This window comes from Glandiceps talaboti, chromosome 7 (assembly GCF_964340395.1).
Source record: "Glandiceps talaboti chromosome 7, keGlaTala1.1, whole genome shotgun sequence".
Lineage (NCBI taxonomy): Eukaryota > Metazoa > Hemichordata > Enteropneusta > Spengelidae > Glandiceps > Glandiceps talaboti.
Window position 1 is genome coordinate 26,222,725 of NC_135555.1, and position 565,000 is coordinate 26,787,724.

The 565,000-nt window shown below is 35.5% G+C and overlaps 9 protein-coding genes and 1 long non-coding RNA gene across 11 annotated transcripts in view; 3 read left to right on the forward strand and 7 right to left on the reverse strand.

Annotated features, from left to right (window-relative positions):
* Window positions 1-1,301: 1,301 nt before the first annotated feature.
* LOC144437756 (complement C1q tumor necrosis factor-related protein 6-like) lies at window positions 1,302-3,065 on the reverse strand. The gene is made up of 2 exons (XM_078126772.1): window positions 3,025-3,065; window positions 1,302-2,508 (listed from the first exon to the last, which is right to left on the reverse strand). The coding sequence occupies exon 2, from the start codon at window positions 2,480-2,482 to the stop codon at window positions 2,012-2,014; it is 471 nt and encodes a 156-aa protein (XP_077982898.1). The 5' UTR covers window positions 2,483-2,508; window positions 3,025-3,065; the 3' UTR covers window positions 1,302-2,011.
* A 23,842-nt stretch (window positions 3,066-26,907) lies between these two features.
* On the reverse strand, window positions 26,908-29,117 carry LOC144437799 (complement C1q-like protein 4). Its single transcript, XM_078126823.1, has 2 exons — window positions 29,056-29,117; window positions 26,908-27,930 (listed from the first exon to the last, which is right to left on the reverse strand). Exon 2 carries the CDS (start codon window positions 27,918-27,920, stop codon window positions 27,453-27,455), a length of 468 nt encoding a protein of 155 aa, XP_077982949.1. The 5' UTR covers window positions 27,921-27,930; window positions 29,056-29,117; the 3' UTR covers window positions 26,908-27,452.
* Window positions 29,118-34,287: 5,170 nt separating this feature from the next.
* LOC144438214 (uncharacterized) lies at window positions 34,288-36,329 on the forward strand. Its single transcript, XR_013481034.1, has 3 exons — window positions 34,288-34,396; window positions 35,570-35,806; window positions 36,056-36,329. It is a non-coding gene; the product is annotated as an uncharacterized LOC144438214 (long non-coding RNA).
* Window positions 36,330-66,870: 30,541 nt separating this feature from the next.
* Window positions 66,871-68,253, reverse strand: LOC144438140 (uncharacterized). Its single transcript, XM_078127169.1, has one exon. The coding sequence runs from the start codon at window positions 68,251-68,253 to the stop codon at window positions 66,871-66,873; it is 1,383 nt and encodes a 460-aa protein (XP_077983295.1).
* Window positions 68,254-68,284: 31 nt separating this feature from the next.
* Window positions 68,285-68,905, reverse strand: LOC144438141 (uncharacterized). Its single transcript, XM_078127171.1, has one exon. It carries the CDS (start codon window positions 68,903-68,905, stop codon window positions 68,285-68,287), a length of 621 nt encoding a protein of 206 aa, XP_077983297.1.
* Window positions 68,906-107,047: 38,142 nt separating this feature from the next.
* Window positions 107,048-149,913, forward strand: LOC144437246 (WW domain-containing oxidoreductase-like). Its single transcript, XM_078126145.1, has 8 exons — window positions 107,048-107,154; window positions 114,330-114,394; window positions 117,125-117,182; window positions 121,212-121,390; window positions 129,609-129,804; window positions 130,091-130,282; window positions 146,277-146,535; window positions 146,917-149,913. Exons 1-8 carry the CDS (start codon window positions 107,051-107,053, stop codon window positions 147,103-147,105), a joined length of 1,242 nt encoding a protein of 413 aa, XP_077982271.1. The 5' UTR covers window positions 107,048-107,050; the 3' UTR covers window positions 147,106-149,913.
* A 26,506-nt stretch (window positions 149,914-176,419) lies between these two features.
* On the reverse strand, window positions 176,420-179,229 carry LOC144437145 (transcription factor MafB-like). Its single transcript, XM_078126005.1, has one exon. It carries the CDS (start codon window positions 178,909-178,911, stop codon window positions 178,141-178,143), a length of 771 nt encoding a protein of 256 aa, XP_077982131.1. The 5' UTR covers window positions 178,912-179,229; the 3' UTR covers window positions 176,420-178,140.
* A 13,354-nt stretch (window positions 179,230-192,583) lies between these two features.
* Window positions 192,584-245,700, reverse strand: LOC144438142 (uncharacterized). The gene is made up of 11 exons (XM_078127172.1): window positions 245,652-245,700; window positions 229,748-230,920; window positions 223,206-223,293; window positions 213,128-213,345; window positions 205,500-205,740; window positions 202,730-202,888; window positions 200,808-200,871; window positions 199,979-200,110; window positions 198,430-198,626; window positions 194,662-194,855; window positions 192,584-194,198 (listed from the first exon to the last, which is right to left on the reverse strand). Exons 1-11 carry the CDS (start codon window positions 245,698-245,700, stop codon window positions 194,128-194,130), a joined length of 2,586 nt encoding a protein of 861 aa, XP_077983298.1. The 3' UTR covers window positions 192,584-194,127.
* Window positions 245,701-247,390: 1,690 nt separating this feature from the next.
* Window positions 247,391-438,734, forward strand: LOC144438143 (sphingomyelin phosphodiesterase 3-like). The gene is made up of 6 exons (XM_078127173.1): window positions 247,391-248,755; window positions 344,613-344,688; window positions 359,003-359,152; window positions 359,914-360,067; window positions 373,148-373,319; window positions 438,468-438,734. The coding sequence occupies exons 1-6, from the start codon at window positions 247,391-247,393 to the stop codon at window positions 438,732-438,734; spliced, it is 2,184 nt and encodes a 727-aa protein (XP_077983299.1).
* Window positions 438,735-498,758: 60,024 nt separating this feature from the next.
* LOC144437321 (puratrophin-1-like) overlaps window positions 498,759-565,000 on the reverse strand; it is a 148,123-nt gene continuing 81,881 nt past the window's right edge. Inside the window, exons 9-24 of one of the 2 annotated variants that reach the window (XM_078126243.1) lie at window positions 563,842-564,089; window positions 549,343-549,481; window positions 548,453-548,575; window positions 547,916-548,107; window positions 543,841-544,608; window positions 539,978-540,169; window positions 537,390-537,563; window positions 533,465-533,695; window positions 528,352-528,429; window positions 526,390-526,560; window positions 520,083-520,260; window positions 514,762-514,881; window positions 512,723-512,956; window positions 512,241-512,374; window positions 506,534-506,571; window positions 498,759-499,634 (exon numbers count right to left, since the gene is read on the reverse strand). In XM_078126243.1, coding sequence (XP_077982369.1) covers window positions 499,613-499,634; window positions 506,534-506,571; window positions 512,241-512,374; window positions 512,723-512,956; window positions 514,762-514,881; window positions 520,083-520,260; window positions 526,390-526,560; window positions 528,352-528,429; window positions 533,465-533,695; window positions 537,390-537,563; window positions 539,978-540,169; window positions 543,841-544,608; window positions 547,916-548,107; window positions 548,453-548,575; window positions 549,343-549,481; window positions 563,842-564,089 — 3,042 coding nt within the window. In that variant the 3' untranslated portion in view covers window positions 498,759-499,612. The remainder of the gene's footprint in view (window positions 499,635-506,533; window positions 506,572-512,240; window positions 512,375-512,722; window positions 512,957-514,761; window positions 514,882-520,082; window positions 520,261-526,389; window positions 526,561-528,351; window positions 528,430-533,464; window positions 533,696-537,389; window positions 537,564-539,977; window positions 540,170-543,840; window positions 544,609-547,915; window positions 548,108-548,452; window positions 548,576-549,342; window positions 549,482-563,841; window positions 564,090-565,000) is intronic. The other variant, XM_078126244.1, reaches the window with a different exon arrangement.

Consider the following 565,000-nt stretch of genomic DNA (forward strand, 5'->3'; position numbering starts at 1 on the left):
CTCCTTCTACTGGGTAACTCTCTGGCCTACTCTCCTTCTACTGGGTAACTCTCTGGCATACTCTCCTTCTACTGGGTAACTCTCTGGCCTACTCTCCTTCCACTGGGTAACTCTCTGGCATACTCTCCTTCTACTGGGTAACTCTCTGGCATACTCTCCTTCCACTGGGTAACTCTCTGGCCTACTCTCCTTCCATTTGGTAACTCTCTGGCTTACTCTCCTTCTACTGGGTAACTCTCTTGCCTACTCTCCTTCCACTGGGTAACTCTCTTGCCTCCTCTCCTTCTACTGGGTAACTCTCTGGCCTACTCTCCTTGTACTGCGTAACTCTCTGGCCTACTCTCCTTCTACTGGGTAACTCTCTGGCCTACTCTCCTTCCACTGGGTAACTCTCTGGCATACTCTCCTTCCACTGGGTAACTCTCTGGCCTACTCTCTTTCTACTGGGTAACTCTCTGGCCTACCCTCCTTCCACTGGGTAACTCTCTAGCCTACCCTCCTTCTACTATGATCAACTACATATTGTTTATTTGTGAAGGAAAACATGAAATGCTGTAGGGGTTTACAAATTTGTCAGTCCAAGTAAATTGTATTTGTGTTGAAACATTTTTTTGTGAAATGATTTACAGACAAGTATGTGTATGCATTTCTATTAGGAATTTGCCGTTTTATGCCAAAGTAGATCTAGAATATAGATTACAAATTATATAATGACACCGTCAGAAGACTTTTTTGGTCTGAAGATGAAAAAATTCTCATACTGCAGGAACTCTTATGTTTTCTTTAAATCCTTTCACACACCCCATAGCATATTCATGACGCGGGCTGCAAACACTATTCTGCTGTTATTCATTACTAATGAACGTACCGGGGTAGGTCAAGATAACATCAAACAATCAAACAAGGGCCAAATTGTATTTTTATAATGAACGTATCTGTTCTATCATAGCTACTGTTTGATAAAAGTTTGTGTAAAATACTGACAAGACATATGACGTCAACGAGCAGTGAAAGACAATGCCATCATTACTAATAATTGATTGATTGATTGATTGATTGATTGATTGATTGATTGATTGATTGATTGATTGATTGATTGATTGATTGATTGATTGATTGATTGATTGATTGATTGATTGATTGATTGATTGATTGATTGATTGATTGATTGATTGTGGTATAATAATCATAGCTGTAACTTATCATCAACCATATTATAATATTTGATATCTAAATTTAATATTCAATTGCCAATTACACATTATTATCGTAACTTACTGTGTGGTTCGGTTTGGGGTGGGCGAAACGAAAAAAAGAGAAATCGCAAAGGGGACATTCGTTTTGTTCATTATTTAGCAAAATACGCCACTCTGGGGAGAATCCTTCTCCTCTCCCCCTGAAAATTAAAAGTGGACACCCCTATGAAACTTAGAGACGAAATGATGACAACTTGGTACATTAGATGCTACTTTTAGTTTATTCTGGAATGGTCTGTAGAATGGCAACATCCCCAACTGTTATCGTCTATACATGATATATAAGACAGTGCTTAGTAACCACGTTGGACAATCTGTTTATACAATATACCTACATAGACGAATACAACGAATGTATGCCTTGCCATCTATTAAAACTGAACTATATAGATCAATCACGTGTACAAGATATCTGTCCAGTTATAATTCGATTTTTCCATCTTGGTTGGTTTTATCAACACCATCCATAAACCATTGTATTGCACTGTTATGAATATAAATTGTGTAGTTGAGACCATTATTTCCTCGATGCAATGTATTCATCACCTATAAAGCGTTCTACAGGCCATTTTAGAACTTCTGGACGGCTACTGAACCATCCGTACAATATACATACTAAGGTTTACTATCTTCTTAAAACTATACCGCCTATAGTACCCAGTAAATATACACTGGATTTCCCTAAACTCGTATATAAGTTAAGAATGAAAAGTTATCAAGTACAGCGAGTTGGTGTGTAGTTGGATAGTTATTTCTTATTCAAAGCATGCTTCAGTGATGAGAAATCCATTGAATGAGACTTCTCTGGATTCAGTGGCGGTCAGTAGTCTTCCTTCGTCGAAATGCAACCAAGCTTTATGTCCTGCTTTCATTGGGAAGACCAAGCTGTTGGATGCAGAATCTGTCTCGTCCTCATCGCAACATTCATCTGCATTCAACTGCATTATACTCTCAACCACCAATCGAGCAACTGGGCCGTCTGGGTTGCCCTCGCCTCTGTGTACGTTAAAGTTAAAGTAATAGTAACCACTGATTGGAGCAGTGAACATTCCGGTGGCTAGATCGAAACAGCCATCGATGTTTGTGAATTCTACATCAAAGGGAAGTGAGGTGGGTGCTTCAAGAGGTCCGAAGTTGCTTTCGCGAGCAACTGAGAAAGCGGCTACTTTGCTTTGCGCCGTAGCCGTAGCAGCAAGAAGGAGTACACAGGCAATGTATTGAATCATCGTGTTCGTTCTTGGTTGACTATATTCTGTTTTGGTAAATAAAAAGAAAAACAATCAGATTGAACATATAAATAGTGAGGATAATATACCTCGTATAATTTCCAGCAAGTTAATTATTTTACTTTGACAACAAAAAATGCTCGAGGTAGGTCGAACAATTATCATTTTGAAAATTTATGTAAGCTGGACTTTCAACAAATGTACATTATAAACTTAGTGACACTTTGACGTATTCCTAACAACGTATTTCGAGTCATATTTACACAATTTCAGAAATTACTTGTTTGTTCTAATGTTTGATAGGTCTTTGTAATACTTTTAAAACAGATCAAAAGTATAGAACAATATCGTTATAGAGCTATAATTACTATTAATCACAAAAAAATTTCCATTCATAAATTATGACATGTTATTTAAAAGAGATTTAATTAACATAAATGATTTGGTCATAATGAATGCCTTTAATGGCTCGCAGTATATGTGAAATTGCACTCTCTAATCCTGATAAAGGTTAATATGATAATATAGAATAAAAAAGTTACCTAGAAGTCTACAGCTCAACTCTCTTCAGCCAGAATGCTATTTAACGTCTGTGTCAAATATATAGTTTACTTGGTTTAATGTATGCCGTCATTCAATGCATACAGCCACTTAGTTTTCCTCAAATATGACACCTTTTAAACTGCATGCGCAATGAGGCCTCAATCTAACAATTATATTTTCATTTTCTACGCTAGCTAGAGGACTTTACACAATGGGCGGATAAAATGTGTGTGTGGGAATGTCAGTATTTAAATTTGACACAATAATACATCATTTTGCCGTATGGTTGGTTGTTATTTGATATAAAAGATATAGGGGTCATGCACTGTAGGGGCACCCGTCGTCTGTAACATGCCAATATTAGTAGGAATTTAGAGGATTTTGTGTTTGGTGGTACAAATTGGTGGTACAAATTGAATTGTCATAATAGTTCGTTGTTTATATTCAGTAATTAGAAACTTCAAGACAGAAATATATATAATACATATATTGTTATTATAAAACAAAAATGTCTTCTCTCTTTGAAACACTGCTATATGTAACTTTGACGTCATAAACCAGACAAACACAACATATTTTAACAATTTAAAATGATGCCCGAATACTGAAACGAAATTAACGAATACGGTCCATAGAAAACAAGCCAAAAGGCTTTGAAAATCGTCGTAGACGTGTTAACCTAAACTTTTACAATATTCCTGAAGGAGAACTAATTACTTAAGTCAAATCGGTACTAAACCGAGACCAATAAAAGTGATGTTGCAGATGCAAATGTAGCCCAGAAGATTCTTTACTCGGCATCGGCAAAACTTAAGATTCTTTCAAAGACAATGAGTGACTATGTTAGTGTACAAGTAAGACAAGATAGAAAGTGACTTGTGACAAGATAGAAAGTGACTTCGAGACTTTGCCAAGGTTTAGACAGGAATACGTGGACCGGAAAGCCTTTATGACCTGGAGAGTGTCAGCTGGTGAAGCTAGGTTGTAAATTATACCTGGTAACGGTTACAGACTTAGTTCAGTTCAGAAACACCCGGGTCCATCCAGTATCGTGTTCTATTAATATCGCTTACATTTGAATTGTATCTTTTAGACAAGTAATTTCGTTATTCTTTTGTCTGGCTAGTTTTAGTCGGAATGTTAGATCCATCGTAACAGTCTCCTGTATGTACATATTATGAATTGCATTGTACCCTGCGTATGTTCAATTCATTACCGTCGTCACAGCAACACTGTCATCTACACTTTCCTGCGTAATGTCCGTCTTTTTGTCTTCAGTTTATTTATTTTCTTTTTGTTTGTTTTGTTGTTTATTTCCTTACTTATTTATTTACCTATTGCATTCTGCATTACGCTTCAAACTGTTAAATGATTGAACTTAACTTAACTGAACGGATTTGGAGCTGTTTGGAATCATCCTTGCAGGGTTTTCTCCCCGGTTTTCTTTCGATCTTTTGTGTGTTTTGTTTGCTAGGGTCTTCCTCTCTTTCTCTCGAAGCTTTGCCCCGGTTTCTGATGACGACTTTTGATGCGTATCCTTCGTGTCATGTTCTGTTTACTCTTCAGTTTGCTTGTAGGTCCCCTTTGAGTATTTGCTTCCAGCTTGATATATTTCTGTGAATATTTTTCATTGGTTTTGCGCCTTCTCCTTCGATCAGATAGTCATAAATTTAAACGCCACAACTTTGAGAGATTTTCGAAGAGAACAAATAATGTTGATTTGGTTCGCTTCGGAAAAAGCAAATGTGAATTAATTAGAAGAAACCTATTATAGCTGTATTTGTGATCACTCGAAATTGTACTGCTCCTCACTATAATACCTAGATACTAAGAATAGTCAAGGCAATTATAAATAATACCTAGATACTAAGGAGTGTCAAGGCAATTATAAATAATACCTAGATACTAATATAAGGAGAGTCAAGGCAATTATAAACAATACCTAGTTACTAAGGAGAGTCAAGGCAATTATAAATATTACCTAGATACTAAGGAGAGTCAAGGCAATTATAAATAATACCTAGATACTAAGGAGAGTCAAGGCAATAATAAATAATACCTAGATACTAAGGAGAGTCAAGGCAATAATAAATAATACCTAGATACTAAGGATGTCAATGCAATAATAAATAATATGGAGATACTAATATAAGGAGAGTCAAGGCAATTATAAACAATACCTAGTTACTAAGGAGAGTCAAGGCAATTATAAATAATACCTAGATACTAAGGAGAGTCAAGGCAATTATAAATAATACCTAGATACTAAGGAGAGTCAAGGCAATAATAAATAATACCTAGATACTAAGGAGAGTCAAGGCAATTATAAATAATACCTAGATACTAAAGAGAGTAATGGCAATTATAAATAATACCTAGATACTAAGGAGAGTCAAGGCAATTATGAATAATACCTTGATACTAAGGAGAGTCAAGGCAATTATAAATAATACCTAGATACTAATATAAGGAGAGTCAAGCCAATTATAAATAATACCTATATACTAAGGAGAGTCAAGGCAATTATAAATAATACCTTGATACTAAGGATGACAAGGCAATTATAAATAATACCTAGATACTAAGGAGAGTCAATGCAATTATAAATAATATCTAGATACTAATACAAGGAGAGTCAAGGCAATAATAAATAATACCTAGATACTAAGGAGAGTCAAGGCCATTATAAATAATACCTTGATACTAAGGATGTCAAGGCAATTATAAATAATACCTAGATACTAAGGAGAGTCAATGCAATTATAAATAATATCTAGATACTAATATAAGGAGAGTCAAGGCAATAATAAATAATACCTAGATACTAAGGAGATTCAAGGCAATAATAAATAATACCTTGATACTAAGGAGACCCAAGGCAATAATAAATAATACCTAGATACTAAGGAGAGTTAAGGCAATTATAAATAATACCTAGATACTAAGGAGAGTCAAGGCAATTATAAATAATACCTATATACTAAGGAGAGTCAAGGCAATTATATATAATACCTAGATACTAATATAAGGAGAGTCAAGGCAATTATAAATAATACCTTGATACTAAGGAGAGTCAAGGCAATAATAAATAATACCTAGATACTAAGGAGTGTCAAGGCAATTATAAATAATACCTAGATACTAATATAAGGAGAGTCAAGGCAATTATAAACAATACCTAGTTACTAAGGAGAGTCAAGGCAATTATAAATATTACCTAGATACTAAGGAGAGTCAAGGCAATTATAAATAATACCTAGATACTAAGGAGAGTCAAGGCAATAATAAATAATACCTAGATACTAAGGAGAGTCAAGGCAATAATAAATAATACCTAGATACTAAGGATGTCAATGCAATAATAAATAATATGGAGATACTAATATAAGGAGAGTCAAGGCAATTATAAACAATACCTAGTTACTAAGGAGAGTCAAGGCAATTATAAATAATACCTAGATACTAAGGAGAGTCAAGGCAATTATAAATAATACCTAGATACTAAGGAGAGTCAAGGCAATAATAAATAATACCTAGATACTAAGGAGAGTCAAGGCAATTATAAATAATACCTAGATACTAAAGAGAGTAATGGCAATTATAAATAATACCTAGATACTAAGGAGAGTCAAGGCAATTATGAATAATACCTTGATACTAAGGAGAGTCAAGGCAATTATAAATAATACCTAGATACTAATATAAGGAGAGTCAAGCCAATTATAAATAATACCTATATACTAAGGAGAGTCAAGGCAATTATAAATAATACCTTGATACTAAGGATGACAAGGCAATTATAAATAATACCTAGATACTAAGGAGAGTCAATGCAATTATAAATAATATCTAGATACTAATACAAGGAGAGTCAAGGCAATAATAAATAATACCTAGATACTAAGGAGAGTCAAGGCCATTATAAATAATACCTTGATACTAAGGATGTCAAGGCAATTATAAATAATACCTAGATACTAAGGAGAGTCAATGCAATTATAAATAATATCTAGATACTAATATAAGGAGAGTCAAGGCAATAATAAATAATACCTAGATACTAAGGAGATTCAAGGCAATAATAAATAATACCTTGATACTAAGGAGACCCAAGGCAATAATAAATAATACCTAGATACTAAGGAGAGTTAAGGCAATTATAAATAATACCTAGATACTAAGGAGAGTCAAGGCAATTATAAATAATACCTATATACTAAGGAGAGTCAAGGCAATTATATATAATACCTAGATACTAATATAAGGAGAGTCAAGGCAATTATAAATAATACCTTGATACTAAGGAGAGTCAAGGCAATAATAAATAATACCTAGATACTAAGCAAAGGCAAGGCAATTGTAAATAATACCTAGATACTAAGGATGTCAAGGCAATTATAAATAATACCTAGATACTAAGGAGAGGCAAGGCAATTATAAATAATACCTAGATACTAAGGAGAGTCAAGGCAATTATAAATAATACCTAGATACTAAGGAGAGTCAAGGTAATTATAAATAATACCTAGATACTAAGGAGAGTCAAGCCAATTATAAATATTACCTTGATACTAAGGATGTCAAGGCAATTATAAATAATACCTAGATACTAAGGATGTCAAGGCAATTATAAATAATACCTAGATACTAAGGAGAGACAAGGCAATTATAAATAATACCTAGATACTAAGGAGAGTCAAGGCAATTATAAATAATACCTTGATACTAAGGAGATTCAAGGCAATTATAAATAATACCTAGATACTAAGAAGAGTCAAGGCAATTATAAATAATACCTAGATACTAATATAAGGAGAGTCAAGGCAATTATAAATATTACATAGATACTAAGGATGTCAATGCAATTATAAATAATACCTAGATACTAAGGAGAGTCCAGGCAATTATAAATAATACCTCGATACTAAGGAGAGTCCAGGCAATTATAAATAATACTTTGATACTAAGGATGTCAAGGCAATAATAAATAATACCTAGATACTAAGGAGAGTCAAGGCAATTACAAGTAATACCTAGATACTAATATAAGGAGAGTCAAGGCAATTATAAATATTACCTAGATACTAAGGATGTCAATGCAATTATAAATAATACCTAGATACTAAGGAGAGTCAAGGCAATTACAAATAATACCTCGATACTAAGGAGAGTCAAGGCAAATATAAATAATACCTTGATACTAAGGAGAGTCAAGGCAATTATAAATAATACCTTGATACTAAGGAGAGTCAAGGCAATTATAAATAATACCTAGATACTAAGGAGAGTCAAGGCATTTATAAATAATACCTAGATACTAATATAAGGAGAGTCAAGGCAATTATAAATATTACCCAGATACTAAGGATGTCAATGCAATTATAAATAATACCTAGATACTAAGGAGAGTCCAGGCAATTATAAATAACACCTAGATACTAAGGAGAGTCAGGCCAATTATAAATAGTACCTTGATACTAAGGATGTCAAGGCAATTATAAATAATACCTAGATACTAAGGATGTCAAGGCAATTATAAATAATACCTAGATACTAAGGAGAGTCAATGCAATTATAAATAATATCTAGATACTAAGGAGAGTCAAGGCAATAATAAATAATACCTAGATACTAAGGAGATTCAAGGCAATAATAAATAATACCTTAATACTAAGGAGACTCAAGGCAATAATAAATAATACCTAGATACTAAGGAGAGTTAAGGCAATTATAAATAATACCTAGATACTAAGGAGAGTCAAGGCAATTATAAATAATACCTATATACTAAGGAGAGTCAAGGCAATTATATATAATACCTAGATACTAATATAAGGAGAGTCAAGGCAATTATAAATAATACCTTGATACTAAGGAGAGTCAAGGCAATTATAAATAATACCTAGATACTAAGGAGAGTCAAGCCAATTATAAATAATACCTCGATACTAAGGAAGTCAAGGCAATTATAAATAATACCTAGATACTAAGGATGTCAAGGCAATTATAAATAATACCTTGATACTAAGGATGTCAAGGCAATTATAAATAATACCTAGATACTAAGGAGAGTCAATGCAATTATAAATAATATCTAGATACTAATATAAGGAGAGTCAAGGCAATAATAAATAATACCTTGATACTAAGGAGAGTCAAGGCAATTATAAATAATACCTACATACTAATATAAGGAGAGTCAAGCCAATTATAAATAATACCTATATACTAAGGAGAGTCAAGGCAATTATAAATAATACCTTGACACTAAGGATGACAAGGCAATTATAAATAATACCTAGATACTAAGGAGAGTCAATGCAATTGTAAATAATATCTAGATACTAATACAAGGAGAGTCAAGGCAATAATAAATAATACCTAGATACTAAGGAGAGTCAAGGCCATTATAAATAATACCTTGATACTAAGGAGAGTCAATGCAATTATAAATAATACCTAGATACTAAGGAGAGTCAATGCAATTATAAATAATATCTAGATACTAAGGAGAGTCAATGCAATTATAAATAATATCTAGATACTAATATAAGGAGAGTCAAGGCAATAATAAATAATACCTAGATACTAAGGAGATTCAAGGCAATAATAAATAATACCTTGATACTAAGGAGACTCAAGGCAATAATAAATAATACCTAGATACTAAGGAGAGTTAAGGCAATTATAAATAATACCTAGATACTAAGGAGAGTCAAGGCAATAATAAATAATACCTAGATACTAAGGAGAGTCAAGGCAATAATAAATAATACCTAGATACTAAGGATGTCAATGCAATAATAAATAATATGGAGATACTAATATAAGGAGAGTCAAGGCAATTATAAACAATACCTAGTTACTAAGGAGAGTCAAGGCAATTATAAATAATACCTAGATACTAAGGAGAGTCAAGGCAATTATAAATAATACCTAGATACTAAGGAGAGTGAAGGCAATAATAAATAATACCTAGATACTAAGGAGAGTCAAGGCAATTATAAATAATACCTAGATACTAAAGAGAGTAATGGCAATTATAAATAATACCTAGATACTAAGGAGAGTCAAGGCAATTATGAATAATACCTTGATACTAAGGAGAGTCAAGGCAATTATAAATAATACCTAGATACTAATATAAGGAGAGTCAAGCCAATTATAAATAATACCTATATACTAAGGAGAGTCAAGGCAATTATAAATAATACCTTGATACTAAGGATGACAAGGCAATTATAAATAATACCTAGATACTAAGGAGAGTCAATGCAATTATAAATAATATCTAGATACTAATACAAGGAGAGTCAAGGCAATAATAAATAATACCTAGATACTAAGGAGAGTCAAGGCCATTATAAATAATACCTTGATACTAAGGATGTCAAGGCAATTATAAATAATACCTAGATACTAAGGAGAGTCAATGCAATTATAAATAATATCTAGATACTAATATAAGGAGAGTCAAGGCAATAATAAATAATACCTAGATACTAAGGAGATTCAAGGCAATAATAAATAATACCTTGATACTAAGGAGACCCAAGGCAATAATAAATAATACCTAGATACTAAGGAGAGTTAAGGCAATTATAAATAATACCTAGATACTAAGGAGAGTCAAGGCAATTATAAATAATACCTATATACTAAGGAGAGTCAAGGCAATTATATATAATACCTAGATACTAATATAAGGAGAGTCAAGGCAATTATAAATAATACCTTGATACTAAGGAGAGTCAAGGCAATAATAAATAATACCTAGATACTAAGCAAAGGCAAGGCAATTGTAAATAATACCTAGATACTAAGGATGTCAAGGCAATTATAAATAATACCTAGATACTAAGGAGAGGCAAGGCAATTATAAATAATACCTAGATACTAAGGAGAGTCAAGGCAATTATAAATAATACCTAGATACTAAGGAGAGTCAAGGTAATTATAAATAATACCTAGATACTAAGGAGAGTCAAGCCAATTATAAATATTACCTTGATACTAAGGATGTCAAGGCAATTATAAATAATACCTAGATACTAAGGATGTCAAGGCAATTATAAATAATACCTAGATACTAAGGAGAGACAAGGCAATTATAAATAATACCTAGATACTAAGGAGAGTCAAGGCAATTATAAATAATACCTTGATACTAAGGAGATTCAAGGCAATTATAAATAATACCTAGATACTAAGAAGAGTCAAGGCAATTATAAATAATACCTAGATACTAATATAAGGAGAGTCAAGGCAATTATAAATATTACCTAGATACTAAGGATGTCAATGCAATTATAAATAATACCTAGATACTAAGGAGAGTCCAGGCAATTATAAATAATACCTCGATACTAAGGAGAGTCCAGGCAATTATAAATAATACTTTGATACTAAGGATGTCAAGGCAATAATAAATATTACCTAGATACTAAGGAGAGTCAAGGCAATTACAAGTAATACCTAGATACTAATATAAGGAGAGTCAAGGCAATTATAAATATTACCTAGATACTAAGGATGTCAATGCAATTATAAATAATACCTAGATACTAAGGAGAGTCAAGGCAATTACAAATAATACCTCGATACTAAGGAGAGTCAAGGCAAATATAAATAATACCTTGATACTAAGGAGAGTCAAGGCAATTATAAATAATACCTTGATACTAAGGAGAGTCAAGGCAATTATAAATAATACCTAGATACTAAGGAGAGTCAAGGCATTTATAAATAATACCTAGATACTAATATAAGGAGAGTCAAGGCAATTATAAATATTACCCAGATACTAAGGATGTCAATGCAATTATAAATAATACCTAGATACTAAGGAGAGTCCAGGCAATTATAAATAACACCTAGATACTAAGGAGAGTCAGGCCAATTATAAATAGTACCTTGATACTAAGGATGTCAAGGCAATTATAAATAATACCTAGATACTAAGGATGTCAAGGCAATTATAAATAATACCTAGATACTAAGGAGAGTCAAGGCAATAATAAATAATACCTAGATACTAAGGAGATTCAAGGCAATAATAAATAATACCTTAATACTAAGGAGACTCAAGGCAATAATAAATAATACCTAGATACTAAGGAGAGTTAAGGCAATTATAAATAATACCTAGATACTAAGGAGAGTCAAGGCAATTATAAATAATACCTATATACTAAGGAGAGTCAAGGCAATTATATATAATACCTAGATACTAATATAAGGAGAGTCAAGGCAATTATAAATAATACCTTGATACTAAGGAGAGTCAAGGCAATTATAAATAATACCTAGATACTAAGGAGAGTCAAGCCAATTATAAATAATACCTCGATACTAAGGAAGTCAAGGCAATTATAAATAATACCTAGATACTAAGGATGTCAAGGCAATTATAAATAATACCTTGATACTAAGGATGTCAAGGCAATTATAAATAATACCTAGATACTAAGGAGAGTCAATGCAATTATAAATAATATCTAGATACTAATATAAGGAGAGTCAAGGCAATAATAAATAATACCTTGATACTAAGGAGAGTCAAGGCAATTATAAATAATACCTAGATACTAATATAAGGAGAGTCAAGCCAATTATAAATAATACCTATATACTAAGGAGAGTCAAGGCAATTATAAATAATACCTTGACACTAAGGATGACAAGGCAATTATAAATAATACCTAGATACTAAGGAGAGTCAATGCAATTGTAAATAATATCTAGATACTAATACAAGGAGAGTCAAGGCAATAATAAATAATACCTAGATACTAAGGAGAGTCAAGGCCATTATAAATAATACCTTGATACTAAGGAGAGTCAATGCAATTATAAATAATACCTAGATACTAAGGAGAGTCAATGCAATTATAAATAATATCTAGATACTAAGGAGAGTCAATGCAATTATAAATAATATCTAGATACTAATATAAGGAGAGTCAAGGCAATAATAAATAATACCTAGATACTAAGGAGATTCAAGGCAATAATAAATAATACCTTGATACTAAGGAGACTCAAGGCAATAATAAATAATACCTAGATACTAAGGAGAGTTAAGGCAATTATAAATAATACCTAGATACTAAGGTAGGTCAAGGCAATTATAAATAATACCTATATACTAAGGAGAGTCAAGGCAATTATATATAATACCTAGATACTAATATAAGGAGAGTCAAGGCAATTATAAATAATACCTTGATACTAAGGAGAGTCAAGGCAATTATATATAATACCTAGATACTAATATAAGGAGAGTCAAGGCAATTATAAATAATACCTTGATACTAAGGAGAGTCAAGGCAATAATAAATAATACCTAGATACTAAACAAAGGCAAGGCAATTGTAAATAATACCTAGATACTAAGGATGTCAAGGCAATTATAAATAATACCTAGATACTAAGGAGAGGCAAGGCAATTATAAATAATACCTAGATACTAAGGAGAGTCAAGGCAATTATAAATAATACCTAGATACTAAGGAGAGTCAAGGTAATTATAAATAATACCTAGATACTAAGGAGAGTCAAGCCAATTATAAATATTACCTTGATACTAAGGATGTCAAGGCAATTATAAATAATACCTAGATACTAAGGATGTCAAGGCAATTATAAATAATACCTAGATACTAAGGACAGACAAGGCAATTATAAATAATACCTAGATACTAAGGAAAGTCAAGGCAATTATAAATAATACCTTGATACTAAGGAGATTCAAGGCAATTATAAATAATACCTAGATACTAAGAAGAGTCAAGGCAATTATAAATAATACCTAGATACTAATATAAGGAGAGTCAAGGCAATTATAAATATTACCTAGATACTAAGGATGTCAATGCAATTATAAATAATACCTAGATACTAAGGAGAGTACAGGCAATTATAAATAATACCTCGATACTAAGGAGAGTCCAGGCAATTATAAATAATACTTTGATACTAAGGATGTCAAGGCAATTATAAATAATACCTAGATACTAAGGAGAGTCAAGGCAATTATAAATACTACCTAGATACTAATATAAGGAGAGTCAAGGCAATTATAAATATTACCCAGATACTAAGGATGTCAATGCAATTATAAATAATACCTAGATACTAAGGAGAGTCAATGCAATTATATATAATACCTAGATACTAAGGAGAGTCAAGGCAATTATAAATAATACCTAGATACTAATATAAGGACAGTCAAGGCAATTATAAATATTACCTAGATACTAAGGATGTCAATGCAATTATAAATAATACCTAGATACTAAGGAGAGTCAAGCCAATTATAAATAATACCTAGATACTAAGGAGAGCCAAGGTAATTATAAATAATACCTAGATACTAAGGATGTCAAGCCAATTATAAATAATACCTAGATACTAAGGAGAGTCAATGCAATTATATATAATACCTAGATACTAAGGAGAGTCAATGCAATTATATATAATACCTAGATACTAAGGAGAGTCAAGGCAATTATAAATAATACCTAGATACTAATATAAGGACAGTCAAGGCAATTATAAATATTACCTAGATACTAAGGATGTCAATGCAATTATAAATAATACCTAGATACTAAGGAGAGTCAAGCCAATTATAAATAATACCTAGATACTAAGGAGAGTCAAGGCAATTATAAATATTACCTTGATACTAAGGCGAGTCAAGCCAATTATAAATATTACCTAGACACTAAGGAGAGTCAAGCCAATTATAAATAATACCTAGATACTAAGGAGAGTCAAGCCAATTATAAATAATACCTCGATACTAAGGATGTCAAGGCAATTATAAATAATACCTAGATACTAAGGAGAGTCAATGCAATTATAAATAATATCTAGATACTAATATAAGGAGAGTCAAGGCAATAATAAATAATACCTAGATACTAAGGAGAGCCAAGGCAATTATAAATAATTCCTAGACACTAAGGAGAGTCAAGGCAATTATAAATAATACCTAGATACTAAGGAGAGACAAGGCAATTATAAATAATACCTAGATACTAATATAAGGAGAGTCAAGGCAATTATAAATATTACCTAGATACTAAGGATGTCAATGCAATTATAAATAATACCTAGATACTAAGGAGAGTCCAGGCAATTATAAATAATACCTCGATACTAAGGAGAGTCCAGGCAATTATAAATAATACTTTGATACTAAGGATGTCAAGGCAATTATAAATAATACCTAGATACTAAGGAGAGTCAAGGCAATTATAAATAATACCTAGATACTAATATAAGGAGAGTCAAGGCAATTATAAATATTACCCAGATACTAAGGATGTCAATGCAATTATAAATAATATCTAGATACTAAAGAGAGTCCAGGCAATTATAAATAATACCTAGATACTAAGGATGTCAAGCCAATTATAAATAGTACCTTGATACTAAGGATGTCAAGGCAATTATAAATAATACCTAGATACTAAGGAGAGTCAATGCAATTATATATAATACCTAGATACTAATATAAGGAGAGTCAAGGCAATTATAAATAATACCTAGATACTAAGGAGAGGCAAGGCAATTATAAATAATACCTAGATACTAAGGAGAGTCAAGGCAATTCTAAATATTACCTAGATACTAAGGAGAGTCAAGGTAATTATAAATAATACCTAGATACTAAGGAGAGTCAAGCCAATTATAAATATTACCTTGATACTAAGGATGTCAAGGCAATTATAAATAATACCTAGATACTAAGGATGTCAAGGCAATTATAAATAATACCTAGATACTAATATAAGGAGAGTCAAGGCAATTATAAATAATACCTTGATACTTAGGAGATTCAAGGCAATTATAAATAATACCTAGATACTAAGGAGAGTCAAGGCAATTATAAATAATACCTAGATACTAATATAAGGACAGTCAAGGTAATTATAAATAATACCTAGATACTAAGGAGAGTCAAGGCAATTATAAATAATACCTAGATACTAAGGAGAGTCAAGGCAATTATAAATATTACCTTGATACTAAGGCGAGTCAAGCCAATTATAAATATTACCTAGACACTAAGGAGAGTCAAGCCAATTATAAATAATACCTAGATACTAAGGAGAGTCAAGCCAATTATAAATAATACCTCGATACTAAGGATGTCAAGGCAATTATAAATAATACCTAGATACTAAGGAGAGTCAATGCAATTATAAATAATATCTAGATACTAATATAAGGAGAGTCAAGGCAATAATAAATAATACCTAGATACTAAGGAGAGTCAAGGCAATTATAAATAATACCTAGACACTAAGGAGAGTCAAGGCAATTATAAATAATACCTAGATACTAAGGAGAGACAAGGCAATTATAAATAATACCTAGATACTAAGGAGACTCAAGGCAATAATAAATAATACCTAGATACTAAGGAGAGTTAAGGCAATTATAAATAATACCTAGATACTAAGGAGAGTCAAGGCAATTATAAATAATACCTATATACTAAGGAGAGTCAAGGCAATTATATATAATACCTAGATACTAATATAAGGAGAGTCAAGGCAATTATAAATAGTACCTTGATACTAAGGATGTCAAGGCAATTATAAATAATACCTAGATACTAAGGAGAGTCAATGCAATTATATATAATACCTAGATACTAATATAAGGAGAGTCAAGGCAATTATAAATAATACCTAGATACTAATATAAGGACAGTCAAGGCAATTATAAATATTACCTAGATACTAAGGATGTCAATGCAATTATAAATAATACCTAGATACTAAGGAGAGTCAAGCCAATTATAAATAATACCTAGATACTAAGGAGAGTCAAGGTAATTATAAATAATACCTAGATACTAAGGAGAGTCAAGCCAATTATAAATAATACCTAGATACTAAGGAGAGTCAAGGCAATTATGAATATTACCTTGATACTAAGGAGAGTCAAGCCAATGATAAATATTACCTAGATACTAAGGAGAGTCAAGCCAATTATAAATAATACCTAGATACTAAGGAGAGTCAAGCCAATTATAAATAATACCTCGATACTAAGGATGTCAAGCCAATTATAAATAATACCTAGATACTAAAGATGTCAAGGCAATTATAAATAATACCTAGATACTAAGGATGTCAAGGCAATTATAAGTAATACCTAGATACTAAGGAGAGTCAATGCAATTATAAATAATACCTAGATACTAATATAAGGAGAGACAAGGCAATTATAAATAATACCTAGATACTAAGGAGAGTCAAGGCAATTATAAATAATACCTAGATACTAATATAAGGAGAGTCAAGCCAATTATAAATAATACCTATATACTAAGGAGAGTCAAGGCAATTATAAATAATACCTTGATACTAAGGATGACAAGGCAATTATAAATAATACCTAGATACTAAGGACAGTCAATGCAATTATAAATAATATCTAGATACTAATACAAGGAGAGTCAAGGCAATAATAAATAATACCTAGATACTAAGGAGAGTCAAGGCCATTATAAATAATACCTTGATACTAAGGATGTCAAGGCAATTATAAATAATACCTAGATACTAAGGAGAGTCAATGCAATTATAAATAATATCTAGATACTAATATAAGGAGAGTCAAGGCAATAATAAATAATACCTAGATACTAAGGAGATTCAAGGCAATAATAAATAATACCTTAATACTAAGGAGACTCAAGGCAATAATAAATAATACCTAGATACTAAGGAGAGTTAAGGCAATTATAAATAATACCTAGATACTAAGGAGAGTCAAGGCAATTATAAATAATACCTATATACTAAGGAGAGTCAAGGCAATTATATATAATACCTAGATACTAATATAAGGAGAGTCAAGGCAATTATAAATAATACCTTGATACTAAGGAGAGTCAAGGCAATAATAAATAATACCTAGATACTAAGCAAAGGCAAGGCAATTGTAAATAATACCTAGATACTAAGGATGTCAAGGCAATTATAAATAATACCTAGATACTAAGGAGAGGCAAGGCAATTATAAATAATACCTAGATACTAAGGAGAGTCAAGGCAATTATAAATAATACCTAGATACTAAGGAGAGTCAAGGTAATTATAAATAATACCTAGATACTAAGGAGAGTCAAGCCAATTATAAATATTACCTTGATACTAAGGATGTCAAGGCAATTATAAATAATATCTAGATACTAAGGATGTCAAGGCAATTATAAATAATACCTAGATACTAAGGACAGACAAGGCAATTATAAATAATACCTAGATACTAAGGAAAGTCAAGGCAATTATAAATAATACCTTGATACTAAGGAGATTCAAGGCAATTATAAATAATACCTAGATACTAAGAAGAGTCAAGGCAATTATAAATAATACCTAGATACTAATATAAGGAGAGTCAAGGCAATTATAAATATTACCTAGATACTAAGGATGTCAATGCAATTATAAATAATACCTAGATACTAAGGAGAGTCCAGGCAATTATAAATAATACCTCGATACTAAGGAGAGTCCAGGCAATTATAAATAATACTTTGATACTAAGGATGTCAAGGCAATTATAAATAATACCTAGATACTAAGGAGAGTCAAGGCAATTATAAATAATACCTAGATACTAATATAAGGAGAGTCAAGGCAATTATAAATATTACCCAGATACTAAGGATGTCAATGCAATTATAAATAATACCTAGATACTAAGGAGAGTCCAGGCAATTATAAATAATACCTAGATACTAAGGAGAGTCAAGCCAATTATAAATAGTACCTTGATACTAAGGATGTCAAGGCAATTATAAATAATACCTAGATACTAAGGAGAGTCAATGCAATTATATATAATACCTAGATACTAATATAAGGAGAGTCAAGGCAATTATAAATAATACCTAGATACTAAGGAGAGGCAAGGCAATTATAAATAATACCTAGATACTAAGGAGAGTCAAGGCAATTGTAAATATTACCTAGATACTAAGGAGAGTCAAGGTAATTATAAATAATACCTAGATACTAAGGAGAGTCAAGCCAATTATAAATATTACCTTGATACTAAGGATGTCAAGGCAATTATAAATAATACCTAGATACTAAGGATGTCAAGGCAATTATAAATAATACCTAGATACTAATATAAGGAGAGTCAAGGCAATTATAAATAATACCTTGATACTTAGGAGATTCAAGGCAATTATAAATAATACCTAGATACTAAGGAGAGTCAAGGCAATTATAAATAATACCTAGATACTAATATAAGGACAGTCAAGGCAATTATAAATATTACCTAGATACTAAGGATGTCAATGCAATTATAAATAATACCTAGATACTAAGGAGAGTCAAGCCAATTATAAATAATACCTAGATACTAAGGAGAGTCAAGGTAATTATAAATAACACCTAGATACTAAGGAGAGTCAAGCCAATTATAAATAATACCTAGATACTAAGGAGAGTCAAGCCAATTATAAATATTACCTTGATACTAAGGCGAGTCAAGCCAATTATAAATATTACCTAGACACTAAGGAGAGTCAAGCCAATTATAAATAATACCTAGATACTAAGGAGAGTCAAGCCAATTATAAATAATACCTCGATACTAAGGATGTCAAGGCAATTATAAATAATACCTAGATACTAAGGAGAGTCAATGCAATTATAAATAATATCTAGATACTAAGGAGAGTCAAGGCAATTGTAAATATTACCTAGATACTAAGGAGAGTCAAGGTAATTATAAATAATACCTAGATACTAAGGAGAGTCAAGCCAATTATAAATATTACCTTGATACTAAGGATGTCAAGGCAATTATAAATAATACCTAGATACTAAGGATGTCAAGGCAATTATAAATAATACCTAGATACTAATATAAGGAGAGTCAAGGCAATTATAAATAATACCTTGATACTTAGGAGATTCAAGGCAATTATAAATAATACCTAGATACTAAGGAGAGTCAAGGCAATTATAAATAATACCTAGATACTAATATAAGGACAGTCAAGGCAATTATAAATATTACCTAGATACTAAGGATGTCAATGCAATTATAAATAATACCTAGATACTAAGGAGAGTCAAGCCAATTATAAATAATACCTAGATACTAAGGAGAGTCAAGGTAATTATAAATAATACCTAGATACTAAGGAGAGTCAAGCCAATTATAAATAATACCTAGATACTAAGGAGAGTCAAGGCAATTATAAATATTACCTTGATACTAAGGCGAGTCAAGCCAATTATAAATATTACCTAGACACTAAGGAGAGTCAAGCCAATTATAAATAATACCTAGATACTAAGGAGAGTCAAGCCAATTATAAATAATACCTCGATACTAAGGATGTCAAGGCAATTATAAATAATACCTAGATACTAAGGAGAGTCAATGCAATTATAAATAATATCTAGATACTAATATAAGGAGAGTCAAGGCAATAATAAATAATACCTAGATACTAAGGAGAGTCAAGGCAATTATAAATAATACCTAGACACTAAGGAGAGTCAAGGCAATTATAAATAATACCTAGATACTAAGGAGAGTCAAGGCAATTATAAATAATACCTAGATACTAATATAAGGAGAGTCAAGGCAATTATAAATAATACCTAGATACTAAGGAGAGTCAAGGCAATTATAAATAGTACCTTGATACTAAGGATGTCAAGGCAATTATAAATAGTACCTAGATACTAAGGAGAGTCAAGGCAATTATAAATAATATCGAGATACTAAGGAGAGTCAAGGCAATTGTGAATAATACCTAGATACTAAGGAGAGTCAAGGCAATTATAAATAATACCTTGATACTAAGGATGTCAAGGCAATTATAAATAATACCTTGATACTAAGGAGAGTCACGGCAATTATAAATAGTACCTTGATACTAAGGATGTCAAGGCAATTATAAGTAATACCTAGATACTAAGGAGTGTCAAGGCAATTATAAATAATATGGAGATACTAATATAAGGAGAGTCAAGGCAATAATAAATAATACCTAGATACTAAGGAGAGTCAAGGCAATTATAAATAATACCTTGATACTAAGGAGAGTCAAGGCAATTATAAATAATACCTTGATACTAAGGAGAGTCAAGGCAATTATAAATGATACCTAGACACTAATGAGAGTCAAGGCAATTATAAACAATACCTAGATACTAAAGAGAGTCAAGGCAATTATAACTAATACCTAGATACTAATATAAGGAGAGTCAAGGCAATAATAAATAATACCTAGATTCTAATATAAGGAGAGTCAAGGCAATTATAAATAATACCTAGATACTAAGGAGAGTCAAGGCAATTATAAATAATACCTAGATACTAAGGAGAATCAAGGCAATTATAAATAATACCTAGACACTAAGGAGAGTCAAGGCAATTATAAATAATATCTAGATACTAAGGAGAGTCAAGGCAATTATAAATAATACCTAGATACTAAGGAGAGTCAAGGCAATTATAAATAATACCTAGATACTAAGGAGAGTCAATGCAATTATAAATAATATCTAGATACTAAGGAGAGTCAAGGTAATTATAAATAATACCTAGATACTAAGGAGAGTCAAGCCAATTATAAATAATACCTAGATACTAAGGAGAGTCAAGGCAATTATAAATATTACCTTGATACTAAGGCGAGTCAAGCCAATTATAAATATTACCTAGACACTAAGGAGAGTCAAGCCAATTATAAATAATACCTAGATACTAAGGAGAGTCAAGCCAATTATAAATAATACCTCGATACTAAGGATGTCAAGGCAATTATAAATAATACCTAGATACTAAGGAGAGTCAATGCAATTATAAATAATATCTAGATACTAATATAAGGAGAGTCTGTGGATTTTGCCATCGGGCCGACAAAAAGTCACTCAAAAAGTCCATTTTGAGACTATTCAGACACTTTCAGTCAATAATTCCAAGGTTTACAAGACAACACCAGCATGTAAAAAGCAACTATATACGATTCAAATTTTTTTAAACAAAGTTTAATAGCATCTTGACCGTAAGAGGTAGGGGAAGAGCTTGAGACTGTGATATTGCCACCTCTTGTTGGGGGTCCCACGGGTCTTGATCCCCCTTGAAGCTCTGGAGGGTTTTAATCTTAAAGGCAAGTTTTAGTTTATTCACACACTCTAAGGCAAAAACCTCAAAGCTTTACAAGACAGCACCATCAAGTATCAGAAACTATTCTTTATAACTTACACAGGGTTGAAATATGCAGGCCAATTACTTGGTCTCGCTGATAAGAGACAGAATTTGAATTTGATAACTGATAAGTTGGAACCCAGCACATTAAGAGAATTTGAATTTTATAACTGATAAGTTATTAAGTTTAGATGCCAGTAAATTGAATAACCCATACGGCTGCATACCTGCAGCTGGTAAAATTACCAAACTATACAAATATACATTGTAAATAATTGCTACATAAGCAGGTACTAGTATTTGCTATGTCAGCAGCCAATCGGAATTCATAGTCTTTGCCCTGATATAGCCTTTCCATCTCTATGTACTTAGGGGGACACGTACTTATTTATGACGACTGAGAATTATCATGTACAATTTATTGTGAAATATATACATAGTATATTGCCATGTATTGTGAAATATATACATAGTATAATATGGCATGTATTGTACAATATTTACATAGTATAACATGGCATGTATTGTGAAATACCTGTATAGTATAATATAGTATCTGCATAATATATTGTACAATACTGACACATAGTATAATACAGTATCTACATAGTATATTGTACAATACCTGTATAGTATAATATAGTATCTACATAGTATATTGTACAATACCTATATAGTATAATATAGTATCTACATAGTATATTGCACAATACCGACATAGTATAATATAGTATCTACATAGTATATTTTACAATACCTGTATAGTATAATATAGTATCTACATAGTATATTGTACAATACCTGTATAGTATGATATAGTATCTACATAGTATATTGTCTAGTATGCGTAGTACTTCTACTGGTGCACCCCAGGCGTCGGTAATCTCTCCTGTTCTGTTCATTTTGTACACAAATGATGATTATATAGCATTTGGAGACAACTCAAATGATGAAAAACACTTTTAAAAAATATAAAGAAATTAAAAAAAATGGTAATTGACTTTAGGAGATCTAGAAAATTAAGGGAAGTTAATGCACTTGAAATTAAATTGAGGTTGCAGAACGTGTTTCAATATACCGCTACCTAGGAACACTCATTGATGACAAACTCACATTCCAACAGAACACCGATGCTGTATATAAGAAATGCCAACAGCGAATGTACTTACTGCGTAAACTAAGATCACTGAATATTAGGCCAGATATACTCTAGCCACTTTGAGAGTGTAGTTACCTTTTCGTTTCTAAGCTGGTTTGGAGGGTTGACTGTTTCAAATGTTAACAAATTACAGACAGTTAAGTTGTCAACACCTGTACTAAAATATGTGGAACTGGATGTAAAAGCATGAAATCATTATATGGAAATCGAGCATTTGTTAAAGTCACAAAAATTACCAACCACCCTTTCCATGCTTTTAGTCCAGTACTTTGAGATGCTTCCCTCGGGTCGCGGGTATAGAATGTTTCCTTGAGAACACGTCGTGCTCGGCTCAGTTATGTACCTTCTGCCATCAGAATATCAGAGAATGTAAGAAGTAAAAGAAGTGTGCGTCTGTTTTATGTCTTTTACTCAGTTTTCAACGTATTCGTACTTGTTGTTCTTGATGTTTTAATGTGTAAGATTGTATGTATCGTTTTTTTTTAAATAAAGTAATATAATAATATAATAATACCTGTTTTTAAAAAATAACGGCTTCATGAGAACAAGGTTACACACGCCACAGTATGTGAACATACTATATATCAATGGCTCATTTAATTGAAATTGAACACATTTTTCATAGTTATTAACTTATCAACAAACACAAATATTTTCCAAAAATGTCATGAATTAATAAATGTATTAAAATTCATTTATATCATCCATAGTGATGATCCCAAGTACAATGTACATGTAGTGTTTTCGCCTAGCACCATCACACAGTCTAACAAGTGAGTTAACAATGATATTTATTTATATATAGTTTAATTCTTTTCCTGCAGAATGCATTCGTTGAAAGAAAAGATGGTCAATCAATACGTGTGCTTGGCAGTTCTAAAACAATGCATGTTTTGAGTTCCACAATGACAATGCCTTCTCTTCCAAGTCATATGGTCACAATCATTGACTGTATGGCCGAGGTGTGTGATACGTAGCCGCTAAAATTTCACAAATAAGATTACATGTATCCCATCAAAATATAGATGACACTCTTTTTTATAGAGGTTGATAAAACCTACATAGGACACCACTGTGTAATAGCTTGTGGTATCCTTGTTCTCATTATACAAACATTTGGTACCACATGTGCATGTAGTACCAGAATAACCGTTACCAGTAAGATTTCAAACACACCATCTGTTCAAGCAAGACATCTACATCGGGACTATTACTAAAATAGATATTTTCCCGTTACTCCTCTACTTACGTCACTTCTCTTTCGGAAGAGTTGTGAATAAAGACGTGTCCTCTCCGTCCGAGTGCTTCTTTTAAACTAGCAACCAGCATCTTGTATTTAAAAAACATCTGTGCGTCTATGAATATTGATGAATTATGAAACCGCTAATATTAGCAATTCAGATATTTCCCCTGTATTTCCTACACGTTTGCAGGTAGTCACACTTTGATAAAGTTGTGTGTATATCAAATGCAACATATTGAGAAGTGAACAGCCATCAATATGCATATCAACATGTGTTCGTATTGTTATTTATTTTTTTGTCATATCTACTGTGATGTATTCTAACACCTTTTCTTTCCCTGGCACAACGGCCCTTTAGTCTTCCTCAACTCCCCGGGGAGCATACAATCTATTGCAGCCATTTCAGCGCATAGGATTAAAGCCTTCACATTGCAACCTACGTCCTACCAGGTTCAAATCTTGCCCAAGGACTTTAGCCACTCAGAAACAAACAGCAGGCATCAACAGGGCTCGAACCTGCAAGCTGTAGATTCCTAGCCGGTCACGCTAACCATTCACCCATCATGACTCCACATACATACATACATACATACATACATACATACATACATACATACATACATACATGAATTCATGACTCCTCCTCATACATGGAAAAATTAACCTGTTAATAGTTGGTCAGCCTTTTCAACAATAACAACAACAAAAGCACCAAATTTGTTAACAAACAAACAAAATGTAACAAACAATTGTCTGATTTTAAAATCCTTCAAATTGCACAAACGAAATCATACATCAATGTAAGAGCTGAATGGCACTTGTTGTGTTTGGTCCAAAAAGATACCAGCATCTTAAATGTGTAGAAAGCAGTTTCAAATTTGAACATATCCAGGACCAGAGTTACTGTCAATTAGCCATTTCCTCTGCTGTGTGCTAAAATCAGTTTCAACAAACATGCATATAGAGCAAAAGCCGTCCGATTCCAATGATTGCATGCACTATCACAACACAAGGAATATATGTCATATTCATCAGCTCTTTCCACTACACAGCTTTTACTAATGTGGTATACTGATATGCTATACATTGCATGTTTCAAATTTCCCTTTTCACTTTACTGAAAATATTTTGTTTAATATGACCATCCTTCCATATTGTTCCCGGATCCTAAGTGATATCAAACTATTTTCTATAAACAGATTGTAGTACATAGCATAGAAGACAAATATGGATGCAACATTTTATATATTTAAAAAAAACTCAGATGTTTAATAAAAGAAGCCTGTTTGTAAATTCCTCTCCTATTAACATGACTATAACTTTACATAATAAGCTCTAAGGCATACTATATACTTTCTAGAAATGGTGAGTTGAACACCAGCTGCTAAATGTGTAACAATTAATAATATTTGGCAAGTTAACTATCATAGAGAAAAAAGAGAAATTAACTTTTTTCTACTAAACTTTGCATAAATATAGTATTTATAATAAATAGATATATATAAAATACTCTGACATGAACCAGTGACAGTAGGTATAGTTACGAACCTCACTTTACAAAATTGGTAACCGTACCGAGAAAACAAAATTAGCATTGCTTCTGCATATGGAAAAAATAATTTGATGCAGCACTGACAATAGAAAACAAATTGCTGCCACACCCACTTCCTCTAGTAATTGACGTCATACCCAGTGTAATTGACGTCCTAGCCTATGTAACTGACATCATACCCTGTGTAATGCATGTATACACACACACATACATACATACATACATACATACATACATACATACATACATGCATACATACAGACAGACAGACAGACAGACAGACAGACAGACAGACAGACAGACATACATACATACATACATACATACATACATACATACATACATACATACATACATACATACATACATGTTTATTTAGAAATGTTCGGGTTGTCACCTGGCATTTCTCTGTCTCGCCAATTTTTCCTTTGAAAAAGAATATTTATTCGAAACGTCGGATTTAACAGCTATATATACGGACTGGTTTATTAGTTCCTTATGCATTTCTTTCTACATACATACATACATACATACATACATACATACATACATACATACATACGTACGTACATACATACATACATACATACATACATACATACATACGTACATACATACATACATACATACATACATACATGATGATGACAGAATCAACATTAATAAAGTAGTAATTAAAACAAGTATACCACATTGTACAGTAAGATGATGGAATATTTATTTAGTTGAGTTTGGTTTAGTCTTTACATTTCTTCAAAGCATATCAAAGGATGACATGGAATATAATGTCAGGTATTTAAAGTAATATTGACTTATTCACTTTGATAACTTAGATTATAACAAAAATACAGTACGTTTATATCAGGTCTTACGGTGTATACTTCAACACATTAATCAAATTTATTGGATGCATAAGGATTACATCTATTCGTTTCATACATTGCATTTACTAACATTTCAGTTTTCATTCACAGATTTTAGTTGAACATTAACTCCCATTGACATATTCATTTCATTTCAGGTTATATAAGTCATTCTTATCACTATTGTTGTTGTAAAGGTGTCATCTTTATTCAAGCAGACAATGACCTTATATTTATTTAAGACTAACCGAAGTAAGAGTGTCTATTTGAGATAAAACCAAAGAAAACAAAACCAACATATAAACTCATTCTATTTGGAAACACATGTCCAGTTACAGAGGGTGAAAGTATGTTCAACGATTGAGTGAGTCGTAACAATTTGGTTGACTATCAACTTAATCTTCAGAAATTAGGAAACCGTGGAAGGAGGTTTCTCTTCCATGAGTGGCAGATACCACACCACCTGCATCGCAGTGTACCCAGGCTAGTTCTCCTGCCTTCATGTGAAAAATAAGACTGTTGGATGCTGAATCCATCCCGTCGTTTCCACTCTCAGCAGCGCTCACCCTCAATGCCATGTTTACCGCAATACGAAGAGCTGGACTGTCTTTCAAATCGTTGGCCTTGTGTGCATTTACGTTAAAGAAATAGTGACCACTAACGGGAGCAGTGAAGACACCAGTCGCAAGGTCAAAACAATCATCAGTATTGGTAAGTGCAACTTCAAATTGTAGTCGATCGGCTTCCGCCAGAGGACCGAATGCAGTTTCCCTAGCTACCGAGAAACCCACCATTTTCGCATGTGCACTGTCCCCAAAACAGGCGAAGGCGAGGCAAGCTATGGTGATATACTGATACATCATTGTTGTTTATCTAGTGAAAAAGAAAACAATAAGAAACGCGATTTAGGAATATTGATATGAAATGAAAAGATACTTGTGTCTTTGATAGCGGCATTTCATCGATTGAATGATTACCTAGTAGGAGATGTATAACACTCAATGAAATGTGAAACATAGCAGTATAATGTATAATGTAATGTGAAACATAGCAGTATAACGTTTTGGTCTTACACAGAAGACCTACCCCACGAATTTCAGTTCAGTTGGTTTCACATGAATGAATATCCAACTTTGATATTGTCTCATTTGTTACAGCCGTATTTGGGATATGAATTATATGATTCCGTCATCATGATGTCATTTACATTAATTCTTATTCATTGATGGTCATTATTCACATCATTTTGGCTATTTAAGTTAACTTCTCATAATGAGAGCAAAAAGTGTTGTTCAGTTTACAATAGATTATATTACATGTAAACTCTTTGACGAGTTTTTATTGTGGAGTAACGGTAACGGATGCTTTATAAAGTCCATTCATTAATATATTTTATACAAGTAAGAATCTATGCAATAAAGTTCGTACTTTGAAATCGTTTTAAAGCCGTGGTGACCTAATAGTGCTCCTTTAGGGACATCGCTTGAAATAAAATCAATAGGGAATACTTCTTTCCGAATTCGTGGAACTAAAGCCTTTTAATGTACGAAAATAACTGTGTCCAGAAGTAAATTTGATTTACAAGGAATGATGTGTTGGTATTGTTCTTATATGTTCTGATCCGATGATTATATATTAGTCAGAATGTATAGTGATTCAGGTTTGATGACTCATGACATCATCTTGTATAATTTATAAGTTTGTCTTAGTAAGACTATAAAACGTACATTGCTATTGACTTTGGAAGTAACTAAAAGTATCACTCCTACTGTTATTATTCATATCATCCTGTTTCCAACGTGGCAGATTTAAAGTAAACACTACATACAATGACGTACATATTTGCCGAAAAGGCTTCAAGTTCGGACTTGAATGAATGTAATACTTTTATTTACGTGTATAACGTCCTATTACAAGAACAATACACACACATATACGATACGTGTGTCTTTAAGTTTAAGAAAATGATGTGAGTTGTACTAAACATAGCATACTTACCAAGACTTGTTTCCACTGACAATCCTCAACAATAGCTCTCTATCTTCTGTATTGAATGTATCTATATTTTTCAGCCCTTTATAAAGAAGTTTCGAAATTTAAGACTACCTAGTCTTCCTGAAATTCAGAGCCTCTGAAACCGTCACGTTACTACTACGAGAACAATTGTACAACACGCTAGGGGCTCTTTACAAGGTTGGTCGTCGTCGGAACAATTTTGGCGTTTTTATTCAAATTTTTGTTAAAAGACAGGGTTGCATCTGGGTTTAGTCGGGGTTGTTGACACGATTCTCTTTGTGTGTACCGAAATACGTCGTCGTGGTCATATATCCATATTATGTTTCATCATTACTTCAATAACTGCTTATTAAAGTTACAAGCCACTACAGGGGACGTCATCTCATCACCGCTTATAATAAAACTGAAAAAGGCTATATTATGATAATTATTTTATTTGAGGATGTTGTCACTTTGATAGCGATACATGTCATAAACTACTCTCCCATTGAACGTGGTTGTACATATTATAAAAGGTATTGGTACTAAAGAATATGTTAAACAACGCCTTTGAGGGGCTCTGTTCAAAGCTAAAGCTGATTACGCTCAATGTTAGAATAGGTGGGTAGGTAGATTTTTTTTAATTTCATTTTTTTAAATATTTTTGGTCATGTGTGAGTGTCTAGTTCAGGTAGTTATATTTGCCGTTGTTTTCCATATGGTATCTCTGTTATTGGTTTCTTCCCAGCAGTTGTACAGCCATTACAGATTGGAAGACCAGTATTACATTGTCTTGATGTTAGTTTCCGCATCCACTGTTTCTCGCGAGACTTAACAATTTTCGCGATTTTATTATATTTTCTTGAATTCGTAAAAAAAAGTTTAGGGTCGACAGTGAAAAACTAGGTGGAGTCGGGTCACCGGAACCAAACAGGTTTTTTGTTTGTTTAGGCCTTACTACGCTTTACTGTGATAACGTTTTGTCGTAAGGAAAACTCAACATTTAAGTTATTTTTTTTTTCAAGTTGGAGCGTGTTCTATGTATAGCCCAATGGCATCTCAAGTAATTCAATAGATAAAACGTTAGAGATTTCCTAAACGATGAAATTATTAGAACTGCTGGTATGTTTCTGTATGTATAGATTTGTATCGACCATATCCCAGTTTATATTTTTATTCGGAGAAAATATCGAAACAAGGCGTGACATTGCCATGAACGTGTATATTTGTTTGTTTATGACTGGCTTTAAAATGACATGCGCACAAACTGCGTTAGTAACCTATTTGACCTAAGTGAAAAAACTTACATAAATTCGTAATGAAACTATACAGGTACATTTTAATCTACAGCAAAAATACCGCCCCCAAAATCAGTATCAACTTAGCTTGTGCTGCTCCCAAGACAACACTTTCTGTCAACAGTCCACACACTGTTTTCAATCATGTGTATTGTGTCTACAAGAAGGTGTAAATAATAAATTTAGTTTAATTTGTTGTGTCACCACCTACTAAAAGTTCAATTACTGTTTACTGCTTATCTCCATTCATGTAACGACTACAATGCATATTTTTTTTAATGCAGACTTGGTTTGTTTTCAGGAACACATCAGAAACTGTAAAATATTACTAAGCCGTAACTACAAGCCATTCAGATAAAGACAGCGTCAATGAACTGTATCTCAATTTAACTTATATACATTAAGTAGAAATCTAACACTTTGGATGTCAATTATGTCTCGCCTTAAGAGCAGAGACTGCCATATTATTTAAAATAGATGGATTTTATTGTAAATAAATATTTGTGTTACAAGCCATGTAATGTGTGTTTGATATTTCCTTTTTAGAAAGTGTATGCGTGTTGAGATAGACTTATATACTCTTCGTGTATGCCTAGATATCTGCCGTTTTCTCTGTTTGGCAGACGTCATTCAAATATCTCAAATATCTAGTGCATGAATGTGGGTTTCATTTTAAATGAAGATCAAAACAGAACAAAACAGACTTTTCTCATATATATATAGAAAGAAAGAGAGAGATAGATAGTAGATAGATACACATACATACATACATACAGACAGACAGACAGACAGACAGACAGACAGACAGACAGACAGACAGACAGACAGACAGACAGACAGACAGACAGACAGACAGACAGACAGACAGACAGACATACAGACATACATACATACATACATACATACATACATACATACATACATACATACATACATACATACATAGATGTGCTAGTTTGATTTCTCCGTGTTGTTCTTTGGCAGTTCAGTGTCTAAATGGTAGAGTGTAGGAAGATAAGGATGGTTACTTTTCTTGTATTGCAAACAGGCCTGGGGCAGTACTATGGATAATGTCTGTCTTACGCTATGATGTAGTCAGTGCTAAGGCAATGGTCCAGCTATGATGAAGTCAGTGCAAAGGCAAAGGTCCAGCCATGAGGTAGTCAATGCTAAGGCAACGGTCCAGCCATGCTTTAGTCAGTGTTAAAGCAATGGTCCAGCCATGATGTAGTCAGTGCCAAGGCAGTGGTCACGCTATTATGTAGTCAGTGCTAAGGCAATGGTCCAGCTCTGATGTAGTCGGTGCTAAGGCAATGGTCCGGCCATGATGTAGTCAGTGCTAACTAAGGCAATGGTCCGGCAATGATGTAGTCAGTGCTAACTAAGGCAATGGTCCAGCTCTGATGTAGTCGGTGCTAAGGCAATGGTCTGGCCATGATGTAGTCAGTGCTAAGGCAATGGTCCAGCTCTGATGTAGTCGGTGCTAAGGCAATGGTCCAGCTATGATGTAGTCAGTGCTAACTAAGGCAATGGTCCGGCAATGATGTAGTCAGTGCTAACTAAGGCAATGGTCCAGCTCTGATGTAGTCGGTGCTAAGGCAATGGTCCGGCCATGATGTAGTCAGTGCTAAGGCAATGGTCCAGCTCTGATGTAGTCGGTGCTAAGGCAATGGTCCGGCCATGATGTAGTCAGTGCTAAGGCAATGGTCCAGCTCTGATGTAGTCGGTGCTAAGGCAATGGTCCGGCCATGATGTAGTCAGTGCTAAGGCAGTGGTCCAGCTAAGATGTAGTAAGTGCTAAGGCAATGGTCCGGCAATGATGTAGTCAGTGCTAACTAAGGCAATGGTCCAGCTCTGATGTAGTCAGTGCTAAGGCAATGGTCTGGCAATGATGTAGTCAGTGCTAAGGCAATGGTCCAGCCATGCTTTAGTCAGTGTTAAGGCAATGGTCCAGCCATGCTTTAGTCGGTGCTAAGGCAATGGTCCAGCCATGATGTAGTCAGTGCTATGGCAATGATGTAGTCAGTGCCAAGGCAGTGGTCCCGCTATGATGTAGTCAGTGCTAAGGCAATGGTCCAGCCATGATGTCCCTTACCAAACTGAAAGCTCAGACCCAAGCTGGCAAAGAGCTTTTTCAGAGCTTTTCAGCTCTGTGGCACACTACCAACAGCTCTATTGCACACATTCAAAAATGTGTTGAGCTGCTGAATGTCTGCAACAGACTTCTAGGGTTTATGTCTGTTAGGAAAAAAATTCTTAAGCTTACTGACAGCTGTCCGCATCTCACTGACAGCTGTCTGCAGTTCACCAACAGCTACTTGCAGTTTACTGGCAGCTGTCTTAAGCCACAGGAGTTAATTTCTAAATAATGTCTGTCAGGAGTGTTTACACTTTGCTCTGTCATGGGCAAAACGACTAGCAGCAGACTTTTAGCAGCTTTTGTGGTAGTTTCCAGAATATTTTAAAGTTACCTGGACAGTGGCAATGTGGAAGGGCATACCAATCCAAGGGTTCTCTGTTAATATGCTTCTGTCATAATAAATATTGCTTGGAATTAAACTTGCCTAAATACTTATTCACTAAAACATACATCAAATGTATGCAGGTGAATGTAGGTAATATTTATAAGAATGCCTGCAACACCATCAAATGACCAATAACTACAGTACATTTACATGTTAAAATATATTTATTAAGTTTCATTGTTAAGTATAAACACCGGAATCTGTTCTTGTTAAAACGTAAACCAGCTGCATGAACAACAAAATCAATCCTTACAGAATACCTCTAATATAAAATGTACATGTATTGTTGTATGCATTTATTATTTGCATTGTTCACCCTCACAACTTACCGAGATTTAATGTAACTGTTTTCTCAAATTATTTGTAATATGTCACCTACATAACAAACATCCATTTTAAAATCATTTGCCAGATTTAGTATTCTGGGTTTGTGATAGCCATGCACGTATATTAGTGTGGAATTTGTTTACTATGCTTCAACTTGGGACTAGCAATTACTGGTTACATATGCAGAAACACGGCCCATTTTCAAGGGTACTATAGGAAATGTCCCCTGCAGTATATTTCTTGACTTGGGCCGGTCGTGTAGCGTATAGGCATTGAAAAGAGTGGTTCATTTTGGGCCGCATATGATCGGCCTCGCCAATATCTGAGTTTTCAGTTTCACTATAGTCAGTCATATTCAGGGTTGTCATACCATCATCAACGCCGTCTGATAAATCTCGACAGTCGGATGTCAACAAGGGATTTTGACTCCCCTCTTCATTGTCAAATAACTCACAGTTGTCTTCATTTCCTCCGTTATGTTATAACATGAATAAATATGATGCTCGCCATCTCCTTCCTGTCGATCATCTCATTAGTCTACCAAACTCGCTTGAAACGGTATCGGTATTGTCTGTGTACGTGTTCGTGTGTTGTTGATGTCGAGGGACATCACCCGGAAGTGATGGGAGTCCATCGTTTGTGGGCCAATGATCGCAAAGTTGTCCTCAGAACTGGAATGGCCACTTTTCGCTTCCATCTCTCATAGATTGCCATTTTGCTTCAACTTTTGGAGATTACAAGTATACTGCTCTGTTTTGAGTCGATACGTAACGTGAACGTACGGTGTAAACAAACCCCTCGATCGTCGATCGCTGGCTAAGGTTATATCCACAATATGGCGTCACAGGCTCTTTCAAAGCTCGTGGAAAAACTGCTAGGAACAAACATTTTGTTTATGGCTAATAACAGCGCAAACATGGATAATATGAAAGAAACAAAATAATAAACAAAAATATATTTTTTCAAAATTGAATCAACGACTGCTGTAAAGTTTACAACGCATTGGAGTTTTGAAATTATTGTGAACGAGGCTATGACGTATCAGCCAATCAAATCAACGCGCGCAATCTCCCCAGTACTTCAAATGTGAAACGGAAGATGGCGGCCATGGTTCACAAAGGCAAAGAAAATCGTTTTCGACAACTGATCATGAGAAGAGGTATACATCAAGACCTACTCATTTTGGTGATGAAGGTATGTTAATTTAACTGACGCTTTCAGAGCACATTATAGGCTCTGGTATTTTTTTTAAACGATAGAATCCTGGTCGTCTATGTGTAAACGTTATATCTTATTTATATTATAGTACTTGTGGCCGTACGATCGGAGCCTTTTCAGACATAGACCTAGACCTCGGTCCACGGTTGCATACATAGACTTCTACAACTGTTTGAAACTTCCGAAAGTTGTTTTTAAAGTACATCTGATATACATGTAATATTCAAGTTGGAGTGTCCACTTTGTCGATTGAAAGTAGGAAAGAATGCACTGGTGCCGTGTGTAAACTGGAATTAGATTACACCCCCCCCCCCCCCATGATTTATCGTGTAAAAATTATTAGTTTCTCGTCGAAAGAGTTCCTATGTACCGCACTGAGTCTTGTTAGAAAACAGTGGCAAATTAATTTATTCAATTAAGATATGGAATGGAACAATGTTGGAGTGTTTTGAAGAAACCAGTGTCACAAATCATTTAGTAGTAGTACTAGTACACCCCATGGTCACAGCCACATTTACACAGTGCTCTGTCATGTACATGCAGAACACTTTTCACCAACTTTATGTATGTCATTGAGGTCTGTCCGTATGTATGTATGTATGTATGTATGTATGTATGTGTGTATGTATGTGTGTGTATATACATATACGTACATGTATGCATGTATTTATTTAATAAGGGTATGGACTTTCATTTTAATCAAAGATTGTCATGTTTAAAATGCTTCATATTGATGTATTTGTGTATTCATTACGAATACGTTATAGTGCAAATTATAGAACACAACACCTATTTAGTTGTAAGGAGAGAGTAAGAATATGGAACTCTTGTTGAGGCATTGTGGCCATCAGACAAGCAATATTAATTATCCTTGTCTTATTCTAAATAGAAATGTTAAGTGTTAAGTGAGACAATGTGGGAAGACTGCGAGTTCATTATTTTTTTATAAAGTTTTTATAAAGCTGTTCCTTAATTATGGCTGCTCTGATGTACTTTTGGGAAGTCTGATAAAATGTATTCACCTAGGGTGTACCACTGTTAACACACTACAAGAATATACATTTTGTAGATTCTATTTACCAGTTGATAATTTTTGTTTTGCCAAAATTAGTGTTACTTACATGCATGTTTTTATTTGTTGCATCTTAGAGTAGAAACTCAAGATGACTTTAGAAAAAGCAGTGTCAACATAAAAGTACAAAAAACAGAAAGTGGACAAAGAAAGCAAACTCCAGCAGGACAAAAAATGGAACACATGCAGCACAGCAAAGCAATAAAGCAAAGACTGACAAAGATAGAGAAATTGCTGAAGAGAAGCAAGCCAAACGCCTAGCAAAGTTGTATGGCAACTTTAAAAAGGATGAAGGAACAGGCCTACTTTCAAAGGTACTAGTAACTTTTTTAATCTGTTAGTGTATAAAAACAAAACAGAGCAATATAATTGCCCAAGAGGAGCAAATAGTAAAAAGACACAAGACAGTTGGCATTTCTATAGGGACAAACAATAGATTCTTTGTTTGTAGCATGTAACTGTTTATTAGAAACAAAAGATAAAATGAACTGTGTACCTCTCCCTTCACATTCATAACAAACATTTCTTTTGTTAATTGATTGCTCTTGGTTCTTTCTTTGCAGTGACTTTCAGGAACCAATGGATATTGATTGATCTGATTCTGATCCTGATTCTGCCAAACTGATGATGTAAACTGCCAAAGTGATGATGTAAACTGCCGAAGTGATGATGCTAATGATGAACACAATGGCTTTAGCTTATATAATGACTGAAAGTGAAATAATGTCAGACTCTGAAACTCCAGCAACTGTTGAAAGCCAAACTCAAATTGCCAGAGCTCTTTCACATGTATGATGTAGGTAATTCTTTAGATTTGATTTGAAGAACCCCATCATTAAGGGACATATATTTTTTATCTTCTAATCAATGGATGAATACAGGTACTATTGTTAAACTCAGGTATGTTGGTACTGTCATTTCACTACAGACATGTCTCAAGCCTTTTAGTTATTTTGGAAAAAAGCAATAAAGTTGCTTCTTGTTTTCATTTAATTCTTCTTCTGCATGATTTACTGGTTGCAAAAGTATGTGCCCGTGTGTGTAGTATGTACATACATACATATATGTGTATCCCCTAAAACATGTAAGTGAACAAACTTTGTGAGTTTGTGAAACTGACATTTTTTAAATATGTTTCAGTGGGAACAAGCATTCAAATCAAATATGGTCAGTCCTGATATACATTTGTATGTCAAATATATTTCCCCAACGTGTATAAGCATGTTTTAAGTGTCAAAATTAATATGGTTTAAAACATGTTTAAAACTAGTTTCAAATGAGTTGACTAAGGACTTCTGACAAGTTTAAAACATGAATGAAACACTCAAAACTGATCAGACTTGTTTTGAATTAGTATAGAACACTTTTTAAACTAGTGGATTTTTAGTAAGGAATTCCCCTTTTGCAGTGTGCCAATGATACCTGTCAGAAGTCTGCTTATAGTCTTTCAGCAGTTTGTCACAATGCTGTCAGAAGGCTGTTGTTAGTCTGTCAGGTCTGTTAGTGGTCTTTCAGATGTCTGACGATAGTCTTACATAAGTCTGTTATAAAGCAGTTGAATGTCTGTCAGGTATTTACCTGAGCTGTTGAGAGCTGTTCTCTGCAGCTCAAATCTAATTATGTATGCACAAAAATCAGCCTTCCGGCAGCTAACTGTCAGAAGTCTTTTTGAGAGCTGTTGCAGCTCAAAAACAGCTGTCTCATTTCGGTAAGGGGTAGTCAGTGCTAAGGCAATGGTCCAGCTATGATGTAGTCAGTGCTAAGGCAATGGTCCGGCAATGATGTAGTCAGTGCTAAGGAATGGTCCAGCCATGATTTAGTCAGTACTAAGGCAGTGGTCCAGCCATGATGTAGTCAGTGCTAAGGTAGTGGTCCCGCTATAATTTAGTCAGTGCTAAGGCAATGGTCCAGCTATGTTGTAGACAGTGCTAAGGCAATGGTCCGGCCATGATGTAGTCAGTGCTAAGGCAATGGTCCAGCTATGATATAGTCAGTGCTAAGGCAATGGTCCCGCTATGTTTTAGTCAGTGCTAAGGCAGTGGTACGGCCATTATGTAGTCAGTGCTAAGGCAATGGTCCGGCAATGATGTAGTCAGTGCTAACTAAGGCAATGGTCCAGCTCTGATGTAGTCAGTGCTAAGGCAATGGTCTGGCAATGATGTAGTCAGTGCTAAGGCAATTGTCCAGCCAAGCTTTAGTCAGTGTTAAAGCAATGGTCCAGCCATGATGTAGTCAGTGCCAAGGCAGTGGTCACGCTATGATGTAGTCAGTGCTAAGGCAATGGTCCGGCAATGATGTAGTCAGTGTTAACTAAGGCAATGGTCCAGCTCTGATGTAGTCAGTGCTAAGGCAATGGTCTGGCAATGATGTAGTCAGTGCTAAGGCAATGATCCAGTCATGATGTAGTCAGTGCTAAGGCAATGGCCGAGCCATGATTTAGTCAGTGCTAAGGCAATGGTCCAGCCATGATGTAGTCAGTGCCAAGGCAGTGGTGCCGCTATGATGTAGTCAGTGCTACGGCAATGGTCCAGCCATGATTTAGTCAGTGCTAAGGCAATGGTCCAGCTCTGATGTAGTCAGTGCCAAGGCAGTGGTGCCGCTATGATGTAGTCAGTGCTACGGCAATGGTCCAGCCATGATTTAGTCAGTGCTAAGGCAATGGTCCAGCTATGATGTAGTCAGTGCTAAGGCAATGGTCTGGCCATGATGTAGTCAGTGCTAAGGCAATGGTCCGGCCATGATATAGTCAGTGCTAAGGCAATGATGTAGTCAGTGCCAAGGCAGTGGTCCCGCTATGATGTAGTCAGTGCTAAGGCAATGGTCCAGCCATGATGTAGTCAATGCTAAGGCAATGGTCCGGCCATGGTGTAGTCTGTGCTAAGCCAATGGCCCAGCTATGATGTAGTCAGTGCTAAGGCAATGGTCCAGCTATGATGTAGTCAGTGCTAAGGCAATGGTCCAGCTATGATGTAGTCAGTGCTAAGGCAATAGTCCGGCAATGATGTAGCCAGTGCTAAGGCAATGGTCCAGCTAAGATGTAGTAAGTGCTAAGGCAATGGTCCGGCCATGATGTAGTCAGTGCTAAGGCAATGGTCCAGCTAAGATGTAGTAAGTGCTGAGGCAATGGTCCAGCTATGATATAGTCAGTGCTAAAGCAATGGTCCAGCTAAGATGTAGTCAGTGCTAAGGCAATGGTGTAGTCAGTGCTAAGGCAATGGCCTAGCTATGATATAGTCAGTGCTATGGTATTAGTCCGGCAATGATGTAGTCAGTGCTAACTAAGGCAATGGTCCAGCTAAGATGTAGTAAGTGCTAAGGCAATGGTCCAGCTATGATGTGGTCAGTGCTAAGGCAATGATCCAGTCATGATGTAGTCAGTGCTAAGGCAATGGCCGAGCCATGATTTAGTCAGTGCTAAGGCAATGGTCCAGCCATGATGTAGTCAGTGCCAAGGCAGTGGTGCCGCTATGATGTAGTCAGTGCTACGGCAATGGTCCAGCCATGATTTAGTCAGTGCTAAGGCAATGGTCCAGCTATGATGTAGTCAGTGCTAAGGCAATGGTCCACCATGATGTAGTCAGTGCTACGGCAATGGTCCAGCCATGATGTAGTCAGTGCTAAGGCAATGGTCCGGCCATGATATAGTCAGTGATAAGGCAATGGTCCGGCCATGATATAGTCAGTGCTAAGGCAATGGTCCGGCCATGATGTAGTCGGTGCTAAGGCAATGGTCCGGCCATGATATAGTCAGTGCTAAGGCAATGATGTAGTCAGTGCCAAGGCAGTGGTCCCGCTATGATGTAGTCAGTGCTAAGGCAATGGTCCAGCCATGATGTAGTCAATGCTAAGGCAATGGTCCGGCCATGGTGTAGTCTGTGCTAAGCCAATGGCCCAGCTATGATGTAGTCAGTGCTAAGGCAATGGTCCAGCTATGATGTAGTCAGTGCTAAGGCAATGGTCCAGCTATGATGTAGTCAGTGCTAAGGCAATAGTCCGGCAATGATGTAGCCAGTGCTAAGGCAATGGTCCAGCTAAGATGTAGTAAGTGCTAAGGCAATGGTCCGGCCATGATGTAGTCAGTGCTAAGGCAAAGGTCCAGCTAAGATGTAGTAAGTGCTAAGGCAATGGTCCGACAATGATGTAGTCAGTGCTAAGGCAATGGTCCAGCTATGATATAGTCAGTGCTAAAGCAATGGTCCAGCTAAGATGTAGTCAGTGCTAAGGCAATGGTCCGACAATGATGTAGTCAGTGCTAAGGCAATGGTGTAGTCAGTGCTAAGGCAATGGCCCAGCTATGATATAGTCAGTGCTATGGTAATATTCCGGCAATGATGTAGTCAGTGCTAACTAAGGCAATGGTCCAGCTAAGATGTAGTAAGTGCTAAGGCAATGGTCCAGCTATGATGTGGTCAGTGCTAAGGCAATGATCCAGTCATGATGTAGTCAGTGCTAAGGCAATGGCCGAGCCATGATTTAGTCAGTGCTAAGGCAATGGTCCAGCCATGATGTAGTCAGTGCCAAGGCAGTGGTGCCGCTATGATGTAGTCAGTGCTACGGCAATGGTCCAGCCATGATTTAGTCAGTGCTAAGGCAATGGTCCAGCTATGATGTAGTCAGTGCTAAGGCAATGGTCCGGCAATGATGTAGTCAGTGCTAAGGCAATTGTCCAGCCATGATTTAGTCAGTGCTAAGGCAGTGGTCCAGCCATGATGTAGTCAGTGCTAAGGTAGTGGTCCAGCTATAATTTAGTCAGTGCTAAGGCAATGGTCCGGCCATGATATAGTCAGTGCTAAGGCAATGGTCTGGCCATGATGTAGTCAGTGCTAAGGTAGTGGTCCGGCCGTAGTCAGTGCCAAGGCAGTGGTCCCGCTATGATGTAGTCAGTGCTAAGGCAATGGTCCAGCCATGATGTAGTCAGTGCTAAGGCAATGGTCCGACAATGATGTAGTCAGTGCTAAGGCAATGGTGTAGTCAGTGCTAAGGCAATGGCCCAGCTATGATATAGTCAGTGCTATGGTAATAGTCCGGCAATGATGTAGTCAGTGCTAACTAAGGCAATGGTCCAGCTAAGATGTAGTAAGTGCTAAGGCAATGGTCCAGCTATGATGTGGTCAGTGCTAAGGCAATGATCCAGTCATGATGTAGTCAGTGCTAAGGCAATGGCCGAGCCATGATTTAGTCAGTGCTAAGGCAATGGTCCAGCCATGATGTAGTCAGTGCCAAGGCAGTGGTGCCGCTATGATGTAGTCAGTGCTACGGCAATGGTCCAGCCATGATTTAGTCAGTGCTAAGGCAATGGTCCAGCTATGATGTAGTCAGTGCTAAGGCAATGGTCCGGCAATGATGTAGTCAGTGCTAAGGCAATTGTCCAGCCATGATTTAGTCAGTGCTAAGGCAGTGGTCCAGCCATGATGTAGTCAGTGCTAAGGTAGTGGTCCCGCTATAATTTAGTCAGTGCTAAGGCAATGGTCCGGCCATGATATAGTCAGTGCTAAGGCAATGGTCTGGCCATGATGTAGTCAGTGCTAAGGTAGTGGTCCGGCCGTAGTCAGTGCCAAGGCAGTGGTCCCGCTATGATGTAGTCAGTGCTAAGGCAATGGTCCAGCCATGATGTAGTCAATGCTAAGGCAATGGTCCGGCCATGGTGTAGTCTGTGCTAAGCCAATGGCCCAGCTATGATGTAGTCAGTGCTAAGGCAATGGTCCAGCTATGATGTAGTCAGTGCTAAGGCAATGGTCCAGCTATGATGTAGTCAGTGCTAAGGCAATAGTCCGGCAATGATGTAGCCAGTGCTAAGGCAATGGTCCAGCTAAGATGTAGTAAGTGCTAAGGCAATGGTCCGGCCATGATGTAGTCAGTGCTAAGGCAAAGGTCCAGCTAAGATGTAGTAAGTGCTAAGGCAATGGTCCGACAATGATGTAGTCAGTGCTAAGGCAATGGTCCAGCTATGATATAGTCAGTGCTAAAGCAATGGTCCAGCTAAGATGTAGTCAGTGCTAAGGCAATGGTCCGACAATGATGTAGTCAGTGCTAAGGCAATGGTGTAGTCAGTGCTAAGGCAATGGCCCAGCTATGATATAGTCAGTGCTATGGTAATAGTCCGGCAATGATGTAGTCAGTGCTAACTAAGGCAATGGTCCAGCTAAGATGTAGTAAGTGCTAAGGCAATGGTCCTGCTATGATGTGGTCAGTGCTAAGGCAATGATCCAGTCATGATGTAGTCAGTGCTAAGGCAATGGCCGAGCCATGATTTAGTCAGTGCTAAGGCAATGGTCCAGCCATGATGTAGTCAGTGCCAAGGCAGTGGTGCCGCTATGATGTAGTCAGTGCTACGGTAATGGTCCAGCCATGATTTAGTCAGTGCTAAGGCAATGGTCCAGCTATGATGTAGTCAGTGCTAAGGCAATGGTCCGGCAATGATGTAGTCAGTGCTAAGGCAATTGTCCAGCCATGATTTAGTCAGTGCTAAGGCAGTGGTCCAGCCATGATGTAGTCAGTGCTAAGGTAGTGGTCCCGCTATAATTTAGTCAGTGCTAAGGCAATGGTCCGGCCATGATATAGTCAGTGCTAAGGCAATGGTCTGGCCATGATGTAGTCAGTGCTAAGGCAATGGTCCGGCCATGATATAGTCAGTGCTAAGGCAATGATGTAGTCAGTGCCAAGGCAGTGGTCCCGCTATGATGTAGTCAGTGCTAAGGCAATGGTCCAGCCATGATGTAGTCAATGCTAAGGCAATGGTCCGGCCATGGTGTAGTCTGTGCTAAGCCAATGGCCCAGCTATGATGTAGTCAGTGCTAAGGCAATGGTCCAGCTATGATGTAGTCAGTGCTAAGGCAATGGTCCAGCCATGATGTAGTCAATGCTAAGGCAATGGTCCGGCCATGGTGTAGTCTGTGCTAAGCCAATGGCCCAGCTATGATGTAGTCAGTGCTAAGGCAATGGTCCCGCTATGATTTAGTCAGTGCTAAGGCAGTGGTACGGCCATTATGTAGTCAGTGCTAAGGCAATGGTCCGGCAATGATGTAGTCAGTGCTAACTAAGGCAATGGTCCAGCTCTGATGTAGTCAGTGCTAAGGCAATGGTCTGGCAATGATGTAGTCAGTGCTAAGGCAATTGTCCAGCCAAGCTTTAGTCAGTGTTAAAGCAATGGTCCAGCCATGATGTAGTCAGTGCCAAGGCAATGGTCACGCTATGATGTAGTCAGTGCTAAGGCAATGGTCCGGCAATGATGTAGTCAGTGCTAACTAAGGCAATGGTCCAGCTCTGATGTAGTCAGTGCTAAGGCAATGGTCTGGCAATGATGTAGTAAGTGCTAAGGCAATGGTCCGACAATGATGTAGTCAGTGCTAAGGCAATGGTCCAGCTATGATATAGTCAGTGCTAAAGCAATGGTCCAGCTAAGATGTAGTCAGTGCTAAGGCAATGGTCCGACAATGATGTAGTCAGTGCTAAGGCAATGGTGTAGTCAGTGCTAAGGCAATGGCCCAGCTATGATATAGTCAGTGCTATGGTAATAGTCCGGCAATGATGTAGTCAGTGCTAACTAAGGCAATGGTCCAGCTAAGATGTAGTAAGTGCTAAGGCAATGGTCCTGCTATGATGTGGTCAGTGCTAAGGCAATGATCCAGTCATGATGTAGTCAGTGCTAAGGCAATGGCCGAGCCATGATTTAGTCAGTGCTAAGGCAATGGTCCAGCCATGATGTAGTCAGTGCCAAGGCAGTGGTGCCGCTATGATGTAGTCAGTGCTACGGTAATGGTCCAGCCATGATTTAGTCAGTGCTAAGGCAATGGTCCAGCTATGATGTAGTCAGTGCTAAGGCAATGGTCCGGCAATGATGTAGTCAGTGCTAAGGCAATTGTCCAGCCATGATTTAGTCAGTGCTAAGGCAGTGGTCCAGCCATGATGTAGTCAGTGCTAAGGTAGTGGTCCCGCTATAATTTAGTCAGTGCTAAGGCAATGGTCCGGCCATGATATAGTCAGTGCTAAGGCAATGGTCTGGCCATGATGTAGTCAGTGCTAAGGCAATGGTCCGGCCATGATATAGTCAGTGCTAAGGCAATGATGTAGTCAGTGCCAAGGCAGTGGTCCCGCTATGATGTAGTCAGTGCTAAGGCAATGGTCCAGCCATGATGTAGTCAATGCTAAGGCAATGGTCCGGCCATGGTGTAGTCTGTGCTAAGCCAATGGCCCAGCTATGATGTAGTCAGTGCTAAGGCAATGGTCCAGCTATGATGTAGTCAGTGCTAAGGCAATGGTCCAGCCATGATGTAGTCAATGCTAAGGCAATGGTCCGGCCATGGTGTAGTCTGTGCTAAGCCAATGGCCCAGCTATGATGTAGTCAGTGCTAAGGCAATGGTCCCGCTATGATTTAGTCAGTGCTAAGGCAGTGGTACGGCCATTATGTAGTCAGTGCTAAGGCAATGGTCCGGCAATGATGTAGTCAGTGCTAACTAAGGCAATGGTCCAGCTCTGATGTAGTCAGTGCTAAGGCAATGGTCTGGCAATGATGTAGTCAATGCTAAGGCAATTGTCCAGCCAAGCTTTAGTCAGTGTTAAAGCAATGGTCCAGCCATGATGTAGTCAGTGCCAAGGCAATGGTCACGCTATGATGTAGTCAGTGCTAAGGCAATGGTCCGGCAATGATGTAGTCAGTGCTAACTAAGGCAATGGTCCAGCTCTGATGTAGTCAGTGCTAAGGCAATGGTCTGGCAATGATGTAGTCAGTGCTAAGGCAATGATCCAGTCATGATGTAGTCAGTGCTAAGGCAATGGCCGAGCCATGATTTAGTCAGTGCTAAGGCAATGGTCCAGCCATGATGTAGTCAGTGCCAAGGCAGTGGTGCCGCTATGATGTAGTCAGTGCTACGGCAATGGTCCAGCCATGATTTAGTCAGTGCTAAGGAATTGGTCCAGCTCTGATGTAGTCAGTGCCAAGGCAGTGGTGCCGCTATGATGTAGTCAGTGCTACGGCAATGGTCCAGCCATGATTTAGTCAGTGCTAAGGCAATGGTCCAGCTATGATGTAGTCAGTGCTAAGGCAATGGTCTGGCCATGATGTAGTCAGTGCTAAGGCAATGGTCCGGCCATGATATAGTCAGTGCTAAGGCAATGATGTAGTCAGTGCCAAGGCAGTGGTCCCGCTATGATGTAGTCAGTGCTAAGGCAATGGTCCAGCCATGATGTAGTCAATGCTAAGGCAATGGTCCGGCCATGGTGTAGTCTGTGCTATGCCAATGGCCCAGCTATGATGTAGTCAGTGCTAAGGCAATGGTCCAGCTATGATGTAGTCAGTGCTAAGGCAATGGTCCAGCTATGATGTAGTCAGTGCTAAGGCAATAGTCCGGCAATGATGTAGCCAGTGCTAAGGCAATGGTCCAGCTAAGATGTAGTAAGTGCTAAGGCAATGTTCCGGCCATGATGTAGTCAGTGCTAAGGCAATGGTCCAGCTAAGATGTAGTAAGTGCTGAGGCAATGGTCCAGCTATGATATAGTCAGTGCTAAAGCAATGGTCCAGCTAAGATGTAGTCAGTGCTAAGGCAATGGTGTAGTCAGTGCTAAGGCAATGGCCTAGCTATGATATAGTCAGTGCTATGGTATTAGTCCGGCAATGATGTAGTCAGTGCTAACTAAGGCAATGGTCCAGCTAAGATGTAGTAAGTGCTAAGGCAATGGTCCAGCTATGATGTGGTCAGTGCTAAGGCAATGATCCAGTCATGATGTAGTCAGTGCTAAGGCAATGGCCGAGCCATGATTTAGTCAGTGCTAAGGCAATGGTCCAGCCATGATGTAGTCAGTGCCAAGGCAGTGGTGCCGCTATGATGTAGTCAGTGCTACGGCAATGGTCCAGCCATGATTTAGTCAGTGCTAAGGCAATGGTCCAGCTATGATGTAGTCAGTGCTAAGGCAATGGTCCACCATGATGTAGTCAGTGCTACGGCAATGGTCCAGCCATGATGTAGTCAGTGCTAAGGCAATGGTCCGGCCATGATATAGTCAGTGATAAGGCAATGGTCCGGCCATGATATAGTCAGTGCTAAGGCAATGGTCCGGCCATGATGTAGTCGGTGCTAAGGCAATGGTCCGGCCATGATATAGTCAGTGCTAAGGCAATGATGTAGTCAGTGCCAAGGCAGTGGTCCCGCTATGATGTAGTCAGTGCTAAGGCAATGGTCCAGCCATGATGTAGTCAATGCTAAGGCAATGGTCCGGCCATGGTGTAGTCTGTGCTAAGCCAATGGCCCAGCTATGATGTAGTCAGTGCTAAGGCAATGGTCCAGCTATGATGTAGTCAGTGCTAAGGCAATGGTCCAGCTATGATGTAGTCAGTGCTAAGGCAATAGTCCGGCAATGATGTAGCCAGTGCTAAGGCAATGGTCCAGCTAAGATGTAGTAAGTGCTAAGGCAATGGTCCGGCCATGATGTAGTCAGTGCTAAGGCAAAGGTCCAGCTAAGATGTAGTAAGTGCTAAGGCAATGGTCCGACAATGATGTAGTCAGTGCTAAGGCAATGGTCCAGCTATGATATAGTCAGTGCTAAAGCAATGGTCCAGCTAAGATGTAGTCAGTGCTAAGGCAATGGTCCGACAATGATGTAGTCAGTGCTAAGGCAATGGTGTAGTCAGTGCTAAGGCAATGGCCCAGCTATGATATAGTCAGTGCTATGGTAATAGTCCGGCAATGATGTAGTCAGTGCTAACTAAGGCAATGGTCCAGCTAAGATGTAGTAAGTGCTAAGGCAATGGTCCAGCTATGATGTGGTCAGTGCTAAGGCAATGATCCAGTCATGATGTAGTCAGTGCTAAGGCAATGGCCGAGCCATGATTTAGTCAGTGCTAAGGCAATGGTCCAGCCATGATGTAGTCAGTGCCAAGGCAGTGGTGCCGCTATGATGTAGTCAGTGCTACGGCAATGGTCCAGCCATGATTTAGTCAGTGCTAAGGCAATGGTCCAGCTATGATGTAGTCAGTGCTAAGGCAATGGTCCGGCAATGATGTAGTCAGTGCTAAGGCAATTGTCCAGCCATGATTTAGTCAGTGCTAAGGCAGTGGTCCAGCCATGATGTAGTCAGTGCTAAGGTAGTGGTCCCGCTATAATTTAGTCAGTGCTAAGGCAATGGTCCGGCCATGATATAGTCAGTGCTAAGGCAATGGTCTGGCCATGATGTAGTCAGTGCTAAGGCAATGGTCCGGCCATGATATAGTCAGTGCTAAGGCAATGATGTAGTCAGTTCCAAGGCAGTGGTCCCGCTATGATGTAGTCAGTGCTAAGGCAATGGTCCAGCCATGATGTAGTCAATGCTAAGGCAATGGTCCGGCCATGGTGTAGTCTGTGCTAAGCCAATGGCCCAGCTATGATGTCGTCAGTGCTAAGGCAATGGTCCAGCTAAGATGTAGTAAGTGCTAAGGCAATGGTCCGGCCATGATGTAGTCAGTGCTAAGGCAAAGGTCCGACAATGATGTAGTCAGTGCTAAGGCAATGGTCCAGCTATGATATAGTCAGTGCTAAAGCAATGGTCCAGCTAAGATGTAGTCAGTGCTAAGGCAATGGTCCGACAATGATGTAGTCAGTGCTAAGGCAATGGTGTAGTCAGTGCTAAGGCAATGGCCCAGCTATGATATAGTCAGTGCTATGGTAATAGTCCGGCAATGATGTAGTCAGTGCTAACTAAGGCAATGGTCCAGCTAAGATGTAGTAAGTGCTAAGGCAATGGTCCAGCTATGATGTGGTCAGTGCTAAGGCAATGATCCAGTCATGATGTAGTCAGTGCTAAGGCAATGGCCGAGCCATGATTTAGTCAGTGCTAAGGCAATGGTCCAGCCATGATGTAGTCAGTGCCAAGGCAGTGGTGCCGCTATGATGTAGTCAGTGCTACGGCAATGGTCCAGCCATGATTTAGTCAGTGCTAAGGCAATGGTCCAGCTATGATGTAGTCAGTGCTAAGGCAATGGTCCGGCAATGATGTAGTCAGTGCTAAGGCAATTGTCCAGCCATGATTTAGTCAGTGCTAAGGCAGTGGTCCAGCCATGATGTAGTCAGTGCTAAGGTAGTGGTCCCGCTATAATTTAGTCAGTGCTAAGGCAATGGTCCGGCCATGATATAGTCAGTGCTAAGGCAATGGTCCGGCCATGATATAGTCAGTGCTAAGGCAATGATGTAGTCAGTGCCAAGGCAGTGGTCCCGCTATGATGTAGTCAGTGCTAAGGCAATGGTCCAGCCATGATGTAGTCAATGCTAAGGCAATGGTCCGGCCATGGTGTAGTCTGTGCTAAGCCAATGGCCCAGCTATGATGTAGTCAGTGCTAAGGCAATGGTCCAGCTATGATGTAGTCAGTGCTAAGGCAATGGTCCAGCTATGATGTAGTCAGTGCTAAGGCAATAGTCCGGCAATGATGTAGCCAGTGCTAAGGCAATGGTCCAGCTAAGATGTAGTAAGTGCTAAGGCAATGATCCGGCCATGATGTAGTCAGTGCTAAGGCAATGGTCCAGCTAAGATGTAGTAAGTGCTGAGGCAATGGTCCAGCTATGATATAGTCAGTGCTAAAGCAATGGTCCAGCTAAGATGTAGTCAGTGCTAAGGCAATGGTCCGACAATGATGTAGTCAGTGCTAAGGCAATGGTGTAGTCAGTGCTAAGGCAATGGCCTAGCTATGATATAGTCAGTGCTATGGTAATAGTCCGGCAATGATGTAGTCAGTGCTAACTAAGGCAATGGTCCAGCTAAGATGTAGTAAGTGCTAAGGCAATGGTCCAGCTATGATGTGGTCAGTGCTAAGGCAATGATCCAGTCATGATGTAGTCAGTGCTAAGGCAATGGCCGAGCCATGATTTAGTCAGTGCTAAGGCAATGGTCCAGCCATGATGTAGTCAGTGCCAAGGCAGTGGTGCCGCTATGATGTAGTCAGTGCTACGGCAATGGTCCAGCCATGATTTAGTCAGTGCTAAGGCAATGGTCCAGCTATGATGTAGTCAGTGCTAAGGCAATGGTCCGGCAATGATGTAGTCAGTGCTAAGGAATGGTCCAGCCATGATTTAGTCAGTACTAAGGCAGTGGTCCAGCCATGATGTAGTCAGTGCTAAGGTAGTGGTCCAGCTATAATTTAGTCAGTGCTAAGGCAATGGTCCAGCTATGTTGTAGACAGTGCTAAGGCAATGGTCAATCTATGTGATAGTCAGTGCTAAAGCAATGGTCTGGCCATGATATAGTCAGTGCTAAGGCAATGGTCCAGCTATGTTGTAGACAGTGCTAAGGCAATGGTCAATCTATGTGATAGTCAGTGCTAAAGCAATGGTCTGGCCATGATGTAGTCAGTGCTAAGGCAATGGTCCGGCCATGATGTAGTCAGTGTTAAGGCAATGGTCCGGCCATGATGTAGTCGGTGCTAAGGCAATGGTCCGGCCATGATGTAGTCGGTGCTAAGGCAATGGTCCGGCCATGATGTAGTCGGTGCTAAGGCAATGGTCCAGCCATGATGTAGTCAGTGCTATGGCAATGGTCCGGCCATGATGTAGTCGGTGCTAAGGCAATGGTCCGGCCATGATGTAGTCGGTGCTAAGGCAATGGTCCAGCCATGATGTAGTCAGTGCTATGGCAATGGTCCGGCCATGATGTAGTCGGTGCTAAGGTAGTGGTCCCGCTATAATTTAGTCAGTGCTAAGGCAATGGTCCAGCTATGTTGTAGACAGTGCTAAGGCAATGGTCAATCTATGTGATAGTCAGTGCTAAAGTAATGGTCTGGCCATGATGTAGTCAGTGCTAAGGCAATGGTCCGGCCATGATGTAGTCAGTGCTAAGGCAATGGTCCGGCCATGATGTAGTCGGTGCTAAGGCAATGGTCCAGCCATGATGTAGTCAGTGCTATGGCAATGGTCCGGCCATGATGTAGTCGGTGCTAAGGCAATGGTCCGGCCATGATGTAGTCAGTGCTAAGGCAATGGTGTAGTCAGTGCCAAGGCAGTGGTCCCGCTATGATGTAGTCAGTGCTAAGGCAATGGTCCAGCCATGATGTAGTCAGTGCTAAGGCAATGGTCCGGCCATGATGTAGTCAGTGCTAAGGCAATGGTCCAGCTATGATGTAGTCAGTGCTAAGGCAATGGTCCGGCCATGATGTAGCCAGTGCTAAGGCAATGGTCCAGCCATGATGTAGTCGGTGCTAAGGCAATGGTCCGGCCATGATGTAGTCGGTGCTAAGGCAATGGTCCGGCCATGATGTAGTCGGTGCTAAGGCAATGGTCCAGCCATGATGTAGTCAGTGCTATGGCAATGGTCCGGCCATGATGTAGTCGGTGCTAAGGCAATGGTCCGGCCATGATGTAGTCGGTGCTAAGGCAATGGTCCAGCCATGATGTAGTCAGTGCTATGGCAATGGTCCGGCCATGATGTAGTCGGTGCTAAGGTAGTGGTCCCGCTTTAATTTAGTCAGTGCTAAGGCAATGGTCCAGCTATGTTGTAGACAGTGCTAAGGCAATGGTCAATCTATGTGATAGTCAGTGCTAAAGTAATGGTCTGGCCATGATGTAGTCAGTGCTAAGGCAATGGTCCGGCCATGATGTAGTCAGTGCTAAGGCAATGGTCCGGCCATGATGTAGTCGGTGCTAAGGCAATGGTCCGGCCATGATGTAGTCGGTGCTAAGGCAATGGTCCAGCCATGATGTAGTCAGTGCTATGGCAATGGTCCGGCCATGATGTAGTCGGTGCTAAGGCAATGGTCCGGCCATGATGTAGTCAGTGCTAAGGCAATGGTGTAGTCAGTGCCAAGGCAGTGGTCCCGCTATGATGTAGTCAGTGCTAAGGCAATGGTCCAGCTATGATGTAGTCAGTGCTAAGGCAATGGTCCGGCCATGATGTAGTCAGTGCTAAGGCAATGGTCCAGCTATGATATAGTCAGTGCTAAGGCAATGGTCCCGCTATGATTTAGTCAGTGCTAAGGCAGTGGTCCGGCCATGATGTAGTCAGTGCTAAGGCAATTGTCCCGCTATGGTTTAGTCAGTGCTAAGGCAGTGGTCCGGCCATGATGTAGTCATGCTAAGGCAATGGTCCAGCCATGATGTAGTCAGTGCTACGGCAATGGTTCAGCCATGATGTAGTCAGTGCTAAGGCAATGGTCCGGCCATGATATAGTCAGTGATAAGGCAATGGTCCGGCCATGATGTAGTCAGTGCTAAGGCAATGGTCCGACCATGATGTAGTCGGTGCTAAGGCAATGGTCCGGCCATGATATAGTCAGTGCTAAGGCAATGATGTAGTCAGTGCCAAGGCAGTGGTCCCGCTATGATGTAGTCAGTGCTAAGGCAATGGTCCAGCCATGATGTAGTCAATGCTAAGGCAGTGGTCCGGCCATGGTGTAGTCTGTGCTAAGCCAATGGCCCAGCTATGATGTAGTCAGTGCTAAGGCAATGGTCCAGCTATGATGTAGTCAGTGCTAAGGCAATAGTCCGGCAATGATGTAGCCAGTGCTAAGGCAATGGTCCAGCTAAGATGTAGTAAGTGCTAAGGCAATGGTCCGGCCATGATGTAGTCAGTGCTAAGGCAATGGTCCAGCTAAGATGTAGTAAGTGCTAAGGCAATGGTCCAGCTATGATGTAGTCAGTGCTAAGGCAATGGTCCAGCTATGATGTAGTCAGTGCTAAGGCAATGGTCCAGCTATGATGTAGTCAGTGCTAAGGCAATGGTCCAGCTATGATGTAGTCAGTGCTAAGGCAATGGTCCAGCTTAGATGTAGTCAGTGCTATGGTAATAGTCCGGCAATGATGTAGTCAGTGCTAACTAAGGCAATGGTCCAGCTAAGATGTAGTAAGTGCTAAGGCAATGGTCCAGCTATGATGTAGTCAGTGCTAAGGCAATGATCCAGTCATGATTTAGTCAGTGCTAAGGCAATGGTCCAGCCATGATGTAGTCAGTGCCAAGGCAGTGGTGCCGCTATGATGTAGTCAGTGCTACGGCAATGGTCCAGCCATGATTTAGTTAGTGCTAAGGCAATGGTCCAGCTATGATGTAGTCAGTGCTAAGGCAATGGTCCGGCAATGATGTAGTCAGTGCTAAGCAATTGTCCAGCCATGATTTAGTCAGTGCTAAGGCAGTGGTCCAGCCATGATGTAGTCAGTGCTAAGGTAGTGGTCCCGCTATAATTTAGTCAGTGCTAAGGCAATGGTCCAGCTATGTTGTAGACAGAGCTATGGCAATGGTCAATCTATGTGATAGTCAGTGCTAAAGCAATGCCGGTCTGGCCATGATGTAGTCAGTGCTAAGGCAATGTTCCAGCTATGATGTAGTCAATGCATAGGCAATGGTCCCGCTATGATGTAGTCAGTGCTAAGGCAATGGTCCGACAATGTAGTTAGTGCTAAGGCAATGGTCCAGCTAAGATGTAGTCAATGCTAAGGCAATGGTCCGACAATGATGTAGTCAGTGCTTAGGCAATGGTCCAGCTAAGATGTAGTAAGTGCTAAGGCAATGATCCAGTCATGATGTAGTCAGTGCTAAGGCAATGGTCCAGCTAAGATGTAGTAAGTGCTAAGGCAATGGTCCAGCTATGATGTAGTCAGTGCTAAGGCAATGATCCAGTCATGATGTAGTCAGTGCTAAGGCAATGGCCCAGCCATGATTTAGTCAGTGCTAAGGCAATGGTCCAGCCATGATTTAGTCAGTGCTAAGACAGTGGTCCAGCCATGATGTAGTCCGTGCTAAGGTAGTGGTCCCGCTATAATTTAGTCAGTGCTAAGGCAATGGTCCAGCTATGTTGTAGACAGTGCTAAGGCAATGGTCAATCTATGTGATAGTCAGTGCTAAAGCAATGGTCTGGCCATGATGTAGTCAGTGCTAAGGCAATGCTCCGGCAATGATGTAGTCAGTGCTAACTAAGGCAATGGTCCAGCTCTGATGTAGTCGGTGCTAAGGCAATGGTCCAGCCATGATGTAGTCAGTGCTATGGCAATGGTCCGGCCATGATGTAGTCGGTGCTAAGGCAATGGTCCGGCCATGATGTAGTCAGTGCTAAGGCAATGGTCCAGCTATGATGTAGTCAGTGCTAAGGCAATGGTCCGGCAATGATGTAGTCAGTGCTAAGTAATGGTCCAGCCATGATTTAGTCAGTACTAAGGCAGTGGTCCAGCCATGATGTAGTCAGTGCTAAGGTAGTGGTCCCGCTATAATTTAGTCAGTGCTAAGGCAATGGTCCAGCTATGTTGTAGACAGTGCTAAGGCAATGGTCCGGCCATGATGTAGTCAGTGCTAAGGCAATGGTCCAGCTATGATATAGTCAGTGCTAAGGCAATGGTCCCGCTATGATTTAGTCAGTGCTAAGGCAGTGGTACGGCCATTATGTAGTCAGTGCTAAGGCAATGGTCCGGCAATGATGTAGTCAGTGCTAACTAAGGCAATAGTCCAGCTCTGATGTAGTCAGTGCTAAGGCAATGGTCTAGCAATGATGTAGTCAGTGCTAAGGCAATTGTCCAGCCAAGCTTTAGTCAGTGTTAAAGCAATGGTCCAGCCATGATGTAGTCAGTGCCAAGGCAGTGGTCACGCTATGATGTAGTCAGTGCTAAGGCAATGGTCCGGCAATGATGTAGTCAGTGCTAACTAAGGCAATGGTCCAGCTCTGATGTAGTCAGTGCTAAGGCAATGGTCTGGCAATGATGTAGTCAGTGCTAAGGCAATGATCCAGTCATGATGTAGTCAGTGCTAAGGCAATGGCCGAGCCATGATTTAGTCAGTGCTAAGGCAATGGTCCAGCCATGATGTAGTCAGTGCCAAGGCAGTGGTGCCGCTATGATGTAGTCAGTGCTACGGCAATGGTCCAGCCATGATTTAGTCAGTGCTAAGGCAATGGTCCAGCTATGATGTAGTCAGTGCTAAGGCAATGGTCTGGCCATGATGTAGTCAGTGCTAAGGCAATGGTCCGGCCATGATATAGTCAGTGCTAAGACAATGATGTAGTCAGTGCCAAGGCAGTGGTCCCGCTATGATGTAGTCAGTGCTAAGCAATGGTCCAGCCATGATGTAGTCAATGCTAAGGCAATGGTCCGGCCATGGTGTAGTCTGTGCTAAGCCAATGGCCCAGCTATGATGTAGTCAGTGCTAAGGCAATGGTCCAGCTATGATGTAGTCAGTGCTAAGGCAATGGTCCAGCTATGATGTAGTCAGTGCTAAGGCAATAGTCCGGCAATGATGTAGCCAGTGCTAAGGCAATGGTCCAGCTAAGATGTAGTAAGTGCTAAGGCAATGGTCCGGCCAATATGTAGTCAGTGCTAAGGCAATGGTCCAGCTAAGACGTAGTAAGTGCTGAGGCAGTGGTCCAGCTATGATATAGTCAGTGCTGAAGCAATGGTCCAGCTAAGATGTAGTCAGTGCTAAGGCAATGGTCCGACAATGATGTAGTCAGTGCTAAGGCAATGGTGTAGTCAGTGCTAAGGCAATGGCCTAGCTATGATATAGTCAGTGCTATGGCATTAGTCCGGCAATGATGTAGTCAGTGCTAACTAAGGCAATGGTCCAGCTAAGATGTAGTAAGTGCTAAGGCAATGGTCCAGCTATGATGTGGTCAGTGCTAAGGCAATGATCCAGTCATGATGTAGTCAGTGCTAAGGCAATGGCCGAGCCATGATTTAGTCAGTGCTAAGGCAATGGTCCAGCCATGATGTAGTCAGTGCCAAGGCAGTGGTGCCGCTATGATGTAGTCAGTGCTACGGCAATGGTCCAGCCATGATGTAGTCAGTGCTAAGGCAATGGTCCAGCTATGATGTAGTCAGTGCTAAGGCAATGGTCCACCATGATGTAGTCAGTGCTACGGCAATGATCCAGCCATGATGTAGTCAGTGCTAAGGCAATGGTCCGGCCATGATATAGTCAGTGATAAGGCAATGGTCCGGCCATGATATAGTCAGTGCTAAGGCAATGGTCCGGCCATGATGTAGTCGGTGCTAAGGCAATGGTCCGGCCATGATGTAGTCGGTGCTAAGGCAATGGTCCGGCCATGATATAGTCAGTGCTAAGGCAATGATGTAGTCAGTGCCAAGGCAGTGGTCCCGCTATGATGTAGTCAGTGCTAAGGCAATGGTTCAGCCATGATGTAGTCAGTGCTAAGGCAATGGTCCGGCCATGATATAGTCAGTGCTAAGGCAATGATGTAGTCAGTGCCAAGGCAGTGGTCCCGCTATGATGTAGTCAGTGCTAAGGCAATGGTCCAGCCATGATGTAGTCAATGCTAAGGCAATGGTCCGGCCATGGTGTAGTCTGTGCTAAGCCAATGGCCCAGCTATGATGTAGTCAGTGCTAAGGCAATGGTCCAGCTATGATGTAGTCAGTGCTAAGGCAATGGTCCAGCTATGATGTAGTCAGTGCTAAGGTAATAGTCCGGCAATGATGTAGCCAGTGCTAAGGCAATGGTCCAGCTAAGATGTAGTAAGTGCTAAGGCAATGGTCCGGCCATGATGTAGTCAGTGCTAAGGCAAAGGTCCAACTAAGATGTAGTAAGTGCTAAGGCAATGGTCCGACAATGATGTAGTCAGTGCTAAAGCAATGGTCCAGCTAAGATGTAGTCAGTGCTAAGGCAATAGTCCGACAATGATGTAGTCAGTGCTAAGGCAATGGTGTAGTCAGTGCTAAGGCAATGGCCCAGCTATGATATAGTCAGTGCTAAGGCAATGGTCCAGCTATGATGTAGTCAGTGCTAAGGCAATGGTCCAGCTATGATGTAGTCAGTGCTAAGGCAATGGTCCAGCTATGATGTAGTCAGTGCTAAGGCAATGGTCCAGCTTAGATGTAGTCAGTGCTATGGTAATAGTCCGGCAATGATGTAGTCAGTGCTAACTAAGGCAATGGTCCAGCTAAGATGTAGTAAGTGCTAAGGCAATGGTCCAGCTATGATGTAGTCAGTGCTAAGGCAATGATCCAGTCATGATTTAGTCAGTGCTAAGGCAATGGTCCAGCCATGATGTAGTCAGTGCCAAGGCAGTGGTGCCGCTATGATGTAGTCAGTGCTACGGCAATGGTCCAGCCATGATTTAGTTAGTGCTAAGGCAATGGTCCAGCTATGATGTAGTCAGTGCTAAGGCAATGGTGTAGTCAGTGCCAAGGCAGTGGTCCCGCTATGATGTAGTCAGTGCTAAGGCAATGGTCCAGCCATGATGTAGTCAGTGCTAAGGCAATGGTCCGGCCATGATGTAGTCAGTGCTAAGGCAATGGTCCATCTATGATGTAGTCAGTGCTAAGGCAATGGTCCGGCCATGATGTAGCCAGTGCTAAGGCAATGGTCCAGCCATGATGTAGTCGGTGCTAAGGCAATGGTCCGGCCATGATGTAGTCGGTGCTAAGGCAATGGTCCGGCCATGATGTAGTCGGTGCTAAGGCAATGGTCCAGCCATGATGTAGTCAGTGCTATGGCAATGGTCCGGCCATGATGTAGTCGGTGCTAAGGCAATGGTCCGGCCATGATGTAGTCGGTGCTAAGGCAATGGTCCAGCCATGATGTAGTCAGTGCTATGGCAATGGTCCGGCCATGATGTAGTCGGTGCTAAGGTAGTGGTCCCGCTTTAATTTAGTCAGTGCTAAGGCAATGGTCCAGCTATGTTGTAGACAGTGCTAAGGCAATGGTCAATCTATGTGATAGTCAGTGCTAAAGTAATGGTCTGGCCATGATGTAGTCAGTGCTAAGGCAATGGTCCGGCCATGATGTAGTCAGTGCTAAGGCAATGGTCCGGCCATGATGTAGTCGGTGCTAAGGCAATGGTCCGGCCATGATGTAGTCGGTGCTAAGGCAATGGTCCAGCCATGATGTAGTCAGTGCTATGGCAATGGTCCGGCCATGATGTAGTCGGTGCTAAGGCAATGGTCCGGCCATGATGTAGTCAGTGCTAAGGCAATGGTGTAGTCAGTGCCAAGGCAGTGGTCCCGCTATGATGTAGTCAGTGCTAAGGCAATGGTCCAGCTATGATGTAGTCAGTGCTAAGGCAATGGTCCGGCCATGATGTAGTCAGTGCTAAGGCAATGGTCCAGCTATGATATAGTCAGTGCTAAGGCAATGGTCCCGCTATGATTTAGTCAGTGCTAAGGCAGTGGTCCGGCCATGATGTAGTCAGTGCTAAGGCAATTGTCCCGCTATGGTTTAGTCAGTGCTAAGGCAGTGGTCCGGCCATGATGTAGTCATGCTAAGGCAATGGTCCAGCCATGATGTAGTCAGTGCTACGGCAATGGTTCAGCCATGATGTAGTCAGTGCTAAGGCAATGGTCCGGCCATGATATAGTCAGTGATAAGGCAATGGTCCGGCCATGATGTAGTCAGTGCTAAGGCAATGGTCCGACCATGATGTAGTCGGTGCTAAGGCAATGGTCCGGCCATGATATAGTCAGTGCTAAGGCAATGATGTAGTCAGTGCCAAGGCAGTGGTCCCGCTATGATGTAGTCAGTGCTAAGGCAATGGTCCAGCCATGATGTAGTCAATGCTAAGGCAGTGGTCCGGCCATGGTGTAGTCTGTGCTAAGCCAATGGCCCAGCTATGATGTAGTCAGTGCTAAGGCAATGGTCCAGCTATGATGTAGTCAGTGCTAAGGCAATAGTCCGGCAATGATGTAGCCAGTGCTAAGGCAATGGTCCAGCTAAGATGTAGTAAGTGCTAAGGCAATGGTCCGGCCATGATGTAGTCAGTGCTAAGGCAATGGTCCAGCTAAGATGTAGTAAGTGCTAAGGCAATGGTCCAGCTATGATGTAGTCAGTGCTAAGGCAATGGTCCAGCTATGATGTAGTCAGTGCTAAGGCAATGGTCCAGCTATGATGTAGTCAGTGCTAAGGCAATGGTCCAGCTATGATGTAGTCAGTGCTAAGGCAATGGTCCAGCTTAGATGTAGTCAGTGCTATGGTAATAGTCCGGCAATGATGTAGTCAGTGCTAACTAAGGCAATGGTCCAGCTAAGATGTAGTAAGTGCTAAGGCAATGGTCCAGCTATGATGTAGTCAGTGCTAAGGCAATGATCCAGTCATGATTTAGTCAGTGCTAAGGCAATGATCCAGCCATGATGTAGTCAGTGCCAAGGCAGTGGTGCCGCTATGATGTAGTCAGTGCTACGGCAATGGTCCAGCCATGATTTAGTTAGTGCTAAGGCAATGGTCCAGCTATGATGTAGTCAGTGCTAAGGCAATGGTCCGGCAATGATGTAGTCAGTGCTAAGCAATTGTCCAGCCATGATTTAGTCAGTGCTAAGGCAGTGGTCCAGCCATGATGTAGTCAGTGCTAAGGTAGTGGTCCCGCTATAATTTAGTCAGTGCTAAGGCAATGGTCCAGCTATGTTGTAGACAGAGCTATGGCAATGGTCAATCTATGTGATAGTCAGTGCTAAAGCAATGCCGGTCTGGCCATGATGTAGTCAGTGCTAAGGCAATGTTCCAGCTATGATGTAGTCAATGCATAGGCAATGGTCCCGCTATGATGTAGTCAGTGCTAAGGCAATGGTCCGACAATGTAGTTAGTGCTAAGGCAATGGTCCAGCTAAGATGTAGTCAATGCTAAGGCAATGGTCCGACAATGATGTAGTCAGTGCTTAGGCAATGGTCCAGCTAAGATGTAGTAAGTGCTAAGGCAATGATCCAGTCATGATGTAGTCAGTGCTAAGGCAATGGTCCAGCTAAGATGTAGTAAGTGCTAAGGCAATGGTCCAGCTATGATGTAGTCAGTGCTAAGGCAATGATCCAGTCATGATGTAGTCAGTGCTAAGGCAATGGCCCAGCCATGATTTAGTCAGTGCTAAGGCAATGGTCCAGCCATGATTTAGTCAGTGCTAAGACAGTGGTCCAGCCATGATGTAGTCCGTGCTAAGGTAGTGGTCCCGCTATAATTTAGTCAGTGCTAAGGCAATGGTCCAGCTATGTTGTAGACAGTGCTAAGGCAATGGTCAATCTATGTGATAGTCAGTGCTAAAGCAATGGTCTGGCCATGATGTAGTCAGTGCTAAGGCAATGCTCCGGCAATGATGTAGTCAGTGCTAACTAAGGCAATGGTCCAGCTCTGATGTAGTCGGTGCTAAGGCAATGGTCCAGCCATGATGTAGTCAGTGCTATGGCAATGGTCCGGCCATGATGTATTCGGTGCTAAGGCAATGGTCCGGCCATGATGTAGTCAGTGCTAAGGCAATGGTCCAGCTATGATGTAGTCAGTGCTAAGGCAATGGTCCGGCAATGATGTAGTCAGTGCTAAGTAATGGTCCAGCCATGATTTAGTCAGTACTAAGGCAGTGGTCCAGCCATGATGTAGTCAGTGCTAAGGTAGTGGTCCCGCTATAATTTAGTCAGTGCTAAGGCAATGGTCCAGCTATGTTGTAGACAGTGCTAAGGCAATGGTCCGGCCATGATGTAGTCAGTGCTAAGGCAATGGTCCAGCTATGATATAGTCAGTGCTAAGGCAATGGTCTCGCTATGATTTAGTCAGTGCTAAGGCAGTGGTACGGCCATTATGTAGTCAGTGCTAAGGCAATGGTCCGGCAATGATGTAGTCAGTGCTAACTAAGGCAATGGTCCAGCTCTGATGTAGTCAGTGCTAAGGCAATGGTCTGGCAATGATGTAGTCAGTGCTAAGGCAATTGTCCAGCCAAGCTTTAGTCAGTGTTAAAGCAATGGTCCAGCCATGATGTAGTCAGTGCCAAGGCAGTGGTCACGCTATGATGTAGTCAGTGCTAAGGCAATGGTCCGGCAATGATGTAGTCAGTGCTAACTAAGGCAATGGTCCAGCTCTGATGTAGTCAGTGCTAAGGCAATGGTCTGGCAATGATGTAGTCAGTGCTAAGGCAATGATCCAGTCATGATGTAGTCAGTGCTAAGGCAATGGCCGAGCCATGATTTAGTCAGTGCTAAGGCAATGGTCCAGCCATGATGTAGTCAGTGCCAAGGCAGTGGTGCCGCTATGATGTAGTCAGTGCTACGGCAATGGTCCAGCCATGATTTAGTCAGTGCTAAGGCAATGGTCCAGCTATGATGTAGTCAGTGCTAAGGCAATGGTCTGGCCATGATGTAGTCAGTGCTAAGGCAATGGTCCGGCCATGATATACTCAGTGCTAAGACAATGATGTAGTCAGTGCCAAGGCAGTGGTCCCGCTATGATGTAGTCAGTGCTAAGCAATGGTCCAGCCATGATGTAGTCAATGCTAAGGCAATGGTCCGGCCATGGTGTAGTCTGTGCTAAGCCAATGGCCCAGCTATGATGTAGTCAGTGCTAAGGCAATGGTCCAGCTATGATGTAGTCAGTGCTAAGGCAATGGTCCAGCTATGATGTAGTCAGTGCTAAGGCAATAGTCCGGCAATGATGTAGCCAGTGCTAAGGCAATGGTCCAGCTAAGATGTAGTAAGTGCTAAGGCAATGGTCCGGCCAATATGTAGTCAGTGCTAAGGCAATGGTCCAGCTAAGACGTAGTAAGTGCTGAGGCAATGGTCCAGCTATGATGTAGTCAGTGCTAACTAAGGCAATGGTCCAGCTAAGATGTAGTAAGTGCTAAGGCAATGGTCCAGCTATGATGTGGTCAGTGCTAAGGCAATGATCCAGTCATGATGTAGTCAGTGCTAAGGCAATGGCCGAGCCATGATTTAGTCAGTGCTAAGGCAATGGTCCAGCCATGATGTAGTCAGTGCCAAGGCAGTGGTGCCGCTATGATGTAGTCAGTGCTACGGCAATGGTCCAGCCATGATGTAGTCAGTGCTAAGGCAATGGTCCAGCTATGATGTAGTCAGTGCTAAGGCAATGGTCCACCATGATGTAGTCAGTGCTACGGCAATGATCCAGCCATGATGTAGTCAGTGCTAAGGCAATGGTCCGGCCATGATATAGTCAGTGATAAGGCAATGGTCCGGCCATGATATAGTCAGTGCTAAGGCAATGGTCCGGCCATGATGTAGTCGGTGCTAAGGCAATGGTCCGGCCATGATGTAGTCGGTGCTAAGGCAATGGTCCGGCCATGATATAGTCAGTGCTAAGGCAATGATGTAGTCAGTGCCAAGGCAGTGGTCCCGCTATGATGTAGTCAGTGCTAAGGCAATGGTCCAGCCATGATGTAGTCAGTGCTAAGGCAATGGTCCGGCCATGATATAGTCAGTGCTAAGGCAATGATGTAGTCAGTGCCAAGGCAGTGGTCCCGCTATGATGTAGTCAGTGCTAAGGCAATGGTCCAGCCATGATGTAGTCAATGCTAAGGCAATGGTCCGGCCATGGTGTAGTCTGTGCTAAGCCAATGGCCCAGCTATGATGTAGTCAGTGCTAAGGCAATGGTCCAGCTATGATGTAGTCAGTGCTAAGGCAATGGTCCAGCTATGATGTAGTCAGTGCTAAGGTAATAGTCCGGCAATGATGTAGCCAGTGCTAAGGCAATGGTCCAGCTAAGATGTAGTAAGTGCTAAGGCAATGGTCCGGCCATGATGTAGTCAGTGCTAAGGCAAAGGTCCAGCTAAGATGTAGTAAGTGCTAAGGCAATGGTCCGACAATGATGTAGTCAGTGCTAAAGCAATGGTCCAGCTAAGATGTAGTCAGTGCTAAGGCAATAGTCCGACAATGATGTAGTCAGTGCTAAGGCAATGGTGTAGTCAGTGCTAAGGCAATGGCCCAGCTATGATATAGTCAGTGCTATGGTAATAGTCCGGCAATGATGTAGTCAGTGCTAACTAAGGCAATGGTCCAGCTAAGATGTAGTAAGTGCTAAGGCAATGGTCAGCTATGATGTGGTCAGTGCTAAGGCAATGATCCAGTCATGATGTAGTCAGTGCTAAGGCAATGGCCGAGCCATGATTTAGTCAGTGCTAAGGCAATGGTCCAGCCATGATGTAGTCAGTGCCAAGGCAGTGGTGCCGCTATGATGTAGTCAGTGCTACGGCAATGGTCCAGCCATGATTTAGTCAGTGCTAAGGCAATGGTCCAGCTATGATGTAGTCAGTGCTAAGGCAATGGTCCGGCAATGATGTAGTCAGTGCTAAGGCAATTGTCCAGCCATGATTTGGTCAGTGCTAAGGCAGTGGTCCAGCCATGATGTAGTCAGTGCTAAGGTAGTGGTCCCGCTATAATTTAGTCAGTGCTAAGGCAATGGTCCGGCCATGATATAGTCAGTGCTAAGGCAATGGTCTGGCCATGATGTAGTCAGTGCTAAGGCAATGGTCCGGCCATGATATAGTCACTGCTAAGGCAATGGTCCGGCCATGGTGTAGTCTGTGCTAAGCCAATGGCCCAGCTATGATGTAGTCAGTGCTAAGGCAATGGTCCGGCTATGATGTAGTCAGTGCTAAGGCAATGGTCCAGCTATGATGTAGTCAGTGCTAAGGCAATAGTCCGGCAATGATGTAGCCAGTGCTAAGGCAATGGTCCAGCTAAGATGTAGTAAGTGCTAAGGCAATGGTCCGGCCATGATGTAGTCAGTGCTAAGGCAATGGTCCAGCTAGGATGTAGTAAGTGCTGAGGCAATGGTCCAGCTATGATATAGTCAGTGCTAAAGCAATGGTCCAGCTAAGATGTAGTCAGTGCTAAGGCAATGGTCCGACAATGATGTAGTCAGTGCTAAGGCAATGGTGTAGTCAGTGCTAAGGCAATGGCCTAGCTATGATATAGTCAGTGCTATGGTAATAGTCCGGCAATGATGTAGTCAGTGCTAACTAAGGCAATGGTCCAGCTAAGATGTAGTAAGTGCTAAGGCAATGGTCCAGCTATGATGTGGTCAGTGCTAAGGCAATGATCCAGTCATGATGTAGTCAGTGCTAAGGCAATGGCCGAGCCATGATTTAGTCAGTGCTAAGGCAATGGTCCAGCCATGATGTAGTCAGTGCCAAGGCAGTGGTGCCGCTACGATGTAGTCAGTGCTACGGCAATGGTCCAGCCATGATTTAGTCAGTGCTAAGGCAATGGTCCAGCTATGATGTAGTCAGTGCTAAGGCAATGGTCCGGCAATGATGTAGTCAGTGCTAAGGAATGGTCCAGCCATGATTTAGTCAGTACTAAGGCAGTGGTCCAGCCATGATGTAGTCAGTGCTAAGGTAGTGGTCCCGCTATAATTTAGTCAGTGCTAAGGCAATGGTCCAGCTATGTGATAGTCAGTGCTAAAGCAATGGTCTGGCCATGATGTAGTCAGTGCTAAGGCAATGGTCCAGCTATGTTGTAGACAGTGCTAAGGCAATGGTCAATCTATGTGATAGTCAGTGCTAAAGCAATGGTCTGGCCATGATGTAGTCAGTGCTAAGGCAATGGTCCGGCCATGATGTAGTCAGTGCTAAGGCAATGGTCCGGCCATGATGTAGTCGGTGCTAAGGCAATGGTCCGGCCATGATGTAGTCGGTGCTAAGGCAATGGTCCGGCCATGATGTAGTCGGTGCTAAGGCAATGGTCCAGCCATGATGTAGTCAGTGCTATGGCAATGGTCCGGCCATGATGTAGTCGGTGCTACGGCAATGGTCCGGCCATGATGTAGTCGGTGCTAAGGCAATGGTCCAGCCATGATGTAGTCGGTGCTAAGGTAGTGGTCCCGCTATAATTTAGTCAGTGCTAAGGCAATGGTCCAGCTATGTTGTAGACAGTGCTAAGGCAATGGTCAATCTATGTGATAGTCAGTGCTAAAGTAATGGTCTGGCCATGATGTAGTCAGTGCTAAGGCAATGGTCCGGCCATGATGTAGTCGGTGCTAAGGCAATGGTCCAGCCATGATGTAGTCAGTGCTATGGCAATGGTCCGGCCATGATGTAGTCGGTGCTAAGGCAATGGTCCGGCCATGATGTAGTCAGTGCTAAGGCAATGGTGTAGTCAGTGCCAAGGCAGTGGTCCCGCTATGATGTAGTCAGTGCTAAGGCAATGGTCCAGCCATGATGTAGTCAGTGCTAAGGCAATGGTCCGGCCATGATGTAGTCAGTGCTAAGGCAATGGTCCAGCTATGATGTAGTCAGTGCTAAGGCAATGGTCCGGCCATGATGTAGTCAGTGCTAAGGCAATGGTCCAGCTATGATATAGTCAGTGCTAAGGCAATGGTCCCGCTATGATTTAGTCAGTGCTAAGGCAGTGGTCCGGCCATGATGTAGTCAGTGCTAAGGCAATTGTCCCGCTATGGTTGTCAGTGCTAAGGCAGTGGTCCGGCCATGATGTAGTCATGCTAAGGCAATGGTCCGGCAATGATGTAGTCAGTGCTAAGGCAATGGTCCAGCCATGATGTAGTCAGTGCTACGGCAATGGTTCAGCCATGATGTAGTCAGTGCTAAGGCAATGGTCCGGCCATGATATAGTCAGTGATAAGGCAATGGTCCGGCCATGATGTAGTCAGTGCTAAGGCAATGGTCCGACGATGATGTAGTCGGTGCTAAGGCAATGGTCCGGCCATGATATAGTCAGTGCTAAGGCAATGATGTAGTCAGTGCCAAGGCAGTGGTCCCGCTATGATGTAGTCAGTGCTAAGGCAATGGTCCAGCCATGATGTAGTCAATGCTAAGGCAGTGGTCCGGCCATGGTGTAGTCTGTGCTAAGCCAATGGCCCAGCTATGATGTAGTCAGTGCTAAGGCAATGGTCCAGCTATGATGTAGTCAGTGCTAAGGCAATAGTCCGGCAATGATGTAGCCAGTGCTAAGGCAATGGTCCAGCTAAGATGTAGTAAGTGCTAAGGCAATGGTCCGGCCATGATGTAGTCAGTGCTAAGGCAATGGTCCAGCTAAGATGTAGTAAGTGCTAAGGCAATGGTCCAGCTATGATGTAGTCAGTGCTAAGGCAATGGTCCAGCTATGATGTAGTCAGTGCTAAGGCAATGGTCCAGCTATGATGTAGTCAGTGCTAAGGCAATGGTCTAGCTATGATGTAGTCAGTGCTAAGGCAATGGTCCAGCTAAGATGTAGTCAGTGCTATGGTAATAGTCCGGCAATGATGTAGTCAGTGCTAACTAAGGCAATGGTCCAGCTAAGATGTAGTAAGTGCTAAGGCAATGGTCCAGCTATGATGTAGTCAGTGCTAAGGCAATGATCCAGTCATGATGTAGTCAGTGCTAAGGCAATGGTCCAGCCATGATGTAGTCAGTGCCAAGGCAGTGGTGCCGCTATGATGTAGTCAGTGCTACGGCAATGGTCCAGCCATGATTTAGTTAGTGCTAAGGCAATGGTCCAGCTATGATGTAGTCAGTGCTAAGGCAATGGTCCGGCAATGATGTAGTCAGTGCTAAGCAATTGTCCAGCCATGATTTAGTCAGTGCTAAGGCAGTGGTCCAGCCATGATGTAGTCAGTGCTAAGGTAGTGGTCCCGCTATAATTTAGTCAGTGCTAAGGCAATGGTCCAGCTATGTTGTAGACAGTGCTATGGCAATGGTCAATCTATGTGATAGTCAGTGCTAAAGCAATGGTCTGGCCATGATGTAGTCAGTGCTAAGGCAATGTTCCAGCTATGATGTAGTCAATGCATAGGCAATGGTCCCGCTATGATGTAGTCAGTGCTAAGGCAATGGTCCGACAATGTAGTTAGTGCTAAGGCAATGGTCCAGCTAAGATGTAGTCAATGCTAAGGCAATGGTCCGACAATGATGTAGTCAGTGCTTAGGCAATGGTCCAGCTAAGATGTAGTAAGTGCTAAGGCAATGATCCAGTCATGATGTAGTCAGTGCTAAGGCAATGGTCCAGCTAAGATGTAGTAAGTGCTAAGGCAATGGTCCAGCTATGATGTAGTCAGTGCTAAGGCAATGATCCAGTCATGATGTAGTCAGTGCTAAGGCAATGGCCCAGCCATGATTTAGTCAGTGCTAAGGCAGTGGTCCAGCCATGATGTAGTCCGTGCTAAGGTAGTGGTCCCGCTTTAATTTAGTCAGTGCTAAGGCAATGGTCCAGCTATGTTGTAGACAGTGCTAAGGCAATGGTCAATCTATGTGATAGTCAGTGCTAAAGCAATGGTCTGGCCATGATGTAGTCAGTGCTAAGGCAATGGCCCAGCCATGATTTAGTCAGTGCTAAGGCAGTGGTGCCGCTATGATGTAGTCAGTGCTACGGCAATGGTCCAGCCATGATTTAGTCAGTGCTAAGGCAATGGTCCAGCCCTGATTTAGTCAGTGCTAAGGCAGTGGTCCAGCCATGATGTAGTCCGTGCTAAGGTAGTGGTCCCGCTATAATTTAGTCAGTGCTAAGGCAATGGTCCAGCTATGTTGTAGACAGTGCTAAGGCAATGGTTAATCTATGTGATAGTCAGTGCTAAAGCAATGGTCTGGCCATGATGTAGTCAGTGCTAAGGCAATGGTCCAGCTATGATGTAGTCAGTGCTAAGGCAATGTTCCAGCTATGATGTAGCCAATGCATAGGCAATGGTCCCGCTATGATGTAGTCAGTGCTAAGGCAATGGTCAAGCCATGATTTAAAAACGATGGTAAAATTCACATCCGGTGTAAACATGTGACGATGACAATCGATGGTAGCGGCAGTGATAACTTGCAACAAAACAGATCTAAAAGTCGATCATTTACATTCAAAATACCTAAAAGTGTTTCACAAAAGTCTAAAGTACGAACCTCTGTTATCGGGGTTAACTCGTCTGTAGTCAAGTAATAATGTGGAATATTTCTTCCCACACACGTTGGCCCAAAAGGCACACTTCAAAACTTTGTTCTCCTTTCCATGCGCATGTGCGAGCGCCCTCAACCTACATCTAGCAAAATTTAAGCTACAACATCCCGGCCCCCCTAATTACGCAGAGGTATACTCGAAGTAATTAGAACTAACTTATTTCAATACACTAGTTTTCAAAACCGCTTTACGTAGCACCAGTGTTGCTCTGAAAAGTTCACAAGAAATTATCTCAATGGTACAATCAATAACTAAATTTCAAACCATGAAACTACTCGCGTGCAAATTTACGAACTCAAATGCAGCCTAATAGTACAAGTTCTATAATCAGTCCATAAACACAACTAAATAATTATGGCTTTAAGAATCTAAAAATTCTTTGTCAACAGTTTCTGAAAATCAACAGACCACGAAAATGCTGTCAACAGTCCCTAGTATGTCTGATGACATATGAACAGTCCCTTTTCACATGAATTCCTCTTCATAGATGATCACACAGATTAGTGCGTTACAATCTGTTCTGCAACAATAATAGTCACTTCTTGCTTACAATGCAGTTCAAATTTCAGCTTCCAGGATAACACACAATTTAGTAATAGGGCGTTCCAAAACAGATGTTCCCATTTTGATTCGTGCAATCCTGACCAATCCTTTCTCATCCGGAAATACATCAACCACTCTCCCCATTTGCCACTGCTTTCTTGGATAGTTGTCTGCAACTTACACTATGTCATTCTTTTCAATATTTTTCTCAGGATTCACCCATTTCTGACGATCCTGCAGGCGTGTCAGATACTCCTTGCTCCATCTTCTCCAGAATACATTGGCCAAGTGTTGAATTTGCCGCCACCTCCTCCTAGCAAAGTTGTATTCCTTCTGAAATACTCCAGGTGGTGGTACCTGTCCTGAGAACAGGACCTCTTCTAGCAGCAAATCTTCTTATTGCGTTTATACATGAATCGGTGTTGAGGCTATGAGCAACCTCAATATGAACTGCTCTGATAGAAAAACAAGTGAACAACACCCCATAGCGTTTGACTGTGCTGCGCCCCCGCTTGATCTCAAATGGACCAAAATAGTCGACTCCAGACTGTGAGAATGGTGGTTCTCCAATTATCAGTCTCTGTTCTGGTAGATCAGCCATCTTTTGCGTCATCAGCTTGGCTCTATAGCGCTTACAAACAACACACTTAGCAATAATACTTCTGATCTTGACACTGGTTTTAGGAATCAAATATCGTTCACGCAGCTTTGTCAAAGTGATGTTACTTCCCATATGTCCTGTATGTCGATGGATGTCTTCTAATATTAACTCAGTAATTGGTGAGTCTTCTGGCAAGAGAATTGGGTGTTTTGTTTCCATGGGAATTGCTGCTCGTGACAGTCTTCCTCCAACCCTAACAACTCCATTACTGTCTTTAACTGGGTCTAATTTCATGAACCTATGTTCACAGTCCTTACTGATATCTGAAAAATGCCTTTCCTGTACATATTTGACTATGGAAATCTCAGCTGCCCTCATGTCTGCTGCTGTTAAGTAGTCTGGCTTCTGACTATCATTGTGAGTAACTCTCTCAGCTCTATTCATCCGTTTCTTCAGATTCTCCTTCAGTCGTAGAATCCAAGCTACTGTAGTTTTCAGCCTTTCCCAGCTTGAATATCTGCTTAACAACTTGTCCATTGTTGTATGGGATTCTTCCATCATGGTGCTTGCTGCAACCCCTTTTACTTCTGGGTCATCAGCGGGCAGATTTCTGCACAACTCTGTCTTAGGCCACTGTGATTCATCCATCTTTAGGAACTCTGGTCCACATAACCACTGTTTGGTCATCTTTTCGTCCTTGACCTGTAGTCCTCTCGAAGCTTTGTCAGCCGCATTCAGTTTGGTGTTTACATACCTCCACTGCTCTGGTGATGATCCCTCATGTATGGTAGTGAGACGATTTGCCACAAAGGTATGAAACCTGCTAGTGCTATTGTTGATATAGCGTAACACTGACATACTATCTGTCCAATAGATAATCTTATCGAACTGGTAGTCCACTTCCTTTGTGATCATATGAGCAAACTTCACTGATATGCTCGCCGCTGTCAATTCCATCCTGGGTATTGTGATCCTTTTCAAGGGTGCGACTCTGGCTTTTCCCATCAACAGATTACAATGTACTTGTCCTCTGTTGTCACTAAGTCGGGTAAAAGCTGCAATCCCATAGCCCTTGTCACTAGCATCGGAAAACATATGAAGTTGACAGGAAGTGATCTGGACACCTCTAGGTTTTAGACTCCTTGGAACTGTGAGCTGTTCTATGTATGTCTTCTACCCACTGTCGCCATTTCTTAAGGTCATCTCCACCTATAGGTTCGTCCCATCCAATATTCTGCTTGCAAAGAGACTGTAATAGTATCCTGGCTGGCAATACAAATGGAGCAGCAATGCCCAACGGTTCAAAGATTGTGCTAATCTTGGATAGAATACCTCTTCTAGTGTATGGTTCATCCTTCAGGTTTATCTTAAAACCAAAGGTATCTGTGTCGACTGACCACACTACTCCTAGAGCTCTCTCTATCTGCTGGTCAGGTTGATCAAGGTCGTATAGGAGTGTCTTGGCCCTCTCCTCTACAGGTATGGAGTTGTTAACAGCCTTACTTGTGCTGATCCACTTTGTTAAACGAAATCCACCCTTCTGGCAGAGTTCTCTTGTTTCCTTGGCCATTACAATGCCCTGCTCATCAGTATCAATGGACTTCAAGAAATCATCAACATAGAAATTTCTGAAGATACCGTCAACTACTTCAGAGTTAAAGCCCTGCTTGTTGTCTATTGCAGTCTGGTGAAGAGCAATGTTTGCATATGCTGGTGACGACACTGCTCCAAACAAGTGTGCAACCATTTTGTACTCATCTGGCTCTCTCGTGAAGTCTCCATCTGGCCACCAGAGAAATCTCAGACAGTCTGTATGATGATCTGAAACCTTGACCTGATGAAACATTTATGATAGCAGGACCATTGCGTTAGCACTGACTACATCATTGCCGGACCATTGCCTTAGCACTGACTACATCATGGCTGGACCATTGCCTTAGCACTGACTAAATCATAGCGGGACCATTGCCTTTGCACTGACTACATCATGGCTGGACCATTGCCTTAGCACTGACTAAATCATGGCTGGACCATTGCCTTAGCACTGACTACATCATGGCCGGACCTTTGCCTTAGCACTGACTACATCATAGCTGGACCATTGCCTTAGCACTGACTACATCACTGCCGGACCTTTGCCTTTGCACTGACTACATCATGGCTGGACCATTGCCTTAGCACTGACTAAATCATGGCTGGACCATGGCCTTTGCACTGACTACATCATGGCTGGACCATTGCCTTAGCACTGACTACATCATAGCTGGACCATTGCCTTAGCACTGACTACATCATGGCCGGACCTTTGCCTTAGCACTGACTACATCATAGCTGGACCATTGCCTTAGCACTGACTACATCATTGCCGGACCATTGCCTTAGCACTGACTACATCATGGCTGGACCACTGCCTTAGCACTGACTAAATCATAGCGGGACCATTGCCTTAGCACTGACTACATCATGGCCGGACCATTGCCTTAGCACTGACTACATCATGGCTGGACCATTGCCTTAGCACTGACTACATCATTGCCGGACCATTGCCTTAGCACTGACTACATCATTGCCGGACCATTGCCTTAGCACTGACTACATCATTGCCGGACCATTGCCTTAGCACTGACTACATCATAGCCGGACCATTGCCTTAGCACTGACTACATCATAGCTGGACCATTTCCTTAGCACTGATTACATCATAGCTGGACCATTGCCTTAGCACTGACTACATCATAGCTGGACCATTGCCATAGCACTGACTACGTCATGGCGGGACCGCTCCCTTGGCACTGACTATATCATGGCTGGACCATTGCCTTAGCACTGACTAAATCATGGCTGGACCATTGCCTTAGCACTGACTACATCATGACTGGACCATTGCCTTAGCACTGACTACATCATAGCTGGACCATTGCCTTAGCACTGACTACATCATTGCCGGACCATTGCCTACGAGGCGTGTCTTAAAGACACGTCTCGTTGTTCAGCCATATCAGGGCTAGTGAATGTTGCATGGCTTATTTGTTTCGCCGTGAACACTGCATGCTGTGTGTGTCCCCATCCGAATGTGTACACTTTTATCTCAGTATTATCATCACCTAGCCTGGCAAGGGGTGAGACAGTGTGTAGTCTAGTCTAGCAAGGGTGAGATGGACTAATCCTGCTATCCTGTGAACTTGTCGGGCATAAGTACAATAGACACCGGTGGAAAGATAAACAACAAGGCTCCGCCATGTTGTTTATCTTTCCACCGGTGTTTATTGTATATGCAAAAAAAACTTTATACTAGCAACTATGATGGGGTTAACGTATTAGAGTGTCGAATATTTACTTCATCTTTTAGTATCATGAAGTCGCTTTTTCGAGAACGTTGACTGATGAGCCAGTGTCGATGATAAAGTTAAAAGTTTTACCACTAGTACTGATAGTGATATCCGCTGTAGAATGTTGGGGTGTGTTTGGGTACGTACGGTATATACTAGTCTATCTGCTAGACATCGGATGTTCTTCCGATAGATTACGACACACGCCCGAACATCGCTATCGGGGATGGAACATCCGAGGTCTAGCAAGGATATAAATAACTGCCAATCAGAGAACCGTATTAGCGACAAGCACAAATAGAGGACAATAGCTAATTTTTTCATGCATATTCATCTTAAGGAGGGGCTTGTAAAAATAACCACCAATGCGTTAACTAAAATGTGTGAATGACAACGTCTACACACTCATCAAACACAATTACCATAAACTGATAAGACATAGTAATGACATAAATGTGTTTGTCAACACCTGCATGCATACCATGGCTGTGTTTATATGTATCCTTATGGTATACTTGGATATCTATATTCCGTACATTTGTGTTCATATACATAACAGTATATACGTATACCCACATACTGCGTCAAGAAATTTCGGTCTACGAATAACTGAATACGTTCATCACTTGCGTCTCTATGTTTACATATCTACCGACATCATGCATCACGCCACGTGTTGCCGAACCTTGCGATTTCTCAACTCAACCCCATCATTTAGGAATGTTACTGTACTGAGAAACATAAAAAATTAGTTGTTGTTTTAGAATATATAAAACAAATCCCGTTATTCGATGATATAAAAGTCAAAAGTGCACTTCCGCAACCCGGAAATTCAACAGCATTTCTTGGCCCTACCATGGCCGCCAGGCGTGAGCTTGTAAGTTGTACTGTTAGTTTGTCGACCGTGCAAAAAACAAAAAAGAAAGTCTAGCCGCGATTGATGCTTTGAGAATTTTTTTATGAATATCGCCCATGAACTTGCACTCATAAAAAACATGTACAGTACTAGTTTCATCTGCACATTACTGAAGAATGAAGAAAAGTTGACGTGTGACGTGTGTTAATGTGTGGTTATGAATATATAATGAGCACCTCGCTAAGTCGCGGCCCTCGCTAAGTCGCGGGTTTCTTGATGGACCCGGACACCCGCGAGTTAGCGAGGGTCTACTGTATATTTGTTCACACATATCGGTATCCCATATAGTATATGCCCACATACTACATGTGTATTCATAAATATGCTACAAGCTAAATACAACTTTGCTGGTAATCTAACGTTAAGCTTTTGTTCCAAACACAAAACTTGAAATTCGTGACTTGAAATTTTCGACTGAGGTGGAGACTGAGTGCAATACAAACTTCCAGTCACATACGACCCCTCATTAAGCTCACGTGTCCGTAAGGTCACTGGTTTTGAATAATTGCTGACAAATAGTTATGAACCCGGATTAAACCAAGTACAACATTTGAAACAATACCCATCGGACTAAAGTAATTGATGAGGTCGTTTTCCTGAAGACTGTTATCGCTCTTATCTCAGATCTCTTTCTCTGTACATACGAAGTTCATTTTTGGGTTTTCTAGCTGTTGTTGAGTGCCGTCAAGTATTTAATTTCTTTTCTCAAGATCTTTGAGTTTCTCTTCTACTCCGTCTTATTTGCCATAAACTCCCCTCTCTTTCTGTTCAAGTTCTGTCTTCCATTTGTTCAATTCGTCAATTTTTTCGCGATTCTCTGTTGAAATGATGAAAGGAAATACATCGTACATATAAATAATGGGTTGTCTTTTGATCAGCGATATATTACTCTAAGAATAGACATAGTAGAAACAACGCTCCATAACCTTGCAGAATAAAATCAGCGAATTAAGTATTGAAAACATACATTTGGATATCTTATATGACAAGAAAAGAATTTCCATCTTACCTTGAGTACATGTCGTTAACATTGACAAATCAAAGAAGCTTGTCTTGAGAAATCATTTTCAAGGTAATATAAGTGGATATGTACGACCCATAAGTTTGCTGTCACTTCTAAAACAGCCAACATTTCCACATTCTATTTACATTAAAAACTTTCGATTCGTTGCTCTCAAACTTCGTGTTTTTGCATGCCAGAATTGTGAGGAGGGACATAACTTTGTCCTGTCGACAAAATACTCCTTCGACGGATTTCTAAGTTCAATTGTGAATTCATTGCTGAATACGGACGAGATTAAACGGTACTTTCCATGAATTATCAAGTTCAACTATTTGTTTAGTTATTTATAGTGAATTTTATTTGAACAAGTATTTATGAATTACGTGGGTATTATTGTCAGGAGCTATCCGGTTTATTCTGTCTACGTGAACTTTCTTTTCTCTATGCCAATGTACGGTAACTCCACGGCAGTTTTATTATAGTCTTAACATACGTTATACTCTATCTACACTTGCCAGTAACATTTATTGCCGAGACAAAATCGTCCCATTTTATATCCAGTCGATTTAAATCACATGGCATATTTAGTGTTTGATAATAAGAGACGTAATTTCATTTTTAAGAATAACATATTGTATTCGGAGATGAGGCGCATTACAAATCATCTTATTATTATTATTATTATTATTCATTTAGAATTATTTGACATTGATCCGGTGGTGTTTTTGAAAGTCACTTCATGATTGCTTTTTGTATTGAACAGTTATGTTTTGTATCAACTGCTTATAATGTGTTGACAAGTGAGAATACACTGTCATTTCATTATATTTCATATATTCAGAGTTTATTATAACATTTGTTTTGACCCCATTTAGTGTCCATGGTGTCGGTGACCTGCCCCGTCTCCTAAGTCTGTGTAGCTTACACATATGTACTAATGTGTGAACACAGACATACATACAGTATACATATAATATGCGGTAGCATTCATTTTCGCGCTCAGAAATACTAGCTGAAAGATAATTTTTCACACTTGTTCCATTTAATCTGAGAAAACGCTGGCAATGTATTACATTTTTCACTTAGACTTTACCTTGACAGTTGTTAGAGGTCGAAGTTGAAGTGTTAACAAACCGAGCCGAAATAAAAAGGAATGTGTTGAGTGTCTATAGGACCAAAAAAAAGTGATATATTCGGAATAGCTATTTTTGTGTTTGAAGCTGCCGCTAGGTGGCGATGTGATAACAATTGGGTTCAAATATATGCGCAACTTTGGCGATTTTCAATCTTAGATCGCTCAATGAAAAATAAAGAAGTCAGTATTCAAAGAAAACCAGATTATACTAAAAAGTGACTTTTCCCTTATTTAGTTGATAAACGTGAATTGTCAATCAAAAGTTTTGCATTCAGTCGCGAAATAGTGACATAATGTATTGTGGCCCAGGGCTGCAATACATTATATGCGAATTGTTTGATAAAAAAATTAAGAAAATTAAGAAAAATGATTAAAATATTTTTAAAAAATAAAGATAGAATCAAAATAAAAGTAGAATGAAATAAAACTGAAAGTGAAATGAAAACAAAATCAAAATTAAAAGGAAAGTAAAAGTAAAGTGAAAGCAAAAGTAAAATAGAAATAAAAGTAAAAATAAAAGTAAAATGAAAGTAAAATCAAAACAAAAATATAATAGAAATAAAAGTAAAATGAAAATGAAAACAAAAGTAAAATAAAATCAAAATTAGAATTGAAAAAAAAAACAATTAAAAAAAATCAGTGGCAGTTCTGGTCCGCAATAGCCCACAGCTGCCATTCCTTGCGATCTCAACGGCGCCACTGAAAGTGCCGTATACATGTAGCGCCCTCAAAGGCGAGAGTGTGATTATGAGACTGAATATGAATATGAGGCTGAATCTGGCTAACTTTGAATTGAATTTTAAGCCAAACAAAAGCGGGAACACTGTCTCGTTAGACAGAACTGCGTCTGATGAAGGACCCTAACAGCCGGTCCTAAACGTCTTAAAAGAAGGGTTAACTATGTATTGGCCCGGGGACGTATCGCCAATGTCTTCCCTGCTAATTTATTCTAATACCTAGGGTCAATAACCTTGACAAACTGGGCATGTGGCTAACTGACCTTCAAACCAATTTATTATACAAAAAAAAATAATCAAGTCTGAACCAGCGTGGAAAAATATCTCCAATTATTAACAAACTTGACCTAACAACCCATAGTTGGTTACATGGTAAACGCAATGTCATACACATATTTAACATTAATGGTGTTCAGAGTCCCCTTCCCCCTTTTTCTACCATCGCACACTCCAGGCATACTGAGCAGTACCGTAGCCTGCGGGGGGGGGGGCAAGGGGGGCAGCTGCCCCCCCCCCCCCCCTGAGATTTCGGAAAAAAGAAAGAAAAAAGCCACTTTTTGAATACATAGCGATGCTATTAAAATCATTATTTACATGACGATTCCTAGCATGCGCCATTTAAATGGATATGTAACCCTTTTATGGCCCGCTCATAAAAGTACATGGGATAAAGGAACTTACACGAAAGAAATTTATAAGAATACACACACGGGCTCGGTTCGTGGTTCGACTGCTGACTTCGTAATACCCAATTTACACCGGGGTGAGAGCAATAGACAACACACACAAGCAAGTTGAATGAAAATATATTTATATAATACCAACAAGTGGAAAGACTCGCTTCCAAAAAATGATGAAGGGTGCTTCCATAAAAAGTGAAAACTCACAAAAAAAGTATATATCAACAAAACTTATTGTACCAGGTACTTAAGACAAATGACAAAATAAAATACTAAAAATGTGGAGCGTTTATCCAGTCAAAAATATAATTTAAAGCTACAAGAAAATAATTATCGTGTGAAATACTAAGTCTCTGGTAACTGGTTGAGTTCTTTAAAAGTATACAAGGATATCACAGTGTCTCTGCATGTGGTTCACAAGAAGATCCAACGACGCTGTAGCAGCCCAAAGGTTGATGAAGTCCCAAACAAAAGTTTCAACTATCTTGACACTGGTGGCGCTGTACTCCCTCCAATAGCAACCCACTTGACGTCCTCAGTGGCGATATATGGTTAAATACACTACACGCTGGAATTGAGTTTCAGTACCTCAAAGGTTCACTGATCAAGTAGAATACATCCAAATTACAGGGTTCTGGTTGTAAATGTAACCGTTCTCAAAGTGTTCTGTTCTGACTTAATCAATCTATTTCCCTATGCAGAAACGCTCTGTCGCACAGGAACTAAACTTGCATTTTAAAGTTAGTAATGGTTCAGTGGCTTTACTTGGCAACACAGACTATCGGCTTACTTACAGCTGTGAGAAATTGTCATTGAAGGATCAGCGTCACACTTGGCTAATTTCCTCTTCCAACTTCACTGTACAGTTACAGACTTCGGATCACATGACACGTGTTGATTGGTATCACATCCAGTCTTATCATGAAACTGACATCGAAGAGTAAAATCAAGCCGCAACTTACTCAATACAGCTACTGATCCTTCCTCTCACTATAAGTACACTTCTGACTGGCACTATTGTCCGAAAGATGCCAAATTACGACAATTCTTAGACGAATTTCGCCATCACCAACAGCAGCAGTCCGTGCGCCTTGCATCATAACATCACATGCTTGTCTAGTCATCACTTTTTAAACTTTTCAATCAAATCACTACATCACAACTCAGATTGCTATGCCGAAACTTGCAATGCCTAGTTGTACAAAGGATACCAGTCTAAAGAATGTGTGCAGTGACCAAAAATACAATTTCTGATACCATTTACATTGCTCAAACCGATCGCTTGAGATACAATCATACGGACTATATTCTCAAGTCAATAACACATACAGAGTACTATGGCACTTGTCATCTCTGGCTGAAGGCAAACTTGTGAAGAGCGCCCTCTAACAACTAAGATTAAACTAGTTTTAATACATTGTCTATTAGTACACAGAAAACTATAAATGCAATATTGACCAACTGTTTTCCATGGTCACACGCTCCCCTGGACAAATGGAGGTCGTCCCGACCTACTAACTTATAAAAAATTTGACATAAAAAAAAGAAGAAAAGCTACTTGTCTATACCTTATCCCACCCAACCTGCATGTCACACCTGGAACTTGCAACAAAGCCGAAGCAAGACCAAAAAGTAGCCCGCTGCAATACAACAGTGACATTTGCTATACCTCTATAATCCCACTGATTGGTCTCGACTGCACCACTAACACATTCACAGGCCCCATTCAGTCTCTGAAACATACCTATAACCCATACTTACTGTCATAGTAATAATGTATTATATTCACATAGGTGACAGATTGTGATCTGCAAATTTAATGGTAAATCAACATTAAAGATACCAGCAACAAATATACACTAGTGACTAATACTGGTCTTCTCCACAGCTCACCTGAAAGAGAAAAGAAAGACATGTTAGTTTCTAGTCTTGCTTATATTTCACATGTTTGATATTTTTCCTCAATGCATTCTGTCTGTTAATCAATTCGTTTAGTTTCTGAACACAACTTTCATCAAGTGGACTATTCCCCCTAACACCATTAGTCTTACAAGTAATTGCCAAATTTAGTCGATCCGGTGGTTTTATGGTTCTCCTCGAACGACATGGCAAAGTACGTTCACACACATTATTAGTAACTCTTCTCGTCTGTGTGTCTTCTGCAGTCTCAGGTTCCAATAGCTGAGGTCTTTCACATTCCAATACATTCGTTTTATCATCCTTTGCCTTGGTATGTGTACCAACAACTTCAGGTGACGATACTGTATGATGGGTGCCAACTGAAGTATTGCAACTAGACTGTGGTCTGGTCTCTGATCTGCCTACAATGGTGTCTACTGAAATGCTGGGTTCTATACTCGAATGTCTACTTGTATTGGTGACTTCAATTCCACTATCAGCAGTATTACAACTTTGATCCTTCACATACGGTGATTCCTGTCCAGTCTGTGGTTGGTATACCTCTTCACGTATCTCATAGAATTCATCCTCACTTTCATCAGATTCAGTCCCAAAGGATTCCATCACTTTGGATTGGCTTCTGGTTGTAGGTCTCTCTCTTCGTTCTTGCTTTGGAGCTTCTTCAGTCTGTTTCAAAGGTCTTTCTGGGTACAATCTTGGCAGTGTACTACAAGGTAAGAGTAGGTTTCTATGCAGTGTTCTCTCTCTACCACCATCCCCTTCAGCTTTCACAACATATACTGGAATATCAGGATTTGGTTTGCGAATAACTTGGTATCTACGAGGCTCCCATCGATCAGCTATTTTGTGTTTTCCTCGAAGGTTGACATTTTTTACAAGGACCCAATCCCCAACTTCCAATGTAGCCTCTCTCACACGCTGATCATAATATCGCTTGTTATAGCCTGCTCTATTCCTTGCTTGAACATCAGCTAGATGATAGGCCTCCTCTAGTCTTGATCTCATGTCACTCGCATACTTGTCATATCCACCATCCTGATTCCTGGGCTGTAATCCCATGTAAATGTCGACAGGAAGTCTCGGGTGTCGTCCATACATCAAGTAGTATGGGGAAAATCCTGTACTGTCATTACGTGTGCAGTTATAAGCATGCACTAATGGTGCCACATGTTGTTTCCACTGTGCTTTCTTGTGGTTTGGTAGCATACCCAACATATCAATTAATGTTCTATTGAACCTCTCGCATTGGCCATTCCCTTGGGGATGGTATGGTGTCGTACGAGTTTTCTTCACACCTGTGAGTTCACACAACTGTCTGATGACCTTTGCTTCAAAATCCCTTCCCTGGTCAGAGTGCAGGCATCCAGGAAAACCATAATGCACCAGGAAGTGGTTGTAAAGATGGTCAGCTGTAGGCTTTGCCTTTTGATTAGCAGTTGGGATTGCCACAGCATATCTCATAAAGTGATCTGTGATGACCAGTATGTTACCAACTCCTCCTTTTCCGTCTTCAATAGTAAGGTAATCCATACAAACCAATTCCAAGGGTTGAGTGGTTCTAATATTAACAAATGGAGCTTTAGCCTGCAAGTTTGTTTGAAGCTTCCTACGAGTACACCTTTCGCAAGTCTGTACTTTCTGGTCCACATCATGTTTCATATATGGCCAATATAAACGCTCCCTTAACAATTCAAGTGATCTTTCCTGTCCAGGGTGCCCAACATCATCGTGTATACCTTCCAATGCAGTACCTCTGTATTGTGCGGGCAACACCAATTGATAGTGAAAGTGACCATCAAATCCCTTCCTTTTCCTGTGTAGAACTCCTTGTCTGAAATACAATCGGTCCCATTCTTTCAATCCGGCACGCACTGCTGGAGATTCATCACTACGCTCTTCTTTGGAGGGTGCATACTTCCTTTCCTTATAGTAGCACAGTCGACCTATCACCTCATCCTGTTGCTGCAACTCTCTCCACTCTTTCATTGTTACTGTTGGCAGTGACAACATACCATTCGCTACTGGAGGTATTTCCAAGCTGTTCGGTAAACTGGTTGCTGAGTAACATAAGGCCTCGGCCCAGTTATTACACTGAACTAAGTGTGCCTGACAAACTGCTTGGACTTCTTCCTCTGTGGGAACCAATACAGCCTGTTCCATGTTGTCCTCCAGAGGGTGGTCATCCTGCCATAACCATTGTGTAGATCCATTTTGGTTCATCCTTGATAGGCCATCGGCATCGCCATTTTGCTTACCAGGTCTATAACATAGAGTGAAATTATATGCTGCGAGAGCCGCCAGCCATCTGTGGCCTGTTGCATCCAGTCTAGCTGTTGTCGTTACATACGTTAAGGGGTTGTTATCAGTGACAACAACAAACTTATGACCATACAAGTAATCATGAAACTTGTGGGTAACAGCCCACTTCAAAGCCAAAAACTCAAGTTTATGCACTGGATAACTGCGTTCACTCTGGGACAAGCCCCTACTGGCATACCCTATCACTCGACGGTCTTTCCCCTCACCTTGGTACAACACAGCTCCCAATCGAGCTAAGCTGGCATCAGTATGAAGCTCAAAAGGCTTGCTGTAATTCGCATACCCTAAAACTGGCGCATCAGTCAACCTTGCTCTAATAGTATCAAAAGCTTCCTGATGTATGGCGTCCCATTGAAACCTTGGGTGTCCACTTGGTGGATTTCTTCCCTTCAGTTGCTTTCCTTTCTTCCGAGGCATTCCATGGGTGAGTTCATCCAGGGGTTTAGCAATTTTGGAATAACCTTCCACAAACCTCCTGTAATAAGATGAAAATCCAAGAAAAGTTGTTAGTTCACGAGCTGTGGTGGGTACTGGCCACTCTCTCACTTTCTGGATTTTGTCTGGGTCAGTCCTGATGCCCTCAGCAGACACTATATGACCAAGATATTTCACTTCAGCCCTCAGAAACTGACACTTGCTAGGTTGCACCTTCAGGCCATGATGTTTAAGACGATCCAATACCATACCAAGTCGTTGCAGATGCTCCTCTATGGTCTTTGCAAATATGATTCTCTGATGACACCACTTTCTTTCATTCCTTTTAACACTTGCTTCACTTCTTCATACATAGCCGGAGGAACGCGACGATATCGTTCTTTGATAGGGGCCTCATCTGTCAGTCGGATACGATGTTTCTCAAGAGAGCAGTATCCCAAATCATGATCATGTCTTGAGAAGATCTCCTTTCTCTCAGCCAAGACTTGTTCAACCTCCCTCAATTGTTGTTCAGTGATTGGAGATTCTGACATATCAAACTGGACATCCTCATTCAGAACTATCTTTCTAGTACCCGTGACACCTTGCTCATTCTCCTCTCTAACTTGGTTACAGACATGTACTCCTTCTAGGTGTTCACCAGGTTTTCCTACCCAGTTAACAGCCTTTGCTCGAGCCAGAAGCTCCCCTGGTCGAATGGTGACTGGGGTCTTTGAATCATTCCTTACATTTACTGGAACTTTGGTGACTGTCCTTGTACAGTTCAATATACCCACTGAAGGACTGGTAACAACAGACTGTTTAATCCCCATGGTGGGTTCCACAGATACAACATACTGATCACCTAGTGGTCCTCTCTTAGTCCTACCCCAAACAGTCATCATTCTCTCTGGTGCTAGTTCAACCGGATGCTTCATAAATGCTCTCACTTCACCAGTGTCTCCCTTGCTGCCAACAAATCTATCACGTTCATCCAACTTGGCAAACACCTTTTAGGCAACTGTAGAAATTCTCATACATCTAGCTCCCCTGTGTTTCCCTGGTTTGAAATTCCCTCTAGGCATTAGCTCTAAGAAGTTGCTACCAATGAGTACCGGCACCTCCTTATTGTAGTCATTGATTGGTACTACCATAGCTGGGATAGCACACATCTCATCACTGCCAAAAGTGTTCTTTGGGAAATACATTTCAACATCTATTACTCCAAGAAAAGGTACAGGTTGGTCATTTGCTCCCTTTATGATCAAATCTTCTTGTACTGATTGTAATGGACATTTGGACAACCATTTATTATAGAACCATACACTTATAGAAGTCACTTGGGATCCAGTGTCTATCAAGCATGGACTTTGTATCCCCTCTACAAACACTGTGCCCTCCATTGCTCCGCCAATGAGCCCTGCTTTCCTGGGTTGAAGTCTTATTGGCTTCAGTCCTGCACGCTGTTGGTATAGTCTATGCATGTTCGTCATTGGTGACTGTTGAGATGACCCCTTGGACCCCGATACCTTCTCCGGGCAAGCTTTGGCTAAATGACCACGCTGGTGGCAATGATAACATTCCCTGTCATCCCTCTTTGGTGGTTGAAGACAATCTCGTGCAAGATGCCCCTCATCTCCACAATTATAGCAGGTCCAACTCTTTTTGGTTTTCGCTTCACCTGATACCTTGGTCTCTGTCCGAACTGTTGTTGGTTTGGTTTTCACCTCTCCTTGTTCTAGCTTTTCGTACTTGTCCTTCATTGCCTTCAGCTCTTGCTCCATTCGTTTAAGTTGAACTTCTTGTGCCTTTGCTGTTTGTGACATAGTGGTAATACCCTCAACCGCCAACTTTAACATCTTCATCTGTTGTGTAGCTTGTCCACCATCTTCATCTTGCAGGGCTGTGCTATCTTTTTCTTTGGTAGCTTGTTGGGCCCTTCCCACCACTGTTGCCTTTACTGCCTTACCTTTAAACATTGACTGATCTTCTCTTTCCTTCACATCCTGTTCCACCAATCTGGCTTCACGTCGTAACTCATCGAAACTGGTGCACTGCTTGTGCAGGTGTCGAAGCCCAGTAATCACCCTGTCATCTCTCAAGGTCCTCCAAAATGTTTCACGTAGAGTTTCATCCATATCCGAAATGGTGATGCCACCACGCCTTCTAACCAAGTTCAGATCTATCTCCAGTCTAGTACCATACTCTGACACGCCCTCCTGTTCTCTTTGTCTATTGTTATAGAACTTCTGAAGTAGTGCATGGCCTGTCTCAACAGTACCATAAATACCTTCTAGTTTATCAACAATCTCTTCCACGGTGGCACTCCGACTCATATTCATTACAGTTTGTCCAGCTGGACCTCTTAATGATTTCCGTACAACTCTAATAATAACTCCATGACTGTGTGTCCCCTCCCTTAACAAACACTCAACATCGTATTTCCAAACCTCAAAGTCAACATCCCCTTTCTTATCTGGGTCCCCCGAGAAAGTTGGTAATTTGGGCTGGTTATACACAGTGGTATATCTAGTAGACTTCTCCCCTTCCCCATCACTATCAACATTTACTCGTGGTGTGCTACTTCCAGGAAGCCCCTTACTATCTGAAAAAGGAGGAATATTATCGAAAGAATAACTCACCTTTGGTTTCTGTCCTTCTCTCAATTCTTCATCACTTGGATACTCATATTTGTGTACCACCTTTGGGGTAGGATATCTGTCAAGTTGACTAATAGCCCTTCTCTTCTCAGCAATGTCATGCTGCAGTTGTTGAACAGTCTTATCCATAGCTTCCTCTTCCTGTCTAATCAAGTCCAACTCGTTCGATTCTCTCTTCAACTTCTCAATAAGAGCCATGCGTTGCGTCACATGTCTCTCTCTTTCAGCAGTCTCTGTGCGTTTCTTCTCCCTTGGGGACCGTTCCTTCTTGATTGCTCCCTCTCGGATAGTCGACTGGTAAGCAGGCACATATTCCCCATGGCCCTCCTCCATGTCAATCCAACTGGCTGCAATATCCTTAGGACCAATGGGTTCTCCCTCAACATCGACTCACTCGTCATCCGACATATTGCTATACAGTTCCAAACAAGACAACAAGCATACACAATTACACTTACCACGCTCACCTTACTCTGACTCACACTAGTCCAGGACAAAAGGTGGGACAAGCTCAAAGGTATGCAATACCGTATACAACAGCAGGCAATTCCAAAGCTCCAAACCCCAACAACGTTGCAAACCAAAATGTTGTCTTTACTCTAACCCCGTGTTCTGCCAAACAAGTATTTGTCAGCACAACTTACTGTACCATCAAACCATGCCCCACGTTGGGCGCCATTTCATGTAACCCTTTTATGGCCCGCTCATAAAAGTACATGGGATAAAGGAACTTACACGAAAGAAATTTATAAGAATACACACACGGGCTCGGTTCGTGGTTCGACTGCTGACTTCGTAATACCCAATTTACACCGGGGTGAGAGCAATAGACAACATACACAAGCAAGTTGAATGAAAATATATTTATATAATACCAACAAGTGGAAAGACTCGCTTCCAAAAAATGATGAAGGGTGCTTCCATAAAAAGTGAAAACTCACAAAAAAAGTATATATCAACAAAACTTATTGTACCAGGTACTTAAGACTAATGACAAAATAAAATACTAAAAATGTGGAGCGTTTATCCAGTCAAAAATATAATTTAAAGCTACAAGAAAATAATTATCGTGTGAAATACTAAGTCTCTGGTAACTGGTTAAGTTCTTTATAAGTATACAAGGATATCACAGTGTCTCTGCATGTGGTTCACAAGAAGATCCAACGACGCTGCACATGTAGCAGCCCAAAGGTCGATGAAGTCCCAAACAAAAGTTTCAACTATCTTGACACTGGTGGCGCTGTACTCCCTCCAATAGCAACCCACTTGACGTCCTCAGTGGCGATATATGGTTAAATACACTACACGTTGGAATTGAGTTTCAGTACCTCAAAGGTTCACTGATCAAGTAGAATACATCCAAATTACAGGGTTCTGGTTGTAAATGTAACCGTTCTCAAAGTGTTCTGTTCTGACTTAATCAATCTATTTCCCTATGCAGAAACGCTCTGTCGCACAGGAACTAAACTTGCATTTTAAAGTTAGTAATGGTTCAGTGGCTTTACTTGGCAACACAGACTATCGGCTTACTTACAGCTGTGAGAAATTGTCATTGTAGGATCAGCGTCACACTTGGCTAATTTCCTCTTCCAACTTCACTGTACAGTTACAGACTTCGGATCACATGACACGTGTTGATTGGTATCACATCCAGTCTTATCATGAAACTGACATCGAAGAGTAAAATCAAGCCGTAACTTACTCAATACAGCTACTGATCCTTCCTCTCACTATAAGTACACTTCTAACTGGCACTATCGTCCGAAAGATGCCAAATTACGACAATTCTTAGACGAATTTCGCCATCACCAACAGCAGCAGTCCGTGCGCCTTGCATCATAACATCACATGCTTGTCTAGTCATCACTTTTTAAACTTTTCAATCAAATCACTACATCACAACTCAGATTGCTATGCCGAAACTTGCAATGCCTAGTTGTACAAAGGATACCAGTCCAAAGAATGTGTGCAGTGACCAAAAATACAATTTCTGATACCATTTACATTGCTCAAACCGATCGCTTGAGATACAATCATACGGACTATATTCTCAAGTCAATAACACATACAGAGTACTATGGCACTTGTCATCTCTGGCTGAAGGCAAACTTGTGAAGAGCGCCCTCTAACAACTAAGATTAAACTAGTTTTAATACATTGTCTATTAGTACACAGAAAACTATAAATGCAATATTGACCAACTGTTTTCCATGGTCACAGATAGTTCACTAAAGTGACTGTGTACTGCTGACTCCTGGCTAACATGTATCTTATATCGCTATTGTACCCTGTCTTAACTTTGAATAAAAATGTGTCCAGTTAAAAATTGTAACTTTTTGCAGCAAATTAAAAATTCTTTGAAAGTACAAAATAAGTGCGCACATGCACTGTGCATTTTCCGCGAGTAACAGTAGTCTTGAAAGTCTCCTTCATTTGAAGATAGCAAGTCGCAATTATAATGTCGGCGAGTGAAACTCAAAAAAAGACGGAAAAAGTCGTTCAACATGAGGTCGTCTGCTATGCTGCATGCAGTGACTCCGAAGATGCGCTCGATCTCATTTACATCTTGTACCTTAGGGACCGGTCAGTTTCTCCAGCCTGGGGGGGGGGGGCGGTGGATTCTTAAATCGGGCCGACAAAAAGTCACTGACTGTAAAACCCAAAACAGACTGACCCCCCCCCCCTATCACTTAATTCTAAAACATGATACCCCCCCCCCCCATATATGATATTCGCATGAGTGACAGGTATTTTTTGATCGTGACTCAGTGTGGACTGCTTGACTGTCTTGCATCTACTTTATAAGATCCCGGGTTAGCACTATCATAATTATAATTATTGACTACACAGGGTTAATATATTTGAAAAGGAGTTTAATAGCATCTTGACAGTGAAAGGTAGGGGGAAAGCTTGAGAAAGGAATATGTACAGCTGTCATGGGGGGTCCTAGGGGCTCTCCCCCTAGAAGCCCAGGAGGTTTTTAACTCTGAAAAGTCAATTTTGAGACTATTCAGATATTTTTAGAAAATAATTTCCAAGCTTTACAAGACAGCACCAACATGTAAAAAGCAACTACATAAGGTTAAAATATTTTTTAAATATAGTTTGATATAGGATCTTGACAGTAAGAGGTAGGGGAGAGATCTTTGAGACTGGGGTGTGTACACCTCATGGGGGGTCCTAGGGGGTCTCCCCCTCGAAGCCCTGGAGGTTTTTTCCCTGAAAAGTCAATTTTGAGACTATTCAGACCCTTTCAGACAATAATTTCCAAGCCTTACAAGACAACACCAACATGTAAAAAACAACTACATAGGGTTGAAATACTTTTGAAATATACTTTGATAGCATCTTGACAGTAAGAGGGGAAGAGCTTGAGACTGGGATATGTCCACCTCATGCAGGGGGTCTGAGGGGGTCTCCCTCTAGAAGCCCTGAAAGATTTTTACTCTAGATCTTATAGCCAATATTTACGCTATTTAGACCCTTCAAGCAATAACTTAATCCATGCTTTACAAGACAGCAAGTATCAGAAACTATTCTTTATAACTTACACTAAGGGTTGAAATATGTTCTTAAAAAGTTAAATGGCATCATTATAAACTTTTAGGTCAGCACATCTAATGGTAGCATCATTGGTAGGGGAGATTTGGAGATTAAGGCAATTTTAGACTATCTTGGCAAACATTTCACATCTTGAAAAGACAATATCATCTCAAATTAGAATAGGGTGAAAATATTTAAGAAAAGTTTAATACCATTATGACAGTAAAAAGGTTGTTGGTGCATCTGATTGTTGGTTGAATGCATGAGTGACCTCTGGGGTGAGGAAGTCCTTGGGGTTTCCCCCTGGCAGATATGGAGTTTTTGCTTGAGATACTAAGGCAATGTTTAGGTTATTCATAACCTTTGAGGTAATATTTCCAAGCTTCGAAAAGCTAACCTAATTGTATGTTTTAAATGAGTTTCCTATATCACATAAAATAGACATGAAACATTAGTATAGGGGCATTAATATATGTATAATAAAGTCACCGGTATGTTAGAGAACTTTAGGTGGTCATACCTAGTGTATAATAGAAACTGGAATCTGATGAGATGTGGTGATTTGTAGTGTCAATAACATGACGAGTAGAACAATTTAGATTAACTTCATTTATAAACTATCTATGAAAATTGCCATTACGAAACCTTCAAGTCACAAGTTCACTTTTGCCCCAAATTGCAATATAAGTGAAGCATTGATTGTGAAACAGCCAAGCATTTACATGACATGTTCTGTAACTAGTGTGGTAGCTAGGTAATACATGTATATGTATATGTATAGTTATGTTTGAACTAATAAGTAATATTAAAGAATTCATGTAAGAAACAGGGACAAGAACAAATATTGACATGTACCACATTTCAGACAAGGCTATATGCCATTGTAGAAAGGATTTTTTTCTTCCATCACAATTTAAAACACAATGCCCCCCCCCCCCATCCACAATTTTCAAAACAGCATGACCCCCCCTACTGCCAATTTCAAAAACAGGGTGACCCCCCCCCCCCTACCAAAAAAGGCACAAAAACAGCCGAAAAAGCCCTCAAAATCACATCAAACCACAAACGCCAGAATTATTGCAGCTAACTGAGGGTAGTCCCTGCTCACAAAATCAAGAATTTCCATTCGCTGGAGCCCCTGTCTCACATATTTCATCAAATCTCCTTTGAGAAACTCATCCTCCTTCCATAAGCTTGACCGACACAGCGCCATGTACAGAAAATGCATGATGAGCGCAGAGACCATATGAAAAACAATGGAAAACATAACTACCTGAACTAGAGACTCACATATGAGAAAAAAATATTTAAAAAATAAAAATAAAAAATCGACCTACCCCATCGATCCTTAACTATTGAATGTAACCGGAACCACGCATTTTTTTATTACGCCGTATTACAACTTACAAGTGACAAACTGGTATGATCGTGACACACGCATTACAATTTACTTACACCGAGAACCAGGAGTCCCAAGGTCATCGTTTCACCATATGCCATTGGTTTCACATTGCATGCATTGCACAAGGGGGCTATCTTCCTGGAGAACTCGCTAAGATAAATTCATACGATTGTTACGCTAACGTAACAGTAACATTGTACTCTGATGTACCGATGTAGGTGAAGTACTTCGAAAGTTACACCTGTCCAATGTTAGATGTACTCCAGTCAGTGTACATCACCGAGAGTACTTTCGATGTTACACGGACAAGTTGTCTGCCGACGTACCGCCCTCCCTGGCGTCACGTACTGACATGAAGTTGCGCGACCGTCCAGAGGTCAGGCGACAGACGACAGCAAATACTCTAAGACTTGTAATTTTCACCGCGTTGTCTACAAAATTCGGGAAAGACTACTTATTTTTGGCTTACATACAAACAGAAAGTTTAGCGGCATACAAGAGTGGTAACGTTATGTGAAACACCCTCCGAAATTATAGTGAGATGCTTGTCCGAATGCCTGAAGCATGGAACTGGGGTTCTACTTCCATGCCTGAAGACAGAAAAGTGAAGGTGAATATTTTATTAATGTACGCCACTCTGATGTCTATTGTACTTATGCCCGACAAGGTTACAGGATAGCAGGATTAGTCCGTCTCACCCTTTCTAGACTAGATTAAGATAAAGTACACACTGTCTCACTGCTTTTACACTCTTACATCCACACACTTAATACTTTTATCAACATGCCTTTTGGTCTGGCCTGGTACTAATCACTGTTGGTTGAAATATAATGAAAAATTAAACGAGACTTACCTTGGTTAAAGTCGATGTTTAATTATGATTCTATGAGTCATAGAATCGGAGGAGGGCTTAAATGAGATTGTGCTGCGCATGCGTGGGAATCAGACTTTAAATATGTTTTTCTTCATTATCTGACAACTCACATTTTACACCATGTACACATCAGTTTTATTTAATTTCATACTCTTTTACCTGTTCATTAAATTGTTACTTCTATTCACTTGTAACCCTTTATTTTCTTTGCTACATATTTCCCCTGTGTTCAGTTGGGTGGGTGGGAGGCATTTAAGCCCTCCTTCGATTCTATGACTCATAGAATCATAATTAAACATCGACTTTAACCAAGGTAAGTCTCGTTTAATTTTTCATTCTATTTCGTCATTATCTCAGTCGGTCTTCAATGAGACTTTAAAGTAAATAATGACAGAAAAACATCCAGATGCTGAACACAAACTGAATAACAACTCATTTATTGTCCTTTGAAAGATAGATAACATGACAGTATATCTGAACTCCTTGTATACTGTTCCAAACACAAGAACACAAATTTGTATATAATTTGATGTGTGATGAACACTACATACTATCCTCTTACATATGTTTTATCATACTTTAACTATATTAAACAGGGTCAGTCCAACATTTTTGATATTCTACTGATATCAACTTGTATGCGATATATTTATTTGTTTCCCATTAATACTCCACGCTCAAAGTGGTCTTCTTTATCCATTTTCTTATCATAAAATTTTGCGAATGTACTCTCATTTGACCATCCTGCTTTATTGAGGATATCCTTTATAGGAACACAATTACTTTTCGCTGTGGATGTTGCTACTGATCTCACACTGTGAGACCCAAATTTACTGACATCAATCCCTGATCGTGCCATAACAGTCTTAATCCACCTTGAGATTGTACTTGTAGTTACAGCTCCAATGGTTTCATGTAACTTAACAGAAGCGAGTCCTTACCAGAACCATTTCGATTTAGCTTAGTTCGACATAGATATTGTTTTATAACAGTATAAACACAGAGCCTCCTGTCAGGAGGGTAAGCTTTAAACGCAACATGAACAACATTATAATTTGGTCTGTTCTGTTTTAAAGGACCAAGTAACTCGAACACCAACTGTGAACTTGTTTTCTTAATATTACAAACTGATAACAACTGTAAAGTTTGAGCACGAGCTGCATTAGTTAGAGCCGTAAGCATTGTCAGTTTTAAGGTCAAGTCCTTCAAACTCAAGAGTTTTACTGGTGACAATGACCTCAGGTAACACAACACATGGTTTACATCCCATATCTCTGTATATCTTGGTTTTGAGGGTCGTAAAATAAAAACCCCTTTCATGTATCTGACTATAAGGGGATAGTTTCCACATGTAAATCCATCATAGTTTAAACCCAGTGAAGACAGTGCTGCACGGGCAGTATTCAAAGTTCCATAACCAACTCCAGTGTTATATATTTGAGTTAGAAATTCAATTATTTCTTCCACTTTAGCTGAAATTGGATCAATCTGTCTTTCACTACAGTACTGAAACCATCTCTTGATATGAACCTCGTATTGTTTTTTGGTTCCTTGTTTCCATGACGACATGAGAATATTGGTAGATTGTTCTGAAATTCCTCGTTGTCGGAAGTTTGTCCTGACACTTTGCAGACAATCAGTTTTAAGCGTCCCTCTAATGGGTGCTTTCCTTGTTTTGTTGGGTATGGTAATGTCAGCAATCCTTTGACTTTCTGTATGATCACTGGTACATCCATCAATACTCCCATGAGTTTGGTAAACCATGGTTGTGTCGGCCACAGAGGAGCTACAACAATGCCCACTGCTCTGTCCGCTCTGATTTTCTGTATGCAGCGTCCCAATAGACTGAAGGGGGGAAAAAGGTAAACATTGTTAAATTTTCCCCAATCAATTGTGAATGCATTAACATATGATGCATTGGGATCTGGTCTCCAGGACACATAGTTATCAATTTGGGCATTTAACCTCGATGCAAAGAGATCAATATCAGGTGTGTTCCATTGTTTACAGATCTTTCTGAAGATATTTTCATTCAGTTTCCATTCCAGCTGATGATCAAAATGTCTTGATGCCCTGTCAGCCTCAGTATTGTCACGCCCTGCAATGTGTGAACATGATAGCCAAATATCATTGTCTATGCAAAATTTCCATATATCAACACCAATTCTATTACATTGATCTGATTTGATTTCTCCCATGTTGACTACATAACTTACAGCTGTAGTATTGTCTGACAATACTTTGACATGATGATGTTTTATCTTTGACATAAATGCCCTCAGAGCAAATTCTATAGCTAACAATTCTAATGCATTGATATGCATCTTACTTTCATCCATAGTCCAAGGACCGCCTATCCTAGTCCCCTCAAAATATGCTCCCCATCATTTTGAAGAGGCATCACATTCTACTGTTACATCTGGGTTACTCCTGATTATTGATCTCTTCTGATCTTTTATATTCTTACTCCACCAATTTAGCTCTGTTTTCATCTTTGACGTGATAATCATATTGTGATCAAACTGTCCCTTTGATAGCTTCAAAGCTTTAATTTTCTCTTTTTCTAATTCTCTGTAATGTAATTTTCCATATTCAACTGCTGCAAAACTTGCCACTATAAGGCCAATGACCCTAGCAACTTCACGTATGGAAGCTTTATTTTTCCTGGCCAGATTTTTACATTCTTGACCAAGGACTTCCATTTTCTCTTCTGGTAAAGTAACTATCATTTTACTTGAATCAATTTGTTTCCCTAAGAAAACAATTTTTTGTTGAGGTGTGAAAACTGATTTCTCATCATTGATAATGAATCCCAAAGAGGTCATCAAACTAACAGTATCTTTTACATTAGTCTCACACTCACTAAGAGTGTCACCACAAAGTAGGCTATCGTCAATGAAGCCTGAGTTTGTATGTCCCATGTTTCGTAACTTTGAATATACGGGTTTCATCAATTTTGTAAACAACCTGGGCCCTTCTGATACACCATTTGGTAAACATGTATACTGATAAATCTTTCCTTTCCATTCAAACCTGAAATACTTTTGCTGTTCTTCAGCAATTTTAACTGAATAATAAGCATGCCTCAAATCCACTGATGCCATATATGTGTTTTTATTAATGAGGGAAAGGGCAATTTCAAAGGTATCCATCTTAAAATGCTTATAGGGTATTTTTTCATTTAACTTTTTCAGATTTAGAACCATTCTATGTTCTCCATTCTTTTTGGGTACAACAAAAATTGGGGATAAAAACTGTCCCTCAGTAGTTTCCACTTGAATGAGAACCTTCAATTTGAGCAATTTTTCAATTTCCTGACCAATAATCTTTGTGTCTGTAACATTTAATTTGTAACTGGTTTGATTACTTTGTGGTAATGACCCAATGTCAATATCTATGTGACAATGTTGTACTATATCTAGTATATTTGGATCTTGTGTTATCTGTTTCCATGCCTCAACAAAATATTGTAATCTACCAGCCTCAAATTTTGTGCTCACCTGTGTTACTGTGATTTGTTTCATGGGCCCACTAAGGGTCCCTGTCTCTGGTAGTTTTTTGTCTCTGGTGTAGATGACATGTATGTCCGACCATAATTATATTTATAGGTTCCTCTACCTCTCTGATATGAATAGCCTCGTCCTCTGCCTCTGGCTCTCATAAATCGATTTGCTGATCTAAAACGTGTCACACCTCTGGCTCTGTATCCAATCACCTTGTTACTAATTCTAGCAACATCTTCAATTTCCTTGGTAGTCCTTGAAATGTCATCCCCAAACAACAAGTTTGTAAATGGACGGTTATGGTTACATAGATGAGCATACTGATCTTTCAATTCAGGTTTTAGAAGGTCTTTTCTAGTCATGTTTATCTGTTTATTAGCATGCCCCAACAAGGCAAGTACATCGTCACTATCATCGATCAATTTTCCAAAGGAAGGATCTAATTCCTTTTCCATCCCTGCCATATTGTTGACAACTTTGGCTAAGATCGTCGCCGCTTTTACCACCGAGGTCTCGATATTTTGTAGCTTTTTGTCATTCGCCCGTGCTGTGGGCGATATGGCATCCGAAATTAACTGGTTTGTTTTCACTGTTGCCAAGCCCTCGCAGTTCTGCGGGCGAGCATTGTTCTCACTTTTAGTCAATTCAAGGTAACGTTCCTCCTCGATACCATTTTTGAATAGATCAGTTATGTTCTCTGCCAACGTAACATCGATATCCTTGTCACAATATTCTTGTACTTTGAATCGTTTCGTCATAGATGTAAATCTACTTTCCCCTCTCTCACTGTTATCGCCGTCAATGTCGGCTTCCTGTGACGTACGCTTTTGGGCACTAGGCGGGAAATCGTCATCACCACCTTCATTATATTCTAAGGACTGAGGGTCCGTATTCGTAACTTTCCACAAATTCCTTATTTTGATTTTCAATCTTATCTAGTCTCTCACATATGTTACCTACTGTGAGCTCTTGTCTCTGGACGGCCGATTGTATCGAGTGGATAATGGCGACCATGTCGCCGTCGTCTTTTTTCTTACTCGAACTTGTATGTCCCTTCGTGGCTAGTTTACCTTTGGAATTACTTTTTCCGAACCACGTTCGGTTTTATCGGCTTTATTGTCATTGTAAACCTTTCCTTACATTCCAGCTACACTGATTGATTCGGATCCTTCATCCGTACCCGCTTGCGATGCTGAACTCATCGTACCACGTACAATGTCAACTTTTCGGCTGTATAATTCAAATGTTTGTTAGATCTAAACTTTAGACTATTGTGTTCACACGACTCGATGCTCCTAGATGGTAGATGCAAACACTTTTATAACTTCACTCACGAATTTTCACAGCCATCTTCCCACTGCACACATGTGCACACTGATTCCCACGCATGCGCATCACAATCTCATTGAAGACCGACTGAGATAATGACGAAATAGAATGGCCAGTGTAGTTGAATGTATAAACCAGAATATATAGAATAGAGTACAATCTTTATTGCATCTTAAAACAACATTCATCTGTGACAGTGTTTGGTGCCAGAACAAACTAATAGATGTATAAACTAGAGTAATAGTAGTTAATATGTTTTATACAATAAATGTTAGGTTAGATAAATGTAATTATGTTTCTTTATATATTTATTAGATGTTCTGTCATTTAAATATTTTCTCAACAGGAAAGAATTGCCTTGTTTATTTAGATAATCACTTACATTAAATGTTGTTTTAAAAAAAATAACAAATACATTTTTACTGAGAATACTAGCATTAATATTGCCACACACCTATGCATCCATTACATTCAGGTATTTGTCTTGAATCTCTGAGGTCAAATGAAAGTAATTTCTCTTTCACAACACACTGTTACTGTGATGATTAGGAATCCATTCTAACTGAGAGTTTTTAATCACTGCCTCTAACTTAATTACCATGTTATTATGCACATGTAAGCATAATATTTGAATGTGGGACAAGCTCACAAGATTTAAATTTGTATATATATTTCTTCCTTACAGAAACTTGATGAGCCATCTATATGATGTGAGAACAACAACAAATAAAGAAAACTAGGCGAGACTAATTTTATGCATTTCTGTAATGCTGGGGAATCAGAGAATTCATGTTCACCAATCATGCATATCACTCTAAAACAAAGTTCTGGGTTGGAAGAGGCTTGTTGTATACTGGGCTGGGCATTACTAGATTTCCAGGTTATAATCAAGTATCATATTCACCAGTAGAGAAGTATCTAAGAAGTATCTTATTTTATACTTACCAATAAAAAGTATAAAATCACATTATTAACAACAGAGTTCACACTGTTAATACAGAGAGGTAACCATTTCAAGAATCTGCCTTAGCAATCAAGTATTTTTTTGTTTTATTACTGTTTATTTTTTCTCTCATAGAACAAAAACATGGTATTACATTCCCATCAACCACTTTTCTAAGTTTTATAGTACATAATCAATAAATAATGTGTATGAATCTTATTGGAGTAAAATGATATTCTGGTGCAATGATTTAGTCAGAAACTTGAAAAAATCTTGACAGATGTTGTCATGCACTGTATGTCATTATGTCATTGTCAGTGTTAATTTCTAATAATAAGTCTTCTGTTAATGCATTACCATATCCAAGTAAGTATATATGGGATGATAATTCAAAACAAATTTTCCTTGATAATTTGCAGTGTCCATCTTTGAAAGATGATTTTGAGAAGTTAAATTTTGCTTGTGGTAATATGATGAATAGTAATGATATTGTTTCTCATTTTGAAAATATTCTTTACAAGGTCTCAGATAAATCACTCAAGAAGATTACACCAAAAATTAATTTTAAAAGGAAAAATAAGAAAAGTCAGCCTTGGTTTGATAAATCATGTTTTATTATGCGTAAGGAGTTAAAAGATTCTTTGAAGTTGCTGAGTAGATTTCCAAAAGATCCTTTCATTAGAGGTAGATGTTTCAGGTTGAAAAAAAGCTACAAAAAATTATTAAAGTTAAAAAAAATGCAGCTAAAGAAAAGCAAACTTGCACATTTAGAAACTGCATATTCTCAGAATAGAAATACTTTCTGGAAATTGTTAAAAGAATTACCATCTCAAGTTGAAAATAAGACTGATTCTTCTATTAGTGTAGATGAGTGGTATGAACATTTTAAGAGACTTGGTGAGATTACTTTGCCTAGTAATACTAATGCTGATTTCACTAAGATAATTGAATCAGATTTGTTAAGTATGGAAACTTCAAATGATAAAATTGATAAAGTTCTTAATGCTGTATTTTCCTGAATCAGAAATTTTGAAAGCTTTACAAAAGTTAAAATGTAGTAAATCACCAGGTTTTGATGGTATTCTGAATGAGATGTTAAAATTTGGTAGTCATGTTCTTCTGAAACCATTGTGTATTTTGTTTAATGCTATTCTCTCTTCAGGTACTTTTCCTAGTCAATGGAAGAATGCCATTCTTGTGCCTATTTTTAAGTCTGGTGTTAAATGTGATCCTTCAAATTATAGAGGCATTTCTATAAATAGTTGCTTAGCAAAACTTTTCACCTCAGTGTTAAATGGTAGACTTGTTAATTGTTTAGATGATAACAAAATTTACACTCCTTTCCAGTCAGGTTTCAGGGCCAAGAGGAGAACATCTGATAATATTTTTGTACTTAAATCAGCAATTGAGAAATATGTGTACTCTACTACCAAGTCAAGTAATTGTTATAAGTATCTTTACAGCTGTTTTGTTGACTTTCGCAAAGCATTTGATAGCATTTGGCGTAATGGTCTATTTTGGAAACTGAGGAATTATGGGGTAAATGGTAAATTTTATGATTTGATTAAATCTATGTATGATAATGTTGAGTATTGTGTAAAAACAAATGCTGGTCTCACAAAATTTTTTAGTTCTTTGGTAGGCGTCAAGCAAGGCTGTAATTTAAGTCCAACTTTATTTAATATTTATTTAAATGATTTACCTTGTATATTTGATTCCAATGAGGATCTACCAGTTAAGTTTAACTCTCTTTCTCTAAATTGCCTTCTTTATGCTGATGATCTTTTGTTATTGTCAGAATCTACCAATGGTTTACAACACTGTTTGGATAAGTTACACAACTTTTGTTCAAAATGGAAATTAACTGTAAACATCAAGAAAACTAAAGTCATTGTTTTCGATAAGAGCAACCGTTTGATTAAAAGTGTTAATTTTCATTTAAATGGAATTTCAATTGATAATGTTAAGGAATATTGCTACTTGGGTATTATAATTTCTGCTAATGGTAAGTTTAAAAGAAATTTCTGTAACTTGAAGTTAAAGTCCATGAAAGCTCTTTTCAGTTTACGTAGACTCATATCTTCTGATGGATGTATTTCAGTTGATATAGCTTTAAATCTTTCTGATCGTTTAATAGTTCCTATCATGACTTATGGTTGTGAAGTCTGGGGTTGCGAAATAAATCAAAAGAAGAATTTTCTTGATGAGATTAGTTACTCTTTTTATAGATTTTTATTGGTTGTTTCTAAGAGAGCTCCAATTAATGGTATTATAGGGGAATTGGGGCGTTTTCCTGTTAATTTTGGTGTTATTAAGCATATGTTGAAGTATTGGCATAGATTAGTTATTAGTGATGATTGTTTATTAAAGTCAGCATACTTATCTTCCATGCGTTATTCAAATTGGGGAAACTATATAACAGATATGCTTGATAAATATAGCGAGAGCAATATTTGGTCTTGTATTTGTAATTTTAATTCTACCCTTAATACAATTCAGGATAATCTATACAAAGACTTTTGTAAATCTTGGTTTAATGATTTATTTAATGATGTTAGAAGAAATGGTAGTGATAAAAACAAACTTAGAACTTATAGAACTTTTAAATCTGTATTCAAACTAGAAAACTACCTAATCAAGATTAAGAATCCCACTTGTCGTAGATTAATTACAAAATTTAGAATGTCTGATTTTCATTTACAAATAGAGTTGGGTAGAAGGTGTATGCCGAAAATTCCTGCCAATGAAAGATTTTGCAAGTATTGCCCCTCAATGGTTGAAGATGAATTTCATTTTATTATTCATTGCCCACAAAACGAAAATGAGAGAGAGGTTTTATTTTCTTCGATATCTTTGAAATGTGCTTATTTTAACACTTTAAACAGTCAAGAGAAATTTTTGTATATTCTAAGTTCAGATGATAAACTTCCTTTTGCCAAATGTCCTTGTCTTCTTCTGCATTTTGTCATCTTTTATATTTGAGACAAGATGTAGCTGCTGCCATAACTGTAGTTTTGAAAGTGTTTCCAGTCACTAACTTCAACAAAAGAGTTTTAATAATATCATTATATTTTCCTTGAATAGACTGTGTTAGTAGGTTTCACATGGAGGCACAGTTTTAAAACTTCTCACCAATACAGTCTCTCATAAAGTTAGTGTTTATTGGGGCAGTTATTTGTAATGTCCAAATATGGTATATTTATCCACAGACAAGTGATTTATCAGCACAGGAATCTACTTATACTATGTTTACATCTCTATAACAGTTAGTGTTCACTGATTGGATTAACAACTTTTTGTGCTTATTAAAGGAATTTGACCAGATATGGTTTAGTTAAACACCACATTGGCATCTAGACTGCTGCCAGTTATCATGAACTGACAGACTAACACTTGGCAATGACCATGAAAGGAGTGTGCCATTTAAAATGATAATGTCGTTATATTGATCAATATGTAAAGATGTTCCTATAAAAACAAAGTTGAACACAATCACAATAGTGTAGTGTAGTGTAGTCATTAGTCAATCATAGTACAGTATAGAACAGTTCTGTAGGGTATGGTACAGTACAATACAGTGCAATACAGTATAGCATAGTAATAGTATAGTGTATAGTATAGGACAGTACAGTACAGTACAGTAAAGTATACAGTACAGTATAGTATAGTATAACATAGTACAGTACAGTACAGTACAGTATAGTAAAGTATAGTATAGTATAGTATAGTATAGTATATAGTATAGTATAATAATATAGTACAGTACAGTATAGTATAGTACAGTATAATACAGTACAGTACAGTACAGTATAGTACAGTACAGTACAGTATAATATAGTATAGTATAGTATAGTATAGTATAGTATAGTATAGTATAGTATAGTATAGTATAGTATAGTACAGTATAATACAGTACAGTATAGTACAGTACAGTACAGTATAGTACAGTACAGTACAGTACAGTACAGTACAATATAGTATAGTATAGTATAGTATAGTATAGTATAGTATAGTATAAGTTAATGTATTTGGGTTCATGCACTCCTGAGTTTATATGTACATAGACAAAGAGTATTATGAAAGAAAGGCTTGAAATTAAAAAGTACTGTCTACAATACTATTGTTGTGAAAGAATCTGTGAAACATTTCTAGAATAATGGATTATGATCATCACAACTTGTCACTGAACAGAGTGAACTTTTCAAAATGTAACTACATGTATGGTACAATATGCTGTCATCTGTTATTTTACTACACCTATACAATTAGTTATATTAAATTATTGTCATATCTTCGGAAAAGTATTTTTTTTAAACTTTACAACTTTGTATGAATCTCAAAGGGGCACAGGCAGAGTTTAGACAGTTTTTACTTTGGTTTTAGTAATAAAAAATACTTTACATAAAACCATGGCTAAACTTATCAAGTATAGTGTTTACAACAATTCATGAAACCGTAACATGTCACTTTTTGCCAACCATCCAACTCATGCGTTGTTCATGTAATGACAGGGATTTCGTCAGATTTGTTTTTGATACATACCAACAATTATGTCATCAAATCTTTTTTATATTATACATTTAAATACCAGGATTGAGTTATACCAGTATCAAGTAATGAATGTGTAACAGCTGTGATGTGTCACTTTTTACCAACCATCCAACTCATGTAATGACAGGGATTTCCTCACATTTGTTGATACGTACCAACAATTATATCATCAAATCTTTCATATATTATATCTAAATACCAGGATTGAGTTATACCAGTATCAAGTAACGAATGAGTGTGCTTCAGTAGGTTGAATACAATATGTAACACTTCGTAGGCAACAAAAAACTGTGTCCAAAAAGTTAACTCAGCCTGTGCCCCTTTAAGCCTACCTTGGGTAGATTTTAGTAAAAAATAATTAATATATAAATGTAATATGATAATATCATATTACATCATATTAATATCATATGATAATATCTTTGTAAATGATTTCATTACCGAACTCGCAAACATTGAAACAAATGCACCAGAGCTCAATAACAAAACAATCAACAGCCTTTTATATGCAGATGATATTGCATTGATGTCAACGTCCTATGAAGGAATACAGAATGCATTAGACTGCCTTCATCGATACACAACAGACTGGCAATTACAAGTAAACACAAACAAAACACAAATAATGGTATTCAGAAAATCAGGATGCAAACAAGATACAAGACAATTCAAATGTGGCTTGGAAGACATAAAAACTACAGAACAATACACATATCTTGGTGTAACATTCAAGGCCAATGGTTATATGAGCTCCACAGCAGACAGACTCTCAAACAAAGCCAACAAAGCTGCAATAATCCAGTCACAGATATATACGACAAATATGAACAGTACCAAGATAAAGGCAAAACTCATGAATACAACACAACTACCTATCCTAACATATGCTGGAGAAATATTGGGTGTTCTCCAAAATCAAACAAAACAAAGACAGAACAATTCCATCTACGTTTTTGCCGCCAAATACTAAATGTCAGCAACAGAGTGAGCAAAATAGGATGCAGAATGGAACTTGGGAGAGAACCACTGATTAGTAGGATATACTGCTCAGCAATAAACTATTACAAACACCTCAAGACATTAGACAATAACAATTTAGCTTTTCATGCAATGAATGACATGGAGAACAATAATTACACAGGTTCATGGCTAACTACCTTTGAACACAATTTACCATTATATAGCACCAAATATATCACAAATTTAACAAAACAAGAACTATACAACTCAATTAGACAATACTATATCAACCAATGGAATAAAAATAACAAATTGAAAACTCTAAATTACATACATACAACAACTTCAAAAATTCCCTGGAACAAGAAGAATACATTAAAGTAATGAACAATAAACAACACATCAAAACAATAGCCAAATTTAGATTGTGTTGCCATCAACTTGCCATTGAGAAGGGTAGACATACAAAACCCAAGACACTAGTGGAAGACAGACTATGTAAACATTGGAAAGAAATAGAAGATGAAAGACATCATCTAATTCAATGTAAATTATATACAAAACAAAGAGAAAAAATGTTTAATATTATTACTACTGTAAACCAAAACTTTATACATTTAGATGGAGTAGAGCAATTTACATATATACTACAATCAAAACATAAGGATATTATAACTGCTCTTTTCATATACCTGAATAGTAGTAAATAGACAAACACTAGAACTATTCTGTACTTTCATATTTATAACTTAGTTATTTACTTAGATTATTATTAACTTTATTTCTTTTTAAATACCAAATTAGAAATGTAAAATTTTCCAAACGGTTGAAATAAAGTTTTATCTTATCTTATTACCAGATCCGTTTTTTATTGCATACATGTTGATGTATATACATTTACATGTTTACGCCTAGTCAAATTTGTTACATGTTCAAAACTGTAATGTGAAGAGAAAGAATAAACATGCGAGATTGTGAAATAAAATAGTTCAATGTGAGATAAAAAACAACAACACATTCTTCAGTATGTGCACAAATTGGTGACTATGGTGATTTATGAGAACACTTGATTTTGTATTGGTATTAAAATATCAAACAATTTGTAACTTTTCAAATCAAATTTAGAAATATGAAGTGATTGTTGGAAAAAGTTTTATGATGTTACATTCAGTGGGTTTTGTAAAATGCTATCTATTTAAATTGCATCTACTGATCTAGAATAAATATAGTCACTTTGAGTTTGATTGACATGTGTAATTTAATTGTTTGTGTGTCTTACCTTTGAGTTTCCGTACGGCAACAATCCCAAGTACCTGGATGCATGAGGGACTAACCCAGAAGCAAGTCGTTGCCAGCCATACGTTACAGTGCAGTGGTAACATCGTCCGAGAAATCGCTGCGTTCAGTGTCATTATTCACAGAATTGTTGTTTTCGAGTGAAAACCCGTCTTGATTTGTATAACTCTAACAAATGAAGACATGTCAAGTTATATTTTGAAAGTTGTATCGCTAGTTTGAGACGATTTCCTCACGTACTATCGAGGCTTGGACCTTACTCCAGTTCAGCGGGAAGTTTAGCCAGTCCGATAATTCTTTCTGGTTTAGTTTACAACACTTTTGATCACACAGATTTTGTTTTTGTGATGAAAAGAAATTTAAAAAAAAAGATCACTTCAACCATTTCGTTGTGTTTTCTTTATGAAAGGTAATCGAACATGAACGAGTGTTACCACTGTAACATATGGCTGAGAATGACTCTCTTCCGGGTACATGGGATTGTCGCCGTACGGAAACTAAGATGGCAATTAATACATTTCTTCCCTATATATATCTACTACAACTAGTACAAGTTGAATGTTGTTGACTTGGTAAATTTGTTAGAAAATTGAAATTCAAATTGCCTCAAAATTATTTTAGATCCCTACTTTATTTCATTCATCATTAAAATTTCCCAGGGTTAAAGCTGTAAGACACTGGAATTATTTATAGCCAACCTCAAAATCCTCTTCTTTTTTTCTTTTTCTTGTGTGCATTTCCCAGTCATTTTTTTTCAGAGATTTTGTGCAATTTTTCATAACAGTAGATTTTTGTTATAAAATGGTGACTATGGTATAAAAGTACAATACATTACCAACTTCTGTGTAAAATGTGTTTTATAATGAGACATCATATGAAACCAGTAACCACTTTATTACATCGCTATTATAAAACAAAACTGCATAGTGAAGAACTGACCCACTTCTACATGTCACCAAAATAAAAAAAAAACTAAAACAAAACAAAACAAAACAAAAACAGCAGAGCTATTCTGACCGATAGGTCGCTTGTATATAAGATCAGAAGGTATTCAAAAATCTGTCAAAACAGGTCAACAATATTTTAAATATAGTTGTGTTAATATTTAAACAAGATAAAGCCTCAGTTGATATTGTATATTTTTTTGTCCACTCAAAATACACTTAATAAAAGGTTAGAGATATAATATTTTTAATTAAACAAAAAAATATTAATAGTTATATATACATGGCACAAATGACACATGAAATGTTTGATCAAATGAGTATCGAAGAATGGGAGACCACTGAAGAATGGGAAAGTATCAAAGAATACTTAATAAATTGCCAGGTATTTTACTTCCTCCCGATTTCTTTAAAAAATCTACTAAGAAAATTAATAAAACAACTCAAGCATTTAAAAATTTAATCAATCAACCAAATAATAACTTAACTAGAGAAGAATTTGATATTGCATTTACAATGCAAACTGTTAAAAAATGGAGAGATTTACCTGTACATGAAATATATAAAGTGATAGGTGTATATCTAACACAGGGAAAATATGGTATTTTTATAGGGGCTTTACAAGATAAGAATGAAATAACTATGAAATATTATTTACCGTCAATAATACGTGCCGATTAAAAAAAATTAAATATACCTTTTTGTATTAGATCAGATGGATTACAAAAATCAAACGAAACAGGAAAAGAATATTTTGAATATGCAACTGTTAACATAACATAAACAACTTATTTAACTCTTTGTTGACAGTTAAAAGGGTGAAAAGGGTGGGTTGTCGTTCTAGAAGGTTAAAAATCACTAGATTGAACTCTTTATTTAACCCTTTCACCATCAATTCCCGATATTGAGGGAACGCTCTAGGGTGCCCACCAAGAACGCCAAAGGTCATTCACCGACCTTGCCGTCATGCCGTTTAACGGCAGCTATTACTGCAAAAATTGCTGCCATAACTAGTTCCACACATGCGTATTAGCCTTGTTTAACTACACAGCCATTTTGAAAGCATGACAGTGAACGGTATCTGGAGTACGATCCAAATGCGATCGTAATTTTTTGTGCGTTTTTCGCTCACGAAATCGAATTTCAACATGGCGGAAGTAATTAATGGCTCTCATGTATGTAAGCATCAAATTCCCGCTAAGGTCATGTGAGCTGCCGACGGCAGTTTACGGTTCAATTTTTGAATGTCGTTCAAATTTACGCAATCTTGTGACCGTGCCGACGCCCATGCTAACAGTCTGGGGGTAATTTTGGGCTATATTGTGGATTATTTTGGTTTTATTTCTTTTTGTTACGGCTCAACATTGACTTGTATTTGTATCAGTGTGTACAGGTCAGTGGAGGGAAACTTACTCTAATATGGGCGATTTTCCGATCGGATTTTTTACGCGAGTTTTTCAATGTAAAATTCAAATTTCAACATCGCCAAAGCAAAATCTGTCTCCCCTAACATCGTTTGCAATGTAAATAAATGTGCTGTTCGTAGAAATTTCCACTCAATTTTGACTATGAATACGATGTTTTGTACAAGGAGATGGCTGAGTGAACTTGATGCAGTATATGGAAGGATCAGATTATCGCAACGTAACTTCAAAGTCCCGACTGCATATTTGCTTTCGTGGGTAAGCATGTCGGCGAAAAGCATCATGTTGGCGTCCCGATTTGGACTCGTAAACTACCAATTTGGGAGCATTTTTTTTACTGATTTTGAGGATAAATTTGGTGATTATTTTTTGTTGTTCTGTCAAATAATGATATATAATTACACAAACTGATTTTTCAGAAGGTATTGGGGCGACGACTTCTGATATTTTTGTCCCTTTGATTGCCTGTGCGGGGCTGACTATTGCCTCGTAATCGATTTAGTGAGCCGTTAATTATTTTCGTTCAAATTTATTACGACTAAAAACTTTACATTTTCTGACAAATTTTCGCCGATTTTGACCATTTAACCAGTATACAGAAGTTTTGTAGGAACATAAATGTTGGTATTTTGAATTTTGTTTGTAATATAAATATTTTGTTTATTTGTGATATGTCAATAAATAAACAACCTATGTTTGTTTTATTAATATTTTATTACATTAATCCATATTTCGGTTATGTGTGTGCTGTTTGAATGTATGTATTTGGTACTATGATGTAGAAAATTTATTTTCCATTCAAATGATACCTTATTTTAAAAAAATAAGCAACTCCAAGTATTTTTATATCAGTTTGATTAGGGGGCTGGTGGACAACACACAATCCCATGAGGCCATTGGTGGTGAAAGGGTTAAGGTAAAGATGGTGAAAAATGGGGGTTGTCAAAAAGTGGTCCAGAAACCCTATTTTATATACTACTTGTGTGTGTGGACGACTTAAACTCAAAAACCACCAGACCAATTACCTTGGTATGTGGTGAGGACAGTACTTTTGGTGTCTAGTTTGGAAATTGTTCAAAACAAAATGATCATATGACAGGTATGTGGTTTGGGTAAAAATGTCAATTATTGGTGAAAATACTTAAACTCAAACATTATTGGGCAGATTGGTCTAAAAATAGGTAGGAACGTTGTTAGGGATGTGTAGATTGAGATTTGTTCAACCAGTAATATGCAAATTAGGTATAAAACAGTCTTTTTGGTCAAAAATCTTTAATTCCAAAACTACTGAGCAGGTTTGGCTGGAATTTAATGCATCTGGGGCTGTATGGATGAAGAAATATGGAGCAAATAATTTCTTATCAGTGATATGCAAATTAGGTGTAAAAATGTGAATTTTGGTCAAAAACTTATATTTCAAAAAGTCCTTGGTCAGTGAGACTTAAATCTTCTGAGATATTTCTACAAGTGTTTTTCTGCAGATTTTGTTCAAAACATTTTGGCACAATTGGCTATAGCAGCCTTGGCCACGCCCATAGCAACAGCTATGGTATACCATCATCATCACTGTCACAACCATGGGAATCATTTTCATCATCTGTGGTGTTATCATCTTTCTTTCTTATCCTTTCTCTTTCAATCAGAAGGGCTAAAAACTGCTCAAACTGTATTGTGGCTTCACCAATAAAGCACTCAGTGGCCAATACTTGGTATGGAATGTTAACGCACAGGAAGAGTATTCCAAAAAAAATGTATTCGGGTGGGAGGTATTTGGAAATTTATTTGGATGGTGGGGGAGGGGTACTTGAAATATTTGGGGCTTTGGCAGGTGCGGGGGTACTTGAAAAAAAAATGGAATATGGCAGGGGGTGTACTTTTTAAGGGTTTACAAAAAAATCTCCCGACCCCCCCCCCCAAGTTTTTGTGAAAGCAGCCTTACAGATGTTGATGATACTACATTGTCCGGTAGCTTGTTCCATTCGTTTATTACTCTACATGTAAAGAAGTGTTTCCTGATGTCTAGTCACGCATATGGTTTCTGGAGTTTATTTGAGTGTCCTCTTGTTGAGTGATATTCTGCAGTCCAAAAGTGTAGCTTGCATTGGTTAATATTGTTGATAATTTTGCATACTTGAATCATGTCACCTCTACATCTTCTCTGACTCAGTGTCTGACACTGAGCGTGTAATTTGTGTCTGACACTGAGCATGTAATTTGAGTGTGACAATGAGCATCTAATTTGTGTCTGACACTGAGCATGTAATTTGAGTCTGACAAAGAGCATCTAATTTGTGTCTGACAATGAGTGTGTAATTTGAGTCTGACAATGAGCATCTAATTTGTGTCTGATAGTGAGCATCTAATTTGTGTCTGACACTGAGCGTGTAATGAGTCTGATAGTGAGCATCTAATTTGTGTCTGACACTGAGCGTGTAATTTGAGTCTGACAATGAGCATCTAATTTGTGTCTGACACTGAGCGTGTAATTTGAGTCTGACAATGAGCGTGTAATTTGAGTCTGACACTGAGCGTGTAATTTGAGTCTGACAATGAGCGTGTAATTTGAGTCTGACAATGAGTGTGTAATATGAGTCTGACAATGAGCGTGTAATTTGTGTCTGACAAAGAGTGTAATTTGCGGTGAGTTATTTGAGTCTGACAATGGGTTGTAAATGTTTCATTTATCTTTCCGTTAATCATCCCGCCATTCTGTACTTTCCTCCACTGGGTAATGGCGTGCATTTTTTGGTAGTGGTAATTTTTACCGCTAATTCCGACATCGGGATCAGCTAATGTCTGTTCAACGTGCAAAAAACATTTGAAAGGTCACGGCAGGCTGCGTGGCAGATTCTGTTCAGCGATGGCAGACAATCTGGAAGATGATTTTAATTAGTACGTCAAGTTCGGGAGCAAGTGGCGGGCCCCGGTCAAGGTAAAGACGCTACAATTTGTACGAAATCAGAGTCGGAAAGCGGGGTAAAATCCTTTAAATTGGAATACAGAAACTTTACCATTTGACTACAGAGGACTTGTAACAGATACAATCCGACCAATATGCGTCGAGCGGTAGCGAGGCGCATATTGGCCGGATTGTATCTGTTTTGTACACCGGCTAATTTCCTTTGTTGTGTATTGAGTTCGAATTCCAATATACTTCGGAGATAACTCATACACTGCTATCATACCACCGCAACAACAATAATAATAATAATAACAGTGTCTGCGCCATCGTGCATGTCTGCATATCTTCCGGGCTATTTATACACTCTGGGTAATACACACACACCAACAAAATTAGACACTCACTTCACACTACAAGTTCTCAAATACAGTGTCTGCTGTACTGTACATTTTCTCAGAGGATATTTTTTACATTGGAGTTAGAAGACATACATCAATGAAGTTGGATACTCTCTGTACGCTCCATGTTCTTAAATGTAAACTGAGCGAAACGTCGCTTTCGACAAGACATGCTTAGCTACTGAAAGGTTCACACACACTAACCAAGCTATTGACGTTTATTTGGTTGGGCTTTCGCCATCATCAATCATTCATTTGACAGTTCTTTCTGGTTGATAACAAACTCGATACTTCGATACAAACATCTTCCTGTTGGAGTCAATGTCTGTCTAATATACTCCGGATGTTGACTTTTCATTAGTATGTCTGTCTAATATACTCCGGGTATGGACTTTTCATTACCCGGATGGTATTTCTCATATTCTCAGCTCCCTGGATTTTGAAGCGGGACGTTTGCGGACACCTGATTGGCTGATCGCCCGATTAATCACTGTCGCTTGACAAGTAACGCCCACGCCGGTGTACAAGTGATTATATGTGTCATTTTTATCAATTAGATGTTTGGAGGTAGTTGGTAATTAGAGCGTTGAAAACTGTTGTTACGGTTTTACATGCACTAATTTGAATATTTGTGTTACGTTGTTAGAACGTATTTCGGTCATCGAGTGAATGTCACGTGTCTGTAATCACCTGACTGGACGTGCAGGAACATGGCGGCTGAACCGGGTAGTTTGTTGGATACGGATAGTGAAGACGAACTACCCGCAGGATGGGAAGAAAGAACCTCTCGCGATGGAAGGGTTTATTACGCTAAGTACGATATGAAATACCGTCTTTCATTCTCGTATCTACAATATCATTCACTATGTGGTAATTTTTGAAAATGATGTTGTTGAGTTTAACGTTGCAATGATTCGATTATAATGTAATGTTGTTTGTTGACAATGATACTATCTCAGTCCGCTGCCTTTAATACAGTACCTCCATGGTTAGATGTAGTCCTGCTTACATGACGGTGCACGAGTCTATATTACTGACTTGAGGGACAATTGTCAGAATCGAGTCCCGGATTACTCCGCATGCAAGCAGGACTAGGTTAGATGCAATGCTTTGTGTTGACATAACCCTGCTTGCCGAGTTGGGACTTTAGTCATGGAAGTACTATCCATGATTGAGTGCATTATCTGGTACAACGTTCCCCTATTATTAGTATTAGAAAATCGACATGTTTGTACAAATGTACATTGTTGTGAAAGCAAGAGTGCAAACAATCATACGTGGTTCATTTTTTACAAAGTATTGATGTATTAGTGAGACTAATACATCCATGTTCCATTTCCAAGTCATGTACTTCAAAGCTGCTTTGATGATCTACATGCCTAGACAAAATGGGATAAATATAAGCATGGAAGTACACTTCCATGTAGCTGCAATAATTGTAGCGTTTGCTGTGATTTTGAGGGTTTTTCGTCTGTTTTTGTGCCTTTTAACCCGAATCAAATGCTACAAATCCTGTAATGTAAACGCAAATAGACGGAAGCGATTCAGATCTGAATCGCAAAGTTGAGTGGAGTTTTCTGCTAAATTATGCCTTACCTGGCAAAAAATCGGACATTTCCTAATGCCAACATTAAAGTGTATGTAAATAGGTTTCCAAAGTTTCCGACTTTTTGCCTACAAATGACATAGTTTTCATAGGTGATTAAAGATTTGTGTGACATTTTTGACAAAAGTATGATATTAATTAGGAAAAATTGATTTTTTTGGAAAAATTTCGGAAGTTGCCAAAGTTGTTTATGTATTTCATGACGTCACAACCAGAAGCAATTTTAAATATGTCCGATTACATAACAAGCAGTAGCGATTCTAGTGGAACCACGTTCCACTATTTAGAAGTCGAAATTGACAATGACAATAATACATGCAGTACTATACTCGTGATGACGAAGAAGATGTGGTAGTGGGGGATGCTTGTATTGTACCATATATGTATGAACCACTACCGCAACCACGACTACAGCCAAACAACAATCCCCAGCTGCAGATGGTCATTGACGATATTATTATCGACAGACTAAATAATACTGACTGGTAAGTTATGATAATAAAAAGTAGATATTTTAAATTAGCAGATGAAGGAAAACATTGGGTCGAAATTTCGAAAGTAGTTGTCCCCTTGTGATCATAACACCGTAACAGTAGTACTATTTAGTGCAGTTAATCGACTTACTGACTACCTGACTACACAGTGTGTGTACGTATGCTAACTGTGTTTGAACCGCCATTCATATATTTCATGTGAACATCTATGTAATATTGAAGGTCTGATCGGTTGTCAATCTCAAAAGGATTTTGTGAAATCATAATTACCAGAAAAAAATCAGAACAGTTCAGTAACGGCCAAATTATTTATTGACGTTGAGCACTGAGCATACACTGCGTTCCAGGGTAACAGGGCGAGGTCTACCGCTAGAGCACCCAGTACAGTTCCGCATGACGTGTGACTAGACACGCTCCAGAGAACACGCTAGTATACAGCCCGATGAACCTCTTGCTCTGTTCTCACTCTCAGTCACATCCAACTTCTCTCTCAACCTTGCGAACAATGCATTAAATTTTGCATTTATAAATGATTGGTCTTCATTCACTGACAAGGAAACCAAAGTCATACAATAAGGTCTTGAATATGTCTAAAAGGAAGTGCACTGTACTATAGTACTGTAGTACATATGAGCATGTTTCGTTTTTGTTATTCATCGGCGCAATGATATGGGCCGGTACGAAGACTTGCTATCGCAAGTAAAAATCTCCATTATGTGGTACCAGCTCGTAACATTATACTTGTATGTTCTTTGAAAGTGTAATTTATGTTTCTTATCAGGTATATAACTTTCAATTCAATTCAACATTAGGACTCATAATCACAGCCAACAAAACAAATGTTATCGTTACCAGTGTCGTACAAATGTAATAATTATATAGTACACCAGGACGCAACATGTTATAATTCATGATCATTTTTCGTGAGTTTGGAGTTGTGCATTACTAAGACATCATTGAAAACGTTTGGAAACTCATCCTCTGTATGTTGAAAAGAAGCAGGCTGATTAGAACTTCCAAATCTTTTGTGAGAAAATCGGTGTAGACTCAATCGTTGACGTCCCCTACTAGGCAACGTTCAGGCATGGTTAAAAAGACATGGACCGCGATCGTGTTCCGGCAGTGACGCAATTTTCCGAAGACTCCCAAAGCAAAATGCTCATCGCAGATTTCCAAAAAAATCAATTTTTCATTATTAATATCGTACTTTTGTCAATAACGTCATACAAATCTTTAATCACCTATGAAAACTACATCATTTGCAGGCAAAAAGTCGGAAACTTTGGAAACCTATTTACATACACTTTAATTGCCCATTGTACAATGCAAACTGGAAGTGGAGAATATAGCGCCTCTCTAGTGTTGAATACTGGAATGGGGGAATAACATCCACTATGGCATACAAACGACTGCATGTCCATTGCAAGTTGATGTTCCAGTAAATGGTTTGGAATGCAGGTCTACCCATCAATATTACTAAGTATTGTAGAGCCCTGGTTTGGATTATAATATAGAAACAAAATGTAAATTCCAGCATCTGATTGTATATTTATTCAAGGAGAGATATGGGGGATATGCACCTAGGAATTTTAGTATATGAGTATTTTAGTATATGTCATCAGTCACTTGATTCTTTAGCAAATAATTATATGTTTGTGATATTAGATTGTTAAATGTTTTTTGTGTCCAAATTCATTTTTGTTTTTTGTTTGTAACCTATGGACAAGACATTATGACTTTTTTATATGTTTGGCGTGATTATTTTCTGAAAAGGTCTAACATGAACACGAAAAATGTACAATGGAAACTTTAAAAATATCTATCTGAAGACCAACTATGTAATTATGTATCATGATCGGCATTTTTGAAGATGAAAGCGATTCTAGAATTAATTGCACAATAGACTTTTTGGCGTGATTGAAAGCCAAAAACATATATCGCGCAGACCAGAAATGCCAAATGTAGCTGGTCCAGAAATGACTGCAGGATAGAATTTAATAAAATTATTTCGGATAAATAGTCTTCTAAAACTCGTCGTGCTGAAAAAATGTCCTGGACAACCTGTGTCCGACCACTGACTTTCTAGATCCTGTAATGTAGGGATACATAAATACATAATTGGAGACAGATATATATACACACACATTGATACATAAATACATAAGATACAGTATATATATATATACTAATGGAAATTGTAATGAAAATTGTACTGAACTTTCAAAGTGTGTCTGGAAAATAAAGGAGTCGGGCCACCAGTATTCCATCAACTGGGCTATCATTGCCCATGCAGCCGCCTACTCTAATGCAACAAAAAGGTGCAACCTGTGTCTTACAGAGAAGATGTTCATCATCAGTGCAAATAAATTGGGACTCCTTAATAAACGATCAGAACTGATTTCAAAGTGCCGCCATGAAAACAAATACATTCTTTCATTCCACCATGTCATACCTCAACGCGCATCACATCCGGGTACCAGTTCTTCTGCGAGTTCGAATTCCATCACTTGAATTTCCGTTAAAATTTAGTCGTCCGAAGATCGCATTCAAGCGTGAAACTCTGAGTAACGGCTCCGTACCATAACTTGTGTATTTTGTATATATATATATATATATATATATATATATATATATATATATATATGTAAGTAAGTGACTTGATGAATAGGTAGTGTACACCCCCCCACATATTCTAACCCAAAGCAAGACTATGCAATATATAGTAATATTGATGTGTGGACCTGCAATGCCCATCATTTCCAGTGTAGGACACAGCTGCGCTTCATGCACTAGTAGTAACATAGCAAAGGTAATACCCCCTGGGACACACAGACAGGAAGAACAGCACCCTCACAGTCAATTGTACAATGGACAATTGCGGAACCTTCAAGAACCAAGAAGTGTTCAGAGGTACCCCAATTCCGTCAAAATCGACAAATGTAGCAACGCATGCAGCATTTTGAAACGGGCAGTACGCTGACATCTTGTGCACGTTTTCAACGTAGTCTTGTCTATTTGTGTTTGCCTTACAGGAATTGTACATGTAGTGTTTTATTCGGGTTAAACATCGGAACGAAAAAAGGCACAAAAACAGACGAAAAAAACCTCAAAATCACAGCAAATGCTATAATTATTGAAGGTAACTTCCATGATATAAGGCATTGCTTTGTTGCTGCTTAGGTAACAGGTATCTCGACCCCCCTACTCTGGTCATCTTGACCCCCAGGTTCTGGTCATCTTTTCCCCCTTAACTAGACAGGTCATCCAAACCCCTTTTTGAACTGACCCTTGTCACCTCGACCCCCATACCCAGGTCATCTCACCCCCCCCCCCCCTCACCCCTGTTATGTCCAGTGACAAATCACATGAATCATTGCTCTAGGTATTATGTTGTCCTAAAACATTATTAACACTATAATCAAAATGTTTATAAATGGTCAAGGTGTCAAATCAAAATGTACACCATCAATGGCGTGCACTACATGTATTGTTAACAATGTGTATTCTTGTCGATTTGTTGAAACCATGGATGTGTTAGTGGAGAAACATACATGTACAGACATATATAAATGACATACGTATTATTAGTTAGAAGAAAAATGATACGAAAACATATACACTCAAAAGGCTATATCATTGTTATGGACTATATGGTTACAACTAGCGTTAAGCTTATCCCCAACTTTTACTTGTGTCACTCATACAATATTCATATACATATATGTTGAATGCTTGACTTTGTTTTAATCATTGTGATAGAAGAAATGTAATCAATGTCTTGCTGTAACAACAATTTTACCAAGGGGTCAAAAAGAGTATAAAACAGTGCCTAGATCTAATCCATGTGTTTGCAGTCTATGTAAAGGCTAGTTTATCCATAGACCCTATACAGCATATTACATGATGTGTTGATCTGGTGTTAGCCGAGACCTCAGTTTTTCTTGATCTTTCTTTGTACTTTTACTCCACTGTACATGTGTATATCGATGATTACCACCTAACAATATATTGGCACTTCAATAGACCTGTGTGTGTGTGTGTGTCAGTCATTCCTTGCATTTCAGTAGTACAGGTACTCAGACACTGGGTCATAACCTTATGTGTAGTTACTGCAGCTATAGATATACAATGTATGCAGTACAAGCACTCAATCTGATTAACATCTGATGTTGTGATTACAACTTGGTTTCTTTATTTACCTCTGCGTCCTTCATTTATTGTGGTTTGTTTCTGATTTTGTTGTTCTCAGAGTGATCGTTGCCTTCCTGCATCTGACACTATACCATACATGTAGGAGTTGTTGTTCTCAGAGTGATCATTGCCTTCCTGCATCTGACACTATACCATACATGTAGGAGTTGTTGTTCTCAGAGTGATCATTGCCTTCCTGCATCTGACACTATACCATACATGTAGGAGTTGTTGTTCTCAGAGTGATCGTTGCCTTCCTGCATCTGACACTATACCATACATGTAGGAGTTGTTGTTCTCAGAGTGATCATTGCCTTCCTGCATCTGACACTATACCATACATGTAGGAGTTGTTGTTCTCAGAGTGATCGTTGCCTTCCTGCATCTGACACTATACCATACATGTAGGAGTTGTTGTTCTCAGAGTGATCATTGCCTTCCTGCATCTGACACTATACCATACATGTAGGAGTTGTTGTTCTCAGAGTGATTGTTGCCTTCCTGCATCTGACACTATACCATACATGTAGGAGTTGTTGTTCTCAGAGTGATCGTTGCCTTCCTGCATCTGACACTATACCATACATGTAGGAGTTGTTGTTCTCAGAGTGATCATTGCCTTCCTGCATCTGACACTATACCATACATGTAGGAGTTGTTGTTCTCAGAGTGATCGTTGCCTTCCTGCATCTGACACTATACCATACATGTAGGAGTTGTTGTTCTCAGAGTGATTGTTGCCTTCCTGCATCTGACACTATACCATACATGTAGGAGTTGTTGTTCTCAGAGTGATCATTGCCTTCCTGCATCTGACACTATACCATACATGTAGGAGTTCACATTCAAATCCTGCTCATTGAGTAATCCAATCAACCAATGAGAATGTGTCTTATATGTTGAAAACTTATGGCTACAGTACCTCAGAATCCTCTGTTCACACAGAGCTTGAATGCAGAGCACAGACAATGATTTTATTATCATTGTTTTGGTGGGTCTGTTTGTTTTCAACTTCAATCTTGGAAGCTCAACTGCAAGGTGAATTTAGATTGACTACATGTAAGTGTGGGATTTGAACATAAATATTTGCTATGGTATTGTGTCAGATGTAGGAAGGAGGCACTCACTATCAGAACAAAAACACTGAAAACAAATGAGGGGTGACAATGCCATGTACAGCATATCTAATTTCAAAGGACTCATACACAACATATCTAATTTCCTAGTGCTCATACACAACATATCTAATTTCCTAGTGCTCATACACAACATATCTAATTTCCTAGTGCTCATACACAACATATCTAATTTCCTAGTGCTCATACACAACATATCTAATTTCCTAGTGCTCATACACAACATATCTAATTTCCTAGTGCTCATACACAACATATCTAATTTCCTAGTGCTCATACACAACATTCTTAATTATGGGACTTGTACATTCTCAATATCTCTTTTACAAATTTAAGACTACCCAGAATTCTTTGATGGGATTAATTACAGATCATGTTCTGTACATACCAAAGCTGTAGGAACACATACACTACAACTTACTGGATGTTATCATGTTCTGTACATACCAATCCTGTAGGAACATATACACTACAACTTACTAGATGTTATTATGTTCTGTACTTACCAATCCTGTAGGAACATATATACTACAACTTACTAGATGTTATCATTTCCTTTCAGTCATGGGGTGAAGAAAACACAATGGCATCATCCAAGAACAGGAAAGTGCAAACGTATCATTGGAGGTATTTCTATGTTGCTTACTTTTAAAGTACACCTACATGTAGTGTGTTCCCCTATTGTCAATGGCTGAATGATAACGTACTACATGTAGTGTGTTCCCCTATTGTCAATGGCTGAATGATAACGTACTACATGTAGTGTGTTCCCCTATTGTCAATGGCTGAATGATAACTTACTACATGTAGTGTGTTCCCCTATTGTCAATGGCTGAATGATAACGTACTACATGTAGTGTGTTCCCCTATTGTCAATGGCTGAATGATAACATACTACACGTAGTGTGTTCCCCTATTGTCAATGGCTGAATGATAACGTACTACATGTAGTGTGTTCCCCTATTGTCAATGGCTGAATGATAACGTACTACATGTAGTGTGTTCCCCTATTGTCAATGGCTGAATAACAACGTACTAAATGTAATGTCATTTCTCAATGCTGTGCCTGCAATACCTTACATGCTATTACGGTACTATTGAATTCCACTATACTGTATACATGTACATTGTACAGGTACTTCAAGTATTGAAATGTGTTTTTAGCACTCGTAACTGAACTGACAAGGTTCAGTAGTGCTATAGGCATGGCAAAGGTGTGTGTGTGTGTGTGTGTGTGTGTGTGTGTGTGTGTGTGTGTGTGTGTGTGTGTGTGTGTGTGTGTGTAAACAACTTTTAGTCAAAAACCGCTGAACCGATTGCAATGATATTTGGTGGGCGTATTACCTTGGGTGTCTAGTTGGGAAATTGGTCAAATCAAAATGATCTTACCACCAGTGTATGTTTTGGGTCAAAATATGTGATTTTGGTAAAAAAAACTTAAACTTGAAAACTACTAGGCAGTTTGGTCTGAAATTGGGTGGGAACATTCTGAAGCGTGTTTAGATTAAGAATTGTTCACGACATGATGATCCCATCAGTGATATGCAAATTTGGGCTAAAACTTTAATTCCAAAACTACTCAGCAGATTGTGCTGAAATTTAATTGCATCTGGTGGTGTATAGATTAAGAAATATTAAGCATATAATGATCTCATCAGAGATATGCAAATTAGGTGTAAACATGTGAATTTTGGTAAAAAAAATTATATCTTCTCATTGTGTATACCCAATGGTTGCTAGTTTCGTCTCATTATGTATACCCAATGGTTGTTAGTTTCTTCTCATTATGTATACCCAATGTTTGCTAGTTTCGTCTCATTATGTATACCCAATGGTTGCTAGTTTCTTCTCATTATGTATACCCAATGGTTGCTAGTTTCGTCTCATTATGTATACCCAATGGTTGTTAGTTTCTTCTCATTATGTATACCCAATGTTTGCTAGTTTCGTCTCATTATGTATACCCAATGGTTGCTAGTTTCTTCTCATTATGTATACCCAATGTTTGCTAGTTTCTTCTCATTATGTATACCCAATGGTTGCTAGTTTCTTCTCATTATGTATACCCAATGGTTGCTAGTTTCTTCTCATTATGTATACCCAATGTTTGCTAGTTTCTTCTCATTGTGTATACCCAGTGGTTGCTAGTTTCTTCTCATTATGTATACCCAATGTTTGCTAGTTTTGTCTCATTATGTATACCCAATGTTTGCTAGTTTCTTCTCATTATGTATACCCAATGATTGCTAGTTTCTTCTCATTATGTATACCCAATGGTTGCTAGTTTTTTCTCATTATGTATACCCAATGTTTGCTAGTTTCTTCTCATTATGTATACCCAATGTTTGCTAGTTTCTTCTCATTATGTATACCCAATGTTTGCTAGTTTTGTCTCATTATGTATACCCAGTGGTTGCTAGTTTCGTCTCATTATGTATACCCAATGTTTGCTAGTTTCTTCTCATTATGTATACCCAATGTTTGCTAGTTTCGTCTCATTATGTATACCCAATGTTTGCTAGTTTTGTCTCATTATGTATACCCAATGTTTGCTAGTTTCTTCTCATTGTGTATACCCAATGTTTGCTAGTTTCGTCTCATTATGTATACTCAATGGTTGATAGTTTCTTCTCATTATGTATACCCAATGTTTGCCAGTTTTGTCTCATTATGTATACCCAATGTTTGCTAGTTTTGTCTCATTATGTATACCCAATGTTTGCTAGTTTCATCTCATTATGTATACCCAATGGTTGCTAGTTTCTTCTCATTATGTATACCCAATGGTTGCTAGTTTCTTCTCATTATGTATACCCAATGTTTGCTAGTTTCTTCTCATTATGTATACCCAATGGTTGCTAGTTTCTTCTCATTATGTATACCCAATGTTTGCTAGTTTCTTCTCATTATGTATACCCAATGGTTGCTAGTTTTGTCTTATTATGTATACCCAATGGTTGCTAGTTTCGTCTCATTATGTATACCCAATGGTTGATAGTTTCTTCTCATTATGTATACCCAATGTTTGCCAGTTTTGTCTCATTATGTATACCCAATGGTTGCTAGTTTCTTCTCATTATGTATACCCAATGTTTGATAGTTTCTTCTCATTGTGACCAAAAAAAAGAGAGAAAACATTTCACCACAATCATACATTGTATGTCACCCAATTTCCTTTCCTGTACATGCAACAGTTTTAATGTCAGATACATTTAGTGTTTGCAGAATATTTAGAGTTGCCATAGTAACAATGCAGTGACTGCCCTCACATTTCAATAAGTGAGTCATTGATTTTCTTCTACCATAGTGTTCTGTGAAAGACTGCCCACACAGTCTATTTTTTTTACCACTGTTTAGAGTTGCCATATGGATGGGAGACTGCAGTAGATGATCAAGGTTGCCAGTATTACATTGAGTAAGTTGACATCCATACATGCATACATGTATATATGTGATTGGCTGTACATTAATTAAGTTGACATCCAGCCATACATGTATGTATGTGATTGGCTGTACATTAATTAAGTTGACATCCAGCCATACATGTATATATGTGATTGGCTGTACATTAAGTAAGTTGACATCCATACATGCATACATGTATATATGTGATTGGCTGTACATTAATTAAGTTGACATCCAGCCATACATGTATATATGTGATTGGCTGTACATTAATTAAGTTGACATCCAGCCATACATGTATATATGTGATTGGCTGTACATTAATTAAGTTGACATCCAGCCATACATGTATATATGTGATTGGCTGTACATTAAGTAAGTTGACATCCATACATGCATACATGTATATATGTGATTGGCTGTACATTAATTAAGTTGACATCCAGCCATACATGTATATATGTGATTGGCTGTACATTAATTAAGTTGACATCCAGCCATGCATACATGTATATATGTGATTGGCTGTACATTAAGTAAGTTGACATCCAACCATACATGTATGTATGTAATTGGCTGTACATTGATTAAGTTGACATCCTGCCATACATGTATATATGTATGTGATTGGCTGTATTAAGTAAGTTGACATCCAACCATACATGTATGTGATTGGCTGTACATTAAGTAAGTTGACATCCAACCATACATGTATGTATGTGATTGGCTGTACATTAATTAAGTTGACATCCAGCCATACATGTATATATGTGATTGGCTGTACATTGAGTAAGTTGACATCCAGCCATACATGTATATATGTGATTGGATGTACATTAATTAAGTTGACATCCAGCCATACATGTATATATGTGATTGGCTGTACATTACTTAAGTTGACATCCAGCCATACATGTATATATGTGGTTGGCTGTACATTAATTAAGTTGACATCCAGCCATACATGTATATATGTGATTGGCTGTACATTAATTAAGTTGACATCCAGCCATACATGTATATATGTGATTGGCTGTACATTAAGTAAGTTGACATCCAACCATACATGTATGTGTGTGATTGGCTGTACATTAATTAAGTTGACATCCAGCCATACATGTATATATGTGATTGTCTGTACATTAAGTAAGTTGACATCCAACCATACATGTATGTATGTGATTGGCTGTACATTAATTAAGTTGACATCCAACCATACATGTATGTATGTGATTGGCTGTACATTAATTAAGTTGACATCCAACCATACATGTATGTATGTGATTGTCTGTACATTAATTAAGTTGACATCCAACCATACATGTATGTATGTGATTGGCTGTACATTGAGTAAGTTGACATCCAGCCATACATGTATGTATGTGATTGGCTGTACATTAATTAAGTTGACATCCAGCCATACATGTATATATGTGATTGTCTGTACATTAATTAGTCCCTGCCGGACGAAGTCCGGGACGGGGACTTATGGATTGGGTTCCGTCTGTCCGTCCGTCCGTCCGTCCATCCGTCCAGAGCCAATTCTTGGAGATGCCTGGACAGATTTTTGTCAAACTTGGTACTGGGGCAACATACAATGGCATACATATGCACGTCAATTTGTTTTATGATACGATCCAATATGGCCTCCTAGCAGCCATTTTGTTTGCAAATTTTCCCTGTCTAAAGCCATAACTCAAACATGCTTGAACAGATCTCATTCAAAGTTGGTATTAGGACAGTGTTCTATGACATACATGTGCATATTCATTGTTGTCGTGATATGATCCAATATGGCCGCCTAGCAGCCATTTTGTTTGCAAATTTTCCATGTCCAAAGCCATAACTCAGACATACTTGAACAGGTCCCCCCCCCCCATACCCGACCCATCCTTTATTGTTGAATGGTTTATTCCATCATGTTATCTTGAAGAGTAGGTATGTCTGATGTCCAACGAGGAGACACAACATGAGTAGGCATGTTCCATGTCCAACGAGCAGACACAACATATTTAAGTCTGTTTGATTTAGGTTCACAAGTGTTGTTGCGTGATCAGAGTAGTGATATCAAGAAAATGACAACATAAACTGCCAATCTTTAAAACCCAATCATAGCTGGGACTATGTCATTCTCAATGACTTGTTAAGTTGACATCCAGCCATACATTTATATATGTGATTGGCTGTACATTAAGTAAGTTGACATCCAGCCATGCATACATGTATATATGTGATTGGCTGTACATTAAGTAAGTTGACATCCAACCATACATGTATATATGTGATTGGCTGTACATTAATTAAGTTGACATCCAGCTATACATGTATATATGTGATTGGCTGTACATTGAGTAAGTTGACATCCAGCCATACATGTATATATGTGATTGGCTGTACATTAATTAAGTTGACATCCAGCCATACATGTATATATGTGATTGGCTGTACATTAATTAAGTTGACATCCAGCCATACATGTATATATGTGATTGGCTGTACATTACTTAAGTTGACATCCAGCCATACATGTATATATGTGATTGGCTGTACATTAATTAAGTTCACATCCAGCCATACATGTATATATGTGATTGGCTGTACATTACTTAAGTTGACATCCAGCCATACATGTATATATGTGATTGGCTGTACATTAATTAAGTTGACATCCAACCATACATGTATATATGTGATTGGCTGTACATTAATTAAGTTGACATCCAACCATACATGTATATATGTGATTGGCTATACATTAATTAAGTTGACATCCAGCTATACATGCATATATGTGATTGGCTGTACATTAATTAGTTGACATCCAACCATACATGTATATATGTGATTGGCTGTACAGTAAGTAAGTTGACATCCAGCCATACATGTATATATGTGATTGTCTGTACATTAATTAAGTTGACATCCAACCATACATGTATATATGTGATTGGCTGTACATTAATTAAGTTGACATCCAGCTATACATGTATATATGTGATTGTCTGTACATTAATTAAGTTGACATCCAGCCATACATGTATATATGTGATTGGCTGTAAATTAATTAAGTTGACATCCAGCCATACATGTATGTATGTGATTGGCTGTACATTAATTAAGTTGACATCCAGCCATACATCTATATATGTGATTGGCTGTACATTAATTAAGTTGACATCCAGCCATACATCTATATATGTGATTGGATGTACATTAATTAAGTTGACATCCAGCCATACATGTATATATGTGATTGGCTGTACAGTAAGTAAGTTGACATCCAGCCATACATCTATATATGTGATTGGCTGTACATTAATTAAGTTGACATCCAGCCATACATGTATATATGTGATTGGCTGTACAGTAAGTAAGTTGACATCCAGCCATACATGTATATATGTGATTGGCTGTACATTAATTAGGTTGACATCCAGCCATACATGTATATATGTGATTGGCTGTACATTAATTAAGTTGACATCCAGCCATACATGTATATATGTGATTGGCTGTACAGTAAGTAAGTTGACATCCAGCCATACATGTATATATGTGATTGGATGTACATTAATTAGGTTGACATCCAGCCATACATGTATATATGTGATTGGCTGTACATTAATTAAGTTGACATCCAACCATACATGTATATATGTGATTGGCTGTACATCGAGTAAGTTGACATCCAGCCATACATCTATATATGTGATTGGCTGTAAATTAATTAAGTTGACATCCAGCTATACCTGCATATATGTGATTGGTGGTACATTAAGAAAATTGACATCCATATATGTACATGTATGTGTTTGGATGTACAGTAAGTTTACATTACATTGTACTTATCTGTGTTGATTAACATTGACATTTTACCGAGATCTGACCAGAATTGCATATTCTATTGTTATGACATTGGACACTTTTCATCTTGTTCAAGTTGAATAAAATGTTAAATTTTGTGACCTATTCTGTGATACTTTGTTTAGTTGCACATGAATAAGTATGTTCATGAAACTATCTGATGATTCTTTGATAGTCATATTAACAAGAAGACAACATACACGGACCCTAGACTGGCATTTGCAGTAGAAGACCACCCAGAAAGGGGAGAAATCACCCAAAGATTTGATTCTTATAGCACATGTAGAAGTATCTTACAAGGCAGAGATTTATCACGACAGTATGTTATTATTACTGGTGCTAACAGTGGTATAGGTAAGTTTATTTAGTTTCCAGAAAGAGTAGGAGTGAGCATTACAGTTTAGCACCTACACGTCAATTTTATGTGTCGGCATTAGTCTGATATTTCATTCTGTTTATTAAACATTAGTCTGATATTTCATTCTATTTATTAAACATTAGCCTGATATTTCATTCTATTTATTAAACATTAGCCTGATATTTCATTCTATTATTAAACATTAGCTTGATATTTCATTCTATTTATTAAACATTAGCCTGATATTTCATTCTATTTATTAAACATTAGCCTGATATTTCATTCTATGTATTAAACATTAGCCTGATATTTCATTCTGTTTATTAAACATTAGCCTGATATTTCATTTTATTATTGAACATTAGCCGGATATTTCATTCTATTTATTAAACATTAGCCTGATATTTCATTATATTATTAAATATTAGCCTGATATTTCATTCTATTTATTAAACATTAGCCTGATATTTCATTCTATTTATTAAACATTAGCCTGATATTTCATTCTGTTATTAAATATTAGCCTGATATTTCATTCTATTTATTAAACATTAGCCTGATATTTCATTCTATGTATTAAACATTAGCCTGATATTTCATTCTATTTATTAAACATTAGCCTGATATTTCATTCTATGTATTAAACATTAGCCTGATATTTCATTCTATGTATTAAACATTAGCCTGATATTTCATGCTATGTATTAAACATTAGCCTGATATTTCATTCTATGTATTAAACATTAGCCTGATATTTCATTCTATTTATTAAATATTAGCCTGATATTTCATTCTGTTTATTAAACATTAGCCTGGTATTTCATTCTATTTATTAAACATTAGCCTGATATTTCATTGTATGTATTAAATATTAGCCTGATATTTCATTCTATGTATTAAACATTAGCCTGATATTTCATTCTATTTATTAAATATTAGCCTGATATTTCATTCTGTTTATTAAACATTAGCTTGATATTTCATTCTATATATTAAACATTAGCCTGATATTTCATTCTATTTATTGAACATTAGTCTGATATTTCATTCTATGTATTAAATATTAGCCTGATATTTCATTCTGTTTATTAAACATTAGCTTGATATTTCATTCTATATATTAAACATTAGCCTGATATTTCATTCTATTTATTAAACATTAGCCTGATATTTCATTCTATGTATTAAACATTAGCCTGATATTTCATTCTATTATTAAACATTAGCCTGATATTTCATTCTATGTATTAAACATTAGCCTGATATTTCATTCTATGTATTAAACATTAGCCTGATATTTCATTCTATTTATTAAACATTAGCCTGACATTTCATTCTATGTATTAAACATTAGCCTGATATTTCATTCTATGTATTAAACATTAGCCTGATATTTCATTCTATTTATTAAACATTAGCCTGATATTTCATTCTATTTATTAAACATTAGCCTGATATTTCATTCTATTTATTAAATATTAGCCTGATATTTCATTCTATGTATTAAACATTAGCCTGATATTTCATTCTATTTATTAAACATTAGCCTGATATTTCATTCTATGTATTAAACATTAGCCTGATATTTCATTCTATTTATTAAACATTAGCCTGATATTTCATTCTATGTATTAAACATTAGCCTGATATTTCATTCTATTTATTAAACATTAGCCTGATATTTCATTCTATATATTAAACATTAGCCTGATATTTCATTCTATTTATTAAACATTAGCCTGATATTTCATTCTATATATTAAACATTAGCCTGATATTTCATTCTATGTATTAAACATTAGCCTGATATTTCATTCTATTTATTAAACATTAGCCTGATATTTCATTCTATATATTAAACATTAGCCTGATATTTCATTCTATGTATTAAACATTAGCCTGATATTTCATTCTATTTATTAAACATTAGCCTGATATTTCATTCTATATATTAAACATTAGCCTGATATTTCATTCTATTTATTAAACATTAGCCTGATATTTCATTCTATTATTAAACATTAGCCTGATATTTCATTCTATTTATTAAACATTAGCCTGATATTTCATTCTATTTATTAAACATTAGCCTGATATTTCATTCTATTTATTAAACATTAGCCTGATATTTCATTCTATTATTAAACATTAGCCTGATATTTCATTCTATTTATTAAACATTAGCCTGATATTTCATTCTATTTCTATGTATTAAACATTAGCCTGATATTTCATTCTATTTATTAAACATTAGCCTGATATTTCATTCTATTATTAAACATTAGCTTGATATTTCATTCTATTTATTAAACATTAGCCTGATATTTCATTCTATGTATTAAACATTAGCCTGATATTTCATTCTATTTATTAAACATTAGCTTGATATTTCATTCTATTTATTAAACATTAGCTTGATATTTCATTCTATGTATTAAACATTAGCCTGATATTTCATTCTATGTATTAAACATTAGCTTGATATTTCATTCTATGTATTAAACATTAGCCTGATATTTCATTCTATGTATTAAACATTAGCTTGATATTTCATTCTATGTATTAAACATTAGCTTGATATTTCATTCTATGTATTAAACATTAGCCTGATATTTCATTCTATGTATTAAACATTAGCCTGATATTTCATTCTATGTATTAAACATTAGCTTGATATTTCATTCTATTATTAAACATTAGCCTGATATTTCATTCTATTTATTAAACATTAGCCTGATATTTCATTCTATGTATTAAACATTAGCCTGATATTTCATTCTATTTATTAAACATTAGCCTGATATTTCATTCTATGTATTAAACATTAGCCTGATATTTCATTCTATTTATTAAACATTAGCTTGATATTTCATTCTATTTATTAAACATTAGCTTGATATTTCATTCTATGTATTAAACATTAGCCTGATATTTCATTCTATGTATTAAACATTAGCTTGATATTTCATTCTATGTATTAAACATTAGCCTGATATTTCATTCTATGTATTAAACATTAGCTTGATATTTCATTCTATGTATTAAACATTAGCCTGATATTTCATTCTATGTATTAAACATTAGCCTGATATTTCATTCTATTTATTAAACATTAGCCTGATATTTCATTCTATTTATTAAACATTAGCCTGATATTTCATTCTATTTATTAAACATTAGCCTGATATTTCATTCTATTATTAAACATTAGCCTGATATTTCATTCTATTTATTAAACATTAGCCTGATATTTCATTCTATGTATTAAACATTAGCCTGATATTTCATTCTATTTATTAAACATTAGCCTGATATTTCATTCTATTATTAAACATTAGCTTGATATTTCATTCTATTTATTAAACATTAGCCTGATATTTCATTCTATGTATTAAACATTAGCCTGATATTTCATTCTATTTATTAAACATTAGCTTGATATTTCATTCTATTTATTAAACATTAGCTTGATATTTCATTCTATGTATTAAACATTAGCCTGATATTTCATTCTATGTATTAAACATTAGCTTGATATTTCATTCTATTTATTAAACATTAGCTTGATATTTCATTCTATGTATTAAACATTAGCTTGATATTTCATTCTATTTATTAAACATTAGCTTGATATTTCATTCTATGTATTAAACATTAGCCTGATATTTCATTCTATGTATTAAACATTAGCCTGATATTTCATTCTATGTATTAAACATTAGCTTGATATTTCATTCTATTTATTAAACATTAGCCTGATATTTCATTCTATGTATTAAACATTAGCCTGATATTTCATTCTATTTATTAAACATTAGCTTGATATTTCATTCTATGTATTAAACATTAGCTTGATATTTCATTCTATTTATTAAACATTAGCTTGATATTTCATTCTATGTATTAAACATTAGCTTGATATTTCATTCTATGTATTAAACATTAGCCTGATATTTCATTCTATGTATTAAATATTAGCCTGATATTTCATTCTATTTATTAAACATTAGCCTGATATTTCATTCTATTTATTAAACATTAGCCTGATATTTCATTCTATTTATTAAACATTAGCTTGATATTTCATTCTATGTATTAAATATTAGCCTGATATTTCATTCTATTTATTAAACATTAGCCTGATATTTCATTCTATTTATTAAACATTAGCCTGATATTTCATTCTATTTATTAAACATTAGCCTGATATTTCATTCTATGTATTAAACATTAGCCTGATATTTCATTCTATTTATTAAACATTAGCCTGATATTTCATTCTATTTATTAAACATTAGCTTGATATTTCATTCTATGTATTAAACATTAGCCTGATATTTCATTCTATTTATTAAACATTAGCCTGATATTTCATTCTATTTATTAAACATTAGCCTGATATTTCATTGTATGTATTAAACATTAGCCTGATATTTCATTCTATATATTAAACATTAGCCTGATATTTCATTCTATTTATTAAACATTAGCCTGATATTTCATTCTATGTATTAAACATTAGCTTGATATTTCATTCTATGTATTAAACATTAGCTTGATATTTCATTCTATTTATTAAACATTAGCCTGATATTTCATTCTATTTATTAAACATTAGCCTGATATTTCATTCTATGTATTAAACATTAGCTTGATATTTCATTCTATTTATTAAACATTAGCCTGATATTTCATTCTATTTATTAAACATTAGCCTGATATTTCATTCTATTTATTAAACATTAGCCTGATATTTCATTCTATTTATTAAACATTAGCCTGATATTTCATTCTATTTATTAAACATTAGCCTGATATTTCATTCTATTTATTAAACAATAGCCTGATATTTCATTCTATGTATTAAACATTAGCCTGATATTTCATTCTATTTATTAAACATTAGCCTGATATTTCATTGTATGTATTAAACATTAGCCTGATATTTCATTCTATATATTAAACATTAGCCTGATATTTCATTCTATTTATTAAACATTAGCCTGATATTTCATTCTATGTATTAAACATTAGCCTGATATTTCATTCTATTTATTAAACATTAGCCTGATATTTCATTCTATGTATTAAACATTAGCCTGATATTTCATTCTATATATTAAACATTAGCCTGATATTTCATTCTATTTATTAAACATTAGCCTGATATTTCATTCTATGTATTAAACATTAGCCTGATATTTCATTCTATGTATTAAACATTAGCCTGATATTTCATTCTATTTATTAAACATTAGCCTGATATTTCATTCTATATATTAAACATTAGCCTGATATTTCATTCTATTTATTAAACATTAGCCTGATATTTCATTCTATATATTAAACATTAGCCTGATATTTCATTCTATATATTAAACATTAGCCTGATATTTCATTCTATTTATTAAACATTAGCCTGATATTTCATTCTATTATTAAACATTAGCCTGATATTTCATTCTATTTATTAAACATTAGCCTGATATTTCATTCTATTTATTAAACATTAGCCTGATATTTCATTCTATGTATTAAACATTAGCCTGATATTTCATTCTATTTATTAAACATTAGCCTGATATTTCATTCTATTTATTAAACATTAGCCTGATATTTCATTCTATTTATTAAACATTAGCCTGATATTTCATTCTATTTATTAAACATTAGCCTGATATTTCATTCTATTTATTAAACATTAGCCTGATATTTCATTCTATTTATTAAACATTAGCCTGATATTTCATTCTATTATTAAACATTAGCCTGATATTTCATTCTATTTATTAAACATTAGCCTGATATTTCATTCTATGTATTAAACATTAGCCTGATATTTCATTCTATTTATTAAACATTAGCCTGATATTTCATTCTATTTATTAAACATTAGCTTGATATTTCATTCTATGTATTAAACAGCTGCCCCTGAGATTTGTAGGGGAAAAATAAGAAAATCAACTTTTTGAATAAATAGCAATATGATTAAAATCGTTATTTACATTTACACGACAACTCCTAGCATGTGCAATTTAAATTGATGGTTCACTACAGTCAAAAGTGACTGTACACTGACTCCTCGCTAATATGTATCTTATATCTATTGTACGCTGGCTTAACTTTGAATAAAAATGTGTCCAGTTACAAATTGTAACTTTTGCAGTGTAGCAAATTAAAAATTCTTTGTGCGGGAAAGTACAAAAGAAGTGCGCACTTGCACTGACCACTGTGCATTTTCCACGAGTAACAGTAGTCTTGAAAGTCTCCTTCATTTGAAGTTAGCAAGTCGCAATAATATTAGAGTGAAACTCAAACAAAAAAAAGATGGTAAAAGTCGTTCAACGTGAGGTCAATTGCCACATACAGTGACTCCAAAGATGCACTTGATCTAATTTACATCTTGTTCCTTATATTAAAACATTTACTGATAAAACGGCAGATTTCTTTTTGGAATATTTGGTGGCCCTGAAAAACTATTAAACTAGGTACGCAATTTAAGATCCACTCTTTGAAGATCCACTTTCAATTGTGTTCAACATTGTCTTTGGTTAAAATGTTGTTTGATATAATTATCTCATTGCACACTGACACTAGCGTTATTCCGCAATTCATTTTGAAACGACAATTTGCTATGGAAAGAATGGCCCTTAATTTGTAAACAGAGCTGTACCTTCGACATCAAAATCCATATTTCAATTATTTCCATTATAATGATAATGACAAGGAGAATCCATTGAGTTCACCTTGAGTTTCCACATAAAGGAGGCCATACAAGTTTTGTGAGTTGGGTATAAAAGAAAAGGATTATTTTGTTGTTACTTATTTGAGAAAGCACCATCCAATTTTTTTTTTAACTTTGAATGTGACATCTTTTCGGCAACTACTTTGAAAGATACGACATAAGGCCAGAAAAAATGAAAAAGCTGTTCAACCTACCCATATTTTTTTTTTTTTTTTTGGTGATGGGCAATACATCCTCATGCGGGCTTTGCATGTCAGTAAAATGCACAATTTGTTTCAAAATTAAGGATATTTCTTTATATTTTCTGAATAGTACATGGAACAATATACATTTGTCTATTCCAAATTATATAATATCTTATACAGTTGTTTACTTGGCTCTAATGATGCATACAAGCATGAATTGAGATTAAATTAAGCTGTTACATATCCAATGTGCAATAAAAAGAATTGAACAAAAGTTTATGACCATGGGAATGGGCTGAGCAGTCATTGGGCCATCAAAAGTCTGAAAGTCTGGAAATGTTTTGCTCTTTATTCGGGATTTTTTGGAACCAAATTAAACTTCAGGAGAAGTCATTTACCATGTGCACATCCGCAAATATCTTTCAGCTTTGCCACAACAAAATACACTTCCAGATAATATGCAATGCATAGCATAACTATTTCAATTCTGGTATTTTATTACCATATTCAAGCATTGTAAGACTTTAAATTATGTCTATGGTTTGATATTTTATGCCTCTAAATGGCCTCCTACACTGTCTTATTTTCAATTTTTTTTTTCACCTTTGGAGTTGTCTCCTTTCAATCAGTATCAATCAAGGTGATAATTGTCATTCTCCAAAACAAGATGGAAGGTGTCTGACTAAGTATCTCCCTGTATAGGTTAGAGCCAATCAGAGACATCTCCTTATGCATGTGAAATCCACATCCCGTGTAAAGTAATCTCGTTCAGAGTATTATTGTAGTAGGCTATCACTATTATTTTAATGCATCATTGTACCATATAATTTTATATCTCAATGGCAGTGTAGGTCACAGAAGAGGTGTCTAAAATATTGCTTGAGTTTCATTTGGCGGGGCTTAACATTTTTTGAGAAGAGAGGTTGAGAGGAGCTAAAACATTTGTTTAACTATAAATTGTGTACATTTCCTAACTGTAGCTATGTTTTGAGACTGCTAGAAATCTTGCCATTCATGGTGTCAATTGTATTTGTGTGTTTACAGGTTTTGAGACTGCTAGAAATCTTGTCATTCATGGTGTCAATTGTATTTGTGTGTTTACAGGTTTTGAGACTGCTAGAAATCTTGCCATTCATGGTGTCAATTGTATTTGTGTGTTTACAGGTTTTGAGACTGCTAGAAATCTTGCCATTCATGGTGTCAATTGTATTTGTGTGTTTACAGGTTTTGAGACTGCTAGAAATCTTGCCATTCATGGTGTCAATTGTATTTGTGTGTTTACAGGTTTTGAGACTGCTAGAAATCTTGCCATTCATGGTGCCCATGTAGTAATGGCATGTAGAAATCTGAAGAAAGCCAATGCTGCTGCTAAGACAATCCTTGAAGAACGGCCTGAAGCTAAAGTTGTCACCATGTTGCTGGATTTAGCTTCTTTTCGAAGTGTGCAACAGTTTGCAGAAAACTACAAACTCCGAGAATGGTGTGTTTATTATCCATATTGGATTCCTTTAAAAACTGAATCAGATGCTAGGTGCTAAGTCTAATCTTGAATTGTCAGTTACTTTTTAGCTGTACTGATAGACTTGATAAATTGTGTGTGTGTGTGTGTGTGCGTGCGTGTGTGCGTGCGTGCGTGCGTGCGTGCGTGCGTGCGTGTGTGTGTGCTTCCAGTTTGAAGCTTTTGGTTGGAGATCTTTGAACACTTTTTTGAGTACAAATACTCACCAACAAGACAACTTTTATCTTTGTCGTTCTCTGTTTCACAGGCCTTTGAACGTTCTTATCTTGAATGCTGCTGTATTTGGATTGCCATGGCAACTTACAGAGGATGGAATCGAAGCCACATTCCAAGTCAATCACTTGTCACATTTTTATCTTTTTCAATTATTACGTGATCTTCTTATAGACAGCAGCTCTATGACAGCCAGAGTTGTTGTTGTGTCATCAGAGTCTCACAGGTAAGATGTGAATTTACAATTACTTGCCACCAGAGGGCACACTACTAAAGTCCTAACTGTACAGACTCAGTTCCAATTAGAATTAAAATGTAGGTGTGCAAACAATTAGCTGACAGTTATAGAAAGGGTTGGTCCCAAACAAAAGAATGCTTCTATCTAATCCATAAAAAGACATCTGCACTGATAAGTTAGCTCTACAAACTATAGAATGCTTCTATCTAATCCATAAAAAGACATCTGCACTGATAAGTTAGCTCTACCAACTATAGAATGCTTCTATCTAATCCATAAAAAGACATCTGCACTGGTAAGTTAGCTCTACAAACTATAGAATGCTTCTATCTAATCCATAAAAAGACATCTGCACTGATAAGTTAGCTCTACAAACTATAGAATGCTTCTATCTAATCCATAAAAAGACATCTGTACTGATAAGTTAGCTCTACAAACTATAGAATGGTTCTATCTAATCCATAAAAAGACATCTGCACTGATAAGTTAGCTCTACAAACTATAGAATGCTTCTATCTAATCCATAAAAAGACATCTGCACTGATAAGTTAGATCTACAAACTATACAATGCTTCTATCTAATCCATAGAAAGACATCTGCACTGATAAGTTAGCTCTACAAACTATAGAATGCTTCTATCTAATCCATAAAAAGACATCTGCACTGATAAGTTAGATCTACAAACTATACAATGCTTCTATCTAATCCATAAAACGACATCTGCACTGATAAGTTAGCTCTACAAACTATAGAATGCTTCTATCTAATCCATAAAAAGACATCTGCACTGATAAGTTAGATCTACAAACTATACAATGCTTCTATCTAATCCATAAAAAGACATCTGCACTGATAAGTTAGCTCTACAAACTATAGAATGCTTCTATCTAATCCATAAAAAGACATCTGCACTGATAAGTTAGATCTACAAACTATACAATGCTTCTATCTAATCCATAGAAAGACATCTGCACTGATAAGTTAGCTCTACAAACTATAGAATGCTTCTATCTAATCCATAAAAAGACATCTGCACTGATAAGTTAGCTCTACAAACTATACAATGCTTCTATCTAATCCATAAAAAGACATCTGCACTGATAAGTTAGCTCTACAAACTATAGAATGCTTCTATCTAATCCGTAAAACGACATCTGCACTGATAAGTTAGCTCTACAAACTATAGAATGCTTCTATCTAATCCATAAAAAGACATCTGCACTGATAAGTTAGATCTACAAACTATACAATGCTTCTATCTAATCCATAAAAAGACATCTGCACTGGTAAGTTAGCTCTACAAACTATACAATGCTTCTATCTAATCCATAAAAAGACATCTGCACTGATAAGTTAGCTCTACAAACTATAGAATGCTTCTATCTAATCCATAAAAAGACATCTGTACTGATAAGTTAGCTCTACAAACTATAGAATGCTTCTATCTAATCCATAAAAAGACATCTGCACTGATAAGTTAGCTCTACAAACTATAGAATGCTTCTATCTAATCCATAAAAAGACATCTGTACTGATAAGTTAGCTCTACAAACTATACAATGCTTCTATCTAATCCATAAAAAGACATCTGCACTGATAAGTTAGCTCTACAAACTATACAATGCTTCTATCTAATCCATAAAAAGACATCTGCACTGATAAGTTAGCTCTACAAACTATAGAATGCTTCTATCTAATCCATAAAAAGACATCTGCACTGGTACGTTAGCTCTACAAACTATAGAATGCTTCTATCTAATCCATAAAAAGACATCTGCACTGATAAGTTAGCTCTACAAACTATAGAATGCTTCTATCTAATCCATAAAAAGACATCTAGACTGATAAGTTAGCTCTACAAACTATACAATGCTTCTATCTAATCCATAAAAAGACATCTGTACTGATAAGTTAGCTCTACAAACTATAGAATGCTTCTATCTAATCCATAAAGACATCTGCACTGATAAGTTAGCTCTACAAACTATAGAATGCTTCTATCTAATCCATAAAAAGACATCTGCACTGATAAGTTAGCTCTACAAACTATAGAATGCTTCTATCTAATCCATAAAAAGACATCTGCACTGATAAGTTAGCTCTACAAACTATACAATGCTTCTATCTAATCCATAAAAAGACATCTGTACTGATAAGTTAGCTCTACAAACTATAGAATGCTTCTATCTAATCCATAAAAAGACATCTGCACTGATAAGTTAGCTCTACAAACTATAGAATGCTTCTATCTAATCCATAAAACGACATCTGCACTGGTAAGTTAGCTCTACAAACTATACAATGCTTCTATCTAATCCATAAAAAGACATCTGCACTGATAAGTTAGCTCTACCAACTATAGAATGCTTCTATCTAATCCATAAAACGACATCTGTACTGATAAGTTAGCTCTACAAACTATAGAATGCTTCTATCTAATCCATAGAAAGACATCTGCACTGATAAGTTAGCTCTACAAACTATAGAATGCTTCTATCTAATCCATAAAAAGACATCTGCACTGATAAGTTAGCTCTACAAACTATACAATGCTTCTATCTAATCCATAAAAAGACATCTGTACTGATAAGTTAGCTCTACAAACTATAGAATGCTTCTATCTAATCCATAAAAAGACATCTGCACTGATAAGTTAGCTCTACAAACTATAGAATGCTTCTATCTAATCCATAAAACGACATCTGTACTGATAAGTTAGCTCTACAAACTATAGAATGCTTCTATCTAATCCATAGAAAGACATCTGCACTGATAAGTTAGCTCTACAAACTATAGAATGCTTCTATCTAATCCATAAAACGACATCTGTACTGGTAAGTTAGCTCTACAAACTATAGAATGCTTCTATCTAATCCATAGAAAGACATCTGCACTGATAAGTCAGCTCTACAAACTATAGAATGCTTCTATCTAATCCATAAAAAGACATCTGCACTGATAAGTTAGCTCTACAAACTATACAATGCTTCTATCTAATCCATAAAAAGACATCTGTACTGATAAGTTAGCTCTACAAACTATAGAATGCTTCTATCTAATCCATAAAACGACATCTGTACTGATAAGTTAGCTCTACAAACTATAGAATGCTTCTATCTAATCCATAAAACGACATCTGTACTGATAAGTTAGCTCTACAAACTATACAATGCTTCTACCTAATCCATAGAAAGACATCTGCACTGGTAAGTTAGCTCTACAAACTATAGAATGCTTCTATCTAATCCATAAAAAGACATCTGCACTGATAAGTTAGCTCTACAAACTATAGAATGCTTCTATCTAATCCATAAAAAGACATCTAGACTGATAAGTTAGCTCTACAAACTATACAATGCTTCTATCTAATCCATAAAAAGACATCTGTACTGATAAGTTAGCTCTACAAACTATAGAATGCTTCTATCTAATCCATAAAGACATCTGCACTGATAAGTTAGCTCTACAAACTATAGAATGCTTCTATCTAATCCATAAAAAGACATCTGCACTGATAAGTTAGCTCTACAAACTATAGAATGCTTCTATCTAATCCATAAAAAGACATCTGCACTGATAAGTTAGCTCTACAAACTATACAATGCTTCTATCTAATCCATAAAAAGACATCTGTACTGATAAGTTAGCTCTACAAACTATAGAATGCTTCTATCTAATCCATAAAAAGACATCTGCACTGATAAGTTAGCTCTACAAACTATAGAATGCTTCTATCTAATCCATAAAACGACATCTGCACTGGTAAGTTAGCTCTACAAACTATACAATGCTTCTATCTAATCCATAAAAAGACATCTGCACTGATAAGTTAGCTCTACAAACTATACAATGCTTCTATCTAATCCATAAAAAGACATCTGCACTGATAAGTTAGCTCTACCAACTATAGAATGCTTCTATCTAATCCATAAAACGACATCTGTACTGATAAGTTAGCTCTACAAACTATAGAATGCTTCTATCTAATCCATAGAAAGACATCTGCACTGATAAGTTAGCTCTACAAACTATAGAATGCTTCTATCTAATCCATAAAAAGACATCTGCACTGATAAGTTAGCTCTACAAACTATACAATGCTTCTATCTAATCCATAAAAAGACATCTGTACTGATAAGTTAGCTCTACAAACTATAGAATGCTTCTATCTAATCCATAAAAAGACATCTGCACTGATAAGTTAGCTCTACAAACTATAGAATGCTTCTATCTAATCCATAAAACGACATCTGTACTGATAAGTTAGCTCTACAAACTATAGAATGCTTCTATCTAATCCATAGAAAGACATCTGCACTGATAAGTTAGCTCTACAAACTATAGAATGCTTCTATCTAATCCATAAAACGACATCTGTACTGATAAGTTAGCTCTACAAACTATAGAATGCTTCTATCTAATCCATAGAAAGACATCTGCACTGATAAGTCAGCTCTACAAACTATAGAATGCTTCTATCTAATCCATAAAAAGACATCTGCACTGATAAGTTAGCTCTACAAACTATACAATGCTTCTATCTAATCCATAAAAAGACATCTGTACTGATAAGTTAGCTCTACAAACTATAGAATGCTTCTATCTAATCCATAAAACGACATCTGTACTGATAAGTTAGCTCTACAAACTATAGAATGCTTCTATCTAATCCATAAAACGACATCTGTACTGATAAGTTAGCTCTACAAACTATACAATGCTTCTACCTAATCCATAGAAAGACATCTGCACTGGTAAGTTAGCTCTACAAACTATAGAATGCTTCTATCTAATCCATAAAAAGACATCTGCACTGATAAGTTAGCTCTACAAACTATACAATGCTTCTATCTAATCCATAAAAAGACATCTGCACTGATAAATTAGCTCTACAACCTAGAATTGAATCTCTTTTACTTTTAAGCTTTATTACCCCAATTGGGTGCCATGAATTTATCATCATTGCCACAAGAGGGCACTATACTGAATTCCTTGGCATTCAGATGCCCTGTAGCCCAGGGATGCGCTCGGTTGACAAAATGTTTTGTCATTGTATGGCTAGGTTGACCTGACCCTCTTCTGGACAGTATTATGCATGTTGCCCGTGAAAAACAAAAGATGGCAGCACATTCAAACAGAAGATCGTCGCATTTTGTGCATTCAGCACTCATCACTGAAAAGACAATGCACATAGTTAAATCACACCTTTGCAGTACTGTCAAGATACTAGAATGCCTAAAAAAAGGTGTGTTGTTTATGCACATACTATTCTTATGCTAATGAAGTGATCATTGACCTGTGACCTGACCATAAGTTTATCTTGCATTGTATATCAAATTGATTGTACCATTATGCTGACAAGTATTTGTATTTCTAAATACCGTGGCTAATGATAAATAAATAATAGTAACACTTGTAAAGTGCCATATATCCTAAAAGTTCATAGGCACTGAAACACTACAAAAGCAATAAAAACTACTAGTGGAAAACATACTAAAAGAGTCTCAAAGTTCACTGACAATATAAAGAGTCCCATGTAATAAAAGTCACTAATGATACACAAGAATCACCGGTAAAAAGTACTTGTGATAGCAAAAAGTCACTTCTAGAAGTCACTAATGATAAGTGAGAATCACTGGTAAAAAGTCACTAGAAAGTGTCACCTGTAATAAAAGAAAAAAAATATTAAAGAAAAGTCACTTATGTTAAAAATGCTTTTCTGAACAGGTGAATCTTCACTTTAGTTTTAAAACACAATAGTTCATCACACTCTCTGATGTCAAGAGGTAGACTGTTCCATAAGACTGCTGCAGCATTGGAGAAAGCATGTTTCCCATACACTGATTTTACCAGATTAATTTCGACAAGTACCTTGGACTTAGAGCATAGATTACGGCTGAGTTCATAAAACTTCAGAAGCTGGGATATGTATGGTGGAGCCATGTCATGTAGTGCTTTATATGCGATCAGAAGTACCTTGAATTCAATCTGTTCAGATATTGGAAGCCAATGGAGGTTTTGAAGAACTCCAGTAATGTGGTCATACTTTCTGGTTTGGGTGATTAATTGAGCGGTTGTGTTCTGTACAAGCTGAAGTTTCCTTATACTGCTGAGAGGAATACCATACAATAAGCTGTTGCAATAATCTATCCTGGATGTAACAGAGGCATGGACTAATAGTTTGACTGCATCATTTGTGAGATATTTGCTGATTTTGCCAATGTTCCTAATATGATAATATGATGATTTGCAGACTTGTATCACCTGCTTCTTCATGTCCATACAGGAATCAAATGTAGTGCCAAGGTTTCTTGCTTCAGTTGTAGGTATGATTTCATTTCCATTGATCTTCATCTGTCTTGTTGGCATTTAACTTCAGGAGGGTATCCATCATCCACTCATGATACACAGTTCTCCATATGTGAAATGGTAATGTTGAGATCCTTGATTTTGAAACTTAAATACAGTGAACTATCATCTGCATACAGACATAATTCAATGTTGTGTTGTCTAATGATATCGCCCAATGGTGTTGTATATATGGTGAAGAGAATTGGTCCCAACACAGAGTCTTGTGGGACACCGTATTAAAGGTCATGCGAGTTGGAGAAGTTGCCATCTATCTGTACTGTTTGCTGACGGTCTGCTAGATATGACTTGAACCAAGCTAGCACAGTACCGGTGATGCCCATTCTGTCCAGCATACGGGTCAGGAGGAGAGAATGGTCTACAGTGTCAAAGGCTACAGAGAGGTCCAGCAAAACTAGTAAAACAACTTTACGATCATCAAGTGCCAGAAGAATGTCATTTTGAACCCGTAGAAGAGCCGTCTCAGTGCTGTGTGACTTTTTGTAGGCCGATTGCATGATTTCATCCAGTTTGTTTGCTTGGAGAGGACGTGTTAGTCTGCTGGCAACGACTTTCTCCACAACTTTTGATATAAATGATAAATTAGACACTGGTTGGTAGTTCTTCAGGGTTTCAGGACACAGTTGTGGTTTTTTAGCACAACTGAACTGAGGTTCTGTAGTGCTATAGGGATCGCCCGGCATCTGTCTGTCTGTCTGTGTGTGTGTATGTGTGTGTGTGGATGTGTGTGTGTGTGGATGTGTGTGTGTGTGTGTGTTGTGTGTGTGTGTGTGTGTGTGTATGTGTGTGTGTGTGTGTGTGTGTGTGTGTGTGTGTGTGTGTGTGTGTGTGTGTGTGTGTGTGTGTGTGTGTGTGTGTGTGTAAACAACTTAAAGTCAAAAACCGCTGAACCGATTGCCATGATATTTGGTGGGTCCATTACCTTGGGTGTCTAGTTAGGAAATTGTTGAAATCAAAATGATCTTACCACCAGTGTGTGATTTGGATTTTAAAAAATTATTGTGATTTTTGGTCTAAAAACTTAAACTCAAAAACTACTGGGCAGATTGGTCTGAAATTTGGTGGGAACATTCTTAAGGGTGTTTAGATTAAGAATTGTTCAGGACGTGATGATCCCATCAGTCAGTAAACATTCAAAAAATGTATGCAAATATCACTAGCAACCATGACCACACCCAAAGCAACAGCCAAACAGTGGTGTGTTTCACAAAGATAACAACATGTTACAACACCATTGGCACTATTTTTTTATTTAATAATGACAAAATTCCTTTGTGTATAGCTAAAACATATCAAATCAAAATGATCACATCACAGGTGTGTGATTTGGGTCAAAAAATGTGATTTTTGGTCAAAAAACTTAAACTCAGAAACTACTGGGCAGATTGGTGCAAAATTTGGTGGGAACATTGTTAAGGGGTGTAAAGTAAGGTTTGTTCATGACATGATGATTCCATCAGTGATATGCAAATTAGGGCTAAAAATGTGTCTTTTTGGTCAAAAATCTATAATTCCAAAACCACTGAGCAAATTGAGCTGAAATTTAATAGGAATGCATCTAGGGATGTATGGACTAAGAAATATTAAGCATACAATGATTCCATGAGTGATATGCAAATTAGGTGTAAAAATGTTCATTTTTGGTCAAAAACTTATATCTCAAAAACTTTTTTGAAAAAGTACTCGGTCACCGAGTCTGAAACTTGGCGAGATGTTTCTGAAAGTGTTATTCTGCAGATTTTCTTCAAAACATTTTGAGAAAATTGGCCCTATCGACCATGACCACGCCCTTAGCAACAACCAAATGGCAGTATATTTTGGTCAATAACAACATCATCTGGGAGGCAAATGAGTAAACATTCAAAAAATGTATGCAAATACCCTAGCAACCATGACCACGCCCATAGCAACAGCCAAATAATCACGTATATTGCAAAGATAACAGGAATAGAAAGACAAATGAATAAACATTCAAAAAATGTATGCAAATGTGCCTAGCAACAAGACCACGCCCATAGTTACAGCCAAATAATCACGTATATTGCAAAGATAACAACAGGAATAGAAAGACAAATGAATAAACATTCAAAAAATGCATGTAAATATGCCTAGCAACAAGACCACGCCCATAGCAACAGCCAAATGATCACGTATATTGCAAAGATAATATCAGGAATTCATACACAAGTGAACAAAAGCATTAAAAAATCTATGCAAATATATCTAACAACATGACCATGCCCATAGCAACAGCCAAATGATAGTGTATATCGCAAAGATAGCAACTTGGTTGGATAGGCAACTGGATAGTAATTCAGCAAATGAACATCTATTGTTAGCATGGACTAGCATATGGATAAACATTTTTAAAAACTGTACAGTTGTGCTATAATGCCATTGGCGGTATTTTTCAACAATGGTTTGACTATAGCCTTCTTGAGTTTGTTTGGTACATTACCCGTGGATATAGACAGATAGATGATGTTGACAATAGTTGGTAGCAGGACATCAATATGCTGTTTTAAGATAGTTGTTGGTATTGGGTCAAGGTTGCAGGATTTATTGGGGGATTGGTTTATTATCTTGTGAACTTCATCCTCAGTAGCTGGTTCAAATGTTGAAAGTTGTGGACCAGTATACTTGTTGTACACACTGTGAGTGTCCTTGTTTACACGTGTATTCTGGAGTTCAGTCCGAATCTGTATCTTTTCAGCAAAGAATTCTGAAAAGCTGTTAACAAGACTACCAGTTGAGCTGTGTGATGGCAATGGTGATTCCTTGGGTTTATGTAGCAGGCTGTTGACAATGTTGAAAAGCTGTTTTTGGTTTGTACTGTTCTCCTTGATGGTATCAGAGTAGAATTCTGTCTTTGTTCTATCAATCAGTTGGTTAACTACATTGCATTGACTTTTATACATTTCTCTATGTATCACCAGTTTAGTTGATCTCCATCTTCGTTCAGCTTGTCGTCTCTACTGTTTTTCTAGTCTGATTTCATCAGTGTACCACTTTGTGTTGGGTCTTATGGCGACTTTCTTACATCGTTCAGGTGCATGATGGTCTAACAGTTCTCTCAAGGTATTGTCATATTGATCTATCAGCAAAGGCAGAGATGATGAGGTCATGGTCAGTCTTTCAAGTCACTGGAAAACTTCTTGATGTCAATGTCCTTGATTTTCCTGGAAACGATAACTTTTTTCACAGGTTGGGGTTTGGTCAGTTGAAGATTTGAATGACACTGCAGTGTGGTCTGATATTATAAGGTCAGTGATCACGATGTTGTTGAGCAGAGTTTCAGATGATCTAGAGATGACCAAGTCCAGTAGATGTCCACCCTGATGGGTAGGTTCATTTACATGTTGAAAAAGATTTGCAGAGTCTAGGATGTTGGTGAATCGGGATGCATCTTGACTGTTCTTGTTATCAAGATGGATGTTGAATTCGCCCAATATTAACAGTTTACCAGGTGCCAGTGTTTGTCCAGAAATAAAGTCTTCAAATTCAAGGAGAAAAGTGCAAGTTGCCGATCCATTTCTTTGTGAAGTGGGGGGGACGGTATACAACAAATAATCTCAAATGTTCAGTCTGTGAAGTTACCATACATTCAATACACTCAAATGACTTGTAGTTAGGTTGCTGTGAAACCTTAGTAACATTAAGGTTGTGTTTATGTAGAACTGCAACTCCTCCACCTCTTCTCTGTTGTTTTGGTGTGTGTACAAATCTATAGTCATTGGGTGTAATTTCTCCTATGGTGAAATTATCAGTATTAGCATTGGATAGCCAGGTTTCTGTCAGCATAACTAGATCAAAGTTATTTTCAACAACAAAGTCAGTGATTTGATTAGACTTGTTCCTAATTGATCTGCAGTTTAGGAGGCAGCTTTCAATATTGTCAAATTTATGTTTGACAGTTTGGGTATCAGGGGTAAAGGCAATGTTGATAAGATTCTGGTGTTGAATTGATCTAATGTTATCTTTGACTCTCTTCTGTAATACTTGAAACCTGCCATGGTTGGTAATTAGAACAGGAATCTTAAATGGCTTTTGTTAACCACCTGCACATCCTCTACTTGTTGCTGGAGTTCAGCATATATTAAATGATCTCAGTCTTTTCCAGGTGTCAGCACTCACTCTTAACAATGAGGAGTTGTTGATTACAATGTTCTTTATGTAGATCAGTGTTGCCCTGTTATACAATAATGAAGACATCTTACCAGGTGGTAGTCTTGCTGCTAGACGTTCGGGCTTTCTTTTGATGCTATAACTATAAGCGAACGAAGTTCGCATGTGAGGGCCTGCCCGAACAGTCTAGCGAATGTCATTTTCAGACCGGACATTCCATTGAGATTACATTGAGCGGTGGGTTGGGCCATCTATGCATATATATACTTTAATATATTCAATAACCTATGACCTCGGGGAATCTCTGCATGCAAGTGTTGACAAACACATTTACCGTCATTACTATGGCTTATCGGTTTATGGTAATTGTGAGTTTGATGAGTGTGTAGACGTTGTCATTCACACATTTCAGTTAACGCATTGGTGGTTATTTATACAAGCCCCTCCTTAAGATGAATATGCATGAAAATTTAGCTATTGTCCTCTGTTTGTGCTTGTCGCTAATACGGTTCTCTGATTGGCAGTTATTTATATCCTGATGACATTCGCTAGACCTCGGATGTTCCATCCTCGATAGCGTTGTTCGGCTGTGTGTCGTATTTTATCGGAGGAACATCCGAGGGCTAGCTGATAGACTAACCAGGTGGTTGCAGTAGAAATTCAGGGTAGTGGTTCTTGAAATGATGACCGGAGGCAGCAGGAGTTGAAATACACTGTAGAACACTCACAGTTGTTGGATAAAATTCTTCGGAAGCAGTCTGGTGATGTCTCGGGATATTCACTCACACTATTATTTTCAAGAAATGTGATAAGATCACACTAAAGCAGTCTAAAATCTTACGAAAAGACAGAGCTCAGATTGAGTGCAGCCACTTGAGCGCAATTCATTAGCACTCAATGAGAACTAATTGTAAATGACCAATTCCATGAACTTTTGTGCAGAGGTGAATCAAAACTAATGAGCACTAAGTAATCCTACACAAAAACTCAAGTTCACCAATGAAGTGAGAAGTCATGGCTGCCATCTTCTGCCTTCCGTTGTCCTTGGTCGCCCGCGAAAAACTATCAATGACAATTAGTCGTTCATGAACAAAACGTTTTGAAACATCCGTGAGCATTTTGTCTACCGAATACCCCCAGTTGTCCAGGCTACATACGTTGCATTCATACAATAAGCCATTAAGCCATTTTCCATCTCGTGGTAGATCGAAGCTGAAGTGTCAAACGCTTAGCAACACCATTGTTCTCAATGTCATTGTACATATAGAGATATATAGATCAAGCAAAACGAACTTTAAAAGTATGGTTATAAAACAATATGCATATGGGAAATGTAAGTTGGCAGGAGTTCATTAACAGAAGTCAGATGGCAATTTATATTTATCGCCGTCTGGGTGCAGATGAAGAGATGGTTGAAATTGAAGTGGATCCAACTCTTCCACTCGAGGGATCACAGGCCCTATGATTATGGAAAATCTTGCTGCCAGGCTGCGAAATTGCTATGTTGTCACTATTTTTAAACAAACATCTAAAATTTGACTTGCGTCACATCGTCTAAGTCAACACACAAGTGGATGCAATCACCTCACTTTAAAACAAGTCAATAGTTAACAATGGTTTGATTTTTAGTCTGTAATTCATTAGCTAAATTTGTTCGCTAAAAACATTGAATATAAATTCTACAACATGTTCATTGCTAAGAACTGAAGTATAAATATGGCTAACATATGTATGTTGCACGTCATGATTTCCTAGTGTAGCTCCCAATGACCGTATTCCGATTTTATAGAAGGTTATTTTCATAACGTAGTGTAGTTGGTAATGTTTATGAGTAAACCTCCAGCAAAGACATAATGTTTATGAGTAAACCTCCAGCAAAGAGATAATGTTTATGAGTAAACCTCCAGCAAAGACATAATGTTTATGAGTAAACCTCCAGCAAAGACATAATGTTTATGAGTAAACCTCCAGCAAAGACATAATGTTTATGAGTATTAGAAAACCTCCAGCAAAGACATAATGTTTATGAGTAAACCTCCAGCAAAGACATAATGTTTATGAGTAAACCTCCAGCAAAGACATAATGTTTATGAGTAAACCTCCAGCAAAGAGATAATGTTTATGAGTAAACCTCCAGCAAAGACATAATGTTTATGGGTAAACCTCCAGCAAAGACATAATGTTTATGAGTAAACCTCCAGCAAAGACATAATGTTTATGAGTAAACCTCCAGCAAAGACATAATGTTTATGGGTAAACCTCCAGCAAAGACATTAAATGTTTATGGGTAAACCTCCAGCAAAGACATAATGTTTATGGGTAAACCTCCAGCAAAGACATAATGTTTATGGGTAAACCTCCAGCAAAGACATAATGTTTATGAGTAAACCTCCAGCAAAGACGTAATGTTTATGAGTATTAGAAAACCTCCAGCAAAGACATAATGTTTATGAGTAAACCTCCAGCAAAGACATAATGTTTATGGGTAAACCTCCAGCAAAGACATAATGTTTATGAGTAAACCTCCAGCAAAGACATAATGTTTATGAGTAAACCTCCAGCAAAGACATAATGTTTATGAGTAAACCTCCAGCAAAGACATAATGTTTATGGGTAAACCTCCAGCAAAGACATAATGTTTATGAGTAAACCTCCAGCAAAGACATAATGTTTATGGGTAAACCTCCAGCAAAGACATAATGTTTATGGGTAAACCTCCAGCAAAGACATAATGTTTATGGGTAAACCTCCAGCAAAGACATAATGTTTATGAGTAAACCTCCAGCAAAGACATAATGTTTATGAGTAAACCTCCAGCAAAGACATAATGTTTATGAGTATTAGAAAACCTCCAGCAAAGACATAATGTTTATGAGTAAACCTCCAGCAAAGACATAATGTTTATGAGTAAACCTCCAGCAAAGACATAATGTTTATGAGTAAACCTCCAGCAAAGAGATAATGTTTATGAGTAAACCTCCAGCAAAGACATAATGTTTATGGGTAAACCTCCAGCAAAGACATAATGTTTATGAGTAAACCTCCAGCAAAGACATAATGTTTATGAGTAAACCTCCAGCAAAGACATAATGTTTATGGGTAAACCTCCAGCAAAGACATTAAATGTTTATGGGTAAACCTCCAGCAAAGACATAATGTTTATGGGTAAACCTCCAGCAAAGACATAATGTTTATGGGTAAACCTCCAGCAAAGACATAATGTTTATGAGTAAACCTCCAGCAAAGACGTAATGTTTATGAGTATTAGAAAACCTCCAGCAAAGACATAATGTTTATGAGTAAACCTCCAGCAAAGACATAATGTTTATGGGTAAACCTCCAGCAAAGACATAATGTTTATGAGTAAACCTCCAGCAAAGACATAATGTTTATGAGTAAACCTCCAGCAAAGACATAATGTTTATGAGTAAACCTCCAGCAAAGACATAATGTTTATGGGTAAACCTCCAGCAAAGACATAATGTTTATGAGTAAACCTCCAGCAAAGACATAATGTTTATGGGTAAACCTCCAGCAAAGACATAATGTTTATGGGTAAACCTCCAGCAAAGACATAATGTTTATGGGTAAACCTCCAGCAAAGACATAATGTTTATGGGTAAACCTCCAGCAAAGACATAATGTTTATGAGTAAACCTCCAGCAAAGACATAATGTTTATGGGTAAACCTCCAGCAAAGACGTAATGTTTATGGGTAAACCTCCAGCAAAGACATAATGTTTATGAGTAAACCTCCAGCAAAGACGTAATGTTTATGAGTAAACCTCCAGCAAAGACATAATGTTTATGAGTAAACCTCCAGCAAAGAGATAATGTTTATGGGTAAACCTCCAGCAAAGACATAATGTTTATGGGTAAACCTCCAGCAAAGACATAATGTTTATGAGTAAACCTCCAGCAAAGACATAATGTTTATGGGTAAACCTCCAGCAAAGAGATAATGTTTATGAGTAAACCTCCAGCAAAGTCATAATGTTTATGAGTAAACCTCCAGCAAAGACATAATGTTTATGAGTAAACCTCCAGCAAAGACATAATGTTTATGGGTAAACCTCCAGCAAAGAGATAATGTTTATGGGTAAACCTCCAGCAAAGACATAATGTTTATGAGTAAACCTCCAGCAAAGACATAATGTTTATGGGTAAACCTCCAGCAAAGACATAATGTTTATGAGTAAACCTCCAGCAAAGAGATAATGTTTATGGGTAAACCTCCAGCAAAGAGATAATGTTTATGAGTAAACCTCCAGCAACGAATTTGTCACTACTAGTCACTAGACAAGTAGTAACAAAACCCTTGGGCCATGTGTGTTTTCTGGCTGAATGAAGAAATATGGTGCCAGTAGTAATATTAAAGAAAAATCAGGGAAGGTAATGGCAAGTTTGAACATTTGATGCATATTTCAAACACAGTAGAACCAGTGACATAGACACGTGGGTAACAGAACAAACTCCCCATGGACAAATGCCCCGTAGGACAAATGCCCCCTGGATAAATGCCCCCTAACAAATGCCTATGGTAGGACTATGGCTCAAGATTCAACCAAGAAAGTCCTGTATTTTTAGGGTTACTTTAACATTTCTACTATAGTGCGATTGAAAGATGTGATTTCAGGCTCTGTACTTAAAATTACAAGAATGGTTTTATCACATAGTGTTTATGCAATCAGATTCCAGAGTTCTACACAAATTTTTTCAGAGATTTTGTGCAATTTTTCATAACAGTAGATTTTTGTTATAAAATGGTGACTATGGTATAAAAGTACAATACATTACCAACTTCTGTGTAAAATTTGTTATATAGTGAGACATCATATGAAACCAGTAACCACTTTATTACATCGCTAAAACAAAACTGCATAGTGAAGAACTGAACCACTTCCACATGTCACCAAAATAAAAAATAAAAAATAAAAAAAACCAGCGGAGCTATTCTGACCGATAGGTCGCTTGTTCTTTATTGTCGTCACAATTTCAGTCTTATGTCTGAAATAAAATGTGTATGTGTATATAACAATGACTGTTTGAGTTAAGTCATTTTTAACATAAGTACACCACCCGAAATCACTTTATAAGCACGCTTTTGGTAATAATAATACAATAAAAGTGATAAAATCAAATCATGCCCTATTTGGTCGAATTCAAAATTTTTTGAACATCTTCTGTCTATATCATCCGTTTATACAATAAAAGTGATAAAACCATATTTTAAGTGTACTCTCAAAATCTGGCTTTTTTGATCTCTATTCGTAGGCAATGACAGTCCTACCGATGGAGTTTGTCCAGGGGCATTTGTCCTATGGGGGCATTTGTCCGGGGGGCGTTTGTCCTAGAACCAGACACATGTTGTCTTGACATAGATGTGTATTGTCGTGACATGGAACAACCAGGTTATATATTCCATATTTTTTTATTCAATTTGGCTTGTGCCATATAATATACATGTTGTTAATTTCTTACTGACAGGTTTGTTAATATTACTGGAAATTATTTTAATATGGATAACTTGTCACCACCAAGAGATCAATATTGGTCCATGCTGGCTTACAACAGATCTAAACTATGTAATATATTGTTTGCATTGGAGTTACATCGTCGGTTCTCATCGCAAGGGATTGCATGTAATGTACTTCACCCTGGCAACATGATTTATACAGGATTACCCAAGCAATGGTGGTTAATTTGGTTTGTGTATATGTTGGTACGACCATTTACAAAAACTATGGTAAGTCTCAAATTGTCAGCAGGTCAATGAACTAGTGATTAAGTATAGCAAATTGGTTTTGAGTGAGTCATTATCTGCAGTATATGTGTAAAATCCATCTCCAGGTATGGAAATACAAGCAAAGCCTCGAGAAGGTCTTCTCAAACCCCATGATAGATATGTTAAATTTTGGGAAAAGGTGACAAAAACATTCAAAATCACAAACTATATATGATGTAGTCAACGTGAGCAATGTCACAGTCAGTTAGCAGTGTCATTTGTTAGATTCTGTTACAATGTAGTAGGCTAAAGTCGTCGTAATATATGACACTGTACTTTTCCCAAAATTAGTTTGAATGCCATTATTCTATTCATTTAATTGTATTTATTTTCTGTCTATAGTCGCAAGGTGCAGCAACGTCTGTCTATTGTGCTACTGCAAGAGAGTTGGAACGTGTTGGAGGACTGTATTTCAATAACTGTTGCCGATGTGTTCCTTCTAATGAATCAATGAATGAACAGACAGCCAAGGACTTATGGGTAAAAAGTGAAGCTATGATAAAGACAAGTCTATGCACGCATAATTTATAGTGGGTCACCATGGAGACCAATGTAATCAAAACACCTCAACAATGAAAGACAGTGGAAAAAATATGAAAAACTTGCAGAGATTCTTTTATACCTCCTTAAGTAACCCTCTCAGATCATGTTTAATGATTAGTGGTAGGAATTGATGACCATAAACCATGGCAACTCAAGTATTAGGAGGTTGATAGATAATCAATATTTTAAAAAAGAATTACTGACAAATAATTCAATTTTAAAAGAGTGATTTGATTGGAATTGAGGAACTCACTGGATAATCTTACAACATATATACTGTAATATTGATTTGATTGGAATTGAGGAACTCTGTATTATTAGTCCCCGCCGGACGAAGTCTGGACGGGGACTTATGGATTGGGTTCCGTCTGTCCATCCGCAGCTGTTTCTTGGAGATGCCTGGACCGATTGTTTTCAAACTTGGTACAGGGGCAACATACTATGGCATACATATGCACGTCAATTTGTTTTATGATACGATCCAATATGGTTGTCTGGCAGCCATTTTGTTTGCGAAATTTCCATGTCCAAAGCCATAACTCGGACATGCTTAAGCAGATCTCATTCAAAGTTGGTGTTAGCACAGTGTTCTATGACATACATGTGCATAATATCCATTTTCATAGTGATACAATCCGATATGGCTGCCTGGAAGCCATTTTGTTTACAAATTTTCCATGTCCAAAGCCATAACTCAGACATGCTTGAACAGATCTCATTCAAAGTTGGTATTAGCCCAGTGTTCTATGACATACATGTGCATATCCATTTTGTCGTGATACAATCTGATATGGCTGCCTGGCAGCCATTTTGTTTGAGAATTTTCCATGTCCAAAGCCATAACTCAGACATGCTTGAACAGAGCTCGTTCAAAGTTGGTATTAGCATAGTGTTCTGTGACATACATGTGCATATCCATTTCCGTCATGATACAATCTGATATGGCTGCCTGGCAGCCATTTTGTTGGCACAGTTTTCATGTCCAAAGCCATAACTCAGACATGCTTGAACAGAGTAGTGATATCAAAAACAACCATATGAGGCCAAAGAACATTAACCAAGTTTGAAAATGACAACATAAACTGCCAGTTCCTTAAAACCCAATCATAGCGGGGACTATGTCATTTTCAATGACTTGTTATTAAAGCTTAGTACTCACTGCAACTAGAACATTTTTAAGATGGTTTTGTTACATACAATGACTTACTAACAATACTCTACACATTGTATGACCTGTGGGTAAATGGAATTGCATAGCTGTACACATAGTATGGTGCAATAAGAGGTGAGGTCATTTACTGCAAAGGAAGAGAAAAGACTAAATTCTTTCAGTTGTGTGTCAAACACCCCCCCCCCAACGTAATTGGCAAAATTGAAAATTGTTTCAAACTGCAGTGCTATGAATACAAAGCCAGTATGTAGTAGTATGTATAGTACTATGAATACAAAGCCAGTATGTAGTACTGTACAGTACTATGACAAAGTCAGTATGTAGTACTGTATAGTACTATGAATACAGAGTCAATATGTAGTACTGTATAGTACTATGAATACAAAGTCAGTATGTAGTAGTATATAGTGCTATGAATACAAAGTCAGTATGTAGTAGTATATAGTGCTATGAATACAAAGTCAGTATGTAGTAGTATGTAGTGCTATGAATACAAGGCCAGTATGTAGTAGTATATTGTGCTATGAATACAAAGTCAGTATGTAGTATGTAGTGTTATGAATACAAAGTCAGTATGTAGTAGTATATAGTACTATGAATACAAGGCCAGTATGTAGTAGTATATAGTGCTATGAATACAAAGTCAGTATGTAGTAGTATATAGTACTATGAATACAAGGCCAGTATGTAGTAGTATGTAGTGCTATGAATACAAAGTCAGTATGTAGTAGTATATAGTACTATGAATACAAGGCCAGTATGTAGTAGTATATTGTGCTATGAATACAAAGTCAGTATGTAGTAGTATGTAGTGTTATGAATACAAAGCAAGTATGTAGTAGTATGTAGTGCTATGAATACAAAGCAAGTATGTAGTAGTATATACTGCTATGAATAAAAAAACAGTATGTAGTAGTATATAGTGCTATGAATACAAAGTCACTATGTAGTAGTATATAGTGCTATGAATACTTAAGTCAGTATGTAGTAGTATGTATGCTATGAATACAAAGCCAGTATGTAGTAGTATGTAGTGCAATGAATACAAAGCCAGTATGTAGTAGTATGCAGTGCTATGAATACAAAGTCAGTATGTAGTAGTATGTAGTGCTATGAATACAAAGCCAGTATGTAGTAGTATATAGTGCTATGAATACAAAGCCAGTATGTAGTAGTATGTAGTGCAATGAATACAAAGTCAGTATGTAGTAGTATGTAGTGCTATGAATACAAAGCCAGTATGTAGTAGTATGTAGTACTATGAATACAAAGCCAGTATGTAGTAGTATATAGTGCTATGAATACAAAGCCAGTATGTAGTAGTATATACTGATATGAATACAAAGTCAGTATGTAGTAGTAGGTAGTGTTATGAATACAAAGTCAGTATGTAGTGAGGAAAGAATAGCTCTTTTATTGATACTGTATTCAATATATGACAATTAATGTGTCTTTTAGTGCCATGCATGCTACTATGGCAACAATTCTCCCATTCCTCAATTTGTTAACATTAAAAAAAATATTTGTATTTAGGAGTACAAAACAGATTCCATTAAATGTAATATCGTTTCTTAGCACAACTGAACTGATAAGGTTGAGTAGTGCTATATAGTGCTATAGGCATGTCAAAGTTATTGTCTGTATGCGTGTGTGCATGCATATGTATGTATGTGTGTATATGTGTATGTATGTATGTATGTATGTGTGTATATGTGTATGTATGTATGTATGTATGTATGTGTATATGTGTATGTATGTGTGTATATGTGTATGTATGTATGTATGTATGTGTGTATATGTGTATGTATGTATGTATGTATGTATGTATGTATGTATGTGTGTGTGTGTGTATGTATGTGTGTGTATGCTTGTATGTATGTATGTATGTATGTATGTGTGTATGTGCACGTGTGCATGTACATGTATAAAGAAGTATTTTTATTTCTTGAATGACGTAAAACATTAAATAAAATCATCATGTTGTACTCTAACTTTAGTCTTTGAAGTAATGTGACTTTTGTTGTACTTTGTAATGTTTTTGAGCAATTGTTATTGTAAATAGAGTGACAGTTATTTTAGGTTTTTTTGTATAGGCATGCAGATTGATAATGAAAACAATGAAATTCAATTTGTATGATTTGTAATTGAAATAAAAACAAACTCTACTAAATGAACTGGTCGTGTTGTAATTTGTAGACAAACTCTACTAGATGAAGTGGTTATGTTGTAATTTATAGACAAACTCTATTAGATGAAGTGGTTATGTTGTAATTTATAGACAAACTCTACTAGATGAACTGGTTATGTTGTAATTTATAGACAAACTCTACTAGATGAAGTGGTTATGTTGTAATTTATAGACAAACTACTAGATGAACTTGTTATGTTGTAATTTATAGACAAACTCTACTAGATGAAGTGGTTATGTTGTAATTTATAGACAAACTACTAGATGAAGTGGTTATATTGTAATTTATAGACAAACTCTACTAAATGAACTGGTCGTGTTGTAATTTATAGACAAACTCTACTAGATGAAGTGGTTATGTTGTAATTTATAGACAAACTCTACTAGATGAACTGGTTATGTTGTAATTTATAGACAAACTCTACTAGATGAAGTGGTTATGTTGTAATTTATAGACAAACTACTAGGTGAACTGGTTATGTTGTAATTTATAGACAAACTCTACTAGATGAACTGGTTATGTTGTAATTTATAGACAAACTACTAGATGAAGTGGTTATATTGTAATTTATAGACAAACTCTACTAGATGAACTGGTTATGTTGTAATTTATAGATAAACTCTACTAGATGAACTGGTTATGTTGTAATTTATAGACAAACTACTAGATGAAGTGGTTATATTGTAATTTATAGACAAACTCTACTAAATGAACTGGTCGTGTTGTAATTTATAGACAAACTCTACTAGATGAACTAGTTATGTTGTAATTTATAGACAAACTCTACTAGATGAACTGGTCATGTTGTAATTTATAGACAAACTCTACTAGATGAAGTGGTTATGTTGTAATTTATAGACAAACTCTACTAGATGAACTGGTCATGTTGTAATTTATAGACAAACTCTACTAGATGAAGTGGTTATGTTGTAATTTATAGACAAACTCTACTAGATGAAGTGGTTATGTTGTAATTTATAGACCAACTCTACTAGATGAACTGGTTATGTTGTAATTTATAGACAAACTCTACTAGATGAAGTGGTTATGTTGTAATTTATAGACAAACTACTAGATGAACTGGTTATATTGTAATTTATAGACAAACTCTACTAAATGAACTGGTCGTGTTGTAATTTATAGACAAACTCTACTGGATGAACTGGTTATGTTGTAATTTATAGACAAACTCTGCTAGATGAAGTGGTTATGTTGTAATTTATAGACAAACTGTACTAGAACTGGTTATATTGTAATTTATAGACAAACTCTACTAGATGAAGTGGTTATGTTGTAATTTATAGACAAACTCTATTAGATGAAGTGGTTATGTTGTAATTTATAGACAAACTCTACTAGATGAAGTGGTTATGTTGTAATTTATAGACAAACTCTACTAGATGAAGTGGTTATGTTGTAATTTATAGACAAACTACTAGATGAACTGGTTATGTTGTAATTTATAGACAAACTGTACTAGATGAAGTGGTTATGTTGTAATTTATAGACAAACTACTAGATGAAGTGGTTATATTGTAATTTATAGACAAACTCTACTAAATGAACTGGTCGTGTTGTAATTTATAGACAAACTCTACTGGATGAACTGGTTATGTTGTAATTTATAGACAAACTACTAGATGAAGTGGTTATATTGTAATTTATAGACAAACTCTACTAAATGAACTGGTCGTGTTGTAATTTATAGACAAACTACTAGATGAACTAGTTATGTTGTAATTTATAGACAAACTCTACTAGATGAACTGGTCATGTTGTAATTTATAGACAAACTCTACTAGATGAAGTGGTTATGTTGTAATTTATAGACAAACTCTACTAGATGAACTGGTCATGTTGTAATTTATAGACAAACTCTACTAGATGAAGTGGTTATGTTGTAATTTATAGTCCAACTCTACTAGATGAAGTGGTTATGTTGTAATTTATAGACCAACTCTACTAGATGAAGTGGTTATGTTGTAATTTATAGACAAACTACTAGATGAACTGGTTATGTTGTAATTTATAGACAAACTCTACTAGATGAAGTGGTTATGTTGTAATTTATAGACAAACTACTAGATGAAGTGGTTATGTTGTAATTTGTAGACCAAACTCTATTAGATGAACTGGTTATGTTGTAATTTATAGACAAACTCTACTAGATGAAGTGGTTATGTTGTAATTTATAGACAAACTACTAGATGAAGTGGTTATGTTGTAATTTATAGACCAAACTCTATTAGATGAACTGGTTATGTTGTAATTTATAGACAAACTCTACTAGATGAAGTGGTTATGTTGTAATTTATAGACAAACTCTACTAGATGAAGTGGTTATGTTGTAATTTATAGACAAACTCTACTAGATGAACTGGTCATGTTGTAATTTATAGACAAACTCTACTAGATGAAGTGGTTATGTTGTAATTTATAGACAAACTCTACTAGATGAACTGGTTATGTTGTAATTTATAGACAAACTCTACTAGATGAAGTGGTTATGTTGTAATTTATAGACCAAACTCTACTAGATGAAGTGGTTATGTTGTAATTTATAGACCAAACTCTACTAGATGAAGTGGTTATGTTGTAATTTATAGACCAAACTCTACTAGATGAAGTGGTTATGTTGTAATTTATAGACCAAACTCTACTAGATGAAGTGGTTATGTTGTAATTTATAGACCAAACTCTATTAGATGAAGTGGTTATGTTGTAATTTGTAGACAAACTCTACTAAATGAACTGGTCATGTTGTAATTTATAGACAAACTCTACTAGAACTGGTTATATTGTAATTTATAGACAAACTCTACTAGATGAAGTGGTTATGTTGTAATTTATAGACAAACTCTACTAGATGAACTGGTTATGTTGTAATTTGTAGACAAACTCTACTAGATGAAGTGGTTATGTTGTAATTTATAGACAAACTCTACTAGATGAACTGGTTATGTTGTAATTTATAGACAAACTCTACTGGATGAAGTGGTTATGTTGTAATTTATAGACCAAACTCTACTAGATGAACTGGTCATGTTGTAATTTATAGACAAACTCTACTAAATGAAGTGGTTATGTTGAAATTTATAGACAAACTACTAGATGAACTAGTTATGTTGTAATTTATAGACAAACTCTACTAGATGAACTGGTTGTGTTGTAGTTCATAGACAAACTTTGTATATGAAAATGGAACTCATTTCATGACATATTGAGTTATCATTATATTTACACATTATGACATAAATTAATATAGCTTCCAACCAAATTGTAACTTGTTCTGAATCACAAATTTGATGAAGCCTTTACCATATGGAGACCTGTTATCTGTTGTCTAGGCGACCACCTTATATAGAGTCCCTCATCTTACCAAAGCTCACCCCTTCCACAATATAGTATTGTCCATAAATTTGAATAAATGACCTATTTCAATTTGAATGCAGTTAGGGGAGAACCATTTGATTTCTGGGGGGGGGGGGGGGAGGGGGTATCGAGGAAGTAGGTATGGGAGCAAATTTTTTTTTCCAGTCAGAGTGACAGCAATTTTGTTTTTCTACTGTCAGTCCTGCATCAATATTTTTTTTCAAATGGAGTAGCAGTGCAATTTTTTTTTAATTAGTTATTAAGTTTGTAATGCGTTGTTCATACCTATACCACGTCACAATGGTTCACAACTGTACCTCTAAATAACTTGTTCTGTGCAAGTAGAAGAATTAGCAGTTAGTATGAAAGACATCTGTCTACCAACCATACTTCTGCTACTTAAATTTGTATGTACAAAAGATGACTGGTAAAATATTCCTGTCTTGTTTTTTAAATTGTCTTAATTTACAGAAGCCAAATAGTCCCCTTCAGATATTAACTGTGTCATTGAGATATTGCAATAAAAATCCTGAAATATGTTTTCTTGGGTCAGAAAAGGAAAGGAAAACTTTGTGTGCAGATGGGTTTAAAGCAGAGCTATATAGTGCATGCTTTAATGATAAGTGCTGGAAAAAAACAGGAATTTATACTTGTATTAAAAATATTTGCGCCGCCAAAGAATACATGAGAATAAGGTTTCCAAATTTGCTCATTTCTGGTGCATTGTGACAAATTTTTTTTTTCACTTCTGACTGTTATGACAATTTTTTTTTCTCAAGCCATTACAGGATCAAAATTTTTTTTTTTCTGGTTCACCTGGAAACAATTTTTTTTTCTCAAAATCCTCCATACCCCCCCCCCCTGAAATCAAATGGTTCTCCCCTTATCGTATGCATCACAGGACCACATGGTCTGTGGTAAACTCTACTTATAATGTAAATCAATCAAAGTGTATTTTAGTCTATATATTATAGCACTGTAAAGTTCTCTATTTATCCAACCATATATAGTCTTTTACCTATTGTATTTTAATATGTACCTTATCCCAGATATGTTTGGAGACAATGGAAATTGGACTCCACAGGTGTTTACCTGCATCTATTTCAACAACAATTGGTCAGAATTATACTCTGATAATAACATACATTATGGTTGATTTCTGTGCGATAAATCAAATGCATTATATATTATTTTTTTTTTTAATTCGTAAGATCTCAAAACATTAGTATGGAGTTTAGGATATGTACTACAGGTTGTGTGGTGGAAGTGTTGGCCTGGTTTTATTTATCTTAGTGAAAAGGTCATGACAAACTACTGGTTGAGGTCATGACAAACAAACTACTGGTTGAGTGCATTGTTTGAGTGTGACATATGGCAATACAAGAAATAAACTATGTTTCTCATAAGTTGGAGACTAAAAATTTGTTTGAAGTTCATGCTATTATACTACATTCTATTTATCATTTAGTGGTATTTTAGTCATTTGTTATCACATTGTTACTGAACTGATAAGGTTCAGTAGTGCTATAGGCATGGCAAAGTGTCTGTCTGTCTGTCTGTCTGTCTGTGTGTGTGTGTGTGTGTGTGTGTGTGTGTGTGTGTACAAAAATGTGTGTGTAAACAACTTAAAGTCAAAAATCACTCGACCAATTGCCATGATATTTGGTGGGTGTATTACCTTGGTTGTCTAGTTATGAAATTGTTCAAATCAAAATGATCTTACCACCAGTGTGTGATTTGGATTTTAAAAAATTAATGTGATTTTTGGTCAAAAAACTTAAACTCAAAAACTACTGGGCAGATTGGTCTGAAATTTGGTGGGAACATTCTTAAGGGTGTTTAGATTAAGAATTGTTCATGACATGATGATCCCATCAGTCAGTAAACATTCAAAAAATGTATGCAAATATCACTAGCAACCATGACCACACCCAAAGCAACAGCCAAACAGTGGTGTGTTTCACAAAGATAACAACATGTTACAACACCATTGGCACTATTTTTTTATTTAATAATGACAAAATTCCTTTGTGTATAGCTAAAACATAGAAATACAATATCAACGTCATTGGGAGCAAGTTCTTTTCATTTCATTTTTGAATCCATGTAACAAGAAGACATTTTAAAACTTGAAATAAAAATAATGGTGGCATTAAGCATGTTTTAATTAAGGAAATATTATCCAGTGACTTTAAGTGTTTTATTGATTACTATTACTATTATATTTATTAGATTTGGTTTATGATGTCACAGTAATTCTAACAATTTACATATGGATCACTTCCAGTGGTGTTCACAATTTATCTAATGGTGAGGAATTAACTTTGCCATTGGCCAATTAGAAGATTTCAAATCAAACTCTTGTTATGATTGGTCAAATAGAAGATTTCAAATTAGATTTTTAGCACAACTGAACTGATAAGGGTCAGTATAGTAGTGCTATAGTCATGGCAAAGTGTCTGTCTGTGTGAGTGTTTGTGTGTGTGTGTGTGTGTGTGTGTAAACAACTTAAAGTCAAAAACTGCAATTTGGTAGGTATATTACCTTGAGTGTCTAGTTGGGAAATTGTTCAATCAAAATGAGCTTACTACTGGTTCGTGATTTGGGTCAAAAATGGTATTTTGGGTCAAAAAACTTAAACTCCAAAACTTTTGACCAGATTGATCTGAAATTTGGTTAGAACATTCTTAGAGGTGTTAAAATAAAAATTGTTGATGACATGATCCCACCAGTGATTGCAATTATGTACAAAAATGTGTCTTTTTTGTCAAAAATCTTTAATTCCAAAACTACGGAGCAGATTAGGCTGAAATTTGGTTGAAATGTTATTCAGGGTGTTTATATTAAGCATTGGTTCATGACATGCTGATCCCATCAGTGATATGCAAATTAGGGCTGAAAATGTGTCCTTTTTGTCAAAAATCTATCATTCCAAAACTATCAAGCAGATTGGGCTAAAATTTAATGGGGTACATCATGTATAGATGAAGCTGTATTCATAATGTGATGATCCATCAGTGATATGCAAATTAGGTCAAAAGATTTCCATTTTAGTCAAAAATTTATATCTTGCAACTGCATGGCGAATAGGGTTGAAACTGTAATAGTGGGAAGGTATTGTTCTGCAGTTGTTGAAAACATTTCAACACAATAGGCCCTAGCAACCATGACCACTCCCTTAGCAACAGTGAAATGACAATGCATATTACATAGATAATAGGGATTGGTAGGTAAGTGACTAAAGATTCAAAAGGTGTATGCAAATATACATAGCAACAGGACCAAGCCCATAGCAACATCTAAAAGATGGTTTATATTGCAAAGATGAAAAGTGGGAAGGGTAGGCAATTTTCCAAAAATGTATGCAAATATTCCTAGCAACAAGACCATGTCCATAGCAACAGCCAAATACAGTTGTGCTACATCAGTGCCATTGGTACCAATTTTTTAGCACAACTGAACTGAAGGTTCAGTAGTGCTATAGGCATGGCAAAGTGTCTGTCTGTCTGTCTGTCTGTCTGTCTGTGTGGATGTGTGTGTATGTGTGTGTGTAAACAACTTAAAGTCAAAAAGTACTGGACCGATTGCTTTGATATTTGGTGGTCATGTTACTTCTGGTGTCTAGTTGGGAAATTGTTCAAATGAAAATGATTGCATCAGAGATGTGGGTTTTGGGTCAAAAAATGTGATTTGTGATCAAAAAATGTAAACTCCAAAAGTACTGGGCAGATTGACATGAAATTTGATGGGGACATTCTCAGATGTGAGAAAATTAAGATTTGTTCATGACATGATGATTCCCTTAGTAATATGCAAATTAGGGCTAAAATGTGTCTTTTTGGTCAAAAACCTATAATTCCAAAACTACTGGAATTTAAGAGGGATGCATCTGTGGGTGTATAGATGAAGAACTATTAAGCATATAATGATCTCATCAGTAATATGCAAGTTAGGTGTAAAAATGTGAATTTTGGTCAAAAATTTAGATCTCAAAAAGCACTTGGTCAATGAGACTGAAACTTGGTGAGATGTTTCTAGAAGTTATTCTGCAGATCTTCTTCAAAATATTTTGACACAATAGGCCCTAGCAACCATGACCACGCCCTTAGCAACAACTGAATGGCGTTATACTTTGGTCAAATAACAACATCATCTGGTAAGCAAGTGAGTAAACATTCAAAAAATGTTCTAAATATGACCTTGTCGATATATATAGAATTCGCAACCCCTCTACAAAGCGCTTCACCTGGCGTAGGCTTCGCCCGGTTCTGATTCAAAGTCGCATTGATTTTTTCCTTGTGAGTAATTCATTTCAACAAGCAGTACTCAATACGGAGGTTATTTCTTGCATTTTTTCGGACCATTCTGCAATAACGCTTTCAGTGGGGGACAGTCGTACAAAATTGGGACGTTCATATTGGAAATTCAACAATAGTTTCCTATTTGAGGAAGATTACAAAAATACCATTCATGATAATTTCTATAATTGGGTAAACGAATATCACACAAACGACCCCCGTTTACTCTGGGAATTTTTGAAATACAGGATCAAAATGTTCTCTATTGTCTATGGTAAAAAGAAAGCTAGGGAGAAAAAGGAAGCTATTGCGAATCTAGAAGAAAAGCTGAATACTCTAGAACGCCAGCTCGTAGAAGATTGTTCCGATAACACTAAGATTGAAATCGAGGGTACACGGAGAGAACTTCAATGCGAGATTGACTACAGGACCGAGGGGAGTATTATTCGTTCCAGGGCTAACTGGTACGAACTAGGTGAAAAGAATACTAAGTACTTCCTGAGTCTCGAAAAAGCTAATGCGAACAAGTCCAAAATTACTCAACTTATGAATAATCAGGGTCAAATAGTCACCAACCACGCGGATATCTCGCAAGAGATCAAGTCCTTTTATTCCAATTTATATAGTAGTAGACAGCCTGAGCCTCAGAACATTGAAGAGTTTTTTACCGGTCTAAACTTACCCAAGTTAAGTGAAACCAATAGATTAGTGTGCGAGGGTCCAATTTCCCTTGATGAAGCGTTTAATGCGTTAACTGATATGCCCAAAAACAAAACTCCGGGAAATGATGGACTCACTGGTGAATTTTTTATCACATTTTGGCCTCTTATTGGACCTTTTGTTGTCAATTGCTTGAACGCTGCATGTGACAAAGGAGAACTAACCCCTAGCCAAAAACAAGGAGTAATTACCCTCATAGAAAAGAAGGACAAAGATAAACGTTTTATTAAGAATTGGAGGCCAATTACTTTACTCAATGTAGACTACAAAATTGGTGCGAAATGCATCGCTAAGCGCCTAGAGAAGGTTCTCCCTTTTGTAATTAATGAAACCCAGTCAGCATTTATCAAAGGACGTCAGATTGGGGACTGTGTTCGTATTATTGAAGGTATCATGGAGTATACGAAAATAGTAGACCTACCAGGAATTCTTGTCGCATTAGATTTTGAGAAAGCCTTCGACAGTCTGGAGTGGCCTTTTTTATTTAAAACTCTAGATAAGTTTAATTTTGGTTCCTCCTTAAGTAAATGGATTCATTTATTCTATTCGAACCCAAGCAGCTGTGTTATGAATCGGGGACTCACCACAGGATATTTTGACATCAAAAGAGGTGTACGCCAAGGCGACCCCCTATCTCCCATACTGTTTATTTTAGGTCTAGAAATACGTTTAGTATCAATTATTCAAAAAGATTCCATAAAGGGCATAGACATTTCAGGTACACAGGTCAAGAATTCTGCATTTGCGGACGATTTAACATGTTTTATATCAGACGAAGACTCTGTAGTAAATCTTATGTCTCTGCTGCGTAATTTCCATTCTGCTTCTGGTCTCTCACTCAACCGTTGTAAAACAGAAGCAATGTGGCTGGGTAAATGGAGGCATAGACAGGATGAGCCTTTTGACTTCAAATGGTCTAAAACGCCAATAAAAATTGTCGGAATATTCTTTTCCTACAACACTTCACTTGCATATTCGGAAAATATATCGGCCCCGCTTAAGTCTATGCATCGTTTACTCAACCTGTGGAACTCTAGAGGGCTAACTTTGATTGGTAAGATTCAAATCATAAAGTCACTTATCATCCCAAAGTTTCTGTATATTTTTAATCTCATCCAAGTCAAGAAAAGGGATATTAAGATTTTAAATAGTCATATTCACCGTTTCATATGGAAAGGTCCGGATAGAATTAGTAGAAACACATTGATTGGTGATATTAATGAAGGGGGGTTAGGTATGATTGATATTTTTGCTTTGTACAAAGCCTTCAGAGTAACTTGGCTAAGTAGATACCATGTTGATGATTTCAAACACCCATGGAAATTAATATTAGACTTCTTTCTGAGGCCTATTGGTGGTAAGCTTATTTTGCGATGTAATTATAATGTCAATTTATTGCCAGTTGTACTTCCAAGTTTCTTTAAAGAAGGCCTTGTGTGTTGGAGTGAAATCAATTATATTTCTAATCTCCCTACAGAACACCAAGTTATCTGGAACAATTCAGAAATTCTCGTGAATCATAAGTCTGTATTTAACCAGTTTTTATACGGAATAGGAATTGTATTTGTTGCTGATATTTTTAACGAAGAAAATAAGTTGAAAGGCTGGGAGGAACTCTCTCGTCTAGGGTGTAATCACAATAATCTTTTATGTTGGTACGGTATTTTGCATTCGATTCCGACTCCATGGAAAAAGGGCAAGGCAGAGATTGTAAGGCCAGAGATACCAATTGGTTTTCTTAATTGTGGCAAACTAACACGTCTTAATGAATGCAAAACTAGGCATATCAGGAAAAGATTGACATCAGATTACTTTATCCCCCCTAAGGCTAAAATTTATTTTGCAAGTTTTCTTGACATCCAAAACGATGAGTGGTCAAAGATCTTTACCTTGCCTTTTTGGACGACGATGAATTCAAAGCTCCAAGAATTTCAGTTTAAAATTTTACATAATATACTCTATACAAATTATGTGTTATGTCGTATGAATCCCCCGAGAGTCAACAGTAGCTACTGTACATTTTGCAATATGGAGGATGAAACCCTTGTTCATTTGTTTGTTAAATGTGAATGTGTTGTTGTTATTTGGAAAAGCTTTCTTCTCTTGTGGGGGAAAGCTATTAATTCACCATTGACATTGTCTACTAAGCAGATACTTCTTGGTGACCCATCATTCAACATACTGTTCAACCATCTTATTTTGATTGTCAAAAAAACAGTCTATGATTGCAAAATTAGGAAAGCTATTCCTTCATTCAATCTTGTCAAAGTAAATGTCAGAATCGCTAGAGAGACAGAGATTTTTATAGCGAAGAGGAAAAATAAGCTAGAAATTTGCTCGAACAAGTGGGACAATCTAAGAATCGAGTGATACTTCTGCATTATAGGATTCCAATCACTTTATAGCATTTTATAGCAATTTATACCGTGCAATGTAACCCTTTCTCCTTTTCTTTTCCTTCCTTTTTGTTGTTACTATATTCTTTTGGAAAATAAAAAAAATTAAAAAAAAAAAAAAAAAAAATGTATGCACATATCCCTAGCAACAAGACCACGCCATAGCAACAGCCAAACGGTCGAGTATTTCACAAAGATTTTTGTTTGTATTTATTAAATATGTAAATAGATGCATGCTCATTTTGACCGATGCCATATTGGAAATCAGCCAACTAGACTGAAGTAAACAGCCACTTTTCAAAAGACGAATTGACAGCAGACAACAAGCAATGTTATATGCTATAGAATTCTACACATTGTGCACCCTCGGTGACAAGTGTCTGTGTTTGACACCAGCACAAAATCAAATTCTGCACCCCTTCTGCAGAATAATACATTCCAGGAAACAAGATTCCAGGAAACATGATGGCGGGCAGATAGAATGTGCTGAGGTCTAGGTGAATGAAAGGTTTTTAGCCTGAAACGATAAAAGAAGACTTGAATGATCATAACTTAAGTTAGATAGAGTTCATAACATGCTAGTTTATTTACAAATCGACTTTTAATATCGATTAGACCTTTAAATTTGGCTTGGACCGTCCATATGTGTCCTGGGCGTAAGGATTCACCACAGCTAGCACAGGCCAAAATAGCCTCGTGGGCCACGATGCTTTCATGGACTCTCACATCCCACAATCATATTCAATTAGCACAAAATCAGAGCTGCTTACACAACAGCAGGTTCACAGATGTAAAAATGAACAAAGAATCATAAAAATCTCATTATGAAAAGAACAATGTAGACGATCATTAATTACAAGAATTACAAACGCCACTATTCACAAAGGCGAAGACAGTGTGAACAGTGAACTGGCTACATCAAATCAATGGCTATGTGTGAATAGATATGTACAAATGTCCACATCTTATAGTACATTAGACCTTCACATAAATGTACAAATGTCCACATCTTATAGTACATTAGACAAAGTTCTAAGCCCCCCCCCCCTGTCGTCTTCCCATTTTACCTTCATAAGGAAGGTTTTGTATTAGGGGTGGAAAAGTCTGAGTGTGTGTCTGTGTGGATTGGTAGGGGAGCACCCTGTTTTTGAAATTGGCAGTGGGGGGGAGGGGGTCATGCTGTTTTGAAAATTGTGGAGGGGGGGTGTCTTAAAGTCACTGTCTTTGTATTTTGGATAGTGATGCAAGTAAAAATCCTTTACTACAATGGCATATAGCCTTGAATGTCTGAAATGTGGTACATATAAATATTTGTTCTTATCCCTGTTTCTTACATGAATTCTTTAATAATACTTATTAGTGAAATTGATTGCATCAGAGATGTGGGTTTTGGGTCAAAAAATATGATTTTTGGTCAAAAAACTTAAACTCAGAAACTACTGGGCAGATTGGTGTGAAATTTGGTGGGAACATTCTTAAGGCGTGTAAAGTAAGATTTGTTCATGACATGATGATTCCATCGGTAATATGCAAATTAGGGCTAAACATGTGTCTTTTTGGTTAAAAATCTATAATTCCAAAACTACTGAGTAGATTGGGCTGAAATTTAATGGGAATGCATCTAGGGATGTATGAGCAAAGAAATATTAAGCATACAATGATTCCATGAGTGATATGCAAATTTGGTGTAAAAATGTTCATTTTTGGTCAAAAATTTTTATCTCAAAAAGTACTTGGTCAATGAGTCTGAAACTTGGTGAGATGTTTCTGAAAGTGTTATTCTGCAGATTTTCTTCAAAACATTTTGACAAAATTGGCCCTAGCAACCATGACCACGCCCTTAGCAACAACCAAATGGCAGTATATTTTGGTTAAATAACAACATCATCTGATAGGCAAGTGAGTAAACATTAAAAAAACTATGGTATAAACAAATTTGTGTTGCTGAGGAGAACTGTGAACTTGGTATACACCATGATAATTTTTATTTCTGAACGATATGTACGTGTGAACCATGGTTAACCTCAAATGAATCTTCGAAGAGCATGAAGTGAACTGTAAGTTCATGTAATGTGTTCGATCCGGTTAAACGAAGCTGAAAAAAAAAGGTTTCAGTTTGAGTGAGATGAAATGATGACATGGGTCCAGGGATGTGGTGTAAGCTTATTTATTTATTGCTTCGGTCATGAAGGAAGATGCTTCACCGGAATGGCCGTGCTATTGATGGAGACCTTTTGTAATCACGTCTATTAATAAGTAACCAATCACGTGTATAAGTAATGATAATATTTCGAAGTTTCTAAACTATCCAAGACGGCACATGAAAGTGTTGAAACGTTTTGCATATGATGTGTGGCGTAATTTAGCTGAAAACCCACTCAACTTTGCAATTCAGATGTGAATTGCTTCTATTTGCATGTACATTGTAGGAATTGTAGGATTTGGTTCATGTCGAATTCAATGTCACAAACACAGAAGAAGAAGCCCGAAAATCACAGCAAACGCTACCAACAATATATACAGTCGACATGATCGAATCATGGATGCCATCTTGCCATATTACACTTCATGCTTAGGGACCGGTCAGTTTCTCCAGCCTGGGGGGGGGGGGCGGTGGATTCTTAAATCGGGCCGACAAAAAGTCACTGACCCCCCCTATCTGTAAAACCCAAAACAGGCTGACCCCCCCCCCCCTATCACTTAATTCTAAAACATGATGACCCCCCCCCCCCCATATATATGATATTCGCATGAGTGACAGGTATTTTTTGATCGTGACTCAGTGTAGACTGCTTGACTGTCTTGCATCTACTTTATAAGATCCCGGGTTAGCACTATCATAATTATAATCATTGACTACACAGGTTAAATATATTTGGAAAGGAGTTTAATAGCATCTTGGCAGTGAAAGGTAGGGGGAAAGCTTGAGAAAGGAATATGTACAGCTGTCATGGGGGTCCTAGGGGGTCTCCCCCTAGAAGCCCAGGAGGTTTTTAACTCTGAAAAGTCAATTTTGAGACTATTCAGACATTTTTAAAAAATCATTTCCAAGCTTTACAAGACAGCAGCAACATGTAAAAAGGAATTCATACACAAGTGAACAAAAACATACACAAATGTATGCAAATATATCTAACAACATGACCACACCCATAGCAACAGCCAAATGGTAGCATATATCATAAAGATAGCAACATGGTTGGATAGGCAACTGGATAGTCATTCAGCAAATGAACACCTATCGTTGGCATGGACTAGCATATGGATAAACATTTTTAAAAACTGTACAGTTGTGCTACAACGCCATTGGCGGTATTTTTATGTGACATAGGAAACTCATTTAAAACTTACATTTACGTTAGCTTTTCGAAGCTTGGAAATATTACCTCAAAGGCTATGAATAACCTAAACATTGCCTTAATAGAAGCAAAAAACTCCACATCAGCCAGGGGGAAACCCCAAGGACTTCTTCACCATCAGAGGTCACTCATACATTCAACCAACAATCAGATGCACCAACAACCTTTTTACTGTCATAATGGTATTAAACCTTTCTTAAATATTTTCACCCTATTCTATTTTGAGATTATATTGTCTTTTAAAGATGTGAAATGTTTGCCAAGATAGCCTAAAATTGCCTTAACTCCAAATCTCCCCTACCAATGATACTACCATTAGATGTGCTGACCTTTACTATAATGATGCCATTTAACTTTTTAAGAACATATTTCAACCCTATGTAAGTTATAAATAATAGTTTCTGATACTTGATGGTGCTGTCTTGTAAAGCATGGATTAAGTTATTGCTTGAGAGGGTCTGAATAGCCTAAATATATAAGAGTAAAAATCCTCCAGGGCTTCTAGAGGGAGACCCCCTCGGACCCCCCACATGAGGTGTACACATCCCAGTCACAAGCTCTTCCCCTGCCTCTTACTGTCATGATGCTATCCAAGTATATTTCAAAAGTATTTCAACCCTATGTAGTTGCTTTTTACATGTTGGTGGTGTCTTGTAAAGCTTGGAAATTATTTTCTGACAATGTATGAATAGTCTCAAAATTGACTTTTCTGAGTTAAAAACCTCCTGGGCTTCTAGGGGGAGACCCCCTAGGACCCCCATAAGAGATGTACATATTCCCTTCTCAAGCTTTCCCCCTACCCTTCACTGCCAAGATGCTATTAAACTCCTTTTGGAATATATTTACCCTGTGTAGTCAATAATCATAATTATGATAGTGCTAACCCCGGGATCTTATGAAGTAGTTGCAAGACAGTCAAGCAGTTCACACTGAGTCACGATCCCAAAATATCTGTCATGTGAATATTATATATATGGGGGGGGGGGTGAGTGACTTTTTGTCGGCCTGATTTAAGAATCTCCCCCACCCTCCGAGCTGGAGAAACTGACCGGTCCATCTGTTCTGAAAATATTATCGATATAGAGTTTAGTTTTGATAAGATATTGGCATATTTTCTGTAGGCCACATAAAAGAAAAATATTGTTTCTAGTCAGGAAATGTTGTCTAAAGTGGTGCGACTGTATCACCACTTTCTAAAATATGACTAGCTCAATTCAAATTAAATTTAGTACACATGTTCTGTAGGGTAGCAGCAAGAACTGATTAGGTTTCGGTAAACATCCCATGGATATTAATGTGTAATTTACATAATTAATTGTTTTCGGTAAATTAGGCTATATCTCAAGAATGCATGCTTCAAATTCAGTATAATGTGGTACATACATTTGCGATACCAAAGCACGCCTTTCATATTTTGCATATTTTCTGTTGTATTCCAACAATTGTCTGTAGGAACGAGAATCTCAAAACTTTGCCCTTACGGAACACATTCAGTTTAAATCTGGTTGTACTGGCTAACTTACAAGTTAAATTCAACCATCTTCCCTTTTTGTACTGGTTAAATTTGCAAGTAAAGTTCTGCCATTTCCCTTTTTTGCACTGGATAATTTGGAAGTTAAATTCTACCATCTTCCCTTTTTTGTACTGGCTAATTTGGCAGTAAAGTACTGCCATTTCCCTGTTTTGTACTGCCTAGTTTGCAAGTAAAACTCTGCCCTCTCCCCATTTAGTACTGGCTAATTTGCAAGCTAACTTCTCTCTCCCTTTTTGTCTGCATGCTAATTGCAAGTAAACTTCTACTCCCTCCCCATTCTGTGTTGGCTCATGTGCAAGTAAACTTCTACCCTCTCCAATCAAATTGTCAACATTATGATCTGATCATGGTTTGGTTATTACAAACAAATGTTAATCAAAATGCACATATACTAAGAAAAATTTGATGTTCACACATATATTTGTGTTTTTATTATTTTCATATCATGTATGGAACATATGGAAGTAAAAATTACATTATTTTTTTGCAATATGGCCTTGAGGGTCAAATGTATGGGAAAGAAAACCTGCAATTATGGATGCCGCAGATATGTACAAATAGTGTGATAATCAATAGTAAATAAAGAATGTTATCCATAAATGAACTGTAATAAATATCACACAAAAGTACTGAGCAACATCATGTACAGCTGACAAACAATACAGCCTGTCCATATGAAATGTAAAGAAAAAATAGCTGAAAATATGCCTGCTGGGCAATTATAGTATGATTGTCACCATGCCGTAGTGTTCCTCTACATGTGTAATCGAGACAGTGTGAAACTTTTTTCATGAATAGACACAGTTATTATGGCACATAGAACTTGTGCTAAATTTGGATACTGGGTAATATACATAAATTAGTATAATACTTATTTTGCCATTTGTACATGTCTCTATGTTTTACATGTTTTACAACTATTATAATGAACATAAAGAGAGAAAAGCTGAGAAACTTTAATTTTGTAATCACTTAACCATATAGATTTTTAGTAAACCTGCATGGTTTTGAGAGTATGGGTAGATTTAACACAAAATATCACACACTTCAAAGATGTTTTGAAACCAAAGGTCAAATCTTGTTATTTGCCTTCCTTATTATATGGATACATATCCATATAATATTCATATATATCTACATCTATCCATATATATCCATATCTATCCATATCTATCCATATATATCCATATCTATCCACATCTATCCATATCTATCCATATCTATCCACATCTATCCATATCTATCCACATCTATCCACATCTATCCATATATATCCATATCTATCCCCCTATATATCCATATCTAGCCATAATTTATCCACATCTATCCATATCTATATATGCACATCTATCCATACCTATCCATATTTATCCACATCTATGCACATCTATCCATATATATCCATATCTATCCACATATATCCATATATATCCATATCTATCCACATCTATCCATATATATCCATATATATCCACATCTATGCACATCTATCCATATCTATCCATATTTATCCACGTCTATCCATATATATCCATATCTATTCACATCTATCCACATCTATCCACATGTATCCATATATATCCATATCTATCCACCTATATATCCATATCTATCCACATCTATCCATATCTATCCATATCTATGCACATATCCGTATTTATCCATATCTATCCACATCTATCCACATCTGTCCATATATATCCATATCTATCCATCTATATATCCATATCTATCCATATCTATTCACATCTTTCCACATCTATCCACATCTATCTATATATATCCATATCTATCCACCTATATATCCATATATATCCATATTTATCCACATCTATCCATATCAATCCACATCTATCCATATCTATCCATATATATCCATATCTATCCATATATATCCACCTATATATCCATATCTATGCACATCTATCCATATCAATCCACATCTATCCATATCTATCCATATATATCCATATCTATTCATATATATCCATATCTATCGACATCTATCCATATATCCATATATATCTATACATTGTATATCCATATATATCCATATCTACCAGACAGACAGACAGACAGACAGACTAATGCTTTACCATGCTTATACCACTACAGAATCCCGATCAGTTCAGTTGTGCTGACCGATTTTAAAATGTGTTTTACAATCATGAGCAGGTCTCATAGATTTGTTGAAGGTGAAGCACTTGTTTGACCCAGTACAGTGCTAGAATCATTGGTCATACCTAAGTAGGTCACATAGGGACAAAGTTCTTTTTTTTTTTGGTTCAATAATCTGTGTTATCAAAGGTGAGTATCTATTTCATTGTTTTTGTTTCTATAAATATTCAATTCTCTTGAATTTATTGATTTTATATCTTAACACCTGTTGATCAGATATCCAATTCACATTTCATCAATTTGTCTTGTTTAGCTGTTTAGAGTAAGTTTAAGTCCAGTACTTTGTGTTAACAAGACAACATTAATACAATTGTTAGCAATTAACAAATTGTTCTACAGGATTGTATGATGTGTGTGGGGTGGGGGTGGGTGGATTGGGAATAACAATTAAGTTATACTAGAAGAATTTGTATTAAATGGAATTTTCCACAAAATTAAGCACGTTTATTTGTGACATTTGCTATGAAATCCTGCATTTCATTATTTCTTACATCAAGTTTGCAAACCAACCAACCAACCAACCAACTCCCCTCTATGCTAACACCTATACACTCACACTCACACTCACACTCACACTCACATAACTATAATGACAAAATGTTTTTGGGAAAAGGCTATGTCTAACAAAGAGAATGAGGACTGTCCTTGCTCCTTGTATTACTACTGTAATTTAATCAGAGCAAACAAATTACAAATCACACTGTATTCTTTTCCAGGGGGCAATGTACTAATGTTACTATAGTACATGTATGTCTGGATAAATGAATGAATGAATATATTGAGTCAAATGCATAAGGGGATGTATTACACAAGCATACAAGCCACATATAGGGATGTATTGCACTAAGCCATACTGTAAGCATACAAACCATAGGGATGTATTGCACCAGCCATACTGTAAGCATACAAACCACATATATGGATGTATTGCACTAGCCATACTCTAAGCATACAAACCACATATAGGGATGTATTGCACTGGCCATACTGTAAGCATACAAACCACATATAGGGATGTATTGCACTGGCCATACTCTAAGCATACAAACCACATATAGGGATGTATTGCACTGCCCATACTGTAAGCATACAAGCCACATATAGGGATGTATTGCACTGGCCATACTGTAAGCATACAAGCCACATATAGGGATGTATTGCACTGGCCATACTCTAAGCATACAAACCACATATAGGGATGTATTGCACTGGCCATACTCTAAGCATACAAACCACATATAGGGATGTATTGCACTGGCCATACTGTAAGCATACAAACCATATATAGGGATGTATTGCACTGGCCATACTGTAAGCATACAAACCACATATAGGGATGTATTGCACTGGCCATACTCTAAGCATACAAACCACATATAGGGATGTATTGCACTGGCCATACTGTAAGCATACAAACCATATATAGGGATGTATTGCACTGGCCATACTCTAAGCATACAAACCACATATAGGGATGTATTGCACTGGCCATACTGTAAGCATACAAACCATATATAGGGATGTATTGCACTGGCCATACTCTAAGCATACAAACCACATATTGGGATGTATTGCACTGGCCATACTGTAAGCATACAAACCATATATAGGGATGTATTGCACTGGCCATACTGTAAGCATACAAACCATATATAGGGATGTATTGCACTGCCCATACTGTAAGCATATACAAACCATATATAGGGATGTATTGCACTGCCCATACTGTAAGCATACAAACCTCATATAGGGATGTATTGCACTAAGCCATACTGTAAGCATACAAGCCACATATAGGGATGTATTGCACTGGCCATACTGTAAGCATACAAGCCATATATAGGGATGTATTGCACTAAGCCATACTGTAAGCATATACAAACCACATATAGGGATGTATTGCACTGGCCATACTGTAAGCATACAAACCTCATATAGGGATGTGTTGCACTGGAAGCCATACTGTAAGCATACAAGCCACATATAGAAAGAAATAGAAGATGAAAGACATCATCTAATTCATTGTAAATTATATACAAAACAAAGAGAAAAAATGTTTAGTATTATCACTACCCTCAACTCAAACTTTATAAACTTAGATAGAGGAGAGCAATTTAGATATATACTACAATCAAAACATAAGGATATTATAACCGCTCTCTACATATACCTGGATGATACATGTAGTCAATAGACACACACTAGAACTACTGTATATTTTAATATTTATATTTCATAGATCATTATTAACTTTATTTTGTTTAAATACCAAATTAGAAATGTAAAATTTTCTAAACGGCTAAAATAAAGTGTTATCTTATCTTATCTTATAGGGATGTATTGCACTGGCCATATTGTAAGCATACAAGCCATATATAGGGATGTATTGCACTGGCCATACTGTAAGCGTACAAACCATATATAGGGATGTATTGCACTGGCCATACTGTAAGCATACAAACCTCATATAGGGATGTGTTGCACTAAGCCATACTGTAAGCATACAAGCCACATATAGGGATGTATTGCACTGGCCATATTGTAAGCATACAAACCATATATAGGGATGTATTGCACTGCAGCCATACTGTAAGCGTACAAACCATATATAGGGATGTATTGCACTGGCCATACTGTAAGCATTCCAAGCCATATATAGGGATGTATTGCACTGGCCATACTGTAAGCATACAAACCATATATAGGGATGTGTTGCACTGGCCATACTGTAAGCATACAAACCACATATAGGGATGTATTGCACTAAGCCATACTGTAAGCATACAAACCATAGGGATGTGTTGCACTGGCCATACTGTAAGCATACAAACCTCATATAGGGATGTGTTGCACTAAGCCATACTGTAAGCATACAAGCCACATATAGGGATGTATTGCACTAGCCATACTGTAAGCATACAAACCACATATAGGGATGTATTGCCCTGGCCATACTGTAAGCATTCCAAGCCACATAGAAAGTTGTATTGCCCTAATATTTCACTTCATAATACTCTAAATTCTGAAGAGAAAATCCTCCCACATAAATTCTATTTAAGCTCTTCATCTGCCATTGAGAGTGTGTAGTTTATTTTATGGGGCTGTCTATTAACACATCTATCCACACAAAGGGTGCACCATATCATCCACAAATGTCATTTATAGTCTAGGGTTGGGGATTCAGACAATCAAAGATGATTGCTGTCATATTATAAATAAATGACCAGATTGCAAATGTTTCTGGTCTAAAATACTAGTACTTATAGGTAGAGATTCACCTGACAATACACTCATCACTGTCTACTACTAGTAGCAGGCTGGTCTAAAATACTAGTACTAGGTAGAGATTCACCTGACAATACACTCATCACTGTCTACTACTAGTAGCAGGCTGGTCTAAAATACTAGTACTAGGTAGAGAATCACCTGACAATACACTCATCACTGTCTACTACTAGTAGCAGGCTGGTCTAAAATACTAGTACTAGGTAGAGATTCACCTGACAATACACTCATCACTGTCTACTACTAGTAGCAGGCTGGTCTAAAATACTAGTACTAGGTAGAGATTCACCTGACAATACACTCATCACTGTCTATAGCAGGCTGGTCTAAAATACTAGTACTAGGTAGAGATTCACCTGACAATACACTCATCACTGTCTACTACTAGTAGCAGGCTGGTCTAAAATACTAGTACTAGGTAGAGATTCACCTGACAATACACTCATCACTGTCTACTACTAGTAGCAGGCTGGTCTAAAATACTAGTACTAAGGTAGAGATTCACCTGACAATACACTCATCACTGTCTACTACTAGTAGCAGGCTGGTCTAAAATACTAGTACTAAGGTAGAGATTCACCTGACACTCATCACTGTCTACTACTACTAGTAGCAGGCTGGTCTAAAATACTAGTACTAGGTAGAGATTCATATGACAATACACTCATCACTGTCTACTACTAGTAGCAGGCTGGTCTAAAATACTTGTACTAGGTAGAGATTCACCTGACAATACACTCATCAACTGTCTACTACTTAGTAGCAGGCTGGTCTAAAATACTAGTACTAGGTAGAGATTCACCTGACAATACACTCATCACTGTCTACTACTAGTAGCAGGCTGGTCTAAAATACTAGTACTAGGTAGAGATTCACCTGACAATACACTCATCACTGTCTACTACTAGTAGCAGGCTGGTCTAAAATACTAGTACTAGGTAGAGATTCACCTGACAATACACTCATCAACTGTCTACTACTACTAGTAGTAGCAGGCTGGTCTAAAATACTAGTACTAGGTAGAGATTCACCTGACAAAACACTCATCACTGTCTACTACCAGTAGCAGGCTGGTCTAAAATACTAGTACTATAGGTAGAGATTCATATGACAATACACTCATCACTGTCTATACTACTAGTAGTAGCAGGCTGGTAAAATACTAGTACTAGGTAGAGATACACCTGACAATACACTCATCAATGTCTACTACTACTAGTAGCAGGCTGGTCTAAAATACTAAGTACTAGGTAGAGATTCACCTAACAATACACTCATCACTGTCTACTACTAGTAGTAGCAGGCTGGTCTAAAATACTAGTACTAGGTAGAGATACAACTGACAATACACTCATCACTGTCTACTACTACTAGTAGCAGGCTGGTCTAAAATACTAGTACTAGGTAGAGATTCACCTGACAATACACTCATCACTGTCTACTACTAGTAGTAGCAGGCTGGTCTAAAATACTAGTACTAGGTAGAGATTCATATGACAATACACTCATCACTGTCTACTACTAGTAGCAGGCTGGTCTAAAATACTAGTACTAGGTAGAGATACACCTGACAATACACTCATCACTGTCTACTACTAGTAGTAGCAGGCTGGTCTAAAATACTAGTACTCGGTAGAGATTCATATGACAATACACTCATCACTGTCTACTACTAGTAGCAGGCTGGTCTAAAATACTAGTACTAGGTAGAGATTCACCTGACAATACACTCATCACTGTCTACTACTAGTAGCAGGCTGGTCTAAAATACTAGTACTAGGTAGAGATTCATATGACAATACACTCATCACTGTCTACTACTAGTAGCAGGCTGGTCTAAAATACAGCTAGTACTAGGTAGAGATTCACCTGACAATACACTCATCACTGTCTACTACTAGTAGCAGGCTGGTCTAAAATACTAGTACTAGGTAGAGATTCACCTGACAATACACTCATCACTGTCTACTACTAGTAGCAGGCTGGTCTAAAATACTAGTACTAGGTAGAGATTCATATGACAATACACTCATCACTGTCTACTACTAGTAGTAGCAGGCTGGTCTAAAATACAGCTAGTACTAGGTAGAGATTCACCTGACAATACACTCATCACTGTCTACTACTAGTAGCAGGCTGGTCTAAAATACTAGTACGAGGTAGAGATTCACCTGACAATACACTCATCAACTGTCTACTACTAGTAGTAGCAGGCTGGTCTAAAATACTAGTACTAGGTAGAGATTCACCTGACAATACACTCATCACTGTCTACTACTAGTAGCAGGCTGGTCTAAAATACTAGTACTAGGTAGAGATTCACCTGACAATACACTCATCACTGTCTACTACTACTAGTAGTAGCAGGCTGGTCTAAAATACTAGTACTAGGTAGAGATTCACCTGACAATACACTCATCAACTGTCTACTACTAGTAGTAGCAGGCTGGTCTAAAATACTAGTACTAGGTAGAGATTCACCTGACAATACACTCATCACTGTCTACTACCAGTAGCAGGCTGGTCTAAAATACTAGTACTAGGTAGAGATTCATATGACAATACACTCATCACTGTCTACTACTAGTAGCAGGCTGGTCTAAAATACTAGTACTAGGTAGAGATTCACCTGACAATACACTCATCACTGTCTACTACTAGTAGCAGGCTGGTCTAAAATACTAGTACTAGGTAGAGATTCACCTGACAATACACTCATCACTGTCTACTACTAGTAGTAGCAGGCTGGTCTAAAATACTAGTACTAGGTAGAGATTCATATGACAATACACTCATCACTGTCTACTACTACTAGTAGCAGGCTGGTCTAAAATACTAGTACTAGGTAGAGATTCACCTGACAATACACTCATCACTGTCTACTACTACTAGTAGCAGGCTGGTCTAAAATACTAGTACTAGGTAGAGATTCATATGACAATACACTCATCACTGTCTACTACTAGTAGCAGGCTGGTCTAAAATACTTGTACTAGGTAGAGATTCACCTGACAATACACTCATCACTGTCTACTACTACTAGTAGCAGGCTGGTCTAAAATACTAGTACTAGGTAGAGATTCATATGACAATACACTCATCACTGTCTACTACTAGTAGCAGGCTGGTCTAAAATACTAGTACTAGGTAGAGATTCACCTGACAATACACTCATCACTGTCTACTACTACTAGTAGCAGGCTGGTCTAAAATACTAGTACTAGGTAGAGATTCATATGACAATACACTCATCACTGTCTACTACTAGTAGCAGGCTGGTCTAAAATACTTGTACTAGGTAGAGATTCACCTGACAATACACTCATCAACTGTCTACTACTAGTAGCAGGCTGGTCTAAAATACTAGTACTAGGTAGAGATTCACCTGACAATACACTCATCACTGTCTACTACTAGTAGCAGGCTGGTCTAAAATACTAATACTAGGTAGAGATTCACCTGACAATACACCCATCAACTGTCTACTACTAGTAGTAGCAGACTGGTCTAAAATACTAGTACTAGGTAGAGATTCACCTGACAATACACTCATCACTGTCTACTACTAGTAACAGGCTGGTCTAAAATACTAGTACTAGGTAGAGATTCACCTGACAATACACTCATCACTGTCTACTACTACTACTACTAGTAGCAGGCTGGTCTAAAATACTAGTACTAGGTAGAGATTCACCTGACAATACACTCATCAACTGTCTACTAGTAGTAGCAGGCTGGTCTAAAATACTAGTACTAGGTAGAGATTCACCTGACAATACACTCATCAACTGTCTACTACTACTAGTAGCAGGCTGGTCTAAAATACTAGTACTAGGTAGAGATTCACCTGACAATACACTCATCAACTGTCTACTACTAGTAGCAGGCTGGTCTAAAATACTAGTACTAGGTAGAGATTCACCTGACAATACACTCATCACTGTCTACTACTAGTAGTAGCAGGCTGGTCTAAAATACTAGTACTAGGTAGAGATTCGTATGACAATACACTCATCAACTGTCTACTACTAGTAGCAGGCTGGTCTAAAATACTAATACTAGGTAGAGATTCACCTGACAATACACTCATCACTGTCTACTACTAGTAGTAGCAGGCTGGTCTAAAATACTAGTACTAGGTAGAGATTCATATGACAATACACTCATCACTGTCTACTACTACTAGTAGCAGGCTGGTCTAAAATACTAGTACTAGGTAGAGATTCACCTGACAATACACTCATCACTGTCTACTAGTAGCAGGCTGGGATGACTGCAGACTCAACAGGACATACCACTATCTAAACCAAGTGGACTAGACTATGTACTATTGATTCATACCTTGAATAAGATTATGCCATGTTATGGAGTGATTGGTAAATGTAGTAAACAGAGTAGACTGATGTGGGTGACTTGTCACAAGTAACATAAATTAAGAACAAGATATCTACTTCTGAAATATAGGCCATGTGTCTTCATTGCAAGGAGTCTGTTACCATGGTGACAGTGAGACTAACCTTCATGGACCTAAACACATACTAATTTAGCACAGGTTAGGGGGCCTTCATGGACCTTAACACATACTAATTTAGCACAGGTTAGAGGGTAAGTGTTTAGTTAACTTTCTTGCACTGGGTCACCCTTCATGGACCTAAACACATACTAATTTAGCACAGGTTAGGGGGTAAGTGTTTAGTTAACTTTCTTGCACTGGGTCTCGCTTCAATTTTCACCATGTTTCTTCCATAACATGATTGTATATCTTTCACTTACACACAGATGACACACAGAGATCAAAGATACATTTTGATGCTTTTTACTAGTAATCAGTCTAATAATCAACATAGAACATGACTATGTTATAATGAACACAGGAGTACATGCACTACTATGGTATATAATAGTAACACTCACTAACAAGATTAATCAAGTATATGATGATTCCATACATTATTTTAATAGTGATCAACACATTACAATAATAATAGAGTCGCATAAATTGAGATGAATCCACCATCAGATAATACTCTTATTCTTAAATAACATGTCCCATCAAGGGAAGTAGTTACTGAACTGACAAACTCTACATATTACGTGAGTTCACACAATTCAGTATCTACTTTCTTAAAAGAAAACTCCACTCCTCCTACTGATCAATCTATACTTTACACAGTTTGAGTAAGAAGAGTTGAAAGTTGGTAACTTTTTTAAATACATAGCTGAATGACAAAGACATAGTCCTTGTGTCTGTTCTGACAACATTAGACTATAGCACCGGATGCGCTAGAAATACCTCCACATATTTCTGCACATTAATTTGCTATAGCCATATTTTTATAGTTTTCTTATTTTTCATTTTTTTTTAACTTTTTGTTTTTCTTTTTTGTCTTTTTTTTTGGTTGTTTTCCTTTTTAAATAACTTTACCCTTGTTGGTTGTTTCCGCTTTTTTAGTTTTTCAGTATTTTTGTATTTTTTTTCTTAAGTTTTTGCTTGTAATATTTCAGCTTAGCTTGTGTTGCCCTTATAAGTTTCTTAGTTTTTTGTTTAGTTTATTTCACTGACTTAGTTCGGTATGGTCCATTAATCAATCCTTTAGGGTTGCAGTTCAGTTTTAGAACTGCTAGTTTTTCTTACTTAAACTTGAAACATACAATATCAAGGTTACTTGTAAGAAGAGGTCAAGGTCATCTGCTTTGCCCTGCTGGTACTTAAAAGTTGAACTGAGCTTAAATAAAACATGGAACTCGTCACACTAAAATCCTAACTTAGGCTTGCTTAATTAAAAACTTCAGCAAAAGCAAAAAAAATCCTAGTAAGACAGAAACACTTTTGTTGTCAGAATTACATGGGGTTACAAAAATTAAACCCAAAAACTGAAGCTATCTTAATTCATAAGATACAACAAATGGATCTATGCAATTCTAAATATATGGTTTAAAATTGATACTTATTATCAACAGTTTGAATACCTCTCTCAATGAACATGGCATCAAATTATAAAATTTTGATATTTTTAGTAAATTTGAACACAACTTTTGTGATAATGAATATTTGGCAAGTGGCCACAATTATCAATATGTTTCTTAGTTCCTGTCAATTACATATGCTTCAAACATGAATATCAAAGTCAATAGAAAGTTTTCACACATAATATTTCTCTGACTAAAATGTCATTTGTGTAAAACATATTTGTCCCATGATTATTTAAAGATATGATAAGACGTAAAATGGAATGTCCAGTTTATATAATAGTCCAGTCTTCATACTCAAGTCCAGGTATCGAAGGTTCTTTGCACAAAATACAGACGACAGTCTCTCTCCCTTGTCATGTGTTGCGATGTTTAGCAGGTCCAATGTTTATCGTAGGCCACAGCCCAGCTGCAAAATGGCGAAACATAAAGCGACAGCTACGAACACACTATCTCAACTGCTAGTGAGTCTACATTTGTCACACGTACATGTAATATCGCCAGCATCACAACAATTCAGTTGCACGTCAGTTTATTCTAGTTACATCAAGTTACATGTAGAACTCGGGAGAGCTTGGGTTGCTTCCATCGCTCGATATGTCGCGACTCGACCCTTCTTTTAAAGATTCTAATTTCTTTTTGTACATGTCACGTTCCCTGGTAACCGAAGCAACTTCGGCTCTGAGTCTGTCTACTTCAACTTCGAGGTACGTTTTTTCATTCTCCAAAACATGTCGCTGTTGTACCCGTTTAGTACGGCAGCTCTGAGCGTAGCCGCGATTTTTCAATGTCCTGCGTTTCTGCTTAAGCATTATGACCTCTTCTTTCTTGTAACCACGTAGTTGCCGGTTGAGATCCCGGACACTCAAATTCACAAGTTCCTCGTCGGAGAATTTGCCCAAAATACCACTGTTGTCATCGCCGTCAGTAAATCCATAACCACCGGTACCGTTGCCTTCTTTGAGTCGGACGGTGGTGGATGTGATCAGCGCTTCTACGGCATCTTCTGGTGTGAGATTAAGCAGTTCGGGATCGAGTGTTTGACTACTTGTCAACCATTGCAACTCGTCAAGTGATAACTTCTGATCTGCTGGGCTTGGTGGAATGGATGGTGATGGTGGGACACTGCTGTACGAGCCGTCGGAGTCCGCCGGGGTCAACGGAGCTGTATCCAACAAGGTCAACCGGTCATGTTCTTCACCCAAACATACCGAGTCCTTGTACTCGCCATCGGTTTCCTTCTTAACACAAAACTTCATCAGATCGAAGTTATCAATAAAATCCATAGCCATATAATCCGTTGAGGCGGGTATGGTATCCATGGGAGTCGTAAAATAGAATAATTTAAAACGGAAAATGGTTGTCGCTCGCCTCCAATATGTTGCAGTTCGTTGCGCAATGTAGTTCAGTTGCTTCCAGTACAAGCTGCTCGGAGTCCAAAAAAGTTCCCTGATGCAGTAATAGCGTGGATCCTATTCAGCCAGACTGGTACCAACTAACTGGCAAATGTTCTTCTATTGCAAGGCTTAATATAGAGTTGATAAGCTGGTGGTACAGGGTGAAATATGTGCCGGTTCAAGGGCAAAACCGAACACATATGTGGAGGCTTCGAGCGGTAAGGCAACAACAAGAACATGGCAGCCTGTCAGCTCTATTTATTTGAATCTTGACGTCATATCTACGAGTTTAGATATGACATCATCGATAGCCAATCACCAGTCAAGAATTTATCTATATTTAGCTGTGATGTACCCTATTACCGAATAACCAATCAACATACAATAGTATTTTGCATATTTGATTTGATAATATTCATGATCTTCGAACATGCCCCAACATGAATACGATCATCGCAAATACATATGTTGTCACTACGATTGTACGTACACGGTACAGGGTAGTTACCGACACCTGACGTTGACCACAGACACATTTGTCGAAGTGAGAATTCTAAGTAGACCCATGAAGTATACTTCCATGATTAAAGTTATACCTCCATGGTATGGTAGACCAAAAGAACACGCTACGACAAATGGTTTCAATTTGTCCCCGGATTAAAAAATTGAATGTCATCCATACTAATTTACTATTCAAATATACATATTAAATTCAGGAATATATGTAGAAAATTCAAAAGTGAAAGCATACTGGTCTAATGCCAATGTAGTCATTTTTGTTTTGTCTCACTTGTTAAATATGACAACTCAAAATTCACGTGACGACATTTACGATCTTTTTTGTTGTGTTACAAATATATAAACAATTATGTAAACCCAAAGAAGTTGAAAACGTGTAGTGTGAAGTTCTCGAACATTCTAACGATAAAGTTCCACAAAGTTCCACACGATCGATAATTTACCAGTACATATTTGTTTAAGGGAGGCAAACAATAAATACTTTGCACGTCAGCAAAAATTTGTAGTATTTATTGAAGTAACAATTGACAATAGAAAGTCAATGAAATAACTGGCGTGTGAAATGTTCGTTGCCTGTACACCTACATAGATGACCGTCCGAATACCCGGTGCAATGGAGTCACCACTTTGTCATGGGTTTACGGTAGTTACTACGCCCATTCCACACAGCTACTTGGTATACCCCCGGTTCTGGTCTACATTGATCTACGGTAGTCAGTGTCACTACTGCATGTCAGTCTGTATATTCTGAGGTAGTCACTACGAATGTAAAACATGCACAGGAACAGATGGAGAACTTATCACACATAATTATTAGAAAAGACGTCGTGATAACAAACATAACCTGAGAGATAGTGGCAGTGTAAAGTTATCTTGTTGACCATGGTCGGCTGGTCAAAGGCTAGTCTGGATGCCAACGTGGGTGGAGGTGTAATACATGCGGGTTTAAATGGTAACGCATAGGAACTTGACTAGTGGAGGTGTAAATGGTAACAATACTGTATATAGGAACTAGACTAGTGGAGATGTAAATGGTAATGATACTGTATATGAACTAGACTGTGAGTGGAGATGTAAATGGTAACGATACTGTATAGGAACTAGACTAGTGGAGATGTAAATGGTAACGATATACTGTATAGGAACTAGACTAGTGGAGATGTAAATGGTAACGATACTGTATAGGAACTAGACCAGTGGAGATGTAAATGGTAACGATACCGTATAGGAACTAGACTGTGTGAGTGGAGATGTAAATGGTAACGATACCGTATAGGAACTAGACTAGTGAGTGGAGGCGTAAATGGTAACGATACCTTATAGGAACTAGACTAGTGGAGATGTAAATGGTAACGCACAGGAACTAGACTAGTGGAGGTGTAAATGGTAACTATACTGTACATAGGAACTAGACTAGTTAACGTTAGTGGAGGTGTAAATGGTAACGATACCGTATAGGAACTAGACTGTGGGTGGAGGTGTAAATGGTAACGATACCATGCGTATAGGAACTGTACTTTGAGTTCAAAATGGTAGCGATGCCGTATAGGAAAATATATAGTGAGTGGAGGTGTAAATGGTAACGATACTGTATAGGAACTAGACTGTGGGTGGAGGTGTAAATGGTAACGATACTGTATAGGAACTAGACTGTAGGTAGAGGTGTAAGGGACCGGTCAGTTTCGCCAGCCTGGAGGGTGGGGTGGATTTTACCATCTGTGAAACCAAAAACAGGCTGACCCCCTCCCACCATCACTTAATTCTAAAACATGATGACCCCCCCCCCCCCATATACCATATTCACATAACAGGTATTTTTTGATCGTGACTGGACTGCTTGACTGTCTCACAATACATGATCCTGGGATAGCACTTAGTCTATCACATAATTATTGAGAACACAGGAACACAGGGTAAATATATTCAAAATTGAGTTTAATAGCATCTAGACCGTGCAAGATAGGGGGAAATCTTGAGAAGGGAATATTTACACCTCTCATGGGGGGTCCTTGGGGGTCTCCCTAGAAGCTCTGCAGGTTTTTTATACCCTTAAAGCCCATTTTTAGCCTATTCAGACACTTTCAGGCAATAATTTACAAGCTTTACAAGACAACACCAACATGTAAAAAGCAACTTCATAGGGTAGATATATTTTTAATATAAAGTTTAATAGCATCTTGACAATAAGAGGTAGGGTGAAGAGCTTGAGACTGGGATAAATTATGTCCACCTCTTGTGTGTGGGGGGGGGGTCTAGGGGGTCTCCCCTAGAAGTTCTGGAGGTTTTTTACTCTTGAAGCCCGTTTTAGGCTATTACGCCACTTTCAGGCAATAATTTCCAAGCTTTACAAGACACCTCCATCAAGTATCTGAACACTACTCTTTGTAACTTACATACTTACATAAGGTCAGCACATCTAATGGTAGTATCCATTGGTAAGGGAGATTCGGAGTTTTAAGGCAATTTTTGACCATCTTGGCAAACATTTCACATCTTAAAAGAGTATCATCTCAAATTAGCATAGGGTGAAAATAAAGGTTGGTTCGTCTGATTGTTGGTTGAGTGCATGAGTGACCTCTGGGGATGAGGGAGTCCAAGGGGTCTCCCCTAGTAGATCCGATGGATTTTTTGTTCTATTAAGGCAATGACGCAATGTTTAGGTTATTCATAGCCTTTGAGGTAATATTTCAAAGCTTCGAAAGTTTTCGAAGCTAAAGTTAATGTAAGTTTTGAATGAGTTTCCCATGTCACATAAAAATGGGCCCGAGACATAGGTACATCAATATCGCCAGTAAAGTCACTGGTGTGTTAGAGAACTATAGGTGGTCATACCTAGTATAGTGTATAATAGAAACTGGAATCTCCCCAAACTGCAATATAAGTGGAGCATTAATTGTGAAACAACCAAGCATTTACATGACATGTTCTGTAACTAGTGTTGTAGCTAGGTAATATATGTATATGTATAGAGTAGATGTATGTTTGAACTCTTACGTGATCTGAAGTAATTAATGTAAGAAACAGGGACAATAATAAATTTTACATGTACCAGATTTTCTTCTTCCACCACAATCCAAAACACAATGACCCCCCCCCTCCATCCACAATTTTCAAAACAGCATGAGCTCCCCCCCCCCCGCAAAATAAAAAAACAACAGGGTGCCCCCCCCCCCCCATCCACCGTCCCCTCCTCCCAGGCCGAAGAAACTGACCGTCCCTAAATGGTAACGATACTGTATAGGAACTAGACTAGTGGAGGTGTAAATGGTAACGATACTGTATAGGAACTAGACTGTGAGTGGAGGTGTAAATGGTAACGATACCGTATAGGAACTAGACTGTGAGTGGAGGTGTAAATGGTAACGATACCGTATAGGAACTAGACTGTGAGTGGAGGTGTAAATGGTAAAAAACGATACTGTATAGGAACTAGACTGTGAGTGGAGGTGTAAATGGTAATGATACAGTATAGGAACTAGACTGTGAGTGGAGGTGTAAATGGTAACGATACTGTATAGGAACTAGACTAGTCAAAGGCCTACCTTTGAAAGACACTGACAATTATGAAAATGAATTTGAAGTAGTTGTTCACTAGCTAGCCGTTGTCATAGTAACTTCATTCTCATAGTAACAGATAATAAAGATGGATATTGACACCGAGGAATCCCAAAGTCGAAAAATTGCCATGGTCTCGAATAAGTAAATCAGTAAATAAAAGTAGTAGCTAACAGCTGTCAATCAATTCTCAACATCACAGTTGTATGTAAATCAGTAAGTATAAACAATCAGTTTCGTCACAGTTGTATGTAAATCAGAAAGTATAAACAATCAGTTTCGTCACAATTGTATGTAAATTAGAAAGTATAAACAATCAGTTTCGTCACAATTGTATGTACATTAGAAAGTATAAACAATCAGTTTCGTCACAATTGTATGTAAATTAGAAAGTATAAACAATCAGTTTCGTCACAATTGTATGTACATTAGAAAGTATAAACAATCAGTTTCGTCACAATTGTATGTACATTAGAAAGTATAAACAATCAGTTTCGTCACAATTGTATGTACATTAGAAAGTATAAACAATCAGTTTCGTCACAGTTGTATGTAAATTAGAAAGTATAAACAATCAGTTTCGTCACAATTGTATGTAAATTAGAAAGTATAAACAATCAGTTTCGTCACAATTGTATGTACATTAGAAAGTATAAACAATCAGTTTCGTCACAGTTGTATGTAAATCAGTAAGTATAAACAATCAGTTTCGTCACAGTTGTATGTAAATCAGAAAGTATAAACAATCAGTTTCGTCACAGTTGTATGTAAATTAGAAAGTATAAACAATCAGTTTCGTCACAGTTGTATGTAAATTAGGAAGTATAAACAATCAGTTTCGTCACAGTTGTATGTAAATTAGAAAGTATAAACAATCAGTTTCGTCACAGTTGTATGTACATTAGAAAGTATAAACAATCAGTTTCGTCACAGTTGTATGTAAATTAGAAAGTATAAACAATCACAGTTGTATGTAAATCAGAAAGTATAAACAATCAGTTTCGTCACAGTTGTATGTAAATCAGAAAGTATAAACAATCAGTTTCGTCACAGTTGTATGTAAATCAGAAAGTATAAACAATCAGTTTCGTCACAGTTGCATGTAAATTAGAAAGTATAAACAATCAGTTTCGTCACAGTTGTATGTAAATTAGAAAGTATAAACAATCACAGTTGTATGTAAATCAGAAAGTATAAACAATCAGTTTCGTCACAGTTGTATGTAAATCAGAAAGTATAAACAATCAGTTTCGTCACAGTTGTATGTAAATCAGAAAGTATAAACAATCAGTTTCGTCACAGTTGTATGTAAATCAGTAAGTATAAACAATCAGTTTCGTCACAATTGTATGTAAATTAGAAAGTATAAACAATCAGTTTCGTCACAGTTGTATGTAAATCAGTAAGTATAAACAATCAGTTTCGTCACAGTTGTATGTAAATTAGGAAGTACTCAATATTAACTAGTGTTGAAACTTAACCATCTACATCGTACACCATTGTGTACGGGGTAGTGTTTTACGAGTACGGTCAGAACTATAGTTTATATTGCCGAAAGTACTGGAATGTATTAGAAACTTGGACAAAATGCCAGTTAGCTGGAAAAGTTGATATCAACCACACATATAAAATCCCTTATTGTTTGAAATGTCTTTTATAACACAGAAAATTTGACAACCAAAGACACGCAGGTTTGGGTTTTATAACGTATCTCCTGAATACCCACCTTGTATTATTAATTGTCAACTTTACTCAAGATACAACTACATGTAATATGTGGTACAGCATGCATGGTTCCACGTCAAACAAGGTTACTTGGGGTCAACACAGAGCAATGTACTTTTCACCGGAATTGATTACCCCCTTATCAAACATAATGACAAGTAAAGTGTACCGCGAAGTCTTATCTGTGTGTGAACTGTTCAAATCTTCGTAAACATCGATATCATATAATCAGTTGTTCACTGAATCAGACTTTGCACATTTTTTGCAGAGCATCGTTGCGGACCAGAGCCTATCGTTGGTGAAATGGGATCGTGTAGATTGTTGTAGTACTCTCCACCAGACAAGCACAACCAAATACATATAGTTAGTCTAACGTAGACAATAAATGACGGACACACAGACCCAGACCCCACCCCCACCACACATACAGATAGATAGATAGATATATAGATAGATAGTTGGATAGATAGATAGATAGATAGATAGATAGATAGATAGATAGATAGATAGATAGATAGAAAGATAGATAGATAGATAAAAAGATAGATAGATAAATAGATAGATAAAAAGATACAGATAGATAGATAGATAGATAGATAGATAAATAGATAGATAGATAGATAGATAGATAAAAAGATAGACAGATAGACAGATAAAACGATAGATAGATAGATAGACAGACAGACAGACAGACAGACAGACAGACAGACAGACAGACAGACAGATGGATGGACGGGTGGGCTGGCGGACGGACGGACAGGTAGGTAGGTAGATAGAGATAGATAGATAGATAGATAGATAGACACATGCACACAGTAACAACTCTTTAATTGTATAGACTTCACAGCTTTTTATTTCCAATAATTTGTTTTTGTCTGTCTATATGACAGTTGCATCATCATGATCATGTCGTGTTTTGTAATGTGGTAAAATATCACTGGCATTGTGTGTGTGTGTGTCTGTCTGTCTGTCTGTCTGTCTGTCTTTGTTTGTGTGTCTGTCTGTCTGTCCGTATGTATGTATATATGTATGTATGTATGTATGTATGTATGTATGTATGTAGCAACATCAGCAAGGTTATGGAGGCAGTGGTAAATAACCAGCTTCAGAAGTACCTGTTGCAAAACCACCTGATATCGGATAGGCAGTTTGGATTCAGACCACATCATAGCACAGCCGACATCCTTACCATCCTCTCTCAGCAATGGTCCAATGCTCTGGACAGGGGTTATGAAGTGCGTCTTATTGCCCTGGACATCAAAGGTGCATTCGACAAGCTGTGGCATAATGGTCTGTGCTCTAAGCTCAAGGGGAAAGGAGTATCTGGCAAGCTGCTGACCTGGATTGAGAGCTACCTATCCAACCGGTCCATGAAAGTGGTTTTATCTGGCCAATCCTCAAGTACTACATCCATAAATGCATCTGTACCTCAAGGATCAATCCTAGGCCCATTGTTGTTCTCTGTCTTTATTGATGACCTCGGAGACGAATGTGAGAACACACTGTATCTGTATGCAGATGACTCCACCTTATTCTGTGAGATCAGATCAAGTGATGACAGCAACTCTAAAACATGTAGTCTGAACAGAGACCTAGAGAGAATGAGGAACTGGGCAGACAAATGGAAAGTGACCTTTGAGCCATCCAAGTGCAAAGTTTTGACCATCTCAAGAAAGAGGAATCCAACTAGGACAGATTTATTCTTCGGAAAGACTTAACTTGTAGAGAAGGATGAGCTGGAAATCTTGGGTGTCACAGTTGATAGGAAACTCACCTGGTCTAAGCACATATCAAACATCACAGCCAGAGCTGGACAGAAGCTTGGAGCACTAAGGAAGGTTGCAAACAAACTGAATGTGAAAGGTAGAGCTATGGTCTACAAGGCCCAGGTTCGTACTGTTATGGAGTATGCTTCATTATGCTGGATGAGTGCCTCAACCACCACACTCAAGCTTCTCGACTCCATCCAGAGTAAAGCATTGCGTATCATAGGTGTGAACGAACAGGAGGCAAGATTGGATTTAAACATCCCTTCATTACATCACAGACGCCTGGTTGCAGCTACAACTGTGCTCTACAAGATGCACACAAGTTTGTGCCCATCTGATCTGAGGGCAATGCTTCCTTAGCCATATGTGATAAGACGAGCAACTCGCACCAGTTTGTCAATGTCAAGTCATGCACTCACTGGCAGAACTTTCATCCACACTGCAGTCCATGTCTGGAATGGACTCCCTGGCAACGTAGTAGGAGTGATCAGTGATAATGGTGCTCAGTCCTTCAAGAGCCGTGTGCACAAACATCTTTCAACACCCTAAAGAAACAGAAAATTCTCTAATGTACTCCTAAGCTGCTGTGAACCACTGCTTTGGCTCATGAGATTTACTTATATAGTGCTTTGCTGCTTATATCTGTGTATGACCTGGTCACATCTTATGAGCTATTGTTCACTTTAGCATTTTATTAAAAAAAAAATAAAAAAATAAATAAATGTATGTATGTATGTATGTATGTATGTATGTATGTATGTATGTATGTGTGTGTGTGTGTGTGTATATGTATGTATGTATGTATGTATGTATGTATGTATGTATGTATGTATGTATGTATGGTGAGTGTGTGTGTGTATGTATGGTATTAATTTATTTATTTATTAAGCCGTGTACACAAGAAGTGACATTGGCAAGAAAATATGTATGTATTGTATGTATGTATGTATGTATGTATGTATGTATGTATGTATATATGTATGTGTGTGTATGTATGTATGTATGTATGTATGTATGTATGTATGTATGTATGTGTGTATGTATGTATGTATGTATGTATGCCATTTCAGTTCTCACCCAACAACAGTACTTTTAATGGATCTGTTTATACCCTGACATACAAATATTTCTTTAAATATGTCAAATTTAAGATCATTTTCGCTATAGTAAATGAATGGCAACATAAATTAAAATGTCAATAAAAGAGCTATTCTTTCCTAACTACATTCTGGCTTTGTATTCATATCAGTATATACTACATACTGGCTTTGTATTCATAACACTACATACTGGCTTTGTATTCATAACACTACATACTGGCTTTGTATTCATAGCACTACATACTACTGCATACTGACTTTGTATTCATAACACTACATACTACTACATACTGGCTTTGTATTCATAGCACTACATACTGGCTTTGTATTCATAGTACTACATACTACTACATACTGACTTTGTATTCATAACACTACATACTACTACATACTGACTGTATTCATAGCACTACATACTACTACATACTGACTTTGTATTCATAACACTACATACTACTACATACTGACTTTGTATTCATAGCACTACATAATACATACTGGCTTTGTATTCATAGCACTACATACTACTACATACTGACCTTGTATTCATAGCACAATATACTACTACATACTGACCTTGTATTCATAGCACAATATACTACTACATACTGACTTTGTATTCATAGCACTACATACTACTACATACTGACTTTGTATTCATAGCACTTATACTGACTTTGTATTCATCTTTACTACATACTACTACATACTGGCTTTGTATTCATAGCACTATATACTACTACTACATACTGGCTTTGTATTCATAGCACTACATACTACTGCATACTGGCTTTGTATTCATAGCACTATATACTACTACATACTGACTTTGTATTCATAGCACTACATACTAGCTTTGTATTCATAGCATTACACACTACTACATACTGGCTTTGTATTCATAGCACTACATACTACTACATACTGGCTTTGTATTCATAGCACTGCATAGCCACAAAGTTCGATCACGTTGAACTACGCTCTTTGCATTGGATACGATCAACTTTCGCATACAATAGAACGTTTCTTCTGTTTGTTATGACTCTTTAGAGGTGACCTGTCCTGGATAACTTTCTCCCCTTCTTCACCGGTATGCTCCCCATAGGCAACTTAGATCTTCTTCCGACACTTGCATCCTAAAGACACCATATTTGTCACTGAAGCTAGGTGAATGTTCCTTTTCTTACACTCTTCTTCAATTTGGAACAGTCTTCCCTAGTCTTTGTCACTCTCACTCTTAATCTTCCTTCCGCTCTGCTCTTAAAACTGACCCATTATAATCTTCACTCTGTCTCATAAATACACTCACTCACTTACACACTTCTTTGTACATCCTTTATCTTTTCAAATTGTTTGAACTTTCTGTGCATCCTTTCATTTTTACCTCCCGTAAGGGTAGGTATTAAAATGGCGATGTCTGTCTGTCTGTCCATGTGGGTGTGTCTGTTTGTGTGTGTCATCATTTTCTTAAAAATGACTGGCTCAATTATAATGAAATTGTGGTAAATATAATGTTAGGAGTAATGGCTAGAACTGATCAGTTTTTGAGCGAGATCTGTTCATGTTAATGAGGTCAATTTGCATATCAGTGAAATTGACTAATTAAGCAATATCTGAAGACTGCATACAATTTCAGTATAATTTAGTACATATGTTAAACATAACAAAGTGCATATGTCCTATAAAGTTTGTTGATGTACCTTACAATATTAATGAATAATTTGCATTATTAATTATTTTCGGTAATTAGGCTATATCTTAAGAATACACACTCTGAACGGAGCTACCTTCATTTGCATATGTTGAGAATTTCTTTCAAATAAATGTTGTGAGGGCGCTAGATGATTGACCGTTACAGTCAAATTTTCACAGACTTTTAACAGTTGATTTTGCCCATCTAGAGGAATATTTGTATTGAACAGGTAAGTTTATGTCATGAATTTTTTTTTTGAAGTTCTGAGCAGTACTTGTTTGACAGCCATATTTTCGATCTCAACGGTCGCTTAGTATAGCAGTATATTTTGCTGCCTCGATTCGAGTAAAAATGTTCACTTTCCTGGACAGTCTAGTAGTTGATCAAGCCCCTTAACTTTGTTTCAGAGTTGTTCAAGCCCTGTAAATGACCGTAAGAACCCCATGTTTTGTATCTCTTCTGAGGCCTTCAGAATCTAAGATGGCCGACATTGGAGGGCATTGCTGAGTGATCAGTCAGAAGACTTTGTTGTTAAGGTGCATCAGAAATCCGAATTTACCCAAGTGAAAATGGTTTAAACAAACCACCTGGTTTCTATAGTTTACTTGTTAGAAAAGGTGACTGTAGTTAGTGGTCGATTTTCCTCGAATCAAAGCTATTCTCCATTCTCCATATATTCTCCCATTGCTTAGTGTTACACAGCTGTACACGTACATTTGGGTGGGTTATGACAGCCTAGACGTCGTATTTTGTCATCATCCTGTGCATACTTTCAGATCGATTCTGTTGTCTTTGTTCTACTGTCATTGCATGTTGACAGCTTTATTTCATTTCTTTCTTGCTCTTTTGTGGGTTTTACACCTTACAGAAAATTTTATAAATTTGACTTCACAATTCTGGTTCATGTTCTTGTAATCAGTTGTTTTAAGGTTATTTTTTACAACTGTTACAGACTTAAGACTGTTATATTTCGTTCTATTTCTCATTAAACAAACAACACATCAACTGTAAGTTTGCTATATATTCTGTATATAGTAACTAGTGTATTCGTCACATGTTCTGTCGCTCCATAATTCTGAGTGTCTTGTCAGTCTGTTTTGCTGAGGTCAATACTAGGAAAATTGTGACCTTTATTTTTTTTTATTAGACAGTTGAATGCTTTATGTCGTTTATTTTTACCAGACATTTCACTTTTTTGAGTTGTTTGTTAAGCCATTCTTATTTCTTCTAAATGACACCATGCTTGTAACAGTGAAACAACTTGATGAACTTCATTTTATTGATGGCAGCCAGGTTTTCAGGTTTTTGTGTCCTGATGATCTGTTGCTAAATTTGCTCTATTTTGTTCTGTTCTGTCATTTTTTGCCATGATGGCAGTATTGGGGAAAAAAATAAAATGTAGTGTAACTCCTACAAGTAAACTAAATTCTGTTTGCAAAGAGAATGATAATTACAATATGAATATTAACATTGGTGTCAAATAGTTGATATACATATCTCTTCTCGAAGTTTACACAGTGTAAACTTCAAGAGAAGAGATATGTATATCAACTATTTGTCTTTACTGTTAACATGTTAGCAAACATGCTCAATTTGAAAATTTACAGCTTCAGGTTAACTTTACATGGTGAATTCCCCCCATGATAAATGCTGTGGCCACTAACAGGTGATATATGGGAAATGGCTAGCTCTGTTCAGACTGTACATACTTCAATTTCAATACAATTTAGTACATACGTTAACAATAACAAAGCGCATATGTCCTACAAAGTTTGTTGATATAGCTTACAGTTTTAATGAAAAATTTGCATAATTAATGATTCTAGGTAATTAGGCTATATCATAATAATGCAAGCTTCAAATTTCATATGATATGGTACATATATCAACCATAATAATACGCACTTGTCCTATGAAGTTTGTTGATACAACTTTTACCTTTAATGAGTAATTTGAATAATTAACAATATTCAGTAATTAAGCTCTATCATGCATGCTTCAAATTCCATATAATTTGGCACATACATTAACGATAAGAAAGCACACTTGTCCAAAAAAAAACCTTTTAGCCTAGTTTTTTAGTATTAATGAATAACTTACATAATCAGTGATTTAGTGATTTTCAGTAATTGGGCTTTATCTTAATGTAAACAGCAAATTTCATATAATTTGGTACATATATCAACCATAACAATGCACACATGAGGTTTCCTGATATAGCTTTTACTTTTAATGAGTAATTTACCTTATTAGCAATCTTCAGCAATTCAGCTATATCTGTGGAATACATACTTCAAATTCCATATAATTTATCACATACATCAACCATCCTCTAAAGCCTGTTGGTATAGTTTTTAATTTTAATGGGTAATTTGCATAATTAATGATTTTCAGTAATTTGGCTATATCTTAAGAATACAAACTTCATTTAACTTGATACATTCATCAACCACAAAAAAATCATACATTTTGATGTAGTTGTTTGTTTAGTTTTTACATGTAATTGCGATGTGTAATTTCCATAAGTAATCATTTCAATAATTGGGCAATATCTTTAGAATGCAAACTTAAAATATCAGATAATTTAGTATATGTATTTATGCTAAAGACGAGTATGCATCATTTAAAGCTTGATAATGTAACTGATAAGCTAAATGGTTAATTTGCATAATAAATGATCTTTTTTATAATTAGACATGTTAACTATGTAAGCTTCAAACTTCATATAATTTCGTATCATTAATTTTCTAATTAAGTGGTACGTACATCATGTATAATAGCTGTAGTTCAGAGGTTTGCATTCCAACAATGTGTGTAGGCCCAAAAATCTATTATTTTGCCCTTACGGGAAGCATTCAGTTTAAATCTGGTGCTAGTAGTTCTGCACCTGCACCTGGAGTTGTTTGGAGAACAGGCCCGTTATAAATTGGCTTTTATTATTATTACATCTTAATACTTCCATATGCTCTAATTTGTTAATAGTTATGTCATTTTCTGCCTTGTAGTGAGTTGACAATCACTCTAATGTAGAATCGTTTTCATTACTCGGCAATATATGGACCGAGTCCTAACAATTCATCAGTTTTGTGTCCTTAAAGATGGTAGGAGTGGTGTTGGGAGATGATAGAGGTGGTGGTGGGTAATGGTGGTGGTGGGAAATTGAAACTCATACATCCAAAGGAAACAACATGTAAGTACTCAAATTCATTTTATTTTATTTTATTTTAATAAACACTCTTTACTGCGTGCGATGTAATAAAGGTTACTAGGACTAGACTGATCTCTCACAACACAGTTCAATGAACAACTATATCAGGCAGACACAAATGTCAACAGTTTCTGACAACAGACATGCAAGGGTGGACTTACAACAGTAGCTCCAAGACACTGGTTTGGATTACACTTTACAGATTAAACTGTCTAGCCTGAATGGTAGGGCAAAAATAGAACAATGATAAGAAACGGTTGGGTGAGATCCAGGCAAATGGGTGAGTAGTTTTGGTGAGATTTTCATTTCCTAGTCACTGATACTTACATGTATATCAAGTTGAATAAGTCCATTGGTGGTTATTAACATAGAGAACTTTTGAACCCCAATCAGTTCACTGTCCCTAAACTTACATGCTACTATCTTGTTGTTGAAATACATGTACACAAGTAAGTTTATGTATAGACAAGGAAGAAAGTGGTTTATGACAGCTTCCATTTCTGAACTCTAAACTGGGTACAACATGTACATGGCTCTGAACAGTTATAAAGCAACTATATCATGTATTTCAATAGGATGCCTTCAGGAACAATATTTTGGAAGTTAGGATATCTTGAACAGTTTGCAATGATTAACGAAATATAATAATATCCATATGGCGGTAACAATTTGTTAGACAAGTTATGATGCCAACAACAACCAGATAGACATTAATAACCATACTGTGAAATATGGACAGAATGTAACAAAAGAACTCTACTAGACAGACAGTTTTGTCAAATCCCCCCCCCCCCCAGTTTCAGTGTGCTATCTGTGTATGGGGGAGGGGAATGTGCCACTGCCAGTTTGTCAACCCTTCAAGTGTGCTATCCCTGTATGGGGGGGGGGGTGACACTAAGTTTTGTCTACACCCTCAGCGTCAGTGAACTATACATGTACCTGTATGGAGGAAGGGAATGTGCCACAACCCTTCAAGTGTGCTATCCCTGTATGGACGGGGGGTGGTGACACTAACAGTTTTGTCTACCCCTCAGGGTGCTATCCTTGTATAGGGGAGGGCAACATGTAAACTGTAAGATATGTTGTAATGTTCTGCCCTCAACGGCCTCCTCACCGCTGTGTGAGGGCGCCCCATCACAATGTACCTTACAGACTAAGCAGCATGAAGACCTAACCAAATCTACACCATCTGTCTTGTCTGTCAAATTATGATGATTTTAAATATGTCAATAAAGTACATAACAACGAAATAAATAAATAAATAGAAATCCTCATTCACATGTAAGATTTATATACTTACCTGTTTTTGACTAACACAAGAAAATATTAAACTTTTAATGCTGAATGAAACCTATTTTTTATTTGTAAACATACCCATGATACTGTTGAAACTTTTAATGCCGAATGAAACCTATTTATTATTTGTAAACATACTCATGATACTGTTGAAACTTTTAATGCTGAATGAAACCTATTTATTATTTGTAAACATACCCATGATACTGTTGAAACTTTTAATGCCGAATGAAACCTATTTATTATTTGTAAACATACTATTGAGTGTATGATAGACTAGTTTCCTTCTTCTTGATTCTTCTCTTTGTTCATCCTGAGTATAAACCTTGGTCTGATATGAAGTGCTTCTGTACAATAAGGAAATTGCAAAAACAAACTTAACATTGATCATCACGTCTTGAAGTGCACACCATACAAAGTTCAGTCAGTTGCATATATGTTCTTTTGTCTTGCCTTATTCACATTCATCCTTATTTATGCAATAAGCCGTTCTTCGTCTCGCAGCAGATCTCATGAGCTATTGCATCCATAGCAACCCTGTCAGGGTGGTCAAGCTGAAAGTGTCAAATGCTTAGCAACACTATTGTTCTCAACATCATCACATATGGCCACGACAAAAGCTTGACCATGATCACATGTTTGACAATCACTGATACTAGGCATATTTGCATATCTCGCAAGATCCGTAATGAGACGTAAAATACCTTATCTCACATAATTACATGTCAAACGATACCCATAACATAATATCTTACTCTGAGGAAGATAACATAACATAAGATAACATAAGATAACACAGCAGTATCTTACCCTGTGAGGTAGAAGCTTGTACTTGTGTACTATCAATGTCCTGAGTCTCATTGTCAACTAATGATATAAATGATGGTAATTTTCTCCTCCTCTTTGAGACATCCTTATCTTCCTTCATCTCATCACCACTGCCATCACTTCTATCATCAGTTCCTTTATCATCAATTGATATCTTTCTCTTTCTCTCATGTACACTACCAAAGACATATAATAAGTTACTTTAATCTAAGACTTTTATGTGGTTACAGTCAGGAAGAAGTAGAGGCAACATTTCATTTGTACATGTAATGTGTGTTACAGCATGCCATATTCCGTTTACCCACTTTGTACATGTAATGTGTATTACAGCATGCCATATTCCATTTACCCACTTTGTACATGTAATGTGTGTTACAGCATGCCATATTCCATTTACCCACTTTGTACATGTAATGTGTGTTACAGCATGCCATATTCCATTTACCCACTTTGTACATGTAATGTGTATTACAGCATGCCATATTCCATTTACCAACTTTGTACATGTAATGTGTGTTGCAGCATGCCATATTCCATTTACCAACTTTGTACATGTAATGTGTGTTACAGCATGCCATATTCCATTTACCCACTTTGTACATGTAATGTGTATACAGCATGCCATATTCCATTTACCAACTTTGTACATGTAATGTGTTTACAGCATGCCATATTCCATTAACCCACTTTGTACATGTAATGTGTGTTACAGCATGCCATATTCCATTTACCCACTTTGTACATGTAATGTGTGTTACAGCATGCCATATTCCATTTACCCACTTTGTACATGTAATGTGTGTTACAGCATGCCACATTCCATTTACCAACTTTGTAAATGTAATGTGTGTTACAGCATGCCATATTCCATTTACCAACTTTGTACATGTAATGTGTATACAGCATGCCATATTCCATTTACCAACTTTGTACATGTAATGTGTTTACAGCATGCCATATTCCATTTACCAACTTTGTACATGTAATGTGTATACAGCATGCCATATTCCATTTACCAACTTTGTACATGTAATGTGTATACAGCATGCCATATTCCATTTACCCACTTTGTACATGTAATGTGTATTACAGCATGCCATATTCCATTAACCAACTTTGTACATGTAATGTGTATACAGCATGCCATATTCCATTTACCCACATATTCATATACCAACTTTGTACATGTAATGTGTGTTACAGCATGCCACATTCCATTTACCAACTTTGTAAATGTAATGTGTGTTACAGCATGCCATATTCCATTTACCAACTTTGTACATGTAATGTGTATACAGCATGCCATATTCCATTTACCAACTTTGTACATGTAATGTGTTTACAGCATGCCATATTCCATTTACCAACTTTGTACATGTAATGTGTATACAGCATGCCATATTCCATTTACCAACTTTGTACATGTAATGTGTATACAGCATGCCATATTCCATTTACCCACTTTGTACATGTAATGTGTATTACAGCATGCCATATTCCATTTACCAACTTTGTACATGTAATGTGTATACAGCATGCCATATTCCATTTACCAACTTTGTATGTGTAATGTGTGTTACAGCATGCCATATTCCATTTACCAACTTTGTACATGTAATGTGTATACAGCATGCCATATTCCATTTACCCACTTTGTACATGTAATGTGTGTTACAACATGCCATATTCCATTTACCAACTTTGTACATGTAATGTGTGTTACAGCATGCCATATTCCATTTACCAACTTTGTACATGTAATGTGTGTTACAGCATGCCACATTCCATTTACCAACTTTGTACATGTAATGTGTATACAGCATGCCATATTCCATTTACCAACTTTGTACATGTAATGTGTATACAGCATGCCATATTCCATTTACCAACTTTGTACATGTAATGTGTGTTACAGCATGCCATATTCCATTTACCAACTTTGTACATGTAATGTGTGTTACAGCATGCCATATTCCATTTACCAACTTTGTACAATCATGTAATGTGTATACAACATGCCATATTCCATTTACCAACTTTGTACATGTAATGTGTGTTACAGCATGCCACATTCCATTTACCCACTTTGTACATGTAATGTGTATACAGCATGCCATATTCCATTTACCAACTTTGTACATGTAATGTGTTTACAGCATGCCATATTCCATTTACCCACTTTGTACATGTAATGTGTATTACAGCATGCCATATTCCATTTACCCACTTTGTACATGTAATGTGTGTTACAGCATGCCATAATCCATTTACCCACTTTGTACATGTAATGTGTGTTACAACATGCCATATTCCATTTACCCACTTTGTACATGTAATGTGTGTTACAGCATGCCATATTCCATTTACCCACTTTGTACATGTAATGTGTGTTACAACATGCCATATTCCATTTACCCACTTTGTACATGTAATGTGTGTTACAGCATGCCATATTCCATTTACCCACTTTGTACATGTAATGTGTGTTACAGCATGCCATATTCCATTTACCCACTTTGTACTGAAGGGTATAACTTTCTATGTATTGAAGGGTACGACTTTCTATGTACTGAAGGGTATAACTTTCTATGTGTTGAAGGGTACAACTTTCTATGTACTGAAGGGTACAACTTTCTATGTGTTGAAGGGTACGACTTTCTATGTACTGAAGGGTACAACTTCCTATGTATTGAAGGGTATAACTTTCTATGTATTGAAGGGTACGACTTTCTATGTATTGAAGGGTACGACTTTCTATGTACTGAAGGGTACAACTTTCTATGTACTGAAGGGTACAACTTTCTATGTGTTGAAGGGTATAACTTTCTATGTACTGATGGGTATAACTTTCTATGTACTGAAGGGTATAACTTTCTATGTACTGAAGGGTACAACTTTCTATGTACTGAAGGGTACAACTTTCTATGTACTGAAGGGTACAACTTTCTATGTACTGAAGGGTACAACTTTCTATGTATTGAAGGGTACAACTTTCTATGTGTTGAAGGGTACAACTTTCTATGTACTGATGGGTACAACTTTCTATGTATTGAAGGGTACAACTTTCTATGTACTGAAGGGTACAACTTTCTATGTACTGAAGGGTACAACTTTCTATGTACTGAAGGGTATAACTTTCTATGTACTGAAGGGTACAACTTTCTATGTATTGAAGGGTACAACTTTCTATGTACTGAAAAGTATAACTTTCTATGTACTGAAGGGTACAACTTTCTATGTACTGAAGGGTACAACTTTCTATGTACTGAAGGGTACAACTTTCTATGTACTGAAGGGTACAACTTTCTATGTACTGAAGGGTACAACTTTCTATGTATTGAAGGGTACAACTTTCTATGTGTTGAAGGGTACAACTTTCTATGTACTGATGGGTACAACTTTCTATGTATTGAAGGGTACAACTTTCTATGTACTGAAGGGTACAACTTTCTATGTACTGAAGGGTACAACTTTCTATGTACTGATGGGTATAACTTTCTATGTACTGAAGGGTATAACTTTCTATGTACTGAAGGGTATAACTTTCTATGTACTCAAGGGTATAACTTTCTATGTACTGAAGTTACAGTATAAAGTTATACTGCACTAAAATTTCTTTGTCTTCTTTTGAACATGCAGCTGTATTTGGGAAGATTAAAGGACAGAAAAAACTCTAAGCACACTGACTTTAGAGTACTTACCATGTCTTACCATGGTGACTCTGAAAGACACTGACATGGGAATACTTACCATGACTCACCATGCTGATCCTTAGCTTCATGGTTTTCACTACATCTTCTCTTTTTGTCATTTTCATTGCTTTTGCTGACATTAGCTTTTCTCTTCCTTGTTTTCCGATTTCTATGCATCATTTTACACTTATTGCCATCAGGGCAAGTACCAGTTTTAGCAAAGTCTGGACACTCCAGGACATGTCTCTTTTTACACTACAAAGATAAGTAAACTTAGGTGATTTGGAACTGTATTCATCTATCCTTTAAGGTACATGTATATGGTAGTTTTAAAGAGCAGCTCATTTACATCTAAAAATATCACAAACCCAATGGGTAATGGACTGTACAAAAGATCATGGCATATGAATTCATTGGCTTGGCACACTTTTCAAGTTTTCATGGGCACTATTTGCCTCACATATTCCATACACATTGTTGGCATTACACGAGTAAGAGGCCATCAGTTATACAATGGTGCAGTAGCAAAAACTGATTACTTAAATTCATTTTTTACCAAAACAAATAATTCCATTTGCAGTCTGAATTGCATATAACACTGATTAGCTTATCTTACCAGCTTACCATCAAGACACCCCTAGGATTATTACTACATTTACCAACTAACTTTGTAATTAAATGTATCACCTAGACACCACCTGGGATCATCACTACCAACTAACTTTGCAATGTATCACTTAGACACCCCCTGTGATCATCACTACCAACTAACTTGTAATGTTTCACCTACACACCCCCTGGGATCATCACTACCAACTAACTTGTAATGTATCACCTAGACACCCCCTGTGATCATCACTACCAACTAACTTGTAATGTTTCACCTACATACCCCCTGGGATCATCACTACCAACTAACTTGTAATGTTTCACCTACACACCCCCTGGGATCATCACTACCAACTAACTTGTAATGTTTCACCTACACACCCCCTGGGATCATTACTACCAACTAACTTGTAATGTTTCACCTACACACCCCCTGGGATCATTACTACCAACTAACTTGTAATGTTTCACCTAGACACCCCCTGTGATCATCACTACCAACTAACTTGTAATGTTTCACCTACATACCCCCTGGGATCATCACTACCAACTAACTTGTAATGTTTCACCTACACACCCCCTGGGATCATTACTACCAACTAACTTGTAATGTTTCACCTACACACCCCCTGGGATCATTACTACCAACTAACTTGTAATGTTTCACCTACACACCCCCTGGGATCATTACTACCAACTAACTTTGTAACAAACCTATTTGCCAGGTACAGTATGTGATGAAAACACCTCTAGAAACATCTCAATCGAATTTCAGCTACATCCACAAAGTAGGTTTCATGATTTAATTTTTTGACCCAAATTGATTTTATTAGACATAATTAGTATAATATCAATGTCAGGATAGTTTTCTATTCAGTACTACTTTGACATCCTAATGTTAATAATTGCCCCAACTGATAGAATTATATCTAGTGTCAAAATTTAGTAATTAAAAGTCTTTTCTTCCTTTGACATGACAACTAGTCATTAGTTCATACCTTTTCTCCAAGTGGACAGTAACCTTTCAGAAAATCCTCACAAACAGCTGCTTTGCGGTTAACATTGACATGTAAATAGGGACAGTCATCTCTATTGCAAACACCTCGCAGGAAGTATGAACATACCGGCATCTGGAAGTTAGAATCAGTTTGAATTTAGTCATTTCATATATATGCAAATAGAAATTGAACTTATTTGTATTTTTGTAAATATAATTCTAAGTATTTTAAAGTATTTGACTAGACCTTCATATTTATGGCTTGCACATATTATTTGGATTCACTTTGCTGTCTCAAGATATACCAGTTTTCATGGGCAAGGAATAAAACTATAATGCAAGGTTAACTATTGACTAATTAAGAAAACAGATTGACAGCAATGATTCACATATCTAATACATATGGAAATACTTCAAAAGATGAATTTTCACCAACAGCAGATTTGATGGAAATTGTGCAAGACAAAAAATTGCACTCACACATATTGAGCACAATACAGAACATCAATAGTTGTTCAACTGATATTGTTTAGTCTAAGCTCACCTGATTCACTACAAGTTTCATGTGTATAATTTTTTAAACACTGGCAGATGACAATAAAATATTATGATAATATAAACAGTTTAGTTCAACCGACAATAGACTCACTGTTATTTATATCTATTCTTTGTAATTTCTCACAAAAATTGAATCCAATCCAATACATTTCAGATCTGTTTTGATTTTTGTTACACAGTATTTTCCACTTCAGTTACTGTTAACTGCCTGTACATGGATTCTGATTGTATGATATACCACGACAAAAGAGTTAATATTTTCAGAAACAAACCTTGTCTTTGGAAACTTTATGTGAAAATGGACACTTAGAATCTTTACATGTCCCTCGTAGAAATCTGTGACGAAAAAACCCCATTGCATATTGAGATGACACAATAGGTTAACATGGACTAAAAATTGCACACTGTATTGTGACAACACAATAGGTTAACATGGACTAAACATTGCACACTGTATTGTGACAACACAATAGGTTAACATGGACTAAACATTGCATACTGTATTGTGACAACACAATAGGTTAACATGGACTAAACATTGCACACTGTATTGTGACAACACAATGGGTTAACATGGACTAAACATTGCATACTGTATTGTGACAACACAATAGGTTAACATGGACTAAACATTGCACATTGTATTGTGACAACACAATAGGTTAACATGGACTAAACATTGCACACTGTATTGTGACAACACAATAGGTTAACATGGACTAAACATTGCATACTGTATTGTGACAACACAATAGGTTAACATGGACTAAACATCATTCCTCTACGCATCAAATGACAAATTTGACAACCTATATTTAAGCAATATACCACCCCCTGGGGATGGTAAACCAAGGGGTTTTCACCAGTGAACGAAATATATGAGTCAAAACCGAGTGGTATACCTAACCTAATTATACAGTCATACCTAATTATATAGTCATACCTAATTATACAGTCGTACCTAATTACAGTCATACTAATTATATAGTCATACCTAATTATACAGTCATACCTAATTATACAGTCATACCTAATTATACAGTCATACTAATTATACAATCATACCTAATTATATAGTCATACCTAATTATACAGTCATACTAATTATAGTCATACTAATTATAGTCATACTAATTATAGTCATACCTAATTATACAGTCATACCTAATTATACAGTCATACCTAATTATATAGTCATACCTAATTATACAGTCATACTAATTATAGTCATACTAATTATAGTCATACCTAATTATACAGTCATACCTAATTATATAGTCACACCTAATTATACAGTCACACCTAATTATAGTCATACCTAATTATACAGTCATACCTAATTATACAGTCATACCTAATTATACAGTCATACCTAATTATAGTCATACCTAATTATACAGTCATACCTAATTATACAGTCATACCTAATTATAGTCGTACCTAATTATACAGTCATACCTAATTATACAGTCATACCTAATTATAGTCATACCTAATTATAGTCATACCTAATTATACAGTCATACCTAATTATATAGTCACACCTAATTATACAGTCACACCTAATTATAGTCATACCTAATTATACAGTCATACCTAATTATACAGTCATACCTAATTATACAGTCATACCTAATTATAGTCATACCTAATTATACAGTCATACCTAATTATACAGTCATACCTAATTATAGTCGTACCTAATTATACAGTCATACCTAATTATACAGTCATACCTAATTATAGTCATACCTAATTATAGTCATACCTAATTATACAGTCATACCTAATTATACAGTCATACCTAATTATACAGTCATACCTAATTATACAGTCATACCTAATTATACAGTCATACCTAATTATAAAGTCATACCTAATTATAAAGTCATACCTAATTATAAAGTCATACCTAATTATACAGTCATACCTAATTATACAGTCATACCTAATTATACAGTCATACCTAATTATACAGTCATACCTAATTATACAGTCATACCTAATTATACAGTCATACCTAATTATACATGTATATCATTAGAAATGATAAATGTGCTGTAGATTAAAACCATCCTTCTGGAAAAAACTGTCTGTCATTTAAACAATTAAAGTAAACATGGCTAAATTATCGATTTATCATTTAGGAAAATGCAGTTACAATGAGAGATGTACTATTATATGTACAACTTACTGAGTGCATACAGCAACTTTATCTGGGTCATGTATGTAGGGACATTTGTCACCCCGATTACATTTTCCAAAACGATTGTAAAACATACAGAAGTGTTTAGGCTTTGATTTCTTCCATTTCATAGCATTTGTAGTCTGTATACTACGTTGTAATACTCGGCTGCAGAAAACAACAAACATTGTATTAATAATCATACAGTCACATTATTAAGGGAGCTTTCATTATTTATGACTGGGGGGGGAGGAATTGCTTTGGAAATCCCAACAATTTCAATAACCCCTCCTGCCTGGCTTGAAATTTTTTCGTAACCTCCCTCCTTGACACAATTTTTTCGTAATTCCCCCCCCCCCCCCACCATTTTAGTCATAACTTTTCTACAAACAATACACAAATTAAGGTTGAGTGTTCCATTGAGACACATACACATATACACGCATACATACATACATACATACATACATACATACATACATACATACATACATACATACATACATACATACATACATACAGACAGACAGACAGACAGACAGACATACATACATACATACATACATACATACATACATACATACAAACATTTTATTTTGAAATTGAATTTCCTCATAACATGATGGATGTAGCTTATTTCAAAAGGAAGAGGAAACAATGAATGTAGCTTATTCCCAAAGTAAAATTGGAAATTAGGCAGTATAAGTCGAATACAAGTTTATGGGAGGCAAGTGGGCAAGTGGGCCTGGGTAACCCCCTCCCATCCTTGGAGATTTTTGAAATTCAAGGACTAAAAGAATGCACTTTGTGGTGCTATTTTAAGATGTCAAGGTAGTAATAATACTACATACAATTTGAATCAAAATGAAGGAGGGGTTCCCCTTGAGCCCCTAAAATTTTTGAAATTCAAGGACTAAACTAAACTAGAAGTAAACTAAAAACGCCCATGTTCAGAGATATCATTTTAGCATTTTCCTGGGGTATTTGTAGTGAACCTGTATATTCACATTCTGTAGGCGAAGTGTATCATGGCTATATATCCCTTACTGCAAGAGTTCATCAAATATGCAAATAAGCAATTAATTGACTTGATACCATTTTATCTTTGCTCAGTCAATATCTATAACAAGTTTTATCAAATTTGGTGCAAACTTTCTTGCTATAGGATGAATTTACTGACACCACTAAATATCATTGTATGCCTTTCCCTTATCTTTGAAAATGAAACATCAATATTTAGGATGTAAAAAAGCCTGTAAGAGTAATGTAATAAAATAAGTAGTTGACTTGCTGGCTGGATCTACACTATTACATAATGGTGTCATTTCCTTCAAGTCCAAAGTCTGCCTCAAGATCAAATACAACAAGTGATGTTACAAAGACAGATTACGGCCAGGCTGGGTGCCTACTAAATGGCTTTACTGTGTGTACCAACATTGAAAAACATTACAGTGAAACAAGCCAAGACATATAAACTAATGAAATTGAATCTTTAGTATGCCTTCCCATACCTTTGGAAAGGAAATATCAATGTTTTACAAATAAAATAAGTATGTAATAAAAATAAGTAGTTGACTTGCTCGCTGGATCCACACACACACACACACACACACACACACACACACACACACACACACACACACACACACACACACACACACACACACACACACACACACACACACACACACACACACATGGTGTCATTTCCTTAAAGTCCAAAGTCTGCCTCAAGATCAAATACAAGTGAGATACAAAGACTGATTAGGCCTGACTGGGTGCCTACTATTAAAAGGTTAGTGCAATGAAAAGTTAGCTATATATTACCATGTTCTTTGTTTTCAACGTGTATTTAATCAGTATTTACCAGTTATAAATATCTGTGCAATGAAACCTGTCAGAGATTCACTTTCAGCTCAACAAGTCACCATATCATCCCAGTATCTGGTATACTTTCACTGACTGACATACATGTATAATCTACACCATTATATTCCAGATGAGTTGATCCTATTTGGTCTGACTTTGCCCTCCTGTGTGGCTTCAGCTGTTTATTTCTTTAACCAGATTATTCCGCTTACTACTTTATCAATTAATGATTTAATAGTTTCATGTAACAGAACTCAATGTACTAGTATCGGTTTGATCAATTTGTGTTACAGATTGTTTATGGTCTACTGTACTGGCTTCAGAAACTACATGTATATGTCAAATGTGTAATGCTTTTTCATAGGGACTACATGTATGTATATGCAATATGAACTGAAAAATTCTAACAGAAAAAACACTTAATAAATAACTTGCATAATAGTAGTATATATAGGTGTGTTCTATCAGTGTTAGCAAAAATTCTGAGTAGTCCCCCTCCCCCCCCCCTGTTTTTGAGTGACCCCCTGGTCATAATTAATGACAGCTCCCTAATGATATAATTCAACTTATTTCATGTCAAATTGTTGTTTTTATGCAATCCATTTTAATTGTGAGTTTTTAACAGTGGATGATCATACAAATAAACTCTGGACACTCGCATTTTAATATCATTCAGTTCAATGCTAGGACATCATAGATGTGATATCAAACTATCCTGTTGTACAACAAATACACACACACACACACACATGTATATGCAGGAAATGACATACCCTGTGGTCAACATGTGGTCATTAATGCAACGCTCCATTGCAAATACCAAGTAGTAGACATATTGAATCTAACACAACATACTTCCACTTTAATACTTGATGTCTTGTTTTAAAATTAAAAGAATTTTAACACTTACTGGGCCATTACTTTGGTGTACTCTGTCTCCTTTCTAACTAGAGTTCCTGGAGTTGTCTGTACAAAAGTCATGCCTCCAATATCAAGCCTTGACATTCCTTTGTCTATAGAGGGTGCTGCTACATTTCCAGTCTCTGGTTCCTTCCATCTCTTCAAAGTTTTACCAGATGAGTCCATAGTGAAACGTTGTCCCCTGACATTAATAATGACTTTGTCACTATGGGACTGTTTCTTGCTTGGTACTTCAGAGACAAAAAAGTTATAGGTTGATGACTTAGATAAATCATCTTTGCATCAAGTTGGTTTTGTCTAGTTTCTAGGCCTACTCTGCAGTAGTACAGAAGTGTCTTTGGATAAGATTGTTTTTTTACATGATGGAAAACAGAAGGAAATGTTCATTCATGCAACAAGTTTAGAATATTTCCCATTGTACAATCATTTCTGAGTATCTTCTCTTCACACTGATATTGTAAACATGTATAATGCTACTGTTCTTATTTAGCTGATCTGCTAATCCCCTCATTGTTTAAAACTGTTTAGTACCAATTGGCTCCAATCCGACGCAACACTATCGATGATAACGCGATCCTATTCAATGAGCACTATATCAGAGCTGCTTACACGATAGCAGCTTCACATATGATAAAAAATGTGCCGTGCAACATTTTAACTACAAAATACGACACTGCAACGACCACAACGCAAATTCCCGCTGCTATACTCGCTCTTTTAATTTTAGTTGCTTTCACAACGTCTATGAATGAACGTTGGGCTACTCACTCCGCAATCCGATATTTGAGAATTGTTTTTCATTTTACAAATCACCGATATTGTTTCATTGTTTCACATTGAATAATTCTAAACTTCATTGTTGTTGAAAACTGTAATTTCCATTCAAAAGGTTTGCTTTGAGGGTATGTAAATTTGACGGCTGCATAACCGAGCACAAATGAATCCATGATAATTTTCTAACTTGGACGTCATCACACTGTGATTACAATTTGAAGCTAGTAGCGGTGGATTCGTCAGGCAAATTACAAGTAATTCAACTGTTTCCAAGTCACTTTTCTCTATGTTTCTTATCAAGATATTATATTTGTTTATGGCTAAAGTTCAAGTAAATTACATTGCGGAAATACAAGGTTTCATATCACTGAGTCCGCAGCCTGAGAATAATAAACCGGTCATTCACTAATGAGTCAACATGTCATTGCTGATGTCATGTGCGTTGATTGCCGATGTATACATATTTGGTAAATGACACTCGTAGTCGTTCTCGGCTTAAATCCTATCGTATAAAGTGAAGTTTCAGTTGATATTGTTCGCAGTAATTATGAACTTCTAAGACCTGTTTTACTTGTAGTCGCATTAAAAGATATAAAATTAGTCATGACATACAAAGTGGGCGTACAGTGCGACACACTAATCACCGTTCCACTGCACTGGCACTGGCACTGTCATACCGTAATCCGACATCGTAAGTTGTACTTGTATTTTGGAAATTGAGCTTTTTGGTGCAAATTATTTTGACCGTTTCTCGCTTATTCATCATCATAAGCACACAGGGTTTTGGTTGTATAATTATGGAAATGTCAACACATTCCCAAGGGCCGCGGTCGATTACCGATACATCGCGTACAATTTAATTCGATTAATAATTTTGTATGCACACCTTCCTCTTCTGTCTGTGTATTATTATTATTATTATTTTTTTTGTAGACATCTGGATGTCTTTTTATCATTTTACGACATTAACTAGTTGTATGTACCTTTACGTGTGTTGTACGGGGCTACCAGGGAAACAAGTTCATTTCGAGCCCTGTTGATTGTGCATAGTTCCAATGTTTTTAACTTTTTTTTTTCAAATTATGGTCAAAGACGCACAGAGACGATGTCGGTACTGGAAACAAACCAAGGCGATAACATCAAATAACATCCTGAAACGCGTAAATACGATGTACTTATAGAAAACAAAGGAGGGCAAAAGTAATTAACTATTGTCAGTAATTCACGAACTATGAACACCTCATTATCTCCCGTTTCTCGTCGTTTATCATCTTCACGCGTCTTCACCAGGCATAACTCGTCCTGACGCGTAATTACGATGCACTTGATATATCTGCCTTCCCTAATAAAATAGCACCAATGGCATTGTAGCACAACTGTACAGTTTTTTAAAAAGTTTACCCACATGTTGATTCATGCTGGGTATAGGTGTTCATTTGCTGAATGACTATCCAATTGCCTATCCAACCATGTAACTGTTGTTATCTTTGAAATGTACACGATCATTTGGCTGTTGCTATGGGTGTGGTCATGTTGCTAGACATATTTGCATGCATTTTTTGAATGTCTGTTCACTTGTCCATGAATCCCTGATGTTATCTTTATAACATACGTGATCACTTGGGTGTTACTGTGGGCGAGGCCTTGTTGTATATCTGCATACATTTTTTGAATGTTTCTTCATTTGGCTATTAATCCCTATTATCTTTGCGATACGTGATCAGTTGGCTGTAGGTATGGGCATGGTCTTGTTATCTATGCAATATATGATATCATTTGACTGTTGCTATTGGGTGTGGCCTTGTTGCTAGGCACATTTACATACATTTTTTTAATGTTCATTCATTTGTCCATTAATCCCTGTTATCTTTGTGAAATATACCACCGTTTGGCTGTTGCTATGGGCGTGGTCATGGTTGCTAGGGTATTTGCATACATTTTTTTAATGTTTACTCGCCTACCAGATGATGTTATTTGACAAATATATCCTGCCATTTGGTTGTTGTTAAGGCTGTGGTCATGGTTGCTAGGGCCAACTGTGTCAAAACGTTTTAAAGAAAATCTGCATAAAAACACTTCTAGAAACATCTCACCCAGTTTCAGTCTCATTGACCAAGTACTTTTTGAGATATACGTTTTGGATCAAAATTCACATTTTTACACCTAATTTGTATATCACTGATGAGATCTTTATATACTTAATATTTCTTCATCTATACATCCCAGGTACATCCCCATTAAATTTTAGCCCAATCTGCTCAGTAGTTTTGGAATTAAAGATTTTTGACCAAAAAAGACACATTTTTAGCCCTAATTTGCATATCATCGATGGAATCATCATGTCATCAACAATTCTTTATCTAAACACCCCTAAGAATGCCAAAAATCACATTTTTTGACCCAAATCACACATTGGTGGTAAGATCATTTTGATTTGAACAATTTCCCAACTAGACATCCAAGGTAATACACCCACCAAATATGGTAATCGGTCCAGCGGTTTTAGACTTTAAGTTGTTTACACACACACACACACACACACACACACACTTAGCGATCAGTTTAGTTCAGTTGTGCTAAAAATGAACAATGAACTATAAAAATGTCTTTGGGAAAAGAACAATGTAAATGACTATTAGTTACAATAAGGGTGACCTTTCTTTTTTCTCATCTCTAGTGGAATAGTCAGGAGGGACAGGCGGGCGAAAAAAAGGGCAAGGAAAGAAAATCTATATTTTTTCAATTCTATTCTCTGTCCTTTCTGTCCTGTCAATATCTCTACAACTTCTTTTCTCTTCTCTTCTCTTCTCTTCTCTTCTCTTCTCTTCTCTTTATTGAATTCCTTCTTACAGGTCTCTTTCCTTCATTGTAGACAAGTCCATAGAACAATTTTGTAAATTGTAAGAAGAGGAATACTCATCATCCTGATGGATGTATATCTGTAGCCATGAACTAGTGCATGATTTTATCAGGAGTACTAATACATTTGTCCTATTAAACAAAGTGGCATTGACATCGTTAGCAATTTTTTCAAGTTCTCCAATTTGACCTTTAGTATGTAACTTTTTGAAACACTTGTGTGATTGTCATCAGTGTGCTAGAGGAATGTGTGATTGTCATCAGTGTGCTAGAGGAATTATCATTACCTCCCGTATGGGTATTAAAAGGGGAATGTCTTTCTGTGTGTCTGTCTGTCCATCTGTCTGTCTGTCTGTTCGTGTGTCTGTGTCATCATTTTCTAAAAATTGGCTAGCTCAATTGTAATGAAATTTGGAACATATAATCTTTAGGGTAATGGCTAGACCTGATTAGGTTTTGAGCCTGATCTGTTAATGTTTAATTAGAGAAATCTGCATATTAATGAAATCAACTAATTACACAATATCTTAAGACTGCATACTTCAATTTCAATATAATTTAGTATATTCGTTAAACATAACAACATACATTTGTCCTATAAAATTCATTGATGTACCGTACAGCGTTAATGAATAATTTGCATAATTAATTATTTTTGGTAAATAGGCTATACCTTAAGAATGCATACTTCAAATTCAACATCATTTAGTACATACGTTAACCATAAGAAAACACATATGTCCTATCAAGTTTGTTGATGTACCTTACAGTGTTAATGAATAATTTGCATAATTATTGATTTTCAGTAATTATGCTATATCTTAATGTGTACATGCAAAGGTTGATAATTTTTTTTCGTAATTATGTTTATTTTGCCATAAAAATAAATGAAATTGCATTCATACCTCTAAATATTATGCGCATTGGCAAGAAAGTCGCAAAAATACTTGCTCCCTTAATCCCCTGTGCTTTGACTAACTTCAGCACCTCAACCAGCTCATGAAAGGTGTCGAGGTCCCATGTGTTACAAAAGCCTTCTAAGCCTTTGTGTAATGTTTACTTATGAATTACTAATTACGCTTGCCATATAGTATTATCTGTAACTGTACATATTGTGGTGTACCAGTTTAGTCTTCCGGCAACAATGGTTCCTTGGTGTTTTGTCGGCAGCACCCGCAGTGAAACGATAACCCTACACACATTTCCGAGTGATATAACTGAGTAGGTAATAATGGGTGAAGGCAGTTGAAACCATGCGTAAAAACTGGACAGTGACACCATACAGTGAAAGCCGGTAAATGTTACCAGGGCCCTCCACGCCATCAGTGTAGCCATGATCAAAGTGAAAAAAAGAAAAACAAATAAAATAAAATAAAATAGCTTCATAAAATATTTTCAGTATGATAGCAAATTTTTTGGAAACAATGCATAGTCCGATTGTATGTTTTGATTTCCATGTTGCTGGGAGTCGATCGTTTTCATTGTGATACATCACATGTACATACAGTCACAATCATATCAAAGTAAAAAGACGCAAGCAACGCTCATTATAATGTTGCTATTTTTGTTTCCATTGTTTTTTCTACCTGAACAATTACTGTGTCATACAGTCAGCACTTCACGCTCCCAGGTCAAATAACTTCCACAGCGTAAGACATGTCTATCCATCAAAAACTCAAACAAAAATGGTCGGCGACAATACGCAATACACCACAGTACATGGGCTGTGCTTTGAAAGAAGATGAAACCACTTCATGTCACTGTGTGGATGGTAATGTACGCAGTAAAAAATGAAATAAAGTGCGTGTACACATAGCTTTCAAGAGGGATGGTTATCCAAAACAAAACGTTCTGCTCTAACGAATTTGTGGGTCTACTTTCGCGAAGATTTTGAATGGTCATAGATCGAATGTACTGTTACGACACATGCAACATCTGAGACTGCACAACTTGAGATAATATTATGGGGAACTCTTTCTCTCATTCTCTCTGTATGTTTGATGGGTATGGAAATATTAGATAATTTTCGTTTCGATTAGATTGTCTGCGGGAGCTGTTTTCCACCCATTGAATAGTTATGTCAACAAAGGACGCTGATAACAGCCTTCACTTTGTGTGAACAATATGGCTTCACTAGGTCCATGTTGCGGTACAAGACAGCAAGGCATAGTCAGAAAACAAGCACTAAACTTAAAATTATCAACCTTTGCATGTACACTTTAAGAATACATACTTCAATTTCAATATATTCAGTACACACGTTAACCATAACAATTGCAGATGTCCTGTAAAGCTTGTTGATATACCTTTCAGTGTTAATGAATAATTTGCATAATTAATGATTCTTGGTAATTAGGCTATATCTTACGACTGCATACTTCAATTTCAATACAATTCAGTACATACATTAACCATAACAAATTGTGTATGTCCTATAAAGTTAGTTGATGTACCTTAGTGTTAATGAATAATTTGCATAATGAATGATTTTAGGTAACGAGGTTGTATCTTAAAAATGCAAACTTCAAATTTCGTATAATATGATACATATATCAACCATAATAATACGCACCTGTCCTATGAAGTTTGTTGCTATAACTTTTACCTTTAATGAGTATTTTGAATAATGAACAATATTCAGTAATTAAGCAGTATCATACACTCTTACATACATTAACCTAAGAAAGCATGCTTGTCCAAAAACAAAGCCTGTTACCAGTTTTAGTTTTTTTAGTTTAATGAGTTATTTGCATAATTAGTAATTCCCTTACGGGAGGCATTCAGTTTAAATCTGGTGTACAATTTTTGTAACATCCATGTCTAAAACCTGTTTATGACACAATTGAAGCTTGTAAGTTGTAACAAACATCGTGAGTCCCTGCTGCATGAAGCTGTGATAATTTCATTTATTGCACATGCGCAATGAACAAATAACGTCTTCCAAGGTCATGCATGTCATGGGTCATGAAAGACGCATTACCATTATGGAGTCGGTCATTTATCCCTGAAGATACTGATTTAAAGCTAAAAGCTGGTCAAAAAATTGTTTTTTGAGGAATGCAATATGCCTTTCACCAATTTTAAGCAAAATTTTGAAAAATGATAGAAATATTCTGAGCTATTACATTCCAGCAAAATGTACCAGTTCAATATGGGACAGGTCTTTCCAAAATCTTCCGGTCCATCCTGAAGATTTGGTGGCCCCGGGCCACTGGGATGACATTAATTTTGAGCCCTGTCCCTCCAACCTCAACGACTTCAGCCATGAAAGATGCATGAAAGATGCATGCTGCTCCGACGTGACAAGGGGGGTAGACGCCATGAGGAACGTTTGATGTTCATTCGAACCTTACAATCTTGCTGTGTTGCTAAGATGAACTCAGGGGTCGGTCGGAAATAAAAAAAGTTTTCTTTTTTCTGATGTTGGAGCTGCAAATTAGGGTCGGTTGGGAGATGAGCAACAAAAAAATAAATAGGGCTGCCCTAATGATACTTACTCGACTATTTACAAAGACAAGTGTGAACTGGCTACAGCTGAAGCTATACATTAATATCTGCATGTATGGTAATGCGTGAATTACATGGCAAACATGAATAGATGCTTTAGACTTTCAACTACTAGCATTCTTCAACATCGTCAAAAATGTATAACAAACTCATATAAAGTGGTGATGATGTGTCCAATTTTACTCTGAAAACACTTTTAGTTTGTAGTTTGATATCATACAACACTGTATGACTGCGATGAAAAAATGGATTTTCCAAAATGGTGGCTGTGGTTGGTCTGATAACTTTTTTGATACCAGCATTTGTCTTGAAGTGGCTTCATACGGAAGAAATCATGAGGAGCCCACTCCCCCTCCCCATTCCCTCTTCCCTCCCCGTTACTTTGTTCAGGGATAACATTCATTAGCTAATTATCCTCAAAAACAAATATACCTATCAGACATTTTTTTCAGAAATGGATTTGAATCTAGGACTAACCATGTTGCACCAGCTGGGTTCTTGTTTTCTTGATAATTGTTCTGTTGTCATGACTTTTCACTGGTGTTGTTGTCTTGGACAATTTCTTGGCACTTCTCCTATACAATATACCACCAATGGATACAAACTGATTGGTATCGAGCAGCTGGTCAAGTCGTCTGTCAAGTTTTAACTTGGCTCTTGATGGGACAACAGTTCTTTCAGTTTGGCCAATGGTTCTGTATAATGTAATTAGTAACACTAATAAATAATCATAGGATCTTATACTTCACGCGAAACAGCGTGAGTTTTACTCGAGGACCACTGATAAGCTTCTATCTGATGTTAAAATTCCTACAGATGCACTATGTTGTAAAGATATTCACTGCAAAAACTCAAAACATGTTGAAAGTATTTCAACCTTTTACGATAATATTATCGATAGTCTATTTGTTGCCGGTACTCAAATTATGTCAAGAACTAACAAGAGTAAGAGTTGTAATATAGCAGGTTGGAATGCTCATGTACGAGAGATTCATTCCATTGCGTGCGATTCATTTCAGCTTTGGCGTGTGTCTGGTAAAACGAGAAGTGGCCCATTGTATGATCTTAAACGCAGGACGCATGCATGCTTAAAATACGCTTTGAGGGAGTGCCGAAAAAATGATGCGCAAATGAAAGCTGATGCTATGGCTAAAAATCTTTCCTCTGGAAATCATGTCAAATTTTGGCAGTCTGTGAACAAAAACAAAAATAAGGCGAACTCATCTCGGCCTAACAATGTCAATGACTGTACAGGTGAGAAAAGTATTGTGGAAATGTGGCGTGAACATTACTCTCTTTATAACTCTGTCAATACCAATGAAAATGAGAAATATGTATTAGATACTATAAACAAATGTACGCTAACAGAGAATTTCATGATTTTCCTGGGTGACATAAGTGATGCAATTGGTAGGCTTAAGACTGGTAAAACCTCTGGTCCAGATCGTCTTTCCGCGGAACATTTTATGTATGCCAACTCTAGAGGTACTATTTTACTTAGTATGTGCTTTACGGCGATGCTTGTTCATGTTATGTGCCCTCATCAGAGTCAACCATTGGACCCTCTTTAAAAAGCTGATTCAACGTAACGTCCCTGTGTTTTTTGTTAGATTTCTTGTTACTTGGTATAGGACACAACACATCGTTATTCGATGGGGTGCATTACTTCTGGTGGCTTTACAGTCACTAATGGTGTAAAACAGGGTGGGATTTTATCCCCAAAGCTTTTAATGTTTACGTTGATTATTTAAGTGTTCTGTTGTGTAACTCGAAAACAGGTTGTAATATTGGAGGTATTTTCATAAATCATTTAATGTACGCATATGATATTTGTCTTATAAGTCCTTCTGCCTAGGGAACACAGAAACTGATTGATATATGCAGTACCTATGGTGAGACTCATGACATTTTATTTAACAGCAAGAAGACCAATTGTATGTGTGTTACTCTAGCTCAAACTAAGATTCGTCGTATTCCTTCAATATACTTGAATGGAGTTAGACTAGGGGTTGTTGCTAAGAAAATACCGCCAATGGCGTTGTAGCACAACTGTACAGTTTTTAAAAATATTTATCCATATGGTAGTCCATGCTAACAATAAGTGTTCATTTGGTGAATGACTATCCAGTTGCCTATCCAACCAAGTTGCTATCTTTACGGTATATGCTATCATTTGGCTGTTGCTATGGATGTGGTCGTGTTGCTAGGCATATTTACATACATTTTTTGAATGTTTATTCAATTGTCTATTAATCCCCATTGTTATCTTTGCAATATATGTGACCATTTGGCTGTTGCTATGGGCGTGGTCTTGTTGCTAGGCACACTTGCATACATTATTTGAATGTTTATTCATTTGTCTTTCTATTCCTGTTGTTATCTTTGCAATATATGTGATTATTTGGCTGTTGCTATGGGCGTGGTCTTGTTGCTAGGCACATTTGCATACATTTTTTGAATGTTTATTCATTTGTCTTTCTATTCCTGTTATCTTTGCAATATATGTGATTATTTGGCTGTTGCTATGGGCGTGGTCTTGTTGCTAAGCACATTTGCACACATTTTTTGAATGTTTGTTCAATTGTCTATTAATCCCTGTTGTTATCTTTGTGAAATACACGACCTTTTGGCTGTTGCTATGGGCGTGGTCATGGTTGCTATGGTATTTGCATACATTTTTTGAATGTTTACTCATTTGCCTACCAGATCTTGTTATTTAACCAAAATATACTGCCATTTGGTTGTTGCTAAGGGCGTGGTCATGGTCGCTAGGGCCAATTTTGTCAAAATGTTTTGAAGAATAACACTCAGAAACATCTCACCAAGTTTCAGACTCGGTGACCAAGTACTTTTTGAGATATAAGTTTTTGACCAAAAATGAACATTTTTACACCCAATTTGCATATCACTCATGGAATTATGGTATGCTTAATATTTCTTCGTCCATACATCCCTAGATACATTCCCATTAAATTTCAGCCCAATCTGCTCAGTAGTTTTGGAATTATAGATTTTTAACCAAAAAGACACATTTTTAGCCCTAATTTGCATATCACTGATGGAATCATCATGTCATGAACAAATCTTACTTTACACCCCCTTAAGAATGTTCCCACCAAATTTCGCACCAATCTGCCCTGTAGTTTCTGTGTTTAAGTTTTTTGACCAAAAATCACATTTTTTTGACCCAAATCACACACCTGTGATGTGATCATTTTGATTTGAACAATTTCCCAACTAGACATCCAAGGTAATGGACCCACCAAATATCGTGGCAATCGGTTCAGCAGTTTTTGACTTTAAGTTGTTTACACACACACACACACAGACAGACAGACAGACAGACAGACGCCGGGCAATCCCTATAGCACACTATAGTCCATGAGCCAGACCCTGATTTTAGCCAATTGGTACCAAAATGAGGTACCAAATGTTACTTTTCTAAAACTATTTTTCTGTAGATTTCAAAAATGCTTGGTGGACATCTGTATTTGGTAGCTTTCTAGTAGAAATCTTCATCCAAAGTTACATAACACATAATAAAAAAATAGCACAAATATTGCGTTGCCGCACAACTTCATGTTCAGGGCAATGATAGATCAGTGTTCGATCTAGGATATCAAAAAGGAGGGCCATTGTGGGCCCCTACCTGTGCAAAAAGGGGGCCATTTGAGAAAAAAGAGGGCCATCATTGTCCGCCATCACGAAAGGTAAAAATCAGGACTCTCAAGATGATGAATATCACTAATTAAATGTTCCACTATGAAAACATGAAAGTTTTACATTGAAAATAAATATTTAAAGCAGGGACACGCCAAAAGCAAATTTCTTCAGACTTGTTTGACCAGGTGACACTGATAAGAAGATGGAAGTATATCATTATGGGGAAGAAGAAGAAAAGTCAGGTGAATATTTTTAATATTTTTATTTCAACTTTGACAGCTTGTGTAACCTGCACATCTGCATTGACTGAGGCACTTTGAAAGTTTTTTTTTTAGTTGCAGTTCCAGAATTGCTTGATGGTGATCTTTATTTCCAGCATGGCTACTCATGGTTGAAGTCTTGAAATGTTTACATCCTTCACCAATGGTAAATGGATTTTTTTTGTTTGCTTCCTTGCAGATCCGGCAAAACATTCCATTTTCCTCGAAATACAGCCAATGCCATATAGCCAACCATTTCTCCTGAAGAAGAAAACATTCGTTCAAACTCTTTATTATGTGTAAATGACTGTGAAACAAATAAAAGATATATTTTTGGTCAATGATATGTCATGTCCAAAAACGGAAAAGAAATGGCACTAAATCACTCACATGATGCCCACAGTGACAGATTATTAAAGACTAATGACAACCTGGTACAGACAACTAACCAAAATCCAGCATAAGTTTCAAAAGTATTTATCAACAGTTTAATTCTCCACTTGATAAAGGTAGTGCAAAATTAAGTCACATCAAATTCATGACAGGACTAAAAAAAATATTCATAATTACACTGCCACTATAAATAATTGGAAGCAGATTGCAAATATTCTATTACAACTGAAACTAAACCAAAAATAACAAGCCATTGAGAATGACATACATGTAGTCCCCGCTATGATTGGGTTTTAAGGAATTAGCACTACTCTGATCACGCAACAACACTTGTGAACCTAAATCAAACAGACTTAGATATGTTGTGTCTGCTTGTCGGACATGGAACATGCCTACAACAATAAAGGATTGGTCGGGTATGGGGGATCATATCAATATGAAAATGGATATGCAAATGTATGTCATAGAACACTGTCCTAATAGTAATACCAACTCTGAATGAGATCTGTTCAAGCATGTCTGAGTTATGGCTTTGGACATGGAAAATTCACAAACAAAATGGCTGCCAGGCAGCCATATTGGATCGTATAATGACGAAAATGGATATGCACATGTATGTCATAGAACACTGTCCTAATACCAACTTCGAATGAGATCTGTTCAAGCATGTCTGAGTTATGGCTTTGGACATGGAAAATTTGCAAACAAAATGGCTGCCAGGCAGCCATATTGGATCGTATCACAATGAAAATGGATATGCACATGTATGTCATAGAACACTGTCCTAATACCAACTTTGAATGAGATCTGTTCAAGCATGTCTAAGTTATGGCTTTGGACATGAAAATTCACAAACAAAATGGCTGCCAGGCGGCCATATTGGATCGTATCATGACAACAATGAATATGCACATATATGCCATAGAACACTGTCCTAATACCAACTCTGAATGAGATTTGTTCAAGCATGTCTGAGTTATGGCTTTAGACAGGGAAAATTCACAAACAAAATGGCTGCTAGGCGGCCATATTGGATCGTATCATAAAACAAATTGACGTGCATATGTATGCCATAGCATGTTGCCCCTGTACCAAGTTTGAAAAAAATCGGTACAGGCATCTCCAAGAAACGGCTGCGGACGGACGGACGGACGCACGGACGCACGGACGGACAGACGGAACCCAATCCATAAGTCCCCGTTCCGGACTTCGTCCGCGGGGACTAAAAACACTACATCGTTTAATTCTACCAGGAAAGCCTCTTCATCGATTTACTACTCTGTGAATTTATCTCTTGGCATTAACTCTACGTTACATGCGGCAAAACATTTAAAAGGAAATATACCAATAATCAATATTTAAAATGATCTGTCTCACATGGAATCGGATATTTGCCGTAACATTTGTTTCGGAAAAGTTTTCAAAATGCAAACATCGACTTCTGATTTTCACCAGATTATCAAATACCTAAGCACAATTTTTTTTTTACTGTGAATTGATTCGCGTCGCGAGATGAAAGTGGGATAATGTCGGGTAAACAATGCCATTGCCGACCTACCTTGGGATGACGAGTCAACGTTCACCCAACGTCTGTCTTCCTTCCCGTTTCGTCCTGGCATGCTGATGCCTCAACTGTCGGGGCTGCATCAGCTGAAACTGTTTCCCCTTCAACTGGCTTCGGTACATGTAAAAAGTCAGTGAGCAACCGCTGGCGTTTCGCCATTGCGGCCCTCATGCTAGTACTTACTAACTGTGAGTGTCCATTTTGAAAACATGTGATTTGCATACGCTGACCTGAGATGTAGACTAACCTCATACCCGACTACCTTTGCAGTTACATCGTTTATATGCATTTATTTAGATACATATGAAGTTACAAAGAGGGGTGGGTAATTAATATTCGGTATGAGGTATATTACGACCCGTTTCGAAAAGTTTGTGACCTGTCAATGTTGTATACATATGGCGTATGCAGACTCCAAATTGTTGCACCCGAAAAGGCGCACAGACTTTAGAAATAGTGGCCAATCGGATTTTTTTAGCGCAAATTGCGCAATGGCGCGGCCTAGATCAAACACTGATAGATATATAATTTTTTGAAGATTTAAAGTTGTAACCAAAACAAAATTTTCATACCTAATTTCCATCATCATAATCTAGCCATCCTATGTTGGAAGTGTACAAGACAAGTATAGCAACATCCTAATCAAACTTTAAAGGGATGTGTCTACAAGGTTTTGTACTTCTTTATTTTTTAAAATCAATTTGGAACCAAGTCATACCAATGTAACATGTTTAACTTTCTTGGTTGTCTTATTGTAATATTTTAAACACAAGCTACATTCAGTTTATATGGGTAGGTGATGAAACAGCTGTCTTACAACATATTACATAATCAAGTCATAAACCAAACTGGCCATGCTACAGGCTTTACCACCAGAGGAAATAGTAAAGTAAACATTATAGTTAATTAACAATGTACTGTTCTCACTGTGTCAGCTATTAATGAGGACAAATCTACACATTCTCAACAAAGTTAAGCTCAATCTACTGGGTAATTTCAGAGTTGAAGATTTTTGAGGAAAAGCAATGATATAGAATAACACTTCTAGAAACATCTCACCAAGTTTCAAACTCATTCACTTAGTACTTTTTGAGATATAAGTTTTTGACCAAAATTCACATTTTTACACCTTAATTCCATATCACTCAAGGAATCATGGTATGCGTAACATATCTTCGTCCATACATCCCTAAATGCATTTCCATTAAATTTCAGCCCAATCTGCTCAGTAGTTTTGGAATTATAGATTTTTAACCAAAGAGACACATTTTTAGCCCTAATTTGCATATCACTGATGGAATCATCCCGTCATGAACAAATCTTACTTTACACCCCTTAAGAATGTTCCCACCAAATTTCGCACCAATCTGCCCAGTAGTTTCTGAGTTTAAGTTTTTTAACCAAAAATCACATTTTTTGACCCAAATCACACACCTGTGATGCGATCATTTTGATTTGAACAATTTCCCAACTAGACACCCAAGGTAATGGACCCACCAAATATCATGGCAATCGGTTCAGCGGTTTTTGACTTTAAGTTGTTTACACACACACACACACACACACACACACACACACACACACACACACACACACAGACAGACAGACGCCGGGCGATCCCTATAGCACTACTGAACCTCAGTTCAGTTGTGCTAAAAATTTAATAATCTGATGGTGGTTTGGAGATGACAATTCAAATTTGAAACAGTTTATGTAATCCAACAATCATAAAACATTGAAATAATTAAATTAAATTAAATTATGCCTTAGATAACATTGTTTGACATCTTTAAATCTATAATTTGCATATCAATTACCTCATTTGCATATGTTTATCCATATAACAATTTTCTTTTAACACAAGGTTATTGGAATTAACAGAAATTTTGGCATTTATTCTTTACACAATGCTTGAAAACAATGTCTTTAGAAATAATTGGTATCTTAATTGACTCCTGATAAATGATTGTGCCAGCTATGAAAACTTATAAAGGATTATTAAGAGAAATGTTTGAGGATGACATGATCAGTTTTGACACAAAAAACGATCAAGAAATCTTTTGGTATGGGCTATCCTCTATATAGTGCTCAAGATATACATGTTATGCTAAAGTTTAATACATTATCATATATGCCTGGGTTTTTTCCCCCCCAAAATACTTGTTTGATTATGTAACTATTACCCACAGTGCAATGCAACATGACATTTAAATTAAGGGGAAACTGTACAAGGTAGAATGCATCTTGGGGACATATTTATCTGAAAATCAGAGTACTTCAATCAACTCTTTGCCATATGAAAGCTGGGCCTTTTGAAATAATCAAAGAAATTTGTGAGTTCACCATTTTGTTTTCAAGGCAAGGGAATTCACCATTCCTTTACTTTCCCATATAGTTGATACAGTATTCGGCGGCCATATTTCACTACAGGGGATAGAAGGGATGTTACAATTTCACTACAGGGGAATAGAGGGAATGTTACAATTTCACTACAGGGGATAGAAGGGATGTTACAATTTCACTACAGGGGAATAGAGGGAATGTTACAATTTCACTACAGGGAATAGAGGAGATGTTACAATTTCACTACAGGGGAATAGAGGGAATGTTACAATTTCACTGCAGGGGAATAGAGGAGATGTTACAATTTCACTACAGGGGAATAGAGGGAATATTACAATTTCACTACAGGGAATAGAGGGAATGTTACAATTTCACTACAGGGGAATATAGGAGATGTTACAATTTCACTACAGGGGAATAGAGGAGATGTTACAATTTCACTACAGGGGAATAGAGGGAATGTTACAATTTCACTACAGGGGATAGAGATGTTACAATTTCACTACAGGGGATAGAGGGGATGTTACAATTTCACTACAGGGGAATAGAGGGAATGTTACAATTTCACTACAGGGAATAGAGGGAATGTTACAATTTCACTACAGGGGAATAGAGGAGATGTTACAATTTCACTACAGGGAATAGAGGGAATGTTACAATTTCACTACAGGGGAATAGAGGAGATGTTACAATTTCACTACAGGGGAATAGAGGGAATGTTACAATTTCACTACAGGGGAATAGAGGAGATGTTACAATTTCACTACAGGGGATAGAGGGGATGTTACAATTTCACTACAGGGGAATAGAGGGAATGTTACAATTTCACTACAGGGAATAGAGGGAATGTTACAATTTCACTACAGGGGAATAGAGGAGATGTTACAATTTCACTACAGGGGAATAGAGGAGATGTTACAATTTCACTACAGGGAATAGAGGGAATGTTACAATTTCACTACAGGGGAATAGAGGAGATGTTACAATTTCACTACATGGAATAGAGGGAATGTTACAATTTCACTACAGGGGATAGAGGAGATGTTACAATTTCACTGCAGGGGAATAGAGATGTTACAATTTCACTACAGGGGAATAGAGGAGATGTTACAATTTCACTACAGGGAATAGAGGGAATGTTACAATTTCACTACAGGGGAATAGAGGAGATGTTACAATTTCACTACAGGGGAATAGAGGAGATGTTACAATTTCACTACAGGGAATAGAGGGAATGTTACAATTTCACTACATGGGAATAGAGGAGATGTTACAATTTCACTACAGGGAATAGAGGGAATGTTACAATTTCACTGCAGGGGAATAGAGGAGATGTTACAATTTCACTACAGGGGAATAGAGGGAATGTTACAATTTCACTACAGGGGATAGAGGAGATGTTACAATTTCACTACAGGGAATAGAGGGATTGTTACAATTTCACTACAGGGGAATAGAGGAGATGGTACAATTTCACTACAGGGGAATAGAGGAGATGTTACAATTTCACTACAGGGGATAGAAGGGAATGTTACAATTTCACTACAGGGGATAGAGGGGATGTTACAATTTCACTACAGGGGATAGAGGGGATGTTACAATTTCACTACAGGGGAATAGAGGGGATGTTACAATTTCACTACAGGGAATAGAGGGGATGTTACAATTTCACTACAGGGGAATAGAGGGGATGTTACAATTTCACTACAGGGAATAGAGGGAATGTTACAATTTCACTACAGGGGAATAGAGGGAATGTTACAATTTCACTACAGGGGAATAGAGGGAATGTTACAATTTCACTACAGGGGATAGAGGGGATGTTACAATTTCACTACAGGGGAATAGAGGGGATGTTACAATTTCACTACAGGGAATAGAGGGAATGTTACAATTTCACTACAGGGGAATAGAGGGAATGTTACAATTTCACTACAGGGAATAGAGGAGATGTTACAATTTCACTACAGGGGAATAGAGGGAATGTTACAATTTCACTACAGGGGAATAGAGGGAATGTTACAATTTCACTACAGGGGAATAGAGGGAATGTTACAATTTCACTGCAGGGGAATAGAGGGAATGTTACAATTTCACTACAGGGGAATAGAGGAGATGTTACAATTTCACTACAGGGAAATAGAGGAACATATTTCATCCATACATAAAGGGGGATATTTACTATACAAATCATAAGTATTGTACATTGCTGATGTACATTGCTGATGTACATGCATATAAATTACGATTACATAATAATTAAATTTTCCAGGAACATGTGAAATTTAGTTAGAATAATGTTAAAACAGACATGTTTTGTACATGTACTCACCTTGACTTTGTCCGTAATGGCATTTTGACCAGTTTAAATGGACTTGAGTTGATTACCCTGGCACTGTTATGGACTTTCATTCTATCTCCTGTAATGTGATGACATCAAAGTCTAGGTTCAATGTTTGACATGTGTTACAACCTACTCGGTGATTCAACAATAATATATGTATACCCAAGATGATATGATTCAATAATAATATACCCAAGATGATATGATTCAATAATAATATACCCAAGATGATATGATTCAACAATAATATACCCAAGATGATATGATTCAATAATAATATACCCAAGATGATATGATTCAATAATATTAATAATATACCCAAGATGATATGCTTCAACAATAATATACCCAAGATAATATGATTCAACAATAATATACCCAAGATGATATGATTCAATAATAATATACCCAAGATGATATGATTCAATAATAATATACACAAGATAATATGATTCAATAATAATATACCCAAGATGATATCATTCAACAATAATATACCCAAGATAATATAATTCAATAATAATATACCCAAGATGACATGATTCAACAATAATATACCCAAGATAATATGATTCAATAATAATATACCCAAGATGATATGATTCAATAATAATATACCCAAGATGATATGATTCAATAATAATATACCCAAGATAATATGATTCAATAATAATATACCCAAGATGATATGATTCAACAATAATATACCCAAGATAATATGATTCAATAATAATATACCCAAGATATGATTCAACAATAATATACCCAATATATGATTCAATAATAATATACCCAAGATGATATGATCCAACAATAATATACCCAAGATGATATGATTCAACAATAATATACCCACGATAATATGATTCAATAATAATATACCCAAGATGATATGATTCAATAATAATATACCCAAGATGATATGATTCAATAATAATATACCCAAGATGATATGATTCAATAATAATATACCCAAGATGATATGATTCAACAATAATATACCCAAGATGATAATGATATGATTCAATAATAATATACCCAAGATGATATGATTCAATAATAATATACCCAAGATGATGATTCAATAATAATATACCCAAGATGATATGATTCAACAATAATATACCCAAGATAATATGATTCAATAATAATATACCAAAGATGATATGATTCAATAATAATATACCCAAGATAATATGATTCAATAATAATATACCCAAGATAATATGATTCAATAATAATATACCCAAGATGATATGATTCAACAATAATATACCCAAGATAATATGATTCAACAATAATTTATACCCACATATTGGGTACCTGTTACTGTCCTTGTGTGAATGTAGAATGAAGTAGTGAGACTGGCAAGTATGTCTAGAAAAAACTTGAGCTTTAATGTCCTAGTAACAAACTAACTTGTTAAATCAATAACGAAATACATACACAAACTTTGGCTATCTTGAGGGCTACTCAGCACCACTTGCAGCTGGGAAGATCACCAGCAGGTGTAAGGAGTATAGGCTACCTGGGGAGGTCCCAGCAGATAGGTCCTATGTGTGCTCCTGAATATAAAACATAAGTAAACCAAAAAGATCACCCGGGGAGGACCCGGCAGGTGTCGTAACCATAGCTACCTGGGGAGGACCCAGCAGACATAGCTAGGTGGTGAATTGTACAGGAGTAATTTGCAGTAAGCCGAGAAGAGCACCTGGGGAGGACCTGGCAGGCATCTGTATACTAGCTACCTGGGGAGGACCCGGCAGACATAGCTAGGTTGAATTTGTACTGAGGAGAATTTACAATACGCCAAGAAGAGCACCCGGGGAGGACCCGGCAGGTGTCTTATCCTAGCTACCTGGGGAGAACCCGGCAGACATAGCTAGGTCAATGAATTTGTATTCGAAATGAGCTGATTGATTAGTTTTCAGCTGACTGTAAACTGTATTGGGGTAATTGAACAAGGGGAAAAGGCCCAAAAGTAGTGGAATGAATGCTGAGCAGTGAATGTAACGAATGCCCCCAAGACAGTTAAAGTTAGTGGAGACCAAATGAAAGTAGAATGGAAGCCTCCAGATGCATATAGAATACACTATGTGTGTGTCATGCTGACTTGTGCTTGCTGAATGTCTTAGCAATCCATATATATCTAGTATAGCAGTTTGATGACCACCTGCCAAGATTCTGTATCATGTGATCTTCGATTCCGATTGCCGCAGCTGATGTAGCTGCTCCAATACGAAATGAGTGTCCACAGAATTTGGACACGTCCAGTCCGATTGTACTTAGTATGTGGCGTAAGTAGCCAATGAATTGTCCTCGAGTGAGAATTCCCTTATCTTGATCAAAGAATAGAGGTGATAAGTTCGTTGCACCTTGACGGTGGCGAAGAAGTAGTTTCATATAGCCCAGTGTGTTTAGCGCTGGAATGTTGAAAATATGGATCGGTGTCCCATTGCCAAATGGGTCAGTTTTTGATCTCCGCAATATGACTGTATAATGGGAATTATCCTGCGACCACACAATGTCGCACAGTCGTATTACAGATGATGTATCTACCGTGTTCCTGACTGTAAATTCTCCACAGCGTAGGAAACCGAAGAAGGCCATCTGGCATGCACATAGCAGAAGCAGATCAACGTTGAAAGAGAAGACTTTGTTTTGTAGCGCAGAAGTGATACTACATAAGATATTGTATGTGATTGGAAAACGTTTTTCAGTGTTTGTTCCTGTAATTGCCTGACTTCGTTTTATCCCCTTCAATACGTACTCCAACCTCTCTGAATTGGCAAAGGGGTTAGTATTTCCTTCCGATAGGGGCGGAAGTGTGCCTGGTCGAGTGATGACACCACACATAGTGCTGAATTGGATTAATCGTGTCAATGCAGTCTGATATGCTTTGGCTGTCTGGTCCACAATTTGTTTACCTGCAGGTCTATATCTTGAATAGGTCCTCTGGTGGCAGGATTTGGTGGGGTAGCATGTCTGCTGTAGGCAGCAATCTGCGGAACTTCTACATCTGAAAACGAGATAATGCATCAGCAATGTCATTATGTATGCCGGGGATATGCTGTGCTTGTACTGTAAAGCCATGGAGTGCTGTGCACCAGGTTAATTTGCGCATAAGTTTCATCATTATCTTCACTTTGGATCGTCCTTTGTTGATGATATCGACAGCACTCATATTGTCGCAATAGAATAAAATCCGTCGGCTTGTCCATGTGTGACCCCATAGAACAATTGCCATCACAATGGGATAGAGTTCCCGAAAAGCCATCGATAACTTATCACCATCTGAAATAAGGTTGTCGGGAAAACTACCTTGGAACCACTTATTGTCGTAGTAACCCCCAAAGGCTTTATCGGTCGCATCTGTGTAGAGATGCATATCCGCTGCAATTGAATGATTGTCATCTAAGAAAAAGGAGATGCAGTTCCACTGTGAAAGGAATTTCAACCACATTTGTATATCAAGTCTGCACTCCTGACTTAAGCGTACGTGATGGTGAAGTTCTTTAACTGTAGTAGATAGGGAAATAAGATACGACACGAAAGTCCGTCCTGGGCGTACGATGCGACTGGCGAAATTGAGGTGGCCTAACAAGCTCAGCAGTTCTCGTTTTGTGCATGATTTTCTGTTGAGAAATGATCTGAGAATTTCACAGATTCGATGCACTTTTTCTTTCGGCAGTCTCACTTCCATTTTGTCAGAATCTAGTATAATTCCCAGGTATTCAAGGCATGTAGAAGGGCCTACTGTTTTGTGTGGTGCTGTAGGGATACGGAGAGTATTGAACATTAATGACAGCAGCGCCATAGTTTTGTCTACGTCAGAGTGTGGTGGATCAATTGTCAGGAAGTCGTCTAGTAAATGAAGAATGTCACGTATTTCGTATACATTTGAAGCAATCCAACATAGAGCTGTAGCAAGGGTATCAAAAATCTTTGGGCTAGACCGGCTACCAAAGACTAGTCTTGTGAAGAAATAGTATTATTTTGTTGTGCCACTTTATACCATGATAAGGCCACATTTTTGGGTGTAAAGGCAGTAATTTGAAAGCATCTGAAATATCTACCTTGCATAGCCAGCTGCCCCGTCCTAATTTCGTGATATGTTTGATTGCAGTATCTATGGTGACATAATGTAGAGAATATTGGTCTTTATAGATGCTGAAGGCTTGAATAAAGAGGTCTTTGTTTAGTCTGCCATCCATCTTATACGTCTTGTTGTTAAGATTATAATAAGGAATGAGTAGGGCAGCAAGGTTGACATCCTTACCTTCGATTATCTGTTTATGTAACTGGGGAGTGATGGTTTCGACGAACGGTAGCGATTCAGCTGCCACACCAAACTGACACCTGTCGTCATCGGAGTTGGATGTGGAGATCGCATAACGGAATCAAGTGTACCCGTGACACCTTCATCGTTGTTATTCGGCATAGGTGCCAGGTGGCCATATTGGATCGTATCACAACAACAATGAATATGCACATGTATGTCATAGAACACTGTCCTAATACTAACTTTGAATGAGATCTGTTCAAGCATGTCTGAGTTACGGCTTTGGACATGGAAAATTCACAAACAAAATGGCTGCCAGGCAGCCATATTGGATCGTATCACAATGAAAATGGATATGCACATGTATGTTATAGAACACTGTCCAAATACCAACTTTGAATTAGATCTGTTCAAGCATGTCTGAGTTATGGCTTTGGACATGGAAAATTCACAAACAAAATGGCTGCTAGGCGGCCTTATTGGATCGTATCATGACAACAATGAATATGCACATGTATGTCATAGAACACTGTCCTAATACCAACTTTGAATGAGATCTGTTCAAGCATGTCTGAGTTATGGCTTTAGACAGGGAAAATTTGCAAACAAAATGGCTGCTAGTCAGCCATATTGGATCGTATCATGAAACAAATTGATGTGCATATGTATGCCATTGTATGTTGCCCCTGTACCAAGTTTGAAAAAAATCGGCTGCAGACGGACGGAAGGACCGACGGACACACGGAACCCAATCCATAAGTCCCCGTCCCGGACTTCGTCTGCTGTACTGTGCATTTTCTCAGAGGATATTTTTACCTTGGAGTTAGAAGACATACATCAATGAAGTTGGATACTCTAGTCCTGTGGACTCTCCATGTTATTAAATGTAAACTGAGCGAAACGTCACATTCGACAAGACATGCTTAGCTACTGAAAGGTTCACACACACTGACGTTTATTTGGTTGGGCTTTCGCCATCATCAATCATTCATTTTGACAGCTCTTTCTGGTTGATAACAAACTTGATCCTTTTAATTACAAACATCTTCCTATTGCGCACACAGTCAATGTCTGTCTAATATACTCCGGATGTTGACTTTTCATTACCATGTCTGTCTAATATACTCCGGGTATGGACTTTTCATTACCCGGATGGTATTTCTCATATTCTCAGCTCCCTGGATTTTGAAGTGGGAAGTTTGCAGACACCTGATTGGCTGATCGCCCAATTAGTCACTGTCGCTTGACAAGTAACGCCCACGCCAGTGTACAAATGTATTTATACTATGGCTAGACCGACTTGGCCAATCAGAGGCCTTGATTTCGGTTGGTTATATGGAGCCATAACCCACTCTTTCTTAGGGATGTGACCTATATTACACTCAGCACTCCATTTCCATGCAACAAATTACACAAAATTTTGAAAAAGATCCATTTGAGCCAATCACGCCGTAGTATAAGTACGATAGACAACTCATTTAGTAGGGTTATGTGCCAAAAACTCGGGGGTTGGCATAACCCTCCCAAACTCGTTGACTATCTATTACAGCACATGTACATGTAGCACAACATGAACTCTGTGTTTGCTTGACAATGATGTCTTGATTTCATAATTTATTACATATTAGGTCTGTTTTAACCAAACACGTCACCTTGATCTTCTTTGTTCTGTCTTGGAAGCAATGTACCAACAACAGCTTAAAAGAAACTTTGTGCAAAATCTGAACATTGATGATACAAAGACTTATTTGAAATAACTTTTAATTGATGCCATTCTTCTAGACTATTGTTATCTTCAGAAGACACACATTTGTACCCATGGAAACTTACCATAAATTTGTGGTTTTGACATTTGCAAGATATCTCTCACATGGCAATCTCACTGGATGAACATAACAAAATTCAACACTTGTTGCCATTCATATAAACATCAACTCAGAACATAAGACGAGAAGTATAGACCTAAGAGTGTTGTTTGCACCTAGGCTAAAAATAGTTCAGGATTTATCTGCTGCCCTCACACTGATTGAGACAGTTATATTACTACCATAACCTTTACTTAGATTGTAGAGCTGTTGCTCTCCATCAGGTAAACCCTGTATTAAATAGAATATACCAGGGGATTACCTATGGCACCACAAAAAACCTATACAAGTCCATATTTTACCAGTACCACAAATGTTTAACATACATGATGTAGCTTGGTACCTACCTTTTTTCAAAGAAAATCATGTAGCTTGGTACCTACCTTTTTTCAAAGAAAATCTTGATATCCAACCATGCCTTGGAGTTGCAACCATTTTTGGTTTTCTGACAAGTTTATAATGATTCTTCTTTGGTTGCTGACTAGTTGAAAATCTGTTTAACTTCAGTTGTGACTTAGTAGGGATGGTTTTCAAGTTAAACTTGGTAGGTTTTTTTGTATACTTATTGGCAACTGCTTTTCTTGTATACTTATAACGTGTAACAATAGCTGGAGAATAATCAGCTGCAATAAATTTAGTCCTTGCTGACTTTAAATTTGCTTGATTTTTGGGGGTAGTTTTTCCTTTAGAGTTCTGTCTCACATATTTATACCTTGTTTTCAGAGCAGCTTTGGATGTACCACTCTGTGAAGGAGTCTGTTTAAGGTTACACAAATCGGACTGCTTCCCTGCAAAGTTCTTGGTCAACACAGCTGTAGGTGATCCAGTGGTTGAAGACACTCTTTTTAGTTTATACCTTGACCTGACAACTTGACCTGACTGTGGTGATGTAATTTTATCAGATGACGTGCTTGGTAAATTATCTTTATTGCACAAGTCTGGCTGAGTTATCTTGGAGAGTGTGGGCTTAGAAACAGTACTTTTACCATGAGAAGACATCCATGTATACTTACTAGTCCTCATACTTGTAGAATATAAACTACTACTTGTTGTTGTAGAATGACTATCTGTCCCAGTAGGCTTTATAGGTAAAGGCATGGCAGAAGTAACAGGCACGATTATTTGGAACCCTTCCAGTGTCTTTTGTTTATTCTGATTGATGTTTTTACTTGTTCTGTCTTGTTCCTTATTTTGACCTTTGATATGAGTAGAATCACTGCCCAGACTGCAGGATTGGCCTACATGTAACTGTGATGAGGCAGTGTGTGAGGCAGATTGTGGCGACATCTTTGAAGTCTGAGGTTTACTGGATTCAGACTTAACTACAGACAACATGTCTGTGCTAACAGCACCATTCAAAGTATTTGTAGATTTCAAACTATATTTGGAAGACACTCTTTGATCTGTATTTACTTGGCCATTCTTTTTTCTAGTCCATGACATTCTACTCCTCTCATAATGTGGTTTGCTGTATTTATTAGCAACACTGTCTTGGTAATGAGATCTTGGATGAGATGGTGTGGCATTCTGTGTTTTCTTGTGATTACTTATTAGAGCTGTAAACAAGCAAACAAATAAAAATAAATAAATTAATTATTATCCATCATATGAAATGTATATGTTAAATTGTTACAATCAATATGGTGAATTTGTGAAAGAATGATTACAAATATACAAACGTAGCCTTCTGACCTTCACACTGGCCAATAATGGCAATGATGACAGTACACCTGGTATGCAGTGTAAATGCCAATGATGACAGTACACCTGGTATGCAGTGTAAATGCCAACAAGTCATTGAGAATGACATAGTCCCCGCTATGATTGGGTTTTAAGGAATTATCACTACTCTGATCACGCAACAACACTTGTGAACCTAAATCAAACAGACTTAGATATGTTGTGTCTGCTTGTTGGACATGGAACATGCCTACAACAATAAAGGATGGGTCGGGTATGGGGGATTGTATCACGACGAAAATGGATATGCACATGTATGTCATAGAACATTGTCCTAATACCAACTTTGAATGAGATCTGTTCAAGCATGTCTGAGTTATGGCTTTTGACAGGGAAAATTTGCAAACAAAATGGCTGCTAGGCGGCCATATTGGATCGTATCATGAAACAAATTGACGTGCATATGTATGCCATTGTATGTTGCCCCTGTACCAAGTTTCGGTATAGGCATCTCCAAGAAACGGCTGCAGACGGATGCACGGACGCACGGAACCCAATCCGTCCGGCGGGGACTAATGATGACAGTACACTTGGTATGCAGTGTAAATGCCAATGATGACAGTACACCTGGTATGCAGTGTAAATGACAATGATGGCAGTACACCTGGTACATTTGTATACAGTGTAAATGCCAATGATGACAGTACACCTGGTATGCAGTGTAAATGCCAATGATGACAGTACACCTGGTATGCAGTGTAAATGACAATGATGGCAGTACACCTGGTACATTTGTATACAGTGTAAATGCCAATGATGACAGTACACCTGGTATGCAGTGTAAATGCCAATGATGGCAGTACACCTGGTATGCAGTGTAAATGACAATGATGGCAGTACACCTGGTACATTTGTATACAGTGTAAATGCCAATGATGACAGTACACCTGGTATGCAGTGTAAATGCCAATGATGACAGTACACCTGGTATGCAGTGTAAATGCCAATACAGGTCTAGGTTGCAAAAATTAAGTGACATGCATATGCTTCGCATAGTAAACACCAGGACATTATTAAAATATCATAATCACTTGAAATATTTGATTCAACAAGTCATTGAGAATGACAATACAGTATACAGTCCTTTCATGAACATATCTCATGTACGAGATACGATAACTAAACACTGGGATGTAATAGCAGACAATGAGATATGAAATCAATTATATCCAAAAAGACCATTCATACCACAAAAGCGAAACAAAAAACTTAAAAGACAACTTAGTCAACACTATTAAAATTAAAGCATTCCAAATTTAAAAATCTAGTGGAAAAGGAACTATATGCCAGGAATGTTGAAATACTGGCATCTCTACTTGATGAACAACACTAGTAAACTCTGGGCAAACAAATACGGGAAGGTGAATTTATCACAACAACTGCGACTGATGAAGAGACCCCTATAGCTGGTTTCGAAACGTTCAGCTAGAAGGATAAACTATTACCGATCCGGGAACTGTCGCCAATATTTTCACTACTCAATTTTAAAATCAGACAAACCAACCCAAAATTTTAACTCTTTCACCACCATTGGCGTCATGGGATTGTTTGTGTTCCACCAGCCCCCTCACTAACTTAAAGTGAGAGTGAGTGGTATGCAATCAAATTGATACAAAAATACTTAGAATTGCCCAATCTTTGAAAATTAGGTATCATTTTACTGGAAAATAAATTGTCTATATCATACTTACAAATAAACACATTCAAATATCACATTCACAACTGAAATTTGGGTTAAAATAAGAAAATATTGGTAAGAAAACCTGTGTTGTTTATTTATTGACATGTCACAAATAAACAAAACATTTATATTACAAACAAAATTCAAAATACCAACATTTATGTTTCTACAAAATTCTGTATACTGGTTAAATGGTCAAAATCGGTGAAAATTTGGCAGAAAATGTTATTTTCAGTCGTATCAAATTTGAACGGAAAAAAATAATGGCTCTCTAATCTGATTACGACGCAATTAGTCGGTCCCGCACCTACAATGAAAGGGACAAAAATACCTGAAGTCGTTGCACCAATACCTTCAGAAAAATCAGTTTGTGTAATTATATATCATTATTTGACAGAACAACAAAAAATTATCACCAAATTTATGCTCAAAATCAGTAAAAAATGCCCACAAGTTGGTAGTATACGAGTCCGAATCGGGACGCCAAAGAGGCGCTTTTTGCCAACATGCTTTACCCACAAAACCAAATATGCAGTCGGGACTTTGAAGTTACGTTGCGATAATCTGATCCTTCCATTTCCTGCATTGAGTTCACTCAGTCATCTCCTTGTATCATATTCATAGTCAAAATTGAGGAGAAATTTCTATAAACAGCACCGTTATTTACATTGTAAGTTACGTTAGGGGAGACAGATTTTGCTTTGGCAATGTTGAAATTTGAATTTTACGTTGAAAAACACACACAAAAAATCTGATCGTAAAATCGCCCGTATCGTGCATAAATTTCCCTCCACTGACCTTCACACGCTGAGCTAGTACAAATACAAGTCATTACTGAGATGTAACAAAAGAAATAAAACCAAAATAATCCATTTTATAGCCAAAAATTACAACCAAGACGTTAGTATGGGAGTCGGTACCTGTCACAAGATTGCGTAAATTTGTCGACATTCAAAAATTCAACCGTAAACTGCCGCCGGCAGCTCATACGGACTTAGCGGGAATTTGATGCTTACACACAAGTACAATGTGTTCCCACAGCTAAATACTTGTATTCAATGATGTATTTCGAGTCAAATTCAGTCGAAATATCCAAAGACGGTGACATAATTTATATCATAGACCATGTTATGAGAGCCGTTAATTATATCTGCCATGGTTAAATTCGATCTTGTGGGCGAAAAACGCATGAAAACTGGATTTTCGTTTTCATTGGTTAATTGTGTTAAACATAAAACGAACACGCGACCTATCGGTCAGAATAGCTCCACTGTTGTTTTTAATTTACTTTTTTTTTGGTTAACATGTAGAAGTGGTTCAGTTCTTCAGCTCTTCACTATGCAGTTTTGTTTTAGCAATGTAATAAAGTGGTTAGTGGTTTCATATGATGTCTCACTATAAAACACATTTTACACAGAAAGTTGGTAATGTATTGTACTTTGATACCATAGTCACCATTTTATTTAAAAAAAACTACTGTTATGAAAAATTACACAAAATCTCAGAAAAATAGAAAAGAAAAAAAGAGGATTTTGAGGTTGGCTATAAATAATTCCAGTGTCTTACAGCTTTAACCCTGGAAAATTTTAATGATGAATGAAATAAACTAGGGATCTAAAATAATTTTGAGGCAATTCGATTTTCAATTTTCTAACAAATTTACCATAGACCAAGTCAACAACATTCAACTTGTACTAGTTGTAGTAGACATAACATCGTCTGATATTTTAATTTACGGAGTTTCTTGTGACCGGCACCTGTCAGCAGACAATGGCCAATTTTTTTTCATCATTCCATTGTATTTAAACCTTGTACTTGACATTTCGCAATATTTATAATTCTCAACAAATTACCTCAACATGCCTCACCTCGCTCGTACTCAAAGCAGTCCCGGTATGATCACTGATGAGTCGTGCTTGCATACGGAGTAATCCGGGACTCGATTCTGACAATTGTCCCTACTATTTGTTTAGAGTCAAGTCAGCAATATGGACTTGTGCACCACCTGTCGTATGTAAGCAGGGCTAACCACTGGCATGACCAGAGAGAACCTTTTCGAATTTACATGTAAAACGGGGAAAGATACGAAAAACATAATGCAAAGTCTGATGCCAAATTAAAGTTGTAATTATTTTAATTATTTTTACCTGCCAAATATTTGCATTTTGGAAATGGCAAGACACGTTCATGTCGTTTAACTCCAAATTGCACGACAATGTATAGAATTAATCACAAGATAGTTTATCTGAAAACATCAAACTTTTATAGTGGGTCTGAAGTGTGATTTTAGTGAGTACCAAGAACTCCCGTGCTGTTGTTGTGGAATTTCGCCCAGACATCAAACGAGGTCATCTTCAGCTTCCGGGTCAAATCAGTCATTTTCTACCGAAAATTCTTGAACAGTCGGGACCGTTACACAACGATCCTACTACATTTTTGTAAATTTACTTGCCATGGTTATTTAAAACACATAAAAATCCACCTTTTTGTGAAATTTGTAAACTTTCCGGTCTGTATTGAGGAAACTATGAGCATGGAGGGTGATACTTCCATGCTATGAGCGAAAAACTGGGTCGAAATTTCAGGGCCTCAAGTATGCGTCCCGAATTTGTCGGAAAATCGGTATTCCTAAATGTAATGCCAAAATTGATTTTGCTGGCACGAAAGAAGAGATATCAGTTGAGGTTTAGGCGTTTTCAGTATCTAAAATGGGGAACTCTAGTGAAAGTTACGGCGAGTTGAAAATACCGAAAAATAAGGCCTGTGAGCAGCCATTCAAAGTGTCGCTATCTGGAGCATATGAGGATAGATTGTATGCAAATGAGGGTATTGTGGACTGGCTGATTATGTAGAAGGGGTGCAAAATTTGGATTTGAAGTTTACAACCCTGTTTCGAACAAACACGTCATTTGGGCGCACAATGCGTAGAATTATGACTATAGTATAGCACATATTACATTGCTTGTTTGACGTCAATAGTGTCTTTTGAAAAGTGGCAGTTTACTTAAAGTCTCGTGGACTGATTTCCAATATGGCGTCGGCCAAATGCTTATTAACATATTCATTTTTTCTTTAAATTCCAAAAAAAAAATCATAAAAAATAGAAAAGAAGATGTGCTGACTTGAAATTAACAAATCTGAGTAAGCTACCCCCTGCGCATCAACACACCAGATATCAAAGCAATCTGACAAGAAGTATTTGAGGAGATGATGAAAATATCATTTTTTGAAAAAAAATCATAAACAATTGAAAATGGCACAGATCAACTTGGCATGAACAAATCTGAATAGCCCCCCCCCCCCCCCCCCCCCCAAAGGAACATGCACATCAAATATCGAAAGAATTCTGACTGTCACTTTCGAAGAAGATGATGAAAATATAACAAGTCATTGATAATGACATAGTCCCCGCTATAGTTGGGTTTTAAGAAATTATCACTACTCTGATCACGCAATAACATTTGTGAACCTAAAACAAACAGACTTAGATATGTTGTGTGTGCTTGTTGGACATGGAATATGCCTCCAACAATAAAGGATTGGTTGGATATGGGGGATCATATCATGATGAAAATGGAGTCTGAGTTATGGCTTTGGACATGGAAAATTCACAAACAAAATGGCTGCCAGGCAGCCATATTGGATCGTATCACGACGAAAATGGATATGCACATGTATGTCATAGAACACTGTCCTAATACCAACTTTAAATGAGATCTGTTCAAGCATGTCTGAGTTATGGCTTTGGACATGAGAATTCGCAAACAAAATGGCTGCCAGGCAGCCATATTGGATCGCATCACAACGAAAATGGATATGCACATGTATGTCATAGAACACTGTCCTAATACCAACTTTGAATGAGATCTGTTTAAGCATGTCTGAGTTATGGCTTTGGACATGGAAAATTCACAAACAAAATGGCTGGCAGGCAGCCATATTGGATCGTATCACGACGAAAATGGATATACACATGTATGTCATAGAACACTGTCCTAATACCAACTTTGAATCAGATCTGTTCAAGCATGTCTGAGTTATGGCTTTGGACATGAAAATTCACAAACAAAATGGCTACCAGTCAGCCATATTGGATCGTATCACAATGAAAATGGATATGCACATGCATGTCATAGAACACTGTCCTAATACCAACTTTGAATGAGATCTGTTAAAGCATGTCTGAGATATGGCTTTAGACAGGGAAAATTCGCAAACAAAATGGTTGCTAGGCGGCCATATTGGATCGTATCATAAAACAAATTGACGTGCATATGTATACCATAGTATGTTGCCCCTGTACCAAGTTTGAAAAAAATCGGTCCAGGCATCTCCAAGAAACAGCTGCGGACGGACGGACCCCAATCCATAAGTCCCCGTTCCGGACTTCGTCCGCGGGGACTAAAAAGTTGACGGACACCTATGATTCACTCTACTCTATACCTCTTATACCCACCTATACCAAAAGCTACGCTTTCAGCTTTCGCTAACAGCGGAGCTAAAAAGGGAACAGAGTTTGTTTTCTGTTTTTGTATTATTATAAAATGAAACGGCAATGGAAAAAAACAAATTGTTTTCCTTGTTCCGTTTTCCAATCGAGAACACAAAAAACAAAGCAGGCATTGGTTTTACGTTTTTCTTGTTTGCAATAGACAAATGAAAAACAAATGGACGGTATATACACGGACCTTAGAGATAGTTTACAATATATTGTAACATTTCTGTACAGTTTTTAGCACAACTGAACTGAAGTTCAGTAGTGCTATAGGGATTGCCTGGCATCTGTCTGTGTGTGTGTGTGTGTGTGTGTGTGTGTGTGTGTGTGTGTGTGTGTAAACAACTTAAAGTCAAAAACTGCTGAACCAATTGCCATGATATTTGGTGGGTCCATTACCTTGGGTGTCTAGTTTGGAAATTGTTCAGATCAAAATGATTGCATCACAGGTGTGTGATTTGGGTAAAAAAAAATGTGATTTTTGGTCAAAAAACTTAAACTCAGAAACTACTGGGCAGATTCGTGCGAAATTTGTTGGGAACATTCTTAAGGGGGTGTGGTGTAAGATTTGTTCATGACATGATGATTCCATCAGTAATATGCAAATTAGGGCTAAAATGGTGTCTTTTTGGTTAAAAATCTATAATTCCAAAACTACTGAGCAGATTGGACTGAAATTTAATGGGAATGCATCAAGGGATGTATTAAGCATACAATGATTCCATGAGTGATATGCAAATTAGGTGTAAGAATGTTCATTTTTGGTCAAAAATATATATCTCAAAAAGTATTTGGTCAATGAGTCTGAAACTTGGTGAGATGTTTCTGAAAGTGTTATTCTGCAGATTTTCTTCAAAACATTATGACAAAATTGGCCCTAGCAACCATGACCACACCCTTAGCAACAACCAAATGTCAGTATGTTTTGGTTAAATAACAACATCATCTGGTAGGCAAGAGAGTAAACATTCAAAAAATGTATACAAATACACTAGCAACCATGACCACGCCCATAGCAACAGCCAAACAGTGGTGTACTTCACAAAGATAACAGGGTTTATTCAAAAAATGTATGTAAATTTGCCTAGCAACAAGACCATACCCATAGCAACAGCCAAATGATCATGTATATTGCAAGGATAACAACAGGTATAAAAAGACAAATGAATAACCATTCAAAAAATGTATGCAAATGTGCCTAGCAACAAGACCACACCCATAGCAACAGCTAAATGATCATATATATTGTGAAGATAACAACGGGGATTTATAGACAAATGAATAAACATTCAAAAAATGTATGTAAATATGCCTAGCAAAATAATGTTGTGAAGACCAGTTATCACAATGTATCTAGTTCCCTCAAACGGGAAGGGTCAACACAATCGATAGTATAAGTGAAAAAAATACCTACATGTAGCCAGCACTAATGTTAGTGTGGGAAATGTAAATACAATGTATCTCATGCATGTTTTAATTTGGCCACTGGTAACGCAAGAAAATGGCAAAAATTGGCCCTTTCATTTGAATTGAGAAAAATTTGGTGACTCAACAGAGCCAAATGTTACATTTGTATCTATTTTGTAAAATATTGTGAATTTCATAAAATACTGTGAAAATAGTAAATAATATCTCTTAAAATTAATTTAATTATGACATTTCAAAAATATTATGGTACCCTATAAGCTTGCTTGCACTGATGTATGCATGTATGTACATGTACATGTATGTATGTACATAATGTATGTATGTATGTATGTATGTATGTATGTATGTATGTATGTATGTATGTACATGTATATGTATATGTACCAGGGGAGGGGGTTACGAAACAAATTCAGTCAATGGGGTGGGGGAATTACTCAAAATTTCAAGCCAGACAGGGGGTTACTAAAATTTTCTGGATATTCAAAGTAATTCCTCCGTGATCTAGGTCATAAATAATGACAGCTCTCTAAGTACATGACTGTATGTTTATGTTAAAGCGGAGTGTCGGGTATAAAAAGGCCCCCTAACTTCGCGGGGGTTATTTTCAAATTTGAATGCAGACTGTTAACAACGTCTTGATTCCTCTCTGAAAAGCCGTGATAATAATTAGTAGCTGGTGATTTTCGTAATAAATTTGGTATGTGTGGACTTGTGAATGTCTGTTGAATGCGGGTGTGGTCACAGAAAGGTGATATTTAAACATGGTAGAGACAATTTCGTAGAAAACACGGTCAAACTGGGTCTGTTCGTTACTACTGAAAAGCCGTTACTTTTCAAACCAAGTTTGTGTAGCAATAACGTTATCTTGAAGTAAACATGATTAGTAATTAGTACCTCTCCATGCCCAAGCATAACGGTACATGCAAGTTTGCTTTCATGAAACATTGAGTTCACATTTACGATGTCTATGCATAAAGTAGCGGTGCTGAAACGAAATATTTCAAAAACATGAATAGCGAACACTACTACAAGTCACTACGATTGTAGGCCTATAGAGTTGATTGTAATGTTCAAGGAAACAATATTTTTTCAACAGGATTTTGTTGATAGTGTTCACACTGAGCCGTGTACTTCCACTGATACAGAACGTGCAGGGATAGTCCTGGAGTTGTACCAATTGTCAAATTAGAATAGTAAATACAGGAAACTTGTTTCGGTATATGGCATTTCTCTTTTTGGGATATGCAATGATTTTGCACACCGTGCATGGCAAATTACAACGATGTACTATACTCCTATATATAACCAACATACGGTCATATCGTACTTGACGTATAGAAAACCCATCGATTCGATGACGCGCTCTGGCATCACATCTCTTTCGACAACGCCAACCATTCGCATTAGACGCCCATTTACTTTCAAGTAGCGGTCGTCTCTTTATGCCCCACGTCTATCCATGAGGGTACAATACTTTTTATACCGGATTTTACGGAGAAAGGTATTGTGATCGCGTGCTGGTTGACATGTGCCGAACCAACTACATGCCTGTGAACTTGTCAGAGATATGGTAAGCACAGGCAATATCTGCAGACATCTGCCACGACACGTCGAGATATAGTTCTGGTTCAGAGCTGGTTATTTTGACTTGGATCTTCAGGGCGGTCGGTTGACCTGTCAGCTATATGTAAGCTCCCAATCAAAAAGGCTAAAAAAAATGCCGCCATGCATTGTCCTTTGCTGACTCGGGAAATTATGGTTTGCGATTTTTTGTGGAGACAGCAGGACGCCAATATGTGACATATTTTACAGTTTACAACGCAAGTGAATATACGCCAATTTTCACTCGAAATACAACACGTGTAATACTTTTTTAGAAATCACGAATAACTGGTGTGAGACTTTGTTTACATTTTGTTTGTTGGTTTTGATTCAGTAAAACGAAAACGATATCTCGAAATATATTTATATTTTGCTTTGGATGGACGAAAAAGTTATCTCGAGTTGTAATGTTAGATTTCAGAAAACGAACGGCAATGTTATATCCGGTCTTGTGAATTTTTCCTTTGCATTTGAAAATAATCTCGAGGTAGCTTTTGCATTCATAAAAGAACGTTATATCGAATATTTGTTGCTTTCGACCGGAAAATGAGATACAACTTGTTGAATCTCTCGATAACGAGAAGGTTTCTCGACGTGTCTACCTCTGTATCTTGAGATCAGATTACGTATTTGTTGCCGTTTCTGTTGAGATGTGAAGTACGAGCCGTTCGCATAAAACAGCCGACCTAACCACACATTTCGTCGTTTATGAATCCTTGGGGCAATGTATCATGGGTAGGGTTCTTTATTTTTATGAATTACAATATTGTGGACAATTGTATGTTTATATTTTTTCCCCATGTATTGACTCGTAGTGTCATGTTCGATTGAATATCGCCAACACATATGGAACATGTACTAAAATGTTGTATAGAACAAGCAGGCTGGTGGTGATAATTGGTCGATCTTTATACATGTCATATAATGAGATGATAAACAAGTGGTCCCCACATATTGTAGATTTCCTGTGCATTGAAATATAAACAAAACTTTCCCACAATGGACAAGTTTATCTATCAAGTAATATAAAAGTCAAGTGTAAACTTATATAGTCTTCCTGGTCCTAAAATAAACTTACAGTGTATGAATTATATGTTGAGTTTTGGGCTGAAAATCGCCACCGAACATGACCTTACAGCAGGACATAGAAACGACATTCAAGTCTTCACTGAATAATCCCAACAGAAGTGCTCGTGGAGTTTGTATTTTAGCAACTACACCTGTGCATGGTGCTGACTGGTTGGGAGAATTTTTCTAAATCTCTTGAACGGAAAAAACTTCATTGTGGACTCGGTTTTGAAAGCTAAACGAAAGAAGTCACCTGAGTACATTGTATTTCAGAAGAACCGGATCACTACCACTTAGAAAGGTGTCAATCATCTTTCGACGTGGCGTATTGTAGTGTCTATGGTACCTGTTTGTTCTGACAGGATACCCTTTCATCACCAGAAATAGGCACTAAAACTTTTCGTTTGACCATACCATTTTACGTCAGTGGTGCTATGTCATGATCCCATCGACTGCAAATTTAATAATTACGTGTAATACTTAGCTTTTTACCATTATTAATACAATTTTAATGATAATTTACAATAGAGTGATTTTAATATTGAACCAAGGCTAGATGGACACCAAATATGATTTTTCGATCGAATTCGATTTTATGTTACAACATGACTAACTTTCACAGACATAAACAAACTGATATAAACTGATATAGTGTCTATGGTTCAAGCGACTCTCTTATCAGTGATAAGACAGTCACTTGAACCATAGACACTGTCTATGCTTGAACCTACGTCAGAGTGCCTTGGGACACGGTGTTGTTTTTGTATCAACGTTTGTCAGTTTGATAACGGTGGACAAGAAGTAGACTTTTTTCGGCACCCTCAAACTTCAAAGCCAGTTTTCATTGTCCACAACCGATACAACAACGTTCGGATCACAGGCGTTTCCAGCAATGCAATGGTTGTATTTGTGACAGCCCGGAGTGGTTGATAGTATACGAACATGTAACAGTTTGATCGATCAGACTGTGTAACTCGGTATGCACACTCGCGTACTCATATACACCAATCATAATAATAATTTTTTTTTCTGGTATTCATGGAGTCGGCATGCTCAACACTGTTCAAACTTGGACAAAAATATTTTTATTTGTATGTCATAGTTTTAGTCGGTAGTCTTTTGGGAGACTCACAAAATTCCCAAATGTCCATCTTGTTCTGTATTGATGAACTTGTAGCCACATTGACGTTGTTACACCATGTGCAGGGTCTATGGTCACACGGACGTTCTCTATACGTTTGATTCAAAATACTCTATGCAAATTCTCGAAGTTTCTTGTAATAATGATATGCTCAGACATCGAAAAGACTCATCAAGAATAAAATCAAATAGTGAAAAAAAATAAACGGCACTCAAGTACACTTATTTTATGTGACAATCGAGCATGTTAGCGATAATCATGATCAGAACCTAACACTGGATATTTGCGCCACGATACTATACTACGACATATGATCAGACTATCGGAACGCATATTATAGGGCCGCGAGAGCTAGATCAGAACAGGCCACAGTAAACAGTCGTCAACACGTAGCTCAGTAGCATGTGTTTGCGATATAATTATTGGCTCAGAATGTTTTGTTTTTTTTTGACAAATACGTACATGGCACAATGTCTTGGAATATTTTCAGTCAAACTTTGAAAGGTAACTTTGGAACGTGGAAAAAAACATTTAGTGTAGCGTACAACACAACACGGGACATGCAAGTACATTCACAGTTTATAAATCATATTAACGCACAGTATACATGTACAAACCCGTATTCAACTCATTCAGTATATTTCAACCCGGTATGGTACACAGCACTGTTACTCTCGGTAATCCAATTCAACCCTTGTTTTATTTCTTTTTGTCTTACGTCTTACCGGTATTTACCGAGAAAGATAGTGATTCTCAGCTTGGTCGTTAATTAATCAGGATTACGTTAGGATAGTCGTTTGGGTGGAGAAGTGCATAAATACATGTGTAATGAACCCGTGTGATTAACTTACAGCCCTTTAAAGTTTAACTCCCAACATATATCTCAGTGGACCAGCAGTGATTGTGCTGCTTTGGATACAGTTAATCACAAGCTTTTGTTAACTCGCTTGCGTGATCGTCTAGGTACAAATGCATTGAGGTGGTTTGAATCTTATCTTTCTGATTGTAGACAATCTGTAATCATAAACTCTGCTCAGTCACCCTATTACCCTCTTGATGCAAGGGTACCTCAAGGCTCCTTGGCCCGATTTTGTTCAATGTTTACACATCTCCTTTGGGTGATATGGTTGCTAGCCATGGTTGTAAATACCATTTCTACACTGATGACTCCAATCTGTACATGTCTTTCCCTCATGCAAATTACAATGACACAGTTTGAAATCTTGAATCATGATGATCATTGATGTACATATATTTTGTGATGTCAGAGCTTGGATGTCTTCAAATGACGATAAAACAGAATTTGTTATTTTTTCTGGAAATTATGACCCTCCTTACAATGCTCACAAAATATTCACATTTGTGATGTGTTGATTTCTGCCAAGTGTCAGGCAAAGAGTCTTGGAGCTATCCTTTACTCTTGTCTCACACTGAAGCCTCATGTTAATCAGATTTGTCGTTCTTCCATGTTTCATATTCGCCGTATTGCTCTTGTTCGTAAATATCTCTAGGTCTGCCACTAAACAAATAGTTCATTTGCTTGTTTCCGTTTGCATTGATTTGTGCATGGTATACCTCAGTACTCTATAAATCACATTTAATGTGTACAAAATGTTGCACCCAGAATTATTACATATTCGAAGCATCATGTTCATACACAGATAAGTAACACTTATCTGTGGTTCATATATATCACTCCACTTCTACTGGAAGTACCTTGGTTGTCTGTACGTCAATGTTATTGTATTATTTATGAGATTTTAGTCATCACTTTTAAATGTCTTCATGGTTCAGGTCCTCCAGATCTTAGTGAGTTGGTCAGTCTCTATGTCCCGGGACATAGTCTACATTCTGCTGATCGTCTTAAACTTAGTACCGTTACAGCCAGGAAGAAAATACATGGTGACAGGGCTTTCAGCGTTGCTTCACCAGTCCTATGGAATGCTCATCCCTCTCCAAATCCGTTGTTGTGATAATTTCAATGTTTTTAAACTAAACATATGCTGAAAACACATATTTTTAATTTCGCCTTCTTTTAGATATGGAATTTAGTTTTTGTGCTTTTTTGATTGTTTTGTATTTTAAGCGGCTCTGATCACTGTCTCTGTGGATTTTAGCCACTATGTAATTTTTTTGCGGAGTGTCTCGTGACCGACGCATGTCAGCAGCATGATGTGCTCGTAACAAGTTCAGGATTTTTATGGAATCAATTTGATGTGTATTGAAAAAAACACTCTGGTTACCTTTGAAAATGATTGCCTTTGTACCCTGAATACACAGAACTGTCAAAAAATGTCTAAATCGTGAGTAAGTGTGAAACTAACATGACAAGACAATACATTGTATGTCTACACGAGAACAACATGTCACTGACCCATTGGAATACACGTTTACTTTTCCCCATGTTCCTAAAGCTACATGTATTTTGCTAACGCTGACAGTATAGTGTACAATCTTATTTCAATATTCTGGCCAGTTTCGCAGGTTTTTTTTTTTTAGATTAATTACCTTTACACGTTGCAAAATGATGGATCGTGTTTAACGTGACGGTACGGTGTACATGTGCGTGCTCCCAGTTGTTGGAAAAAACACGAGCTATCACATGTAAGTTAACAGTTTTGAGAACTGATATAATGTTTGAGCAATCAATTTCAAAGGTAATAAGAACGTGTAACTGTATTTGACGCCGAAACACGTCGTAAGGGACGTCAACAGCCTGGGTCAAAAGTCGCACGACGTGCTGGTGACCGGTGCCTGTCGGGAGGCTCGGCCACTATTCAATTTCAAGATTGTGCAATACATAATACATTATGTAATGTAAGTGGTTGAAAATAATTTTAAAACACAGGAGATACGTGTCATTTCCCAGATCTGATTCCATTTAAATCGACCCACAGCACCGGCGCGAAAATAAACTTTTGAGAGTGTATGATATTTGAAACGCTCACATACACAAACTCAGGGACAGCTGTGGTTCAACGCGCAACGTTCACCAACACAGCAGCAGAATGTCGATATAATCCCTATTTAGGGATATATATAATGTCTGTTTTCCGTAGCTTGCAGTGTGCCCCTGATATTAGTTATACAATTTCGATATTAAAATCTAAACAAGGCGTTCTTAATTCTTACCCGTCAAAAATCTGAGTTCGCGTCGTAATGCTTCCTGTTCGTCCGCCATATTTGTTTTGGAATGGCATATAGGAGGTCTATATTCGAATAACTCGTTGAGGGCGCATCTTGACTGCACGAAAAGATTTGTCAAGTTTGAGGTCAATGTGACAGCATGTGACAGTCGTTCTTTTAACGCACACTTGGGGATTATTATCAAAAATCTACTCCAAGTGTGAAAGTAGTAAAATTATTAGCGGTTGAAAACAAATCATCCCAAAAACTGACAATATACATTCGTGTACCCACAGGGGCGTGTAATATTACATAGATTGTTGTTTTCCAGGTCTACAGCCTCGGACTAAATATAACAACCTTTTGAATATATATTCCTACCTGTATAGGGATAGTATACGTAGTACTGTAGATCGATACATTTGTAGCAGCAAGATTCGTATGATATTTTCCTAAGAAAACGGAAATCTAAGCAATAATACACGCCCCTGTGCGTGTACCCGGGTAGACCTGCTTGCATACGGAGTAATCCGGGACTCGATTCTGACAATTGTCCCTCCTATAGTCCTGCTTACAGACGGTGCACGAGTCTATATTACTGACTTTGACTCTAAACAGGTAGGAGGGACAATTGTCAGAATCAAGTCCCGGATTACTCCGTATGCAAGCAGGACTATCCCTCCTATAGAGACAATTGAACCTCCTATAGAGGCTGCGTTATCATCACATCAGATTGAACAACGAAAAGTTGTTCTTGTATTTAGATAATTTACATGTAAATATTAACACTGTATTTAAACAGATTTTCTTAATATATTTTAAGCGTAATGTTTTTGTTGTTGGTCTGTTACTATGCCGTACCAACAAAAGGTATACTACATTTGTGTACACTGTACGTGTGTAAAAGTTTATTTCAAAAAGGCATCCCGTCGCGTTCTTCGGTACATGTAATGTAGATTTTTTTAAATGGGAATTCTACCATAATGACTATATTAGGAATCTTTGCCAATGTCGCCAAATAAAAAATCGCAAAAGAAAACATTAAAAAAAACATACTTCAACGTGACTAACGGGCTGTTTCTTGGAATGTTTGAAATAGTTTCTCTTCGTGCAAAGGATTGTGGTTCACATGAGTTCTTCAAGATGGCGCCCACTGAGTCAATGAAATATAAGTGAACGTTTCACTCATTCATCCAATGAATACGTACTTTGCGAGGTGGCCATTCCCGATATCGTATTAGTACTGTGTAATCGCTAGAAGGCGAATCGCTTGCTGATGGTGTCATCGATTTCGTCCAAAAGTGACAAGATTATGGTCCATTTTGGAATGTTTTAATCGCAATCGTCGTATACCGTACGTCTGAGTGAATGAGGGAAAAATGTGTCGTCTGCATATTTTTACTGTGATCCGGTAGGCGGGAATCTACTTGCAACCACACTGAACGACGATGCGCACGTCTCTATTATGAATGGTAATGTACGCCATACAAATACAATCACGATTCATTCATACCATTCGCTCTCAGCCCACGTTCTTACATCGCTTTTAATTCTAGGGGCGGGTAGCTTTCAAATCACGCTTTCGGCGCCGGCATTTTCATTTATTTGTTGCCGCGACAGCTGACGACCCAGAGGCTTATTTAGCTAGCTGTGCATTTTCATATAGCACGAATTTATATAGAGAGAGTACATAATTGCCGTCGATTTCGTCACTGTTCGTATGTGAGACTGCAACGTTATCTGACATGGCGCTGTACGAAGCGGCTTTCGATAACCGCTGCTTGAATGTATTTTACTGTCTTTCATGGTATTTAATCTACCCGTGTTACTGGGCAATGAATCGGCTGATATCTTGTTGTCTGTCAACGTCCGACGAAATAGCTAGCCGGGAGGAGGATCCGTGCTACGAAAGATTTGTATACTTGGTGGTCCTTATTCCAACTTACCTTGTTATCTTCATCATTTTTACACCAACTGCTATCTTGGGTTTCTGTGCCTGGATTATCATGCAACGTTATCGCCACCCATATATTTACTGCTATTTTGAATCACACCACATCCTTGAAGAATGGACTAATATTTCTGTGAGGCATTGTTTTCGTATTGGCACAGCAAATGTGGGGCTCTTACCAGAAGCAATAGCACGCTTAAATAATTTAGAATGTCCTGATTGGCGGGCAAAAGAAATGGGTCACAGACTAGCAAATTCACAGTTAAGGCCAAAACCAAAAATTTTCATTGAGTCCCCTTCAGACAACGAGATACCAAGGAACACTACACCTTATAGCAGTATGCAAAATCATCAATTTTCTGAAAATATGGTAGACCCTGTGCCTCTGCTAGAAAGTAATGTTGGAAAAGTAACAGGTGATACGCTCAGTCCAGAGCATGAGGAGCGACAGTTATATACAACTTTATATGATAATCATGTTGGCGTTGGCCATGAACCTTTACCCAATGGAATCACATGCAATGGTACAGGATGTAATGGAAATGTCATACGGGAGAGCCAGACATATGACAGCATCCAGTCAGATGTTTCCCAGGATAGTGTCTGTATCCATGAAAATTGCACAGCAAGGATGAGGACTGATTCTAGTGGTATAAGCATACCTGATGGAAGTTGCTATAATAATACATATAATCCATCACGGTCAACAACAAATTCAGATTTTCCTGGTTCTGGATCAGCACCAGTTGATTCAAATCCCAGTATTTCATTACATGGATGTGGTTTAAGCTTGAGCGAGGAACACAGCAATGGGGAATTTTCACCAACCATGGTTAAAGAAGACAGTAGGACATTCAATGAAAACTTATCTAGATGTACACATTCTGTTGAAATTAATTTCCCCCCTCAGATTGACTTCATGTGTTTCCAGGAAGTCTATGAACCAAATGCAGCTAAAACACTCATCAAAAAGATCCATCCCTGGTTCAACCATATTATTTATGATGTTGGTGTGAATTCTTGGAACAGTAATTTATTTATGATAAATAGTGGTTTAGTAGTAGCATGCAGATATCCAATCCTGGAAGCAGATTTCAAATATTTCCAAGATTCTGCTAAGGAGGATAAAGTCATTTGTAAAGGCATTTTAATGACGAAGGTAAGTACATTATTATTTCCATTTTCATGTGTGTTTAGAATTCATCTGTGACATTGACAAATAAATATCACACAAACAACACTACAGGCCAAAGAAAATATTTAAAATATGAAATACACTCTAGGCTACATGCATGGTGACACCATTTTCTAAATTTCACATATAAAATGATGTTAATCATTGAATTTAACAAAATTGACCTCACAAAGACATTCAGTAGTCGAAATTTTTCCCTCGCTGTGTTTGTCCAAATCTAAGATAGTTCTGTTGCCACAACAACCTTCACAAGACGATGAAGTAATTACTTGTATTATAGATTTCAACTTCATTGCAAAAATATGGTTTAGTTCATTTTTTTAAAAATGGGTAAAGTAACCATATCCATAAATTTATGAGTATTGTTGGCATCTTTGCCCACATTGTTAGTTGTTACCATGGAAACAAGTGTGGTGACCGCTCTGTTTCCAAACCATTATCATAAAGTATAAAGGTTGAAGAATATTTTTAAAATTGACATCATTTTCAAAGTCCTTGAAACTTTGACAGCAATCCCCCTGTATAGGAACCTTATAGTTGTTTGTTTGGCTATTAACCATTTTATATAAAATTTTAGATTTTCAGATTTAAAATGTGAACAAATGTGAAAAGATAAGCTGAGTCAAGTTAATAACTTGTATGAAAAGCTAACCTTACTATATACAATAATGTAATATTATTTCATAAAAGCTATCCTCACTATATACAGTAATGTAATATTATTTCATAAAAACTACCCTCACTATATACAATAATGTAATATTATTTCATAAAAACTACCCTCACTATATACAATAATGTAATATTATTTCATAAAAACTATCCTCACTATATACAATAATGTAATATTATTTCATAAAAACTACCCTCACTATATACAATAATGTAATATTATTTCATAAAAGCTACCCTCACTATATACAATAATGAATATTATTTCATAAAAACTACCCTCACTATATACAATAATGTAATATTATTTCATAAAAACTATCCTCACTATATACAATAATGTAATATTATTTCATAAATGTTTAACTACATACATATCCATGTCAGTTTATGTCGTGATATGATCCATTATGGCCACCGGGTGGCCATTTTTTATGTATTTTTTCATGACCAGAACCATTGCTTGGACATGACTGTACCAATTTCTAATGAACTTGGTACAAGGACACACTATGGCATACATATGCAGGTCAATTTATTCTTTGATAAAATCCAATATGGCCACTAGACGGCCATTTTGTTACGAATTTTTCATATTCAAACCATTATGCAGACATGCCTGAACAGATCTCATTCAAAGTTGGTAAAAGGACAATATTCTATTACATACATATACATGTCAATTTATGTAGCAATACGATCCAATGTGGCCAACGGCTGGCCATTTTTTATGTTTTGTTCATGTCCAGAACCATTACTTGGATGTGACCGGACCAATTTCTATCAAACTTGGTACAAGGACAACACATATTATTGTCAATTTATGTCTTTATACAATCCAATATGGCTGCCGGGTGGCCATTTTGTTACCATTTTTACATGTCCAGAGCCATTACTTCGATGTGTCTGAACCGATTCCCTTCAAACTTGGTACAGGGATAAAGATTTGTACCATATTCTTCATATGCACATCAACTTGTGTGACGATACGGTCCAATATAACCACTGGGTGAACATGAACAATTTCCGGGCCATCAAAACTTTACACAAAGACAATGTACTATGGGTATGATGTATATATGTCTGTCAACTTGTGTCACAATATGATCCAACATGACTGCTGGGTGGCTATTCTGTTTTAACTGATTTGCTTTAAACTGGATACAAGGATATATAATGTACTATACTTTTCACATGCATATCAACTTGTGTCACAATACGATCCAATATGGCCACTGGGCAAACATTTGACATTGTCCTTATACCAACTTTGAATGAAATCTGTTCAGGTATGTCTGCATAATGGCTTTGAAATTTTTTTTATGATTTTTCCATGTTTGGGACCATTACACAGACATGCATGAACAATTTCCATTAAAACTTTATTTAAAGACAGACAATGTACTACTATGTATTTATGTCAACTTGTGTCATGATATGATCCAACAGGACTGCTTAGTATAGGTAGCCATTCTGTTATGATTTTTCATGTCTGAACAGATCAATTTCAGTCAATCTTGGTATAAGGCTAAGGCAGTGTACTATTAGGTACATATGAATGTCAATTTGTGTTTGCACCTATCACAGACAAGAAGTGTTACAATCCATACAGGGATCAACAGCTCCCAAACAGCGGCGCCTATGTCATCTACGATGGCTTGTTAATCTTATTTAAGATTGAAAGCTGGTCTTTTCAGTGTGCCACAGTGCGTCTTCACTACGCAGGTAAAACTGTTCTAATCTTGTGTAGTGAGTATGTGCTCCGTTTTGGGCTTTACACACATACAAATATGGTTTTGCATACCTCTGACTGTCTGGCATTAACTATCTATTGTTTTAGTCTACATCTGGAGGAAAATGGTCTGTAAAGGGACTGCTTTAGTTGTCACAGTTCTCGCATGGATTTATACATCAATTTATGACAGTTAGTTTACTTATTTGTTTCTGACCCAGCCAGTCAAGGAGAGCGATACACCGATCACCGTGTATTGAGCTTGGTATACACTAGTGTATGGACAATAACAAGTTTCACGACTGAAAAATCAGTACTTGTGGGTTAGAATTATTGACTGTGTTTTGATTCAGTGTATTTTGGGGTATGATTAGGAATTCTCAGATATCGGGATTTAAACCTTTAGTTTTGAAGCTGAACGTCATTTATTTTTACTTTGAATTTTTTCCTCCCAAAAATGACCAAAAACAGAAGATTGAAGATATCTTACTGTCATAAACAAATAGACTCTGTGATAAAAATCATGCAGTGACAGTTTTTCCAGAGTTAGTAATGAAATAATATTATTCATTGGCATGCACAATGTCAAAAAGTTGATAGGTATAAAGCGTCATGGGGAAAGATTTTCTCTGGCACACCTCTATTCAGAAATATAGCCATAACAAAAACGTTAATTTTACGTTTAAAGTTTAAAGTTTATTTATTTTCTAAAGCGCCTTTTCTATTCATTAATATTCAAAAGCGTTGTACATAAAATAGATTTAAAAGCATGGTAAAAAAATATAATAAAGCTAAAGACAACAAATTGTTTACAATAATTACAAAAAGGCTAAAATGACTCCTTAGTAAAAGACACATGGTAATATATGGGAAGCCGTTCAGGCCAAAAGTATTTTTTTATTTTTTGTACTTACAAACTAATTTTAACAGTTTATGCACTTTTATAAGTTAACAATATAAAGAATAATATATATCAATATGAACAAGAAAATGAGCTTAGATATATTTTTATTTGGAAGCAAATAATTTGTTTGCTATGAAGTTTGGTGTAAATTTTACGAACATGTGATTACATTACCTAGAAATAAGTCAATGTAGGATTAAAATGAGAAAGAAAAACACAGACTAATTGCCTTGGGAAATAAGTAAGATGTCAAAATTTCATAAAATGCACGAATGAAAAGCTCCTTGACATCATATGAAAAAATATGTAGTTTAGGATAATTAACTACTAGCTATATGTGCACAACAGTATTGAAACAAAAAAATTGTGTGATTTATCCAAAAGTGCATCGATTTTGAGTTATCAAAACTTTTTGCCTACTTCGGGGACACCCATTTTTATTGCATATTTTTCAGTACAGTTAATTGTTTATGATGAAAGTATTGATAAGAAAATGAGGGTAGAAGTTATACTATATAACTACCATAAATTTGTCTTTCTATTCAAGTCACCATATTTTTGTTTGCTGTAATTTGAAAATCAGCATGATGACCTACCAGTTTCTGTACATTAATTCCACATAGAAAAAACCTTCAAACTACAAAGTTTCATAACATTGACAAGAATGTAGATAAGATTTTGTAGACATCAGTTATTGACTGTCACCTTGCTCTTTCAAATCTAGATACTAATTTATGTTGCCATGATAACCTTCACATGATTATTTATATTATAAATTCTTCAATTGACTCCATTGGAAAAATATCAAAATGAATTAAGTTTTACCATATTTTATTTCACTTTGGCCTAATAAAATCAATCGGTGTGGTTCTTCTGATCATGCTCAATTTTAGAATAGGTGGGATGGGTTGATTTTTTATTGTTTTCCATTGTTTTCCAAATGGTCTGTGTTATTGGTTTCTTCTCATCAGATGTGCAGTCATTATAGAGTGGAAGAACAGTTTTATAGTGTACATTTTGTATTTTTAAGTTGATGTCAGTTTTTACATCCACTACTATTTCTGTTGTTGCACAATTTTCAGCAATACAATTATTCAAATCAACCACGAACAAACCCACGTATACACTGGGTTGGGGAATTCTGGGTACGCAAACAATGGAGGTGCTCCATCATATATGCTTACCTCAGTCTGTCTATTGTTTCCATCTCATTGTCTCGTTACATCCTAATCCTCATTTACATACAGCATCATAGTGTCCTTTACATTATAATACATTATAAGATATATTGTTTTGAAATAAAATTTGAAATTTACAAGGATTGACTTTCACAAACAGTACGATATTTGATTTGATTACATCAAATAATGGTACTTGAAAGCAGTCTTGCTACAAGTTTGATAACAATATTAGATCAGAAATCATATTCATCACATCACATCACATCACAGTCATAAACATCAGCACACGGTAAATAGTCTCAAACTATATTGTCATTGAGATTAGAATTATCCCATTATTATCAACACTATTGCTACTGCTAAGACTCTTTCATTTAGCAGCAGAATTCACTTAAAGTCTGGTACACACTTAGTTGGTAAATGTTGACTGCTGTATGCTATGATTGTTTAAACTGATTTGTTTTGCCAGCTTCAATCTGATTGAAATCCGATGTAGTGTACACCTTGCAATTTCTGGTTGGTTGTTACGTTTACTGTCATGTTTTCTATTGTGAACTTGTTATTTCGATATCTTGGTGGATGGCTAAAATGGAAAATAAACAGTATTGAGCCATGTTATTTCAATATCTTGTTGGATAACTGCTTAAGAAAAAGAAACATGATGTGCAATGCAGTAATTTCATAAGTGTGAGATATCTTTTATTTATTTATTTATTGCATCCCTTTTGTATCTGGGGGCTCACTAAGATTGTTAGGAACAGCACTAACAAAAAATTAAAATACATACACTACTAAAAAAGACGAGTAAAAAAATGTACAGGAACAAACATAACAAAATAAACCAAAGTGAGGTAAGAAGATAGATAAAACAAAAATAACCAGATTTAAACTGAATGCCTCCCGTAAGGGAATCACTAATTATGCAAATAACTCATTGAATTAAAAAAAACAATGGTAACAGGCTTTGTTTTTGGACAAGCGTGCTTTCTTAGGTTAATGTATGTAAGAGTGTATGATACTGCTTAATTACTGAATATCGTTCAATATTCAAAATACTCATTAAAGGTAAAAGTTGTAACAACAAACTTTATAGGACAGGTGCGTATTATTATGGTTGATATATGTATCATATTATACAAAATTTGAAGCTTGCATTTTTAAGATACAACCTAATTACCTAATATCATTAATTATGCAAATTTTTCATTAAAACTAAGCTATATCAAAAGTTTTATAGGACATATCCGCTTTATTATGGTTAACATATGTACTAAATTGTATTGAAATTGAAGTATGCAGTCTCAAGATATAGCCTAATTACCGAAAATCATTAATTTTGCAAATTATTCATTAACACTGTAAGGTACATCAACTAACATTATAGGACATACACAATTTGTTATGGTTAATATATGTACTGAATTGTATTGAAATTGAAGTTTGCAGTCGTAAGATATAGCCTAATTACCAAGAATCATTAATTATGCAAATTATTCATTAACACTGTAAGGTACATCAACAAGCTTTACAGGACATATGTTATTGTTAAGGTTAATGTGTGTACTGAATTATATTGAAATTGAAGTATGCAGTCGTAAGATATAGCCTAATTACCAAGAATCATTAATTATGCAAATTATTCATTAACACTGTGAGGTACATCAACAAGCTTTACAGGACATATGTTATTGTTAAGGTTAACATGTGTACTGAATTATATTGAAATTGAAGTATGCAGTCGTAAGATATAGCCTAATTACCAAGAATCATTAATTATGCAAATTATTCATTAACACTGTAAGGTACATCAACAAGCTTTACAGGACATATGTTATTGTTAAGGTTAATGTGTGTACTGAATTATATTGAATTTGAAGTATGTATTCTTAAGATATAGCCTAATTTCTGAAAATCATTAATTATGCAAATTATTCATTAACACTGTAAGGTACATCAACAAGCTTTACAGGACATATGTTATTGTTAAGGTTAATGTGTGTACTGAATTATATTGAATTTGAAGTATGCATTCTTAAGATATAGCCTAATTACCAAAAATAATTAATTATGCAAATTATTCATTAACGCTGTAAAGTACATCAACGAATTTTATAGGACAAATGTATGTTGTTATGTTTAACGAATGTACTAAATTATATTGAAATTAAAGTATGCAGTCTTAAGATATTGCATAATTAGTTGATTTCATTAATATGCAAATTTCTCTAATTAAACATTAACAGATCTGGCTCAAAACCTAATCAGGTCTAGCCATTACCCTAATAATTATATATCCCAAATTTCATTACAATTGAGCTAGCCGATTTTTAGAAAATGATGACACAGACAGACAGACAGACACACACACATACACACAGACACAGACACACACACACAGACAAACATTCCCCTTTTAATACCTCCCGTACCCTTATGGGAGGTAAAAATATATTCTTCAAATGTTAGTTGTCAGAAAACGTAGCCGCTAAACTATTCTATATATGCTTTAATAAAATCTTTTCTGTTTTCAATTGCCTCAATAAGATATTTCTTTGACATGTTTATCTGTTTAGTTATAGACTCATTGTTACAATAGTGTTTCGTATTACAAACTGTATCTCTTTGTAAATCAGAAACATGGCATGTACAATGTAGAAATTGTATTACAATATATAAGTATGGGATATCTTTGTTTAACTAAGTCAGAAACATGGCATGTACAATGTAGAAATTGTATTACAATATATAAGTGTGGGATAACTTTGTTTAACTAAGTCAGAAACATGGCATGTACAATGTAGAAATTGTATTATAAGTGTGGGATATCTTTGTTTAACTAAGTCAGAAACAGGGCATGTCTTTTGAAAATGGCAGGAGAGCTAAAAATCACTCTCCTAAAACCATCCAGGTGAGTGGTAGGCGAGTGATTTAATACCTCTCCTGAAAATAGTCAGGCGAGTGAAGAAAAAAAATTTCATTTTCATTTCTATTTGTATTTTTGGCCAGTTGGCTCCGAAAAAATAAAATTAAAAAAAAAAAAAAAAAAAAAATTTGAAAAATGTATACAAAAATATATTGATAAGTAACAGTTTGTTTGGTTATTTCTACAACAATTATTATTGCAACAATTTTGTTAAGTCTGTGCACATCAAAATCTTGAAAAAATATTCAGTTTTTTGTTGTGACTACAAGTAGTACAATAGAAAAATAGGTTTTTAATTTGAAATTCTAACTGGTCTTGTTTTCTTAGAACGTTTTTATAAAAACATCCTACCAGAATATCTCCTCCGGAACAATTTATAGTCGCTACAAAGTACATGTTTTGGAGGGCATTGAAGAAACCACCACTTCTATTTCGCTTAAAATGCAGCTAATTCAAACTTGAGATTGTTCAAAACTCTAATGAATTGACAAAAACTAACGTACCCCAGATGACAAATGCCTCCTGATGTTGAGCTTTGACGTTGACGTTAAATTGCTTGCTAATTTGACTAATTTGTAACCATTCACTCGGTCTGAGACAATAAAACACGTATTTAAACCCCACCTAGTACTTGCACACGGACGACCGGTGTCGCCGACTAAAGTAGCGAGATCCGTTCACGTCTGAGCAGCAGACCTACTTTGTTTTAGAAATCACAACAAGGCGAAAATTCGAGCAAATATTTTATATGTTACAGCAGTCGATAAAGTCATGTAGGTAAAACAGACGTGGTCGGCAGTTGAATAGATCATCGGACAAAAACAATGAAACTGCGTGTTGGAGATTATGAAATAAAAACCTGGGAATTTCTCTGAAAACTGCACGAGAATAATAAGATAAGATGGGAAAAATATCGACAGATTATTTTTATTTTTATTTTGTAAAATAATCGATCTTATTTTATTGTCATTCTTTCAGTGCCCTCTAAAACATCGCCAAGCTATTGTCGGAACTCTGGGCATGTACTTTGTGTAGCGACTATGAATCGCAGTTGTTGTTCATGTTCCGGAGGAGACATTCACGTAGGATGGTCTCCAAAAACCCTGTTCTAACAAAACTAGGACGATCGGAATTTAAAACTAAAAACTCATCAATGGATTGCTGAAAACGAGAACTCCAAACAGTCATCGTATCAATCGTAATTGCGCAATTTGCAATGATGCGAAAGTTGAAATCTCCCTGCATACTGAGCTGATCAATATTCATGATATGCCATGACATCATGCATGTCCCGCTTCGAATACGTCACTAATTTTCCCATATAAGGGTAGTGCAATGCAAATTTCAGATACATATATAGGTCATGAATGACAGCGCTGACTTCAGCTGGAGATTGACGATTATGAACACGGAAGTGTGCCACGCTCCCACCACGTAATTTTAGCGAACAAACGTTGATTTTTATGGTAACCACATACTGAAAAATGATATAAAATAACATCGCTCTGTGGGATATGGGATATCTTTGTTTAACTATGTCAGAAACATGGCATGTACAATGTAGTAATTGTATTACAAGTGTGGGATTATCTTTGTTTAACTAAGTCAGAAACATGGCATGTACAATGTAGTAATTGTATTACAAGTGTGGGATATCTTTGTTTCACTAAGTCAGAAACATATTGGCATGTACAATGTAGAAATTGTATTATAAGTGTGGGATATCTTTTTTGTTTCACTAAGTCAGAAACATGGCATGTACAATGTAGTAATTGTATTACAATATATAAGTATGGGATTATCTTTGTTTAACTAAGTCAGAAACATGGCATGTACAATGTAGTAATTGTATTATATGTGTGGGATATCTTTGTTTAACTAAGTCAGAAACATGGCATGTACAATGTAGTAATTAGTCCCCGCCGGACGAAGTCCGGGACGGGGACATATGGATTGAGTTCCATCTGTCTGTGCGTGCGTGCGTGCGTGAGTGTGTCCGTCTGTCCGTCCGTCCGCAGCCGTTTCTTGGAGATGCCTGGACCGATTTTTTTCAAACTTGGTACAGGGGCAACATACAATGGCATACATATGCATGTCAATTTGTTTCATGATACAATCCAATATGGCCACCTAGCAGCCATTTTGTTTGCAAATTTTCCCTGTTTAAAGCCATAACTCAGACATGCTTGAACAGATCTCATTCAAAGTTGGCATTAGGACAGTGTTCTATGACATACATGTTCATATTCATTGTTGTCATGATACGATCCAATATGGCTGCCTAGCAGCCATTTTTGTTTGTGAATTTTCCATGTCCAAAGCCATAACTCAGACATGCTTGAACAGATCTGATTCAAAGTTGGTATTAGGACAGGGTTCTATGACATACATGTGCATATCCATTTTCATTGTGATACGATCCAATATGGCTGCCTAGCAGCCATTTTTGTTTGTGAATTTTCCATGTCCAAAGCCATAACTCAGACATGCTTGAACAGATCTCATTCAAAGTTGGTATTAGGACAGTGTTCTATGACATACATGTGCATATTTATTTTCGTCGTGATACGATCCCCCATACCTGATCCATCCTTTATTGTTGTAGGTATGTTCCATGTCCAACAAGCAGACACAACATATCTAAGTCTGTTTGATTTAGGTTCACAAGTGTTGTTGCGTGATCAGAGTAGTGATAATTCCTTAAAACCCAATCATAGCGGGGACTATGTCATTCTCAATGACTTGTTGTATATCTTTGTTTAACTAAGTCAGAAACATGGCATGTACAATGTAGTAATTGTATTATAAGTGTGGGATATCTTTGTTTAACTAAGTCAGAAACATGGCATGTACAATGTACTAATACCGGTATAACTAAGTGTGGGATATCTTTGTTTGACACTTTATCTGATTGGATATTTTTCATTTGCTGTCACCTTACACTGATGCTATCAGTTCACTTTCTATGTAGTAAATATAAATGGAAAACCCATGTACTCAGAGAGAGATATCAAATGTTACTAGTGTTCTTTACAAACTGTACACATCAATCATGTATGTTTTATAGTGCAGCACTATAAAAACGTCAAAGATGCATGCATTCAATTTTGAACATGTATGATATCTGAATCTTGAACACCACTTATGACATATTTTATGTTCTGTAAATAAATTGGCAGTGAGATTGTGATCTAGGCCAAAATATAGTGGTGAAGTATCAGTATTCCAATATTGTGTATCACAAATGTTGAACACACTTTCATCTACAGATATCATTTGTTAATGTGCAAGAATCGGAAAGTAGTCTGTGCAATTAAATCCAAGATATCATGAAAAAATAGATGACATTATGTAATTATGTTGTTCCCAATATTTTTCTTCATTCAGTCAAGGAAAATACGAGTGATCTAAGGGGTGGCTTTGTCACTGAATCGCTAGACGAATAGTGAGAAAACCCTTCGGTCACAGATATTTTCCGGTTGAATGAAGAATATTGAAGAATAATGTAATTATACCTGCAGCAGTTATATCAAAGAAATATCGGAGAAAATAATGGCAGTTTTGAAAGTTTTGACTCATATTTCATGGTGGGGTTGTTGGTGGCTGAGTGGTTAAGCTCGTATGCTTCTTACCTCTGCAGTCTGGGTTCAAATCTGCCAGGTGTTGGCTGGGTTTGATTTAAAATTTAACCAGGTCGGTATGTAAGAAGGGTGATGCTCAGTTTGACCCTGCCAAACATGCAGGTTTTCCCCGGGTACTCCTGTTTCCTCCTGCTTCTTTAACACTAGGGCACTAAGGTGTGCTGTTATGGTGACCATTCAACAAATTTCTGAATTTATTTGGATGAATAAAAATTATTATTATTATTGAAATTATCATCATTATATAATATTATTTAATACAGCAGAACCAGTGATGTAGACACACATTGTTGTGACATAGAACGACCAGGATATAAATAGATATTTTTGGCTAAATGGTAGAATTGGGAGAATCCAGCATGTATTTGAATATCAAAATGCTTTCAAATTCATCTACATATGTTCTGTTCTTAATTACTATACTATTATATGCAATCCCAAATTTGGTGAACAAATAAATGCATTGAGTATGTAGTTGAAGACACGTACTGTCAACTATATTAATCTGTTCCACACTAGTTAAACTTCTCAGCCACATCATTTAATCTTCAACATAGGGAGAGAAATTTATCTACATGTATCATTTAAAATACGAGTATTCTATTCTATCAAATTCATGCATGAGTTGAACAGCAAGGTACAGCTTGCTTGTCAAAATGAAATCATGACAATGGTAAGAAAGTTACGGGCAATTGTGGACACACATAAAGCACTTTAGGGTTTTGGATTATTTGCTACCAACTTGTTTGTATTTTTTCATCTACCTCTTTAAAAACATCTGTATTATTATTATTATCATCATTATTGTTGTTGTTGTTGTTGTTGTTGTTGTTGTTGTTGTTGTTGTTGTTGTTGTTGTAGTAGAGAAATCCTAGAACAATATAAGTTGTCTCTGCATTTGACATGAGAACATTACCCAGATTTTTAGCACTTGTGAACTGAGGTTCAGTAGTGCTATAGCCATGGTGAAATGTGTGTGTGTGTGTGTGTGTGTGTGAACAACTTAAACTAAAAAACCACCTGACTGATTGCTTGGTATTTAATGGTGACATTATGTAGGGCGTATAGATGGAAATTTGTTCAAATGAAAATGATCGCAACAGATATGTGTGTTTTGGGTCAAAAAATGTGATTCGGGGTATGAGAAAATGCTTTGACTCAGCCTAGAAATGAAAGGTTATTGTTTTATTGATGCCATGAAATCATAATAATAATATATATGCTAATGTGCCTGAAATTGTCAAGGATCTACACTTAATAAGAAATGAACAACCCTTTCAGGTGTTGTCAGTGTATGTTTTTGATTGCCTTAAAGGCCATGCCATAGTTGTTGTCCTTTTTGAACTGACAGCCTGCGACATAATGTACAAACTAAAGAACTTGTTGTAGTCATTACAAGAAATACTTTTTTGGGGGGGGGTGTCTTCCAATGAAGACTTGTTAATAACCTAAGTCAAAATTTAACAAGACAAATAAATTTCATCTTTAGTGTCTGTCACATGGATTGATGTAAAATATTTGACGGGACTGTGTGTTCTTTGAAGACATTCCTTTTGTGAATAATTTTTAGCCATTTCTTATGGATTGTTCATTATGTGAACATTCTTGTCTGTATATAAGAGATAACTTGGCTGGAATTTTGTACTGCTGGTAAATCTGTAAAATATGTGTTTTCTCCACATTATATTTTACTGTTTTCTCCACACTTGTATTGTACATATCAAAAGCCCTTCTTTACTGTTACCATAGTTTAAAAAAATGACTTAAAACACAACATGGTCAGCTATGTTCTGTTGTTTATTTCATTACAGGTATGTATGTGCAATGTACAGTATACTGGTAGTCCGGTATTGCATACTAATTAGTCTGGCCTTATATTCTATTTTTGGACTAAAGAGATAATACAAATTTTAAAACATGATAAATATCTAATTTAGCCTAGCTGTCCAAACATATCTTGTTTTCTCTTTCAATTTGATAAAGTTGAATTCAGACTTTCAGTAAATTATAACTCTACCCAGTCTAGAGTATGAGGTGAGTGGCTATTGGGTATTCCTAACCATATATAACAGACTATGCTGTCTACATACAGGAAATAACGTAGAGTGAGTTGAATCTTTTAGTACCTTCTGTATAACTACAAAAACAGCCATGTTGACTTTAAAAATAACAAAGAAAAAAACTTTCAAATTGTTGGGACATTTTATTTATTACTTCCAGTGTAAATGATAATATAAATTATAATATGTAAGAGTAAATGTTGACATTATGGATATACATGTTTCTAATTGTAAGTACATTTATCATGCAATGTCTTGATATCTAGAGTCAACATCTACATTAAGTTACTTTATATTTCCACATCTAAATTAACATTTAAGTGGACTCAATATATCTTGCCAGTCAAGCCAAAATTTCACAGTCATTGCTGGTGTATATTTGATTCTTTTGGGTCATGGAACCTTAGGAATATTAATCCTTCAGTTTAATGAACCCCATGATAAAATTTTGTCTTTTTAGCAGAAGTGTTCAACCTAGAAAGTCTACATCTTCCATATTCAGGATGTGGTTTGTGTGCATTAGATCTGATTGAGCTGTATGCCACATTTGTATGTATGACATTATGTATATGTGTGCAAGGGATGTGTGTTATTTCAAATAAATGCATGGCTAGAAATGATTTCTCTTCTATATATACTAAATTGTACATGACATTGCCAGGGTGGTTGTGACTCTAGTCTAGCTTTGTGATTGACGTGTTATTTACCTGTAATTGACATAAGTCAGCATGTCTCTACAACATTGGTTTTAAGTCAGCATGTCTCTACAACATTGGTTCTAAGTCAGCATGTCTCTACAACATTGGTTTTAAGTCGGCATGTCTCTACAACAGTGGTTCTAAGTCAGCATGTCTCTACAACATTGGTTTTAAGTCAGCATGTCTCTACAACATTGGTTCGAAGTCAGCATGTCTCTACAACATTGGTTTTAAGTCGGCATGTCTCTACAACATTGGTTCTAAGTCAGCATGTCTCTACAACATTGGTTTTAAGTCAGCATGTCTCTACAACATTGGTTTTAAGTCAGCATGTCTCTACAACATTGGTTCTAAGTCAGCATGTCTCTACAACATTGGTTTTAAGTCAGCATGTCTCTACAACATTGGTTTTAAGTCAGCATGTCTCTACAACATTGGTTCTAATCAGCATGTCTCTACAACATTGGTTCTAAGTCAGCATGTCTCTACAACATTGGTTTTAAGTCATGTCTCCACAACATTGGTTCTAAGTTAGTACATGTATGTCTCTACAGCTTTGATTCTAAGTTAGTACATGTATGTCTCTACAGCTTTGATTCTAAGTTAGCTAGTACATGTATGTCTCTACAGCTTTGATTCTATAAGTTAGTACATCTCTACAGCTTTGATTCTAAGTTAGTACATGTATGTCTCTACAGCTTTGATTCTATAAGTTAGTACATCTCTACAGCTTTGATTCTAAGTTAGCTAGTACATGTATGTCTCTACAACTTTGATTCTATAAGTTAGTACATGTATGTCTCTACAACTTTGATTCTAAGTTAGTACATGTATGTCTCTACAGCTTTGATTCTAAGTTAGTACATGTATGTCTCTACAGCTTTGATTCTACATGTATGTCTCTACAGCTTTGATTCTAAGTTTATGTCTCTACAGCTTTGATTCTAAATTATATTAGGATGTCCCTACAACATAAAGTCTAGATAGTGTTGACTTCTAGCATTAGTGAACATAACATAACTTGCCATGAAAATTTATATAATTTGAAACATTTGAAATTAATAATCTCTGGCTTATAAATATTAAAAATCATAAAATAAGGGAAAGGGCACGTATCTTTACAGAAAGTTGTTACTGAGTAGAACTGTTAAAATGATGTGTTAATTAAGTGATCCCTTGTTGTTAGGCATATAGTGAAACATCTGTCTGTCTCTGTCTTTCTGCCTGTCTATCTATGTGCATATGTGTGTGTGTGTGTGTGTGTGTGTGTGTGTGTGTGTGTGTGTGTGTAAATGGCTTAAGTTGAAATAAATAATGGGTGGACCAATTGCCTTGATATTTGGCGAGGATATTACTTTGGATGTTTAGTTGGGAAATTGTTCAAATGAAAATGATTTGACATATAGTCACCTAGCAATTAAAATACTGCCTATAGTAACAGTACTGACAATGTATATTGTCCTAAGTAACAACAGGGCCGGAGAAGCATGTAGAAATACCATTTTGAAAATAATACCATTTATCATTTATCGTTTATTTGAGTACACATTACAAAACCCTGGGGAGTTGTTAATGGTACAAAACATAAAAGGAAAATAATAACAAAACTAATAAACTATGTAAAAGAAACATTACGTAACATAATAAAACTAATGAACTACAAAGCTATTCAATGTAAAGAAACAGAAAAATAATGTATGGTATGTTTTATATCTTCCGTAAGGAAGATATGTATTGGTGGGTGAAAGTCTGTGTGTGTGTGTGTCTGTGTGTGTGTCTGTCTGTGTCATCCTTTTCTCCAAAACGGCTGGCTCAATTCAAACAAAATTTTGAAGACATATTCCGTAGGGTAATGGCAAGAACTGGTTAGGTTTTGGTAAACATTCCATGAATACTAATGAGCAATTGTGTAATTAGTGGTTTTCGGTAATTAGGCTATATCTCAAGAGTGCACGCTTCAAATTCAATATAATTTGGTACATACATTTGCAATACCTAAGCACACCTGTCCTGAAAATATTATTGAAGTAGCTGTCAGTTTTAATAAGTTATTGGCATATTTTGGTAATTAGATGCGGAGGCCACAAAAAAGAAAAGCATTGTTTCTGGTCAGGAAATGTCTAAATTCGATGCAAATTTAATTTTTCTTTAATCATAATTACTCATGATTAGTTCTGCAGTTGTCTTTACTGAAGTAGCAATTAATGTAGGTAGAGTTATTTTGTGTTTTCCTGTGGATCTGCAGACTGCATTGGCTGGAAAAACACAGGGAAAAAAAAGATCCAAGTGGGGGCATTTCAGTGATGGGTGCGCTGTGACCAGTAACCATTCCTTCTCTTTTGTTGGCCTTTATTAAAACTCTTACTATGGTGAGAGCTATGCTACAATGTTCTATAAAAGCTTCACATTACATGTTGTAGTTGGCCATAAGATCGCATCTGCAGGAAATTATACGATCTCTTCACTAATTCAGAATTTAAAAACTTGTTTTTACTTTGTTCGATACTCCCGCGTGTTTCTGTTTCTGTAAGCATGCATGGGGTGCTGAGATCGTCAATCAAACCAGGTCAGCTTCAACTTCCGGGTGAAATCATCAGCTTTCTCCCGAAAATTCTTGCTGGAGAATTCGCCAAGATAAATCCATATGATCTTATCTTCGATCAAAATTGAAAATCTGCTCTTTGTTTTAATATAAATCTTTTGATACTAAGGGGCGAGTTTGCTGCCAGAACGCGTGCATTTATTCGTAAAAAATAACATCACAACAATGCAAATGAGAAAAGTAACTGTTGTTACTGTGTTGCAATGTTGGGCAGTGCACTAAGTGGTTTAATTGGGTCAATTTTTCCCCAATCAATGACGTCTGTACTTGTTGGTGACTTAAGACCTACTTGCATTAAGTGAAACATAGGAGATCAATGACGTCTCTACTTGTTGGTGACTTAGACCTACTTGCATTAAGTGAAGCGTAGGAGATCAATGATGTCTCTACTTGTTGGTGACTTAGACCTACTTGCATTAAGTGAAGCATAGGAGATCAATGACGTCTCTACTTGTTGGTGACTTAGACCTACTTGCATTAAGTGAAGCATAGGAGATCAATGACGTCTCTACTTGTTGGTGACTTAGACCTACTTGCATTAAGTGAAGCGTAGGAGATCAATGACGTCTGTACTTGTTGGTGACTTAGACCTACTTGCATTAAGTGAAACATAGGAGATCAATGACGTCTCTACTTGTTGGTGACTTAGACCTACTTCCATTAAGTGAAGCGTAGGAGATCAATGATGTCTGTACTTGTTGGTGACTTAGACCTACTTCCATTGAGTGAAGCATAGGAGATCAATGATGTCTCTACTTGTTGGTGACTTAGACCTACTTGCATTAAGTGAAGCATAGGAGATCAATGATGTCTCTACTTGTTGGTGACTTAGACCTACTTGCATTAAGTGAAGCATAGGAGATCAATGATGTCACTACTTGTTGGTGACTTAGACCTACTTCCATTAAGTGAAGCATAGGAGATCAATGACGTCTCTACTTGTTGGTGACTTAGACCTACTTCCATTAAGTGAAGCGTAGGAGATCAATGATGTCTCTACTTGTTGGTGACTTAGACCTACTTCCATTGAGTGAAGCATAGGAGATCAATGATGTCACTACTTGTTGGTGACTTAGACCTACTTCCATTGAGTGAAGCATAGGAGATCAATGATGTCACTACTTGTTGGTGACTTAGACCTACTTCCATTGAGTGAAGCATAGGAGATCAATGATGTCTCTACTTGTTGGTGACTTAGACCTACTTGCATTAAGTGAAGCATAGGAGATCAATGATGTCTCTACTTGTTGGTGACTTAGACCTACTTCCATTGAGTGAAGCATAGGAGATCAATGATGTCTCTACTTGTTGGTGACTTAGACCTACTTGCATTAAGTGAAGCGTAGGAGATCAATGATGTCTGTACTTGTTGGTGACTTAGACCTACTTCCATTAAGTGAAGCATAGGAGATCAATGACGTCTCTACTTGTTGGTGACTTAGACCTACTTCCATTAAGTGAAGCGTAGGAGATCAATGATGTCTGTACTTGTTGGTGACTTAGACCTACTTGCATTGAGTGAAGCATAGGAGATCAATGATGTCACTACTTGTTGGTGACTTAGACCTACTTCCATTGAGTGAAGCATAGGAGATCAATGACGTCTCTACTTGTTGGTGACTTAGACCTACTTGCATTAAGTGAAGCGTAGGAGATCAATGATGTCTCTACTTGTTGGTGACTTAGACCTACTTCCATTAAGTGAAGCGTAGGAGATCAATGACGTCTCTACTTGTTGGTGACTTAGACCTACTTCCATTAAGTGAAGCGTAGGAGATCAATGATGTCTCTACTTGTTGGTGACTTAGACCTACTTCCATTGAGTGAAGCATAGGAGATCAATGATGTCACTACTTGTTGGTGACTTAGACCTACTTCCATTGAGTGAAGCATAGGAGATCAATGATGTCTCTACTTGTTGGTGACTTAGACCTACTTCCATTGAGTGAAGCATAGGAGATCAATGATGTCTCTACTTGTTGGTGACTTAGACCTACTTCCATTGAGTGAAGCATAGGAGATCAATGATGTCTCTACTTGTTGGTGACTTAGACCTACTTCCATTGAGTGAAGCATAGGAGATCAATGATGTCTCTACTTGTTGGTGACTTAGACCTACTTGCATTAAGTGAAGCATAGGAGATCAATGATGTCTCTACTTGTTGGTGACTTAGACCTACTTGCATTAAGTGAAGCGTAGGAGATCAATGATGTCTGTACTTGTTGGTGTATAGCCTGACTTAGTATAAGTATTAGGAATTCCAGATATTTCTCTTGAGGCAGTAGTTTTTCATTTGAATTATTGATCACAAACTGAAAATGATTCTTGAAGTGTGATTTCAACAATTTCATCTCAGGAATTAATATAACTTACAGTTGTATATATTGTATCAGCTGGTCATTCACATTCACAGAATAAGGAAACACTCACAAACGTTACAATATTGTTTTCAGCAATAGATCATTTGCTGTGCTGTACAAATTAAACAATGTTGTTTGCTATAATGTACATATTAAATACAGTATATTGTTTGCTATGCTGACAGTATTAAACACAATATATCATTTGCTGTGCTGTATGTATTAAATACAATATATTGTTTGCTATGCTGTATGTATTATATACAAGCTATTGTTTGCTATGCTGTATGTATTAAACACAATCTATTGTTTGCTATGTTGTATGTATTAAACACAATCTATTCTTTGCTCTTCTTACATGTATTAAACACAATATATTGTTTGCTGTGCTGTATGTATTAAACACAGTCTATTGTTTGCTATGTATGTATTAAACACAATATATTGTTTGCTCTGCTGTATGTATTAAACAAGCTATTGTTTGCTCTGCTGTATGTATTAAACAATCTATTCTTTGCTATGCTGTATGTATTAAACACAATATATTGTTTGCTATGTTGTATAGTATTAAACAATCTATTGTTTGCTATGTTGTATGTATTAAACACAATATATTGTTTGCTGTGCTGTATGTATTAAACACAATTTATTGTTTGCTCTGTTGTATGTATTAAACAAGCTATTGTTTGCTCTGCTGTATGTATTAAACAAGCTATTGTTTGCTGTGCTGTATGTATTAAACACAATATATTGTTTGCTATGTTGTATAGTATTAAACAAGCTATTGTTTGCTCTGCTGTATGTATTAAACACAATCTATTGTTTGCTCTGCTGTATGTATTAAGCAAGCTATTGTTTGCTGTGCTGTACATTTGTATGTTTTAAACACAATATATTGTTTGATATGCTGTATGTATTACATGGTTCTAGGACAAAAAAACCCGGACAAACGCCCTCGTAGGACAAATGCCCCCCAGACAAACGCCCCCCAATAGGACTGTTGTTGCCTACGAATAGAGATCCAAAATATCTAGATTTTGGGAAGTACACTTAAAATATGCGTTTATCACGTTTATTGTATAACGGATGAATAGACAGAAGATGTTCAAAAACGTTGAATTTGGTTTTATTTGGGGCATGATTTGGTTTTATCACCTTTATTGTATTATTACCAAAAGCTTGCTTATAAAGCTTATAGGGTGTGGTTATAAAGCCGTGACTGAGAAAGTCGCATTTGGGGCGGCCTACTTGAAATACGCTCTTTATCACTTGTATTGTTTTATTGATGAATGGACTGAAGCTGCCTGGGAAGATGTTTAATTCGACCAAGAAATGTGTGATTTCGGATAGTGGTGTACATATATTCAAAATGACTTATCTCAAACAAAGTCACTGTTATATACACATACACATTTTATTATGGGCATTAGATTGAAATTGTGATGACAGTAAAGAAAAATACAAACAACAAAGTATGATAAACATGGGATTTGATTTGTAGATAAGGCAGTTACTAGTAATAGGAATTGCTTAAGTGTAGAACTCCGGAATCTGATTGCATAAATACATGTACTAAACAGTACTACAATATTCAAAACTGGACGTTGTGGGCTATTCCTTGTACTCATCAGGAATCTCCATATCGGCAACATTCTGTGGAATGGGATGAGGGGCACCGTTGACTTGCTTATAACGCCTTATTCCATGCTTAATATGCATAATAGATGGTATGTGAGTCGATGCTGTTTCAGATATATCCTAGACTGCCTGTAATTTATAATAATGATAATAATGACTTTTATTATCAAAATTCTTTAAAATACACATCGACAAACGGGTAACCTTGTTAGGACCAGCCTGGCAGCCATTTTGTTTGAGAATTTTCCCTGTCCAAAGCTGTATAACTCATATGCTTGAACAGATCTCATTCAAAGTTGGTATTAGGACAGTGTTCTATGACATACATGTGTATATTCATTGTTGTCGTGATACGTACGATCCAATATGGCTGCCTGTTTGCGAATTTTCCATGTCCAAAGCCATAACTCAGACATGCTTGAACAGCTCTCATTCCAAGTTGGTATTAGGACAGTGTTCTATGACATACATGTGCATATCTATTTTCGTCGTGATACAATCCGATACATTTTGTTGGCGCAGTTTTCATGTCCAAAGCCATAACTCAGACATGCTTGAACAGAGTAGTGATATCAAAAACAACCATACGAGGCCAAACAACATTAACCAGGTTTGAAAATGACAACATAAACTGTCAGTTCCTTAAAACCCAAACATAGCGGGGGATATGTCATTTTCAATGACTTGTCATTTGTAAAACAATAGAATTGATAAAACCATACTTTAAGTACACCGCTCGAAATCACACCCATCTTGGTCTTTTCATTTGTAAAACAATACAAGTGATAAAACCATATTTTAAGTACACTGCCAGAAAACATACCTTTCTTGGTTGAGTCGTGACCCATAGTCCTACCTTAGGCATTTGTCCAGGGGCGTTTGTCCTGTTACCGTATTAAATACAATATATTGTTTGCTGTGCTGTATGTATTAAACACAATATATTGTTTGCTATGTTGTATACATGTATTAAACACAATATATTGTTTGCTGTGTTGTATGTATTAAACAATATATTGTTTGCTTTGTTGTATGTATTAAACACAATATATTGTTTGCTATGCTGTATGTATTAAACACAATATATTGTTTGCTGTGTTGTATGTATTAAACACAATATATTGTTTGCTATGTATGTATTAAACACAATATATTGTTTGCTGTGCTGTATGTATTAAACACAATCTATTGTTTGCTCTGTTGTATGTATTAAACACAATCTATTCTTTGCTCTGCTGTATGTATTAAACAAGCTATTGTTTGCTGTGCTGTATGTATTAAACACAATCTATTCTTTGCTCTGCTGTATGTATTAAACAAGCTATTGTTTGCTATGTTGTATAGTATTAAACACAATCTATTGTTTGCTATGTTGTATGTATTAAACACAATCTATTCTTTGCTATGTTGTATGTATTAAACACAATATGTTGTTTGCTAAAGCTGTATGTATTAAACACAATCTATTGTTTGCTCTGTTGTATGTATTAAACAAGCTATTGTTTGCTGTGCTGTATGTATTAAACACAATATGTTGTTTGCTAAAGCTGTATGTATTAAACACAATATATTGTTTGCTATGCTGTATGTATTAAACAATCTATTGTTTGCTATGTTGTATGTATTAAACACAATCTATTGTTTGCTCTGTTGTATGTATTAAACAAGCTATTGTTTGCTCTGCTGTATGTATTAAACACAATCTATTGTTTGCTATGTTGTATGTATTAAACACAATCTATTCTTTGCTCTGCTGTATGTATTAAACAAGCTATTGTTTGCTATGTTGTATAGTATTAAACACAATCTATTGTTTGCTATGTTGTATGTATTAAACACAATCTATTCTTTGCTATGTTGTATGTATTAAACACAATATGTTGTTTGCTAAAGCTGTATGTATTAAACACAATCTATTGTTTGCTCTGTTGTATGTATTAAACAAGCTATTGTTTGCTGTGCTGTATGTATTAAACACAATATGTTGTTTGCTAAAGCTGTATGTATTAAACACAATATATTGTTTGCTGTGTTGTACAAATTAAACACAATATATTGTTTGCTGTGTTGTACAAATTAACACAATCTATTGTTTGCTTTGCTGTATGTATTAAATGCAATATATTGTTTGCTATGCTGACTGTATTAAACACAATATATTGTTTGCTGTGTTGTACAAATTAAACACAATATATTGTTTGCTGTGTTGTACAAATTAAACACAATATATTGTTTGCTGTGTTGTACAAATTAACACAATCTATTGTTTGCTTTGCTGTATGTATTAAATGCAATATATTGTTTGCTATGCTGACAGTATTAAACACAATCTATTGTTTGCTATGTTGTATGTATTAAACCCAAAATATTTGATAATACTTGAATATAAGGGATTTTAGGATTCTTCAATAGTTTATTATCTTCACATTTTGTCACTTTAATTACACAAGTCACAGTGTTTATATGTACACTATACTGTACTATACTGCAAATTGAACATCATCTAGTGCCTTTGAGCAATTTGATTTTTTGGAATTTGGCGCTATATAAATGTTTATGATGATGATACTGTAGATTTAATGTCACATTTTTAAGTGTTGATGCCATGTAAATTTATACCACCTACTAGTATTAGCCACTTTAGAGCAGATCTGAACATTCCCCCATTCCCCAAGAGAATCTTAAACCATGAGACACAGCTCAGCAATTTCTGTGGTTTATGATCGTAATCCACTTTGTTGATGTAGAGACTGACTATACTTTCAAACATTGCATAAAGATGAAGCAATGATACTGTAACATACAAAATGTATACATTAGATTAGAACTGAATACATTGCTGTATTACTACTAGTAGTTATACTTTGTATACATTATATTAGAACTGAATACATTGCTGTATTACTACTGTATAGTAATGTTTCCTTCAATAATAGAATGAGTAGTTCTTTGTACGTAAACCAATTACCTAAAAGGGATAGCTGAATTGACTGCTTGTAGATATTACACTTAGCTGTAATAACGTAACAGTCCAGATTTCAAGCATTTCAATAGTAAGAGTGTTTTGATATTGTTAAACTGGCGTCATTTATGCTAGACTTCATAGTACGTGTTGGATGTAGTAATACATGGTAGACATATAGTGTAACATTGTAAGAGAACTAGTTGCCTTTGTATTCATTCAAGCTATTTTAAAGGGCATTTAATAACACCATCATTACTACGCTGCAATTTATTAAGAATGAACTTAGGACATGAAAAAGGTTGCTATAGTGATGTGTGCATTCAGGTGAAGCATGTGCTGCTCAATCAACTTACCAGGTTGTTTGTTACAACAGAATCCTTGCTATTATACAGTCACATAGTATAACAGAATACTTGATATATACAGTCACATAGTATAACAGAATACTTGATATATACAGTCACATAGTATAACAGAATACTTGTTATATATAGTCACATAGTATAACAGAATACTTGGTATATACAGTCACATAGTATAACAGAATACTTGATATATATAGTCACATAGTATAACAGAATACTTGGTATTATAGTCACATAGTATAACAGAATACTTGTTATATATAGTCACATAGTATAACAGAATACTTGGTATATACAGTCACATAGTATAACAGAATACTTGATATATACAGTCACATAGTATAACAGAATACTTGGTATATACAGTCACATAGTATAACAGAATACTTGATATATACAGTCACATAGTATAACAGAATACTTGATATATACAGTCACATAGTATAACAGAATACTTGATATATACAGTCACATAGTATAACAGAATACTTGGTATATACAGTCACATAGTATAACAGAATACTTGATATATACAGTCACATAGTATAACAGAATACTTGATATATACAGTCACATAGTATAACAGAATACTTGATATATACAGTCACATAGTATAACAGAATACTTGGTATATATAGTCACATAGTATAACAGAATACTTGATATATACAGTCACATAGTATAACAGAATACTTGGTATATACAGTCACATAGTATAACAGAATACTTGGTATATACAGTCACATAGTATAACAGAATACTTGGTATATACAGTCACATAGTATAACAGAATACTTGGTATGTACAGTCACATAGTATAACAGAATACTTGTTATATACAGTCACATAGTATAACAGAGTACTTGGTATATATAGTCACATAGTATAACAGAATACTTGATATATACAGTCACATAGTATAACAGAATACTTGATATATACAGTCACATAGTATAACAGAATACTTGGTATATACAGTCACATAGTATAACAGAATACTTGTTATATATAGTCACATAGTATAACAGAATACTTGGTATTATAGTCACATAGTATAACAGAATACTTGGTATATACAGTCACATAGTATAACAGAATACTTGGTATATATAGTCACATAGTATAACAGAATACTTGGTATATACAGTCACATAGTATAACAGAATACTTGATATATACAGTCACATAGTATAACAGAATACTTGATATATACAGTCACATAGTATAACAGAATACTTGATATATACAGTCACATAGTATAACAGAATACTTGATATATACAGTCACATAGTATAACAGAATACTTGTTATATATAGTCACATAGTATAACAGAATACTTGGTATTATAGTCACATAGTATAACAGAATACTTGATATATACAGTCACATAGTATAACAGAATACTTGATATATACAGTCACATAGTATAACAGAATACTTGGTATATACAGTCACATAGTATAACAGAATACTTGTTATATATAGTCACATAGTATAACAGAATACTTGGTATTATAGTCACATAGTATAACAGAATACTTGGTATATACAGTCACATAGTATAACAGAATACTTGGTATGTACAGTCACATAGTATAACAGAATACTTGATATATACAGTCACATAGTATAACAGAATACTTGATATATACAGTCACATAGTATAACAGAATACTTGGTATTATAGTCACATAGTATAACAGAATACTTGGTATGTACAGTCACATAGTATAACAGAATATACTAAAGCTGATTTCAAGACAGCTGATCAACTCTGAATGCCACCGTGTGTCATATTGCAGTGATACTGATACTCTAGGACAAGAATCCAGACAAATATCTGTTTTGATTATGTATAAAAATCTGTCAGTGTAATATCTTACACATTTTTATGACAGGACACGTACCTGTTTCCACTCAAGCCGAGTCGAGAACCGTGTATGCCTTGATCTTATTAGTAGGGGATGATTTGTACAGATACGCAATACTATGCTGCTTTCGAAATTTCATTCATAATTTCCCATAAACTATTCTGTCTCATTGTAAAAATCTTCCGACGACAATTCACACAGTTTACTATTACTGTAGACTACAATGTTTGGATAGGAGCAGATGACAAACAGTAAACATCAAAACTTGGATGAGTGCCAACTGTTCATTATCATTCATTTTAGACATACTAGTTTGATGTCTAGACCAATCAGATCTCTAGATTTGCACCATCAATATACTGAAATAATCATGAATAATGCACCTCAGATAAATGGTGTAACTATTATTTGTGAATAATACTGCTCAGATATTTTACTTGTGTACAGGACTGGTACAGTAACTCTATTTTATGGCAAATCTATCAGCACCAGGGCTTCTATAAGTCAGGGCTTCTATAAGCTAAAGAAGAATGTTAAAAAGAATGTCTTATCATCAACTGTGTCAAATTTATACATTCTATAAGGGACCTGTCATGTTACGTTTGTGTGAGTGTGTGTGTGTGTGTGTGCCCTTGTGTGTGTGTGTGTGTGTGTGTGTGTGTGTGTGTGTGTGCCCTTGTGTGTGTGTGTGTGTGTGTGTGTGTGTGTGTGTGTGTGTGTGTGTGTGTGTGTGTGTGTGTGTGTGTGTTGGCCACCATATGTGTTACATGTTCAGCAGAAGAGAGTGCACAAAAAGAGTACTAATTGATAAATAGTTCTCGCATATCCTGATGGAAAGGGCGCTTGTGTGTGCGATTGGGAAGAATAGGTGGGGGAGGGAATCAATACTTAATTGTCATATTAATGCTGTCGGCTTTTTTCAGCAGACAACTAAAAGATTTTTCTTACACTTACACCTATACAGATTTTGTAATTTTCCAATGGTATTATAAATTTAGAAATGCATTGAATTTGTTCTTAATCCAATTAATATTTAGAATGTACAGTTATAATATAAATGCAGACATAATTATTTTGAAATCTGACATCTCCGATTCATCAATTATTTTTCAAGCTGAATTTAACCAAAAGGTTTTCCTTGTCACACAGCAGATTATATGTTCCAAATGAATATTAGATCTGACTTGCCTAAAAGCCATTGACCTTTATGTTCAAGTAACGCTGTACTGAAGCAAATCAGATTAACAGACTACTTACTATAGACTGTAGGACTACCTAGCTGAAATGCTTAGTGGATTGCCACCTCAACTGTACATGTATTTCAAACCAATATCTACAAAGTGTCTGATTCACTCTCAAGGAGGACAATACAAGCAGTGTTGTAAAAAGTCACAATTTGATATTCATCAATTAGGCCATAGTAGCTGTAACTTTTGACTCAGATTTCTTTTCTTAGGTGAGATGATTTTCTGTTGTTGGTGTACTGTTAGTATTACTAATTGCCCAGTATCCAAGCTCTGTATTACTACATACAGATGTAATGTCTGTATTCTGGCATATAAGTTTACTACAGATGTAACTTCTGTATTCTGGCCTTACAAGTTTATTGTACAGTTGCAACATCTGTATTCTGGTCTATAAGTTTATTGTATAGTTGTAACATCTGTATTCTGACCTATAAGTTTATTGTATAGTAGTAACATCTGTATTCTGACCTATAAGTTTATTGTATAGTTGTAACATCTGTATTCTGACCTATAATTTTATTGTATAGTTGTAACATCTGTATTCTGACCTATAAGTTTATTGTACAGTTGTAACATCTGTATTCTGACCTATAAGTTTACTGTACAGTTGTAACATCTGTATTCTGACCTATAAGTTTATTGTATAGTAGTAACATCTGTATTCTGACCTATAAGTTTATTGTATAGTTGTAACATCTGTATTCTGGCCTATAAGTTTATTGTATAGTAGTAACATCTGTATTCTGACCTATAATTTTACTGTACAGTAGTAACATCTGTATTCTGACCTATAAGTTTACTGTATAGTAGTAACATCTGTATTCTGACCTATAAGTTTATTGTATAGTAGTAACATCTGTATTCTGACCTATAAGTTTATTGTATAGTTGTAACATCTGTATTCTGGCCTATAAGTTTATTGTATAGTAGTAACATCTGTATTCTGACCTATAATTTTACTGTACAGTTGTAACATCTGTATTCTGACCTATAAGTTTATTGTATAGTTGTAACATCTGTATTCTGACCTATAAGTTTATTGTATAGTTGTAACATCTGTATTCTGGCCTATAAGTTTATTGTACAGTTGTAACATCTGTATTCTGGCCTATAAGTTTATTGTATAGTTGTAACATCTGTATTCTGACCTATAAGTTTATTGTACAGTTGTAACATCTGTATTCTGACCTATAAGTTTATTGTACAGTTGTAACATCTGTATTCTGGCCTATAAGTTTTTTGTATAGTTGTAACATCTGTATTCTGACCTATAAGTTTATTGTATAGTTGTAACATCTGTATTCTGGCCTATAAGTTTACTGTACAGTTGTAACATCTGTATTCTGACCTATAAGTTTATTGTATAGTTGTAACATCTGTATTCTGGCCTATAAGTTTATTGTATAGTTGTAACATCTGTATTCTGGCCTATAAGTTTACTGTACAGTTGTAACATCTGTATTCTGACCTATAAGTTTATTGTACAGTTGTAACATCTGTATTCTGGCCTATAAGTTTATTGTATAGTTGTAACATCTGTATTCTGGCCTATAAGTTTACTGTACAGTTGTAACATCTGTATTCTGACCTATAAGTTTATTGTACAGTTGTAACATCTGTATTCTGACCTATAAGTTTATTGTATAGTTGTAACATCTGTATTCTGGCCTATAAGTTTACTGTATAGTTGTAACATCTGTATTCTGACCTATAAGTTTATTGTATAGTTGTAACATCTGTATTCTGGCCTATAAGTTTATTGTACAGTTGTAACATCTGTATTCTGACCTATAAGTTTATTGTATAGTTGTAACATCTGTATTCTGGCCTATAAGTTTATTGTATAGTTGTAACATCTGTATTCTGACCTATAAGTTTATTGTATAGTTGTAATATCTGTATTCTGGCCTATAAGTTTACTGTACAGTTGTAACATCTGTATTCTGACCTATAAGTTTATTGTATAGTTGTAACATCTGTATTCTGGCCTATAAGTTTATTGTACAGTTGTAACATCTGTATTCTGACCTATAAGTTTACTGTACAGTTGTAACATCTGTATTCTGACCTATAAGTTTATTGTACAGTTGTAACATCTGTATTCTGGCCTATAAGTTTATTGTACAGTTGTAACATCTGTATTCTGGCCTATAAGTTTATTGTACAGTTGTAACATCTGTATTCTGGCCTATAAGTTTATTGTACAGTTGTAACATCTGTATTCTGGCCTATAAGTTTATTGTACAGTTGTAACCATCTGTATTCTGACCTATAAGTTTATTGTACAGTTGTAACATCTGTATTCTGGTCTATAAGTTTATTGTATAGTTGTAACATCTGTATTCTGACCTATAAGTTTATTGTATAGTTGTAACATCTGTATTCTGACCTATAAGTTTATTGTACAGTTGTAACATCTGTATTCTGACCTATAAGTTTATTGTACAGTTGTAACATCTGTATTCTGGCCTATAAGTTTATTGTACAGTTGTAACATCTGTATTCTGGCCTATAAGTTTATTGTACAGTTGTAACCATCTGTATTCTGACCTATAAGTTTATTGTATAGTTGTAACATCTGTATTCTGACCTATAAGTTTATTGTACAGTTGTAACATCTGTATTCTGACCTATAAGTTTATTGTATAGTTGTAACATCTGTATTCTGACCTATAAGTTTATTGTATAGTTGTAACATCTGTATTCTGGCCTATAAGTTTATTGTATAGTAGTAACATCTGTATTCTGACCTATAAGTTTATTGTATAGTTGTAACATCTGTATTCTGACCTATAAGTTTATTGTATAGTTGTAACATCTGTATTCTGGCCTATAAGTTTATTGTACAGTTGTAACATCTGTATTCTGACCTATAATTTTATTGTACAGTTGTAATATCTGTATTCTGACCTATAAGTTTACTGTACAGTTGTAACATCTGTATTCTGACCTATAAGTTTATTGTATAGTTGTAACATCTGTATTCTGACCTATAAGTTTATTGTACAGTTGTAACATCTGTATTCTGGTCTATAAGTTTATTGTATAGTTGTAACATCTGTATTCTGACCTATAAGTTTATTGTATAGTTGTAACATCTGTATTCTGACCTATAAGTTTATTGTATAGTTGTAACATCTGTAGTCTGACCTATAAGTTTATTGTATAGTTGTAACATCTGTATTCTGGCCTATAAGTTTATTGTATAGTAGTAACATCTGTATTCTGGTCTATAAGTTTATTGTACAGTTGTAACATCTGTATTCTGACCTATAAGTTTATTGTACAGTAGTAACATCTGTATTCTGACCTATAAGTTTATTGTACAGTTGTAACATCTGTATTCTGACCTATAAGTTTATTGTACAGTTGTAACATCTGTATTCTGGTCTATAAGTTTACTGTACAGTTGTAACATCTGTATTCTGGCCTATAAGTTTATTGTATAGTTGTAACATCTGTATTCTGGTCTATAAGTTTATTGTACAGTAGTAACATCTGTATTCTGGCCTATAAGTTTATTGTACAGTTGTAACATCTGTATTCTGACCTATAAGTTTATTGTACAGTAGTAACATCTGTATTCTGACCTATAAGTTTATTGTACAGTTGTAACATCTGTATTCTGACCTATAAGTTTATTGTACAGTAGTAACATCTGTATTCTGACCTATAAGTTTATTGTATAGTTGTAACATCTGTATTCTGACCTATAAGTTTATTGTACAGTTGTAACATCTGTATTCTGGCCTATAAGTTTATTGTACAGTTGTAACATCTGTATTCTGGCCTATAAGTTTATTGTACAGTTGTAACATCTGTATTCTGACCTATAATTTTATTGTACAGTTGTAATATCTGTATTCTGACCTATAATTTTATTGTACAGTTGTAACATCTGTATTCTGGTCTATAAGTTTATTGTATAGTTGTAACATCTGTATTCTGACCTATAAGTTTATTGTATAGTTGTAACATCTGTATTCTGACCTATAAGTTTATTGTATAGTTGTAACATCTGTAGTCTGACCTATAAGTTTATTGTATAGTTGTAACATCTGTATTCTGGCCTATAAGTTTATTGTATAGTAGTAACATCTGTATTCTGGTCTATAAGTTTATTGTACAGTTGTAACATCTGTATTCTGACCTATAAGTTTATTGTACAGTAGTAACATCTGTATTCTGACCTATAAGTTTATTGTACAGTTGTAACATCTGTATTCTGACCTATAAGTTTATTGTACAGTTGTAACATCTGTATTCTGGTCTATAAGTTTACTGTACAGTTGTAACATCTGTATTCTGGCCTATAAGTTTATTGTATAGTTGTAACATCTGTATTCTGGTCTATAAGTTTATTGTACAGTAGTAACATCTGTATTCTGGCCTATAAGTTTATTGTACAGTTGTAACATCTGTATTCTGACCTATAAGTTTATTGTACAGTAGTAACATCTGTATTCTGACCTATAAGTTTATTGTATAGTTGTAACATCTGTATTCTGACCTATAAGTTTATTGTATAGTTGTAACATCTGTATTCTGACCTATAAGTTTACTGTATAGTTGTAACATCTGTATTCTGGCCTATAAGTTTATTGTATAGTTGTAACATCTGTATTCTGACCTATAAGTTTATTGTACAGTTGTAACATCTGTATTCTGGTCTATAAGTTTATTGTACAGTTGTAACATCTGTATTCTGACCTATAAGTTTATTGTATAGTTGTAACATCTGTATTCTGACCTATAAGTTTATTGTACAGTTGTAACATCTGTATTCTGGCATATAAGTTTATTGTATAGTTGGAACATCTGTATTCTGGTCTATAAGTTTACTGTACAGTTGTAACATCTGTATTCTGACCTATAAGTTTATTGTATAGTTGTAACATCTGTATTCTGACCTATAAGTTTATTGTACAGTAGTAACATCTGTATTCTGACCTATAAGTTTATTGTATAGTTGTAACATCTGTATTCTGACCTATAAGTTTATTGTATAGTTGTAACATCTGTATTCTGACCTATAAGTTTACTGTATAGTTGTAACATCTGTATTCTGGCCTATAAGTTTATTGTATAGTTGTAACATCTGTATTCTGACCTATAAGTTTATTGTACAGTTGTAACATCTGTATTCTGGTCTATAAGTTTATTGTACAGTTGTAACATCTGTATTCTGACCTATAAGTTTATTGTATAGTTGTAACATCTGTATTCTGACCTATAAGTTTATTGTACAGTTGTAACATCTGTATTCTGGCATATAAGTTTATTGTATAGTTGGAACATCTGTATTCTGGTCTATAAGTTTACTGTACAGTTGTAACATCTGTATTCTGACCTATAAGTTTATTGTATAGTTGTAACATCTGTATTCTGGCATATAAGTTTATTGTACAGTTGTAACATCTGTATTCTGACCTATAAGTTTATTGTATAGTAGTAACATCTGTATTCTGACCTATAAGTTTACTGTACAGTTGTAACATCTGTATTCTGACCTATAAGTTTATTGTACAGTTGTAACATCTGTATTCTGACCTATAAGTTTATTGTATAGTAGTAACATCTGTATTCTGACCTATAAGTTTATTGTATAGTAGTAACATCTGTATTCTGACCTATTAGTTTACTGTACAGTTGTAACATCTGTATTCTGACCTATAAGTTTATTGTATAGTTGTAACATCTGTATTCTGGCCTATAAGTTTATTGTACAGTTGTAACATCTGTATTCTGGCCTATAAGTTTACTGTACAGTTGTAACATCTGTATTCTGACCTATAAGTTTATTGTATAGTTGTAACATCTGTATTCTGACCTATAAGTTTATTGTACAGTTGTAACATCTGTATTCTGGCCTATAAGTTTATTGTACAGTTGTAATATCTGTATTCTGACCTATAAGTTTACTGTACAGTTGTAACATCTGTATTCTGACCTATAAGTTTATTGTATAGTTGTAACATCTGTATTCTGACCTATAAGTTTATTGTACAGTTGTAACATCTGTATTCTGGTCTATAAGTTTATTGTATAGTTGTAACATCTGTATTCTGACCTATAAGTTTATTGTATAGTTGTAACATCTGTATTCTGACCTATAAGTTTATTGTATAGTTGTAACATCTGTAGTCTGACCTATAAGTTTATTGTACAGTTGTAACATCTGTATTCTGACCTATAAGTTTATTGTATAGTTGTAACATCTGTATTCTGGCCTATAAGTTTATTGTATAGTTGTAACATCTGTATTCTGGTCTATAAGTTTATTGTACAGTTGTAACATCTGTATTCTGACCTATAAGTTTATTGTATAGTAGTAACATCTGTATTCTGACCTATAAGTTTATTGTACAGTTGTAACATCTGTATTCTGACCTATAAGTTTATTGTATAGTAGTAACATCTGTATTCTGACCTATAAGTTTATTGTATAGTTGTAACATCTGTATTCTGACCTATAAGTTTATTGTACAGTAGTAACATCTGTATTCTGGCCTATAAGTTTATTGTACAGTTGTAACATCTGTATTCTGGCCTATAAGTTTACTGTACAGTTGTAACATCTGTATTCTGACCTATAAGTTTATTGTATAGTTGTAACATCTGTATTCTGACCTATAAGTTTATTGTACAGTTGTAACATCTGTATTCTGGCCTATAAGTTTATTGTACAGTTGTAATATCTGTATTCTGACCTATAAGTTTACTGTACAGTTGTAACATCTGTATTCTGACCTATAAGTTTATTGTATAGTTGTAACATCTGTATTCTGACCTATAAGTTTATTGTACAGTTGTAACATCTGTATTCTGGTCTATAAGTTTATTGTATAGTTGTAACATCTGTATTCTGACCTATAAGTTTATTGTATAGTTGTAACATCTGTATTCTGACCTATAAGTTTATTGTATAGTTGTAACATCTGTAGTCTGACCTATAAGTTTATTGTACAGTTGTAACATCTGTATTCTGACCTATAAGTTTATTGTATAGTTGTAACATCTGTATTCTGGCCTATAAGTTTATTGTATAGTTGTAACATCTGTATTCTGGTCTATAAGTTTATTGTACAGTTGTAACATCTGTATTCTGACCTATAAGTTTATTGTATAGTAGTAACATCTGTATTCTGACCTATAAGTTTATTGTACAGTTGTAACATCTGTATTCTGACCTATAAGTTTATTGTATAGTAGTAACATCTGTATTCTGACCTATAAGTTTATTGTATAGTTGTAACATCTGTATTCTGACCTATAAGTTTATTGTACAGTAGTAACATCTGTATTCTGACCTATAAGTTTATTGTATAGTTGTAACATCTGTATTCTGACCTATAAGTTTATTGTATAGTTGTAACATCTGTATTCTGACCTATAAGTTTACTGTATAGTTGTAACATCTGTATTCTGGCCTATAAGTTTATTGTATAGTTGTAACATCTGTATTCTGACCTATAAGTTTATTGTACAGTTGTAACATCTGTATTCTGGTCTATAAGTTTATTGTACAGTTGTAACATCTGTATTCTGACCTATAAGTTTATTGTATAGTTGTAACATCTGTATTCTGACCTATAAGTTTATTGTACAGTTGTAACATCTGTATTCTGGCATATAAGTTTATTGTATAGTTGGAACATCTGTATTCTGGTCTATAAGTTTACTGTACAGTTGTAACATCTGTATTCTGACCTATAAGTTTATTGTATAGTTGTAACATCTGTATTCTGGCATATAAGTTTATTGTACAGTTGTAACATCTGTATTCTGACCTATAAGTTTATTGTACAGTTGTAACATCTGTATTCTGACCTATAAGTTTATTGTATAGTAGTAACATCTGTATTCTGACCTATAAGTTTACTGTACAGTTGTAACATCTGTATTCTGACCTATAAGTTTATTGTATAGTTGTAACATCTGTATTCTGACCTATAAGTTTATTGTATAGTTGTAACATCTGTATTCTGACCTATAAGTTTATTGTACAGTTGTAACATCTGTATTCTGACCTATAAGTTTATTGTACAGTTGTAACATCTGTATTCTGACCTATAAGTTTATTGTATAGTTGTAACATCTGTATTCTGACCTATAAGTTTATTGTATAGTTGTAACATCTGTATTCTGACCTATAAGTTTATTGTATAGTTGTAACATCTGTATTCTGACCTATAAGTTTATTGTATAGTTGTAACATCTGTATTCTGACCTATAAGTTTATTGTACAGTTGTAACATCTGTATTCTGACCTATAAGTTTATTGTACAGTTGTAACATCTGTATTCTGACCTATAAGTTTATTGTACAGTTGTAACATCTGTATTCTGACCTATAAGTTTATTGTATAGTTGTAACATCTGTATTCTGACCTATAAGTTTATTGTATAGTTGTAACATCTGTATTCTGACCTATAAGTTTATTGTACAGTTGTAACATCTGTATTCTGACCTATAAGTTTATTGTACAGTTGTAACATCTGTATTCTGACCTATAAGTTTATTGTATAGTTGTAACATCTGTATTCTGACCTATAAGTTTATTGTATAGTAGTAACATCTGTATTCTGACCTATAAGTTTATTGTATAGTTGTAACATCTGTATTCTGACCTATAAGTTTATTGTATAGTTGTAACATCTGTATTCTGACCTATAAGTTTATTGTATAGTTGTAACATCTGTATTCTGACCTATAAGTTTATTGTATAGTTGTAACATCTGTATTCTGACCTATAAGTTTATTGTACAGTTGTAACATCTGTATTCTGACCTATAAGTTTATTGTACAGTTGTAACATCTGTATTCTGACCTATAAGTTTATTGTATAGTTGTAACCATCTGTATTCTGACCTATAAGTTTACTGTATAGTTGTAACATCTGTATTCTGACCTATAAGTTTATTGTACAGTTGTAACATCTGTATTCTGACCTATAAGTTTATTGTATAGTTGTAACATCTGTATTCTGACCTATAAGTTTATTGTACAGTTGTAACATCTGTATTCTGACCTATAAGTTTATTGTACAGTTGTAATATCTGTATTCTGGCATATAAGTTTATTGTACAGTTGTAACATCTGTATTCTGACCTATAAGTTTATTGTACAGTTGTAACCATCTGTATTCTGGCATATAAGTTTATTGTACAGTTGTAACATCTGTATTCTGACCTATAAGTTTATTGTACAGTTGTAACATCTGTATTCTGGCATATAAGTTTATTGTATAGTTGTAACCATCTGTATTCTGGCCTATAAGTTTATTGTATAGTTGTAACATCTGTATTCTGACCTATAAGTTTACTGTATAGTAGTAACATCTGTATTCTGGCCTATAAGTTTATTGTATAGTTGTAACCATCTGTATTCTGGCATATAAGTTTATTGTATAGTTGTAACATCTGTATTCTGACCTATAAGTTTATTGTACAGTTGTAACATCTGTATTCTGGCCTATAAGTTTATTGTACAGTTGTAACATCTGTATTCTGGCCTATAAGTTTATTGTACAGTTGTAACCATCTGTATTCTGGCCTATAAGTTTATTGTACAGTTGTAACATCTGTATTCTGGCCTATAAGTTTATTGTACAGTTGTAACATCTGTATTCTGGCCTATAAGTTTATTGTACAATTGTAACATCTGTATTCTGGCCTATAAGTTTACTGTACAATTGTAACATCTGTATTCTGGCCTATAAGTTTACTGTACAGTTGTAACATCTGTATTCTGGCCTATAAGTTTACTGTACAGTTGTAACATCTGTATTCTGACCTATAAGTTTATTGTACAGTTGTAACATCTGTATTCTGGCCTATAAGTTTATTGTATAGTTGTAACATCTGTATTCTGACCTATAAGTTTACTGTATAGTAGTAACATCTGTATTCTGACCTATAAGTTTATTGTATAGTTGTAACATCTGTATTCTGGCCTATAAGTTTATTGTATAGTTGTAACATCTGTATTCTGACCTATAAGTTTATTGTACAGTAGTAACATCTGTATTCTGACCTATAAGTTTATTGTATAGTTGTAACATCTGTATTCTGACCTATAAGTTTATTGTACAGTTGTAACATCTGTATTCTGGCCTATAAGTTTACTGTACAGTTGTAATATCTGTATTCTGGCCTATAAGTTTATTGTATAGTTGTAACATCTGTATTCTGACCTATAAGTTTATTGTATAGTTGTAACATCTGTATTCTGACCTATAAGTTTACTGTACAGTTGTAACATCTGTATTCTGACCTATAAGTTTATTGTATAGTTGTAACATCTGTATTCTGACCTATAAGTTTACTGTACAGTTGTAACATCTGTATTCTGACCTATAAGTTTACTGTACAGTTGTAACATCTGTATTCTGGCATATAAGTTTATTGTATAGTTGTAACATCTGTATTCTGACCTATAAGTTTACTGTATAGTTGTAACATCTGTATTCTGACCTATAAGTTTATTGTATAGTTGTAACATCTGTATTCTGACCTATAAGTTTATTGTATAGTTGTAACATCTGTATTCTGACCTATAAGTTTATTGTACAGTTGTAACATCTGTATTCTGACCTATAAGTTTATTGTACAGTTGTAACATCTGTATTCTGGTCTATAAGTTTATTGTATAGTTGTAATATCTGTATTCTGACCTATAAGTTTATTGTACAGTTGTAACATCTGTATTCTGACCTATAAGTTTATTGTACAGTTGTAACATCTGTATTCTGACCTATAAGTTTATTGTATAGTTGTAACATCTGTATTCTGGCCTATAAGTTTACTGTACAGTTGTAACCATCTGTATTCTGACCTATAAGTTTATTGTATAGTTGTAACATCTGTATTCTGACCTATAAGTTTATTGTACAGTTGTAACATCTGTATTCTGACCTATAAGTTTATTGTATAGTTGTAACATCTGTATTCTGGCCTATAAGTTTATTGTATAGTTGTAACATCTGTATTCTGACCTATAAGTTTATTGTATAGTTGTAACATCTGTATTCTGGCCTATAAGTTTATTGTACAGTAGTAACATCTGTATTCTGACCTATAAGTTTATTGTACAGTTGTAACATCTGTATTCTGACCTATAAGTTTATTGTACAGTTGTAATATCTGTATTCTGGCATATAAGTTTATTGTACAGTTGTAACATCTGTATTCTGACCTATAAGTTTATTGTATAGTTGTAACATCTGTATTCTGGCATATAAGTTTATTGTACAGTTGTAACATCTGTAGTCTGGCATATAAGTTTATTGTATAGTTGTAATATCTGTATTCTGACCTATAAGTTTATTGTATAGTTGTAATATCTGTATTCTGACCTATAAGTTTATTGTACAGTTGTAATATCTGTATTCTGGCATATAAGTTTATTGTATAGTTGTAACATCTGTATTCTGACCTATAAGTTTATTGTATAGTTGTAACATCTGTATTCTGGCCTATAAGTTTACTGTACAGTTGTAACATCTGTATTCTGACCTATAAGTTTTTTGTACAGTTGTAACCATCTGTATTCTGACCTATAAGTTTACTGTACAGTTGTAACCATCTGTATTCTGACCTATAAGTTTATTGTATAGTAGTAACATCTGTATTCTGGTCTATAAGTTTACTGTACAGTTGTAACATCTGTATTCTGACCTATAAGTTTATTGTACAGTTGTAACATCTGTATTCTGGCATATAAGTTTATTGTATAGTTGTAACATCTGTATTCTGGCCTATAAGTTTATTGTACAGTTGTAACATCTGTATTCTGACCTATAAGTTTATTGTATAGTAGTAACATCTGTATTCTGGCCTATAAGTTTATTGTATAGTTGTAACATCTGTATTCTGGCATATAAGTTTATTGTATAGTAGTAACATCTGTATTCTGACCTATAAGTTTACTGTACAGTTGTAACCATCTGTATTCTGACCTATAAGTTTATTGTATAGTAGTAACATCTGTATTCTGACCTATAAGTTTATTGTATAGTAGTAACATCTGTATTCTGGTCTATAAGTTTACTGTACAGTTGTAACATCTGTATTCTGGTCTATAAGTTTACTGTACAGTTGTAACATCTGTATTCTGGCATATAAGTTTATTGTATAGTTGTAACATCTGTATTCTGGCATATAAGTTTATTGTATAGTAGTAACATCTGTATTCTGGTCTATAAGTTTACTGTACAGTTGTAACATCTGTATTCTGGTCTATAAGTTTACTGTACAGTTGTAACATCTGTATTCTGGCATATAAGTTTATTGTATAGTTGTAACATCTGTATTCTGACCTATAAGTTTACTGTACAGTTGTAACATCTGTATTCTGGCCTATAAGTTTATTGTACAGTTGTAACATCTGTATTCTGACCTATAAGTTTATTGTACAGTTGTAACATCTGTATTCTGACCTATACGTTTACTGTACAGTTGTAACATCTGTATTCTGACCTATAAGTTTATTGTATAGTAGTAACATCTGTATTCTGACCTATAAGTTTATTGTACAGTTGTAACATCTGTATTCTGGCCTATAAGTTTATTGTACAGTTGTAACATCTGTATTCTGACCTATAAGTTTATTGTACAGTTGTAACATCTGTATTCTGACCTATACGTTTACTGTACAGTTGTAACATCTGTATTCTGACCTATAAGTTTATTGTATAGTAGTAACATCTGTATTCTGACCTATAAGTTTATTGTATAGTTGTAACATCTGTATTCTGGCCTATAAGTTTATTGTATAGTTGTAACATCTGTATTCTGACCTATAAGTTTATTGTATAGTTGTAACATCTGTATTCTGACCTATAAGTTTATTGTATAGTTGTAACATCTGTATTCTGGCCTATAAGTTTATTGTACAGTTGTAACATCTGTATTCTGACCTATAAGTTTATTGTATAGTAGTAACATCTGTAGTCTGGCATATAAGTTTATTGTATAGTTGTAACATCTGTATTCTGACCTATAAGTTTATTGTATAGTTGTAACATCTGTATTCTGACCTATAAGTTTATTGTACAGTTGTAACATCTGTATTCTGACCTATAAGTTTATTGTATAGTTGTAACATCTGTATTCTGGCCTATAAGTTTATTGTATAGTTGTAACATCTGTATTCTGACCTATAAGTTTATTGTACAGTTGTAACATCTGTATTCTGGCCTATAAGTTTACTGTACAGTTGTAACATCTGTATTCTGGCCTATAAGTTTATTGTATAGTTGTAACATCTGTATTCTGGCCTATAAGTTTATTGTATAGTTGTAACATCTGTATTCTGACCTATAAGTTTATTGTATAGTAGTAACATCTGTATTCTGACCTATACGTTTACTGTACAGTTGTAACATCTGTATTCTGACCTATAAGTTTATTGTATAGTAGTAACATCTGTATTCTGACCTATAAGTTTATTGTATAGTTGTAACATCTGTATTCTGGCCTATAAGTTTATTGTATAGTTGTAACATCTGTATTCTGACCTATAAGTTTATTGTATAGTTGTAACATCTGTATTCTGACCTATAAGTTTATTGTATAGTTGTAACATCTGTATTCTGGCCTATAAGTTTATTGTACAGTTGTAACATCTGTATTCTGACCTATAAGTTTATTGTATAGTAGTAACATCTGTAGTCTGGCATATAAGTTTATTGTATAGTTGTAACATCTGTATTCTGACCTATAAGTTTATTGTATAGTTGTAACATCTGTATTCTGACCTATAAGTTTATTGTACAGTTGTAACATCTGTATTCTGACCTATAAGTTTATTGTATAGTTGTAACATCTGTATTCTGGCCTATAAGTTTATTGTATAGTTGTAACATCTGTATTCTGACCTATAAGTTTATTGTACAGTTGTAACATCTGTATTCTGGCCTATAAGTTTACTGTACAGTTGTAACATCTGTATTCTGGCCTATAAGTTTATTGTATAGTTGTAACATCTGTATTCTGGCCTATAAGTTTATTGTATAGTTGTAACATCTGTATTCTGACCTATAAGTTTATTGTATAGTAGTAACATCTGTATTCTGACCTATAAGTTTATTGTATAGTAGTAACATCTGTATTCTGACCTATAAGTTTATTGTACAGTTGTAACATCTGTATTCTGACCTATAAGTTTATTGTATAGTAGTAACATCTGTATTCTGACCTATAAGTTTATTGTACAGTTGTAACATCTGTATTCTGACCTATAAGTTTATTGTACAGTTGTAACATCTGTATTCTGACCTATAAGTTTACTGTACAGTTGTAACCATCTGTATTCTGACCTATAAGTTTATTGTATAGTAGTAACATCTGTATTCTGACCTATAAGTTTATTGTATAGTAGTAACATCTGTATTCTGGTCTATAAGTTTACTGTACAGTTGTAACATCTGTATTCTGGTCTATAAGTTTACTGTACAGTTGTAACATCTGTATTCTGGCATATAAGTTTATTGTATAGTTGTAACATCTGTATTCTGGCATATAAGTTTATTGTATAGTAGTAACATCTGTATTCTGGTCTATAAGTTTACTGTACAGTTGTAACATCTGTATTCTGGTCTATAAGTTTACTGTACAGTTGTAACATCTGTATTCTGGCATATAAGTTTATTGTATAGTTGTAACATCTGTATTCTGACCTATAAGTTTACTGTACAGTTGTAACATCTGTATTCTGGCCTATAAGTTTATTGTACAGTTGTAACATCTGTATTCTGACCTATAAGTTTATTGTACAGTTGTAACATCTGTATTCTGACCTATACGTTTACTGTACAGTAGTAACATCTGTATTCTGACCTATAAGTTTATTGTACAGTTGTAACATCTGTATTCTGACCTATAAGTTTATTGTACAGTTGTAACATCTGTATTCTGACCTATAAGTTTATTGTATAGTAGTAACATCTGTATTCTGACCTATAAGTTTATTGTACAGTTGTAACATCTGTATTCTGGCCTATAAGTTTATTGTACAGTTGTAACATCTGTATTCTGACCTATAAGTTTATTGTACAGTTGTAACATCTGTATTCTGACCTATACGTTTACTGTACAGTTGTAACATCTGTATTCTGACCTATAAGTTTATTGTATAGTAGTAACATCTGTATTCTGACCTATAAGTTTATTGTATAGTTGTAACATCTGTATTCTGGCCTATAAGTTTATTGTATAGTTGTAACATCTGTATTCTGACCTATAAGTTTATTGTATAGTTGTAACATCTGTATTCTGACCTATAAGTTTATTGTATAGTTGTAACATCTGTATTCTGGCCTATAAGTTTATTGTACAGTTGTAACATCTGTATTCTGACCTATAAGTTTATTGTATAGTAGTAACATCTGTAGTCTGGCATATAAGTTTATTGTATAGTTGTAACATCTGTATTCTGACCTATAAGTTTATTGTATAGTTGTAACATCTGTATTCTGACCTATAAGTTTATTGTACAGTTGTAACATCTGTATTCTGACCTATAAGTTTATTGTATAGTTGTAACATCTGTATTCTGGCCTATAAGTTTATTGTATAGTTGTAACATCTGTATTCTGACCTATAAGTTTATTGTACAGTTGTAACATCTGTATTCTGGCCTATAAGTTTACTGTACAGTTGTAACATCTGTATTCTGGCCTATAAGTTTATTGTATAGTTGTAACATCTGTATTCTGGCCTATAAGTTTATTGTATAGTTGTAACATCTGTATTCTGACCTATAAGTTTATTGTATAGTAGTAACATCTGTATTCTGACCTATACGTTTACTGTACAGTTGTAACATCTGTATTCTGACCTATAAGTTTATTGTATAGTAGTAACATCTGTATTCTGACCTATAAGTTTATTGTATAGTTGTAACATCTGTATTCTGGCCTATAAGTTTATTGTATAGTTGTAACATCTGTATTCTGACCTATAAGTTTATTGTATAGTTGTAACATCTGTATTCTGACCTATAAGTTTATTGTATAGTTGTAACATCTGTATTCTGGCCTATAAGTTTATTGTACAGTTGTAACATCTGTATTCTGACCTATAAGTTTATTGTATAGTAGTAACATCTGTAGTCTGGCATATAAGTTTATTGTATAGTTGTAACATCTGTATTCTGACCTATAAGTTTATTGTATAGTTGTAACATCTGTATTCTGACCTATAAGTTTATTGTACAGTTGTAACATCTGTATTCTGACCTATAAGTTTATTGTATAGTTGTAACATCTGTATTCTGGCCTATAAGTTTATTGTATAGTTGTAACATCTGTATTCTGACCTATAAGTTTATTGTACAGTTGTAACATCTGTATTCTGGCCTATAAGTTTACTGTACAGTTGTAACATCTGTATTCTGGCCTATAAGTTTATTGTATAGTTGTAACATCTGTATTCTGGCCTATAAGTTTATTGTATAGTTGTAACATCTGTATTCTGACCTATAAGTTTATTGTATAGTAGTAACATCTGTATTCTGACCTATAAGTTTATTGTATAGTAGTAACATCTGTATTCTGACCTATAAGTTTATTGTACAGTTGTAACATCTGTATTCTGACCTATAAGTTTATTGTATAGTAGTAACATCTGTATTCTGACCTATAAGTTTATTGTACAGTTGTAACATCTGTATTCTGACCTATAAGTTTATTGTACAGTTGTAACATCTGTATTCTGACCTATAAGTTTATTGTATAGTTGTAACATCTGTATTCTGACCTATAAGTTTATTGTATAGTAGTAACATCTGTATTCTGGCCTATAAGTTTATTGTACAGTTGTAACATCTGTATTCTGGTCTATAAGTTTACTGTACAGTTGTAACATCTGTATTCTGACCTATAAGTTTATTGTATAGTTGTAACATCTGTATTCTGGCCTATAAGTTTATTGTACAGTTGTAACATCTGTATTCTGGCCTATAAGTTTATTGTATAGTTGTAACATCTGTATTCTGACCTATAAGTTTATTGTACAGTTGTAACCATCTGTATTCTGGCATATAAGTTTATTGTATAGTAGTAACATCTGTATTCTGACCTATAAGTTTATTGTATAGTTGTAACATCTGTATTCTGGCCTATAAGTTTATTGTATAGTTGTAATATCTGTATTCTGGCCTATAAGTTTATTGTACAGTTGTAACATCTGTATTCTGACCTATAAGTTTATTGTATAGTTGTAACATCTGTATTCTGGCCTATAAGTTTATTGTATAGTTGTAATATCTGTATTCTGACCTATAAGTTTATTGTACAGTTGTAACCATCTGTATTCTGGCATATAAGTGTATTGTATAGTAGTAACATCTGTATTCTGACCTATAAGTTTATTGTACAGTTGTAACATCTGTATTCTGGTCTATAAGTTTACTGTACAGTTGTAACATCTGTATTCTGGTCTATAAGTTTACTGTACAGTTGTAACATCTGTATTCTGGCCTATAAGTTTACTGTACAGTTGTAACATCTGTATTCTGACCTATAAGTTTATTGTATAGTTGTAACATCTGTATTCTGGCCTATAAGTTTACTGTACAGTTGTAACATCTGTATTCTGACCTATAAGTTTATTGTACAGTTGTAACATCTGTATTCTGGCCTATAAGTTTACTGTACAGTTGTAACATCTGTATTCTGGCCTATAAGTTTATTGTATAGTAGTAACATCTGTATTCTGACCTATAAGTTTACTGTACAGTTGTAACATCTGTATTCTGGCCTATAAGTTTATTGTATAGTAGTAACATCTGTATTCTGACCTATAAGTTTACTGTACAGTTGTAACATCTGTATTCTGGCCTATAAGTTTATTGTACAGTTGTAACATCTGTATTCTGACCTATAAGTTTATTGTATAGTTGTAACCATCTGTATTCTGGCCTATAAGTTTACTGTACAGTTGTAACATCTGTATTCTGGCCTATAAGTTTATTGTATAGTTGTAACATCTGTATTCTGACCTATAAGTTTATTGTATAGTTGTAACATCTGTATTCTGGTCTATAAGTTTATTGTACAGTTGTAACATCTGTATTCTGACCTATAAGTTTACTGTACAGTTGTAACATCTGTAGTCTGGCATATAAGTTTATTGTATAGTAGTAACATCTGTATTCTGGCCTATAAGTTTATTGTACAGTTGTAACATCTGTATTCTGACCTATAAGTTTATTGTACAGTTGTAACATCTGTATTCTGACCTATAAGTTTATTGTACAGTTGTAACATCTGTATTCTGACCTATAAGTTTACTGTACAGTTGTAACATCTGTATTCTGACCTATAAGTTTACTGTACAGTTGTAACATCTGTATTCTGGCCTATAAGTTTACTGTACAGTTGTAACATCTGTATTCTGGCCTATAAGTTTACTGTACAGTTGTAACATCTGTATTCTGACCTATAAGTTTATTGTATAGTTGTAACATCTGTATTCTGGTCTATAAGTTTACTGTACAGTTGTAACATCTGTATTCTGGCCTATAAGTTTATTGTATAGTAGTAACATCTGTATTCTGACCTATAAGTTTACTGTACAGTTGTAACATCTGTATTCTGGCCTATAAGTTTACTGTACAGTTGTAACATCTGTATTCTGACCTATAAGTTTATTGTATAGTTGTAACATCTGTATTCTGGTCTATAAGTTTACTGTACAGTTGTAACATCTGTATTCTGGCCTATAAGTTTATTGTATAGTAGTAACATCTGTATTCTGACCTATAAGTTTACTGTACAGTTGTAACATCTGTATTCTGGCCTATAAGTTTACTGTACAGTTGTAACATCTGTATTCTGACCTATAAGTTTATTGTATAGTTGTAACATCTGTATTCTGACCTATAAGTTTACTGTACAGTTGTAACATCTGTATTCTGACCTATAAGTTTATTGTATAGTTGTAACATCTGTATTCTGGCCTATAAGTTTACTGTACAGTTGTAACATCTGTATTCTGACCTATACGTTTACTGTACAGTTGTAACATCTGTATTCTGACCTATAAGTTTATTGTACAGTTGTAACATCTGTATTCTGGTCTATAAGTTTATTGTATAGTTGTAACATCTGTATTCTGACCTATAAGTTTATTGTATAGTTGTAACATCTGTATTCTGACCTATAAGTTTATTGTATAGTTGTAACATCTGTATTCTGGCCTATAAGTTTACTGTACAGTTGTAACATCTGTATTCTGACCTATACGTTTACTGTACAGTTGTAACATCTGTATTCTGACCTATAAGTTTATTGTACAGTTGTAACATCTGTATTCTGACCTATAAGTTTACTGTACAGTTGTAACATCTGTATTCTGACCTATATAAGTTTATTGTACAGTTGTAACATCTGTATTCTGGCATATAAGTTTATTGTACAGTTGTAAACATCTGTATTCTGACCTATAAGTTTATTGTATAGTAGTAACATCTGTATTCTGGCATATAAGTTTATTGTACAGTTGTAAACATCTGTATTCTGACCTATAAGTTTATTGTACAGTTGTAACATCTGTATTCTGGCCTATAAGTTTATTGTACAGTTGTAACATCTGTATTCTGGCATATAAGTTTATTGTACAGTTGTAACATCTGTATTCTGGCCTATAAGTTTATTGTACAGTTGTAACATCTGTATTCTGGCATATAAGTTTATTGTACAGTTGTAACATCTGTATTCTGGCCTATAAGTTTACTGTACAGTTGTAGCATCTGTACAAAGGTCACAAAAACTGTTTTGATATGTTTCTTTATAATGAAAATACACAATCATGTATTTTGCATAGATAATTAAGTCCATGCCAGAAAATTTAAAATTAAGAGAGAAACACGAACATAAATTCGTAATGAGTATGAAATAAAGTTATCAATAATTAAAGCATGTAAACTTTTAAGTGTACTACTAGATCAAATAAAGATTCTTGACCACAAATCACATTTACCAGTTTGTGGTATCTTAGTTGTTGATTTTTGGTGGACATACAGGGAAACGTATAAGGCCGCACTGTACAAGATTTTACCCACAACTCTCCCTGATTTGTACTGTTGGACATCAGCTCATTGAAGTCAGACAAATCTCACCTGTGTACAGGATTTTGTATGAATATTTTTGCCATTTTCAAAACGTAGAATTGACACTGATGAGTTTCTGAATATATATTTTCATTGGTTTTGGTATCAACGATTTATTGTAGAAGGAGTAGCAATTTTATAAATTTGTCAACAGATTTTCTTGAAAGACATGCAAAATATTTTCCACAAAACTAAGGAAAATATATGCACCTGTTATGACTTTGCCAAAGATATAGATTTATTTGAATAGGTATGACAAAAGAAATTTACATACTAAAACACATCATACACACTGTCTACCCAAGTTATTGATACTTTGACATTGAAAAGTGTTTTATTTACAGTACATGTTTCATTTACTTGTTAGCACATTTTATGCAAAATTTAGAACTTTATTTTTGATTCCCCAAACGTACTTTTGTTCCATATTAATTAAACGTAATTACTATGCTTAAAATGTTGGCAAATATCGGTTATTGAAGAAGTTATAAAATAAGGAACTTCCAAGCATACCAATCAGAGAGACTTGTGGGTAAGATATTGCACAGTGGGCCATTACTAGTCTACAGCTTTTAATAGATGCCTCCTTAAAGTTTGTTTTCACCTGAGGGAAAATGATGACTTATTTTAAATCTTGTATGGCTAGGTCCAGTATAAAGTTGTATGGAACATTAGATAATAAAAATTCCAAATGAAAACTTTCAATTGTGAATACAGATTTGATTTTCTATTAATTATTACAAAATTATTCTAATTAGAATCATGTATATTTGCATAATTATTATGTGTTACCTTTATTGATTTGTTTATGTGGTAAAAGTTAGGACATCTGACCACCTACTACTACCTGGCCATCATTATTATGTGTTACCTTTATTAGCTCCGCTGTCAGCGAAAGCTGAAAGCGTAGCTTTAGGTATAGGTGGGTATTGAGGTATAGAGAGTAGAGTGAATCATAGGTGACCGTCAAACTTTTATATTTTCATTATTTTCTCCGGAAGTGACAGTCAGTATTCTTAGGTATTTGGTGTGCATGTTCCCTGGGGGGAGGCTATTCAGATTTGTTCATGCCAAGTTGATCTGTGCCATTTTCAATTTTTTATGATTTTTTTTCATAAAATGTCATTTTCATCAACTCCTTGAAAACCTCTTATTAGATTGCTTTGATATCTGGCGTGTTGATGCGCAGGGGGTAGCTTACTCAGATTTGTTAATTTCAAGTCAGCACATCCTCATTTTTATTTTTTATGATTTTTTTTTTGTAATTTGAAAAAAAAATGAATATGTTAATGAGCATAATGACCGACGCCATATTGGAAATCAGTCGACGAGACTTTAAGTAAACTGCCACTTTTCAAAAGACACTATTGACGTCAAACAAGCAATGTAATATGTGCTAAAGTCATAATTCTACGCATTGGGCGCCCAAATGACAAGCGTTTGTTCGAAACAGGGTTGTAAACTTCAAATCCAATTCTGCACCCTTCTACATAATCAGCCAGTCCGCAACATCCTCATTTGCATACTCTATCCTGATTCGACCAGAAGCTGAAGGTGACCTCATTCGACCGAGCGATTTTCCACAGCAAGTATCTTGAGTATCAACACAGGACGTTCTTGGTACTCACTAAAATCACACTTCAGACCCACTATAAAAGTGTGATGTTTTCAGATAACATGTAACTTGTGGTTAATTCTATATTGTCGTGCAATTTGGAATGACAGTGAACCAGAATTCAGACAACTTGCGTAAGGAAGGGCATGCCAGGCATGCGGTTGAAGTTATGGCCGACAGTTCACATGTAAAGTTAAACGACATGAACGTGTCTTGCCTTTCCAAAATGCAAATATTTGGCAAGTAAAAATAATTAAAATAATTACAACTTTAATTTGGCTTCAGACTTTGCATTATGTTTTGCGTATCTTTCCCCGTTTTACATGTAAATCCGAAAAGGTTCTCTCTCATCATGTCATCAGTGTCAGTATCATACCGCGCGGGGTAGTCCTCGGGTGCACGAGTCTGTATTACTGACTTGACTCTAAACACCGGAGGGGAGGGACAATTGTCAGAATCGAGTCCCGAATTCCTCCGTATGCAAGCAGGACTACGCGCGGGGCTGCTTTGAGTACGAGCGAAGTGAGGCATGTTGAGGTATTTTGTTGAGAATTATAAATATTGCGAAATGTCAAGTACAAGGTTTAAATACAATGGAATGATGAAAAAAATGACAGAGTCTGCTGACAGGCGCCGGTCACAAGAAACACTGTGAATTAAAATATCAGACGATGTGTGTATTAATCGCCGACAATCCACCCGTATGCACGAGGGACTAACCCGGAAGCAAGTTGTTGTCAGCCATACGTTACAGTGGTAACATCGTCCGAGAAATCGCTGCGTTCAGAGTGTCATTATTCACAGAATTGTTGTTTTCGAGTGAAAACCCGTCTTGAATTGTACAACTCTAACAAATGAAGACATGTCAAGTTATATTTTGAAAGTTGTATCGCTAGTTTGAGACGATTTTCTCACGTACTATAGTACTATCGAGGCTTACTTGGAAGTAGTAGGACCTTACTCCAGTTCATCGGGAAGTTTAGCCAGTCCGATAATTCTTTCTGGTTTAGTTTACAACACTTTTGATCACGCAGATTTTGTTGTTGTGATGAAAAGAAATAAAAAAAAGATCATTTCAACCATTTCGTTGTGTTTTCTTTGTGAAAGGTAACCGAACATGAACGAATGTTACCACTGTAACGTATGGCTGAGAATGACTCTCTTCCGGGTACTTGAGATTGTCGCCGTACGGAAACTAAGATGGCGATTAATACATTTCTTCCCTATATATATCTACCACAACTAGTACAAGTTGAATGTTGTTGACTTTGTAAATTTGTTAGAAAATTGAAATTCAAATTGCCTCAAAATTATTTTAGATCCCTAGTTTATTTCATTCATCATTAAAATTTTCCAGGGTTACAGCTGTAAGACACTGGAATTATTTATAGCCAACCTCAAAATCCTCTTTTTTTCTTTTTCTTGTGTGCATTTCCCAGTCATTTTTTTCTGAGATTTTGTGCAATTTTTCATAACAGTAGATTTTTGTTATAAAATGGTGACTATGGTATAAAAGTACAATACATTACCAACTTCTGTGTAAAATGTGTTTTATAGTGAGACATCATATGAAACCACTAACCACTTTATTGCATCGCTAAAACAAAACTGCATAGTGAAGAGCTGAAGACCTGAACCACTTCTACATGTCACCAAAATAAAAAATTAAATTAAAAAAAAACCAGCGGAGCTATTCTGACCGATAGGTCGCTTGTTGACTTGTTTATGTGGTAAAAGTTAGGACATCTGACCACCTACTACTACCTGGCCATCATTATTATGTGTTACCTTTATTGACTTGTTTATGTGGTAAAAGTTAGGACATCTGACCACCTACTACTACCTGGCCATCATTCTTAAAGTTAGGACATCTGACCACCTACTACTACCTGGCCATCATTCTTAAAGTTAGAACATCTGACCACCTACTACTACCTGGCCATCATTCTTAAAGTTAGGACATCTGACCACCTACTACTACCTTGCCATCAGTCTTAAAGTTAGGACATCTGACCACCTACTACTATCTGGCCATCATTCTTAAAGTTAGGACATCTGACCACCTACTACTACCTGGCCATCATTCTTAAAGTTAGGACATCTGACCACCTACTACTACCTGGCCATCATTCTTATGTGTTACCTTTATTGATTTGTTTATGTGGTAAAAGTTAGGACATCTGACCACCTACTACTATAACCTGGCCATCATTCTTAAAGTTAGGACATCTGACCACCTACTACTATCTGGCCATCATTCTTAAAGTTAGGACATCTGACCACCTACTACTACCTGGCCATCATTCTTAAAGTTAGGACATCTGACCACCTACTACTACCTGGCCACCATTCTTAAAGTTAGGACATCTGACCACCTACTACTATAACCTGGCCATCATTCTTAAAGTTAGGACATCTGACCACCTACTACTACCTGGCCATCATTCTTAAAGTTAGGACATCTGACCACCTACTACTATAACCTGGCCATCATTCTTAAAGTTAGGACATCTGACCACCTACTACTATCTGGCCATCATTCTTAAAGTTAGGACATCTGACCACCTACTACTACCTGGCCATCATTCTTAAAGTTAGGACATCTGACCACCTACTACTACCTGGCCATCATTCTTAAAGTTAGGACATCTGACCACCTACTACTACCTGGCCATCATTCTTAAAGTTAGGACATCTGACCACCTACTACTACCTGGCCATCATTCTTAAAGTTAGGACATCTGACCACCTACTACTACCTGACCATCATTCTTAAAGTTAGGACATCTGACCACCTACTACTACCTGGCCATCAGTCTTAAAGTCAGATTAAGATTCAAATTTTGATATCAAAATCAGTTGTCTTGCAGAGCTGCAGAAAGAGTTGATTCAGAACATAAGAATAATCCTATGTAATCCTTATGACTAAAGTGATAATTTTAAAATACAATCATCTGTGATAGAGACATAGCCAACAAATGTAATCATCTGTGATTGAAACATAGCCAACAATTGTAATCATCTGTGATTGAAACATAGCCAACAAATGTAATCATCCATGATTGAAACATAGACAACAAATGTAATCATCCATGATTGAAACATAGCCAACAAATGTAATCATCTGTGATTGAAACATAGCCAACAAATGTAATCATCTGTGATTGAAACATAGCCAACAAATGTAATCATCTGTGATTGAAACATAGCCAACAATTGTAATCATCTGTGATTGAAACATAGTCAACAAATGTAATCATCCATGATTGAAACATAGCCAACAATTGTAATCATCTGTGATTGAAACATAGCCAACAATTGTAATCATCCATGATTGAAACATAGCCAACAAATGTAATCATCTGTGATTGAAACATAGCCAACAAATGTAATCATCCATGATTGAAACATAGCCAACAAATGTAATCATCTGTGATTGAAACATAGCCAACAATTGTAATCATCCGTGATTGAAACATAGCCAACAAATGTAATCATCCATGATTGAAACATAGCCAACAATTGTAATCATCTGTGATTGAAACATAGCCAACAAATGTAATCAAACATGATTGAAACATAGCCAACAAATGTAATCATCCATAATTGAAACATAGCCAACAAATGTAATCATCCGTGATTGAAACATAGCCAACAATTGTAATCATCTGTGATTGAAACATAGCCAACAAATGTAATCATCTGTGATTGAAACATAGCCAACAATTGTAATCATCTGTGATTGAAACATAGCCAACAATTGTAATCATCTGTGATTGAAACATAGCCAACAAATGTAATCATCCGTGATTGAAACATAGCCAACAAATGTAATCATCCGTGATTGAAACATAGCCAACAAATGTAATCAAACATGATTGAAACATAGCCAACAAATGTAATCATCCATAATTGAAACATAGCCAACAATTGTAATCATCTGTGATTGAAACATAGCCAACAAATGTAATCATCCATGATTGAAACATAGCCAACAATTGTAATCATCTGTGATTGAAACATAGCCAACAAATGTAATCAAACATGATTGAAACATAGCCAACAAATGTAATCATCCATGATTGAAACATAGCCAACAAATGTAATCATCTGTGATTGAAACATAGCCAACAAATGTAATCATCTGTGATTGAAACATAGCCAACAATTGTAATCATCTGTGATTGAAACATAGCCAACAATTGTAATCATCCGTGATTGAAACATAGCCAACAATTGTAATCATCTGTGATTGAAACATAGCCAACAAATGTAATCATCCATGATTGAAACATAGCCAACAAATGTAATCATCTGTGATTGAAACATAGCCAACAAATGTAATCATCTGTGATTGAAACATAGCCAACAATTGTAATCATCTGTGATTGAAACATAGCCAACAAATGTAATCATCTGTGATTGAAACATAGCCAACAAATGTAATCATCCATGATTGAAACATAGCCAACAAATGTAATCATCTGTGATTGAAACATAGCCAACAATTGTAATCATCTGTGATTGAAACATAGCCAACAATTGTAATCATCTGCGATTGAAGCATAGCCAACAAATGTAATCATCCATAACATAGCCAACAAATGTAATCATCTGTGATTGAAACATAGCCAACAATTGTAATCATCCATGATTGAAACATAGCCAACAAATGTAATCATCTGTGATTGAAACATAGCCAACAAATGTAATCATCTGTGATTGAAACATAGCCAACAAATGTAATCATCCATGATTGAAACATAGCCAACAATTGTAATCATCCATGATTGAAACATAGCCAACAAATGTAATCATCCATGATTGAAACATAGCCAACAATTGTAATCATCCATGATTGAAACATAGCCAACAAATGTAATCATCTGTGATTGAAACATAGCCAACAAATGTAATCATCCGTGATTGAAACATAGCCAACAAATGTAATCATCTGTGATTGAAACATAGCCAACAAATGTAATCATCTGTGATTGAAACATAGACAACAAATGTAATCATCCATGATTGAAACATAGCCAACAATTGTAATCATCTGTGATTGAAACATAGCCAACAAATGTAATCATCTGTGATTGAAATATAGCCAACAAATGTAATCATCCGTGATTGAAACATAGCCAACAAATGTAATCATCCATGATTGAAACATAGCCAACAATTGTAATCATTTGTGATTGAAACATAGCCAACAAATGTAATCATCCATGATTGAAACATAGCCAACAAATGTAATCATCCGTGATTGAAACATAGCCAACAAATGTAATCATCTGCGATTGAAACATAGCCAACAAATGTAATCATCTGCGATTGAAACATAGCCAACAAATGTAATCATCTGCGATTGAAACATAGCCAACAAATGTAATCATCTGCGATTGAAACATAGCCAACAAATGTAATCATCCATGATTGAAACATAGCCAACAAATGTAATCATCCATGATTGAAGCATAGCCAACAAATGTAATCATCCATAATTGAAACATAGCCAACAAATGTAATCATCTGTGATTGAAACATAGCCAACAATTGTAATCATCCATGATTGAAACATAGCCAACAAATGTAATCATCTGTGATTGAAACATAGCCAACAAATGTAATCATCTGTGATTGAAACATAGCCAACAAATGTAATCATCCATGATTGAAACAAAGCCAACAATTGTAATCATTTGTGATTGAAACATAGCCAACAAATGTAATCATCCATGATTGAAACATAGCCAACAAATGTAGTCATCCGTGATTGAAACATAGCCAACAAATGTAATCATCCATGATTGAAACATAGCCAACAAATGTAATCATCTGTGATTGAAACATAGCCAACAATTGTAATCATCTGTGATTGAAACATAGCCAATAAATGTAATCATTCGTGATTGAAACATAGCCAACAAATGTAATCATCCATGATTGAGACATAGCCAACAATTGTAATCATTGCATCTGTGATTGAAACATAGCCAACAAATGTAATCATCCATGATTGAAACATAGCCAACAAATGTAATCATCCATGATTGAAGCATAGCCAACAAATGTAATCATCCATAATTGAAACATAGCCAACAAATGTAATCATCTGTGATTGAAACATAGCCAACAATTGTAATCATCTGTGATTGAAACATAGCCAACAATTGTAATCATCCATGATTGAAACATAGCCAACAAATGTAATCATCTGTGATTGAAACATAGCCAACAAATGTAATCATCTGTGATTGAAACATAGCCAACAAATGTAATCATCCATGATTGAAACAAAGCCAACAATTGTAATCATTTGTGATTGAAACATAGCCAACAAATGTAATCATCCATGATTGAAACATAGCCAACAAATGTAATCATCCATGATTGAAACAAAGCCAACAATTGTAATCATTTGTGATTGAAACATAGCCAACAAATGTAGTCATCCGTGATTGAAACATAGCCAACAAATGTAATCATCCATGATTGAAACATAGCCAACAAATGTAATCATCTGTGATTGAAACATAGCCAACAATTGTAATCATCTGTGATTGAAACATAGCCAATAAATGTAATCATTCGTGATTGAAACATAGCCAACAAATGTAATCATCCATGATTGAGACATAGCCAACAATTGTAATCATTGCATCTGTGATTGAAACATAGCCAACAAATGTAATCATCCATGATTGAAACATAGCCAACAAATGTAATCATCTGTGATTGAAACATAGCCAACAAATGTAATCATCCGTGATTGAAACATAGCCAACAAATGTAATCATCCGTGATTGAAACATAGCCAACAAATGTAATCAAACATGATTGAAACATAGCCAACAATTGTAATCATCCGTGATTGAAACATAGCCAACAAATGTAATCATCTGTGATTGAAACATAGCCAACAAATGTAATCATCCGTGATTGAAACATAGCCAACAAATGTAATCAAACATGATTGAAACATAGCCAACAAATGTAATCATCTGTGATTGAAACATAGCCAACAAATGTAATCATCCATAATTGAAACATAGCCAACAAATGTAATCATCTGTGATTGAAACATAGCCAACAATTGTAATCATCCATGATTGAAACATAGCCAACAAATGTAATCATCCGTGATTGAAACATAGCCAACAAATGTAATCATCCATGATTGAAACATAGCCAACAAATGTAATCAAACATGATTGAAACATAGCCAACAAATGTAATCATCCGTGATTGAAACATAGCCAACAATTGTAATCATCTGTGATTGAAACATAGTCAACAAATGTAATCAAACATGATTGAAACATAGCCAACAATTGTAATCATCCGTGATTGAAACATAGCCAACAATTGTAATCATCCGTGATTGAAACATAGCCAACAATTGTAATCAAGTGCGACATCACATGTTTATATATGATGTAAACCTTGAAGAAATTGTAGTGGTGACACCACGATGGTCGATGCAATGTAAAAACTTAATGGTAAACATTATTAATAATAATAAGTTCTAAAATTATGAACCTGGTTTATAATGCTGAGATGATGGTAAACACATCAAAATACTAACATAAACCCAGCACTGTATCTCACATTAGAATACTAATATATTAACCCAGCACTGTATCTCATGTTAGAATACTAATATAAACCCAGCACTGTATCTCACATTAGAATACTAACATAAACCCAGCACTGTATCTCACAATAGAATACTAAAAGCATAAACCCAGCACTGTATCTCATATTAGAATACTAAACATAAACCCAGCACTGTATCTCACATTAAACATAAACCCAGCACTGTATCTCACATTAGAATACTAACATAAACCCAGCACTGTATCATACATTAGAATACTAACATAAACCCAGCACAGTATCTCATGTTAGAATACTAACATAAACCCAGCACTGTATCTCACATTAAACATAAACCCAGCACTGTATCTCACATTAAACATAAACCCAGCACTGTATCTCACAATAGAATACTAACATAGACCCAGCACTGTATCTCACATTAGAATACTAACATAAACCCAGCACTGTATCATACATTAGAATACTAACATAAACCCAGCACTGTATCTCACATTAAACATAAACCCAGCACTGCATCTCACATTAAACATAAACCCAGCACTGTATCTCACAATAGAATACTAACATAGACCCATCACTGTATCTCACATTAGAATACTAACATAAACCCAGCACTGTATCATACATTAGAATACTAACATAAACCCAGGACTGTATCTCACATTAGAATACTAACATAAACCCAGCACTGTATCTCACATTAGAATACTAACATAAACCCAGGACTGTATCTCACATTAGAATACTAACATAAACCCAGCACTGTATCTCACAATAGAATACTAACATAAACCCAGCACTGTATCTCACATTAGAATACTAACATAAACCCAGCACTGTATCTCACATTAGAATACTAACATAAACCCAGGACTGTATCTCACAATAGAATACTAACATAAACCCAGCACTGTATCTCACATTAGAATACTAACATAAACCCAGGACTGTATCTCACATTAGAATACTAACATAAACCCAGCACTGTATCTCACAATAGAATACTAACATAAACCCAGCACTGTATCTCACAATAGAATACTAACATAAACCCAGCACTGTATCTCACAATAGAATACTAACATAAACCCAGCACTGTATCTCACAATAGAATACTAACATAAACCCAGCACTGTATCTCACAATAGAATACTAACATAAACCCAGCACTGTATCTCACATTAAACATAAACCCAGCACTGTATCTCACATTAGAATACTAACATAAACCCAGGACTGTATCTCACATTAGAATACTAACATAAACCCAGCACTGTATCTCACAATAGAATACTAACATAAACCCAGCACTGTATCTCACATTAAACATAAACCCAGCACTGTATCTCACATTAGAATACTAACATAAACCCAGGACTGTATCTCACATTAGAATACTAACATAAACCCAGCACTGTATCTCACAATAGAATACTAACATAAACCCAGCACTGTATCTCACATTAGACGTAAATTTTAATTTAACATTACAGTAGTAATTACAGATTTTGAAGCTTTTATCACTGAAGATTTGAAAGTTTTTGAAACTTGGTTTAAGTGCGAAAATGAAATTCAGCAATCGTATTGATGCCAGACCCCCTCCCCTAAAATGAACAAAGTTTGCTTATTGAGCTTGTATGACATTGTGTGATCATCCCTTGGGGTCTTCAAGTTTAGAGAAAGTGAATATTTCTAACACCTTAGGTCTTGGATTTAGTGGAAAAACGTCATGGACAGTGGGAGGGAACATCTGTTTGATACTTGAACTTGTACATGAGCTTTATAGGTGAACAAAAGCTGATACTATACCGGTAGATGAAAGATACATCATGTATTAGGTACAATTATTACATTTGTTTAATAAATTCATTCCCAAAAGATGTACCATCAAGTTTCTTAGAAAATTGTGAGGATATTGTGTCTTTTAGTTGTTTTACACGGTGACGGATCAACTTGTCCCAATTTCAACTCGTCCCATTTCAACTCGGCCCACTCAACTCGTCCAATTTCAACTCGCCCAACTCTTTACAATATAATTTACCTGGCATATATGAAATCGAAACTAGTACTATTAGTACTCAGTTTGGAGGGTGTGTGGTATCTCGTATTCCACTAATGAAGTACCACTTGCGCTGTAAACACATACTACAGTACTTAGTTTCATTAACTAGGGAGAGGAGACACGTCTCCAAAACCCGTACGCGTGGAACTCGTAAGTGTGTCAGTCACTAAATATTCCCCCTGGTTATTATCATTATTAGTTCGTCTGGCGGGGACTTATGGATTGGGTTCCGTCCATCCGTCCATCCGTCCGTCCTGAGCTGTTTCTTGGAGATGCCTGGACCAATTTTTTTCAAACTTGGTACAGGGACAACATATTATGGCATACATATGCACATCAATTTGTTTTATGATACGATCCAATATGGCAGCCTAGCAGCCATTTTGTTTGCAAATTTTCCCTGTCCAAAGCCATAAATCAGACATGCTTGAACAGATCTCATTCAAAGTTGGCATTAGGACAGTGTTCTATGCATATGACATACATGTGCATATTCATTGTTGTCGTGATACGATCCAATATGGCTGCCTGGCAGCCATTTTATTGGCGCAGTTTTCATGTCCAAAGCCATAACTCAGACATGCTTGAACAGAGTAGTGATATCAAAAACAACCATATGAGGCCAAACAACATTAACCAGGTTTGAAAATGATAACATAAACTGCCAGTTCCTTAAAACCCAATCATAACGGGGATTATGTCATTTTCAATGAGTTGTTATTTCTTATTTGGGTTGTAAACATTAAGTCCTAATGTGAAAAGTGATATTCCATGACTGAGGAAAGTTGTTGTGCTAGTGTAAGTTCTAGATCTCGCAAACACTTACTGATAGCCAAAACCCACACCACATTCTGCTACGAAATGCTACATTTGCTACACTTCAACTGCGTCAGGTAGGTAAAATCATGTAATTGTTTCGGTTCCTGTACTTTGAGTCCATGTATTATTTAGATTTATAAACATTTACTAGTGTTGTTGGAGCGAGTTGAAAATGGGATGAGTTAAAAATGGGGCGAGTTGAAAATGGGGCAAATTGAAATTGGGTCAAGTTGAAATGGGACAAGTTGAAATTGGGATGAAGTGAATCACAATCGTTTTACACAACTTTTAAGAGCTTTGTTTGATTAAGTGACAGAATCACAGAATTAAGACAACTAAAAGTAGACTGGGTTACAAACTGAGCTCTTCAACCTAATGATTCAGGTTAGTTTTAAGACTTTATTCTTTAAAGTAACAGACACATTGTAAAACTGAAAGAGTAGAACTTTGATTGAACGATTTCGGCTGAACAGCTTTTGGTTCTAAAGAAATCTCTGCTTTGATTCCTCTGTAGTTTTTCACTGTCTTTTTTGCATTGGATTTACTCAGGAACAGAGAATTGAAAGTGGTTGCAGTATGGATACGTATGTCAACAAGACTACATAATCCTGATGTATGCCATGTGTCAATGACAGGCCCAAATGCCCCAAGAGTTTATAGTAGTAGGTGGGTACTAGTAATTCAGGACATGTTTATTCCCTTGACTGAAGCGCTAGTCTTTGGCCAAATAAAGATACATTTCTTAATCTCATTTTTATTCTTATCAAATTAAATATTCCCAGGATTATTTCACGGTTCATGTTACGAATTACCTATAGTAGCCAGTACTATATAGGAAGTAGTACACATGTATTTTATCCCTGGACTCTGTTTATATCGAAGTGGAATAGGTTGAAACAGTTCTTATTTGAGCAGGAAAAATATTGTCCATATGGGTTACATGTAATACCTAAAAAAACTCATCAGCAACATAAATAATATAATCATTGTGTTGTAGTTGATAGAAGTCAGCCATTTTAGATAGGGGAGCTGCATATTTAATTGTAGCGGTTGTTGTTATTTTGATCGTTTTTTATTCTGTTTCTGTGCTTTTTTGCATATATTTGTTTCTACTTTTGCTGAATTTGAGGGATTGGGGTACCTCTGAATATTTCTTAGGTCTTGAAGGCTCCATAATTAATGTCGGAGTTCGGAATGACGTGAAGTGACCTCTAAACTTGGACTAAATTGTCGTAGATAGCGTGGTATTGCGAACATTTATTTCGGCAGTAGCAACAAGTTGCTCGTTCAACTGATGTTGATTCAATCCTTCTATTAACGTGAAAATCAAAAGTTCAGTCCTCTGAAATAACTATTCAGCAATAGTTTAGTAATTCCAAACGAATTTGTAGATGTTTGTAGATGATAGTTGAAACATGCATGTCAAAGGCGTGGTGCGATGTCACAGTCAAAATCAACTTGTATAAATTACAGAAACGTGTGAATATATAGACTCGACAGAAACAACTTGAAGGCTAAAAAGCATGAGAACTGGTAAATACAATTTCTCGTTCAAACTATGTTTTGCAGAGACAGTTAAATGTTTTACAATTTGAATTGCAATGTTGCTACCCAGTGAAAATGGTTACTTCATCTGATCTAATCGTTGGAATGGCCTTTAATGGGAAGTGGTGTCCTGCTGTTTGCAAAACATCCTGTCAAGTTTTATTTGGCTATTCAAAAGCGCGAGATTCAAACGGGATTGTAGATTACACCAGTTCAGATGTTGGAAGGCGGCGATCACTCCGAACAAAATAAATGTCACAACACGATGAATAGAGGTAAATAAGGACATCTAGCCGCTTTCACCACATCGGATTTTAATCAGATTGTGACTCCATATGAGACTGTTTTAAAACACTATTATGGACTTCATATGAAAATGTTGGAAAACTGCATTGAGTAGTCATGAAAAGTAAATTTTTTCATGATTACGTACTTCACATATTGTTAAGGTTTTGAAAGTGAAAAGAAAAAAATTCTTGCCTCTAGCAGAGTTTAATCTGTAGAATGAGATCATTATAACAAAACATTTCTTTTTGAATAACAAGGTTGTTCCATTCATTCATTCAGACATGCATCACGTAGCAGTAACTATAGTAACAGCCATAGCAACAGCTTGTCTTTGCTATCATGATGCTCCTTCTTGAGAATTGTATATAACAAGATACTTTATGTGGCTAACCCTTCATTTATAGCTTATTAGTTATAGTCTATTGTGTAGTGATAACAGGATATATATGTCATATTAACTTATCTGTTATAACTTATTAGTTATAGTCTATTGTGTAGTGATAACAGGATATATATGTCATATTAACTTATCTGTTATAACTTATTAGTTATAGTCTATTGTGTAGTGATAACAGGATATATATGTTATATTAACTTATCTGTTATAACTTATTAGTTATAGTCTATTGTGTAGTGATAACAGGATATATATGTCATATTAACTTATCTGTCATAACTTATTAGTTATAGTCTATTGTGTAGTGATAACAGGATATATATGTCATATTAACTTATCTGTTATAACTTATTAGTTATAGTCTATTGTGTAGTGATAACAGGATATATATGTCATATTAACTTATCTGTTATAACTTATTAGTTATAGTCTATTGTGTAGTGATAACAGGATATATATGTCATATTAACTTATCTGTCATAACTTATTAGTTATAGTCTATTGTGTAGTGATAACAGGATATATATGTCATATTAACTTATCTGTTATAACTTATTAGTTATAGTCTATTGTGTAGTGATAACAGGATATATATGTCATATTAACTTATCTGTTATAACTTATTAGTTATAGTCTATTGTGTAGTGATAACAGGATATATATGTCATATTAACTTATCTGTCATAACTTATTAGTTATAGTCTATTGTGTAGTGATAACAGGATATATATGTCATATTAACTTATCTGTTATAACTTATTAGTTATAGTCTATTGTGTAGTGATAACAGGATATATATGTCATATTAACTTATCTGTTATAACTTATTAGTTATAGTCTATTGTGTAGTGATAACAGGATATATATGTCATATTAACTTATCTGTTATAACTTATTAGTTATAGTCTATTGTGTAGTGATAACAGGATATATATGTCATATTAACTTATCTGTCATAACTTATTAGTTATAGTCTATTGTGTAGTGATAACAGGATATATATGTCATATTAACTTATCTGTTATAACTTATTAGTTATAGTCTATTGTGTAGTGATAACAGGATATATATGTCATATTAACTTATCTGTTATAACTTATTAGTTATAGTCTATTGTGTAGTGATAACAGGATATATATGTCATATTACCTTATCTGTTATAACTTATTAGTTATAGTCTATTGTGTAGTGATAACAGGATATATATGTCATATTAACTTATCTGTTATAACTTATTAGTTATAGTCTATTGTGTAGTGATAACAGGATATATATGTCATATTAACTTATCTGTCATAACTTATTAGTTATAGTCTATTGTGTAGTGATAACAGGATATATATGTCATATTAACTTATCTGTCATAACTTATTAGTTATAGTCTATTGTGTAGTGATAACAGGATATATATGTCATATTAACTTATCTGTTATAACTTATTAGTTATAGTCTATTGTGTAGTGATAACAGGATATATATGTCATATTAACTTATCTGTCATAACTTATTAGTTATAGTCTATTGTGTAGTGATAACAGGATATATATGTCATATTAACTTATCTGTCATAACTTATTAGTTATAGTCTATTGTGTAGTGATAACAGGATATATATGTCATATTAACTTATCTGTCATAACTTATTAGTTATAGTCTATTGTGTAGTGATAACAGGATATATATGTCATATTAACTTATCTGTTATAACTTATTAGTTATAGTCTATTGTGTAGTGATAACAGGATATATATGTCATATTAACTTATCTGTTATAACTTATTAGTTATAGTCTATTGTGTAGTGATAACAGGATATATATGTCATATTAACTTATCTGTCATAACTTATTAGTTATAGTCTATTGTGTAGTGATAACAGGATATATATGTCATATTACCTTATCTGTCATAACTTATTAGTTATAGTCTATTGTGTAGTGATAACAGGATATATATGTCATATTAACTTATCTGTTATAACTTATTAGTTATAGTCTATTGTGTAGTGATAACAGGATATATATGTCATATTAACTTATCTGTTATAACTTATTAGTTATAGTCTATTGTGTAGTGATAACAGGATATATATGTCATATTAACTTATCTGTTATAACTTATTAGTTATAGTCTATTGTGTAGTGATAACAGGATATATATGTCATATTAACTTATCTGTTATAACTTATTAGTTATAGTCTATTGTGTAGTGATAACAGGATATATATGTCATATTAACTTATCTGTTATAACTTATTAGTTATAGTCTATTGTGTAGTGATAACAGGATATATATGTCATATTAACTTATCTGTTATAACTTATTAGTTATAGTCTATTGTGTAGTGATAACAGGATATATATGTCATATTAACTTATCTGTCATAACTTATTAGTTATAGTCTATTGTGTAGTGATAACAGGATATATATGTCATATTAACTTATCTGTTATAACTTATTAGTTATAGTCTATTGTGTAGTGATAACAGGATATATATGTCATATTAACTTATCTGTCATAACTTATTAGTTATAGTCTATTGTGTAGTGATAACAGGATATATATGTCATATTAACTTATCTGTTATAACTTATTAGTTATAGTCTATTGTGTAGTGATAACAGGATATATATGTCATATTAACTTATCTGTTATAACTTATTAGTTATAGTCTATTGTGTAGTGATAACAGGATATATATGTCATATTAACTTATCTGTTATAACTTATTAGTTATAGTCTATTGTGTAGTGATAACAGGATATATATGTCATATTAACTTATCTGTCATAACTTATTAGTTATAGTCTATTGTGTAGTGATAACAGGATATATATGTCATATTAACTTATCTGTTATAACTTATTAGTTATAGTCTATTGTGTAGTGATAACAGGATATATATGTCATATTAACTTATCTGTTATAACTTATTAGTTATAGTCTATTGTGTAGTGATAACAGGATATATATGTCATATTAACTTATCTGTTATAACTTATTAGTTATAGTCTATTGTGTAGTGATAACAGGATATATATGTCATATTAACTTATCTGTCATAACTTATTAGTTATAGTCTATTGTGTAGTGATAACAGGATATATATGTCATATTAACTTATCTGTTATAACTTATTAGTTATAGTCTATTGTGTAGTGATAACAGGATATATATGTCATATTAACTTATCTGTCATAACTTATTAGTTATAGTCTATTGTGTAGTGATAACAGGATATATATGTCATATTAACCTATCTGTTATAACTTATTAGTTATAGTCTATTGTGTAGTGATAACAGGATATATATGTCATATTAACTTATCTGTCATAACTTATTAGTTATAGTCTATTGTGTAGTGATAACAGGATATATATGTCATATTACCTTATCTGTCATAACTTATTAGTTATAGTCTATTGTGTAGTGATAACAGGATGTATATTCTATAGCAACAGCAGAATTGAGAGTGTCTACTTCAAAGATAGCAACAGTGACTTATAATAAAGTGATTGACCTTTCAAACCTCTGGTCAAATGTGTTGACACTTATAACAACTTGATTTTGCTTACCAGTGTACCACATTTAGTGATTCTTGTGTAAGTTTAATGTGTAATGTATGTGGAAGTAGAATTGTTGATAGCATGATGTTAGTTAAAATAAAAAAATGTCCCTATGCACTTTCTAAATAACCATATTCTTATTATAAATATTTTGATAAAATTATGAAAAAATACCAGTCATGATTACCTGCAATCTACTGGGCTAGCAGAAAATTGAACATGTCTAAGAAATGCATTCAGTGATGTGGAAATCATGAGATGTTAATGCTCTGAGTATCTACATTTGATTTTATACTCGTCTCCTCAGATCTTTGTGGATTAAAATCTCATAAGTTACACAGAAAGCTTTTCATTGACTCTGTAGCAAAGACCACATAAATGCCTAATAGTTCATTACTTGCTATCTTGGTCATTAATTCAGACAAGCGTCATTATCTGTAGATTTACTACAGTCGGAAATTTATAATAATCTAATACGCAATTGAACAAGTATAATGGCAATTGGAACATTATGCCTGGTTCGAATAATTATTTTTTTGAGTTATCATTAGAGGAATTTTGATATCAACTTGTAACAGCAGTAGAACTAGTTTTCTTGAGATCCGAATCGGCAATAGAATTTGATTATCAACTTGAATCCAATATACTCTCCAAAATCACTTAACATTTTCACTATTACTGCTATTGTAAGACACTATACCTATATAAAACACCAAATCAGACTATCAAACATGTAAAGTCATCATTGAAAGAAGATTCACCCCTCTCAGATAAATTCTGTCAAGCAGAATTACTACTGTCTGCCATTGGACATAACACTTAAAGTCAGAATTACTACTGTCTGCCATTACTTACTGTTAACTGAGATATAACACTCCAAATCAGAATTACTACTGTCTGCCATTACTTACTGTTAACTGAGATGTAACACTCCAAGTTAGAATTACTACTGTCTGCCATTGCTTACTGTTAACTGAGATATAACACTCCAAGTCAGAATTACTACTGTCTGCCATTGCTTATTGTTAACTGAGATATAACACTCCAAGTCAGAATTACTACTGTCTGCCATTGCTTACTGTTAACTGAGATGTAACACTCCAAGTCAGAATTACTACTGTCTGCCATTGCTTACTGTTAACTGAGATATAACACTCCAAGTCAGAATTACTACTGTCTGCCATTGCTTATTGTTAACTGAGATATAACACTCCAAGTCAGAATTACTACTGTCTGCCATTACTTACTGTTAACTGAGATATAACACTCCAAGTCAGAATTACTACTGTCTGCCATTGCTTATTGTTAACTGAGATATAACACTCCAAGTCAGAATTACTACTGTCTGCCATTGCTTACTGTTAACTGAGATGTAACACTCCAAGTCAGAATTACTACTGTCTGCCATTGCTTACTGTTAACTGAGATGTAACACTCCAAGTCAGAATTACTACTGTCTGCCATTACTTACTGTTAACTGAGATGTAACACTCCAAGTCAGAATTACTACTGTCTGCCATTGCTTACTGTTAACTGAGATATAACACTCCAAGTCAGAATTACTACTGTCTGCCATTACTTACTGTTAAGTGAGATGTACCACTCCAAGTCAGAATTACTACTGTCTGCCATTGCTTATTGTTAACTGAGATATAACACTCCAAGTCAGAATTACTACTGTCTGCCATTACTTACTGTTAACTGAGATGTAACACTCCAAGTCAGAATTACTACTGTCTGCCATTACTTACTGTTAACTGAGATGTAACACTCCAAGTCAGAATTACTACTGTCTGCCATTACTTACTGTTAACTGAGATGTAACACTCCAAGTCAGAATTACTACTGTCTGCCATTGCTTACTGTTAACTGAGATATAACACTCCAAGTCAGAATTACTACTGTCTGCCATTACTTACTGTTAAGTGAGATATAACACTCCAAGTCAGAATTACTACTGTCTGCCATTGCTTATTGTTAACTGAGATATAACACTCCAAGTCAGAATTACTACTGTCTGCCATTACTTACTGTTAAGTGAGATATAACACTCCAAGTCAGAATTACTACTGTCTGCCATTGCTTACTGTTAACTGAGATATAACACTCCAAGTCAGAATTACTACTGTCTGCCATTGCTTACTGTTAACTGAGATATAACACTCCAAGTCAGAATTACTACTGTCTGCCATTGCTTACTGTTAACTGAGATATAACACACCCAGGTAGTATTCGTGTGAGTGCAGGGCTGCTTGGGTTGGCCACTGGTCGCCAGGTATAACTTCTTTTTCTCACTTGTCATGCAATTTTGAATAGATATCTTTGCCTGTACTGGTGAAGAGGTTGTGGTATCTTTGTGCGTCAGCAGCATTTCCCATTGTGCAGTTGTAATCATATCACTGCATTTAGACTCAGCATATATGAAATATGAGAGAGTCATATAAAACTTTCAGTGCAAAATGGGATGAAGAAATGAACGTATTAGTCAATGCTCCTTACAGCAGTTTGAATTTTCCACATATGAATATATTAGCTATAATGCCCTTTATGCATAGGGACCTCTTTGACCTAAACTTGACCTTCAGGCTCACTTAACATAAGATTTCATTCATCTCACTTTAGTAACTTGATAATAGAGAAATATTTGTTAACAGTACATGGATCTCATCTCATACAAATCATTATTAATTCAGTCAGTCAGATTGTAAAATATAATCATTTCCTATTATTGGGTTCTTAATTTCAATTGATAGCAATAACTCACAGACTTTAATGGCAACTTTGGGTGAATGTTCTTATTTGGTTTCTTACTGATTGAAAGTTGTAAAGTAGAAATCTAACATAAAAATGTCCAGAATCAAGAAGAAAAATGAAGACAATGAGAGATGAAACACTGATGGAATTGAAAATAAGGCAAAATGTATACTTGAATGACAACAATGATATAAAGGTACATGTAGTCATTATACCTTAATGACAACAATGATATAAAGGTACATGCAGTCATTATACTTGAATGACAACAATGATATAAAGGTACATGTAGTCATTATACTTGAATGACAACAATGATATAAAGGTACATGTAGTCATTATACTTGAATGACAACAATGATATAAAGGTACATGTAGTCATTATACTTGAATGACAACAATGATATAAAGGTACATGTAGTCATTATACTTGAATGACAACAATGATATAAAGGTACATGCAGTCATTATACCTTAATGACAACAATGATATAAAGGTACATGTAGTCATTATACCTTAATGACAACAATGATATAAAGGTACATGCAGTCATTATACCTTTAGTTAGTAGGCAGTCAATTTCCTGGCACCCCCATGACAGATTTGTATAGGACATATATAAACATGATTGTAAATTGACTCTAGCTAGCTAGCAGACACTGAATTGTCTGATAAACTGGCATCATAATCAAAATGTATGGCCTAATTTGCCTGCTAGACATTAATGATATGTAAGTTATATATATCCAACTGTTGATGGTTAAATTTACCACTGTGCACAGTGGATTCAGTACCTGAATCAAATCACAAGGAGACTTGCTGATTCAATTACTTATCCGTAGCAATTATTGTGAATTTTCAGTTAATTTTTTGAAAACAATTATGTGACCACCTGTTGATTGTCTGGTAGTCAGTAAGTCTCAATAAATAATGCTTAGTTACAAGAATACGTTGACAACAGGACAACATTTTACCCACTATAACTCTACTAGTTGAGTTCCATTATCTTAATATGTCCTCTAATAGAAACATTGTGTTGGAAATGTCTACTGCCAATTTAAAGCACATTCAACTCAAGTCAAATTATATACAAAATGAAGCTTTAGCCTATGCATGCTTAAAGAATTATAGTTTACAATAATTTATATATAACACCCAATCCAAATGAAACCAGTACTTAGTTTACAATTATTTTATAACACCCAATCCAGTACTTTTGATATGTTCTGCAATAACTAGCACACAACTGCTAAACATATAATGAACCATAGCTGTGTTCAGTTTATTACAGAAATAAATTGATTTGTGAATATCTTAATATCAAATGTACTCTGTGTGAAGGTCACCTGGCATTGACATTGCAGCTGTGTGATGCAAGATTCCGGATGCAGCTTTGTATTTTTTTGTATGGAAATCCTGATGAACATCAAGCATATCATAAATGCATAAATCGGTCATTACCCGATATCATGTTCATTCACCGTATCACTGTTCATGCCGTTTCTGCAATTTGCCACTTGTCTTCTGACTTGTGTCACTGTGAAGAAACAGCACTCACAGTGATACTGTAACAGTGAATGAACATGATATTGGATAATAAACCTATTCTTCATGTGAAACAAAAGTAAGCAAAATAAGGCAGGTAGATGTGAACATGCAGTCTGTTCCTAGTTGACACTACAAATTCACAATACAGCTGTTACAAAATCTATAGTGACATTGTCAGAAGTGAACAAAATCAATATCTGAGTTGTGCAGCTTAATTGTAAAGCGCTTTGAGCACAGAGTGGGAAAGCGCTATATAAGAACCAACATTATTATTATTATTATTATTATTATTATTATTGAACACTAGTTGTGTGTGACAATGAACACTAGGTGTGTGTGACATTGAACACTTATAGGTGTATGTGTGACATTGAATACTAGTTGTGTGTGTGACATTGAACACTAGGTGTATGTGTGACATTGAACACTAGGTGTATGTGTGACATTGAATACTAGTTGTACGTGTGTGTGACATTGAACACTAGGTGTATGTGTGACATTGAACACTAGTTGTATGTGTGACATATTGAACACTAGGTGTATGTGTGACATTGAACACTACGTATGTGTGACATTGAACACTAGTTGTATGTGTGACATTGAACACTAGTTGTATGTGTGACATTGAACACTACATGTAGGTGTATGTGTGACATTGAACATTTGACCTGGGAGCGTGAAGTGTTGACTGTACTTTGCTATGTCCATCCACTTTGGACATGTGTTTGGGCATGACAGTAATTGTTCAGGTAGACAAAACAATGGAAACAAAAATAGCAACATTATAATGAGCGTTGCGTCTTTTTACCTTGATATGATTGTGACTGTATGTACATGACTGTGATGTATCGAAATGAAAACGATCGACTCTCAGCAACATGGAAATCAAAACATACAATCGGACTACGCATTGTTTCCTAAAAATTGCTGTCGTACTGAAAATATTTTATGAAGCTAACCTGCTTTCTTTATTCATGAAAACATCATTTCAAATTATTTTATATGTTTTCCTTTTTTTCGATTTGATCATGGCTACATGCACCAGTAACATTTACTGCCTTCACCGTACCCATTACCTACAGTTATATCACTCGGAAATGTGTGTAGGGTGATCGTTTCACTGCGGGTGCTGCTACACCCACAGACAAAACACCGAGGAACCATTGTTGCTGGAAGACTAAACTGGTACACAACAATATGTACAGTTACAGATAATACTATATGGCGAGCGTAATTAGTAATTCATAAGTAAACATTACACAAAGGCTTAGAAGGCTTTTGTAACATGTGGGACCTTGACACCTTTCGTGTGCTGGCTGACGTGCCGAAGTTAGTCGAAGCTGAGGGGATTAAAGGGGCAAGTATGTTTGCGACTTTCTTGCCAGTGTGCATAATATTTAGAGGTATGAATTCAATTTCATTTATTTTTATGGCAAAATAAACATAATTATGAAAAAAATTATCAACCTTTGCATGTACACTTTAAGGTATTGTACTCCCTTGGCTCAGGAACTCTCTGCAATAGCTATACTGTTGTATATCGTGCAGTTATTAACTCTAAGGTATTGTCCCTTGGCTCAGGAACTCTCTGCAATAGCTATACTGTTGTATATCGTGCAGTTATTAACTTAAGATATTGTCCTATAAAGAGGTCACAACTAAGAAAGAAGGATGTGGCAAGTAAGAATGTAGTCAAACAGTTGGCAACAGACATATGTAAATTCTTCCACCCCCTGGGGTGAGGAAACTACCCAGGTTTTTACAAACCAGTGGTAACTTTTTATAAATCTTTAGAGCACTATATATTATCTTTTTAGACACTTTTGAAAGTTTCAGTGTTTACTCGGATAACAATATACTATTATAATATTAGCACGATATACAACAGTATAGCTATTAGTACAGAGTTCCTGAGCAACAGTATTATAGCTATTGCAGAAAGTTCCTGAGCCAAGGGACAATATCTTAAGTTAATAATTCCACGATATACAACAGTATAGCTATTGCAGAGAGTTCCTGAGCCAAGGGACAATATCTTAAGTTAATAATTCCACGATATACAACAGTATAGCTATTGCAGAGAGTTCCTGAGCCAAGGGACAATATCTTAAGTTAATAATTCCATGATATACAACAGTATAGCTATTGCAGAGTTCCTGAGCCAAGGGACAATATCTTAAGTTAATAATTCCATGATATACAACAGTATAGCTATTGCAGAGAGTTCCTGAGCCAAGGGACAATACCTTAAGTTAATAATTGCACGATATACAACAGTATAGCTATTGCAGAGTTCCTGAGCCAAGGGATAGCATGAGGGCCGGTCTTCTGTGAACTGGGGAATTCTCTACTCTCTGACAATTGATCATTTGTAGTCCTTCTCATTCAGGTAGTAATCTATACCTTGTTGATAAGTTTTGATGGGTAATGAAAATGAAACGAGACAAGGAGACTTGGCATATATTTTCATACATTTCCAGTGGTATAAAGCTGAGTTTAATGTCTTCTGTAACGTCACAATTGTCTTCTGGCATGGTTAGAACAGCTGATTGCATAGTATGGATTTTCTGAACATTTTTTGATATACAGAGATATACATGTACAAATTTTGGAATTGGATCATTTATGGATTATATCTTAATACCAGGTTTGAGTTCAGTCAATTATAAGTGATGGTTAACATATACTTCAGTAAGTACAATACTGTGAGTACCTTTTAAATATGCAGCAAATACTACTTCTAAACACATATAAACTCAACTTATGCCCCTTTAAATAGTGATAAATTATCATACATTATAATGATAAAGAGGAGGAATGAGAATGGCAGTATTAATTAGAGTCTATAGAATTTGCAATGATTTGAATTTCACTATGCCATTGTATGTACCTCAGTAACATAATATATAAATAGGAACAAAGAAAATACATTTAGACATGCATCTGGTGTAAACACCTTGGTTATATTGTTGTCATAGCTACTATTTCTGTGTTTGAACATTGAGCCTAGAAATTGCAGCAGACACAGTGATAGGAAGGAAAATCTCAATCAATCTATGCTTGTGAGATTGTGAGCTGAAGAAGGAAATAATTTCAACTTGAAGATAATTGACAGGATTTGCCATGTCACACAGAGTGACACTCAATTGTCAACATAATTGTGAGTGCTATGGCTTCAACTTTTTTTCCTAAATTATTCAAAATTAATTCCTCTTTTGTCTTTGTCGTCAAAACAAACCTTCCAAACCAGACCTGGTTACCTTTAACAAGAATAAATTATTAATGTTATAGATATTGTGAATCAAATATAATGAAAATGGGACATCTGCATTCCTTTTGTCATGGTTGATAGACTACTTATTTAAGTACTAAGCATAATTAAACAGGAAATGAAAACGTTGGAATTTATCAATTTAGCAAATTACATGTACGTATAGTCTACAAATGTCAAAGCCAGGCTATCTTCCTGTGAACTACTATTCATTGCGTGCATGTGTATTGAAAACAGACTAATCTCAAAGATTTAACGCCAGTCTGGTACAGCCTGTGACTTCCGCATATCTGTATGTTAAGTCTTCCATAAGGTGCCATGCTTATTACATATTAGCTGATAATTAGCAAATTTATGTCATCTATCAACAGTGTCATAGTCAATCAACAACTCCTGCATTTAGTTTTTAATACTTTTCTTTTGAATGAGGTATTATTGGTACCTTGCCCAAACCATGGGTGTGTTAGTGAGATAATACGACTCAGTCAGAGACAATTGTTTCAACATTTTTGAAACTCCTACTTTTGTAAACTTCCTATAATTCCTCACCCGACATGCCAATACAGGTAACCTCTTCTAAGCTAGGCTAACCAAGTTTTGTAAGTTTATTTTAGAGGGAATGGGTGATACAGGGTTAGTAGACATAACTTTATTGGGTTCCCTAAACAATGGAAATAAATACTGGTTAAAGTGTGTGTAACACAGTAGCTGAAGTGAGATTTATGTACAGTTAGTGGTACACATGAGATTTAGGTACAGTTAGTGATACACGTGAGATTTAGGTATAGTTAGTGATACACGTGAGATTTAGGTACAGTTAGTGATACATGTGAGATTTAGGTATAGTTAGTGATACACGTGAGATTTAGGTACAGTTAGTGATACACGTGAGATTTAGGTACTGTTAGTGATACACATGAGATTTAGGTACAGTTAGTGATACATGTGAGATTTAGGTACAGTTAGTGATACATGTGAGATTTAGGTACAGTTAGTGATACACGTGAGATTTAGGTATAGTTAGTGATACGTGTGAGATTTAGGTACAGTTAGTGATACACGTGAGATTTAGGTACAGTTAGTGATACATGTGAGATTTAGGTACAGTTAGTGATACACGTGAGATTTAGGTACAGTTAGTGATACATGTGAGATTTAGGTATAGTTAGTGATACATGTGAGATTTAGGTACAGTTAGTGATACATGTGAGATTTAGGTACAGTTAGTGATACACGTGAGATTTAGGTATAGTTAGTGATACATGTGAGATTTAGGTATAGTTAGTGATACACGTGAGATTTAGGTACAGTTAGTGATACATGTGAGATTTAGGTACAGTTAGTGATACACATGAGATTTAGGTGCAGTTAGTGATACACGTGAGATTTAGGTATAGTTAGTGATACATGTGAGATTTAGGTATAGTTAGTGATACATGTGAGATTTAGGTATAGTTAGTGATACATGTGAGATTTAGGTACAGTTAGTGATACACGTGAGATTTAGGTATAGTTAGTGATACATGTGAGATTTAGGTACAGTTAGTGATACACGTGAGATTTAGGTACAGTTAGTGATACACGTGAGATTTAGGTATAGTTAGTGATACACGTGAGATTTAGGTACAGTTAGTGATACATGTGAGATTTAGGTACAGTTAGTGATACATGTGAGATTTAGGTACAGTTAGTGATACATGTGAGATTTAGGTACAGTTAGTGATACACATGAGATTTAGGTACAGTTAGTGATACACGTGAGATTTAGGTACAGTTAGTGATACATGTGAGATTTAGGTATAGATAGTGATACATGTGAGATTTAGGTACTGTTAGTGATACATGTGAGATTTAGGTACAGTTAGTGATACATGTGAGATTTAGGTACAGTTAGTGATACATGTGAGATTTAGGTATAGTTAGTGATACATGTGAGATTTAGGTATAGTTAGTGATACACGTGAGATTTAGGTACAGTTAGTGATACATGTGAGATTTAGGTATAGTTAGTGATACATGTGAGATTTAGGTACAGTTAGTGATACACGTGAGATTTAGGTACAGTTAGTGATACATGTGAGATTTAGGTACAGTTAGTGATACATGTGAGATTTAGGTACAGTTAGTGATACACATGAGATTTAGGTACAGTTAGTGATACACGTGAGATTTAGGTATAGTTAGTGATACACGTGAGATTTAGGTATAGTTAGTGATACACGTGAGATTTAGGTACAGTTAGTGATACATGTGAGATTTAGGTATAGATAGTGATACATGTGAGATTTAGGTACAGTTAGTGATACATGTGAGATTTAGGTATAGTTAGTGATACATGTGAGATTTAGGTACAGTTAGTGATACATGTGAGATTTAGGTACAGTTAGTGATACACGTGAGATTTAGGTACAGTTAGTGATACATGTGAGATTTAGGTATAGATAGTGATACATGTGAGATTTAGGTACAGTTAGTGATACATGTGAGATTTAGGTACAGTTAGTGATACACGTGAGATTTAGGTACAGTTAGTGATACACGTGAGATTTAGGTACAGTTAGTGATACATGTGAGATTTAGGTACAGTTAGTGATACACGTGAGATTTAGGTACAGTTAGTGATACATGTGAGATTTAGGTATAGTTAGTGATACATGTGAGATTTAGGTACAGTTAGTGATACATGTGAGATTTAGGTACAGTTAGTGATACATGTGAGATTTAGGTACAGTTAGTGATACACGTGAGATTTAGGTATAGTTAGTGATACATGTGAGATTTAGGTATAGTTAGTGATACACGTGAGATTTAGGTACAGTTAGTGATACATGTGAGATTTAGGTACAGTTAGTGATACACATGAGATTTAGGTGCAGTTAGTGATACACGTGAGATTTAGGTATAGTTAGTGATACATGTGAGATTTAGGTATAGTTAGTGATACATGTGAGATTTAGGTATAGTTAGTGATACATGTGAGATTTAGGTACAGTTAGTGATACACGTGAGATTTAGGTATAGTTAGTGATACATGTGAGATTTAGGTACAGTTAGTGATACATGTGAGATTTAGGTATAGTTAGTGATACATGTGAGATTTAGGTACAGTTAGTGATACACGTGAGATTTAGGTACAGTTAGTGATACACCTGAGATTTAGGTATAGTTAGTGATACACGTGAGATTTAGGTACAGTTAGTGATACATGTGAGATTTAGGTACAGTTAGTGATACATGTGAGATTTAGGTACAGTTAGTGATACGTGTGAGATTTAGGTACAGTTAGTGATACACATGAGATTTAGGTACAGTTAGTGATACACGTGAGATTTAGGTATAGTTAGTGATACACGTGAGATTTAGGTATAGTTAGTGATACATGTGAGATTTAGGTACTGTTAGTGATACATGTGAGATTTAGGTACAGTTAGTGATACATGTGAGATTTAGGTACAGTTAGTGATACACATGAGATTTAGGTACAGTTAGTGATACACGTGAGATTTAGGTATAGTTAGTGATACACGTGAGATTTAGGTATAGTTAGTGATACACGTGAGATTTAGGTACAGTTAGTGATACATGTGAGATTTAGGTATAGATAGTGATACATGTGAGATTTAGGTACAGTTAGTGATACATGTGAGATTTAGGTATAGTTAGTGATACATGTGAGATTTAGGTACAGTTAGTGATACATGTGAGATTTAGGTACAGTTAGTGATACACGTGAGATTTAGGTACAGTTAGTGATACATGTGAGATTTAGGTATAGATAGTGATACATGTGAGATTTAGGTACAGTTAGTGATACATGTGAGATTTAGGTACAGTTAGTGATACACGTGAGATTTAGGTACAGTTAGTGATACACGTGAGATTTAGGTACAGTTAGTGATACACGTGAGATTTAGGTACAGTTAGTGATACATGTGAGATTTAGGTACAGTTAGTGATACATATGAGATTTAGGTATAGTTAGTGATACACGTGAGATTTAGGTACAGTTAGTGATACACGTGAGATTTAGGTACAGTTAGTGATACATGTGAGATTTAGGTATAGATAGTGATACATGTGAGATTTAGGTACAGTTAGTGATACATGTGAGATTTAGGTACAGTTAGTGATACACGTGAGATTTAGGTACAGTTAGTGATACACGTGAGATTTAGGTACAGTTAGTGATACATGTGAGATTTAGGTACAGTTAGTGATACATGTGAGATTTAGGTATAGTTAGTGATACATGTGAGATTTAGGTATAGTTATAGTGATACACGTGAGATTTAGGTACAGTTAGTGATACATGTGAGATTTAGGTATAGTTAGTGATACATGTGAGATTTAGGTACAGTTAGTGATACATGTGAGATTTTGGTACAGTTAGTGATACACATGAGTTATATCATGGAACAAATTGTAGCCCAAATCAAGTATACCCAACTGTGACAGAGGTTTATACTTATTATAATAAAAGTATTTTGCCAGAAGTAGATTTTTAAAACCAAAGTATAATATAATACTGTTATAATTTTGCTGTTGTTTCATTTGGCCATGTTTTTACAACCACAAAGATCAGGGTTGTATGGAAAGTGTTGTCTATGCAGGGATCGATGTATGGAAAGTGTAGTCTATGCAACATTGTTATAATTAAAGTTGAACCAATCCTTTTTAGCACAACTGAACTGAGGTTCAGTAGTGCTATAGGGATCGCCTGGCGTCTGTCTCTCTGTGTGTGTGGATATGTGTGTGTGTGTGTGTGTGTGTGTGTGTGTGTGTGTGTGTGTGTGTGTAACAAACTTAAAGTTAAAAACCGCTGAACCGATTGCCATGATATTTGGTGGGTCTATTACCTTGGGTGGTCAGTAGTTGGGAAATTGTTCAAATCAAAACATCTTACCACCGGTTTGTGATTTGGGTCAAAAAATTTAAACTCAAAAACTACTGGGCAGATTGGGCTGAAATTTGGGTGAAACATTCTTCAGGGTGTTTTTACTAAGAATTGTTCATGATATGATAGTCCTATCAGTGATATGCAAATTAGGGCTAAAAATGTGTCTTTTTGGTCAAAAATCTATAATTTCAAAACCACTGAGCAGATTAGACTGAAATTTAATGGGAATGCATCTAGGGATGTATGGACGAGGAAATATTAAGCATACAATGATGCCATGAGTGATATGCAAATTAGATGTAAAAATGTGAATTTTTGGTCAAAAACTTATATCTCAAAAAGTACTTGGTCAGTGAGTCTGAAACTTGGTGAGATGTTTCTGAAAGTGTTATTTTGCAGATTTTCTTCAAAACATGTTGACAACATTGGCCCTAGCAACCATGACCATGCCCTTAGCAACAACCAAATGGCAGTATATTTTGGTTAAATAACATCTTCTGGTAAGCAAGTGAGTAAACATTTTTAAAATGTATGCAAATATCCCTAGCAACCATGACCATGCCCTTAGTAACAGCCAAACAGTCTTGTATTTCACAAAGGTAACAACAGGGATTAATAGACAATTGAATAAACATTCAAAAAAATTATGTAAATTTGCCTAGGAACAGGACCACGCCCATAGCCACTAGACCAATTGCCATGATATTTGATGGGTATATTACCTTGGGTGTCTAGTTGAAAAATTGTTCAAATCAAAATGATCTTACCACCAATGTGTGATTTGGGTCAAACAATGTTGTTTTTGGTAAAAAAAACTTAAACACCAAAACTACTGAACAGATCAATCTAAAATTTGGATGGAACGTTCTTCAGGGTGTTTATATTAAGAGTTGTTCAGGACATGATGATCCTGTCAGTGATATGCAAATTAGGGCTAAAAATGTGTCTTTATGGTCAAAAATGTATATTTCCAAAATTATTGAGCAGATTGGGTTGAAATATGCTGGGAATGTTCGTAGGGGAGTTTAGATTAAGAGTTGTTCATTGACATGATGATTCCCATCAGTGATATGCAAATTTGGGCTAAAATGTGTCTTTTTGGTCAAAAACTGCTGAGCAGATTAGGCTGAAATTTGGTGGGAGCATTCTTAGGGGTGTTTAGATTAAGAATTGTTCATGACATGATGCAAATCTCAATTTTGGTCAAAAAGGTTATACATGTATCTTGAAACTGCGTGGTGGATGGGTTGTAGCTTGGTGTGGGGATGTTTCTGAAGGTATTATTCTGCAGTTATTGTTAAAAACAATTCAATACAATTTGCCCTAGCAACCATGATCATGCCCTTAGCAACAGTGAAATGACGATGCATATTACAAAGATAACAACAGGGATGGGTAGGTAAGTAACTAAAATAAACAATAAACATATGGACCATGTCCATAGCAACATCCAAATACTGTTGTACTACAATGCCATTGGCACTATTTTTGAACAGTTGTATTACATAAACACCAGACAAATGTAGTGTTATTTGTCTTACATTTGACATATATATTGGAGCAAATTCCGCCAGAGGAATTATGCATACTTCAGACAGGAAAAAAGGGACTGAAGAAATTTAAGATAAAATTTGCAGGACACTAATCAGGTAGGACACCCAGGTGTTTTGTCTGCATTGTTTTAGAGTTCAGTACTTTGGACCAGAATAAACATTACACTAATCATGTGCCTATTTTGTCTGCATTGTTTGCTGAAATTAATATGAAAATGAACAACTTAGAGGGTCTAGTGGTGTATAGCATGCTTATGGGGTCAAATCATATGGCGGATAGTATGAGATTGTTGTTAATACTCAAAATCAAGGAAGAAAGCAATGTCACTGTGTAACACTATTTGAACTCAAAGTAAGATGTAATTAATCTCTGCCTCCATGAAAGTATAATCTTGTTGCCACTAGAAATGTGATGATGGCATGACTATGCATGGCAGGCACATTGAATTGTGGCTATCCTTGCGAGTCACATTTCTGTTGTTATTTTCAACAGGCGATGTCATATTTAATTGCCTATCAAATTTAATATTAGGTGCTACTATTTGCAATAAGCATCAGTTTTGTCATGTATCTGTAATCTAATAGTAATAATTCAATTAGACACATGAAAAGTTTAACATTTATTCCGACGTGAGCTATACTTATAACATACATGTTTTTATGTTGTCTAGAGTTCCAACTCACAAATTCTTTTTTAAGAGAGAATGTGTCAATCTATTGATTATGACATCAAAAGAATTTAATTGTTTTGTCACCTGCTTACAATTAATATTTCATTTCTTGCATAATTCAACAAATGTGAAAATTATATCTCAAAATGGCCAAATGGATGAGAAATGGGCATTTATTTTTTGTTTATAATTTATGAAAAACAATTTTACAATGGCTTCCTACTTGAATGTAAAACAACATATGCCAAGTCCTTGTTTGCAACTCAATAACATACAAGAGATTAATAAATGTGTAAAATCTTTGTTATTGTACATACAATAAACTTTTTACACATATTTTTAGAGTTTCAAACACAGACTTTACCAGTTTTGTTTCACATTGATTTTTCAAGTAGGAAGCCCTAATAAAATTGTCTTATAAATTAAAAAATCCAAAATAAATAGCCAATCCTCTGCCATATGGCCACTGTAATGAGTCAATGAGTTGAAGATTGTCAGTTTACAGTTAAAGGTCCAAAACAATCCCTTTTCACAAAACGTTGAATTGTAAACATTAGAGACTTTAGCATATCTCTCTGTGTGTCAGTCAGTAAGTCTATTTCAGTAAATAATGCATATGAGTGAAAACTACATGAACATAGATTTAGGTCACCTTCCATCGTGAGCAAAATTTAACCTGTCATGTGCTAGAAAGTTAATAAATGATATACATACATTTTGTAATCAGGTAAACCTCACACCGAGTTAAAATTGAAAAGGTTAATTTAATAGATGACAATATTTCACACTAGCATAATTCAACTTCATCTAAGATTCTGTCTGAGATCAGCCATACAACATGAGTCATTTAAATCTAGAAAAGTAACCTCAAAAGAGTCAAAAGTCAGCTGTTAAAACATACCTGTTATATTCTGTATCACATACACTACTGACAGAAATAACTACTAGCACTTAGAGCTTGCACTGTTTTTACAAAGTCACTGACGCTGTTACTTTGTTGGCACATGTCCTGCAATATATAAGATGATTTACTCTAGATAGACTAGTTCTTACAGTCTAGTAATTAAACCCTACATCATTACAATTTGTTACTGCAAACATTTTGCTATAAAAATAATTTCAATATCTAGTAAAATTGAAACTGTAAACATACATGCATGGTATTGATTATGAGAGAGTAAAATAATTGTATGTAAACACATTTGTCATTTATTTGTCACCATAGCAAACATAAATGAAGTGTGAGTAATTTTAACTGTAACATTTCACAGTATTTGTGAACTTTGCAGAACGTCGTCCATTGAATGTATATAATTAAATTTGATTTCCAAGGGAGAGAAAATTATGAAATCCCAGCTTAGTCGGGTTTGTGAAGTGGTACAAACTTAATCGGGTTTGTGAAGTGGTACAAACTTAGTCGGGTTTGTGAAGTGGTACAAACTTAGTCGGGTTTGTGAAGTGGTACAAACTTAGTCGGGTTTGTAAAGTGGTACAAACTTAGTCGGGTTTGTGAAGTGGTACAAACTTAGTCGGGTTTGTAAAGTGGTACAAACTTAGTCGGGTTTGTGAAGTGGTACAAACTTAGTCAGGTTTGTGAAGTGGTACAAACTTATAGTCGGGTTTGTAAAGTGGTACAAACTTAGTCGGGTTTGTAAAGTGTTACAAACTTAGTCGGGTTTGTAAAGTGGTACAAACTTAATTGAGTTTGTGAAGTGATACAAACTGAGTTTTAAAGCTATATAACTCTAGTGAAAGTACATCTACATAAAACCATACTTAAACTATATTCTATCATGATGTCAATGTCGATGCATACTAGTCTGGACACACATTTGTCATTTATTTGTCACCATAGCAAACATAAATGAAGTGTGAGTAATTTTAACTGTAACATTTCACAGTATTTGTGAACTTTGCAGAACGTCGTCCATTGAATGTATATAATTAAATTTGATTTCCAAGGGAGAGAAAATTATGAAATCCCAGCTTAGTCGGGTTTGTGAAGTGGTACAAACTTAATCGGGTTTGTGAAGTGGTACAAACTTAGTCGGGTTTGTGAAGTGGTACAAACTTAGTCGGGTTTGTGAAGTGGTACAAACTTAGTCGGGTTTGTGAAGTGGTACAAACTTAGTCGGGTTTGTAAAGTGGTACAAACTTAGTCGGGTTTGTGAAGTGGTACAAACTTAGTCGGGTTTGTAAAGTGGTACAAACTTAGTCGGGTTTGTGAAGTGGTACAAACTTAGTCAGGTTTGTGAAGTGGTACAAACTTATAGTCGGGTTTGTAAAGTGGTACAAACTTAGTCGGGTTTGTAAAGTGTTACAAACTTAGTCGGGTTTGTAAAGTGGTACAAACTTAATTGAGTTTGTGAAGTGATACAAACTGAGTTTTAAAGCTATATAACTCTAGTGAAAGTACATCTACATAAAACCATACTTAAACTATATTCTATCATGATGTCAATGTCGATGCATACTAGTCTGGATGCCAGCTGTTGTCTAATCACAGTCTAGTCAAACTCCCTCAATCAGCACAAACAGTTGTTCATCTAATCAGTGAACCCCCAGCTGCTATAGTGACATAAACAGTGTATAAGTAGCATCCTGAGCTGACAAATATACCATATTTGTACATTATATAACTGCCCCAATAAACACTAACTTTATGAGAGACTGTGGTATATTGGTTAGAAGTTTGTGATTGATTAACAAAGACATGATGTTAATGACTGTGTAGGTGGCTGTGGATGAATTTTAAATTACGTCTCTGGACTTGTAGCACAATAAAGGTTTGACTATACTGTGAGTGAAGGACTGGTATACATCGTAACGATACTGTAAAGGAACTAGACTAATGCATGCCATCAATGGCACATTGCTTCTTGCATTCTTAATGCACTTAACATCATATTATAGCAGTGTCCTAAATATTCTAGTATATGTATGATAAATTATGCCAATAAATGATGTATTTCTCCTAAATATGTACCAGTTTGAGTTCTGCCATGGCAAGTGATGGTAAAACCTATGTATGCTGCATTTATTAGAATAATCTATGTACTAAAATATTATGCTCCAAAACACATAAACCTGGTGTTATGCCCCTAAATTACTGTAGTGAATGTTAGATTTTGCTTAATAAAATAATCCAATGATTTGGTCATTCTACATGTTTTATGGTACGTTGAATTTGTGTCACATAAACCTTTCAATCAAATGCCTTCAAATGGTTTTGACAAAAATAATGATAAAAATTAAAAGGCTTGTTTGTAAAGGAAACAAATCATAAATTGTGAGGCATAGTTATCTCATATAACTTCCTAAAGTACCATTATCATAAAAGTTTATTGACAAAGACATGCAATAAACATAAATCATGTAGAGATAACAGATTTATAGAAAGACACAACATTCATAATATATGTATGGGCATGTTTGTCATCGTTAAATATCCCCAGGATTGTCTTCACACCTGGATTTATGATTTGAATGAAGGTTTTATTCCATGCAACATTTTTCAAAATGGGTAGTTTATTTAAATAGTTTTTGACTTAAAATGGCTATAGTAAGTATTTTGATATGGTCATTTAGTGATATGATTCCAGGTTATTAGCATGTGGCCATAGTCTTGTCCAGACACTGTAATGTCTAGTTTGAATGATACCATTGTGGTGTGTGTGTATTGAAGGGGTCAAATTAGTTTGGTCATGATATTTCAAATGAGAGCTATTTTTCAACAGATTCACATTTTCCCAGGGTGGAGTCTGTCCTGTCCAGACAGAGTGTGTGATCCTGTTTAGTTGGAATTGGGGTATATGAAAAGTTTGGGAATGATGATATGATAATGTGGTCATATGATATTGATGGGTGTCTCAGGGGCTCATTTTTTTGTCAGAGTGTGATTGTACATGTAGGTTGACTGACATGATACCACTTGATGACTACCCAGGTTTGTTGTAAGTCTGTTTTTGTCCTGTCCTGTCCTGTCCTGTCCTGTCCTGTCCAGATAGGGTGTAATTTTTTAGGTTGACTGACACCACTTGGTGTATAGTGTAGAAAAATTGATCATAGAAGTACAATAACATGGCATATTGTATTCATATTTTCAAAGGGTGACTGTTCTATACCAAATGGTCCAGAATTAATCTCATGATGACAGTTGGTCACACAACATCAACAGTGTCAATTTAAATTTGTAATATATGACTGTTCAAATTTTCAAAGGCCAATCTGTTCTGTCTGGATGATTGTTTGAATACTAAATACTAATGATACTATGATAGAAATATAATGAAACATAGTCAGGAAGAGTTAAATATTGATATGGTAAAACTTTTATTTGTCACGCAAACTTGATTATTGACATTATTGACAGGTGTTTTCTATTGTCTGAAGGCTGTGTAGAGTCTGGTCTTACTAGTTGGTGATAGTCAAATCCTTGTAAGATTACCAAGAATTTAAGTATTATCATTATCATCATTGTGCCCTCTACACCAATTTGAAGTGACACTGACACACACAATATCTAGTAATGCACCAAAATTTGGTGTTCCCCTATCTCTTGAGTCTTACTATGTGTTGACTAACAAGAAATCAAGTTTTGATTAGTTATCATTAGATGACACACTGTGATTATCATTATTGACAACTGCTTAATAATACTTATAAAATGTGTTATCACAAATGTAATGATCTTGAACTGTACATGTATTTCAGGCTGGCAGGAATGTTTTTAGAGCAAACTTTGCTTTTTAAGTACTTTTTAATAAATGTCAATTTAACAAATGCTCACAAACATTAATCTATTGCCAAGACAACATACATATAGTAAGTGACTTAATGAGATTAGTGCACCAATTGGAGCAATCTCTAGTCAAATTATTAAAATCAAATCAATTTGATTGAAAGTCTATTACTAACAACTTGTGCTCTATGAGTATGACCCACACAATCACCAACCCCATCACATGCATTGCCCATCAACCCCTATCAACCCATCATACAGCAATAGCTGTCATTCCATAATTGTAACAGTCACGTTACAGATAGCTACAAAACTGCAACTATAGTTGAAATAGAAGATTGTTTCAAATTGCTTGACCACTGATTCTCAGCCAACATGATATGACATCATCAGCCTTATGTGGAGATTGCAGGAAGGGATTATAGTTGTACACATACATGTAGAAATGGGGTTCAATTCTGAAGTATTTCACATCATGCTAGAGGGTCAAAATAGAACAAGGTCAACTTTGACTCACATGTGCCTAGTATAATGCATGTGTACTGCATGTAGTGGAAGTCGTGTTGTTGACCAAGAAATAGAATGATTGTTATTTATGATGTGCCTAAAAATTGTAAAATTCTATTTGAAGTAACGAGAATCTGTCCATTTGTACACCCATCCGTGCATTCGCATACATTTGTACACCCATCAGTGCATGTGCATACATTTGTACACCCATCAGTGCATGTGCATACATTTGTACACCCATCAGTGCATGTGCATACATTTGTACACCCATCCGTGCATGTGCATACATTTGTACATCATGTATTGTCCCTGATAATGATATGGATAGGCTGAATTCTTGAACACTTTTTAATACAAAGATGTTATGTTGTAGAGGAAGGGCACATCACTTTGAACATAAAATGAATGTCTGGAATAAATCTATCATTAAGTGAGTATGATGATACATATAGTTCACTAACTTTGTGTATTGAAATGCTTATTACACAATGTATACTAGTTTACAAATTTGAAAATTAATCTAGAATGATGACAGTAGTAAAATTTATAACAAACTTGCATAATAAAATAACCAATAGCGATATTTCAAAAATGGTTTCAATTACCACTGGTGGCACACTCACTCTAGGTACTAAGTTTGTAGTCCCATTTGTTTTGTGGTTATAATCAATCACATCTGTGATAGTGTGTCTGCCACAATAGGAGATCCTCTGCGATAGTGTGTGCCATAGTAGGCAATCCTCTGAGATAGTGTGTGCCATAGTAGGCAATCATCCAAGATAGTGTCTGCCACAACAGGAGATCCTCCGCGATAGTGTGTGCCATAGTAGGTGATCCTCCGAGATAGTGTGTGCCATAGTAGGTAATCCTCCGAGATAGTATGTGCCATAGTAGGCAATCCTCTGAGATAGTGTGTGCCATAGTAGGCAATCCTCCACGATAGTGTGTGCCACAATAGGAGATCCTCCGAGATAGTGTGTGCCATAGTAGGCAATCCTCCGAGATAGCTTGTGCCATAGTAGGTGATCCTCCGAGATAGTGTGTGCCATATTTAGTAGGCAATCCCCCGAGATAATGTGTGCCACAAAAGGAGATCCTCCGAGATAGTGTGTGCCATAGTAGGTGATCCAGTGGAAGTACTTTCGCAAAAACTCATGAGTTGGTTGTATGACCGTTGTCCCAATATTGTTAAATTAATGCGAATGAATATACCAGCTTCGATGATTACATGGGTTATCGAGTATCTCACGAATAGGGCCCAATATGTTAGATTTCATTCACTGACATCAAATGATATTAATTCAAGTATAGGAGCACCACAGGGTACAGTATTAGCACCTTTTCTGTTCACATTATACACAGCCGATCATAGATCTTCAGTGCAAACATGCCCTCTAATCAAATTTGCTGATGACTCTGCCATGATTAGATTGGGTTACTAGATGATGATGATGATGATGACACTGACTACCTTCATCAAATAGATCGCTTTATTGAATATTGTGACCAAAACCACGTAATATTGAATGTTGCTAAGACCAAGGAAATGGTAATTGATTTTCGCAAAAGGCGGCGGATCCCAGCTTAGTCTCGATTAAGGGTGTTAAGGTAAATTATCAGTACTTGGGGCTTGGCTTAGACCGTAAACTAAATTGGCAACACCATATTGATATTCTTTCCAAGAAGCTAAACTCTAGGATGTACTGTTTAAAAAAGTTGCAGTCTTTTAATGTTAATCAGGATATACTTTCGTTGTTTTATGGAGCTGTCATAAATAGTGTTTTAAGTTACTGTATTGTTTGCTGGGGTGGAAATATTACACAACAAAATAAGAAGAGGTTGCATGAATTGATCAGTAAAGCAGGAAATGTCATAGGAAAGAAACAACTTAAGGTGGTTGTGTGGGCTAGGACGTCAGGTGAATTTATCAATAAAACTATATAAATCCACTCATACATTTTTATTTAGACACACTGGAGTCGGAACTAGCAAAGGGCACACAGTCCAAACACAGCCACAAACTTTGACCAACTAAAGGTAATTGACATTTTGCTGGGGAGTCCGATGCGCCCTCTACTATGACTTCCTGCATAACACGCACACACGGTGAGTGTGCTGTGAGGGTCTGCCGTAAAGATATTTTAGCATTTCAAATGCCTGACTGTAAAATGTTGAGTGTCGACATTTTTGTCAATTGTTATAGATTTAAAGAAGAAAAAAACGTTTGATGGATGACAATTTTTTTTCATCGTGAGTTTGTGCTTCGGACAGAATCAGGTGACCGCAGAAGTATCGCCCACACTCCGGGTTTAGCATATTTCTGAAGTATGGCCTCAATGTATGTACACACGATCTCATCAAATGATTTTCCTACAGTTTTCCTTCCACGTTTTGTTTTTCAAAATGTCGGTGAAGGCTGTTTTCTGATTGATTAAACTTGTTCTATTTCCAAAACCCATGGTGTCATCTCTGAAAGCAGTCGATCTAAACTAATGAGTATGTATCACTATTACCACGTCGTATTTCTTTCGAGACTAAGGCAAATATAACATGTGCGAGTACGAGTTCACATCTACACAACCACAAGCGATGTAATCCAAAACAAATGCATACGGTACGGTGAATAGTGATCGAGCCAAGTTTGGTCTCCGTAGCGGTAAATATAATCCTAGTATGTCTCTACGATGTATTGTTAGTCGATGTCATTACTATTGTCTGATAGTGCCAACAAATATTGAAATTTACGAACAGCTTAGATACATTTTAAGAGTCGCTTTCCTGAATAAAACAGCCATTTTCAGATTGCATGCCGACATGGGCAACACATCAAGTAATCAAAGACACAACAACAAACAAATCCAAAGCAAGTGTGTTTATTTATAGCAATCTATACTGTAATGTTTTTAATGTTATGATGAATATTAAAGGAACAAACTCATAAAATTTGGAGTCATTATCTCTATTTTTAACAAAGTTACAACAATATTTCTACAATAAAGAATTGGATGAAAAATAGCCCATACAAAAACCTTAAGGCGGATGAAGTCTTACACAAGCGAATGGCAGACAAAGTGTTGCACATAATGAAGGATGAAACAAACCCACTGAGAAAGGAAATCAATGTCAGGAGAATTGATAGGAGTGGTAGATTTAGACAGTTAGCTTCTTGTACTACCCGTTATCATAATTCATTTATATCTTAAGCCATCACACTCCTTAACAAAACTTTTAATAGAAACTAATGAATCTATTTTAATGTGTTTTGGTCTGTATTGTTAATGTATTTATATTTCTTTTAATTTCTACACATATTGTTTTATTTAGCTTATGTTATTCATAACAACACTGTATGTACAGTTTACTGTTTTTTAATAATCTTTTGTAGCAGATAACTCAATTACCCTAAAAGGGACTCAATAAAGTTTTATCTTATCAAGATTATTTTGTTTTGAAAAACTGAATACAAGTCTAATATATCTCTACATATTATAAGGTACATGGCACATACCACTACATAACATGCACTATTGTGAATGCAATTAATTACAACCACAAAATAGAAGTGGCTGTGACCTATCTCAAGTGAGTTTGTCGCGTACAGCAAAATATTTGAAAATAACGCTGTTGGATAGTTTGCATTCAGACACATGGCCAGTACAGTATACAGTATAATACCATTATCATAACCTTTTAATATTCAAGTCAAATCTAACTTCACACCATTTCATAGTTATATTGCCTGCTGTTTGAAGTATTACTCTCAGCATGCTACTGTAAAATGATACACTAAATGTCATTATTAACTACACCTAAACACCATCAGTAGAATCTTAGATAGTTTTACAATCTATCACAACCATATATTCTTGTCAATTTAATAGTCTGACAAATGAATACTAATTGGTGTACACAGTGACTATTTATGTATATAATACATGTTGTATTGTTCATACCTAATGTCCTCTGAAGTTGACATAATCCCAATATGGCAAGAGTTTTCTAGTGTAATGAAGAACATTATTACAAAATTAGTGAATGAGTTTGAAACTTGGTGAGATGTTTCTAGAAGTGTTATTCTTTGTCATTGCTTTTCCTCAAAAATCTTCAACTCTGAAATTACCCAGTAGATTGAGCTTAACTTTGTTGAGAATGTGTAGATTTGTCCTCATTAATAGCTGACACAGTGAGAACAGTACATTGTTAATTAACTATAATGTTTACTTTACTATTTCCTCTGGTGGTAAAGCCTGTAGCATGGCCAGTTTGGTTTATGACTTGATTATGTAATATGTTGTAAGACAGCTGTTTCATCACCTACCCATATAAACTGAATGTAGCTTGTGTTTAAAATATTACAATAAGACAACCAAGAAAGTTAAACATGTTACATTGGTATGACTTGGTTCCAAATTGATTTAAAAAAATAAAGAAGTACAAAACCTTGTAGACACATCCCTTTAAAGTTTGATTAGGATGTTGCTATACTTGTCTTGTACACTTCCAACATAGGATGGCTGGATTATGATGATGGAAATTAGGTATGAAAATTTTGTTTTGGTTACAACTTTAAATCTTCAAAAAATTATATATCTATCATTGCCCTGAACATGAAGTTGTGCGGCAACGCAATATTTGCGCTATTTTTAAGTTCTTAAATTTGTACCATCTTGTTCTTTAAGATCTTAAATTTGTACCCTCTTGTTCTTTAAGATCTTAAATTTGTACCATCTTGTTCTTTAAGATCTTAAATTTGTACCCTCTTGTTCTTTAAGATCTTAAACTTTTACCATCTTGTTCTTTAAGATCTTAAATTGTTTCATATCATTGATGAAGTATTGAATCATAGTTTAATAAAACGTTATCCAGGGGTTTTTTTAACATCTTTTTTTTAAGTGGTACATTGATACAAATATATGCATTAATCACCACAGTAATGAAGGAAAGTAATATTTAGAAAAATGAGTACTAAAACGTGTTGAGTTGCTGTTATAATCATTTAGAAAATAACAAATATCAAGAATGGTTTGTGTCAATACATGTCAAAATTAGTATAATCAAAATCCAAGAACATGAACATGATGTCAGTGGAGATAAAGATTAAAATGGCATCTTTTACTTACCTGAAAATATCCACATAAACCTCAATTACACTAATATTAATTTGATATCAATGCATTCCCTTGGTATCAAGATATCCACATAAAATCCTGATTAAAATGTATATACCGGGTAGTATAATTAATATTAAATGTAGATGCATTCCCTTGGTATCAAGATATCCCCATAAAATCCTGATTAAAATGTATATACCAGGTAGTATAATTAATATTAAATGTAGATGCATTCCCTTGGTATCAAGATATCCACATAAAATCCTGATTAAAATGTATATACCGGGTAGTATTATTAATATGGTATTTTGCTGGAAAGAAGATAGCAGAGAGAGTTTTGTAAATGAGCTAAATCTGAATAAGTCTGCAACATTTATGCATGCATACCTAAACACTTCATATGACCCAGACGTACAGGGAGTAGAACTAGCTACAAAAAGTCTCTTAACATTTCTGCAGGGCACTGCTAAAAATTGTCTGTCGAGCAAACTTAGGTTTGGAAAAAAGAGAAAAAAAGTCAATCAAAATCGTAAATCTTGGTTCGACAATGAATGTAAGTCTGCCAGAGATCGCTTTAAACATGTTTGCAAGAAATTCAGATCTCCAACTAGACTAAAAGAACAAGAATACATGAATGCCAGGAATTCGTATCGGAAATTGAAAAGGAAGAAAAAATACATGGCAAAATTAAAGACCCTAGCTGATCTAGAAAATTCATGCACTACAAATAGAAATACTGATAAGTTTTGGGCAAAGTTGAAGTAAATGCAAGAGACAAGATCAGGGAAACCCAAACATATCTCATCAAAAATAACAGGTGATCAATGGTTTGAATACTTTACAAATTTAGCACAACCACCAGTCAGTAATTGTTTCGATGAAAACTTTCATGCCGGAGTAAACAAAGAATTGTCTGATTTTCTTTCTCATGAACCACACAATAACGATTTGCTTGACAGACAGATTACAGATGTTGAGTTAGAAAAAGCATTAAGTGTGCTGAAAAACTCAAAACAGCCAGGCACTGATGCCATTTTAAATGAAATGTTAAAAGCATCAAATGCTGTATTAAGACAGTGCATTCTAAAGTTGTTTAACTTAATATTGGATTGCGGCCACTTTCCTGAAGATTGGGCCTTGGGGATTATTTGTCCGATTCACAAAAAAGGAAGTATTCACGAGCCAAATAATTATCGTGGCATTTCGCTGCTTAGCTGTTTGGGAAAGTTGTTTACCGTTATCTTAAATGAGAGAATTAAAGACTGGGATAGTGATGTAAATTTCTTCATGACATTCACAAGCCATTAGCCGTCCAAGTGCAACAAACCCGCGGGCTTGCCTGACGAAAACGGGTGTCATAAAAGTTGTTTGCATCTCTAAAGCTGTTTGTAGTGTTACTTATAATAGCCTAATAAATTGATAACAACTGATATAAGACGGAGATAAGGTTTGCCTCAATTGACCCACTCCTTAGAAATGATCTTACCCTGTGAACTACACTGTTTACTTGTGTTATGTAAGAGCCCATCATCACATGTGTAAATATTGGTACTCTTTGATAACAAGTGGACTTGCTTCTTTAATGGCTTGTCCCAGTAATGAAGGACAATCAGTCTGGTTTTAGAAAGTATCATTCTTCTGTGGATAATATATTAATTTTGAAAACGCTTATTAAGAAAATGACAGTTGAGAAAGAGAAACTCTATGTTTCTTTCAAAAAGCCTTCGACTACGTTGATCGAGCAGGACTTTTTGTGAAACTGATAAAGTCGGGAATAAAAGGGAAATTTATGAAGGTGTTGATAAGCATGTATAACTCTGTTAAGTACACCGTTAAGTTATCAGGTGGTCTGTCAACAAGTTTTAAGTCAGATGTGGGTGTACAACAGGGTGGCATACTTAGCCCTATTTTGTTTGCGTTTTTCTTAAACGATGTCGAAGACTATTTGAATAGGCCACCTTTCCAAGGTATTACTTTAGGTGATTATAATTTATCATGCCTGCTTTATGCAGATGATAGCATAATTGTTTCCACATCACGACAGGGTCTTGAATTATTGCTTTCAAGATTTGAAAACTATTGTAATAGTTGGCGTTTACTTGTAAATGTAGTCAAAACCCAGGTTGTTGTTTTTAACAGAGATTTGTTCTCAAATGAAAACGACCAGACAGACTTTGTCTTCAATGGTCAAGGTATAAAGACAGTAACGAGATATACATATTTAGGTATAGTTTTTACAGAGAACGGGTCTTTTAAAGCTGCTTTTAAACAGCTGGCCGATAAAGCATCAAAAACTATTTTCTCGGTCCGAGCGGCACTGGGAAATGAATTATCACCTAAACTGTACATGAAGATTTTTGACACCAAAATACTTCCAATATTAAATTACGCAGCTGCTGTACTTGGTAATTTACATGTTAATTTGCTCGAAAATATCCAAATCAAATGGGCAAAGTTTATTCTTGGAGTTCCACAACACACAACAAATGCAGCTATTCTAGCAGAACTTGGAAGATACCCAGTAGAGCTTGGTCGGCAATTAGATATCATACGTTTTTGGCACAGAACATCAAAGTTACCATTTGATAGACTTTCTCATAAAGCACTAAACGACGTAATAACCCTCGGCAAAAGTGGAAAATCAAAATGGGCAAGGTCTATCAAGGGGGTGATTTTCAATGCCTGTGACCAGGGAACATTGTGGAGTAATCCTTTGATCATTTGCATTGGAAAATGTATAAGTGAAAGGGTACAATCTCTGAAAGGTGAATATTTTTGTGAATGGAAAAAACAAGTTTTTGATGATAACCGTAGAAATTCAACGCAACGAAATAAACTTAGGACGTATAGAACATTTAAACCCAACATTTATTTTGAACCATATCTTGTTATTTTGAAAAGTTTTCAACTCCGACATTTTTATACAAAGTTTAGATGCTCCTGTCATAAGTTAATGATCGAAATGGGTAGATATATAAATATACCAGTAGAAGACAGAATATGCTGTGTGTGTGACTCCAATGAAGTGGAGTCTGAAATTCATTTTTTGATAAGTTGCTCAAGGTACAGTCAACAAAGGCAGAGTTTCTTTCAAATGATATCCACTATTTACTCTGATTTTATGGATAAGGATGACGAGACTAAGTTCATCGTAATTATGTCAAGTATAGATAAAACTATTGTAGTGATGACTGCAAAATTTATAATAGATTGTTTCAGGATCAGGGACAGTATTTGATTTCCTTTTTGTTTGCATTGTAGTCTTTTATATAAATTATATTTATTTCTCAGCTATTTTGTGATTTTGGCTCACGTGACCTCCTTTATTCGTTCTTATGTATTTATGTAACCCTCCTCCGGGGATAAACGGAGGTATGTTCCGTTATTGGAATAAAGAAAGACTATACTATACTATACTATTAATATTAAATGTAGATGCATTCCCTTGGTATCAAGATATCCACATAAAATCCTGATTAAAATGTATATACCAGGTAGTATAATTAATATTAAATGTAGATGCATTCCCTTGGTATCAAGATATCCACATAAAATCCTGATTAAAATGTATATACCGGGTAGTATAATTAATATTAAATGTAGATGCATTCCCTTGGTATCAAGATATCCACATAAAATCCTGATTAAAATGTATATACCGGGTAGTATAATTAATATTAAATGTAGATGCATTCCCTTGGTATCAAGATATCCACATAAAAACTTGATTAAAATGTATATACCGGGTAGTATAATTAATATTAAATGTAGATGCATTCCCTTGGTATCAAGATATCCACATAAAAACTTGATTAAAATGTATATACCGGGTAGTATAATTAATATTAAATGTAGATGCATTCCCTTGGTATCAAGATATCCACATAAAAACTTGATTCAACTATTATAACATAACATAATATTAAATTAAATACAGTTGATGCATGTCTTCTATGATATTACAATTACTTCCTGGCATTGTTAGAAGAGTTGATTACAGAGTAGGGATTCCTTGACATTTTTTGGTATGTATAGAAAATTATGTCATCGGATCGTTTACTAATACTATATGTTATTATCTTAATATGGTAATACCAGGTTGGAGCAGGGCATGAGGCAACAATTCTGATGAAATTAGAAATTGATATCATAAAGGCCCAAGTCAAATGAATTATTTGACACAAGTCATATTTATATCATACATTTCAAACTTTTCAACACAATTATTTTACCAATGCCCTAATTTGGCTTAGAAATTGGGGCTTTCAACACTTTGATGTAGTTGAAAAAGTCCATAGAATATGGTGCTGTAAATTTGTAGGGCTACTAAGTAATGCTTGCATTGAGGTGGTGATTTGTGAATGTGGTCCCTGTTTTTTATCACACTTTAAAGTGCTGTATATGGTATGTTACTGTTTAAATACCAATGATAAAAATACCGATATGTTTTACATCATTTTCAATAGCATGGCTTTTCATTCATTCATTGTCTATATGTTGTTAGTGATTTTACAGTAAAGTTAGTCCCAAGGTTTTGTCATTGAAATTGAAATAAGAAAATGTCCTCACTGTGTTTTCCTTTGTCATTCTTGTACACCTTGAGTGTTTGTCATGGCAAGATTTACTCACATAGAATATAACTTGAAGATAGTGAACAGCTGCAAATAGCCATGATAAAACAATCTTTTCAAGTCAGAGAGCTTTACAAACTTCTAGATCAAATGAAGAGTAAAATTCATTTGAAGAAAGTAAGATTATGTGTGGGTGCTGTTGTTCTTGAACAAGTCATCTATTAACAAGCACAGACACCAAGTCATCCATTAACAAGTACAGACACCAAGTCATCTATTAACAAGTACAGACACCAAGTCATCTATTAACAAGTACAGACACCAAGTCATCTATTAACAAGTACAGACACCAAGTCATCCATTAACAAGCACAGACACCAAGTCATCTATTAACAAGCATAGACACCAAGTCATCCATTAACAAGCACAGACACCAAGTCATCTATTAACAAGTATAGACACCAAGTCATCCATTAACAAGCACAGACACCAAGTCATCTATTAACAAGCATAGACACCAAGTCATCTATTAACAAGTACAGACACCAAGTCATCTATTAACAAGCACAGACACCAAGTCATCTATTAACAAGTACAGACACCAAGTCATCCATTAACAAGTACAGACATCAAGTCATCTATTAACAAGTACAGACACCAAGTCATCTATTAACAAGCACAGACACCAAGTCATCCATTAACAAGTACAGACACCAAGTCATCTATTAACAAGTACAGACACCAAGTCATCTATTAACAAGTACAGACACCAAGTCATCCATTAACAAGTACAGACACCAAGTCATCTATTAACAAGTATAGACACCAAGTCATCTATTAACAAGTACAGACACCAAGTCATCCATTAACAAGTACAGACACCAAGTCAACCTTTAACAAGTACAGACACCAAGTCATCCATTAACAAGCACAGACACCAAGTCATCTATTAACATTCTGTCTAACTCTAAAGATTATGTAAACTAAAGGTAACATTCTGTCTAACTCTAAAGATTATGTAAACTAAAGGTAACATTCTGTCTAACTCTAAACATTATGTAAACTAAAGGTAACTTTATTTCTAACTCTAAAAATTATGAAAAACTAAAGGTAACATTCTGCCTTACTCTAAAATTTATGTAAACTAAAGGTAACATTCTGTCTAACTCTAAAAATTATGTAAACTAAAGGTAACATTCTGTCTAACTTTAAATGATATAAACTATATTATTTTTCTTTTGAACGCTTGAAGTTGTGTATTATTAAAGCTATATTTCAAACTTTCTCTGTGATTCACAGGTGCACCTTGGAAATACTCGAGACAAGCAAAGGATTGTGGGATACATATCTGTTACTCAGTTACAAACAGGCAGACGTAAGTATTCAAAGTTTTATTTGCTCCAGTAGTTAATTATCAAACACTAAATGACCCCACCTAGTTTTCACTGCTGACCCTAAACTCTCCTTTACGTATTCAAGAAAAAAATTATAATAAAATTGCGATGATTGTGGAGTCTCTCAAGAAATAGTGGATGCGGAAACCGACATCATCTTAAAAAGAGACAATATAAAACTGTTTTTCCAATCTGTAATAACAGTACATCTGATGAGAAGAAACCCAAATGGAATACAATGGAAAACATAACTACCTGAACTAGACACTCACATATGAAAAAAAAACATACATAAAAAAATAAAATAAAAAATCTACCTACCCCACCTATTCTAAAATTGAGCATAATCGGAACCACACAGGTTTTTTTTGTTAAGCCTTACAAATTACACATTGCCAAATGATTTTAATTACTTCCCGTAAGGGTACGGGAGGTATTAAAAGGCGGATGTCCGTCTGTCTGTGTGTCTGTCTGTCTGTCCGTCCGTCTGTGTGTGTCTGTCTGTGTCACCATTTTCTTAAAAACTGCTGGCTCAATTGTAATGAAATTTAGTACAGTAGACCCTCGCTAACTCGCGGGTGTCCGGGTCCATCAAGAAACCCGCGACTTAGCGAGGGCCGCGACTTAGCGAGGTGCTCATTAAATATTCATAACCACACATTAACACACGTCACACGTCAGCTTTTCTTCATTCTTCAGTAATGTGCTGGTGAAACTAGTACTGTACATGTTTTTATGAGTGCAAGTTCATGGGCGATATTCATTTTAAAAAAAGATACGCACGAAATCAAAGTTTCAATAAATCTCTTCACGAACATGACGCTATGTATTCGAAATTTATTGTGATGGACGCATGGACGTAATATTGTAACAGTCCTGGGTTAACAGTAAATCTTTGAGGAAGATTATCGTACAATTGTGTGACTCTCAAAGCATCAATCGCGGCTAGACTTTCTTTTTTGTTTTTTGCACGGTCGACAAACTAACAGTACAACTTACAAGCTCACGCCTGGCGGCCATGGTAGGGCCAAGAAATGCTGTTGAATTTCCGGGTTGCGGAAGTGCAGTTTTGACATTTATATCATCGAATAACGGGATTTGTTTTATATATTCTAAAACAACAACTATTTTTTTATGTTTCTCAGTCCAGTAACATTCCTAAATGATGGGGTTGAGTTGAGAAATCGCAAGGTTCGGCAACACGCCAGTGGCATGATGCATGATGTCGGTAGATAAACATAGAGACGCAAGTGATGAACGTATGCAGTTATTCGTAGCCCGAAATTTCGTTATATAAATGACGTTTTTCCTCAAAATTTTGAAGAAACAAAACGTTTTTAGTTGACTTCTAAATCAATCAAATGCGAGAAAGCTTTAGTTATTAATTTGTTTTTGTGGACAATGTTCGAATTCGACTGACGAATCCTGCGAGTCGAATCGATCAATGCACCGTTCACCAGTCAGACGAAAATGGTCGACATGTTTGTTGACTAGCCGAGAAGTGCATACGGAACTTATGAGGCAGTCCGAATAAATAGAAGGCGATTGCTAACATCAAAGTCAAACCGCGACACCTCTTCATCGAAACACCAACAATTTTGAAATTGGCAGGCGTGCCATTTGTTTAAAAAAATACACAAAGAGGAGTTCCGAGAACAATAGAAAACTAAAGAAAAAATGGGATCCAAGGTGACACCCGCGACTTAGCCGAATCCGCGACTTACCGAGGCGCGAGTTAGCGAGGGCCCACTGTACCTATAATGTTTGGGGTAATGACTAGACCTGATTAGTTTTTGAGCAAGATCTGTTCATGTTAATTAGGGAAATTTGCATATCAATGAAATCAACTAATTAAGCAATATCTTAAGACTGCATTCTTCAATTTCAATATAATTCAGTACATATGTTAACCATTAGAAAACGCATATCTCCTATAAAGTTTGTTGATGTACCTTACAGTGTTAATGAATATTGTCACAAATTGAACTTTACCGAATATTTTTTTCTCCGAAATTTTCAGCTGTCAACACTACAGCTTTCATCAGCGGAATGATCTAACTTGATGACCTTCTTTGTGTGAAGGTCAATGATCGAGTCGTAGACATTTGGGAGTTTGTTGCGCCCCCCGTCTTTGTTGAGAGAAGGTTGTAATGCCCTGATGTAAATGGCTTCCTTCACTCCCCTTTCGAAATATCGTGGTTCAGTGTCCAAAACCTGCACTTTGACCAAGTCAACATGATGGCCTGGTGATTCCACATGGATATGTTGGGAGACCTCAGATGAAGTAGAGCTGCGTCATCGGTGTTCAAGAAACCTGGTCCTGAGGGATCGTTCAGTTTCACCAATGTACGATTCCTGACAAACACCTCTGGTAGTCTGCCCTTGGCAAGGAATCATGTATATAGGGCCAGTGACGTCTTTCTTCTCTGTCCTGTCCTTCGGTGCTACTAAGAAATGGCGTAGAGTTCTTGTAGGTTTGTAACATACCCTTATGCCAAATTTGTTGAAATTTCTCCGAAGTGCTTCTGAAATTCCTTTGACATAAGGTATCACTACCTGTCCTTTAGATTGTATTGTACTGTCCTTTTTGGTAGTTGACTTAGCTTTAGGGGGCTTGTTGACCTTGTTAAAAGCCCACTGAGGGTATCCGCATTTCGAGAGAGCCTGGACGATGTGATGTTTCTCTTCATCAACAACATGAGGGTCTGTGATAACTGTCTTAGCTTAGCACGGTGGAACAAAGTTTGGATTACTCCCAACTTATGCTCAAGTGGGTGGTTTGATGAAAAGTTAAGGTATTGGTCTGTGTGGGTTGGTTTGCGATATATTCTTATATCAAGATTGCCATCTTTGACCTTCACACAAAGAAGGTCAAGTTAGATCATTCCGCTGATGAAAGCTGTAGTGTTGACAGCTGAAAATTTCGGAGAAAAAATATTCGGTATTGAGAACAAAAGTTCAATTTGTGACAATATGTATTACCAATACAGATGAACTTTCATGATAATAATTTGCATAATTAATGAGTTTCAGTAATTAGGCTATATCTTAAGACTGTGTACTTCGATTTCAATACCATTCAGTACATACATTAACCATAACAAATCATATGTGGCCTATTCAATTTGTTGATGTACCTGACAGTGTTAATGAATAATTTGCATAATTAATGAGTTTCAGTAATTAGGCTATAACTTAAGAATACATATTTCAATTTTAATACAATTCAATACATACGTTAACCTTAAAAAATCTCATATGTCCTGTAAAGTTTGTTGATGTACCTTACAGTGTTAATGAATAATTTGCATAATTAATGAGTTTCAGTAATTAGGCTATATCTTAAGACTGGGTACTTCAATTTCAATACCATTCAGTACATATATTAATTAACTATATCAAATTTTATGTGGCGTATACAATTTGTTGATGTACCTGACAGTGTTAATGATTAATTTGCATAATACAATTCAGTACATACATTAACTTTAATAAATCCCATATGTCCTGTAAAGTTTATTGATGTACCTCTCAGTGTTAAAGAATAATTTGCATAATTAATGAGTTTCGGTAATTAAGCTATGTCTTAAGACTGCATACTTAAATTTCAGTACCATTCGTACATACTTTAACCATAACAAATCGTATGTATCCTATAATGTTTGCTGATGTACCTTACACTGTTAATAAATAATTTGCTTAATTAATGAGTTTTGGTAGTTAGCAATATATTTAGACTGCATACTTCAATTTCCATACAATTTAGTACATACGTTAAATGTAACAGAGTGCATATCTCCTATAAAAGCCGCCAATTTCACCTAAAGATTTAGGGGACACTTTGCATAATTAATTATTGTCAGTACTTAGGCTTTTTTTTTAAAAGTTCATTACCATATTTTTTTGAATATCATTGTAATGGGTAATTTGCATAATTGGTGATTCCCTTACAGAAGGTATTCAATTTAAATCTCGTAGATTTTCGATTAGAAATTTAGGGAGTATGATATTAACATCGAACTTTGTAATTTTACCTTGTTGTTTTGCAATTTCTCCCAATATCAAGCTACTGCTGTTTGATGTGAGCCATGTGATCGTGTAATTAATGCAGTATCTCGGGAAATATACACTTTCATTGAACACATTCATCAGGTGTAATAAAGTATGATTTATAACAATATTATGAAATCTATAAGCCTACGAAAAGAAATTGTTAGTCTTCAACACTGTTGTTGGTGACCTTTACATGGACTATATATTTATATATATCTATATATTCAGTGCACAGTGAGGGCGCAATGTGTGGTTTGAACAGGGAGTTTGAATTATATTTATGATAGCAAGATGATACCCTTACGGAAGGGCATTCAGTTTAAATCTGGTGAAACTATATAACAGGAATTCATCAAAGTATGGGGATTTTATGAACACAGAAGTGATTTCAAACTGTAAAACAGGAATTTGGACAAATTCATGAAAGTATGGAAATTTTGTGAACACAGAAGTGATTTGAATTTTGTCATTGTCTGGAATTCATAGTAAAAGGATAGGAATTTTTTTCTGAACTCGTGATAAGCTGCTAGCTGGGCATACAAGATAAAAATGGAATTCATTTTCCAGTGGCTGTAAATTACACAGTTCACATATTCTTCTTGTTCTACTGATGTTTTCAAAACGTTCATTTTCTACTCTCAAATTATGACTTGACACTCTGAACATGCACAATACTCACCGAATAATACTGATCCCAATTACAGATAACTATTTCTCTAAAATTAAATTCTTTTTGAAAAGACTGTAGGTATCTAATTTTAGAGATGCAGAAAGATTTGATGACCATTCCTAAGAGCCAATATCTAAAGACCTTTGCTTAAATAGTAAAAGAAAATCATCCTCGTCACCAACATTTTGCATCTCCCAAATTATACCAAAACCAAAACAATTTTTTAGCTCCGCTGTCAGCGAAAGCTGAAAGCGTAGCTTTAGGTATAGGCGGGTATTGAGGTATAGAGAGTAGAGTGAATCATAGGTGTCTGTCAAACTTTTATATTTTCACTATCTACTCCGAAAGTGACAGTCGGAATTCTTCGATATTTGGTGTGCATGTTCCCTGGGGGGAGGCTATTCAGATTTGTTCATGCCAAGTTGATCTGTGCCATTTCCAATTTTTTATGATTTTTTTTCCAAAAATGACATTTTCATCAACTCCTCATAAACTTTAAGTCAGATTGCTTTGATATCTGGTGTGTTGATGCACAGGGGGTAGCTTACTTAGATTTGTTAATTTCAAGTCAGCACGTCTTCTCTTCTATTTTTTATGATTTTTTTTTTTGAAATTTGAAAAAAAAATGAATATGTTAATGAGCATAATGACCGACGCCATATTGGAAATCAGTCCGCGAGACTTTAGGTAAAGTGCAACTTTTCAAAAGACACTATTGACGTCAAACAAGCAATGTAATATGTGCTATTGTCTTAATTCTACGCATTGTGCGCCCAAATGACAAATATTTGTTCGAAAAAGGTTTGTAAACTTCAAATCCAATTCACACACCACCCCTCCTACAGAATGGTTCATTCCAGTATATGCACCTCATAGCTCATGATCATTGTGAGAAGTCTTCCATGCCTGAACTGAAGTGTTTTTGACAGAGTCAGACGTCAATAAAAACGATAATACTCTTTCTAAAATTACCACATTTTGAAAGGGAAAGTACTTTGTGGTTCATTTATGGAGTTTTGTTTTTGTACGATCAATATTGGTGGCAAAATTACAGCGTCAAAATTGCCGATGTGGTAATGGACGACAATCCCAAGTACCCGGATGCACGAGGGACTAACCCAGAAGCAAGTCGTTGTCAGCCATACGTTTACAGTGCAGTGGTAACATCGTCCGAGAAATCGCTGCGTTCAGTGTCATTATTCACAGAATTGTTGTTTTCGAGTGAAACCCCGTCTTGAATTGTATAACTCTAACAAATGAAGACATGTCAAGTTATATTTTGAAAGTTGTATCGCTAGTTTGAGACGATTTTCTCACGTACTATCGGGGCTTACTTGGACTTGGACCTTACTCCAGTTCATCGGGAAGTTTAGCCAGCCCGATAATTCTTTCTGGTTTAGTTTACAACACTTTTGATCGCGCAGATTTTGTTGTTGTGATGAAAAGAAATTAAAAAAAAGATCACTTCAACCATTTCGTTGTGTTTTCTTTATGAAAGGTAATCGAACATGAACGAGTGACACCACTAACCAGGAGGGTCTATGCTGTAACGTATGGCAAGGGTTCGACATACGCTGGTCCGCTATCCCGCGAGTCTAGTAACTTTCTATAAGGACCATGTACCAGTAAAGGTTACTAGGTAGTCCGACGGGATAGTGACTTTTCGATAGGTATATCAGGGAGCTCTGAATTCAAACCACCGGCTATATGATGAATTCACGGTCATAGTAAAATTCATTTGATTTTTAATTTGCTATTTTGACCAACTCCGGTTGTCTATTCGCGATAAAATTACGGTTAGTTTGGAAACGGGGTAGATTTTCTATGATTCCGTGTCATAAAAGCATGTGTTGTGTAGTTTTCGAAAAGCACACCCGGTGGGAAAGTCGCCCAACAGACGATCTCGCGCCATTGCTGTGCTACGTGGCACTTTATTCTGGCGGGGTGTCTCTTGAAAACGGGAATAGCGAACGATGAGCCAATCAAGTGAGACCTTTCAAATGTAGCTAATATTATAGCCAATAAAATTAGTTGTACGATGATATGTGTATAATAAGTCCTCTACACTGTAACAAGTAAATAGTAAAGTTGAAATCTTTGTCGCATGAATTCGTATTTATGTACGGATGCGTAGTCTTTCTGAACAGTAATTCTTAGATCAGTTAGTATTTAAAACTACGTTTCTGAGTTAATTATTCAGTAGGTTATTGACGAGCTCCCTTTGTAAAAACGCTGTACAAATTGGATGTCGGCGTTCGCCCGGCCACGTTCAACGGAACTAGTGAAGCTCATGGTGGCTGTCAAAATCGAAGACGCAATTTGACCGTGTTGTTATTTCAGTGAGTTTATTCAGCAAGAAAACAACGTGTTCTATGTTTTTGTACTTCCTACATGATGTGATGATCGTTTTTTTTACCGGTACAACTTACAGCCTACAATGAAACTGCTAACTTACTTAGTAACACTTAGATACATCACTAATACATCCATGCACTGACACGATTCCGTGTTCCGTGTTCCGTGTTCATGTTTTGGTATTCAGTTTGAAAAATTAAAATCCTGAACTTTATTTTGCGAACAGTTTTGTCATTTCTTAGTAATTATAGGGCCGACTGTATCACGTTTAACGTTTATGTCAACCCGGAAGTACATAGACACGAAAATAGACGAAGTGACTTGTACATGTAATTAGTAACAAAATTTTGCTGTAACTGCTGGTAACCTTCAAATTTATTTATTTTTATGTTGTAAATACATTCTAATATGCACTAAGGACAACACTATAAAGACTTGCTCTATGGGAAGGTAATTTTTTGTCTTTTAAAAATGCAATAGTTAGATCAATGTGTACCAGAAATGTTATGTAGTATTTAAGCTAGAAATAAGACCACATAACATCTTATTACTCCTCCCCCCCCCCCCCCAATTAAGACAAACTACTCACAGAAAAAAGAGAAGAAGCTCCAAAACATAAAAAAGAGAATAAAATTACAGTAAGGAGTTGATGATGCACAAACAACTACAACGAAATAGACAGTTCAATTACAACAGTGTTTGAAATAAATATGGGGTTTGGAAAAGTGAATTAGAAGTAGAGCAAAAACTAAGAGAGATGAAGAGCCTAAGTGAACAAGCGAAAGCACTTAAAGATAGGACCACCAAATTTTTTGCAGGACTACTACGTTATCAATTTTACTAGTCCTGTGGGATAGTGACTTTTACTCCAGTGTCGAACCCTGTTGGCTGAGAATGACTCTCTTTCGGGTACTTGGGGATTGTCGCCGTACGGAAACTAAGATGGCGATTAATACATTTCTTCCCTATATATATATATCTACTACAACTAGTACAAGTTGAATGTTGTTGACTTGGTAAATTTGTTAGAAAATTGAAATTCAAATTGCCTCAAAATTATTTTAGATTCCTAGTTTATTTCATTCATCATTAAAATTTTCCAGGGTTAAAGCTGTAAGACACTGGAATTATTTATCCTCTTTTTTTCTTCTTTTTCTTGTGTGCATTTCCCAATCATTTTTTCCCTGAGATTTTGTGCAATTTTTCATAACAGTAGATTTTTGTTATAAAATGGTGACTATGGTATAAAAGTACAATACATTACCAACTTCTGTGTAAAATGTGTTTTATAGTGAGACATCATATGAAACCACTAACCACTTTATTGCATCGCTAAAACAAAACTGCATAGTAAAGAGCTGAAGAACTGAACCACTTCTACATGTCACCAAAATAAAAAATAAAATAAAAAAAAAACAGCGGAGCTATTCTGACCGATAGGTCGCTTGTTTAATTTTAGTGCCCAACACTTGTACCCTTTTTCAGCCATCTGATATTGTAATTAGTTCCAGGGTGCCCTGTAAGGTTTACAACTCTATAGAGGGTCCCCACGCAGTTTTCTTTCGGGTTTCCCAGCATGCATTGCAGCAAACGCGAGTCGTGTGGGACCCCCTACCTCCGTCGCTATTTGCGTAAGCTAAAAACTTTTGATAGCTGACAATATCGTGTTGGAGGTGGTACTGTACTAAAAGTTGTGGAGTTGAGGGGTCAGGTTTAAATGCTGAGTCCAAAGGTTACGTGTTTACGCATTCAAATTTCAATGATTCATATTTTGGTTGCTTTGATCGTAACACAAATTTGAAAGCGCGAAAATTGTTTTTAACGGATAGCAAAATTTAAATTCACAAGTGCAAGTCAAAACTACATGTACGGAAAGTACGGTATTTCCGGTGACCTTGCACTCTACAAGTATGCGATTTCTTGTGTTCAAGATCTTTCAATGATTTTCTATCCACACCCCTTGAATGTATGAACGGCTAAAGCTCTTTGATGATGAATATTAAATTTGTCCTATTTACGAAATCCATCTGTATTTACCAAAAGCAATCGGCATAGACTCGCCAACATACTATCACATGACGTGCTTCCACGTGTAAACTTACTCCTCCCGGCCGAAGTCGAGCGTACTTGACTACTACGTGGTAGCGATATACCAATCGAGTCTAGTTTTTGTCTAGTGACAAATTTGTTTGTCAATGACGTCTGTCGACATCAATATTATTTAAACTATTGTGAACAATTCAAGACGTTTTTATTGTGTTGTTCTGAGTGAAATGAATGTCAACAGCAATTTACAGAGATACGTACATACATATACGTGGACAGTGGCACGTACGTCATATCAGCAAAGACACGACTACCAAAAACTAACTAATTTGACAGAAGACATTATGTTTATTTTTACAAAACTGTCTAATCAAAATCATGCTTTTACTATGTGCTTGTTGTTGGTACATGGTGTTGCATGTAGCATGTATCTCTCTGACGGAGGTCCTCGATGACTTTTCCTTATTTTTGTTAGATGCTAACTCAGACAGAGCCTTCATCCTTGTTCTTACCTTACTGTGCCCTGGAACTACGCTTTTGCTTGCAAACGAATGCATACTAGTTGTAAGATTGTTTTTATGTAAATGTCATTATCGTTTAAGCCAATATTTATTGATACGATGGAACCTGTAAGTACATAATGGGTGTCTACCCAATTCACCCAGCTCAGCATAATTTCATGTTGTATTGTTCACTTGGAATATATATCTACAAAATGACGTATGGACTTTTTCAATATCATTACCCTCATGAAAATCCCAAACCTCACATCCATACATTAAAATGGGAGTAATCTTACAGTCAAAAACTTTTAAAGCAATATCGACACTAATATTTTTAAACTGGTTAAGACATGTTTTGTCAGCAAACATGACCCTTTTACATTGGTTTGCCATTCTATTTATTATCTAAATGTATATGTATTTGATAGTGTGAAAGTATTTTTCCAATTCGTCTTTGTACAAGTGTTTCCTGTAATTTCTTGTAGATCGTCAGTTTTGATATCATTTAAAGTGTTTTGAAACTGATGAGTACTGTAATGTTGAATTGGGGTTCCAAACCGTTTTGAATTTAGTTGGCACTGAAATGTTTGTCGTTATACATGTGTGATTTGAATCCTTTCTGTAAACTGCTATCAAGTGGTTTTTGCTTTTCAGTTCATATTACCATTAGACCGACAGTGATGTCATGGGTCAGAAGAGACTTGTTTTATATAAATTTAACTAGACTTCTCTCCCTTGGTTACCAGGCTTATAACATTTTCAAAACAAAGACATTGTACATATATCTTTTGAATGTACTTTGTTGACATATGTCAATCACATTATTTAGCAAGTAACCTATTGAGTACATCATATCACACATATTGCCATTGAGTATATCATATCACACGTATTGCCATTGAGTATATCATATCACACGTATTGCCATTGAGTATATCATATCACATGTATTGCCATTGAGTACACCATATCACACATATTGCCATTGAGTACATCATATCACACGTATTGCCATTGAGTACACCATATCACACATATTGAGTACATCATATCACACGTATTGCCATTGAGTACATCATATCACACGTATTGCCATTGAGTACATCATATCACACGTATTGCCATTGAGTACACCATATCGCACATATTGAGTACATCATATCACACGTATTGCCATTGAGTACATCATATCACACGTATTGCCATTGAGTACATCATATCACACGTATTGCCATTGAGTACATCATATCACACGTATTGGCATTGAGTACATCATATCACACGTATTGGCATTGAGTACACCATATCGCACATATTGCCATTGAGTATATCATCATATCACACGTATTGAGTACATCATATCACACATATTGCCATTGAGTACATCATATCACACGTATTGCCATTGAGTATATCATATCACATGTATTGCTATTAAGTACATCATATCACACGTATTGCCATTGAATACATCATATCACACGTATTGCCATTGAGTATATCATATCACACGTATTGTGTACACCATGTCACACGTATATTGTACACCATATCACATGTATTGCCATTGAGTATATCATATCACACGTATTGTGTACACCATGTCACACGTATATTGTACACCATATCACATGTATTGCCATTGAGTATATCATATCACACGTATTGCCATTGAGTATATCATATCACACGTATTGCCATTGAGTACACTATATCACACATATTGCCATTGAGTACATCATATCACACGTATTGCCATTGAGTACACCATATCACACATATTGCCATTGAGTACATCATATCACACATATTGCCATTGAGTACATCATATCACACGTATTGCCATTGAGTATATCATATCACATGTATTGCCATTGAGTACATCATATCACACGTATTGCCATTGTGTACATCATATCACACATATTGCCATTGAGTATATCATATCACATGTATTGCCATTGAGTACATCATATCACACGTATTGCCATTGAGTATATCATATCACATGTATTGCCATTGAGTACATCATATCACACGTATTGCCATTGTGTACATCATATCACACATATTGCCATTGAGTATATCATATCACATGTATTGCCATTGAGTACATCATATCACACGTATTGCCATTGAGTATATCATATCACACGTATTGTGTACATCATATCACACGTTTTGCCATTGAGTACATCATATCACATGTATTGCCATTGAGTATATCATATCACACGTATTGCCATTGAGTATATCATATCACACGTATTGCCATTGAGTATATCATCATATCACACGTATTGCCATTGAGTATATCATATCACACGTATTGCCATTGAGTATATCATCATATCACACGTATTGCCATTGAGTATATCATATCACATGTATTGCCATTGAGTACATCATATCACACGTATTGCCATTGAGTACATCATATCACATGTATTGCCATTGAGTATATCATATCACATGTATTGCCATTGAGTACATCATATCACACGTATTGCCATTGAATACACCATCTCACACGTATTGTGTACACCATATCACACATATTGCCATGAACTGAGGTTCAGTAGTGCTATAGGCATCGCCCGGCGTGTGTGTGTGTGTGTGTGTGTGTATGTGTGTGTGTGTGTGTGTGTGAACAACTTAAATTCAAAACTGCTGGACTGATTGCTTTGATATTTGGTGGTCATGTTACTTCTGGTGTCTAGTTGGGAAATTGTTCAAATGAAATTGATTGTATAAAAATGTGATTTTTGGTCAAAAAACTTAAACTCAGAAACTACTGGGCAGATTGGTGCGAAATTTGGTGGGAACATTCTTAAGGGGGTGTAAAGTAAGATTTGTTCATGACATGATGATTCCATCAGTAATATGCAAATTAGGGCTAAAAATGTGTCTTTTTGGTTAAAAATCTATAATTCCAAAACTGCTGAGCAGATTGGGCTGAAATTTAATTGAAATGCATCTAGGGATGTATGGACAAAGAAATACTAAGCATACAATGATTCCATGAGTGCAAATTAGGTGTAAAAATGTTCATTTTTGGTCAAAAATTTTTATCTCAAAAAGCACTTGGTCAATGAGTCTGAAACTTTGTGAGATGTTTCTGAAAGTGTTATTCTGCAGATTTTCTTCAAAACATTTTGACAAAATTGGCCCTAGCAACCATGACCACGCCCTTAGCAACAACCAAATGGCAGTACATTTTCGTTAAATAACATCATCTGGTAGGTAAGTAAGCATTCAAAAAATGTATGCAAATACCCTAGCAACCATGACCACGCCCATAGCAACAGCCAAATGGTGTATTTCACAAAGATAACAACAGGGTTTAATAGACAATTGAATAAACATTCAAAAAATGTATGTAAATTTGCCTAGCAACAAGACCACACCCATAGCAACAGCCAAATAATCACATATATTGCAAAGATAACAGGAATAGGAAGACAAATGAGTAAACATTCAAAAAATGTATGCAAATGTGCCTAGCAACAAGACTACACCCATAGCAACAGCCAAATGATCACATATATTGTGAAGATAACAGGGATTTATACAAAATTGAATAAACATTCAAAAAATGTTACAGTAGTAAATATGCCTAGCAACAAGACCATGCCCATAGCAACAGCCAAATATATATAACTCATTTTATTTTCACCAAAAAAGAATGACAGAACTTAGACTGGGAAAGTGTACATGACAAAAAATATGATCACATATATTGCGAAGATAACAATGTGGATTTATACACAATTGAATGAACATGTAACAAGTAGAAAGTTGTGCCCAGTCCGTGGGGCTAAACATAATTGATGCCAGTTCATCAAATACTACACAATCATTTCTGGTTGTGACAACTACCGGCAAATGGGAAAGAAGTCTCTATCAATTTGAGAAGTATTGCAATCGGCAAAAAGACTTCTTTTTAGGTGTTGATGAATCCATAATAAAATAAAGGTTTTTATAGCAATCAAGTGATTGTTTTTGTCACTCATTTATTGCTGAACATTCCATCCTCAGGCGATGCCATCTTGTGCTGGATAATACTTCACGTATTCCAGTTGTGTTCCAAAGTGAAGGTGTCGGCGTACAAAGCATGTAACTTGCAAAATTTAACCTGGAGGTCAAGATTCAAGTGCACAGCTGTGGGTAATGGACATTGAACCAATTCAAGTTAAATTGGTTCTAAGTCAGTTTTTCCTGTCCTCACTACAACAAGTTAAACCTGTTCCAAACCGATTTACTTTGAACAGAATCGAAACCATCCCCCTGAGGTAGTTTCGAACCGGTTCAACTAAATCGATTTACAACCGATTTAAGGGCATATGGGGACAGGAGAACTGGATTCGATTCAAATCCAAACAGGTTCAGAATTTATGTGGGGACAGGGTTATAGACATGCATTTACTTGAGCAAGTAACTTTGAAATTGTGCGCACTCTCAATACAGTGATTGAGAGACACAACATTTACTAATTAGTGCTCTCCTAAGAAAAATCACTTTAACACAAAAGTATTTCTCAAAGGATAAAAACTAGTTAGTTCAGGTGAAGAATCTACTAGATATCTGCATGCCAGTTTTTGTTATCAATATTAAATAACCACTCAGTCATAATTAATTAGTAATTATCATTTTTATCTTTTTTTGCAGAAAAGAGTTTTATTAGATTGAATCAGCTGAACAAAGTGTCCAAGTGGTTACAGGAGTTTAAATCCAAATATAAACCAAACTGTGTACTTGAGGATCTTGTGGCATTTGATGTGCTGTGTGGTGATTTTCATTTTGATAATATGTCACCTGGTAAGTGTAATTATAGTGATTACCCCTTGATTTAAAGTGATACAATGTCACCAGGTAAGTGTAATTATAGTGATTACCCCTTGATTTAAAGTGATACAATGTCACCTGGTAAGTGTAATTATAGTGATTACCCCCTTGATTTAAAGTGATACAATGTCACCTGGTAAGTGTAATTATAGTGATTACCCCTTGATTTAAAGTGATACAATGTCACCTGGTAAGTGTAATTATAGTGATTACCCCTTGATTTAAAGTGATACAATGTCACCTGGTAAGTGTAATTATAGTGATTACCCCTTGATTTAAAGTGATACAATGTCACCTGGTAAGTGTAATTATAGTGATTACCCCTTGATTTAAAGTGATACAATGTCACCTGGTAAGTGTAATTATAGTGATTACCCCTTGATTTAAAGTGATACAATGTCACCTGGTAAGTGTAATTATAGTGATTATCCCCTGATTTAAAGTGATACTATGTCACCTGGTAAGTGTAATTATAGTGATTACCCCCTGATTTAAAGTGATACTATGTCACCTGGTAAGTGTAATTATAGTGATTATCCCCTGATTTAAAGTGATACAATGTCACCTGGTAAGTGTAATTATAGTGATTACCCCTTGATTTAAAGTGATACAATGTCACCTGGTAAGTGTAATTATAGTGATTACCCCTTGATTTAAAGTAGAATTTAATAAAATACATCTGTATACAGTCTGAAATGGTTGTAAGTAGAAAGACCAATATTTTATCATATTAGGTGATATGGCAAACTGGAGTCATCCACTATTCACTCAGTATTCAGATCCATGTCGGGTAACTCCAGGTTTGGATCACAGCTGGACAGTTGGTACAGAACTCAACCAAGATATGATATACGAAGATGAAGTAGCAACACCTGAAGGTTTGCAAAGGTAACTTTATTATATCTCACATCATAATAATTAGACTCTATAGCTCTCACAGTCCTCGAAGCTTCGCATAAATAGCTAAAACTTGGGTTGTTTTGTATATATCTACTGCATAATTGTACTCATATACTAGTATCCCAGTATCTCTAGCCCTGTACTGTGCGCCCTCATCGATCACATAGGGCTAACATTTTGTTGATGTGTTAGGCGAAGCTTCGAGCTTTTCAGAGCTTCGCCTAACACATCAACAAAATATTAGCTCTATGTGATCGATGAGGCCTGGGCACACAGTACAGGGCTAGGGATACTAGTATATGAGTACAATTATGCAGTAGATATATACAAAACAACCCAAGTTTAAGCTATTTATGCGAAGCTTAGAGGACTGTGAGAAAGTCTACATAAAAAACATATGAGACATAGATTTATGGCCAAGACTCTGAAATCAGTCTCTACATGTAATGAACACAAAACCCATGTTAAATCAGTCTCTACATGTAATGAACACAAAATCAATGTTAAATCAGTCTCTATGTGTAATGAACACAAAACCCATGTTAAATCAGTCTCTACATGTAATGAACACAAAACCCATGTTAAATCAGTCTCTACATGTAATGAACACAAAACCCATGTTAAATCAGTCTCTATACATGTAATGAACACAAAACCCATGTTAAATCAGTCTCTAAATGTAATGAACACAAAACCCATGTTAAATCAGTCTCTACATGTAATGAACACAAAACCCATGTTAAATCAGTCTCTACATGTAATGAACACAAAACCAATGTTAAATCAGTCTCTACATGTAATGAACACAAAACCCATGTTAAATCAGTCTCTACATGTAATGAACACAAAACCCATGTTAAATCAGTCTCTACATGTAATGAACACAAAACCAATGTTAAATCAGTCTCTACATGTAATGAACACAAAACCCATGTTAAATCAGTCTCTACATGTAATGAACACAAAACCAATGTTAAATCAGTCTCTACATGTAATGAACACAAAACCCATGTTAAATCAGTCTCTACATGTAATGAACACAAAACCAATGTTAAATCAGTCTCTACATGTAATGAACACAAAACCAATGTTAAATCAGTCTCTATGTGTAATGAACACAAAACCCATGTTAAATCAGTCTCTACATGTAATGAACACAAAACCCATGTTAAATCAGTCTCTACATGTAATGAACACAAAACCCATGTTAAATCAGTCTCTACATGTAATGAACACAAAACCCATGTTAAATCAGTCTCTACATGTAATGAACACAAAACCCATGTTAAATCAGTCTCTAAATGTAATGAACACAAAACCCATGTTAAATCAGTCTCTACATGTAATGAACACAAAACCCATGTTAAATCAGTCTCTACATGTAATGAACACAAAACCCATGTTAAATCAGTCTATACATGTAATGAACACAAAACCCATGTTAAATCAGTCTCTACATGTAATGAACACAAAACCCATGTTAAATCAGTCTCTACATGTAATGAACACAAAACCCATGTTAAATCAGTCTCTACATGTAATGAACACAAAACCCATGTTAAATCAGTCTATACATGTAATGAACACAAAACCCATGTTAAATCAGTCTCTACATGTAATGAACACAAAACCCATGTTAAATCAGTCTCTACATGTAATGAACACAAAACCCATGTTAAATCAGTCTCTACATGTAATGAACACAAAACCCATGTTAAATCAGTCTCTACAAGATAAGATAAGATAAGATAACACTTTATTTTAGCCGTTTAGAAAATTTTACATTTCTAATTTGGTATTTAAACAAAATAAAGTTAATAATGATCTATGAAATATAAATATTAAAATATACAGTAGTTCTAGTGTGTGTCTATTGACTACATGTATCATCCAGGTATATGTAGAGAGCGGTTATAATATCCTTATGTTTTGATTGTAGTATATATCTAAATTGCTCTCCTCTATCTAAGTTTATAAAGTTTGAGTTGAGGGTAGTGATAATACTAAACATTTTTTCTCTTTGTTTTGTATATAATTTACAATGAATTAGATGATGTCTTTCATCTTCTATTTCTTTACAATGTGTACATAGTCTGTCTTCTACTGGTGTTTTTGGTTTTGTATATCTACCCTTCTCAATGGCAAGTTGATGGCAACTTAATCTAAATTTGGCTATTGTTTTGATGTGTTGTTTATTGTTCATTACTTTAATGTATTCTTCTTGTTCCAGGGAATTTTTGAAGTTGTTGTATGTACGTAACTTAGAGTTTTCCCTTTTGTTATTTTCATTCCATTGATTGATATAATATTGTCTAATTGAGTTGTATATAATAGTTCTTGTTTTGTTAAATTGTTGATATTCTTGCTGTTATATAATGGTAAATTGTGTTCAAAGGTAGTTAGCCATGAACCTGTGTAATCATTGTTCTCCATGTCATTCATTGCATAATAGGCTAAGTTGTTATTGTCTAATGTCTTGAGGTATTTGTAATAGTTTATTGCTGAGTAGTATATTCTACTAATCAGTGGTTCTCTCCCAAGTTCCATTCTGCATCCTATTTTGCTCACTCTGTTGCTGACATTTAATATTTGGCGACAAAAACGTAGATGGAATTTTTCTGTCTCTGTTTTGTCCCAAGTTGTTTGATTTTGGAGAACACCCCATATTTCGCCAGCATATGTCAGGATAGGTAGCTGTGTTGTATTCATGAGTTTTTCCTTTATCTTAGTACTGTTTATCTTTGTCGAATATATCTGTGACTGGATTCTTGCAGCTTTGCTGGCTTTGTCTGACAATCTGGTTGCTGTGGAGCTCATAGAGCCATTTGTCTTGAATGTTACACCGAGATATGTGTATTGTTCTGTAGTTTTTATTTCTTCCAAGCCACATTTGAATTGTCTTGTATCTTGTTTGCATCCTGATTTTCTAAATACCATTATTTGTGTTTTGTTTGTGTTTACTTGCAATCGCCAGTCTGTTGTGTATCGATGAAGGTAGTCCAGTGCATTCTGTATTCCTTCATAGGATGTTGACATCAATGCAATATCATCTGCATACAACAGGCTGTTGATTGTTTTGTTATTAAGCTTTGGTGCATTTGTTTCAATGTTTGCGAGTCCGGTAGTGAAATCGTTTACAAAGATATTAAACAATGTCGGGCTTAGTGGACAGCCTTGTTTAACTCCATTATCAATTTGGAACTTTTCTGTTATCACGTCAGTTAATTTCACGATGAAGTTCATATTGGTGTACATGTTTTTCATTATGTTGTATACATTTCCGTTGATGTTGTTACATAGTAATTTATAGAGTAGTGCTTTCCTCCAAATTGTATCAAAACACTTTTTGAGGTCTACAAAGCAACAGTAGATTTTCTTATTTCTTGAATGGTATTTCTTTATAATAGTGTGCAGTGTAAGAATATGGTCGATAGTTCTATGTTTGCGTCGGAAACCTGCTTGGTTTGGGTGGATGATGTTATTTCTTTCCAGATAATTTGATATTCTATTGTTAATGATCATACTAAATAATTTAGCTATCACATTACCAACTGAAATACCTCTGTAGTTGTTTGTGTCTGTCCTGTCTCCTTTCTTGTGTACTGGGGTTATAACGCTGGTATTCCATATTTTTGGATAGATTCCTGTATCTAGTACATTGTTGTATACTTGTGTCAGTGCTTGTTTAACTTTGATGTTGCTGTATTTTACTAGTTCTCCTGGAATGCCGTCTGGTCCACTTGCTTTATTATTTTTTATTGATCTTGTCACTTGTACCACTTCTGATAGTGTTATTGGTTTATTTAATTCATGATTGTTTTCCATTTCATTTTCTAATTGTATTAGTTGTGTTTCTATTTCTTGTATTCTATCCGGTGTGGTAGTGTTATTTTTGCCAATTTGTTGGAAGTGTTTAGTCCATATAGTGTGCGGGATTTCTTTCAATTTGTTGTTTTCTTTGGTATTTGTGATAGAATTTATCTTCATGTAATGAACACAAAACCCATGTTAAATCAGTCTCTACATGTAATGAACACAAAACCCATGTTAAATCAGTCTCTACATGTAATGAACACAAAACCCATGTTAAATCAGTCTCTATACATGTAATGAACACAAAACCCATGTTAAATCAGTCTATACATGTAATGAACACAAAACCCATGTTAAATCAGTCTATACATGTAATGAACACAAAACCCATGTTAAATCAGTCTCTACATGTAATGAACACAAAACCCAATTGGGGCATGTTAAATCAGTCTCTACATGTAATGAACACAAAACCCATGTTAAATCAGTCTCTAAATGACAAAGTAATGATGGCAAATATTATGTCAGTTTATCTAAAGGTGACACCTACTAGCTGCAAACTGTTTAAATTAGCTATAATGACCTCATCATCATATTGTACACCCTAAACAGTATTGAATGACCTGTGGCTATACATATATGTGTAGTAGTACACATATAGTATGGTCAATAGTAACTGGGTTTACACTCTTAATCAGCAAGCACCCCAATGCAATCACAATTTCAACCTGTTTCTATACTACTTATAGAGATCTAAAATAGACTTCTAATATAAAGTACTAGTTATTGATATTTTAACAATTTTCAGTGAATATATTTATTGTTGTTGGCTGTGTATAATACGTACCCAGTTACAACTAGTGCAGGTTTTCAAGTATAATCCTATGACCATATGTGTATGAATTGAGGTTTTCACAAATTACAATAGGTTGAATGTAAATGTTACAACACAAAGGCAACTTGGAAACTGTGAATGTATGAAACGTTGAAATCTAAAGATAAAATTTCCAAAGATGACGTAGCATAATGGTGTCAGAAGGTACTTAATTTATGTGATATGATCTAGTCAACAATATGGATCCATATGTGTAGTAATTGTAATGTACAATATTGTTAGCACATTGAAGGATCCAGTAGTGGTGGTCGTCTGTGTTCATGTTTGTGTGCTCACCCTAAAAGAACTGAGCATTGTGAGATATTTGTATTATATAATATACAATGACCAGTTGTTAAATTGATATTGAATGGACAGAATTAAAGATACAGTAAGTAAGTTAAGATATATGAGTAACTGAATAGAGAAATTTATTTAAAACTATGTACTAAAATATTTCAGCATATTGTGAATTTTACATTTTAGCATAAACTGTATCTAAATATTCATAAGTTGAAAATATATCAGATTATTTTTACAAGGAGGATTTACCTACAACCTATACATACACTAGATCAACAACTTATAGATACACTGGATCAACAACTTATAGATACACTAGATCAACAACTTATAGATACACTAGATCAACAACTTATACATACACTAGATCAACAACTTATACATACACTGCATCAACAACTTATACATACACTAGATCAACAACTTATAGATACACTAGATCAACAACTTATACATACACTGGATCAACAACTTATACATACACTGGATCAACAACTTATAGATACACTAGATCAACAACTTATACATACACTAGATCAACAACTTATAGATACACTAGATCAACAACTTATACATACACTGGATCAACAACTTATAGATACACTGGATCAACAACTTATAGATACACTAGATCAACAACTTATACATACACTAGATCAACAACTTATAGATACACTAGATCAACAACTTATACATACACTGGATCAACAACTTATAGATACACTAGATCAACAACTTATACATACACTAGATCAACAACTTATAGATACACTAGATCAACAACTTATAGATACACTGGATCAACAACTTATAGATACACTGGATCAACAACTTATACATACACTAGATCAACAACTTATAGATACACTAGATCAACAACTTATAGATACACTGGATCAACAACTTATAGATACACTAGATCAACAACTTATAGATACACTAGATCAACAACTTATAGATACACTAGATCAACAACTTATACATACACTAGATCAACAACTTATAGATACACTAGATCAACAACTTATAGATACACTAGATCAACAACTTATAGATACACTGGATCAACAACTTATAGATACACTGGATCAACAACTTATACATACACTGCATCAACAACTTATACATACACTGGATCAACAACTTATACATACACTGGATCAACAACTTATACATACACTGGATCAACAACTTATACATACACTGGATCAACAACTTATACATACACTGGATCAACAACTTATAGATACACTAGATCAACAACTTATACATACACTGGATCAACAACTTATAGATACACTGGATCAACAACTTATAGATACACTGGATCAACAACTTATAGATACACTGGATCAACAACTTATACATACACTGCATCAACAACTTATACATACACTGGATCAACAACTTATACATACACTGGATCAACAACTTATACATACACTGGATCAACAACTTATACATACACTGGATCAACAACTTATACATACACTGCATCAACAACTTATACATACACTGGATCAACAACTTATAGATACACTGGATCAACAACTTATAGATACACTGCATCAACAACTTATAGATACACTGGATCAACAACTTATAGATACACTGGATCAACAACTTATACATACACTGGATCAACAACTTATAGATACACTGGATCAACAACTTATAGATACACTGCATCAACAACTTATAGATACACTGGATCAACAACTTATAGATACACTGCATCAACAACTTATAGATACACTGGATCAACAACTTATACATACACTGGATCAACAACTTATAGATACACTGGATCAACAACTTATAGATACACTGGATCAACAACTTATAGATACACTGGATCAACAACTTATAGATACACTAGATCAACAACTTATACATACACTGGATCAACAACTTATACATACACTAGATCAACAACTTATACATACACTGGATCAACAACTTATACATACACTGGATCAACAACTTATAGATACACTAGATCAACAACTTATAGATACACTGGATCAACAACTTATACATACACTGGATCAACAACTTATACATACACTGGAACAACAACTTATAGATACACTGGATCAACAACTTATAGATACACTGGATCAACAACTTATAGATACACTGGATCAACAACTTATACATACACTGGATCAACAACTTATAGATACACTGGATCAACAACTTATACATACACTGGATCAACAACTTATAGATACACTGGATCAACAACTTATAGATACACTGGATCAACAACTTATAGATACACTGAATCAACAACTTATAGATACACTGGATCAACAACTTATAGATACACTAGATCAACAACTTATACATACACTGGATCAACAACTTATACATACACTGGATCAACAACTTATAGATACACTGGATCAACAACTTATAGATACACTAGATCAACAACTTATAGATACACTAGATCAACAACTTATAGATACACTGAATCAACAACTTATAGATACACTGGATCAACAACTTATAGATACACTGAATCAACAACTTATACATACACTAGATCAACAACTTATAGATACACTGGATCAACAACTTATACATACACTGGATCAACAACTTATAGATACACTAGATCAACAACTTATACATACACTGGATCAACAACTTATAGATACACTGGATCAACAACTTATACATACACTGGATCAACAACTTATACATACACTGGATCAACAACTTATACATACACTGGATCAACAACTTATACATACACTGGATCAACAACTTATACATACACTAGATCAACAACTTATACATACACTGGATCAACAACTTATAGATACACTGGATCAACAACTTATACATACACTGGATCAACAACTTATACATACACTGGATCAACAACTTATACATACACTGGATCAACAACTTATACATACACTGGATCAACAACTTATAGATACACTGGATCAACAACTTATACATACACTGGATCAACAACTTATACATACACTGGATCAACAACTTATAGATACACTGGATCAACAACTTATACATACACTGGATCAACAACTTATACATACACTAGATCAACAACTTATACATACACTGGATCAACAACTTATAGATACACTAGATCAACAACTTATACATACACTGGATCAACAACTTATAGATACACTAGATCAACAACTTATACATACACTGGATCAACAACTTATAGATACACTGGATCAACAACTTATAGATACACTGCATCAACAACTTATAGATACACTGGATCAACAACTTATACATACACTGCATCAACAACTTATACATACACTGGATCAACAACTTATACATACACTGGATCAACAACTTATAGATACACTGGATCAACAACTTATACATACACTGGATCAACAACTTATACATACACTGGATCAACAACTTATAGATACACTGGATCAACAACTTATAGATACACTGGATCAACAACTTATACATACACTGGATCAACAACTTATAGATACACTGGATCAACAACTTATAGATACACTGCATCAACAACTTATACATACACTGGATCAACAACTTATAGATACACTAGATCAACAACTTATAGATACACTGGATCAACAACTTATACATACACTGGATCAACAACTTATAGATACACTGGATCAACAACTTATACATACACTGGATCAACAACTTATAGATACACTGGATCAACAACTTATACATACACTGGATCAACAACTTATAGATACACTGGATCAACAACTTATAGATACACTGGATCAACAACTTATAGATACACTGGATCAACAACTTATAGATACACTGGATCAACAACTTATACATACACTGGATCAACAACTTATAGATACACTGGATCAACAACTTATACATACACTGGATCAACAACTTATAGATACACTGGATCAACAACTTATAGATACACTGGATCAACAACTTATAGATACACTGGATCAACAACTTATAGATACACTGGATCAACAACTTATAGATACACTGGATCAACAACTTATACATACACTGGATCAACAACTTATAGATACACTGGATCAACAACTTATAGATACACTGGATCAACAACTTATACATACACTGGATCAACAACTTATACATACACTGGATCAACAACTTATACATACACTGGATCAACAACTTATAGATACACTGGATCAACAACTTATAGATACACTGGATCAACAACTTATACATACACTGGATCAACAACTTATACATACACTGGATCAACAACTTATACATACACTAGATCAACAACTTATACATACACTGGATCAACAACTTATAGATACACTAGATCAACAACTTATACATACACTGGATCAACAACTTATAGATACACTAGATCAACAACTTATACATACACTGGATCAACAACTTATAGATACACTGGATCAACAACTTATAGATACACTGGATCAACAACTTATAGATACACTGGATCAACAACTTATACATACACTGGATCAACAACTTATAGATACACTAGATCAACAACTTATAGATACACTGGATCAACAACTTATAGATACACTGGATCAACAACTTATAGATACACTGGATCAACAACTTATAGATACACTGGATCAACAACTTATAGATACACTAGATCAACAACTTATACATACACTGGATCAACAACTTATACATACACTGGATCAACAACTTATACATACACTGGATCAACAACTTATACATACACTGGATCAACAACTTATACATACACTGGATCAACAACTTATACATACACTGGATCAACAACTTATACATACACTGGATCAACAACTTACTGGATCAACAACTTATACATACACTGGATCAACAACTTATACATACACTGGATCAACAACTTATACATACACTGGATCAGCAACTTATACATACACTGGATCAACAACTTATACATACACTGGATCAACAACTTATAGATACACTGGATCAACAACTTATACATACACTAGATCAACAACTTATAGATACACTAGATCAACAACTTATACATACACTGGATCAACAACTTATACATACACTGGATCAACAACTTATAGATACACTGGATCAACAACTTATACATACACTAGATCAACAACTTATAGATACACTAGATCAACAACTTATACATACACTGGATCAACAACTTATGCATACACTAGATCAACAACTTATGCATACACTGGATCAACAACTTATACATACACTGGATCAACAACTTATACATACACTGGATCAACAACTTATAGATACACTAGATCAACAACTTATACATACACTGGATCAACAACTTATAGATACACTAGATCAACAACTTATACATACACTGGATCAACAACTTATACATACACTGGATCAACAACTTATACATACACTGGATCAACAACTTATACATACACTGGATCAACAACTTATACATACACTGGATCAACAACTTATACAGACACCATGATACAAGGAACAGAGAGTGCATCGTTTGTTGGGGTTATAGTTGACCAGACACCATGATACAAGGAACAGAGAGTGCATCGTTTGTTGGGGTTATAGTTGACCAGACACCATGATACAAGGAACAGAGAGTGCATCGTTTGTTGGGGTTATAGTTGACCAGACACCATGATACAAGGAACAGAGAGTGCATCGTTTGTTGGGGTTATAGTTGACCAGACACCATGATACAAGGAACAGAGAGTGCATCGTTTGTTGGGGTTATAGTTGACCAGACACCATGATACAAGGAACAGAGAGTGCATCGTTTGTTGGGGTTATAGTTGACCATTATTTGTCTTTGAACCAACATATAGTAGCCGTCAAGGCCAAAATAAGTAAATTAACAGGTATTTCTACAGTTGCGTCACATTGTATAATGCCATAGTTTTCCCACACATCACGTATGGATTAGAAGTGTGGGGCAGCACATATACCCAACATATCTAGAGGAACTATACATCATACAAAAACGACCTATGAGAATTATAACTTTCAGCAAATGGAATTAATTGTTCGAACCATTATTTCAGAAGTTAGGAATTTTGAATATTTATCAGCAATATAAGCACTACAGTTAGCGATCTTTGTCCATGACGTTTTGCACAAAAGGCTTCCAAAGATATTTCACAATTATTTTACTCAAATCAATCATTTCTACTCAACAAGACAAAGTACAGGGAATGATTTACATATTCCAAGAGCCAAACACAGGTCAGAGGTCAATTTACCATAAAGTATGCAAGTGCAAAAATATGGAATATAATACGTCAACAAATATCAGGATAATCCACTGCAGGTCAGAGTTCAAACGGGAGTTTAAAAAATATCTACGGTCAGTTTTGTACTTTAGATTTAGACATATTTACTTATTTTTTGTTGTTGTTGTTGTTGTTGTTGTTGTGCGTATTGTATATATTTACTAGATTATCATTGTACTTGTATGCTGGTTATCCCTGTATTACTAGATTATCTATATGCTGGTTATCCCTGTATTACTAGATTATCTATATGCTGGTTATCCCTGTATTACTAGATTATCTATATGCTGGTTATCCCTGTATTACTAGATTATCTATATGCTGGTTATCCCTGTATTACTAGATTATCTATATGCTGGTTATCCCTGTATTACTAGATTATCTATATGCTGGTTATCCCTGTATTACTAGATTATCTATATGCTGGTTATCCCAGTATTACTAGATTATCTATATGCTGGTTATCCCAGTATTACTAGATTATCATTATACTTGTATGCTGGTTATCCCAGTATTACTAGATTATCTATATGCTGGTTATCCCTGTATTACTAGATTATCTCTATGCTGGTTATCCCTGTATTACTACCTTATCATTATACTTGTATTATGTCATCTGATTGGTTATATGTTATGTCTTAATACCAGGTTTGAGTTGTCAATTTTGATTGATGGTTAAGTAGATATACTTCAGTAAGTACAATACTGTGAGTACCTTTTAAATATGCAGCAAATACTACTCCTAAACATGGATAAACTCAACTTATGCCCTAAAATGTACTGCTTATCAGTTTGATTGGTTAGAATACAGTTGTGTAACAGTAGAGTATGGTAACTTGTTACAGAATCAGTGATTCAGAAACAGTCCAATAGCTTAGCCTCTTCTCTATAATTCATGTATTGTCTTAATTAATACTGTCTAGAAAATGGTGAAACAAATGCATTATAAGCTCCTATTAGGAATTCCTGAAACATATCTCTGTGTGTTGGTTTGTGTCTACATGTGTATGTGTGTGTCTGTCTGTCTGTGTGTGTGTGTTTTGTGTCTGTGTCTATATGTGTGTGTCTGTCTCTATGTATGCATATATGTATATGTGTGTCTGTCTGTGTCTATATGTGTGTCTGTATGTATGTATGTATGGATGTATGTATGTATGTATGTATGTATGTATGTATGTATGTATGTATGTATGTACTATGATGTGTCTGTCTGTATGTGTGTGTGTGTCTGTCCGTGTGTTTGTGTGTTTGTGTGTATGTTTGTGAGTCTGTCTATGTTTGTGTGTCTATGTATGTATGTATGTATGTATGTATATATGTGTGTGTGTATGTATGTATGTATGTATGTATGTATGTATGTATGTATGTATGTATATATGTGTGTGTGTATGTATGTATGTATGTATGTATGTATATGTGTGTATGTATGTATGTATGTATGTATGTATGTATGTATGTATGTGTATGTCTGTGTTTGTGTATGTGTATCTGTCTGTCTGTCTGTCTGTCTGTGTCTGTGTGCGTCATGTGTCTGTATGTATGTGTATGTATCTGTATGTGTGTGTATCTGTCTGTGTTTGTGTATGTCTGTGTGTGTGTGTTTGTGTGTCTGTCTCTGTGTCTGTCTATGTGTATATGTGTGTCTGTATGTGTGTGTATATGTCTGTGTATGTATGTGTGTCTGTCTCTGTGTCTGTCATTAATATCATGAGAAGCTTTGATTAGATTTTAGATGAATATATATAGAAATTAAAATAAAAAGTTGTTGAGTTATTGCCGACCATCTTATCTCCATTCCTTTTATTTCAGAATCTTAGAGGACCCCAATTCAAGAGGTTTGTTTATACAAGATGTTGAACCATACAGTTTTTCTGATTGTAGTATACCATCATCTAGCAGAGACTTTCAAAGGTACAAAGGTAATGGTAGGAGAAGAACAGACCTCCTAATGTACAATAATAAAACAACACATTGTAAGCAGGTATGTAGCAAAACCTTAAAACTGTGAGTTACTAAGTTGTTGAAGTCCTGTTTAATACTGTTGCATACTGTAACTATAATTGCACACACAAATTTACTAATGGCATATTGGATGGACAGATATTTATAATTTCACATGTCATCAATGATGTATAAGAAGAGAGTACAGTATGCTTCTCTCCATTTCTATTCAATGCCTAGAACAGTTCAGCTGTATGATTAAACCAATGGGTGATCAAGATCCATTGTGGATGGATCAAAACATAGCATTCGTTTTCAATTTACCATTCCAAAGTAACTATATTGTACTATCCTATTCATTCATGGAACAATGAACAATATGATCTCTATAAGAATAAGATTGTTGATTTCCTGTAATAATTCTGTTGTCATTTAGTATCAGACAGTATCATCCTGTAATAATTCTATTGTCATTTAGTATCAGACAGCATCATCCTTTAATAATTCTATTGTCATTTAGTATCAGACAGCATCATCCTGTAATAATTCTATTGTCATTTAGTATCAGACACCATCATCCTCTAATAATTCTATTGTCATTTAGTATCAGACAGTATCATCCTGTAATAATTCTATTGTCATTTAGTATCAGACAGCATCATCCTGTAATAATTCTATTGTCATTTAGTATCAGACAGCATCATCCTTTAGTAATTCTATTGTCATTTAGTATCAGACAGCATCATCCTTTAGTAATTCTATTGTCATTTAGTATCAGACAGCATCATCCTGTAATAATTCTATTGTCATTTAGTATCAGACAGTATCATCCTATAATAATTCTATTGTCATTTAGTATCAGACAGCATCATCCTTTAGTAATTCTATTGTCATTTAGTATCAGACAGCATCATCCTGTAATAATTCTATTGTCATTTAGTATCAGACAGCATCATCCTGTAATAATTCTATTGTCATTTAGTATCAGACAGCATCATCCTGTAATAATTCTATTGTCATTTAGTATCAGACAGTATCATCCTCTAATAATTCTATTGTCATTTAGTATCAGACAGTATCATCCTATAATAATTCTATTGTCATTTAGTATCAGACAGCATCATCCTGTAATAATTCTATTGTCATTTAGTATCAGACACCATCATCCTGTAATAATTTTATTGTCATTTAGTATCAGACAGCATCATCCTGTAATAATTCTATTGTCATTTAGTATCAGACAGTATCATCCTGTAATAATTCTATTGTCATTTAGTATCAAACAGCATCATCCTTTAGTAATTCTATTGTCATTTAGTATCAGACAGCATCATCCTGTAATAATTCTATTGTCATTTAGTATCAGACAGCATCATCCTTTAGTAATTCTATTGTCATTTAGTATCAGACAGCATCATCCTGAAATAATTCTATTGTCATTTAGTATCAGACAGCATCATCCTCTAATAATTCTATTGTCATTTAGTATCAGACAGCATTATCCTTAAGTAATTCTATTGTCATTTAGTATCAGACAGCATCATCCTGAAATAATTCTATTGTCATTTAGTATCAGACAGCATCATCCTCTAATAATTCTATTGTCATTTAGTATCAGACAGTATCATCCTGTAATAATTCAATTGTCATTTAGTATCAGACAGCATTATCCTTTAGTAATTCTATTGTCATTTAGTATCAGACAGCATCATCCTCTAATAATTCTATTGTCATTTAGTATCAGACAGCATCATCCTTTAATAATTCTATTGTCATTTAGTATCAGACAGCATCATCCTCTAATAATTCTATTGTCATTTAGTATCAGACAGCATCATCCTCTAATAATTCTATTGTCATTTAGTATCAGACACCATCATCCTCTAATAATTCTATTGTCATTTAGTATCAGACAGCATCATCCTCTAATAATTCTATTGTCATTTAGTATCAGACAGCATCATCCTCTAATAATTCTATTGTCATTTAGTATCAGACAGCATCATCCTCTAATAATTCTATTGTCATTTAGTATCAGACAGCATCATCCTCTAATAATTCTATTGTCATTTAGTATCAGACACCATCATCCTCTAATAATTCTATTGTCATTTAGTATCAGACAGCATCATCCTCTAATAATTCTATTGTCATTTAGTATCAGACAGCATCATCCTCTAATAATTCTATTGTCATTTAGTATCAGACAGCAGCATCCTCTAATAATTCTATTGTCATTTAGTATCAGACAGTATCATCCTGTAATAATTCTATTGTCATTTAGTATCAGACAGTATCATTCTCTAATAATTCTATTGTCATTTAGTATCAGACAACATCATCCTGTAATAATTCTATTGTCATTTAGTATCAGACACCATCATCCTGTAATAATTCTATTGTCATTTAGTATCAGACAGCATCATCCTGTAATAATTCTATTGTCATTTAGTATCAGACAGCATCATCCTGTAATAATTCTATTGTCATTTAGTATCAGACACCATCATCCTCTAATAATTCTATTGTCATTTAGTATCAGACACCATCATCCTCTAATAATTCTATTGTCATTTAGTATCAGACAGCATCATCCTTTAGTAATTCTATTGTCATTTAGTATCAGACAGCATCATCCTGTAATAATTCTATTGTCATTTAGTATCAGACAGTATCATCCTGTAATAATTCTATTGTCATTTAGTATCAGACACCATCATCCTCTAATAATTCTATTGTCATTTAGTATCAGACAGCATCATCCTCTAATAATTCTATTGTCATTTAGTATCAGACAGCATCATCCTCTAATAATTCTATTGTCATTTAGTATCAGACAGCAGCATCCTCTAATAATTCTATTGTCATTTAGTATCAGACAGTATCATCCTGTAATAATTCTATTGTCATTTAGTATCAGACAGTATCATTCTCTAATAATTCTATTGTCATTTAGTATCAGACAACATCATCCTGTAATAATTCTATTGTCATTTAGTATCAGACACCATCATCCTGTAATAATTCTATTGTCATTTAGTATCAGACAGCATCATCCTGTAATAATTCTATTGTCATTTAGTATCAGACAGCATCATCCTGTAATAATTCTATTGTCATTTAGTATCAGACACCATCATCCTCTAATAATTCTATTGTCATTTAGTATCAGACACCATCATCCTCTAATAATTCTATTGTCATTTAGTATCAGACAGCATCATCCTTTAGTAATTCTATTGTCATTTAGTATCAGACAGCATCATCCTGTAATAATTCTATTGTCATTTAGTATCAGACAGTATCATCCTGTAATAATTCTATTGTCATTTAGTATCAGACAGCATCATCCTCTAATAATTCTATTGTCATTTAGTATCAGACAACATCATCCTCTAATAATTCTATTGTCATTTAGTATCAGACAACATCATCCTCTAATAATTCTATTGTCATTTAGTATCAGACAACATCATCCTGTAATAATTCTATTGTCATTTAGTATCAGACAACATCATCCTGTAATAATTCTATTGTCATTTAGTATCAGACACCATCATCCTCTAATAATTCTATTGTCATTTAGTATCAGACAGTATCATCCTCTAATAATTCTATTGTCATTTAGTATCAGACAGCATCATCCTCTAATAATTCTATTGTCATTTAGTATCAGACAGTATCGTCCTTTAATAATTCTATTGTCATTTATTATCAGACAGTATCATCCTTTAATAATTCTATTGTCATTTAGTATCAGACAGCATCATCCTGTAATAATTCTATTGTCATTTAGTATCAGACACCATCATCCTCTAATAATTCTATTGTCATTTAGTATCAGACAGTATCATCCTCTAATAATTCTATTGTCATTTAGTATCAGACAGTATCATCCTCTAATAATTCTATTGTCATTTAGTATCAGACACCATCATCCTCTAATGATTCTATTGTCATTTAGTATCAGACACCATCATCCTGTAATAATTCTATTGTCATTTAGTATCAGACAGCATCATCCTTTAGTAATTCTATTGTCATTTAGTATCAGACAGCATCATCCTGTAATAATTCTATTGTCATTTAGTATCAGACAGTATCATCCTGTAATAATTCTATTGTCATTTAGTATCAGACAGCATCATCCTCTAATAATTCTATTGTCATTTAGTATCAGACAACATCATCCTCTAATAATTCTATTGTCATTTAGTATCAGACAACATCATCCTCTAATAATTCTATTGTCATTTAGTATCAGACAACATCATCCTGTAATAATTCTATTGTCATTTAGTATCAGACAACATCATCCTGTAATAATTCTATTGTCATTTAGTATCAGACACCATCATCCTCTAATAATTCTATTGTCATTTAGTATCAGACAGTATCATCCTCTAATAATTCTATTGTCATTTAGTATCAGACAGCATCATCCTCTAATAATTCTATTGTCATTTAGTATCAGACAGTATCGTCCTTTAATAATTCTATTGTCATTTATTATCAGACAGTATCATCCTTTAATAATTCTATTGTCATTTAGTATCAGACAGCATCATCCTGTAATAATTCTATTGTCATTTAGTATCAGACACCATCATCCTCTAATAATTCTATTGTCATTTAGTATCAGACAGTATCATCCTCTAATAATTCTATTGTCATTTAGTATCAGACAGTATCATCCTCTAATAATTCTATTGTCATTTAGTATCAGACAGTATCGTCCTTTAATAATTCTATTGTCATTTATTATCAGACAGTATCATCCTTTAATAATTCTATTGTCATTTAGTATCAGACAGCATCATCCTGTAATAATTCTATTGTCATTTAGTATCAGACACCATCATCCTCTAATAATTCTATTGTCATTTAGTATCAGACAGTATCATCCTCTAATAATTCTATTGTCATTTAGTATCAGACAGTATCATCCTCTAATAATTCTATTGTCATTTAGTATCAGACAGTATCATCCTCTAATAATTCTATTGTCATTTAGTATCAGACACCATCATCCTCTAATGATTCTATTGTCATTTAGTATCAGACAGCATCATCCTGTAATAATTCTATTGTCATTTAGTATCAGACAGCATCATCCTCTAATAATTCTATTGTCATTTAGTATCAGACAGCATCATCCTCTAATAATTCTATTGTCATTTAGTATCAGACAGCATCATCCTGTAATAATTCTATTGTCATTTAGTATCAGACAGCATCATCCTGTAATAATTCTATTGTCATTTAGTATCAGACAGCATCATCCTCTAATAATTCTATTGTCATTTAGTATCAGACACCATCATCCTCTAATAATTCTATTGTCATTTAGTATCAGACAGCATCATCCTGTTGTAATTCTATTGTCATTTAGTATCAGACAGCATCATCCTGTAATAATTCTATTGTCATTTAGTATCAGACAGCACCATCCTCTAATAATTCTATTGTCATTTAGTATCAGACAGCATCATCCTCTAATAATTCTATTGTCATTTAGTATCAGACAGCATCATCCTCTAATAATTCTATTGTCATTTAGTATCAGACACCATCATCCTCTAATAATTCTATTGTCATTTAGTATCAGACAGCATCATCCTCTAATAATTCTATTGTCATTTAGTATCAGACACCATCATCCTCTAATGATTCTATTGTCATTTAGTATCAGACAGCATCATCCTGTAATAATTCTATTGTCATTTAGTATCAGACAGTATCATCCTCTAATAATTCTATTGTCATTTAGTATCAGACAGCATCATCCTGTAATAATTCTATTGTCATTTAGTATCAGACAGCATCATCCTGTTGTAATTCTATTGTCATTTAGTATCAGACAGCATCATCCTCTAATAATTCTATTGTCATTTAGTATCAGACAGTATCATCCTTTAGTAATTCTATTGTCATTTAGTATCAGACAGCATCATCCTTTAGTAATTCTATTGTCATTTAGTATCAGACAGCATCATCCTTTAGTAATTGTATTGTCATTTAGTGTCAGACAGCATCATCCTCTAATAATTCTATTGTCATTTAGTATCAGACAGTATCATCCTTTAATAATTCTATTGTCATTTAGTATCAGACAGCATCACCCTGTAATAATTCTATTGTCATTTAGTATCAGACAGCATCATCCTCTAATAATTCTATTGTCATTTAGTATCAGACACCATCATCCTCTAATGATTCTATTGTCATTTAGTATCAGACAGCATCATCCTCTAATAATTCTATTGTCATTTAGTATCAGACAGTATCATCCTTTACTAATTCTATTATCATTTAGTATCAGACAGCATCATCCTGTAATAATTCTATTATCCTTTAGTATCAGACACCATCATCCTGTAATAATTCTATTGTCATTTAGTATCAGACAGTATCATCCTGTAATAATTCTATTGTCATTTAGTATCAGACAGCGTCATCCTGTTGTAATTCTATTGTCATTTAGTATCAGACAGTATCATCCTGTTGTAATTCTATTGTCATTTAGTATCAGACAGCATCATCCTTTAGTAATTCTATTGTCATTTAGTATCAGACAGCATCATCCTGAAATAATTCTATTGTCATTTAGTATCAGACAGTATCATCCTGTTGTAATTCTATTGTCATTTAGTATCAGACAGCATCAGCCTGTTGTAATTCTATTGTCATTTAGTATCAGACAGCATCATCCTGTAATAATTCTATTGTCATTTAGTATCAGACAGCATCATCCTCTAATAATTCTATTGTCATTTAGTATCAGACAGCATCATCCTCTAATAATTCTATTGTCATTTAGTATCAGACAGCATCATCCTCAAATAATTCTATTGTCATTTAGTATCAGACAGCATCATCCTTTAATAATTCTATTGTCATTTAGTATCAGACAGCATCATCCTCTAATGATTCTATTGTCATTTAGTATCAGACAGTATCATCCTTTAATAATTCTATTGTCATTTAGTATCAGACAGCATCATCCTGTAATAATTCTATTGTCATTTAGTATCAGACAGCATCATCCTCTAATAATTCTATTCTCATTTAGTATCAGACAGCATCATCCTCTAATAATTCTATTGTCATTTAGTATCAGACAGCATCATCCTGTAATAATTCTATTGTCATTTAGTATCAGACAGCATCATCCTCTAATAATTCTATTGTCATTTAGTATCAGACAGCATCATCCTGTAATAATTCTATTGTCATTTAGTATCAGACAGCATCATCCTGTAATAATTCTATTGTCATTTAGTATCAGACAGCATCATCCTGTAATAATTCTATTGTCATTTAGTATCAGACAGCATCATCCTCTAATAATTCTATTGTCATTTAGTATCAGACACCATCATCCTCTAATAATTCTATTGTCATTTAGTATCAGACAGCATCATCCTGTTGTAATTCTATTGTCATTTAGTATCAGACAGCATCATCCTGTAATAATTCTATTGTCATTTAGTATCAGACAGCACCATCCTCTAATAATTCTATTGTCATTTAGTATCAGACAGCATCATCCTCTAATAATTCTATTGTCATTTAGTATCAGACAGCATCATCCTCTAATAATTCTATTGTCATTTAGTATCAGACAGCATCATCCTGTAATAATTCTATTGTCATTTAGTATCAGACAGCATCATCCTCTAATAATTCTATTGTCATTTAGTATCAGACACCATCATCCTCTAATGATTCTATTGTCATTTAGTATCAGACAGCATCATCCTGTAATAATTCTATTGTCATTTAGTATCAGACAGTATCATCCTCTAATAATTCTATTGTCATTTAGTATCAGACAGCATCATCCTGTAATAATTCTATTGTCATTTAGTATCAGACAGCATCATCCTGTAATAATTCTATTGTCATTTAGTATCAGACAGCATCATCCTCTAATAATTCTATTGTCATTTAGTATCAGACAGTATCATCCTTTAGTAATTCTATTGTCATTTAGTATCAGACAGCATCATCCTTTAGTAATTCTATTGTCATTTAGTATCAGACAGCATCATCCTTTAGTAATTGTATTGTCATTTAGTGTCAGACAGCATCATCCTCTAATAATTCTATTGTCATTTAGTATCAGACAGTATCATCCTTTAATAATTCTATTGTCATTTAGTATCAGACAGCATCATCCTGTAATAATTCTATTGTCATTTAGTATCAGACAGCATCATCCTCTAATAATTCTATTGTCATTTAGTATCAGACACCATCATCCTCTAATGATTCTATTGTCATTTAGTATCAGACAGCATCATCCTCTAATAATTCTATTGTCATTTAGTATCAGACAGTATCATCCTTTACTAATTCTATTGTCATTTAGTATCAGACAGCATCATCCTGTAATAATTCTATTATCCTTTAGTATCAGACACCATCATCCTGTAATAATTCTATTGTCATTTAGTATCAGACAGTATCATCCTGTAATAATTCTATTGTCATTTAGTATCAGACAGCGTCATCCTGTTGTAATTCTATTGTCATTTAGTATCAGACAGTATCATCCTGTTGTAATTCTATTGTCATTTAGTATCAGACAGCATCATCCTTTAGTAATTCTATTGTCATTTAGTATCAGACAGCATCATCCTGAAATAATTCTATTGTCATTTAGTATCAGACAGTATCATCCTGTTGTAATTCTATTGTCATTTAGTATCAGACAGCATCAGCCTGTTGTAATTCTATTGTCATTTAGTATCAGACAGCATCATCCTGTAATAATTCTATTGTCATTTAGTATCAGACAGCATCATCCTCTAATAATTCTATTGTCATTTAGTATCAGACAGCATCATCCTCTAATAATTCTATTGTCATTTAGTATCAGACAGCATCATCCTGTTGTAATTCTATTGTCATTTAGTATCAGACAGCATCATCCTTTAATAATTCTATTGTCATTTAGTATCAGACAGCATCATCCTCTAATGATTCTATTGTCATTTAGTATCAGACAGTATCATCCTTTAATAATTCTATTGTCATTTAGTATCAGACAGCATCATCCTGTAATAATTCTATTGTCATTTAGTATCAGACTGCATCATCCTCTAATAATTCTATTGTCATTTAGTATCAGACAGCATCATCCTCTAATAATTCTATTCTCATTTAGTATCAGACAGCATCATCCTCTAATAATTCTATTGTCATTTAGTATCAGACAGCATCATCCTGTAATAATTCTATTGTCATTTAGTATCACACAGTATCATCCTGTAATAATTCTATTGTCATTTAGTATCAGACACCATCATCCTGTAATAATTCTATTGTCATTTAGTATCAGACAGTATCATCCTGTAATAATTCTATTGTCATTTAGTATCAGACAGCATCATCCTCTAATAATTCTATTGTCATTTAGTATCAGACACCATCATCCTCTAATGATTCTATTGTCATTTAGTATCAGACAGCATCATCCTTTAATAATTCTATTGTCATTTAGTATCAGACAGCATCATCCTGTAATAATTCTATTATCCTTTAGTATCAGACACCATCATCCTGTAATAATTCTATTGTCATTTAGTATCAGACACCATCATCCTGTAATAATTCTATTGTCATTTAGTATCAGACAGCGTCATCCTGTTGTAATTCTATTGTCATTTAGTATCAGACAGTATCATCCTGTTGTAATTCTATTGTCATTTAGTATCAGACAGCATCATCCTCTAATAATTCTATTGTCATTTAGTATCAGACAGCATCATCCTTTAGTAATTCTATTTTCATTTAGTATCAGACAGCATCATCCTGTAATAATTCTATTGTCATTTAGTATCAGACAGTATCATCCTGTAATAATTCTATTGTCATTTAGTATCAGACAGCATCATCCTGTAATAATTCTATTGTCATTTAGTATCAGACAGCATCATCCTCTAATAATTCTATTGTCATTTAGTATCAGGCAGCATCATCCTGTAATAATTCTATTGTCATTTAGTATCAGACAGTATCATCCTGTTGTAATTCTATTGTCATTTAGTATCAGACAGCATCATCCTGTAATAATTCTATTGTCATTTAGTATCAGACAGTATCATCCTCTAGTAATTCTATTGTCATTTAGTATCAGACAGCATCATCCTGTAATAATTATATTGTCATTTAGTATCAGACAGCATCATCCTGTTGTAATTCTATTGTCATTTAGTATCAGACAGCATCATCCTGTAATAATTCTATTGTCATTTAGTATCAGACAGTATCATCCTCTAGTAATTCTATTGTCATTTAGTATCAGACAGCATCATCCTGTAGTAATTCTATTGTCATTTAGTATCAGACAGCATCATCCTGTTGTAATTCTTTTGTCATTTAGTATCAGACAGCATCATCCTGTAATAATTCTATTGTCATTTAGTATCAGACACCATCATCCTTTAGTAATTCTATTGTCATTTAGTATCAGACACCATCATCCTCTAATAATTCTATTGTCATTTAGTATCACACAGTATCATCCTGAAATAATTCTATTGTCATTTAGTATCAGACAGTATCATCCTGTAGTAATTCTATTGTCATTTAGTATCAGACAGCATCATCCTTTAGTAATTGTATTGTCATTTATTATCAGACAGTATCATCCTTTAATAATTCTATTGTCATTTAGTATCAGACAGCATCATCCTGTAATAATTCTATTGTCATTTAGTATCAGACACCATCATCCTCTAATAATTCTATTGTCATTTAGTATCAGACAGTATCATCCTCTAATAATTCTATTGTCATTTAGTATCAGACAGTATCATCCTCTAATAATTCTATTGTCATTTAGTATCAGACACCATCATCCTCTAATGATTCTATTGTCATTTAGTATCAGACACCATCATCCTCTAATAATTCTATTGTCATTTAGTATCAGACAGCATCATCCTCTAATAATTCTATTGTCATTTAGTATCAGACAGTATCATCCTCTAATAATTCTATTGTCATTTAGTATCAGACACCATCATCCTCTAATGATTCTATTGTCATTTAGTATCAGACAGCATCATCCTGTAATAATTCTATTGTCATTTAGTATCAGACAGCATCATCCTCTAATAATTCTATTGTCATTTAGTATCAGACAGCATCATCCTGTAATAATTCTATTGTCATTTAGTATCAGACAGCATCATCCTGTAATAATTCTATTGTCATTTAGTATCAGACAGCATCATCCTGTAATAATTCTATTGTCATTTAGTATCAGACAGCATCATCCTCTAATAATTCTATTGTCATTTAGTATCAGACACCATCATCCTCTAATAATTCTATTGTCATTTAGTATCAGACAGCATCATCCTGTTGTAATTCTATTGTCATTTAGTATCAGACAGCATCATCCTGTAATAATTCTATTGTCATTTAGTATCAGACAGCACCATCCACTAATAATTCTATTGTCATTTAGTATCAGACAGCATCATCCTCTAATAATTCTATTGTCATTTAGTATCAGACAGCATCATCCTCTAATAATTCTATTGTCATTTAGTATCAGACAGCATCATCCTGTAATAATTCTATTGTCATTTAGTATCAGACAGCATCATCCTCTAATAATTCTATTGTCATTTAGTATCAGACACCATCATCCTCTAATGATTCTATTGTCATTTAGTATCAGACAGCATCATCCTGTAATAATTCTATTGTCATTTAGTATCAGACAGTATCATCCTCTAATAATTCTATTGTCATTTAGTATCAGACAGCATCATCCTGTAATAATTCTATTGTCATTTAGTATCAGACAGCATCATCCTGTTGTAATTCTATTGTCATTTAGTATCAGACAGCATCATCCTCTAATAATTCTATTGTCATTTAGTATCAGACAGTATCATCCTTTAGTAATTCTATTGTCATTTAGTATCAGACAGCATCATCCTTTAGTAATTCTATTGTCATTTAGTATCAGACAGCATCATCCTTTAGTAATTGTATTGTCATTTAGTGTCAGACAGCATCATCCTCTAATAATTCTATTGTCATTTAGTATCAGACAGTATCATCCTTTAATAATTCTATTGTCATTTAGTATCAGACAGCATCATCCTGTAATAATTCTATTGTCATTTAGTATCAGACAGCATCATCCTCTAATAATTCTATTGTCATTTAGTATCAGACACCATCATCCTCTAATGATTCTATTGTCATTTAGTATCAGACAGCATCATCCTCTAATAATTCTATTGTCATTTAGTATCAGACAGTATCATCCTTTACTAATTCTATTGTCATTTAGTATCAGACAGCATCATCCTGTAATAATTCTATTATCCTTTAGTATCAGACACCATCATCCTGTAATAATTCTATTGTCATTTAGTATCAGACAGTATCATCCTGTAATAATTCTATTGTCATTTAGTATCAGACAGCGTCATCCTGTTGTAATTCTATTGTCATTTAGTATCAGACAGTATCATCCTGTTGTAATTCTATTGTCATTTAGTATCAGACAGCATCATCCTTTAGTAATTCTATTGTCATTTAGTATCAGACAGCATCATCCTGAAATAATTCTATTGTCATTTAGTATCAGACAGTATCATCCTGTTGTAATTCTATTGTCATTTAGTATCAGACAGCATCAGCCTGTTGTAATTCTATTGTCATTTAGTATCAGACAGCATCATCCTGTAATAATTCTATTGTCATTTAGTATCAGACAGCATCATCCTCTAATAATTCTATTGTCATTTAGTATCAGACAGCATCATCCTCTAATAATTCTATTGTCATTTAGTATCAGACAGCATCATCCTCAAATAATTCTATTGTCATTTAGTATCAGACAGCATCATCCTTTAATAATTCTATTGTTATTTAGTATCAGACAGCATCATCCTCTAATGATTCTATTGTCATTTAGTATCAGACAGTATCATCCTTTAATAATTCTATTGTCATTTAGTATCAGACAGCATCATCCTGTAATAATTCTATTGTCATTTAGTATCAGACTGCATCATCCTCTAATAATTCTATTGTCATTTAGTATCAGACAGCATCATCCTCTAATAATTCTATTCTCATTTAGTATCAGACAGCATCATCCTCTAATAATTCTATTGTCATTTAGTATCAGACAGCATCATCCTGTAATAATTCTATTGTCATTTAGTATCAGACAGCATCATCCTCTAATAATTCTATTGTCATTTAGTATCAGACAGCATCATCCTGTAATAATTCTATTGTCATTTAGTATCAGACAGCATCATCCTGTAATAATTCTATTGTCATTTAGTATCAGACAGCATCATCCTGTAATAATTCTATTGTCATTTAGTATCAGACAGCATCATCCTCTAATAATTCTATTGTCATTTAGTATCAGACACCATCATCCTCTAATAATTCTATTGTCATTTAGTATCAGACAGCATCATCCTGTTGTAATTCTATTGTCATTTAGTATCAGACAGCATCATCCTGTAATAATTCTATTGTCATTTAGTATCAGACAGCACCATCCTCTAATAATTCTATTGTCATTTAGTATCAGACAGCATCATCCTCTAATAATTCTATTGTCATTTAGTATCAGACAGCATCATCCTCTAATAATTCTATTGTCATTTAGTATCAGACAGCATCATCCTGTAATAATTCTATTGTCATTTAGTATCAGACAGCATCATCCTCTAATAATTCTATTGTCATTTAGTATCAGACACCATCATCCTCTAATGATTCTATTGTCATTTAGTATCAGACAGCATCATCCTGTAATAATTCTATTGTCATTTAGTATCAGACAGTATCATCCTCTAATAATTCTATTGTCATTTAGTATCAGACAGCATCATCCTGTAATAATTCTATTGTCATTTAGTATCAGACAGCATCATCCTGTAATAATTCTATTGTCATTTAGTATCAGACAGCATCATCCTCTAATAATGCTATTGTCATTTAGTATCAGACAGTATCATCCTTTAGTAATTCTATTGTCATTTAGTATCAGACAGCATCATCCTTTAGTAATTCTATTGTCATTTAGTATCAGACAGCATCATCCTTTAGTAATTGTATTGTCATTTAGTGTCAGACAGCATCATCCTCTAATAATTCTATTGTCATTTAGTATCAGACAGTATCATCCTTTAATAATTCTATTGTCATTTAGTATCAGACAGCATCATCCTGTAATAATTCTATTGTCATTTAGTATCAGACAGCATCATCCTCTAATAATTCTATTGTCATTTAGTATCAGACACCATCATCCTCTAATGATTCTATTGTCATTTAGTATCAGACAGCATCATCCTCTAATAATTCTATTGTCATTTAGTATCAGACAGTATCATCCTTTACTAATTCTATTGTCATTTAGTATCAGACAGCATCATCCTGTAATAATTCTATTATCCTTTAGTATCAGACACCATCATCCTGTAATAATTCTATTGTCATTTAGTATCAGACAGTATCATCCTGTAATAATTCTATTGTCATTTAGTATCAGACAGCGTCATCCTGTTGTAATTCTATTGTCATTTAGTATCAGACAGTATCATCCTGTTGTAATTCTATTGTCATTTAGTATCAGACAGCATCATCCTTTAGTAATTCTATTGTCATTTAGTATCAGACAGCATCATCCTGAAATAATTCTATTGTCATTTAGTATCAGACAGTATCATCCTGTTGTAATTCTATTGTCATTTAGTATCAGACAGCATCAGCCTGTTGTAATTCTATTGTCATTTAGTATCAGACAGCATCATCCTGTAATAATTCTATTGTCATTTAGTATCAGACAGCATCATCCTCTAATAATTCTATTGTCATTTAGTATCAGACAGCATCATCCTCTAATAATTCTATTGTCATTTAGTATCAGACAGCATCATCCTCAAATAATTCTATTGTCATTTAGTATCAGACAGCATCATCCTTTAATAATTCTATTGTCATTTAGTATCAGACAGCATCATCCTCTAATGATTCTATTGTCATTTAGTATCAGACAGTATCATCCTTTAATAATTCTATTGTCATTTAGTATCAGACAGCATCATCCTGTAATAATTCTATTGTCATTTAGTATCAGACTGCATCATCCTCTAATAATTCTATTGTCATTTAGTATCAGACAGCATCATCCTCTAATAATTCTATTCTCATTTAGTATCAGACAGCATCATCCTCTAATAATTCTATTGTCATTTAGTATCAGACAGCATCATCCTGTAATAATTCTATTGTCATTTAGTATCACACAGTATCATCCTGTAATAATTCTATTGTCATTTAGTATCAGACACCATCATCCTGTAATAATTCTATTGTCATTTAGTATGAGACAGTATCATCCTGTAATAATTCTATTGTCATTTAGTATCAGACAGCATCATCCTCTAATAATTCTATTGTCATTTAGTATCAGACACCATCATCCTCTAATGATTCTATTGTCATTTAGTATCAGACAGCATCATCCTTTAATAATTCTATTGTCATTTAGTATCAGACAGCATCATCCTGTAATAATTCTATTATCCTTTAGTATCAGACACCATCATCCTGTAATAATTCTATTGTCATTTAGTATCAGACACCATCATCCTGTAATAATTCTATTGTCATTTAGTATCAGACAGCGTCATCCTGTTGTAATTCTATTGTCATTTAGTATCAGACAGTATCATCCTGTTGTAATTCTATTGTCATTTAGTATCAGACAGCATCATCCTCTAATAATTCTATTGTCATTTAGTATCAGACAGCATCATCCTGTAATAATTCTATTGTCATTTAGTATCAGACAGCATCATCCTCTAATAATTCTATTGTCATTTAGTATCAGACAGTATCATCCTGTAATAATTCTATTGTCATTTAGTATCAGACAGCATCATCCTGTAATAATTCTATTGTCATTTAGTATCAGACAGCATCATCCTCTAATAATTCTATTGTCATTTAGTATCAGGCAGCATCATCCTGTAATAATTCTATTGTCATTTAGTATCAGACAGTATCATCCTGTTGTAATTCTATTGTCATTTAGTATCAGACAGCATCATCCTGTAATAATTATATTGTCATTTAGTATCAGACAGCATCATCCTGTTGTAATTCTATTGTCATTTAGTATCAGACAGCATCATCCTGTAATAATTCTATTGTCATTTAGTATCAGACAGCATCATCCTTTAGTAATTCTATTGTCATTTAGTATCAGACAGCATCATCCTGTAATAATTCTATTGTCATTTAGTATCAGACAGTATCATCCTCTAATAATTCTATTGTCATTTAGTATCAGACAGCATCATCCTCTAATAATTCTATTGTCATTTAGTATCAGACAGTATCATCCTCTAGTAATTCTATTGTCATTTAGTATCAGACAGCATCATCCTGTAATAATTCTATTGTCATTTAGTATCAGACAGCATCATCCTCTAATAATTCTATTGTCATTTAGTATCAGGCAGCATCATCCTGTAATAATTCTATTGTCATTTAGTATCAGACAGTATCATCCTGTTGTAATTCTATTGTCATTTAGTATCAGACAGCATCATCCTCTAATAATTCTATTGTCATTTAGTATCAGACAGTATCATCCTGTAATAATTCTATTGTCATTTAGTATCAGACAGCATCATCCTGTAATAATTATATTGTCATTTAGTATCAGACAGCATCATCCTGTTGTAATTCTATTGTCATTTAGTATCAGACAGCATCATCCTGTAATAATTCTATTGTCATTTAGTATCAGACAGTATCATCCTGTAGTAATTCTATTGTCATTTAGTATCAGACAGCATCATCCTGTTGTAATTCTATTGTCATTTAGTATCAGACAGCATCATCCTGTAATAATTCTATTGTCATTTAGTATCAGACACCATCATCCTTTAGTAATTCTATTGTCATTTAGTATCAGACACCATCATCCTCTAATAATTCTATTGTCATTTAGTATCACACAGTATCATCCTGAAATAATTCTATTGTCATTTAGTATCAGACAGTATCATCCTGTAGTAATTCTATTGTCATTTAGTATCAGACAGCATCATCCTGTTGTAATTCTATTGTCATTTAGTATCAGACAGCATCATCCTGTAATAATTCTATTGTCATTTAGTATCAGACAGCATCATCCTGTAATAATTCTATTGTCATTTAGTATCAGATAGTATCATCCTGTTGTAATTCTATTGTCATTTAGTATCAGACAGCGTCATCCTCTAATAATTCTATTGTCATTTAGTATCAGACAGTATCATCCTCTAATAATTCTATTGTCATTTAGTATCAGACACCATCATCCTCTAATGATTCTATTGTCATTTAGTATCAGACAGCATCATCCTGTAATAATTCTATTGTCATTTAGTATCAGACAGCATCATCCTCTAATAATTCTATTGTCATTTAGTATCAGACAGCATCATCCTGTAATAATTCTATTGTCATTTAGTATCAGACAGCATCATCCTGTAATAATTCTATTGTCATTTAGTATCAGACAGCATCATCCTGTAATAATTCTATTGTCATTTAGTATCAGACAGCATCATCCTCTAATAATTCTATTGTCATTTAGTATCAGACACCATCATCCTCTAATAATTCTATTGTCATTTAGTATCAGACAGTATCATCCTGTAATAATTCTATTGTCATTTAGTATCAGACAGCATCATCCTGTAATAATTCTATTGTCATTTAGTATCAGACAGCATCATCCTTTAGTAATTCTATTGTCATTTAGTATCAGACAGTATCATCCTATAATAATTCTATTGTCATTTAGTATCAGACAGCATCATCCTTTAGTAATTCTATTGTCATTTAGTATCAGACAGCATCATCCTGTAATAATTCTATTGTCATTTAGTATCAGACAGCATCATCCTGTAATAATTCTATTGTCATTTAGTATCAGACAGCATCATCCTGTAATAATTCTATTGTCATTTAGTATCAGACAGTATCATCCTATAATAATTCTATTGTCATTTAGTATCAGACAGTATCATCCTGTAATAATTCTATTGTCATTTAGTATCAGACACCATCATCCTGTAATAATTTTATTGTCATTTAGTATCAGACAGCATCATCCTGTAATAATTCTATTGTCATTTAGTATCAGACACCATCATCCTGTAATAATTTTATTGTCATTTAGTATCAGACAGCATCATCCTGTAATAATTCTATTGTCATTTAGTATCAGACAGTATCATCCTGTAATAATTCTATTGTCATTTAGTATCAGACAGTATCATCCTGTAATAATTCTATTGTCATTTAGTATCAGACACCATCATCCTGTAATAATTTTATTGTCATTTAGTATCAGACAGCATCATCCTGTAATAATTCTATTGTCATTTAGTATCAGACACCATCATCCTGTAATAATTTTATTGTCATTTAGTATCAGACAGCATCATCCTGTAATAATTCTATTGTCATTTAGTATCAGACAGTATCATCCTGTAATAATTCTATTGTCATTTAGTATCAGACAGTATCATCCTGTAATAATTCTATTGTCATTTAGTATCAGACAGTATCATCCTGTAATAATTCTATTGTCATTTAGTATCAGACACCATCATCCTGTAATAATTTTATTGTCATTTAGTATCAGACAGCATCATCCTGTAATAATTCTATTGTCATTTAGTATCAGAAACCATCATCCTGTAATAATTTTATTGTCATTTAGTATCAGACAGCATCATCCTGTAATAATTCTATTGTCATTTAGTATCAGACAGTATCATCCTGTAATAATTCTATTGTCATTTAGTATCAGACAGCATCATCCTTTAGTAATTCTATTGTCATTTAGTATCAGACAGCATCATCCTGTAATAATTCTATTGTCATTTAGTATCAGACAGCATCATCCTTTAGTAATTCTATTGTCATTTAGTATCAGACAGCATCATCCTGAAATAATTCTATTGTCATTTAGTATCAGACAGCATCATCCTCTAATAATTCTATTGTCATTTAGTATCAGACAGCATTATCCTTAAGTAATTCTATTGTCATTTAGTATCAGACAGCATCATCCTCTAATAATTCTATTGTCATTTAGTATCAGACAGCATCATCCTCTAATAATTCTATTGTCATTTAGTATCAGACAGTATCATCCTGTAATAATTCTATTGTCATTTAGTATCAGACAGTATCATTCTCTAATAATTCTATTGTCATTTAGTATCAGACAACATCATCCTGTAATAATTCTATTGTCATTTAGTATCAGACACCATCATCCTGTAATAATTCTATTGTCATTTAGTATCAGACAGCATCATCCTGTAATAATTCTATTGTCATTTAGTATCAGACAGCATCATCCTGTAATAATTCTATTGTCATTTAGTATCAGACACCATCATCCTCTAATAATTCTATTGTCATTTAGTATCAGACACCATCATCCTCTAATAATTCTATTGTCATTTAGTATCAGACAGCATCATCCTTTAGTAATTCTATTGTCATTTAGTATCAGACAGCATCATCCTGTAATAATTCTATTGTCATTTAGTATCAGACAGTATCATCCTGTAATAATTCTATTGTCATTTAGTATTAGACAGCATCATCCTCTAATAATTCTATTGTCATTTAGTATCAGACAACATCATCCTCTAATAATTCTATTGTCATTTAGTATCAGACAACATCATCCTCTAATAATTCTATTGTCATTTAGTATCAGACAACATCATCCTGTAATAATTCTATTGTCATTTAGTATCAGACACCATCATCCTCTAATAATTCTATTGTCATTTAGTATCAGACAGTATCATCCTCTAATAATTCTATTGTCATTTAGTATCAGACAGCATCATCCTCTAATAATTCTATTGTCATTTAGTATCAGACAGTATCATCCTTTAATAATTCTATTGTCATTTAGTATCAGACACCATCATCCTGTAATAATTCTATTGTCATTTAGTATCAGACAGCATCATCCTCTAATAATTCTATTGTCATTTAGTATCAGACACCATCATCCTCTAATAATTCTATTGTCATTTAGTATCAGACAGTATCATCCTCTAATAATTCTATTGTCATTTAGTATCAGACACCATCATCCTGTAATAATTCTATTGTCATTTAGTATCAGACAGCATCATCCTCTAATAATTCTATTGTCATTTAGTATCAGACACCATCATCCTCTAATAATTCTATTGTCATTTAGTATCAGACACTATCATCCTCTAATAATTCTATTGTCATTTAGTATCAGACACCATCATCCTCTAATAATTCTATTGTCATTTATTATCAGACAGTATCATCCTTTAATAATTCTATTGTCATTTAGTATCAGACAGCATCATCCTGTAATAATTCTATTGTCATTTAGTATCAGACAGCATCATCCTCTAATAATTCTATTGTCATTTAGTATCAGACAGTATCATCCTCTAATAATTCTATTGTCATTTAGTATCAGACAGCATCATCCTCTAATAATTCTATTGTCATTTAGTATCAGACACCATCATCCTCTAATGATTCTATTGTCATTTAGTATCAGACACCATCATCCTCTAATAATTCTATTGTCATTTAGTATCAGACAGCATCATCCTCTAATAATTCTATTGTCATTTAGTATCAGACAGCACCATCCTCTAATAATTCTATTGTCATTTAGTATCAGACACCATCATCCTCTAATGATTCTATTGTCATTTAGTATCAGACAGCATCATCCTGTAATAATTCTATTGTCATTTAGTATCAGACAGCATCATCCTCTAATAATTCTATTGTCATTTAGTATCAGACAGCATCATCCTGTAATAATTCTATTGTCATTTAGTATCAGACAGCATCATCCTGTAATAATTCTATTGTCATTTAGTATCAGACAGCATCATCCTGTAATAATTCTATTGTCATTTAGTATCAGACAGCATCATCCTCTAATAATTCTATTGTCATTTAGTATCAGACACCATCATCCTCTAATAATTCTATTGTCATTTAGTATCAGACAGCATCATCCTGTTGTAATTCTATTGTCATTTAGTATCAGACAGCATCATCCTGTAATAATTCTATTGTCATTTAGTATCAGACAGCACCATCCTCTAATAATTCTATTGTCATTTAGTATCAGACAGCATCATCCTCTAATAATTCTATTGTCATTTAGTATCAGACAGCATCATCCTCTAATAATTCTATTGTCATTTAGTATCAGACAGCATCATCCTGTAATAATTCTATTGTCATTTAGTATCAGACAGCATCATCCTCTAATAATTCTATTGTCATTTAGTATCAGACACCATCATCCTCTAATGATTCTATTGTCATTTAGTATCAGACAGCATCATCCTGTAATAATTCTATTGTCATTTAGTATCAGACAGTATCATCCTGTAATAATTCTATTGTCATTTAGTATCAGACAGCATCATCCTGTAATAATTCTATTGTCATTTAGTATCAGACAGCATCATCCTTTAGTAATTCTATTGTCATTTAGTATCAGACAGTATCATCCTATAATAATTCTATTGTCATTTAGTATCAGACAGCATCATCCTTTAGTAATTCTATTGTCATTTAGTATCAGACAGCATCATCCTGTAATAATTCTATTGTCATTTAGTATCAGACAGCATCATCCTGTAATAATTCTATTGTCATTTAGTATCAGACAGCATCATCCTGTAATAATTCTATTGTCATTTAGTATCAGACAGCATCATCCTGTAATAATTCTATTGTCATTTAGTATCAGACAGTATCATCCTATAATAATTATATTGTCATTTAGTATCAGACAGCATCATCCTCTAATAATTCTATTGTCATTTAGTATCAGACAGCATCATCCTGTAATAATTCTATTGTCATTTAGTATCAGACAGTATCATCCTATAATAATTATATTGTCATTTAGTATCAGACAGCATCATCCTCTAATAATTCTATTGTCATTTAGTATCAGACAGTATCATCCTTTAGTAATTCTATTGTCATTTAGTATCAGACAGTATCATCCTATAATAATTCTATTGTCATTTAGTATCAGACAGCATCATCCTTTAGTAATTCTATTGTCATTTAGTATCAGACAGCATCATCCTGTAATAATTCTATTGTCATTTAGTATCAGACACCATCATCCTGTAATAATTTTATTGTCATTTAGTATCAGACAGCATCATCCTGTAATAATTCTATTGTCATTTAGTATCAGACAGTATCATCCTGTAATAATTCTATTGTCATTTAGTATCAGACAGCATCATCCTTTAGTAATTCTATTGTCATTTAGTATCAGACAGCATCATCCTGTAATAATTCTATTGTCATTTAGTATCAGACAGCATCATCCTTTAGTAATTCTATTGTCATTTAGTATCAGACAGCATCATCCTGAAATAATTCTATTGTCATTTAGTATCAGACAGCATCATCCTCTAATAATTCTATTGTCATTTAGTATCAGACAGCATTATCCTTAAGTAATTCTATTGTCATTTAGTATCAGACAGCATCATCCTCTAATAATTCTATTGTCATTTAGTATCAGACAGCATCATCCTCTAATAATTCTATTGTCATTTAGTATCAGACAGTATCATCCTGTAATAATTCTATTGTCATTTAGTATCAGACAGTATCATTCTCTAATAATTCTATTGTCATTTAGTATCAGACAACATCATCCTGTAATAATTCTATTGTCATTTAGTATCAGACACCATCATCCTGTAATAATTCTATTGTCATTTAGTATCAGACAGCATCATCCTGTAATAATTCTATTGTCATTTAGTATCAGACAGCATCATCCTGTAATAATTCTATTGTCATTTAGTATCAGACACCATCATCCTCTAATAATTCTATTGTCATTTAGTATCAGACACCATCATCCTCTAATAATTCTATTGTCATTTAGTATCAGACAGCATCATCCTTTAGTAATTCTATTGTCATTTAGTATCAGACAGCATCATCCTGTAATAATTCTATTGTCATTTAGTATCAGACAGTATCATCCTGTAATAATTCTATTGTCATTTAGTATTAGACAGCATCATCCTCTAATAATTCTATTGTCATTTAGTATCAGACAACATCATCCTCTAATAATTCTATTGTCATTTAGTATCAGACAACATCATCCTCTAATAATTCTATTGTCATTTAGTATCAGACAACATCATCCTGTAATAATTCTATTGTCATTTAGTATCAGACAGCATCATCCTGTAATAATTCTATTGTCATTTAGTATCAGACACCATCATCCTGTAATAATTTTATTGTCATTTAGTATCAGACAGCATCATCCTGTAATAATTCTATTGTCATTTAGTATCAGACAGTATCATCCTGTAATAATTCTATTGTCATTTAGTATCAGACAGCATCATCCTTTAGTAATTCTATTGTCATTTAGTATCAGACAGCATCATCCTGTAATAATTCTATTGTCATTTAGTATCAGACAGCATCATCCTTTAGTAATTCTATTGTCATTTAGTATCAGACAGCATCATCCTGAAATAATTCTATTGTCATTTAGTATCAGACAGCATCATCCTCTAATAATTCTATTGTCATTTAGTATCAGACAGCATTATCCTTAAGTAATTCTATTGTCATTTAGTATCAGACAGCATCATCCTCTAATAATTCTATTGTCATTTAGTATCAGACAGCATCATCCTCTAATAATTCTATTGTCATTTAGTATCAGACAGTATCATCCTGTAATAATTCTATTGTCATTTAGTATCAGACAGTATCATTCTCTAATAATTCTATTGTCATTTAGTATCAGACAACATCATCCTGTAATAATTCTATTGTCATTTAGTATCAGACACCATCATCCTGTAATAATTCTATTGTCATTTAGTATCAGACAGCATCATCCTGTAATAATTCTATTGTCATTTAGTATCAGACAGCATCATCCTGTAATAATTCTATTGTCATTTAGTATCAGACACCATCATCCTCTAATAATTCTATTGTCATTTAGTATCAGACACCATCATCCTCTAATAATTCTATTGTCATTTAGTATCAGACAGCATCATCCTTTAGTAATTCTATTGTCATTTAGTATCAGACAGCATCATCCTGTAATAATTCTATTGTCATTTAGTATCAGACAGTATCATCCTGTAATAATTCTATTGTCATTTAGTATTAGACAGCATCATCCTCTAATAATTCTATTGTCATTTAGTATCAGACAACATCATCCTCTAATAATTCTATTGTCATTTAGTATCAGACAACATCATCCTCTAATAATTCTATTGTCATTTAGTATCAGACAACATCATCCTGTAATAATTCTATTGTCATTTAGTATCAGACACCATCATCCTCTAATAATTCTATTGTCATTTAGTATCAGACAGTATCATCCTCTAATAATTCTATTGTCATTTAGTATCAGACAGCATCATCCTCTAATAATTCTATTGTCATTTAGTATCAGACAGTATCATCCTTTAATAATTCTATTGTCATTTAGTATCAGACACCATCATCCTGTAATAATTCTATTGTCATTTAGTATCAGACAGCATCATCCTCTAATAATTCTATTGTCATTTAGTATCAGACACCATCATCCTCTAATAATTCTATTGTCATTTAGTATCAGACAGTATCATCCTCTAATAATTCTATTGTCATTTAGTATCAGACACCATCATCCTGTAATAATTCTATTGTCATTTAGTATCAGACAGCATCATCCTCTAATAATTCTATTGTCATTTAGTATCAGACACCATCATCCTCTAATAATTCTATTGTCATTTAGTATCAGACACTATCATCCTCTAATAATTCTATTGTCATTTAGTATCAGACACCATCATCCTCTAATAATTCTATTGTCATTTATTATGAGACAGTATCATCCTTTAATAATTCTATTGTCATTTAGTATCAGACAGCATCATCCTGTAATAATTCTATTGTCATTTAGTATCAGACACCATCATCCTCTAATAATTCTATTGTCATTTAGTATCAGACAGTATCATCCTCTAATAATTCTATTGTCATTTAGTATCAGACAGCATCATCCTCTAATAATTCTATTGTCATTTAGTATCAGACACCATCATCCTCTAATGATTCTATTGTCATTTAGTATCAGACACCATCATCCTCTAATAATTCTATTGTCATTTAGTATCAGACAGCAACATCCTTTAGTAATTCTATTGTCATTTAGTATCAGACAGCATCATCCTGTAATAATTCTATTGTCATTTAGTATCAGACAGTATCATCCTGTAATAATTCTATTGTCATTTAGTATTAGACAGCATCATCCTCTAATAATTCTATTGTCATTTAGTATCAGACAACATCATCCTCTAATAATTCTATTGTCATTTAGTATCAGACAACATCATCCTCTAATAATTCTATTGTCATTTAGTATCAGACAACATCATCCTGTAATAATTCTATTGTCATTTAGTATCAGACACCATCATCCTCTAATAATTCTATTGTCATTTAGTATCAGACAGTATCATCCTCTAATAATTCTATTGTCATTTAGTATCAGACAGCATCATCCTCTAATAATTCTATTGTCATTTAGTATCAGACAGTATCATCCTTTAATAATTCTATTGTCATTTAGTATCAGACACCATCATCCTGTAATAATTCTATTGTCATTTAGTATCAGACAGCATCATCCTCTAATAATTCTATTGTCATTTAGTATCAGACACCATCATCCTCTAATAATTCTATTGTCATTTAGTATCAGACAGTATCATCCTCTAATAATTCTATTGTCATTTAGTATCAGACACCATCATCCTGTAATAATTCTATTGTCATTTAGTATCAGACAGCATCATCCTCTAATAATTCTATTGTCATTTAGTATCAGACACCATCATCCTCTAATAATTCTATTGTCATTTAGTATCAGACACTATCATCCTCTAATAATTCTATTGTCATTTAGTATCAGACACCATCATCCTCTAATAATTCTATTGTCATTTATTATCAGACAGTATCATCCTTTAATAATTCTATTGTCATTTAGTATCAGACAGCATCATCCTGTAATAATTCTATTGTCATTTAGTATCAGACACCATCATCCTCTAATAATTCTATTGTCATTTAGTATCAGACAGTATCATCCTCTAATAATTCTATTGTCATTTAGTATCAGACAGCATCATCCTCTAATAATTCTATTGTCATTTAGTATCAGACACCATCATCCTCTAATGATTCTATTGTCATTTAGTATCAGACACCATCATCCTCTAATAATTCTATTGTCATTTAGTATCAGACAGCATCATCCTCTAATAATTCTATTGTCATTTAGTATCAGACAGCACCATCCTCTAATAATTCTATTGTCATTTAGTATCAGACACCATCATCCTCTAATGATTCTATTGTCATTTAGTATCAGACAGCATCATCCTGTAATAATTCTATTGTCATTTAGTATCAGACAGCATCATCCTCTAATAATTCTATTGTCATTTAGTATCAGACAGCATCATCCTGTAATAATTCTATTGTCATTTAGTATCAGACAGCATCATCCTGTAATAATTCTATTGTCATTTAGTATCAGACAGCATCATCCTGTAATAATTCTATTGTCATTTAGTATCAGACAGCATCATCCTCTAATAATTCTATTGTCATTTAGTATCAGACACCATCATCCTCTAATAATTCTATTGTCATTTAGTATCAGACAGCATCATCCTGTTGTAATTCTATTGTCATTTAGTATCAGACAGCATCATCCTGTAATAATTCTATTGTCATTTAGTATCAGACAGCACCATCCTCTAATAATTCTATTGTCATTTAGTATCAGACAGCATCATCCTCTAATAATTCTATTGTCATTTAGTATCAGACAGCATCATCCTCTAATAATTCTATTGTCATTTAGTATCAGACAGCATCATCCTGTAATAATTCTATTGTCATTTAGTATCAGACAGCATCATCCTCTAATAATTCTATTGTCATTTAGTATCAGACACCATCATCCTCTAATGATTCTATTGTCATTTAGTATCAGACAGCATCATCCTGTAATAATTCTATTGTCATTTAGTATCAGACAGTATCATCCTGTAATAATTCTATTGTCATTTAGTATCAGACAGCATCATCCTGTAATAATTCTATTGTCATTTAGTATCAGACAGCATCATCCTTTAGTAATTCTATTGTCATTTAGTATCAGACAGTATCATCCTATAATAATTCTATTGTCATTTAGTATCAGACAGCATCATCCTTTAGTAATTCTATTGTCATTTAGTATCAGACAGCATCATCCTGTAATAATTCTATTGTCATTTAGTATCAGACAGCATCATCCTGTAATAATTCTATTGTCATTTAGTATCAGACAGCATCATCCTGTAATAATTCTATTGTCATTTAGTATCAGACAGTATCATCCTATAATAATTCTATTGTCATTTAGTATCAGACAGCATCATCCTCTAATAATTCTATTGTCATTTAGTATCAGACAGTATCATCCTATAATAATTCTATTGTCATTTAGTATCAGACAGCATCATCCTGTAATAATTCTATTGTCATTTAGTATCAGACACCATCATCCTGTAATAATTTTATTGTCATTTAGTATCAGACAGCATCATCCTGTAATAATTCTATTGTCATTTAGTATCAGACAGTATCATCCTGTAATAATTCTATTGTCATTTAGTATCAGACAGCATCATCCTTTAGTAATTCTATTGTCATTTAGTATCAGACAGCATCATCCTGTAATAATTCTATTGTCATTTAGTATCAGACAGCATCATCCTTTAGTAATTCTATTGTCATTTAGTATCAGACAGCATCATCCTGAAATAATTCTATTGTCATTTAGTATCAGACAGCATCATCCTCTAATAATTCTATTGTCATTTAGTATCAGACAGCATTATCCTTAAGTAATTCTATTGTCATTTAGTATCAGACAGCATCATCCTCTAATAATTCTATTGTCATTTAGTATCAGACAGCATCATCCTCTAATAATTCTATTGTCATTTAGTATCAGACAGTATCATCCTGTAATAATTCTATTGTCATTTAGTATCAGACAGTATCATTCTCTAATAATTCTATTGTCATTTAGTATCAGACAACATCATCCTGTAATAATTCTATTGTCATTTAGTATCAGACACCATCATCCTGTAATAATTCTATTGTCATTTAGTATCAGACAGCATCATCCTGTAATAATTCTATTGTCATTTAGTATCAGACAGCATCATCCTGTAATAATTCTATTGTCATTTAGTATCAGACACCATCATCCTCTAATAATTCTATTGTCATTTAGTATCAGACACCATCATCCTCTAATAATTCTATTGTCATTTAGTATCAGACAGCATCATCCTTTAGTAATTCTATTGTCATTTAGTATCAGACAGCATCATCCTGTAATAATTCTATTGTCATTTAGTATCAGACAGCATCATCCTGTAATAATTCTATTGTCATTTAGTATTAGACAGCATCATCCTCTAATAATTCTATTGTCATTTAGTATCAGACAACATCATCCTCTAATAATTCTATTGTCATTTAGTATCAGACAACATCATCCTCTAATAATTCTATTGTCATTTAGTATCAGACAACATCATCCTGTAATAATTCTATTGTCATTTAGTATCAGACACCATCATCCTCTAATAATTCTATTGTCATTTAGTATCAGACAGTATCATCCTCTAATAATTCTATTGTCATTTAGTATCAGACAGCATCATCCTCTAATAATTCTATTGTCATTTAGTATCAGACAGTATCATCCTTTAATAATTCTATTGTCATTTAGTATCAGACACCATCATCCTGTAATAATTCTATTGTCATTTAGTATCAGACAGCATCATCCTCTAATAATTCTATTGTCATTTAGTATCAGACACCATCATCCTCTAATAATTCTATTGTCATTTAGTATCAGACAGTATCATCCTCTAATAATTCTATTGTCATTTAGTATCAGACACCATCATCCTGTAATAATTCTATTGTCATTTAGTATCAGACAGCATCATCCTCTAATAATTCTATTGTCATTTAGTATCAGACACCATCATCCTCTAATAATTCTATTGTCATTTAGTATCAGACACTATCATCCTCTAATAATTCTATTGTCATTTAGTATCAGACACCATCATCCTCTAATAATTCTATTGTCATTTATTATGAGACAGTATCATCCTTTAATAATTCTATTGTCATTTAGTATCAGACAGCATCATCCTGTAATAATTCTATTGTCATTTAGTATCAGACACCATCATCCTCTAATAATTCTATTGTCATTTAGTATCAGACAGTATCATCCTCTAATAATTCTATTGTCATTTAGTATCAGACAGCATCATCCTCTAATAATTCTATTGTCATTTAGTATCAGACACCATCATCCTCTAATGATTCTATTGTCATTTAGTATCAGACACCATCATCCTCTAATAATTCTATTGTCATTTAGTATCAGACAGCAACATCCTTTAGTAATTCTATTGTCATTTAGTATCAGACAGCATCATCCTGTAATAATTCTATTGTCATTTAGTATCAGACAGTATCATCCTGTAATAATTCTATTGTCATTTAGTATTAGACAGCATCATCCTCTAATAATTCTATTGTCATTTAGTATCAGACAACATCATCCTCTAATAATTCTATTGTCATTTAGTATCAGACAACATCATCCTCTAATAATTCTATTGTCATTTAGTATCAGACAACATCATCCTGTAATAATTCTATTGTCATTTAGTATCAGACACCATCATCCTCTAATAATTCTATTGTCATTTAGTATCAGACAGTATCATCCTCTAATAATTCTATTGTCATTTAGTATCAGACAGCATCATCCTCTAATAATTCTATTGTCATTTAGTATCAGACAGTATCATCCTTTAATAATTCTATTGTCATTTAGTATCAGACACCATCATCCTGTAATAATTCTATTGTCATTTAGTATCAGACAGCATCATCCTCTAATAATTCTATTGTCATTTAGTATCAGACACCATCATCCTCTAATAATTCTATTGTCATTTAGTATCAGACAGTATCATCCTCTAATAATTCTATTGTCATTTAGTATCAGACACCATCATCCTGTAATAATTCTATTGTCATTTAGTATCAGACAGCATCATCCTCTAATAATTCTATTGTCATTTAGTATCAGACACCATCATCCTCTAATAATTCTATTGTCATTTAGTATCAGACACTATCATCCTCTAATAATTCTATTGTCATTTAGTATCAGACACCATCATCCTCTAATAATTCTATTGTCATTTATTATCAGACAGTATCATCCTTTAATAATTCTATTGTCATTTAGTATCAGACAGCATCATCCTGTAATAATTCTATTGTCATTTAGTATCAGACACCATCATCCTCTAATAATTCTATTGTCATTTAGTATCAGACAGTATCATCCTCTAATAATTCTATTGTCATTTAGTATCAGACAGCATCATCCTCTAATAATTCTATTGTCATTTAGTATCAGACACCATCATCCTCTAATGATTCTATTGTCATTTAGTATCAGACACCATCATCCTCTAATAATTCTATTGTCATTTAGTATCAGACAGCATCATCCTCTAATAATTCTATTGTCATTTAGTATCAGACAGCACCATCCTCTAATAATTCTATTGTCATTTAGTATCAGACACCATCATCCTCTAATGATTCTATTGTCATTTAGTATCAGACAGCATCATCCTGTAATAATTCTATTGTCATTTAGTATCAGACAGCATCATCCTCTAATAATTCTATTGTCATTTAGTATCAGACAGCATCATCCTGTAATAATTCTATTGTCATTTAGTATCAGACAGCATCATCCTGTAATAATTCTATTGTCATTTAGTATCAGACAGCATCATCCTGTAATAATTCTATTGTCATTTAGTATCAGACAGCATCATCCTCTAATAATTCTATTGTCATTTAGTATCAGACACCATCATCCTCTAATAATTCTATTGTCATTTAGTATCAGACAGCATCATCCTGTTGTAATTCTATTGTCATTTAGTATCAGACAGCATCATCCTGTAATAATTCTATTGTCATTTAGTATCAGACAGCACCATCCTCTAATAATTCTATTGTCATTTAGTATCAGACAGCATCATCCTCTAATAATTCTATTGTCATTTAGTATCAGACAGCATCATCCTCTAATAATTCTATTGTCATTTAGTATCAGACAGCATCATCCTGTAATAATTCTATTGTCATTTAGTATCAGACAGCATCATCCTCTAATAATTCTATTGTCATTTAGTATCAGACACCATCATCCTCTAATGATTCTATTGTCATTTAGTATCAGACAGCATCATCCTGTAATAATTCTATTGTCATTTAGTATCAGACAGTATCATCCTGTAATAATTCTATTGTCATTTAGTATCAGACAGCATCATCCTGTAATAATTCTATTGTCATTTAGTATCAGACAGCATCATCCTTTAGTAATTCTATTGTCATTTAGTATCAGACAGTATCATCCTATAATAATTCTATTGTCATTTAGTATCAGACAGCATCATCCTTTAGTAATTCTATTGTCATTTAGTATCAGACAGCATCATCCTGTAATAATTCTATTGTCATTTAGTATCAGACAGCATCATCCTGTAATAATTCTATTGTCATTTAGTATCAGACAGCATCATCCTGTAATAATTCTATTGTCATTTAGTATCAGACAGTATCATCCTATAATAATTCTATTGTCATTTAGTATCAGACAGCATCATCCTCTAATAATTCTATTGTCATTTAGTATCAGACAGTATCATCCTATAATAATTCTATTGTCATTTAGTATCAGACAGCATCATCCTGTAATAATTCTATTGTCATTTAGTATCAGACACCATCATCCTGTAATAATTTTATTGTCATTTAGTATCAGACAGCATCATCCTGTAATAATTCTATTGTCATTTAGTATCAGACAGTATCATCCTGTAATAATTCTATTGTCATTTAGTATCAGACAGCATCATCCTTTAGTAATTCTATTGTCATTTAGTATCAGACAGCATCATCCTGTAATAATTCTATTGTCATTTAGTATCAGACAGCATCATCCTTTAGTAATTCTATTGTCATTTAGTATCAGACAGCATCATCCTGAAATAATTCTATTGTCATTTAGTATCAGACAGCATCATCCTCTAATAATTCTATTGTCATTTAGTATCAGACAGCATTATCCTTAAGTAATTCTATTGTCATTTAGTATCAGACAGCATCATCCTCTAATAATTCTATTGTCATTTAGTATCAGACAGCATCATCCTCTAATAATTCTATTGTCATTTAGTATCAGACAGTATCATCCTGTAATAATTCTATTGTCATTTAGTATCAGACAGTATCATTCTCTAATAATTCTATTGTCATTTAGTATCAGACAACATCATCCTGTAATAATTCTATTGTCATTTAGTATCAGACACCATCATCCTGTAATAATTCTATTGTCATTTAGTATCAGACAGCATCATCCTGTAATAATTCTATTGTCATTTAGTATCAGACAGCATCATCCTGTAATAATTCTATTGTCATTTAGTATCAGACACCATCATCCTCTAATAATTCTATTGTCATTTAGTATCAGACACCATCATCCTCTAATAATTCTATTGTCATTTAGTATCAGACAGCATCATCCTTTAGTAATTCTATTGTCATTTAGTATCAGACAGCATCATCCTGTAATAATTCTATTGTCATTTAGTATCAGACAGTATCATCCTGTAATAATTCTATTGTCATTTAGTATTAGACAGCATCATCCTCTAATAATTCTATTGTCATTTAGTATCAGACAACATCATCCTCTAATAATTCTATTGTCATTTAGTATCAGACAACATCATCCTCTAATAATTCTATTGTCATTTAGTATCAGACAACATCATCCTGTAATAATTCTATTGTCATTTAGTATCAGACACCATCATCCTCTAATAATTCTATTGTCATTTAGTATCAGACAGTATCATCCTCTAATAATTCTATTGTCATTTAGTATCAGACAGCATCATCCTCTAATAATTCTATTGTCATTTAGTATCAGACAGTATCATCCTTTAATAATTCTATTGTCATTTAGTATCAGACACCATCATCCTGTAATAATTCTATTGTCATTTAGTATCAGACAGCATCATCCTCTAATAATTCTATTGTCATTTAGTATCAGACACCATCATCCTCTAATAATTCTATTGTCATTTAGTATCAGACAGTATCATCCTCTAATAATTCTATTGTCATTTAGTATCAGACACCATCATCCTGTAATAATTCTATTGTCATTTAGTATCAGACAGCATCATCCTCTAATAATTCTATTGTCATTTAGTATCAGACACCATCATCCTCTAATAATTCTATTGTCATTTAGTATCAGACACTATCATCCTCTAATAATTCTATTGTCATTTAGTATCAGACACCATCATCCTCTAATAATTCTATTGTCATTTATTATCAGACAGTATCATCCTTTAATAATTCTATTGTCATTTAGTATCAGACAGCATCATCCTGTAATAATTCTATTGTCATTTAGTATCAGACACCATCATCCTCTAATAATTCTATTGTCATTTAGTATCAGACAGTATCATCCTCTAATAATTCTATTGTCATTTAGTATCAGACAGCATCATCCTCTAATAATTCTATTGTCATTTAGTATCAGACACCATCATCCTCTAATGATTCTATTGTCATTTAGTATCAGACACCATCATCCTCTAATAATTCCATTGTCATTTAGTATCAGACAGCATCATCCTCTAATAATTCTATTGTCATTTAGTATCAGACAGCACCATCCTCTAATAATTCTATTGTCATTTAGTATCAGACACCATCATCCTCTAATGATTCTATTGTCATTTAGTATCAGACAGCATCATCCTGTAATAATTCTATTGTCATTTAGTATCAGACAGCATCATCCTCTAATAATTCTATTGTCATTTAGTATCAGACAGCATCATCCTGTAATAATTCTATTGTCATTTAGTATCAGACAGCATCATCCTGTAATAATTCTATTGTCATTTAGTATCAGACAGCATCATCCTGTAATAATTCTATTGTCATTTAGTATCAGACAGCATCATCCTCTAATAATTCTATTGTCATTTAGTATCAGACACCATCATCCTCTAATAATTCTATTGTCATTTAGTATCAGACAGCATCATCCTGTTGTAATTCTATTGTCATTTAGTATCAGACAGCATCATCCTGTAATAATTCTATTGTCATTTAGTATCAGACAGCACCATCCTCTAATAATTCTATTGTCATTTAGTATCAGACAGCATCATCCTCTAATAATTCTATTGTCATTTAGTATCAGACAGCATCATCCTCTAATAATTCTATTGTCATTTAGTATCAGACAGCATCATCCTGTAATAATTCTATTGTCATTTAGTATCAGACAGCATCATCCTCTAATAATTCTATTGTCATTTAGTATCAGACACCATCATCCTCTAATGATTCTATTGTCATTTAGTATCAGACAGCATCATCCTGTAATAATTCTATTGTCATTTAGTATCAGACAGTATCATCCTCTAATAATTCTATTGTCATTTAGTATCAGACAGCATCATCCTGTAATAATTCTATTGTCATTTAGTATCAGACAGCATCATCCTGTAATAATTCTATTGTCATTTAGTATCAGACAGCATCATCCTCTAATAATTCTATTGTCATTTAGTATCAGACAATATCATCCTTTAGTAATTCTATTGTCATTTAGTATCAGACAGCATCATCCTTTAGTAATTCTATTGTCATTTAGTATCAGACAGCATCATCCTTTAGTAATTGTATTGTCATTTAGTGTCAGACAGCATCATCCTCTAATAATTCTATTGTCATTTAGTATCAGACAGTATCATCCTTTAATAATTCTATTGTCATTTAGTATCAGACAGCATCATCCTGTAATAATTCTATTGTCATTTAGTATCAGACAGCATCATCCTCTAATAATTCTATTGTCATTTAGTATCAGACACCATCATCCTCTAATGATTCTATTGTCATTTAGTATCAGACAGCATCATCCTCTAATAATTCTATTGTCATTTAGTATCAGACAGTATCATCCTTTACTAATTCTATTGTCATTTAGTATCAGACAGCATCATCCTGTAATAATTCTATTATCCTTTAGGATCAGACACCATCATCCTGTAATAATTCTATTGTCATTTAGTATCAGACAGTATCATCCTGTAATAATTCTATTGTCATTTAGTATCAGACAGCGTCATCCTGTTGTAATTCTATTGTCATTTAGTATCAGACAGTATCATCCTGTTGTAATTCTATTGTCATTTAGTATCAGACAGCATCATCCTTTAGTAATTCTATTGTCATTTAGTATCAGACAGCATCATCCTGAAATAATTCTATTGTCATTTAGTATCAGACAGTATCATCCTGTTGTAATTCTATTGTCATTTAGTATCAGACAGCATCAGCCTGTTGTAATTCTATTGTCATTTAGTATCAGACAGCATCATCCTGTAATAATTCTATTGTCATTTAGTATCAGACAGCATCATCCTCTAATAATTCTATTGTCATTTAGTATCAGACAGCATCATCCTCTAATAATTCTATTGTCATTTAGTATCAGACAGCATCATCCTCAAATAATTCTATTGTCATTTAGTATCAGACAGCATCATCCTTTAATAATTCTATTGTCATTTAGTATCAGACAGCATCATCCTCTAATGATTCTATTGTCATTTAGTATCAGACAGTATCATCCTTTAATAATTCTATTGTCATTTAGTATCAGACAGCATCATCCTGTAATAATTCTATTGTCATTTAGTATCAGACTGCATCATCCTCTAATAATTCTATTGTCATTTAGTATCAGACAGCATCATCCTCTAATAATTCTATTGTCATTTAGTATCAGACAGCATCATCCTCTAATAATTCTATTGTCATTTAGTATCAGACAGCATCATCCTGTAATAATTCTATTGTCATTTAGTATCACACAGTATCATCCTGTAATAATTCTATTGTCATTTAGTATCAGACACCATCATCCTGTAATAATTCTATTGTCATTTAGTATCAGACACCATCATCCTGTAATAATTCTATTGTCATTTAGTATCAGACAGTATCATCCTGTAATAATTCTATTGTCATTTAGTATCAGACACCATCATCCTCTAATAATTCTATTGTCATTTAGTATCAGACAGCATCATCCTTTAATAATTCTATTGTCATTTAGTATCAGACAGCATCATCCTGTAATAATTCTATTATCCTTTAGTATCAGACACCATCATCCTGTAATAATTCTATTGTCATTTAGTATCAGACACCATCATCCTGTAATAATTCTATTGTCATTTAGTATCAGACAGCGTCATCCTGTTGTAATTCTATTGTCATTTAGTATCAGACAGTATCATCCTGTTGTAATTCTATTGTCATTTAGTATCAGACAGTATCATCCTGTTGTAATTCTATTGTCATTTAGTATCAGACAGCATCATCCTCTAATAATTCTATTGTCATTTAGTATCAGACAGCATCATCCTGTAATAATTCTATTGTCATTTAGTATCAGACAGCATCATCCTCTAATAATTCTATTGTCATTTAGTATCAGACAGTATCATCCTTTAATAATTCTATTGTCATTTAGTATCAGACAGCATCATCCTGTAATAATTCTATTGTCATTTAGTATCAGACTGCATCATCCTCTAATAATTCTATTGTCATTTAGTATCAGACAGCATCATCCTCTAATAATTCTATTGTCATTTAGTATCAGACAGCATCATCCTCTAATAATTCTATTGTCATTTAGTATCAGACAGCATCATCCTGTAATAATTCTATTGTCATTTAGTATCACACAGTATCATCCTGTAATAATTCTATTGTCATTTAGTATCAGACACCATCATCCTGTAATAATTCTATTGTCATTTAGTATCAGACACCATCATCCTGTAATAATTCTATTGTCATTTAGTATCAGACAGTATCATCCTGTAATAATTCTATTGTCATTTAGTATCAGACACCATCATCCTCTAATAATTCTATTGTCATTTAGTATCAGACAGCATCATCCTTTAATAATTCTATTGTCATTTAGTATCAGACAGCATCATCCTGTAATAATTCTATTATCCTTTAGTATCAGACACCATCATCCTGTAATAATTCTATTGTCATTTAGTATCAGACACCATCATCCTGTAATAATTCTATTGTCATTTAGTATCAGCCAGCGTCATCCTGTTGTAATTCTATTGTCATTTAGTATCAGACAGTATCATCCTGTTGTAATTCTATTGTCATTTAGTATCAGACAGTATCATCCTGTTGTAATTCTATTGTCATTTAGTATCAGACAGCATCATCCTCTAATAATTCTATTGTCATTTAGTATCAGACAGCATCATCCTGTAATAATTCTATTGTCATTTAGTATCAGACAGCATCATCCTCTAATAATTCTATTGTCATTTAGTATCAGACAGTATCATCCTGTAATAATTCTATTGTCATTTAGTATCAGACAGCATCATCCTGTAATAATTCTTTTGTCATTTAGTATCAGACAGCATCATCCTCTAATAATTCTATTGTCATTTAGTATCAGGCAGCATCATCCTGTAATAATTCTATTGTCATTTAGTATCAGACAGTATCATCCTGTTGTAATTCTATTGTCATTTAGTATCAGACAGCATCATCCTGTAATAATTCTATTGTCATTTAGTATCAGACAGTATCATCCTCTAGTAATTCTATTGTCATTTAGTATCAGACAGCATCATCCTGTAATAATTATATTGTCATTTAGTATCAGACAGCATCATCCTGTTGTAATTCTATTGTCATTTAGTATCAGACAGCATCATCCTGTAATAATTCTATTGTCATTTAGTATCAGACAGTATCATCCTCTAGTAATTCTATTGTCATTTAGTATCAGACAGCATCATCCTGTAGTAATTCTATTGTCATTTAGTATCAGACAGCATCATCCTGTTGTAATTCTATTGTCATTTAGTATCAGACAGCATCATCCTGTAATAATTCTATTGTCATTTAGTATCAGACACCATCATCCTTTAGTACTTCTATTGTCATTTAGTATCAGACACCATCATCCTCTAATAATTCTATTGTCATTTAGTATCACACAGTATCATCCTGAAATAATTCTATTGTCATTTAGTATCAGACAGTATCATCCTGTAGTAATTCTATTGTCATTTAGTATCAGACAGCATCATCCTGTTGTAATTCTATTGTCATTTAGTATCAGACAGCATCATCCTGTAATAATTCTATTGTCATTTAGTATCAGACAGCATCATCCTGTAATAATTCTATTGTCATTTAGTATCAGACAGTATCATCCTGTTGTAATTCTATTGTCATTTAGTATCAGACAGCATCATCCTCTAATAATTCTATTGTCATTTAGTATCAGACAGTATCATCCTCTAATAATTCTATTGTCATTTAGTATCAGACACCATCATCCTCTAATGATTCTATTGTCATTTAGTATCAGACAGCATCATCCTGTAATAATTCTATTGTCATTTAGTATCAGACAGCATCATCCTCTAATAATTCTATTGTCATTTAGTATCAGACAGCATCATCCTGTAATAATTCTATTGTCATTTAGTATCAGACAGCATCATCCTGTAATAATTCTATTGTCATTTAGTATCAGACAGCATCATCCTGTAATAATTCTATTGTCATTTAGTATCAGACAGCATCATCCTCTAATAATTCTATTGTCATTTAGTATCAGACACCATCATCCTCTAATAATTCTATTGTCATTTAGTATCAGACAGCATCATCCTGTTGTAATTCTATTGTCATTTAGTATCAGACAGCATCATCCTGTAATAATTCTATTGTCATTTAGTATCAGACAGCACCATCCTCTAATAATTCTATTGTCATTTAGTATCAGACAGCATCATCCTCTAATAATTCTATTGTCATTTAGTATCAGACAGCATCATCCTCTAATAATTCTATTGTCATTTAGTATCAGACAGCATCATCCTGTAATAATTCTATTGTCATTTAGTATCAGACAGCATCATCCTCTAATAATTCTATTGTCATTTAGTATCAGACACCATCATCCTCTAATGATTCTATTGTCATTTAGTATCAGACAGCATCATCCTGTAATAATTCTATTGTCATTTAGTATCAGACAGCATCATCCTCTAATAATTCTATTGTCATTTAGTATCAGACAGCATCATCCTGTAATAATTCTATTGTCATTTAGTATCAGACAGCATCATCCTGTAATAATTCTATTGTCATTTAGTATCAGACAGCATCATCCTCTAATAATTCTATTGTCATTTAGTATCAGACAGTATCATCCTTTAGTAATTCTATTGTCATTTAGTATCAGACAGCATCATCCTTTAGTAATTCTATTGTCATTTAGTATCAGACAGCATCATCCTTTAGTAATTGTATTGTCATTTAGTGTCAGACAGCATCATCCTCTAATAATTCTATTGTCATTTAGTATCAGACAGTATCATCCTTTAATAATTCTATTGTCATTTAGTATCAGACAGCATCATCCTGTAATAATTCTATTGTCATTTAGTATCAGACAGCATCATCCTCTAATAATTCTATTGTCATTTAGTATCAGACACCATCATCCTCTAATGATTCTATTGTCATTTAGTATCAGACAGCATCATCCTCTAATAATTCTATTGTCATTTAGTATCAGACAGTATCATCCTTTACTAATTCTATTGTCATTTAGTATCAGACAGCATCATCCTGTAATAATTCTATTATCCTTTAGTATCAGACACCATCATCCTGTAATAATTCTATTGTCATTTAGTATCAGACAGTATCATCCTGTAATAATTCTATTGTCATTTAGTATCAGACAGCGTCATCCTGTTGTAATTCTATTGTCATTTAGTATCAGACAGTATCATCCTGTTGTAATTCTATTGTCATTTAGTATCAGACAGCATCATCCTTTAGTAATTCTATTGTCATTTAGTATCAGACAGCATCATCCTGAAATAATTCTATTGTCATTTAGTATCAGACAGTATCATCCTGTTGTAATTCTATTGTCATTTAGTATCAGACAGCATCAGCCTGTTGTAATTCTATTGTCATTTAGTATCAGACAGCATCATCCTGTAATAATTCTATTGTCATTTAGTATCAGACAGCATCATCCTCTAATAATTCTATTGTCATTTAGTATCAGACAGCATCATCCTCTAATAATTCTATTGTCATTTAGTATCAGACAGCATCATCCTCAAATAATTCTATTGTCATTTAGTATCAGACAGCATCATCCTCTAATGATTCTATTGTCATTTAGTATCAGACAGTATCATCCTTTAATAATTCTATTGTCATTTAGTATCAGACAGCATCATCCTGTAATAATTCTATTGTCATTTAGTATCAGACTGCATCATCCTCTAATAATTCTATTGTCATTTAGTATCAAACAGCATCATCCTCTAATAATTCTATTGTCATTTAGTATCAGACAGCATCATCCTCTAATAATTCTATTGTCATTTAGTATCAGACAGCATCATCCTGTAATAATTCTATTGTCATTTAGTATCACACAGTATCATCCTGTAATAATTCTATTGTCATTTAGTATCAGACACCATCATCCTGTAATAATTCTATTGTCATTTAGTATCAGACAGTATCATCCTGTAATAATTCTATTGTCATTTAGTATCAGACAGCATCATCCTCTAATAATTCTATTGTCATTTAGTATCAGACACCATCATCCTCTAATGATTCTATTGTCATTTAGTATCAGACAGCATCATCCTTTAATAATTCTATTGTCATTTAGTATCAGACAGCATCATCCTGTAATAATTCTATTATCCTTTAGTATCAGACACCATCATCCTTTAATAATTCTATTGTCATTTAGTATCAGACACCATCATCCTGTAATAATTCTATTGTCATTTAGTATCAGACACCATCATCCTGTAATAATTCTATTGTCATTTAGTATCAGACAGCGTCATCCTGTTGTAATTCTATTGTCATTTAGTATCAGACAGTATCATCCTGTTGTAATTCTATTGTCATTTAGTATCAGACAGCATCATCCTCTAATAATTCTATTGTCATTTAGTATCAGACAGCATCATCCTTTAGTAATTCTATTGTCATTTAGTATCAGACAGCATCATCCTATAATAATTCTATTGTCATTTAGTATCAGACAGCATCATCCTCTAATAATTCTATTGTCATTTAGTATCAGACAGTATCATCCTGTAATAATTCTATTGTCATTTAGTATCAGACAGCATCATCCTGTAATAATTCTATTGTCATTTAGTATCAGACAGCATCATCCTCTAATAATTCTATTGTCATTTAGTATCAGGCAGCATCATCCTCTAATGATTCTATTGTCATTTAGTATCAGACACCATCATCCTCTAATAATTCTATTGTCATTTAGTATCAGACAGCATCATCCTCTAATAATTCTATTGTCATTTAGTATCAGACAGCACCATCCTCTAATAATTCTATTGTCATTTAGTATCAGACACCATCATCCTCTAATGATTCTATTGTCATTTAGTATCAGACAGCATCATCCTGTAATAATTCTATTGTCATTTAGTATCAGACAGCATCATCCTCTAATAATTCTATTGTCATTTAGTATCAGACAGCATCATCCTGTAATAATTCTATTGTCATTTAGTATCAGACAGCATCATCCTGTAATAATTCTATTGTCATTTAGTATCAGACAGCATCATCCTGTAATAATTCTATTGTCATTTAGTATCAGACAGCATCATCCTCTAATAATTCTATTGTCATTTAGTATCAGACACCATCATCCTCTAATAATTCTATTGTCATTTAGTATCAGACAGCATCATCCTGTTGTAATTCTATTGTCATTTAGTATCAGACAGCATCATCCTGTAATAATTCTATTGTCATTTAGTATCAGACAGCACCATCCTCTAATAATTCTATTGTCATTTAGTATCAGACAGCATCATCCTCTAATAATTCTATTGTCATTTAGTATCAGACAGCATCATCCTCTAATAATTCTATTGTCATTTAGTATCAGACAGCATCATCCTGTAATAATTCTATTGTCATTTAGTATCAGACAGCATCATCCTCTAATAATTCTATTGTCATTTAGTATCAGACACCATCATCCTCTAATGATTCTATTGTCATTTAGTATCAGACAGCATCATCCTGTAATAATTCTATTGTCATTTAGTATCAGACAGTATCATCCTCTAATAATTCTATTGTCATTTAGTATCAGACAGCATCATCCTGTAATAATTCTATTGTCATTTAGTATCAGACAGCATCATCCTGTAATAATTCTATTGTCATTTAGTATCAGACAGCATCATCCTCTAATAATTCTATTGTCATTTAGTATCAGACAATATCATCCTTTAGTAATTCTATTGTCATTTAGTATCAGACAGCATCATCCTTTAGTAATTCTATTGTCATTTAGTATCAGACAGCATCATCCTTTAGTAATTGTATTGTCATTTAGTGTCAGACAGCATCATCCTCTAATAATTCTATTGTCATTTAGTATCAGACAGTATCATCCTTTAATAATTCTATTGTCATTTAGTATCAGACAGCATCATCCTGTAATAATTCTATTGTCATTTAGTATCAGACAGCATCATCCTCTAATAATTCTATTGTCATTTAGTATCAGACACCATCATCCTCTAATGATTCTATTGTCATTTAGTATCAGACAGCATCATCCTCTAATAATTCTATTGTCATTTAGTATCAGACAGTATCATCCTTTACTAATTCTATTGTCATTTAGTATCAGACAGCATCATCCTGTAATAATTCTATTATCCTTTAGGATCAGACACCATCATCCTGTAATAATTCTATTGTCATTTAGTATCAGACAGTATCATCCTGTAATAATTCTATTGTCATTTAGTATCAGACAGCGTCATCCTGTTGTAATTCTATTGTCATTTAGTATCAGACAGTATCATCCTGTTGTAATTCTATTGTCATTTAGTATCAGACAGCATCATCCTTTAGTAATTCTATTGTCATTTAGTATCAGACAGCATCATCCTGAAATAATTCTATTGTCATTTAGTATCAGACAGTATCATCCTGTTGTAATTCTATTGTCATTTAGTATCAGACAGCATCAGCCTGTTGTAATTCTATTGTCATTTAGTATCAGACAGCATCATCCTGTAATAATTCTATTGTCATTTAGTATCAGACAGCATCATCCTCTAATAATTCTATTGTCATTTAGTATCAGACAGCATCATCCTCTAATAATTCTATTGTCATTTAGTATCAGACAGCATCATCCTCAAATAATTCTATTGTCATTTAGTATCAGACAGCATCATCCTTTAATAATTCTATTGTCATTTAGTATCAGACAGCATCATCCTCTAATGATTCTATTGTCATTTAGTATCAGACAGTATCATCCTTTAATAATTCTATTGTCATTTAGTATCAGACAGCATCATCCTGTAATAATTCTATTGTCATTTAGTATCAGACTGCATCATCCTCTAATAATTCTATTGTCATTTAGTATCAGACAGCATCATCCTCTAATAATTCTATTGTCATTTAGTATCAGACAGCATCATCCTCTAATAATTCTATTGTCATTTAGTATCAGACAGCATCATCCTGTAATAATTCTATTGTCATTTAGTATCACACAGTATCATCCTGTAATAATTCTATTGTCATTTAGTATCAGACACCATCATCCTGTAATAATTCTATTGTCATTTAGTATCAGACACCATCATCCTGTAATAATTCTATTGTCATTTAGTATCAGACAGTATCATCCTGTAATAATTCTATTGTCATTTAGTATCAGACACCATCATCCTCTAATAATTCTATTGTCATTTAGTATCAGACAGCATCATCCTTTAATAATTCTATTGTCATTTAGTATCAGACAGCATCATCCTGTAATAATTCTATTATCCTTTAGTATCAGACACCATCATCCTGTAATAATTCTATTGTCATTTAGTATCAGACACCATCATCCTGTAATAATTCTATTGTCATTTAGTATCAGACAGCGTCATCCTGTTGTAATTCTATTGTCATTTAGTATCAGACAGTATCATCCTGTTGTAATTCTATTGTCATTTAGTATCAGACAGTATCATCCTGTTGTAATTCTATTGTCATTTAGTATCAGACAGCATCATCCTCTAATAATTCTATTGTCATTTAGTATCAGACAGCATCATCCTGTAATAATTCTATTGTCATTTAGTATCAGACAGCATCATCCTCTAATAATTCTATTGTCATTTAGTATCAGACAGTATCATCCTGTAATAATTCTATTGTCATTTAGTATCAGACAGCATCATCCTGTAATAATTCTTTTGTCATTTAGTATCAGACAGCATCATCCTCTAATAATTCTATTGTCATTTAGTATCAGGCAGCATCATCCTGTAATAATTCTATTGTCATTTAGTATCAGACAGTATCATCCTGTTGTAATTCTATTGTCATTTAGTATCAGACAGCATCATCCTGTAATAATTCTATTGTCATTTAGTATCAGACAGTATCATCCTCTAGTAATTCTATTGTCATTTAGTATCAGACAGCATCATCCTGTAATAATTATATTGTCATTTAGTATCAGACAGCATCATCCTGTTGTAATTCTATTGTCATTTAGTATCAGACAGCATCATCCTGTAATAATTCTATTGTCATTTAGTATCAGACAGTATCATCCTCTAGTAATTCTATTGTCATTTAGTATCAGACAGCATCATCCTGTAGTAATTCTATTGTCATTTAGTATCAGACAGCATCATCCTGTTGTAATTCTATTGTCATTTAGTATCAGACAGCATCATCCTGTAATAATTCTATTGTCATTTAGTATCAGACACCATCATCCTTTAGTACTTCTATTGTCATTTAGTATCAGACACCATCATCCTCTAATAATTCTATTGTCATTTAGTATCACACAGTATCATCCTGAAATAATTCTATTGTCATTTAGTATCAGACAGTATCATCCTGTAGTAATTCTATTGTCATTTAGTATCAGACAGCATCATCCTGTTGTAATTCTATTGTCATTTAGTATCAGACAGCATCATCCTGTAATAATTCTATTGTCATTTAGTATCAGACAGCATCATCCTGTAATAATTCTATTGTCATTTAGTATCAGACAGTATCATCCTGTTGTAATTCTATTGTCATTTAGTATCAGACAGCATCATCCTCTAATAATTCTATTGTCATTTAGTATCAGACAGTATCATCCTCTAATAATTCTATTGTCATTTAGTATCAGACACCATCATCCTCTAATGATTCTATTGTCATTTAGTATCAGACAGCATCATCCTGTAATAATTCTATTGTCATTTAGTATCAGACAGCATCATCCTCTAATAATTCTATTGTCATTTAGTATCAGACAGCATCATCCTGTAATAATTCTATTGTCATTTAGTATCAGACAGCATCATCCTGTAATAATTCTATTGTCATTTAGTATCAGACAGCATCATCCTGTAATAATTCTATTGTCATTTAGTATCAGACAGCATCATCCTCTAATAATTCTATTGTCATTTAGTATCAGACACCATCATCCTCTAATAATTCTATTGTCATTTAGTATCAGACAGCATCATCCTGTTGTAATTCTATTGTCATTTAGTATCAGACAGCATCATCCTGTAATAATTCTATTGTCATTTAGTATCAGACAGCACCATCCTCTAATAATTCTATTGTCATTTAGTATCAGACAGCATCATCCTCTAATAATTCTATTGTCATTTAGTATCAGACAGCATCATCCTCTAATAATTCTATTGTCATTTAGTATCAGACAGCATCATCCTGTAATAATTCTATTGTCATTTAGTATCAGACAGCATCATCCTCTAATAATTCTATTGTCATTTAGTATCAGACACCATCATCCTCTAATGATTCTATTGTCATTTAGTATCAGACAGCATCATCCTGTAATAATTCTATTGTCATTTAGTATCAGACAGCATCATCCTCTAATAATTCTATTGTCATTTAGTATCAGACAGCATCATCCTGTAATAATTCTATTGTCATTTAGTATCAGACAGCATCATCCTGTAATAATTCTATTGTCATTTAGTATCAGACAGCATCATCCTCTAATAATTCTATTGTCATTTAGTATCAGACAGTATCATCCTTTAGTAATTCTATTGTCATTTAGTATCAGACAGCATCATCCTTTAGTAATTCTATTGTCATTTAGTATCAGACAGCATCATCCTTTAGTAATTGTATTGTCATTTAGTGTCAGACAGCATCATCCTCTAATAATTCTATTGTCATTTAGTATCAGACAGTATCATCCTTTAATAATTCTATTGTCATTTAGTATCAGACAGCATCATCCTGTAATAATTCTATTGTCATTTAGTATCAGACAGCATCATCCTCTAATAATTCTATTGTCATTTAGTATCAGACACCATCATCCTCTAATGATTCTATTGTCATTTAGTATCAGACAGCATCATCCTCTAATAATTCTATTGTCATTTAGTATCAGACAGTATCATCCTTTACTAATTCTATTGTCATTTAGTATCAGACAGCATCATCCTGTAATAATTCTATTATCCTTTAGTATCAGACACCATCATCCTGTAATAATTCTATTGTCATTTAGTATCAGACAGTATCATCCTGTAATAATTCTATTGTCATTTAGTATCAGACAGCGTCATCCTGTTGTAATTCTATTGTCATTTAGTATCAGACAGTATCATCCTGTTGTAATTCTATTGTCATTTAGTATCAGACAGCATCATCCTTTAGTAATTCTATTGTCATTTAGTATCAGACAGCATCATCCTGAAATAATTCTATTGTCATTTAGTATCAGACAGTATCATCCTGTTGTAATTCTATTGTCATTTAGTATCAGACAGCATCAGCCTGTTGTAATTCTATTGTCATTTAGTATCAGACAGCATCATCCTGTAATAATTCTATTGTCATTTAGTATCAGACAGCATCATCCTGTAATAATTCTATTGTCATTTAGTATCAGACAGCATCATCCTCTAATAATTCTATTGTCATTTAGTATCAGACAGCATCATCCTCAAATAATTCTATTGTCATTTAGTATCAGACAGCATCATCCTCTAATGATTCTATTGTCATTTAGTATCAGACAGTATCATCCTTTAATAATTCTATTGTCATTTAGTATCAGACAGCATCATCCTGTAATAATTCTATTGTCATTTAGTATCAGACTGCATCATCCTCTAATAATTCTATTGTCATTTAGTATCAAACAGCATCATCCTCTAATAATTCTATTGTCATTTAGTATCAGACAGCATCATCCTCTAATAATTCTATTGTCATTTAGTATCAGACAGCATCATCCTGTAATAATTCTATTGTCATTTAGTATCACACAGTATCATCCTGTAATAATTCTATTGTCATTTAGTATCAGACACCATCATCCTGTAATAATTCTATTGTCATTTAGTATCAGACAGTATCATCCTGTAATAATTCTATTGTCATTTAGTATCAGACAGCATCATCCTCTAATAATTCTATTGTCATTTAGTATCAGACACCATCATCCTCTAATGATTCTATTGTCATTTAGTATCAGACAGCATCATCCTTTAATAATTCTATTGTCATTTAGTATCAGACAGCATCATCCTGTAATAATTCTATTATCCTTTAGTATCAGACACCATCATCCTTTAATAATTCTATTGTCATTTAGTATCAGACACCATCATCCTGTAATAATTCTATTGTCATTTAGTATCAGACACCATCATCCTGTAATAATTCTATTGTCATTTAGTATCAGACAGCGTCATCCTGTTGTAATTCTATTGTCATTTAGTATCAGACAGTATCATCCTGTTGTAATTCTATTGTCATTTAGTATCAGACAGCATCATCCTCTAATAATTCTATTGTCATTTAGTATCAGACAGCATCATCCTTTAGTAATTCTATTGTCATTTAGTATCAGACAGCATCATCCTATAATAATTCTATTGTCATTTAGTATCAGACAGCATCATCCTCTAATAATTCTATTGTCATTTAGTATCAGACAGTATCATCCTGTAATAATTCTATTGTCATTTAGTATCAGACAGCATCATCCTGTAATAATTCTATTGTCATTTAGTATCAGACAGCATCATCCTCTAATAATTCTATTGTCATTTAGTATCAGGCAGCATCATCCTGTAATAATTCTATTGTCATTTAGTATCAGACAGTATCATCCTGTTGTAATTCTATTGTCATTTAGTATCAGACAGCATCATCCTCTAATAATTCTATTGTCATTTAGTATCAGACAGTATCATCCTCTAGTAATTCTATTGTCATTTAGTATCAGACAGCATCATCCTGTAATAATTATATTGTCATTTAGTATCAGACAACATCATCCTGTTGTAATTCTATTGTCATTTAGTATCAGACAGCATCATCCTGTAATAATTCTATTGTCATTTAGTATCAGACAGTATCATCCTCTAGTAATTCTATTGTCATTTAGTATCAGACAGCATCATCCTGTAGTAATTCTATTGTCATTTAGTATCAGACAGCATCATCCTGTTGTAATTCTATTGTCATTTAGTATCAGACAGCATCATCCTGTAATAATTCTATTGTCATTTAGTATCAGACACCATCATCCTTTAGTAATTCTATTGTCATTTAGTATCAGACACCATCATCCTCTAATAATTCTATTGTCATTTAGTATCACACAGTATCATCCTGAAATAATTCTATTGTCATTTAGTATCAGACAGTATCATCCTGTAGTAATTCTATTGTCATTTAGTATCAGACAGCATCATCCTGTTGTAATTCTATTGTCATTTAGTATCAGACAGCATCATCCTGTAATAATTCTATTGTCATTTAGTATCAGACAGCATCATCCTGTAATAATTCTATTGTCATTTAGTATCAGACAGTATCATCCTGTTGTAATTCTATTGTCATTTAGTATCAGACAGCATCATCCTGTTGTAATTCTATTGTCATTTAGTATCAGACAGCATCATCCTGTAATAATTCTATTGTCATTTAGTATCAGACAGTATCATCCTGTTGTAATTCTATTGTCATTTAGTATCAGACAGCATCATCCTGTTGTAATTCTATTGTCATTTAGTATCAGACACCATCATCCTGTAATAATTCTTTTGTCATTTAATATCAGACAGCATCATCCTCTAATAATTTTATTGTCATTTAGTATCAGACAGCATCATCCTGTAATAATTCTATTGTCATTTAGTATCAGACAGCATCATCCTCTAATAATTCTATTGTCATTTAGTATCAGACAGCATCATCCTGTAATAATTCTATTGTCATTTAGTATCAGACAGCATCATCCTTTAATAATTCTATTGTCATTTAGTATCAGACAGTTTCATCCTCTAATAATTCTATTGTCATTTAGTATCAGACAGCATCATCCTCTAATAATTCTATTGTCATTTAGTATCAGACAGTATCATCCTGTAATAATTCTATTGTCATTTAGTATCAGACAGCATCATCCTCTAATAATTCTATTGTCATTTAGTATCAGACAACATCATCCTCTAATAATTCTATTGTCATTTAGTATCAGACAACATCATCCTCTAATAATTCTATTGTCATTTAGTATCAGACAACATCATCCTGTAATAATTCTATTGTCATTTAGTATCAGACAACATCATCCTGTAATAATTCTATTGTCATTTAGTATCAGACACCATCATCCTCTAATAATTCTATTGTCATTTAGTATCAGACAGTATCATCCTCTAATAATTCTATTGTCATTTAGTATCAGACAGCATCATCCTCTAATAATTCTATTGTCATTTAGTATCAGACAGTATCATCCTTTAATAATTCTATTGTCATTTAGTATCAGACACCATCATCCTGTAATAATTCTATTGTCATTTAGTATCAGACAGCATCATCCTCTAATAATTCTATTGTCATTTAGTATCAGACACCATCATCCTCTAATAATTCTATTGTCATTTAGTATCAGACAGTATCATCCTCTAATAATTCTATTGTCATTTAGTATCAGACACCATCATCCTGTAATAATTCTATTGTCATTTAGTATCAGACAGCATCATCCTCTAATAATTCTATTGTCATTTAGTATCAGACACCATCATCCTCTAATAATTCTATTGTCATTTAGTATCAGACACTATCATCCTCTAATAATTATATTGTCATTTAGTATCAGACACCATCATCCTCTAATAATTCTATTGTCATTTATTATCAGACAGTATCATCCTTTAATAATTCTATTGTCATTTAGTATCAGACAGCATCATCCTGTAATAATTCTATTGTCATTTAGTATCAGACACCATCATCCTCTAATAATTCTATTGTCATTTAGTATCAGATAGTATCATCCTCTAATAATTCTATTGTCATTTAGTATCAGACAGTATCATCCTCTAATAATTCTATTGTCATTTAGTATCAGACACCATCATCCTCTAATGATTCTATTGTTATTTAGTATCAGACACCATCATCCTCTAATAATTCTATTGTCATTTAGTATCAGACAGCATCATCCTCTAATAATTCTATTGTCATTTAGTATCAGACAGTATCATCCTCTAATAATTCTATTGTCATTTAGTATCAGACACCATCATCCTCTAATGATTCTATTGTCATTTAGTATCAGACAGCATCATCCTGTAATAATTCTATTGTCATTTAGTATCAGACAGCATCATCCTCTAATAATTCTATTGTCATTTAGTATCAGACAGCATCATCCTGTAATAATTCTATTGTCATTTAGTATCAGACAGCATCATCCTGTAATAATTCTATTGTCATTTAGTATCAGACAGCATCATCCTGTAATAATTCTATTGTCATTTAGTATCAGACAGCATCATCCTCTAATAATTCTATTGTCATTTAGTATCAGACACCATCATCCTCTAATAATTCTATTGTCATTTAGTATCAGACAGCATCATCCTGTTGTAATTCTATTGTCATTTAGTATCAGACAGCATCATCCTGTAATAATTCTATTGTCATTTAGTATCAGACAGCACCATCCTCTAATAATTCTATTGTCATTTAGTATCAGACAGCATCATCCTCTAATAATTCTATTGTCATTTAGTATCAGACAGCATCATCCTCTAATAATTCTATTGTCATTTATTATCAGACAGTATCATCCTTTAATAATTCTATTGTCATTTAGTATCAGACAGCATCATCCTGTAATAATTCTATTGTCATTTAGTATCAGACACCATCATCCTCTAATAATTCTATTGTCATTTAGTATCAGACAGTATCATCCTCTAATAATTCTGTTGTCATTTAGTATCAGACAGTATCATCCTCTAATAATTCTATTGTCATTTAGTATCAGACACCATCATCCTCTAATGATTCTATTGTCATTTAGTATCAGACACCATCATCCTCTAATAATTCTATTGTCATTTAGTATCAGACAGCATCATCCTCTAATAATTCTATTGTCATTTAGTATCAGACAGTATCATCCTCTAATAATTCTATTGTCATTTAGTATCAGACACCATCATCCTCTAATGATTCTATTGTCATTTAGTATCAGACAGCATCATCCTGTAATAATTCTATTGTCATTTAGTATCAGACAGCATCATCCTCTAATAATTCTATTGTCATTTAGTATCAGACAGCATCATCCTGTAATAATTCTATTGTCATTTAGTATCAGACAGCATCATCCTGTAATAATTCTATTGTCATTTAGTATCAGACAGCATCATCCTGTAATAATTCTATTGTCATTTAGTATCAGACAGCATCATCCTCTAATAATTCTATTGTCATTTAGTATCAGACACCATCATCCTCTAATAATTCTATTGTCATTTAGTATCAGACAGCATCATCCTGTTGTAATTCTATTGTCATTTAGTATCAGACAGCATCATCCTGTAATAATTCTATTGTCATTTAGTATCAGACAGCACCATCCTCTAATAATTCTATTGTCATTTAGTATCAGACAGCATCATCCTCTAATAATTCTATTGTCATTTAGTATCAGACAGCATCATCCTCTAATAATTCTATTGTCATTTAGTATCAGACAGCATCATCCTGTAATAATTCTATTGTCATTTAGTATCAGACAGCATCATCCTCTAATATTTCTATTGTCATTTAGTATCAGACACCATCATCCTCTAATGATTCTATTGTCATTTAGTATCAGACAGCATCATCCTGTAATAATTCTATTGTCATTTAGTATCAGACAGTATCATCCTCTAATAATTCTATTGTCATTTAGTATCAGACAGCATCATCCTGTAATAATTCTATTGTCATTTAGTATCAGACAGCATCATCCTTTAGTAATTCTATTGTCATTTAGTATCAGACAGCATCATCCTTTAGTAATTCTATTGTCATTTAGTATCAGACAGCATCATCCTTTAGTAATTGTATTGTCATTTAGTGTCAGACAGCATCATCCTCTAATAATTCTATTGTCATTTAGTATCAGACAGTATCATCCTTTAATAATTCTATTGTCATTTAGTATCAGACAGCATCATCCTGTAATAATTCTATTGTCATTTAGTATCAGACAGCATCATCCTGTAATAATTCTATTGTCATTTAGTATCAGACAGTATCATCCTCTAATAATTCTATTGTCATTTAGTATCAGACAGCATCATCCTGTAATAATTCTATTGTCATTTAGTATCAGACAGCATCATCCTGTAATAATTCTATTGTCATTTAGTATCAGACAGCATCATCCTCTAATAATTCTATTGTCATTTAGTATCAGACAGTATCATCCTTTAGTAATTCTATTGTCATTTAGTATCAGACAGCATCATCCTTTAGTAATTCTATTGTCATTTAGTATCAGACAGCATCATCCTTTAGTAATTGTATTGTCATTTAGTGTCAGACAGCATCATCCTCTAATAATTCTATTGTCATTTAGTATCAGACAGTATCATCCTTTAATAATTCTATTGTCATTTAGTATCAGACAGCATCATCCTGTAATAATTCTATTGTCATTTAGTATCAGACAGCATCATCCTCTAATAATTCTATTGTCATTTAGTATCAGACACCATCATCCTCTAATGATTCTATTGTCATTTAGTATCAGACAGCATCATCCTCTAATAATTCTATTGTCATTTAGTATCAGACAGTATCATCCTTTACTAATTCTATTGTCATTTAGTATCAGACAGCATCATCCTGTAATAATTCTATTATCCTTTAGTATCAGACACCATCATCCTGTAATAATTCTATTGTCATTTAGTATCAGACAGTATCATCCTGTAATAATTCTATTGTCATTTAGTATCAGACAGTATCATCCTGTTGTAATTCTATTGTCATTTAGTATCAGACAGCATCATCCTTTAGTAATTCTATTGTCATTTAGTATCAGACAGCATCATCCTGAAATAATTCTATTGTCATTTAGTATCAGACAGTATCATACTGTTGTAATTCTATTGTCATTTAGTATCAGACAGCATCAGCCTGTTGTAATTCTATTGTCATTTAGTATCAGACAGCATCATCCTGTAATAATTCTATTGTCATTTAGTATCAGACAGCATCATCCTCTAATAATTCTATTGTCATTTAGTATCAGACAGCATCATCCTCTAATAATTCTATTGTCATTTAGTATCAGACAGCATCATCCTCAAATAATTCTATTGTCATTTAGTATCAGACAGCATCATCCTTTAATAATTCTATTGTCATTTAGTATCAGACAGCATCATCCTCTAATGATTCTATTGTCATTTAGTATCAGACAGTATCATCCTTTAATAATTCTATTGTCATTTAGTATCAGACAGCATCATCCTGTAATAATTCTATTGTCATTTAGTATCAGACTGCATCATCCTCTAATAATTCTATTGTCATTTAGTATCAGACAGCATCATCCTCTAATAATTCTATTGTCATTTAGTATCAGACAGCATCATCCTCTAATAATTCTATTGTCATTTAGTATCAGACAGCATCATCCTGTAATAATTCTATTGTCATTTAGTATCACACAGTATCATCCTGTAATAATTCTATTGTCATTTAGTATCAGACACCATCATCCTGTAATAATTCTATTGTCATTTAGTATCAGACAGTATCATCCTGTAATAATTCTATTGTCATTTAGTATCAGACAGCATCATCCTCTAATAATTCTATTGTCATTTAGTATCAGACACCATCATCCTCTAATGATTCTATTGTCATTTAGTATCAGACAGCATCATCCTTTAATAATTCTATTGTCATTTAGTATCAGACAGCATCATCCTGTAATAATTCTATTATCCTTTAGTATCAGACACCATCATCCTGTAATAATTCTATTGTCATTTAGTATCAGACACCATCATCCTGTAATAATTCTATTGTCATTTAGTATCAGACAGCGTCATCCTGTTGTAATTCTATTGTCATTTAGTATCAGACAGTATCATCCTGTTGTAATTCTATTGTCATTTAGTATCAGACAGCATCATCCTCTAATAATTCTATTGTCATTTAGTATCAGACAGCATCATCCTTTAGTAATTCTATTGTCATTTAGTATCAGACAGCATCATCCTGTAATAATTCTATTGTCATTTAGTATCAGACAGCATCATCCTCTAATAATTCTATTGTCATTTAGTATCAGACAGTATCATCCTGTAATAATTCTATTGTCATTTAGTATCAGACAGCATCATCCTGTAATAATTCTATTGTCATTTAGTATCAGACAGCATCATCCTCTAATAATTCTATTGTCATTTAGTATCAGGCAGCATCATCCTGTAATAATTCTATTGTCATTTAGTATCAGACAGTATCATCCTGTTGTAATTCTATTGTCATTTAGTATCAGACAGCATCATCCTGTAATAATTCTATTGTCATTTAGTATCAGACAGTATCATCCTCTAGTAATTCTATTGTCATTTAGTATCAGACAGCATCATCCTGTAATAATTATATTGTCATTTAGTATCAGACAGCATCATCCTGTTGTAATTCTATTGTCATTTAGTATCAGACAGCATCATCCTGTAATAATTCTATTGTCATTTAGTATCAGACAGTATCATCCTCTAGTAATTCTATTGTCATTTAGTATCAGACAGCATCATCCTGTAGTAATTCTATTGTCATTTAGTATCAGACAGCATCATCCTGTTGTAATTCTATTGTCATTTAGTATCAGACAGCATCATCCTGTAATAATTCTATTGTCATTTAGTATCAGACACCATCATCCTTTAGTAATTCTATTGTCATTTAGTATCAGACACCATCATCCTCTAATAATTCTATTGTCATTTAGTATCACACAGTATCATCCTGAAATAATTCTATTGTCATTTAGTATCAGACAGTATCATCCTGTAGTAATTCTATTGTCATTTAGTATCAGACAGCATCATCCTGTTGTAATTCTATTGTCATTTAGTATCAGACAGCATCATCCTGTAATAATTCTATTGTCATTTAGTATCAGACAGCATCATCCTGTAATAATTCTATTGTCATTTAGTATCAGACAGTATCATCCTGTTGTAATTCTATTGTCATTTAGTATCAGACAGCATCATCCTCTAATAATTCTATTGTCATTTAGTATCAGACAGTATCATCCTCTAATAATTCTATTGTCATTTAGTATCAGACACCATCATCCTCTAATGATTCTATTGTCATTTAGTATCAGACAGCATCATCCTGTAATAATTCTATTGTCATTTAGTATCAGACAGCATCATCCTCTAATAATTCTATTGTCATTTAGTATCAGACAGCATCATCCTGTAATAATTCTATTGTCATTTAGTATCAGACAGCATCATCCTGTAATAATTCTATTGTCATTTAGTATCAGACAGCATCATCCTGTAATAATTCTATTGTCATTTAGTATCAGACAGCATCATCCTCTAATAATTCTATTGTCATTTAGTATCAGACACCATCATCCTCTAATAATTCTATTGTCATTTAGTATCAGACAGCATCATCCTGTTGTAATTCTATTGTCATTTAGTATCAGACAGCATCATCCTGTAATAATTCTATTGTCATTTAGTATCAGACAGCACCATCCTCTAATAATTCTATTGTCATTTAGTATCAGACAGCATCATCCTCTAATAATTCTATTGTCATTTAGTATCAGACAGCATCATCCTCTAATAATTCTATTGTCATTTAGTATCAGACAGCATCATCCTGTAATAATTCTATTGTCATTTAGTATCAGACAGCATCATCCTCTAATAATTCTATTGTCATTTAGTATCAGACACCATCATCCTCTAATGATTCTATTGTCATTTAGTATCAGACAGCATCATCCTGTAATAATTCTATTGTCATTTAGTATCAGACAGTATCATCCTCTAATAATTCTATTGTCATTTAGTATCAGACAGCATCATCCTGTAATAATTCTATTGTCATTTAGTATCAGACAGCATCATCCTGTAATAATTCTATTGTCATTTAGTATCAGACAGCATCATCCTCTAATAATTCTATTGTCATTTAGTATCAGACAGTATCATCCTTTAGTAATTCTATTGTCATTTAGTATCAGACAGCATCATCCTTTAGTAATTCTATTGTCATTTAGTATCAGACAGCATCATCCTTTAGTAATTGTATTGTCATTTAGTGTCAGACAGCATCATCCTCTAATAATTCTATTGTCATTTAGTATCAGACAGTATCATCCTTTAATAATTCTATTGTCATTTAGTATCAGACAGCATCATCCTGTAATAATTCTATTGTCATTTAGTATCAGACAGCATCATCCTCTAATAATTCTATTGTCATTTAGTATCAGACACCATCATCCTCTAATGATTCTATTGTCATTTAGTATCAGACAGCATCATCCTCTAATAATTCTATTGTCATTTAGTATCAGACAGTATCATCCTTTACTAATTCTATTGTCATTTAGTATCAGACAGCATCATCCTGTAATAATTCTATTATCCTTTAGTATCAGACACCATCATCCTGTAATAATTCTATTGTCATTTAGTATCAGACAGTATCATCCTGTAATAATTCTATTGTCATTTAGTATCAGACAGCGTCATCCTGTTGTAATTCTATTGTCATTTAGTATCAGACAGTATCATCCTGTTGTAATTCTATTGTCATTTAGTATCAGACAGCATCATCCTTTAGTAATTCTATTGTCATTTAGTATCAGACAGCATCATCCTGAAATAATTCTATTGTCATTTAGTATCAGACAGTATCATCCTGTTGTAATTCTATTGTCATTTAGTATCAGACAGCATCAGCCTGTTGTAATTCTATTGTCATTTAGTATCAGACAGCATCATCCTGTAATAATTCTATTGTCATTTAGTATCAGACAGCATCATCCTCTAATAATTCTATTGTCATTTAGTATCAGACAGCATCATCCTCTAATAATTCTATTGTCATTTAGTATCAGACAGCATCATCCTCAAATAATTCTATTGTCATTTAGTATCAGACAGCATCATCCTTTAATAATTCTATTGTCATTTAGTATCAGACAGCATCATCCTCTAATGATTCTATTGTCATTTAGTATCAGACAGTATCATCCTTTAATAATTCTATTGTCATTTAGTATCAGACAGCATCATCCTGTAATAATTCTATTGTCATTTAGTATCAGACTGCATCATCCTCTAATAATTCTATTGTCATTTAGTATCAGACAGCATCATCCTCTAATAATTCTATTGTCATTTAGTATCAGACAGCATCATCCTCTAATAATTCTATTGTCATTTAGTATCAGACAGCATCATCCTGTAATAATTCTATTGTCATTTAGTATCACACAGTATCATCCTGTAATAATTCTATTGTCATTTAGTATCAGACACCATCATCCTGTAATAATTCTATTGTCATTTAGTATCAGACAGTATCATCCTGTAATAATTCTATTGTCATTTAGTATCAGACAGTATCATCCTGTAATAATTCTATTGTCATTTAGTATCAGACTGCATCATCCTGTAATAATTCTATTGTCATTTAGTATCAGACAGTATCATCCTGTAATAATTCTATTGTCATTTAGTATCAGACAGTATCATCCTTTAATAATTCTATTGTCATTTAGTATCAGACAGCATCATCCTGTAATAATTCTATTATCCTTTAGTATCAGACACCATCATCCTGTAATAATTCTATTGTCATTTAGTATCAGACACCATCATCCTGTAATAATTCTATTGTCATTTAGTATCAGACAGCGTCATCCTGTTGTAATTCTATTGTCATTTAGTATCAGACAGTATCATCCTGTTGTAATTCTATTGTCATTTAGTATCAGACAGCATCATCCTCTAATAATTCTATTGTCATTTAGTATCAGACAGCATCATCCTTTAGTAATTCTATTGTCATTTAGTATCAGACAGCATCATCCTGTAATAATTCTATTGTCATTTAGTATCAGACAGCATCATCCTCTAATAATTCTATTGTCATTTAGTATCAGACAGTATCATCCTGTAATAATTCTATTGTCATTTAGTATCAGACAGCATCATCCTGTAATAATTCTATTGTCATTTAGTATCAGACAGCATCATCCTCTAATAATTCTATTGTCATTTAGTATCAGGCAGCATCATCCTGTAATAATTCTATTGTCATTTAGTATCAGACAGTATCATCCTGTTGTAATTCTATTGTCATTTAGTATCAGACAGCATCATCCTGTAATAATTCTATTGTCATTTAGTATCAGACAGTATCATCCTCTAGTAATTCTATTGTCATTTAGTATCAGACAGCATCATCCTGTAATAATTATATTGTCATTTAGTATCAGACAGCATCATCCTGTTGTAATTCTATTGTCATTTAGTATCAGACAGCATCATCCTGTAATAATTCTATTGTCATTTAGTATCAGACAGTATCATCCTCTAGTAATTCTATTGTCATTTAGTATCAGACAGCATCATCCTGTAGTAATTCTATTGTCATTTAGTATCAGACAGCATCATCCTGTTGTAATTCTATTGTCATTTAGTATCAGACAGCATCATCCTGTAATAATTCTATTGTCATTTAGTATCAGACACCATCATCCTTTAGTAATTCTATTGTCATTTAGTATCAGACACCATCATCCTCTAATAATTCTATTGTCATTTAGTATCACACAGTATCATCCTGAAATAATTCTATTGTCATTTAGTATCAGACAGTATCATCCTGTAGTAATTCTATTGTCATTTAGTATCAGACAGCATCATCCTGTTGTAATTCTATTGTCATTTAGTATCAGACAGCATCATCCTGTAATAATTCTATTGTCATTTAGTATCAGACAGCATCATCCTGTAATAATTCTATTGTCATTTAGTATCAGACAGTATCATCCTGTTGTAATTCTATTGTCATTTAGTATCAGACAGCATCATCCTGTTGTAATTCTATTGTCATTTAGTATCAGACAGCATCATCCTGTAATAATTCTATTGTCATTTAGTATCAGACAGTATCATCCTGTTGTAATTCTATTGTCATTTAGTATCAGACAGCATCATCCTGTAATAATTATATTGTCATTTAGTATCAGACAGCATCATCCTGTTGTAATTCTATTGTCATTTAGTATCAGACAGCATCATCCTGTAATAATTCTATTGTCATTTAGTATCAGACAGTATCATCCTCTAGTAATTCTATTGTCATTTAGTATCAGACAGCATCATCCTGTAGTAATTCTATTGTCATTTAGTATCAGACAGCATCATCCTGTTGTAATTCTATTGTCATTTAGTATCAGACAGCATCATCCTGTAATAATTCTATTGTCATTTAGTATCAGACACCATCATCCTTTAGTAATTCTATTGTCATTTAGTATCAGACACCATCATCCTCTAATAATTCTATTGTCATTTAGTATCACACAGTATCATCCTGAAATAATTCTATTGTCATTTAGTATCAGACAGTATCATCCTGTAGTAATTCTATTGTCATTTAGTATCAGACAGCATCATCCTGTTGTAATTCTATTGTCATTTAGTATCAGACAGCATCATCCTGTAATAATTCTATTGTCATTTAGTATCAGACAGCATCATCCTGTAATAATTCTATTGTCATTTAGTATCAGACAGTATCATCCTGTTGTAATTCTATTGTCATTTAGTATCAGACAGCATCATCCTCTAATAATTCTATTGTCATTTAGTATCAGACAGTATCATCCTCTAGTAATTCTATTGTCATTTAGTATCAGACACCATCATCCTCTAATGATTCTATTGTCATTTAGTATCAGACAGCATCATCCTGTAATAATTCTATTGTCATTTAGTATCAGACAGCATCATCCTCTAATAATTCTATTGTCATTTAGTATCAGACAGCATCATCCTCTAATAATTCTATTGTCATTTAGTATCAGACAGCATCATCCTGTAATAATTCTATTGTCATTTAGTATCAGACAGCATCATCCTGTAATAATTCTATTGTCATTTAGTATCAGACAGCATCATCCTCTAATAATTCTATTGTCATTTAGTATCAGACACCATCATCCTCTAATAATTCTATTGTCATTTAGTATCAGACAGCATCATCCTGTTGTAATTCTATTGTCATTTAGTATCAGACAGCATCATCCTGTAATAATTCTATTGTCATTTAGTATCAGACAGCACCATCCTCTAATAATTCTATTGTCATTTAGTATCAGACAGCATCATCCTCTAATAATTCTATTGTCATTTAGTATCAGACACCATCATCCTCTAATAATTCTATTGTCATTTAGTATCAGACAGCATCATCCTGTAATAATTCTATTGTCATTTAGTATCAGACAGCATCATCCTCTAATAATTCTATTGTCATTTAGTATCAGACACCATCATCCTCTAATGATTCTATTGTCATTTAGTATCAGACAGCATCATCCTGTAATAATTCTATTGTCATTTAGTATCAGACAGTATCATCCTCTAATAATTCTATTGTCATTTAGTATCAGACTGCATCATCCTGTAATAATTCTATTGTCATTTAGTATCAGACAGCATCATCCTGTAATAATTCTATTGTCATTTAGTATCAGACAGCATCATCCTCTAATAATTCTATTGTCATTTAGTATCAGACAGTATCATCCTTTAGTAATTCTATTGTCATTTAGTATCAGACAGCATCATCCTTTAGTAATTCTATTGTCATTTAGTATCAGACAGCATCATCCTTTAGTAATTGTATTGTCATTTAGTGTCAGACAGCATCATCCTCTAATAATTCTATTGTCATTTAGTATCAGACAGTATCATCCTTTAATAATTCTATTGTCATTTAGTATCAGACAGCATCATCCTGTAATAATTCTATTGTCATTTAGTATCAGACAGCATCATCCTCTAATAATTCTATTGTCATTTAGTATCAGACACCATCATCCTCTAATGATTCTATTGTCATTTAGTATCAGACAGCATCATCCTCTAATAATTCTATTGTCATTTAGTATCAGACAGTATCATCCTTTACTAATTCTATTGTCATTTAGTATCAGACAGCATCATCCTGTAATAATTCTATTATCCTTTAGTATCAGACACCATCATCCTGTAATAATTCTATTGTCATTTAGTATCAGACAGTATCATCCTGTAATAATTCTATTGTCATTTAGTATCAGACAGCGTCATCCTGTTGTAATTCTATTGTCATTTAGTATCAGACAGTATCATCCTGTTGTAATTCTATTGTCATTTAGTATCAGACAGCATCATCCTTTAGTAATTCTATTGTCATTTAGTATCAGACAGCATCATCCTGAAATAATTCTATTGTCATTTAGTATCAGACAGTATCATCCTGTTGTAATTCTATTGTCATTTAGTATCAGACAGCATCAGCCTGTTGTAATTCTATTGTCATTTAGTATCAGACAGCATCATCCTGTAATAATTCTATTGTCATTTAGTATCAGACAGCATCATCCTCTAATAATTCTATTGTCATTTAGTATCAGACAGCATCATCCTCTAATAATTCTATTGTCATTTAGTATCAGACAGCATCATCCTCAAATAATTCTATTGTCATTTAGTATCAGACAGCATCATCCTTTAATAATTCTATTGTCATTTAGTATCAGACAGCATCATCCTCTAATGATTCTATTGTCATTTAGTATCAGACAGTATCATCCTTTAATAATTCTATTGTCATTTAGTATCAGACAGCATCATCCTGTAATAATTCTATTGTCATTTAGTATCAGACTGCATCATCCTCTAATAATTCTATTGTCATTTAGTATCAGACAGCATCATCCTCTAATAATTCTATTGTCATTTAGTATCAGACAGCATCATCCTCTAATAATTCTATTGTCATTTAGTATCAGACAGCATCATCCTGTAATAATTCTATTGTCATTTAGTATCACACAGTATCATCCTGTAATAATTCTATTGTCATTTAGTATCAGACACCATCATCCTGTAATAATTCTATTGTCATTTAGTATCAGACAGTATCATCCTGTAATAATTCTATTGTCATTTAGTATCAGACAGTATCATCCTGTAATAATTCTATTGTCATTTAGTATCAGACTGCATCATCCTGTAATAATTCTATTGTCATTTAGTATCAGACAGTATCATCCTGTAATAATTCTATTGTCATTTAGTATCAGACAGTATCATCCTTTAATAATTCTATTGTCATTTAGTATCAGACAGCATCATCCTGTAATAATTCTATTATCCTTTAGTATCAGACACCATCATCCTGTAATAATTCTATTGTCATTTAGTATCAGACACCATCATCCTGTAATAATTCTATTGTCATTTAGTATCAGACAGCGTCATCCTGTTGTAATTCTATTGTCATTTAGTATCAGACAGTATCATCCTGTTGTAATTCTATTGTCATTTAGTATCAGACAGCATCATCCTCTAATAATTCTATTGTCATTTAGTATCAGACAGCATCATCCTTTAGTAATTCTATTGTCATTTAGTATCAGACAGCATCATCCTGTAATAATTCTATTGTCATTTAGTATCAGACAGCATCATCCTCTAATAATTCTATTGTCATTTAGTATCAGACAGTATCATCCTGTAATAATTCTATTGTCATTTAGTATCAGACAGCATCATCCTGTAATAATTCTATTGTCATTTAGTATCAGACAGCATCATCCTCTAATAATTCTATTGTCATTTAGTATCAGGCAGCATCATCCTGTAATAATTCTATTGTCATTTAGTATCAGACAGTATCATCCTGTTGTAATTCTATTGTCATTTAGTATCAGACAGCATCATCCTGTAATAATTCTATTGTCATTTAGTATCAGACAGTATCATCCTCTAGTAATTCTATTGTCATTTAGTATCAGACAGCATCATCCTGTAATAATTATATTGTCATTTAGTATCAGACAGCATCATCCTGTTGTAATTCTATTGTCATTTAGTATCAGACAGCATCATCCTGTAATAATTCTATTGTCATTTAGTATCAGACAGTATCATCCTCTAGTAATTCTATTGTCATTTAGTATCAGACAGCATCATCCTGTAGTAATTCTATTGTCATTTAGTATCAGACAGCATCATCCTGTTGTAATTCTATTGTCATTTAGTATCAGACAGCATCATCCTGTAATAATTCTATTGTCATTTAGTATCAGACACCATCATCCTTTAGTAATTCTATTGTCATTTAGTATCAGACACCATCATCCTCTAATAATTCTATTGTCATTTAGTATCACACAGTATCATCCTGAAATAATTCTATTGTCATTTAGTATCAGACAGTATCATCCTGTAGTAATTCTATTGTCATTTAGTATCAGACAGCATCATCCTGTTGTAATTCTATTGTCATTTAGTATCAGACAGCATCATCCTGTAATAATTCTATTGTCATTTAGTATCAGACAGCATCATCCTGTAATAATTCTATTGTCATTTAGTATCAGACAGTATCATCCTGTTGTAATTCTATTGTCATTTAGTATCAGACAGCATCATCCTGTTGTAATTCTATTGTCATTTAGTATCAGACAGCATCATCCTGTAATAATTCTATTGTCATTTAGTATCAGACAGCGTCATCCTGTTGTAATTCTATTGTCATTTAGTATCAGACAGCATCATCCTGTTGTAATTCTATTGTCATTTAGTATCAGACACCATCATCCTGTAATAATTCTTTTGTCATTTAGTATCAGACAGCATCATCCTCTAATAATTTTATTGTCATTTAGTATCAGACAGCATCATCCTGTAATAATTCTATTGTCATTTAGTATCAGACAGCATCATCCTCTAATAATTCTATTGTCATTTAGTATCAGACACCATCATCCTCTAATAATTCTATTGTCATTTAGTATCAGACAGCATCATCCTTTAATAATTCTATTGTCATTTAGTATCAGACAGTATCATCCTCTAATAATTCTATTGTCATTTAGTATCAGACAGCATCATCCTCTAATAATTCTATTGTCATTTAGTCTATACTTTATCCTTTATTTCTTTTCCAGGTTTGTGAGGAGTACTACTTCATTAGTCAGTTTGCCACCCTGACAGATCATATACCAGTTGTTTTGACTTGTTCCAGTATTGAACACACAGATCAAGCCCAGTCTAAGGACTCAATACCACTAAGTTTCAATGGCAAGGTAGAAAATGGAGTGATTGAAGATAGTAATATGGGTCAGTGTTGCAGAATGACATATGTCAACCAAATTGATAATGATGATGATCAAGGAAACATTCGTGTTGACATCACATATGAATCTACTGTTTAGATACAGTTCATTATTGTGTAACAACATTTCTTGACAAAATTATTCTGGGAGATGATGCAATCATTTCTATTGATATCAGAGAAGAGTTTATACTAGAAACATTTCAACTCTAGATTTAATTAAACATGACTTTTCAAAATATGGTGTCCTCTATTAAACAGAATTAGCATTTAATTGTGTGTGTCAAAGTTGAAATGTTTGACGGTCAAGTTATTCACTCTATACAATTAACAAAATTATTGAATTGTGAGTTATTCTCTATTGTTGGTTTGTGCATAGACTGTCCATGGAAGGGTCTATGGTTTGTGCAACTCCCAGTCCATGAGAGGGTCTATGGTTTGTGTAACTTCCAGTCCATGGAAGGGTCTATGGTTTGTGTAACTCCCAGTCCATGGGAGGGTCTATGGTTTGTGTAACTCCCAGTCCATGGGAGGGTCTATGGTTTGTGTAACTCCCAGTCCATGGGAGGGTCTATGGTTTGTGTAACTCCCAGTCCATGGGAGGGTCTATGGTTTGTGTAACTCCCAGTCCATGGAAGGGTCTATGGTTTGTGTAACTCCCAGTCCATGGGAGGGTCTATGGTTTGTGTAACTCCCAGTCCATGGGAGGGTCTATGGTTTGTGTAACTCCCAGTCAATGGGAGGGTCTATGGTTTGTGTAACTCCCAGTCCATGGAAGGGGAGGGTCTATGGTTTGTGTAACTCCCAGTCCATGGAAGGGGAGGGTCTATGGTTTGTGTAACTCCCAGTCCATGGAAGGGGAGGGTCTATGGTTTGTGTAACTCCCAGTCCATGGAAGGGGAGGGTCTATGGTTTGTGTAACTCCCAGTCCATGGAAGGGGAGGGTCTATGGTTTGTGTAACTCCCAGTCCATGGAAGGGGAGGGTCTATGGTTTGTGTAACTCCCAGTCCATGGAAGGGGAGGGTCTATCCGGTTTGTGTAACTCCCAGTCCATGGGAGGGTCTATGGTTTGTGTAACTCCCAGTCCATGAGAGGGTCTATGGTTTGTGTAACTCCCAGTCCATGGGAGGGTCTATGGTTTGTGTAACTCCCAGTCCATGAGAGGGTCTATGGTTTGTGTAACTCCCAGTCCATGGGAGGGTCTATGGTTTGTGTAACTCCCAGTCCATGGGAGGGTCTATGGTTTGTGTAACTCCCAGTCCATGGGAGGGTCTATGGTTTGTGTAACTCCCAGTCCATGAGAGGGTCTATGGTTTGTGTAACTCCCAGTCCATGGGAGGGTCTATGGTTTGTGTAACTCCCAGTCCATGAGAGGGTCTATGGTTTGTGTAACTCCCAGTCCATGAGAGGGTCTATGGTTTGTGTAACTCCCAGTCCATGGGGGGGGTCTATGGTTTGTGTAACTCCCAGTCCATGAGAGGGTCTATGGTTTGTGTAACTCCCAGTCCATGGGAGGGTCTATGGTTTGTGTAACTCCCAGTCCATGGGAGGGTCTATGGTTTGTGTAACTCCCAGTCCATGGGATGGTCTATGGTTTGTGTAACTCCCAGTCCATGGGAGGGTCTATGGTTTGTGTAACTCCCAGTCCATGGGAGGGTCTATGGTTTGTGTAACTCCCAGTCCATGGGAGGGTCTATGGTTTGTGTAACTCCCAGTCCATGGGAGGGTCTATGGTTTGTGTAACTCCTAGTCCATGGGAGGGTCTATGGTTTGTGTAACTCCCAGTCCATGGGAGGGTCTATGGTTTGTGTAACTCCCAGTCCATGGGAGGGTCTATGGTTTGTGTAACTCCCAGTCCATGGGATGGTCTATGGTTTGTGTAACTCCCAGTCCATGGGATGGTCTATGGTTTGTGTAACTCCCAGTCCATGGGATGGTCTATGGTTTGTGTAACTCCCAGTCCATGGGAGGGTCTATGGTTTGTGTAACTCCCAGTCCATGGAAGGGTCTATGGTTTGTGTAACTCCCAGTCCATGGGAGGGTCTATGGTTTGTGTAACTCCCAGTCCATGGGAGGGTCTATGGTTTGTGTAACTCCCAGTCCATGGAAGGGTCTATGGTTTGTGTAACTCCCAGTCCATGGGAGGGTCTATGGTTTGTGTAACTCCCAGTCCATGGGAGGGTCTATGGTTTGTGTAACTCCCAGTCCATGGGAGGGTCTATGGTTTGTGTAACTCCCAGTCCATGGGATGGTCTATGGTTTGTGTAACTCCCAGTCCATGGGAGGGTCTATGGTTTGTGTAACTCCCAGTCAATTTGTCATTTATCATCATTATACCGTTGTATTAGTTGGAAGCCATTTAGTGAGGATCAAATCATAGTAACTGTGTCAAGAAATTATAGATTTATGTTACTGTAAGTTGTTTGTTAATTCAGGGTCTTACGGATTTGTTCTATTTCAAATATTGACAATTGGTAATATCCTGATGTTGTGGTGTGTTCACCTTTGGTATATGTTGTGGTGTGTTCACCTTTGGTATATGTTGTGGTGTGTTCACCTTTGGTATATGTTGTGGTGTGTTCACCTTTGGTATATGTTGTGGTGTGTTTACCTTTGCTATGTTGTTTACAATTCTATTCGTCATTCAATAACCTTAATTATTATATTTCTTCAATTTTGATTTCTTTATTTAGTCATTCATTGTCCTTATTTGGTATTCTTTGCAGTATTGGATTTCATTTCCATATTTAGTCATTCATTGTCCTTATTTGGTATTGTTTGCATTATTGGTATTTCATTTCCTTATTTAGTAAATTTATTGACTTTATTTGGTATTGTTTGCATTATTGGTATTTCATTTCCATATTTAGTCATTCATTGTCCTTATTTGGTATTGTTTGCATTATTGGTATTTCATTTCCTTATTTAGTAAATTTATTGACTTTATTTGGTATTGTTTGCAGTATTTGGTATTTCATTTCCTTATTTAGTAAATTTATTGACTTTATTTGGTATTGTTTGCAGTATTTGGTATTTCATTTCCATATTTAGTAAATTCATTGTCCTTATTTGGTATTGTTCGCAGTATTTGGTATTTCATTTCCGTATTTAGTAAATTCATTGTCCTTATTTGGTATTGTTTGCAGTATTTGGTATTTTATTTCCATATTTAGTAATTTATTGTCCTTATTTGGCATTAAGTACAATACTTGGTATTTCCTTTCCTTATTTAGTAATTAATTATTTGGTATCATTTACAATATTTTGCATATCACTTTTAATACTGTTAGATGATGGTGGACAGTAAGGTTGATGACTTTTAATACTGTTAGATGACGTTGGACAGTAAGGTTGATTACTTTTAATACTGTTAGATGACGTTGGACAGTAAGGTTGATTACTTTTAATACTGTTAGATGACGTTGGACAGTAAGGTTGATTACTTTTAATACTGTTAGATGACGTTGGACAGTAAGGTTGATTACTTTTAATACTGTTAGATGACGGTGGACAGTAAGGTTGATCACTTTTAATACTGTTAGATGATGGTGGACAGTAAGGTTGATTACTTTTAATACTGTTAGATGATGGTGGACAGTAAGGTTGATTACTTTTAATACTGTTAGATGACTGTGGACAGTAAGGTTGATTACTTTTAATACTGTTAGATGACGGTGGACAGTAAGGTTGATTACTTTTAATACTGTTAGATGACGGTGGACAGTAAGGTTGATTACTTTTAATACTGTTAGATGACGGTGGACAGTAAGGTTGATTACTTTTAATACTGTTAGATGACGGTGGACAGTAAGGTTGATTACTTTTAATACTGTTAGATGACAGTGGACAGTAAGGTTGATTACTTTTAATACTGTTAGATGACGGTGGACAGTAAGGTTGATCACTTTTAATACTGTTAGATGACGGTGGTGAGTAAGGTTGATTACTTTTAATACTGTTAGATGATGGTGGACAGTAAGGTTGATTACTTTTAATACTGTTAGATGACGGTGGACAGTAAGGTTGATTACTTTTAATACTGTTAGATGATGGTGGACAATAAGGTTGATTACTTTTAATACTGTTAGATGATGGTGGACAGTAAGGTTGATTACTTTTAATACTGTTAGATGACGGTGGACAGTAAGGTTGATTACTTTTAATACTGTTAGATGATGGTGGACAGTAAGGTTGATTACTTTTAATTCTGTTAGATGATGGTGGACAGTAAGGTTGATTACTTTTAATACTGTTAGATGACGGTGGACAGTAAGGTTGATTACTTTTAATACTGTTAGATGACGTTGGACAGTAAGGTTGATTACTTTTAATACTGTTAGATGACGGTGGACAGTAAGGTTGATTACTTTTAATACTGTTAGATGACGGTGGACAGTAAGGTTGATTACTTTTAATACTGTTAGATGACGGTGGACAGTAAGGTTGATTACTTTTAATACTGTTAGATGACGGTGGACAGTAAGGTTGATTACTTTTAATACTGTTAGATGACGGTGGACAGTAAGGTTGATTACTTTTAATACTGTTAGATGACGGTGGACAGTAAGGTTGATTACTTTTAATTCTGTTAGATGACGGTGGACAGTAAGGTTGATTACTTTTAATTCTGTTAGATGACGGTGGACAGTAAGGTTGATTACTTTTAATTCTGTTAGATGATGGTGGACAGTAAGGTTGATTACTTTTAATACTGTTAGATGACGGTGGTGAGTAAGGTTGATTACTTTTAATACTGTTAGATGACGTTGGACAGTAAGGTTGATTACTTTTAATACTGTTAGATGACGTTGGACAGTAAGGTTGATTACTTTTAATACTGTTAGATGACGGTGGACAGTAAGGTTGATTACTTTTAATTCTGTTAGATGATGGTGGACAGTAAGGTTGATTACTTTTAATACTGTTAGATGACGGTGGACAGTAAGGTTGATTACTTTTAATACTGTTAGATGACGGTGGACAGTAAGGTTGATTACTTTTAATACTGTTAGATGACGTTGGACAGTAAGGTTGATTACTTTTAATACTGTTAGATGACGGTGGACAGTAAGGTTGATTACTTTTAATACTGTTAGATGACGGTGGACAGTAAGGTTGATTACTTTTAATACTGTTAGATGACGGTGGACAGTAAGGTTGATTACTTTTAATTCTGTTAGATGACGGTGGACAGTAAGGTTGATTACTTTTAATACTGTTAGATGACGGTGGACAGTAAGGTTGATTACTTTTAATACTGTTAGATGATGGTGGACAGTAAGGTTGATTACTTTTAATACTGTTAGATGACGGTGGACAGTAAGGTTGATTACTTTTAATACTGTTAGATGATAGTGGACAGTAAGGTTGATTACTTTTAATACTGTTAGATGACGGTGGACAGTAAGGTTGATTACTTTTAATACTGTTAGATGACGGTGGACAGTAAGGTTGATTACTTTTAATACTGTTAGATGACGGTGGACAGTAAGGTTGATTACTTTTAATACTGTTAGATGATGGTGGACAGTAAGGTTGATTACTTTTAATACTGTTAGATGATGGTGGACAGTAAGGTTGATCACTTTTAATACTGTTAGATGACGGTGGACAGTAAGGTTGATCACTTTTAATACTGTTAGATGACGGTGGACAGTAAGGTTGATTACTTTTAATACTGTTAGATGACGGTGGACAGTAAGGTTGATTACTTTTAATACTGTTAGATGACGGTGGACAGTAAGGTTGATTACTTTTAATACTGTTAGATGACGGTGGACAGTAAGGTTGATTACTTTTAATACTGTTAGATGATGGTGGACAGTAAGGTTGATTACTTTTAATACTGTTAGATGACGGTGGACAGTAAGGTTGATTACTTTTAATACTGTTAGATGACGGTGGTGAGTAAGGTTGATTACTTTTAATACTGTTAGATGACGGTGGACAGTAAGGTTGATTACTTTTAATACTGTTAGATGACATTGGACAGTAAGGTTGATTACTTTTAATACTGTTAGATGACGTTGGACAGTAAGGTTGATTACTTTTAATACTGTTAGATGACAGTGGACAGTAAGGTTGATTACTTTTAATACTGTTAGATGACGGTGGACAGTAAGGTTGATTACTTTTAATACTGTTAGATGATGGTGGACAGTAAGGTTGATTACTTTTAATACTGTTAGATGACGTTGGACAGTAAGGTTGATTACTTTTAATACTGTTAGATGATGGTGGACAGTAAGGTTGATTACTTTTAATACTGTTAGATGACGGTGGACAGTAAGGTTGATTACTTTTAATACTGTTAGATGATGGTGGACAGTAAGGTTGATTACTTTTAATACTGTTAGATGACGGTGGACAGTAAGGTTGATTACTTTTAATACTGTTAGATGACATTGGACAGTAAGGTTGATTACTTTTAATACTGTTAGATGATGTTGGACAGTAAGGTTGATTACTTTTAATACTGTTAGATGACGGTGGACAGTAAGGTTGATTACTTTTAATACTGTTAGATGACGGTGGACAGTAAGGTTGATTACTTTTAATACTGTTAGATGACTGTGGTCAGTAAGGTTGATTACTTTTAATACTGTTAGATGACGGTGGACAGTAAGGTTGATTACTTTTAATACTGTTAGATGACGGTGGACAGTAAGGTTGATTACTTTTAATACTGTTAGATGACGGTGGACAGTAAGGTTGATTACTTTTAATACTGTTAGATGACGGTGGACAGTAAGGTTGATTACTTTTAATACTGTTAGATGACTGTGGTCAGTAAGGTTGATTACTTTTAATACTGTTAGATGACGGTGGACAGTAAGGTTGATTACTTTTAATACTGTTAGATGACGGTGGACAGTAAGGTTGATTACTTTTAATACTGTTAGATGACGGTGGACAGTAAGGTTGATTACTTTTAATACTGTTAGATGACGGTTGACAGTAAGGTTGATTACTTTTAATACTGTTAGATGACGTTGGACAGTAAGGTTGATTACTTTTAATACTGTTAGATGACGGTGGACAGTAAGGTTGATTACTTTTAATACTGTTAGATGATGGTGGACAGTAATGTTGATTACTTTTAATACTGTTAGATGATGGTGGACAGTAAGGTTGATTACTTTTAATACTGTTAGATGACTGTGGTCAGTAAGGTTGATTACTTTTAATACTGTTAGATGACGGTGGACAGTAAGGTTGATTACTTTTAATACTGTTAGATGATGGTGGACAGTAAGGTTGATCACTTTTAATACTGTTAGATGATGGTGGACAGTAAGGTTGATTACTTTTAATACTGTTAGATGATAGTGGACAGTAAGGTTGATTACTTTTAATACTGTTAGATGATGGTGGACAGTAAGTTTGATCACTTTTAATACTGTTAGATGATGGTGGACAGTAAGGTTGATTACTTTTAATACTGTTAGATGATGGTGGACAGTAAGGTTGATTACTTTTAATACTGTTACATGACGGTGGACAGTAAGGTTGATTACTTTTAATACTGTTAGATGACGTTGGACAGTAAGGTTGATTACTTTTAATACTGTTAGATGACGTTGGACAGTAAGGTTGATCACTTTTAATACTGTTAGATGACGGTGGTGAGCAAGGTTGATTACTTTTAATACTGTTAGATGACGGTGGACAGTAAGGTTGATTACTTTTAATACTGTTAGATGACGGTGGACAGTAAGGTTGATTACTTTTAATACTGTTAGATGATGGTGGACAGTAAGGTTGATCACTTTTAATACTGTTAGATGATGGTGGACAGTAAGGTTGATCACTTTTAATACTGTTAGATGATGGTGGACAGTAAGGTTGATCACTTTTAATACTGTTAGATGATGGTGGACAGTAAGGTTGATCACTTTTAATACTGTTAGATGATGGTGGACAGTAAGGTTGATTACTTTTAATACTGTTAGATGATGGTGGACAGTAAGGTTGATTACTTTTAATACTGTTAGATGATGGTGGACAGTAAGGTTGATTACTTTTAATACTGTTAGATGACGGTGGACAGTAAGGTTGATTACTTTTAATACTGTTAGATGATGGTGAACAGTAAGGTTGATTACTTTTAATACTGTTAGATGACGGTGGACAGTAAGGTTGATTACTTTTAATACTGTTAGATGACGGTGGACAGTAAGGTTGATTACTTTTAATACTGTTAGATGATGGTGGACAGTAAGGTTGATTACTTTTAATACTGTTAGATGACGGTGGACAGTAAGGTTGATTACTTTTAATACTGTTAGATGATGGTGGACAGTAAGGTTGATTACTTTTAATACTGTTAGATGACGGTGGACAGTAAGGTTGATTACTTTTAATACTGTTAGATGACGGTGGACAGTAAGGTTGATTACTTTTAATTCTGTTAGATGACGTTGGACAGTAAGGTTGATTACTTTTAATACTGTTAGATGACGTTGGACAGTAAGGTTGATTACTTTTAATACTGTTAGATGACGGTGGTCAATAAGGTTGATTACTTTTAATACTGTTAGATGACGGTGGACAGTAAGGTTGATTACTTTTAATACTGTTAGATGATGGTGGACAGTAAGGTTGATTACTTTTAATACTGTTAGATGACGGTGGACAGTAAGGTTGATTACTTTTAATACTGTTAGATGACGGTGGTCAGTAAGGTTGATTACTTTTAATACTGTTAGATGACGGTGGACAGTAAGGTTGATTACTTTTAATACTGTTAGATGACGGTGGTCAGTAAGGTTGATTACTTTTAATACTGTTAGATGATGGTGGACAGTAAGGTTGATTACTTTTAATACTGTTAGATGACAGTGGACAGTAAGGTTGATTACTTTTAATACTGTTAGATGACGGTGGACAGTAAGGTTGATTACTTTTAATACTGTTAGATGATGGTGGACAGTAAGGTTGATTACTTTTAATACTGTTAGATGATGGTGGACAGTAAGTTTGATCACTTTTAATACTGTTAGATGATGGTGGACAGTAAGGTTGATTACTTTTAATACTGTTAGATGATGGTGGACAGTAAGGTTGATTACTTTTAATACTGTTACATGACGGTGGACAGTAAGGTTGATTACTTTTAATACTGTTAGATGACGTTGGACAGTAAGGTTGATTACTTTTAATACTGTTAGATGACGTTGGACAGTAAGGTTGATCACTTTTAATACTGTTAGATGATGGTGGTGAGCAAGGTTGATTACTTTTAATACTGTTAGATGACGGTGGACAGTAAGGTTGATTACTTTTAATACTGTTAGATGACGGTGGACAGTAAGGTTGATCACTTTTAATACTGTTAGATGATGGTGGACAGTAAGGTTGATCACTTTTAATACTGTTAGATGATGGTGGACAGTAAGGTTGATTACTTTTAATACTGTTAGATGATGGTGGACAGTAAGGTTGATCACTTTTAATACTGTTAGATGATGGTGGTGGACAGTAAGGTTGATCACTTTTAATACTGTTAGATGATGGTGGACAGTAAGGTTGATTACTTTTAATACTGTTAGATGATGGTGGACAGTAAGGTTGATTACTTTTAATACTGTTAGATGATGGTGGACAGTAAGGTTGATTACTTTTAATACTGTTAGATGACGGTGGACAGTAAGGTTGATTACTTTTAATACTGTTAGATGACGGTGAACAGTAAGGTTGATTACTTTTAATACTGTTAGATGACGGTGGACAGTAAGGTTGATTACTTTTAATACTGTTAGATGACGGTGGACAGTAAGGTTGATTACTTTTAATACTGTTAGATGATGGTGGACAGTAAGGTTGATTACTTTTAATACTGTTAGATGATGGTGGACAGTAAGGTTGATTACTTTTAATACTGTTAGATGACGGTGGACAGTAAGGTTGATTACTTTTAATACTGTTAGATGACGGTGAACAGTAAGGTTGATTACTTTTAATACTGTTAGATGACGGTGGACAGTAAGGTTGATTACTTTTAATACTGTTAGATGACGGTGGACAGTAAGGTTGATTACTTTTAATACTGTTAGATGATGGTGGACAGTAAGGTTGATTACTTTTAATACTGTTAGATGATGGTGGACAGTAAGGTTGATTACTTTTAATACTGTTAGATGACGGTGGACAGTAAGGTTGATTACTTTTAATACTGTTAGATGACGGTGGACAGTAAGGTTGATTACTTTTAATACTGTTAGATGACGGTGGACAGTAAGGTTGATTACTTTTAATTCTGTTAGATGACGTTGGACAGTAAGGTTGATTACTTTTAATACTGTTAGATGACGTTGGACAGTAAGGTTGATTACTTTTAATACTGTTAGATGACGGTGGTCAGTAAGGTTGATTACTTTTAATACTGTTAGATGACGGTGGACAGTAAGGTTGATTACTTTTAATACTGTTAGATGATGGTGGACAGTAAGGTTGATTACTTTTAATACTGTTAGATGACGGTGGACAGTAAGGTTGATTACTTTTAATACTGTTAGATGACGGTGGACAGTAAGGTTGATTACTTTTAATACTGTTAGATGACGGTGGACAGTAAGGTTGATTACTTTTAATACTGTTAGATGACGGTGGACAGTAAGGTTGATTACTTTTAATACTGTTAGATGACGGTGGTCAGTAAGGTTGATTACTTTTAATACTGTTAGATGATGGTGGACAGTAAGGTTGATTACTTTTAATACTGTTAGATGACAGTGGACAGTAAGGTTGATTACTTTTAATACTGTTAGATGACGGTGGACAGTAAGGTTGATTACTTTTAATACTGTTAGATGACGGTGGACAGTAAGGTTGATTACTTTTAATACTGTTAGATGACGTTGGACAGTAAGGTTGATCACTTTTAATACTGTTAGATGACGGTGGACAGTAAGGTTGATTACTTTTAATACTGTTAGATGACAGTGGACAGTAAGGTTGATTACTTTTAATACTGATGATTTGGGATTATTTTAAAATTGTGACACACGTCTATTTTGTCATGAATACCACCTTCTATAAATGTGTCTAGGGAATAATAGTGATTTTAATGCCATACATAGGTGGTACTAGTATTTTAATGACTCACCTAGGTAGCGTAAATGGAGTCAATACTACATGTATGTTCATTTAAGAGTTGTTGACAGGAGGTTGTAATGAATAAAGCATAACATTTCTTAACAAGTGTCTATATCAAATATTAATATTTCACATTATAGACATTAAGATATGAATATTGTAAGAAGAATTTTATGTCTGTGTGTACTTAAGCTTTTTTGAACAAAATATTGTTGCCTTCATTCAATTCAAAATAAATGTAACAACACTTCTAAATATTAAATATATTATTCCGCATTGTTTTCATGTTTACAAAACATCAAATTTTACCATAACTGCTGTCTTTAGAGGGTGCTTTGTGCAGGACCCCAACTTGTCTGTCCATTTTTAGCACAACTGAACTGAGGTTCAGTAGTGCTATAGGGATCGCCTGGCATCTGTCTGTGTGTGTGTGTGTGTGTGTGTGTGTGTGTGTGTGTGTGTGTGTGGGTGTGTAAACAACTTAAAACTGCTGGACTGATTGCTTTGATATTTGATGGTCATGTTACTTCTGGTGTCTAGTTGGGAAATTGTTCAAATGAAAATGATTGCATCAGAGATGTTGGTTTTGGGTCAAAAAATGTGATTTTTGGTCAAAAAACTTAAACTCCAACACTACTGGGCAGATTGGCATGAAATTTGATGGGACATTAGATATAGGTAAATTAAGATTTGTTCATGACATGATGATTCCCTTGGTAGTATGCAAATTAGGGCTAAAAATGTGTCTTTTTGGTCAAAAACCTATAATTCCAAAACTACTCAGCAGATTGGGCTGAAATTTGAGAGGGATGCATCTGTGGGTGTATAGATGAAGAAGTATTAAGCATATAATGATCTCATGAGTAATATGCAAATTAGGTGTACAAATGTGAATTTTGGTCAAAAATTTCTCTCAAAAAGTACTTGGTCAATGAGACTGAAACTTGGTGAGATGTTTCTAGAAGTGTTATTCTGCAGATTTTCTTCAGAATATTTTTGACACAATTGGCCCTAGCAACCATGACCACGCCCTTAGCAACAACTGAAAGCAGTATATCTTGCTAAAATAACATCTGGTAGGCAAGTGAGTAACATTCAAAAAAGTAGGCAAATATCCTTAGCAACCATGACCATAGCAACAGCCAAACGGCCATGTATTTCACAAAGATAACAACAGAGATTAATAGACAATTGAACAAACATTCAAAAAATGTATGTAAATTTGCCTAGCAACAAGACCATGCCCATAGCAACAACCAAATCATGGATATTGCAAAGATAACAGGAATTGAGAGACAAATGAATAAACATTCAAAAAATGTATGCAAATGTGCCCAGCAACAAGACCACGCCCATAGCAACAGCCAAATGGTCACATATATTGCAAAGATAACAACAGGGATTGATAGACAATTGAATAAACTTTCAAAAAATGCATGTAAATTTGCCTAGCAACAAGATCACGCCCATAGCAACAGTTAAATAATCACATATATTGCAAAGATAATGAATTGAAAGACAAATGAATAAACATTCAATAAATGTATGCAAATGTGCCTAGCAACAAGACCACGCCCATAGCAACAGCCAAATGATCACATATATTGAAAAGATAATATCATGAATTCATACACAAGTGAACAAAAACATTCAAAAATGTATGCAAATAATTGAAATATATCTAGCAACATGACCACGCCCATAGCAAGAGCCAAATGATCATGTATATCGCAAATATAGCAACATGTTGGATAGGCAACTGGATAGTCATTCAGCAAATGAACACCTATTGTTAGCATGGACTAGCAAATGGATAAACATTTTAAAAACTGTACAGTTTTGCTACAACGCCATTGGCGGTATTTTTAGGTTCTACAAGTTATTCATTATTTGTGCAGGACCCCAACTTGTCTGTCCATTTTTGGGTTCTACAAGTTATTCATTTATTTGTGCAGGACCCCAACTTGTCTGTCCATTTTTAGGTTGTACAAGCCATTCATTATTTGTGCAGGACCCCAACTTGTCTGTCCATTTTTAGGTTGTACAAGCCATTCATTATTTGTGCAGGACCCCAACTTGTCTGTCCATTTTTAGGTTGTACAAGCCATTCATTATTTGTGCAGGACCCCAACTTGTCTGTCCATTTTTAGGTTGTACAAGCCATTCATTATTTGTGCAGGACCCCAACTTGTCTGTCCATTTTTAGGTTGTACAAGCCATTCATTATTTGTGCAGGACCCCAACTTGTCTGTCCATTTTTAGGTTGTACAAGCCATTCATTATTTGTGCAGGACCCCAACTTGTCTGTCCATTTTTAGGTTGTACAAGCCATTCATTATTTGTGCAGGACCCCAACTTGTCTGTCCATTTTTAGGTTGTACAAGCCATTCATTATTTGTGCAGGACCCCAACTTGTCTGTCCATTTTTAGGTTGTACAAGCCATTCATTATTTGTGCAGGACCCCAACTTGTCTGTCCATTTTTAGGTTGTACAAGCCATTCATTATTTGTGCAGGACCCCAACTTGTCTGTCCATTTTTAGGTTGTACAAGCCATTCATTATTTGTGCAGGACCCCAACTTGTCTGTCCATTTTTAGGTTGTACAAGCCATTCATTATTTGTGCAGGACCCCAACTTGTCTGTCCATTTTTAGGTTGTACAAGCCATTCATTATTTGTGCAGGACCCCAACTTGTCTGTCCATTTTTAGGTTGTACAAGCCATTCATTATTTGTGCAGGACCCCAACTTGTCTGTCCATTTTTAGGTTGTACAAGCCATTCATTATTTGTGCAGGACCCCAACTTGTCTGTCCATTTTTGGGTTGTACAAGCCATTCATTATTTGTGCAGGACCCCAACTTGTCTGTCCATTTTTAGGTTGTACAAGCCATTCATTATTTGTGCAGGACCCCAACTTGTCTGTCCATTTTTAGGTTGTACAAGCCATTCATTATTTGTGCAGGACCCCAACTTGTCTGTCCATTTTTAGGTTGTACAAGCCATTCATTATTTGTGCAGGACCCCAACTTGTCTGTCCATTTTTAGGTTGTACAAGCCATTCATTATTTGTGCAGGACCCCAACTTGTCTGTCCATTTTTAGGTTGTACAAGCCATTCATTATTTGTGCAGGACCCCAACTTGTCTGTCCATTTTTAGGTTGTACAAGCCATTCATTGTTTGTGCAAAATTTCAACACTCAGCCTTTTGTGTGTCCTTAAATGATTACAACCTGCCCTCTGTAATAATGTTAGACTAAAGTTGTCGCCTCGCTCCGATCCAGAGCAATACTACTATAACAGCATACTAAATAACGACGGCTATAGACCCGAGCGACTGTTCTCACTTGTTCCAGTTCCCTTTCTATTACTTATTCATTGAACTGGGCATTACTCTATCGTATGATTTGCATACAGTTCAATGTAAGGTCACTCAACATTCAACACATATACACAATCATACACTACAGCGCAAATTTGACCTTGTAAATGTATTTTGATGGTCATAATCAAGTACTTTATATAGGCACAAACGACTGTCGACAGTCTATAATAATGTGTATGGGTGGCATAGTTGGTTAACCACTCTCCTCTTATGGTATACCACTGTAGTTGAGGGTTGAATCCTTGTCTAAGTTTGATTAATTTGCCATGTTATAGGTAAGAAGAGTGTTGTACAGTTTGATTCTATACAAAACAATATGTATGTTTACCCTGGCCATGCACTTTTGTTTCCTCCTGCACTAACACTAATTCTACAAGGGACTGAATTTCTTGGGAGATAAGTTTAATATGCTCAAAGAACTATCCTATGTAAATAACATTCGTTATAATAGAATGCAAGACTCTGTAAGTAGACATGTTCTTTTGTCCAAGTTTATATAATAGTTATCAAAGTATTGATACATACCAACATGCGTATTTTTTTTTTTTTTTTATTTATTCAGGTAAACCAATGGGCATAAAGCCCATTTACAGGCATCTTTAGAAACAAATAAGGAAAAACAAGCACTAAAAAGATAAAAACAAGGGGTAGCAATAACAGAAATGACATAAAAGGCAAACACAGAAATAAAAACAACAAAACAGGAAAAATTATTAAAAACACGAAGCCTGAAGCACACGCCGAAAGGCGGAAACAGGACTAAATAAATCTATGTTTGGATTTGCTTTAAAAACATCATTACAAGTGGTTGAACATCTTAAAATTGGGGAATATTTTCTCAGATTTACTCTGGAGGCACTGATGCGAAAGATATGGTTATTACATAGCTGTCTGCTCTGTACATTAAAACAAACCTTGTACGAAATGGATGGACAATTATAGCATGAATTGACCAGTTTGTAAACAAAAATAGCATCTAAAAACGTTCGCCTCCTCACCAGTGAGGGAAGCTTAAACCTAGCACATAGTGAATCGTAATCTGTTGAAGTATATTGCACATTTGATTTAAAACATAAAAATTTAATAAATTTCTGCTGTACACGTTCGATTTTATCAATTTGAGTTACTTGCCATGGTGACCAAATTACACTGCAGTACTCAAGATGGCTTCTAACATGGGTCACATATAAAGATCTTAATGTAGAAATGTTGGAAAAATTGGCACATATACGTTTGATAAAACCCATCATTCTAAAAGCTTTCCTGACAATACTATCAATATGGGTGCTAAAAGACATCTGTGAAGAAAGTAGAATACCAAGATCTTTGATACTATGAACACGAACAAGGGGACCATCAGCAATACTGTAATTTTATGTAATCAGTTTCTTTTTGTTACTAAATGTAATTACATTACACTTCCCCACATTGAGCTTCAATTTACATGTATTACACCATTTGTAGACATTATTAATGTCTGTTTGAAGAGAAATACAATCATCTTGTGTTCTAACTATGCGATATATTTTGGCATCGTCAGCATACATTGAGCACAATGATGACCCATGACTGTTGACAATGTCTGGCATATCATTGACGAACAGAATAAACAAAAGTGGCCCAATCAGGGAACCTTGGGGCACACCTGAAGTGACATCACAAGGTGATGACATGTGACCATTTATAACTACACTTTGTGTTCTATTTTGGAGGTAAGATGAAAGCCAGGACATTGCCAGAGAAACCATATGCGCTCAGTTTGTGTGACAGTAGAGTATGTGATACCGTGTCAAAAGCTTTACTGAAGTCTGTATAAATGCTATCTACCTGTAATTTGTAATCAATAGCATCTGTAATAAAGTCAATATAATTCACTAAATTGGTTTGAGTGGCTCTACCTTTCATAAAACCATGTTGGGATTCTGAAATATGTTCCCGAATATGGGGGAAAAGGTGGCCATACACTAATCTCTCAAAAACTTTAGATACTAATGGTAGGAGAGATATTGGACGGTAGTTAACTATTTAAAAACTGGTGTGACATTTGCAACTTTAAATGTTGTGGGAAAGACACCCAAATTTAAAGACCTGTTGAAAAGTATGCATAATGGAGTGGCAAGTTCATGAGAACATGCCTTGAGAATTATTAACTTAATATGTAGTACTCAAGACAACTTAAATGTCAAACTTCAATATGTAACTTTAATCATCACCCAGTAACAAAGGTAGAAACCAGTATAACCTTTGTACTTGTCAGTTTTATTACAGTAACTCATGATTTCAAGTACTATTTTTGCTCCACAGTCAGAGCAGCCTGAGCTTGAGGGTTAAGTTGATTCTCTGTTGCCTATTGTCCATCATGCCTCAAGGGTTAAGTTGATTATCTGTTGCCTATTGTCCATCATGCCTCAAGGGTTGAGTTGATTCTCTGTTGAATTATTGTCCATCATGCCTCAAGGGTTGAGTTGATTATCTGTTGCCTATTGTCCATCATGCCTCAAGGGTTAAGTTGATTCTCTGTTGAATTATTGTCCATCATGCCTCAAGGGTTGAGTTGATTCTCTGTTGCCTATTGTCCATCATGCCTCAAGGGTTGAGTTGATTCTCTGTTGCCTATTGTCCATCATGCCTCAAGGGTTGAGTTGATTATCTGTTGCCTATTGTCCATCATGCCTCAAGGGTTAATTTGATTCTCTGTTCTCTATTGTCCATCATGCCTCAAGGGTTGAGTTGATTATCTGTTGCCTATTGTCCATCATGCCTCAAGGGTTAAGTTGATTCTCTGTTGCCTATTGTCCATCATGCCTCAAGGGTTAAGTTGATTCTCTGTTGCCTATTGTCCATCATGCCTCAAGGGTTAAATTGATTCTCTGTTGCCTATTGTCCATCATGCCTCAAGGGTTGAGTTGATTCTCTGTTGCCTATTGTCCATCATGCCTCAAGGGTTAAGTTGATTCTCTGTTCTCTATTGTCCATCATGCCTCAAGGGTTAAGTTGATTCTCTGTTGCCTATTGTCCATCATGCCTCAAGGGTTGAGTTGATTCTCTGTTGCCTATTGTCCATCATGCCTCAAGGGTTGAGTTGATTCTCTGTTGTCTATTGTCCATCATGCCTCAAGGGTTAAATTGATTCTCTGTTGCCTATTGTCCATCATGCCTCAAGGGTTAAGTTGATTCTCTGTTGCCTATTATCCATCATGCCTCAAGGGTTAAGTTGATTCTCTGTTGCCTATTGTCCATCATGCCTCAAGGGTTGAGTTGATTCTCTGTTGCCTATTGTCCATCATGCCTCAAGGGTTAAGTTGATTCTCTGTTGCCTATTGTCCATCATGCCTCAAGGTTTGAGTTGATTCTCTGTTGCCTATTGTCCATCATGCCTCAAGGGTTAAGTTGATTCTCTGTTGCCTATTGTCCATCATGCCTCAAGGGTTAAATTGATTCTCTGTTGTCTATTGTCCATCATGCCTCAAGGGTTGAGTTGATTCTCTGTTGTCTATTGTCCATCATGCCTCAAGGGTTAAATTGATTCTCTGTTGCCTATTGTCCATCATGCCTCAAGGGTTAAATTGATTCTCTGTTGTCTATTGTCCATCATGCCTCAAGGGTTGAGTTGATTCTCTGTTGCCTATTGTCCATCATGCCTCAAGGGTTAAGTTGATTCTCTGTTGCCTATTGTCCATCATGCCTCAAGGGTTGAGTTGATTCTCTGTTGCCTATTGTCCATCATGCCTCAAGGGTTAAGTTGATTCTCTGTTGCCTATTGTCCATCATGCCTCAAGGGTTAAATTGATTCTCTGTTGTCTATTGTCCATCATGCCTCAAGGGTTGAGTTGATTCTCTGTTGTCTATTGTCCATCATGCCTCAAGGGTTAAATTGATTCTCTTTTGCCTATTGTCCATCATGCCTCAAGGGTTAAATTGATTCTCTTTTGCCTATTGTCCATCATGCCTCAAGGGTTAAGTTGATTCTCTGTTGTCTATTGTCCATCATGCCTCAAGGGTTGAGTTGATTCTCTGTTGTCTATTGTCCATCATGCCTCAAGGGTTAAGTTGATTCTCTGTTGCCTATTGTCCATCATGCCTCAAGGGTTAAATTGATTCTCTGTTGCCTATTGTCCATCATGCCTCAAGGGTTAAGTTGATTCTCTGTTGCCTATTGTCCATCATGCCTCAAGGGTTAAGTTGATTCTCTGTTCTCTATTGTCCATCATGCCTCAAGGGTTAAGTTGATTCTCTGTTGCCTATTGTCCATCATGCCTCAAGGGTTGAGTTGATTCTCTGTTGCCTATTGTCCATCATGCCTCAAGGGTTGAGTTGATTCTCTGTTGTCTATTGTCCATCATGCCTCAAGGGTTAAATTGATTCTCTGTTGCCTATTGTCCATCATGCCTCAAGGGTTAAGTTGATTCTCTGTTGCCTATTATCCATCATGCCTCAAGGGTTAAGTTGATTCTCTGTTGCCTATTGTCCATCATGCCTCAAGGGTTGAGTTGATTCTCTGTTGCCTATTGTCCATCATGCCTCAAGGTTTGAGTTGATTCTCTGTTGCCTATTGTCCATCATGCCTCAAGGGTTAAGTTGATTCTCTGTTGCCTATTGTCCATCATGCCTCAAGGGTTAAATTGATTCTCTGTTGTCTATTGTCCATCATGCCTCAAGGGTTGAGTTGATTCTCTGTTGTCTATTGTCCATCATGCCTCAAGGGTTAAATTGATTCTCTGTTGCCTATTGTCCATCATGCCTCAAGGGTTAAATTGATTCTCTGTTGTCTATTGTCCATCATGCCTCAAGGGTTGAGTTGATTCTCTGTTGCCTATTGTCCATCATGCCTCAAGGGTTAAGTTGATTCTCTGTTGCCTATTGTCCATCATGCCTCAAGGGTTGAGTTGATTCTCTGTTGCCTATTGTCCATCATGCCTCAAGGGTTAAGTTGATTCTCTGTTGCCTATTGTCCATCATGCCTCAAGGGTTAAATTGATTCTCTGTTGTCTATTGTCCATCATGCCTCAAGGGTTGAGTTGATTCTCTGTTGTCTATTGTCCATCATGCCTCAAGGGTTAAATTGATTCTCTTTTGCCTATTGTCCATCATGCCTCAAGGGTTAAATTGATTCTCTTTTGCCTATTGTCCATCATGCCTCAAGGGTTAAGTTGATTCTCTGTTGTCTATTGTCCATCATGCCTCAAGGGTTGAGTTGATTCTCTGTTGTCTATTGTCCATCATGCCTCAAGGGTTAAGTTGATTCTCTGTTGCCTATTGTCCATCATGCCTCAAGGGTTAAATTGATTCTCTGTTGCCTATTGTCCATCATGCCTCAAGGGTTAAGTTGATTCTCTGTTGCCTATTGTCCATCATGCCTCAAGGGTTAAATTGATTCTCTGTTGCCTATTATCCATCATGCCTCAAGGGTTAAGTTGATTCTCTGTTGCCTATTGTCCATCATGCCTCAAGGGTTAAGTTGATTCTCTGTTCTCTATTGTCCATCATGCCTCAAGGGTTAAATTGATTCTCTGTTGCCTATTGTCCATCATGCCTCAAGGGTTGAGTTGATTCTCTGTTGTCTATTGTCCATCATGCCTCAAGGGTTAAGTTGATTCTCTGTTGCCTATTGTCCATCATGCCTCAAGGGTTAAATTGATTCTCTGTTGCCTATTGTCCATCATGCCTCAAGGGTTGAGTTGATTCTATGTTGCCTATTGTCCATCATGCCTCAAGGGTTAAGTTGATTCTCTGTTGCCTATTGTCCATCATGCCTCAAGGGTTAAGTTGATTCTCTGTTGCCTATTGTCCATCATGCCTCAAGGGTTAAATTGATTCTCTGTTGCCTATTGTCCATCATGCCTCAAGGGTTAAATTGATTCTCTGTTGCCTATTGTCCATCATGCCTCAAGGGTTGAGTTGATTCTATGTTGCCTATTGTCCATCATGCCTCAAGGGTTAAATTGATTCTCTGTTGCCTATTGTCCATCATGCCTCAAGGGTTGAGTTGATTCTCTGTTGCCTATTGTCCATCATGCCTCAAGGGTTAAATTGATTCTCTGTTGCCTATTGTCCATCATGCCTCAAGGGTTGAGTTGATTCTATGTTGCCTATTGTCCATCATGCCTCAAGGGTTGAGTTGATTCTATGTTGCCTATTGTCCATCATGCCTCAAGGGTTGAGGTGATTCTCTGTTGTCTATTGTCCATCATGCCTCAAGGGTTAAGTTGATTCTCTGTTGCCTATTGTCCATCATGCCTCAAGGGTTGAGTTGATTCTCTGTTGCCTATTGTCCATCATGCCTCAAGGGTTGAGTTGATTCTCTGTTCTCTATTGTCCATCATGCCTCAAGGGTTAAGTTGATTCTCTGTTGCCTATTATCCATCATGCCTAAAGGGTTGAGTTGATTCTCTGTTGTCTATTGTCCATCATGCCTCAAGGGTTAAGTTGATTCTCTGTTGTCTATTGTCCATCATGCCTCAAGGGTTGAGTTGATTCTCTGTTGCCTATTGTCCATCATGCCTCAAGGGTTAAATTGATTCTCTGTTGCCTATTGTCCATCATGCCTCAATTTTTTGTACTTTCATCTTCTCTGCAATCAGCTGTTTGATTGTTGATAAATGATGTGCATATCCCTTGAGGGGACACTATTCAGGTTAATTGCATTAAAAAAAACAGCTGCAGCACTATTTCCACTGCTGGGTTACTTGTATTCCTTTGCCTTCAATGTTCAGTACTGTCTTGTGAAACAGAAATATGCTCACTGATTTATGTGACCTATAGTACCTTTTACCCTAGTGGTGTACCTTGTACCCTAATGGTTGATAATGTACCTTGTACCCTAGTGGTGTACCTTGTACCCTTGTGGTTGATAATGTACCTTGTACCCTTGTGGTTGATAATGTACCTTGTACCCTAGTGGTTGATAATGTACCTTGTACCCTAGTGGTTGATAATGTACCTTGTACCCTTGTGGTTGATAATGTACCTTGTACCCTTGTGGTTGATAATGTACCTTGTACCCTAGTGGTGTACCTTGTACCCTAGTGGTTGATAATGTACCTTGTACCCTAGTGGTTGATGATGTACCTTTTACCCTAGTGGTTGATAATGTACCTTGTACCCTTGTGGTTGATAATGTACCTTGTACCCTAGTGGTTGATAATGTACCTTGTACCCTAGTGGTGTACCTTGTACCCTTGTGGTTGATAATGTACCTTGTACCCTAGTGGTTGATAATGTACCTTGTACCCTAGTGGTTGATAATGTACCTTGTACCCTAGTGGTTGATAATGTACCTTGTACCCTTGTGGTTGATAATGTACCTTGTACCCTAGTGGTTGATAATGTACCTTGTACCCTAGTGGTTGATAATGTACCTTGTACCCTAGTGGTTGATAATGTACCTTGTACCCTAGTGGTGCACCTTGTACCCTTGTGGTTGATAATGTACCTTGTACCCTAGTGGTTGATAATGTACCTTGTACCCTTGTGGTTGATAATGTACCTTGTACCCTAGTGGTTGATAATGTACCTTGTACCCTAGTGGTGTACCTTGTACCCTAGTGGTTAATAATGTACCTTGTACCCTAGTGGTTGATAATGTACCTTGTACCCTAGTGGTGTACCTTGTACCCTTGTGGTTGATAATGTACCTTGTACCCTTGTGGTTGATAATGTACCTTGTACCCTAGTGGTTGATAATGTACCTTGTACCCTAGTGGTTGATAATGTACCTTGTACCCTAGTGGTTGATAATGTACCTTGTACCCTAGTGGTTGATAATGTACCTTGTACCCTAGTGGTTGATAATGTACCTTGTACCCTAGTGGTTGATAATGTACCTTGTACCCTAGTGGTTGATAATGTACCTTGTACCCTAGTGGTTGATAATGTACCTTGTACCCTAGTGGTTGATAATGTACCTTGAACCCTTGTGGTTGATAATGTACCTTTTACCCTAGTGGTTGATAATGTACCTTGTACCCTAGTGGTTGATAATGTACCTTGTACCCTAGTGGTTGATAATGTACCTGGTACCCTAGTGGGTGATAATGTACCTTGTACCCTAGTGGTTGATAATGTACCTTGAACCCTTGTGGTTGATAATGTACCTTTTACCCTAGTGGTTGATAATGTACCTTGTACCCTAGTGGTTGATAATGTACCTTGTACCCTTGTGGTTGATAATGTACCTTGTACCCTTGTGGTTGATAATGTACCTTGTACCCTAGTGGGTGATAATGTACCTTGTACCCTTGTGGTTGATAATGTACCTTGTACCCTAGTGGTTGATAATGTTAAATTGTACTAGATAAGTTATATTTGTATTTTGTCCCCTTGTACCCTAGTGGTTGATAATGTACCTGGTACCCTAGTGGGTGATAATGTACCTTGTACCCTAGTGGTTGATAATGTACCTTGAACCCTTGTGGTTGATAATGTACCTTTTACCCTAGTGGTTGATAATGTACCTTGTACCCTAGTGGTTGATAATGTACCTTGTACCCTTGTGGTTGATAATGTACCTTGTACCCTTGTGGTTGATAATGTACCTTGTACCCTAGTGGGTGATAATGTACCTTGTACCCTTGTGGTTGATAATGTACCTTGTACCCTAGTGGTTGATAATGTTAAATTGTACTAGATAAGTTATATTTGTATTTTGTCAGTTGTGTACACCCATTATCAAAAGGCTTTGCAATTTATCAGTATTATTTACATTAGATGGGAGATATTTACAAATGGCAATATGGGGGAGTGCAATAAATTTATGTTTATCAACCTGACAGTGTGTTACTGTTAGAAAATATTGGTAGATGATTCACCTTGCAAAATAGGTATATTTACCTAACAAATACTATATGCTACCTTGAACAAGATGTTTTGTTTAAGAATTGGTCAAATATATTGTGTATGTGGTATTTGTAGGGCATTGCCCATGTGTACATAGCTGTATATGTGGTATTTGTAAGGCATTGCCCATGTGTACATAGCTGTATATGTGGTATTTGTAAGGCATTGCCCATGTGTACATAGCTGTATATGTGTGTTTGTATATTTGAGATGCTTTTGTGGCATTTTTAATGGTTTTGGTCAATTTTAGTCTGAATAAAATATTTATGATGTGTGTGAAACTTCAATATCTATTTGGATTGATTGATAGATTGATTAATTGATTGATTGATTGATTGATTAATTGATTGATTGATTGATTGATTAATTAATTGATTGATTGATTCAGTGATTGTTATTATGAGAATGCCTATATAATATGATAACAAAGAAATAAAGTTTATTCCTAAACTACCGGTAACTTTGAAATTTGTTCACCAAGTTGTTTGTGTATATATCTAAACAGAATATGTCAATCTAATGCATCTATTCAATATGTCCATCAAATGCAATTATTCCATCTACATAAACTGAGTAATGTCCTGGTTCTATCAATGGGTTCCATCCATCCATGTGTCTGTAATACATCATTTCTCAGAGATGCACAAAGGTGGCATATCATGTGGTACATATGCACATCACTTTGTTTTGAGAGGTATGCAAATTTGACCAACTGGCAGCCATATTTGGAGTTAAAAATCACTATTTACAGCAAAATCACTATTTACAAACTGAAAAACTGTCTCCAATCAAGTGTCTACTCCACATTATTAGGTGTACAGGCTTTCTTTTAAGACAGTTACCTTTGTCCCTGGCCTTCAGGGTTTATTATTGAAATCCAGCCATTTCTTAACTATAACAGACACTGTCCCTGGCCTTCAGGGTTTATTATTGAAATCCAGCCATTTCTTAACTATAACAGACACTGTCCCTGGCCTTCAGGGTTTATTATTGAAATCCAGCCATTTCTTAACTATAACAGACACTGTCCCTGGCCTTCAGGGTTTATTATCAACATCAACCCAATTCTTGCCTATCACAGACACTTTGTCATATTCATTTGTTTCAATTTCTATTAAATCATGTCCACAGGTAATATAGGAGCACAGGGGACTGCAGGCATGTAATTGATTGATTGATCGATCGATCGATCAATTTATTGATTGATTGATTGATTATTTGATTGAATAATTAATTTGTGTGGTTAAAATAAAACATTTTTTGTGTGATATTGATCAATTGACTGGTTGATTTTCGTGATGTTAAACTTTTCTCCTTCTTTCCCTAGCCAGTTTTCTCTTTCAGCTGTACATAATTCTCTCTTTTATTGACTAAATATATCTTGTCCATTCTTCTCTTATCTGAATTAAAACACCCCTAATATTATATGATTACCAAGGCTTACAGGAACAATTTGCTGTATCTCTTATCTTTGGGACAATGTACTATGCCATGTACAAACTATTATAAAGGTTAACCAAGTTTGCACATGGCTGAAAGAGAGAGACAGAGAGGGGGAGATTAAGGCATACACAAACATGTTCACATCACCCACCTCATCACTAAATATAGGCTTTAGAACTTATTGTGGTGAAGCTGGAAGAAATTTTGCGAATATACTTGGTAAATGACCGCTCCTGAGGTTTAATTTGGTTCAGATCATGAGCAGAACATTTTACGCTCACCCCTTTAGACCAGATTAATGCCAATAAATGATGATCACTTGAAGACAAGATGTGCCATTAAAGAAGAGGGGGACGAGCTATATGTTATATTCATGCCCCCCCCCCCCCCCATGCCCTCGCACTCCTAATTTGTTTTGACTCATGATGTCAAGATGATGATTCGCACGGTGATGTAATGTCCTAGCTGAAATAAAAAACATGCACACTTCGCAAGTTTGGAATACTCATGGAGTTGGGGCATAGCTTTTTCAGTTGGTTTATAACTATAGTATTGATATATAGCACGGATTTCAAGTCATGATTGAAAAGTGACAGACTTCCATGTGTTTCACAGCACAAATAAAATGATTGACACAAGAAAATAACAGTAGAATCCCTATTGTTGACTAGAAAGCAAATTTCGAGAAGCAAACAAGATTCATACTCGCTGGATGATTTAGTAAATCCGATCGATGAGTCTAATTTTATCACACTGTTTACTACTATGCTAAGAATCTCTCTGCAAAATACACTCTTTGTCATAAAAGCTTAGCATTTGGGTGTTTGAGACACACAATCCTTGTCATAAGAGCTTAGCATTTGCCGTTTTGTGCTACAATTTACTCTAAAACAGGACACATCAAAAGATGCGTCAGTTCCAGGCGACAAAACAAACACTCCAGTTGAAGGCACACCAACTTGTGTCTGTATCAACTCTCATTGACGGAACCCTTGATGTCTTCTGTTTTAGAGTAAATTATTGCAGAAAACACCCAAATGCTAAGCTCTTATGACCAGAATTGAGGTGTTCGAAACACTTAATCCTGGTCATAAAAGCTCAGCATTTGAGGATTTTCTGCAACAATTTACTCTAAAACAGAACACATCAAAGGGCCGTCAACACGGACTGACAGTTCGGATAGTCTACACAACGGGTGTTTTCGGTGACCAACACCCGTACAATTCTGACTGTCCGACGCCCTGGCAGTCGCTGGATCATGGATGGGTGGGTACCCATGCTTGTTAGCGAAATTTCATATGTACCCCTTTTCCAGTTAATATTTGAAAGAAAAGGACCCCCCCCCCCCCCCGCCCATTTTTTTTATAGCGAATCTGGGAGAAAATCAGTTCAAAAACCACCTTCTTTCAGAAATCAGGGAGGTTTTACCTTCAATGACACCTAATCCATACACTGACACCTAATCCATACACTGAGAGAGAGAGAGTAGAAATTGGGTATCCTACCAATATTCTCGGAGGATGATCTAAAAAATTTCCCCCTTTTTACGATTCCACAGACCTACATGGCCGACAAGATGCGAAACATCCATTGGACCGCAACCAAGAAAACAGGTCGTAAATTGTGATATTGCCATTCTGAAGCATCACTATCACGGTAGTCCTGCTCGCAGATGGTGTACACGTTTAGCTCAAGGGATGACTTATAGTATGCAAGCAGGATCGACTACTATCACGGCAGAGTACCATCTAATTTGGATGAAGAATCAATGAAGTTTTTTGTAGACACTGGACGTACGTACTCTATGAAAAGACACAGTGAGAGAGGGGTTAAAAAGGAGACGAGAAATATCAGTGGAAAGCGGGATGGTCACCGAAAACACTGGATATCGCGTAGACGTCTACTGACTGCTTGAGCGCTCTCTTCAACGTTGAAAGCGGCATCTTCTGGTGTTCATAAATGCTTGCAATTTGAGAGTTAATGTCAACAATTTACTCTGTTCGACAGACCAGAAGTTGGTGTGTTTTAGACACCACACGAAAGTGTAACAGTGTGTAAAGCAGGATGCTTTGAAGAAGTCAACTCCGACTAACGCATCTTTTGATGTGTTCTGTTTTAGAGTAAATTGTAGCATAAAACGTCAAATGCTAAGCTCTTATGACCAGGATTCAGTGCTTCTCAAACAAGTATTGTGTGTGTCTCAAACACCCAAATGCTAAGCTTTTATGACAAAGAGTGTATATATCTTATCAAAACATCTGTTGCATGTATTTTTTCCAGTAAACGTTTATGTGTATGCAATACATACTCCGTAAACATTCAATCAATATATACCGTATGTGTGTATGCAATACGTACTCCGTAAACATTCACCAATATATACTGTGTGTGTATGCAATATGTACTTCGTAAAACTTCCAATCAATATATACCGCACTGTACAAGATTTTACCCACAACTCTCCCTGATTTGTACTGTTGGACATCAGCTCATTGAAGTCAGACAAATCTCACCTGTGTACAGGATTTTGTATGAATATTTTTGCCATTTTCAAAACATAGAATTGACACTGATGAGTTTCTGAATATATATTTTCATTTGTTTTGGTATCAATGATTTATTGTAGAAGGAGTAGCAATTTTAGAAATTTGTCAACAGATTTTCTTGAAAGACATGCAAAATATTTTCCACAAAACTAAGGAAAATATATGCACCTGTTATGACTTTGCCAAAGATATAGATTTATTTGAATAGGTATGACAAAAGAAATTTACATACTAAAACACATCATACACACTGTCTACCCAAGTTATTGATACTTTGACATTGAAAAGTGTTTTATTTACAGTACATGTTTCATTTACTTGTTAGCACATTTTATGCAAAATTTAGAACTTTATTTTTGATTCCCCAAACGTACTTTTGTTACATATTAATTAAACGTAATTACTATGCTTAAAATGTTGGCAAATATGGGTTATTGAAGAAGTTATAAAATAAGGAACTTCCAAGCATACCAATCAGAGAGAGTTGTGGGTAAGATATTGCACAGTGTACCGTATGTGTATGCAATGCGTACTCCGTAAACTTTCACCAATATATACTATATGTGTGTATGCAATACATACTCCGTAAAGGTTTCACTTTGTTGAGCTGTTTAGGGGCACTTTTTATCGCTACATTATTGCAACATTTTTGGCACTAGGTTCGAATCAAAGCAACATCACAGGGAAGCGAAGTGGACAGCGTCTTCATTAATATCCCATCGATCATCGGGCATGACGTGGCACAACAAATCGATAGAAAACCGCCCACTTTGAGTACGAGGTATTCACACCTCGAACCTCGGGTATAATAAACGATGTCAGAATACTGGTTTAATAATATTTTTCATATGTTTTCCATCTTCTCAAAGTTCTATGCTTGTGAAAATAGCGTCCTCCTGCCACGTACACGACTTGTCTGATTTAAATCGTTATGTATATTCTTCAACCAGCAGTGGAAGTCGTTTCGAAAATTTTACCAGCCGATCGACACACTGGTGTCACTTTCAATTCGAAAACCTCCCCGTCAATGCGAATTCGCATTGCCATTTTCGCTGCTATATTATGTAGTCTAACACTACAAACAGGTGTGTGTGAGTTAGGATAAAAACTGAATACTAATAAGATGGAGAATGACTTAGTTTCAACCAATGGGTGAACGTATTATAATAGACTTTACACTCGAGGTAGAGCGTAACTACTTTGACTGACATGTCAAATAGATATCAGCCTATCAGGATTCATTAAATCAAAGTCACTCCCCAAATTTTAGTGAAAATAAGCTGTAGCTGTCAGTCAGAGCTGTCAGTGTTATTAAAAGGGGGGAAACTGAGACGCATCCATGGGGAAAGAACGTGCGACGCTAATATTTTGATCTTTTAGATCTTTCGCTACACTGTGTCAAGCCTATTACTATGTGTTCCAAGCTCGTAGTACTAACAGGTCGATCACACTGCTGAAGTCCAGCGAAACGGCAACCTTTTTAATAGTTTTCAGTTTCTTCGGCCTGTTTTCAAAATTAGCAGATGGGGGGGGGGGGGGGGGGGGGGGTCATGATGTTTTGAAAATTGTGGATGGGGGGGGGGGGTCATTGTGTTTTGAATTATGATGGAAGAAAAAAATCCTGGCATATAGCCTTGTCTGAAATGTGGTACATATAAATATTTGTTCTTGTCCCAGTTTCTTACGTGAATCCTTTAATATTACTTATTAGTTCAAACATAATTATACATATACATATACATGTATTACCTAGCTATACCACACTAGTTACAGAACATGTCATGTAAATGTTTGGCTGTTTCACAATCAATGCTTCACTTATATTGCACATTGGGGCAAAAGTGAACTTGAAGGTATTTTATAAAAGAAGTTAATCTAAAATGTTCTACTGGTCAGTATGAAATTGTCAGTAGGGATTAATACACTTTCTATTTTTGACACTACATGTTTTTGACATTACAAATCACCACATCTTAACAGATTCCAGTTTATACAGTAGGTATGACCATCTAAAGTTCTCTAACATACCGGTGACTTTACTATACATGCAATATTAATGCCCCTATACCAATGTTACAGGCCCATTTTTATGTGATATGGTAAACTAATTTAAAACTTACATTTACGTTAGCTTTTTGAAGCTTGGAAATATTACCTCAAAGGCAATGAACAACCTGAACATTGCATTAATACAAGCAAAAAACTGCACATCTGCCAGGGAAAACCCCAAGGACCCCCTCACCCCCAGAGGTCACTCATGCATTCAACCAACAATCAGATGCACCAACAACCTTTTTACTGTCATAATGGTATTAAACTTTTCTTAAATATTTTCACCCTATTCTAATTTGAGATGATATTGTCTTTTAAAGATGTGAAATGTTTGCCAAGATCGTCTAAAATTGCCTTAAAGGAGCGAGATGACCCCCCTCCCCATCTGTTGACAAGAAACACTCTTTTTGTTCTTGCAAAAGACACTCTATTCTCAATGCATAACACTGCACACTGCATAGTTAATTTTACATGTTATATTTTCAGTAATTTTAAGTGTATCTGGTAAATTGCTAACCAAAATCGATTGTTTCACATGCTCTTTAGATAGGAACCCTATGAGAAGTTTGACTGTCTGTTCACGGACATACAAAATATTCATGGTTTAGTAACCAAAAGTTCTAGGATATCTCTTAGATTGAGTGAACTATTAATATTGATTAATTCAGCTAATTATCAAGTACAATATTATAAATGGAGTTAATATACTTGTAAACCCATGTCAATAACTGTCACACATAATGATGTACTTGCATCATATAATGAATTGTTTACATCATATAAAGATATGTTCACATCATATAGTCAATATATTGTTTTCTTTAGACTTAACACAACTGCGGCTTTCCATACATGTACACGTTTGCACTCCTCAAGGCACTTGTTTGTCCTGTTCATAATTGTTCAGTTTAATCATGGCACTGACTCAAAACGCCACCCACCCCACCCCCACCCCCATTCATTGACCACACTGCTAATTTTAACCAAAATATTTTTGACAGGTTTTGAATAATGAAATGTGATAAATGTCATTGGTTTCAAAATAGAAATTAAAAAATGTCATAAAAATGTTTCTGTACTACAGCAGTTTCTAAACTAGATTACTAATTCAATTCACTTACTACTGGTTATGTTGTCCAGTACATTGCTGGCAACATGATAGCCTTGAAAATAAATACATTCTAATACCAAGGAAATGTAATATTATGATCTGCTGACAAAATGTTACTCGCAGTATACATTCACTCAAAGTGGATACTAGATATTCCAGGGGAGATGTAAAATCTAATTTTCCTCCTAACTTTGCACAGTGTCAGTACTATAGAAGTCCTGGCTACAGTAAATAGCCCTTTACTAGATCATAATCAAACAAGTCTGTGTTTATAACTTTGTTCATCAGTCATTCACATAATATATATTCTCTGAGAATCCGATATTAATATTGTCTTCACCTTGGAATATATTTCTTTCTTGGTAGTTTATGATGTAAAACAATAGCAAGAGAAAAGGGGGTTTCACATGTAGCCTGGTAACATGTATTAAACTTGGTGATGGTCACAGGTAGCAGAGAAGAAGTGAAACACAAACACTGAAAAGTAATTTTTGATAAGACATGTAGTTTGTACTATAGATATGCAAAGTAACAGTTCAATAGTTTGTACATGTATGATAAATCAACACATTAGGGGTGAGATCAGTAGGTAAAAAACTAATTCTTTTAGTAAGGCCTTAGAACCCCTTCCCCATCCCCTTCTGAATAATTTCGTAAAATTGTTGTACACAGCACAATCAATTTCAAATGAGTATGTAGTATTATGTAGTGCTATGAATACAAAGCCAGTATGTAGTGAGGAAAAATAGCTCTTTTATATGCACAATAAATGTATTTTAGTGCCATGCATAACACATTTTTTCCAATTTTTCAATCTGACATTTTTAGAATTGTTTGTATTGGGGTACACAACAGATTTCATTATAAAAGACCTCCTCCTACCCCCATCCTACACTAAAAGAATTTAGTTTTTACCCTACATTGAACTATTGATCTCAACCATAAATCAATTTGGGACTCCTAATTGAGATGATTGTAGTTATCATACATTAGATGTACAAACATATATAGGAACTAGACTAACTATATACGTGGACATTGAATATCCAATATCTAGACACAGGCTGGGTCAGGCACTTTCAGTGTTTGTCACATATTATTTCAAAGTGTCCTAAATTGGTTATGTTTGTGCACAATTCCACATGTTCAGGTCAATGGAGGAACAGATTTTAGAGCCAGTAAATCTTAAGGTATTTCATTTCTTATGTGTTACATGTACAGCTACACATGCAAGTTTTTCTACCACAAGATGACACGATGCAACTCATGGCATGCAATAGCAAGAAGTCATTTCTAACAAATAATTGTTGCTTAAAAGGTGGCCATGGTGCAGTGTTGTGATGCCATACCATATGTATTGGATCATGTGTCAAGAGACAGAGTTTATGTTTGTTTGAAAGTATATTTATAGCTATTTGTTTATGGTTTATTTTATGCACATTTTTTTTGTTTAATAGCTCGCACAGCGCCCGCAATTGGCAGCATAGCAGCTCAATGACTAGTACGCATGCGCATCCTATATACTATGCGATGTTTTTTTGGTGGTTTTACCCAAGGATGCATTGTGACTACGCATGCGCGTTCTATGTGCGATGTGCAATCTCCATGCTGAGAGTGCTATCTATGATATCATCATGAGGCAACCGCTCACAAATGAATCTATCCAGCTGTGCGAGCTTAGGAGCTTTGGCCTAGTTATGATATTACATGTGTAGACATTTAAGTACAGGAGCATGGCTCATGATTTTGTTTAGTTGAAAACAAGGTGACCCCCCCCCCCCTTTATTCCTTTCGTAAAAATGATGACCCCCTTCTTTGAGTCCCAAATTAAGGTGACCCACTCCCCCCCCCCCGGCCGTAAAAACTGTTCGCTCCCTAATCTCCAAATCTCTCTACCATTAGATGTGCTGACCTTTACTACATGTGTATAATGATGTCATTTAACTTGTTTCCTTTCGTATGGAAGGAGATATAAGAGGGCTTGAAAAGTCTGTGGTTGGTTTGTTTGTGTGTGTGTGTGTGTGTGTGTCTGTATCACCATTTCCAAACAAACGGCTGCATCAATTCGAACAAAATTTGATAGACATGTTTCGTAGGGTAATGGCAAGAACTGATTAGGTTTTGATAATAATACGATGAATATTAATGACCAATTTGAGTAATTAATCGATCGATCGTCGTGTCGAAAGTGTGCCACCATAATGTCGATGTAAGGTAAACCATGAAGCTACAGTTAGCTGGCTCTACACTGAGAAAGACTCTGTTTTCAGGGGTTTCGTGCCAACCTTAATTTGTATTTCCCTTGGATCTGCACTCTGCATTGGCTTGACAAACACGAGAAAAAAGAGTTAAGACAGAGGCAAGATATTTAAGTGACCAGAAAACAACTTTTTTTCTTGGCCTTAAAATAGGTTTACAATAAGCACAGTGTTCACAAACAGGTGAAATATTTATCATCGTTTCAATTTCGTCAAATATGGACATATCATTTTCAAATTTCACACACTAATGCACAGACGAATAAAGAGAAATCGTGTCTTTTTAGATTTTCTATTAGAAGTTTAGGAAGTATTATATTGACCATGTTCTACCGCTGTTTGTTGCAAGGCTTGTACATAATCATTTATCTAGCTCTGTATCTCAGGATATAAATACACTCTCACATATTTATCAAGTGTAATAATCTATAATTGATACCCAAATGTGTATGGTCAAAATATGGAAACAAGACCAAGCCTCGCCTAGCCTATGAAGAAAATTTCGCGACAATGTATCAATAATGGTGACCTATACATTGACCTCGAAGTAGTGTACAGTGAGGGCACGCCACTCAACAAAATCTTGACAATTTTCCCGTAGTGATTAAAGGAATGTGAAATAGTCTACATGCAACGAGTAGACAGACCGACTTGTAAACTCGTGGTGGGGCAGAAGGAAGTTCAAAACGCACCAATCTGATTAAAATCCGATGTAGATGTCGGCTAATCGTGCATTGCTATCTTACCATCGTTATTTAGCTTGAATTGACCTTCGTAGTAGATGTTTACGTTTTTAGCCTGATCGCCTCCTCTAGAGGAGGCTAAAAACGTAAACATCTACTACGAAGGTCAATTCAAGCTAAATAACGATGGTAAGATAGCAATGCACGATTAGCCGACAGCTACATCGGATTTTAATCAGATTGAAAACGCACATGCCATATCCCGGGTATGTAGGGGATCACGAAAGCCGAGTGAAGTCGAGGATGGCAAGCTTTCCTGTGCTGAGAATAGGAGGCGGGCATTTCAACAACATTTTTGACAACTAACTTTCATTGGGTCTTGAAAAATCACAGATATAGAGCTAAATTTCTTGCATACATCATGAAATTGCAAGACTATACCCTTACGGAAGGCATTCAGTTTAAATCTGGTTAAGAACATATTTCAACCCTATGTAAGTTATAAAGAATAGTTTCTGATACTTGATGGTGCTGTCTTGTAAAGCATGGAGTAAGTTATTGCTTGAAAGGGGTCTAAATAGCCTAAATATTGGCTTTAAAAGTAAAAATCCTCCAAGGTTCTAGAGGGTGATCCACTCGGACCCCCCCCCCCCACATGAAGTGGACATATCCCAGTCTCAAGCTCTTCCCCTCTTACTGTCAAGATGCTATCAAAGTATATTTCAAAAGTATTTCAACCCTATGTAGTTGCTTTTTACATGTTGGTGCTGTCTTGTAAAGCTGGAAATTATTGTCTGAAAGGGTCTGAATAGTCTCAAAATTGACTTTTCAGAGTAAAAAACATCCAGGGCTTCTAGGGGGAAACCCTAGGACCCCCCCCCCCTCCACACACACACACACACGACACCCACGAGGTGTACATATCCCAGTCTCAAGCTCTTCCGCCTACCTCTTACTGTCAAGATGCTATCAAAGTAAAAGTATTTCAACCCTATGTAGTTGCTTTTTTTCATATTGGTGCTGTGTTGTAAAGCTTGGAAATTATTTTCTGAAAATGTCAAAATTGACTTTTCGGAGTTAAAAACCTCCTGGGCTTCTAGGGGGAGACCCCCTAGGACCCCCATAAGAGATGTACATATTCCCTTCTCAAGGTTTCCCCCTACCTTTCACTGCCAAGATGCTATTAAACTCCTTTTGGAATATATTTACCCTGTGTAGTCAATAATTATAATCATGATAGTGCTAACCCGGGATCTTATAAAGTAGATGCAAGACAGTCAAGCAGTCCACACTGAGTCACGATAAAAAAATACCTGTGACTGTCATGTGAATATTATATATATATATATATATATATATATATATATATATATATATATATATATATATATATATATATATATATATATATATATATATATATATATATATATATGGGGGGGGTCATCATGTTTTAGAATTAAGTGATAGGGGGGTCAGTCTGTTTTTGGTTTTACAGATAGGGGGTCAGTGACTTTTGTCGGCCCGATTTAAGAATCCACTGCCCCCCCCCCGGCTGGAGAAACTGACCGGTCCCTTAACACAAACGTAATGTTAGGTCGATTCAGTCAAAGTGTGCTGGAAAGGATGGGGTTTTTGTGCTCATTATGTATAAGAAAAGGTATCCTTTTCTAGGTTGGAATGTATTTTGAAAGACCTGCCCAAGTTCAGGGGTAGATTTTACTTAAATTTTGCTCAGAATATTCGTTGCATTCTCAAAATTATGCTTACAATTATTATTATTTCTAAAATAATCAATTGTTTGATCAGGTCTTAACTATTTCAACTGCCGTCTCAATCAATGCATAGATCAAGGGTCTCGCATTAGAATGTCAAAAGTTTAGGTGTGGATTTTTTGAAGTCTCAGCAGAATCACCTGATTTCATTTTAGACAGAGTTGCGCAGCCGGCCCCTCTCCACCTCGTCTAGGTCACAACACAAACAAATTTAAACGAATAACACCGCTGGAATGACATCACAATAAATACATTTGATTGCGAAAATAACACCGACGATAACTCCTTGCCTAGAAAAACATGTGCAATTCTGTCTATGTACAAAACAACCATCACTGTATGGGTGGGTGGGTGGGTGGATGGATGGATGGATGGATGGCTGGTGCCAGTTAGTCAATATGCGCCTGAAAAGGAGTCATTGTTTGGACGCATTTTCACACTGGTTCCACCGCGGTTGAATAAATATTTGTATCTTAGAGAGTATCAAATACAATATCGGTTACTTAGAGGGCTTTTCCATACGTTTGCAATGCATACTCATTAGTCGTCACAATGTTATGGCAAGTAAACCATGTAAAACGAGTGGTACAAGATTTCCAAAGGAAATCAAAATCGGTAAGTAATAATTTTGTTCTTGTTATCATATACAGATTTTAATCGATGTGATACGTATTCATTTTATATTACTTTATTGCATGCATTGTGTAATACTTTGTCAACACAACAAACCCAGTATATGTGAACATATTACCTGTACATGTTTTGTTTTGTTTGTTGTTTGGTTGGTGTTTAGATCATGAACAAAAATGGATGTTTTTACCTTCCATAAGGGAAGGTTATAATTCAGGGATGTAAAGTCTGTCTGTGTCTCATGTTCTAAAAAACGGTTAATTCATTTCCACAATTAATGACTTTCAGTAATTAGGCCATATCTTACAAATACATGCTTCAAATTGAATATAATTTGGCAAATATTTCAAATAAAACAAAGGGCACATGTCCTGCAGGCTTGTTGATGTAAGTGTAGTTTTAAGGAGTCATCTCTCTCTCTCTCTCTCTCTCTCTCTCTCTCTCTCTCTCTCTCTCTCTCTCTCTCTCTCTCTCTCTCTCTCTCTCTCTCTCTCTCTCATTTTGGGTTTATGTCAGTTTTTCCCTAACAGTCTCTTTGTGTTTTTTTAATCTTTGTTTCACTCTTTATTTCTTTTCGTTATCCTTCATCATTGTAATCACTAGTGGGTTAACTTTTTTATTTTATTTCACAGATTAAGTGACTAACAGTGAAGATGATTCATAGATGTGGCCCACTTAGATCCACTGGCTGAGGAGCTCTTTGGTTGCAGTTTAGAAGACATCATTAATATAGAACTGGAGGTTGCTACATGTAGTACAGAGGAGTCGAGAGAAACTGGGATCAATCTGCAGGTGATATCTTGGACCAGATAGAAGAAGACGAAGCATCAGCAGGAGACAGTGATGAAGAAAACATTCCACCACCTGAAGACAGTCCAGCCGTCCAGAACTATAGCCAGGCAATCCAGACTGTGACTGACTTGAAAGACTTTGTGCTGAGACATGGAAAGTTACTAGAAAGTGCAAATTTACAGAGAATGTCTGCAAAACAGATTTGTGATACTTGTGATACTGTTGTTGTTGTTGTTGTTGTTGTTGTTGTTGTTGTTGTTGTTGTTGTATTTTATTTATTAACGTGTCCTATGTGGACTTAAAGTATACATTTGTTTATATGATCTGGTACAATTGTTCTTAAAACTTGCCACATCCAGCCCCTTGGGCTTATAAGACACAAATCCAATTTGTTGCAAAATAAATAAATAAATACATAAAGAAAGAAACATTTTTTTTCAAGTGTGAGGAGTATATCTTACAAATTATACATTTTCTCCTTTCTCTTATTATAAGCATCAAAGATAAAGTTTGCCAACAGGTCAGGTGTTTTGATCATCAGTAGTTCAATCTTATCGATAATTTGAAAAGCACTGAATTCTGGGTATAAAGCACACACTCTACTAAATAAGGTATCTCTTAAAGAATTATATAGACAGCAATCAAAAACTGTAGTTTTTTTCATGACAAATTAAACTATTAGAAGAGACAGAGTTACATGTACATGTTGTATTCTTTTTCTTTCCCTCTCCTATATTCAATGCCCTGGCCATCCAAAAGAAAACAATCAACCCTCTACAGAAAGGCCACCTCTCTACAGTGGTCACTTTTCCTCAGTCCCTTGGGTGACCACTATACACAGGTTTGACTGTACCTCAGAATTGGATGGAAGTTGGAGTGTTGCTTTCACCCTACATAAAACATATTATCTCACAGACACAAATGAAAGCACTAAAACATTATGCTAAATTAGTTGTATTTGATATTGATAGAAACAGGTCAAATAATGAATGCATAACCTCTCTTAGAACCATGTCACTTAGGGTCTTATTTAAGCTTTTATGTTTTGTGGCCAGTTATGTCAGGTCAGGTCACTTAAGGTCATGTTTGTCTAAGTTGAGTTTGCTAATGTATGGTCTGATCCAACTATATATGTATACTATAACACAAGTTACAATATACATTTGAGTCTATTCCAAATTATATAATATCTTATACAGTGGTTTACTTGGCTCTGATGATGCATACAAGCATGAATTGAGATTAAATTAAGCTGTTACATATCCAATGTGCAATAAAAAGAATTGAACAAAAGTTTATGACCATGGGAATGGGCTGAGCAGTCATTGGGCCATCAAAAGTCTGAAAGTCTGGAAATGTTTTGCTCTTTATTTGGGATTTTTTGGAACCAAATTAAACTTGCATGAAGTTCTGCCCCCCCCCCCCCCCCCGGTGATTTGGTCAGGCTACGGCCCTGGTACAGGAATTGTGGCGTTTGATTCAGGTAAACCTCAATGTTTAACCCGAATCAAACGCTACAATTCCTGTTAAAGGCAAACGCAAATAGACGGAACCGATTCAGATCTGAATCGATCGCAAAGTTGGGCGGATTTTTCTGCGAAATTCCCAGCTAAATTACCCTTTGCAAAACATCAGACATTTCCTAACGCCAGCATTAATTACGGAGCCTTCAAGACCCAAGAAATGTTCAGAGGTACCCCAATTCCGTCAAAATCGGCAAATGTAGCAATGCATGCAGCATTTTGAAACGGGTAGTACGCTGTCGCTGACATCTCGCTCACGTTTTCAACGTGGTCTCATCTATTTGCGTTTGCGTTACAGGAATTGTAGCGTTTGATTCGGGTTAAACATCAGAACGCAAAACGGCACAAAAACAGACGAAGATGCCCTCAAAATCACAGCAAACGCTACAATTATTGCAGCTAGGTCAACGCCAATTTGTATTTACACCATTGTCGGCAATCAAAGAACTGAAATATTCTGAAACTAGTCTTCAAGAAGTAGGGCTGAGAAGCTCAGTTTAAATAATACAATCAAATGTTGCTGATGATTTAGCAGATCTGATTCTTACATCTCAATATAAGCAATTCGAAAGCCGTGACTTCCAGTGGCCAAACAACACTGTAAGGGTTGGTTACCCATCGCCAAAAACTAAATAAGTCAGAAAACCCAATTCGGTGGTAAACAGTAGACAAAAAATGACTCAGAAGCTAACGAATTAGCAGAGGAATCCGACAACAAGCAACATATATCAAAAGCAAAGCCAGCTTACAGGAAGATAACAGATCAGACCGAAACGCACCGTATCCCGAAGGGGATCCTATAGACTTTTGACAATGATAAGACGAGCATCATCTTTTTCTGCAGAAAATTTGGTATTTGGACAAAAGACCCAGTGCCAAAATATTACAGCAAATAAGATAAGTAACTCACGTGATTCTTTTTCCGTTTGACAGCATTGGATTTTGTAGGCTATTTAGTTTAAGCTTTTTATAGTGTGTCTTGCAATTGTTCCCTCAGGCTTTAAGCACCATCATAGTGCCAGCAATTAAATAAGTTTAGTAACTTTTTATGTTTGAACAGAATAGAATATGGTTATCCCCATGTAAACTAACTTCAGAGAACAAAATAAGGAACATGCAAGACAAAGACCTGTCCTGGTCACATTTCAGAGTGTAGAAGATAAACTTAAAGTTATGAAGAATTTATATAATCTGAGCAAGGCTTCACTTCCATATACTAATATAAGCAAGGCTTCACTTCCATATACTAATATAAGCAAGGCTTCACTTCCATATACTAATATAAGCAAGGCTTCACTTCCATATACTAATATAAGCAAGGCTTCACTTCCATATACTAATATAAGCAAGGCTTCACTTCCATATACTAATATAAGCAAGGCTTCACTTCCATATACTAATATAAATGTAAGACATGACATGACTCAACAGCAAAGAGAAGCTGACAAGGTGTTACAGGCAGAACATAAGAATGAGGCTAAAGCTGATCAAAATGTTATTTATTTGGTACAGGGTCATCTATGGGACCGGAAGGTCATCAAAGTAGAGAAACCAAGTCTAAGGATAAGAGAGGAGGATGTAAGAGGTGTCTAACCTTTGGGGGCTACTAATGCCGATGTTCTTACACAAGAGAAGATACAAGCATTATGCACAAGAGTTCGTGACTCTGCTCCGAACATTATTGCAAAGTCAGAATAAAGCCAAAGAACTATAAGTATGACTTAAATTTGGCCCAATATGAGGAAGACTGGTATGTCTTGATTTACTTACCTTACGTTATCGTCGCTTAAGGGGAGATATGATAGAGTTATACAAAATTGCATCAAAAAGAAATATGATTCAAGTGTAACTGATTTTATTAGGTTCAATGTCGGTACAACTAGAGGGCACCAGTACAAACTTTTCAAGGAACATACAAGGCTTGACATACGAAAGCATTACTTTGTGAACAGAAGTGTAAATACATGGAACAGTATGCCACAGTCAGTGGTCTCTGCACCTTTGAGTGACAACTTGATAAACTGTGGAAAAACTTACCATACAAATTTGCCATTGGCTCTCAACCATCAACTTTAGACATTACTACGCACTCTCAGCGCTGTATATGGCTGACAACGATCTGATTTTAAAATTATAGGCTGATAAACCTAGTGTCAGAATTTTTCCTGTATTCCCGTATGTTTGTTTGTAGCATTGGGTTTGCAGGCTTTAATAAGTTTTGTTTTCTCGGAGAGTTAGGCAATTGTTCCGTTAGGATACAACAAGGCTGTGTACCAAATACTACAGCAAAATCGTAAAGTAACGCCCATGTTTCCTTTTCCTGTTTGTAGCATGGAGTCAGCCTACAACAAGAGAAGCCCAGGTTCATGAAAGCTTTCCTCATCGGAGAACGGATTGTCATATATTCCAAAGTAAGATGGCACCAAATGACACAGCAAATAAGCTAAGTGACTCTTCTCTTTGTAGCAATGGATTGACAGGCTTAGTTTCGGTTCTTGTTGGGGAGTTTATATTTGGTAATAGTTCCCTCTCGGGCTTAGAACGTCGGATTTTCTCTGTGGAGTTTTTGCCTCTTTATTTTTTTTGTCTCCCGTCAGTCACTACTGTTTGAGATGTTTTGCCTAGTCATAATTCATGCATTCATTCCAGCACCTTTGTTAACTTTCGCGGTAGCTGTCGTGCATAGAACAATAATTTCGATGCAAGTCGGTAAAGTTTGTCAGATATCGTTCACATAATCTGTACGTTTACCTCGTAGGGAGGGCAAGTTGGGTTTTGATTATCAGCCTATAGATTGTTGGCTTTGAGTGGACTGGACTTTTGGTGTCGTAATATCGAGATCCCCCCCCCTTTTTTTTAAATCTCTCTGATCTAACGATGATAAATATTCCAACATCTTTGGTACTGATTAGTTATTCCTTCACGTTGGCCAAGGTGTATGTAATATGGTGGTTGTCTTGTCAACCACGTAGTAAAAGAGAAAGATATCTGAGTGTGAACATTGTTGCAACATGCAAATTTCAGGTTTGGATTCGGTTTTGAGTCTCGATTGTTGGCTCTAAATGAACAAGACTTTGGACTTTGTAATGTTTTATTACACACAATCTGTCTCTCAATAAATGATATTTCGAAATTATTTCTATTGTGATATGTGTTCTTCGAATTTGGCCAATGGATATGGAGATATCTTGTTATCAACCAGAAAGGAAAATAATATCACAAAAACATTAACGTCGCAACAGGCAAATTACATGATTACATGAACATGTGCAGGCATTGGTGGCCTTCATAGGCCGAAGAATTTCGATGCAGAGCGGCAAAAGTATGCATGCTTGCTCAGACTTTCGTACACGAAACCTGTACGTTTGGCTCGTATCACAGGAGGGCATGGATTCGTGGATTGTTAGTTCTAAGCGAACTAGACTTTTGGCTTGTACTGTGCGAGTGATATCGCTTAACCGAACCAGTCGTTATTGCGTTGATAAATACATTTATACGTATACCGAAATTATTTGTCCTGAATATTGATTCTACAGCTAAAGAGATATATAGTGGTTATTTTGTTAACCAAAAGGGAAAAGAGGTAGGTGTTCAGCTGTAGAAAGAACTGCTTATTCGAACAACAGGAACCGGCCAAAGTTGCAGGCCGATGCTTTCATCATTATTTAGTTGTCGTTAGAAATTAAAACTTTTAGTGCTTAACAAATTAGCATGTCACCATGGTTATTGTCATCATGTGATACTGTTGTTGGGGGTCAACGACTTGTATAAAGTACCAACGATATTTCTAATTTCCTATTCCAGTGTGTACTTTCCAGTGCATCAGAGTTGAATCGGCATAACTGCTGTACATAAATGGTAGTCTTCCAGGGTTTGTCATGTCTTGAATTCAACGACTTTAATGTTGGAGCATTTACAACATGCTCTGGTAGATTTTTCCATGACAGGAAAGATCTGGCGTTTAAGGGGTTCTTGACAGAAAACACAAAAGACCAATAGCAGAGCTCCACTAACGTGTTTTTTTTAGCTCCGCTGTCAGCGAAAGCTGAAAGCGTAGCTTTAGGTATAGGTGGGTATAGAGTATAGAGGTATAGGTGAATGATAGGTGTCCGTCAACTTTTTAGCTCCGCTGTCAGCGAAAGCTGAAAGCGTAGCTTTAGGTATAGGTGGGTATTGAGGTATAGAGAGTAGAGTGAATCATAGGTGTCCGTCAAACTTTTATATTTTCACTATCTACTCCGAAAGTGACAGTCGGAATTCTTCGATATTTGGTGTGCATGTTCCCTGGGGGGAGGCTATTCAGATTTGTTCATGCCAAGTTGATCTGTGCCATTTTCAATTTTTTTATGATTTTTTTTCCAAAAATGACATTTTCATCAACTCCTCATAAACTTTAAGTCAGATTGTTTTGATATCTGGTGTGTTGATGCACAGGGGGTAGCTTACTTAGATTTGTTAATTTCAAGTCAGCACGTCTTCTCTTCTATTTTTTATGATTTTTTTTTTGAAATTTGAAAAAAAAATGAATATGTTAATGAGCATAATGACCGACGCCATATTGGAAATCAGTCCGCGAGACTTTAGGTAAAGTGCAACTTTTCAAAATACACTATTGACGTCAAACAAGCAATGTAATATGTGCTATAGTCTTAATTCTACGATTGTGCGCCCAAATGACAAATATTTGTTCGAAAAAGGTTTGTAAACTTCAAATCCAATTCACATACCACCCCTCCTACAGAATGGTTCATTCCAGTATATGCACCTCTTAGCTCATGATCATTGTGAGAAGTCTTCCATGCCTGAACTGAAGTGTTTTTGACAGAGTCAGTCGTCAATAAAAACGATAATACTCTTTCTAAAATTACCACATTTTGAAAGGGAAAGTACTTTGTGGTTCATTTATGGAGTTTTGTTTTTGGACGATCAATATTGGTGGCAAAATTACAGCGTCAAATGGACGACAATCCCAAGTACCCGGATGCACGAGGGACTAACCCAGAAGCAAGTCGTTGTCAGCCATACGTTACAGTGCAGTGGTAACATCGTCCGAGAAATCGCTGCGTTCAGTGTCATTATTCACAGAATTGTTGTTTTCGAGTGAAACCCCGTCTTGAATTGTATAACTCTAACAAATGAAGACATGTCAAGTTATATTTTGAAAGTTGTATCGCTAGTTTGAGACGATTTTCTCACGTACTATCGGGGCTTACTTGGACTTGGACCTTACTCCAGTTCATCGGGAAGTTTAGCCAGCCCGATAATTCTTTCTGGTTTAGTTTACAACACTTTTGATCGCGCAGATTTTGTTGTTGTGATGAAAAGAAATTAAAAAAAAGATCACTTCAACCATTTCGTTGTGTTTTCTTTATGAAAGGTAATCGAACATGAACGAGTGTTACCACTGTAACCAGGAGGGTCTATGCTGTAACGTATGGCAAGGGTTCGACATACACGCTGGTCCGCTATCCCGCGAGTCTAGTAACTTTCTGTAAGGACCATGAACCAGTAAAGGTTACTAAAATGCCCATTGTAGGTAGTCCGACGGGATAGTGACTTTTCGATAGGTATATCAGGGAGCTCAGAATTCAAACCACCGGCTATATGATGAATTCACGGTCATAGTAAAATTCATTTGATTTTTAATTTGCTATTTTGACCAACTCCGGTTGTCTATTCGCGATAAAATTACGATTAGTTTGGAAACGGGGTAGATTTTCTATGATTCCGTGTCATAAAAGCATGTGTTGTGTAGTTTTCGAAAAGCACACCCGGTGGGAAAGTCGCCCAACAGACGATCTCGCGCCATTGCTGTACTACGTGGCACTTTATTCTGGCGGGGTGTCTCTTGAAAACGGGAATAGCAAACGATGAGCCAATCAAGTGAGACCTTTCAAATGTAGCTAATATTATAGCCAATAAAATTAGTTGTACGATGATATGTGTATAATAAGTCCTCTACACTGTAACAAGTAAATAGTAAAGTTGAAATCTTTGTCGCATGAATTCGTATTTATGTACGGATGCGTAGTCTTTCTGAACAGTAATTCTTAGATCAGTTAGTATTTAAACTACGTTTCTGAGTTAATTATTCGGTAGGTTATTGACGAGCTCCCTTTGTAAAACCGCTGTACAAATTGGATGTCGGCGTTCGCCCGGCCACGTTCAACGGAACTAGGTATTAGTGATGTATCACTAATACATCCATGGTCAGTGTTACTAAGTAAGTTAGCAGTTTCATTGTAGGCTGTAAGTTGTACCGGTAAAAAAAACGATCATCACATCATGTAGGAAGTACAAAAACATAGAACACGTTGTTTTCTTGCTGAATAAACTCACTGAAATAGCAACACGGTCAAATTGCGTCTTCGATTTTGACAGCCACCATTGTTATGATTGAGCTTCACACATCCATGCACTGACACGATTCCGTGTTCCGTGTTCCGTGTTCATGTTTTGGTATTCAGTTTGAAAAATTAAAATCCTGAACTTTATTTTGCGAACGGTTTTGTCATTTCTTAGTAATTATAGGGCCGACTGTATCACGTTTAACGTTTATGTCAACCCGGAAGTACATAGACACGAAAATAGACGAAGTGACTTGTACATGTAATTAGTAACAAATTTTGCTGTAACTGCTGGTAACCTTCAAATTGGATGTCCCCTAGTATGAGCGAAAAACCGGGTCGAAGTTTCAGGGCCTCAAGTATGTGTCCCGAATTCATCGGATAATCGGTATTCCTAAATGTAATGCCAAAATCTGTGTTGCTGGTACAAACGAAGAGATGTCAGTTGAGGTTTAGGCATTTATTTATTTTTATGTTGTAAATACATTCTAATATGCACTAAGGACAACACTATAAAGACTTGCTCTATGGGAAGGTAATTTTTTGTCTTTTAAAAATGCAATAGTTAGATCAATGTGTACCAGAAATGTTATGTAGTATTTAAGCTAGAAATAAGACCACATAACATCTTATTACTCCTCCCCCCCCCCCCAATTAAGACAAACTACTCACAGAAAGCAACAAAAAAAAGAGAAGAAGCTCCAAAAAAAAAAAAAGAGAAGAAGCTCCAAAACATAAAAAAGAGAATAAAATTACAGTAAGGAGTTGATGATGCACAAACAACTACAACGAAATAGACAGTTCAATTACAACAGTGTTTGAAATAAATATGGAGTTGTCTTCATTCTGGTTCACTGTCACTCCAAATTGCACGACAATATAGAATTAATCACAAGTTACATGTTATCTGAAAACATCACACTTTTATAATGGGTCTGAAGAGTGATTTTAGTGAGTACCAAGAACGTCCCGTGTTACTACTTGCTGTGGAAAATCGCCCGGTCAAACGAGGTCATCTTCAGCTTCTGGTCAAATCAGTCGTTTTCTACCGAAAATTCTTGAACGGAGCATTACACAACGATCCTACTAAATTTACTTGCCATAGTTATTTAAAACACATAAAAATCCACCTTTTTGTGAAATTTGTAAAACTCCCCTAGTATGAGCGAAAAACCGGGTCGAAGTTTCAGGGCCTCAAGTATGTGTCCCGAATTCATCGGATAATCGGTATTCCTAAATGTAATGCCAAAATCTGTGTTGCTGGTACAAACGAAGAGATGTCAGTTGAGGTTTAGGCATTTACAGTATCTAAAATGGAGGACTCTAGTGAAAGTTACGGCGAGTTGAAAATACCCAAAAATAAGGCCTGTGAGCAGCCATTCAAAGTGTAATGGTCGCAAACTGAAGGATAGATATATGCAAATGAGGATGTTGTGGACTGGCTGATTATGTAGAAGGGGTGCAGAATTTGGATTTGAAGTTTACAACCCTGTTTCGAACAAACGCTTGTCATTTGGGCACACAATGCGTAGAATTATGACTATAGCACATATTACATTGCTTGTTTGACGTCAATAGTGTCTTTTGAAAAGTGGCAGTTTACTTAAAGTCTCGTGGTCTGATTTCCAATATGGCGTCGGTCATAATGCTCATTAACATATTCATTTTTTTTTCAAATTACCAAAAAAAATCATCAAAAATAGAAAAGACGTGCTGACTTGAAATTAACAAATCTAAGTAAGCTACCCTCTGTGCATCAACACACCAGATATCAAAGCAATCTGACGAGTAGTATTCGAGGAGATGATGAAAATATCATTTTTGAAAAAAAAATCATAAAGAATTGAAAATGGCACAGATCAACTTGGCATGAACAAATCTGAATAGTCTCCCCTCAGGGAACATGCACACCAAATATCGAAGTATTCTGGCTGTTACTTTTAGAGGATGATGAAAATATAAAAAGTTGACGGACACCTATGATTCACTCTACTCTATACCTCTTATAGCCACCTATACCTAAAGCTACGCTTTCAGCTTTTGCTGACAGCGGAGCTAAAAAAAACAGCAGAGCTATTCTGACCGATAGGTCGCTTGTTTTACTACTAGTTGTAAAGAGACAGAGGTATAAGGCTGCATTCACAAATAATGGAGGGGGGGGGGGTTGGTTGGAGGAATCATGACAAAATTAGATTTTGTTTTCAAGTCCCCCCCCCCCTTTATAACCCCCAAAAAATTCAGATCCCCCCCTCCACATGGTCAGAAATTTTCAAGCCCCCCCCCCCCCCCACCACACACACACACATTGTCTCTAATGTAATTGCATGGACATGTTTACATTTGGAATCTCTAGATTTTACTCATTTGCACAGACTTTAACATTACTTGAGTGTATATTGAAGCTGAACACAGGGTAATTAATGTAAGTTGTTGTTTATACAGGAACTTGTGTATATACATGTTTTGTACCCTTTTTTGTTAAAAGGCTGTCAAATTTTGACATGATTTTTAGTTCTCCAGTTTCACTAATTTTTTTTTGCTGAATCATTTTTTAAAGCCATACTCCTACCCTGTTAACAAATTTACATGAATACTTTCCAATATTATTTTTGCATAGTATTTTTAAAATTAATGGCTCTAGAGACAATTAGACTACTGTACAGTCTTTTAATTTAATTATTATTATTAATTTAATTATTATTATCTTTATTTTGCAACCAAACACAAGGAGGTGGTTGAAATCATACAATTTAAAATCGCAAATACACAGGAAAACACTGACTAAAAGAGTACAGACATTTAGGCTAAAATGTTTAAGAATGATTCCTAATGAAAGGTTACAAAGCTTAAGAAAGGTAAGACATAAAAATATACTGATTACTGTTATACAAGCTCGAAAACATTCTGTCAAGCCATCATTGGTAATTGTACAAAGCGTATGATATGAAACTGTTTTTGAATCGTTCAGTTCTACATCTGAGAATACTACACTTTTTTGAGTGACAGGTCTTCCTTGTTGAGGTTGGATTGATCAAGTAATTTAATTTGTCATTACTAATGCATATTTTCCCAAAAAATGATTGGCATATTGTATCTCTCCTCTGCGTTAGAGTTTTGATATTGGTAGGGATACATTCCGGATATGTCTGAGGAAAAATGATCCGGAATGCTCTTTTTTGTACCATCTCAATTTGTTGTGCTAGATCACTTGTAAGTGCATTATGCCACAGTGGACAAGCGTATTCTACCACTGGTCGTATAATTTTGCAAACAGCATATACAAATTTGCATTCAAACTTTAAAAAAAAAATACATGTAAACTTTTAAAATAGGGCAACTCTGTAAGCCAAACACTGACAGTCTTGTATGTATTCCAAGCAAATAAATACACACCATGGTAACTATGATGCAGATCCATGGAAATAACAGGTAAAATGGTGGCCATTATTGTATATAATGTTTCAGTTTGCAACAATTCTTTTGTAATTGACTTTTGTACAACTATTCATCAATTCTTCTGGTCTTCCATGTTGTTGCTCTCCGGCCTGATCTTGTATACATATAAATTTCACTCTCACTGACTTCAGGTGACCCAAACTCCCTTTCCACTATATCTGAGTCAGGTGAATCATTGTCACTGTCAGAATAACTGTCAGTATCAGAGCTGCATGGTTGAAGAATCACTTATGTTCTGTCGGTGGTAGAAGTGGGATCTAATATACCGGTAGCTTCTATCTTGTCAGCTTTTATCTTTCCTGGTGCTATGGGAATGTTGTGTTTTGCTAAATATTTACAAAGTTCTTTCACTTTTAGTTTGACAATAGCTCCACTCCTTACCAAGTTATGAGAATGAGGAGTAAGCTATTGAGAGTGACAAAATGGACAGAAGTGCAGTAGATGGTTGTAGAGACTAGACACATTCATGTTGCTGAGGGGTTATTTTAAATATTGCCTTGTTTTTTCATATATTTAATAATTACACATATTGCATTGTTTTATTTTTTGGATAGGGGAAAGTTTCACCCAATAGTACTACACAATGAGCTCTGCATCTCTAGACATTTTAGATGAGCCTAATTTGCAAAGACTATTAGTCCATGAAGGGTCTCAACAACAATCTTATTGGTAACTATGTATTTGTATTAGTATCAAACCTGTTGATCCACCACCACCAACCAAATATCAGTGACAGCCTGACAGGCTATTTATACTCATTTCACATTTATCAAAATGTGCCTTCAGATGCAAAGCTTGATGTCCTTTGCTCAAAACTTTCAGTAATCAATCAGGTACAAATGGATAACAAATAATTAAGGGATGGTGCAAATTTAACTTTTAAACGATTAAACTATTAATTTTTACAAAAATTATTTATATTTATACATTTTTTATTTACCGGTTTACATACAAATATAAATTGTAAGAAATGTCACAAGTACTTTCTGCCTGAAATCATAAAGGATTTTATATACATGTTTTTTGGAAGAGTTTTATGTATCGTTTTTATTTATTTATCTATTTATTTATGTTAGCAGTTCAAGATAATTCAAAACGTTTATTTAAAAGATTAACATTCACTTCAGGACTGTTCAACATGCCATCAGCCGATGCCGAGTATGATAAATAGTGCAATGCTTTGAAATTGTCCATAGACTATGTCATACTCATTTTGCAGTGATTTTGGGCTATCTATATTGTGCATTCTCTTCCTGTGTTCATTTTACAGTTGGTTTAATAGTTGTGATCAACAATTGGCGAGATAAACAACTCAACATACACTTAAGTTATTAAAAAGATATTGGGTATCTCAAAATGTGTTTTCATCATTATTATAATGTGAAAAATATTTTTAGGCCCCCCCCCCCCAAACACCCCAAAAATTTTCAAGTCCCCCCCTCCACTGTCCTCCAAATTATCAAGTCCCCCCCCCCTCAATTCCTCCGACCCCCCCCCCCTCCCATTATTTGTGAATGCAGCCTAACAGAAAGTCTAAATATACAGTAGGATCTGTCTCTTTTTCAAAAGTAAGATGATTCATGATTTTGGCGGAAACTCCTTATTCATATACTTTTGACGGGAAACTAACTAGACTTGATTGGTTGCACTTTTGGATTATTTACTTGCACAGTGTATTTGTATAATACATCAATTTGTTTAGTATGTGTAATGTCATGTTGTTTGGGCCATTCAAGCAGATGTTTTCTGGACATGGTACCCATAATTTATTGTTACGAGACTCTGTGTTTTTGGCTTGCAGGTCTAAAATTGGACGAAGTTGTACAGAAAGTACAGGAGGACTTGTTGTGGAAGCTGAACTCTTTCAACTTACAGAAATCTACCGTTGCGTCTATAAGCATCCAGACCTTGTTTTGCCTTGGTTAGGTTTCCATAGCAAGGCTTTTAGACATTCACCGAAGAAAGTAATCTCAATTGTAATGACATTGTACTCAGATACTGGTGAATTTTTTGATTAATAGTTTTTTTATTTTATTTCAAATGGAGAATGAAGCTATAAAATGGTGAAATAACCTTAACTTACTTTACAAAAAAAGACAAATTTATCTAAACATGCCACAACTTCTGAGGTGTACATTTTGTAAAATATAAACACTTGAAGTGAAACCAAATTAACATAAAAATGTGAACATTCAAAAGATGCAATGCACATTACTTTCATGTCTTCTTGGGAATGACTTCAAGAAGAACCAAACTGTGACAAATGTTACTTTTATTTTGGATTCCTCGAATAATTATTTCATCAATGGCATACATTGTATAAATTATCCTAACTAATTGTCATATATGACTAAACAAGTCTTTGAGAATGACATAGTCCCCGCTATGATTGGGTTTTAAGGAATTATCACTTCTCTGATCAACACTTGTGAACCTAAATCAAACAGACTTAGATATGTTGTGTCTGCTTGTTGGACATGGAACATGCCTACAACAATAAAGGATGGGTCGGGTATGGGGGATCGTATCACGACGAAAATGGATATGCACATGTATGCTATAGAACACTGTCCTAATACCAGCTTTGAATGAGATCTGTTCAAGCATGTCTGAGTTATGGCTTTAGACATAGAAAAATCGCAAACAAAATGGCTGCCAGGCGGCCATATTTGATCATATCACAACAACAATGAATATGCACATGTGGTGTCATAGAACACTGTCGTAATACCAACATTGCATGAGATCTGTTCAAGCATGTCTGAGTTATGGCTTTGGACAGGGAAAATTCACAAACAAAATGGCTGCTAGGCAGCCATATTGGATCGTATCACAATAAAAATGGATATGCACATGTGTTATAGAACACTGTCCTAATACTAACTTTGACCAAGATCTGTTCAAGCATGTCTGAGTTATGGCTTTGGACATGGAAAATTCGCAAACAAAATGGCTGCCAGGCAGCCATATTGGATTGTATCACTATGAAAATGAATATGCACATGTATGTCATAGATCACTGTCCTAATACCAACTTTGAATGAGATCTGTTCAAGCATGTCTGAGTTATGGCTTTGGACTCGACATAGAAAATTCACAAACAAAATGGCTGCTAGGCGGCTATATTGGATCGTATCATGACAACAAATGGATATGCACATGTATGTCATAGAACACTGTCCTAATACCAACTTTGAATGAGATCTGTTCAAGCATGTCTGAGTTATGGCTTTGGACATAGAAAAATCGCAAACAAAATGGCTGCCAGGCGGCCATATTGGATCGTATCACAACAATGAATGTGCACATGTATGTCATAGAACACTGTCCTAATACCAACTTTGAATGAGATCTGTTCAAGCATGTCTGAGTTATGGCTTTGGACATGGAAAATTCGCAAACAAAATGGCTGCCAGGCAGCCATATTGGATCGTATCAGGATGAAAATGGATATGCACATGTATGTCATAGAACACTGTCCTAATACCAACTTTGAATGAGATCTGTTTAAGCATGTCTGAGTTATTGCTTTGGACATAGAAAATTCGTAAACAAAATGGCTGCTAGGCAGCAATATTGGATCGTATCATGACAACAATGAATATGAACATGTATGTCATAGAACACTGTCCTAACACCAACTTTGAATGAGATCTGTTCAAGCATGTCTGAGTTATGGCTTTAGACAGGGAAAATTTGCAAACAAAATGGCTGCTAGGCGGCCATATTGGATCGTATCATAAAACAAATTGACGTGCATATGTATGCCATTGTATGTTGTCGCTGTACCAAGTTTGAAAAAAATCGGTCCAGGCATCTCCAAGAAACGGCTGCGGATGGACGGATGCACGGAGAGACGGAACCAAATCCATAAGTCCCCGTCCCGGACTTCATCCGCCAGGGACTTATATCTTTACTCTTACACCCAATCTGTGTATAATTGTATATGGTCAAAGTTCTAAAGTTATTGGAAGGTCAAAGTTGCCAGGTTACTGGAATTATAATTCCATGAAAGGTATATGTTTTGCAGGAATAATGTCAAACATTCCAAATATTTTTTGAATTGAAAATACATTTATATGGCCACAATGTTGAGTGCACAACTTTTTTTATATTTTGAGCACTTCCCTGATATAAATAATATTTGGCACACAGAAAGTCACAACATTTGGACGAGGAAAAGTTTGCTAACTTTGGTAAGACATGCACATATCCAAATGGAATTTCATGCATGTATTTTCATCAAATGTGTATGTTACCATAACAAAACATCTGGAGCTGCTTATTTCATGACAAAAAGGACTCTGGAGAGTTTGGTTGGACACTGGCATAACAAATGAATTTTGTCCAAAAGTACCACAGAGATTTTTATCTATAATATAGTAATGGTACACAATACAGGCAGTATTGTATACAATAGAAACGACACAGAATACAGGCAGTATTGTATACAATAGTAACGACACAGAATACAGGCAGTATTGTATACAATAGTAACAACACAGAATACAGGCAGTATTGTATACAATAGTAACAACACAGAATACAGGCAGTATTGTATACAATAGTAACAACACAGAATACAGGCAGTATTGTATACAATGGTAACAACACAGAATACAGGTAGTATTGTATACAATAGTAACGACACAGAATACAGGCAGTATTGTATACAATAGTAACAACACAGAATACAGGCAGTATTGTATACAATAGTAACAACACAGAATACAGGCAGTATTGTATACAATGGTAACAACACAGAATACAGGTAGTATTGTATACAATAATAACGACACAGAATACAGGTAGTATTGTATACAATAGTACTGACACAGAATACAGGCAGTATTGTATACAATAATAACGACACAGAATACAGGCAGTATTGTATACAATAATAACGACACAGAATACAGGCAGTATTGTATACAATAGTAACAACACAGAATACAGGCAGTATTGTATACAATAGTAACGACACAGAATACAGGTAGTATTGTATACAATGGTAACGACACAGAATACAGGCAGTATTGTATACAATAATAACGACACAGAATACAGCAGACTAGTATTGTATACAATAGTACTGACACAGAATACAGGTAGTATTGTATACAATGGTAACAACACAGAATACAGGCAGTATTGTATACAATGGTAACAACACAGAATACAGGTAGTATTGTATACAATAGTACTGACACAGAATACAGGCAGTATTGTATACAATGGTAACAACACAGAATACAGGCAGTATTGTATACAATAGTACTGACACAGAATACAGGCAGTATTGTATACAATAGTAACGACACAGAATACAGGTAGTATTGTATACAATAGTAACGACACAGAATACAGGTAGTATTGTATACAATGGTAACAACACAGAATACAGGCAGTATTGTATACAATAATAACGACACAGAATACAGGCAGTATTGTATACAATAATAACGACACAGAATACAGGTAGTATTGTATACAATGGTAACAACACAGAATACAGGCAGTATTGTATACAATGGTAACAACACAGAATACAGGCAGTATTGTATACAATAGTAACGACACAGAATACAGGCAGTATTGTATACAATAATAACGACACAGAATACAGGTAGTATTGTATACAATAGAAACAACACAGAATACAGGCAGTATTGTATACAATAATAACGACACAGAATACAGGCAGTATTGTATACAATAGTACTGACACAGAATACAGGCAGTATTGTATACAATAGTAACGACACAGAATACAGGCAGTATTGTATACAATAATAATGACACAGAATACAGGCAGACTAGTATTGTATACAATAGTAACGACACAGAATACAGGCAGTATTGTATACAATAATAACGACACAGAATACAGGCAGACTAGTATTGTATACAATAGTAACGACACAGAATACAGGCAGACTAGTATTGTATACAATAATAACGACACAGAATACAGGCAGTATTGTATACAATAGTAACGACACAGAAGACAGGCAGTATTGTATACAATAGTAACGACACAGAATACAGGCAGTATTGTATACAATAGTAACGACACAGAATACAGGCAGTATTGTATACAATAGTAACGACACAGAATACAGGTAGTATTGTATACAATGGTAACAACACAGAATACAGGTAGTATTGTATACAATAGTAACGACACAGAATACAGGCAGTATTGTATACAATAGTAACAACACAGAATACAGGCAGTATTGTATACAATAGTAACGACACAGAATACAGGCAGTATTGTATACAATAGTAACGACACAGAATACAGGCAGTATTGTATACAATAGTAACGACACAGAATACAGGCAGTATTGTATACAATAATAACGACACAGAATACAGGCAGTATTGTATACAATAGTAACGACACAGAATACAGGCAGTATTGTATACAATAGTAACGACACAGAATACAGGCAGTATTGTATACAATAGTAACGACACAGAATACAGGCAGTATTGTATACAATAATAACGACACAGAATACAGGCAGTATTGTATACAATAATAACGACACAGAATACAGGCAGTATTGTATACAATAGTAACGACACAGAATACAGGCAGTATTGTATACAATAGTAACGACACAGAATACAGGCAGTATTGTATACAATAGTAACGACACAGAATACAGGCAGTATTGTATACAATAATAACGACACAGAATACAGGCAGTATTGTATACAATAGTAACGACACAGAATACAGGCAGTATTGTATACAATAGTAACGACACAGAATACAGGCAGTATTGTATACAATAGTAACGACACAGAATACAGGCAGTATTGTATACAATAATAACGACACAGAATACAGGCAGTATTGTATACAATAATAACGACACAGAAAACAGGTAGTATTGTATACAATGGTAACAACACAGAAAACAGGCAGTATTGTATACAATAGTAAACAACACACACACACACACCACCATGCCTATAGCAGTTGTGCTAAAAATGTTTACATCAAACTTTAACTGGGCAGTATCTCCATTGCTGGATCAATTATGTCTAGTTTTTGGGAAAATTTTTTTTATTCATTTGTTTAACATCCATGTTGTTATTTTTGTAATATACATCACAATTTCACTATAATTGTTATTGGTGTGGTTTTGTTGCTAGGTATTTGTGCATTTACTCTTTGGATGTTTATTCACTTGCCTAATTGCCAGGGTTGTCAGTGGCCGAGTGGTTAGACCACTTGCCTCTTAACACTGCGGCTGGGGTTTGAACCCATGAGGGATGGCCCTCACTGGACTTCTTGGGAGATAAGTTTTTATATACTTAAAGATTTATCCAGTGTAAATAAAGAGTATTATTATTATTATTATTATTATTATTATTATTATTATTAATAATTCCTATTTTTATCTTTGCAATATACACCATCATTTGGCTGTTACTATATGTGTTGTCTTGTTGCTTGGCATATATGCATATTACATTTTTTGAATGTTTATTCACTTGTCTATTAATTTCTTTTATCTTTGCAATCATTTGGCTGTTGCTATGTGTGTGGTCTGCTGTCATCTCACATTTTACTGTGTGGTGTGTTTGTTACTGTTGTCATCTCACATATTACTGTGTGGTGTGTTCGTTACTGCTGTCACCTCACATTTTACAGTGCGGTGTGTTTGTTACTGCTGTCACCTCACATTTTACTGTGTGGTGTGTTTGTTACTGCTGTCATCTCACATTTTACTGTGTAGTGTGTTTGTTACTGCTATCATCTCACATATTACTGTGTGGTGTGTTTGTTACTGCTGTCATCTCACATATTACTGTGTGGTGTGTTTGTTACTGCTGTCATCTCACATTTTACTGTGTGGTGTGTTTGTTACTGCTGTCATCTCACATATTACTGTGTGGTGTGTTTGTTACTGCTGTCATCTCACAGTTTACTGTGTGGTGTGTTTGTTACTGCTGTCATCTCACATTTTACAGTGCAGTGTGTTTGTTACCACTGTAGAAAAACAACACATCACCCCTTCTCAAAACGTACATTAGAGACTTAAAACAAACATCCATGAAACACTTCTAACATTTTGTCCGGAGCAGTCAATTATATCCACATTATTTTGTTAAGGTTGTGGTGAAGCAAGTCATTGACAATAATACAACAATACAATCATATAGAAAACACTAAATACAGGGTAATAACTTGTATAGAATATTCAAGTGTTAAATACCATGTGTGTATGTATTTTCATACTTCTGACATGAAATGTCTATGATGGAAGAACAACTTATTTTGTTTTGGTAGTGAAATAATATACTCATATTTGTTATTCAAAATAAACAATGTACACTACATATGATTGTTATGTATACGTGATAATTCACTGATGAACATACTTGTTTTCAAAATCATTATTCTTAGACTTTGCTGACCTTTGCTGACCTTTGTAATCATTTTGTCTTTACATTGCTCCAATACTAAGATACTGAATTTATATGGATAATGCAGTCTCCAATCTTTCCCCAATTCCTCTAATTCAAAATATTACCATAAATTGGGAGTTGTAAGGAGAATATAATGAATTCTGTAAATTTGTAAATGTGTATATAGTTATAAAATCCCTCTTTCATTGTTTGTATTTATAATTTCACATCTTAAAGCTGGTTTTTATTAACTTAATATTTTAATTACACATGATCAAAGTCCATAGTTTCTTGTATTTCACAAGTTTTGGATTGAAACCTACCAATGCTTACTTCAAATTTCAATATAAAAACAAAACTTTAGACAGATACCATTTCTTGGCAGTAAACTTCAACAACCATATGATGCAGAATATTTCAAGCTATCTATCAGGAAGACTTAGAACACTCTTGGCTGAAAGTGGTGATTCAGAAATGTAATGAAGCAACATCTAATCAGCCAATCATTATATTTGTTGGCTTGACAACCATCATGCATTGATTTTCTTTTAATGTCTTTTTGAAAAGGCACAATGTGTGTAAAAGTATACTCATAATTCTTTCTTAACAAATACATGACATATACATTGTATATCAAATAAATTGATTATAGAAATGAAGGCACTTTCTACAACAGTATAGTACTAAAGGTGGCTTGCATTGTTGTAATTGTTCAACAAAAATGACTGCACATTTACATCTAAATCAATGTGGATGAAGATATTAAATGGACAAGATATTAAGTGGACAAGATATTATGTAAATTTCACTAATCAAAGTTCAAAGGCTGGTCACATAGTATATAAATTTCATGCCAACAAAAATTTTCACTGAAGTTCTTGTTTTGCTCATATACTTAAATTGTGTGTAGAACTGTGTATCAAGTTTGTTGATATTATGACATCAACAAATCCTTTTTTCATACATTATTATTCCTTTTGACATTTATTGACAACTCATTTTTAGACAAACTGCCTTATCTAACATTGACCAGTACGTAGTCTGAATGAAACTGAAAAAAACTTCAGTTAACTTACATGTAAGTTAATGAGAAACAAAACAATAGACAACATGCCTTCAATCGAGGACATAGTCCCAACTTGTGTGTTTTATGGCAAAGTTATTGTGCAAATTTGAATGGTGTCTCTAGATACAAACCTTCATAATTTATTGACCAATTTACTATTTGACTTTGAATATGAGGATCAAAGCCAAAGGTCAAGATATGGAAAGAAAGCTGATCTTTGGGATATAGACATGGAGTATTTGTTTATTCAACTTCTTGAGTTAACATAGAAACATTTTGGTCATTTCACCTTTGTGAAGGTCAGAGGTCAATGTCTCATTTGAAAGCTGATCATTAATAATCTGACTGTAGACACCTGAATGGTGTTCATATGTGACAACTTTTTGAGATAACAGGCAAAGTGGGCTTGTTTATCACAAACATGGCTATCATTTTTCTATTCAGGTCAAGATCGTGAATTGAAATGAAGTGACATGCATATGTCTCACATAGTAAAAACCAAGACATGATCATCATTACTTGAAATATTTGATTCAAACAGCTATGAAGGTAATCCAAATTTGGCTATTTGACCTTGAAAAATACTTTCATGGACAAAGGTCTGCCAGGTTCTTAAAATATAATATGGGTGTAGGCACTTGAATGGAATCACTACATATTATGCCTTCAAAAGTTCTGATGCATATTGTGAAATTTAACAACAAATATGGCCGCCATTTTGCCATATTTGATTTGGTCATAAAACAAAGTGGCATGCATATATCTCACATAGCATATTACGTGTATGCCAGGTTTGGTTGAAATCAGTTGATGCATGGCAGAGATATGAGGATGAACATATGAACACATGGCTGGAACCCAACATACTAGTCCCCTCCGAGGGGTGCCTGAATAGGGACTAAATAGGGCTGTCTATAAGCAACTGAAAAACTTGAGTCAACTGAACAAGAAGCATAAAACCCAACATATATGGCTTGAGTTCAAATAAAATTACAAGTCCAAGTCTGGTTAAAACTTCTGCTATATATATATACCCTCATCTTTCACTTTGTCAAATTTGCATATAACATAACTTAACTTAAGTAAATGAAGTGTTTCTGGCACAAACACAGTCATAAAAGTAATGATAATACACAACCAGACTACATTTTATGGATATTCTGAATGTGTGCCTAAAGAAAACTAGTGACAATGGCGTTGTAGCACAACTATACAGCTTTACAAATGTTTATCCATATGCTAGTCCATGCTAACAATAGGTGTTCTGACCGTGTTCATTTGCTGTTGCTAAGGGTGTGGTGACATTGCTAGGCTAGACATATTTGTATACATTTTTTGAATGTTTACTCGCTCGCTTACCAGATGATGTTGTTATTTGCCCAAAATATACTGGCATTTGGTTGTTGTTAAGGGCTTGGTCATGGTTGCTAGGGCCACTTGTGTCAAAATATTTTGAAACAAGTCATTGAGAATGACATAGTCCCCACTATGATTGGGTTTTAAGGAATTATCACTACTCTGATCACGCAACAACACTTGTGAACCTAAATCAAACAGACTTAGATATGTTGTGTCTGCTTGTTGGACATGGAACATGCCTACAACAATAAAGGATGGGTCGGGTATGGGATCGTATCACGATGAAAATGAATATGCACATGTATGTCATAGAACACTGTCCTAATACCAACTTTGAATGAGATCTGTTCAAGCATGTCTGAGTTATGTCTTTGGACATGGAAAATTTGCAAACAAAATGGCTGCCAGGCAGCCATATTGGATCGTATCACGATGAAAATGGATATGCACATGTATGTCATAGAACACTGTCCTAATACCAACTTTGAATGAGATCTGTTCAAGCATGTCTGAGTTATGGCTTTGGACATGGAAAATTCACAAACAAAATGGCTGCTAGGCGGCCATATTGGATCGTATCATGACAACAAATGGATATGCACATGTATGTCATAGAACACTGTCCTAGTAATACCAACTTTGAATGAGATCTGTTCTAGCCTGTCTGAGTTATGGCTTTGGACATAGAAAAATCGCAAACAAAATGGCTGCCAGGCGGTATCACAACAATGAATATGAACATGTATGTCATAGAACACTGTCCTAATACCAACTTTGAATGAGATCTGTTCAAGCATGTCTGAGTTATGGCTTTGGACATGCAAAATTCACAAACAAAATGGCTGCTAGGCGGCCATATTGGATCCTATCATGAAACAAATTGATGCGCATATGTATGCCATTGTATGTTGCCCCTGTACCAAGTTTGAAAAAAATCGGTCCAGACATATCCAAGAAACGGCTGCGGACGGACGGACGGACGGACGCACCTAAGTCCGGCGGGGACTAACAAGTTTGCAGAATAACACTTCTAGAAACATCTCATCAAGTTTCAGTCTCATTGACTGAGTACTTTTTGAGATAATTTTTTGACCAAAATTCACATTTTTACACCTAATGTGCATATCACTAATGAGATCATTATATGCTTAATATTTTTTCATCTATAAACCCCTAGATGCATCCCAATTAAATTTCAGCCCAAACGGCCTAAGTAATGTCCCATCAATTACCAAGCCAATCAGTCTGGCAGTTTTTGACTTTAAGTTGTTTACACACACGCACACACACACACACACACACACACACACACACACACACACACACACACACACACACACACACCTCAGTTCAGTTGTGCTAAAATTGACAAAAAAAAAAAAGAGGTCCACACAATTATGGAGGCACTCATGATCACATGATCACATGACCACCCTTCTCAGTCAGCAAGAATAAGAGACTGACAGCCAAAAACAATGTGGTAACAGGATTTTGAAATGGTTTACATCCTGAACCTAAAGCTGGTCATAATTTCTGATTTATAGATTAATGTTTTACTGACATCAGATTAACTTGCGGTCATTGTGGACATGTTACAACCAGCATTTACCTTGGCACCATAACACTATACTCCATGTATATCACCACTCTTTACTTGTGGATCTGTCAAATCATTTGTAAAATACTACAGACTCAATGCTTTAAACAAAACAATTGAAAAAATGGTCAACATTATACAACTGTATTTCTGATTGTATCCCCTGCATTTAACCATAACACGTCAGATATAATCTATGTACAGTTTCCATATTTCAGGTCGTAAGCCAGGGTTCATAGGTCACACAGAGCTTGTTATTTTTGTCTCTTATTGAGACTTGTCATCCACTCAGTTGTGTTCATAACTGATTCCCAACATTTAAGGTTTTGACCTGTGGCGGCACTCTTCAGACAGCATGGGCACAACTATTAAATGCTGAGCCTGTGAAGATTCTTAGAGAATAACAAAGCTATAGTTGTAATGGTAGTGTCATTCTATAGTGTCACTTTGTCAGTATTTATACACTTCATACATCCTGCTCATGAGGTATTTCTTTGGCCTGGTGGAGTATGACTCATGTCTCATACTTGTTGGGAGAACTTGGCACACTTGTATCAATCATACATCCTTCACTCGTTACGTGTCAAAGTTCACTCACTTCTTTAGAAAGTTAGACCTGTTGAAAAAAGTGGGAAAAAAAGCGAAATGAGTTTACAAACACTTGCAGTATTTGTGATCTGTAGTAACAACCCATGCTGCATGCTTGTTTAGTGTTAACTAATATATACACACTAAGAAACTATTTACACAGAATAAAGGCAACTGAGAATGAAAGTATGTCAACAAGGGCTTACCACAACTTACCAATGAGGTCACAAATATAATATTACTGTACTTATCAATGTAGTCTAGTTCATATACAGTATTGTTACATTTATGCCTCCACTCACATAGTCTAGTTCCTATACAGTATCGTTACCATTAACACCTCCACTCACTAGTCTAGTTCCTATACAGTATCATTACCATTTACACCTCCACTCACAGACTAGTTCCTATACAGTATCGTTACCATTTACACCTCCACTCACAGACTAGTTCCTATACAGTATCGTTACCATTTACACCTCCACTCACATAGTCTAGTTCCTATACAGTATCGTTACCATTTACACCTCCACTCACATAGTCTAGTTCCTATACAGTATCGTTACCATTTACACCTCCACTCACATAGTCTAGTTCCTATACAGTATCGTTACCATTTACGCCTCCACTCACTAGTCTAGTTCCTATACAGTATCGTTACCATTTACGCCTCCACTCACATAGTCTAGTTCATATACAGTATCGTTACCATTTACACCTCCACTCACATAGTCTAGTTCCTATACAGTATTGTTACCATTTACACCTCCACTCACATAGTCTAGTTCCTATACAGTATCGTTACCATTTACACCTCCACTCACTAGTCTAGTTCCTATACAGTATCGTTACCATTTACACCTCCACTCACATAGTCTAGTTCCTATACAGTATTGTTACCATTTACACCTCCACTCACATAGTCTAGTTCCTATACAGTATCGTTACCATTTACACCTCCACTCACTAGTCTAGTTCCTATACAGTATCGTTACCATTTACACCTCCACTCACATAGTCTAGTTCCTATACAGTATCGTTACCATTTACATCCCACCTCCACTCACATAGTCTAGTTCATATACAGTATCGTTACCATTTACACCTCCACTCTCAGTCTAGTTCCTATACAGTATCGTTACCATTTACATCTCCACTCACTAGTTTAGTTCCTATACAGTATCGTTACCATTTACACCTCCACTCACATAGTCTAGTTCATATACAGTATTGTTACTATTTACGCCTCCGCTCACATAGTCTAGTTCCTATACAGTATCGTTACCATTTACACCTCCACTCACATAGTCTAGTTCCTACACAGTATCGTTACCATTTACACCTCCACTCACTAGTTTAGTTCCTATACAGTATCGTTACCATTTACACCTCCACTCACATAGTCTAGTTCATATACAGTATCGTTACCATTTACAACTCCACTCACTAGTCTAGTTCCTATACAGTATCGTTACCATTTACACCTCCACTCACTAGTCTAGTTCCTATACAGTATCGTTACCATTTACACCTCCACTCACAGTCTAGTTCCTATACAGTATCGTTACCATTTACACCTCCACTCACATAGTCTAGTTCATATACAGTATCGTTACTATTTACACCTCCACTCACATAGTCTAGTTCCTATACAGTATCGTTACCATTTACACCTCCACTCACATAGTCTAGTTCCTATAAGGTATCGTTACTATTTACACTTCCACTCAGTCTAGTTCCTATACAGTATTGTTACCATTTACACTTCCACTCAGTCTAGTTCCTATACAGTATCGTTACCATTTACACCTCCACTCACTAGTCTAGTTCCTATACAGTATCGTTACCATTTACACCTCCGCTCTCAGTCTAGTTCCTATACAGTATCGTTACCATTTACATCTCCACTCACTAGTCTAGTTCCTATACAGTATCGTTACCATTTACACCTCCACTCACATAGTCTAGTTCATATACAGTATAGTTACCATTTACACCTCCACTCACATAGTCTAGTTCATATACAGTATCGTTACCATTTACACTTCCACTCACATAGTCTAGTTCCTATACAGTATCGTTACCATTAACACCTCCACTCACTAGTCTAGTTCCTATACAGTATCGTTACCATTTACACCTCCACTAGTCTAGTTCCTATACAGTATCGTTACCATTTACACCTCCACTCACTAGTCTAGTTCCTATACAGTATCGTTACCATTTACACCTCCGCTCAGTCTAGTTCCTATACAGTATCGTTACCATTTACATCTCCACTCACTAGTCTAGTTCCTATACAGTATCGTTACCATTTACACCTCCACTCACATAGTCTAGTTTATATACAGTATAGTTACCATTTACACCTCCACTCACATAGTCTAGTTCATATACAGTATCGTTACCATTTACACCTCCACTCACATAGTCTAGTTCCTATACAGTATTGTTACCATTTACACCTCCACTCACATAGTGTAGTTCCTATACAGTATTGTTACCATTAACACCTCCACTCACAGTCTAGCTCCTATATAAAATTGTTAACATTTACACCTCCACTCACAGTCTAGTTCCTATACAGTATCGCTACCATTTACACCTCCACTCACAGTCTAGTTCCTATACAGAATTGTTAACATTTACACCTCCACTCAAAGCATAGTCAAAGTCGTTACTCTAATGGTCATGCATGAGGTGCAATTTGAAATTCATCAACAGCCACCCACACAGTCATTAATATCATGTCTTTGTTAATTAATCACACAATTCTAACCAATAACACAGTTTCTCATAAAGTTAGTGTTTATTGGGGCAGTTATGTAATGTTCAAGTTCAAGATGTTACTTATATACTGTTTGCGTCACTATAACAGTTGGGGTTCACTGACTACATGTAGATGAAAAACTTTTTGTGCTGATTGAGGGACTTTGACCAGATGGGGTTTTGTTAGAGACCATGTTGGCATCCAGACTATAGTCAATGTAGTCTATTTATTGTAACAGTATTATAGAAATAGTAGCAAGTGCCACAGTTCATTATAATAACAAGGGTTTGACAGTAAGTGACTTCACCACTAGATGATTTCAACACACACCATCACTTGGTTTTACTAAGATAGACACAAGCTAACACTATAGTTGTAACATGTGGTAGAGTTCAGAAGTGTGTGATAGTGGTAGCACTAGCCTGGAATCCATGCCAATGGAGTTTTGAATTCGTTAATTCCCCTGGGAAATCAAATTCAAAATCCCCACTTATCTGGATTCTAGACTATGGTGCCACTCTTGTGTGAATCTAATCACTCTGCAATCAAGATAGTCTAAACACTGGAATTGCCTTTAATGATGAACACTAGAAACATCACCCTACTGTGAGTATAAGTAAACACATCACCCTCCTGTGAGTATAAGTAAACAAACTGCTATTCAATAGCTTATATCCACACGAGGCTAACTTAATCAATAAAGACCTCCATTGCCAGGGTAGGAAATGTGCAATGATATTTTTTAAAAATAATAGCACCTCACTGATTTTTTCAGGATAACAAAAAGAAATTACCAATACGGAAAAGTGTATGCTGCACTGTTTATTTGGAAAAGTGTATGCTGCACTGTTTATTTGGAAAAGTGTATGCTGCACTGTTTATTTGGAAAAGTTTAGCAGTATTAAAAACCTACAGTATGTGTTTTTCTAGGTTTTTACATTAGTGTTATGTTATCAATGAAGCCGATTGAAGTAACTCTTCAATTTTCTGCGGCTTAATTCATAGACACAGTAATATTAGATATCTTTCCCATATCTTTATGATTATTGTACACACTGTGTCACTAACATTTGTCCATAGACCCTGCACTATGCTTTGTCCATAGACCCTACACTATGCTTTGTCCATAGACCCGACACTAACCTTTGTCCATAGACCCGACACTAACATTTGTCCATAGACCCAACACTAACCTTTGTCCATAGACCCTACACTATGCTTTGTCCATAGACCCGACACTAACCTTTGTCCATAGACCCTACACTATGCTTTGTCCATAGACCCGACACTAACCTTTGTCCATAGACCCTACACTAACCTTTGTCCATAGACCCTACACTAACCTTTGTCCATAGACCCGACACTAACCTTTGTCCATAGACCCTACACTAACCTTTGTCCATAGACCCTACACTAACATTTGTCCATAGACCCTACACTAACATTTGTCCATAGACCCGACACTAACCTTTGTCCATAGACCCGACACTAACCTTTGTCCATAGACCCTACACTAACCTTTGTCCATAGACCCTACACTAGCCTTTGTCCATAGACTCTACACTAACCTTTGTCCATAGACCCTACACTAACCGTTGTCCATAGACCCTACACTAACATTTGTCCATAGACCCCACACTATGCTTTGTCCATAGACCCTACACTAACCTTTGTCCATACACCAACCTTTGTCCATAGACCCTACACTAACATTTGTCCATAGACCCTACATTAGCCTTTGTCCATAGACCCTACACTAACCTTTGTCCATAGACCCTGCACTAACATTTGTCCATAGACCCTACACTAACCATTGTCCATAGACCCTACACTAACCATTGTCCATAGACCCTACACTAACCTTTGTCCATAGACCCTACACTAACCTTTGTCCATAGACCCTACACTAACATTTGTCCATAGACCCTACACTAACCATTGTCCATAGACCCTACACTAACCTTTGTCCATAGACCCTACACTAACCTTTGTCCATAGACCCTACACTAACATTTGTCCATAGACCCTACACTAGCCTTTGTCCATAGACCCTACACTAACCTTTGTCCATAGACCCTACACTAACCTTTGTCCATAGACCCTACACTCACCTTTGTCCATAGACCCTACACTAACATTTGTCCATAGACCCTACACTAGCCTTTGTCCATAGACCCTACACTAACCTTTGTCCATAGACCCTACACTAACCTTTGTCCATAGACCCTACACTCACCTTTGTCCATAGACCCTACACTAACATTTGTCCATAGACCCTACACTAGCCTTTGTCCATAGACCCTACACTAACCTTTGTCCATAGACCCTACACTAACCGTTGTCCATAGACCCTACACTAACATTTGTCCATAGACCCCACACTATGCTTTGTCCATAGACCCTACACTAACCTTTGTCCATACACCAACCTTTGTCCATAGACCCTACACTAACATTTGTCCATAGACCCTACACTAACCTTTGTCCATAGACCCTGCACTAACATTTGTCCATAGACCCTACACTAACCATTGTCCATAGACCCTACACTAACCATTGTCCATAGACCCTACACTAACCTTTGTCCATAGACCCTACACTAACCTTTGTCCATAGACCCTACACTAACATTTGTCCATAGACCCTACACTAACCATTGTCCATAGACCCTACACTAACCTTTGTCCATAGACCCTACACTAACCTTTGTCCATAGACCCTACACTAACATTTGTCCATAGACCCTACACTAACCTTTGTCCATAGACCCTACACTAACCTTTGTCCATAGACCCTACACTAACATTTGTCCATAGACCCTACACTAACATTTGTCCATAGACCCTACACTAACCATTGTCCATAGACCCTACACTAACCTTTGTCCATAGACCCTACACTAACCTTTGTCCATACACCAACCTTTGTCCATAGACCCTACACTAACCATTGTCCATAGACCCTACACTAACATTTGTCCATAGACCCTACACTAACCGTTGTCCATAGACCCTACACTAACCATTGTCCATAGACCCTACACTAACCATTGTCCATAGACCCTACACTAACATTTGTCCATAGACCCTACACTAACCGTTGTCCATAGACCCTACACTAACCTTTGTCCATAGATCCTACACTAGCCTTTGTCCATAGACCCTACACTAACCGTTGTCCATAGACCCTACACTAACCTTTGTCCATAGACCCTACACTAACATTTGTCCATAGACCCTACACTATACTTTGTCCATAGACCCTACACTAACCATTGTCCATAGACCCTACACTAACCTTTGTCCATAGACCCTACACTAACCATTGTCCATAGACCCTACACTATACTTTGTCCATAGACCCTACACTAACCATTGTCCATAGACCCTACACTAACATTTGTCCATAGACCCTACACTAACCTTTGTCCATAGACCCTACACTAACCGTTGTCCATAGACCCTACACTAACATTTGTCCATAGACCCTACACTAACCTTTGTCCATAGACCCTACACTAACATTTGTCCATAGACCCTACACTAACATTTGTCCATAGACCCTACACTAACCATTGTCCATAGACCCTACACTAACCTTTGTCCATAGACCCTACACTATGCTTTGTCCATAGACCCTACACTAACATTTGTCCATAGACCCAACACTAACCTTTGTCCATAGACCCTACAGTAACATTTGTCATACCCAACACTAACCTTTGTCCATAGACTCTACACTAACATTTGTCATACCCAACCCTATCACCTTCAATAAGGCTAAATATTTGCTAAATATCCTTTCATCAAAATCAAACAGAGCCTGTTAGTATGTTTTAGTATAAATAAAGGATAAAATGTCTAACCTTTGGAGAAAATACAGTGAATGTGTTATAGTGGAACAAACAAAAACACAATAAGACGCATACAAAGACAGAATACTAAAAAGCACATATGTGAACAAATCTAGATATTCTAACAACACATAATGATTAGATAATAACATTCATGCAAAGTGACAACTCATGCAGGGAAAATAGAAATGTTAGTGGGAAGGAACAGGTGACTTTGTTGTAGGGGTAACTGGATGCAAGCTGTAAATCAGCCAAGACAAAGAGTTGAAGAACAAATTTGTTGGCATAAAGTTCATTTTTTCACCTTATATTGGGTAAACTCCACTTTCTGGATTTGGTTTTCTGCAACAAAAAAAAACATCAAGCTTGTGTTGATGGTGGCTTTTGATGTCTGTGTGTTGGGGAGGTTGATGCTGGGTAATGAGGAAAAGTGAGTTCATGTGATGTGGGTGTTAGACCAAGCCAATAATCATCAATCTCATAGTCTGTTACTTCACTTAGAATGAAAGCAAGGTTAGTTAGAGTTATCTAACATAATAAAGAAAACAACAGAAGCAACAATAATAAAAAATAAAGCATATTATATATTTATGTATGTACACTTAATATCAGGAATTAGGTCTTAAGCCATCTTGAGACCTAATAATTCCTGGTATTAATAAATATATATATATATATTAGCATAACATGTTAGTTGGGGGATCTACATTATTCATTTAAGGCAGTGTAAAGGTGTGCATTATTGCAACTGTTAAATGGTTTATTCACTGCACTGTAATGCCATGTATTAGAATTTTCTTGAGTCTGTGTATATGACTGATCTGATTGGCTCAATTATATTAGTCTTGCAATCTGATTGGGTTCAACTATATTAGTCTTGCAATCTGATTGGTTCAACTATATTAGTCTTGCAATCTGATTGGTTCAACTATATTTAATAGTCTTGCAATCTGATTGGTTCAACTATATTTAATAGTCTTGCAATCTGATTGGTTCAACTATATTTAATAGTCTTGTAATCTGATTGGTTCAACTATATTTAATAGTCTTGTAATCTGATTGGTTCAACTATATTTAATAGTCTTGTAATCTGATTGGTTCAACTATATTTAATAGTCTTGCAATCTGATTGGTTCAACTATATTTAATAGTCTTGCAATCTGATTGGTTCAACTATATTTAATAGTCTTGCAATCTGATTGGTTCAACTATATTTAATAGTCTTGTAATCTGATTGGTTCAACTATATTTAATAGTCTTGCAATCTGATTGGTTCAACTATATTTAATAGTCTTGCAATCTGATTGGTTCAACTATATTTAATAGTCTTGCAATCTGATTGGTTCAACTATATTTAATAGTCTTGTAATCTGATTGGTTCAACTATATTTAATAGTCTTGCAATCTGATTGGTTCAACTATATTTAATAGTCTTGTAATCTGATTGGTTCAACTATATTTAATAGTCTTGTAATCTGATTGGTTCAACTATATTTAATAGTCTTGTAATCTGATTGGTTCAACTATATTTAATAGTCTTGTAATCTGATTGGTTCAACTATATTTAATAGTCTTGTAATCTGATTGGTTCAACTATATTTAATAGTCTTGTAATCTGATTGGTTCAACTATATTTAATAGTCTTGTAATCTGATTGGTTCAACTATATTTAATAGTCTTGTAATCTGATTGGTTCAACTATGTTATTCTACTTGATTAATGATGTCCTACTGTAATGTTATAACTTGGTTTGATTATTGTGTTATTAAGTGTTATTTTTGAAAGTTAACCCATTACACTTATACAGATTAAAGTTGTCTATGATACTGGTAGTCTGAAATACTGGGATACTGGAATACTGGTAGTCTGGGATACTGGTAGTCTGGGATACTGGGATACTGGTAGTCTGGAATACTGGGATACTGGTAGTCTGGAATACTGGGATACTGGTAGTCTGGAATACTGGTAGTCTGGGATACTGGTAGTCTGGAATACTGGGATACTGGTAGTCTGGAATACTGGTAGTCTGGGATACTGGTAGTCTGGGATACTGGTAGTCTGGAATACTAGGATACTGGTAGTCTGGGATACTGGTAGTCTGGGATACTGGTAGTCTGGAATACTGGGAGTATGGGATACTGGGATACTGGTAGTCTAGGATACTGGGATACTGGTAGTCTGGAATACTGGGAGTATGGGATACTGGTAGTCTGGAATACTGGCAGTATGGGATACTGGGATACTGGTAGTCTGGGATACTGGTAGTCTGGAATACTAGGATACTGGTAGTCTGGGATACTGGTAGTCTGGGATACTGGAATACTGGTAGTCTGGGATACTGGGATACTGGTAGTCTGGAATACTGGGATACTGGTAGTCTGGAATACTGGGAGTATGGGATACTGGGATACTGGTAGTCTGGAATACTGGGATACTGGTAGTCTGGAATACTGGGATACTGGTAGTCTGGAATACTGGGATACTGGTAGTTTGGGATACTGGTAGTCTGGAATACTGGTAGTCTGGAATACTGGGATACTGGTAGTCTGGAATACTGGGATACTGGTAGTCTGGAATACTGGGAGTATGGGATACTGGGATACTGAGTCAACAGGCTGCTGATTGGTCAATTAATCAGTGGTAAGGGGCAATATTGAGTCAACAGGCTGCTGATTGGTCAATTAATCAGTGGTATGGGGCAATATTGAGTCAACAGGCTGCTGATTGGTCAATTAATCAGTGGTATGGGGCAATATTGAGTCAACAGGCAGCTAATTGGTCAATTAATCAGTGGTATGGGGCAATATTGAGTCAACAGGTTGCTGATTGGTCAATTAATCAGTGGCAATATTGAGTCAACAGGCTGCTGATTGGTCAATTGATCAGTGGTATGGGGCAATATTGGATCAACAGGCTGCCAATTGGTCAATTGATAAGTGGTATGGGGCAATATTAAATGAATAAGTCTTCACTGAACACATGTTTCCCAACAGTGAAATTTAACAATTCATACTTTGAATCTTTTATGATAAAATATGATCCCATCTTTAGATGAAACTCCCTATAGTGATGTGCATTATTGGAATTTTGTATCTGATAGTGGTGTAAGATTTGTTTTACAAATCCAAGCATTAAAAAGCTATACATTGAATATTTTGGATCTTTTGACCTTGAAATCAGTGGTTATGGTCAAACAGTACAAAATTATCTGAAAAGTCATCATGGATTTGTGGAGATATTCTAATGAGGACTAACTAAAATTTTAACAGTGTAAAGTCTGTTTGACATTGAAGATGATGGTGGAGGTCAAAGGTCTAGGTGTCATCAGAAAGCTTGCCATCGATAACATAGGTATAGACACTAAAATAAAGTCTATCTACTAAACTTTCAATGTTATTTGGAAAACTGTTGATTTCATCACAAAATTAAGTTGAAGACGAAGGTCAAGGTCAAAGTGTCATGAGAAAACTTGCTATTGATAAGGCCAAAAAAAAAAATATGTCTGGTTCTGGTCAGCGCGCGCGTGCCCTGAATACCCCCGCGTCGATCCTTTTTTTTCCGATAATTTTTGCTTTCCCGTTCCTTATTTACAATTCCCCGTCGATCAACACTGTATGCAAGGCTAGCGGAAAAATTTAACTCGTGTGATGGCGCACTTCTATTTGGTAACGGGTACCCTTTTCTTCTAGTACTGTTGCATACCCATAACCCCCCGTACGATATGTGTACGTAATATGTACGATGAGCGTGGTTGATGGGAATCATGGGAAATAGTGTGTTCACTGTGCTAGGTGGTATAAAACTGCTCACATGTTTCGAAAATGTCTGAAGTTTGAGTACGTCGTGAGCAATCAAAATGTTGATATCAATTCAGCTGACTTTCGAGGTGTTCTTAGTTCTGGTGATCGTTTCGTTCTGCCTTCTGAATACAAAGATTTTCCTGTAGCGTAAGCAGTTAGCTCTGGATGTATGCGCTACGATGTTCGACACGTCTTTCCATCTGCGATGAGATGGAAAGACGTGTCGAACATCGTAGCATATACAGACTGCGTATCAGACTGATGATGGACGGTGCTCGAAAGAAAACACTGCCTCCTCTACGTCCGTTGGACAGACCTATTTCTCGTTATTTAACGTTACAAGTTGCACAATGACATTATACAGTGGTTGCAAGGCAAGACTCATTATTATCTTGGATGGGATTATAACTGCAAATCACTGGGCGATAAGATAAATTTGTAAATGTGACTAGTGATGCCCTGATGGATGATTGATCCGCATCGTACAAAACTTGCCATACAACAGTGCCAACTTCCAGAGTTGTATGACATCTTCCGAGAGCATGTAAAGTGTCAAAAATGTGTATTTACTAATTTGCAAAAAAAAAAAATTAGGAAAAAAAAAAAAAACGCGCGTCGTCGCACCACTTTAGAAAGTTTACCCTGACCAGAACCAGATTTTTTTTTTTTTTTGCCAAACATGGGTGTAGACACTAATAAAAAGTCTCGATATACTAAGCTTTCGATGTTACTACACAAACTATGAATTTTTGCAAAAATGGCAGCCATTTTGGATGTTATCGCAAGAGTCAAGAAATAAAATGACATGCATATGCACAAGATAGTAGTTGATGTTTACTGAAAGTCACATAAGAGGTAACAAAGTGTTGGAGATCTGGTCCTTCCTAATTTGTTTATGTACGCCACTACGGTGAAATTGTCTGAGTGGACTAGAACACTGCGCCCTGTCACTAGCATCTCGAAGTCTTGGAGAAGCTAGGAATACTGCCTTTAGCTCTAGCCAGTTGATGCAGTGAGAGCTGTCTTGGGGGGTTCCAAACACCTGATGTCATCTGACTGTTTAGGTGAGCTCCCCAGCCTTCCTGAGATGAATTTGTATACAGGAACATTTCCATGTGACTGTACAGCCCCTTAGAAGGTTGCTCTGGTCTAGCCACCATTCTACATGGAATCTCAAGAAAATTTCTTTGCATGGATTGGAGGAATTAGTGCAGGTTGCCCATCACTATTTTCAGTATCAGGTAAGTATCACAGTCTCACAGAAATAAGTGCCATTCATTAAAAGTGATATGGGCACCAAAAATAATGCTTGCGTATAATTCTCTCCTTCACTATTACCTGTAAACATGATTTAAAAGAAATTAGCACTACGTAAATACTACAATGTGTCTGTGATGGGCAGGAATTGGATTCATTTTGATAATTGGCCCTGAAGGTCAAATTCAAAGTCATCAAACATAGCTCACATCTGATATGTTTTTGAGTTCTGCAGTAAATATTGAATTTTATCTACAAGTGTTGGCAACATTCAGTCAAATTTGCATATATCAAAAAAACAAATTGACAAGCATTTGCACAGGATATTATTTGATGTTTATTGAAAAGTTTCGTTGAAAAAGGCCCATGCGTATTCGAGATACAGGTGGACACAGAAGGATGGACAGGACCCAACTTAGTAGTCCTCTCGGCTAGATGGTCATTGCATGTGCATAGTACATGTAGTACTAGTAGAATACACTTGGTGACTTTTTTCATATTTGATCAATATCTCAAACGAAAATGAAATATCACCAAGGGTATTCCTATACATACACATACACTCCAGAAGAGTACATGTTGGCCTACTTTTTTTAAGAATTCATCTTGAATCTAGCAATGATATTTGTCTTGGACACTCTCCGTGTATTTTGACGTTGGAGAGCGATGATTTTTGTTGTGGACACTCTCCATGTATTTTGACATTGGACAGGACAAGTGTACGACATCAAATCTAAAATTGAATTCTCAAAAGAAAACTAACACTTCCCTTTGATCGTGCCCCACATGGTGAATCAGAGAAAACTAGTTTGTGACTTTAAATTAGGGGATGATTCCCGGTCTTAGTATCTGATTTCATCAATATTTGACTCCCATCTCTATCCTACCCCTGTTTACACTATCACTGATTTTGAAACTAGATAGTGCTGTAGAGAATACAAGTGCAATACTTACATTTGTGATGTACTGACTATTTGAACTTGATCCTATGTTGTTACCAGAATCAGTCGAATGTACAGAGTGTCTGTTATTACTTGTGTTTGTTGGACTAAATGTACTATAACTCACTTCTGAGCTGCTGGAACTCCCTGCACAAAAAGAGACTTATCAATGTATCAACTGCCCTCATGGGGTGAAGATATCAATGTATCAACTGCCCTCATGGGGTGAAGATATCAATGTCAACACAAGGGGTGATGTACTAAATGAAAGTAAGCAACTTTCAGACATTTCTTGTAGTAAACATTTCACATCTTCTAATAAAGTGTATATAAATTTGACATTGGCACACCGGAAAACTCATGACTATTTTCAAAATTGAATCACTTTTTTCAGAGCAGCGGAGATCCTGATGACAACATTGTTTGATGTACACTGCAGAGATTGAGTTGAAATTTACCTGCAACTAAATATTAACCAAATATTATAAAACGTACCTGCTGAACAAACGCTAACAGTCCCAGCTGAATTTCTATGCCTCATTTTAGGTGATTCATTGGGATTCTCAGCTAGTACTGTGTCATAATTAGCAAGTGCTAATGATCCAACAACAGACGAGCCAGACCCTGTTGATGATGAACTACTCACTGATATAATTGACAGTGGTCTCTTGTGAGTTGGTGTTGTGTGATCAAAATTACACACAGCTATTGAGTTTCTATACTTGGTACCTAAAAAAATATATCAAAAAATAGCACCAATGGCATTGTAGCACAAATGTATTTGGCAGTAGCTATTGGCGTGGTCATATTGCTAGGCATATTTGTTACTATTATGTGACCCCTGCATAATGACCCCTCATAAACCCAAGAGAGACGTCCAATCAATAGACTGTGTAACTGAAACAAGCATTCGAATACGAGAACCTTTCTCTTGACATGCGTCACGGGAAATGTTCCAAGCTTTAGTTGCCTTTTAAATTTGAAACTGCATGAGTACAAAGAAGTATCACCATTCTGAACACTAAAGACTCGACCAAAGATTGCAATGTGAGCTAAAATGCAACCATAGACAGTGCATGGGTCACATTATTAGTAGCAAAACAAAACACAGACATCTATAACTACACAAAAGAAACAGTTCACACCATATACACATATAAACATATAAACTATAGATAACACTCCCAGAAACATCCCTACCAAGTGTTAGCCCCATTCACCATGTAGTTTTCAAGATATAAGTTTTTGACCAAAATTCAGATTGTTAGACCTATTGCAGATGGGGTGATCATATTGTGACTACATCTTCATGTACACAGCCCTACAGACATCCCAATAAATTTCATCCCAATCTGCTCAGTAGTTTTGAATTACAGTTTTTGACCAAAAAGACACATTTTAGCCCTAATTTATAGATCATTGATGGGATCATCACATCATGAACAATTCTTAAATTAAACATCCCTATGAACGCTCCTACCAAATTTCAGTCAAATCTGTTCGGTGGTTTTTGAAGTTTTGACCAAAGAGACACACTTATAGCCCTAATTTGCATATCACTGATGAGATCATCATATCAAGAATATATCTTAATCTACACATTCCTTAGAACACTCCCACCAAATCTCAGCCCTCATCTGCTCAGTAATTTTGGAATTATAGACTTTTGACCAAAGTGATACATTTTTAGCCCTAATTTGCATATCACTGATGGGATCGTGTCATGAACATTTCTTAAACTAATCACACCAAGACCATTCCCACCAAATTTTAGGCCAATCTGCACAGTAGTTTTAGAGTTTAAGTTTTGAATCAAAAGCACACATCACTGATGCAATCATTTTCATTTAAACAATTTCCCATCTACACATCCTAAGTAATGCCCCATCGAATACCAAGGCAATCGATCTGACGGGTTTTGACTTTAAGTCGTGCACACACACACACACACACACACACACACACACACACACACACACACACACACACACATATTTCACCATGCCTATGGCACTACTGAACCTCAATTCAGTTGTGCTAAAAATCAAGACATGATTAAAATATCACCATCACTTGAAATAGTTGTATCAACGAAGATAACCCAAATTTGTCTATTTGTCCTTGAAAAAGACTTTCAAGGTCAAAGGTTAAGGACTTAAAAAGAAAGATAATATTTGATAATATGGGTGTTGGCACTTGAATGGCATCACTACATTTTATACCTCCAAAGTTATGATGCATATTGTGAAATTTAACAACAAATATGCCGTATTTGATTTGGTCATAAAAGAAAGTGGCGTGCATACATCTCATAGTGTGTTACCTTTCTGCCAGGTTTGGTTGAAATCAGTTGGTGCATTACTAAATATCATATCATCAACTTTACTAACATTACCAGAATATGATTTTCACTCTTTGTTGAGATATGCATCAAAATTATACTTGAATAGTTACAAAAAGATTTTATGGTGAGGTTGGGATTAGTTTGGAATTTTTCTAATATTGAGCATATCTGGAGTTGTTGTAAAACTTACCTCTGTTCTTGATCTTGTTGTAATTAACAGCCCTGTCACTGATTTGGTCTACACTTGGTTTGATATCCATACATGGTTTCTGGCCTATACCCATAGATTGTAACTCTGCTTGTCGTACCTCTGTAGGTCAAGTCAAAATCAATTTTAAAGATTTCTGTAGATTAAATATGTCAAGAAAATTCTAGACATTGCTGCCACAGTCTCTGGACAGTGCATTTTGGATGATGCCATACAAGAGGCTGTGGTTTGTGACAATGTCCAGAGGCTGTGGCAGCATTCATATACAAACTAGGTATTTATCCAAATGGCTTTGTACATCAACACTACAACCAATCAGATTGCCTCATGCATACCATGTGATATACAATGCCTTGGCAAGATACTAGTACGTACACTGAAAACTGACTTGGACAAGTTGGGTTATGGTTGCTGAAATTTTATTTTTGTTATCCTATGGAGAAGATTGGAATGATAAATATATGAACAGATATAGATGTTTCTAGCCAGTGCATCAGCTTTCATTTTATTCTCATTATCTCTCCATGCCTTTAAAGCATATTTAAACTTAGCACGTGTTTTTCTCATTTCAAAAAGTGGACCTTGGCGCTGACTACCATTATCCCTCCATAAAATAAATGCATCACCAGCAATGTCATGAAACTCTTTAACATCCAGGAATACACTTTTTAGAGTTTTTTGAAGCTGCAGATGACAAAGCATTTAATAATATCGTCATAAAGTTTATCAATAGTCATCAAGTGTGAGGGATGCTAACATGTGGTGTCAGTGTGAGGGATGCTGACATGTGGTGTCAGTGTGAGGGATGCTGACATGTGGTGTCAGTGTGAGGGATGCTGACATGTGGTGTCAGTGTGAGGGATGCTGACATGTGGTGTCAGTGTGAGGGATGCTAACATGTGGTGTCAGTGTGAGGGATGCTGACATGTGGTGTCAGTGTGAGGGATGCTGACATGTGGTGTCAGTGTGAGGGATGCTGACATGTGGTGTCAGTGTGAGGGATGCTGACATGTGGTGTCAGTGTGAGGGATGCTGACATGTGGTGTCAGTGTGAGGGATGCTAACATGTGGTGTCAGTGTGAGGGATGCTGACATGTGGTGTCAGTGTGAGGGATGCTGACATGTGGTGTCAGTGTGAGGGATGCTGACATGTGGTGTCAGTGTGAGGGATGCTGACATGTGGTGTCAGTGTGAGGGATGCTGACATGTGGTGTCAGTGTGAGGGATGCTGACATGTGGTGTCAGTGTGAGGGATGCTGACATGTGGTGTCAGTGTGAGGGATGCTGACATGTGGTGTCACGACAGGTAAAGCACCTCTATTCAAACTCATATCTTTGAAATTTTGTTCAGTACGATTATGCTAATTTTGTAATGAATTATTATCCACACATCATGACCAATTAATCTTATCAAAAGATGTACAATTATGGTGTGGGGACTGCATATCAAACTTCTGGAAGCAATCCAGGTTACAAACCACACTTAAAGGAAAGTGGTCAGAACCAATGAATGTATGTGAAATATAAATGTAACTAATACAACTGTGTGCAGCAGGAATAGAAAGCAGTGATCAAGCCATGACGTTGAGTGGTAAGCTTCACTAAAGTAAGTAAAGTTCTGTAGATTGTCCGTACCAAGAAGAGAGATGAAATTATTGTCATTACAGAAGGTAAACATTTCTTGTCCGAAGTCAGAATTGATATCAGCATTCCAATCACCTATGGTCAGAGTTGATATTAGTCTTGCTGCTAGACGTTCAGGCCTTCTTTCCGATACCATAAGCAAACGAAGTTCACAGTGAGGGCTTTGCCTCAACAGTCTAGCAAATGTCATTTTCAGACCGGACATTCCATTGAGATTACGTTAAGCGGCGAGTTGGGCCATGTATACATATATATGAGTTAATATATTCAATAACCTATGACCTCTCTAATATCTTCAGCATCTTCCTTCCTTGAACTTTTTCTTCAACAAATTTGACCCACAGTCTGCCAAATAGATGGCGTAGATGTTACTTCTTTGGAGGACATGTACATCCAGTGAAAGTTGTGTTTTGCCATGTTCAATTGCTTTCCTGAGTTGTTCAGACAATGCCATGGCAAACCTATGGTGGGGAATTTCTGCATGCAAGTGTTGACAAACACATTTACGTCATTACTATGTCTTATCGGTTTATGGTAATTGTGAGTTTGATGAGTGTGTAGATGTTGTCATTCACACATTTCAGTTAAGGCATTGGTGGTTATTTTTACAAGCCCCTCCTTAAGCTGAATATGCATGAAAAAATTAGCTATTGTCCTCTGTTTGTGCTTGTTGCTAATGCAGTTCTCAGATTGGCACTTATTTATATCCTGATGACATTTGCTAGACCTTGGATGTTCCATCCTTGATAGCGATGTTCAGTCGTGTGTCATATTGTATCAGAAGAACATGCAAGGTCTAGCAGATAGACTAAGTTGATATCATCATTCCAATCACCTATGGTCAGAGTTGATATCATCATTCCAATCACCTATGGTCAGAGTTGATATCATCATTCCAATCACCCATCACCATGATGCTGTTTGTAGCAGCTTCATCTGTGAAATGACCAATTTTCTGCAGATACTCTTGAAATTCATGGTAATTTTCTCTATTGCAAGTTGGCATATATACATTAAAAACATACCATTTACCACCAAAGTCACTACTCTTAAAGCCTATTAGACGACTGTCATTCCATTGTTTGATATTCATGGAAGAGACTTCCTCCAATTTTAAGCACAGCTACCCCTCCAAATGGTCTGCCAAGATGAATACCAACTGTATCATCCATAGCCTTTTAGCATAGAAATTGTACTAATGTTTGACAACAAACAAGTCATTGATAATGACATAGTTTATGTTGTCATTTTCAAACCTGGTTAATGTTGTTTGGCCTCATATGGTTGTTTTTGATATCACTACTCTGTTCAAGCATGTCTGGGTTATGGCTTTGGACATGAAAACTGTGCCAACAAAATGGTTGCCAGGCAGCCATATTGGGTTGTATCATGACGAAAATGGATATGCACATGTATGTCATAGAACACTGTCCTAATACCAACTTTAAATGAGATCTGTTCAGTATGTCTGTGTTATGGCTTTGGACAAGGAAAATTCGCAAACAAAATGGCTGCCAGGCGGCCATATTGGATCATATCATAAAACAAATTGACATGCATATGTAGGCCATAGTATATGGCCCCTGTACCAAGTTTGAAAAAAAATCGGTCCAGGCATCTCCAAGAAACGGCTGCGGATGGACGCACGGACGCACAGACAGACGGAACCCAATTCATAAGTCCCGCCAGACGAACTAAGCTCTGACCCTGAGAGCCAGTACTCTTGCAGAAAATATTTGACACTCATTTCACATATTTCCTTTACAGTGTCCATGGACGATTTGATACCACAATTGTTGTATGAGGTTATATTTAAAGTCATTACAATTATTTAGTACTTCCTTGCAGCATAGAATTTTCTCACCAGAATACCAGATAGCCAGACATTAGGATTCAGTATATTTTGTGTCAGAAGTGTCCGTAATAATTTTGAACAATGAATTAGATTCATGTTTGCCTTTACTGGGACAATTTCAATGTCATGAAAGCATAGTTGATAAAAGATGTCTTGTTATGCTTTAGCCGTAGTATGTGGAGAGAGACGACTTACAAATAACTCAGCAGTTGGAAAGGCATTGACAGCTTTTAGTGATGACATTTGTGTGTTGCTTCCTGTAATGATAAACTTATGTTGAACAGCAGACTTTTTCACTTTTCAGCGACATTCACCAACAGTGGTATAATCCTGAGTACTGGACGACGAAGACAGATGAGTCGGTGCATTAAAAGTTACACCCTGACTTACACCAATCACTCTACATGGGGATGATTTGTCACATTCCAATGATTTGGCCTTGCTTCTTATGACATCACTATAGAAACGTTGGAAGACTTCCTTCACAGTTGTGTCGTCTTCAAGACTGACCATTATCAATATCTGCCACCAGATCTGAAGCAACATTAGTTGGATGAATGCATGCAGTGTTGGCAGTTTCATTTCTATTGACAATGCTATTTAACACTGTTTTTTCATTCTTCAGCTCATATTTCACCACCTGTTCCCACTACATCTCAGCCACCATCCAGGCAGTAATTTTGGAATTGTTGATTTTTGACTAAAAAGACACATTTTTAGACCTAATAGGCATACCACTGATGGGTCTGTGTATATACTGTCAATTCCTTTTTCGTTTTTTCTATTGCAAACAAGAAAAAAAGAAAAACTCATGCCTTTTTCATTTTTTGTTTTGTATCATCGATCTGAAAACAGAACAAGGAAAACAAATCGTTCTTCCATTTCCGTTTCATGATAAAATAATACAAAAAACAAAAAACAAATCCTGTTCCCTTTTTCGTTTAACACAATTAACCAAAGGAAATGAAAAACCAACCCATGTTCATTTTTTATTTTTTTTATAATTAATTGATACAAACAAGATGTATATGTTCGTTTTTTGTTTTACAGCCAGAACAAAAGAAAATGAATGGCGCCATCTGTGTTCATTTTCTATTTCTCATTCTGTTGATCATATATAATGATAAATCAAAACATGAGTTTCTTTTTTATTTATTTATTTCATATTAAATGCTTGTGATGTTGCAAATCTTGACCCCTGAATTTGAAAAGAATGGTTTTGCTAGAAGCCAGTGGTAGAAGTATACTCTCTGACAGGCCAGTGACAACACACTTATAGCTTTGACATTTCTGGCATTTTCACTTTAAGTCCTTTACTTACACACACACACACACACACACACACACACACACACAGACACACATTTCTCCATGCCTATAGCACTACTGAACCTTATCAATTCAGTTGTGCTAAAAAGTATTTATTCTGTAATATGTTTGTTGATTACAGCTTGTCGCATTTGAATAGGTGTGAAATTGTGGACTGTTGTATCTATGCAATTATCAATTTAACACATTTCATTAGATGCAATAAGACAAAATAATTAACACTTGCGCTTGTACTGAGCATCATCATTTTGTAGTTGAACTTTGCTTCAAACAAAACCTATACAAAATGACATGTAATTGCCTTTGAAACAGATTTCACTATGTAATAAACCATACAAGCATATCCCTGATACCAGTCTATGTACAAAATAAGTAAATAAGTCTACATATCAAACCTTACAACCTTTTTAGACAAAAAATAAAATGATCCAACATTGGTCATGACTACTAGCATATCTGTGTTTATATTACTTACCTTTACACTTAAATGCTTGTTTGAAGAGTAGTTTAGTGACAGAATCAGTCCAAGCTGCCTTGATGCCCTGTGTACGTGCATGTAGAATGTATGTCTCACTAACTTTCCTTTTACGGAACCACAGTTCAAATTTTAGACCACTTTCACCAATGTTTTCTGTCAAGCCAATATCAGCAGTCTGTAATCAAAATATATCGCCAGTGGTGTTGTAACACAATTATGCAGTTTTTATCCACATATTGATCCATGCTAGGTATAGTGTTCATTTCCTGAATAATTATCCAGTTGCCTATCCAGCCCTGTTGTTTTCTTGCAATATACACAATCATTTGGCTGTTGCTATGGGTGTAATCTTGTTGCTAGCACATTTACATACATTTTTTGAATGATTATTCATTTGTTCATGAAACCCTGATATTATCTTCAAAATATACACAATCATTTGGCTGTTGCTATGGGTGTAATCTTGTTGCTAACACATTTACATACATTTTTTGAATGATTATTCATTTGTTCATAAAACCCTGATATTATCTTCAAAATATATGCAATCATTTGGCTGTTGCTATGGTGTGGTCTTGTTGCTAGGAATATTTGCATACATTTTTTGAATGCTTCTTCACTAGTCTACGAATACCTGTTGTATGTTTGTGAAATACATTGTTTGGCTGTTGCTATGGGCATGGTCATGGTTGCTAGGGATAACTACATACATTTTTTGAATGTTTATTCATTTGCCTACCAGATGTTATTTTAGCATAATATACTGCCATTTAGTGAGATGCATTTAGTTGTTAAGTGCATGGTCATGGTTGCTAGGGCCAATTGTGTCAAATTGTTTTGAACAAAATCTGCAGAATAACACTTCTAGAAACATCTCACAAAATTTCAATCTCATTGACCGGGTACATTTTAGATATAAGTTTTTGACCAAAATTTACATTTTTACACCAATTTGCATAGTGCTAATGAGATCATTATATGCTTCCTAAATGCAGCTCCATTAAATTCCAGTCCAATCTGCTCAGCAGTTTTGGAATTAAAGATTTTTGACCAAAACACTTTTGTGGACTCACCCTGTCATCAACAAATCCAATTCTTAATCTACACACCCCAAAGAATGTTTCCACCAAATTTCAGACTAATCTACACACCCCAAGAATGTTTCCACCAAATTTCAGACTAATCTACACACCCCAAGAATGTTTCCACCAAATTTCAGACTAATCTACACACCCCCAAGAATGTTCCCACCAAATTTCAGACTAATCTACACACCCCCAAGAATGTTTCCACCAAATTTCAGACTAATCTACACACCCCCAAGAAATGTTCCCACCAAATTTCAGACTAATCTACACACCCCAAAGAATGTTCCCACCAAATTTCAGACTAATCTACACACCCCCAAGAATGTTCCCACCAAATTTCAGACTAATCTACACACCCCCAAGAATGTTCCCACCAAATTTCAGACTAATCTACACACCCCCAAGAAATGTTCCCACCAAATTTCAGACTAATCTACACACCCCCAAGAAATGTTCCCACCAAATTTCAGACTAATCTACACACCCCCAAGAATGTTCCCACCAAATTTCAGACTAATCTACACACCCCCAAGAATGTTCCCACCAAATTTCAGACTAATCTACACACCCCCAAGAATGTTCCCACCAAATTTCAGACTAATCTACACACCCCCAAGAATGTTCCCACCAAATTTCAGACTAATCTACACACCCCCAAGAATGTTCCCACCAAATTTCAGACTAATCTACACACCCCCAAGAATGTTCCCACCAAATTTCAGACTAATCTACACACCCCCAAGAATGTTCCCACCAAATTTCAGACTAATCTACACACCCCCAAGAATGTTCCCACCAAATTTCAGACTAATCTACACACCCCCAAGAATGTTCCCACCAAATTTCAGACTAATCTACACACCCCCAAGAATGTTCCCACCAAATTTCAGACTAATCTACACACCCCCAAGAATGTTCCCACCAAATTTCAGACTAATCTACACACCCCAAAGAATGTTCCCACCAAATTTCAGACTAATCTACACACCCCCAAGAATGTTCCCATCAAATTTCAGACCAATCTACACACCCCCAAGAATGTTTCCATCAAATTTCAGACTAATCTACACACCCCCAAGAATGTTCCCACCAAATTTCAGACTAATCTACACACCCCCAAGAATGTTCCCACCAAATTTCAGACTAATCTACACACCCCCAAGAATGTTCCCACCAAATTTCAGACTAATCTACACACCCCCAAGAATGTTCCCACCAAATTTCAGACTAATCTACACACCCCCAAGAATGTTCCCACCAAATTTCAGACTAATCTACACACCCCCAAGAATGTTCCCACCAAATTTCAGACTAATCTACACATCCCCAAGAATGTTCCCACCAAATTTCAGACTAATCTACACACCCTCAAGAATGTTCCCACCAAATTTCAGACTAATCTACACACCCCCAAGAATGTTCCCACCAAATTTCAGACTAATCTACACACCCCCAAGAATGTTCCCACCAAATTTCAGACTAATCTACACACCCCCAAGAATGTTCCCACCAAATTTCAGACTAATCTACACACCCCAAAGAATGTTCCCACCAAATTTCAGACTAATCTACACACCCCCAAGAATGTTCCCACCAAATTTCAGACTAATCTACACACCCCCAAGAATGTTCCCACCAAATTTCAGACTAATCTACACACCCCCAAGAATGTTCCCACCAAATTTCAGACTAATCTGGCCAGTAGTCTTGGAGTTCAAGTTTGTTTGGTTTTTTTTGTTTGGTTTTTTACCAAAAATGACATTTTTGAACCTAATCCCACAAATGTGAGGCAATTATTTTGTTTTGAACAATTCCCAACTAGATACCACAAGTAATGTGCCCACCAAATACAAAGGCAATCAGTCTGCTAGTTTTTGAGTTTAGGTCATCCACACATTTCATCTCTTCGAAAGTGCAATGATTTTGTTATTAAGCCTGCTGATAAGGGCAAAGCAGTAATTGTTTAGAATAAAGATTTGTATGTAGCTGAGACAGAGAGACAACTTTTGAACACGGATTTTTACCAGGAATTGGAAGATGATACAACAGAAGACGTGCAATGCAACATTACGGATGTTTTTAATGCTTTTTATATCCGCTGCCGAATTACCTACAGAAGCACATAACCTTATAGTCCGTCGACCAAGGACAGCCATGTTTTATTTACTACCTAAGATACATAAGGTAATATTCCTGGTAGGCCAATCGTCTCAGCTTGTAACTGCCCTACGGAACACATCGCGCGTTATTTAGATGCCCTTTTACGACCTATTGTGGCATCTCAGCCTACCTACATTAAAGATACGAATCATGCTCTTAAAGTACTTAATGGCTTCCAATTCCAACAAGGTAATACCTTTTTTCTATGGACGTTCAGTCCTTGTATACTTCCATACCACACATTGAAGGTTTAGTTGCTCTCAAACACTACCTTAATTTAAGACCTGTACTTGACCCTCCTACCTACGTTCTATTGAGATTGGTTGAACTTGGTCTAAAGTGTAATTATTTTACCTTTAATGACACTCAGGTATTTTGTGCAGAAACAAGGTGTTGCTATGGAAAGTTGTCTTGGACCTAGTTATGCTTGCTTATTTATGTTTTATCAAGAACACCTTATTTTCAGTTCATAGCAAAGGATCTTACCTGGTCCATATAACGATTTTATTGATGATGGCCGTGGTGCAGCTTCACTCAAACTTGAGGAACTGATACAATTTAATGATTACATTTGTAACCATCTGTAATCCTGCTAGTCAGTATACTTATAATATTTCTGAACTAACTATAAATTTCCTTGACATTTCCCTTAGGATTGATGGTGATGATATATATCTACATCTATTTATACTAAACCTACTGATTCACATTCATATTTGCAGTATGGTTCATCATGCCGCACCATTCACTTCCTCCTTCGTAAAATTGGACACATCAGGAAATACCTCTCTCAGGATTCTTGTGCCACCCTCATCAATGCTGTCATATCATTGAAGCTGGACTATTGTAATTCCTTACTATATGGTCTGCCTGACGTTCACTTACAGCGCTTACAACGTGCCCAAAATACGGCAGCTAGGATTATTACGCGCACCAGGAAATTCGAACACATAACCCCTATTCTAAAACAACTTCATTGGCTTCCAGTATCTCATCGTATTGTTTTCAAACTTCTGCTCTTCACTTACAAAGCCCTAAATGGAATCTCTCCACAATATGACAAGAACATAATTACACCTCGTTCTTCATTACGCACTCTTTGTTCATCGGTTAAATGCCTTCTGCATACACCCAAATGGAATCTGGTTTCCTATGGTCACCGCTCCTTCTCTTCAGCAGCTCCTGAACTTTGGAACTCTCTACCCCTGGACATTAAAACCTCTCCCAATGTTAACATTTTCAAAAGACGCTTGAAAACCCACATATTTCAGAGAGCTTTTTCATCTCCTTTCTAACTCTAAGCGCCACTGAACATTGTTTTCTTTGGATATTTGGCGCTATATAAATTTATTAGATAGATAGATAGATAGATAGAATAAAAGTAAAGATTCTATTCCCAATTCACAATTACTTCGTCTACGTCGTATTTGTAGTAGTGATTTGGATTTCAGGGAAAGGTCTCCTGAATTTTGCACGTACTTCCACCAACATGGTTATCCTATGTCTGTTACCAATGCGGCTTAAAGTATCATCTTTGTCTAGGGAAGCTTGTATCAAATCACATGATCAGAAGAATAACAACAATCGTCCCATATTGGCTCTTACACACCATCCCTTTTTCACTAGAGTTAAGAACATTATATACAAGCATTTTAATATCTTACGTTCTAATAGGATAACATATTCATTATTTCCTGAAGCACCTTTTAACAGCTTGGTGTCGAGATACCAATCTTAGAGATATATTGGTCCATACAGAACAAGTCATTGAGAATGACATAGTTCCCGCTTTGATTGGGCTGTTACGAGTAGATTTACTTGTATTAGTACTAACGTAGTGTATTGCATTACATGCCAGAAATGTGTTTTTTTGTATATAGGTTCGACTGTACGTCATCTTGGTGATCGTTTCATGTAACATCTCCGTCTGACCTGACAAAAGAATCATAACTATCCCGTATCTATGCACTTTATTACTAACGAGCACAATGTATCAGATATGTCTATTTCAGAAATTTGTAAGGTTTCTGGCAATGAGGATCGATTGAGGTTGAAGGAGGAGGAAACCATTTTCCATCTCGGAATGCTAGAACCCCATGGAATTAATAGATTATTTACATCATTCCCTAATATCTGACTACACTTATTCTATCTTTTAGGTGTGTTCTACTTCTACTTCTACTTCTATACTGTGTAAACATCCTAAAAGGATTATCATCACACAGGCGTAACGCTGGCGGCATCCTTTAGATCTCACCCGTGTTCAGGTGAGAATGATCTGGAGATGGCAGATTTGAAACTGTCTATTCTCTTTGCTTGTTGAATGGATAATGGTAAGAGATTCCATTCTGGAATTGTCCTAGGAATAAGTGAATATAACAGTTTTTCTTAGCGATGATCAATATGAAAGAAGAACCAGGTACACTTCCCCTAGCTGAACGTGATGATGATTCAGGTAGTTTTAAATTATCATCTTGAAAAGCAATTAGATCATAGGGTTCTTTTAGGTGTGTTTGAATTTTAGATCTTTTTGAGCATAATTTAAAAGAACTAGTAGTATCATTCTTTTCCATAACATTTAGATATATAGTCAGGTGGTGGCCTACTATCTTGCCTTGATATCCTTGATAAAGAAGAATGATTTGAAACGTTTGATTGCATTTATTGATTGGGACTGTATCACTTGTTCCTTATGCACTTCTTTCTACATACATCCACACATGTACGTACGTACGTACGTACGTACGTACGTACGAATGTACATACATACATACATACATACATACATACACACACACACATACGTACATACACACACGTACATACACACACCATACATACATACACACACATACATGTACATACGTACGTACGTATGTATACACACACACATACATACATAGATACATAGATACATACATACATACATACATACATACACATCTGGCATGTTACTGTCAGACTTTTCGGAAATGAAGTAATCTACAAAATGTACTTCTACTAGAAAATACATCATAATTCTTTTAAGAGTAGAAAATACATTGTCAATTACTTACTTTAATACTATTTTTGTAATGATAGATGTCATGCCCTTTCCGTGTTTTCTTTGTCTTACTAAACAGTACAAGTTCTTCAAACAGGAATATATGACGCAGGTACTTCTTTCTCCCATGATACACCAAGAATTCATCTTGTCTTAACAACTGACCCTGCTCTTTGACATTCACCTATAAACAGGGACAGCCAACAGAGGAGGCATCACTTAACTGTTATAGCAACATTAATCATATAGTCAAACATATAGTGATAGCTCAATTGACAAATACATGTCAGCCCCAAAAAAATGGTGTGATTGCTTGATTGTGGTAAGAAGGATTGAGACAAAGACATACAAGGTAATTAGTGTCAATAACTTGTCAAAGCATAAATAAAACAGGAGCCTGGATCCCATGACTCTGTTTACTAATTATGATGTGACCCAAGTTCTTGGAACCTTGTGTTAGTAATATTCATTCATATTTATAGTGTAAGCTTTACCATTGTGCATATACTAATGACAAAAGTATTTCACTTCATGTATGAGTGGGCAATGTTCATGATGACCTCTTGACCTTTTGCCTTCCCATCATGTTGTAGGTATTAGTGATTTCATGTCTTCAGAAAAACTATTTCATTTGTGTAGTAATCCAAAGCATCCAGACTTTTGATGTATGCCCAAATGAAAGATTACATGATATCATGTTTGATAAGTTTGGAAAGAAACCATTTTGAGACATTGAACCATCTGTGATTGAACACAGTGTCATAGTCGCCTGTATTTATCATTGTGTTATAGATGTATTTCCAGTTTTGATGAACTTGTAACTTTGTATTCTAGTATTTTATTGTAAGGTTGTTATTCTCTTGACCTTTTACCTTCCCATCATGTTGTAGATTGTGTTGTTGTTGTGTGAGAGCCCATGTGTGTGCAGTGATAACACGAGGTGCAAACTGGTCGAACGGTTGGGGACACAAAACACCTCTGGGACCCCAATTGGCAACCGACTGCCACAATTACATTGAGTACGACTGTTACTGTTACATTGTAAGTTACACAGATACAAACAAACTGATACAAGCCTTCAGTCAAAGACATAATCCCCAACTGGTGTGTTATATGACAGATATTGTCCAAATTTGAATGGTTTCTCTAGATACAAAACTACATAATTTATTGACCAATTCACTATTTGATCTTGAAAATGGAGATCAAATTCAAAGGTCATGATATGAAAAGAAAGCTGACCTTTGGGTTATAGACATTTAAATGGAATCTTTCTTTATCAATTTCTTGAGTTAACTTAGAAAGGTCAAAGGCCAATGTCTCATTAAAAACTCATTATTTGATAAAAAAACAAATATGATGGTACTTGGCACTTGAATGGTGTCCACATCTATCAAACATTTGGAGATAACAGGCAAAATGTTTTGTGTTTTTTAAATCACAAACATGGCTGCCATTTTGCTATTCAGGTCAAGGTCACAAAATTAAGTGACATATATTTACATGTGCATCAGGTACTGATGGCTATGTGACCTTGAAGACTTTCAAGGTCAAAGGTCAAATTAAGGTCTTAAAAGAAAGCTCATATTTGATGATATGGGTGTAGGCACTTGAATGGAGTCACTACATATTATACCTCCACAGTTATGATGCATATTGTGAAAGTTAACAACAAATATGGCCACCATTCAGTTAGAAAACAAAGTGATGTGCATGTTTCCCATAGTATGTTACCTTTGTACCAGGTTTATTTGAAATAAGTTGGTGCATGCCTTGTTGTTTTTATCATATTTTCACTTTGCATGAAGTCCTTATTTGACTCACTGGAGTGTTTTTGTAGCTTGTATATATTATGTTGATTGTTCAACAGTAGGTAGATATCTGTTTAACTGTTCCATATATCAAACATCAAAGTGGAAAAAAAGCATTCCTGCCAAAAATTATTCAAAGATATTTAATCTCAGAAGACACTTACATCACAATCTTTGAGTGAATCCATTGCAAGTAAGTCGTTACCATGACGCAACTGAAACTTGACAATCCTCTCTGCTTCCTAGATAATAAAAGAGTAGACAAAACATATATAAATATAATTTGGCTTACATTTTATTCTTTGATAGATAATTGTGCAATGATTCTACGTTCTCATTTAGGCATTTCAGATGACATTTGATAGGGCATTTCAGATGACATTTGATAGGGCATTTCAGATGACATTTGATAGGGCATTTCAGATGACACTTGATAGGGCATTTCAGATGACACTTGATAGGGCATTTCAGATGACACTTGGTAGGGCATTTCAGATGACACTTGATAGGGCATTTCAGATGACACTTGATAGGGCATTTCAGATGACACTTGGTAGGGCATTTCAGATGACACTTGATAGGACATTTCAGATGACATTTGATAGGGCATTTCAGATGACATTTGATAGGGCATTTCAGATGACATTTGAAAGGACATTTCAGATGACATTTGATAGAGCATTTCAGATGACATTTGATAGAGCATTTCAGATGACACTTGATAGGACATTTCAGATGACATTTGATAGGGCATTTCAGATGACATTTGATAGGGCATTTCAGATGACATTTGATAGGACATTTCAGATGACATTTGATAGAGCATTTCAGATGACACTTGATAGGGCATTTCAGATGACACTTGATAGAGCATTTCAGATGACACTTGATAGGGCATTTCAGATGACATTTGATAGGGCATTTCAGATGACACTTGATAGGACATTTCAGATGACATTTGATAGGGCATTTCAGATGACACGTGATAGGACATTTCAGATGACACTTGATAGGGCATTTCAGATGACATTTGATAGGGCATTTCAGATGACATATGATAGGGCATTTCAGATGACATTTGATAGGGCATTTCAGATGACATTTGATAGGGCATTTCAGATGACACGTGATAGGGCATTTCAGATGACACTTGATAGAGCATTTCAGATGACACTTGATAGGACATTTCAGATGACATTTGATAGAGCATTTCAGATGACATTTGATAGGGCATTTCAGATGACATTTGATAGGGCATTTCAGATGACACTTGATAGGGCATTTCAGATGACACTTGATAGAGCATTTCAGATGACACTTGATAGGGCATTTCAGATGACACTTGATAGGACATTTCAGATGACATATGATAGGGCATTTCAGATGACATTTGATAGGACATTTCAGATGACATATGATAGGGCATTTCAGATGACATTTGATAGGGCATTTCAGATGACATATGATAGGGCATTTCAGATGACATTTGATAGGGCATTTCAGATGACATATGATAGGGCATTTCAGATGACATTTGATAGGACATTTCAGATGACATATGATAGGGCATTTCAGATGACATTTGATAGGGCATTTCAGATGACATATGATAGGGCATTTCAGATGACATTTGATAGGGCATTTCAGATGACATATGATAGGGCATTTCAGATGACACTTGATAGGACATTTCAGATGACATTTGATGGGACATTTCAGATGACATTTGATAGGGCATTTCAGATGACACTTGGTAGGGCATTTCAGATGACATTTGATAGGGCATTTCAGATGACATTTGATAGGGCATTTCAGATGACACTTGATGGGGCATTTCAGATGACATTTGACAGGGCATTTCAGATGACATTTGATAGGGCATTTCAGATGACACTTGATGGGGCATTTCAGATGACACTTGATAGGGCATTTCAGATGACACTTGATGGGGCATTTCAGATGACATTTGATAGGGCATTTCAGATGACACTTGATAGAGCATTTCAGATGACATTTGATAGGGCATTTCAGATGACATTTGATAGGGCATTTCAGATGACATTTGATAGGGCATTTCAGATGACACTTGATGGGGCATTTCAGATGACATTTGATAGGACATTTCAGATGACATTTGATAGAGCATTTCAGATGACATTTGATAGGGCATTTCAGATGACACTTGATAGAGCATTTCAGATGCCACTTGATAGGGCATTTCAGATGACATTTGATAGGGCATTTCAGATGACATTTGATAGGGCATTTCAGATGACATTTGATAGGGCATTTCAGATGACATTTGAGAGCATTTCAGATGACATTTGATAGAGCATTTCAGATGACATTTGATAGGGCATTTCAGATGACATTTGATAGAGCATTTCAGATGACATTTGATAGGGCATTTCAGATGACATTTGATAGGGCATTTCAGATGACATTTGATAGAGCATTTCAGATGACATTTGATAGGGCATTTCAGATGACATTTGATAGAGCATTTCAGATGACACTTGATGGGGCATTTCAGATGACATTTGATAGGGCATTTCAGATGACATTTGATAGGGCATTTCAGATGACATTTGATAGGGCATTTCAGATGACATTTGATAGGGCATTTCAGATGACATTTGATAGAGCATTTCAGATGACATTTGATAGGGCATTTCAGATGACATTTGATAGGGCATTTCAGATGACACTTGATGGGGCATTTCAGATGACATTTGATAGGGCATTTCAGATGACATTTGATAGGGCATTTCAGATGACATTTGATAGAGCATTTCAGATGACACTTGATGGGGCATTTCAGATGACACTTGATAGGACATTTCAGATGACATTTGATAGGGCATTTCAGATGACACTTGATGGGGCATTTCAGATGACATTTGATAGGGCATTTCAGATGACATTTGATAGGGCATTTCAGATGACATTTGATAGGGCATTTCAGATGACATTTGATAGGGCATTTCAGATGACATTTGATAGGGCATTTCAGATGACATTTGATGGGGCATTTCAGATGACACTTGATGGGGCATTTCAGATGACATTTGATAGGGCATTTCAGATGACATTTGATAGGGCATTTCAGATGACACTTGATAGGGCATTTCAGATGACACTTGATGGGGCATTTCAGATGACATTTGATGGGGCATTTCAGATGACATTTGATAGGGCATTTCAGATGACATTTGATAGGGCATTTCAGATGACATTTGATAGGGCATTTCAGATGACACTTGATAGGGCATTTCAGATGACATTTGATAGGGTATTTCAGATGACATTTGATAGGGCATTTCAGATGACATTTGATGGGGCATTTCAGATGACATTTGATAGGACATTTCAGATGACATTTGATAGGGCATTTCAGATGACATTTGATAGGGCATTTCAGATGACATTTGATAGGGCATTTCAGATGACATTTGATAGGGCATTTCAGATGACATTTGATAGGGCATTTCAGATGACATTTGATAGGGCATTTCAGATGACATTTGATAGGGCATTTCAGATGACATTTGATAGGGCATTTCAGATGACATTTGATAGGGCATTTCAGATGACATTTGATAGGGCATTTCAGATGCCACTTGATGGGGCATTTCAGATGACATTTGATAGGGCATTTCAGATGACATTTGATAGGGCATTTCAGATGACACTTGATAGGGCATTTCAGATGACATTTGATAGGGCATTTCAGATGACACTTGATAGGGCATTTCAGATGACACTTGATAGGGCATTTCAGATGACACTTGATAGGGCATTTCAGATGACATTTGATAGGACATTTCAGATGACATTTGATAGAGCATTTCAGATGACATTTGATAGGGCATTTCAGATGACATTTGATAGGGCATTTCAGATGACATTTGATAGGGCATTTCAGATGACATTTGATAGAGCATTTCAGATGACACTTGATAGGGCATTTCAGATGACATTTGATAGGGCATTTCAGATGACATTTGATAGGGCATTTCAGATGACATTTGATAGGGCATTTCAGATGACATTTGATAGGGCATTTCAGATGACATTTGATAGGGCATTTCAGATGCCACTTGATGGGGCATTTCAGATGACATTTGATAGGGCATTTCAGATGACATTTGATAGGACATTTCAGATGACATTTGATAGAGCATTTCAGATGACATTTGATAGGGCATTTCAGATGACATTTGATAGGGCATTTCAGATGACATTTGATAGGGCATTTCAGATGACATTTGATAGAGCATTTCAGATGACACTTGATAGGGCATTTCAGATGACATTTGATAGGGCATTTCAGATGACATTTGATAGGGCATTTCAGATGACATTTGATAGGGCATTTCAGATGACATTTGATAGGGCATTTCAGATGACATTTGATAGGGCATTTCAGATGCCACTTGATGGGGCATTTCAGATGACATTTGATAGGGCATTTCAGATGACATTTGATAGGGCATTTCAGATGACACTTGATAGGGCATTTCAGATGACATTTGATAGGGCATTTCAGATGACACTTGATAGGGCATTTCAGATGACACTTGATAGGGCATTTCAGATGACACTTGATAGGGCATTTCAGATGACATTTGATAGGACATTTCAGATGACATTTGATAGAGCATTTCAGATGACATTTGATAGGGCATTTCAGATGACATTTGATAGGGCATTTCAGATGACATTTGATAGGGCATTTCAGATGACATTTGATAGGGCATTTCAGATGCCACTTGATGGGGCATTTCAGATGACACTTGATAGGGCATTTCAGATGACACTTGATAGGGCATTTCAGATGACATTTGATAGGACATTTCAGATGACATTTGATAGAGCATTTCAGATGACATTTGATAGGGCATTTCAGATGACATTTGATAGGGCATTTCAGATGACATTTGATAGGGCATTTCAGATGACATTTGATAGGGCATTTCAGATGCCACTTGATGGGGCATTTCAGATGCCACTTGATGGGGCATTTCAGATGCCACTTGATAGGACATTTCAGATATCTCCTGATGCAACATTTCCGTATAAAACTAGTCTATTCTGTCAATACCTTATTACTGAGAATTCTGTAACTTTAATTTTCTCTTCACTTTTATTACTATCATATCTACAAAAAAATCTGGTTGCTAAAACTTCACATGTGAGCAGATAATGGTGAAATAATTTAGAGACATATGAAGACTAAAATGAAATAATTTGAATAAGTCAGTTGGTGATATTTACCTGAAGTTCTTGTAAATCAGGTTCATCTTCTGGACACTCTTTGATTAAGTCTTGAAGCAGTAGTGCATATTTACCCATTCTCTGTGTAGGCTTTAGTAAGTAGCTGGCTAGGTCCATCTTGTCTTGTAGTTCATTCTGTTTACTTTTAAAGAAATGACCATGTTCTGACAGCAAGGAGTCTGATTTGGGTTTGTTTTTGTTGTATAAAGCATACAGATCCCATGTTCCTTTCTGTAATGGTATTTAAGTTAGTCAGAGAGATACAAATGCATACTATGTTCAGACTACAAGTGTGAGTTTCACTCTGAGGTGACACAAAGTAGTATAAAAGCACAAATGTTGTTGTAACATAACTGTTGACAGTACACTTTAATTTTCTGTAATGATTATATGGTCTTGTTGCTAGACACATTTGCATACATTACTTTGAAGATTTATTCCCATGCCTACCCATCCATGGTGTTATATCTGTGACATACACCATCATTTAATGTTACTATGGGCATGGTCTTCTTGCTAGGCATACAATTTTGCGATACTCATTCATTTACCTTCCCGTTACCGGTGTTATTTGGCATTATATCATAATATGTCATTGTTTACCTGTTGCTATGGGTGTGGTCTTGTTGCTAGGGGCATTTACATATGCTGAAATAATGTTTATTCAACTGCCTACCCATCCCTGTTGTTATAATTGTAAAAGAAGCTATCATTTGACTGTTGCTAAGGGTGTGGTTGCTAGGGCCATTACATAAGTATGACACACTCACAATTTGCAGACTAACAGTGACACTTTCAGAATCATAACCAAATTTCAACCCCAGTAGCTTAAGCAGTAAAGCTCAATACCAAAATCACTTGCATCATAGACAGGCATTTTACCTTGAACCAACCTGGGTTCAGTGTTAAAGTTAGGGAGACAATATTTCCAAGCAACCTCAAGTAGAGATTAATTTCAGTGTTATTTACACACACTTGTTACATTATCTTAATTACCCCATAACATTTTTAATGGTTTAATCAGATCAATAAAACAAATAATCCTAAATATTCCTACAGACATTTAACCAAAATAGTCATGGTTTTTTTTTTAGCCCTAATTTGCAAATCATTAGTGGGTTTATCATGTAATCAATATCACTTGATCTGTACATCCCCAAATACATCCCTATACAATTTCAGCCAAATCAACCAAGTACTTTTGGAATTATAGACTTTTGACCACAAAACATATTTTTAGCCCTAATTTGCATATCACTGATGGGATCATCGTGTCATGGACAATTCTTTAAACTTATCATCCCTAAGAACATTCCCACTAAATTTCAGGCCAATCTGCCCAGTAGTTTGGGAGTTTTAAGGTTGTTTTTTTTACCAAAAATCACATTATTTTACCCAAATCACAAACCGTGGTAACACACACACACACACACACACACACACACACACACACACACACACACACACACACACACAACGGGCGATCCCTATAGCAGTACTGAACCTCACTTCAGTTGTGCTAAAAAACCACATGACATGATGACTCATTTCAATTTGACAGTTTGGACTGGTACAAATTGTTGATGCATGCCACATACGGATGAAATGGGCGAGACTTGGTTATGATTTGCTCCATGATTGGATGATACATTCATTTGTTACAATTCCCGGCCCCATCTGACTAGAGCATCTGATATTGCTTTGTGTTCTATTCACCCAACATTAGCAACTTCACTGACATCTCTTGATCTGACTTTACAAGATACTGTAATATACTAATAAGTCCCAGAAAGACAGTCAATCAATCAGTGCAATGTAGCTTTCAGTCGTGACAACCATGTGAAGTTGCGTGTTTATTTCGATCGTCATTGCAGTACCGGGCATATAACGACATGTTTGGTATTCGTGACAACCACGTGATATTGCGTGTTTATTTCGATCGTCATTGCAGTACCGGGCATATAACGACATGTTTGGTATTCATGACAACCACGTGATATTGCGTGTTCATTTCGATCGTCATTGCAGTACCGATCATTTAACGACACATTTGGTATTTGTGACAACCACGTGATATTGCGTGTTCATTTTGATCGTCATTGCAGTACCGGGCATATAACGACACATTTGGTATTTGTGACAACCACATGATATTGCGTGTTCATTTCGATCGTCATTGCAGTACCGATCATTTAACGACACATTTGGTATTTGTGACAACCACGTGATATTGCGTGTTCATTTTGATCATCATTGCAGTACCGGGCATATAACGACATGTTTGGTATTCGTGACAACCACGTGATATTGCGTGTTCATTTTGCTCGTCATTGCAGTACCGGGCATATAACGACATGTTTGGTATTCGTGACAACCACGTGATATTGCGTGTTCATTTTGCTCGTCATTGCAGTACCGGGCATATAACGACACGTTTGGTATTCGTGACAACCACGTGATATTGCATGTTCATTTCGATCGTCATTGCAGTACCGGGCATATAACGACATGTTTGGTATTCATGACAACCACATGATATTGCATGTTCATTTTGCTCGTCATTGCAGTACCGGGCATATAATGACACGTTTGGTATTCGTGACAACCACGTGATATTGAGTGTTCATTTTGCTCGTCATTGCAGTACCGGGCATATAACGACACGTTTGGTATTCGTGACAACCACGTGATAATGAGTGTTCATTTTGCTCGTCATTGCAGTACCGGGCATATAACGACATGTTTGGTATTCGTGACAACCACGTGATATTGAGTGTTCATTTTGCTCGTCATTGCAGTACCGGGCATATAACGACATGTTTGGTATTCGTGACAACCACGTGATATTGAGTGTTCATTTCGATTGTCATTGCAGTACCGGGCATATAACGACATGTTTGGTATTCGTGACAACCACGTGATATTGCGTGTTCATTTTGCTCGTCATTGCAGTACCGGGCATATAACGACATGTTTGGTATTCGTGACAACCACATGATATTGCATGTTCATTTTGCTCGTCATTGCAGTACCGGGCATATAACGACATGTTTGGTATTCGTGACAACCACGTGATATTGCGTGTTCATTTTGCTCGTCATTGCAGTACCGGGCATATAACGACATGTTTGGTATTCGTGACAACCACGTGATATTGCGTTTTCATTTTGCTCGTCATTGCAGTACCGGGCATATAACGACATGTTTGGTATTCGTGACAACCACATGATATTGCATGTTCATTTTGCTTGTCATTGCAGTACCGGGCATATAATGACACGTTTGGTATTCGTGACAACCACGTGATATTGAGTGTTCATTTTGCTCGTCATTGCAGTACCGGGCATATAACGACACGTTTGGTATTCATAAACATGGTCATATAAATACATATATTGGTTGGTACATGTATGTACAGATAAATGTTTTGAATTTAATTTAGTCAGGATGGTTCTAAATTGCAGAGACATGATGAGTAATACATTGTAGAAATGACTTGATTTGCATAACTTCTGGACCATGGGTAGGACTGTCTGGAGTAGAATTGATTTTGAAATGCCATTTCATAGGATTGACTTGCAACGGCAACCATTCTTTTACGTTTAAAATAAGTAAATATATTTTAATATATGATACTTGTACAGTCCTAGCCAAACGAGATCACCAACATTGTTAACACAGATTCATAACTCTTTGATATGAGATACATATAATAATCTCAATATTAAAATCTTACCCATGCCATGTGGCTCATGTATTACATCTTTGAACACAATCTAAGCGTATGACATTGACAATCACATTGACATTGACATTGTTTGGTTGTCACAAAGTAGAAGGTGACAGTGTCCGTAAAAAATAATGTGGTCATAAAATACATTGAAAGAATTAACTGAAAGATGGCAATAAGGAACAGACAGCTTACCCATTTCAGAAAACACTGACTTAATAACATTGGCATGTTTTCACACTGCTCTAATTCATGTAGGAAGTATCTATTATGGAAATCATAGATCTTCTCTAGATTACCAAATACCACTCCTCTCTGACCACGCAGTGATTGGGGAATGTCATCTCTCTCCATCTCTGGAAAATAATGCTGCAAGAAAGCAAAACAAAACAAATGTGATCAACTCTGATATGTAACAGATTTGTTGAAATTTTGATGCACCCCTAGTTTCTATGTGTGTAACTTTACACACTGGAATACTCAGCTGTTTTGGTAAATACGGAGAAAAACAGTTGTAAATCTAATACAAGTAAGCCAATGCTATGTTCATAGGTTAACAATCTTAGTCTAAATCTAATACAAGTAAGCCAATGCTATGTTCATAGGTTGACAATCTTAGTCTAAATCTAATACAAGTAAGCCAATGCTATGTTCATAGGTTAACAATCTTAGTCTAAATCTAATACAAGTAAGCCAATGCTATGTTCATAGGTTGACAATCTTAGTCTAAATCTAATACAAGTAAGCCAATGCTATGTTCATAGGTTGACAATCTTAGTCTAAATCTAATACAAGTAAGCCAATGCTATGTTCATAGGTTGACAATCTTAGTCTAAATCTAATACAAGTAAGCCAATGCTATGTTCACAGGTTGACAATCTTAGTCTAAATCTAATACAAGTAAGGCAATGCTATGTTCATAGGTTGACAATCTTAGTCTAAATCTAATACAAGTAAGGCAATGCTATGTTCATAGGTTGACAATCTTAGTCTAAATCTAATACAAGTAAGGCAATGCTATGTTCATAGGTTGACAATCTTAGTCTAAATCTAATACAAGTAAGGCAATGCTATGTTCATAGGTTGACAACTAACACACAAATTTCCCAGCTTTGTTACAAGGGGAGCCAAACTGCTGTAAACAGATTTCCCAGTTGTTATGTTACAGGGGTAACCAGACCATAGTAAATAGATTAACCAGCTCTGTTACAGGGGTAACCAGGCCATAGTAAATAGATTAACCAGCTCTGTTACAGGGGTAACCAGGTCATAGTAAATAGATTAACCAGCTCTGTTACAGGGGTAACCAGGCCATAGTAAATAGATTAACAAGCTCTATTACAGGAGTAACCAGGCCATAGTAAATAGATTAACAAGCTCTGTTACAGGAGTAACCAGGCCATAGTAAATAGATTAACAAGCTCTATTACAGGAGTAACCAGGCCATAGTAAATAGATTAACCAGCTCTGTTACAGGGGTAACCAGGTCATAGTAAATAGATTAACAAGCTCTATTACAGGAGTAACCAGGCCATAGTAAATAGATTAACCAGCTCTGTTACAGGGGTAACCAGGCCATAGTAAATAGATTAACCAGCTCTGTTACAGGGGTAACCAGGTCATAGTAAATAGATTAACCAGCTCTGTTACAGGGGTAACCAGGCCATAGTAAATAGATTAACAAGCTCTATTACAGGAGTAACCAGGCCATAGTAAATAGATTAACCAGCTCTGTTACAGGGGAAACCAGGCCATAGTAAATAGATTAACCAGCTCTGTTACAGGAGTAACCAGGCCATAGTAAATAGATTAACAAGCTCTGTTACAGGAGTAACCAGGCCATAGTAAATAGATTAACAAGCTCTGTTACAGGGGTAACCAGGCCATAGTAAATAGATTAACCAGCTCTGTTACAGGGGTAACCAGGTCATAGTAAATAGATTAACAAGCTCTATTACAGGAGTAACCAGGCCATAGTAAATAGATTAACAAGCTCTATTACAGGAGTAACTAGGCCATAGTAAATAGATTAACAAGCTCTATTACAGGGGAAACCAGGCCATAGTAAATAGATTAACAAGCTCTATTACAGGGGAAACCAGGCCATAGTAAATAGATTAACAAGCTCTATTACAGGGGAAACCAGGCCATAGTAAAGAGATTAACAAGCTCTGTTACAGGGTAGTCAAACTGTAGTATACGCTGTCTACTAAAATACAGATGTAGGTGATACCAAGGCATAAAACTTTCTCTGAGCCAAATCATTGTAACAACTGACAAACTATTACCCTGGAAAGAAATTGATCAGATGAAACATCACTCTTTTGAGCATAACTTGCATTTCACTGATCTAATCACTTTCATTTCAACAATTTTTCATCTATACACCATAAGTAAGGCCTTACCAAATACCAAGGTCTGACGGTTTTTGACTTTAAGTGCTTCACACACACACACACACACACGCACACGCACGCATGCCCGCACGCACGCACGTACACACACACCACACACACACAGTTATAGATCTGCACTTACACAAATACACAAACATACATACATACATACATACGCACGCACGCACGCACGCACGCACGCACGCACGCACACACACACACACACACACACACACACACACACACACACACATACATACATACATACATACATACATACATACATTCATACATACACAGATATTTCTAAATGTCAAGCACGTACTATTGAACTTCAGTGCAGTTGTGCTAAAATACATTTTACGATCTCTGAATTTACTTTCCTACCTGTATGATATAGTTGAGAGCTCTGACATAGTCTTTCTCAGTTTGTAACATTTCTCCCATGATGTGCATCATCTTTTTACGTCTCTTTTTGTCTTCCTCTGTCAGTTTCTGACCACTTTCAAGTTTTATTGACATCGGTAGACTACTGGTTTTGTGTAGATGTCTATTGACATCAGTAGGAGACCATGCCTCCTTAAATGACAAGCAGAAATATTGTTAACTGGTTTTCATTGCTCTTCAAAATAAAAGTGCCAATGGCATTGTAGCATAACTGTTGACAGTACACTTTAATTTTCTGTAATGATTATATGGTCTTGTTGCTAGACACATTTGCATACATTACTTTGAAGATTTATTCCCATGCCTTTCAATCCATGGTGTTATATATGCAATATAGACCATCATTTAAGGCATGGTCTTGTTGCTAGGGATATCTACATACAATTTAGCAATACTCATTCATTTACCTTCCCGTCATCAATGTTATTTTGGCATTATATGTCATTGCTCACCTGTTGCTATGGGCATGGTCTTGTTCCTAGGGGCATTTACATATTTTAAAATAATATTTATTCAACTGCCTACCCATCCCTGTTGTTATAACTGTAAAAAAATCCTACCATTTGACTGTTGCTAAGGGTGTGGTCATGGTTGCTAGGGCCAATGAAATAAGTATGACACACTCACAATTTGCTGACTAACAGTAACACTTTCAGAATCATAATCAAATTTCAACCCCAGTAGTTTGAGAGGTAAAGCTCAATACCAAAATTATTTACATCTACAAGACAGACAGACAGACAGACAGACAGACAGACAGACAGACATTTTACCTTGAACCCACCTGTAGTTCAGTGTTAAAGTTAGGGAGACAATGTTTCCCAGCAACCTCAAGGAGAGATTAATTCCAGTGCCATTCACACACACTTGTTATATTATGTTAATTACCCCATAACAATTGTAATGGTTTCATGAATAAAATAGTGCAAATATCCAAGGTTTTTTACTTCTCTACTTTTTTTAAAATCAATTTGAACTAAACCATACCAATGTAACAGGTTTAACTTTCTTGGTTGTCTTATTGTAATTAACCTGCCAGCTACATTCAGTTTACAGGTGATGAAACAGCTGTCTTACAACATATTACATAATCAAGTCATAAACCAAACTGGCCACACTACACGCTTCATCACCAGAGGAAATAGTAGAGTAAACATGATAGCTAATTAACAATGTACTATTCTCAGTTAATGACAACAATCTACACATTCTCAACAAAGTTAAGCTCAATCTACTGGGTAATTTCAAAGTTGAAGATTTTTGAGGAAAAGCATATGTTTCTTTTCACCTAATTTACATATCACTAATACGATCACCATGTGCTTGAGATTTCTGCATAACCAGATCCCTACATTCCCATGAAATTTAAGCTTGATCTGCCAGTTATTTTGCAAGTGAAAAATTATTAACCAAAACACAAGTTTTTTGCATATCACTCATAGTATCAACATGTTATGATTATTCCATAGAATAACACTTTCAGAAACATCTCACCAAGTTTCAGTCTCATTGACAAGGTACTTTTTGAGATATAAGTTTTTGAGATATAAGTTTTTTGACCAAAATTCACATTTTTACACCTAAATTGCATATCACTCATGAGATATTTATGTGCTTAATATTTTTGTCATCTTTTCACCCCTAGATGCATCCCCATTAAATTTCAGCCCAATCTGCTCAATAGTTTTGGAATTAAAGACTTTTGACAAATAAGTCATTGAGAATGACATAGTCCCCACTATGATTGGGTTTTAAGGAACTGGCAGTTTATGTTGTCATTTTCTTGATATCACTTCTTGATCACACTTGTGAACCTAAATCAAACAGACTTAGATATGTTGTCCTGTCCTGCAAACAAAATAGCTGCTAGGCAGCCATATTGGATCGTATCATGACAACAATGAATATGCACATGTATGTTACAGAACACTGTCCTAATACCAACTTTGAATGAGATTTGTTTAAGCATGTCTGAGTTATGGCTTTGGACATGGAAAATTCGCAAACAAAATGGCTGCCAGGCAGCCATATTGGATCGTATCACAATGAAAATGGATATGTACATGTATGTCATAGATCTGTTCAAGCATGTCTGAGTTATGGCTTTAGACATAGAAAATTCGCAAACAAAATGGCTGCCAGGCAGTATTGGATCGAATCACAACGAAAATGGATATGCACATGTATGTCATAGAACACTGTCCTAATACCAAATTTGAATGAGATCTGTTCAAGCATGTCTGAGTTATGGCTTTGGACATGGAAAATTCGCAAACAAAATGGCTGCTAGGCGGCCATATTGGATCGTATCATGACAACAAATGGATATGCACATGTATGTCATAGAACACTGTCCTAATACCAACTTTGAATGAGATCTGTTCAATTCAAGCATGTCTGAGTTATGGCTTTGGACATAGAAAAATCGCAAACAAAATGGCTGCCAGGCGGCCATATTGGATTGTATCACAACAACAATGAATATGCACATGTATGTCATAAAACACTGTCCTAATACCAACTTTGAATGAGATCTGTTCAAGCATGTCTGAGTTATGGCTTTGGACATGAAAATTCGCAAACAAAATGGCTGCCAGGCGGCCATATTGGATCGTATAATGACAACAATGAATATGCACATGTATGTCATCTTGCGTATCTTATTGTTTTTTTTTAATGAATATCGCCCATGAACTTGCACTCATAACAAGTCCTTGAGAATGACATAGTCCCCGCTATAATTGGGTTTTAAAGAATTATCACTACTCTGATCACGCAACAACATTTGTGAACCTAAAACAAACAGACTTAGATATGTTGTGTGTGCTTGTTGGACATGGAATATGCCTCCAACAATAAAGGACTGGTTGGGTATGGGGGATCATATCACGATGAAAATGGAGTCCTAATACCAACTTTGAATGAGATCTGTTAAAGCATGTCTGAGTTATGACTCTAGACAGGGAAAATTCGCAAACAAAATGGTTGCTAGGCGGCCATATTGGATCGTATCATAAAACAAATTGACGTGCATATGTATGCCATAGTATGTTGCCCTTGTACCAAGTTTGAAAAAAATCGGTCCAGGCATCTCCAAGAAACAGCTGCGGACGGACAGACGCACGCACGCACGCACGGACGGACGGACGGACGCACGGACAGACGGAACCCAATCCATAAGTCCCCGTTCCGGACTTCGTCCGCGGGGACTAAAAACATGTACAGTACTAGTTTCATCAGCACATTACTGGCTGGAGTACGTGGTTTTCTTTGACGATCGAAAATTATGACAAACTATGATCAACTACGATAGCGATAGAAGACGATGTCATCATTGGAAACACGGAAGGTGAGAATCACTATCTATTGTGTGTTGGCGATAAAAAATTACGCGTATCTACGCTCAAAGACGACGTCTTTACGGGAAACAAAGAAAAGTGAACTGATTATCTATTGTCAGTTATTCATGAACTTGAACAACTCATTATCTCCTGTTTCACGTAGTACATCGTAACTACTAGTAGCTACTCGTCTTTACTCGTTACGACGCGTAATTACAATGTGTTTGATTTAGATGTCGTCCCTAAATACAGACTTACAATAGATCACAATTGAGAGACTGTCAGTTTGATTACATGTATAACACTAAGCAGTACAAATACATAATATACATAAGATTTTCTACATTCTATACACTAAATGAATTGGTTCCACTGCTAATTTCCATCATGCTGAACAAAATGTTATCAGGGCTGTAATTTTGAGCTACAATTCTATTTACTATACTGGGTGATATATCTCACCTGTTGCTGTGTAAATGTTCCATTCTCAATATCTGATGATATCTCATCTTCATTATCTGCTGTACCATCACTTCTCATATCAATATCCACATTAGTTTGTTGTGTTGGCATGTCTGGCAGTGTGGAGGCTTTGCCCTTGACCTTGGTTCTCCTTTGCACAACATCATCTGAATTTGACTTTCTAGAACTAGTACTACTGTCATTATGTGACCTTGCCTTTGACTCCCTTGTTGGGGTAGGCTTGTTATTTTCTGAGATTCCTGAGTCCTCTGATGCACTGCTACCAAGTGAGGAATCCCTCGGCTTTGGCAACAAACTTTTTGGACTTCCCTCACTACTTTGTGTTTTAACAGTTTCGTCTCTAGCAGTCCTTTGTTTCTCATTTTCAAGTTCATCATTATCAAGGTCAAGTTCTTCAGTACTTTCTTTATATTCTTTGTGTTCCTCAACCATTTCCAGTTTCTTTTTCACTGTCTCAAGTTTCAATTGTTCCCTGAGTCTATCAAGACTCTTTAGTTTCCTGAACACAAGTTGTTCGATGTCCTGACAATGTTCCTGTACCCCAACTAGTTCCTCTTGACATTTTGTATTATCCAATTTGATGGCTAGTTTCCTTGTCTCGTCAAATTGTTCCTCTGTTATGATAGGGTGCTGCATTAAATATTGTTCTAGTTCTTTGCGTACTTTATGACATCCATCACGAGTACAGCAGTGTTCTACATCCATCATTGCTAGGTACTTGGTGCTGAGTTGGGCCCAGCTTGATGCCTTTAAAAGAGGAATACAATTATTATAAATAAATAATGTATGTATTAATTTAACTTGTTTGTTACCCCACAATCTAAACCCTTATCAAGAATAGACACTGATGAAGTCATTGACAAAGTGGCTGTGAAATGAACACTTTATATACAATCTGATGGCATGAGAAATCATGCACAGTAAATCCTTTCAAAGTGTCTTAGTCTGGACAGGATGACATGTCTGTCTTCAAACCTTCCAGTAATGACATAATGTTATCAAATTTCAATTATTTATAGTATTTGTTAGTTGGGTGTAAGGTGATATTTCTCTTGGTGAGTCAATGAACTTGGTGTTGTCATAATAAACATTACTGGGTGTTGTCATAATAAACATTACTTGGTGTTGTCATAATAAACATTACTTGGTGTTGTCATAATAAACATTACTTGGTGTTGTCATAATAACATGGGGCAAAATTTTGCAATGTTTAAACGCATACCGTACTTCCACTTCACAGAGTATAGACTCTGTGTTCACACTGCCTATTTGCCACATTCGCATTGACGAATCAAACTCGAACTTGGCGAAAATATTTCTCACATCATTAGCCACAGTGGCGAAAGAAAAATCGGCACTCATAGAGTCGTACACAACAAAAATTATTGCATCCACACATTATTTCATCATAGGACATTACATGAAAAAGACCTTCGAAATAATGGTCATTGAGAATGACATAGTCCCCGCTATGATTGGGTTTTAAGGAATTATCACTACTCTGATCACGCAACAACACTTGTGAACCTAAATCAAACAGACTTAGATATGTTGTGTCTGCTTGTTGGACATGGAACATGCCTGCAACAATAAAGGATTGGTAGGGTATGGGGGATCATATCACGATGAAAATGGATATGCACATGAATGTCATAGAACACTGTCCTAATACCAACTTTGAATGTGATCTGTTCAAGCATGTCTGAGTTATGGCTTTGGACATAGAAAAATCGCAAACAAAATGGCTACCAGGCGGCCATATTGGATCGTATTACAACAACAATGAGTATGCTTATGTATGTCATAGAACACTGTCCTAATACCAACTTTGAATGAGATCTGTTCAAGCATGTCTGAGTTATGGCTTTGGACATGGAAAATTCACAAACAAAATGGCTGCCAGGCAGCCATATTGGATCATATCATGACAACAAATGGATATGCACATGTATATCATAGAACACTGTCCTAATACCAACTTTGAATGAGATCTGTTCAAGCATGTCTGAGTTATGGCTTTGGACATGGAAAATTCACAAACAAAATGGCTGCCAGGCAGCCATATTGGATCGTATCATGACGAAAATGGATATGCACATGTATGTTATAGAACACTGTCCTAATACTAACTTTGAATGAGATCTGTTAAAGCATGTCTGAGTTATGGCTTTAGACAGGGAAAATTTGCAAACAAAATGGTTGCTAGGCAGCCATATTGGATCGTATCATGACGAAAGTGGATATGCACATGTATGTTATAGAACACTGTCCTAATACTAACTTTGAATGAGATCTGTTAAAGCATGTCTGAGTTATGGCTTTAGACAGGGAAAATTTGCAAACAAAATGGTTGCTAGGCAGCCATATTGGATCGTATCATGAAACAAATTGACATGCATATGTATGCCATTGTATGTTGCCCCTGTACCAAGTTTGAAAAAAATTGGTCCAGGCATCTCCAAGAAACGGCTCTGGACAGACGGACGGATGGACAGACGGAACCCAATCCATAAGTCCCCACCGCGGACTTCGTCCGGTGGGGACTAAATAATTATGCATATTAGTAATTAGCACTGTAAGGTACATCAACAAACTTTATAGAGGGCATGGACTTTGTAATGTTTAATATAGTAGTAAATTATATGATACAGCCTAATTACCAAACCTCATTAATTATGCAAATTAGTCATTAACACTGTATGTACACATCAACAAACTTTATAGGACATATGCAATTCGTTATGGTTAGCGTATGTACTGAATTATATTGAAAGTGAAGTATGTATTCTTAAGATATAGCCTAAATGCTGAAAATAATTAATTATGTAAATTATTTATTAACATTCTAAGGTACATCAACAAATTTTATAGGACAAATGCACTTTGTTATGTTTAACGAATATACTAAATTATATTGAAATTGAAGTATGCAGTCTTAAGATATTGCTTAATTAGTTGACTTCATTGATATGCAAATTTCTCTAATTAACATGAACAGATTTCGCTCAAAAACTAATCAGGTCTAGCCATAGTCTTGCTGCTAGACGTTCGGGCTTTCTTTCGATGCTATAACTATAAGCGAACGAAGTTCGCATGTGAGGGCTTGCCCGAACAGTCTAGCGAATGTCATTTTCAGACCGGACATTCCACTGAAATTACGATAAGCGATGGGTTGGGCCATATATGCATATATATACTTTAATATATTCAATAACCTATGACCTCGGGGAATCTCTGCATGCAAGCGTTGACAAACACATTTACGTCATTACTATGTCTTATCGGTTTATGGTAATTGTGAGTTTGATGAGTGTGTAGACGTTGTCATTCACACATTTCAGTTAACGCATTGGTGGTTATTTATACAAGCCCCTCCTTAAGATGAATATGCATGAAAATTTAGCTATTGTCCTCTGTTTGTGCTTGTCGCTAATACGGTTCTCTGATTGGCAGTTATTTATATCCTGATGACATTCACTAGACCTCGGATGTTCCATCCTCGATAGCGTTGTTCGGCTGTGTGTCGTATTATATTGGAAGAACATCCGAGGGCTAGCTGATAGACTAGTCTAGCCATTACCCCAAACATTGTGTGTACCAAATTTCAGCAAGCCGTTTTTAAGAAAATGATGACAGAGACAGACACACACACAGACACACACAGACAGACAGACAGACAGACAGACAGACAGACAATCAGTTCTTGCCATTAGCATATGGAAAATGTGTAGCAAGTTTCATCTGAATTGATGCCGTAGTGTTTAAGATATCACATCCACAGTCAGACATACATACATACATACATACATCATACATACATACATACGTACGTAAGTACGTACGTACGTACATACATACATACATACACACACATGTAGACACAGACAGACAGATGGACAGAGACGCACAGACACTGCATCATGCCTATAGCACAGCTGAACCTTATCAGTTCAGTTGTGCTAAAAAGTGTTATCTTTCCTGTTTAGCCATTTTTGATTAAAATGGCCAACTTTCTGAAATAATTTGAAGTGGGAAAACCAAGACTGCTACCTACCTGACTAAGTTGGCTGTAGAGTGTGAGAGTATCCTCTACTTGTTCACGTCTCTCTTCAACATTTCTGATAAATGTTCTGAGATGTTGTTTGAGTGTCTTAGCTTGGTCTTTGATCCCAGCTGCTTCATAGTGTCCATGCTGGACCAACATACTAGCTTCCTCTAGTAAATCCTCCCCTTCACTAATATGTTTCTATGGCAACAACAAGCAGTATCATCATAATTTGTTAATGACTGTGAAAAATGAACTATTTTATCCACTACACATAACAGAATTTATTAAGCTGAGTATTGCAATCAAATTCATTTTCTTTGAAAGATTTTTATGAAACACTTGACATAAAGACTTGCTGAATTGAAGGATAGAAACATAATTATATACTTCAGGTCAGACTTCATTTCATATTTTTGTCATCTCTATATGTTTCAGTTATTATAAGAGCTATTAGATGTAACAATTCAGTACAAATCTGTATGATCCTGTAAGTAAAATGTGTGTCATTCTGCAAATAAATTATAAAATTCATATTGTACTTACCATAGCAGTGAAGTAGAACTCGTCAAATTCCCTTTCTGCAGCTTTCACGTATTCCAGTGTGTCTCCAATGTCGGCACTAGTATTGAGGAACGATTCTCCGTCATTACAAATCCACAACGCAACCTGTAGTATCATCATGAAAAGAATACCTTTCAATAAATTACACAACACTAAGTTTTTCAATACATTCTTGCTAAGTGTAATATTTATCAATGTTTAATCAAGTGGCAGGGCAAGATGTCTCATTAGCTCTGTTACAGCTATTCATCATGTCCTTCACTATTGTAACTTTAGGGTGTGTACGTTTATTATTCATACATTAGTGAAAGTAAAGCAATGCAATGCAATGCAATGCAATACAATGCAATACAATACAATGCAATGCAATACAATACAACATGCACAAGGGGGGTACAAGGACAGCTGCACTGTTCTTTATTTGGCCAAGACTCTAGAGGGCAGCCTTCAAGTCACATCACTGTTTCATTAATAAACATTACAGCTTACAGATGTAGCACTGCTTCCCCAAGAAATATACAACACTCGTCATGTCACCTGTTGCAAAATAGTTATCACAAAATGTAGATATCTTCTTATTGATTTGAAATGATCCATACAACATGTTTATTTTCACAGAGAGCAAAACAACTTCTGAATCAGTGTTTCTATTAAGGTTTGGATATCCCAGCTTACAGAGGAGGCAAATCTGATAAAACTCACATGTGTTTCTACACTTAGTCCCATACTTTTGGTTCAAAAGAACCAAGTAAAAGTACATGGTGAACTCAGGTAGGTTTGACCTACTAACTGTCCACAATTACAAGACTGTATGGGTGGCATTGTTTGTCATGCAAACTTTGTCGTACAACTGTTCTTTCTGGACTACTTACTTTACTTGATTCTTCTTCAAACAGTTTCAACTGTAAGTGTTGTTCTAGTTGGGAATGTTTGGATTCAGCCAGGCCATCTAGTGTTGTGACTACTTCATGAACTTGGTTGTACAACATGGTAACAATGTTGATGGAATCCCTATATGCAAATAACATAGTAATTTTAGAATAACTGTCTTCAGGAACAAAATCAGTTTTTATCATGAACTCCAAGAAAATTATAACTGACCTTTGAGGATTTGATTGACTGTTTTTATTTTGGTAAAATTTGGACAATAACGGAGATAGAACAAGTATATATTTTGTTAATGGAGACCAAAGTTTTGAACTGAAGCAAAATAAAGATGACTGTAAACCAAGAATGACATTAAAATTCATAATCCGTGCAAATGTGACTAAAAGGCTTAGCCTGGTATCAGCTATATCAAATGCAAAGTTGTCATCCCATAGAATATTTGTGCAGTGTCCTTTGACTTGTGTGTCAGTCTTTTTTGGGGGCTGTGTAAGAACTTGAAAACTTTAACTCTATGAGACCATAACAAATACATCATGTTAGTGTGTCACAACTGTATTGATAACAAATATATAGGTAAATACATACTGACGTCATGGATTTTACTTGGCAATCTTTTTGTTTTTTGTTCAAAGGAAAGTCGATGGAAAAAACAACATGTAATCCCTATACTGGTGTCCATTTTGTCATACATGTACATCCCAATACTAGTGTCCATTTTGTCATACATCCCTATACTAGTGTCCATTTTGTCATACATCCCTATACTAGTGTCCATTTTGTCATACATCCCTATACTAGTGTCCATTTTGTCATACATCCCAATACTAGTGTCCATTTTGTCATACATCCCTATACTAGTGTCCATTTTGTCATACATCCCTATACTAGTGTCCATTTTGTCATACATCCCTATACTGGTGTCCATTTTGTCATACATCCCTATACTGGTGTCTATTTTGTCATACATCCCTATATTAGTGTCCATTTTGTCATACATCCCTATACTAGTGTCCATTTTGTCATACATCCCTATACTAGTGTCCATTTTGTCATACATCCCTATACTGGTGTCCATTTTGTCATACATCCCTATATTAGTGTCCATTTTGTCATACATCCCTATACTAGTGTCCATTTTGTCATACATCCCTATACTGGTGTCCATTTTGTCATACATCCCTATACTAGTGTCCATTTTGTCATACATCCCTATACTAGTGTCCATTTTGTCATACATCCCTATACTAGTGTCCATTTTGTCATACATCCCTATACTAGTGTCCATTTTGTCATACATCCCTATACTGGTGTCCATTTTGTCATACATCCCTATACTAGTGTCCATTTTGTCATACATCCCTATACTGGTGTCCATTTTGTCATACATCCCTATACTAGTGTCCATTTTGTCATACATCCCTATACTAGTGTCCATTTTGTCATACATCCCTATACTGGTGTCCATTTTGTCATACATCCCTATACTAGTGTCCATTTTGTCATACATCCCTATACTGGTGTCCATTTTGTCATACATCCCTATACTAGTGTCCATTTTGTCATACATCCCTATACTGTGTCCATTTTGTCATACATCCCTATACTAGTGTCCATTTTGTCATACATCCCTATACTAGTGTCCATTTTGTCATACATCCCTATACTGGTGTCCATTTTGTCATACATCCCAATACTAGTGTCCATTTTGTCATACATCCCTATACTAGTGTCCATTTTGTCATACATCCCTATACTGGTGTCCATTTTGTCATACATCCCTATACTGGTGTCCATTTTGTCATACATCCCTATACTAGTGTCCATTTTGTCATACATCCCTATACTGGTGTCCATTTTGTCATACATCCCTATACTAGTGTCCATTTTGTCATACATCCCTATACTGGTGTCTATTTTGTCATACATCCCTATACTAGTGTCCATTTTGTCATACATCCCTATACTGGTGTCCATTTTGTCATACATCCCTATACTGGTGTCCATTTTGTCATACATCCCTATACTAGTGTCCATTTTGTCATACATCCCTATACTGGTGTCTATTTTATCATACATCCCTATACTAGTGTCCATTTTGTCATACATCCCTATACTAGTGTCCATTTTGTCATACATCCCTATACTGGTGTCCATTTTGTCATACATCCCAATACTAGTGTCCATTTTGTCATACATCCCTATACTGGTGTCCATTTTGTCATACATCCCTATACTAGTGTCCATTTTGTCATACATCCCTATACTAGTGTCCATTTTGTCATACATCCCTATACTAGTGTCCATTTTGTCATACATCCCTATACTAGTGTCCATTTTGTCATACATCCCTATACTGGTGTCCATTTTGTCATACATCCCAATACTAGTGTCCATTTTGTCATACATCCCTATACTGGTGTCCATTTTGTCATACATCCCTATACTAGTGTCCATTTTGTCATACATCCCTATACTAGTGTCCATTTTGTCATACATCCCTATACTAGTGTCCATTTTGTCATACATCCCTATACTAGTGTCCATTTTGTCATACATCCCTATACTGGTGTCCATTTTGTCATACATCCCTATACTAGTGTCTATTTTGTCATACATCCCTATACTAGTGTCTATTTTGTCATACATCCCTATACTGGTGTCCATTTTGTCATACATCCCTATACTGGTGTCCATTTTGTCATACATCCCTATACTAGTGTCTATTTTGTCATACATCCCTATACTGGTGTCCATTTTGTCATACATCCCTATACTAGTGTCCATTTTGTCATACATCCCTATACTAGTGTCCATTTTGTCATACATCCCTATACTAGTGTCCATTTTGTCATACATCCCTATACTAGTGTCTATTTTGTCATACATCCCTATACTAGTGTCCATTTTGTCATACATCCCTATACTAGTGTCTATTTTGTCATACATCCCTATACTGGTGTCCATTTTGTCATACATCCCTATACTGGTGTCCATTTTGTCATACATCCCTATACTGGTGTCCATTTTGTCATACATCCCTATACTAGTGTCCATTTTGTCATACATCCCTATACTAGTGTCCATTTTGTCATACATCCCTATACTAGTGTCTATTTTGTCATACATCCCTATACTGGTGTCCATTTTGTCATACATCCCTATACTGGTGTCCATTTTGTCATACATCCCTATACTAGTGTCCATTTTGTCATACATCCCTATACTGGTGTCCATTTTGTCATACATCCCTATACTGGTGTCCATTTTGTCATACATCCCTATACTAGTGTCCATTTTGTCATACATCCCTATACTAGTGTCTATTTTGTCATACATCCCTATACTGGTGTCCATTTTGTCATACATCCCTATACTAGTGTCCATTTTGTCATACATCCCTATACTGGTGTCCATTTTGTCATACATCCCTATACTAGTGTCCATTTTGTCATACATCCCTATACTAGTGTCCATTTTGTCATACATCCCTATACTAGTGTCCATTTTGTCATACATCCCTATACTGGTGTCCATTTTGTCATACATCCCTATACTAGTGTCCATTTTGTCATACATCCCTATACTGGTGTCCATTTTGTCATACATCCCTATACTAGTGTCCATTTTGTCATACATCCCTATACTAGTGTCCATTTTGTCATACATCCCTATACTAGTGTCTATTTTGTCATACATCCCTATACTAGTGTCCATTTTGTCATACATCCCTATACTAGTGTCCATTTTGTCATACATCCCTATACTGGTGTCCATTTTGTCATACATCCCTATACTGGTGTCCATTTTGTCATACATCCCTATACTGGTGTCCATTTTGTCATACATCCCTATACTAGTGTCCATTTTGTCATACATCCCTATACTAGTGTCCATTTTGTCATACATCCCTATACTGGTGTCCATTTTGTCATACATCCCTATACTAGTGTCCATTTTGTCATACATCCCTATACTAGTGTCTATTTTGTCATACATCCCTATACTAGTGTCTATTTTGTCATACAGGTTTTATTTTCTGACATAAACTCTAAGGTTTGTCAGGGAATGCTGTATATAATCTATGATATCTCTACCTGGTGATTTTTTCACTTGAAATAACAAATACTACGGAAAACTGTACATAATCCTTGCTTAAATATCTACCTTGACTTAAATGTTTGTTGTTGTCTTTTCATGAAAACAGAAAAGTGTTATGTCTGATTTAGTATGACTAATCTGTGTATAAGTCACATGTTATATCTCTTTTGGAGTTTTAGGCTGCTTTCACAAAAACTTGTTGGGGGGGGGGGGGGGGGGGGGTCGGGAGATTTTTGTAAACTCTAATTTTTTTTTCAAGTACCCCACCTGCCATATTCCAAAATTTTTCAAGTACCCCCCTGCCAAAGCCCCAAATATTTCAAGTACCCCCCCCCCCCCCACCCGAATAAATTTTCAAGTATCCCCCACCCGAATAAATTTTTTTGGGGAATACTCTTCCTGTGCGTTAACATTCCATACCAAGTACAAAACTGTACATAAAACACTTAATACCAACTTTGTCCATTATATATATATTCAATTTGTATATTGTGTGTATATATATACACAAACACCAGTTAAAACAAAATGTTATGTTAACCAGTGCCTTTCCAAAAAACAACATATACTTGTAAATGAATTACACTTTGAGTAACTCTTGTAAAATGATCAGCAGACCAACTGAGTCTTTGTTTTCTGTTCAATATTGTATTAGTACATTATACTAGTAGTGTTACAGTTGAATGTCATTTTAGTTGTATTTGCAAATATTGTAATGCACATGTTATCTAAAGAGAGTTTTATACTGTATTGTTCCAGTTCAGTTTCCTAAATGTGTGCTAAAAGAAATCAAATTGGTCTAAATAACACTGAAAAAACTCTTAATAAAATGCATTGCCATGTATCCCGTTCTTGTTTGATGTAAATTAGTTCAATATAATGTCAAAAGAAAATAAATGTATGACTCAAAAATGCCAGCCACATTTCATCTAACAGAATAGGAATCAAGTGATATATATTAGTGGTAATGATAATTAAGATGGCCCTATTATCATAGTAATTGTATATCTTAATGAACCTGGTAATACATTTACCTTGTAAAAGCCTGATTATTGGACTGGTTTTGACGTTAGATTACAAAGGTGAATGCAGGATTTTAAACAAAGTCTCAGAATGTGTTTATTTAAATTTTTGATTTCCAAGTGGTAGCTCTCCTTCTAGATCTTGTGTATATGAACATGGTATTTGTCATCATCATCATCATCATCATCATCAGACCCAATTTCTCCTTCAACTTCATCAGAGTTGGAACTAGCTGTATCATCATTCTCACTGTCACTGTCATCAGATGACAAATCACTCTCACTTTCTTTAGATTGATAATAGTGGCATCTTACAGCCTTAACTTTGTCTATTTTGTGCATTCCTGCCACAGCTGGAATTTCATAGTTGGAAAGGTACTTATCAAGTTCTTTCACTTTCAATTTGGAAATGTCACCGTTTCTGACAAGCGCATCCCAGTCATATTCATCAAATTTTTTTCAGCACGTTGCTCCCTTTCTTTCATTCTTTTTCTTTCCCTCATAGAGGCAAGTGTTCTCTGTTGTTCTAAATGAAGGAGTGCTCCCTTTAATATCTCTTTCTTGACAAACAGTTTTTTGCTCAATTCGTCAAGTTTCTCAACATTTTTACTTGACACTAACCTAACCCTTTTGTGAAAGCAGCCTTAGCTTGAAGAACACATATGGACACAAGTGAATAGCTTCACTGTTGTTTTTGTTCTTTTTTGTTTTTGTAACATGAGGAAGTGGTTCTGCTTTCACTATGTAGTTTTGTTTTAGAAAGTAACAAAGTGGTAAATGGTTTCATATGATGACTCACACACACTATAGAACACATTTCACACAGAAAGCTGGTAAAATATTGTATTTTTATATTATAGTCATCATTTTAAAAATAGCGCAAATATTGCGTTGCATGCCGCACAACTGTTGAGGGCAATGACAGTTATATAATTTTTGAAGATTTAAAGTTGTAACCAAAACAAAATTTTCATACCTAATTTCCATCATCATAATCCAGCCATCCTATGTTGGAAGTGTACAAGACAAGTATAGCAACATCCTAATCTAACTTTAAAGTGATGTGTCTACAAGGTTTTGTACTTCTTTATTTTTTTAAATCAATTTGGAACCAAGTCATACCAATGTAACATGTTTAACTTTCTTGGTTGTCTTATTGTAATATTTTAAACACCAGCTACATTCAGTTTATATGGGTAGGTGATGAAACAGCTGCCTTACAACACATTACATAATCAAGTCATAAACCAAACTGGCCATGCTACACACTTTACCACCAGAGGAAATAGTAAGTAAACATTATAGCTAATTAACAATGTACTGTTCTCACTGTGTCAGCTATTTGACAAATCTACACATTCTCAACAAAGTTAAGCTCAATCTACTAGGTAATTTCAAAGTTGACGATTTTTGAGGAAAAGCAATGATATAGAATAACAAATCTAGAAACATCTCACCAAGTTTCAAACTCATTCACTTAGTACTTTGCATATCACTGATGGGCTCATCATGTTACGAACAATTCTTAGTATAAACACCCTGAAGAGTGTTTCACCCAATTTTCAGCCCAATCTGCCCAGTAGTTTTTAAGTTCTGGCTGTTGCTAAGGGCGTGGTCATGGTTGCTAGGGCCAATTGGGTCAAAATCTTTTAAACAAAATCTGCAGAATAACATTTCACGAAACATCTCAACAAGTTTCAGTCTCACTGACCAAGTAACTCGTGAGATATAAGTTTTTGACCAAAAATGAACATTTTTACACCTAATTTGCATATCACTCATGACATCATTGTATCCTTGATATTTCTTCGTCTATACATCCCTAGATACATTCTCATTAAATTTCAGCCCAATCTGCTCACCAGTTTTGGAATGAAAGATTTTTGACCATAAAGACACATTTTAGCCATAATTTGCATATTACTGACGGAATCATCATGTCATGAACAAATCTTAATTCACTTACCCCTGAGAAGGTTCCTACAAAATTTCAGGCCAATGCCAAGTAGTTTTGGAGTTTAAGTTTTTTAACCAAAAATCACATTTTTTGACCCAAAATGCACATCTCTCATGCGATCATGGGAGGCTCATTAAGAACGTTGCCGTAAAACAGGCCGTGGTTTGCGACAATAGGGCCAACATGTCTAGTCATATATACTTAGTCTATAGATATCATGTAAGGGCCAGCATGTCTAGTCTTATATACTTAGTCTATAGATATCATGTAAGGGCCAGCATGTCTAGTCATATATACTTAGCCTATAGATATCATGTATGGGCCAGCATATCTAGTCATATATACTTAGTCTATAGATATCATGTATGGGCCAGCATGTCTAGTCTTATATACTTAGTCTATAGATATTATGTAAGGGCCAGCATATCTAGTCTTATATACTTAGTCTATAGATATCATGTAAGGGCCAGCATGTCTAGTCATATATATTTAGTCTATAGATATCATGTAAAGGCCAGCATATCTAGTCATATATACTTAGTCTATAGATATCATGTAAGGGCCAGCATGTCTAGTCTTATATACTTAATCTATAGATATCATGTAAGGGCCAGCATATCTAGTCTTATATACTTAGTCTATAGATATCATGTAAGGGCCAGCATGTCTAGTCATATATACTTAGTCTATAGATATCATGTAAGGGCCAGCATGTCTAGTCATATATACTTAGTCTATAGATATTATGTTAGGGCCAGCATGTCTAGTCCTATATACTTAGTCTATAGATATTCTGTTAGGGCCAGCATGTCTAGTCATATATACTTAGTCTATAGATATTATGTAAGGGCCAGCATATCTAGTCTTATATACTTAGTCTATAGATATCATGTAAGGGCCAGCATATCTAGTCTTATATACTTAGTCTATAGATATCATGTAAGGGCCAGCATATCTAGTCTTATATACTTAGCCTATAGATATCATGTAAGGGCCAGCATGTCTAGTCATATATACTTAGTCTATAGATATCATGTAACGGCCAGCATGTCTAGTCATATATACTTAGTCTATAGATATCATGTAAGGGCCAGCATATCTAGTCTTATATACTTAGTCTATAGATATCATGTAAGGGCCAGCATGTCTAGTCATATATACTTAGTCTATAGATATCATGTAAGAGCCAGCATGTCTAGTCATATATACTTAGTCTATAGATATTATGTAAGGGCCAGCATATCTAGTCATATATACTTAGTCTATAGATATTATGTAAGGGCCAGCATATCTAGTCTTATATACTTAGTCTATAGATATCATGTAAGGGCCAGCATATCTAGTCATATATACTTAGTCTATAGATATCATGTAAGGGCCAGCATATCTAGTCTTATATACTTAGTCTATAGATATCATGTAAGGGCCAGCATATCTAGTCTTATATACCTAGTCTATAGATATCATGTAAGGGCCAGCATATCTAGTCTTATATATTTAGTCTATAGATATCATGTAAGGGCCAGCATGTCTAGTCCTATATACTTAGTCTATAGATATCATGTATGGGCCAGCATGTCTAGTCATATATACTTAGTCTATAGATATCATGTAAGGGCCAGCATGTCTAGTCATATATACTTAGTCTATAGATATCATGTAAGGGCCAGCATGTCTAGTCCTATATACTTAGTCTATAGATATCATGTAAGGGCCAGCATGTCTAGTCATATATACTTAGTCTATAGATATCATGTAAGGGCCAGCATGTCTAGTCATATATACTTAGTCTATAGATATCATGTATGGGCCAGCATATCTAGTCCTATATACGTAGTCTATAGATATCATGTAAGGGCCAGCATGTCTAGTCATATATACTTAGTCTATAGATATCATGTAAGGGCCAGCATATCTAGTCTTATATACTTAGTCTATAGATATCATGTAAGGGCCAGCATATCGAGTCTTATATACTTAGTCTATAGATATCATGTAAGAGCCAGCATGTCTAGTCATATATACTTAGTCTATAGATATCATGTAAGGGCCAGCATGTCTAGTCATATATACTTAGTCTATAGATATCATGTAAGGGCCAGCATGTCTAGTCATATATACTTAGTCTATAGATATCATGTAAGGGCCAGCATGTCTAGTCATATATACTTAGTCTATAGATATTATGTAAGGGCCAGCATGTCTAGTCATATATACTTAGTCTATAGATATCATGTATGGGCCAGCATGTCTAGTCCTATATACACTTTGTCTATAGATATCATGTAAGGGCCAGCATGTCTAGTCATATATACTTAGTCTATAGATATCATGTAAGGGCCAGCATGTCTAGTCATATATACTTAGTCTATAGATATCATGTAAGGGCCAGCATGTCTAGTCATATATACTTAGTCTATAGATATCATGTATGGGCCAGCATGTCTAGTCATATATACTTAGTCTATAGATATCATGTATGGGCCAGCATATCTAGTCTTATATACTTAGTCTATAGATATCATGTAAAGGCCAGCATATCTAGTCATATATACTTAGTCTATAGATATCATGTATGGGCCAGCATGTCTAGTCTTATATACTTAGTCTATAGATATCATGTAAGGGCCAGCATGTCTAGTCTTATATACTTAGTCTATAGATATCATGTAAGGGCCAGCATATCTAGTCTTATATACTTAGTCTATAGATATCATGTAAGGGCCAGCATGTCTAGTCATATATACTTAGTCTATAGATATCATGTAAGGGCCAGCATATCTAGTCTTATATACTTTGTCTATAGATATCATGTAAGGGCCAGCATGTCTAGTCTTATATACTTAGTCTATAGATATCATGTAAGGGCCAGCATATCTAGTCTTATATACTTAGTCTATAGATATCATGTAACGGCCAGCATGTCTAGTCATATATACTTAGTCTATAGATATCATGTAAGGGCCAGCATGTCTAGTCATATATACTTAGTCTATAGATATCATGTAACGGCCAGCATGTCTAGTCATATATACTTAGTCTATAGATATCATGTAAGGGCCAGCATGTCTAGTCATATATACTTAGTCTATAGATATCATGTAAGGGCCAGCATATCTAGTCTTATATACTTAGTCTATAGATATCATGTAAGGGCCAGCATGTCTAGTCATATATACTTAGTCTATAGATATCATGTAAGGGCCAGCATATCTAGTCTTATATACTTTGTCTATAGATATCATGTAAGGGCCAGCATGTCTAGTCATATATACTTAGTCTATAGATATCATGTAAGGGCCAACATAACTAGCTGAGAGTTAAACCTATAGCTAACCATTTATAAATGTTACACAACAATTGACTGATATAAAAGTATTATACATACCTCAATACAATTAGAAATCAACAAACTTGTCTTTCTTTCTTTCTTTGAATGGCTAACTTTCACCATCAACAAGTCTTGAAAGTGCAATTTGTTCTCTCCATATCAATCACAGGAAAGTTTAACTTTTTGCAAGAAATTTTCATGACACAATACTGTTGTTAAAATGAAAAGCTTTATAATTGCTATATAAAGATACTTGTCAGACCAAGGAACCAGTAGTGGTGGTAAACAACCCAGATTAGCAATACTGACAGGAGTTCACTTGTTTGACTAGTTCCATTGACTCACTGTATATTTGATTGCAGACATTGACAGAACTCAACCTACAGCATGGACAGTTGCATTAAAATAAGGCATACATCTCCCACACCTACTGAGTGTCATACCCATAAACCAATACACAACCACTTAAAACAACCGGAACAAAAAAGACTACAATCTTCCTTTCCAGGCTGTAAACCGAACTCCAAACACAAGTCTTTGGTGATAAAGGAACAAATAGTTTGTTGTGAATGGAAAGAAAACAATAGTTCCCCTATTTAAGGTGGACACAAAGAAAACTTAATGACACATAGCAAAACCAAGGTATCCCATAGTGGTTACATAGTGGGCTCAGCTTGAAGGAAGCTAATTATGCAGCCTCTATGAGATGATTACTTTAGAATTCATGGTGTACCACATGCTGCACCAGTTCCCACAAATACATCTTAATTAGGGACACTCACATGGAAAACTGCATGTCTAATTGGACAAATTATATGTTCTGATATTTCATGTAAGGCAATTAACTCGTTTTCTCATGACTTCTATCTGTTTATGTACTACTAATATATCATTTTCATCCACATAGGGTTCTTCAATCCACATGTGTATTTTAAGCACTACATTCATTTAGGACTTGTTTTACATTGACAGTATTTCTTCTTTGTGTCTTTTTAGAAGCAAGAAGTGTTCTTATGTAAAGGTATGTTCTTTCACGTAGTTTATAACAAATCATGGTTGTTCACTACAAATATGGCTGCCATCTAGTAGAAAGTGATATGAGTACCAAAAGTAATGTATGTATATGTTTATCAGGTTCTACATTATCTATAGACATGATCTAAAATACATTAGCCATACATAATGGCTACAAAGTGTCTGCAATATGTAAGTATAACTTAATTTTGATAGTGTATGAATAGAGTCTATGATTGAAGTTGTTTAGTCATGGCGCAGTATTAAATATAGAGATTGTTTACTACAAATATGGGTCAAAATTACATGATCACCAAACTAATGCTTGTGCATAGTTCCTTCCTTCAATATTACTTGTAACCATGATTTAAAAGAAATTGGCAATATGTAAAACTACAATGTGTCTGTGATAGGCAGGAATTTGAATGAGTTTGATAATTAGCTCTGAAGGTCAAGGTCAAGGTCTCCAAAGATAGCTCCCACCTGATAATATGGGTTAAAGACACAAATTTGTAGTCTGTCTGTATTAAAGTTTTGCAATAAATAATGAGTTATGCAGTAAACAATTATTTTAATTACAAATATGGCTGCCACTCAATAAAAGTGATATAAGCACCAAAAACAATGCTTGTGTATAGTTCCTTTCTTCAATTTTACTTGTAAGCATGATTTAAAAGAAATTGTCAATATTATGTAAATGTTACAATGTGTCAGTGATAGGTAGAAATTGGGATTTTGGTAATTAGCCCTGAAGGTCGAGGTCAAAGTCTCCAAAGATAGTTTGCATCTTATAGTATGGGGGTAGACACTTGAATGGAGTGTCAGTGTCTGTGATTTTTAACTACAAATATGGCCACCATTCTGTCAAATTTGCATATATCAAAAAGAGCGCCAATAGCATTGTAGCACAACTGTACAATTTTTAAAATTGTTTATCCATATGCTGATCCATGCTAAGTATAGGTGTTCATTTGCTGAATAACTATTCAGTTGCCTACCCAACCCTGTTGTTATCTTTGCAAAACACAATCACGATCATTTGGCTGTTGCTATGGGGGTGGTCATGTTGCTAGACATATTTGCATACATATTTGAATGTTGTTCACTTTTCTATGAATCCCTGATGTTATCTTTGCAGTATACGTGATCATTTGACTGTTGCTATGCACATGGTCTTGTTACTAGGTATATTTGCATACATGTTTTTGAATGTTAATTAATTTGTCTATTAATCCCTGTTGTTATCTTTGCAATAAACATGATCATTTTGCTATTGCTATGGGTGTGGTTTTGTGGACTAGGCATATTTGCATACACTATTTGAATGTTTGTTCACTTGACTAAGAAGCCATGTTGTTTCCTTTGTGAAATACACTTCCATTTGTTTGGTTGTTGCTATGAGCGTGGCCATGGTAGCTAGGGATATTTGCATACATTTTTTGAATGTATACTCACTTGCCTATCAGATGATTTTGTTATTTGACCAAAATATACTGCCATTTGGTTGCTAAGGGCATGGCCATGGTTGCTAGGGACATTTGCATACATTTTTTTGAAGACATGCCAATGTATGAGAAACACAATTGGTAGAATCGCCGCGACACCACGGACTGGGTATGCGTGCGATTAAAGGGTCTTTGACATTCCTATGTTTGTGACTATTTTTTCACCTAAAAGAAAAAATACCACCAATGGCGTTGTAGCACAACTGTATTTGGCTGTTGCTATGGACAATGTCTTGTTGCTAGGGAAATTTGCATACATTTTTGGAATCTTTATTAACTTGCCTACCCTTCCCACTTTTCATCTTTGTAATATAAACCATCACTTAGCTGTTGCTATGGGTGTGGTCCTGTTGTTAGGCATATTTACATATATTTTTTGAATCTTTAGTCACTTACCTATGCATCCTTGTTGCTCACTTTGTAATATGCATCGTCATTTCACTTACTAAAGATATGGTCATGGTTGCTAGGACCAATTGTTCAAATGTTTTAAATAACAACTGCAGAATAACACTTTCAGAAACATTCCCATTAAGTTTCAACCCCATTTACCATGCAGTTTCAAGATATCAGTTTTTGACCAAAGATTTTTGAGATTTGTACACCTAATTTGCATACTGCTGATGGGATCACCATGTTATGAATACAGCTTCATCTGCACATCCCCAGATGCTTCTCCAGTAAATTTCAGCCTAATCTGTTCAGTTGTTTTGGAATTATAGATTTTTTATGAAAGCGACACATTTAGCCCTAATTTGCATATCACTTATGGGATCATCATATCATGTCATGAACAACTCTTAATATGAACACCCTGAAGAAAGTTCCAAAAAATTTCAGCCTAATCTGCTCAGTAGTTTTTGAATTAAACTGATTTCTGACTAAAAAGACATATTTTAATGCCTAATTTGCATATCACTGATGGAATCACTGTCATGAACAAATCTTTATTTGTGTACCCGTAAGAATGGTTTTTGAGTTTTTTGACCAAAATGACATTTTTTGATCCAAATTACAAACCTGTGATGTGATCATTCTGCTTTGAACAATTTCCCAATTAGACTCAGAAAGTACTGCCCCATCAAATACCAGGGCAATTGGTCATGGTTATTAAGTTTACATCATCTACACACACAGAGAGACAGACAGACAGGCAGACAGAGACAGGCAGACAGACACTACACCATGCCTATAGCACCTCTGAACCTTATCAGTCAAGTTGTGCTAAAAACAAAATATCATGCAATAGCATTGGTTTGCTTGGGTTCAAGTAGACAGCGTTCAATTGCCGAAGTTATTACCAGATGAAAGGCCTGTTTTGCTAGACTGATAATGGTTACTACACAGTGTGATCATAAATCAACAATACTTTTGACTTTTTCAGATACAGTGTACCTTGGAAACAGTCAGCGTTTCACAAAGACTACTGAAAATTGAAGTTGGCTGTCAAGAACAAAATTTCTGAGGTTATTGTTAGACTTGAACCCTAAGTAGTAGAGTCAAAGAAAGACAACTTTCAGTATGACAATTGTTGTCATGGTAACATTTACGCATACCTGAAATCTTCGGATTTAGTAAGAATGCTCTGTTCACTCTTTAGCCTGGATAAAATGGCATCACCTTCAGACTGTAAACCAACTAATCTGGAGTCTTCATATATCTCCTTAATTTTCCATTCAAGATTCTCAATCAATTGTATCGTTTCTTGTGCATTTCCTGGTTTTTCACACATGGCCACCTCTTGCGTTGCACTGATGATGTACTTGGCTGCACTGCGACATCCTGCCATGAATGGCTCCAGTTTCTGATAATGGAAGAATTACGACAAGTTGTTACCATTACAGCTAGATGTTATAAAGAATGTAGGTATCCATGGTAACTGCATCTAACTTTATATAGAGTTTTTAATTTCAAATAATCATACATGGACAGGAAGGGGTGGAGTGGTGGATTTTTTCATCACCGGGCCAACGAAAAGTGACTGACCCCACCCCCATCTATAAAACCGAAAACAGGCTGACCACCCCTATCACTTAATCCTAAGGGGGGGGGGGGGGGGGGGGTTATGGCTTTGGACATGAAAACTGCGCCAACAAAATTGCTGCCAGGCAGCCATATCAAAAATGGATATGCACATGTATGTCATAGAGCATTGTCCTAACACCAACTTTGAATGAGATCTGTTCAAGCATGTCTGAGTTATGGCTTTGGACATGGAAAATTCGTAAACAAAATGGCTGCTAGGCGGCCATATTGGATCGTATCACAACAACAATGAATATGCACATGTATATCATAGAGCACTATCCTAATACCAACTTTGAATGAGATCTGATCAAGCATGTCTGAGTTGTGGCTTTAGACAGGGAAAATTTGCAAACAAAATGGCTGCTAGGCGGCTATATTGGATTGTAGCATGAAACAAATTGACGTGCATATGTAAACCATTGTATTATGCCCCTGTACCAAGTTTGAAAAAAATCGGTTCAGGCATCTCCAAGAAATGGCTTTGGACGGACGGACACATGGATGCACAGACGGAACCCAATCCATTACCATGGAGTCAAAGATTTTTAAAATATCGCCAACGGTGTTGTAGCACAACAATACAGTTTTAAAAATACCACCAATGGCGTTGTAGCACAACTGTACAATTTTTAAAAATGTTTATCCATATGCTAGTCCATGCTAACAATAGTTGTTCATTTTCTGAAT

Excerpts from the sequence above, each read along its gene's own strand:
- LOC144437756 (XM_078126772.1), bottom strand. The coding sequence starts at position 2,482 with ATGATTCAATACATTGCCTGTGTACTCCTTCTTGCTGCTACGGCTACG.
- LOC144438140 (XM_078127169.1), bottom strand. The coding sequence starts at position 68,253 with ATGTTTTCCGATGCTAGTGACAAGGGCTATGGGATTGCAGCTTTTACC.
- LOC144438141 (XM_078127171.1), bottom strand. The coding sequence starts at position 68,905 with ATGGTTGCACACTTGTTTGGAGCAGTGTCGTCACCAGCATATGCAAAC.
- LOC144438143 (XM_078127173.1), top strand. The coding sequence starts at position 247,391 with ATGGCGCTGTACGAAGCGGCTTTCGATAACCGCTGCTTGAATGTATTT. Across the intron at positions 359,153-359,913 it reads TTTTGATAATATGTCACCTG|GTGATATGGCAAACTGGAGT; the intron begins GTAAGTGTAATT and ends TTATCATATTAG. Across the intron at positions 360,068-373,147 it reads ACACCTGAAGGTTTGCAAAG|AATCTTAGAGGACCCCAATT; the intron begins GTAACTTTATTA and ends CTTTTATTTCAG.
- LOC144437246 (XM_078126145.1), top strand. The coding sequence starts at position 107,051 with ATGGCGGCTGAACCGGGTAGTTTGTTGGATACGGATAGTGAAGACGAA. Across the intron at positions 117,183-121,211 it reads GGTTGCCAGTATTACATTGA|TCATATTAACAAGAAGACAA; the intron begins GTAAGTTGACAT and ends ATTCTTTGATAG. Across the intron at positions 129,805-130,090 it reads AACTACAAACTCCGAGAATG|GCCTTTGAACGTTCTTATCT; the intron begins GTGTGTTTATTA and ends TCTGTTTCACAG.
- LOC144437145 (XM_078126005.1), bottom strand. The coding sequence starts at position 178,911 with ATGGATACCATACCCGCCTCAACGGATTATATGGCTATGGATTTTATT.
- LOC144438142 (XM_078127172.1), bottom strand. The coding sequence starts at position 245,700 with ATGGCGGACGAACAGGAAGCATTACGACGCGAACTCAGATTTTTGACG. Across the intron at positions 205,741-213,127 it reads AACCCAGCTGGTGCAACATG|TACCAAGCAAGAAACAGTCC; the intron begins GTTAGTCCTAGA and ends TTGTCTCTGAAG. Across the intron at positions 194,856-198,429 it reads GATCAGCATGGTGAGTCATG|TGTACATGAGAGAAAGAGAA; the intron begins GTAAGTATTCCC and ends TGTCTTTGGTAG.
- LOC144437799 (XM_078126823.1), bottom strand. The coding sequence starts at position 27,920 with ATGATGTATCAGTATATCACCATAGCTTGCCTCGCCTTCGCCTGTTTT.